At 45.8% G+C, this 576,716-nt stretch overlaps 4 protein-coding genes and 3 non-coding genes across 7 annotated transcripts; 1 reads left to right on the plus strand and 6 right to left on the minus strand.

Moving 5' to 3' along the window:
• The first annotated feature begins 68,165 nt into the window (after positions 1–68,165).
• SERPINH1 (serpin family H member 1) lies at positions 68,166–71,276 on the plus strand. Its single transcript, XM_065423538.1, has 4 exons — positions 68,166–68,748; positions 69,432–69,530; positions 69,986–70,218; positions 70,974–71,276. Exons 1-4 carry the CDS (start codon positions 68,166–68,168, stop codon positions 71,274–71,276), a joined length of 1,218 nt encoding a protein of 405 aa, XP_065279610.1.
• Positions 71,277–78,756: 7,480 nt separating this feature from the next.
• RPS3 (ribosomal protein S3) lies at positions 78,757–88,185 on the minus strand. Its single transcript, XM_065407337.1, has 7 exons — positions 88,119–88,185; positions 86,836–86,966; positions 86,375–86,468; positions 85,100–85,194; positions 83,768–83,955; positions 80,842–81,038; positions 78,757–78,828 (listed from the first exon to the last, which is right to left on the minus strand). Exons 1-6 carry the CDS (start codon positions 88,146–88,148, stop codon positions 80,845–80,847), a joined length of 732 nt encoding a protein of 243 aa, XP_065263409.1. The 5' UTR covers positions 88,149–88,185; the 3' UTR covers positions 78,757–78,828; positions 80,842–80,844.
• Positions 80,075–80,215, minus strand: LOC135873156 (small nucleolar RNA SNORD15). The gene has a single exon (XR_010561093.1). It is a non-coding gene; the product is annotated as a small nucleolar RNA SNORD15 (small nucleolar RNA).
• On the minus strand, positions 81,374–81,520 carry LOC135873154 (small nucleolar RNA SNORD15). Its single transcript, XR_010561091.1, has one exon. It is a non-coding gene; the product is annotated as a small nucleolar RNA SNORD15 (small nucleolar RNA).
• LOC135873155 (small nucleolar RNA SNORD15) lies at positions 84,291–84,441 on the minus strand. Its single transcript, XR_010561092.1, has one exon. It is a non-coding gene; the product is annotated as a small nucleolar RNA SNORD15 (small nucleolar RNA).
• Positions 88,186–206,651: 118,466 nt separating the features above from the next.
• On the minus strand, positions 206,652–208,416 carry LOC135895658 (potassium voltage-gated channel subfamily E member 3-like). The gene is made up of 2 exons (XM_065423797.1): positions 208,403–208,416; positions 206,652–206,979 (listed from the first exon to the last, which is right to left on the minus strand). The coding sequence occupies exons 1-2, from the start codon at positions 208,414–208,416 to the stop codon at positions 206,652–206,654; spliced, it is 342 nt and encodes a 113-aa protein (XP_065279869.1).
• A 31,444-nt stretch (positions 208,417–239,860) lies between these two features.
• FCHSD2 (FCH and double SH3 domains 2) lies at positions 239,861–479,136 on the minus strand. Its single transcript, XM_065421347.1, has 20 exons — positions 479,116–479,136; positions 475,425–475,522; positions 421,253–421,298; positions 346,886–346,962; positions 345,554–345,698; positions 338,667–338,800; positions 334,524–334,578; positions 334,001–334,129; positions 294,880–295,002; positions 287,309–287,404; positions 273,880–273,996; positions 272,876–272,980; positions 253,479–253,640; positions 247,175–247,309; positions 246,375–246,458; positions 246,061–246,238; positions 245,530–245,750; positions 241,508–241,631; positions 241,273–241,355; positions 239,861–239,941 (listed from the first exon to the last, which is right to left on the minus strand). The coding sequence occupies exons 1-20, from the start codon at positions 479,134–479,136 to the stop codon at positions 239,861–239,863; spliced, it is 2,214 nt and encodes a 737-aa protein (XP_065277419.1).
• Between the last annotated feature and the right edge of the window lie 97,580 nt (positions 479,137–576,716).

Here is a 576,716-nt window from a genome sequence, read left to right on the forward strand (position 1 = left end):
GTTATGTGGTATAGATTTAAGAGGCCATGAACATGAGGTAATGTCTGGAGTTGAAGGGTTACAATGAAGACACTTTCAGTGTCTATGCTAGCAAGACCAGCAACCATTGGCAGGCTGTGCTGGCCAAAGCTATTATAATGAGGAAAGTAAATATTATGCCATATAGGCATAATAAGCTGCTTGTGCTTTGAATGGTAGGACCATCCAGAAGGAAAACCTACTGGAATAGTTAGAATTCCTAAGGCCAGTAAAGACTAAAAGCAAAACATGGAGTGGAACACATGCTGAATAAGTCTATGCTCATTCTGAGGGAAGCAGCCAGCATCCTCAGGCTACAGATGGTTCCCATCAAGAGGAATTTTTTTTTAGATTAATTCCAAAACAAGCCAGAGATATATTTTTATTTCAGAGTAAGTGAAAAATTACACAGTGTTTCACTGGCTCTCCCTCCATTCTTGGCCTCTGCTCTGACCTGGCAGGAAACCTTACTTCATATTAGAGACAAGCCCAAGCCAGAACCCCAGATCCAAACACGCCCAACTGCTCAAACTCTGGACTTGAATCCAGATCTGAATTTTGCAGTCAGGGCCTCCTTCAATTCTTAGCAGAGCTGGAACCCCAGATCCAGTCACCCCATTTCACATTTTGGGCCTTGTGCCAGTTTGCCCTTGGCTGGATCCTGGCCACTAGTAATTCTTAGCTGGCAGAGCCAGGGGACCCTAAGAGACTGTTTCAGATGGCATAATTCAGAGCAGTTCTTAGACTGCTTTAGATCATGTCAGCATTGTGTTGACCCCTACCCAGCTCCAAGATCAAGGGAACAGCAAGGTGCCTTCTCTACCCTCCTGCCCTAGATATGATGCCAAATCCAGCTCAGCTAGACCCAGGAATCTGTGTCCTTTCTCCCAGTCCAACTACCTATGAATTTTGAAAAGAATCATAGAATATCATGGTTGGAAGGGACCATAGGAGGTCATCTAGTCCAACTCCCTGCTCAAAGCAGGACCAATCCCCAGACAGATTTTTGCCTCAGATCCCTAAATGGCCCCCCCAAGGATTGAACTCACAACTCTGGGTTTTAGCTGGCCAATGCTCAAACCACTGAGCTATTCCTCCCCAATATATAATTTCAACAGAATATATGGAGATATACCTTCTCATAGAACTGGAAGGGACCCTGAAAGGTCATTGAGTCCAGCCTCCTGCCTTCACTAGCAGGACCAAGTACTGATTTTCCCCCAGGTCCCTAAGTGGCCCCCTCAAGGATTGAACTCACAACCCTGGGGGGTTTTTTGAGGGAGGGAGTGGTGAATTTGGAAATCGAGACTCAAATCTGGATCCAGGACGAAAGAATTCTTCAGTTGACCTAGCGCTGTCTAGGCTGGTGGTTAGATCAGCTTAACATCATCACTCAGAGATGTGGATTTTTCACATTGCTGAGCCATGTAGCTGGGTCAACCTAACCTTCTAGTGTAGACCTGGCCTACTTTTACGTGGCTATATCATTACGCAGCTACTCTTTACCTAAATAATGCTTCAGTCAAAGAGTCTGAGGCCGGATCTACCAGATTCGCTAGGATGATTAAAAGTTAGCTACGTCACAGAGGGGTGTGAAAAATCCACCCCCCTGAGCAGCGTAGTTAAGCCGACCCAACCCCTGGTGTAGACAGTGCTAGGTCAATAAAAGAATTCTTCCATCAACCTAGCTACTGCCTCTTGGGGAGCTGGATTAACTACAGTGACATGAAAACCCCTTCTGTCTCTGTAGTGAGCGGTTACGCTGAAGCTCTATAGCTGCGCTGGGGCAGCGCTACAGGTGTGCCACTGTAGTGGTTTAAGTGTAGACATAGCCTGAGGCAGGGAAATCTGTGTGTAATGGCTTCCGAAAGCCTCCACATTCAGCGGGACAAAGCTCTGGGGTAACAGAGCCATTTGGTGTCTCCCACTGGCATTACACTTCGTTAAGTGTAGCAGGGCCGGCCTACAACATTTTGGCACCTGAGGCAGGGAGCTCAAATGATGCCCCCATTCCCCCTCACTTGGGCCAAAACTTTGAAAGGTCTCAATTCTGCCTTCTTCCTGTTCTACTCCTCTCGTGGTACTGCTCTGCTACTTCCCCCAATAAAGGAGAACTAACAACTTAAAATGCCTTGTTCAAATATTTTAAGTAACACTTAACTTTCAAACGCCTGAACAGCAAATGTAACTTTTCTTGTCTGCGTAGTAAACACTGGCATTTTTATCTGTTTGAATAATCAAAGTGGTGCTTTCCGTGCCTTCTTTGTTGCAAAGATTTGAACTACTTCCTGAAGGTCCACAGTCTGGGCCAGTTCATGCTCTATTGAGATGGTTGCAAGGCCGACCAGCCTCTCCTGTGTCATTGTGGAGCGTCGATGTGTTTTTATTAACTTCAGCTTGGAGAAGCTGCGTTCTCCACTGGCAACTGTTACAGGAAGTGTTAGAAGTATGCGCAGAACAACAAAAGCATTTGGAAAGACGGTGGTCATCTTATTTGTGCACATATATTCCTGAACAGCATTTGGAATTGATCCTGCTGAAATGTATCTTGAAAGGGCTTTCAGTTCATCACCTAAATCACTCGCATCAATATCGCGCATGTCATCATGTGTCAACACTGTCTCTAGTGCCCTGCATTGCTGGTGTAGGTCTTCTTCAGGTATAGTGAGGAGTTTTGGAATATCATACAACATCCCAAATATACTGCTGTGTTCCTTGAGCTGCATGAAATGTTCTTCAACTGACTGTATTGCACAATCTAGCACCTGGTTAAAGAATTCAACTTTGAATTGTTGTTTGGGGTCTCTTATGGGATTATCCCGTGCCTCATAATCAAAATGTCTTCTTCTTCGGTGACTCTTGTATTCTTGAATGGGTGGGAAAAAAGCTTCAGTGTGAAGTTCCTCTGCCAACTTCTGTGCACTCTTCAGAACGTTTTGAAATCCCTCATCTGACCAGTAAGACTGTAGGTATGACTTTGCTTTGTCCAGTTGTCCCATTGCTCCAGATATATTAAGGTCAACACCTTGGAGTCTCTTGCTTACAACATTTATTTCAAACAGTATGTCATGCCACAACACTAAGCCACACAGAAATTTGAAGTTATGTATGTTTCTGGTGATTCCATTTCCCTCTGCCACTGTTCTCCCACAAACAGTTCCTGTCATAGCATTATCCTCCATAATGGCAACTATGGCATCATCTATCTTCCCAATTTGGTGTTTGATAGGCTTTATCGCCTCCACTCGACTTTCCCATCGTGTGGCACTCAGTGGTTTCAGTGTCAGAGAGGATGTTCTCAGATGTTGCTTCAAAATTTGCCATCGATGAGTTGGTGCAGAGAAAAATACATAGATGCTTTGAATTACATTTAAAAATTCAGCAGCCTCACTAGAAGCTGATGCTGCATCACTGACCACCAAGTTCAATGAATGAGAACTGCTTGGGACAAAAAAAGCTCGAGGGTTTAACTCTCGGATCCGTGTCTGCACTCCTCTGTTCTTTCCTCTCATGTTGGCACCATTATCGTAGCCCTGCCCTCTCATGTCAGCTATCGCAATTCCCATATCTTCCAGCTTTTTAAGAAGCACATTTGTCATACCAGCTCCTGTAGTATCATCAATGTCAATAAATTCTAGAAAATGCTCTCTGACAGTCACCGTTGCAGGGACATTTTCACTAGGTTCTGTTGTTGTTACAAAACGCACCATTCAAGTTATTTGTTCCGTATGGCTGATGTCAGGTGTGCAATCCAGAATAACAGAGTAATATCTTGCTGACTTCAGATCTGCCACAATCTTCTGTTTGACTTTTGTTGCCAGTAACTGTATGATCTCCTTTTGAATTGTTTTTCCAAGGTAGAGGTGTGTGTACATTTCTTGGGTGGTGACTCTTCTTAGATGCTCCTGCAGTACAGCATCAAACTCAGCCATCAGCTCCACAATTTGAAGGAAGTTTCCATTGTTTGGCACATACAGCTGATCTGAAGTGCCATGCAGTGCTAGGTTTTGGGTAGCAAGCAGCCTCACAATGGCAATGAGCCTTTTCAGAACATTTTGCCAGTAAAAAGACTCTGATGCAATCTTCTCTTGATGCTGATCATCTATGGTGGCCTTTAACCTTAGTCTCATCTCAAGCTCTTTCCACCTATGGAATGCTCTCTGGTGATTTGCTGTCTTCTCATGGCATGCCAGATTTCTAGCCAGATTTTTCGAGTCCTTTGTTCCTGTAGAACCCAATGTGGCTGGAACATTAGACTGGAAGAGTTTGCAACAAAAACAGTATGCAGCATTCTGAGTTTTTGAGTACATAAGCCATGGCCTCTCCACTTTGTCACCATTGGGGATTTCACACCAGTAATGCATTGGATGGAAACTTCTGTTTTCATTGTCTTTGGGGAACATGAAGTTTTTCACTTGCTGTGGCCCATACAGTACAAGGAAGTCCCTCAGACTACTGCTCAAGTAGGCCCACAGTCCTGGATCATCTAGACTTAAGGAACTAAACTCAGCAGCAGCTGTTTCTTGCATCTCCACCACACTCTTCTCTGATCTACACTTTTCTTCAGGAATGTGCATAGTTACATCCATTTGAGATGGAGATATGGATGCTGCAGTAGCTGCCAGGTCACCTGCACTCTGACTAACTGGAAGATCAGGCATCTCCTCACCACTCACATCCTCACTGGGGCCGGAAGGCTCACCGTGAACATTTGTGTCTATGTATCTCAGGAGAGCTCCTTCCTGCTTAGATAGAAAAGCTTCCTTTGCTTTCTTTCTTTTTCTGAATGCTGCCCCAGAGGGGCGTTTTCTTTTTTCACTCATGACTGCTGTTCTGTGCTATAGTGGCTCTCAACACTCAATTGAAGGGGAAAAGTAAGTAGGCTGGTAGCAGGGCCTGAGTGAGGGAAGATATCAGTGTCTTAAGGGCAGGAGTGAAAGTAACTTAAAGGGCTTACCAGTACGCCGGAGTCCTGAGTGGGGGCGTGGCCTGAACCGGAAGAGGCGGTTTAAAGGCCCTGGGGCTCCGGCTGTGGCTGGGAGCTCCAGGGCCTTTAAATCACCCCGGAGCTACCAGCCACAGAGCTCCGGGGCTCAGGGGCGAATTAAAGGGCCCGGGGCTCCGGCCGCCGCAGAACTCTGGGCCCTTTAAATCACCACGGGAGCCCGGCTGCCAGAACTCCGGCGGGGATTTAAAGGGCCCGGGGATCCCCGCAGCAGCCGGAGCCCTGGGCCCTTTAAATCACCGCCGCAGAAGCCGGTCCAGTCCGGTACGGCATACTGGCTCTTGCTGGTATGCCATACCGGACCAGATCAGCTTACTCACCTCTGCTTAAGGGCCTAACTGGCTCCTACTACTTCAGTTGACTGCCTGTTCTCCTCAAGTGGGTTCAGGGAAGCAGCAGGAAACAGGAAGCTCCCTGAGAAGCTGGTGTTAATCAGTCCAGGCTCCTGGGGGTGCTAGAGAGGTACATAAGAGGCTCCTCCTCCTCTCTATCCCTGCAGCTCCTGCTGCTTTCTGTTATTCCCTCTCACCTTTTCTCCTGCCTGCCTGTTATGTCTCTTGTGCCCTCCTTCCTCCAGCACAGCACTCCACCATCTCTGTGCATCTAGAGCAGAGAGAATACAGATGCACCAGCAGCAGACACAATTTTCTACACTCTGGGTCCTAGTGGCGCCACCCCCCCCCCCCCCCCCCAGTCTGGCACCTGAGGCAGCCGCCTCAGTTTGCCTCATGGTGAGGCCAGCCTTGAAGTGTAGTTTAAGCAGTGAATTTGGCCATACATCCTTATGGGGGAGAAAATGCTCCACTAATTTGTGCCTTTGGGACACAGCCCTTCATTGGAGGGAAGTGCAGAGCCACACCAAACCAAGCAGGAGGTCTGGCAGGCATGGTGCCTGGAAGAAGCGCTACATCTACTACTCTCCGCACTCAGCCATCTCTGCAGGCTGGCACAGGACCACTGACCCTTCGCCTTCACTATTTTGGGGCGGAGTCTAGTGCTGGGAGCAGTATAGTCACTGAGTGGCTGTTGTGCTCTCTGAGCAAAAGCAGTCATTGTCCCTACAACCTGTAATGGAAGCAGGTGAGGGGGGGTGCCTTGTGCCCTCTCACGGCCCCTTGCAGATGCCAGGCACTGCCTTGCCCATAATAGCTTATTTCTAAAGTGAAGTGCCAACCAAACACACAAGATATATGGGCTTTCATTAGGATGTTTAATACAAGTATACAAAATTTTAGCACTTACGTAAGAACTATTCCACATCATGATAAAAATATAAATATCAAATGGTTTCCGAAGCAAATGGCATCGTTTCAGACGTTAGCCTAACTTTCTGAACACCCACTGCAATTCTTTCATCGAGAAAATTACCACAACATATGGTATTTGCTCATCAGAACAGCTTAGCAAGGGGGGTGGCGGACTCTCCATCACGCGGCGTCTTTAAATAAAGAGTGGATGGAGGTATTTTAAAAAAGATAGTCTCTGCTCAACTACAAATCGTTGGGCTCAATGCTGGAGTCACTGGGTGAATCTTCTGGCCAGTGCAGGAACCCGGACAAGATTATCATCATGGTCTAGTCTGACGTTAACATTTATGAATAAACTTTCAAATGAAATGTCCACCTGAGATAGTCCTTAAAGATGCCAGGGCACTTTTCCAGAAGTGTAAAATGTTCTCCCCAGTGGCCTGGTCAATTTTCAACCAAAGTAACTACATTCTGTCTACCTAAATTCCTACTGCATTTTCAAATGGCTATATTATGACAACTTAGGAAAAGAAGTGAAAAATAACGTGCCCTGTTCATCAGTGGCTATGTTTCACCCCAGAAGTGGCTGCATTTCAGTGACGGTATCTTTGTGCATCATAGGTACATCACTTTTTGTTTGTAAATTGCTCTGGGATCTGTTAGGACGAAACGTGTTCTAGAGAGGAAAGCAAGCAGTGGTGTAATCTATTCAACCCAGGGGGAGAAAGAATTTCAGAAGGAAAATAGGGGTGGTTCAGCAAATATTAATTGAAGAGTAAGAGATCCAGGCATGTATGACCAAGCAGTGTTTATGCAGCTGGTACTCTGGCACTGTCTCTTCTTGGCACTTATCAGTTAAGTCTCTCAGTGTGGTTTCCTGATGGTGCTTGCTGTTCTGGTTAAGAATCACTGGAATAGCTAGTCTCTCATTTCACCTTAACAATTCCTTGTGCTTCCTTCACATTGGAGTGGTGGCAGCAGAGGTGGCAACAGAACGGTAGGTTGGATTTCAGATTCCCCTTGTATTGTTAAGAATAAGACTTACAAAGTAGAGGATGGGGGCAGGGCCGGTGCAAGGAAGTTTCGCGCCCTAGGCGAAACTTCCACCTTGCACCCCCCCCCCAAGCCCTGCGGCAGCTCCCCCCCCGCCCGCCCTGAGGCGCGCCCCCCCTCCCCCCCCCCCCCGCGGCAGCTCCCCCCTCCCGGAGCCGTGTGGCAGCTTCCCACCCCAGCTCACCTTTGCTCCGCCTCCTCCCCGAGCACGCCGCCCCCGCTCTAATTCTCCTCCCCTCCCAGGCTTGCAGCGCCAAACAGTTGATTGGTGCCGCAAGCCTGGGAGGCGGGAGAAGTGGAGCGGCTGCTGCGCTGGGAGAGGGAGTCTGAGCCACACGTGTCAGCGCGCCGCCGGCAGCCCAGCCCAGGAACGCTGTAAAAAAAAAATTGGGGGCACCGCTTTTTGGCGCCCCCAAATCTTGGCGCCCTAGGCAACCGCCTAGTTTGCCTTAATGGTAGCACCATCCCTGGATGGGGGAGGGAAGGTTAAGCACAGGTTTCTGGGTCCAGTGTCCCTACTTAAGTCTGAGTTTGTGGGTAGACATCAGAGGCTTGAACCCCAGTTTACTTGCTGTTTGATTTTCAGAATATCAAAAGCAGGAAGCCTGCAAGAGAGTTGGTGGCTCTGCAGGCCTACAAGGGAATAAAGGAAACAATTAAGGAAAATAAGGCCACGGCAGAGAAGCTAAATGATTCTAGTCTCCGTCTTCACTACAGAGAATGGTGGGAGGTACCTACCCTGGACCTCCTCTTTATGAGTGAAATTAGATTTTGGTCAGAGCACCCATAGAAGGCCTATATCTGACTGAAATCCTGTTCTGAGTGGGATTGAAGTAGGGCCTAGTCCTTGTGCTGACCTGCACATAGGATTGCCAATTTTGGTTGGACGTATTCCTGGAGATTTAATCACATGACATAATCTTTAATTAAAGATTAATCTTTAATTCCTGGGGACTCCAGGCCAATCCTGGAGGGTTGGCAACCCTACCTGCACAAATTTCACTCATCAGGTGTCATAAGAGCAGATGCTGAAACAAAATTGATAAGCTAGAGAAACAAGTCAGTGGGAGCAGATGGTGCATCCAAGAGCTGTGAAGGAGCTTACGAATGAAGTGGCTGACCTTCTAATAGAAATATGCTCTCTTGTTAAAATCAGCTCCTATATCAGGAGACTGGAGGGCAACTAATTTTGCAGCCATCTTTAGCACAAAGCACTTCAGTGATCCAGGCCAATAAGCCAGGTAAATTGGTTCAAATGATGATTGAAAACAGAATTATAAAAATGCCTAGATGGAGCATAATATGTATAAGGATAAAACAGCACAGCCTCTGCAAAGGAAAATAGTGTCTCTCTAATCTACTTCGAATTTTTTGAGCAGGTCAACAAAATAGTGGCAAAAGTACAGCTCTTTCTGTGCTCCATGCCACCTGGTTAGCCATTCAGCTCAGAAATCTGTGCTTGCCTTGATTTTATCGTTCTGACTCACTTAAATAAGGAAAAGAAAGCTGTGCTGTAGAACTGGACAATAGATTTCACATCCACCCCACCCCAGTGATGGGACCGTTGACACTAGTACAAAAGAAGTTATGTGGAGGGGCAAAAGGGAGGACCAAGGAAATGAAATAAGGGGGGGGTGGGGAGAAAAAAGCCTGGAGACCAAAAAAGGAAAGAAAAATGAGCAAGAGAAATGGGAAATGATAAATGAAGCAGGGTCCGAATGAGGGCAAGAAAGCCAATAGAAGATGCAGCTAATGGCTAATGATTAGGGGCTAGCACGAAGATTAAGGATTGTATCAGTCAATCCAATTTAAACTTTTCTATTTAAAGAAATAAACTCCCAAGGAAAAAACAGTCTAAGATTAGAAACGGTTAGGATTTCTGCGATTGCAGACAGCAGCCTCTGATGCTGTACCGGGGGTGGTTTGTTATCTTCCCAAAGAATGGAAGACTAAATGGAGGATAAAAATGGGTTGTAGTCTATGTTTTGATGGCAGAGGTAGATTTATATTTTATAGGCTTTAACCCTCCCACCCTTATGTGAGTAAAACGCCCTGGTATTTCCTACAGCCCAGGCAGTTTTATAGTGTGCTACTGTGGCAGAAGTTGCATTTCATTTTTAGACCTCTTTGGAGAGGAATAGTGAGACTGTGGCCTGATCTACACTGGGGGGAGGAGGAGGTTGATATAAGATACGCAACTTCAGCTATGGGAATAGCGTAGCTGAAGTCGACATATCTTAATTCGACTTACCTACCATCCTCACGGCGCGGGATCGACGGCCGCGGCTCCCCCGTCGACTCCGCTACCGCCACTCGCCCTGGTGGAGTTCCGGAGTCGACGGGAGCGCGTTCGGGGATCAATATATTGCGTCTAGACGAGACGCGATATATCGATCCCCAATAGATCGATCGCTACCCACCGATCTGTCGGGTTGTCTGGACGTACCCTGTGTTTTCAGTCAGATGCAACTAATGTGCTGGTGAGAGTGCAAAGGGAAATGGAGAACAACAGTATTTTTGAAAATTGGCCCTAACCGTATAGCAGAAAACCCAAATATATAGCTCCTTTGCAAGTTAGGTGGGTTATTTACTATATTAACCTTTCCCCTTTAGAGACTTGGCTTCATACCAGTGATACAGTATTAACAGCTTCAGTGATTCACTTGTTGCTCATAGCCTAATCCCCAACAGACAGGCTGAGTATCAAGAAAAACTTCCAGATCCAGAGTGAAATCTATTCACTAGGTGATCAGGGAGGTGTGCTGAAACCACTGCCTATCACGCTGACCAGTACTGTCTCAGTGGGTACGTCTACGATGTTTGGGCTCAGGCCGGAGCCTGGGCTCTAAGATCCTCCTCCATCACGGGGTTTGTAGCCGTGGGGCACTGACTTCCCCTCTGCTTGGTGGCTGCTCCACTCCTCCCTGCCCCTGGCCCCGCCCCCTACCCTGCCTCTTCCCGCCCCTGCACTGCCCTCACCCCATCCCCATTCCAGCCCTTCCCCAAAGTCCCCGCCCCACTCTGCCTTTTCCAACCCCAGCCCCACCCCCTTCCCGCCCCTATTCCACCTCCTTCCCCCAAGTTCCCGCCCCTGCCCTGCCTCTTCTCCGCCTCTTCCCCTGAGCGTGCCGCGTTCCCACTCCTCCCCCTCCCTCCCGGAAAGTCCTAAGTGCCTCCAAACAGCTGTTAGGCCGGGGGGGGAGCTGGAAGCGCTGGGAGGGAGGGAGAGGAGCGGGGATGTGGCACACTTCAGGGGGGGGAAGGAGGCAAGAAGGGGGGAGTTTGGCTGCCAGTGGGTGCAGAGCACCCGCTAATTTTCCCCCATGGGTGCTCCAGTCCCGGAGCACCCATGGAGTCGGCACCTATGTTTGTAGCCCCAGTCCAAGCCCTGCAAGCCCAACTCAGCTGAGTGGGCCAGCCATTGCTGTGCTGTGGGTCTTTTATTGCAGTGTAGACGGCCCCTTAGTTTCCTTGTGCTGCTCTGGCTGTGTCCATCTCTTGTTCTATACTTTTTGGAGCCTGGACTGCCTCTGAGGGCACGTCTACACTTAAAACATTGCATTGGTGCAGCTGCCCCGATGCTGTACTTTAGTGAAGACGCTCTACGCTGACGGGAGAGAGCTCTCCCATCGGTGTAGTTACCCCACCTCCTCGAGAGGTGGTAGCTATGTCAGCGGGAGAAGCTCCCCCACCAACACAATGCTGTCTACACGGGGACTAGGTCGGTATAACTACATCGCTCAGGGGTGTGGATTTTTCACAAAAATCCTGAGCAACATAGTTATATCACTATAGGTCTGTAGTGTAGACTGGACCTCAGTATGTGTCTATACAGTGCCTAATGTGGTAGGACTCTGAGCTCACCTAGGGACTTTAGGTGCTAGAGTAATAATAATGCTGAATAATCTCTCCAAGAGATTTCTGTTCTAGTTCCCATACTGCGCCCATCACTGTGATATCTATGTGGTGACAGCCCTACTGCATGGGACACTTAAAACTGGACTAGGCAAGGCCCGGAAAAAAAATCAAACAGACTCTAAGGAGCAATTCTGCACTGGCAGCAGCATGGGCTAGCTGACTAGTAGACCTTGTCCAGCTTTCACTGCTGTGATGCTTCGATTCAGGAACCGCCCAGCAGTCAGGCCGAACTGGCAACCCCAGTTCCAAACAGAACAGAAGGGAAAGGCTGCTGGGCCGAGGCAGAGGCGCTTGCACACAGCCCGTCAGCTAATGTTTCCCAATCAAAACAAAACATCCCCAAACGCAAAATGTTTCCCTCCCCCAGCACCACTAGAGGATGGGCAGCAATAATGATTGAATGTTTTTCCAAGCGTACTCAGGCTGCACTTGCATATGTAGCGTGACTCATTCACAACAAGAATTTCCATTTTGCTTTGGACTCCTGGCCGTCTGCTTGCATGGAAGTTCTCTAGCATGCGTCTATGTATGGAGATTTATCACAGTCCTTTGGAGCACTAGGAGAACAACAACGAGTCGTTTGGGGTGAAGTAAGGCTGTCAAGTTCACCTGACAAGCATGGCACTTGTTACGAAATCCGCAGTACTGTTCCAGCTGTCAGCAGCTGTGCAGAGGCCTGTCAACGGTGGGCCACGAGTCACTGAACTGTTTACTTGGAGCTGCCATCCACATATGTCAGACAGAGTTCAAAAGAGAGGAGCATGGAATATGAATAAGGAAGAATACTGCCCAGAGGCCAGAAGAGAAGGGTTGGGAGTCAGGATTTAGCAGTTTATCCCTTATAGCCTATCGCAATTCTGCCAGAGATTTGCTGTGGCACGTCAGGTTACTTTCCATAGGTGCCAACTCTGTGGGTGCTCCGGGGCTGGAGCATCCACGGGAAAAAAATAGGGGGTGCTCAGCGGTGCCACCGATCAGCTAATCGGGAGCGCTGCCAAGTAGCTGTTTGGCAGCTTGGGAAGGGGCTTGGGGGGAGGGAGAGAGCAGTGAGTGGTGGGAGGGCGGGGGCCTTGGGAAGAGGGCAGAGTGCGGGCAGGAAGAAGTGGAGCAAGGGAGGGGCCTTGGGGGAAAGGGAAGGAGCAGGGGTGGGAAGAAGCGGAGTGAAGGCGGGGCCTCGGGGAAAGGGGCAGAGTGAGGGCGGGGCCTTGGGGCAGAGCAGGGATGGAGCACCCCTGGGGAAAAGTAAAAGTCGGAGCCTATGCTTCTTTCTGACCCTCTCTGTGCATGTGTAAAATGAGTGTCATTATGAATTTGTATTCCCATCATGCCTAGGAGACCCAGTCATTGCCCAGGACCCCATGGCACCAGGTGCTGTACAAAAAAGCCAGCTCCTGCCCCAGACAGCTGACAATCTACGGACAGCAGATATATACAGACAGTCTGATGGGGGAGTACCATGGTCAGCATGACAGGCAGGGTCTCAGCCCACCGGAAGCCTGTTGTCAAACTTCTGAAGGCATCCTGGGAAAGGAGAATTTTGAGGAGGGAGGGATATGAAGGAAGACACTGAGGTAGCTTTGCGGATGTTTAGGGGGAGCTCTGAAGGCATCCTGGGAAAGGAGAATTTTGAGGAGGGAGGGATATGAAGGAAGACACTGAGGTAGCTTTGCGGATGTTTAGGGGGAGCTCTGAAGGCATCCTGGGAAAGGAGAATTTTGAGGAGGGAGGGATATGAAGGAAGACACTGAGGTAGCTTTGCGGATGTTTAGGGGGAGCTCTTCCCAAGCGTGAAGGGCAGCCAGGGAGAAAGCACGAAGGTGCACGTTTGAGAATTTACCAAGTGGGCGATGGAGGCCGACAGCATAGGCCAATCAGACACAAGGTTTCACCTTCCAACACTGAACAAGAGATAAAAGGCAGCACGGTCTAAACAGACAGCGCCACAAGAGACATTGGTTCTATTCCCAGCTCTGCCACAGACCTGCATAACCCTGGGCAAATCACTTCCCCTCTCTGTGCCCGTCTCCCCTCTGGAACACCCACGGGGAAAAAATGGTGGGTGCTGAGCACCCACCAGCAGCCCCCCATCAATGGATCTCCTTGCCCCCCCACCCCCCAGCGCCTCCTGCCCCCTCGGTAAGCCCCACCGATCAGCACCTCCCCCTCCCTCCCAGCACCTCCCACCTCCCAGTCAGGAGGTGCTGGGGGCGGGAGGGGAGAGGATCGAGGGCGCAGCACACTCAGGGGAGGGGGCGGAACTGAGTGGGGAAGAGGAGGGGGCAGGAAGAGGTGGGGCAGGGGTGGAGCATCAGGGGAAGGGGTGGAGTGGGGGCGTGGCCTGGGCGGAGCCAGGGGGAGCGCCCCCGGCAGCTTAGAAACTCGGTGCCTATGCCTCTGAATGTCTTGAGTGTATAGACAATAAGTCCTTCAGGGCAGAGACTGTCTCTTACTGTGCATGATACACCTAGCAGAATGTCTGCCTGTCTCAGTATCTAGCAGCTACTGTCACAGCAATAATAAAGAGTTAGGGGATCTAAATTCAGTTAAAGAAATGACAATGTGCCAGACAATTGCAACAAATCCCTTTGTGTCCAATTTCCAGTGTTCACGTGGGGCTCAGATAGCCAAAGCAGACAGCCTGGAGGGGCTGCTTTTTCCCCTCGCTCGCCAAGTGGCGGAAAGCTTTTGTAAGTCTGCCGTGCTGCTCACCCTCCCAAACTTAATCTCACCTAATCAATTCCTTGCTATTGCAGGAGCATAGGGCATTGAAGGCACCTCAGTCCCTCTGTTCTCTGCCTGTGACACAACAGTTTAGTCTCCGGAGGACAGAAATGCTTTAGGTGAAGTAGAATCACTGGGCTCACTATAGGGGAAAGCTGGATGAAATTTAATGGTCTGTTTTACACAGGAGGTCAGACTGACCGAATGGTCCCCTCTGAAAAACAGAAGTCCTAAGTCCCATATATCTCCCGCCTTCCAGGATCACCCTAGCTTTTGTCAAAAATCATTTTTCAGCCTTTGCAATGATCTGCCCATGTGTAGGTGGATGGGGATTTGGGAGCAGTAATGTACCTGACATAGTGAAGAGTGTCTAGGCATGCATGACCTCTTCGCCTCCCAGCCATCTCAGCACTGTCTGTGGGGACAGCTGGCTGGCTCGCTCTGCTTGTAGGCCTTTGACAGCCAGCACACCTTAATTCCAACTGGGACAGTGTCCTGTGGAGCCAGATCTGGGAATCTGTGGGGATTCTACCATCACTAAGGGCCAGAGTCATTACTGAATGGAGCCTACAAAGTCTGATAGGAAGACTCAGAGTTTGAGGGGGGAAGAAAGAAAGAAGAGAGTCCAGCTCTGCACCTAGGAATACAACATAACATCAAAGGATCACCATGTAATGTGATTACAAGGGCCACTCCCACTTAGACTGCACAGAACCCAGTCTGAGCTGGGCCAGATGTTCACAGCAAAATTCAGAACCATGTGGGGCATTTGCCTGGTTCAGTGTTTTGTTACCAACTCAATAACTCAGCCAATGGGGAATATCTCTATGTTCACTAGGAGGCACCTTTCACATCAGCCTGCCCTAGTTTTAAGGAAACCTGGACTGATTTATAGTTTTATGTTGAAATCGTATGAAATTCACAGCTTTCCATAGTTTCACCATGACGGCAGGTGATGAAACTGCAGTTTTGACCAAGTTTCGGTTGCGGCTTTAGGGTTCGTTTGAATCTTAAGATCAGCAGATGCTGATCAGCAGATGCTTCTCAGCATAGATCAGAACATCCACACATGAACACCTATGACCTGAAACTGCCATGAACTGTAGCCACTGTGAAATGAACCCATTTATCCATCTGATATATTAACTTTTTTTTTTTTACTAGAAAGTTTAAATTACAGACAAAAGCTTGCATCTGGATCCAGGTTTGGATCTGATTAGAGTTGAAATCTTAGCTCTGGTTCAAGTTTTAGCCCGAGTTTACAGCCCAAAGCTTTGAATTCCAGGAGCATTCAGAACCAGGTTTTGGTTTGGCCTATTGTAGAGCTGGAAAGTTTGGAACTAGACTTGGAGTCAGGTCTGAGATTTTGATTCAAGTCCCTCTCAGGTTTAAAAATACACCCAGCTGAGAGAATACACCCAAAAGATAACGAGAGGCAGCCCAATTCAGCAGTAAGTGGCAGTCTCTGATGTTGTCTGTACTAGGCTCTTTGGGGAAGTCTCACTCTGTTGCACTGTCAATATGGTGGCAATTGAGGGAGTGGGGACTGGTCTCAGGCAACTACCAGTGTTTTTGATGGCGAGACCTGCTCTGAGCTGGGCCAGACATCACAGCCCTGTCTACACTAGAGCTCCTGCCACTGTTGCTAGCCCCTGCGAAGCTGCACTGGTGGAAGCTTCCACAGCATCTCTTTCAAGGATGTCCAGTACTGGAATGGCAGAGGTATTGTCTGCCGAGGTGCACTGATTGAGCCATGTATTGGGGGAAGCTTACAGAGTACCAGCTCCGCCTTACTTGGGTTCAGAAAGCACCACGAATGAATCCCTCACTCTGCTCACACACATTTAAATCAGAGAGATGGCAACAACCAGCAGATCAACAGGATATAGAGGCAAACTTCCTGGAGCAGATCCAGAGGCAAACTGATCTAAGCCAAATTCATCTTAGTAGTAACGGTTGATCTAAGTTTAGTTACATCAGGGATGAGTTTGGGCCTACTGCACAGAGGTTATTTCCTGCAGGGAAGGTAGCCTTGTAGTTAAAGCAGTGGACAGGCAATCAGAGAGGAAGGATTGCCTAGTGGTAAGGGGATTTGCCTAGGCCTTGGGCAGCCTGGGTTTGAGTCCCTGCTTTGCCACAGACTTCTTGTGTGACCTCAGCCAAGTCACTTTGTCTTTCTGCACCTCAGTTCCCCGTCTGTACAATGGGGAAAAAAGCACTTCCCGACCCATAGCAATGTTGTAAGAATAAATACATTTGTGTTTATGAGGCGCTCACCTACTATGGTAATGGGGGCCACAGAAATAACCTAAGAGCCAGATCTGGGTTCGATTCCTGCCTTTGCCACAGACTCACTCTGGGCATGGCTACACAGTAAAGGCTGACTCAGGCTCGCAGGGCGTGGGCTGTCTCATTGCTGTGTCGATTTCTGGGTGCTAGGACCCTGCAAAGTGGGAGGGTCCCAGAGCTCAGGCTCCAGCCCAAGCCTGGAAATCTACAATGCAGTGAAACAGCGCCGTAGCCCAAGTCAGCTGGCCTAGGCCAGCCACGGGTTTTTCTTTGCTGTGTAGACATACCTTCTGTGCCCCTGGGTTAGTCACTGAATCTCGGTGTGCATCAGTTCCATCTGTACAACGGGGAGGAGGATAATACTTCACAGGGGTGTTGTGTGGGGAATTTGTTAATGCCCATGAGATGCCACAGTGATGCAGCCTTCACAGTGTAAGAAGTTAGAGGTATCTCCAGCTAGTCTTAACAACAGGAGCGCCGCCAGCTTTTCTGCCGCCCTAGGCGGCGGACGGTCCCACCCCGAAATGTCGCCCCCCACAGAGGCAGCGGAAGGTCCCGCCGCTGAAATACCGCCGCGGTCGCCGCCCCCCAAATTGTAGCGCCCTAGGTGACCGCCTAGGTCACCTAATGGGTTGCGCCGGCCCTGCTTAACAAGCATTAATAATGCCAGTTTGGCAGCTTCAGTCCAGTTCCCAGGGGACAGGTGTCTGTTACAAAACTCACTGGTTAGTTCCTGTGTTAGATGTCTGAGTAGAGAGACCAGGGATTGAATGAGTTATGGAGACTGAACAACAACCCTCTCACCTCTAGAGGTGGCTTCTCCAGAAGAAAATCTAGATGAACCAGTAAGGCTGTCTAAGGTAGGGGAAATTTACATGATGTGGGCCCAGAACATCCCTATGAGCCTTAGTGTCCAGGGCTGATAATCTAGCACTTTCTGCACAAATTTTGGTTTTAAATGTCCCATTTGGGTCATTATATTCTGCAGACCAAGATCATTTTATAGATTCATTTGGGGAGGAGAATCATCTTCACTTCCTGTCCTAAACTTGTGCAACACCGTTGTGTGCTGTCAGCTGCTGCATCCCACCACAGAGGTGGCTGCATTTCAGTGGATAGTAAATTCCTGCTTATGTGTTGTGATAAGTGCATTGGTGTCCTTTGGGACAAAAGAATTGCTATTTTAATGTAAGTTACTATTATTTGATTAATAATATAACTCCTCTTCATTTACTAATCCTCTGACCTACTTTCGCCCACCACCATTGAACAACAGTATTTTCATTTCAGGCATGATGGAGAAATTCATAAGGGAACAAAGAGAACTCTTTGGGATTCCATCCCATCTGCCTGTCTGCCCCGGACATAAGCACCAGGTAAACTGGATTTCCCCGCAGAAACAGTGTCCCTTGTCTGCTGGGAACCCGGTTGGAGTGGTTTTCATTCACTAGTTGTGCGAAACAAACCAGCTCCCCTTTTTTCTGCACAGACATAGATTGAATGTCAGGGGAAAATAATTCCTTTAATGAGAGTATAGAGATACATCAGCTGACGCTTTGCTTCAGTAAATCTCACGGTCACACAGGTCTAAATCTGCAGCAGTGACAGCATAAGCCTTTCTGTTTATAGGCTACAGAGACAGTAGGGACTCAGAGGAAGGGTATTTCTACTTCCAGCCAAGGACCCCTGGACTTAAAAATGGGCAGTGGCATACAGGCGAGGAGTGTGATGAGTGCCTTTCAATCTATGGGCTATCCAGGGTGCATGTATCCAAGCATGCAATGTAATTGATTAATCTTAACGTATGTGTAATTACAGTCTTACGTGGCACATGTTTAATTAGAAAGCTAGTTTGGCTCGTTCAGGATAAAGTTTCAGCAGCAGTGGCTATAGGAGGTCAGACACCCAGAGTGGTTACATAACAGCTTAGTAAAAGGAGGTTCAACGGCGGGCAACCGATAACAGAATAAGCTTGTTACTATCCCGTTTGTCTGCAACACACACACTCACACACACACACACACACACACACACACACACACACACACCCCCTCTCTCTCTCTCTCCTGGGATGAGATATAAACTGTTTGTTTTGTTATCGCATAAGATCAGAACCCCCCCACAGGAATGTAATGAGAAACTATCCGGGTGACATACTGACATGTCCTAAGCAGGAGTTGGAGCCTGCTACCGCAACACACACACACACACACACACACACACTGTACACCCGCAGGACACAAGCAGACAGTTGACACAGGCACTCCCTGACTAGAGGGGGCATGCGAAGACAGGCCAGCCTATGCATCAAGGCCTCAATGCTATGGTTACACCTGGCCAAATTTTTTATTTTATCTGTCAGACTGAGCCTCTGTCCCCATTCATGGACTTGTCTGCAAACATGTCACCATGTTAATATGTTTGTCATTTGGAATTGTTCAATGCATGCTTTTTATGGGAGGGTTTCTGCCAGTCTATTACAGTTCACATGGTCAGACTTGAAGCCTGGAGCAGAGCCAGAAGCAGAACCCACATCACCTCTGCATTCACCACGAGACCAGGCATCAAATTCTGGTTTGGGATAGGTGGTGGTACTCATCCATGCTCCACCCACAAAACAAGCCCCACCCACTTGAGGTTCCACTCACAGGAGTGAGTGCAGATGTTCAAAATATGATCAGGCAGACTCTCTGGGCTCCAGAGGAGTGGCTCCCTGCAGTGGGATTTGAATACACCCGTGAGTTTTGCTCCTCTGCCTTAGCTTCCGCCCAGTGGACACCGAATGCTGTCCTGGGCTCACCTCACCCTCAGTATGGCTCAGGTGCCTTTCTGGGCTCCTTGGGCGTGGCTTTTTCTTGAACAAGGAAAGACAACAAATGGTGGAGTGGCAGAGCAGGAGCGGATATATAATAATGGTGTGAATACTATGTGACCTGCTCAGGGAGGGGAAGTTACTGTACAGTGGGGTAGTAGATGAAGGTGACACAATGGCTGACCAGATGAGAACACCCAAGCACACATTTGAAAGACAATGGGGCAAGCTGTTATCTTCAAGAATCCTGTCTCCGATCTCCAACAGCTTGCAGGCCTTATTTTGCCAAAACTAGGAGCCTAAAGAGTTCAAATGCCCTTCTCAGGGGGAAAAGGGGTCTCTCTCTCTCTCTCACACACACACACTCTCTCTCTCTCTCTCCCCCCCCCCCCCCCCAAGCCAGTGAGTGAGAATCCTTATGGGAAAAGCTAGATGTGTGTAGTCTATTTGATTGTTTAAGATGTTTTCTCTTAAATGCTTTTGTTCTAAATAAGGACTTTGCCCTAAGGAGGCCATTTGGACACTGAAACCACTGTCATTGCCCAGAGGGGAGAAAATTGCAGGGGCTGGACATAAGTCGGACCTGCTGAGGTAAATCATGGTTGATACTCAGGGGACTGCAATCCAGGGCCCAGTCTGAGAGTGGGAGAATCACGTGAGAGACAGGTGACAGCTTGGGCCCTGCGAGCTAGACTGGGTGTGCTGAGAGAGACCAGGACGGGTCAGAAGGGTTGTTAGCCCGGTCACTGTGACAAGTGGTGTTTCCTAAGTACACCTGAATGAACTGTAATCCTCCCTCCCCTTTCTGACATGCTATGATGGGCAGTGACCTCCTTAGTAATGCTGACCTATAGCCATTGCAAATCTGAGCTAACAACTTGCTGAGATGAATGGGGCAGTTCTATTGGCCCCAGCTGAATCAGTTACACTCAGCTCACATGTCTGAGGTTCTCTTAATAACCAGACCAGCTAGAGACTTTTTTTGCTTTTCTCTAAGCTAGAATACTGATCACTAACCAGACTCAATGAAGCCATAATTGTATCCGGTACAACCAATTCTACAAAGCAGTTTCTGCTATCTGCTACACCCGTGTAACGCCATTGACTTCAGCAGAGATGCACCAGCAGATTCTTTTGGCCCAATGTTTCTTGCTTCCAAAATGTTTTGCTTCTGAGGTACAGCCTTGATAATAGTGGCAGACTGATTTCTAAGGCCGCTAATTCCATGCCAATACCTACAACTGATGGGTTTGGTTTAAGCACAGTACTGTGTGTCTTCTAGCTCTGACACTGGGGCCAGATTCACAGCTGCCTTATGGCTCTTTTGCATCAGCTGGGTCCTGTTCCCCACTCCCAGGTTTAGCTCAAGCTCAGGGGGCCTCCCCTATACTGCGTTGGTTCTATCAGCACTGCACTACCCCCACAGGAGCAGGGGGTGTTTGAGAGCAGACCAGGGCTGGAGCAGAGGTGTATTGGGGTGGGCCAGGGGAGGACCAAGGCAGGAGGCAATGTGCCATGGCAGACCTGCACTCTGGTGATTTTGCACCCCGCAGTGACCCAGTGGGCTATTCCAAGAGGGGTGCTGGGGGCTACATTGGTCCATGAACTGTAGAGTGGTGAATCGTCTCCCCTCTGTCCCTGCACAGGGATGAGTCTGTCCATATGTCTCTTACATTTATTACATAGAAGCCAAGAGAGCAGAAATCCAGTGCTGATGTGAATCACAAATGCCTCTTTAATGTAAAATGTAGCACTCGCCTTCTCTTTTTGGAGCTACCATCTCCCTGATAAACAATCATGCGGATGCTTCCGAGAGAAGAAATCCCAGCTGTTGAGATATTGCTCCTCAGGAACACTGGGCTGCTGATAAATTGTGCCAGGGAATAATACGTGGGTTAGGACTGCATGCTTTAATTCCTCGGTTGTCCTATTCATCTCGGAGAAGCATCATCTAGCTAATAGGGGAGAAGGTACGTGCTCCCAGAGACTCACAAATAAAGTTATTTTGGTGCTTAGTAAATCACCCAATGACAAGATCCACTAAATCACAAGGGAGACCAATTGCTCTGTACTGTGTCCGTTTAGAACCAAAGTGTCCTCTGTAGATTATTCCCATACAGGGAACTAGAAACTCCCCATGTGTGGGACCTCATCTTGTTCCAACTGAAGTCAGTGGGAGTTTTGTTATTGACCTCAATAAGAGCAGGATCAAGCCCCTCACTCCCCATACATACTCTTGGACTCCAGTCCTGGGAGTCCCTGTATGTCTACACTGCAATTAGACACCCACAGCTGGCCAGTGCCAGCTGACTCAGGCTCAGGCTAAGGGGTTGTTTAATTGCAGTGTAGACATTCGGGCTCAGGCTGCAGCCTCTTCCCCCGCCCCCCCGCAGGGTCCTAGAGCCCGGGCATCAGCCTGAAGGTCTACACCACAATTAAACAGTCCCTTAGCCCAAGCCCCATGAGCCCAAATCACCTGGCACGGGCCAGCCCCAGGTGTCTAATTGCAGTGTAGACATACCCTCAGTTACACCACGGCTCTTTAAGTCAGATCTGATCATACAAGGGGGCTTTAAAGGGGATGTAAATGGCCCCTAGGAATAACTCCGATGCAGATGGCCTCCCTGTCTGGTTCAGACCTGGTGTAAGGGCTTCATAATGCCCTGGCTCATAGCTTCTCGCATAAGAGGATTGGGGCATGTCTGGAATGCAAGGCACCTGGGTATTGTCCATAGCCCAGTGCCCATGGGGAACAGAGCTGAAGTTAGAGATGCCCTATGGCTGCTCTAATTTACACTGTGGGGGGCTGGCAGGCAAGGCTCCTGCATGGCCCCAGAGTATGCTACGGTGGCTTAGAGCCCCTCCCCACAGCACAGGAATGGAGTAACTGAGAATCAGGCCCATAATTTCTTCCATTGTGGGGCAGTTCCCCTTACCCCTCCCCTTGCCTAGCCTGGCCCCTGCAGAAATGGCTAGACGTTCAGCCCCCCCAAAATGGCAGATCTCCATTGCGTCACCGGGCTTTCAGCCGATCCATGGAGACAGAGCACAAGGGCTCAAACCTGCAGGCCTTGGTCTTTACTCGGGTGAACATCTATTGAAATCAATGGCCGTTGGGACCAAGCGGAGATCGGAGGCTCTGGCTCACAGCGGGGACTACAGGTTTGCACGGGGTGCAAGTGTATCCTCACTGGGCCTGGTGGTACTAGCCAGCACTGCATGCTCACCCATTGCTGCTAGCTCCCAGGCCCGGTTCAGCGCTCTGAGGGCTCCTTGTCACAGTATTATTAAAATCCCACCCTCAGCGTAAACACCATCTGGCATAAGGCAGCTCAGCTACGGAGACAGTAACATTCACAGCAGAGCTTTTGCCTGCAGCAGATAATCCCTTGCCAACACATAATGAAAAGAGGGCCCAACCGACCTCTCCCGTGTCCCTTTCCGAAGGGAAACGCCAGAGGCTGCGGGAGGACTTTATCCCCATTGCTCACAGCCGGCTCGGTGTTTTTGTACAACGTTGTGCTGTAAAGCCCTGGGGCAGATGGGACCTTCAGCAAAGACACCACGGGGCAGAAATTCCTTTGCCTTTATTTAAGCATAGCTCCTTCCAGCTGCCAGCCCCCTAAAACATTGCTCCAGGGAGTGAGCTTTATACCACTGAGAATCTCCACACATATTCATCCCTTGCCATTCTGCCGCCAGTGGGATTGCTCCAGCGTGGTTATTTATAGGGCTCCATAAACTCATACAGGAGACAGAAAGTATTCCAGAAAGAGCTGACTAGATAGAAGAGATGGTCTTGTGGTTAAGGCACTGGACATCACAGTTCAGTTCCAGTCTCCACTAGACTCAGGTGACCTTGGGCAAGTTACTTAATCTCCAGCTGTAAAATAGGATGATACACCTTCTGTTGTCAAGGCTGTTCAGATTGTAAACTCTTCGGGGCAGGGACTGTCTCTTACTGTGTGTTTACACAGGACCTAGCACAGCAAAGCATAGATCTTGATAACATAAATAAAGACCATAAGCCTGCTCTGAAGAACTGCCAGCCTAAAAGTAAAGTGTGACCTCCACCACTCAGTAAATGTGTGCGTCTAGTGGTCATAGCAGGGGCCCGGAGGTAGGACCCTCAGCTCAGCCACTGATTCTGTGTAACAAGCCACTAAACCCCTCTGTACCTCAGTTTTCCCATCTGTAAAGTGGGGATAACACCACCCAGCTATCTCCCAGGGGTGTGATGATGCCGAGTGAACATGAGATGTGCGGAGGAAAGGTGCTAAGCTGCAGGAGTTCCAAGTATTGTTGACCAAAGAGAGTGAAACAGGGCGAGGTGAGAGTAGCTTGACTTTTTGGGGAGGATTATAAACTAGCTGTACTGTATGAATTCCTTTTCTGGAGTTTAAACTACACATTTCTTCTCCCACTTCCAGCCAATAACACATTTCTCTAGTTATAGGCGAGAGGGGCTATATGTTAAGCTTGAATACACACCCCCACCTCCAGAAAACTAGTGGCAGGTATGGTACATGTGGACAGTATGGTGCAAATAAGGGCTCTATGTGGTGCATTTCTTTGTGCATTAGGATTTTCCCCTCACGGGCACTCCCGGACTTGAGCTTTTCCACTCCACTTCGTCCCTACCCTGTTTTCAGTCTCTCCCAGCAAAATGCAAACCCCCGCACACTCAAACTTCTGAACCCACAATATTTAAACTAATTCAAGAATCATGCCTATCGAGGGCACCTGCTCTACTCCCGACAAATCTGCCTCTTGGCAGGCTTACAAGGACACCCCCTTCCCCCTGTATTTTCAGCCTGGCACAAGCCATATAAGGAGCAGCCTCTTGCTGGGACAGACTCAGCCTCCCTCCTACATGCTTGACCAAGGGAGAAATGAGGTTCCAAAGAGGATGGAGCTCGGCTGTTCGCAGTGGTGGCAGATGACAGAACAAGGGTCTCCAAGTTGCAGTGGGGGAGGTCTAGGTTGGATATTAGGAAACACTATTTCACTAGGAGGGTGGTGAAGCACTGGAATGCGTTACCTAGGGAGGTGGTGGAATCTCCTTCCTTGGAGGTTTTTAAGGCCCGGCTTGACAAAGCCCTGGCTGGGATGATTTAGTTGGGAATTGGTCCTGCTTTGAGCTGGGGGTTGGACTAGATGACCTCCTGAGGTCCCTTCCAACCCTGAGATTCTATGATTCTATGTTTCAGGCTCAGCTGGGACACCTACTGGTTACATGTCTCCAGGGTCCCTACTGACCCAGAGTCAGGGTCCCATGGGGCTAGGTGCTTCCAGCATACCACGGAAGGTATGTCTACACAGCAACTGGGAGGTGTAATTCCAAGCTCTGGTTGAGCAAGGGCTAGCTGCCCAAGTACAATCCCATCCAAAGCTCTAGGTACATACTCAAGCTGCCAGCTCAAGCCAGCACCCAGGGTCTCGCTGCTATTTTTATGGCACTAGCTCAAGGAGAGCTAGCACGTCTACGTCTACCCAGACCCAGACCTTCCAGCTGCTGTGTAGACGCACCCTTACACCAAAGAGCTTACGATCTTAAATAGGCAAGACAAAGGGAGTATTGCTCCCATGATACCGGTGGGTGGCAGAAGACATCTGTAGCAGGACTAGAACCCAGAACTCTCAAGTCCCAGGCCACTGCCTTACCCAGGCCATCAGCCTTCCTCACCTGGGATTCAGCTTTGCTTTGGTTCCTCAGTATTAGGGAGGCTTTCCCACCCCTCTCTCTCCAAAGGAAGCAGTAGCTTTTAAACAAGCTGGCAAAGACAACAGGTTTGCTGCGAGCTAATGACGTTCCATCGGCAGGCAGTGACAGACACCAGCTTCTCTTCAAGAGCGTTTCGTGCCCTGGGAGCAATGATGTGGCAAGTCAGAGGAATGGCGGGTCTCCAGTCCCTGCGGAGTTCCCCAAAGGATGCACAGCATATGCCCTCTCCTCATTGCCTCCCTATCGCCCCTCACCAATTCCTCGCTCTCTCCTCTAGCTCCTTCCCCGGCCTGCTGCTCAGACTCCTATCCACTGGACCCCCTCTCCCTCTACCCATCACTCCAGCCTCCTCCAAGTCCCTCTAGGTGCCTGCTCCCAGCACCTGTCCTCTTTTCCTCCAGCCTCTGCCTTCCCCTGCTTACTGAAGCTGCTCTCACACCAGTCACTAGAGAACTCTGCCTTCCCAGGTGTATGTAGCTCTTTTCAATATTCATTCCAGCTGATCTCCCTGCTGCTTCACTTCTCCTGCAAGGCCTGTCTCCCCTGACTGTCCATTCCTGGTTCTCCTGCCTCTGACCCTCGCATCCCCTCCCTGGCTGGCTACCAGGCCCCCCTTTCTCCAGAAAATACAGGCTTTCTGGTCCTTACCTTGAAGGTCCTTTACAATTTCACCTCTTCTTACTTATTGGTCCTTCTATCTTATGTCAACCCCCATCGCCACTAGTCCATCAGCTATGCCTGCCACCACCACCTATTTGTCCATCTCTCCCATAAACATCTTTGTGCTTGTCCCATAGATAAGGGCTGCATGGAAGAATTCTCCTCAAACTAGTCCTTAAAGACACTATCCTGTTCTCCTTTAAATCTCTCCTCTGAACCTGTCTGCCATGATGCCCAAGGTTAATTGCTAACTGATAAAAGACAGCTAGGTGAGTAGTAGTATGAATTCAAGCCATCTAGCTATGCACACAACTGGCCTTTGTAAACACTTGTTCTTAACAAAGTTCCCCTCATCCTCCCTCCCCTTTGTACCTTCTGATTGATACATCCACTCATTACATTTAGTCTTGGACTGTGAGCTCTTCAAGGCAGAGGGCTCAGGTGCTGCTCCGGGCTATAAGATGGACAGTGTGATTGAACTGGTCTTTTCCACCTCTAACTTACGTGAAGGAATAGAATCAGAGATTTTCCTTCATTGCTTGCATCTAATGACAAGCCATAAGAACCCTTCCAGGCTACAGGATGTAAGAGTGGCCACACTGGAATAGATCCACCTAGTATCTTGTCTGACAGTACCAGTACCTAATGTTTTAGAAGAAGGCATATTCTCCCCCCGACCCAGCGCACACACACACACACTAACAGTAAATAGCAAGATGGGAGGGATTTTCCTGACCCCAACTGGTGACCAGTTTATGCCCTGAAGCAAAAGGCTTGATAGTCCCTTATTTTTGCATCGTCTGGTGTAACTGTAGGTGCTATTCTTATTCACATCAAAGTCTAATCCTTGTTCATGAAATCTACTAAGCTTCTGGGCCATTCAGGAAATGCATTTCGCCAGTGTATTCAGCCATTTACCAAGCAGACCCCAGGCTGCTTGGAATGGACACGTCTCTGGAGCTCATTCTAAACACAAGCCTGCTCCAGCAGCTCTGAAAGGATAAGCGTGGCTGCATATGTTCGCAGCAGATGGACTCGTTTACTTTAACTCAGGAGCTCCCAAACTGAGCCCAACTGAGACCTGCATTTAGCATCTTACCAAGAACCAGAAGGTTGCACTGCACTGGCATGAAATGGAAGCAGATTGCAGCTGCCCTCCTCTTCAATGCAGAGGACCAGAGTCCGACACCCACGGCCTGTGTGGAGTGGGTGCCAAACCCTGCCAGGTCAGAATGGGAGTAAGTCTACGCTTGCTTTGCATAGGTGTAAGTAGCTGTGTGACCTCTGCAATCTTGGCCAACACCAAGGACCTCCGGAGCTAACAACATGAGTCTCTCCACCTTGAGCTAAGGATCTAGATGAGGCTGTAACAGACTCAGCCTCTGTGGATTGGGCAGAGAAGGGGATGCCTAATCCATGCTAGCCAATGAGTTAGTGCAACCTAGGTACAAATAAGTCAAGAATCAGGTCCCTGGTATCCAGCCCAGAGAACTCCCTCTACCTTGTTCAGGCTGCTTAAGTATCTTCCATTGGGCCACTCCCTCTTCCTTCAAGTCCCTCTCAAACTTCTTCCAAGAGGCCTATAAACAATCTTTCTACCCTCAAAGAGAAAGGTAAACAGCACCAGCAAGCCACCAGTCAGCTCCTAGCCCCTCTCCCTGACTTGCCATTAACTGCCATTCCCAGCCCTTCATCTGTGCATTGTCAATTTGAAGTGGAGCCTTTTGGGAGCTGGCGCCCTTTGTTCATACTTACTAGTGAAGCCCCCACACCCTGTTGGTGTTGTGTGATTAAATAAGCAGGAGCGTGGCATTGCCTTATCACGTGTGTGCATCCACATGCTCTCCAGGGGCTGACTCGAAGAGCATGAGGGACCTTCCCACCCCTTCAGGGCTGGCAGCTCTCCTTTAACTCACGGGGGAGAGGACTGTTTGGGGAGCCCATGGAGCAAAATTCTTGCCCCGTTTCCCTAGATGTAATGGCCATTGAAATCCCCCACTTTCCTGTTTTCGGCAGCACACAGGTCCGTGCCAGCATGCTCGGCCCTGTCTGTAGCCTGTGTACTGGCCTGCTTTTTCACCTAGATTAGCGTCCCTTCCTTTTGGCGACTATTTATTTGTCATAATTAAAGAGCATTCATAGGAGAAACACAGACTGCTGCTGCCACACAGCAGCTCCCCTCTTCCTGTGCAAGCTCTGCATTACCTTTAACAGGGCAGAACCCACCAGAGCAGGAGGAAAAGAGTCCTCGGCTCCCAGGAGAAGACTCAGCCTGCTCCAACAGGAGCACCTGGAGAGCTGTATCCAGAGTACCACGGAGCACATCAGCCCATGAGAGGAAACGCCTTGCCCGAAGATGGCCTAGCCCACCAGGCAGCCAGCTCAAACCCACCTAAGGCATGCTGCTCTGTGGTTTTGTGAGCAAAGCACAGGGTTAGAGCCTTTCATTATACAGGAATCTGACCAAGTACAGGCGAGGCCCAGCCAGCAGACATTACCTCAGCATATAAACCATCGATTAGTGCACTAGGACAGGGACCCACACAGCTCCATTGTTAAGTGCTAACTTGGACCTCAATGTGGATCCAAACTGTCCCAGGGGGAGAGAGGGATGCATTACAGAAAGCAGCAAACCATTCTGAGCCAGATCTTCTCCTTGGTTAAGTCCCCTTTGCCCTGCTCCAGCATCACAAGCAAAGGACTTAAAGCAGCTTTAAACAGGTAGTGGAAGATTCCCCGCCTCAGCTGGTGAAAAGCTGGCATAGCCGGCTTTACCCCACCTGCTCCCCTCCTCTGGCATAGGGGACGTCGAGGGCTGGCAGGAGGGGTTGGAACAAGTGAGCCAGAGTGCGATGTGTTACAGTGACCCTGGGCCAGGGGAGTAGGCTCCCGGAGACCATTCTAGCAGACGCAGCACTTAGAGCAGCCTTGTGGCTACTCTAACTTATGCTGCAGGAGGTGAGGGCCTGATTCAGCCCCAGGATTAGAAAAAAGCAGAACACTTTAAGGATCCAACTTCTTCTGAATCAATGGAAGTTCCTAAAAACCCTTGAGAATCTGGACCTTAGAGCTTTGTGCTTGGCTCTGTTGCAGATCCAGCCCTGCACTTTTACAGCTTGTAGCAAGAGAGTCGTTTGAGCAAGTCATTGCTGTTTGGACTTTAAAGATGAAACTGAATTTTTCCATTAATTGTCACTTAATTGCCAGGTCTTAGGGCCCGAGGAAGTACTGGGCCACTGGGCAACGCACACAATAGAGTAGATGCAAGGGATCCTGGGAGGTGGCCAGAGTGCAGCCTCCTCCCACCATCTAGTCCTGAACTGGAATGGTTTGCCACCCAGCCATGCCAAAGTAAATGCTGAGACCGGCCCACTGGCATGGCAGGGCAAGTGTTAATAATGCTGAGCACTGTGTGTGTTCAAGGCATATTAACGCTATGTCCTCACAACACCTCCGTGAGGCAAGTAATGGTATGAACATCCCCATGCTACGGATGGGGAAATACAGGCAAAAAATATTAAGTGACTTGCCCAAGGCTCAACAAGCCAGTGGTCAAGCTGGAGAGAGAATCGAAGTGTTCATGGATCCGAGTCCCATGTTCAGTCTTCTAGACCATGCCCCAGCTCTAGGCAGCTGGAGTGCTGCTTATTCCACTACTCGTGACTATTTCACGGTTACTTTGTCTTCCCTGACCCCTTGTTTGCTGGATCCACCAGCTGTTTTCATCATAGGCATCAACTGTAAGCTCTCTGGGGCAGCGACTGTCTTTTCATTACACTGGTACAGCACCTGGCACAATGCGCCGCTGACCCCCAACCAAGGTCTCTAGGTGCTACTCTAATCTCAGAGAGGACTAAGGTTTTTCAGGAGATCCTTCCTGCAGTTCCCAATGTCATCTATGACTGTGCCTTCTCCATAGGTCCCACAGGCTGATCCTGCCGGTCTTCCCACTACCCTCAGCATGGGAAGGGCCCTGGAGTATGATTTCACAGGGCATAACCAGAGAGCTTCAACAAGCGTAAGAGAGAGGATTGAACCACAAAGCATGGAACTGGATTCCAACATCCCCAAAGCTGGGATCTGGTCTTTTGGGTTGGGCTTGTACCTAAGAAAGTAAAATCTTGCTCTCCAGCAGAGGGGCTATGAAGTGACTAGGCTGAAAATTAAAATCAACACACACACCCCCCTTAAAAGCCAAGCAGATACAGCACTTTGGGAGGGCCAGCACTCTGCATTCACCCTGAAAGTTAGTTGATGCTCACCACCTACTGGCATCAGAGTGTCATTACTGGTCAAACAATTGTAGCAATTCTGGATGGAGACCCCTATTAGGACACCTTTATTAAAGGAATCATTTAAAGGTATAAATTAGAGATAGAAAAGATCTGTGAAATCACCTAGTTCATCTCACTGCCAGGGCAAGACAGATTCCTAAAGGGAATTTTCTAATTTATCCTAGTCTAATTTTAAAAGCTTCAATCAATGCAGCTCCGACGTCTTTGGAAACTATCCGACACTCACAGATCTCAGTGTTAGGGAGCTATTCCCAACATGCATCCTTCTCTTCATTTCAGTCCATTACTCTAGCTGTAGCCCTCTGCACCATCCTAAATAGTCCCTCTCTCTCCTCGGTGTGTAAAGCCTGCACACACCCTTGAAGATGGTGATAATGTTCCATTCGAAGTGCAGGAGTTCTAGCCAAGGTACTTATATGGCTCCCATTACCACAGTATCTAAGCCCTTCATAGTCTAATGTATTGTCCTCACCACACCCCTGTGAGGTTGGGAAATGCTATTATGCCCTTGCCCCGATGGGGACCTGAGGCCCAGAGAGAGAGAGAGAGAGAGAGAGAGAGAGAGAGACACACACCCCCACACCAGGAGTACGTCTACACTGCAATAAAAGACTCGTAGCACAGAGTCTCAGAGGCCAGGTCCGCTGACTCAGGCCCACAGGGCTCAGGCTGCAAGGTGAAAAATAGCCATGTAGATGTTCAGGCTTGGGCTGGAGCCTGGGCTCAGGAACTCACCCTCCTTGGGAGGTCTTAGAGCCTGGTCTCCAGCCTGAGCCTGAACTGTCCACATGGCAATTTTATAGCCCTGCGGCCTAAGCCCCAGGAGCCGGAGTCATCGGACCCAGACCGACTGGGTCTTTTATTGCAGTGTAGACATACCCTAGGAGTGCACTAACCCCTGGACCATCCTCCCCTTCCCTCATTAAAATTCATTAAAACGAACCCCTGGACTAGTACTGTAACGGAGTCAGATGCACTTTCTTACTCAGTAGACTTGCTTCCGGTGTCACAGCTGAGACCCTGAGAAACACTTTTGTTTTAAACACTTTGCCCCCGTTGGCGTTGAAGAGCCAGTGCAGCTGTGGAATAGTTTTACATGCCAGAGTTGCATGTAGTGGAGATGGGAATCCCCTCTGATTTGAAGACAATGGGGTTATCAGTGGGCAAATTGGGCAGAAAGGGCCCTGTAGTCTGTAGACCTTTCATTGCCATGAGCAATGTACAAACAAGGAAGCTCGCCTGATTCTCCAACCACAGCAGGTTTGCGGGGCCCATGTCTTTTCCAATGTGCTCATGTCACATGCAATGGAAAGAACAGACATGGAGCCTGTTGGCAGAGAGATTGCAGTCAGAGGTCCCATAGAAAGAAGACCTGCACTTGTGTGTGTTGGTTAAAGGGGCAATCAGGGCTGCTGCAGGAAGCAGGCAGAGCTCTCCCCGCTCCTCCCCAGCAGAAGTAATTGGGGGGTGAGGGACACCCAGCAGCTCAGGACTCCTCTGTTCCCCCCTCCCCTTCTGTGAGTAACAAGGCTCCTCTGCTCCTCCCCCTACAACACCTGGCCTGCAAAGGGGGAGAGGGGACCCCACTGCAGCTCCCCTCCCCCAAACCTGGGAGAGGGGGTGAAGAACTCCAGCAGCTCCAGGAGGAGCAGAGGTGAGGGAGGAGGCAGAATTAATTGCTGGCCTGGAGGACAGGAACTGTGAAGTTGGAGACACCGCCCCCCGCCCCCATTTTCATTCAGCCCACTAAGCAGTGCTGTCACCAGTACCGTGGCTATGTGCCGCTAGCATCTGGACCCATCTGGTGCAAAAGAAATCAGAGTGATCAATGACGTGTCTCTCCTTATGTTCCACAGACTTTGCAGAGCTGACATTGTGGGGGAAGAGGCACCCCAGAAATCTGGCCCACTGAATGGTGAGGACTGCAGCAAATTCAACAGGTCCCTCCTTGCGGAGGCTGGGCCGTGGGGAGACATTGGGGCTGCAGCCTCATCCGGATGCTGCAAGACAGGCATGTTTCATCTGCCATTCTCCTGGCTGAAGTTCGCCTTCCCTAAGGAACACTGGGGCCAAAGGGCGTCCCTGGGATCTTATCGGTCATGCAGCATCCCCGTTGGGAATGTATTTGTCTGTCTGGACCTTAGCATCTGACAGGCCTGGGAAGCGCTGTACTGTTAGCCTGGCAAAGAGCTTTAAAAATGCCATTGTTTGTTACTGTTCTGGGGTGCATCACTCACCACTTGTCTGGTGCCTTCTCCTGGTCACTCTGGGGATTAGTTCTCAAGCTCAACGCCCTTTCCCGTGGTCGAACGGTGTCACAGTGTCTCTCTCTTAGGTCTGTAGCTCCTCTTTTGTCTAGAAACCGCGGCGTCCTCTTTGTGATAGCCCTCTGGCTAGGTCACTTAGCTTTTCCCCCCTTCCAGGGTATTCCCCCAAAGTCTTCTGTACAAACGGTCTCAGGCAGTCTTCTCCAGCATTGCACTGAGGGTGCCACTTCCCCCATGGCCAGTAAGGGAACCTGGGCCTGCTTACTCTAGGTTCCAGTCCAGGGACTCTCAGCCCAGCAGTTCTGGGCTTTACTCTCCCAGCCCTCACTGCTCCTTCCTCTCCTTTCTCTGGGGGTACCAGCTCCAAACCCTCCCTGCTCTTCCCAGGCAGTGACTGTGGCCCCTGTCTAGGGCCAGCTTCCTGGCTTTATAGGCCCTGCCTCTTCCACCTCAGCTGGGTGCCATCAGCAATTAGGTCCCAGCCCTCCCTGGCTTCTTCTCCAGGTGCAGCTTGGGCCGTTAATAGGCCTTCCCAGCCACCTTACTTTCCTGTGTGGGGGTGGACACCCCATCACAGATACCATGTTTTAAATTAGAGGTCCCAGTTAGACAAGTGCTGAATGTACAGGCATGATCCAGTGGTCTGTCTACTTCAGGTGGTCTTGGTTCTGTCAATCTTGGCCCATCACCATAGGCAGCGCATGAATCTTCCGTTTGGGGAGGCTTACGCACAAGTGGTGGAAGCTCCCTAGAAGTGGGGGGGCCACCGGTACCCAGACTGTGGCCCTGCCCCCCTGAGGCCGCACCCCTTCCCACCCCCTTCCCCCGAAATCCCCCCCACCTGCTCCTCTCCACCTCCTTCCCCAAGGCCCACCCACCTACCCCTCTCCTTCTCTTCTCCCGAAACCCCCCCACCCACAACTCACTCAGTCCTCTCCACCTCTTCCCCCCAACCTCTCGCTCCTCTCCACCTGTTCCCCTGAGGCTCCCACCATCCGCCAGCCACTCATTCCTCTCTGCAGCGGAGAGGAGCGAGTGGCAAGCAGGCGGGGGGGGAGCCTCGGGGGAAGAGGCTGAGCAGGGCTAGGGGCCAGGCACCGGTGGCCCCCCACTTCTAGGGAGCTTTGCTTCCAGCACTCCAAAGACAGCGGGCCAGTATGCCTCCAAAGGGAGGTGACCTGTGCCACATCTGCAGCATTTGCCCTCCTGCATGCCCAGCCTTTTTGGGGGAGGCTATATGTGCTGCCCGTGCCCATCACTGTGGTCTCTGAGTAACCCCCACCCCCCCAAATATGAAGGAATGTAAGATACAGGGGCATCCTCAAAGGGCCCCAGTGCATCCACCTTTTTGCCCCACAACTCTCAAAAATGTTGTGGTACCTTCCAACATTCCCCAGAGGAGGAATTAGAGGGCGTGGGCCTTTTGGAGTCACAAAGTCAGGATGGAGGCGAGAGAGGGACCTAAAAACGGGTCAGAGAAGCTGCCTGAAAATGCTCACCTGACATATACATTTGAACCTTTGATGTTCACCCATCACCGGCAACACCCAGTGGTCATAGAATCATAGAAGATTAGGGCTGGAAGAGACCTCAGGTCATCTAGTCCAATCCCCTGCTCAAAGCAGGATCAACACCAACTAAATCATCCCAGCCAGGGTCCATGATGGAGTACTGCAACAACTGCCATGCTGGCCAACATACCAGGGACTTCCCGAGTTAACAGCATGAGCTGCCACAGCTTGAGCTAAAAGCACCAAGACTCCCCAGCTGGGGCCAGAGCCATTCTAAGAGTGGGTGAGCAGGGCAGATGCCCTGGGCACCAGCTTTTGGGGGGGGGGGGGGAAGAGTGTGCCAAACAGCTTTCGTTCCCACCCGCCCCCAGGCTGCTGGGCTAGGGGCACCAAAAGCATTTTACACCCTGGCTGGCAAAACGGTGAGGGGCCCATTCCTGGCTGGGGCTGTAACAGACTCAGATCCCCTGTGGATCAGGCACAAGTACATAAAAGGTTGTTACAAGGAGGAGGAAGAAAAAAAAATTCTTCTTAACCTCTGAGGATAGGACAAGACGCAATGGGCTTAATTTGCAGCAAGGGAGGTTTAGGTTGGACATCAGGAAAAACTTCCTAACTGTCAGGTTGGTTGAGCACTGGAATAAATTGCTTGGGGGGGGGGGGGGGTTGTGGAATCTCCATCATTAGAGATTTTTAAGAGCAGGTTAGACAAACCCCTATCGGGGATGGTCTAGATAATACTTAGTCCTGCCATGAGTGCAGGGGACTGGACTAGATGACCTCTTGAGGTCCCTTCCAGTCCTACAATTCTATGATGCATGCTCAACAGTGGGTTACAGAGGATGAATTGCCTCTGTAGTGGCACACAAGTTTCACACCGCAGGCAGATCTCCCGCCAAGGCACTACAAGAAGCCCAACCTGGCCTGGCTGATGAGATATTTCACAAGATTGTAGTCTCAGGCAGCATTGCCACAGGCTTGGAAAAAAATGCTCTGGAGAAGAACAGGCGTTCTTACTGGGGGCAGGCGTCATTACTGGGAGCAGAGTGAGCAGTGAAGTCACTTATCTTGCTCACCATGCTGGAGTACAGCCCAAATTCATTCATTAGATCTACATCATTCAATCTTCCAGCTACCGAACCTTACCTGGCCAGCCTCCTTGTCTACTATTTGTATATGCATCTACTTCCAGACTCTGGCTCTGGTACAGCCCTTTTCATAAGTCTCACTGATGGTTATGGGTTGCATCAGCCTAGGAGCTTTTCCTACAAGTGCTACAGTGCTCAGTCAGGGCTATCAATCAATGACGTAAGCCAGCTCAGCCGTCAAAGGCAAGGTCATCTGGATCCCAGAGCTGAAGAACTGCGTCGACTCAAGGGATACAAGGCCAAAGCCCACTTTAGCTACAAGGGAAAGCGGCAAGAAAATCAAAAATAAGCCATCCCTCCAAACTGGGGTCCCTGATTTGGCCTTATGCCCCCTGTTAGCAGGGGCTGCAAGTCTCCTTCCTTCACAACAGCCTGCCCCTGGACTGACTTCCATCAGCTAACTCTTACTTTAGACCCTGGAGCGGATCCCCTGCTTGCCCTCCTCAAGAGACAGCCCCGTCCTTATCACAGAGATTGGTAGAGCCCGACAGCATGCGCGTGCATTTCTTCAAACCAGCAAAACACACCAAGCCTTTCATGCCAGGGACATCTTTAGAGGTGGGAAGGGCGGGCGTTCACTCTCCATGGCCAGCCAGTCCTTAGCCTCTTGGCTAAGAATGCTGCCTAGAGTGCCTGTTAAGACCAATAACAATGGCAGTTTTAGTGACATGGACACCTGGCTATTGGGAATGGGACTGAGGTCACAATAGTGGACCAAAAGACTCCAAATGTAGGGGTCACCAAATGAAATTAATAGGCAGCAGGTTTAAAACAAACAAAAGGAAGTATTTTTTTCACACAACGCACAGTGAGTCTGTGGAACTGCTTGCCAGAGGATGTGGTGAAGGCCAAGACTATAACAGGGTTCAAAAAAGAACTAGATAAGTTCATGGAGGATAGGTCCATCAATGGCTATTAGCCAGGATGGGCAGGGAGGGTGTCCCTAGCCTCTGTTTGCCAGAAGCTGGGAATGGGCGACAGGGGATGGATCACTTGATGATTACCTGTTCTGTTCATTACCTCTGAAGCACCTGGCATTGGCCACTGTCAGAAGACAGGATACTGGGCTAGATGGACCTTTGGTCTGATCCAGTATGGCCGTTCTTATGTTCTAATGACCTGTTTGGAGTGAAAGGCCTGGCTTGCTATCCGTCTTCCCCTAAACCAGCCAGCCCCTCATCTTAGCTTTATTTATTTAGGATAAACCTGGAACCAGCCTCATTCATCTGCTGCAAGCAAAGCACATTTCATCTGATGCTCACATGGCTGAGGTTTGCCTTCCCTCAGAGGCTGAGTTCCTGGGTATGAACGACCTCTCTCGACTCTCATCCGTCACTCAGAATCCCCTGGGGGAATGCCCCGCTGCTCACTCCTTAGCGTCTGACAGGCCTGTGCAGCTCTCTGCTGTTCTCCGGCAGCAAAAACGTGGACCAGAATGAAAAGAACTATTTAACCCTCACAACACCGCCATCTTAGCAGTCACTTGGCAGTGACTGCTAAGGAGTCTGTGCCGATAGAGGAGAAGAGTTCTACCATAGCTGCTAACTACAGGAGTTTATCCTTCAGCTCAGTCCTGCTCCTGCTGAAGCCCCGGGCCCCAGCACGCACATCCCGTGGGGTTGAAGCCCCAGGCACCATCACCCCACCGCAGGGCAGAAGCCCTGAGCTCCCCTCCCCTCTCCACCCCCCGCCAGTCTAGTAGGCAGAGAATGGGCCGGGGGGTGTCTCCACGAGCTACACTTTAACTGTAAAAGAGCCTCATGCGGCTCATGAGCTGTGGTTTGGCCACCCCTGGACTAGATGATCTACTGGTCCCTCCTGGCCTTAAAATCGGAGTCTATGAACAACAGAAGCATCTCAGCCCACATGGGCAAAAAAAAAAAAAAAAAAAAGGTGGAGAGAGACAGCAACTGTCCCAAATCCAAGAAAACACACACACACACACACACACACTGAGACCCTAAAACCTGACACCATCTTCCAACATGTGACTAAGACAGACGTCATCAAAGCAATTAAATGAGAAAGAAACCTATGGAGGAAAATACCTCATTTGTCTAAAATGATTATATTGTACAGAGGCCTCAATCACCACTAGGGGGCACTAGAACTTACCACTCAAGAAGTGCTGTACCCTAACGATGGGGTTTCTTTTTGATTGTGGGGGAGGGAGGTAGAAAGTCATCTTCCTTGATACAGAGAGCAGTCAAAAACACTTCAGCCTCTTGTTGCCCATCACTAACGTGTACCATGCACCTTAAAATACAGGGACTCTCTTTTAGTTGCAGTTCCAGCATCTGGGACAAAGCGACATCCTCTGAGCGAGTGTTTACCTCTGAAGATCAGATCCCAACTCAGGAGGCCTATGCTGGGCTGTAACAGCAGCTTCCCAGAGCCCAGGTGTGACCCACAACATTTACATAGAAATTCACAATAGTTTTAACCAGGTTGGGCCTAATTGTGCTAGATGCTTCACACACACACACACACACACACACACACACACACCTCCCCACCTGATAGAGGATACATCTGTGGTGCAAAATCTACGTCTATATATGAAAACTTGACAGTATCTGAGTTCTAAGTCTCAGAGCATGTCTTCAGTAGAAAACGGGTGTATTCTTACCTCATGTTAGCTCATGTGCTAGTTCAGGGCTTGTCTACACAGTGTGTTAATGCACTTCACAGGGGTGCAATATCTAAAGTGCACTAACATGTTACGTGTTAATTGATTTATGTAGACCCAGCTGGCGCTCACTAGCAGTTTCCTAGTGTGCTTTAACATAGTACTGTTTCAAATAGCACTATGTTAAAGTGCACCTGCGGGGTCTATGTGACCAATTAATCTGCAACACATTAGTGACCTTTAACATTCACGGAGTGCATTATCCCACCAAGTAGACAAGCCCTAACACATGGTTAAACACTACAGAAGACAACCCAGTTTGTAGCTTTTCACACATATGTTAACAGGTTGAGATAAAGACTACAGATTTATTTTGACCAGCTAACTCATGTGAAAGCTACAAGTTGCTTGGTCTTCACTAGGCATTTAACTCACATTAGTTGGCATGTGTTAGCTAGGGTGATCAGATATCCCAATTTTATAGGGACAGTCCTGATATTTGGGGCTCTTCTTATACAGGCTCCTATTACCCCCCACCCCCATCCCGATTTTTCACACTTGCTGTCTGGTCACCCTAGTATTAGCTGACACAAGGTAAGGACACCCCTTCTTTTCCTAGTGGAGACAGAGCCTCGGAGTGCATTTGTGAGTCTGTTAACGAAATGTAGGGACTACATTACACAGCAAGGCTTCCCCACACTTTCTGTTTCCCAGCTTTTCCAACTGGAAGACAATAAAAAGGTTTAAAAGTGGGGGGGAAAGGGGAACCAGTTAAAAAAATAAAAGTGGACAAAGCCCTGAAAAAAAAAAAAAAAATCACATAGGTAAACCGACCATTCGGGGGTTTCTAACAAGTGAAACAAAACCTCAAAACATTTCACTTCAACAATGTCAACATTTTACCTTAGATTCATAGATTCTAGTCTGCCCTGCATACCACAGGCCATAGAACTTCCCCAAAACAATTCCTGTTTGAAGTAGCCCAGTGGTTTTCAACCTTTTCTCATTTGTAGACTCCTAAAAACTTTCAAATGGAGGTGCAGACCTCTTTGGAAATCTTAGGCATGGTCTGCAGACCACACGGGTCTGCGGACCACAGATTGAAAAGCACTGAACGAGAGGATCTCTTTTAGAAACTTAGAAAAATGTCAAAATGTTCCAGCGAGAAAATTTGGTTTAGATCAAACTCCATCTTCAGACAGGAAAATTATGTCTTTGGAAATTCAGTGGGATTCACTTCCAGCAGGCTGACTTCAATGGGGCTGTCTGTATGATAAAACGGCTCTTGTGAACACAAGCTTCCAGGAGGAGACACAATGGGTTAAGCTGCATGGGTAACTAAACAGAGCTCAGCTAGGAACCCTAGAGCTACCCCTGAGCAGACTGCAGCTCCCCTCACTTCTTTTATGAAGGCGTGGCCCATGGACAGAGGCAGATTAAGGTCTCCTGGGGCCCTGGGCCAGAACAAGTGCGGGGGCTCCAGTGCTGGAGCTGTGGCCCCCCCTACCCCTTCCGCTTGTGGTCCTGCCCCCATTCCACCCCTTCCACCTGCGGCCCTGCCCAGAGCCCCATCCCGTTCTGCCCCTTCCCCCACAGCCCTCCTCCTGTTCCACCCACAGCCCCACCCTTCCCCTGCAGCCCTGCCCCCATTTCGCCCACGGCCCTGCCCCATTTTGCACCGCCCACTGCGGCCCCGACCACCGTTTGTTTCTTTCTGCCTCCCCCCCTCACCCCCACACACACACTGCAGCCTCAAGACCAGAGAAGCTTTGTTCCCCCTCCACAGCCCCGGGGCCACAGTGGGGAATGAGAGCTCTTCCAGCCCTGAGACTGCAGCTGGGGTCTGGGCACTGGGGCGTCCCCTGCCCATCCCATGGCTTCTGCCAGAGCACCAGGATTCCACCACCCCACGGCAGATTTCTGCTGGGGTGCCCATTTTTCTGCCCCCCCCCCGATTGGCTGGGGCCCCTGAGCATGGGTCCAGTGGGCCCATTGGATAATCCGCCACTGTCCATGGAATGTACAGCATGCATTCCGGTATGCCGTATCTAGATCCAACATGGAGCGATGCCTGCTTGGAGCTGGAGTTCCCCATGATCACGGCTTGGTATTAAAATACCTGTGGGGTATATTTGACATTTAGTATATAGAAATTGGGTACTAACCCTTTAAATAAATTTGGGAACCCTGTGTTGGGCTCCCAAACTATTTAAGGCCTGGAACCTGCCCTTCCACCCCCACCCTCCTACCCCCTAGTCCTCCACTTCTCTCTATGCTCTTGCAGTAAATGAACTTGATAAACCCAAGCTACAAGAGTCAGATTCAGAGCCAAAGTGTCACTGAGTTCAGTTCCAGGGGCGGGGGGGGGGGGGGGTTGATTCAGGCCCATCTCTATCACAAACATCCCACAGTGATCAAGGAAGGAAATGGGCCTTGTACCAGGACGGACGTGTCCTAGAGAGTGAAAATGAGGCAAAAAAAGTTCTTAGGTTGTCGTCGGTCTGTAAGGATCCCACAAGGTGATTAGGGGGTGAAACAATGTCCCCATTCAGCCATTCCCTCTTCCTTCATTCCCTCGCACACACAATCCCTGCCTTCACCAGCTGCAGAACAAGAGCACTTATATGCTTGAAACAAATTCTTCCTCGTAACTGCTTGCCTCAGGCCAGGGAACAGGCAGCACCTCTCTGCGACAGCCACTTGCCCTGTTGGGCTCCCGTTACTATGCAAACGGCTCCACGCCGCGCATGCTGCATTGCCAGGTCTCCATAGGATGGGCAGGGCTGCAGATGAAGCCCTGTACCCCTAGGCAGCACGAGAACCACAGCGACATTAATAGGGAGCGTGTCCCTTTCCTCCCAGACAGTGAAAATGTAGAGCTCAGTTTCAGAGAGCTTCTTATTTAAGACCGTGAGATTATTATTTATCCTGCAGCAGCTCCTAGAGGCTCCAGGCAAGATCAAGGCCCCGTTGTGCTCGGCGCTGTATGTACTCACGAGAGCCTGTCCCTGCCTTGAAGTTACAGTCTAAGCAGACAAGACACTCAAGAGCCAGGAGGGGAAAAGAAATGAGAAATGACTCGCCCAAAGTCACACCGCAGGCCGCTGGCAGATTCAGGAGTAGAACCCAGATCTCCTGAGTCCCTCTTTGCGCTAGACCATGCTGCTGCCTCTCAAGAGTCTCCCACGGAAAGAGGCGGAGACCTCAGTCACATGGGGCTTTTAAAATTAGACAGGATCAAGCACTAGAAAAATATACCCTAGAGCACGGGTTCTCAACCTTTTTCTTTCTCATGCCCCCACAACATGCTATAAAATCTCCACGGCCCACTTGTGCCACAACAACTGGTTTTCTGCATATAAAAGCCAAGGCTGGCGTTAGGGAGTAGCAAGCAGGGCAATTGCCTGGGGCCCCATGCCATAAGGGCCCCTGTGAAGCTACATCGCTCATGCTTTGGCTGCAGCCCCAGGCTTCAGCCCCATGCAGTGGGACTTCGGCTTTCTACCCTGGGCCCCAGAAAGTCTAATGCTGGCCATGCTTGGAGGACCCCCTGAAACCTACTCATGGCCCCCCAGGGGGCCCCAGACCCCCAGTTGAGAACCACTGCCCTAGGGAACAAGGCTGCAGTGGTGAAGGGGGACCTAACAAGTCTTTTCCAGCTCAAAGTTCAGTGACTATGTGATACATAGAGCATGGACAGTATTATGGTATAATAGCTATGTCCCCTAGGTCTCCCAGAGGGCACTTTTCTGTACGTTCACCTTCTACATTCATATTCCTTAGTATATCAAAACATCTTGTTACTTCTGTTGTGGTTGTACCTGAGGGTCCAAACAGAGATCAGGGCCCCATGGGACTATGCACCATAGAAATTTAACACAAAGACAGTCCCTGCCACTGAGAGCTACGGGAGGTTTGCTTGAGTAATGACCACCAGATCAGCAGTTGGTGCTGGCCACCGTCAGAGACCAGATACTAGTTTAGGGGAGCCTCGGCTCTGACCCAGTCTGGCAAGCCCTATGTACCTAGGAGCAAAGGCTCCGAGCACATCCAAATCCTCTCCAAGGCTCCTTACCATCATGGCAATGAACCTGGGTAAAGCCACACTTTCACTGAAGTCCATGTCCTTGAATGGGACATGCAGGCACTCAGCATCTGGTAGGCTTGGGCTCCAAGTGCACGCTCCCCTTCCCTGTCACGGCTCATAGCCTAGAGAGGACTTCAGACAGGGGTGAAAGTAACTGAAAGGACTTACCGGTACGCCGGAGTCCTGAGTGGGGGCGTGACCTCAACTGGAAGAGGCGTGGCCTCAACTGGAAGAGGCAGGACCTTTAAAGATTTAAAGGCCCTGGGGCTCTGGCTGTGACTGGGAGCCCCAGGGCCTTTAAATCACCCCGGAGCTACCAGCTGCAGAGGCGGCTGGGAGCCCCGGGGCTCAGGGGCAAAATAAAGGGCCCGGGGCTCCAGCCGCCACGGAGCTTCGGGCCCTTTAAAGTGCCACCCGAGCCCCGCTGCTGAGCTCTGGCGGTGATTTAAAGGGCCCGGGGCTCCCCACAGCGGCAGGAGCCCCAGGCCTTTTAAATCCCCGCCCGAGCCCGGCTGCTGGGCTCTGGTGGGGATTTAAAGGGCCAGAGGCTGCGGCTACTGTGGGGAGCCCCGGGCCCTTTAAAGCGCTGCCCAAGCCCCGCTGCCAGAGCTCCGGCGGTGATTTAAAGGGCCCGGGGCTCCCCGCAGCAGCCGGAGCGCCGGGCCCTTTACATTCCCGCCCGAGCCCAGCAGCCGGGCTCTGGCGGTGATTTAAAGGGCCCGGGGCTCCCTGCAGCGGTTGGAGCCCGGGGCCCTTTAAATGACCGCCGGGGAAGCTGGTCCAGTCCGGCACGGCGTACTGGCTCTTGCCGGTATGCCGTGCCGGACCGGCTTACTTTCACCTCTGACTTCAGAGGAAAGGAGCCACCAACGAGCTACTGTTACTTCTGTAGTTCATAGAAGATCCCCTTCAAACCACTCAGGCATCTTGTTTTCAGAGCAATTGCATGGCATTGATGGGCTCTTGCCAGTGCCACGTGATATTCGGACTCTTGTGTTGCTGATGCTACGTATATTCCCCTGGGGTCTGTGTGTGAATTTAGGGCTGGTGAAAAAGGACTGGCCTTGGAGAATAAACTTGACTGCTTACCCACAGAGCAGCAGCAGCACGAGCTTCCCCCTTCTGCCCTGCGGATGTGACCCAAAGGACAACCTCTGGGCTGTGTGAGTGGAGTTCAGTCTCTGTAGTGTGGGTCTCTGCTAAGACTGCCAAGGAGGGGTTCAAATTGGTGCCAGGTGGGTTGCTGGTTTTGTGCCATCAACATCGGTCCACTGGAGCCTCCATTGAGAGCCAACACTGGACTTTGGCCAAGATCTTCCAAGATATTTAGGCACCTAACTCCCATTGATTTCAATGGCACTTAGGCATCTTCATACCCAGAGGATCTGGGTCTTTGTAGCTAGACACTATAACGAATGGGAGTAGGGGTCTCTCCTAGTAAATCCCAATGCAGGATGTTAAGATTGCAAAGGCAACAGTGCAGCTGAGCCGGACTGTGTGTATGACCTAGACTAAGCTTTGTGGCAGGGACCTCATTCGCTCATGTTTTGTGCAGCACTTAGGCAGCACTCACTAAATAACTGATGAATAATAAAAGCTCTATTGACCTACTGTTTAATGCCAGGGAACCATTTCTGTTTGTGCTTGTTTCTCTAAATAGCGGGGATACCATAGTGACGAGCAGAGTATAAAGCCCCGTTCCCATCCCACCACACACACTCCCCTACAGCAGTGGTTCTTAACCAGGGGTCCGGGGCCCCCTGGGGGGCCACAAGCAGGTTTCAGGGGGGCTGCTAAGCAGGGCCAGCATCAGACTTGTTGCGGCCCAGGGCAGAAAGCTGAAGCCGCACCGCATGGGGCTGAAGTCCGGGGCCCTAAGCCCAGCCACCCATGGCTAAAGCTGAAGCCTGTGCAACTTAGCTTTGTGAGGCCCCCTGTGGCATGGGGCTCCGGGTAATTGTCCTGCTTGCTACCCCCTAACACCGGCCCTGGCTTTTACGTGCAGAAAACCAGTTGTTGTGGCACAGGTGGGCTGTGGAGTTTTTATAGCATGTTGCCGGGGGCTCCGAAGGAAAAAGGTTGAGAACCCCTGAGCTACAGCCTCAGTTCTTCATCTAAACTAGGTCCTTGCCTTTACATGGGGAACAGAAATCTCCAAACACAGGGCTCTTTAATGTAGCAGACAAAGGTCTCATAAGATCCAGTGGCTGGAAGCTGAAGCTAGACAAACTCAAACTAGAAGTAAGGTGCACATTTTTAACAGTGAAGGTCATTAACCATTGGAACAATTTACCAAGGATTGTGGTGCATTCTCCACCATTGGGAATTTTCAAGTTAAGATTGGATGTTTTGGGGAAAGAAGCTTTCAGAGAAGTCATGTGCCCTGTGTTATGCAGGATGTCAGACTAGATTGGAAAACCAGAAGGGGACCCATGTGATTATTAATCTATTAACGACTGCATGTGTGATGGATTTCACAATCAGTGTGTTACCTCAAAGGAGAGCCAAGGTAACTCGATATATAGTGGTGTAGATATCAAGATGTAAAACAAGCCCCTTTTCCTCAGAAGAACAGACCCGCCCTCTGCCATGTCTGTCACCGGTGGATTGGTGTGCGGGTCTCCCTCCCGCTTCCTTATGTGTAGTGCAAATAATAAAAACTGGCAATAGGTGAAGGTAAAAACAACAGGAAAGGGGTACATGTAAATGAACAGTAACTAGGTAAACAATACAAAACAGTGAAACAGCAGCCTTAGAACAGGAGCATGAAGCTCAGGTCCAAAATACAAGTCACCCTGGCAATAACACATAAACCCCCAACTGAGAAAACCCTATTTATCTCACTATTGTCAGCCCGTCTGTGGTGGCGGCGAAGTCCAGGACCTGCACTCGCTGGGTAATTGGAACCCGCAGAGGAGGAGCACTGGAGACTCCCTCGATGTCTCAGGGCGGAAGAAGCGACCGAAACCCTCTGGCGATGTTGTACCCAGGAACAGGAGCAGGTAAGATGGAATGTCTTCGTCCCTTTCTCTTCACCCCAGGAACGGTGGTGCCCTTCAGCGATGCGCTGGTGCTGGGAAGGCCTGAACCGCGGACGCACAGTCACTGGGATGGACTGCGCCACTTGTCGGTGGGTTCAGTCCCTTTATGCCTTTAGTGGTGGGAAAATATGGTACAGTCCCAGCAAAGGCGGGAAACAGTCTGAGGTAAAATTGTCCTTGGAGTTGCCAGTGGCGGGAAAAACCAGTTGGATCCAGTTACGACTGGGCCATGATAACAGTAAACAACAAGATGGCAGTCACAAGATGGCAGTTCAAACTCCATCTTGGATTGCTGCTATATATTTACAAACTACATATTGGATTTAATATATACATATTTTAACAGACTATAACAAAACACACCCAACAAGTGCACCAATCAGCAGCTAAATTGTAATAAGCCATCTTCAGACTCTATTCGGGGGAGTCTGTGCTGAGCACAGTTACTCTTTGGACAGTTGTGCTCATCATCTCTTGCTTTCCTACTCAAGCTGTGAGATAAATCTGTGTTGGAGAGGATAATAAGGAATTGTTTAACAGGGACGTATCCATCTGCTCCTTGAGCACTGGAGGATATAGTCAACGGTACCTCCCGAAGACTGTAGAAGGGTTGTAGCCAGAGAACTTCTGGTGCAGTGAGATCACTTTAAGAACACCGCTCTGGGAATAAGAGGGAAGAGGCAGTTGGATACATTTAGAATAGCCCGGGTCATCAGTTCTTTTTCCTAGAACACATTTTGATTGGTAAAGGAGGGCTTTTGCCTGGGAGGCAGTTTTGCCTAGTGGTGACAGAAGGGGACTGGGAGGTAGAACTATAGGTTCTGATCCCAGCTCTGGAATGGACTTTCTGGGTGACCGTAGGCAAGACACTTAAGGTGACATGAAAGCAAACACAGTTGGGAGAGTCGGGCTCCATACCATAGCAGTGCTGCTGCAGAAAAGTTAATACAGCTTTGACCCACAGTAACTTCTCTAAGTGACCTCTGTGAGGGTTAGGACAATAAGTCCATCCTGCCTACTCCAGTCTGTTCTGGTTTTGATAGCATGCCCATTACCATGGTATCAGAGCACCTAGTTGTACCTGCTCGTGGATCTCCGGACAGCCTTCCAGATGGCCCAGCAAGAGAGGATGATGCTGGGGAAGTGGCTGCCCATGCACAAGGGCAAAGGGAGCCTCTGAGACATGATGGGCCGATGTGGATGAAGATCTCAGCAGTGATACAGATCAGAATCTGGGTCCTGGGTCCTTTACAATCAGAAGTTTGCAATTCAGGCCTGGTCCAAAGCTCAATCAGGTAGGTGGGAGCCGCTCCCCTTGGGGCAGGCTGGTAGGAGAAAGCCTGAGCCTCCACCAGTGAGCCTTGTAGTAGCACAAAACAGTAGCTCCCGGGAAGCTGCTGCCCCCGGGAATGAAGGCTACAAAACTTTAACCAGATTCTCAGATCAGGCTTCCCCCTGAAGTCAAAGGGCTGGCTCCTTTGTCTTTTTAGATGAATGAGACATGAATTGGGGTGGTTTTGCCCCTCACTTTTATAGTCCAGTCACCCTTTGAAATGCCCTGAGATAATATTCCTTCCAGCTGTGAGGACAGAGACATGGAGGCTCATGGGGAAAAGAGGTTACATGCCATTTGCTAAAAGGCAAATTCAATCTGTTCCTGCCCCCCTTCATTGTAAAAGAATGGCCACATGATCAGTGATTAACCAGGTGTAAAGTTGATTGGCAGAGGCAGTAGCTTGTCCTTTGGCTTTCAGAAACAGCTTTACCCCCTTGCTGGACTCGTCTGGTAAACACAGTGTAGTCATAATTTCATCTTCTGTTCATAGCTCTTAATACACATTTCATACATTACACAAGAATATTGACTGTTAGTTTTTAAATGATACCTCACACAAGGCCTATTTTGCAAAGATTATTACAGTAGTGTGGAGGGTGTGAATACAGGGGTGCTTTTGGTCACAGTCACCCAGCACTGTTGTCAGAGAAGGGCAGAAATGTGATCAAGTGAAGCTGGTACAGGACTGAGACCCAGGGTGTGTCTACACTGCAATCAGAGGTGTGACTACAGGAGCCAGGCTACTGCAGCTTCACTGCTATCCTAATTCGAGCAAGCCAGACCAAAGCTAGTTCAGGTGCATCTACAGGTGCTGCAGATGTAATAACCCTGGCTCTAGCATCCCCTACAGCTGTGATGCAGCCTCAAATACTGTCCTGGGCAGCGAAAGCCAACAAGAGGGCAGGTCAAGCTGGAGAGGGGACTCAGACTCCACCCCCAGGGGGTAGTGGGAAAGTGATGAGGGAAGGAGGTGAAAAGACTAAGCTGAGGTGAAAAGGGGTTTGGCCGGAGGAAGCTGGATCATGAGGAACCACATGCAAGTGTAACACTGACAGACCCCAGTTGTTGGTGGGTGGGATCGAACTTGGGGCCTCTGGAGCTTAGTGCATGAGCCTCTACTGCATGAGCTAAAAGCCAACTGCATGTTAGCTAAGGCTGTAGAGCAGACTGATTTTTACCTCTCTCCCTAAGTGATCTTGGTGCCACTAGATAGGACAGAACACCACACCCAGGCGGTGTGTGTGTTACACAAGGAACCCGGCTGTGAGGATCGCAGAGTGTACAACCAGCAAGGTTGACTATTGGGATGCAGACAGGGGCGGCTCCAGGCACCAGCCCAGCAAGCAGGTGCTTGGGGCGACCAAGGGGAAGGGGCGGCATGTCGGGCTGTTCAGCGGCAATTCGGTAGCGGGTCCCTCTCAGAGGGAAGCACCTGCTGCCAAATTCCCGCCGAAAAAGAAAGCGGCGCGGTGGAGCTGCCGCTGGAGTGCCACCAATTGCGATCATGGCTTTTTTTTTTTTTCCCCCCCGCCTCTTGGGGCAGCAAAAACCCTGGAGCCGGTCCTGGATGCAGACAGAGGGAATACGGTTTGGGCAGCTAGGGAATGGGTGTGGGCCTCTGGCTGAGGAGCTGTAGTTGGCAGGTGGACCTGTTGGAAAGAGGGGTGGTCATCGCAGCATCAAAGGAGCAGCACAAACCAGAGAGAGGTGGAGGCAGGTGTGAGGCTGGACTTTGGAACCAGGAAGAGGAGTTAATTCCCTCGTGCGGTGACATAGCATGTTGGTGGGGGGGGAGAGAATCATGTATTGTGAGGGTAAGTTACAGTTTATTATTGTCCTAAGCAAGTTTTGGTGTTACTTTATATTATTGTTCCTGCCAAATGTCTGGGTTTTTCCTTTATAACATTTAAAATATAAGATGAGCTCCATTGTATTGGCTTGCCTCAGTCTCCCCTCACCATAGACATTGCCTAGCCAAAGCCTGGGTCACTCTCCAATTGCTATGTAGACTTATGCTTAGAGTCAGGGTGGTTGGGTTCTATTTCTGGTTCTGCCATGGACTTGAGAGACAGTCATTGGGCAAGCCACTTAACAGTTCTGTGCCTCAGTTTCTCTGTCTATGCAAAGGGATAATGATACTTCCCCACCTTTATAAAGTGGGAGATATGCAAGTGAAGAACACTATATACCATGGGCCAGATCCTCAGCAGATGTAAATCTGTGCCAGTTTACACTAGCTCACACATAAGTGCTATAAAACTCTGGCTCTCTAGTTCGATTGAGCTGGCATGCATCAAAGCCAGAGAGCATTCCCTCCTCTGGAGGACAGTGCAAGCTATGGAACTGCAGTTGGACAGTCGACTAGCCAATGTGGATTACAGGCATGTGCACTCACCTGCCCTCAGGGCAAACACTGGGCTACAGCATCCCGTCCCCAAACCACAGCTGAGGGCAGAAGGGCTGGCCAGCTGGACTTCCCCCAGGCCAGGCAGCATTTGGAGGTGCCTAGAGTGAGGCAGGGTAGGGAGGCCTGTGATGTGGGGGGCAGCCCCATAGCAGGCACCCACTGTGCCTTGCCTTCCCTCACCCATAGCAGGGCAGTTCCTGAGCCACACTACCATCAGCGGAGTCCCCACAGCTGCTGCAGCAAAGTGGATCCCTCAGGAGAATTGCTGCATTAACCTTAATAGGATTCCCAAGGGGCCATCCAGGAGCTATGCCAGCCAGTCCCCCCTTCCCCCTCCCCCCCACACCCTGATCCCCTGGGTGCACCAACAGAGGGGCTTGTGGCAGAGAATGGCCGAGGGGCAGCACAGCCTTCTCCCACGGCCCTAGGACGCATTCCGACTGAGTTTGGCCTCTTCCACATAGCAGAGGAGATGATCTGGGGCATTGCTCTATTTGCAGAACAGTGTGTTTGGCCTTGTACAAAACAGCAGATGGGTAGTCCCTGGAAGTCCCAAAGATGTTCCAGTTGAAGTGAGAGGCACAGTGCATTGTAGGGAGAGCTGGAGTGCATTCAAATCCCTGAAGGAAACAATACCACCTCCATAAAATGTCAAGATTCACTCAGCCATCCAGAGCACTGTCCCAGCAAGCAACATTTGCTTTATTGCAACAGTCTGAGGGGAGTTTGTGTCATCCTAGCAAACAAGAAACGTTTGCAGCTGCTAAATGCTTTTCCTCTCTTGCAGTTAAACAAGAACTGGCACTCAGCCATCTCTCAAAGGGGAATTGACAGTGGTGGAAAACTCATAAGCCTAGATATTTTAGGGAGCAATATTTCCTCTTGACTTATTAACCCATCAAAACAGAAAACTACTGACAACTCTAAAAATCAATGTAGCTTTAAGTCATGAACGTGGCATTGTAATATGAGAAGGCCACAAAATCCAGAGCTTTACCAGCATGGAAATATGAGCCTTGAAAGAATAGAGTTTGGGGAAGAGTCCCTTTAACATCTGGGTATGATATGAACAGCTGGACTGCTTTAGCAGATGTTGCTCTGCAAGAATTCACCAGTGTTGCATCATGAAGACTCCTTGAATTTTCCAGAAATCCATCTTAGTCCCTGGCCAACTGCTAGAAGCCTTGCCTGTGTATAAATGTAGTAGTTATATAATATACTCGCTCTAAGGAGCCCTGCAATTTTCTCCTCATTTAAAACAGGAAGGAAAATTTAACTTAGGCTAAAAACTGTGTGGAGCTTTGGTTATTTTGTGGCTATTAAAAAAGTGCATCATGTAATTCTAAGAATAAAAGCAAATGCTACTTTTACCAAGTTTCTTGTGGTCAGAAACAGCATTCTGAAATGCAGATAACATAAGAGAAAGAGAAATGCATGTGCAATAGAGAGACACATGAACTTTAAAAGATTGCAAAGTCAAGCACTCTAAAGTCTGGAAATGCCAGTATTGAGGTTACCTGTCCAACTTAAGTTCAGCCCCTTTGTGCACCTGCATTATGATAGTCTTTAATTACATGATCACATACTATTTCTTCCTCAGGACCCTTGCCTCATTCGGTGCACAGGACAGATGGTACTCAGTTAATGAGCAGCTATTCAATATTTTGTTTTCCTCTGCTTGTCCAGTGTGTGGCCCCAGGCTTTATTTACAGCCCACTACTCAAACCCTGCTCTGAAGACAGAATTATTCATTCCCTTGTGGATTATTCTGTGGCACACATCACATGAATGCTTCAAAACACTAATGAATTTATTTTACATAACAGCCCTGTGAGGTGAGCAGGTGTCGTTATCCTCATTTTACAGATGGGAAACTGAAGCCTAAAGAATGAAAGTAAAAAGTTCCTATTAATTTTAGGCACTCCATTTGGGATGCCTGGGATTTTATTTTTTCAGAGATCTTAGCACCACAGAGCACTTTATACGTTCAAAGCACCGCTCCCACTGACGTCAGCGGTAACTATCAAAGCTCAGCCCTGCTGCAAATCACCAGAAAATGAGGACACACATAGTGACCCCTGTGAAGAGTCTCATTTAAGTGACCTTCCCAGCATCACACAGGAACGCTTTGGCAAAGGCAGTGACAGAATCCAATTCCCCTGGGCAGCATTCAGCTGCCATAACCGGGAGTCCATCCTCTCTTCCTGCCTCACTCACTGCATACATTAAGAAGGGGTCCAGCCTCCTTCACTACTTAACCCCGATTTATCCCCATAGCATGTCGCTGCTGTGCACTGAATGAAGCAGGGATGCTGTGAAAGATGTTTTCAGGCTATAAAACTGCGTACACACAAGGGGCCTGGAAAAAGGTTGCACGGGCAACCTTAATTCTGGTATTTCCGAACTTTTGAGCACTTGGCTTTGCAAGCCTAATAATGTTCTTTTAGCATAGAAAACACACAAGCTAGGTTTAAAAAAAAGCAAACGGAAGGAATAGAAATGACATCATGTGACCTCCTGCTGACACCAGCTGGACTGGAACCTTTAGACCCCACTGCACAGACCTCTGCCACTTGCGCTAACAGAGTAACTGATGGCAGTAGTAGGTTGTCATCTTCTATGTGGACCAGCACTAGAGGGGGATGGGACACTTTTCCAGTGGCTTTCACATATATTTGTGACACCAGAGGAATGGTGAGACTCAGGAATCTCACCTGGGGAGGAGATCTGGTGATACCTATGTGATGAATTGCATTGATCATGTCCCCTTAACTGCTTCACCTGTGCTCTCTGCCCACCACGCCATTGCCCCAAGATGCAGCCCAACATTCTCAGTCTGAAGGGCTTCTAAAAGCTGTCATATGTTATTTTTTGTTTTAAAACAAAAGACTGACAAATAAGTGTTTCCTCCTTCCCCTCCAACATGGAATTTCCCCCTCAAAACAACCTAAGGCCCAGAACTGGCAACGTTCAGTCATGTAACAGCAAGACGTTTGCAGTAGCATTTTCAAAAATGATCAGTTTGACCCAACTCTGCTCCCACTGACTTCAGTGGGATCAGTGAGGCCAATGCTGAGAGCTTTAGAAAATGCCAGCCTGTTATGCCTAACCACAGGGATGGTGCTAGTCACCAACACTGAGAAAGGGAAATAAGAGGATCTAGGAAAAGTATATAAAGAATCCAATATGTTCCTTGCCCAGAACACTTTGTTTTCACCACTGAAACCCACTGTGGAAATCTGGAAGAGAAGATTAGAGGACAAGAAACATCCAGTTATATTACAACACCTGCCTACCTACATCTGCACAATATACCCTGTGATAGAATCACCACCAGCCATTCCCACACTTTCCAAGATATAGTCCTGATTTTCACAGATGTGTCCAGAGCGTATGTAACGCCAACAGACGCCAGTCATCGGCGGGTGGGATCAATCCTGGGACCTCTGGAGCTTAAAGCATGAGCCTCTACCGCATGAGCTAAAAGCCAATGGGCTCTTAGCTAAGGCTGTAGAGCAGACTCATTTTAACTCTCTCTAAGTGGTCTCAGTGCCACTAGATAGGACAGAACACCACACCCAGGAGGTGTGTGGGTTACATGTGCAAGACATTTAGAGTCCCACATTTGTTTTGGGCATCTCGCAGCTTGCTGATTTAGATCAATACATGATAAAACATCACACTTTGATGACAAGCAAGCACATGAAGTTTAAAGACATTTAAGATTTTCCAGCCGTCAGATAAATAGAAGTAGGTAGCTAACTCCGTTGGTGAATGGACACTCATGATTCCTGATACCGTTTTTTCAAGGGAACTGGGACAGATGAGGCCCTATTCCTTACCATATCCACTTGAGCATTTTTCTTGTTGACCACGTAGAAGTGGAACAGATGAGGCCTCAGGGCTGCCAAGACCGTTTCTAACTCTCCCCTTGCTTACATATCTGCAGTACGTGGGTGGTGGGAACCAGACATTCTTCGCGCTCTCACTGAATTGTTGCCAAGGGGACACATAGGATGAGTGAGAGACTAGGGCAGACTTCAGTGGGTAAATACAACTGAGAAAACCAAAATGTCTGCTTGTCAGTTTGAGACAATTTTTGCTAAATAGAAACATGTTATAGAAAAAAGAATAGTTTCTTTAAAGAGCTCTGTCTGTGAGATAGAACCGTTCATAGCCGTTGGTCTGAAGGGTTACCACCTCTGTCCTATATCAGTGTACAACCAGACAAGCCATTAGCCTAATTTTATCTGTCTTCAGAAGAGGTGACATGGGGGGGGGGCATGCAAGGTCACATACACCCCCAGATTTGCTGCTTAGCTTACTGAGCATGCTCAGTAACACTGCTGAAGCCAGCTGCCCTCACTCTGCCCTGCTCTATCAGCAGGCACGGGTAGTCTCTGGTCTTAGGTACTTATATGGTCCTTGTTACCCTGGGGCCTTCAATGTAGTTAGAGTGGTTACTCCCAGAGTGAAAAGGAGCCTCCCATGCCAAAGCAAGACGGAGAAAGCTGCCTTCCCATGATCACACACACTCCTTACTGCTATCAGGCCTGATCCAGTGCCCACTGAAGTGAAGGGAAAGACCTCATTCAATAGGCATTGCTTTGAATCCCCAGCCTGCTTAGCTGCAGCACAGCTGGGATTAGTGACCATAAAGTGTTTTTATAATAATGCTGCTCACTCAGGCTGTCATTTATTTAAATGGGTGAGTAAAATAGCATTCGCCCCACCCCCACCATTTTCATTTGTAATAAGGGGGAGTAGATTTTGCAACTGGAGCATTAGAGTTGTCATGACAATTGTGCAGGGTTGATTGAGATAACAGCACAATAGGCATTACAGCTGCCTATTAAATTGGAAGCTGCCTATTGTTCCTTTCCAGGCATCACCAGGGCAGCATGCCTGCTGCCCTGGCGTTCTTCTCTAGTGGTCAGGACTGACCCCAGTGCCCCTCACTCCACCTAATCAGAGCCCACCCCCATAGTAAGTGCTGCTTAAATGTCAGCAAGGATTCTGCCTCCCAGCCTTGTCAGTGACTATATCCTGTCAAGCTCTCCCCTTTCCGGCCATCGACGGTTAGAAAGACACTTGGCAAGGCAGCGTCACATCCCTTTGCCAGGCCTGAGCCTCTCTAGCTGGCGGGTGACAGACAGTTGTGTAATTCGCACAGGGAAGCATGCGCGCAATGAACCCTCCAGGCTTGCTGCTCCGAGAGCATCTGAGCTGGAAGCCCAAGATTGGCTGGTGTTGGGTTTCTCTCAGCACAGGGGGCCAGTTAGACACGTGGGACTCAGGAGAAGCTCTATCATCATTTAAGGGAGTTTCTTTTCACTCCACTGCAAGTCTAAGAAATGGACAGTGCTCTTTTACTGTACATGTGAAAATGAAATCACAAGAGCTTGGAAACTGCTTCCAACATACAATTCCCTTAACAATACTCTGTGCACTTCCACCCACCGTTCTCAAGCTCTTTATAGACACTGATGAATTAAATAACCCTGGTGAGTTACTATAGGTGAGGAAGCAGAGGCACAGACAGGCTAAGGGACTTATCCAAAGTCAGATATCAAGCCAAGCAAGAGGGGAATAGGACCCTGGTATCCTGATTCCCAGTCCTCTGACCAAAAAGAAAGAAAAAAAAATAAAAAAATCCACAAATTGAAGCTGATTTGTTGTAGCAATAGCATCCTACATTTAGGTAGGTCCTTCCAGCTTCACGCCCCCTCTATGACAGGATCCCCTGACTGCAACACGACTTCCTCCTCCCCACAGCTTCAGTAGCCCCCCTTACCAGGACCAAGGGGTTGGGCTGAAGCACACCTTACCCAGACCAGGGGGTGGGGCTGAAGCACACCTTACCCAGGAAGGCACGGAGTTGGGGATTTTAGTCTACCTGCTGACAATGGAGTCAGAGGGGGCTGCGCATGAGATGCTGGGGTGTTGAGCAGGTATGCAGTATGGGATGCCCGGTGGAAGGGTGGGGGACTATGGTCAACATGCCCAGGTGTGTTAGGACGCTGTTTTGCAGTGCAGGGTTTAAATTTAATAGGAAAAGAGATGAGCTCCAGCTGCAAAGTTTGGATCTGGATGTCAAACACCCTAATGTTCCAGGGGTGATCAGCACTCAGCATTTGCTAAATTCAGATCCAGGTACATGATCAGATCTCAACACTTTCAGCCAACAGAGTCCCGATCAGATACCAGATCTTGGTCCATGTCCGGCAGGAAGGGAAGTGCCCCTAAGGAGTCATGAAAGCAAGGGCAGTACTGTACAAGTGTGCCATATAAAAAAATAGCAATTAATTTTAAAAAAGAAAACAACTCTCCATATCAGGGCAGAATCTGAGGAGACAGACAGCAGGTCAGGGTCTCAGTAATGTCACTGCCAACAGAGGAAACAGCATGCTCAATAACTAGACATGTGCCCCCCAGACAGATTTATGGGGGGGACTCAAAGAAATGCAATGGATCACATCACTCCACCCATCACACTTTTTGCATATATTCCCATACACAAAGCACAAAGTCAGACTCTAGCACATGGATCTGCACATACTGTGGCAGCCAACACAATGCCCAGCATAAGAAGGAAAGTGCAAAAAATGAAATGTCTTACATTACTTTACAAGTTTCAGAGTAGCAGCCGTGTTAGTCTGTATCCGCAAAAATAACAGGAGTACTTGTGGCACCTTAGAGACTAACAAATTTATTAGAGCATAAGCTTTCGTGCATCCGAAGAAGTGGGTTGTAGCCCACGAAAGCTTATGCTCTAATAAATTTGTTAGTCTCTAAGGTGCCACAAGTACTCCTGTTATTATTACTTTACAAGAAATCCACTTTATTCTGTGTCCAGTTCTAAGTGGCTGTGCCTAACAACAAGAGCTTCACAGCAGCCCACCCAGACTCTGTCTGAGAAGCTCAGCCCTTAGACGCACAGTCCCCAGTACCACAGGTATCATATGTTCAGCATATGTCAGGCCTAGGGCACTGGCACCCTGGCGTAGGGGTAGGCACAGGGGCCAGTTACCAGGAATCAGGCCAGGTTAGAACTCCAGGAGATCAGAATCAAGAGCCAGGACACCAGGAGGTCAGGCTCAGATAACAGGAACAAACAAACACCGGAGCAGCAATCCACAGCAGTATGAAGCCTAGCTGCAGAGCCAACTTCCTGGCTTAAATAGGGGCTGCAGCCCAACCAGGAGCCTTGGAGTTCTCCCAATCAGAGCATAGGGGCAGGGCTTGTGCCCCAGCTGCTGTCTATGAACTACCAGATGGAGGATTGGTGGTGATACTCCTAGACCGCCACCCCCACAGATGCAAGTTCAAGACCCCCAATGCCTGACAGCATGTTGTCCTATGCCATGACCACCTCTCTTGGGTGTAACCTTTCTCCCTATTCCCATCCATGCTCCTGTGACCCCATGTGATGACTAGAGAAATGTTAATCCCATTTTACAAACTGATGGACAGATTATTCACAGGCATCACTTCACCAACTACTGAAATGCAGCTACCAGCAGGGTGAAACATACCAGCTGTTTAGCAGGGTCACAGTAAACCGTGCAACAGGTTAGGTCAAGAAGTGAAAAAAACAAGCATATCCCATTTGAAAGTACAGAGGGAGTTTGGGCAGATGCAGTTACCCAACCTGGAATTTGGCCAGGAGACTAGCCCTCACAATTGCAGTTATTTTCATTTCAAAGCACTGGAGGAATTCCCCCCGGTCACATTAGCAGAGATTTGGGGACCTTTCTCTGGCACATTAAGCAGAGGTTATCAGCGAGGACCTAGGTATGTACACAGGTGGGTAGCCTGAGCCTCTGCCCACGCTGCTCTTTTTAGCACACTAGCTCAAGAGAACTAGTGCAGGCACATCTACCCAATCCCAGCTGCAGTGTAGATTCCCACTGATTTACACGGTTGTATTCTCTTTCCATTGCACTGTGTATAAATCTACCCCAGGGCTTCACTAAATCTATGGGTTTGGAACAAATATAGTGTACACATGGGGATGCTGCCATCCCTGGCGTATTTCCATCAACATCAGTTACAGCGGAGACGAATTTGGCCTGTTGTTACAGATGAGACAGGACAGTTCATTGTTACTGTTGAGACAGGAGAGCTTTAGTCTGGCTTGTCTGTTTGGACTGCAAATTCTTCAGGGCAAGCACTGTCTCTTACTGTGTGTCTGTACAGCACCCAGCACAATGGGGCCCTGATCTCAGTTGTGGCCTCTAGGCACTACCATAATACAGATAGCAATGGGGGAAATGCCAGCGATTCTGATGGAGCCCAGGGACTGCAAAGCCATCCTGGTGACACCTGGCAGGTCCCCGCAGACACTACTCCAGCCAGCAGTCTCCACACAGGGCCAAGGACAAAGAGAATCACGCACTTCCAGATGTGCAGGGCAAAGCTGAGTTACATTGGCTGGGCATCGGGGTGGGAATCTCGTGCTACCACTGCCCAGACTGTCCCTGCCCGGTGACTCAGTGGTGGAGCTAAGTCTGGAGGAGAGACCATGCAGAACCTTTCACCAGCACTAAATTCACAGCAATAACCAGCAAAGGCTGCCCTGCCGAGGGAGACCCCAGGAATCAGGAGAAAAGGCCCACTGCCTGCTATTAACTGCATGAGTGCCCTGTACAGTCTGGAAACTTTTATGCACACTGGGCATGCTCAGAGGTTTAATACAGGTGTCAGTGTAACCCACACACCTCCTGGGTGCACTGTTCTGTCCCCTCTAGTGGCGCCAAGACCACTTAGAGAGAGAGAGACAGAGGGTACGTCTTCACTACCCGCCGTATTGGCGGGTAGCAATCGATTTATCCGGGATCGATATATCGCGTCTCGTTAAGACGCGATATATCGATCCCCGAACGCGCTCACCGTCGACTCCGGAACTCCACCAGAGCGAGCGGCGGTAGCGCAGTCGACAGGGGAGCCGCGGCCGTCGATCCCGCACCGTCTGGACCCCAGGTAATTCGATCCAAGATACTTCGACTTCAGCTACGCTATTCGCGTAGCTGAAGTTGCGTATCTTGGATCGATCCCCCCCCCAGTGTAGACCAGCCCAGAGAGAGATGGAGTCTGCTCTACAGCCTTAGCTAAAAGGCAATTGGCTTTTAGCTCATGCGGCAGAGGCTCATGCACTAATCTCCAGAAGTTCCTAGTTCAATCCCATCTGCCGACAACTGGGGTCTGTCGGCGTTACATCAGCACAGACACGCTCAGAGTAACCTCATCTCATCTGCATAGTCACTCCCACACTTACAGGTTGAAAGCAAGTGGACAAACCCAACAGCGAGTTTGGCCTCTCTGGATAACTGGGGCAAGCTCTGCCTACACTGTCTTTGGACCTACCACCCCTAAACTGGGCACAGCCCAGCTCTTCGGGATCAGTCCCTCTCGGGCAGGAATGCCAACCACTATCTTGGTCGTGAGTGGGGATTGAACCAGGGGCCTCCAGAGCTAAAAGCACAAGCTTACGAGTTTAGAGATTAAGTCCCACAGCACAGAGATGTCGCACATTGTTAGTCCCTGCCATGCGGGGACACAACATGCCCTGACCAGCAGGACCTACCCACCCTGTCTGCTCTGGACTGACCACCTCTGAAAAAAAGAAAAGCAAAAGGTCACATCAGTCCTTTGCCAGTCATGCACCCTCTCTGTATCTGCACTCTCTTTATTTGGGAGCTTTGCGCTTAGCCACCATGCTTCCTATTGACTTGCAGTCACGCTAGCATAGCCTTGAGATATACGCATTATGCGCTGCAGTTTAAAGAGCAGTGCTAGGTGTCTGAAGGTTTCTGCCATTCAGAAGAGGCCTGGTGTGGGAAAGGTGATAACTAGTATAATTAGCATAATCAGCTCTGGGCCTGGCAGATCGATTTTGCCTGCCCTACATGGTGCAGCGTAAATGGATTACACTGTATGTCGGCTGTACTAGAGCACTCTCCGTGTGCAGGACACGACTCCCTTCGACTTCAGTGATTTATAGGATCAGGGACAACCAGGGGCTGGCCAGAGTGTCTGGATTACTGCTCAGAGCAGTGCCTGGAGCGTAACCTCAGGCCATTTCCTTCATCGACTGGTCTACCTCCTTCTTGTCCCTGCTTTTCCACCCAGCCCTGTCCATTGACATATTATAGCCGGCCCGAGCTGATTGGTTTGGGGAGGAGGCTGGAATGCAGGCAAACTCTCTAACACAGGGGTCGGCAACCTTTGGCACGCGGCTTGCCAGGGTAAGCACCCTGGCGGGCTGGGCTGGTTTGTTTACCTGCCGTGTCCGCAGGTTCAGCCGATCGCGGCTCCCACTGACCGCGGTTCGCCACTCCAGGCCAATGGGGGTGGCGGGAAGCGGCGGCCAGCACATCCCTCGGCCCGCGCCGCTTCCCGCAGCCTCCATTGGCCTGGAGCGGCAAACCGCGGCCAGTGGGAGCCGCGATCGGCCGGACCTGCGGATGCGGCAGGTAAACAAACCAGCCCGGCCCACCAGGGTGCTTACCCTGGCGAGCCGCATGCCAAAGGTTGCCAATCCCTGCACTAACACATCCAGACTATAGGGCAGGCCACAGATGCCATTACTGGGGGCGGGAGGAAGTTGTGTGGACTTTGCAGTCATTTCAAGAGGGTGCTTGGGGCAGCTGCATGCCTACAGGGGAAGAGACTGTCTGTGAGAGTTCATGCAAACATTGGTGATTTCTGTGTGTGACAGAGATGATGCTGAACGGGAGAGAGGAAAGGCAACGGTGTCATGGGCTCTTTAGTGTCTGTCATCAGGAATGACAGCTTAATTCATGTGCAGTTCTGTTTCACTCCCCCAGTTCTGAGCTGTGCTGTTAATCACCCGTAACTCCCTCAGCTGTGTGACACCTGGGCCCAGTCCTGCAACATACTGAGCACCCTCAAGCTCCATTCAAGTCAAAGAGAGTTGAGAGTGCTCAACACAGTGCAGGAGACACTCCAAACCTGGCATGATCATGCTCTTTTCTTGCAGGCCAGAGGTATCTCCTGAGCTGGGCAACATTTTATTTCCTACATACGGGGGTTGGGGAATTACAGGCCAAAAGGGCTGGCTAAGTGAGCTAAGCCTCAGGTTTGAAATACCTAGACTCCCCGGGAATGAAGCTGAAATCCCATCTGGGCTGACATCTTTCCAAAGCAGATAAACTGAATGCCTTAGAGCTTAGTATCACTTAGAGAAGACCTTAAAAACTGGGGATCTGCAGGGACTTAAAGAGCCCCTGCACTTTCATTAAGAGTAGAGGGCTTCCAGTGGCATCCTTGGGCAAAACTCCCTGACCCCACACTGATATGGAGCATGCTGACCTCACCCCAGAAAGAGCTGCCTATAACTATAAGTATTTCCTCTATGGCTTCAGGGCCAAAGCCTGCTCACCCAAGGAGTGGCGAACTGCCAAGTTCAGATGTGTATTCAGCATCAGTGCAAACTTCCCCAAAGGTTGGGCCCATTGCAGACCTGAGTCATGAAGTCTGGATCCAGATTTGGATCCAGCTACAAAATACGGGGTTGAGGAGGCTGGATCTGAGGTTTGAGTTTAGGTCCCATCTCTAGTTAACAGTGATGTTTACAAGAAAGAGCTCAATAGGATTTATTATTTGTAGCGTGGTAGCATCTAGGAGCCCCCCGCATGGACCAGGACCCCATCGTGCAAGGCGCTGTACAGAGAACAAAAAGACCCTGCCTCACACAGTTTAATAAGTATCACCGAACCCTCATCCCATTGCAAAACTCACACTGACTTGGATAGAAGTAGGATCAGACCATTAGTTAACGGTGTTTTGAATGTATGTTATATTTCCTTAGATTCATCACATCCTTCCCTAAAGCAAGGAATCTCTGTCCCTGGCAAGTTTTACTGCTGCTCCATTCAGGGGGAAATGGGCGTATTTCAAATAGATCTCAGTCAAAGAAATGCAAGTTGTACTGTGCATGCAGCATTTTATCGCAGGGGTGGGTTTTTAGTGCTCCAGAAGTAGAAGTGTCTTTTGGCAACTGAAACTGTGTAATTAGGAGGAGCAAAGAAGAGGGAAGAAGGCAACTCCCAATATCCCTGCTCTCCCCCTCCCATCCCTTTGCCTGATGCAGACTGTCCGACGTGGCACTATGGGGGAAGGGAGTTGAGAGCCTTCTAGAGAATGTGCAGAACTGGAATTCCACTTTAAGATTACTTTCTGTCAAAGGAAATGTTACACATTGTACGTATCGCTCTGATTCCAGACAATTTGTACTGAACAATATGCAGCAAAGATTTGAAAGGCTGAGTCCAATCTGATGCAGCCACTTAAATGTAGTTTGTTCATTTTATAGGACTTAACATTTTAACGCATGGTCGATTTATTACAACTCTTTTTTGCTCACAAAATTGTTGTATTGGATAGGATAAATTACTCGTATATAACGGCATTTAGTTATAATATGACTAGGAGAAAATATGCCTTCAAAAACTGAAAATCATCCAGGAAAGCTAAAAATCTCTGCACTGAGTTGTCTATATTTTCAGAGATCATTGATCAACGATAAATAGGGTGACCAGGTGTCCCATTTTTAAAGGGACAGCCCCTTTTTTTGGGACATTTTCTTATATAGGCGCCTATTACCCCCCACCCCCTGTCCCTTTTTTTCACAATTGCTATCTGGTAACCGTAATGATAAAGAATTATTTTTATTCAGCCAAAAATTACTGCTAATAAGTAAAGATCATTTTAAATGTTAAAGGTACATATAGGCATGTAAACTTGTCAAAGGCATTCAGTGGAGGAAGGCTGAACATAAAAAGGCATTTGGATTAAAAGGTTTAGATTTTATTTTAGCTAGAACAATGTCTTTTATGGAAAGTAATTACAGAGAGGAAGGGGAAGGCGGAGCAGCGCCAGACGCTAGGTTTGGCAAAGAACCCTGCTGCTGAAGTGCATCTTGGAAATTTAAAGGGACTGCCTCTGGTTTCACCAATAGGCAAACGGTATGGCTGCCTCTAGTAACCTTTTGCCTACTTTATACTGGAACTTGGTGCATTGTGTTGGGCCTATTGATTGCCTCTCTATTCAGTGTCTTATTTTTTTCCCCTCATGGAAGATGCTACTGCAAAGGATGAAAATTAAAAGGTAGCAAAGAATGTATGTGATATACACCTGGATAGACACTACCCAGACAGCCTACACTACCCCAGGATTTGACTTCCACTGTCCACTTGCGTGTGACACAAGAGCACTTAGTGCGAGAGATCTACGGCACAGTTCATGGAGCATTCCACTGCTGTGCATAGTTTCAGTAACTGAATCTGGTGCCCTGTCTGAGCTGCAAACCTCTTTGAGTGGCACCTTTGATCAGTGGAGTTATTCAGTGCTATTCCAGTAGCACCTTTGATTAGTGATAATCCATTCCTTGTCACCATGACTAACGAGAATGGGGCCAATGCTTTAAGGTGCTGAATGTCTCCTATGAGGTACAGAGCACCATCGTCATCCATATATTAAATTCCCTTGACTCCCATTGGGAGATCAAGGTGCTCAGCCTCTCATAATAGGGTCTTAATAGGAATATTGGCTGCAGGGGCCCAGGGTTGCAACTGTATCCAGGTAGCCCCTCTTAAGTCAATGGGAACGACTGCATGAGCAAGGATTACTAGCATGAGTAAAGGTTGCAGGATCAGGCCTCAGTTTAGATTAGACTCTGGGTTACGAATACCAGGAAGGCCAAGATCTGGAAATCTGGTGCATTCACACTCCCTTTCCCCTATGCAATAATCCTTTTTCCCATTGAAAAATCCCACAAAGTCAGAAGTCTGTTTTTTAGGCTGCTGAGATGCTTCCATGTTTTCTGTCAGACAATGCACCCTTGGCACTATTTCCATGCGACAGGTTTTGTGCAAATTACACCTGGCTCAGCTCAGCCATAATAAAGGTTATTGTGAACTAATAAAAGAGCCTATTTTTCTCTCAGCCAGAAACAAAAGCCAGGAAAAATGGAACAAACAGTCATTACCTACCTGTTATTTACTATAACTGTTATTAAGTTTTGCTGGTAACCATATTGACAGCATGAATAACAACAGAAACGTGTATTTACTTTTGTTATTTCAGCTGTGGGTAGCCAGATCATTTTAGTTGACAAAACATTTTGTTATATAAGAGATCTCAAAAATCTTAAATAATTTGAGGCTTTAGATTATCTATTTGCATTGTGTCCACCTCTGTTTGTTAGGTATGGAAAGATACAGATTTTCTGTAGCATTCATTATTATTGTTATTTATTAGCATTGTAGGTGAGCACAGCACATGGAAAGGTCATCCCTATGGGGCCTGAGCTTGACAAACCTTTGGCCAGGCGGTTTGTTTTCACTCACAGGAGTAATTCCACTGGGCTTACTATTATCATCTGTATTATGGCTAGCACCTAGGAAACCCAGTCAGGGATCAGGACCCCATTGTGTTAGGAACCATAGAGACAGCTAATAACAAAGAAGACAAGGACTTCTTCAGTAGGGTTTGGACGATCATGCCCTGATGTTGGGTCCATGACATACCAGGACAAAGTCATTGGCAGTTTAGAGACTACTAAATGAAGGGTATTTGCCCTGGGGGGACAGCTGCTCCTGAAGAAGCAGAGTTAGGAGATAATTGCATCACAGATTTCATTTTTAAATGTAATGACATTTACAAGAATGTTTTCTGTAAAGCAGTGAAGTTTCAGAGAAATAATAGCACAGAAAGCTTTACGTATCTAGAACATTGTCCATAGTATCAAGTATCAGAGGGGTAGCCGTGTTAGTCTGAATCTGTAAAAAGCAACAGAGGGTCCCGTGGCACCTTTAAGACTAACAGAAGTATTGGGAGCATAAGCTTTCGTGGGTAAGAACCTCAGATGCAAGTAATGGAAATCTGAAGAAGTGAGGTTCTTACCCACGAAAGCTTATGCTCCCAATACTTCTGTTAGTCTTAAAGGTGCCACAGGACCCTCTGTTGCTTTGTCCATAGTAGTGATTCTCTCTGTCTCGAGCCAGCTGTGTCTCTCTGTAGCCTGGCATTGAGCTCCCATTATGGCTTTGACTGCAATTCACATTCTGTGACATTGAATGAGGAGCCTTGTGAAAATATAGTCATGTAAACGTAAGACACGCAAGAGTCAGACACACAGGTGGATGGCAGGGACATTGATCGAACCAGACATCTTGAAATCAGCGACACACTTAGGGTGACCAGATGTCCCGATTTTATAGGGACAGTCACGATTTTTGGGTCTTTTTCTTATATAGGCTCCTATTACCCTCCACCCCCGTCCCGATTTTTCACATTTGCTGTCTGGTCACCCTAGACACACCTGAATATCAGATCCGTCATGAGCCCTAAATAGTCCTGCTCAGACAACTGTTGCCTTTATTTAGTTGTTTTGATGATGATACTATATTTACTATTCCTTGTAACATGGTTTCTGGTAGCCGGTATCCAAATTCATCCCTGTTGTAACTCCATGGCCTTCAGTGGGATTACACCAATAATAAACTCTATTGTTTTGTCTGTATATAAACCCTGATCCTTCACACTCTTGAGCACGTGTGTAACTTTATCAAGCGAGTAGCCCCACTAAGCCCTATGAGGCGGCTCAGGTGAATAAAGTTATGCACAGGTTTACTTGTTTGAAGGACCGGGGCTGTGGTTTGTAAGCCATGGGGTGCGGGAGCCATGTCTCTCTCTGCATCTTAGAGAAAGCTGATGTGTGGAAAGGTGGTCCAGTGGCTGGGCTACAAATCTTAAAACTTGGGACACCTGAGTTCCAGCCCCAGCTCCTCACAGACACTTTGCGTAAGTCACTTACTGGGCTAGGTGCCCAACTCCTATAGAAAGCAATAGGAGTTAGTTGCCTAAATACCTTTGAGGCTCAGGGCCTTAGATGTTCTGCGCTTCAGCTCCCCACCTGTACCCTGGGGAGAAGAGCCAGTGCTGCTTCATTTGTGCCAGGCCTGAGCCCCGGCACCTCTGGGCTTGGCAGTTCACAGCCCCGGCCCCAGAGGAGTCTGCAGCCTGCAAGCAGTAGGACCCTGCAGCCGCTCTCAGGAGGGGGAAGGGGCAGTCTGCCAGTGGGAGGCTCCAAAGTGCTTTTTTTTTGGAGCTCGGAGCCTCCCATTTAAACATGCAACTTTTCCAACTTTCTAGAAGTTTCTCTGGGCGGGTTATATAGCCCCCTCCGTGGGCTGGACTCTGCAGAGAGGGACACGCACCGGGAGACTTCAGCCGCTCCTTGCAAATCGCGCCGGCCCCGCGCCCCAGCTCGGCCAGTTCTGCACCCCCAGACCAGACGCGAGCCCCAGCGGCGCAGGAGCGACCCCTCCAGGTGAGGAGCTCCGCAGGGGGCCCACGGAGGTTCAAGCACTGGGCTGCATTGGTCTGGCAGTGCCCGGGGTGGGGGCAGGGCGGTAGGGGGAGCGGTTGCAAGACGCCGGGGGCGTCCCATGGATCTTCTTGGTATGGTATCGGGGGGGACGATACCCCGGACTGTCCCCGTGGCAGAGTGTGTGTGTGTGCACGGGGGGGGCGATATCCCGGAGTGTCCTTGTGGCAGGGTGTGTGTGTGCGTGCACGGGGGGAGACACCCCGGAGTGTCCCCGCGGCAGGGGGTGTGTGTGCGTGCACGGGGGGAGACACCCCGGAGTGTCCCCGTGGCAGGGGGTGTGTGCATGGGGGGGGCACCCACCCCGGAGTTGTCCCCGCGGCAGGATGGGGGCGGGAAGCACCGTGGAATGTTCCCGTGTGGGGAGGGGGAGCGCCCGCGCCCAAGACTCTCCCTGGGCCTGGGTGTGTTTGTAGGGGGCACACACCCCGAAATGTCCCCGTGGCAGGGGTGTGTGTGCACGGGGGGGGCACACACCCCGGAATGTCCCCGTGGCAGGGGTGTGTGTGCACGGGGGGGGGGGCACACACCCCGGAGTTGTCCCCGCGGCGGGGGGGGGGGTGTGTTTGGGCGGGGCAGGGGAGATGCCTGGACTCTCCCTGGCCTAGGGGAGATCAGTGGTGGAGAGTAGGGGGGTGGGTCCCATGGAATATCCCCCAGATGCTGGGAAATCCCGTGTGGAAGGGGAGCAGGAGCAGGGGAATCTCTTACTGGGAATGGGTTGGGGGGGTTGGTGTCAGGATGAAATGCGAGGCTCTCACCAGGAGTCTGTTCAGTAGCCTAGAAAGTTTGGGGGGGGGGAGGATGCCTCCCCCATCCCTGGGGATTGGTAGGGTGTGGGGAGGATCGGAATGGAGCATTTCTGAGGGGCTGCATGCCCCGCCCTGGCCCTGTGGAGGATGTGGGAGGAAAGGAGTGGGGGCAGTTCATGGGTGACTGGGGCTGTGGGGTATTAAACTTGGTGGCTGCAGCAGCTGCCTTTCTGCAGCTTGAGGGGAGACAGCTCTGAGCTCTACTGATCTGAGGGAAGCAGCCCCTCCTGCCCCACACCAGAGGGGTCCATCTTCCAGGCTGCCCCACACCAGAGGCAGCCATGGGAAGGAGCTGCCAGTGATGCTCACACAGATCCTCAAGACCATGGGGAGCAGAGGTGCCGGAGTTTAAGTATCCCAAGCAATGAAAGTGAAATAAACTGAGGGGGAGGAATAAAATAGGAGCAGTGTCCCAGTGGCCAGCCCTCTGTTCCTCTCTCCAGCTCAAGAGCCAGCATTAAACCAGTATCCACAGCTCCCTCTATCCCCGTGAGCCCTGGGTCCCCCTGCCAAAGGGTGAACTGTCGCAGAGCAGGGAGGAAACCTACAGCCTTGGGGATAAGGGTGCAGCTCTTTGTTCTCTCTTCTTGTGAACTAAAACCAACTCTGTGTCAAAATGCAAAGCCTCCAGCTGTCTTAGTGCAAGATCTCTACTAACACCCAAACGGCGTTTGCTTATTACATTTGTGTGAGTCACTTTGTCATGCGGTTTGTTCTGATCTAGTGTGTGTGTGTGTGTGGGATCTAAGGCCCTGATCCTGCAAGATGACTCCCACCCCAGATAGACCTGCCACGCTGGCACAAGGATCTGCCTGCATGCATCTCATTGCAGACTGGGACCCGGGGGAGTGTAGGGTGTGGGTGGAAGCTATCAAGCATGAGCTCCTAGAGAATCAGAGCGGCACTAAATTATAACACACAGGCCAATGCGGTTCTCTCACTAACACAACCCCTTCACATAATTCAAGAGTAGGAGATGTTGCTCAGAACAGAGTGGAGCTTACAGGCTGAGACCTGTTGTTACTGTGCACTTCCATAGTCCTTGGGGAGACCTAGACATTTGTCGATTCAACCCTTCTGTGGGCAAAGTTTGGGCACAGCGGCTTCCTGGATGGTGGCTAGATTTCATAGCTCTCTGAAGTAATGGAACTGTCCTCAAGATCTAGCACGTGCTTTAAACCAGGCACCATTCTCAAGGGAACTACTTTCTGTATCTGTTTTCTTTCAGAATGAAAAAGGCAAACGTTGACCTCACTATGAAAAAGTTTCAAGGTATCTTTAGAAGAAGAAAACAAAAAACAAAAAAAAACACACAAAAAAGTTTGAAACTGTCTAACTGCATAATCCCAGCCCCACATCCAGACGGGGAGATTATAAACTGGTGTATGTGTCTTAAATAGTCTTTCTTTTGAATAGCCAGGGCAAATTAAAGTTGGTAGCTTTTCATTTTCAGTCTTTCAACAAGGCTTATTATTGAAGGGATCTTAGGCTGTAAATTAACCCTATCCCTAAGGCTATATAATTTCCATCCTGTGAACTGCAACATGTCTGCTTGTGGCTACGTGCACAAATGCTTTCTTTTGTGTGTGTAATTCCTTGGGCCCACCTCTGTTTCCTGTTCTGTTTTCTTTAACTCTAATGCCGCCACTCCAGCTGCTGCTTGCCGCTGCATGCCAGGAACTGAACTTCAGAGCAGCCTCAGCCAGGGGGAAGAATGACTAAAGAATGGAGCTCAATCACAGCACTTGGCACGATGCTTGAACTATTCAGATTAGGTCTTTGGCTACCACAAAGATAACGTCATACAACCAAAAAAGTCTCAGGCATAGAAAAGGAATTTAACCCCTAATATACATAAGCAGGTAGCTTTGCTTGGGAAGATTTTGAGCTCTGTAGACCTTTTGGAGCACCCTCGAGCCCAAAGTACAAGTCCAGCAGGGGGGCAGCAGCACTTGGCCAGCCTTTGGGTGTACACCAGGGACTCCTTGCTTCTTCAAATGTGGGCAGCTTGCTGGGGTTAAAGAGCTCAATCTGATTTGCATAAAATGGAGTGGGTTTCAGCCACCCTCATCTTCCGTACAGAGTTGTAGCCTGTAGAGGTGGCTGATTCCAACCTGCAGTGTTCTACCTTGATTGTGGTAGCCACTGGACCGCCAAACAGCAGTGATCTTCAGTGGTCACTGGACCGCCAAATAGCACGGCTTTTCAGTCACTCCTAACGTGAGCTGGATTTGAACCACTGTCCTAGAATTGAAAAGATCTCCATCCTATCACCTGGGTCTTTGAACCAACCAACTTGCCTGATCATGTCACTTTAAAGTCCCAAAAGCAAACCAGTGAGTTAATACTCAGTTAGAGACCAGGCTTTTGTTCAAAATGTACAGGCCCCTTGTTTCAGAATGCAATTTGGACTCTCAAGCATTAGCTACCATTTATCTCTCCACATAGTATGATTTACTTCTGCAGTTAATCGCATGGGCAATTTTTGAGGGTGTAGGTTCACATCTGCAAAAAAAGGGAGGCTGGGCTGAAGCCTGGTTGGAAATTGGAACCCTATTAAATTGGAAGCAAACCACAGATGCAGATCAGATTGCATCACGAACGCTATTTCGCTTTCCCACACTGGATTTTAGGAATAGGGTTAATTGGAAGCATCAGAGCTTAGACTAGTCTAGATGCTGACGCGGCTTTAGGAGGGAAGGGGGTCTGACCGATTCTGAACCTTTTGCTGCCTTGCAGGTTCACAGCAGCGTCACATTCAGTGGAAGCCATGTGGGTGACCAACCTTCTGGCCCTCTGTGCCCTAGCGGCTGCAGTGCCCTCGGAAGATAAGAAGCTGAGCGATAAGGCAACCACCTTAGCTGACCGCAGTGCAACTCTCGCCTTCAACCTCTACCACACGATGGCTAAAGACAAGAACATGGAGAACATCCTCGTGTCTCCCGTGGTGGTGGCCTCCTCGCTCGGCCTGGTGTCACTCGGTGGCAAGGCCACCACAGCCTCCCAAGCCAAGGCCTTGCTCAGCGCCGACAAGCTGAATGACGACTACGTTCACGGCGGGCTGTCAGAGCTCCTGAACGAGGTCAGCAACTCCACCGCCCGCAACGTCACCTGGAAGCTTGGGAACCGCTTGTATGGCCCCAGCTCCATCAGCTTTGCTGATGACTTTGTGAAGAGCAGCAAGAAGCACTACAACTACGAACACTCCAAGATCAACTTCAGGGACAAGAGGAGCGCCCTGAAATCCATCAACGAGTGGGCATCCCAGACCACCGATGGCAAGCTCCCCGAGGTCACCAAAAACGTGGAGAAGACGGACGGGGCCCTGATCGTGAACGCCATGTTCTTCAAACGTAAGTTAAATGGCAAGGGTGCTCTAAATTAGTGAGATGAGTGATCAAGTGCAGATGGCACCCGCTAGCCAATACCAGGCTTCACCTCCTGTTCCTAATCTAGACACAAAGGGCCTAATTCAGCTCCCATTTACACTGGTGTAAATCAATGGAGTTGCACACTGGGGCAAGTGAGAGGAGACACAGGCTCAAAGAGTTTGCTAGAGGGATCTTTCCCCCACAGCTGAAATGCACTGGAGTGAAAAACAGGAGCCACTGGAGCTTGCAACAGAAATCTTATTTTAGGAGTGGAAGTGACTTTGTTTCTCCATCTGAAACTTCAAGAGGACATATGTTAAATAAATTGGTGCCATGGTAAATAAACTTCAGGCTGCAGGATAGAAGGTTTTTTTTGGGGGGGTGGGGTGGGGCAAGGAATTTGCTAGTCCCAGTCTCGCCCCAAATTAGCACAATAACAAAAATGGGATTTTTTTAAAACTCCAAAGTATCTGTTATAAAGCCAGAGACAAGACACTGCACTAGATATATCGGTGTTCTCTTCGGTAGGACAAATTATGGGTTCTTAGCTGCTCACCAGTCTAGGGAATTCCTTGCTGGGCTACGGGAGTTAAATTTGTGCGTGATGACACAGCCCATTTCCATTTCTTGTTAACTGATGGGTTTTCCTCCTCTTCCACTTATAGCTCACTGGGATGAGAGGTTCCATCACACGATGGTGGACAACCGTGGCTTTATGGTGACCCGTTCCTACACAGTGGGAGTTCCCATGATGCACCGCACAGGTAAGTTTTAGCTTATGCTCCCTACCCCAAGATCCACTGGACTAAATCCATCCTGTTGATTTACAGCAGAGATGATATTAGCCCAGCTGGTCAACTTTTCACCTGTTTTTCTTTCCCCACCAGCCTTTCAGATGAGACAAAACTATGCAGTTTTACACTTAAATCTTAGTACAAGCAGATGGAATGCCATTTATGTTGGTGGCTTTAGATCTGGACACTTCTTCATTAGGAAGAGATTCCATAGGAGATCTAGAATTGGGGCATCAAACTAAGCTCTGAATAGTAGCAGCTCTCAGTCACCATCCACACTTGTCTACTTTTAGGCCGGTAAACTAGACAGTCCCCAGCTTGCACTCCACTGAAAACCTGGGGCAAATTAGCAACAGAATCAGGTAGCTTTATCTGCTTCCCATGGCTCACCGTTATTGCCTCTGCTTGCAACTCTTTTCTTAAAGGTCTGTACAACTACTTTAATGATGAGGCTGAGAAACTTCAGATTGTGGAGATGCCTCTCGCTCACAAACTCTCCAGCATGATCTTCATCATGCCCAACCACGTGGAGCCACTGGAGAGAGTTGAGAAGCTGCTGACCAGAGAGCAACTGAAAACTTGGATCGGCAAGTTGAAGAAGAGAGCCGTGGCTGTTTCCCTGCCGAAAGTCAGCTTGGAAGTCAGCCACGATCTTCAGGTAAATTCTCTCTTGACGCCATAAACCAGACTGGCTGCTAAGGATGGTTCCTGGGTCTTTCCCCTACCTTTTGCTTTGAAGTGACAGGCTGGCACATATAATTGCTTATGAGCGGAGAAATTTCTGCCAACGTTGGGAAGGTTGCAAGAGACCAGGATGGTGAGGGAAGAGAGGACCCTGTGATTTCTGCCTTGGCAGCTTCCCTGAGTGGACATAAAAACTACATTTGAGCAGCCCAGAATAGGCAGATTTGATCAGATCTGCATATGTAGTTCTAACCAGATCCCCACTGTCCTTGCACGTGGGAAATCTCTTCTCCAGCTCTGAAAGTAGGGAGATGGGGCAATTAGAGGTGTGTTATACACCAGCTGGCTCGCTATACATGGTAAGCTTATTACTTACAAACTGCGTTATTCAGTGGAAACCTAGACTAACACTTCTGCTTAAATAGCTGCATGGCTCTAAGTTGGGCTCTGGGTTTATGGGTTTAAGCCCATGTATTGTCATTTTACCCAGCCCGTTTACACTTTTGCAAAATGGGGAGGAAAATTTCTCCATCGACTCCCCTGTTCTTATCAGGATCCAAGGAGCCACATCCCGCTGTTAACACCCCCAGGTAGCTAGACCTATTCCCTGAGCGCAGGGGCGTTACTCTGCATTTACACTACTGAGAGCAGACTCTAGCAGGTTGAGCATATGATCGAACAACATTAGTGTCTTCCCTAGGAGTCTAACCTGTCTGTCTTGCATCATAGAAACACTTGGCGGACCTTGGCTTGACTGAAGCCATGGACAAGAACAAGGCTGACCTGTCCAAGATTTCAGGCAAGAAAGATCTGTACCTTTCCAACGTTTTCCATGCTGCGGCCCTCGAGTGGGACACCGAGGGGAACCCCTTTGATGCCGACATCTACGGCCGAGAAGAAATGAGGAATCCGAAACTCTTCTACGCCGATCACCCATTCGTCTTTGTGATCAAGGACAATAAAACCAACTCCATTCTTTTCATTGGCAGGCTAGTGAGGCCCAAAGGGGACAAAATGCGCGATGAATTGTAGTTTGAATTTTCAGGTTTTGGTGGGGATTTTTTAAATGGGGAAATGTTCTTTTGTATTCTCTACGAACTGATGGGTGCTAGCCGGACCAGAGTGCATTTTAATGTTAAATCCAGCATACGCTTTACCCCGCCAGAATATTCCACCAAAAGAAAATGCGTGGGAGGAACAGGGGAGGTGGGAGGGAGAGGGGTGAAAGGGCCAGGAACAATGGGAAGAACCAGTTCACTGGGATTCTGTTCCCAATCAGTGGCATATCTGCTGAGATTTTAGGTTACTGTCTGTCTTCCTCCTTCCTGCAGTAGAATAAATCCTTCTGCCAAGCATGATGGCACCATTTGCCAGGATGCAAACTGTCAGCCGAGGCCATGGTAAAGGTACCAGCCCACACACTTGCATCACAGTCTCTGTTGTGCCCTTTGTTCTAGACACATGGAGCGCAGCTTCCCCATCCCTCTTCCCTGACAGCTTCCTTCAGGTTTGTGCTTAGGGGACAGCTTGCCTCCCGCACATAGATTGTCCCTGGTTCCTTGCACTGGGGGGTTTCTTGGCTGAGCTGGAAGCCAGGGGGCTGGTCCCTTTATCTGTTCCCTCCTTGAAGTTCTTCTGCCTGTATCTTGCTTGTTAAAGGGAGCAGCAGGGACTTGAGTGTGCTCCCGCTTACATCGACTGACAGCAATGGAGGCTCTCCTGACAGATGCAGATGTAAGGGAGAGGGAGAAGTGAGCCCCCAGGAGTTAGTCTAACCATTTTGGTTACTTTAGAGGGGGAAACAGACTGTAACAAACAGCCATACAAGTAAGTAGGTGCTCAGATGCTGTGGCCCACATACAAATATAGATACAAGTAGAATTTTCCCTGTACCTTCTAAACCACTTAGCTATGCTCTGAAATGTGTGTCATATCTCCCCAGCTACTTCCAGTTGAACGTAGACTAAAAACCTATCCACTCCCCTTACCCATGGACAGCTGAAATCTTGCAAAAATCTGCTTCTTTGGGAATACTCTATTTTAAAAAAAAAACACCTTAAATCACCCAGCACTGAGGTGTCTTAGCAAAGGGGCCAAGGCCAGAATGGGCCATAGAGATTAAAAGACCCTTTTTCAGGTGGTCCCTTCAGCAGAGAGGTCAGGTGCAGCTGGGGGAGGGGCGATTTGCTCTGTAGCTAGCTGTGCTCTACCTGCTCTGTGGATGGAGAGGATTTCAGGCTGGGGAGCTCCCAAGCAGACAACTCACCAGCACTGGGCCTGCCATCGAAAGGTTTCATTAACCCCTTAGACGGGAGAGGAGGAAGTTCACGTCTCTTGGTGCTTTTGTTTCAGTCTGTCAGGACAGACTGGGCAAGAAACACAGTTTACATTGTGAAGGTTCTCTCTGCAACTAGAAAGCTAGAGCCCGAACCATCTCCCAAGGGGAAGACGCCCACTGACACCTCTCTATGGGAACTGTCTCAGGCCCTTCACTTCCTTTTTCTAAAATAGAAAGACTTTAGATTTTCCATAGCCTGGCTTCCTAATGACCCTTTCTACACAATCTTCTTCCCAAGAGGGGTTCACTCCCCAGTGGCTGACCTGCATAAGGCACATAGGGTAACACTTGTATTTATAGTTATGTATTTATGCGTGAGAAGTGGCAAGTCTCATGATCCAACTCCAGCCTAGAGTTGATGGATCAAAGTGAATTTCCCCCCAAGGGACATTATCAGGTTGAAGCTTGTATTTAAAAAAATTAATGGTCCTGATCCTACAAATTCCTAAGTATGTGTTTAATGCTTCTTACACACACAATGTCACGGCAAAACTGTAGAACAAAGGGTTAGATAATTGTTTTTCAGTTTAATCTACTTTCCGTGTCACTGATGCTGATTGCAATCAGGGTGGACAGTGAAACTGGACTGGTTACAGTTACTTTCTAGTCTGTTTCACTTTCAAGTTCTCCAGTACAAGCCCAATCCTGCAGCATCTGGATTTCAGAGGCTGACAGAGGTTTACTTGGTAAATTGACTTCCACAGTAGTTTAAGTTGATCTGAATTTTGTGTATATACCTAAATCTGGGGGCCAAAAGTTAACCTGATCTTGTCTCTTAGTAGATGAAGTTACAAAAGTACAGTAAAGTATATGTGCCAAAATCACATCCAGGTCAGCCCAGAGGGCAATGCTGTCCTTAACACCTCCAGTTAAAGCGCTGACAATCATTGCCTGGGGGGTGGGCGCACACAGGCATGTATCAGAGTGCACAAAATATTGTCCGAGCATGCACACTGCAAATCTGTGCACTGAAACCCATGTCTGTTGCACATTTATACAGGATGGGGTGGGTGGGAGTGTGGAGAACACACTGGGAGAGTGTCAATTTGCATCATGTGTATGGAAGTGTCTGCTTTTTTTTCCTATTTTGAATTCTTGTACCACAAAACTGAGTTGTATAATTTTGCAATAAAACTTTTTCAATTAATCTTGGCATTTGTGGGAGGTGCGATTTGTGATCATAAAGGCCTGGATTGTTTGAATCTGGCAGTGGCCATAAGCAATTGGTTTCAAGGGGTTTATCTGCAAAACCTCATCCAGGTGCTGAAGCTTGGCTGACGGGTTTCTGCCCTGTCCACCTAAATTTAACCTGGGTTTATTATTTGTCTTGTAATTCAGTATATACCATTCGCCCAACAATCAGAGCAGCACTTTATGAACATTCATTTAGCCTCTGCACCCCTCTGACACAGGGAAACAGCACAGAGTGGTTAGTCATCTGCTTTCCAAATTTTCTGAATGCTCACAGCTTCTACTGAAGCTAACGGGAGCTCCAGGTCAGTGCCTTGACCCTCAGTGTGTGGCTGGAGAAAAGGCAGGCTAAAAAAAAAAAAAAAATCAGCTACAAGCAACTTGCCCACAGTTGCGAAGAAAATATGGTAAAGCCAGGAATAGACCCCCTGATGCCTCCATCCTCTGCTTGACCCCATTAGCTGGTAACACCTGCCACATGCTCAAAGCACCCTCAATTCCAACTGAAACAATGGGCAGCCTTAGGTGAACAGGGCCCCGTGGTGCCTTTCATTCCAGTAAAAGACCTATGCAAACAAGGAGAGATGTCTCATTGGTCCACACCTCTACTTTAACCACTGGACCATGCTCGCACCCTGCGTGTCAGACACCACCCGGTGGTATAATCTGACTAGCACAGATTTTAGCCACAGCTCTTTCCTCGGTGGCTGAACCTGCTTGGCTTTGTGTTCTGAGGAAGAATTTAAATGACAAGCAGGTCTGAGAGAATCAAAGTAGGTGAGGGAATATCTTTTATTGGACCAACTTCTGGTCAGAGGGACAGGCTGTTGAGCATATACAGAGCTCTTCTTCAGTTCTAAGGCAAAGGAACAGCAGGGAAAATAGCATGGAGATGACAGGAGGAGGATACCCGATGTACTGGAGGAGGAAAGGAGCGCAGAGAGGGAGTGGGGCAGGCTAAACTTAAAAGTAGCCGTAAGACAATACCAATGGGTTTGGTGTTCCTTGGCTCAACCAGTCACAATTTACAACAAGCTCTTTCTACTCCCAGCCCTAAAAACTCAGCCTAGGATCTTAAAGTTAAACTGGGCTCTTTCAGACTCATGTCATCAGGAACTTTCTGCTCATCACAGGCAGCTTAATAGATTTTAAGGCCACAAAGGACCATTATTGCCAATCTAGCCGGATGTTCTGCATAACAGACCACAGCTCACACTCAGCAATTCCTGCATCTAGCCCTACAACTGATGCCAAACTGCAACAGGCCTTTTAGAAAGACTCCCAATCTTGATAGACTCCAACTGAAGAATTTACCACCCCTCCCCAATGTGCTGACCAGTTCCAGTGGATACCACAGTAATACAAATAATTACCCACACTGTTACATATGTGTGTCTTATTTTCTATTTGAATTTTGCTGCTGAATTTCCAGCTCTTTGATGGTGTCATGTTAGGCTTTTAATATACCTGACAAAAAGTTCTAGTCTCAGATCTTAGGTAAAGCCCTGTAGTCCAGACGCAGCCTAGGCTGACAAGGGTGTTTTCTGTTGCTGCAGGAATACACCACTCCAACAAATGTTAGCTATGCTGAAAGAAGCACTCTTGCATCAGCATAGCTGCATGTACCCTACAGGTTGTGTCAGTCAGGGGCATGTTATTTTCACAGCCCTGCCCAGCGTTCCTATGCTGGTATTTTCAAGAGTAGTCTAAGCCTTAGGTAACAATTTAGTTCAGGGGTTCTCACAACAAAAATTTTGGTGGCCTCAGAATGCGGCCACCAACTCTGACAAATTTTCCTAAAATTATTAACTTAATTAAATATGCACATATACATGTCCAAATCATTGTAATTTATTGATGTGGGGTTTTTTTCTTTTGCAGACTCAATAATAAAAATGTACAGTTGTGTTTGGGGCCCCTGGCTCCTCCCCCAGCCCCCCACCTATCACCTCTGGCTCCCACTGCCTACCCCAGACCGCCAGTGCCCCTCCCCACCCCCATTGCCCCAAGCTGCAGCCTCACTCCCCACACTTACACTGCTCCTTGCCTCTTGACCACAGCACCCAGGCAGGCTGGCCTTCCTGAAGCCCAGAGCGGGAGCCCCACAGCTGGGGGGGGGGGGAAAGGGCTGAAGCCCAGATCCCCACCACCTCAGGAAGCTGAAGACCAGAGTCCACTGTCAGAGCCCCAAGGCTGAAGTGGGGGGTGCTGAAGCCCACCCCCAGCATCCCATGGCTGAAACCAGGGAGGGGGCGAGGGTGAAGGGGGGAGAAGAGACTGGGGAGGGTGAAGCCCACTGCCAGAGCACCTGGGCACTGCAGGGAAGGGCCGCAGCTTTGCCCCCTCCCACATCTCTGCCCAGGAGAGTGTTGTGACTGCAGGAAAAACCCCTGGTGGCCAGTGTTCCCTCTAATTTTTCCCACCCATGTGTGGAATGAATTTTGTTGTGCGCACCACTCTGGAAGTGATGTAACACACTCCACCTTCATATTGGTGCACATGAAAAAATTCATGTGGTGAGGGTGGGACTGAGGGGTTTGGAGTGTGGGAGGGGGCTCAGGGCTGGGGTACAGGGGGGGTGCAGACTCTGGGTTGGGGCTGGGGGGTTCAACGTGCAGGAGGGTACTCAGGGCTGGGGCAGAGGGTTGGATGCAGGGGATGAGGGCTCTAGCTAGGGGTGAAAGCAGACTTGTTAAGATGACAAGAATTGCTCTAAAATTATTGGCAAATTTAAGTATTCTGTGGTTCTGAAACTTCAATATTTTTATTAGCATAACTCTAGCAAGCAGGATTGAGACTAATAAATTTACAAGAGTAACTGGGTGAGATGCCCAGGCTTGCATTATACAGGTCATGCAAAATGTCCCTTCTGGTCCTAAAACGTAGACCAACTGCTCTACTGCCACCTTCTGGCCACAAAGGGTTTTTTCCTTTTAGCAAAAGTAGAGTTTACTGCAGTGGCTCTTAAACTTTTACTAGTGACCCCTTTCACATAGCAAGTCTCTGAGTGCGACCCCCTTATAAATGAAAAACTTTTTTTTATATTAAACACCATTATAAATGCTGGAGGCAAAGCGGGGTTTTGGGTGGAGGTTGACAACTTGCAACCCCCCATGTAATAACCTTGTGACCCCCTGAGGGGTCCCAACCCCTAGTTTGAGAACCCCTGGTTTACCATGTCTTTTTAAGAAAGTTTGTTTTTGCAGCACAGGGCAATAATGGGAAGGGTGCTAGGGCAGGCTAATCTAGCATTCCTTACTTCCATCATCCATGGCATCTGCCTGGCACTTCCCCTGCATGGCTGTAGCACATGGGTTTTTTTTAAGCATATGGACCAGTTACAGGTTACTAGTGAAATCCCATTAACCACTCTCTTTTCCTCTTTTGATTGCACAACACTTCTGGCTACAGTATTTTTTTGTAAAAGAACAAGGCTCAAGGAAGTGCTAGTGTCCCAACCCATCTGCCCTACATAACATGGGGAGAATTTGCACATTTCAGTATTTCTCATTTTATCACAGCAATATGTAGAAGAGGCACCTAAATGAGATCAGATTCAGAGTACCTATAAAAAATTTATAATGCAGAGTTCCACTATTTATTTCCACTGTAGGAAACTGTAAACCAAAAAACTGTAGGTAGCCTGATGCACTAAATCCAGTGTTTGCCTAGTGCAGGGGTTCTCAACAAATTTTTTTGTGGTTTGAGTGCGGCCACTAATTCTTGCTGGTGGCCACTGACAATTTTTCCTTAAATACTTAACTTTAGAAAAAACATGTCCAAATCATTGTAAATTTATATTTATTTACATAGGGTTTTTTGAAAACTTAAAAAAAATAATACACAGTTGTCTCTATTCTTTCCTGGACCTACACGGAATAGAAACACAAATAAGGTGCTTTGCATGTTCTTGTCTTTTGTTTAATTTTTTTTTTTTTTTTTTTAATTAATTAGACTTGCTGGCTAGGAAGTCTGCTGCTGTGAACAGTGATATTTGTATGCTTATGAAAAGTGATTAACAGAAGCAGACTTGCTAGCTAGCTGGGAGGCAGTGAAAAGTGGTATTAACATACAAATATCACTTTTCACAGCAAATGTACTCAGACGCAGCACGCGGAGGAACAAAGTAAGCCCTGGATGGGGAAATGGGTAGGGAGGCAGTGAGGCTGGGGCAACGGAGGTGTGGTGAGGCCAGGGCTGGCACCTGCCACCGCAGGGCTGGGGCCAGAGCCCAGAGCCTGCCACCCACCACCCTAGGGTGGAAGCCAGAAGCCCAAGCCCCACCACCCCCGGGAAGGTGGGGAATCTCACTCTGGCTGCCTGATCCGCTGTCATTTGTGGTTCGAGGGGGGAGGGGGAAGGACCCAACCCCTGCTGGTGAAGAAAATCACATCAACACGTGTCCATTCATATTTTACTGCAAATCCAAATGAAAAAAAAGCTCTTTCCAGTGCCACGTAGAACCACCTTCAACTCCTAAGAGGTTATGAAAATTTTGCACCTCAGGGTTCAACACTGAACTCGCAATTCATTAAAATCTCCAAGGGAGTTTAAACAACTGCAAGCCTCAACGCACCAAACTTATGTAGCCTCTTTCACACCCAAAAGCATTTTGTGAACTTTACCTAACACCAAAAAGCAGCTGGCTAACAGCACACAGCAATGCTGAAGTGAAGACTTCTCCAAGTGTATTTCAGCAACTAGGATTAAACACCCTCCACCAACTTTTTTTAAAATCACTTGGCATAAAATTATGTCACCGAGGAGGCAGGACTCCAATTTAAGGGACATTCATGAGGCCTAAGCACCAGATTGTGGCCATGCACACTGACCCGGCCTGGTTCTGTTTAGCTTGAGATCTGACCGTTCACTCCAAAAGGTGGTAGAAAAAAGGAATGTGGGATGGGCAAAATTTCCAGAGAACTTGGAGGCAAAACTTTTTCAAGAACTACAGTAGTCAAAAGAAGAGTCTCCACATTACACTGTCTTTTATGATTTTATTAAGATCCTTTCATGAGCCACAGTCCACCTTCTCCTTCCAAGTGTTGAAAAATCCTACAACAAAAAACAACACTTAGCAAGAGCACAAATTTCAGTGATCACTATAAAGTTGCGAATCATCCTGACCCAAAATTATCCTGCCGGTCTGAAGCTCCACTGGACTGCAATCCATTACCAGCCAGGCTACAGCATTCATAATACAAGTTAAAATCAATGTATTGTTATTTGTACTACGGTAGCTTCTCGGGGCCTCAACAGAGATCAGGGCCCAACCATGCTCGGCACTGCCGTTTGACATAACTTAGCTCCACAGTGCTTTCCACCACTGTAACAGGCTTAAAACTAGCTCAGTGAGGCGGATTCCTAACAGGATTGTGAAAGCAATTGTGGTTTCAATTAGTACAAATGGTCCCCTTTACTTCCCTAGCATTATCCACACACTTGTCATAATTTCTAATCTGAGAGATCATTAGAGGCAAAGGGAACAAAGCAATCCAAGGAAATCTAACAGTAAGTATACTTTGATTTTACAAAAAAAATAAAAAAATAAAAAATCCTGAAACAGGGATCAAAGATCCAGTGATTTGTTGTATTTTTTTGTAAGCTTTAGAGGCTATGCATGTTGCTCTATAATAAACTGAACTGCTTCAAAGTGCTACCCATGGAGAAGTGACCAACAATGTTTTTTTCTAACTGGCAGCAACAGCAGCTCTGGCTAGAATGTGAAGCCATGGTGGGGTCTTTCCTCCTTGCACATCTCTACCACTAAGAACATCTGCAATTGCAATTTAATTAACAACTCTGCTGACGTGCAAGCTAGAAGAGAATCACCATGCCACAGTACCCCAAGGCAAATACAACTTAACAGGAGAAAAAATTATCATCAGAAGTATTTGCGGCTATGGCTGAATACACACGGAAACAGGTCTATTCAGTGAGATTGTAGCATTACAGTCACTGAATAGACCTGCACTTTATTGGTTAAATCTACAGCGAAGTGTTTGCAATCTTAGAACATGAGCTGGTATAAGGAGAAAAGATGGTGCATATTGTACAGACTGTGGCATAGTATAGGTGTGTGAATGATAAAGGTGCCTTCAGAAATTTCTGACAGAGGGAGTTGGGTTCATATTACAAGGCAGGTTATCCCAAATATACCAGCAGAAAAGATGACAAAGGTCAGGTAGACCACCACTACCGTAACATGGTGGAAAACTTTGGGTAAGGATTCCCAAGAAGCATAACTCAGTTTTCACCTTTAGTGTTGGAGCACTAAGTTAGCAAAAGAGGCCTCAATAACCCTTCTCAGACAAATGCCTCTGAAGTCATCAGTCAAGGACTCTGATTCAAGGTCCTGAAATCCATGATATAGAACATAACATGGCACAGGGCACTTGGACAGATCTCTCTTTTCAGACTCGTCATCATATCTTCACTGAAGGGCTGACGTTAACTGGTTTAATAATGCAGCAATGGTAAGAAGTTACACAGCGCTCTACCCACCACAATCGCCTCTAACACTTCACAAAACTACGTTCCTTACGTATTGCCCTTACTTTCCACTCCATCACACCAGACCCTGCACTGCAGCAACTGACCCTGCAGTCAAAGACTGGGTGCACTCTAGAAATGGAGGGGAACAAATACACAGCGACAGGATGGTCTCCTTTCATAAGATGGGAGCTACTGATTGAACAGGTCAGTCAGTGCTTCTTTATAACAGCACATGTATTTCTGTACTAAACTTTTAAAATTTTTATTTTACATTTGAGAGATTAAGCCACAATTTGCCAATGCTTATTTTCAAAGCAACATAGGTGCATTATTCTAGAACAGACCAATGTTTTAATGTCCTGCACTTGTCCCATTCTGGCCACAGGGCAATACAGAATTATTTGGAGAAACTCAGATAATGCACCTAACTTTGTTTCTTCCTGACTCCAGCAGAAGATCAATTTATACCTCAAAGCACGAGCATATTCTTATTTATGAGAATAAAAATGATCATTTCTGATGGGCATCACACTTGTTTCTACCATTTCAGAGTTACGGAACAAAGTCGCTTACCCATTATGCAGTGGGAACTGGCTGAGGCATGGCTGGCTGTTCTGGTTTGCCACCTTTCTGCTCTGAGATGGGTGTGGTGGGTAAGATTTCTTCCTTGGGCTCCACAATGCTGACATGGTCTGGCAGGGGTTTCTTGGGTCCAATCTTCCCACTTGGGTCCCAAGGCAACATAATCTTTACTTTAATACCAAGCACACCTGAAAAAAAATGGCAATATTATAACGGTGGTCACTGCATTTAAAGGAGGTAAGATGCTCCGTATACACTCAGATGCTGAACTGATACAAGTTCTAAAACACTGCCATGTTTATTCAGCAGAAGCTTCCAACCCTCACATAAAGCGTACACTTTGGGTAATCTGTAATAGGACTCAGTTATCAGTGTGAATTAACAACATCCTTTAAGTGTACGCAGGCACAGAAGTAAACTAGTCCAGTAATTTTCCTTTCATCATTTCATGCACTGCTCTCTCACAAAGTGGGAGCTTTAAACCCCCGTTTCCTGTGCTAATTTATAAAATGTTCTCTGTATCCCTTCTCAGACAAATGCCTCTAAATCATCCAATGACAGGACACTCTGCTAAGGTACCCTAAGCACAGTACCAAAGAACATGGCACTGAACAGGCTACACTTACACAAGAAATGTCCTTTCTGACTCGTCATCGTATCATCACTGAAGGGATATCAGATAAGCTAACTGCTCTTATGTCATGTTCAAGGACTGTTTGCTCACATGTGACAATCATTTAGTGACCTGAGGAGTAAAAAATAGTTTGCATCCTTCTTGAAGGTTTAATTATACAGACCTGAAAGACTTACAGTTTCCCTCATGCTTTTTACCATAGGAAAAAAATATCAGGACTATCTAGTCTTGCGTTTTGTTTCTGCCAGGAACCCTGGGAGGATTAGAAGATCTGGGGTGGGAGTCCTTGGCTTTCAGTGGTATTTTATAAACCCAAAGTCATAATTTTATCCCAAATGTTTCTCAGGAACAGGTGTTAAGTTGGTAACGAACAAGTTTTAAACAGTGACTTAAAATCCCTCTCTCAACTACTTAGATTTCAGTCTCACTAATTCCACTAGTTCTTCAGTCACCTGGGGTGTGCCCACACTGCAGGTGGAAGTGAGCCTCCCAGCCCAGGGAGACAGAAAGGTGCATGCTCATTGGTTGATATAACCCTTAATACATGTTTATGTACAACTAGAGCCTTTACACTAGATTTGGTACAGCTTTTTGCTACCTAGGAGGCTATACAACTATATACATTTATTTAAGAATGATTTAGTTTCTAGTTTCAGATGCTTATTAACTGTACATTTTTAGTATGTTAGAAAGTGGTGAATGATATATTGCTTCTTTACTAGATAATGAACTTGTGGGACAATTTGTGTCAAGCTACATTAGGTTGGTAACTGGAATTTAATTAAATAGAGAACAGCATACAACACTTATCAGAATACGTTTCACATTTACAACTAAATGATTTATTACACCGAGGAATTAACTGTAGTCAGTGAATTGCACTGATCATTTCAGGTCAGTCGGGAAAATTTTCAAATATGTCTAAGTGAAAGTGACTGGAGCTTAAGTTCCTACTCACTTAAGTTTCTTGAAAACGACAGAGTCTGGTAAGTCACTTTGCCAGTCTCTTGTACACACTAGCACCGCTCCTGGGTTCATTACCTGTTGTGCCATGTTTATAAAGCAGGACCTCAAAAGTTAGATGTTTTCCCAGATTTCTTGCTTTATATAGAAAAGCAGCCTTAACTCAACTACAGGCTCATGAATTCAGCATCTTTATTTTTTATTTAAAATGTTTTAAGAGATTACAATAAGTTTAGGCCTTAAAATATTTTGTATTAAATTCAGATTTCATTTTAAACAGGATTAAAAACAAAAAATTCAAGTTAACTAAAAAAAAAAAATCCTTATTTTTAGCCACACTGCCGGGCTGGGAGTTTTACTCCTGGACCCTTGCAGCACAGGTACTCAACCTGAGATCGCAAACCAGCTTGCCCTTCCTTTCTTTATGGCTAGATGGGAGAGTCCCAACACACTCTGTTGTCACACCGGATCATCACATGGAAGAGGCTGAGAACTGTTCTAGAGAATCCTCCAACAAAAATGCCACAAACAAACCTCAGTATTTCTGAAGCAAAAATCCTTTCAGGCCTCCTTTATCTCTCGAAGCATAAAGCTCATTTTCCTTTTGCAGCTTACTTTTAAAGTTCATTTCTGATCATCAAGCCTTACAGCAAGAGACAGCCGAGTCTAGCTTGCTGGAAAACCTGACTGCCACTTACTGTGTAAACCCGGGCAAGTCCCATTTTCCCCATCTGCATGAGTGGGATAATATTGTCTTACCTACTCCCATAGGGATTACAGGAACGATTTATACAACACTGAAAAATGTATGCATTTTCTGGGCTAACGATTAGAAACTTTGAATATAGATGTATGCATATCCAAAGTGACTGACTAACCTATAGGCAATGCTGCTGCAGGAAAACACAACCAGCTGGTACCGTACTACTAAGCCCCAGTCATATCGTGCTAATTAGGAATTTTATTGGCAGCTGAAGACAGCTTAACCTGTATTTCCAATTTATTTATATAGGACAAGAGCAGACAATGCTCCACATTAGACAAAACGTGTGTAACAGAAGACAGCCCCAGCCTGTAAGGACTTGTAATTTCAAAAGGCAAAACAGCATTACAGGTACCAGTAACTAGAAGCAGTTAGAGCTGAATACTTTGCACAACAGAAGACGCACTGGAATTCTGGGCGTGACCACTCCTGTAGCAGTCAGACAGCAGGGAAGCTGCCAAGCAGCAGCAGAGGGGCAGCACTTTGGATTGTCTGGTACTAAGTGCTAATACAGGGAGCCAGCCAATTGCAAGGGGATACATATTCCAAACACTCACCCTGCCTGAGGAGGACGTGGCGCACAGCTGTATCGACATAGTAGTTTACAGGGTCTCCACTGTGGATCATCAGGCCATCCACAAACTTCATAGACTTGGCTCGCTGGCCTCTGAGTTTACCGGACACCACCACCTCACAACCCTTAGCACCACTCTCCATGATGAAGCGGAGGACACCATAGCAGGCTCTTTGGGGAGGGAAAAGAGTTACTCAGTGGTTGTAGAGAGCACTGTGTACTGCACAAGTAGGAGATATGGCTATGGAATGTGCCACCTAAACCCTCCATAACCATCAAATTCTGATCCAGAAATCCAGCTCTCGTTAAAGATAAGTTTAATCAAAGGCAGCAGCATCTGCCCCATAGCCTTGTTTACTCTTACGCAATTTTTCTAAAAAGTTCATTCTAGAGTTTCAACATTGTGAATTCTGTGCCTGTTTCACCTCATGCTTAGATGTTATGGGCACGTGCACTGCTCAGCACAACGGGCTCTGGTTGCTACTACATGTAATTACATTAGAAACCCTTCTCAGAGAATTGCCTCTAAATCATCCAGTGAACAGGACCATCCTGCCAAGGAACCCAAGCACAGCATCACAGAACATGACACTGCAAAGGGTGCACTTCGCAGGATACATATCCCTTTTCTGACTCATCATCGTATCATCACTGAAGGGATCTTAACATGTGTGATCACAGGTCATCTAAATCACAATTCATTTCCTAGACAGCTTTGTTTGAGGCTGAAGCGCCATCTTTGCTAATTTCCCCCACACCCCATTCCGAATAATTGGGTGTAAGCTTTACATGTTTGACTTAGCCTTCACGCTTTCACTAATCCACTCAGTAACAGGGCAAGTTCTATATTAAAACTAATAGCTAATATTATTGCCAATTGTGACAGCCCTAAACAAATCATGATATTTTATTTAAAACTTAGTTATGCCATGTGCTATCAAGAGACTTGTGTTTAAACACACAGAAATGGCAGTTCAAATAAACACTCATTAAAATTTGTTTTAAGTTTGCTGGAGTGTAACTGTGGCTTTTTAAAAATCTACTTTTGAAATAAGAAATCTACCAGTGTGCATTTACCACCTAGATAATTAATATTCAGGAAAAATTAGATAATAGCACTTTACATCTTTATTCTGTCAATCCTAACTTAACTTGCATAATGCATGCGTTAGTCCCAGTCTACACACAGTGGTGAAGGAATTTTCCTCAAAGCCACAGAGCCAGTGTCAGAGCTGGGATCAGAACCCAGAGCGCTCCCAGTCACTTGTTTGCTCTATTATATCTACAGACCATTTTATTACACTTCTGCACTTACCGACGCACCGCTAAACCTCCCAGAAGTTTGTAACGCAGGGACTCTGCTTGGGCAATAGCACACAGACCTCTTGTGGCCACCTTCTCGGCATAGAGCTACAAAACAAGGAAAGAGTGCTCAGAAATAGAGTTACAACAGTGAAAGTTAGCAGACTTCCATGCATACAGGTGACAGGAGCCTCAGCTACCCTCCGTGCGCCCCTCTCCTTTGCACCCAGTAACTCACTTAGTTCCTTGGTATTTACATACCTGCAGGATCTTTACCCTTAGACAACACAGTGTGGCTTTTATCTGCTTTGGCGTGTGTCCTCTGCTCCTCATGTTGAGTTGAGACATCCTAGTGATGCTCCATTGAAAACCAAGGCACCATTAAGGCATGCTTGGTGCAGTCCTGGAGGTGCAATCCTACCAAGCCGGCCCAGAAAGTTAGGCAGCCCCAGAGGTGCAATCTTCCAAACGTGTCCAGGTATGGACAGCGGTGGTGATGCATCCTGCAGGGTGGGCATGGTATGCTGGGCTGTGCTTGGAGGAGCATCCTACCAGACATGCCCAGCACTCTGGGACAACTGAAAGCTTAATAAAGAGATCACAATCAGAAAGTGAGGTTGAAAGTGTAAGGTCTTAAGCATAGCACAGGACAAAAGTCAATGTGGTATACAGTTACCTGGCAATTTCTCCCAGTGAAGTTACAGATTCTTTAGAGGAAACATGCAGGAAACCCTGCAGTAGGCAACTATGGAATAGCCTCCCCAAAGGAAAAGTTTCTTTCTAAACTCCATCAGATAACAGTTTATGCCCTTACAACTGGCCCCTGTTTTATATAGTCCTTGCAAGCTTTGTTTTTAATTCTTATTGCTGTACTCTGGATGCTGTTATCCATTGCAATCTAGGCCTCAAAGGTACCTTGTGACAATGAGTTCCGCAAACTAGTTACAATAATCAATAGAAACCATCAGTTCTGCATGAAGTAAAAGACAAGAACCAGTGTCATTAGCTAGCAAGGATCCATTCTAACTCAAACCTGCTACAGGTCACAATATGTTCCCCATTTTTGGTCTAGTACCAAAAAGTGAAAATCTAATGCCTCATATCCAATACTATTAAATCTTACTTGTGATGACTGTTGAGAACACATATGCAGACAGATATGCGACTTAAATTGTTGTCATGTTAAGTTAATGCCTTTTCTAAAAACTGATGTAATCAAAAGCAACAGTAAAGCTCATTTTAAGGTATCATCAGAAAAAGTGACAATAAAAAGAGAAAAGCCACTTACCTCAACGCTTCCTTCTGGAAAGCCAAACCTCTTCTGTACAACAGCAGTCAGCTCACGGATTCGGCGTCCCTTCTCACCAAGAACATTTTGTGTTCTGAATAAGGTAAACATGGTTATTGGAATCTGTGGCTGGGAAGTAACACCTATTTGAAGATTTAATTTTTCCTCTATGCCAATGTACCAGTCTTACTATAGTACATTACTGTGCCGAGTCTACTTTTAAATGACTTACTAGATAGGGATTACAATCATTCTCAGCAACTATTCTACAATTTAACCTCATCACAAGGAAGTTCTCTCTAATATATGGACATTTATTCACCATTTCTTAATTTCATTCACAATTTCTGGTTACCATCTTTCCAAAGAAATACGGTCATGTATAGAAGGATTATACACAAACGTCACAGATTTGGCTACTGGTAACTGCTGTGAAAGAATAAGGAGCAAGTTTCAATTACCTGGTAGCAAGGATGATAATTTCAGTCCTCGTTGGAGTAACTCGGACCTCTACTCCAGAGTATCCATCTTCAGCCAACTCACGAGTCAGAAACTCATTTAGCTCAGCTTTGAAGATGCCATCAGCGACAAACTAAAACAGAATAAGTCAAGCTATGTTCAACAGTTCACAAATAAATTTTCTAAAATTCAAAGTTTCGTTGCTGGTTGAAGGTGCTGGCTGAATAGCCCGAGTCTACATTTCTCTTCACAGAGAGCAGCAGAGACAATAATACAACAAGCCTCCCTATGCAACGCCAAATTTGCCTCAACCCTGCTGTAGTGACTACGCCTCTAAGGTCAGTTTAATCCCTTAAGCAATGATCAGACCAAGGCGTCAACCACATCCAGCTAAAACCATACTCAAAACTAGTTGATAAAACCATACTTCATTACTCTTTTCCAAATGGTAGCACTTTCTAGCCAGTATGAATGTTAAGTTAATTGTGTCAGACTACCCACAAACAACAAGTAGTTTTACTACTTAAACCCAGGCCCTGATCCTGAAAACACCTGACAGCAAACATTACACCTGGTTATAAGTTTGGCATGACGGGATCCCTACTTTGCATCTTTGTTAGTTATGGACGTTAGAAGGTTTCACACCAGGTTACTAGCCCTGGGGTGACCAGCCCCTTAACCCTACATCGCTCCACTTCCGATAAACGCCTCGGACCAAACTCACTGGAAATCTGAGTTTTACTCTGCCAGCTCCAGGGCCCACGTACGAAACACCCTCTGCTCTTTCCTCCCTGATGCAAAGCAGCCAAACAGGCCCTCTCCCCAAAGGGTCTGAAACCCGCTTCCCCAACGCGGGGCCCCCTGCCCGGGTGCCAAGCGGAGCTCTGGGCAAGGGGGAGCGAGGCGCTGCTTTCACCCACGCGGGCGGCTCAAGACGGAACCAACCCTCCTGCCAGCTGCAGCCCCGGCCCCGGGGCGCTTCCGGGCTCCCTCCCCGGCCCCCCAGCGCCTCCTCCAGCCCCGCAGCGGCTCCGCGCCCCGGGCTGCAGAGACGGGCCAGGCCCCGCGGGGAGCCGGCCTCCCCCAGTCACTGCCCCCAGGCCCGGCCGCAGGGAGCCGCCATGTTGCGCCCGGCCGGGCCCGGCCTTTCATCCGCCTCCATCCGGCCTCGCCGCCGCCTCGGCAGCCCCGCCCCGCTGCCCAGGCCCTGCCCGGCGCTCCCGGCTCCCAGCCCGGCCGCTATCGCCGGGCCCCGCGGCCGCCGGGGGCCGCCCGCAGCGCTCACCTTGCGCTTCTTGGAGATCTGCACCGCCATCTTGAGCCGCGCCGCCCCGGCGAAAGGAAGAGGCCCCCCCGCCCGGGGGAGGATATAAGGTCCTTTCGCCACTTGCCATTGGGCCGCGGCCGGTCACGTGGGCTCGTAGGGGTGGGTGGGAAATGTAGTCTTCCTCAAAAAGAACAGGAGTACTTGTGGCACTTTAGAGACTAACAAATTTATTAGAGCATAAGCTTTCGTGGGCTACAACCCACTTCTTTGGATGCATATAGAGTAGTCTTCCTCAGTGACCCCCCCCCCCCCCCGCCGTGCTCTGAGGGCATGGGTTCAGGACTTATGTACGCTTGCGCTGGTACCACGCTCACTATGGACAGGTTTGGGTCTTTCAGTGCAAAGCGCTGTGTGGACACTCTTATTCCAGATTATGGGCGGGTCTGCATTATAAAGTGAAATTGACGTAAACTACCATGCATTGACCTACTGCTGCAGGCGGACGCGTCTACATGCACATTCCTCCCCAGCCGACGTAAGTGCTCCGAGACGGCGACACAGTAACCCCACCTCCCTGACCGGCACGAAGCCATATTGTACTATTGAGCACGACGCAGCGTGAGTGTCGACCTAACTGTCCTCCAGCAGTTTGTGAACTCCACTGGCCAGGGATCACGGACAACAGAAGCCCCTCTACACTTTAAACACCCCCCCACCCCACATATTATTTTAATGTCTTTTCCTGAGTGCCCCCCATAGCAAGCACACTTAGCAGCTCTCTCTTCTCATGTGTGACCGCTCAGCCGACCATGCCAGCTTCACCCCACACACTAGACACGCTCCGACACGGTGTTGACAAGAAATAGTGGATTGTTTGGGCCTGTGGGGAGAAGAGGCTGTGGTGGCACAGCTACAGACCAGCCACAGCAACATGGACAGCTATACACATATTGCACGAGGGATGCAGACAAAAGGGTATGACGGACCAGCAGCAGTGCTATGTGAACGGGAAGGAACCGCAGCAGGCGTACCACAAGGGCAGGGAGCACAACAATCCATCGGGGTCTGAACCCCAGGCAGTCTTCTTTTACAATGACCTGCATGCCGTACTTGGCAGAAACTCCCCCAGCACTCCACAGATCACCATGGATACCTCAGCGGGGGAGGAGGGTGAAGACACGGTAGGGTGACCAGGTGTCCGGTTTTTGACCAGAACACCCTGGTCAAAAAGGGACCCTGGCGGCTCTGGTCAGTACCACCAACTGGACCATTAAAAGTCCGGTCGGCAGTGCTGTGGCGCTAAGGCAGGCTTGTCCCTACCTGTCCAGGCTGGCACTGCGCTGTGCCCTGGAAGCGGCCAGCAGGTCCGACTCCTAGGCGGAGGGGCCATCGGGCTCTGCGCACTGCCCCTGCCCCGAGCACCGGAGGAGCTGCGGGGGGGTGCCTGAGGACAAGAGTGGCACGTGGAGCCTCCTGGCTCCGCCGCCTAGGACCTGGACCTGCTGGCTGCTTCTGGGGTGCACACAGTGCAGCTTGCCTTAGCCCCGCTGCGCCACTGACTGGGAGCCACCCGAGGTAAGCCCACGCCCCAACCCCGAGCCCCAACCCCCTGCCCCAGCCCTGAGCCCCCCCAACCCGGAGCCCCCTCCTGCACCCAAAGCCCTCATTCCCAGCCCAGAGCCCTCACCCCCCCACTCTCCAACCCCCTGCCCCAGCCCAGAGCCCCCTCCCACACTCCGAATCTCCCCAGCCTCGAGCCCCGTCCTGCACCCCAAACCCCTCATCCCCAGCCCCACCCCAGAGCCTGCACCCCCAGTTAGAGCCCTCACACTCTCCCGCACCCCAACCCCCTGCCTCAGCCCAGTGAAAGTGAGTGAGGGTGGGGGAGAGCAGGCCACAGAGGGCTGGGCCTCAGGGAAGGTATGGGGCTAGGGTGTTCGGTTTTGTGCATCTAGAAAGTTGGCAACCCAAAGACATGGTGCAGAATGGGGTCCCGCTTTGCAGCAAGTTAGGATCTGTTTGAGATGCTACCAGGCAAACATGGATGAGCGTGATGAAGGGGACTTGGGTAAGTGTGTGCATGCATTTTTTCTTACAATGTTTAAATTTAAGATGGTGCCCAGTCCATCTATAAGTTAACAAGACTCAGCTATCAACTTAGGCGGGGGTGGGGTGTGTGTGTGGAGCAGTGTGATTGAGTACAGAGGATGTCCCATGAGAGATCTCGATGAAACTTTCATGGAGATACTTTGCAATCCTCTCCCCAAGGTTTCTCGGGATGACTGCCTTATTTCTTTCTCTGCAGTAGGACACTTTCCCGCACCTCTCTGCCAGGAGTGCGGCTGGCATCATTGCAGTAAAACAGGCTAGGAGCATGTGGGCTCGGGTGGCTTCAAGACACCAGTAGCAGCTGTGCTTTCTGTGCCTTTGTGATCCTCAGCAGTGAGATATCAGCTAAAACCACAACCACTAGCATTAAATAGTGCCAATGTTCAGTGCCATTCCCTATACGGGTATTGTTTCATGCAACCGAAATTCCTTCCCATCCCATCCCTTGTCCCATACTCACCATAGCCAGGGCTGGAGAATGGTGCTGTGCAGAGGCACTCCGATCCGAAGCTGAAATGTCAATAAACATGTCTTATTACAAGGTTTTATGGGAATAAGGGAAGGAAATTTTGAAACTTATCTTTCCCTTTCCACTGTGACTGTAAATGTGGTAAAAACAACGAGGAGTCCTTGTGGCACCTTAGAGACTAACACATTTATTTGGGCATAAACTTTCATGGGCTAAAACCCACTTCATCAGATGCATGGAGTGGAAAATACAGATACATCTGCCTCCTTTTATCAGCAGCTGCTGTCATTGCAGCCTTAAGGGATGCCCCCTCCACACCCACAGAATGCCTTACCATGAGGAGGAGAAAGAAGAGGACTAGGGAGGGAGGATGTGTCCAGTGAGATCCTGCAAGCCAGTTCTGCATCGGATCACAAAGAAAGGGCCTGGTGGAGGCATGGGCTGTGGGTAATGGAGGCTGGAGGAGGCTAAGCCTCCCCCAACCTCCACTAATGCTCCCTGCCGCAGCCATAGAGCTAAGCCACAGCGGGGTTCAGCACTCCTCTGGGTGGCCTGGGCTCAGGGCTCTGGGCACTGGCAGGCTGGCTCAGGTTCCGGGCTGCTCTGGGCTCCAGTGGGCCGGCCGGAGCTTGGGGCTACTCTGGGTGCCGGCGGGACAGCCGGGGTTGGGGCTGCTCTGGGTGCTAATGGTCTGGCCCGGGCTTGGGGCTGCTTCAGGCGCAGATGGGCCGGCCCAGGCTCAGGGCTGCTCTGGGCAGCGGTGAGCTGGCCCAGGCTCGGGACTGTTCTGGGTACCGGTGGGCCAGCCAGGGTTCAGGGCTGCTCCAGGCGCCAGCCGGGGTTTGGGGCTGCGCCGGCCAGCCAGCTGGCAAGAGTTGGGGGGCAGGGCCTCAGGCGGAAGGGACAGGGCAGGGGGCTAGCCTCCCTAAATGGGGGGTGCACTTGTCACCCATGCCTGGAGCATCAACATGGCCAAGGGCAGGAAGAAGGAAAGACTGGACAGGAGAAAGGTGCAGGAAAAGGAGAGGGAGATGCACTAGGACATAATGGGGCTTCTCAGGCAGCAAACAAATGTTGCAGACCTGAGCTGACCTATAGGTCCAAAAATCCCAGAAATCTCCCCACCCCCTTTGCAGTTCTTGGGGAACTCCATGGTTGCAGCTCCCTACTCTCCTCAACATTCCACATGGCATGACGGGCCATCTCCTTGTTACCCCTATCCCTCCATGCCAGGAGACAGGAAAACCACAACTTCACATACACTGACCTGTGAGATCCATGGCTGGTGTATGGGTAGCCACACCAGACTACATTTGTGCACTGAAATGGACGGAAATGTTCGCTGCCTTTCCAATTTCAAAGCATTGCATAGTACCTAGGTATTATTCTGAGACTTTAACTTAACAGTAATGCACCCATTCTGCCACTAGAGGTCACTAAAGACAGTTGCCGGGGGGGAATAGGAAGGGGGAAGAGAATAGACCTGTCTCCTGTTCCTCCTCCTTCACTTATTTATTTTTATTTTTAAGTGATTTTAGTGCTGGTGAAAAATGCCAGCTAGAGACGGGGGATAAGCCATAGGCATAGGCAAAGGCAATGCATGCTTTCTTCAAGTCGTTCTGCCAATGTACCTCATCCCTAATCCGGAGATGCCACCTCTAGGAGAGAGAGGCTCATTCATTTCCCGTCATGGCCCCAGTTCAGTCCCTGGCCACTCTGCGAGAGCCTGCCAATAGGAGGACATTTAGTGCTAAGATCTGTAGTGGGTTTTGTGCTATGGATGCTTGTCTGCTAGGAACTGGACTGAGACCTGCCAAACTCATTACACACAGGGTGTCAAATGCTTAGCTGACACATTCTGTACAGCTCCTCAGGTGACATTCTTTACAAGTGAGAAAGAGTCGTCCTGAGCAGCAGGCACAGATGTCTTTCCCTTGCACCCTATAGAAGGGTGGGGGGCTTGGGTGGTAGAACCAGGGGTGACCGGAGAGGCTAGGGAAATCTGTGGGAACCAGATTACTGGAGGGAGAGCTAGGGCAGCTTTTGGAAGCAGAGGGGGCCTGGAACCTCTCTCACATTCTGCTCCTCCCTGTGTCCTGGATGCCCTTGAGTCCTTCACCTCCCTCCTGCTAATGTCCTAAATTATTCTGAAGTACAGGTGAAAAGGCTTAATATTGAGTATAATGCTATTGAGGGTCCGATTCAAAATAATTTCAAGTCACTAAGAATATATAACGTGTACAACTCATGCAGAAAACTAGTGGCTAAGGAACTGAAAGAGAGAATTACAGATGCCACAAGCCCATATATTATGTGTGGAGATTTAAGCAGCCATAACAGATTGTGGGGAAGCAGGAAAAATGATAATGGAAAATATCTAGAGCAATTCATTGATGCAAATAATTTAGTAATTCTGAATGACGGAGCACTACCAAATTTAATGCAGCTGGTGGAAGTTTCTCCTGTCTAGACTTGGGAATTGCCACAAGCAACGTAGCAAGTAAATGTAGCTGGGAAATCTATAAAGCGGAGCTGCGAAGGGAATGGGAAGTGACCACTTCCTGACACTCATTATATGTCAAGGAAAGGGTAATATTGAAGAATATGATTGTTCCCCTACTTGGAATCTAAAAAAACTAATTGGGAACTCTTTAGCAACAAAAGTGTGGAATATGTAAATGGGCAGTGTCATTGGCGTAGTTTGACTTCTATAGTTGGGGGGTGGAGGCAGCTCCACCCAGACCAACAGGTCGGAGGGGGGGAGGGAATTCCACACCTGCCCGAAGCTTGCAGTGCTGGGAGCCGCAGTGGGGTCACCGCTGGCCTGTGGGGCCGGGCACCTGCCCCAGTGTTTGTCTGGGTCTTGCACAGGGACCCTGAGGGCTCAGTCTCCGTTCCCCTTTGGTTATGTTGGTGTAGCTCCCAAGTTGCCATGCAAAGACAGGATGAGTGAGTGGTGCTGTGCGTGTGTATCTACACGTGTGTCCCTGCCTGTGAGGGTGTGAGAAACGGGAAGTGTGAGAGGGGGCTGACCCAGCGGCATGTCGTGGCTGAGAATCCAGTGTTCCCCTGACTCGCTGGCTCCCTCCCGCCATCTGCAGTGGCATGTTTTTCGGGGCTGCGCATTACCTGGGCTGCCAGTACTGGGGGGATGGGATGGCTCAGCGCGGGAACCCCAGCTGCTGCCCCCTGTGGCGACCTGAGCGTGGGAGCTGCAGCCGCTCAGGCACCGGCTGCTGTAGCTGAACTTGATGCTGCTGCTTTTCTGGTGCCTCCCGGTGCTGCTGCAGAAGTCTCCCTGCAAGGGCTGCTGCGCCCCCTGTATTTCATGGTGCAAGGGGATGCTGCATGCCGGGCTCCTGCTTCCCCGCCACAATGCAAAGAGACATGTGGCAGCGTGGGCGCCACCAGGACCACCAAACAGCTGGCACCCTGGGCTGCTGCGGGGCAAGGAAGAGGAGGAAGTCAGGGGCACTGCTGGCAGGGGCCCGTCCTGGTGCATTAAGTTAAATGCCCTGAGCCTTGTCCCCCGGACCATGGCACCCACCCATAAGGCCAGCCCTGTTTGGGGGGGGGGCAATGCTCCCCTTGCCCCCCACCAGCTATACCCCTGAGCAGCGTACAAATGAGTACATTGAGGAGTGCCTGGCGGTCAGAGACTTAGCAAGTGGGTCTGCCTTGCCATGAAACACAGGAAGGAGAAGAAGGCAGAGGAGGAAGGGGCTGTAGGGATGAGGGCTGCAGTCATTGCCTAGAAGGAAAGGAAGTTAGCCAGGGTCAAGGAGAAACCCAGGGAAGAGTGTTAAATAGGCAAGATACAGTAAATCAATACATTGGTGATAAGTGGGGATGCTACTCCCAAATGTATACTGATAGCGCCAAAGATGTAAGAACAGGAAGAGGGGGAACAGCATGGGGTGCGTTCTTTCGCTTGCAATCAAGAAAGCTCTAAGACTATCAATTTTGTAGCCATTCTGACAGCTGAATTGTCAGGTATAAAGTTGGTATTAATTGAGTCATAGATGTGCACCCAGCTGCCTTGGCCATCCTGCCTCATTCCTTCTCAGGATTACTGGCAATCAGAAATGGCACGTCAGGTTGCAGAGATGATATACTTAATGAAATATCACTGGTAACAAGAGAATTGATGCAGCTGGGTGTAATCACAGTAATACGTGGATGCCAGCGCATGTAGGGGTGAGGGTAATGAGCTGGCAGACAAAAATGCTGTCAAACACAAGCAACTTGATCCCTTTAAGTAAACTGGAGTCTAAAAATCTAATTACAAATTAGATAAGAGAGGAATGGAAAGAAATATGGGCAACAGAAACAAAGGGGGAAAGGTCCGTGAAAAATACCCAAGAGTCAAAAATGCTTATAGACTCCACGACCTGACAAGAAGAAGTGAAGTGGATTTATGCAGAATTTTAATTGGCCATTGTGGCTTAAATAGCAATTTGTTTCAAATAACAAAGATGGATTGTGAGAGATGTGCAAGGGCCAGATGTGCAAAGAGTGTACCATCGAAAGGGGGGATTTATATGAAAATCTTAAGGCATTTAGCCTATCAAAGAGAAGGTTGAGGGGTGACTCGATCACAGTCTATAAGTACCTATATGGGGAACAGACATTTGATAATATAAGACTCTTCAATCTAGCAGACAAAGATGTAACAAGAGCCAATGGCTGGAAGTCAGGCTTGACAAAGCCCTGGCTGGGATGATTTAGTCAAACAGGAATTATTTTAGTGAAGTTCTATGGTCTGTGTCAGGGATGAAAGTAACTTAAAGGACTTACTGGTACGCTGGAGTCCTGAGCGGAGGCGTGGCCTCAACCAGAAGAGGCGTGGCCTCAACCGGAAGAGGCGGGGCCTTTCAAGATTTAAAGGCCCTGGGGCTCCAGCTGTGGCTGGGAGCCCCAGGGCCTATAAATCACCCTGGAGCTACCAGCTGCAGAGGCGTCTGGGAGCAGCCAGAGCTCCGGCGGTGATTTAAAGGGCCTGGGGCTCCCTGCAGCGGCTGGAGCCGTGGGCCCTTTAAATCACCGCCGGAGAAGCCGCTCCAGTCTGGCTCGGCGTACTGGCTCTTGCCGATACGCCGTACCAGACCATACCAGCTTACTTTCATCTCTGGTCTGTGTTAAAACATGAGGTCAGATTGGAGGATCACAGTGGTCCCTTCTGGTTTTAACCTATTAATCCTTTTTATCTCCTTTTTGATAAACTAAATAGATTGAGGCATTTTTTCCAGGCCTCAAATAATTTTTGTGGCTCTTCTCTTCACTATCTCCAGTTTTTCAACATTCTTTTAAAAATGTGGCCACGAGAACTAGACGGGCAATCCAGTATCAGTCTCACCAGTGTCAGCCCTGCAAGGAAAGAGAAGAGAATACCAGCTGGGGTTAAATCCTCTTAAGGGCAAACTCTGGTTCCTTTTAGGAAAGTTAATCTTTAATTGGTAGAGAAGTCTAATATTTCCGAGACAGTTCTTATGGAACTGAAAAGTCACAAAAGCCTGGGAAAGTGGGATGGGAACGCATCCGGTTTAATATAAGGGCAAAGAGCTCCATCCAAGAAAGGTTGCAGAAGTTTAATATGTGAAAACAAACTAAGAATAAAAACTCTGGGGTCCTTTAGAAAAATATCCTTGCTCTCTGCAGCAGAGGAAAGGAGAGAGAAATGGACCATTTACACTGGAATTGGATTAAGTTTCTCTCTTTACTTTGAAGCGTGGAAGGAATTCACTGGTCTCAAATGTTAGTGGGACAGAGCGGAGAATACTTCCTCAGCTGTACGATCGTTTCATAATGTGCAATACCAATCCTGAGCTTTCTGAGATGGCAGGTGTTGATTTTACCAGGCAACATCTGTGCTTTTCATTTATTGTCAGTTTGACAAACCAAATAGGGGTGGCGTGAGGGAACCCCCCCTCCCCCAGAAGAGCAAGTGTAATGCACAAATTGAAGTATCAGGGCAAAGGAATAGCTCAGTGGTTTGAGCATTGGCCTGCTAAACCCAGGATTGTGAGCTCAATCCTTGAGGGGGCCACTTAGGGATCTGGGGCAAAATCAGTACTGGGTCCTGCTAATGAAGGCAGGGGGCTGGACTTGATGACCTTTCAAGGTCCCTTCCAGTTCTAGGAGATAGGATATCTCCATTAATTTATTTTATTTATAATGTGTGTGAGTAGCCGATTTGTGTAAGATGTATGGAAATGGTTTCAATAAACATGCTTCAGTGGCTAAAAAAGGAGGCGCTAAGAGGCCTCAGAGCTTTTGAAAATCCCACTGGGCATCTCTATACCTTTAAAAATCTGGTCCTTAGTCTTTCAGTCCCGCATCTGTACAATTGGGATACCAGCACTTCCCTACCTCATAGGCATTGTGAGAATAAATCCATTAGAGACTGTGAGCCACACAGATACCAGGGTAACAGGGCCATAAAGTCCCCAAGGTAGATAGTGCTAGCCCAGTGCGCCACAGTGGTGGGTAAGCATTATTATCCCTATTTTGCAACTGGGTAAACTGAGGCAGAGAGAAGGGAAAGATATACCCAGGGTTACACAGTGATCCAGTGGCAGAATCAGGAACAGAACCCAGATCCCACGTTCACGCCATTTTGTTAAACAAGGCAAATACAAAGGCCAAAGAACTTAGGGTGATTTTTTCCATTCACTAGGGCCCCAACCCTGCAAACATTTATGCATGTGCTTAACATTGAGCCTGGGAACAGCCTCATTGACTTTAACAGGCCCCGTCTTGTAAAGCTAAGCAGGTGCATAAGCATTTGTAGGCTCAGGGCCTGAGACACCATCATTTTACTTAACAAGCCATGAAGGCAAGGACAGTGATAAGGGACTGGCTGCAACACGATAGAACATATCACACAGGGCACATAAATACAGGGCAGGGATTTCTTTTTTAATCAGTTCATCAACCGGAGGCTGGGCCAACATTTTTCTGTTTCTGGAAAAAAAAAAAACAGTCCTGATGCAAACTGTTTTTTTATGCCTTATTAAGGATAAACTATGTGCTATGTCAGCACTCCAGGCTGTTTTGACAACCAGCTCCTGGGGCAGGATTCAGCCCTGGTGTAAACTGGTTACCTCATCGGGCCCGTGTGCCCTCTGGCTCTGGCCTGATTAACCCCGCATGCTCAGAGAGGGCCCTTTCTAGCTTGTAAATACAAGTCCTTTGTACATATTGTAACTCAGGCTTCCTTCCTCTCCTACAAGGCCGGCTGGGATCTCAGCTTTCCCTCTGTGTGCATGGTATGTTTGGCAGCTCTGAAGAGGAGAGGTGGCAAATGCTTTGGTGCTTTGTGCCAAAGCTGCTGCAGACAATAGATGCCAGTAATGGACATTTGAAAATGCTGTGCTAGCCCAAGCACCATGCGCAGGGCCGGCTCCAGCATTTCTGCCGCCCCAAGCAAAAAAAAAAAAAAAGCTGCGATCGCGATCGGCGGCGGCAATTGGGGAAAAAAAAAAAAAAAAAGTCCGCGATTGGCGGCGGCAGTTCAGCGGCAGGTCCTTCGCTCCTAGAGGGAGTGAGGGACCTGCCGCCCCCAAATTGCCGCAGGTGCCGCCCCTTTCCCTTGGCCGCCCCAAGCACCTGCTTGTTAAGCTGGTGCCTGGAGCCGGCCCTGACCATGCGTCTCCGCCTGACAAGCTCAGCTGTGCACTCAGATATAAATCATAGAATCTCAGGGTTGGAAGGGACCTCAGGAGGTCATCTAGTCCCACCCCCTGCTCAAAGCAGGACCAATCCCCAACTAAATCATCCCAGCCAGGGCTTTGTCAAGCCTGACCTTAAAAACCTCTAAGGAAGGAGATTCCACCACCTCCCTAGGTAACCCATTTCAGTGCTTCACCACCCTCCTAGCGAAAAAGTTTTTCCTAATATCCAACCTAAACCTCCCCCACTGCAACTTGAGACCATTGCTGCTTGTTCTGTCATGAGCTGCACTATCAGTGACCCATGCTAATGGCTCTTTCTGCAAGGTGCTTAGCCAGCTGGCTGGGCTGTGGGGTGCTTTCCAGGTCTGGCTGGGAGGCCTTGGGGCTTCTCTGGCAGGCTGAGTGCCCTTGGCGAACACTGGGGGCACTCAGTTCCTTGCAAGGCCAGGCCACTGGTCTCATGTCATGGTCTCTGTCAGCACGGGAACACACAGGAGCTGATGGGGACGGAGTCTAGTAGAGGGAACAGGGATAGAGTGTGCCTGGCAGAATAAGGAAGGCTAATGGGGTGCAGGAGGTAGAGAGCCCCCCCCCCACACACACTATTCTCCCCAAATGCTCCATTCTACCACATCTGAGTTCATGGGGTCTCGGTTCCAGCTCTCATGTCATCATCTCACTTCCATGCTTCGCGCTGATTGGCAGCCACAGCAGAGGCACCAGGAACTTCTGGGGCACAGAGTCCAAACAACCCGTCAACCCTACAGGAACTTCATGGGGCATGTTGCCAGGCCAGCGTTGGTGGAAACTTGCTCTGTAGCTGAGCAGAGAGCATGTCCAGCACTAAAGCCACCCAAGCTTATGCCTATATGCAGATTAGCTTATTAAAAAGTTTGTATAAAATGTCACCCATGGAGCTGGACGGAACCTGGCAGCTAATGCTTGCTTACCCGCCCATCGCTGCTAGAGCATGCAGGTCTCAGGCAGTAGGTTATTTCCATACTGGAGATGGTCATGTCATGCAGTGAGTTCTCAGGGAACCCCCTGCCCCCATTGGTGGATGCCCAGAGACCCCCTGCTCCCATTGGTAGGCGTGTGCAGTTGGCACAGCTGGGAGCTGCTCATACGCTGTGGAACTGACCAAGGCAGCCTATGGGATGGTGGTTGGAATTGGGCATGGGGAAGGAGGATTTTGTGCTCCTGCCCACTTTGCCAGTGCCCCAGAGGGCTGAAAGTTCAGATCCTGGGGAGGTCCAACCTGTCTTTGTCCAGGAAGCCCAGGCTCAAGAGTGGGAACCCTGCGGCACACTCCGGCAAGCAGTTACCGGGAACTCGCTTTCCCTGCCTCCCCAGAGTGAAGCTAGGACTCCTGAATGGATGCGAGCCCCCAAGGGTGACACTGTCAGGTACAGCACCAGCCGTACACGCTGCCTCCCTAGCACCCATCATTGTGTCTCATCCACCTCAGTAAGGACCCACGCAGCCCCCAGCCTTTGCTGAAGCAGCCGGGGGGTGGTGATAGGTGCCAGCGAAGGGCAATAATTCTCCTTGTAGGACTAGCAAGGAATGAAACAGAGCCAATGCTACACCCCCTGTGGCTGTCCTTGCACCACACAACCACAAGAGGGCAGGCCCTGCCTGCTGAATGAGAAGCTGGTTCTTTGTCCACAGGCAGAGTCCTGGCCAGGCCAAGCTTTGGATTCCAGCAGCGAAAGGAGGATGGGGGAGGAATCAAGATACTTTTCCAGCGGTGTTTTGGCACCCAGGCTGGCCTGGCGGAGAGTCCCCTGCCAGGAAAGTCACAGGCCCTCAGGGGGACATGGCAGCGGGTAGCAAGCAAACCAGATTTTTCTCAAAGAAAGTTGAAGTTCTAGGCCCGAGCCTGCTCCTGTTGTAGGCAAAGCTGCCACTGACTTCACTGGGGGGCCGGATCAGGCCCCAGTGCTGCTGGCCGCTGCTGCTCGCTCGGAAGTGGGGAAGGAAGCGCTGACCAGTGGGAGGATCGTTAACACAAATCTCACCCTTTCCGTCTGAGGAACTCTCCCCTTCTGTCCCGATGAACAACCCTCCCGAGACAGCAGAACACCATTTTGCTCAGGCTACCAGGAAGCAGAGCCCCTCTTAAAGAGGAAGGCTGGCTGCCCTTGTGGTTAAAGCACTGAGTTGGGACTCAGGAGATCTGGTTCAATTCCCAGCTCTACCACTGACTCAGCCAAGTCCTTTCACACCTCAGTTCCGCATCCATAAAATGGGGCAGACAGTCCTTCTGCCAGCACCTCCTGTGTATTCAGATGATGGGCAGGGGCTGTCACTTCCTATGTATATGTGCAGCATCCACCCCAATAAGGCCTTTAGGTGCTGCAAATAATAATTAGTCCCATGGCACTGATGCAAACGGTTGCCTTACCATCCCACCAGATGCTTCCCTACCAGCATCTGTTACACCAAGTCAATAATTTCTCCATTGTTAAGGTTGTAACATGGGCCCAGTTTTTACTCCTTCTTATCATTTTCAGGAGTTTAAAGAAAAAATGCTGCAATGGAATTTCAGTTGGCAGTACATTGATCAAATTGATTTTAGTGGCATTTAAATATGTATCTTTTATGGTAGGGAGTTAGACCAAAACATCTAATTTTCCAAGCCCTTATTAAAGGCCAGATTCTGACAGTCTTATGTTGTGCAGCTCTTTATTCCATGAGTAGTCTCATTGATTTCAACGGGGCTACTCACAGACAAAGGTGCTAACTCAGGTTAAGGATACCAAAATCTGGCCCAAAATGATTTCAGCTGAACCATGGGCTGGTTGGACAAGACAGTGTCAAGGAAAATCAGAGCCTGTTGCTTAGTGTCTTTAAACACCGTGATACCCAACCATGTTGTAACACACTGGCTCTGTCACACACACACAATAGGTAAAGCTCGGATGGTGGCAAGACCAGGTTTGTTCTGTATTTGAACAGCACTTAGCGCAGTGGGATGCTGGTCCATGACTGGGGCTTCTAGCCGCTACCGTAATACAGCTAATCAAATTCCCCAACAGTGCCCTGTCACTGGCCCCAGTTCAGGAAAGTGCTTAAGCTCATGTTGAAGCTATCTCTATTCAAGACAATACTTAAGCACATGCTTAACTTTAATGACAGGACTTAACCACGTGCTTACATTTTGTCCTGAGCAGGGATGCTTTTCTGACTCACAGCCAGTGTGAGCAATGGTCAGAGTGGTGTTGAGTCCTTTGCATCTCATCTGTGGCGGAGTCTGACACAGCCCCCAGGAATTGAACTGAGACCACCAGTGTATTCCAGTCCCTTCCATTGTCAGATGGCAATAAGCTCACATTACTATCAGCATCAAGTAGATTTGAACCAGTGGACTGGACTTGAAAGACTTATTATTAATCCCCGCAAGCCATCTAGTCCCCCTGCTGAGAGGCATTTTAACAATGTCTCCTAGCTAGCAGCACTTAGGTCAGTTCGATTATCTCATGTACTTGAATAACAGGTTCTTCTTTGTAGCCACAGGCAAGAGAATAATTTCCAAAGGATGTAATATACTAACATCAGACACACACATTGTATACACCACGGGGAGGAAGGAATGTGGACCTATCTCATCTGAAGCCAATGTTTGGAACAGGTGCAGAGAAGGGCTAATAGGATGATCCGAGGAATAAAAACCTACCTTGTGAGAGGAGACTCAGAGCTCCTTAGCTTGTTTAGCCTAACCAAAAGAAGGCTGAGGAGAGATTGAGATTTATAGATTGCTCTCTATAAATACATCAGAGGGATAAATACCAGGGAGGGAGAGGAGTTATTTAAGTTAAGTACCAGTGTGGACCCAAGAAAAAATGGCTATAAACTGGCCATCAACAAGTTTAGGCTCGAAATTAGGTGAAGGTTTCTAACCATCAGAGGAGTGAAGTTTTGGAACAGCCTTCCAACGGGAGCAGCGGGGGCAAAAAACCTAACTGGCTTCAAGACTGAGCTTGATCAGTTTATGGAGGGGATGGTGTGATGGGACTGCCTACAATGGTGTGTGGCCCATCAGCGACTGCCAGTAGCAAAAATCCCCACCAGCCAGAGGCAGGACACTAGATGGGGACAGCTCTGAGTTACTATAGAGAAATCTTTCCCAGGTATCTGCCTGGTGGGTTTTGCCCACATGCTCAGGGTCTAACTGATCACCATATGTAGGGGCGGGAAGGAATTTTCCCTCAGGCCAGATTGGCCAAGACCCTGGGGTTTTTCCACCTTCCTCTGCAGCATGGGGCACAGGTCACTTGCAGGTTTAAACTAGGGTAAACGGTGAATTCTCTGTAACTTGAAGTCTTTAAACCATGATTTGAGGGACTTCAGTAACTCAGCCAGAGGTTAGGGTCTATTACAGGAGTGGGCAGGTGAGGTTGTGGCCTGCAAAGTGCAGAGCATCAGACTAGATGATCATGATGGTCCCTTCTGACCTTAAAGTCTGTAAGTCTTGACAGGGATGAATTTGGCTCAGTATTTGCACAATGGGGAAAGTCTAACTGAAGTACCAGGCATTCACATGAGTGCCAGTAGCAAAATGGAAAACTCTTCCCCGTGTTCCCGATAAAGTGGCATCATTTCTTGCAGCCAAAAGCCTATTAACAATAGAACAGAGCTGCCCAGCAAGCCTGCGCCGATCTTGCAGTCCCTCTCTCTGATTACATGGCTCACAGGATTGACTGGGGATGCAGGGCCTTTTCCCTATAAGGTCACTGGCTCAGATCTGGCCAGCTTGAGAGTGAGCAGAAGTTACCCCAGGAGCTCCCAGTGTGACGCTTTGGCCAAAAGTGCCCATGCGCTCCTGGGATGTATAACCAAGGAATCTCAAGTAGGAGTAGAGAGGCTATTGTACCACTGTAGTTGGCACTGGTGCGCCCGCTGCTGGAATCCTGTGTCCAGTTCTGGTGCCCCCATATCAAGAAAGATGCTGATAAATTGAAGAGGGGTCAGAGGAGAGCCACAAGACTGATTAAAGGGTTAGAAAACCTGCCTTATAGTGATAGACTCAGAGAGCTCAAATCTATTTAGTTTAACAAAATGAAGGTTAACGGGGGACTTGATTATAGTCTATAAGTACCTACATGGGGGACAAATATTTAATAATGGGCTCTTCAATCTTGCAGAGAAAGGTCTAACGTGATCCAGTGGCTGGAAGTTGAAGCGAGACAAATTCAGACTGGAAAGGTGTAAATTTTTACAGGGAGAGTAATTAACCATTGGAACAATTTACCATGGCAGATGCTGACAATTTTTAAATCACAACTGGGTGTTTTTCTATAGGATCTGCTCTAGGAATTATTTGGGGCAGTTCTCTGGCCTATGTTACACAGGAGGTCAGACCAGATGATCACAATGGTCCCTTCTGGCCTTGGAATCTCTGAACCACGGTCCCATGGCCGTTCGGTGAAATAAAGGGGTGTCTCAAGTCAGTGCCTAGCAGACAGGCGTCCACAATCACAATTTGCAGCCTCAGCAGAGAGGCAGGACTGACTGGGCGCTGCCGCCCCCGAGGGCAATGTGGGGGAAGCTTGTGGCGCTGCTGCCCATACTGTGCCGGTTCCCTGGATAAATAGGATGTCAGACACCTGGGCTGTCAAGTCAGCATCTTTCCCCAGCCCTGCGTTGATGGATTGTTCTGTTTTTGACTCCGCTTTCCTCCCTCAGCCAGCCCATCCCGAATGGGAAGTGATATCTGCCGCTCCTTTCCATGGCTGGGACGTGGAACGATTCCATGGCAAACAGTGCAGCTTGGCAAAAATAACCCTTTTCCTAGGAACCTCACAGCAGCATTTCCAGCTCGCGGCAAGGAGCCCGTCCGGCAGGGGACTCGGGAGAGCAGTCAGTGGGGGTAGGGTCCTCACTAGTTCAATGGTGGAGCGTAATTCTTTGGACTTCGACACCGTTGCTATCAGTTCACTGGACTTCAGCACTGCCCACCGCAGCTGGGAGCAGGGACGCAGGAACAGCTAGACATTCCCCAGCTCTGGCACGGTGCAGACAGTCCAGATCTGCACCTGGCCAGCTCGCCGCCCTCTCTGCCCAACTCCCTGCCTTGCGATCCTTGCCCAGGGAGGCACTGTGCTCTCTCTTCACACGACATGCTGCTGCCACGGGTTGTCTCTCTGCTGTGCTCAGGTTGGCACGCCCCCTTCCCCCGGCTAGCAGCTCTCAGCCCGAGATTCTTCCTCTGCCAATGGCTTGCAGCCAAGATGCACTGCACAGGGCAAGCCTCGTGTAGCCTGGGGCAAGGCTCCAGCACACCCCCTTCAACTCCTCATTGGTAACTCATCTTCTCTTGAGCAAGTCAGTTGTTCAGCCCCTGCAAGGAAGCAGCTTGACATGGAGCCAGTCAGCCTAAAGCAACTTTATCAGGCCGGGGGTCATGATTGGTACCATCCAACATTCAGGAAAGGCAGATGGGCCGGACCCAGTGGAATGCCAGCATCACACCAGTGGGCAGTGTAATCTCGCACGCCTTGCTGCACCGCGCAGGAGAGCCCGGTTACAACAGGACAAGGCAGGGATTGGCTAACCGAGCTGAAGCCAGTTATTAAGGATCAAGTTGGGCAGCCTGTGTTGTCCAGCTGGCAGAGCAGCAGACCGGGAGTCAGGAGCGCCACATTCCCTTCCCACCTCTGTCATGAACTCCCCTCTGTGACCCTGGACAAGTCACTTTGCCTCTCAGGACCTCGGTTTTCCCATCTGGAGAATGGGCAATCCAACAGCCACTTTTGTAAAGGGATCTGTGGACAAAAGAGTTGATTACATCAGAACAGCCAGTGCATTTGCGACCACAGCAGTAGGGGCTTCCCAAACCAGACACGGCAGAGAAGCACCCGCTCGACTTTGCCAGGAGAGAGTCATTGGAACCCAGTGGCTGGTCAGGTTTTAAGAGAGACAGTAAAAAAAAAAAAAAAAAAAAAAAAAAGTTGTGGCAAAACTTTTTCCAGTCCAAAAAAAGCTGTTTTGTGAAAGCTGAAGGGTTTTGCGGAAACCTCTTGGTTTCGACAAAAATGTTGTAGAGATGGGTGCACGTGCGTGCGCCTCTCTAACCCAATGGTCAGGGCACCAGCCCTAACCAAGGTGCAAGTCCCTGTTCTGAACCACGGAGAATAGGGATGCTGTGCAGTGATGTAGGAACAAGAAGAAAAACACTGGGTCTCCCATATCCCAGGCTGGTGCCCTCCCCAGCAGGCTACAGTCAGCGATTCTCTCTCTCATCTCACAAAAGCATCGGCAAGGTCTCATTTTCATTCCCACGTGGAACAAGAAACTAATGTCCAACCTCAACATTTTCAGAAAACAGAATTGGGCTCTGGGCCTGCTCTGGTTTTAACCCATCTGGGACTGTGAGGGTGGAGGAGACACTAGGGGGCGCTGTGGTGAGGGAGGAAAGTAATCCTGGCAGGCAGCCACTATAGACTGGGGCTGAATTCAGAAACAGACCAGGGAATATCTAAGGCGCTTTAAGAACACAGTGGAGCTCTAACATGACAATTTTTAGCAACATCCTGTGTTAAGAAAAAACCCGAAGGAACAAAGGTGTTTTGAGCACCTTTATCCTAGAGCGTATAGGGTCAAATTCACAGCGGGCCGACTTCATTGAAGGTTGTGACAACTTATGCCCGTCTGGCCTGTAAAATGTAACCTTGAAAGCTTTGATTGGGTCCCGGAAATTCAGTCTTTTCAATGGGACATTAAGCCAAGGTCCTGAGCTATTTGGGGCCATGGAAGAGCTCAGGATGGTCTTCTCAAGAGAGAGTATAACTCCAGTGTCCGGGTTAAACACCCATACAGATAATTCCATCCCTCCTCCCCACGTTCCCAGGTTGCTTTCATCGGACACAGTGTTTTTTCTTCTTGTCCCTAAACCACTGTCTAGCCTTACTAGCATGTTTATAGTGGCTACCATGCTCTGCCCCAGAGACGGGTGTATTTTGACAGTGGGTGCTGAAATCCGTGTACTGTTACTTAGCACTTATAAAGTGCTTTCCCCAAAGCGCTCTGTAAATATCAGCATTCCTGTGATTGATCCCCATTTTACACACAAAGAAATGGAGAAATTAAGTGATTTCCCTGATGTGAGGTTTGGAGGGGACTAGAACCTGGGTCTGAGGGATGCAGACAGCCCTGCTACCCGGCAGCTGAGAGAGGATCATATGCATTTTCACACAGACCCTGAAGATAAACACCAGGAAGTACCATCTTGGAAGGCTGGACTGACAGCTTCCCTCATGGCCCCTGATTGGTCCAAGTGCCCTATTTAAACCCAGGAGCTGTCTGTGTGACAAGATGCGACCTGCTTCTTGGCTTGCTCTCGGACTCCTGACACTGGCTCTGACCCTTAGCTCTGACTCTGACCTTCAGCGCTGTTCCTGGCCTCTGATCGCAACTGCTCTGAGCACCCAAGCCCCAGTCGTGACACCCAAGGCCACAGGAGAAACAGGTGTCAGCATGGGAATTTAGGACCCAGAAGCTCCTGGCTCCCAGCCCTGCCCTCAGATCAGGAAAGCACGCTGCCTCTAGTGTATTTTGTAAAGCACTTTGCGAAAGACTCTCTAACAATCAATACACTCTAATGATCATTTTTGCTTAGTGGCCCTGGGTTGCTGCATTTAAATGGCTGTTCTGCAGGAAACACACTCACCTTGTGAAGGTCCTCATGGCTCTGAGGTTTCAGAGCCTCCGAAGAGTTATTTCCGGAACCTTTAGATGATGCCGCAGGAGCTGAAATGGAGAAGATGGTTAACACCCAAAAGGAGCAGCGAAGAGCTGGATGGATGCTTGTGCAGCATTTCAGACGTGTAAATCGCTACTTTCCAGCGAATGCTGCTGCACCGCCTAATGTGTTCATTACAAATATTTTCCTGTTTCCACTGAGTCACCTTCTTTCAGATCTTCGGGGTCCTGAGACAGGAGTAAGAGCACCCAGATACCACAGGGATGGGCTGCAAGACAGATTAGAGGAGAATCTAATCAAGAGAGAAAATGATCCCCCATTTCTGGATTTGTCATAAAAAGCTTAAATGTTTCCTCACCACCACTCTAGTTTCCCCTAGCGCACAGTACCTTGTGGGAGGTTCTTTAACCACAGAGCATTCGATCTGCCTTTTTTTCTCTAGCTAGCTGTGCTCTCAGGGGCTTTGTGTCTGAGGGCATGATGTGCTTTGACTTTCTAGCACCCCCCTTCCCCACTGGGGGATGGCTGCTCCCCCCCCTCCCGCTGGGGAATGGCTGCCTGGCATGCATGGCACAATGGTGGGTTCTTTTAGGTTTCACTGGTCATTCTTTTTTTCCTTTGGGTTCCCTTCTGCCCCTTTCCTTGCATGGGCTTTGTGTTTGCTCTCCCAGGCGGTGTTATTAGGCCCTGCTAACACAGCCAGTGAGAGCACCCCGGATGTCCTTGCAGGGTGGCTGACTGGGCACAGCTTCTGAGAATTCTCTGATAAGGCAGTTTTCCCGCATTGCTTGGTGAGTCACTCTCTCCTGCCTGCGATGTCCTGATTCAGTCGCTTCCTTGCTGTGCTCATGTCCAGCACCAGGGGAGAAAAGCCATCCCTTCCATCCAATCCCTTCCACTCCAGAACCTCTAACCTCTAGCTCTGCCCCTGCCTTGGCCAGTTTGGATACAGCCCCAAAATGGTACAAAGTCTCTCACAAGCCCACTGATCTTGCCAGATCTCTACCGCCGGCGACTGCTCCTATCCCACAAGAACAAGAGGGTGTGTGTGTGTGTGTGTGTGTGTGTGTGTGTGTGTGTGTGTGTGTGTGTGTGTGTGTGAGAGAGAGAGAGAGAGAGAGAGAGAGAGAGAGAGAGAGAGATTTCTGCCATTTGGGGCCACAGTCTGGTGAGACGAGCTCATGAGATTGTGGCCCCATCAGATCAGAACTTGCTCCCGGCACTGGTTGAGACCCTGGAACCTGAACTCCCGCCCCCCACACCAAATCGCACTCAAATCTGCCATCCTCTGCCCATTTAGAGCTGCTTATTTTTGTAGACTTTGCTTCACACTCCAGCTGTTCAGAGGCAGCTTCTTCGTCACCACTCTGATGACAAGTGACTGCACCTTGAACGCCAGCCACTGCGGCACGTTAGCCCCCTTTTATATTCACCCTCGTTAGAACCAGTCGGACTCTGCTCTGACACTGAATTTGGCGTCATCATCTGGCATCTCGATTACCGCAGCATCCTTCTCTCTGGGCTGGAGGAATGTGATCCCGTCCCCTCATAGCCCCTCAGAACGCTGCTGCTGCATTTCCTTCGCCCGTCGCTTTGCCCCGTCCACGGGCTCCCCTTTCCCTGTCACACTGAACGCAAGCACCTTGTCTTCATTTCCAAGGTGCTTCACAGTGGGCCCCCAATCTCCCCATCAGCTGTGGATGCTCGCCTCTGATCAGCCCACCTCAGCCTCCACTGCCCACTTGTTACCTTTGCAAACACACTCCTTCATGCTTTTCTCCCCTCTGCCCCTCACACTAGGGAGGAGCTCCCCGTAAATATTCCCAACGGTCACTCTTTATCCACCTGCAAAGCCTTCCTTAAAACTCTCCTTCACTCTGATGCCTACAAAATAAACCTGGACAATGGTTAGGCTCCTGCTGTGGCAAAGACCGCTGCCTGTCATGCTGACGAATGCTGTCTCGTTTTTTCCTAGTACTCCGCCATCTGTTTGTATCCCTCTTGTCTCATACTTAGATTGTCAGCTCTTTAGGGCAGGGACTGTCTTTTCATTCTGTGTTTGTACAGTACCTAGCACAATGGGGTCCTGGCCCATGACTGCAGTAACCTGCCTCCTGCTGTGGTCTGTGCCCATTTCCTCAGATGACGACAAACCCCATAATGGCCATGGCCAGTTGTGCAATAGACAGATTAGAGTGATACTGGATTCCTTCCTGACCCCTACAGGAACCAGTTTATGCCCTGAAGCATGAAGTTGATTGCCTTTATCTTAGCTTGAATAACTACTCACGTTATTGGTCAGAAAGTTTCCCAGTCCTGAGTGTCTAATTCTGACAGCCTGCACTGGTGAATTATACACACCAATCACACACCAACGTGTTCCTGTCTGTATTCCACATGTGGGGTACGCTAGTGCACCACGTGCCCGAATCCAGAGATTCTTAGTAAGCAACAGCACATGTGCGGGCCAATGGATGCCCTGGGTGTGGAGCACAAGACGTAGTGCAGGCCGATGCTGCTCCAGTTCCTCTTCTTACTGCAAATCAGATAAGATCCAAAGCGGAGGGGAAGGAGGGCGGGTAGTGGAACACAGATAGTGACCACAAATCTCAATGAACTTCCAGTTACAAGAAAGCAACCTCCATTTCTTCTCCGAGCGCTGGTCCGTATGTGTGCAGGGCCGGCTTTAGGCCAATTCAACCAATTCCCCTGAATCGGGCCCCGCCCCTAAGAGGGCCCCGTGCCCAAGAGCCAGTGCGCCGTACCAGGGTGGCCCAGCTTCCCCAGGGGGCAATTTAAAGGGCCTGGGGCTCCCAGCAGGGGCTGGAGCCCCAGGCCCTTTAAATTGCCACCAGAGCCCCACTGCTGGAGCCCTGGGGTAGGGCTGCAGGGCTCTGGGGGCTATTTAAAAAGTCCGGGGCTCCCGTTGCTTCTACCGCCCTGGCCCTTTAAATAGTCGCTGGAGCCTTGCCGCTTCCCCAGGGCTCTCGCGGCTATTTAAAGGGCCGGGGCCGTAGAAGCAGGGGAGCCCCGGGCCCTTTGAATAGTCCCCAGAGCCCTGGGGTAGCGGGGGGCTCCGGGGCTATTTAAAGGGCCGGGGCTCCAGCTGCCTCTGCTGCCCCGGTCTTTTAAATAGCTGCCGGAGCCCTGCCGCTTCCCCAGGGCTCCGGCGGCTATTTACAGGGCCGGGGCGGTGGAAGCTGGGGAGCCCCGGGGCGGTGGAAGCTGGGGAGCCCCGGGCCCTTTAAATAGCCCCTGAGCTGCTGCTGCTACCCTGGTGGGAGGGGGGAGGACGAGGGGGCACTTACCATACAAGGTGGGCTGTACCCCCTGTATCTGCACCCCCTGCCCGCAGCCAGCCCCTGCTGCACCCCCTGCCCTGCCCGCAGCCAGCCCGTCTCCAGCCAGCCCCGCACCCCCTGCCCTGCCCGCAGCCAGCCCATCTCCAGCCAGCCCCACACCACCTGCCCTGCCCGCAGCCAGCCCGTCTCCAGCCAGCCCCGCACCCCCTGCCCTGCCCGCAGCCAGCCCGTCTCCAGCCAGCCCGTCTCCAGCCAGCCCCGCACCCCCTGCCCTGCCCGCAGCCAGCCCGTCTCCAGCCAGCCCCGCCCCCGCTGCCCTGCCCGCAGCCAGCCCGTCTCCAGCCAGCCCCGCCCCCCCTGCCCTGCCCGCAGCCAGCCCGTCTCCAGCCAGCCCCGCACCCCCTGCCCTGCCCGCAGCCAGCCCGTCTCCAATCAGCCCCGCCCCCCCTGCCCTGCCCGCAGCCAGCCCGTCTCCAATCAGCCCCGCCCCCCTGCCCTTCCCGCACCAGCCCCGTCCCCCCTGCCCTGCCGCTGCCTGCAGCCAGCCCTGCACCCCCTGCCCTGTCTCCAGCCAACCCCTGCCGCACCCCCCCCGGCCGCCGGGGGGAGAGCGGAGCCCCCGCCGGGGCTCGCCACCCTCCTCCCAGGGCTCCGGCCGCCCTCCCCCCCGGCGCCCTCCCCCCGGCCGCCGGGGGGAGAGCAGAGCCCCCGCCAGGGCTCGCCGCCCTCCCCCCGGCACTCTGGCCGGGGCTCGCCGCCCTCCTCCCAGGGCTCCGGCCGCCCTCCCCCCGGGGCTCCGGCCGCCCCCCCCCCCCCCCCCACGGCCCTGCTCTAGATTGGGCCTGCCCTCTGCTGGAGCAGGACAGCCCGGTGTTAGCAGACTGGAACATCTTCCTACGAGTGTTTTCCGCAATTTTTGATGACTCTCTTCGCGCTCACTCAGCAGAAGCCACGCTACCAGGGCTCCAGCAAGGGCAAGGCCCAGCTCCCTCATACGCAGCCCAGTTCTGGCGACTCACGGCTGACGTTGAGTGGAACGAGGCAGCCCAATTGCCTCGTTTTCAGTGTGGACTTAGTGAGGAGGTAAAGGACAAGCTAGCCCGCGTTGAGACCCTGACCTGTGTGGGTGCTTTCACTGACCTCTCTCTCCGCACTGACAGCCGGTGCCTGAGGGAAAGGAGGAGAAGTGGGGCACACGCCTCACACTGAAACCCCCAGGGCCCAACCATCAACCGATGCAGGTTGATCGGGCCACCCGTGCTGGACCCTGGAGGAAAAGGAATGGCACAATAACCTATGTTTTTATTGCGGAATACCAGGACACACCCTCACTTCTTACTCATCACAGACCTTGACCCGCATGGAATTGGGAAACGAGTGAGCCCAGGCCATATGGAGGGACAGCCTGGGCACTACCAGGGCACTGTGCTCCAGATCTACCTCCCAGCCCTCTGGAGAAACCCGATCCAGGACACACGGGTCCTCCCCATGCTTCCAAGTACGAATAGAGTTACGTACCATGGATGGAGCCAAGCCGATTCCCCCTCAATGGGCCCTGATCAATTATGCTGATAAACCTCATAGATGCTAAAGCCACTTGAGCACTACAAATCCCCCTCTGTTTAAAACCTACATCAGTTCCCCTAGAAACAATAGGTAGCCTCTGTCACCTCAGGGCCAGTGACACAGGAAACAGTACCCCTAGAGGCCGTAATCCAGGGCCATTGGGAAGAGCTACAGTTCAACGGGATCCATTCTCCACACTTCGCCCTAATTCTCTGCATCAGCTGGCTGGAGCAGCACGACCCTTGCGTCTCCTGGCGAAAAAAGAGGATCAGTTTCCCCTTTGAATACTGCCAAAGGGCCTGTCGGTATGCAACCGGCTCTAACCCTTTGGCCCCAGGCTCCTGCGGCCGATCGGAAGCGACAGCCCCTGTGGTGGAATTCCAGATGTGGCAGGTAGCCAGAAGGAATCACTCCCAAGTCCCTTCTCCCTGCAATGTATCAGGATTTGAAAAAAAAAAAAGAACAGACACGCTGCCTCCGCAGTGAGACTATGACTGCACCGCAGACCTGCAGCCTGAGACGTAGGTCCCTTCTGGATGGATCTAGGCCATGTCCAAGCCAGAACTGGCAGCCGTTTGGGAGTACATCCAGGAAAGCCTGGCCAATGCCGTCATCCGGCACGCCACCTCCCCAGCCGGGGCTCAATTTCTTTTCATTACGAAAAGGACGGAATACTACACCTTGGTGTAGACTATTGGGCCTGAAACCAGGTGACTGTTCGAAACCAGTATCCCCCGCCTTTAATCTTGGAGTTACCGGAGCATGTGCGATCAGTCAGAATTTCCACCAAACTGGATCTCTGCTGTGCTTCTAATCTATTGTGCATCAGGGCAGGAGACGAAAGACCGCCTTTTGAACCAGCGATTGGCACTCTGACTATTTAGTAGCGCTGGATAACTGATGTACAGAGCTGGTAACTTGGAATTGTGCTCCCTGTGGGACTGCACCTTTGCGTTTCTAGGAGTCTGCTGTTCTGTGATGCCGCAGCCATTTTGTGAGGTCAGAGCTGGTGCAGCACGTGAGATGCACACCCTGCTTTCTCCCGCAGACTTGACTGATGCTCTGCCTTGTTTTGATGCGTCCCCTAATTAAGCTGATCGTATTTTCAAAATCATAAACGGGGACAATTTTTGTGGTGACATTTTTAGTGGTGTGAAATCCTCCTACAAGAGCCAAGAGTGCACTGTTTAAAAAATTTCCAGTAACTCTGGCGTGGTCTACACCTAAAACACAGGTGCACCTGGCTACGGTGCTCAGAGCAGTGAAGTATTTTGTGCCCGCTGCGATGTAGTTAAGTTGACCGAACCCCGTGTAAAAGCAGCTAGGCCGATAGAAGAATTCTTCCCTCGACCTAGCTACTCCCTTTCAAGGCAGTGGATTTAATACAACAATAGAAAACCCCCTTCTGGGGCTGTAGTAGGTGTCTACACCACAACGGTGTAGCTGCAGCGCTGTAGCTGTACCACTGTAACCCCTGTAGTGTAGACGTACCTCAGTGAGTCTATCATGAAAAACCGAATAAGGGTCATTAACACTCACTCCTCTGAGCAAAAGAGCAGCTTTGACAGTGGACTGGGCTACACTCGAAGCGCTACATTGGTGCAGTCTGGTGAAGACGCTCTATGCCGGCATGAAAGATCCACCTCCGCGAGAGAAGGGAGCGATGTCGGCCGAAGCTCTCTCCCCGTGCACTCCGGCACTTAGGTCGCTGTAACTTACCTTGCTCAGAGGGGTGGCTTATTCACAGCCCTGAGCGACATAAGTTATACCGAAGTAAGCGGCAGCGTAGACCTGGCCAGTCTCTCTGCTCCACTTCTCACTCCAAACGCTCTCGAGCAGACCAGACGCTCCTGCCTCCACTGGACTGTTCATTCCCCACCGCGGGTGGAACCCTTCTGCCACCTGCAGTCGGCAGCAGCAAGGGCCAAGTTCAACTTTAGGGCTTCCTCTTGACAGCGCAGAACAAAACTGGCTGAAGCTCTCACCCAGCAATCTGGGAAAGTGTAACACGGCCCCGGGTGCCTCTAAGAGGTCACGGTTCCCCACTCGCAAGCTGTGCATAACAAATGAGAACTTTTACTAAAAGGGAACGGGAACCAACCACAACCATCTTCAGACACATGGGATCATAAGTAAACTCCCCCTCCCCCCAGAGCACACTGGGCCGTGTCCTTCGCCTCAGTTTCTCCTCCTGCGGTATCAAAATCCAACAAACGAGTGGCATTTTAACACACCCCTCCCCTCTCCCTCCACAGCCCCCCATTCACAGCGGCTGCCCTTGGTCAGTGAAGACCCAGAGTTCAGAGGTGCGTTCATGTGAATTCACCTCCCACCTCAGGACTGGGGAGGGGGAAGGCATCGAGTGGTGCCTCAGCTGCTGCTTTCTGCCGCTGCAACTGGCTCACAGTGATCGCTGTTCCCACCGCTGCCTGCTGCTGCGTCATCAGTCACGCCGCCGCCATTGCCCAGTTGCATCTCTGCTGCCACCTGCATCTCTACTGTGTGCTCTGCGATGCAACTGTGACGTTGTGCAGTCTACATAGGCTGTTTACCTGTGAGTCTCCCTGTATATGTGTGTGCTGGCAAGTAAGTAATAAAGTCTTGCAGTGACATGTGATCATGTCACCTAAACTGGAATCCATCTTTAACCTGGTGCTTTTCCAGTGGGGTTGGGTGAAAACCCAGAGGGACAAAGGGTTCCCGCCTTATGCAAAAGATATATAAAGGGGTGGAAGAGAACAGAGAGGGAGAGGAGCCATCATGGAGAAACCCCTAGCTAACACCTAAGCTGGAACAAGAGCTGTACCAGGGGAAAGAATTGTGCCCAGGCCTGGAAGGTGTCCAGTCTGAGAAAAACTTACTGAAGCATCTCTGAGGGTGAGATTATCTGTATTTAGTTTGATTAGGCATAGATTTGCGCATTTTATTTTATTTTGCTTGTGACTTACTTTGTTCTGTCTGTTACTACTTGGAACTACTTAAATCCTACTGTCTGTATTTAATAAAATCACTTTTTATTTAGTAACTTACTCAGAGTATGTATTAATACCTGGGGGAGCAAACAACTGTGCATATCTCTCTATCAGTGTTATAGAGGGCGAACAATTTATGAGTTTACTCTGCATAAGCTTTATGCAGGGTAAAACGGATTTATCTGGGTTTAAACCCCATTGGGAGTTGGGCATCTGAGTGCTAAAGACAAGCACACTCCTGTGAGCTGGTTTTCAGGTAAACTTGCAGCTTTGGGACAAGTGATTCAGACCCTGAGTCTTTGTTAGAGCAGACTGGAGTGTCTGGCTCAGCAAAACAGGGTGCTGGAGTCCTGAGCTGGCAGGGAAAACAGAAGCAGGGGTAGTCTTTGCACATTAGGTGGCAGCTCCCAAGGGGGTTTCTGTGATCCAACCCGTCACAGCAACATCTTGAGGTCCCACCACTGACCCTGTGCTTGGTGATTTCAGCAGAACCTCACTGCTAGGGCAGGCTGGGCAGACTCCTTTGCTGAGACGCTGCCCCACGGTAGGTCTAAGGCTTAGCACTGAGGTCTGGTCTATTGGTATAACTATGTCCCTCATGGTGAAAAATCCACCCTCTTGAGCGACGTACTTACACCAACCTAACCCTCCAGTGCAGACAGCGCTATATTGGCGGGAGAGCTTCTGGGACATCCCAGAATAATCTGGTAACTATCCTGGTAAACCCAGGATTTAGAGGCACTTCCCCCCTCAGCTGAAGTAAAAGCTCTTCACAGCTGAAAGTACGTGGTTGTCTCTTTACATGTGGAAAATCACCCCCACCATTAGGCCCCATGGCCTCCTTTTCAACTAGAGCTTATTTATTACAAGGGCCCTTCCCCTAAACCACTTTTATTGGATTATAAACATTCTGGTGATTTATTCCGACGACGGGCTGGACAAAGGAAAGTGGGAGAGTGAACTTCCTGTCTCGGGAAAAGGTAGAACAGCATACGCTTCCGGCCGGCGAATGGGACAGCTGCTTCAGCTTTATGGGATGAGGAGTTGCTCAAGTCTGCGTGTTTAAGACAAGTATCAGATGAACTCCAGTTTCACTCATTGCCATTTATTCTGCTTGACTTTTACGACCGGCGCTTCCTTTCCTTTATCTGATTTGCATTGCAGACACTCAGCACTGGTCCAGTGGTTTAATGGAGTCTAAGGGGTAGTGTTAATGTACTGAAAAATAGAGTGGACGTGCGGGAGGACAACCACAGGACTGATAAACGCAGCACAGAACCTCAACTCCTGCTAGGTCAGCGGTTCTAATCCAGCCCAGGCGGTTAGAATGGGGCACCAGGCTGGCAATGCTGACTCTAAGCCCTGATTCAGCACATGCGTAAGTCCCATCGCTTAGACTGTTTGCTCTCTGGGGTAGAGACTCTGTGTTTGTTCAGCATCTAGCGCCACAGAATCCTGGTTCATAACTAGGGCTCCGAGATGCTATCAGGGTACAAATAACAGGTGATAATTGAAGTTAATTCTTAAAGTTGAGCTTGTGTTTAAGCGCTTTTCTGAATAGGGGCCCTAGGTTCTTAGTAGAAAAATGTCTAAATCACAAAACCATCACAACTAGCAATTTCAGAAGACACACTAAGTAGTAAATGAGTTTTCCCAGTGAGTATCTATGGAAAATACAACCCAAGGCATAAATGCATGAGATTAGACAGAGTTTTGATTAAATATCTACAGGCATTTCTAGGCCCTCTCTGGAAATGTATATAGGAAAGACAATATCCACATGCTAATCAAGACCAGGTAACTATCATTCAAGTGAACATAGTATCAAATGCAAACGCCACTTGTAAAGTCCGAGAGAAGTCGGACTCAGCCTTGAGTTTTATTGTTAGACTTGGAATATTATGTTTGCTTTTTACTGCAGTTGGAGTTGGAACAGCTGCTGTAGTTAGGGTTGAATTGCCATTTCTGTTAGAAACCCCCTTGGTGAGCTGCTGAAAAAAACATTGACAAGCTTTTGGAAAGTTTCTGCAAACTCCAGTCAGCTGTCTTTGATCTTGGTTTGTTAAAAGGAGCCCAGCCCTTGGTACATATGCTCTGATTAGGTGTTTTATATACATAATGGATGAACCAATTTGTCAAGCTGGGCTGGATTTGCAGAGCTCACTGAGATCTAAGGGACGAGCCCTGTTTGAAGGAAATGGATTCATTAATTTTGAGTTTCTGTGCATTTTGAAAACATGTAAAACATGGGGTGGAGGATCTGCTGTTCCTTTGCTCTATGGACTCGCAGAACATTGGGGAGATAAAGTCCAGCAGACACAAGCGCTTTCAGAGGCTTGGGACAGTGTTATGCAATGCAAGGAGGTGGTGGTGGATCCCTACCACTGCTAGACCTAGACTGGGAGCCCAGAACTCCTCAGTTCTGTCCCCAGCTCGGTCACTGACTGTTCGTCTGTGGCTCAGATTCCCAGTCACTTATATCTAGGTGCAAGTCCAGGGTAACTCCCTCAGCTTCAATAGAAGCCATATGCTGCTTAGCACCTCTAAGGCTGGCATTTCAAAGCGGCCTACGGGTGCCCAGCTGCCACGGAACGTCAGTGGGATACAGGCACCGCACTCCCTCTGAAAGTCCCTAGCCAGGCCTCATCTATTCAATGGACTCTCCGTTCCCTGCCTATCCCCTAAACCAGGATGCTCCCCGGGCAAGTCACAACCACTCTGGGTCTCATTGTTCCTTTACAAATGGGGATAATCCCTTTCAGGGGCTCCCACCCTCTTCCCATTTTGTTCATCTCACAGCTGGTAATCCACGGACTGCCCCCCTCACTACTGTGCACAGAGCAGGGAGAAGGGCGGGGGATTCTCAGGGTACATAAGCTGAGAAGACAAAGAAGGGTTGGAGAGGGAGACTTTGGAGGGAGCTGCAAATTGAACTTCCCAGAGCTTGAAAATGAGTCCTGGAATCAAGATCTCTTTTTCTTTTGTGATATTACAGCACACCTGAATGATCTCAACATTCAACTTCAGGGAAAAAATCAACTTATATTTCAAATGTGTGCAGCAGTGAAAGTTTTCACAATGAAATTGAAACTTTTCAGAAGTCAGCTGTCAAAAGGTGAAATGTGTCACTTTCCCACTTGTGCACAGCGTATCCCTCAGAACAAACACGCCGAGGTAGGAGAAAAATACGCAAAGCACATCATTCTTTTGATTGAAGAATTTGACAGAAGACTTACTTTGTCTAAAGAAGAAGACGTCCAGTTGAAGCTGATTGAAGATCCCTTTTCTGTGGATCCAGAGGAAGTGCCACTAGATTTGCAGTTGGAGGTTATTGAACTTCAATGTTTGGCAGTTTACCGAAATAAGCACAGAGAAAGCAGCTTGCGGGACTTCTACAAAAGTCTGGACAATGAAGTTGCACTGAAAACGTTCAGCATTTTTGGACGCACTTACATATGTGAACAAATATTTTCCATCATGAACATGAATAAAAACAAGCAACGTTCTTCTCTGACTGACGACCATTTGGAAGACATTATGAAAATATCCACTTCAAATATGACCCCTGAATGCGACAAGCTTGTTGCCGAAAAGAGATGTAATATTTCTCATTAAATTTGCAAGGTAATTATGAAAAGTACAAATGTTTTCTTTCAATGGAACAGATGTTTTTCATTTTTCCATGATTAATAAAAAAATTAAAATAATTTTAAAAATTGTTTGATTTAATTGAAAAATTCTTAATAAAGTATCACACACCCTCCCCCCCAAACCTTAGCTGTTTCGGCGGGGCGGTGCTGGGGAAGGAGGGTTTGTTTCCGCGGGGCTGGGCGGTGCTGGGGGGGGGGGTGTTTCCGCAGGGCCGGGGGGTTTCGGCCCTCAGCTGTTTTCTTTGGAGTAATATGGCCCTCGCCACTTTACGAGTTGTGCAGGCCTGCCCTAGAGGAACCACCAATCTCCCCACTGGGGGAAAGAGGACCAAGTTAGCCTCTGACTTCTTGGGGTGGTTGTTGTGGCCTAGACCAAGGCCAAGTTTATTTCATAGCTGGCTGAGTAAGGCACCAGATGGTAACAACCATCAGCCAACTCCCAACACAGGCTGGGTTTGAACTGCTGCCCTAGAGCTGGGAGGAGCTGCAATTCACGACCAATCCCACAAGCTAACGAGTTCCCAGCTACACCTCTCTGAAAGGACAACAAGGCTCTGTAGAGACAACAGGGCTGGTCCACCTGAGCTTCCTGCCCGGGCCAGACACTGGCTTCTGCAGCTCTCCCAACAAAGGAAAGGATAATTGTCCCTATTATTCAGGGTCCTGCCTGGGGGCGGAGTTGAATACCTGCCCATGTCTCTCATGAATGCAGCAATTGTTCTGTCAGACGGTAAACTGATATCTTGGGATGTCAACGGCTTAGTCACCTGCTAAGGAGCTGTATCTATACATTTGTCAGGCCTATTGTTGCAATCCCCTTTCTAATGCCTCAGTCGCAGAGCTGGTCTACACTACGACTTTAATTCGGATTTAGCTGCCTTAATTCGAATTAACGCTTGACCCGTCCACACAACGAAGCCATTTAATTCGAATTAAAGGGCCCTTTAATTCGATTTCTGTACTCCACCCCGACGAGCGGAGTAGCGCCAAAATCGAATTTGTCAATTCGAATTAGCGTTAGTGTGGCCGCAATTCGATGTTATTGGCCTCCAGGAGCTATCCCACAGTGCACCATTGTGACCGCTCTGGCCAGCAATCTGAACTCGCATGCACTGGCCAGGTGGACAGGAAAAGCCCCGGGAACATTTGAATTTCATTTCCTGTTTGCACAGCGTGGAGAGCACAGGTGACCACAGAGAGCTCATCAGCACAGGTAACCATGCAGGCTGATAATCGAAAAAGAGCACCAGCATGGACCGTACAGGAGGTACTGGATTTGATCTCTATATGGGGAGAGGATTCAGTGCTAGCTGAACTGCGTTCGAAAAGACGAAATGCCAAAACTTATGAAAAAATTTCCAAGGGCATGATGGAGAGAGGCCACAATAGGGACACAGATCAGTGCCGCGTGAAAGTCAAGGAGCTCAGACAAGCCTATCAAAAAGCAAAGGAGGCAAACGGTCGCTCCGGGTCAGAGCCGCGGACATGCCGCTTCTACGCTGAGCTAAATGCATTTCTAGGGGGGGCCGCCACCACTACCCCACCTCTGACTGTGGATTCCGAGCTGGGGATAATCTCATCAGGTACACCTGATGATTCCGTGGAAGGGGAAGAGGAGGAGGAGGAGGACGAGCTGGCAGAGAGCACCCAGCTCTCCGTTCTCCCCAACAGCCAGGAACTGTTTCTCACCCTGACTGAAGTACCCTCCCAAGCCTCCCAAGCCAGCACCCAAGACCATGACCCCATGGAAGGGACCTCAGGTGAGTTTACCTTTTAAAATATAAAACATGGTTTAAAAGCAAGCATTTTTAATGATTAATTTGCCCTGAGCACTTGGGATGCATTCGCAGCCAGTACAGCTACTGGAAAAGTCTGTTAACATGTCTGGGGATGGAGCGGAAATCCTCCAGGGACATCTCCATGAAGCTCTCCTGGAGGTACTCCAAAAGCCTTGCCACAAGGTTTCTGGGCAGTGCAGCCTTATTCCGTCCTCCATGGTAGGACACTTGACCACGCCATGCTAGTAGCAAGTAATCTGGTATCATTGCCTGACAGAGCCTGGCAGCGTATGGTCCCGGTGTTTGCTGGCATTCAAGCAACATCCGTTCTTTATCTTGCTGTGTAATCCTCAGGAGAGTGATATCGCTTAGGGTAACCTGGTTGAAATAAGGGAATTTAATTAAGGGGACTGAGGTGGCCGTTCCTACTGGGCTGTTTGCCTGTGGCTGAAAAGAAATCCTTCCCTGCATTTAGCCAAGTGCAAAGGGGGGGGGGAGGATTGGCCCAGAGCTTTTCGCGTTTTGCTAGCAGGGATCTTCCCTGATACCAGCCAGGCGGTGGGGGGAGGGAGAAAGCACTCATCCCAGAGAATTCATGGCGGGTGGGGGGGGGGGTGTTAGTTTGGTTCCTGCAGGGATCTTCCCTGATACCAGCCACGCGGTGGGGGGAGGGAGAAAGCACTCATCCCAGAGAATTGGATGGGGGGGGGGTGTTAACCTTCAGCAGCAGAAAACAAGCTAACAGGAAAACTGCAGCACAACGGGCTTTGCTTGGTATGTGGGAAAGCAGGGCGCAGAAGCCTAAAGACAGTGGCTTACCATGGCAGCATGCAAGGTGAATTCTGTTGCCCCGACCTGCGTCTGTGATCTCTAGCAGCAAAGCCACAGGCACTCAATATTAAGAGGCAAAATGCGACCTTGCACAGAAATCACATGTGCTATGTAATGTGAATAGTATACACCGTGAAAGAGTATAAGCATTGTTCTGAAAAATGTATCTATTAAAAAAATTCTCTCCTTTTTTCACTCCCTCCAGCAGGTGCAAATGTTTCAAGCCTCCCTCCTCCTTCCCGAAGGCTATCCCAGATAAGGCGTCGTAAAAAAAAGACGAGAGAAGAGATGTTTTCCGAAATCATGCAATCCACCAGGAATGAAAGAGCTCATCTGAATGAGTGGAAGGAGACGGTTTGCAAGTATAGGAAAGAAGCCAGTGACCGTGAGGACAGGAGGGACCAACGTGAGGACATGAGGGACCAACGTGAGGACAGAAGGGACCAACGTGAGGAGAGGAGAGACGCTCGAGATGAGAGGTGGCGGCAGGAAGATCAGAGGAGTCGGGAAGCAACGCTGGGGCTGCTGCGTGAGCAAACAGACATGCTCCGGCGTCTGGTGGAGCTTCAGGAACGGCTGCTGGAGAACAGAGTGCCGCTACAGCCCCTGTATAACCCCCCTACCTCCTCACCATGTTCCATAGCCTCCACACCCAGACGTGTAAGAACACGGGGGGGGAGGCTCCGTACACCCTCCCATTCCACCCCAGTGGACAGCCCAAGCAAAAGGCTGCCATTTTTTTAACCTTTTTTTACTGGGCTTTTCCTTCCCGCAGATCCTCCTCCCAAACCCCACTCAGGTTCTGTGCCGCTACAGCCCCTGTATAACCCCCCTACCTCCTCACCATGTTCCATAGCCTCCACACCCAGACGTGTAAGAACACGGGGGGGGAGGCTCCGTACACCCTCCCATTCCACCCCAGTGGACAGCCCAAGCAAAAGGCTGCCATTTTTTAAACCTTTTTTTACTGGGCTTTTCCTTCCCGCAGATCCTCCTCCCAAACCCCACTCAGGTTCTGTGCCGCTACAGCCCCTGTATAACCCCCCTACCTCCTCACCATGTTCCATAGCCTCCACACCCAGACGTGTAAGAACACGGGGGGGGAGGCTCCGTACACCCTCCCATTCCACCCCAGTGGACAGCCCAAGCAAAAGGCTGCCATTTTCTTAACCTTTTTTTACTGGGCTTTTCCTTCCCGCTGATCCTCCTCCCAAACCCCACTCAGGTTCTCTCCCTCTTTTTATAATCAATTAATAAAGAATAAATGATTTTTAAACAATGGTGACTTTATTTCCTTTGAAAGCGAGCTGGGGGAAGGGGGAGGGTGGGTTCCTTACAGAGAATGAGTCAATAAAGGGGGCGGGTTTTCAGGAAGGATAAACAAACATAAATTTCACACTGTAGCCTGGCCAGTCATGAAACTGGTTTTCAAAGCTTCCCTAATGCGCAGCGCTTCATCGTGTGCTCTTCTAATCGCCCTGGTGTCTGGCTGCGAGTAATCAGCAGCCAGGCGATTTGCCTCAGCCTCCCACCCTGCCATAAAGGTCTCCCCCTTGCTCTCACAGAGATTGTGAAGCACACAGCAAGCAGTAATAACAATGGGGATATTGGTTTGGCTGAGGTCTGAGCGAGTCAATAAGGATCGCCAGCGACCTTTTAAACGGCCAAATGCACATTCTACCACCATTCTGCACTTGCTCAGCCTGTAGTTTAACAACTCCTGACTCCTGTCCAGGCTGCCTGTGTATGGCTTCATGAGCCATGGCATTAAGGGGTAGGCTGGGTCCCCAAGAATAACAATTGGCATTTCAACATCCCCCACGGTTATTTTCTGGTCCGGAAAGTAAGTCCCTTGCTGCAGCCGTTTAAACAGATTGGTGTTCCTGAAGACGCGAGCGTCATGAACCCTTCCCGGCCAGCCCACATGGATGTTGGTGAAACGTCCCTTGTGATCCACAAGTGCTTGCAGCACCATTGAGAAGTACCCCTTGCGGTTTATGTACTGGGTACCCTGGTGCTCCGGTGCCAAGATAGGAATATGGGTTCCATCTATTGCCCCACCACAGTTAGGGAATCCCATTGCAGCAAAGCCATCCACTATGACCTGCACATTTCCCAGAGTCACTACCTTTCGTAGCAGCACCTCCGTGATTGCTTTGGCTACTTGCATCACAGCAGTCCCCACAGTAGATTTGCCCACTCCAAATTGATTCCCGACTGACCGGTAGCTGTCTGGCGTTGCAAGCTTCCACAGGGCTATCGCCACTCGCTTCTCAACTGTGAGGGCTGCTCTCATCTTGGTATTCTGGCGCTTCAGGGCAGGGGAAAGCAAGTCACAAAGTTCCATGAAAGTGCCCTTACGCATGCGAAAATTTCTCAGCCACTGGGAATCGTCCCACACCTGCAACACTATGCGGTCCCACCAGTCTGTGCTTGTTTCCCGGGCCCAGAATCGGCGTTCCAAGCCTATAACCTGGCCCATTAACATCATAATCTCCAAAGCACCGGGGCCCGCGGTCTCAGAGAATTCTGTGTCCGTGTCCATGTCCTCATCACGCTGGTCGCTGCGCTGCAATCGCCGCCTCCTCCTCCTCGCCTCTTTTTTCTGGTCCTGTGTAAGCATAAACTCCACGAGAAAGCGCGAGGTGTTTATAATGTTCAAGACTGCGTTCTGGAGCACAACGGGATCCATGCTTGATGCAGAATGGAGTCTGCAGAGTTCACTCAGGAAAAAAGGCGCGAAATGGTTGTCTGCCGTTGCTTTCAGGGAGGGAGGGGGAGGCTGTACCCAGAACTACCTGCGACAATGTTTTTTGCCCCATCATGCACTGGGGTCTCAACCCAGAATTCCAAGGGGGGTGGAGACTGCGGGAACTATGGGATAGCTATGTAAAAGCTACCCACAATGCCACGCTCTGGAAATCGATGCTACTATGGTAGCTTGGACGCAAACCACCGAATTAATGGTGCCTAGTGTGGCTTAATACATTCGAATTTATAAAATCGGTTTCCTAAATTCGAATTATATAAATTCGAATTAATCCTGTAGTGTAGACATACCCAAAGTGAGGCCTGGTCTACACTACAGGGGTAGGTCACCGTAAGCTGCCTTGCGTCCACCGAGCTGTGGAAGTGTCTTCACTTAAATTCGGCTCCCGTTGATGTAAAGTGCCTCCCTATACCGATTTAGTAATGTCACCTCCCCGAGTGGTGTAGAGTCATGGTCCATGTCATTAGGTCGACACAGTGTCAGCGTAGAGCTGCCTAGGCAGGAGTACTGCGGAAAGGGATCTGGGCGTCATAGTGGATCACAAGCTGAGTCAACAATGTAACACTGGTGCAAAAAAAGCAAACATCATTCTGGGATGTATTAGCAGAAGTGTTGTAAGCAAGACACGAGAAGTAATTCTTCCGCTCTGATTAGGCCTCAACTGGAGTATTGTGTCCAGTTCTGAGCACCACATTTCAGGAAGGATGTGGACAAATTGGAAAGAGTCCAGAGAAGAGGAACAAAAATTATTAAAGGTCTAGAAAACATGACCTATGACAGAAGATTGGAAAAATTGGGTTTGTTTAATCTGGAAAAGAGAAGACTGAAGCAATGGGCTTAAATTGCAGAAACGGCAGTTTAGGTTGGATATTAGGGAAAACTTCCTAACTGTCAGGGTGGTTAAGCAAATTGCCTAGGGAGGTTGTGGAATCTCCATCATTGGAGATTTTTAAGAGCAGGTTAGACAAACACCTGTCAGGAATGGTCTAGATAATTAGTCCTGCCACGAGTGCAGGGGATGGACTAGATGACCTCTCGAGGTCCCTTCCAGTTCTGTGATTCTTCAGGTCTTGGAAAAGTTTACAGGGAGAAATCATTAGCTGGCTGCGGGGTACAGGATAAAAACCCGATCGGATGTCATGCTCTTCTTTGCATGGAACCATTTCAACTAAATGTTTGCTCGCTTCATCTTGAAAGCCCTTATTTCAGTGGATCTTGAATCTCCTACTTCATATGAACAGCCATAGTGGGCCAGACCAATGATCTATCTAGCCCAGTGTCTTGCCTCTGACAGTGGCCAGTGCCAGGAATGAACAGAACAGGGCAATTATTGAGTGATCCATACCCTGTTGTCCAGTCTCAGCTTCTGGCAGTTGGACGTTTAGGGACATCCAGAACATGGGGTTGCATCCCTGATCATCTTGGCTAATAGCCATTGATGGACCTATCCTCCAGGAACTTCTTTAATTCTTTTTTTAACCCAATTATACTTTTGGCCTTTACAATGTCCCCTGGAGGGGAGGAAAGGGGCTTTCAGAGAATGGATCTACGAGAGAGTTGTGGGCCCCACTTGACATAAGTAATAAAACATGGGGGAAGCCTTATTTCTTGGGAGACAGGATTAGGGAGGTAAATGAATCAGCAGGCTGGAAACAGAACATCTGGACTAGCTAAAATAAGGGGGACACCCAGGAAACCATTTATAATGGGCAAGATAATGGATAAGCTAAGCTTGGAACATAAGATGGGGTACAGAGTAAGTTGTGCATGGACAGTGCACACTGTACAGGGATTGGTTTCTGGAAAGTGACCGTGCCAATCCCAAAATGTGTGATTCAACATACAGTAAATGCCATATAATGTGTAATTATATATAAAGGAAGAGATTTGCTATGTAACTTTGGATGTGTGGTACGCCCTATACACACCCCCTACGCTTGAGTCTGAACAACTCAGCCTAGCTGGGCCGTATGCCAAATAAAGGAACCAGAGTGACAAGACTGGAGTCAAACTGAGTTCTTGGGGAATCGAGGGGAAGAGGTCTCAGGGAAAACCCAACAGAGTGGTGCCATGACACAGATCCGCTCATCTGGAGCAGGTAACGTATACACCCCTTAGAGTAAGGGTCGCGACCCAGGGTTAAAGGAAATGGCATTGGAAGGGTTTAAGGGTTTAAACAAAGTTCGCACCACGCTGGAAAAGTAGGTTAAATCTAAGGGACTCCCCAGAAGTACTACAGGGAAACTAGGATTGGGTGAAAAAAGGAAAAAAAGAATGCATGGCAGAGCACAGCAGAGGTCTTCTGAAAGCCACTGAAATGTTCAAAAATTCTCAAAAAGGCAGGAGGAAAACAATGTCTATTACCTATTTGCATAAATCCAAAGTAAAAAGCAGCCGCCCTTCCAGGACTATATTTAGTGAGTACAGCTTTGCGGCAAAGTGTACGAAGTTAAAAAACGAGTGCAAAAAACAAACAATAAGCTTAGCGCCCTGAAAAAAAATGTCACTTTCAAAAATAAATCGTTAAAAAAACCCTTAAAAGTTAAAAAAGGCTTTTGGACAAATAAACCCTGCTGAGTTGAGAGGGAATTAAACAGCTGGGGTTGTGAAAATGTTTAAAAGGATGTTAAGGTGTTAAAGAAGAGAATGCTCGGTTTAATAATGAAACCCAGTTATGGCAGTAAAACTCTGTGCTGTCACGTCTGGTGACACCCTTAGTAATAAAACAAATTATGCAACAGGGAGGTCAAGTGGTGACAACTACTACCACTATATGCTCTTCCCCCCGAAACGCCTTTACAACCATTCTGAAGGAAATGGGCCCTTCCCGATGAATGTGTCTGGCAATAATTAATTGTGCCAGCTGCTGCAGGCAGAGTGACAATCTCATTTGAGTTACTGGACTATAAGTAATTCAGTCAAAATCTCTAAAAAGAAAATAGGGATTTCAATATGGTTTCACTGCTTCCAGATATACTAGTGAAAATGTAACAAAATCTGACATTAAAATATAATTAAGAGCAGCGCAAAGGGCATTAATCAGCTCAAACCACAGACTGTAAAAAGGGGAGAAAACACCTAGTCAGTGAAAAAAATACCGCCCATCGCAAAAAAATAAATGTAAGCGTAACAGTCAGGTTACTAATGCATCACTCCTTCCACTCTGCCAACAACGCCAGCCTGAAAAGTTTCTGCTACCACTGGCTGGAATTATTAGTATTAATTTTTTTTTTTTGGCTGATTTTCAACCACATTACAGAGCTGGTCAAATTTTGGGGAAAATTAAAATGTTGATGAAAAATATTCAGCCCGATTCCAGCTGCTCCTTTCTGCTCCTTCAAAACCTTCCTTAAGACCCACCCGCACTGCAATGCCTGTAAGAAGCATATGCGGGTTAATGGTAGATCCAGAAGGAGAACCCAGACTGTGAGTCAAGCAATCTGGGTTCTCCTCCGCTACCACTAACCTGATATGGGACCTTGGGCAAGTAACTCCACCTATCCGTGCCTCTAGGACCACCTCTCGCTAAGTGTTTGTACACAGCCTGGCGCTATGAGGCTGGTTGGATACTACGGCTACGTCAGGTGGTAACTGGGTTGTCAAAGTATGGAATGTAAGGTGAGGCTAGATGTAATTGTGCAGCTCTAAAATGTTGGACTGGAGCCACGGGAGCGGGGGGGGGGGGGGTTGTTATGAGAAACTGAATAACGATTGCTACAGAAAATTGGGTGGCTTTCCTGCAAACTCTGAGTCTGCAGTGGGAAGAAATACCTGCATACCCTGTCCTGTTGCCAGCTCAGTGGATTGCTGCCAGGAAGTCCCACCCTCTTTCAGACAGAGGACTGTAACCCCAGAGCCCTTATCATAATATATTTAAAACCTCCCATAAAATTCCAGGGCTGATCCTTCTAGCCTGGACTATGCTGGCAGAAATCAAACATGGAATTCCCCAGTGTCCCAGCTCCACTGGCAGGAGCAAGGAAGGAAGCCATAGTGGAGACAGGGCTCAGGCATTTTTCTCCCTGTATGATGTCTGCAGGTGTTAGACAGCAGAGTGGTTAGGAACAGCTGAGCCCTGCCTAGGGAAGCGCTTTCACCATTATCACCATCTATGGATCTACACCAGGCAGCCTCTGTTAAACTCTGCCTCAGTGATGACCCCACATCTGTCCTAGAGCTTCACTTCCGCAGGAGTTTGACAGAAACACCGGAAAGATCCACATCCTCCCCCATTCTCCCAGCGGAAACTCAATTTAGCATCTGTCCTCGTATGGTGATTTCCACTCCCCAACCCCCCGATTTAGGAGATGCGGGTGGACTCACCTTCCCGCTCCCGGGAGACGCTGTGTGTTGCCAATCCCCCTTGACGAACACATTTTATTGGAGGTCCTCACCACACAGGCAAGTGGTTCCCATCCCAGCTCACATGGCCGCTTTCTCCCCTCGCTTCCTTTCCTGCTGGTGTCTAGCCATAGTTCCTTTCCACCACCCTCCTCTAGCAGAGGGGACCAGCAGGGCACCAGCAGGTGGCTCTCTCCCAGATTGCTACTGAGGGCTAGACCTTGCAAGGACTTGCGACATTTGGATTTTTAACACTCCCAAACATCACAGGGGTTTGAAGGCTGGGGATTTTGGTTAAGCCACTCGCTAATGCATGTGATGTCAGGCTTTACATGTGCGTGAGCATTTAATCATTGAAATACACAGTTCATTTCAAGGGGTAGCGACCCAAATAGGGGTAGGTATCTGCACAATCACCTTCAGTAACCCCACAAGTCAGTCTTTGTCCCCCTCTTGTGGCTGATTCACAGAAGGGGTTGAAGAGCCTGTGGTTGCTAATCGAGGGTACATCTAGACTGGCATAAAGGCATCTCTTTAAAGCAAGTTAGCTGACACATTTTAAAATCCTGCTGTGGACGGGACAAGCTGTATTTTAATGTGTGTTAGCTGGAATTGTTAAAATACCTCTTGTTCGGTTCACAGCACTAGGGTTTGAAAACATGTTGGCTAAATTGCTTTAACCAACATGTTTTGAAAATACACCTTTTATCCGAGCCTAGACAAGCCCTAAGGGATTTAATTCTTTATTCAATTGTTAGAGGCTTATGCTTTCGTTACTGAAGGTCCCATCTAACTCACCTGATTGGTCCACGCTGGTTCAAGTTACATATGCCCAATATAGTATTTCCAGTCTCCTGTAACAAAACCATAGTCACGTAGGATTTCCCAGTGCCCATGACACGGCTACTTAGAACTTCACTGTGACATGTGAAAGCCCAGATCCTCCTGCTCCCAAAGCACTAGCCCACACTTTTTATTATTATTTGTATATGATAGTGCCTAGGAGCTCTAGTCATGGACCAAGACCTCATTGTGCTAGGCGCTGTACAAACACAGAACAAAACAGTCCCTGCCCCCAAAGAGCTTAAAGGAGAATCTCCATTAGCTATTAGCAGCATAATGTTTATGACCCAGTTGAGTGGTTCTCACTCCATCCAGTAGAGGGCAGTCCTGCATACATTCTAGAGAGGACATTCAAGTAACAACTAATAATTATTCAACCAATTCGCCCCTTCAAACTTTGCAATGCCTGCACACCTAGAGTTACCTCTACCCTGAGAAAAATCTTCAGTGTAAAAAATACCTCCCCTCGCCCTGCTACTACAAGGGTGGCAAATCAAGGCTTTGCCAAGCTCCCTCAAGAGGACATTCAAAGCCAACAAGTATGACAATTATTTTTGCCCAAATGTTAAAACTTCTGTGAAGAAGTTAAGCGCCTGAAAAGGTGCTTTTGTTAGGATACGCTCCTCACCTCAGCATCGCTTGTCATCCACACCCACTCTGGCTTTGTATCACCCCAGTTCCAAAGCAAAGGCACTCTCCACAACACACACAGGGCCAGAACGTCTCAATTAGGACAAATCTCCCTTCCCCCAACTCACACACATCAGGTAAGTGTCACCCCTGGGAGACCCCTGAGCAGTTTGGTTCTCCCTGAACCCCCCAGTGCCTCCTGCAGCAAAAGGACAGGGGGCTGGGGCACAGGGATGTGAGTTGGGAGGGATTTGGGGACAGGGGTGAGGGGGGCAGGAGAGGGACCCTGGGTCAAAGAGTAGGTAGTAGGTGATGTCTGAAGACAGGTGGTAAGGGCTCTTTGGGGGAATGTGCAGGGGGTTTGGAGGGTCCCCTGGGACAGGGGATAGGAGCTCCATGGGGAAAGTGCGGGGGGAGGGTCAGGGCCTCCTGGGACAGTGGTGGGGATCGGGGATCCCCTGGGGAAGGAGGGAGAGTCAAATATCCCCTGGGACACCAGATGGGGGCTCCCTGGGGAAGGTGAATGGAGGCTCGAGGGGGGGGGGGTCCCGTAGGACTTGGTATGGGGGCTCCCTGGGAAAGATGAATGGCGGTTTGGGGGTTCCCTGGGTGGGTCGGGGGTCCCCGGGGCAGTGGATTGAGGCTCCCTGGGGGTGGGGTCAGGAGTCCCCAGGGAACGGGAAGGGGGAGCCCTGGGGAGGGTCGGGAGGTCCCCGGGGCAGGGCATGGGGACTCCCTAGGGGGGAATTCGGGGGGTCTCCAGGGAGGGGCTTCGGAGCTCCCTGGGGAAGACCCGGGGATCTTGCGGCACCTCTCGAGCCCCTGGGCCGTGGCAGGGGCAGCGAGCCCTGGCTCCCCGCAGCGCCGTCCAGCCCGTCCCGCTCCCCGCCCGCACTCACCCGCCGCTCGCTCGCTCGCTCGCTCCCCGCCGGCTGTGGCTGCAGCACGTGGGGGCCGCGCTCGGAGCCGCTGCCCCGGTCCCAGCCCCGCCCCGCCCGCCCGCCCAGCTGGGTGGAAACATTTTAAAGACACCATAATAGAGGCTCAACTTAAATGTATGCCCCAAATTAAAAAACATACTAAGAGAACCAAAAAAGTTCCACCGTGGCTAAACAACAAAGTAAAAGAAGCAGTGAGAGGCAACAAGACATCCTTTAAAAAGTGGAAGTTAAATCCTAGTGAGGAAAATAGAAAGACGCATAAACTCTGTCAAGTGAAGTGTCAAAATATAATTAGGAAGCCAAAAAAGAATTTGAAGAACAGCTAGACAAAGACTCAAAAAGTAATAGCAAAAAAATGATGTTTTAAGTACATCAGAAGCAGGAAGCCTGCTAAACAATCAGTGGGGCCACTGGACGATCGAGGTGCTAAAGGAGCACTCAAGGACGATAAGGCCATTGCGGAGAAACTAAATGAATTCTTTGCATCGGTCTTCACGGCTGAGGATGTGAGGGAGATTCCCAATCCTGAGCCATTCTTTTTAGGTGACAAATCTGAGGAACTGGCCCAGATTGAGGTGTCATTGGAGGAGGTTTTGGAACAAATTGATAAATTAAACAGTAATAAGTCACCAGGACCAGATGGTATTCACCCAAGAGTTCTGAAGGAACTCAAATGTGAATTTGCAGAACTACTAACTGTAGTCTGTAACCTAGCATTTAAATCAGCTTCTGTACCAGATGACTGGAGGATAGCTAATGGACGCCAATTTTTAAAAAGGGCTTCAGAAGTGATCCCGGCAATTAGAGGCCAGGAAGCCTGACTTCAGTACCGGGCAAACTGGTTGAAACTCTAGTGAAGAACAGAATTGTCAGACACACAGATGAACATAATTTGTTGGGGAAGAGTCAACATGATTTTGGAGTCTTTCCAGTTACTTCAATGGGCTTTGAATCAGGCCCTCCAGGGCTCTTGCAGAGTAATTTACTACTTAATGTAGTAAATTAATGTGACAGATGTAGTAGAGGGTGGCATAATTGGGCTCTTTGTGAGGAGAGGAGATGATGAAAGCCCTGATATGAGCAGAAAATGATACACAAGGAAAATACATATGAAACAGAAATAAAATAATAATAATGGGCCACATCTTCAGCTTCAATGGAGCAGCACTGATCTGAAGGTATGAGTCATAATCTCCTAGGCAGGAGCATGCCTTTTTTGCAGGTGTTTGTACAGTGTCTGGTACATTGAGGGGGCTACTAGACACGTAATGTCAGACATGCCCATATACCCTGAGTGTTGTGCCATTCCAGCCGCACACAGCAGCTGTAAACTGGTTTAACCAGCCACTTGAGGGTTCTCCATGTGTAGGGGAACACTTGGGTCATGCAGCTGGACCATGGTGGCTCCTAGTCCTATGCTTGGTGTACTGGAATAGGCTGCCTCACTAAGAACCACCCCGCGCTGGGTGAACAGGCTGATCCTCCCACAGCGGGTTTGACAGACCCCAAGTTTGTTGACCTTCCAGGCACACTGCAAGCCCCATCTGTTTTCAATTGCAGACTTATTTGCTGGAAGTGATAGTGATCAGAGGAAAGGATCTTTATTGTGGGTGCAGATTTTATTGAGACATTTACAGGATTTTTAGATCAGTCCTTTAACTAACATTGGATCAATTTGTTATTTGCTACTTTAGCTAATGTGTTTCAATTTTGTACTCTCAGAAGTCTGAGTGCATTTGATCAACCTATATAAATAAACAAAAGGACAGGACGTTGGGATGAATTCATCGCAACAAAGGAAAAATGGATATTATTAATATTGTTCCATCATCTGTGTGTCTGGCACTTTCTAGAGTTGGAGTGCTGATTTAAAGGGCCATCCAGACAAGCTGGCATCATAACCAGTTCATCCAAGACAAAGTGTCAGCCAACATCAAGAAACATGAGGGCAGGCACCTCATGGATAATGGATATCGGCCTGGGAGACTTCAGAAAAACAGCAAGAATGAGTGGCAGGGAAAAGGATGAGAAGCAAGGGCCATGACTGATGAGAAATATTAATCTTGACCATTAACATGACTCCACCTGAGATCTGTGAGGATGGGTCTGAGCAAGGAGTTAAAAATATGAAACAATTGCACTTAGCTAAGATCTGAACTCTCAGCCAAAGACAAATAAAACTGCGATGAGGAGACCAGTTGTGCTGCCCTTACTCACAGAGATAGTGTCGTACTAAACAAGTATCAGAGGGTAGCCGTTTTAGTCTGTATCCACAAAAACAATGAGGAGTCCGGTGGCACCTTAAAGACTAACAGATTTATTTTATTTTTAACCACAAAAGCTTATGCCCAAATAAATCTGCTAGTCTTTAAGGTGCCATCAGACTCCTCATTGTTTTTGTACTAAACAAGTTGTCTTGTTGAAACAAGTGGGACTCTGCGTAGTGAGGTACTAATCCAGAGACTCCATGATGTCTTCTAGGGACTCTGCAGTTGCTATTGATTTTACATGGAAGCTACTCAGATACTATGGTGATGGGCAGTAGTGTAAAACCAATAGTTAGCTAGATAATCAGCGTGAGTGAGGGTTATACAATTAGACCATAGTTAAGGCCAAACTTTCCTTACAGTGGATACTGGTAACTTCTGGTGGAAAATGAAAGATCAGATTTAAAACCAAACAATTGGCCTGAAGACCAACTAGGATTTTCACTACTAAGCTCCCTCCTGAATCGCCCCTCTGATATACAGCCTGTATTGCCATATATCTCCAGAGATGTGTGGAGGGTCTTCTATATTTTCAAGGAAAACCCAGCTATATAGAGATGCTTAACACTGTGAGTCCATTAACTTATCAGTTATATCAAAGATGAATAGAGCTGTTTATGTTTGTATGCGGCACTCATACAGCACACATGCATCTGTTATATAATAAATATTAGATGAAGATACAATCTAGTATTGCAATAACTTTGCTTGTGTTGTTTTCTCTCTGTCTTTTGTAATAATGATCTTATTTAGTTCTATGTGATGTCTGTTTTTATAGAAGCTGTGATGGGGTGTGTAACGTTCCCCTGGTGTTATCTGGACCAGTGATCTGCTAGGTCACTCCAATCCTCAACTCTGGGAACCAGCCTTACCCTGCTTTGCTGTGAGAACCCCCACTCCTGGACTGTTCACGCACAACCTCTAGCATGTAACCTGCTCCCAGCTACATGAGTGAGCACTTTTGGCCAGCTGCTGCTTGGATCGTGCAACCGAATGACACTAGCCAATATCTCCGGCCCCAGACCCAACCCTAGGAACCTCTGTCTTGCAATTTCCAGTTATGCCCACTGGACACTGCAAGCTTATATGAGTTCATCAATTTAACAAAGAAATAGATATGTACCAGGCTTGTCTCTGACACACTTCAAACCAAACGCACTGCTTCAGGTAGAACAAATAAATTTATTAACTACAAAAGAGATTTTGAGTGATTATAAGTCAAAGCACAACAAGTCAGATTTGGTCAAATGAAATAAAAGCAAAACGCATTCTAAGCTGATCTTAACACTTTCAGTGTCCTTACTAACGTAGATGCTTTTGACCGCAGGCTGGCTGGTTGCCCTTCAGCCAGGCTCTCTGCTTTGATCAGCGCTTCAGTTGCTTGGTGGTGTTAAACCAATAGAATAAAAACCAGCAGGATCTTATTAAGAGGGATAAGGCAAAGATGCCACATTTATTGTAAATATAATTAAGCAAAAGATAAAAGTAAACAACGTTGTTTGACTACTTATTCCTATCACTACTTATTCCTTATACACACACACATATATATATATTCATTCACACAATCATTCATTCAAGTTCTGTATAGGTGTTATAGTTACCAGCCTAGAAGTTGCTCATGCCAAGTTACTGGCCAGGTATCTTGGTCATGAGGATGGAGCCGAGTCCGTGTCAGGTGCACCTGATGCTCCTGGAGGTTGGCAGCCGAACCAGAGACTCAAAGTCCTCAGTCTTTAGAGTCCATTCTTATAGGAATTAATTCCTATGTTAGTTTATGGGAACTGTTTCATCCTGCTGTTGCTGACTCAGTCAGCAGATGGCACATTCCTGGTGGCTCCACATTGTCCAAAGTTTGTGTTTCTCATCCTTCCAGGTGATGGGGTGGATCCCAGTTTACTCTCAGGGGGTTGTCTGGTGGTCCTACTTGACACATTCTTCGGCCGATGGATACTCCCTTTCTAGGCTGGCACCTCCCTAACCATTCATGTACATCAAGCATTCATCAACATACATTCCATATCTTAACCATATTTTAATTTACTGTCTCCACCACTTTCGGGGTGTGTGCTAATTCATTTGAGACTCCCGGCCCTTTAATCACAGAGGGTGGGGGTCTGTTCCTAGGAGCCGTTGCTGTTACAATGAAGTGAAAGTCGCTTAACGGCTTATAGCATTTGTTTATCTTGTATCAGGGGTGATAACATAGTGTTCACTTCAAGAACAAAGTCAATTAACTTGTTTGTAAGTTTTACATAGTAATAAAGTATCTTTCACAGGACAGATACAATCAATGGTTTCTACAGACAGTAGCTTACAAGTTTACTTGGTGAAACTGTTGGGTTTTAAAGTGTGGGGGACAAATTGGGGGGGGGTCACTGTCACTTGGGGGAATCACTGTTAGTACCTTCTTTAATATCCCTACAGTGGTGGTGTCTGTAAATAGAGGTGAAAGAGAGAAAGAGCATGGCAAACATCTCTTTTATCATGTTTTTTCTTCCCTCTTGGCTTTGCCCCCCCCCCCACTTCAGAGTCAGGTGAGCATTACCTCATCGTAGTCCCAAACTGACCAAGGGAAGGGGAGTTGATTCACTCGAGAGTCCAACAGCTCCTTCCTTGCTGCCTAGGCTAGTGTCCTTTGATCCTCTGAGGCTGGGCTGGTTTGTCCCATACATGCCCTGATGAGGTGTGAACTGCCCCTCTGCTCTTGGAGAGTTTTTGTTTGGGCCTCTGCTCCTGGAGGGTTTTGCCTGGGCTTTTTTTAAGCCACAAGAACACATTTTCAGCCTCATAACTATATACATGAAATTACAACCTATAACATTACTATAACAACAATGCTCCGTGCATCATGAGCCTTCTGAAAATACCCGACATGACAAACTTTGCATTGGATACCACACAATCATATTATAAGGATGAACATGGGGATGCAGGGTGTTCCCCCGAGGTATAGAGCGTCACAAGGTGTCTCCCCCCTACAAGGCCTGAAGGGGTAAATTAGGCCAATTAACCTATAGGCCACATCTGGAGGAGAGTCAGGGAGTGCTGCGGCCTAATTTGCTGATAAAGTCCAGCTGGGGGAGGAGCTGGTCCAGGTTTATAAAGCCAGGAAGTTGGCAGCAGAACGTGGCTACAGGGAAGGAATCCCTGGGAATAGGGAGGTCTGTCACAGGGTTCAGTAGTCTGTAGTTACTCCCTGGGAGGAGGGAGTTTGAGCTGTTACACCCACAGTGGGAGGAACCAGAAACTGTAGAAAGGAGTCCAGGGGAGGAGCAACGGGGTCTGAGGGAAAGCAGACTGCAGTTGCCCAGTGCAAGGTTCCTGGACTGGAACCTGGAGTAGTGGGCAGGCCTGGGTTCCCCTGCTAGCCACAGGGGAAGTGGCACCTTCAGGGGAGTGCCAGAGAAGACTGCTGAGACTGTTTGTGTGGAAGAACTTTGGTACCCTGTAGGGGAAAACTGCTGAGTGACCTGGCCGGAGTGCTAAGTCACCAAGAGCAGGCTGCAGCTTGTGGAACTAGAGGGGGGCCAGAGAGGCGGAGAGACCGCATGCAACCACGGGAAGGGGCATTGACCTTGTGAAGCTAATGCCCAGAAAGGCCAGAGGAGGTGTCATTCTAGTGGTGAGTCGAGCTCCCCGTCACAGAAGCATTGAAAGTGACTGGCCGATCTGATTATTTCTGAGAAGTACTGACTGAGCTGCTCCTACAGATGGGTTCTCTCCGCTCGCTCCTGGGGAAGATAATAAATAATACACGAATAACATAAATACTCTTTTGAACTTCTATAGCAACTTCCGCCTGCCGGTTTACAATCAGCATGGAATGCAGCCGCACAGGACCCCATGTGACACAGCAAAGTACAGTAACTCCTCACTTAACGTTGTAGTTATGTTCCTGAAAAATGCAACTTTAAGCGAAACGATGTTAAGTGAATCCAATTTCCCCATAAGAATTAATGTAAATGAGGGGGTTAGGTTCCAGGGAATTTTTTTTCACCAGACAAAAGGATATATATATATATACACACACACACACAGTATAAGTTTTAAACAAACAATTTAATACTGGTACACAGTGATGATGATTGTGAAGCTTGGTTGAGGTGGAGGAGTCAGAGGGTGGGATATTTTCCAGGGAATGCCTTACTGCTAAATGATGAACTAGCAATTGGCTGAGCCCTCAAGGGTTAACTCTCACAGTCTACAAGGCAGCAGGAATGGAGGGAGGGGAGAGAGCATCACAGACACACACTGTGTATGTGAGAGAGAGAGAGAGAGAGAGAGAGATGTGCATTTCCCCTTTAAGTGCACTGCCTTGTTAATTAGATCAGCTTGCTGAGAAGCCAGCAAGATCCCACTGTCCTGAGCCCTGTCGTGTGTCCCCCCTGCTCTATGGAAGATGGGGTAAGCGGGATGCAGGAGCAGGGGGGAGGGGGACACCCTGACATTAGCCCCCCTCTTCCTCCCCTCCCCCCCGCACAGCAAGCAGGAGTCTCGGGGAGCAGCTCCAAGGCAGAGGGCAGGAGCAGCACATGGCAGTGGGGGGAGGCAGGGCCGGCTCCAGCTTTTTTGCCGCCCCAAGTGGAGTGATTGAGCCACCGCTGAAGTGCCGCCGAGGTCTAGAAGTGGAGCGATTGAGCTGCCGCCGAAGTGCCGCTGAAGAGGAAGAGAGGGACTGAAGGACCAGCCACTGAATTGTCGCCACAGACCGGGCTGTGCCGCCCCAATAACGGACGGAGTGCCTCCCCTTTCAATTGGCCGCCCCAGACACCTGCTTCCTTCACTGGTGCCTGGAGCCGGCCCTGGGGGGAGGGACAGCTGCAATTGCTAGCCTGCTGGGCAGCTGCTGCACAGGGAATTTAGGGGGAGCTGATAGGGGGGCTGCTGGTCCCCCCTGGTTCCAAGCCCCCACCAGCTAGCTGCAACGGGCTGCTCTTCCTGCAAGCAGTGGACAAAGCAGGCGGCTGCCAAACAACGTTAGAAGGGAGCATTGCATAACTTTAAACGAGCATGCTCCCTAATTGATCAGCAACGTAACAACGAAACAACATTAACCGGGACGACTTTAAGTGAGGAGTTACTGTATTATCCCTAAGTCACAGATGGGGCATCTAAGGCACAGAGACACTTTGTGACTTACCTACGGTCTCCTAGTAAATGTGAGGCAGACTCAGGAACAGAAGCTGCATCTCCTAACTCCTGCATGTGCTTTGCCATAAAACCAGCCCTATCCCAGGGAGGTTTTTTAGTGGTCTTTGGTCAAAAGTTGAGCTCAGCTCTTTGGCCAGGCCAGAGAAACCCAGCCGATATAGCCTGTGGGCACAGAGTGATATTACTGTAAGGTGAAATGCTCTGTTGCACCAGGGGTGTGCCTGGTGCCACCTTCCAGCTTGTAGTGCCACCTAGAGGTACTCTACGGAGCTGTGCTTCTGAAAGACAAAAGCTGAAGCCTGAGATTCTCTGCAAACAGAATTTTGCATCCAGCGGGAAATGCTGCCTTTCGGCTGCTTTAATATTTCATTTGATCACTACAGACCAGACTGTAGCCCACCCTTACATGGCTATGCAGGGATGTACTGGGAAGTAAGACCCTGGTCACACTCCCACTCCCCTCTGCTGCCTCTCCACATTGCAGTTGCAGGCATGGGAGAAGGAGAAGAGTTGCACACCTGGCATTTCACCTTCACCCCCAGCCCATGCAGGTGGATGGGAGGGGGTGGAGAGGGGTAGGAAATGGGTGGAATCTTGGCTTTGCTCTTTCTCCCCTCCCCCCCCAATACAACATGCTTAATTATTTGCTCCATTTATCTTTCTGGGTACTGAACTTAAGATGGCCTCTGCAGTGTGTATAGGAGAGATTAGGGTTATACTTTTTTCTGAGCAAAGCTTGTACTCCACTATGTCTTCAAGAGAAGTTTGCAGCTCCATCAAATGCACAAGCAGACATCTTGGGGTCCAATTTACAAGCATTTAACTCTTCTAAGTCGTGGGTTGTCACAGATGCAGCCGATGTGTCTTCTATAACCTGAACATCTAGAAATGCATCTGCTGGCCTACCCCTGACATCAAGATAATACACGCAAGGACTTAATACTCGATGCCCATTTGCACTGGTGCGTTCATCAGACATGTATGTAAATTTTTTGAATGTGGTGAGAGAGTTCTTCACTTCTTCAACTGCTGAGTCTTTCAATGTTGCACCGCATGATTCTAACCAGTCCATTGAGTTTCTTGCAGAAAGATAAGCTTTCGTGGGCTAAAACCCACTTCATCGGATGCATGCAGTGGAAAATACAGTAGGAAGATATATATACACAGAGGACATGAAAAAATGGGTGTTGCCATACTAACTATAATGAGAGTAATCAGTTAAGGTGGGCTTGTTATAGTTAGTATGGCAACACCCATTTTTTCATGTCCTCTGTGTATACCGGTATATATCTTCCTACTGTATTTTCCACTGCATGCATCTGATGAAGTGGGTTATAGCCCACGAAAGCTTATGCTCAAATACATTTGTTAGCCTCTAACGTGCCACAAGTACTCCTCGTTCTTTTTGCTGATACAGACTAACACGGCTACCACTCTGCAACCTTGCAGAAAGATAGTGAGCATTTGCTGGTCTTGGTTGGAACCAGTGTCCAACTTCAGGGTTAACAAGTGACAATGCACTTAACATTGGCCTCCAGTTTGTAGGATGTGGTATCTTTTGCTTAAATAGAAAGTATGATACGACAGCCATGTTTGTTTGCATAAACTGTGTTGTGTCTCCAGCATTCTTAACAGCCTCATTAAGTACTTCTGGCAGTGACTGGCTTATAAGGCTTTCGGCAGGCTTGGTGTTTTGCAGCCTTTTCATGTAGTTTGTCAGCACTGGCTTTGCTGATCGGTCCGGCAAACCAAGCTCCTCCAGTTTTACCAATTGTAACAGTGGGAAGCTTTCCTTCTTCTTATTTGCAAGAGGTGCACCAGCAGCCATGTTTTGTAACTTCAATAAATGGGACACGTTTGACCGACAAACATCGGGAATTGCCTTTAGATTGTGGAGACTTTCTTCAGTAGGTAGCTGTATTTGTGCTTCGGGCTGTTTGGATGTTTTGAACCTGCAGAGGACATGTTGGTATATTCCTGGTTCTTGGTATGTTCTTCATCTTGGTTGGGTTGACCCCTGGGAGGGTGATGGGGGAGTTTTTTTGGGGGGTGGGGTGTAGGGAAATTCCTGGTGTGGCTGGAGAGGATGTGGAAACCGCAGGAGGGCATTGATATTTATGCTTCCTAGTGAGAGCAGCTACAGAACTGTGCCGTTTCGACACTGACAGAGTAATGGTGGATTCTACGAGGAAAAGGCATTATCGGTGATGTGACTCCAGGGGATCCAGATTCTCTGAGTTTGGTGCATCCAGCTATCATAGAATCGTAGAAGATCAGGGTTGGAAGAGACTTCAGGAGGTCATCTAGTCCATGAAGCTAAGAAGCTATCTGTTACCATGCTGGGAGCCTGGGTAGCTGAGGTACAACCTATCCTGCCTGGCGAAGGTGGAAGATCAACTCAGCACTTACAACAACTAGCAGAGTGTGTGGGTCAACTAGCTGCACCAGCAGATGCTGCTTCAATTCCCCGGCAACCACAAAGAGGGTGGGGGGAAAAGGTTTCTTGCTACATATGGTCACAGATGGGCCATTTATTACAATATAAATGCACGGCTAAGAATAATGCCTGGAAGCCATCAGGAAATTAGGGGTGAGGGTTGGTCTTATTGGCCAGACCCTCTGTTATCATGGTGATGGATATGGTGATGGATACGGTGGATCAGAATAGAATAGGGACTAACTGAAGCAGAGCAAAGGCCATTTACTGAAGTAGCATTACCTCTGTTGCTGGTGTTGTATGGGTCACTGTGAATCAGACAGCTGCTGCCTGGTTTAGTGGCTATGGGAGCTGCTGTTTCTCTAGTGACTTGAGAACTTTGAGCAAATATCCCCCTGACCTATCCTCATCAGCTTCCTGTCCACGGAACTGAGGGCCAAGAATTGTCAGTTAAAGGCAAGGCACATCCCACTGTACATATTGGTGCCTCAGCAGGGGACACCCCTTTGTGGTCACTGATATGGTCCAGTTTGGGAGTAGATTTTTGTAGACTGGAATCCGATGGCGATTCCATGTGCGTAATCAAACATCAGGGTGAGATGAAGATCGTGCTGAATTACACACTAACACCAATGTATCAATTTCATCTTCCGTGACTGATACAACAGTGCCCTTGGAGGATGTGAATATCCTGTTGTCCAGTTACAAAGGCATCTTAATTATAGGACTTACCGCCAAGCTGGGATGGGGTCATTTGACAGCACTATATCGATACATCGAGATGTACACCCCATAAACAGAGACCCTCTTGCACAGCTGTGCCAAGACAGTAGAAAACCTGTTACAGGTCAAAAAGAGAGTGATTTGGCCATCTCATGGACATCACCAGTTTTTCTAGTCACAAGGGAAGATAAAGTACACTGCTTTTGTGGGGTTGTTAGACAGCTAAATACTGTTGCAAAAAACATTCACCGCCAATCCTACAGATTGATGATGTTCTGGACCAATTTGGGGGTGCTCAGGAATCCATTACTCTGGATTTGCCCAGTGGATATTGCCAGGTTCTCTTACGGAAGTTTTGCATAAAGATAACCTTCACTATTGGGCTGCGTCATTATAGTTCAGTTCAGCTTTTTGGGATGACCCAGGGGCCTGCTGCCTCTCAGAGATTAATGACTTAAGCAGATGTTTCTTCTACTTAGATGGTATCATTGTGTACACCATCCAGCTGGATGGAGCATCTGCAATGTCTATGAGCAGCATAGGAATGTCAACAGTTAGAACAAATGAGGCCACCATCTTCAGGGGAAGTTCTGAGTGGCAGTTGGGCCCAGAGTTTTGCAGGTATTTATGTGCCTAACTCCCTGACTGAGTAAAGGTCAGAGTAAAGGTTAATCCATACTGGTTAACCACCTGCTCATAGGGAAAAGCAGGAATTTATGCCCCATTTTAGACAAAACCTTAACCTTAACTAGAGTCGCGACCAGGCACCTCCATAATACTTTATGTCCCTTATATGGTTAACAACCCTTGGTCCTTCCTTTATTACCCGCCCGTGTTCATGGCAACAATGACATAAGTGCTGCACTGTGACCTCACTATGCTGTGATTTGAACACTGGCTCAGTTGGCCCTCAGTGTCAGTTGCTTTTACTACGACAGAAGGAGAGGCTGGGTATTGTGCTGGCTAAAGTCGATTTCAGATCCAAGATCTAATCTATTACTGAGGGGGAAAAAGTAAGTGGGCTTTCTTACTCCCCATGGCTGTCCTACCTCTGACCAACAGAGACCCATTTTGCTTAAATTCTGTTTGAAAAGGGTCACCAAATTAAATTCGTTTTTTTGGCCCAGAACCTCAAAGGTATTTAGGCACTTAACTCCCACTGAAATCCATGGGAGTTAGGAGCCTAAATCCCTTTGAGAATCTGGGCCTTTGTTCCATTTTATGTCTCTCTCACTCTGGCATGAAAAGTGCTATCCTAACAGAATCCAGGAGGGAATCCAGCTGTCTGATCAGGGGCTACTTGTACCCTACCTCTCTCTTACACTCAGTTCTTTAGTTCAGCTGTAAAAATTGTGGCAGATAGGGAATAACTCCAGAGTTGATAAGGCTGCATGTTAAGGTTATATTTCATTAACCCAGCAGGGACTTCCGGAGATCACTGAGATCCCTAGAAAGACTTGCCCCCTCTGGGAGTCTCTTCCGCTGATCCCTCTCTGGGACCCTGTTCTAGGATCTCACACAGGGCCCTTGTCCCTGAAGTGGAGAATGAAAGGAAGTGGGTTCTGTTCCAGGCCTCCATTCATCTGTAGACGAGCTCCATACGCACAGACCCCAGGGGACACAATCAGGGGAGTCGCCCACTAACTTCAGTGGGCTTGGATCAGGCCCAAATATAGGCCCAATAAAAAGATGGCTCCTGCTGTCCCTGCAGCAGAGTGTGGAAAGGAGAGGCTCTTTGCTGTGGCATTATTTCCTCCAGGTGCAGAATGGACAGTAGGGGATTTCCACTTCAGTTCCTGGAGATTTAGGGAAGCTGATCCCCATTCTGTGGCCTCACCCTCACAGCTGGCATGAGAGGCAGCAATTGGGCTCGAGACATGGCCCTTAAAATCTGCCTTCAAGTTGATTCTCCATAATTCTCCATCTTGGATGAAGAATAACATTTCCTTTCCCCACTATGGCAGATCATTTTGGTTTTGCGCTGCCCATTTCAATGTTTAAAATTTTCCAGGATTAGGAAGGAATGAGGAGATACATATACATGCTCTTTAATGAAATTAGTTAAGAGTCCCAACTTCTAAAGCAAGTAAACTTCGGGCTTAAAATGTGTTGGGTTTTATGGGCCAGATCTTCAGCTGCTATAAATCGACAGCTCCATTGACTTGAATGAAGTATTCTGATTTCCAGCAGCTGCGGATCTGACTCAACAAATGTATTATTCAAATGAAACGCGTCTGCGATGGACAGTGTTCAATGTGGGTTTTTTTAGAAGCGCCATAACTGAATTTTGGGTTGGCAAATATTGTGATACATATATATTTGTTTGGATTTTTAGGTGCTTTATAATTCCACTCTTGGTGCCGTCATTGTGTCAGATTAGTTTTGTCGCCTCTTTTCTCTTTACAAACATTAACTAAGTAACCTTCCTCAGCCCTGGGAGGTATAGAAGGGTCAGTATCATCCCTTTTTGGTACATGGGGAAACTGAGGCACGGGGCGGGGACGTGAGTTGCCCAGCATCACACAGTGAGTGAGTGGCAAAGCCAGGATGAGAAATCTATTTCTGGTTTCCAGTCCCATACTCAAACCATTAGACCACACTGCTTATCCTTTGCATAGTTTTGAGTATATTTATTGACTTTATTAAAACAACAAAGTTCCAAAAGGAACCCCCAAACCTTTGCTAATATACAATTTGAGTCGAGGATTTATTTCTGTATTTAAAAGAACTAGATTCATTACAGCTGAGCATTTACATGTTAAAAAGGAAGGCAATTCTCAACTGAGGTTCTGGCACCAACCTTTAATCTGGCCCCAGCTACTTCTCATTTTGTAGAATCACAGAACTGTGGGGCTGGACGGCTCCTCAAGAAATCATCAAGTCCAGCCCCCTACGCTGAGGCAGGACCAAGCAGGGTGCGATTCCCTGCTTGAGGAGACATCCCTGCACTAGCTGTCATCAAGCTAGCGTGTTAAATAGCAGCGTGGCTGCGACAGTTCAGGCAGTGGCTTGGGCTAGCCGCTGGAGTACGTACTCATAGGGTCCGGGTGGGGTTGTACTCGGGGTGGCTAGCCCCTCTCACCGCTGTCCATGCTATCCTTGCTACAGTGCTATTTTAGCAAGCCAGTGCGAATATGTGTATGCGAGCTGGGTATCACACCCCCAGCTGCAAGTGTAGAGATACACTTGGTGGCGGGATTGGCAGGGGGTGCAGGGTCCCAGGCCCAGATTCTCAGAGGTATTTAAGCTCCTAACTGCCATTGATTTCCATGGAAGTTAGGAAACTCCATACCTTTGAGGATCTGGGCCCCAGTTCTCGGGCTCTGCTGTCTGTGGCTCACATTTTTAGCCGGAGAATGACGCACACATTCTCACTAGCTTCAGGCTGGAAATTGTCCCGCCGACAATAAGATCGACTGAAACAAAACTGGCCACCCTTCCTGACTTGTTGCAGAATGGACGTGCACAGCTTGCCAAGGGAGGAGGAGGAGGAGGACGCGGCTGCTGAGGGCACGTCCACCTTGGGAAGAGAGGAACATTCCAGTGGGAGTCAGCGTGAGCCGGAGCTGGCTCGAGAAGATACTCAAGATGGCCCAGCCAAGGTCGTTCCTAAGCAGAATGGGCCCATCCTAAGGTGTCTAAAGCGAATCTGCCAAAAAGTGAAGAGATGCGAGACGCGATATCCCCGAACTATCACTACAGGTAAAAGGAAAGGCTAAGGATGCGCTAAGGGGTGGGAATGAAGGGAGGCAAACTCAGTCTCAACCCCCATGTGTTCAAAGATTTGCAGTGATCCCAAAGGCTCATGGGTTTGTGTTCCACTTAGGGGAAACTGAAGACAAGGCAGAGAGAGTGGGGGGGGGGAACATGGAAAAAGTGGAGGAGGGGAGAACAAATAGATGTGGCCGCATGGCTTTGCTAGTGGGTGGACGGCGCTCTTCCATGGCTGAGTCTGCATGCAGCTCGAGGGCAGCCCTCTGTTCTGCACGTGGGGCAGAGATCACTGCTGGAGCTTGGCAAATAAATAATGAGCTAGCAGTAATCAGTCCCAGTGTATTGTTCTGCCTGCTCCAAGCAATGACTTCACTACAAGGGTAAGAAAGAGAAGGGAGAGCAGTGTGTGGTGGAGAGAAATAGAAACTGCCCTTCCTCTTCCAGCAGCCAAAGATTCCCAGAGAAATACAGGCTCTGGGGGCATCATCACCTCCACCAGTGCTGGAGAGCCTTAGAAATACAGGGGTCTGACCGTCACCCGGGTCTAGTGTAATCATCCCGGAATCTCCCAGAGACTGGAATGACAGGAGACAGTGTTCCTGAATCAGGACCAGTTTGGTAAATGCTGGATCTCCGTGAGGTCCTTCCATCCCCAGTGTGAACACAATACTTACAAGCCCTGATACAAACACTAGACCCGGGTGACGGTCAGACCCCTGTATTTCTAAGGCTCTCCAGCACTGGTGGAGGTGATGATGCCCCCAGAGCCTGTATTTCTCTGGGAATCTTTGGCTGCTGGAAGAGGAAGGGCAGTTTCTATTTCTCTCCACCACACACTGCTCTCCCTTCTCTTTCTTACCCTTGTAGTGAAGTCATTGCTTGGAGCAGGCAGAACAATACAACACTAGGGATGACTGACTAGCCCAATACCTGGGTTGGAATGGGAGTCCTATTTCTGGATCCTAGAGCCTGGTTCTCATTACACTAAGGCCTCTTTCCACTGCTCTGGCAGGTACATCTCTCTCAGGAACCATAAGGAGGAATGGGGAGGGAGTAAAATGGGGCCTAGGTGTGGCCACGCCTCTGCACCCAGAAGTGTGCAAAGGAGATACCCCCACACACACTCTGGGCCCAGCTGGTGCCTCTCCACAATAGGGCCCTGCTCTTGGAGAGCCCGTAGGCATTACTGTAATAAAAATCTTAAATAACAGCTAGAGACTTACATTGTTTCTAAATGAAAGCTTAGATGCTGCAGAACAAAAAGGCATTAGAAAAAAGAAGCCAATATGCCAGGCCACCGCGGCCCATCCCACGCTGAGCCCTGGTTTAGTCCAGTCTAGTTTTAAATGTCTTTAGCCAACGTTTCTCAAACAGTGGGTCTTGACCCCAGATGATTACACAGAGCAATCAAGGAAGTCAGGAGGCATTGAAAATTGTATTATAACCTAAAGCAAAAATAATCTTGCTCCCCCACTCCCTGCACACCTTTACCCTTCAAGGTCAAATATTCTTGGCCAACCTCTCACAACACACGTGCAGGTGAATTCTGTAGGGCTAACGTTGTTAGCAATGACACATTTCTAACTCTTATAGTGAGTGTAAAGGCGAAATTCTTTGACTTTGAATAAGTGGCTGTAGTAGAGTGAGTCGGGGCTCTACCCTGCCGGAGGCGGAGGGGAGCCACGCCGACTCACTGCGGCCGAAATCAACAGCCGGTTAGCTCAGGGCTCAGGCCGTCTGTAGTGGGGGCTGAGGAAAAACAACAGTTAAAGGAGCCTAGGCCCTCTGTGGCAGGGGCTGGGCAAACAGCAGTTAAAGGAGCCCAGGCCCTCTGTATCAGGGGCTAGGCAAACAGCAGTTCAAGGAGCCCAGGCCCTCTGTAGCAGGGGCTAGGCAAACAGCAGTTCAAGGAGCCCAGGCCCTCTGTAGCAGGGGCTGGGCAAACAGCAGTTCAAGGAGCCCAGGCCCTCTGTAGCAGGGGCTGGGCAAACAGCAGTTCAAGGAGCCTAGGCCCTCTGTAGCAGGGGCTGGGCAAACAACAGTTAAAGGAGCCCAGGCCCTCTGTAGCAGGGGCTGGGCAAACAACAGTTAAAGGAGCCCAGGCCCTCTGTAGCAGGGGCCGGGCAAACAACAGTTAAAGGAGCCTGGGCCCTCTGTATCAGGGGCTAGGCACACAGCAGTTCAGGGAGCCTAGGCCCTCGGTAGCAGGGGCTGGGCAAACAGCAGTTCAAGGAGCCCAGGCCCTCTGTAGCAGGGGCTGGGCAAACAGCAGTAAAGCTCAAGCCCCTTTGGAGCAGGGGCGGATCAGGCAAGTAGGCAAAGGGGGCCCAGGTTCCTACCTGAGCGTTGGGTGAGGGGGAAGCCTGCCACCCGTGTGTAGGGGTGGCAGGGGGGGACGCAGGCCCACCCACTCCACTGCGTCCCAGCCCGGGCCCCTAGCAGCGATGACTCTCGCTGCCGGTCAGTGGGGTATCCTGACCGAAACACACTGCCATGGGCTCACAGGCCTCTGCAGCCTGACCGGGGTCGGCTACCCCCGGGCTACTTCCGAGATCCCCCTCAGGGCCTACCTCGTCCGTGGGGCTGGGTTCAGGCCAGTCCACCAGCATCGGCTCCTCGGTGGCGGGGCTGGGGGGCTGGTTCGGTAGCTCCTCCCCGGGATAGCTGGCACGGGGCAGACTTGACTCCTCCTCGGGGCCGCTGGTCCGGGGCAGGCTGGGCCAGTCCTCCTCGGGTGACTGGGTCCGGGGCAGGCTGGGCCAGTCCTCCTCGGGTGACCGGGTCCGGGGCAGGCTGGGCCAGTCTTCCTCGGTGTAGCGGGTCCGGGGCAGGCTGGGCCAGTCCTCCTCGGGGTACCGGGCGAGAGGGAGGCTAGACCGGCGCGGGGCGTTAGCAGGCGGTTCGCGGTGTGCCGGTGTCTCCCAGGCGGGAGCTTGGTCCGGGACGTCTGCTCTCTCCGGCCGGCTGGCTCCTACTGAGCTTCGGTGGCGGGCTTTTATACTTCCGGGTCGGGGCCGTGACCTCGGAGGGGCGGGCCCTGGACCCGGAAGCTCCGCCCACGCTGGGGATGGAAGCAGCTCTACCCTGCCGGAGGCGGAGGGGAGCCACGCCTCACTACAGTGGCCAACCTGAAAACCACAGACTTAAGCAATGGGGCTTCCACCAGTTCCCTTGGGAGGATGTTATCCTGGCTGTTCCACCCATCACGAGCTCCTAGCTGCTTTCCCATGCTGCTGACGGCGGCAAAGCAGGATATGTGAACTGAATCCTAATTGCAAGAGCATCAGCCAGTCCTATTCAGCCATATTTGGCTGGCTAATGTTCATGCTATCGGACAAATCTATGATTTGGTTGGCCCTATACAGTACAGCGAGTCCTGGTATTTCTTTGGGTCTGTGCTCATTCATGTCCAATCGGAGAGCACAAGATATTTATTGTGTAATGAATCAATAACATTTATCCAAGAAATAAAGGGGGTAGAGGATGTGACTGGAGTCAGGAGAACTATCTTCTATTCCCAGCATTGCCAGTGACCTGCTGTTTGACTGAGCCAGTCACTTCACCTCCCTGTGCCATGGTTTCTCCAGCCATAAAAATGGTGGTAATAATACCGGCCCACCTTTAAAAGCCATTTGGAGATCCTCCACTGAAAAACTCCATAGAAGTGCAAAGGAGTCTCATTCTGGGTCTCTCTTATTTTGTTTTTGTTTTTGAAGGAATCCCCAATTTGATTCTGATTTTGATCACACCAATCTCTCTTGCTTTGAGAGTCAGTGGCTTATTTCACCAGCATCACAGTTTCCTTCACTTCTCCCCTGCTCAAGCAGGATATAGATGTCTAGCCCTATTCAAAACAAACGGTGGGAATCAAACCAATCAAGCCAACAAACAAAAGATAACCCTACCCAGAGCAGAGATATCTTACCCCAAAAAGGGAGATGTGCCAGTGACGCCAAGCTTTCCACTAGGAACTTCGCTATTGCTCATTGATTTTAGCTGGAAGGAGCCCAGATACCACGGTGATGGGCAGCAGTATACAACCCCAAGACAGACAGACCGTGTCCTTTCTTTGGTTTAAATGAACTGTCTTTTGGGCACCAATCAGTCCATGAATGACACCTCAGGGCGCGTTCGTTCCCCTTTAACCAGCAATGGCAGTAATTTCTTTCTTTCTGTCATTCCTTCTTTCTTATTAGTCCCAGATATCTTGTGCATGGAGACTATTTGGGAGGCGGATGAAAGTGGACGTGAGCAGCATGGCTGTGCAATGGAGGGAGCCATGCTCTTTCTGGAATCATGGAGAAACACTGTTGACTACTTCAATAGTAACAAAGAGGTATAAACCTTCTCCATCTAATCTGTAAACTAGTGTCCCCTCACGCTGTCCGTCCCACCTGACCCAGCCTGGGACATCCCAGAAGGTTTATCACATAGGGTCTGACTTCTCTTCAAACCCTTTGCCTACAGCACTCAACCTTTCTTCTTTCACTTACTCCAGACAATCCAGCCTCTGGATGCTTTTCTCCTATTATACATATTAGGTGCCTTCTCCAGATACATCCCACAAACTCTTTGGTGATCTCATGCCCCGTTTGTCGGTGGTATCCTTGATTTGCAGGGATTTCCCACCACTCTGTGCTAGTTTCAGTAGATTCTTGCCCGGCTACTCCCCTGCCTCACACTATCCGTTGGACTCAAGGACGAGACATTTTCCACCCAAGGTCTCCCCTGGTGACTGCTCCTCTCTCAGGGCTGGTCTACACTGGGGGGGGATTGATCTAAGATACGCAACTTCAGCTACGAGAATAGTGTAGCTGAAGCTGACATATCTTAGATCGATTTACCTCGGGTCCTCACAGCGCGGGATCGACGGCCGCAACTCCCCCGTCGACTCCGCTTCCGCCTCTCGCTGTGGTGGAGTTCCGGAGTCGACAGGGAGCGCGTTCGGGGATCGATTTATCGCGTCTAGACGAGACACGATAAATCGATCCTCGATAGATCGATTACTACCCGCCGATCCGGCAGGTAGTGAAGACGTACCCTTACACCTTCACTGACAAAACAAATGGGTCCAGCTTTGTCGCTTATACACATGGTGTCAAGGCTGAATCCCTACTCTGGCACTTCGAGTGCAGAAGGTGGAGGCTGGCAAGGATTTAAAAAATCAATACTTGCCACTCCAGGCTTGTATTACACTCCCAAGGTTACAGCTTTTCTCTGACCTTGTCTTGGTAAACGCTGCCACCACCCAAATGCAAAAAACCCCCTTGAACCCAGGAAGGAGCACTTGGGAATTCTTCCCTGTGGGGTATCCTCAAGCCCTTTCAAATCCCCCCCCCGCCCCCCGGGGAAGAGCTGAGAAAGAAAACAAAGGAAATCTGCTGTTGCCACCAGCTAATTAAACAACATGCACAAACCTCTTAGGACACCAAAAATCCAATTCTGTTCTTTAAAAAGGTAAATTTTGTTAAAAACAAAAAGGAAGAAAGTACATCTGGAACTTAGGCTTTTTGCTAGATCTTAAAAGAAAACAATTACAAAAATTAAGCATCAAGATAGCTCTCTTGAGGTTCAGCTTCAAGGTTACAAGCAAAACAAAAGTATCTGGGGTTAGCACAGAGGAGATCCACAACCCAAAATAAAGAAATAAACCTGATCGCGTCTAGTTAAACATTCCCTGTCCAATGATTTTTCTCGGTATGGAAGATGAATTTTCATACCTGGTTCCAGCCTTACACAGAATTGCTGCTCCGTGTCCCGTCTCCAGAGAACAGACACAGACAAAGAGAAGTTTTTTCCCCATTTTAAAAAGTTTTAGCCCTCCCATTGGATCTTTTGGTCAGGTGCCCACTCCTTTTCCTTTAGCTGGGGAACTTTGTTAACCCTTTACAGGTAAAGCAAGCAGAGAACAGCCACCAAGAGGGACTTTATAGCTAACTGGCTGGCTGGGTGTTCATAAAAGGGAGCCCCCCCCCTTCATTTATTACACATGGTCACGCTACATCTGGCTACTTGTCCTACAGAAAACAGGCCCTGTGTGGAGTCCTCCACATGGAGTCCCATTGCTGTTCTGCTTGTTCTCCTTGATCCAACCCTTCTCTGAACAAGTAGCTCACACAGTCAGGTCCTACACAATCCAACATTCTGCTGGAAGCCATCAGAACCCTTCTTAGACTGTCAATTCTTGGGAGCTGGGCCTGTGTCTTCCTTTGTTTGCAGACAGAGCCCAGTATATTGTAGGTGCTGCCCGGATACATCATCATCCTCAACTCACCACGATTTCTGATCCTGACTATTCATTGCTCTGCAACATTGTTAATTTATCTACCAGGTGTTCCGTGTGGAGGGGTTTTGAATGAAGGTAGAATATTCTACCCGATGATGTTCTCTATCTAAATCCCTTTCACCTGATATATATTTTTTCTCATTTTGGTTTAGGATTTCATTATGAAAAAAAGTTTCTTAAGACTCTTGTTTGTTCTCAGCAAGAGCATCGACTGGCATAACATGCCTGACTTTTTTATTCACAACTTTGCATCAGACACTGCAGGAGCCATAGTGGTGAGTAAATAATATACACAGGGTCCGTGTTGTTGGTTGGAAAAGATGGATGAACTGTGGAGAATACTTAGCTGCTAAACCCACGCTAGGGTCCATGGAATCTGGAGAGTTGTAAAGAACTTTGTTGTATACACTGAAGCAATTATTTCAGTGTGTAAAATTGAGGTCAGTGCTGCTTGACTGGAAATATTACTGTGAATGGACAGAGAGAGGATGCTAGTTGGTGGGAAGTAGGAGATGAGTGAACAGAGATGGATGAGGAAATGAGTGAGTGAATTTGTGGCTGGGTAGAAACAGATGAGATCCCTTTGGACAACAACACTGGCTGAGCAGCTTCATGATCTGGGAGCTCTTCCATCAGAAAGGAAGATCCTGGGTTTTGGCTAGGCTCCTTGTTACTTTTGGAATATCTGATGTTCTTTTAGCTGGGGATTTATTGGAGACTCCGGAGAAGCCTGTGGCTAATTTAGCCTTTTTTGAGGCCTCCAGAGTTAGCTGTGATGCCAGGGCTTTGTATAACCTCCTCAATGAATGTGTGAGGGAGTAGGACTGATGCTGGGAGCACTTGTGTCTCATTTACTATGTTTGCCCCTTTGTGACTTACAGGAGATGATTAAGAAAGAACCCCGGGACTCTCTCTCCAGCACCATACGGCTCCAGGCCATGGCCATCATTATCGAGCTGAGGTAACGTGACTTCTCATTTAACTGCCCAGCCTTCACACCTGGATTCTCACTCCATGCTCGGTGGGACCAGAGTTGCCAATAGCAGTCCCTCACTTCGTGCCTTTTTCTCTTTAGATGCTGAGGATTCTTTGGGGAGGAGCTGGGGGACTATTGCATGGCTGACTGATGATTTTCTACCCAGTAACATTGTAATCCTCTTTACTCCACATGTGATTCAAAGCCAAGAGTCTCTGCAGACATTTTGAGATGATTTTCTTTCTGGAGGTGTCAGCTGAGTCATTTCCTTCACTCTCTTTTGTAGCGTTTCTGAGCCGGATTTACTATTCGGGTCACCAGTCCCTGCCCTCCCATGCTTTTCCTGTATTCTGTTAATCTTTGCCAGTGTCTTACTCTTCTACATTGTTACTGTTCACATGATCTTGTTCTCTTGTATAGTCCAGATGTCTCTTAGTCTCACGCTCCTTCAGCATAACCCTCAGTTCATGTCCTCACCATCTGATGCCTCCGTTACGCTTCAGCACCTCAAAGTCCAATCCAGGCTTCTTCCTTTTACCAGCAAAAAGCATGTGGCGAAGGCCATGGGCTCCCACCAGAGAAGGGTCCTGCTGAGAACATTCCTCAAGAGCGTGTTTTCCCTGCCACTTCTAACGACATTGCAGGTGCAAGGAGTAATCAGGGGTATAAGCGGCCAGTACACAAAGGTAACTCAAGAATGGCTTCTTGTTACTTACTTTGGGCCCATATTGGTGATATGTGACTACACTGTCAGCGAAATTTCTCATGGAACGCCATTGTGGAGTATCAGTTGGGGACTTTAGCCCCGGTGACGTGGCCCTGATCATTCGTCCCATGCATACAGCAAGTAGCTGCCACATTCCCAATTATGAAAATGATCCATCCGTTTTCAATTTACTAGGGAACTACTGGGGATCCCAATCTGGGTGGTGAAGCTAGAATGAGGCATGTGGAATGAGGAAAACGTACTTAGTGCTTGGCCCAGAAATGGGGCTGGCTATTGTTTGATCACTGACCGGGTATTTCTGGTGTGTGGCACCTCCCACAGCTAGGTCCTCTTGCATGAAGGGGCTGAATAAAGTTGGGGTCCTGCGGCACTCGATACAGCCACATTTTCAGCCTGAACTTTACTTTAGTCCCTACTTTTGACCTGCAATTATTTGCAGTTACACCTTAGCTCACGTGGGCACCTGAAATACCTGATTTCACACCTAAATCCAGTACTTCGGCATCGAAGTGATCAACTTGACGGGTGAAAAGACCAGTAGGAGCAAAGCTGCGCCTGCAAATTGTGGGTGTAAATATGGTGGCAAATCTTTAAACATCTGACCCGTACTGTCAGAGTTGCTAAAGCTTTCAGTGCCTGCACTTTTTTAATTCTGAAAAGCCATTTATGGCCCTAAAGTTGAGGGGAGAGAAATTACAGACACTGGACCAAATTCACTACCAAAGTCAATAGAGTTTAGAACACTTAATTTGCCTCACATCCCGCATGCTCACATATGCTCTCTCTAACCAAATCATTGGAGTGAATAGTATCTAAGACCCAGAGGAGTAAAGGGCAAAGACACAGGGCCGGCGCAACCCATTAGGCGGTCGCCTAGGGCGCTACAATTTGCGGGGTGGCGACCACAGCGGTATTTCGGCGGCGGGACCTTCCGCCGCCTCTGTGGGGGGCGGCATTTCGGGGCGGGACCTTCCGCCGCCTAGGGCAGCAGAAAAGCTGGCGGCACTCCTGCAAAGACAAGGTGATATATTTATTAAAGTGATATTTATTTCTAATGTTAAAAAATCTCATTTCAATGTAGGACTTTCTTTTGCTATAACATTTTCCTTACTCTCTGATAAGGGCTTTGCTGCATGTTATCTTCCCAAGGGAGGCATTGATGAATTCATTACATCAGGTTTGGGGGATGATTTGGAAGATCAATTATAAGAAAAGGGTCATTTATACTGCAGATGTCTTTCTGTATCAGTTTCCTTTGGTTTATAATGGAAATGAGGCAGGGATATAACGATGCATCTGGCTTTCTGGGTGATTGTCAAGAGCACAGCTTTGAATCACGGCAGGCCAATATCAGTTGAAACATGAGGCTAGTTTTCTCGAGATTCCTGAAGGATTCACTGCCCAGAACAAATCTAAATACGGTTTCTCTTGCGCTCAGGGCACCCACATTATTGAATAAGTGAAGTAGCTAATTATTTAGCAACTATTGTGTACAAGAAGTATGGGCCAGACCCTTCGCTGGTATGAATCCGTGTAGCTTCACGCCCGCTGATGGAGCTATGTCAATATGCACTCATTGAGGATCTGGCCTTATTTTTATAGACCTTGTCTTAGGACAAGGTCTGAACTATAAATTCTATTGGTTTATGACTTGGAAGCCAGAAAGGACCATTAGATCATCTAACCCAGGGGTGGTCAACCTGAGCCTGAGAAGGAGCCAGAATTTACCAATGTACATTGCTGAAGATCCACGGTAATATGTCAGCAGCCCCCCATCAGCTCCCCCACCCCACTCCCAGCGCCTCCCACCCTCTGGCAGCCCCGCTGATCAGCACCTCCCCCTCCCTCTCCGCACGTCCCGATCAGCTGTTTCGTGGCGTGCAGGAGGCTCTGGAGGGGAGGAGCGATGGCACGGCAGGCTCAGGGGATGAGGCGGGAAGGGGTGGAGTGGGGGCAGAGCCTGTGGCAGAGCCAGGGGTGAGCAGTAAGCACCAGTAGCGTAGCTAGGGTGGAAGCGGGGCAGCGGCCGCTCCCCCACCGAGCACAAGTGGCGCCTTTTTAATTTTACTCACCCGGGAGCAGGAAACAAAAAGGCGCCACCTGCTGCGGCGCTTTTACTGACGGGGCGGCGCTCCGGGTCTTGGCGGTACTTCGGCGGCGGGACCTTCACTAGCTCCGGGTGTCTTCGGCGGCACTGAAGCTTCATCGCCGAAATGACGCCGAAGACCCGCAGAGTGAGTGAAGGTCCCGCCGCCGAGGTGCCGCCGAAGACCCACAGTGTGAGTGAAGGTCCCGCCGCCGAGGTGCCTCCGAAGACCCAGAGAGCGAGTGAAGGTCCCGCCGCCGAGGTGCCGCCGAAGACCCACAGAGCGAGTGAAGGTCCTGCTGCCGAGGTGCCGCCGAAGACCCGGAGCGCCGCCCTGTCAGTAAAAGCGCCACAGCGGGTGGCGCCTTTTTTTCCCCACTGCCCCTGTTCCCTCCACCTGGCTACGCCCCTGATGAGCACCCCCGGGCACATTGGAACGTTGGCACCTGTAGCTCCAGTCCCGGAGTCGGTGCCTATACAAGGAGCCGCATATTAACTTCTGAAGAGCCGCATATGGCTCCGGAGCCACAGGTTGGTCACCCCTGATCTAGCCTGATTTCTTGTATAATACAGGCCAAAGAATTTCACCCTGTGATTCTTGCCTCAAGCCCATAAGATAAATTATTTGTATAATCCATAGCTCTGTGGCGCTGAGCATAACGGTTCCCCCTCCTTTCAGGATCTCTTCTTCGGAACATTGCAGACCCTCGACGAGATGCTCCAGAGTCTGATTTTAGAAAATCCAGTTCCGGCTGAGCTAGAGAGGATCTTGCAGGTAAACAGGATCTGGAGATGCCGGTTGGAGGATGGTAAGGTAGGGAAGAGGAACAGGAAAATCTTGTTAAGAGCTTGTGAGGGAAAGGAGAGTTAAGGAAAGAATGGAGTGCCCCATCTCCACAGGGTTCTCCTATTAGGGCATATGTGACAAGGTTCATGTAGCACGGGGGAGTCTTCTATTTCCATCTGTGAGGTCTGACAATCTCCTCCATTGTTACCCTCAGTTTCTTTCCTGTCTCCTGGTGGCCCTTACATCACAGTGTCCTTTCCAAATGAGGACGTTATTCCCTTTACTGCCCATCATTGCCACTCCTGATGCAATTGGAGGGGTCGCTGCCAGGACTCTAGTCCCCCGTGAGGGCTGGCACCTGCCCTCCACAGAACTCCCAGCTCCAGCTGTCCCACAGTGAGAACCAATGGGTGCAATGGGAACCAAGACTGCCGCTAACTACAGAGCATGAGGGCTGGCCCAAAGTCTGCAATCATGAAAGAATAGAAGTTTTCCTCCAGCTGCTCTTATTTTGCTGAATGAAATGCTGGATTGTGTGGCTTGTCCAGAGAAGACCTGGCCCTTCCCTTCCTTACATAGGACCCAATCCTGCATCCATTAAAGGCTCGATCCAATGCTCATTGAAATCAAATGGGGACCTTTTCGTTCACTTCAATGGGCATTGGATCGGTCCTTAGATCAATGTCAAAACTTTCATTGACTTCAGAGGGTGTGTGACTGGGCCCTCAGAGAGAAATACACTTTGCTTTCGTTCGAAGAGAAGAATTCCATGTGTATTTTGAGTCTGCACAAAGCAGACGCAGCCTGTATCTGTAAGAGTGAGATGATTCAGCCAGAATAAAGATTATCCTTTGGGGATCACTTGTATACACCCTTTCCCCCTGTTATTTTTAACCTCTCTTGTTTTTCCTGCAGCTCATGGACTCCTGGATGCAGTCCAGGGAAGCTTGCCGGCGGGAGAGGGCTGTATGGAGCAGCATACTGCTCCTAAACTTCGTGGCCACAGAAGTCAAACTGGATGTGAGTAACTCTTGACTTCTAGTGACCTGATTGCAAACTAGACCTACAGGGCACTCTCCCACGCCAGAGAAACTTCCTGCTTAGAAGTATGTTGATGGGCCCCACAGTGCAATGCTCCCTAATAGGCGGAGGAAAAACCGATCTCGTTGCTCGTCCATCATCCTGACTGAGATGGGTGGCGTCTGATACACTTGGAAAATAAATCCAGTGCCCTGGAGGAATAGGCCACCTCTTTCCAATGCAGGAAAGGCAGCTAACAAGGGGCACAGGAAGAACGGGTTTTTCTATGGTTGGGTCTAATGAATTTCAGAGAAAAGAGATTTCAAAATCCTAGAGACTGAAGACATTTCATCCCCAGCTGGTTCCCTGTTTGCCTCCATTCCTCATCCTAGTACCATGTGATACTTTCCTCTTGTGGAGCTGCAGGAAGAGGCCTCTCCATTCCAGCCCACCTCAGCCGTTACAGATCATTATGATCCTGATCTTGCTCCCACTGAAGTCTGTGGCAAAACTCCAGTGGACGTCTGTGGTGCGGGATCGAGCCCTATATTCTTCTTCTGGCTCCCAAGCCTCTTCTGAAGAGGGAGAGCTGAGGATCACGCCTGTAGTAGAGTGAGTCGGGGCTCTACCCTGCCGGAGGCGGAGGGGAGCCACGCCGACTCACTGCGGCCGAAATCAACAGCCGGTTAGCTCAGGGCTCAGGCCCTCTGGTGTGGGGGCTGAGGAAAAACAACAGTTAAAGGAGCCTAGGCCCTCTGTAGCAGGGGCTGGGCAAACAGCAGTTCAAGGAGCCTAGGCCCTCTGTGGCAGGGGCTGGGCAAACAACAGTTACAGGAGCCTAGGCCCTCTGTAGCAGGGGCTAGGCAAACAGCAGTCTAGGAGCCTAGGCCCTCTGTAGCAGGGGCTGGGCAAACAGCCGTTCAAGGAGCCTAGGCCCTCTGTAGCAGGGGCTGGGCAAACAGCAGTCTAGGAGCCTAGGCCCTCTGTATCAGGGGCTAGGCACACAGCAGTTCAGGGAGCCTAGGCCCTCGGTAGCAGGGGCTGGGCAAACAGCAGTTCAAGGAGCCCAGGCCCTCTGTAGCAGGGGCTGGGCAAACAGCAGTTAAAGCTCAAGCCCCTTTGGAGCAGGGGCGGATCAGGCAAGTAGGCAAAGGGGGCCCAGGTTCCTACCTGAGCGTCGGGTGAGGGGGAAGCCTGCCACCCGTGTGTAGGGGTGGCAGGGGGGGACGCAGGCCCACCCACTCCACTGCGTCCCAGCCCGGGGCCCTAGCAGCGATGACTCTCGCTGCCGGTCAGTGGGGTATCCTGACCGAAACACACTGACATCGGCTCACAGGCCTCTGCAGCCTGACCGGGGTCGGCTACCCCCGGGCTACTTCCGAGATCCCCCTCAGGGCCTACCTCGTCCGTGGGGCTGGGTTCAGGCCAGTCCACCAGCATCGGCTCCTCGGTGGCGGGGCTGGGGGGCTGGTTCGGTAGCTCCTCCCCGGGATAGCTGGCACGGGGCAGACTTGACTCCTCCTCGGGGCCGCTGGGCCAGTCCTCCTCGGGTGACCGGGTCCGGGGCAGGCTGGGCCAGTCTTCCTCGGTGTAACGGGTCCGGGGCAGGCTGGGCCAGTCCTCCTCGGTGTAGCGGGTCCGGGGCAGGCTGGGCCAGTCCTCCTCGGGGTACCAGGCGAGAGGGAGGCTAGACCGGCGCGGGGCGTTAGCAGGCGGTTCGCGGTCTGCCGGTGTCTCCCAGGCGGGAGCTTGATCCGGGACGTCTGCTCTCTCCGGCCGGCTGGCTCCTACTGAGCTTCGGTGGCGGGCTTTTATACTTCCGGGTCGGGGCCGTGACCTCGGAGGGGCGGGCCCTGGACCCGGAAGCTCCGCCCATGCTGGGGATGGAAGCAGCTCTACCCTGCCGGAGGCGGAGGGGAGCCACGCCTCACTACAACGCCCCATTATAGAAAGGGACTGTGTGGATATAGACTCCTTGCCTAGTAGACACAGCCCGCTTTACCTGCAGTGGTAATGGATTCCTCCTCTCCTCTTTTGTACAATTAGGAAGCGTCTCCATTCTCCAGGCTCGGACACCTGGTTGCAGTGCTGGGGATCCGCTGTGGGGATCCCGTCAAGACGGTCAGCTCAAAGGCAGCAGAGGCTGTTCATCACCTCGTCTCTATTGCGTGGCGCCAAAAGAGTAAGAGAAGCATTTGTTGAGCATCTGAATCCCCCTCCTGGGAGCTAAATGCTAGAGACTTTCCTCAGGCAAAGCTCCCGTTCAGGATAGTGCCTGAGTAAGAAGTAGAGCATCTGGCTCGGTATTTATTCCTTACGTTCCTTTGAGCAGAGTGCTGGTTTTTTTGTGGATCTAGAAACAAGCGTCTGATAGTCATCCCGTAATTCTAGCCCTGACTTTCAAAGAAAGGAAAGGGGAGGGGGGGAATACAGAGAAAGGCAACACACGTTACCGCAAACTGAGACTGGTAGAGCTCATTCCGTCAGTGGGAATGGGAAGGGTCAGTGGGACATGATGATAGGGGATTAAACGCCATCAGACCAATTAGATCAGTTCGAGATGCCTGTACCCCGAACGCCCCAGAACTTTGATGGCTGTTGGAAATCTGGATCCAAATCTGGGGCTCGATTCATGACTGTGTTAATCCACTTCTATGCCACTGAAGTGTTTTGGCTAGATTCCAGTCACCACTTGATAGAGTCACTTTACTCTGGGGGTCAAGGCCCTGATCCAGCACAACATTTACGCACATCTGTAACTTTCATCAAGCGAGTAGTCCCACGGAAATCCCTGGGATTATTCATCTGCTTAGAATAATGTACGTGCTTAAATGCTTTCCTGGATCAGGGCCAAACAAAGGGCTTTGTCCAGTAAAGAGGGATGAGAGCAGAAGCCAGGAAGCAGAATGGAAAGTTAAGAGTGTTATTAACATGTATTTCAGTTGCACAGTTGGACAGAAAGAATGTGGAATGGACTGAACAGAGGAACAAGGAATTTCTGGCTGCTTGGAGCCCCACTGTGGTTCGCAACAGCCCCTCCAGGATCGCAGAGGTAATCACATCCTGGCACTAATGACCATTCTACATTGGTGTCAGTACAATACGGTATCGCACAGCTCCAAACTACTTCCTGTCCCTGGATCGCCCATCTCTATTGTGTATGGCTTACCCAAGAATTACAGCTCCTGCCCTTACTCATGGCTAGAAATGACATGCTCAGAAAGAAACAAGATGGGTGAGGTCCAATTTTTTTATTGGATCAACTTCTGTGGGTGAAAGAGACAAACTTTTGAGCCATACAGAGCTCTTCTTCAGACAGAGACAGAAGAGCTCTGTGTAGCTCAAAAGCTGGTCTCTCTCACTACCAGAAGTTGGTTCAATAAAAGATATAACCTCACCCACCTTGTGTCTCTAATATCCTGGGACCGACACGGCTACAACAGTGAAGACAACAAATGCTCATAAAGAGTGATCTACTCTGTAGCAAGTGGTTCTCAACCTTTCCAGACTATTGTACCTCTTTCAGGAGACACTGATTTCAGTCCCAGGTGGCGGGGTTCGGGCTTCAGCTTGAGCCCCGGGCGGTGGTAAGGTTGCCGTTGCCCGGTTTTCGATCAGAAAATCTGGTTGAAAAGGGGATCTGATAGTGTCCGGTCAGATCTACTGACTGGACACCCAAAGTCCAGTTACTGCGGGTGAGGGAGGTGGGGAGGTGCCAGGTCATCACCCGCACCAGCCCCTACTCAACCGGGGCCGCCACCTACCCACATCATGCGGCTGCAGCTCCCAGCAGGCAAATTGCTCCTGACCTGGGCGGGGAAGAGGGGAAGAGCAGTGAGCAACAGTGGAAGGGGAGAAGAGGACCAAATGGGGGGCAGGGCCTCGGGGGGAAGAGGCAGGGCAGAAGAGGTCCAGCACTCCTGCATGAGTGTCCGGTTTTTAAACATTACAAAGTTGGCAAACCTAGGCAGTGGGCTTGGCTTGGGCTTCAGCTTCTGCATGTATCTTAGATTTGCGGGTGCCCTGCTTGCCACCCCCAATGGCAACCCTAAACTTGTGACCCCCCTAAACCCATCCCATGACCCCCCTGGGGGTTGCCACCCCCAGATTGAGAAACACTGATATAGTAGATAGAGCAGGATAAACAAGTCATTGTCTGTAGGAAATGTTAGTTTGGACTGACTTTGCTAGTGCTTTTTATGTAGCCTGTTGTAAAACTAAGCAAATATCTAGATGAGTTGATGTATCCCCTGTGCCCCCAGGGACGGCAAGTTATATGGGCCCATGGTGCCTAGGCTTGAGAAAATTCAGGGCCCAGCGGACCCGGCTCCACCAATGTTCGGGGCCGGGTCTCTCTCCCAGCCCCGCCTGCCGCCCCGACGCCCCTCCCCCGGCCCCGGCTGCCACCCCCGCGCGCCCCTGCAGCTCCGCACTGTGCTCCTCGCCAGCCGCTGCCGCAGCCGGCGACAAGGGAGCGGCGCCGGGGGCAGGCTGAGGCGGCTGCTGCGCCTGCGGAGGGAGGAGGGGAGGAGCGCATGGCAGCCCTCCCCCCCCCCCCCCCCGGCAGGAGACTCCGAGTCGACTCGGGGGAGGGGAGGGGGAGGCTTATCCTGGCTGGACCTCCTGAGCAGCAGCCTGGGGGGGCTTGGATGAGTGTCGTGTTGGGGGTCGGTGAGGAGGCCCCCCCTTCCTCTCCCCCAGAGCTCGCTGCCGCCAGCAGGGAGAGGGCTGGGGGGAGTCCTCCTCTCTGGCCCCCTGCCCCAGCCCAGGGTCAGCCTGCCTGCTGCACCCCAAACTCCTCATCCTTGGACCAGCCGCACGCCCCCTCCCACACCCAAACCCTCTATCCCAGCCCAGAGCCTGCACCCAGCACCCAAACTCCATCTCAGAGCCTGCACCCCTCCTGCACCCAAACGTCCTCCCAGAGCCTGCACCCCAAACCCCCTCCCGCACCCAGACTCCCTCCCAGAGCCTGTGCTCAAACTTCCTCCCAGAGCCTGCACCCCAAACCCCCTCCCGCACCCAGACTCCCTCCCAGAGCCTGTGCTCAAACTTCCTCCCAGAGCCTGCACCCCAAACCCCCTCCTGCACCCAGACTCCCTCCCAGAGCCTGTGCTCAAACTTCCTCCCAGAGCCCGCAGCCCCTCCTGCACCCCAGCCCCCTGCCTCAACCCAGAGCCTGCACCCAGCACCCAAACTCCATCTCAGAGCCTGCACCCCTCCTGCACCCAAACTTCCTCCCAGAGCCTGCACCCCAAACCCCCTCCCGCACCCAGACTCCCTCCCAGAGCCTGTGCTCAAACTTCCTCCCAGAGCCTGCACCCCAAACCGCCTCCCGCACCCAGACGCCCTCCCAGAGCCTGTGCTCAAACTTCCTCCCAGAGCCTGCACCCCAAACCCCCTCCCGCACCCAGACTCCCTCCCAGAGCCTTAGGCAGGTGTAGGGGGAGGCGGGACTTGGACCCATTCTGGGCAATGCCAAAAATTATACAAACCTGCCGCCCCTGTGTGTACCCCCAGGGGTATGCGTATCCTTGATTGAGAACCACTGCTCTAGCAGATGGGTTCCCAACCTGGGGGGCACAGCCACCCTGCCCTTTCCTTATTGCCAAATGGGACAGGGTCTTGGCTAGTTTGGAAGGGGACTCTGGGAGGGTCCTAGTATAGGAAAGGGAGTGTCCATATGGGGAAGGTTGAACGCCTACTGCTCTAGTACTTTGGGTTGTTAGAAGCTGTCACAACGAGGTCTATACTATATAGGCTTGATCCAAAACCTATTGAAGCCAATGGAAGTCTTTCCATTGATTTCAATGGTCTTTGGGTCAGGCTGCAAGCCAGGAAGTATGGTGATGGTGTCGTAATCAGGACTTGGGTGCTGTATTTATGCTGGGATGTGTTGTAGGAGGGTATCACATACAGTACTCGGTCTTTGACTGTGACTGTAACAGTCATTACTAATATTACTACATGGATCCCGCAACTGTTGATCTTTTAATGGTCACCCTTGCACCTCGGACGCCTGAGAAGTAGGTGTCTGACACCACTAAATGCACATCCTGACGTGCACGGCAGCACTCCTAGGTGGGCCACTGTAATGGTTTAACTAGTCCTCTTGCCTCACTGTGAGTGATATGGTTTCGCAGCAGAAGCCTCATCAGCCACTGGGGCCCTGTAATAGAAAGGAGTAAAACAGAGCCCCTGAGAAGCTGGAGAGGACCTGCAACCCCCAGACAGGGCTTTCTCTGGGCTCCAGTAGTTATCAGCCCCCCGTGGAATCAGGATGAGGCCTTTTGTAAATTACACTTTTCCCTGTATGCTTCAGCTCTTTGGAGTCTATTTCAACCCAAGAGAGAGGACAGATTTCATTCTGACTGTTATGGATGGCCTGACGAATCACTGCAACAATAACTGCCAGCCAACTGCAGAGGGATTGCTGTCTGCCATGGTGAACAGCGGTGGGACTAAGGTGGAGAAGGTATGGGGCGCTGCTGCTGAGATGGACGGAAACTAGAATTCCCAGTGCTGGGAACAGTCATACGTTCAGAGAGTTTAAGGCCAGAAGGAACCATCAGATCTTCTAGTCTGATTCCTGTATATTGGAAAACATAATCCCAACTATACATACAAACGGAGGGGGTCTAAATCAGCTGTTACCACTCAAGGGTGGAGTCATCATGGACAATTCTCTGAAAACATCCACTCAGTGTGCAATGGCAGTCAAAAAGGCTACCAGAATGTTAGGAAGCATTAGGAAAGGGATAGATAATAAGACAGAAAATATCATATTGCCTCTGTATAAATCCATGGGATGCCCACACCTATAAATTCATGAATGGTGTGGAGAAAGTAAATAGGGAAGTTTTATTTATCCTTTCACACACACACACACACACACAGACACAGACACACACACACACACACACAAACCTGGGTTAATACAAACCTAAGGAAATATTTCTTCACACAACACAACTCGTAACTCATTGCCAGGGGATGTCGTGAAGGCCAAAAGTATAACCAGGTTCAAAAAAGAATTAGAGAAGTTCCTGGAGGACAGGTCCATCAATGGCTATTAGCCAAGGTGGTCAGGGGTGCAACACCGTGCACAGGGTGTCCCTACGCCTTCTGATTGAAACTGGGACTGGGTGACAGGGGATGGATCACTCGATAAATTGCCCTGTTCTGTTCATTTCTTCTGAAGCATCTGGCACCAGCAGAAGACAGGATTCTGGGCTAGATGGACAATTGGTCTGACCCAGTATGGCCATTCTTATGTTACCCCTGTATTGTGCCTAGATAGGACTCATCTCCTTTGAGCCATTGATATGTGGTCTTTGCGACAATACACCTTGTAAGGCTCTGAAATGAGCCCTGCCAATAATATAGGAAATTGTGACTTTTAGGCAAAACCTAGAGGCTAACTCTGATTCTCCAGGGATGCTGAGGTTCCCTCTTGCCCCAGCTGCAGGATGGGATGAGAGTCTTGTCCCGTCTCATCTGGTTCCCTCTCTCTCAGGCAGCAGACCTTGTGGCTGGGGTTTGCAGCCGGTTGGATTCAGTCCAGCAGCCCAGCTCCAGGACCCTGATGAAGAAGTTAGTGGCCCTGCTGGCTGGCGAGGCGGAGCATCTGGACACAGTGATCTCATGCCTTCTGGACTACTCCTTCCCTACAGACAGGTACGAAATGCCTCCACTCTTCAGGCCTCGCGTGATCCTTTAAGGCCCTATATGAGAACCTCACCACTGAGCACATTGTTTGGTCTTACTAAGGCAAAGTATAAAGCACTGACTGTTGAGGACTGAATCTCCCCCCTCTACATGGGACAAATTACCTGCCCTCTCCTCCTGATGGCTCTTCTCTTTTCAGCCACAATCCACAGCGAGCGAAATCCGCCTGTCAGAGATTCCTCTCCCCCATTCCCTGAATGTGTCTCCCCATGTGCAAGGCAGGAGCTCTCATTCCCAGTCCCCCTCTCCCGGCCCCTGGGACTTGTTAGAGATCTGCCTGTGGGAGGGGTTCTCAAAAGCACAGTCCCCCGCACCTACGGTCAGTGCTCATGGGTCCTGGAGCAGGGGGTGGATTTAAGTCTGTGTTCTTGAGTTCACTATCCCTTTGCTACTCCGGCTGGCAAGCGCAGAGCTCATTCCGCCGTTCTCCTTCATCTGAACATACAGATAGTGAGCCTAGGTGGAACGTTTGCTGTCTGAAGCACATTTGTGTTTGGGCAGGAAAAGTTGAGCAACAGTGATTACGCAAAGCGTGGTTTTATGATGGATGATCCCAAGCGGTGAGTTCCAAAAACAATCCATATCAGCAGAGCCGGCTCCAGGCACCAGCAAAACAAGCAGGTGCTTGGGGCGGCACATTTCTAGGGGCGGCATTCTGGAACCGGCCATCATAGGTGCTGACTCCGGGGCATGGGGAAAAAGTGCCCCCGCCACCGCAGCTCGCCGCCCCAGCTCGCCTCCGCTCCGCCTCCACCTGCTTCCCTGAGTGCGCCACCGCCGCTCCGCTTCTCCCCCCTCCCTCCCAGGCTTGCTGCGCGCGAAACAGCTGTTTTGCGCAGCAAGGCTGGGAGGGAGGAAGGAGAAGCTGAGCGGGGGGCGCTCAGGGGAGGCGGAGGTGAGCTGGAGCGGGGAGTGGTTCCTCTACCCCCCGTTACTTCCTGCGCCCCCCGACCCTAGCTCACCTCCGCTCCGCCTGCTCCTCTGAACGCCCCGCTGCTCCGCTTCTCCCCCCTCCTTCGCCTGAGAGGGAGGGGGGAGAAGCAGAGCGGCAGCGCACCCGGGGGAGCAGGCGGAGCGGAGGTGAGGTAGGGCGGGAGGTCGCGGGGGCCCCCAGGAAGCAATGGGGGGAGGAAATTTGGCACGCCCGGGGGAGGAGGCGGAGCTGGGGATTTGGGGAAGGGGTTTGGAAGGGGTGGAGTTGGGGCGGGGCCGGGGGAGGGGGGCACCAAAAAAAAGTGGGGGCGGCCAAAATTTTTTTTGCTTGGGGCGGCAAAAATCCTAGAGCCAGCCCTGCATATCAGAGGACTCCACTGAAACCCTCCCTCACATAGTTGTTGGCTGAGCGCTGCAGAGATCTGAGCCACGCTGCTGCATGCCCGCTCCCTTTTTTTTTTTAAAGGGAATTTAATGCTGGTGAAAGGTGCCCCATTGACACCCTTGGACAATGAAGACCTCAGCTGCAGCCCAGGAAGTGACGATGAAGCTTCCTCCACACTGCCCCTAACAACACTCTGAGCTTATAGCTGGAGGGGCTGCCGACTAGGCAAGAAAGGCTCATTCAGCCTCCATGTCCCGTTCAATCCCGGAACCTACCAATAAGGGCCAAGTATGGTGGTTGACTCTGTAATGTGGACAGCGTGCACTGGGCACTGGTCCGAGACCCTTAGTTCATTTCATATAGGACATCTGCTGCCAGAGAAGCTGTATTAGCCATTAGCCATCAGCCTCTCGGTATTAGCCATCAGCCAGTAACAGGTCGTGACCAATTGAGGCCAGATTCACACTGGCAGCCTTGAGCTGAAATGCTCCATATCCTGTGCCAGTGATTCTCAATCTGAGGTCCATGGAGTCCTTGTTCATGCTCCACATTGAATTGCACAAGCTCTGGGGACTGGACTGCTGGGCAGGGCGTTGGCTCCACAGGAGGATTTCTCTTACAAAGAGATTACATTGGTGAAGAGGTTTAATAGCTTTTCTCCTAAGCCATCCAGTCCCTCATGTTGCCGTATTTCTGAATTTCTAGCAATGCGGCCGAGCTATGGCAGTTCCTATCTGCTGACCCGGCCCTCGGAGGACAGGTGATGGAGAACCTGGTTGTGAAGCTGCAGAGTCACCACAGCTCTGAGCACCAAGCCTCTCACACGTCTGCTGCCGTAAGTCACTGTTCGAACATCCATAGCCCCATACATTTAAATCTATCCTGTCTCTGTCACAGGGCACACTCACCGCCAACGCGCCTCCTCATGCCAGGACATGATGTGGCAGGGCTTATTCCACACTGGTGTCCCCTTGTCCAGCCTCCTGGTTCTGCAACACTCCGCAGGTTCCATGGTCTGGCCCTCTGGCCACGTCACCTCTTCCAGGGTTAACAGAAAAGTCCAATATGGGAAAACCCAACATGTAGTGGCCTCTGTGCCAGGCCCTCAGCCCCCATCTGAGCCTCATCATTCTTGGTCTCTTAGTCCTGAGGTCGGTACTTTGCCTCTTGCTGGGGAACCCAGACCTGACCTCTGCTCTGGGTTCCAGCCCACGGACCCCATGATAGGCTGCTAAGGACTGTTCTTTCAATCCCTCACCACTTCCCTGAGCTGCTCCTCCCTTTTTCCTGCTTGTTAGCAACTCCCATGGGTCTGCAGCTTCTGCTTTTCCTGCCCTGGATTTGTGGCTCCTTGTGACTTCTTCCCACCCAACTTCTGAGGAGCTTCCTCAAAGCTGTTCCCAGCCTCCCTGGCAGCAGCTGGGCTGTGTTTCAAACAGTCCTTCTGGTTTCCCTCCATAAGATAGGAGTCCCTGCCCCCTAGCCTTCCTCCTGGAGGTGGCATTTACTTCAGGCAGTCCCTCCACCTCTCCTGCAGGCAGGACTCCCCCAGTCTCCTCCTTTATGCTGGGTTGTAAGTTAGCCAACTGTGGGGCCTTAGCCAGATTCTCCTGGTGGCCCTTTTTCCCCAGTCAGTCCTCAGGCTCAGAGGGTTCAGGCATAGGTGCTGGAACTGGGGGAACGGGGGTGCTGTAGCACCCCCTGGCTTGAAGCAGTTTCCATCGTATACAGGGTTTACAGTTTGGTTCAATGGCTCTCAGCACCCCCACTACACAACGTGTTCCAGCACCCCTGGGTTCAGCCTTCTCCTGCTGGTGTTTTCTCTGCTAGGAGGGAGGAGGCAGCATGTATGCTGATCCCCTTCCTAAAGCTCATCCCAGTTCACTGGGAGAGAGGGGAGTCCTGGCCCCCCCATTTTACAAGGCTCCTGGTCCCAGGTCCTTACAGAAACATAACAGGAGTTCCTCCTGAACACGACTTATTCCTTGGACCACTTCTTCCCTACCAGTATTTCCCAGCTCCTTACGTATATCAGACATCTCAAAATCTGACAGGGCCACGCCATGTGACAAGGGTGGGCTGATCCCTAGCACCGCTACCTTTACAGGGACAGACTATCCCCTCCGTTTTGGGGCTACTCCATAATGTCCTGACAAACCCTTGGGGGAGGGTTCCATTCATCGCATCCATGTTGGAGCTCTGAGAAACCCCTGTGACACTGTCTGCCTTGGTGCCAGCTCAGGATAGGGTTGCAGGCTAATTCACTCAGATGCTAATAGAAATCAAAGGAGTGTCAAAAGCTATTGTAGTGTAATCAGGCAGTTCACCTGTGTGTTTGTTTAGTTCAAAGGAAAAGTTAAAGGAAACACTTATCTTTATAACCTGTTGATTGCTATTGTATTGTGTATATCCCTGTAATTAGTTAACCCTAGATCAAAAGTGTGCGTTGGTGTTAAAAGATGAGAATGAACTTGATGTGTAAAGTTTATGAAAACTAATGAAGGATTCTTGTTTGCTATTACATTACATTGGCATCGTGTATATCCCTGTAATTAAATTACCCATCAAACACAATTGGAGACTTGGAAATGTAAATGAAGAAGACTGCTAACTTCAAAGCAAGGGCTACTGTGTTTGACAACGGGAATTCACAGACTAAGTCTGAATTTCCCACTCATCAAAACCCACTTGGGTAAAGACACTGTTCAGATTGGTTTCTGGAAAAGCTATAAAATAGATGTCAAGGAATGATCCTGTATCTCTGACTGTTTGGACTCTTACAGGGAAGATGCCAAATGCAAAATGGAGATCCCCAGAAACATCTGGGTTCCTGAAAAGACTTTTAGGAAACCAAGAGATTACTACATCTCCGCTATCATTTGGGATTTACAAATTTTGACTCACCTGTTAATGTATTTTACCTGCTTTCACCTCTCAATAACTCTCATTTATTTTTCCTAGCTAATAAATCTTTAGTTAGTTTACTAGAGAATTGGCTGCCAGTGTTGTTTTTGGTGTGAGATCCAGAGTACCAATTGACCTAGGGTAAGTGACTGACCCTTTGGGGTTGGGAGTAACCTGATGTGGTGTGATTTTTGGTTTTAATAACCTTTAATCACAAAGTTCAGTTTGTCTGGGTGGCAAGATAGGCTGGAATGTCTAAGGGGACTGTCTGTGGCAAGACTGTCCTTGGTAAAACTGGTACTGTAATCCAGGAATGCACAATTGTTACTGGCTTTGTGAAATCCAATTATAGAATATACTACTAGTTTGGGGTGCCTGCCCTGTTTTATGACAGTCTGATCTAAGATTGCCACTCACAGTTGTGAACCACTCCAGAGAGCGTGACAATTGGCGTAATCAGCACAGGAGTCACATGCCACAGGTCAATTGGGCTTAAAGATCATAACCCAACACTATTTAAAGTTTAAATTTGATATGGAGAGTTTTAAGGGTTAAAGATGAGTTACAATGGGTGAATCACAATCCTATGAGAGTCTTGACTCAAAAGAACTTGAAAAAGTATGTAAAGAAAGGGGGCTATCTGTTAAGAAGAAAGCCGCAGAACACGAACTGAGAGATTTGCTCATGGACTTTGACCAAAAAGCAGGGTCTCAGCCCCCCTATACCGCAGATGCAGAAGAAAAGGCCCCTCTGAGGCACTTGGAAGCCAAGAAACAATGCAAGCATGAAAGAATGACGGTGGAAGTCCAAATGAGGGAGAAGAAAGATGCCGAGGAAGCTGATGAAAGAGCCACTCTTCTCTTCATTAATTTATTCTCTCCCATTCTTAGTCCCATGAGGCATTACCCCCACCCCAAGCATGCTGTCTCTGCAGCCCCTGCAGGTCAGGAAGCTCTGCGAGATCCGAAATCAAAGCTAGGTCCCCTGTGTGGCAATGCAGCCTAGTGTCACCAGACTCCACAAGGCAAAGCCTTCAACCTGCCAGTGCCCGGCTTCCCCCGCCCTGCTGCTCAGGGCAGTTTAACTCAGTTTGTTTCTCCATGAATCAGGGGAGTTTCATAGCACATAAGCAGGAAGTCCTGAGAACTGACGCAGGAGGGAGTAGGATTTCCAAGTAAGCTTGTGTCTGTCTTGTGCCCTCTTCAGGCCACATGCGCCCTCTATGAGATGATCTCGGTGAGCAAGTCCAAAGATGCCACAACCCGCCTCTATCCTCAGCTGCTAATGGCTCTTCTTGTCGAAATCCATTTCAGCCTGGGACAGAGCATACCAGGGGATAAAGTCTCTGGAAGGGAAAGCAGCCGGCAGAGCCTCCACACCAGGTACTGTGCCTACTGGAAAGTCAACGGTCTAATTACATGGACAGTCATAGAGAAGTCATAGTTCTCTTCTCCAGCTCTCATGTGGCCCCTGCAGGTTTTCCATAACTCTCTAATTCTGAGGGAGTTAGCAGGCAGGGCTTAGGTTGCAAGGGTGTCTCTCAGTGGTAAATGACATACCGACCAATGCACTGCAGAGGAAGTAGAAAGACTATCCCAGCAGCTATGGGGAGAAATTAGTGGGAGCCAATTTGCCAGTGTGTCAAAGGAATGTGGGTCCGACACTAAAGGGCTGAAGTTCTCCTGGTCTGTGATACTGACATGCCCTAGTGCTGATGTGCAATTGTCTGTAGGATTTGCTCAGAACTCTTTCTCTTTCTTCATATTATTAAATTGTATTACTATAGTGCCTAGGAACCCCAGTCACGAACCTGTGCCTTCCTAAGCTCTATTTAAACCATTGGTGTGTCTTTCCACACACAAGTGAATCCGTCACTCCCTGACAGACCTACCATGAGGGGGCTCCTGGCACTCAGTCACGCTGGTGTGTTGTTTGAATCTAGCTCTGCAGTGGAGGCTATAAAGATGCTGCTTCTCTGTGTTGGCTGCCGTTCCGAGCTGACTGTTATGGAGAAGGAGCAAGGCTGGATCCTCCTACAAAGCCCCCAAGATCACCTCCATGGGGTGAGCCTGCTGGCCAGGTAATACACAAGCGTTTTCCATGCAGTCAGTCCTGCTAGTGGGGGCAATTCCAGAATGAAACATTCCTCACTTCTGGGCTGCCATGTGGCCCCAAGCTGACCCCTCACCCCCTTGTTGCAGAATGTGCTTCTTCCCTTACTAACAAAGGTATTTCTGCTTTGTGTCACAGAGCCATGGTGCACTATGCTTGCCCTGAGACCACAAGGATGCTGCTGGACCTAGTGATCCTGCTCCTTGACAGAGGCGATAAGAAACTCAGGCTGACCATGATGGCCTTCTTTGTAGAAGTAAGTTTCATTAGCTGATGAGAGCAATTGGGTCTTGTGTCCTAGATTAGTGAGCAACTCCTTAAATCAAGCCTTTGAGACTCATTATTGCGCTACATAAACGATGAGCTTTATTGGTCATGTCCACATTGCCAGGTGTCCATGCAGCACTGACTAGGCTCCCCCAGTCCTGTCCCAGCACGCTCAGTGTAAAATCTGAGATGGATCCTTTAGGGGATCATTGGTTGCTCCAAAGTTGTAATCAGGAGCCTGATGGGAATATCCAAGAAACTAAGGTTCTGTAGAACAGCATCAGCCTGGACTCTCCCGAAGGGCAGCTGGGTCTCCTGTCGGCATCAGCCTTTCTGCAGGTCCATGAAAGGTTCCCCCCTGCGAAGTCACTAAGGAAAAGCAAAGAGGGGCATTGAGAGTGGGTATGGAGGAGAGAGGATCATGGTAAAAGCTCCCCCAGATGCAGGATCATTAGCTCTGAATGTGGTGAGCAATCTTTAACCTTCTCTATTGGATGGGTTAGTTAGAGGCACATCACCAGGAATGAGGTGGCTCTATAGTCCATCGCTAGGTTGTCCTCCCCATTTCCACGGTTTCTGTCTGGCTAGTTCCTATTGACAGTTTTCAGGGATTGTCTCCTCATCTAACTCATTAAGGGATGGGGTTTAATTCTCTCCTCACCAGGAGTCCAATCCTGGGCCCATTGAGATCAATGGCAAAACTTCCACTGACTTCAGTGGGGTCAGGATTTCAACTCAGAGGTTTGATTTCTCAGTCCCAGCTTTCGCGTTATCTCAGAGCGGTTTGTTCTGCTTCACAGGGTCACCACGAGGGGTTCGGCTGCTCTTGGCAAACCCCCAGATGCACAAGAGTCCACCATACAAATGGTCACTGAACATTTTGTTGTCCTACATGTTCTCCTGGAGGGTAGAGCAGCTCTGCTAACGCCTATGGCTGAGTCTAGTGCTAACGGCCAGGAAGTCAGTGGGAGGACTGGGTGTCACACACAAAGTGGGGCTGATATATAGCAATGGACGGTACAACATGTAGGTTATGATGCCTCTCCACAGAACCGACACAAAGTTCTCCGGTAAGCACCCTGCTGCTGATTCGCTCTGTGTTGTTTTCAGCTTCTGCGTTACAAAGAGGCCAAGAAGCTCCCACATCCAGACACTTTGGACCGTCTCGAGGAGTGGACAAAACACCCCAGCCCAGTTTTCCGTTCACTTGGTCTAAGAGGACTCGGCATCCTGGCAACCCAACCAGGGAAGGTGAGAGCCCAGGCTTGGTTAACTGGAAAACGACGAGGTGGCTGTGACCCAGTGGACTGAGTTCTGGGCAGGCAGTGAGGCACAGTGTTCTGAGCCCACCTCTGCTGCTGGCTTGCTGACCCTCTCGGTGCCTCCATTTCCCCAGCAGGAACGGGGATCACAACGGCCCCTCAATGCAGATCTTTCCTCGGAGAGTATTTTAGATGGGATTTTACTGCTTGGCTTTCAGGTGGACGTTATCATTCTCCTAGGGCTACCACACGTCCGGGTTTCCCCGGACATGTCTGGCTTTTCGCTCTTTAAATAGCCGTCCGGGGGGGATTTCTAAAAATCTAAAAATGTCCGGGATTTCCCCCCAGTCGGCTATTTATCGACCGAAAAGCGGCTGACAGGGCGGCCGAGCGCCGCTCGCATTGGGGCCTCGGCAGCCAAAGCCCCTTCCCAGCTCCCCCCATCCCCTGCAGCCTTAGCACGCCGCCTGGCAGCGCTGGGGGGCGGGGCTGTGCGCCTGTGAGGGAACGCGGCGGCGGGGCTGGCAGCGGCAGCCAGAGCCCTTCCCCCGCTTCCCCCCTCCTCCACAGCCACAGCACGCCGCTCGGCAGCACTCGGGCGGGGCGCTCCTTGGGGCGTGGAGCCAGACACCTGCTCTAAGCCGAGTGGCACAGTAAGGGGGCCGGGGAGTTGGAGAAGGGGGGCAGTCAGGGGACAGGGAGCGGGGGGGGTTGGATGGGTCGGGAGTTCAGGGGGGGGGCTGTCACGGGGACAGGGGTGTGGAGAGGGGTTGGGACAGTCAGGGACAGGGAGCAGGGGGGGGTTAGATGGGTTGGGGGTTCTGGGGGGGCTGTCAGGGGGCGGGAAGTGGGAGGGAGTGGCTAGGGGGTGGGGCTACCCCACCCCCCCAATGGAGTGTCCTCTCTTTGAAAGTTCAGATATGGTAACCCTAATTCTCCCCCATGCAAATTACCCCAGCAGCATTCCTGTTCCTTCTTGGAGAGACCATTCCTGGTGCTGTCACAAAGAAAGACCTTGATTGGTCTAAAGACCTTAGCGAGCACACAGGGCCCTGTCTCATAGCCCCCTCCAGTGGCAAGACCCAACATTGCAGCACTGCCTCAGTTTTCCCCTCCTCCGCTTGACTTCACAAATACCTCGTTCAATAACACCCTTATTCAGGCTCATTTATTAAGACAAACAAGCCTTTGAAGGCCAAAGATAAAACCCTCAGAATCAAACCTGACAGTGTCCAACGGACTAAAAATCAGAAACAGGATCTTCTGCCATTACCACATCTCCTCTTCTGAGCTCACTCAACAAAGGTTCCACCCTGTCCTTAGTAAACATAAGAAAACTTAACTTTGGCCCCCTTCCTGGGCACCCCTTCTGCAAGCTTTTTGCCCCCAGGCTCTGCGGAGTTCTTTGTTCTCTTGGGGGAGGACTGCTTCCCCAGGCTTCCTCCCTGGAGGCCCTTTTCCCCCATCAGATCCCCCCTGCCTTCCCTCCCAGGGTACTCTAGGAGCCACTCCTCCCTGCTCCTGCTTCCCCTTCCTTCCTGACAGCCCAAAATAGTTCTCTCCTCCTCCGCTGCATCTGATTAATGCATGGGGCTGGCTGGCCCCAAAGTCTCTGGCCCTGAGAGAGGCAGGGCACTCTCTTAAAGAGTGTTTGTGACCCTGCCCCCAAATGATATTTCAATGCCTTGCACTATCAGGTCCAAGTTTCTCAAACTTTGCAGAGGGTTCAGCTCTCACCTAGGACTCCCCATGGGCCAGGTTTGATTTTTTCCCCAAGTTTCACCATTTGGGGGATTGTCTGCATGGGAAAAGAAGGTGGCTAGAAGTTTTCGTTTGTTTGTTTGTAAGTGGAAAAACTGTCCTACAGCTCAGAGACGCAATCACCCCAGGAAAAAATCACAATTGACTGGGGAGACAGCATGGAACATTTCCATCCAAAAAGGGAATGTTTTTAGGAGCGTATCAAAAGGAGCTGTAGAATGGAAACTGTGTACCAGCCTTAACTATGGAGATTGCTGCCAGCATCTGCTATAATAATAATTAATAGCACGTAGAAAAGAGAGAAAAGCCCCGAAGCAAACCACAGCTTTGCCCACCCTACACCAGAACGACCCGGGATAGGGTTAGGATTCACTGATTGCCTCGTCAGGCATCCCCATCGATTCTAAAGCACCACGCCTCCGACTGTGGAGACGGAGCTTCTCTCTGACTTGGTGCCACGGGGTAGAATAAACACAGCCCTGGCACTGTGGCTTGTACTCACTGGAGGGCTGGGAGATCTGATGAGCCCCCCCATGTGTGTGTGTGTGTGTGTAGGTGGAACAAGTCAAGGCCCTGCTGCCTGCCATCCTTTGGGGCTCGGATGAGATGGATGATGGGAGTATTCTGGAGGCCATCTCAGCTGTTCAGAACCTTCTGCAGAGCCTGGATGGGAGTGAGCGCACCAGCGTGGCCAGGAAGCTAATCCCCTTACTCGATGCTGTAAGTCAGGGGCTCTTGACCTGCCCATCCCCAGCCAGGCAGTGTTGTGACTCTGGAGTCGTAGTGGTGGCATATCTGACCTGATCAGTTCCGAGCCATTGCCTGGGCCTCAGGCATTGGTGACACCTTGGTCTCTTGTGTTCTCTGTGTGTGGCATGCAACCGTTTGGTCTCCTGAGGACTGATATGCTTTAATCTAACTCAAGTTAACATGCTCAATGTAGTGGTCATGGGGTGAAATGTAATGTCCTGTGCTTTGGAGTCTAGATGAATGAATGGCCCTTAAATGCTATGAAACTATGAAAGTGTTGAACCCATTAAAGAAACCCTCCAAAGAGCCCTTCACTGTGGATGGAGTCAGCACTTACAGGAGGCCTCCAGGGAAATTTAGGAACCACTGTCCTAACCTGTGTTGTCTGCCCCTCCACCCAAACCTTTCTGCAAATGGGTGCCCTCTTGGTGGGCAGACCATGGAGTTATTAGTCAGACTGGCCCCTATCTGTGGTTTGCATTGTGCCGAGCTCACCCTGTAAGGAGAGTGTGAAGCTCCCTCGGTGAGATCCCCTCATGGTTGTGTGTCCATCACAGGTGAGACCCCAGGTGCGCTCTGCTGCCATCAGGCTCTTTACGAAGTTGCTTAACCCAGTGAAGAGGAGGCAGAAGCCCCTGCTGCAGGAGGAAGTGACCCGCAGCCTGGTCCCACTGCTCCTTCACTTACAGGACGAGGACCCTGACGTGGGCAAGGTGAGTCCCGCTGCCATGTGCTCCCTGGTGCAGCAGGCCCTGACTGCTCCAGCTCTCCTGCTAGATCTGTCTCCAGAGCCGCCTCCCAAAAGTGAAAAATCTCAGCCCTACCCGCTTACCCAAGCAAGTTCCCTGGCCTTCAATGGACACACAAGTGGAGATGTTTTATGGCTCCCAGCAGCCACTTCCTAAGTCACTGAACTGCAGCCACCATGAAGATCAAACTCCAGGAGCCTCCACTAATAGGAACAAAGAGACACCAAGGGTCAGCAGGATACCATGTGACCCCCACATTCCTTTCCCTCATTGATCATTTCAGCTGGCTTTTCACTGCAGAGTGACCACAGATTCCAGCTCTTCTCATGATGCAAACTCTCTTTGTCCCATCTTGTGTTGCAGAGGTGTCAGAAAGCCTTGGCTGGGTGTTTTCAGCTCCTGGGATGGTCTTGTCCTAAGCAGATTAACAGCAAGAAGGCTTGGCACACCCATCCCCAGGTGGTGGACAAGATCTGCCAGCACTCTGTAAGTGAACAATCGGCTTCTCGTGAGTGCTGCTTCTAGATGTGGGACCGGAAACGTGTTCCCTCACTCACTGCTCTGATTGCATGTCTAGTACTAGCATACTTCACTCTGGCTTCCTCTTAGAAGTACCCAGCTCCCCCACTCCTCCCAGTGCCTGTCAGATCTGAACAGCCAGACCTGGCCAGGAGTTCAGTACGGAGGTAAAAGCTCAGAACATAAAGAATCAGTTGATGGCAAAAATGCCTTCCGAATCCTGCAGGAAACTGGATGTCCCCATTTTTCACCTTACCCCAGCCCATTGGCCACTTCTGCACCGTATTTCCTATGCTCTGCACCCTCTCTAATGTCCTCCCCAGATGAAGCCCATGCAACCGGGCTTCAGTGTTCTCTAGTGCCAGGCTCCAGCCCTGCAGTGCCAGCAGCTCAGACACCAGCAATGTGTCTGGTGACACTTTGAAATGGTCATTTAATGACTGCCTGGCATGTAGATGGTCGCCCCCAGGATACAGGGAGATGGGAGCTGCATTCTTCCCACCCCTCCAAGCCAAGCAGCTACCTGGAGATGAAATCTCTCTTCTCCTCACCCTGCGGCTCCAGCAACAAGAAGCTTCTTTGGTTTCTATTCCTAGGTGCTGAAGCTCAAGAGCGTATCTGACATCTTGCTCCAATGTCTGGATCACCTCCAAAGCCCCCAGGCTCCAATACGACGGGCAGCAGCCATCTTTATCGGTAACCACTACTTTTCTTAAGCAACTTCTATCTGAGAGGTTGTCCCGTGTTCTGCTTGGAGGGCACTAGCAGCAAGAATTAACCCCCTGGGATCCTAGTGTCTAGATTTCCTGCCCTTGAGGCAGTTGGGCTGGGGATTATATCAAAAGGCCTGGAGCAAATTACAACCCTACCCTCCAGCTCCACCGACTGGAATCCCTGTGGGACTGCAGCAATACCATAGCCATTGGCAATCAGGCTCTCTGTATCTTCCAAGACATGAGCCTCTTTGTCTTGGAGCTTGTGGATTTGTCTGATTATCCCAGGGACCACTTGAAAGCTGTTTTGCTTGTTGGAAAGACTGACATTTTTTAAAAGGTAGCCCCAGGGGAGGTGAAAACTCCTGCAAGATTCATTTCCATTGTACTTTCCAGGTTGCACTGTTCAAAGCTCAGAGCCCGCCATGGTCAGGCAAGAGAAGGAGCTGATACTTCAGTGTAAGTAGTTGCCACATGGCTGTGTTTGCATGTGGAAGGAGAGCTCATGCTCCTTGTAGAATATCAGGGTTGGAAGGGACCTCAGGAGATCATCTAATCCAACCCCCTGCTCAAAGCAGGACCAATCCCCAGATAGTGTTTGTTTGTTTGTTTGTTTTTTAAACCCCAGTTCCCTAAATGGACCCCTCAAGGATTGAACTCACAACCCTGGGTTTAGCAGGCCAATGCTCGAACCACTGAGCTATCCCTCCCACTTGTGAACCAGTCTAGGAAAAAGTGCAACTCCCCCGCCACGCTGCTGCATTGAGTTCAATTTAGACGTGGCCAGAGGTAGCTGTTGAGAGAGCCTGGACATCAGTCCCAGCTTTGTTTTCTCTGATGTCAGGCGTCACTTCCACATCCAGGTGCCAGAAGGTTTTACAAGGAGAAAGTAAATGCCAGGCAGGGTGAGAGGCCCTGGCATGTGTCAGGGAGATGGTGCTAAGGAGGTGGATGCCCCAGAATGCAGTGGAAGATGGTGCTGCCAAGGGCAGATGTCACTGAGGACTTAAGGGGTTATCAGATGGCGATGACACTGATAGCCCTGGTGGGTCCAGAGCATCTGGGAGGAGTTAGTTGCTGTGGAAGATCAGGAGCGGCTCCAGGCACCAGCGCAGCAAGTGCGTACCTGGGACGGCAAGCCACGGGGGGCGGCGTGCCGGTCGCCGTGAGGGCGGCAGTCAGGCAGCCTTCGGCGGCATGCCTGCGGGAGGACCGCCAGTCCCGCAGCTTCGGCGGCAATTCGGCGGCAGGTACGCTGAAGGCGTGGGACCGGCAGATCACCGACAGAAACGCCGCTGAATCCGCGTGACCAGAGGACCGCCCGCAGGCATGCCACCAAAGGCCGCCTGACTGCCGTGCTTGGGGTGGCAAAAAACATAGAGCCGCCCCTGTGGAAGATACAGAGGCCCATGGTGCAGGTGCTAGGGCATGCTAATACGATATGTGTTTTGACCTGAGCTTCCTCTCTCTGTCTCAGCTCTCAGTGGCCTGCAGCAAGATCCGGATTCCTCTGTCCGTGTCAGTGTCACACGGGCCATTCAGCAAGTTCGGGATGGTGGCAGAAACCAGTCACCTCAGACCCTAGGAGCTAGATTCAGGAACCTGCTCTGCTGCTTGACTGGCCAGGAGGAGAGGGAAAATGCTCCTGACAGAGATCTCTTGGGTGGCCCGGACCCTTCCCAAAGCCACCGATGGGACTCAGGAGGGCCCTGAGTTCCCACAGAGAAGCTGGTGACTGGAGGAGGTCAGCTGAGCCACCACCCCAGGCCCGAAGCCAGTGCCTGCATGATCCTGTGGTAATTACCTGCATTGTTCCCCATGAGATGTAGGCAGCTGGGGATGAGTTTAAGTGACCCCAGTACTCAGCAGAATGACAGCTACTGGCTCCAGCTAAACAAAAAGGTGACAAGACTGTTAGTGTAAAACCAAGGGCATTTGCTCTCACGTCTCTGTCTTCCTTCCATAATGGGACGAGTTGCAAGATAGCTGGTTCATTACATCAGCCACGGCATTAATGACCTTTTCCCTTTCTTCTGATTAGCCTCCGATCTCTGACACAGTCTTTGTGACCTTGTAGGAAGAGATGGAATCTGGATGATGGGGATGGATCACTTGATAAATTGCCCTGTTCTGTTCATTCCTTCTGAAGCATCTGGCACTGGCCACTGTCAGAAGATGGAATGCTGGGCTAGATGGACCACTGGTCTGATCCAATATGGCTGTTCGTATGATCCAGGCCTCTAGTTCCCCTTGGACAGTTAAATAAAACCCTTCATCTCTCCATCCATTGACATTATATAATCTCACTTTTCTTTAGACACTTGGGCCAGCACTTTCAAACATGGATGTCAAAAGTTAGGTACCTAAATCGATACTTCTTCTTCAACGTTTAGCCGAACGGTCGGCGGTAGCAATTGTTCACCATTGATCCGTTCCTGTGCTTGACGGGCCGAGAGCCCAACGTCGGAATAGACTTGAGGCACCCATGTATGCTATGGAGCCACAAGAAGGTTTGACAGCAGAAGTAGATGCAGTGTGGACGAATCTACGAGGGACTAACAGGTTCATGCCACAAAACCAGGCCTGCACAACATGCGGCCCGTGGGGGCTCACTGTGCAGCCCGCGGGGGGATTCTAAACCCCATGCACACAAAGTCCCGAGGCTGGCGTGGCGGCGCTTCCTGGGGCAGCTCCTGGTGGCGTGCCTGCCCGCCGACAGGAGCCAGCAATGCGGGCGGCTGAGTCCAGCCCAATCAGAGCTGCGGGGGCGGGGCTTTCAGGCGCCCCCTCCCGACCCGATGCCGGCGCCGGCGCAAGGATATTTTTGCGCCACCGGCCCCCCTGCCCCAAGCGGGACACGGGGATGGAGCCCTCGCGCGCCGCTGCGCCTCCACCTCCCCCCCCGGCCCCAAGCGGGACACGGAGCCCGCGCGCGCCGCTGCCCCTCCCCACTGCCCCAAGCGGGACACGGGCACGGAGCCCTCGCGCCCCCCCCCCCAGCGGGACATGGGGCTCAGCCACCGCCCCCGTCCTGAGCGCTTTTTGGCCCACCCCCCCGGGACTCCTGCCCCATCCAACCCCCCGTGTTCCTTGATGCCCCCCCCAGGACCCCTGCCCCATCCACCCCCTTCCCTGTCCCCTGACTGCCCTCCGCCGCCCCATCCAACTCCTCTCCTGATTCCCCATCCAACCACCCCTTCTCCCTGTCCCCTGACCACCCTTGGAACCCCTGCCCCTGACTGCCTCCCACCGCCCCATCCAACCCCTGCTCCTTCCTGACTGCCCCCCGGGACCCTTGCCCCCATTCAATCCCCCTGTTCCCCGCCATCTGACCGCCTCGACCCCATCCACCCCCCCCACCTCCCTGAACTCCCCTGCCCTCTATCCAACACCCCCTCCCTGCTCCCTTACCGCGCTGCCTGGAGGTGGCTGGCGGCGCTACAGCCACGCTGCTCGGCTGGAGCCGGGCCACGCTGCCACCGCGCAGTGACTGGAGCACCGGGTCAGTCTGAGCTTGCAGCCCCCCCCGCTTCCCGCGAATCAGCTGTTCACGCAGGAAGCCTGGGAGGGCTGAGAAGCAAGCGGCGGCTTCGCGCTCAGGCCCAGGGAGGCGGAGCGGAGGTGAGCTGGGGCGGGGAGCGGTTCCCCTGCGCGCCCCTCCCCCTGGGTTACCTGCTGTGGCACGGGCAGCTCCCCCCACCCCAGCTCACCTCCGCCTCCCTGGGCTTGAGCGCGAAGCCGCCGCTTGCTTCTCTGCCCTCCCAGGCTTCCCGCGCGAACAGCTGATTCGTGGGAAGCGGGAGGGGAGGGGGAGAAGCGGGGCGGAGTGTTCAGAGGCGGAGGCGGAGCGGAGGTGAGCTGGGGCCGGGGAGCGGGGCGGAGAGCTGGAGCACCCATGGGGTCCTGCGCAGGACAACTGGTTCTAAAAGGGCTTCTAAATTTAACAACCGGTTCCCGCGAACCGGCTCCCGCTCACCACTGGAGACTCCCCTTGCCGCTCTCAGCCTAGGAGCCAGAGACCTCCCAGCAGGGCTGGTGAGTGCGGCCAGGGAAGGGGGAAAGGTGTGGTGGAGTGAGTGTCTGGGGGGGGTGCTGGGCTGTGAGGGTGTGGAGGACGCTGGGCAGTGGGGGAGGTTTGTGTGTTTTGGGGTGCTAGGCAGTGGGGGCCTGTTGGGGGGTGCTGGGCAGTGAGGGAGATCTGTGTGTGTCAGGGCACTGGGGGTCTGTGTGGGGCATTGTTTAGTTGTGGTGGAGGGGCTGTGGGGAAGGGCACTGGGAGGGAGGGAGGAGAAATCTGTGTGTATTGGGAAACTAGCGAGTGGGGGGGTTCTATGTGGGGTGCTGATGTGTATTAAGAGTTACCAGCTGGATTGAGGACTGATAGATTTGGACAGAGTTTATATTGAATGGGCAAATGAAAAAGATCGCACGGAAAAACAGTAAGGTTAGTTTAGCAGTCTTTGACATTTCGACCAATAAAGAAATTAAAATGCATTTGTAATTACATATCTTATTCTTGGCTGATAATCATTTATTGATATTTTTTAGGAAAATTTGCAATTTAAAACACAAACTTTTGTTTTTCTTTTTTTACTTATGATGTCTCTATCTGAAAACCCATATAAATTGACACAAATTGCAAATTAAAACTTTTTAAATGTATAAGCATTTTACTCACTTGGGCGCATTTGCCTCATGGCACACAAATTTGAACTCTGCTTCAAAAATTTGCACAGAAGAAATTTTTCTTTTACCTTAATTATACTATCTTAGGAGCCCACTATAACATAGTACTAAGGTTCAATACAAAGTCATATAAAAGTTATACAAAAATGCATAATGCAGAGATTTATCTACAACTGCATTGATTGACTGCTGTGTGCAGTAATATAGTGACCCCTGGACCTACAGGCTTCCACACACCGTCAGTCAGGGCCGGCTCCAGGCACCAGCCCACCAAGCTTGTGCTTGGGGCGGCACCTGGAGGGGGGCGGCGCGGCGCTCCGGCCGCCGGGGAGAGCGGGGCCACAGCCGGGCTCGCCGCCCTCCCCCCGGCACTCTGGCCGCCCTTTCCCCCTGCGCCCTCCCCCCGGCTGCCGGGGGGAGAGCGGCGAGCCCCTGCTGGGGCTCGCCGCCCTCTCGCCGCTCTGCCCCCGGCGCTCTGGCCGCTGGGGAGAGAGCCGAGCCCCAGCCGGGGCTCGCCGCCCTCTCGCCGCCCTGCCCCCGGCGCTCTGGCCGCTGGGGAGAGAGCCGAGCCCCAGCCGGGGCTCGCCGACCTCTCGCCGCCCTGCCCCCGGCGCTCTGGCCGCTGGGGGGAGAGCGGAGCCCCCGCCGGGGCTCGCCACCCTCCCCCCCGGCCGCCGGGGGGAGAGTGGAGCCCCCGCCGGGGCTTGCCGCCCTCCCCCCGGGGCTCCAGCCGCCCTCCCCCCCGGTGCCCTCCCCCCGGCCGCCGGGGGGAGAGCGGAGCCCCAGCCGGGGCTCGCCGCCCTCCCCCCGGGGCTCCGGCCGCCCTCCCTCCCCCCCCCGTGGGGGGGGGGGCGGCCGGAGGCTTTTTTGCCTGGGGCGGCAAAAAAGCCAGAGCCGGCCCTGCCGTCAGTGCCTTGCTAGTGTGCCATGCGCCGTGAGATATCTCTTCTCTTTGTGTGTGACTGTGAGTGTTTCCCTTGTGTGTGAATTTATTCCACAAAATCTTGAGCTTCATAATGGATACCATGAGTGAAAAGAAAAAGAGAAAAAGAGAATCAGAGCACAGAGTTTTCAACACTGAATGGACGAATAAATACTTATGTACTATTTCCAAAGACAAAATACTGTGCCTCGTGTGTCGCGAAACGTTAGCCGTTCTGAAAGAATACAACCTTCGGTGGCACTTTGAAACTAAGCATCCCAATCTCGCCAAATTGAGCCCAAATGAAAAAATAATTAAAGCAGCCAGTTTAGCGAAAAACCTTAGTAGAGAACAGCAAATTTTCAAGAAAGTGAGCACTGAGAACGATACAGTTACTAAAGTAAGCTTTAAAATTTCTAAGGAAATTGCTGCTGCTGGGAAATGCTTCACAGAAGGCGAGTTATTAAAAAAGTGTATGTTGATTGCTGTATCTGAGTTATGTCCAGAAAAGAGGGGAATATTTGAGAATGTCAGTCTATCACGCATGACTGTACGGAGAAGAATAGCTGACATTTCTACCAATTTAAGTGATCAGTTAAAGCAGAGAGTCAGTGAATTCTGCTTTTACTCCCTAGCTATGGATGAAAGCACCGATTTAAAAGACACCGCCCAACTTCTTATTTTTATTAGAGGTATTGATAAAAACTTTGAAATTACTGAAGAACTTGCTGGCATGTGCTCCATGACAGGTCGCAAAACCGGAAAAGAAATCTCCAGTGAAGTGATAAAGTGCATGAATGATAAGTCGGGATTAGATTTCACAAACTTGGTGGCCATTTGTACTGATGGTGCTCCAGCTATGTGCCAAAAAAATGTTGGAGCAGTTACTCTTCTTGAAGAATTTATCGGGAGAGAAATAACCAAACATCACTGCATTATACATCAGCAGGTTTTGTGTAGCAAAGTCTTAAAATTTGAGCATGTAATGTCAGTGGTAGTTTCCATTGTAAACTACATCCTTTCTAGAGGACTAAAACATAGGACATTTCGAGCCTTTCTTGAAGGGGTAGACACCGAGTGCAATGACTTAATCTACCATACAGAAATGAGGTGATTGAGTCGAGGAAGAGTGCTCCAGCGTTTCGTTGCTTTGAAAGAGGAGGTAGCAAAATTCCTAGAAAATGGGCCAATAAAATTCCCAGAGCTTGAAAATGAGTCCTGGAATCAAGATCTCTTTTTCTTTTGTGATATTACAGCACACCTGAATGATCTCAACATTCAACTTCAGGGAAAAAATCAACTTATATTTCAAATGTGTGCAGCAGTGAAAGTTTTCACAATGAAATTGAAACTTTTCAGAAGTCAGCTGTCAAAAGGTGAAATGTGTCACTTTCCCACTTGTGCACAGCGTATCCCTCAGCACAAACACGCCGAGTTAGGAGAAAAATACGCAAAGCACATCATTCTTTTGATTGAAGAATTTGACAGAAGACTTACTTTGTCTAAAGAAGAAGACGTCCAGTTGAAGCTGATTGAAGATCCCTTTTCTGTGGATCCAGAGGAAGTGCCACTAGATTTGCAGTTGGAGGTTATTGAACTTCAGTGTTCGGCAGTTTACCGAAATAAGCACAGAGAAAGCAGCTTGCGGGACTTCTACAAAAGTCTGGACAATGAAGTTGCACTGAAAACGTTCAGCATTTTTGGACGCACTTACATATGTGAACAAACATTTTCCATCGTGAACATGAATAAAAACAAGCAACATTCTTCTCTGACTGACGACCATTTGGAAGACATTATGAAAATATCCACTTCAAATATGACCCCCGAATGCGACAAGCTTGTTGCCGAAAAGAGATGTAATATTTCTCATTAAATTTGCAAGGTAATTATGAAAAGTACAAATGTTTTCTTTCAACGGAACAGATGTTTTTCATTTTTCCATGATTAATACAAAAAATTAAAATAATTAAAAAAATTGTTTGATTTAATTGAAAAATTCTTAATAAAGTATCACACACCCTCACCCCCAAACCTTAGCTGTTTCGGCGGGGCGGTGCTGGGGAAGGAGGGTTTGTTTCCGCGGGGCTGGGTGGCGCTGGGGGGGGGGTGTTTCCGCAGGGCCGGGGGGGTTTCGGCCCTCAGCTGTTTTCTTTGGAGTAATATGGCCCTCGCCGCTTTACGAGTTGTGCAGGCCTGCCATATGGTATATTCGCTAGCTGATCTGCAAACTTGTGCTTTGGTCCCCTCATCCTTCTCCAGGTATTTATCCAGCTCCTCTCCATCCTCTCTCGTTCTATGCAATCCAGCCCAAATAGGGATAATCCAGCCCAGGGAGGCAGAGACGGAGCGGAGGTGAGCTGGGGTGGGGGGAGCCGCCCGCGCCACAGCAGGTAACCCGGGGGGAGGGGCGCGCAGGGGAACCGCTCCCCGCCCCAGCTCACCTCCGCTCCGCCTCCCTGGGCCTGAGCACGAAGCCGCCGCTTGCTTCTCAGCCCTCCCAGGCTTCCTGCGCGAACAGCTGATTCGCGGGAAGCGGGGGGGCTGCAAGCTCAGACTGACCTGGTGCTCCTGGCAGGGCCGGCTCCAGGCACCAGCCAACCAAGCATGTGCTTGGGGCGGCACCTTGGGCCGGGGCGGAGCTCAGGTTTTTATTTATTTATTTATTGGGCGGGGGCTGGCGCTCGGAGGAGGGACGGGGGATGGCGCGGCGCGGAGCTAGGTGGGCGGGGGCTGGCGCTCGGAGGAGGGGCGGGGGATGGCGCGGCGCAGAGCTGGGTGGGCGGGGGCTGGCGCTCGGAGGAGGGGCGGGGGCTGGCGCGGCGCGGCGCTGGGGAGGCGGGGGCTGGCGCTCGGAGGAGGGGCGGGGGTTGGCGCGGCGCGGAGCTGGGTGGGCGGGGGCTGGCGCTCGGAGGAGGGGCAGGGGATGGCGCGGCGCGGAGCTGGGTGGGCGGGAACTGGCGCTCGGAGGAGGGGCGGGGGATGGCGCGGCGCGGAGCTGGGTAGGCGGGGGCTGGCGCTCGGAGGAGGGGCGGGGGCTGGCACGGCGTGGCGCAGGGGGGGGCGGGGGCTGGCGCTCGGAGGAGGGGTGGGGGTTGGCGTGGCGCTGGGGGGGCGGGGGCTGGCGCTCGGAGGAGGGGCGGGGGCTGGCGCGGCGCTGGGGGGGTGGGGGCTGGCGCTCGGAGGAGAGACGGGGGCTGGCGCGGCGCTGGGGGGGCGGGGGCTGGCGCTCGGAGGAGGGGCGGGGGATGGCGCGGCGTGGAGCTGGATGGGTAGGGGCTGGCGCTCGGAGGAGGGGCGGGGGCTGGCGCGGCGCTGGGGGGGCGGGGGCTGGCGCTCGGAGGAGGGGCGGGGGCTGGCGCGGCGCGGCGCTGGGGGTCGGGGGCTGGCGCTCGGAGGAGGGGAGGGGATTGGCGCGGCGCGGCGCTTGGGGGGCAGGGGCTGGCGCTCGGAGGAGGGGTGGGGGTTGGCGCGGCGCTGGGGGGGCGGGTGCTGGCGCTCGGAGGAGGGGCGGGGGCTGGTGTGGCGTGGCGCGGCGCTGGGGGGGCGGGGGTTGGCGCGGCGCGGCGCTGGGGGGGCGGGGGCTGGCGCTCGGAGGAGGGGAGGGGGTTGGCGCGGCGCGGCGCTGGGGGGCGGGGGCTGGCGCTCGGAGGAGGGGCGGGGGTTGGCACGGCGTGGCGCTGGGGGGGCGGGGGATGGCGCTTGGAGGAGGGGCGGGGGCTGGCGCGGCGCTGGGGGGGCGGGGGTTGGCGCGGCGCTGGGGGGGCGGGGGCTGGCGCTCGGAGGAGGGGAGGGGGTTGGCGCGGCGCTGGGGGGGCGTGGGCTGGCGCTCGGAGGAGGGGCGGGGGTTGGCACGGCGTGGCGCTGGGGGGGCGGGGGATGGCGCTTGGAGGAGGGGCGGGGGCTGGCGCGGCGTGGCGCGGCGCTGGGGGGGCGGGGGCTGGCGCTCGGAGGAGGGGAGGGGGTTGGCGCGGCGCGGCGCTTGGGGGGCGGGGGCTGGCGCTCGGAGGAGGGGTGGGGGTTGGCGCGGCGCTGGGGGGGCGGGTGCTGGCGCTCGGAGGAGGGGCGGGGGCTGGTGTGGCGTGGCGCGGCGCTGGGGGGGCGGGGGTTGGCGCGGCGCGGCGCTGGGGGGGCGGGGGCTGGCGCTCGGAGGAGGGGAGGGGGTTGGCGCGGCGCGGCGCTGGGGGGCGGGGGCTGGCGCTCGGAGGAGGGGCGGGGGTTGGCACGGCGTGGCGCTGGGGGGGCGGGGGATGGCGCTTGGAGGAGGGGCGGGGGCTGGCGCGGCGCTGGGGGGGCGGGGGTTGGCGCGGCGCTGGGGGGGCGGGGGTTGGCGCGGCGCTGGGGGGGCGGGGGCTGGCGCTCGGAGGAGGGGAGGGGGTTGGCGCGGCGCTGGGGGGGCGGGGGCTGGCGCTCGGAGGAGGGGAGGGGGTTGGCGCGGCGCGGCGCTGGGGGGCGGGGGCTGGCGCTCGGAGGAGGGGCGGGGGTTGGCACGGCGTGGCGCTGGGGGGGCGGGGGATGGCGCTTGGAGGAGGGGCGGGGGCTGGCGCGGCGCTGGGGGGGCGGGGGTTGGCGCGGCGCTGGGGGGGCGGGGGCTGGCGCTCGGAGGAGGGGAGGGGGTTGGCGCGGCGCTGGGGGGGCGTGGGCTGGCGCTCGGAGGAGGGGCGGGGGTTGGCACGGCGTGGCGCTGGGGGGGCGGGGGCTGGCGCTCGGAAGAGGGGCGGGGGTTGGCGCGGTGCTCGGAGGGAGCGTGGCTTCGGGTGGCGTGGCGTTCTGGGGGGCGGGGATTCAGGCGGCGTGGTGCTGGGGGGGCGGGGATTTCGGCGGCACTGGGGGGGCGGTACGGCGGAGCGGCGCGGCGCTCGCGGGGAGGTCGGCACTCTTCTTTTTTGCGTGGGGCGGCTCCAGCGGAGCGGCGTGGCTGTAGCGCCGCCAGCCACCTCCAGGCAGCGCGGTAAGGGAGCAGGGAGGGGGTGTTGGATAGAGGGCAGGGGAGTTCAGGGAGGTGGTGGGGGGGTGGATGGGGTCGAGGCGGTCAGATGGCGGGGAACAGGGGGATTGAATGGGGGCAAGGGTTCCAGGGGGCAGTCAGGAAGGAGCAGGGGTTGGATGGGGCGGTGGGAGGCAGTCAGGGGCAGGGGTTCCAAGGGTGGTCAGGGGACAGGGAGAAGGGGTGGTTGGATGGGGAATCAGGAGAGGAGTTGGATGGGGCGGCGGCGGGCAGTCAGGAGACAGGGAAGGGGGTGGATGGGGCAAGGGTCCCGGGGGGGGCATCAAGGAACGCGGGGGGTTGGATGGGGCAGGAGTCCCGGGGGGGGGCCAAAAAGCGCTCAGGACGGGGGCGGTGACTGAGCCCCGTGTCCCGCTGGGGGGGTGGGGGGTGAGGGCTCCGTGCCTGTGTCCCGCTTGGGGCCGGGGGGAGGGGGAGGCGCGCGAGGGCTCCATCCCCGTGTCCCGCTTGGGGCAGGGGGGGGGGGGTGGAGGCGCGGCGGCGCGCGAGGGCTCCATCCCCGTGTCCCGCTTGGGGCAGGGGGGGGCGGCAGCGCGCGAGGGCTCCGTGCCTGTGTCCCGCTTGGGGTAGGGGGCCGGTGGCGCGCGAGGGCGCAAAAATATCCTTGCGCCGGCATCGGGTCGGGGTGGGGGGGCCTGAAAGCCCCGCCCCCGCAGCTCTGATTGGGCTGGACTCAGCCGCCCACATTGCTGGCTCCTGTCGGCGGGCAGGCACGCCACCAGGAGCTGCCCCAGGAAGCGCCGCCACGCCAGCCTCGGGACTTTGTGTGCGTGGGGTTTAGAATCCCCCCGCGGGCCGCACAGTGAGCCTCCACGGGCCGCATGCGGCCCGCGGGCCGTATGTTGTGCAGGCCTGGTCTTGTGGCATACTCGCGACATGTCTGAAAAGCATAAGACGCCATCTGCGGACAATGGCCCCAGTAGTCTGTAGACCGGAGCGACCATAAACATCTGCTTTACAAATGAAGTCATTCCACTCTATGCCCAATATACAACGTTGGCATTTTATGTGGAAAGCCTCCAGCTTTGCCCACTCTGAGTGGCGCAGTCCCAATGTTTCGCAACCGTACAGCAGTACAGAGAGGATACAGCTCCATTAGATCCTGAACTTGGTTGTCGTGCCGAGATGATGTTGATTTCATATTCATTGTAAACGACCCATGACAGAGGCTGCAATGCCGCACTCAGGCACCTAAATAAATGGCCTGACCTTTCTCAAATGCTGAATACCAAGAACTTCTCACTCGAATCTGCCGAAGCCGTGGCTGTTCAGCTCCTCTGAAAATCAATCCACTCGTTTAGATGCCTGAATATGAATATTAGTGCCAGACTTTGGACAGTGACATAGGAAGACATTGGCCTGAGCCTATGCATGGACTCTCATCCTACAATCCAGCCCCTCAACAGATACATCCCAGCTTCTGACTGTGAGCCATTCAGCTACAATGGGGAGGCCTAGATGCTGTAAGTGAATTAACATGTAATGATAGATAGACAGATAGATAGATAGTATAAGCTATTCTTTCTACCATCTGCCATACGGATTTGCTCTGTAGAGCTTGCTGTCCCTGTTACTCATGGGTATTTATGTTCCAGAGCCCCACATGAGAGAGGGAAGGATTTCAGGCCCAAGGCCCAAGTGGGGCAGGAAGAAGCACACGCTCACCTCAGTTGCCTTCTTTGCTGAGGTAAGTTTTGTTGACTTGTTGAACTGAGATTGCAGAGCGTTGCTCAGTCCCATATTCTCACAACTGGCAGTGCCCCATATGTATGTCTGGGGCACCTTGCATCCTCATTTCTTGACCTGTAAGTGGGGTGGCCTGGGGTTTATGTAAAAGGCAGGGATTGTGTTGAAACCATAATCATCCAGATACTTCTGAGGAAATCCCTCTGGAACAGTGGAAATAGCGTAGCATTTGGCCATCAGTCCCTCGGTAATTTCCCAGATTGTGACTGCGTTTGATTTCCCATGAGACGTCTTGAAAACTGCTCTCTTTGTTGAGAGGCTGAACCTCTGAAAGTTCGCCCTGGAGAACGTAAGCATTGACAGGAGAGCCGTTGTGTTGATTCCCTAGGGCGCACTGTCCAGCACGCCGGCAGACAGACCCAGATCAGAAGGCCTGGACTTGGTACGTGAACGTAAGTAATATCCTTAGGTTAGTGCAGTGAGGAAGCAGAGGTCCCAGGGTGTGGGTCAAGGAGATGGCAATGGGGACGCAGAGGCCCTGTCATGGCACCAATGGGGTCTAATTTGTACTGTGTGCTTTGGTCATCCACTGTGTGATGATCCTCTTCTGTAATGGGCGCCATCGGCCTGTTGTAATGGCTCCAACACCACCCTCCTCCCAGCCTCAGGAGAGGGAGGTGTTCCCAAGGGAGAGGGGGCATGGCTGCGGCATCCCCGAAGCTTCTCTGCTTTATGCTGGGGGCTGGCCCAATGGCCAGATGGCCTTCAAGTTGGTGGGGGTGGCGCACAAAAGCGGCTTTCAGGCACATTCCCACGCAGCTGCCAGGATCTGCACTGAGCCTAGGATCTGCAGAACCATAACACAGGCTGGGCCTCAATGCTGGCAGGTTGGCAGATGCTGCACTGAGCAGCAGAGTTACTCTGTATCCTGTCAGGAAGTTTTTCTGCTGCTTCGCTGATCAGAGGAGCCTGGTAGTTAAATGAGGCAGGAAGATACACCTGGTTAATGCAAAGACACAGATGGAGCCCTGGAAGCCCGTATTTCCTGGTGTTTAGTCAAAGAAGGTCAGGCCAGGGCAATATGACTTGACAGTCCTCAGCAAGGACTCATCAGAGAGACCCTCAGATGTAAAGAGAGAGGAGGTAGGGGATATTGGGTACAAACTCCCCAGATCCAGTTCCTTAGTCCGGGATCTGAGTGAGGGTGAGACCAGCCCATCAGTCAAAGGAAATAGTGGACAGTGAGATGGTTATAGGCTAAGCCTAGAGACGCAGGAATGAGTCCAACAAAGTGACGTCCCTTCCCCTCTTTGTTCATGGTGGCCTGATCCAAACAAAGCTCACGGAAGTCAGTCTCTCTGTTGTTTTTAATGGGCTTTGGCCCAGGCCCATGGAGAAGAGAATGTGTTCTTTGAGCCCTACAAAGGACAGAGCAGAGACCATTTCCATCATTAATAGTGTGATGATTGAGCTGGAATAAAGCTAATCCAGGGTTCCCCTTTCTCTGCTGTTGCTAAACTTCTTTTTTCCTTGTTGATCCCCCAACACAGGAACTGCTGGGCACCACCAAAGTCCACAAACAGGAGAAAAGAGGGAGGAGCAGCATCCGCCTGCTAAAATTCATGGCTGAGGACGGACCAAGTAACCTTTGACCCTGGCTAGCTCATTATGCATTCCACAGGGGACCCTTATTACATAACAGTACAGTGATTGGCCAGCCCCAGGCTGGCAGGATAAACCCAGAGCACAGCAACCTCTGTCCTCATGACTGAAATGGGCTAGTGCCACTAGACTGGGCCATGCCTCCTTCACCTCTATTACGCAGCAGTAAGGGTGTGAATCACAGCAAGGAGATCAAAGCTCTGTAGAGCTAGGGACAAGCTCTCTCCTCGCCACCTTTCATATGGCAATTCTCACCCCTCCCCCACCCCCACCCTCCCACACACACACACACACATTTACAGAGGAGACTCTAGACAAAATACAGCAATGTGCAAAATAACTGGTCCCTGGATTGTGGGAGGAGAGTTATGGGCAGGGAGCGAGGGAGCTGATGGCAAGGGGAAGGCTCCGGGCGAGTGTGGTCACGGTGATCAGCGAGCCTACGGGAGTTATTCACATTCTCAGGAGGCCGGGACAATTGCTTAAAATTAAGACAGGAAAGCTGGAGGCAAGACCACGTTAACCATGAAAGCAGCCTGTCGGTTTGCCTGGCACGGGGACAGTCCAGCTCGCAGCGTAGTTCTCCTACAGTCGCTCTGGACTGACTCTGGTTCTTGTCCCCACTGAGTCTCCCACCCCAGCCACCATGCGCACATGAGCCCAGGGCGATTCTGAGGAGACCCCTATTTTCTGAACAACGGCTTCAGGAAGGACCTGGCTGGCTGGGAAAGCGCAGAGCACTACAGAGCCGGCTGGGCCCTTCATGTTTTTCAGCCTGTCAGCATATTGGATTCAGACTAATTCTCAGGCTGAACTCTATTTAGAACAGGTACCTTTGTTCCTTCCTGTGCTAACATCACTCCGCTTTGGGGGAGAATAAGGACAAAGGCCTATTAGAGATCTGTAGAAAGCCGATCTGGGAGACAGATTCTTCCACAGCTGCTACTGTGAGATTCTGACGGCTTCCTCTGAACCATCGCTGTCAGAGATGGGGTCCTGGACTGGATGGAACTCAAGTTTTGATTCAGTCTGCTAATGCCTATAGCTAGTCCTTCACTAGTCAGTACCAGACTCCAAGAACCAGCTCCTCGGATGGTGCAAATTGGCTTAGCGCTATGGACGGCAATGGAGCTCTGCAAATTCACACCAGCTGAGGATCTCTAGCCCTGCAGCATCAGTGACTCAGGACACTGGAGTGTGTTGGCTGAGGCTTTGAAATGATCATGGCAGTGAGAGATTGGCTCAGACTGGTAACCCCAAACCCAGCACTGGTAGACTTGGGGACGCTGAGATCTGGATCCAGAGCCAGAGCTGAATGATGTGGCTTGGGGCAGTCGCTGATTACAATAACCCCTGGTGTGTAGCTAGGCTGTGTGCACTGCACACTGGGCTCCCAACTGCAGGATTTGACTAGTAGCCCTTTAAAAAAAAAAGTTTTGCGGTGCAGAAGGACAAGGAAAAATGTGACACCCTGTCCCAGACTCTGAGCTATTTCTGTGGTACAGGGGTCCCTTTACGAACACAGCTTCCACTATCCTTAAATCCTGACCCTGTCCCTCTTCCATCCTGCGCTGTCCTTTATTACACAAAGGCCTTGTCTACACTTACGTCAGCACGTAGGGTGCGTGTAGCTACACGTGAAAGGCTGTGGTAGGGAGGGCAGCCAGGCTCAGCTCGGGGAGCTGCCGGTGCCATTCCTCACTGCCTCCCCCCACCAGAGCCTTTCCCCACTGGAATCTTTCACTGCCATGGGGAAAGGCTCTGGCAGCGGGGAAGGGGCAGGACTCTACCTTACTAAATATAGCAGCGTAGACATGGGAGGCCCTGAATGGGCATGTAGGGTGCATAGCCATAGGGTTCAAGCGTCCCTTTACTTGCCGTGCTAGCAGGGTCGAAATAGCCCCAAATGTAGACCTACCCAAAGCAACTGCCTCTGTTCCTGGAGTCCTAATTGACTGCGCTTGAAGAGGCTTGGGGATTGCAAAGGAAGGCAGGGTCCAAGTTAACACCCTAGCCCAGCAGCAGCCCCGCTGGTGGGAATTCGTCCTGGGCTCACTGCAAGGAAACAGTTCCCCCTTAGGACTCTGTATTGTTCTTCCAAAAAATGAGTGCTCTTTGGGGTAAGGCAGAAACTAGTCATGTAAGCCACTCACCACAGGGTGGCGCTGATGCTTTGCCTCCCCTACGTTTTTCTCCTCCTAGGTCCCTTTGCAGCGGCTCAGCTTATGTCCGGTCTCTGTGCTCCTTGATACAGTCTGAGTAGCAGGAGCCCTTCAGCCCCACGGTGACATGGGCTGTTACGTGTTTGAGTGATTAATCCTTCCTCTACCTATTCCAGGCCAGAAAGGCTGAGGTGCTGTTTCCCGAGGAGCTGTTCCAGGGCTAGCGAGGTAAGCACAGACACGGGCCTTGCACTACAGCTCTAGGTACACCCAGGAACGCTGCCAGCGTTTTTGCTGCCCTAGGTGGCGGAAGGTCCCGCTCCCGAAATGCTGCCCCTGACAGGCGGCAGAAGGTCCCGCCCCCGAAATACCGACAACAACCGGGGCAGCCGAAGATCCGGCCGCCGCGGTCGCCGCCCCCCCTAATGTTAGCACCCTAGGCAACCGCCTAGGTCGCCTAATGGGTTGTGCCGGCCCTGGGTACACCCCTGTAACCCTAGAGGGGCAGGAAACGTGGTCCTTTCAGGTGGAAACGATGGTCGTTTTAATATGAGTGTAGAGTGTTTAGATGCAAGCTGGATGGATAGAAACAGAGAGTTTGGAAGATCAATATGTAGCTGAAGATCATTGTTTTTACTGTGTTTTTCCCCCCCTCTCATAGGAGCCTTTCCAAGCGTCACAGAAGTACGGGCCAGAGTTAACATGGCATCGAGTTGTTTGTTGCATAATAAAGCTGCTGCTGATTTCCAAGTGTGTGCGGCCAACTTTCCTCACTGTGCACTAGGCCGCGTGTAGCCATGTGACTGAGATGTCGGCCTTCTCTTTTCTGGGCACTGCACCTTTAATAGTAGAGGAATTGTGCTGGCTGCAAGCATCCTGGCTAGGGTTGCCAGGTGTCCGGTTTCCGAGCGGAACACCCGCTCGAAAAGGGACCCTGGCGGCTCCGGTCAGCACTGCTGACTGGCCTGTCAAAACTCCGGTTGGCGTGGGGCTGGCAGGTTCCCTACCTGGCTCCGCGCGTCTCCCCGCAAGCAGCGACATGTCCCTCGGCTCCTAGATGGAGGGACGGCCGCAGCCCCATGCATAGCCCCCGCCCCGAGCGCCGGCTCCGCAGCTCCCATTGCCTGGGAGCCGCGGCCAATGGGAGCTGCAGGGGCGGCACCTGAGGGTGGAGGCAGCGTGCAAAGCTGCCTGACTGCGCCTCCGCCTAGGAGCCAAGGGACATGTCGCCCCTTCCCTGGAGCCACCTGAGGTAAACACCACCCGGAGCCCGCACTCCAAAACCCCTCCTGCACCCCAACCCCCTGACCCAGCTCTGAGCCCCCTCCTGCGCCCAAGCTTGGGGATTGGTCCTGCTTTGAGCAGGGGGTTGGACTAGATGACCTCCTGAGGTCTCTTCCAACCCTGATATTCTATGATTCCCTCCCAGAGTCTGCACCCCCCCAACACCCTACCCCAGCCCTGAGCCTCCCCTGCACCCCAAGCCCCACCCCAGAGCCTGCACCCCTAGCCGGAGCCCTCACCTCCCCCCCCACACACACATTCCAACTGCCTGCCCCAGCACTGAACCCCTTCCCCCACCCGTCATCCCCAGCCCCACTCCAGAGCTCACACCCCCAGCTGGAGCCCTAACCTCCTCCCGCACCCCAACCCCCTGCCCCAGCCCTGAACCCCATCCCTCACCCAAACTCTTTCCTGAAACCCACGCCCCACCCCCCTGCCACAACTTGGACCCCCCTCCTGCACTCCAAACTCCTCGTCACCACCCCAGAGCCCACACCCCCAGCTGGAGCCCTCACCCCCTCCCACACCCCAACCACCTGCCCCAGCCCGCTGAAAATGAGGGAGTGGAGTGAGGGTGAGGGAGAGCGAGCGACAGAGGGCGGGGGGAATGGAGTGAGCGGGGGTGGGGCCTCGGAGACGGAGCGGGGCAGGGCCTCGGTGATGGGGTGGCAATGGAAGGGACCTTGGAGAAGGGTCAGGGCAGGGGTGTTCGGTTTTGTGTGATTAGAAAGTCAGCAGCCCTAACGCTGACTTTCGGGGGCAGGGGGCAAAGCCGGGGGGCCTGCTGTAGTCTGATCAATGGCTGGAGTTCCAAGTGGTGCCTGTTGGCTCACAGTGGAGCAAATTCAGCCTTTCCTTTCGAAAACTCAGCCGGGCATTTTGAAGGAGAATCTCAGCTTTCTTCTTCTTCCTTTCTTTCAAGTGAGTCGCTCTAGATTTTATGGCTGTGGGTAAATACTTGAAAATGTGAACTCCAAAGGCTCAAAAACCAGAGAGCAAATCATTTATTGATTTATTAAGCTCATGATTTGGGGGGACATGACATGATTTTTGAACATGGGGTGTTGGCCCTACTACCTCTGGGTCTAACCCTTGGCAGGGGGAAAGGTACTTCCTCCTCGTGGGTTGCCAATTTAGGTTGGACGTATTCCTGAAGGTTTCATAACATGACATAATCCTTAATTAAAGATTAATCTTGAATTCATGGAGACGCCAAGCCAATCCTGGAGGCTTGGCAACCCTACCTGCAGCACAAGCCGCCTTCTCTCAAGAAGAAACACCTACAAGCGGACGTCCCCCAGCTCTGCCCCCTCTCTGTTTTCTTGCTCCATTTTATCATTCTGTCTTCATCACAAATCACCCTTTCCCCTGCCCTGTGGGTCATTCTATCTGTTCCTCTTCCTTGCGTGTCTCTCTCCCTCCATCTTTGTTCCTCCTTCTCTGGTCCCACCTGTTTCCTCCCTCCCTTGTTCTCTACCTCATCTTCTGCTTTGCCCACCCTTGATTCATCTCCTACCTAGAAATTTAGCCAGGAGAGTGGGGGTAACCCCCCAATTCTGGCAAAAAGTGGTGTGGGATCTTCAGCAACAATCCCTGATTGGGATCTCAGTTTTACAGCTCCTCCGGCAGGTGGTCCAGCAGCAGAGCGCCCCCTAGCCCCACTGGCTCAGTATTGACACAAAGGACCTCCAGCTCCTGCATTCCAAGCAGTGCAGGCTGGAAGAGTCATAGTTGGCCAGGGGGAAATCAGACCAAATCTGAGTGACATTTGATGAGGAGGTAAACAATCATGAGCTAAAAGGTCTTGCAAAAACAAATCCTCAGGTGCCCGCAGATGCTCCTACACATTGGCATTCTCTGACATCACGGCCTGCTCCTGTTCCTCCTCCTGTTCATATGTAGATAAAAGCCTGAAACACTTGGAGAGCTTTAATTTTCTCTGCCCCATGCAGAGGTAACAGGATAAATGATTCACACCTCTGCTTACTTCTCTGTGGGGAAAACACACCTGTTCTGCATTGCTCGAGCCACAGGGTGACTCATGGGAATGCAAACGTTCTCACTGACCTCCCGAGAGCCACATCAAACACGGAGCCGTGGCAGAAAACAAACCTACCAGACTGTAGGTCACGGCAAGTTCGGCTCTGGACTGTATTTCACCTGCAAACTGTTAACAATACAGGCAGCTCCAGAGGGAGTGCCACCAAAACACCCCCGGTTCAGCTTTGTGTTGACAAGAGCAGCTAAGGACACGGACAATAACAGACCCAGAGCTAGGTTCTTGACACCACTGGTTCCCTAGGGCATAGGTTTCTGGCCCTATGCCCAGTGCAATTCAAATCTGTTATTATTATTTATTTGGATTTCAGTAGGACCTAACGGCCCCAGTCCATTGTGCCAGGTGCTGTATATGTGTTTGTTATTTATATTACCATACGATTTAGGCGCCCCCGTCATGGACTAGGCCCCATTGTGCCAGGTGCTGCACAAACACAACACAAAAGACAATCCCTGCCATGAAGAGCTGACAATCTATCAATGGGATCAATCTTCACACTGTGCACAGTCTCTTCACAAGCGCACAGTCAACCTGTGGAACTCCTTGCCAGAGGATGTTGTGAAGGCCAAAACTGTAACAGGGTTCAAAGAAGAACTAGATAAATTCATGGAGGATTAGGGTTGCCACCCGGCCAGTCTGAGTTCCGGCTTGTGTGTCCAGGTGCCATTTGACAAAACCTGATATCTGGGTTTTTTGGATCTGGAGTGGAAGAGGTGGATCAGGGGGTGTGGTCTGGGAGAGAGGTTTATCTCACGGTGACACTAACACTTTTGACTGGCTGGCCAGGAAGTACCGCCCCCTCATATCTGAGGACTTCCTGAAACAATCAGAAACACAGATGGACTGGGGCTGCAATTGCTCTCCAACAGTCCCACCTCTGGGACCCACTTCTGGGATTCACAGCATGGCAGTCAGCACATCCCAGAGCGCATGTGGGTGTCCAGCGCCATGGGGCTGGAATTCCACTCTTGCCCATCATAAATGCCAGCTGCCACGCTGCCGCTGGAGGGATTAGGAGCATTTAGATCCCAGGCTGGGATTAGGTCGCTGACGTTCCTTTGTACAGACTAACACCTTTCACCTGGGATTTGGGGCAGGACTGCTAAGGGCGCAGCCGCAGAATGCGCCTGGTCCAGTGAAGCTGCATGCAGAAAAGAGCATCTGAGTGGCAAGGAATGGCTTAACTGGGCAGGGTAAGGACGCGACAGGTGAAGCCTCTGGTATGGCACTCGAGGTGTATATGTTCTGTATGCGGCTCCTCCAATACATTACGTAAAGAACCCCACGGACTAGACAGTGCCATATAGGCACAACCCTGCGCAGGGCAAATCCACTGCCTCTTTCTGTAAGTCTATAATATATAACTAAACTATTGTTGTATGTAAAGTAAATAAGGTTTTTAAAATGTTTAAGAAGCTTCATTTAAAATTAAATTAAAATGCAGAGCTCCCCGGACCGGTGGCCAGGACCCAGGCAGTGTGAGTGCCGCTGAAAATCAACTCACGTGCCGCCTTTGGCACGCGTGCCATAGGTTGCCTACCCCTGATTCATACACTCCCATTCTGCTACTTGTTTTAGCCTTTTTAAAGTCCCTTCCACTTTTTCATGCAGAAACTGATGGGCTACATTAAGTAACTTCTGTTTTTTTGGAACATGGTTAGGGTGATTTGCAGTGCCATCTGTTGGCTCAGATGTGTCAGCACAGACATTCTTGTCGGGCTATTGTATCTACCCGATTATTCCAGGTGGTTTTTATACCCGTTTCTTTACTGTGTGCCCTTACATGTCGCACCTTTAACTGTTTAGGGTTTTTTGTTACCCACTGGTAAATCTTTTTTTTTTTTTTTAATATGCAATTTTTTTTTATTTGCTGCTTTTCACCTGTTCCTATACCAACGCTGTATCCAAAACTGTATTCCCTTCACACAAAAATCACTGTCGGCATAAATATATACGGGCTGTGGGGAATTTTCATATTGCCTTCAAACCTGATAAATTGCGTGGAGCTTGGCATGCTGAGCCGATCCATGGTCTAAATGTTCCTAAATGACTTCCTCTTCTAAGTTAATGGCAGCGTATTTTACACACCTTTTCCTTTTTATTACCATTGCACTCCCATCAGAAAACCAGACGTGCTTTTCTTGACCCACGGTATCTAATTCTTCCAGTGGGGGTGCCTCTACCAAGGCAATTCTTTGCTTCAGAGTGACCTCTGGACATTCATGTTGGGTTGTTTTTTTTAATTAGGGCACGTGTTACCATGTCCAGCTTGGACACTGTTTCTGTTGTCACCCCTGTTAACTAAAATAAGTGTTCATTGGGCCATTCGGGTGTTTGAGACTTTACCTCCCATTAATCTTCCTGATAAAATGTACTTTAGAGGACTGTGGGTGCTTTGAATAGTACTAGGGGCTGTTCCTGTAAGAGGCTGAAAAAATGGTACTGCCCAGACGGCTGCTAGACACTCACGTTCACAGGGATCAAAATTTATTTCTGCTCCTTGTAATTTTCTGGATTTATATACTACCGGCACTAGCTTTCCCTCTTCATTATTTTGTAATAGTGTGGCAGTCAAGGCTATGTTATTAGCCACCAAACGAATAACAAAAGGCTGTAATTCATTAGGGAAACGTAGGGCTGGGGCTGTGAGAGCCTTCTGTTTTAATAGGGTTAAAGTGGAGTCCTGCTCTTTGCCCCATTCCCATTTTGTCTTTTTTTTTTTTTTTTTTTTTTTTTTTAAAGCAGTTTTCACAATGGGTGAGTTATTTCAGCCTATTTATAAATGTGCGGTCTAAGAAAATTGAATCCTCCTAGTAGTACCCTTAAAGAGTGGGCATCGGTGGGGGCCGGCATTTCTACCAGTGCCCTTACCTTCCTCTGATCTACCTGTTTGCCTTCTTATTCTTTGGTTTGATTCCTTTGTGCTGCCGTTTATGGGCAGTTCTTTTCTTCCTTTATTAGAACAAGAGGCTGCTAGGCAGCTCTCTAACACCACATTCTACAGACCATTACCCTCTGATCCCACTGAGGGTTACCAAAAGAAACTACACCATCTGCTCAAGAAACTCCCTGAAAAGGCACAGGAACAAATCTGCACAGACACATGCCTAGAATCCCGACCAGGGGTATTCTATCTGCTACCCAAGATCCATAAACCTGGAAATCCTGGACACCCCATCATCTCAGGCATTGGCACCCTGACAGCAGGATTTCTGGCTGTGTAGACTATCTCCTCAGGCCCTACGCTACCAGCACTCCTAGCTATCTTCGAGACACCACTGACTTCCTGAGGAAACTACAATCCATTGGTGATCTTCCAGAAAATACCATCCTGGCCACTATGGATGTAAAAGCCCTCTACACCAACATTCCACACAAAGATGGACTACAAGCCGTCAGGAACAGTATCCCCAATAATGCCATGGCAAATCTGGTGGCTGAACTTTGTGACTTTCATAGAATATCAGGGTTGGAAGGGACCTCAGGAGGTCATCTAGTCCAACCCCCTGCTCAAAGCAGGACCAATCCCCAGGCAGATTTTTGCCCCAGATCCCTAAATGGCCCCCTCAAGGATTGAACTCACAACCCTCAGTTTAGCAGGTCAATGCTCAAACCACTGAGCTATCCCTCCCCCCCTCACCCCGTCTTCACCCACAACTACTTCACATTTGGGGACAATGTATACCTTCAAATCAGCGGCACTGCTATGGATACCCGCATGGCCCTACACTATGCCAACATTTTTATGACTGACTTAGAAGAACGCTTCCTCAGCTCTCGTCCCCTAACGTCCCTACTCTACTTGCGCTACATGGATGACATCTTCATCATCTGGACCCAAGGAAAAGAAGCCCTTGAGGAATTCCACCAGGATTTCAACAATTTCCATCCCACCATCAACCTCAGCCTGGACCAGTCCACACAAGAGATCCACTTCCTGGACACTACAGTGCTAATAAGCGATGGTCACATAAACACCACCCTATACCGGAAACCTACTGACCGCTATACTTACCTACATGCCTCCAGCTTTCATCCAGACCACATCACATGATCCATTGTCTATAGCCAAGTTCTAAGATACAACCGTATTAGCTCCAATCCCTCAGACAAACACCTACAAGATCTCTATCAAGCATTCTTAAAACTACAATACCCACCTGCTGAAGTGAAGAAACAGATTGACAAAGCCAGAAGAGTACCCAGAAGTCACCTACTACAGGACAGGCCCAACAAAGAAAGTAACAGAACACCACTAGCCGTCACCTTCAGCCCCCAACTAAAACCTCTCCAGCGCATCAACAAGGATCTGCAACCTATCCTGAAGGACGATCCCTCACTCTCACAGATCTTGGGAGACAAGCCAGTCCTTGCTTACAGACAGCCCCCCAACCTGAAGCAAATACTCATCAGCAACCACACAACAAAAACACTAACCCAGGAACCAAACCCTGCAACAAACCCCGGTGCCAACTCTGTCCACATATCTATTCAAGGGACATCATCACAGGACCTAATCACATCAGCCACACCATCAGGGGCTCATTCATCTGCACATCTACCAATGTGATATATGCCATCATATGCCAGCAATGCCCCTCTGCCATGTACATTGGCCAAACCGGACAGTCTCTACGCAAAAGAATAAATGGACACAAATCAGACATCAAGAATTATAACATTCAAAAACCAGTCAGAGAACATTTCAACGTCCCTGGTCACTCAGTTACAGACCTAAAAGTTGCAATTCTTCAACAAAAAAACTTCAAAAACAGACTCCAATGAGAAACTGCAGAACTGGAATTAATTTGCAAACTGGACACTATTAAATTAGGCTTGAATAAAGACTGGGGGTGGATAGGTCATTACACAAACGAAAACTATTTCCCATGCTAATTTTTCCACTACTGTTACTCACACCTTCTTGTCAATTATTTGAAATGAGCCATCCTGATTATCACTACAAAAGGTTTTTTCCTCCTGCTGATAATAGCCCACCTTAATGGATTAGTCTCGTTATAGTTGGTATGGCAACCTCCATTTTTTCATGTTCTCTGTATATACATATATATCTTCCTACTGTATTTTCCACTGCATGCATCTGATGAAGTGGGTTTTAGCCCACAAAAGCTTATGCCCAAATAAATTTGTGAGTCTCAAAGGTGCCACAAGGACTCCTTGTTCTTTTTGCTGATACGGACTAACACGGCTACCACTCTGAAACCTGCATTAACATTGACGCTTTCTGGCTTGCTTTTGGATCCAAAGCCATCAGCAGTTGAGAGACTCTGTCTTAAAAGGGACACAATCAACTTCCACCAGAATTTTGATTACTTTCCACTTTTAACTCCTGCTTCCAAAACACCCAGCGATCTGAAAAAGAAAACAACCTATTGTGGCTCCCTTCGGAGCTCTAATAGGATCTTAATTAGGTAGTATGGTATGCTTTTGCATTTCTTTTACCCCTTCTACAATATACACTGCACGTTTTGGGGAAAACGCACATTCCTTCCATAGTTTAACTTTTATAACATTAGCCATATTAACTTTTACATAAGGTGTAACTGGTTCTTTTGTGCTCACAGAGTTTTGATGTACCCTTATCAAAGTGACAGTTTGATGACACAGAGCCACCTTAAGGCTCTGTCTGGGGCACGGTCTTTTTTTTAATTTTATTTATTTATTTTTTCCTACAACTCTTATTTGCTATTTTGTTACTAAAAAACAAATCCAGAATTTTTTCCCATTCTCCTGGGTTTAACTGCCCTGCTGCAGCCACGACTTTGGTCTTTTAAAAAGATATTGAACTTATAAAGCATTAAGGTACCTTAAGGGTTAAATGCTAAATACCAAAGCCAAACACCACTAGTTACCTGTGGATGGCAAAAAGTGTTTCTCAGTGTTGCAACTTTGAAGGAACAATTCAAATGGATTTTAGAGATATTATTTAAAAACAAAACCAATTCATCTGAAACCTACAAAACAAGAGTTTTACAACCAGGAGTGTTGATTTAGGTCCTAAACACTCCACATATTTACCCAATATATTTATACACATTATACATACTTTTTTCTTAACATTCCTTACACTGCTTTAATTTTTACACAGCTGTACATAGATTACATTTGTATACATTTGGGGGCAGTTACGTTCCAATAGAAACCCCTTATGTTCTTTTAGCGAATTTAACTAAATTGTCCATAATCAAATGATGTAAATCAGATAGTCTCTTTGCCTGGCTTATTTACAGACATTCCTTTAGAAAAGGGCCCATTTCCCTTCAGAATGGCTGCAAAGAAACCAGGAATTCTCTTTCTGTAACTTTTCCTTTTTAACATTTTTACAACATTCAACTGCTTAATTCCCTCCAGCTTCTGCAGAGCTAAGGTCTCACTCTCTTTCCTTAAATCACTTGCTTAGCTCCCAAAATGACGCCTTCATCAACTCAGATTTCACCATTCCAAGTAGTGTTCCAGGGATCTGAATTCCCCAGGCCTGTACTTACTGCTTTCTTTAGTCCTGCCACTATGCCCTCAGGGCTTCCAACCTGCTTTCCCATTTTTTTTTTTTTTATTTGTTGCCTGCCTGCTTGTCTGGGCCCGATTCTGCGTTCCTCGCTGAACCGTCCCTTTCCATGGACACAGGCTTTGTTCCACTACCAATTTAGCCAGGAGGGTGGGCTCCTCAACTAGCCCCCACCCCTCCTGGTCCCTTTCCTGAAACATTTTTTTTTTAATTGTGAAATCACAACAATATCCCACCCTCCTATATCCCTCAGAGTGAGGGCTTACAGAAATCTACCCCTTATTTGCCCACGCTTGTGCTGGGGCTTACAAAACACAAAAAGTCTACACCCACTAAAAACAATGCCTGACAGAGCAGGAGGGGGGAAGGCTAAGCCCCCTACCTTTTGGGCTCGATCCTGCTACGACCGAGGGTATATTCACCTATGAAATTTTTCCCCGACTGACAGATAGGAGCGAGGACTCTAATCCTCCCCATTATGGCCCGGCACCTCTACAACCAGGGGTGTCTATAGCTAGACAGTTTGTATATATCTTATTTGGATAGTTTTCCCCGACAGACGGGTCGGAGTGAGGACTCTAATCCTCCCCCTATTGCCCGGCACTTCTACAACTCGGGGTGTGCACACCTGAATGATCGATCACTTTATATGGATGGCATAACCTTTTAGCAATATTTAGCAGTACAGTAACTCCTCACTTAAAGTCATCCCGCTTAACGTTGTTACGTTGCTGGTCAATTAGGGAACATGCTCATTTAAAGTTGTGCAATGCTCCACTCTTACGTTGTTTGGCTGCCTGCTTTCTCCACAGCTGGCAGCCTCCGTATGCCCCCCCCCCCCCCCCCCCACCAGCACCTCCCGCCCACCAGCAGACCCCATGGATCAGCGCCTTCCCCCGCCTCCTGCCCGGGGCAATCAGCTGGCTTGTGACGTTTTGGAGGCAGGAAGGAGAGGGGAAGAGCGAGGACTCGGCGCGCAGGCTCCCCCTCCCTCCCCTGCCTCCCGAACGCCGCAAGCCAGCTGATTGCCACGGGCAAGAGGCAGGGGGGAGGGAGGGGGAGCCTGCGCTAAGACCTTGCTCCTCCCCCTTTCCTCCTGCCTCCTAAATGCTGCAAGCCAGCTGATTGCCCTGGGCAGGAGGGAGGGGGGAGGAGGGAGGACTCGTCGCACAGACTCCCCCCTGCCTCCTGAACTTGGCAAGCCATCTGATTGCCACAGGCAGGAGGGAGGAGCCAGAACTCGGCGTGCCTCCCCCTTCCCTCCCCTGCCTCCCGAACACCTCAATCAGCTGGCTTGCGGTGTTTAGAAGGGAGGGGGGAGGAGCCAGGACCCAGCGTGCGAAGTAAAGGGGGAGGAGGTGGGGGGGAAGGGGTAGAGTGGGCGGGCTGAGGGTTGAGCCCCCCGCCCCTGGTGCTTGCAGAGTAGGGGAAGCTGCCCTGGAACCTAACCCCCTCATTTACATTAATTCTTATGGGGAAATTGGATTCGCTTAACATCGTTTCACTTAAAGTCGCATTTTTCAGGAACAGAACTACGACGTTAAGTGAGAAATTACTGTATGTTCAATCACAGTGCATGTCTTCCCCTTTCACAATTCTCCACCCAAAACTGTTATGCTTAGAAGAAGCCCACGGGATCTTTTTCAGGGGAAACGGCAATACACCGCGTTTATTGAAGATACAACAATTAGCATATGCATTCAATCACACCCCCCCCACACACACACACAGCCAGTCTATGTTATAGTTACCAGTTTAGAGTCCGGATCAATCTAGTGGCCCGTTAGGTTGATCACGGTTAGGGAGGAGCCGGGTTCTGTCGGCCACGACATGATGCTCCGGGGAAGTCTTGGCAGGACGAACCCAAAGTTTCATGGCAGGGCACCCTGTTTACATAGTGATTTTCCTTTATTGGGACCAATGAGTTTTGCACCATCATGCTGTAATCAATTGTTGTTTGACGAGTGCTTGTTTTCTTAAACTGTCCTCCTTACTTTTTATTTTGTTTTTTTATGAAGTTTTTTAGGGAGTTCTCCCAGGCTGGTTTTGATCGCAGCTATTTTGTCCCCATTGATAGGTGCCTGTCTCATTTTTAGAGTTGTTAATCTGCCCTCCTCTGACATTTCAATAGGGGCGCGTTGCAGCCTCCTGGCGCCCTTGCGTCTGTCTCCGGTTCCTTCCTAGACCATCTGGTTCAGCGATGCCCTTCACACTTACCTCTTAACACACACATTTCTTATTTACACACAAAACAGAATTAATTTACACAGAACATTTTGAACAGGACCATCAAGTTGCAATGCAAAAGAAAACAATCATGGCATTCTTTTACTGATTTTAAAATGCTAAACCTACAACAAAGTGGTGACCTTAAAACGTCTGTTACTGCCTTGAAATCAGCCCAGACACAGATTCCGGCTGATGCAGCGTTACCAAATGGCCCATTAGGCCATTCCTTTCTGCTATTCAAAAAGGGTGGCTGGCAGGATATGATCAAATCATACACCAAGACATTTAACACAAGCTACATTATTATTCTTTATTTTTCATTTTAAATTATACAAAATACAAACATAAAATCCTACTACTACAACTGTATATCATAGGCCTTATATTGCTAACAAGTCTCTTTCAGCGACAAATGTAGAAGCCTGTGCTTTTGGAATAGGAGGAACTGAGCTCCATCTCTGCTGTCCCCAGGAAGTTCTGGGTAGCCAACAACTGTGTGTGCTTCGTGGCCTTGGATTTATTAAAATGCACAACAGTTTACCCAGTGCAGGGAACACAGCTTACGTGGCGTATGGACCCTTTTGGCCCTCGGGACAGAGACCAGTGGGAGCTGCGTGCGCTCAGCCCCTCTCGAGATCAGCCCCACAGAACGTTTTCCCTTCTCCCGGATTTGTTCTCTGGCTGCTGCCCTGAGAATGGGAGGCCTCCCTATTCAGAGCCCCATCAGACTCCAGGCCGCACATGCATAGCGAGAGGCTGACAGGACGTGGAGGGACAAATTAAACCATCCGATTGGCTCATCCGCCAGCCATTCATTCTCTGCTCTGTTGACAGAGGCATCTCCACACACCGATGCCGGGTCCCAGCACCAACGTTCTGGACTCTAGGTGGAGACAAGAGGGGCCCTCCCCTTGTGCTCCCACCCAGTCCCCAAACTGTGTCATGCTCTGCCCGAGCCAGGAGCCCACTCGCTGTTGAGCTGTGTGCACCGTGCACCGTGATCTCCGCATCCATTTCTCTATGATCTCATATGGCGTCCAACATCACAATAACTAAGAACTTGCAGCACTCACACGCATCCCATGCACCTTTGCATGGGAGCAAAGGATTCTGGGATACACTTAAGACCTTCCATCAGCCTATCCCCGGGCCCTTTGGCGTAAATGGAGACACTCCTTTGGAGGAGAAGGAGGTTGGCGGGAACTTCGCAACTGGTGCAGAGTGATCCAGGACGGGCCTGCTGGCGAGTGTCCAGAGCCGTCACATGACTATTCTGCGGCCTCTAAGGTCTGGCGCTCTCTGCCTGTGTGCAAGATCACGCCTGCTGCTGCTCCTTTGCACTAAATGTGTCCGCGTGGCTGTCTCGTAGCAAAACGTGTGTCGGCCCCTCCGAGAAGAGTTTGACTGGACCAGGGAAAAGGGTTCTCCTGTTGCAGGAGGCAGATGCCGGTAGCTGTGCATGTCCTTGCAACAGTGTCCCTGCCCTGCTCAGATCACAGACACCCTGTTCTTAATGTACACATGGTAGGGGTCGCTCCGCTTGTCCACCCTCCTGGACTTGGTGTAGCCCAGAATCAAACTCCCCACCGTGGCGGCAAACAGGAGCATCACGAACAAGATGTACATGTAGGAATAGTCGTCCTTGCTGGCTAGCTTGACGTGACTGCCATTTGTCCGCCCCGTGGCCTGGTCTGGTGGGCACAGGATGGCACCATGAAGTGTTTGGTTCAGGGCCTTCAGCATTGACTGCAGGCTTTGGTACCACGTGTCTGTCAGGTTCCCCACCTCCATGTCCTCGCAACTCCCAGGAAACTTTCTGCCAGGATAAAGGGGGAAAAGTGACTTCAGTAAGGCCTCACTGGGAGCGGGGCAGGGGGGAGGCACATACACAGTAAACCTGGGATTGAGCTGCAGGGCTACATATAGCAGTGTAGACGTCCGGGCTTGGGCTAGAGCCTGGGCTCTGAAACCTGGCGACGGGGTGGGTCTCAGAGCCTGGGTCCGACCCGAGTCTGGATGTCTACACTGCTAGTTTTAGCCCTGCAGCACGAGCCTCAGTCAGTTGACTCGGACTCTGAGATCGCAGGTTATTTCACAATGCTTTGAGGGAACTTACAAGTCACACAGCATCACTGGTGCAAGACAGGCCCTGCGGTCATGCTGGCTGATTAGCACCAGCGTACAACTTGTGCATATTGGTGAGATGGAATCAAAGTGCAGCTCCCAGATAACGTAACATTGTGATGTCACCTTCCCCCGAAGGATCCCAAAGCGTAATCCTAATGTATCACCAGCCACAGACACGCAGCGCCACGGAGATGCAGCCACCTCTGGTGCGGAGCACAGCAACCAGACAGCTCACAGTGGGGACATTTTGGCCATGTGCACTTTGGAAAACCCCTATTCTTATGTAGGGAAATCCTGATCCTTTCCTCTGGGGCTGCAAGATAGTCACAACAGATCCATTGCAGGGTGCCGGGCGCAGGATTTGTGGAGTCTCTAGAGAAGCTCTGGCATAGGCCTTACAGATCATGGCTGTGCAGGGGCTCTCTGTGCATGGCTCTGATGATGGATTGAGGTAGGGTGCTACTGGGGCAGGAGGGTCTCCGACCCACACGGATCCACCAGCCCTATGCCCTGATGTACAGGGGGCTAAGTAGAGCCCACTGACAGTAACTGCCTCTTTAGGCCTGGTGGGACACGAAGCTATTAGGGTTCAGCACAGCTGGAAGGATTTTCCCCCATCAAAAGTGCTTCATGTCTCTGTCTCCCACACTGCGCTACACCAAAGCTCTGGTGATCCCTCACCAGGTGGAAGCCTCGGCAGGGGTTCTCCTCGTATTTCTGTTCCCTGCTTTGCACCGCCCCTCTGGTAGCCACCCTGGGGACTTTCCCTCGGCCAAGAGTGACAAGCTACAGATCGGTCCCTTCCTTCCCCACCCGGGGGGTCTAGCTTCAGCCTGCCTTCTGAAGGCCCCTGGAGCAGAGCGCAGCACAGAGGAGACCATCTGGCAAGGTCTACACCTCCATCCACATGGTCCCTGTAACTGGGTGATCACCATTGCCGACAACACGCTCCCTTCATTGTGCTCCCAGCTGAGAGGGGCACCGTGGAAGACCCTAGTTAGACAGACGCACAATCAGCCCCTGTCCATCATGTGCTGGGGCAGCCGGAGAGCAGTCATCCCTGGGGGCCTAACCCCATGTCAGGTAAGCCAGGGTAAATTCTTTGTACTTACACAGCGTCTCCCATCCAAAGAGTGAGACAAAGGGGCCATGTGGTGTTGGCATCCGTCCCGTTGTGGAGATGGACAGGTACCGAGATCCCCAAGGTCACACAAGAAGTCACAGACATCCACAGACAGGCTCCCTCGGGGCAGTCACCCTCAGAGAGGCCAGAGACCGAGTAGGCCTGCAGTGTGGGTAGCCCATTGGTGAGGTGGGGCGGAGGAGCTGGTCCTGTCGCTGCCTTCACAGGGCCTGTCCTGTGGACAGACAGAGGATGAGTCTCCAGGGCTGTCGATCAGGCACCATCATTCAGTTAAACTAAACGTTAAAGTGGGAGAGCTCTCTGGGGCAGGTACCACCTTCTTGGTTCTGCGTCTGTACAGCGCCGAGCACAACGGGGCCCTGATCTTACACGGGGCCCCAGTTCAACCCATGCCATGTGTGGCTCTCTGCCCCTCTCTAGTGGCTCGGCCCCAGAGATTTCGGATGGTGCCACAGCCATTTTGCTAACGGATCTGTTCATTTCACTCAAGCAGTGGAGACTGACGCTCTTCGATTCAGAGCTTCAATCCCAGCAGACAACCTGCCCGGGACACTGTCACGCGAGACACCGTTGTAATGCAACAAACCAACCACCTGATCAAACCTCCCGAGATTTCAGAAAAGCTTTCGGCTTGCTCAGGGGCTACGCTGTGAGTCTGCTCCGGTTCTAGCTGCTCCCCAGCCCAGAGCTGGTCTCTCCTTCCCAACATGTCGCTATTTGCTAAGAAAACCAGAAAGGATGTAAAAGTCAAACGAACCGAACAGTGACTCTGGGGAAAGGTGAGCCCCTGGCGTGAGTGGAGGTGCAGGGAAACCCTGAAATAAGGGGGGTGGAAGTGTGAACACAGGGGCCTTGCGGGAGGGGAATGGAGAGATGCCAGGAGCGCCTGGCGTGTGCAATACACTCATCCCACAGCAGCACCAAAGCATGCGCCCCTCTAATTAAACTGCCCCCCAGAAACACTGCAGAGTGGGGCAGCGTTGGGCACTCAAAGCTCGAGCTGGGGAGTTAATCACAGCTAATTGCCAGGGGTTGAGCCTCCTTCCAACTGCTGAGTAAGGCCGAACACCTTCGAATCCCAAGGACTTGTGGAGCATGGAGGATGCTCCCGGGATCAAGCCCGTGGTACTAATTGGGCCTAGCTGTGAGCTCAGCTGTAAGGAGTGAACGTTCCTACAACAGCACCACACCTACGGTAATAAATGTTGATGGGGAAAGGTGCAAAGGGAAGCCACAGAGAGGAAAGGAGTCCAAACAAAAAGGCCTGTTGATATAGCTCAGGGACTGTGTTAACGCCATGCCCTGTAACCAAGAGAAGGGTTGGACCGAAAATCAATGGACCAAAATTGGTGTGTCGGAAATTAGGTCTAATTGGTGAACAAATTCACGAGGGGAAGGGCTGTTGACCCATTGCATCCTTTTGGGGTCCTCAAAAAAACCCAACACTTTTGGGAGGAGTGTGTGGGGGACAGTCAAGAGGATGAAACTCGCTGCCAACAACCGCTGGCTGAGAGACCGGAGAACAGGAATGGAGCGAGATTCCCCATCACGGCTGCCACCCCCACCAGCTCCTGGGACCCAGGACTCACCATGACACTGTTAGGCCTTCGTCATCCTGATTCTCAGCAACGTCCCGACAGGGCCAGGCCAAGACAAGGACCCAGACTCAGGCCACATCTACTCTACAGACCTGTATCGGTATCACTACATCGCTCAGGGATGTGAAAAATCCACCCCCCTGAGTGACGCACTTATACTGAGCTAGCTCCTCGTGTAGACAGCGCGATATCGATGGGAGAGCTTCTCCCGCCAACATAGCCGCTGCCTCTCAGGGAGGTGGATTAACTACGCCACTGGGAGAAACTCTCCTGTCGGTGTAGGAGCGTCTTCACGTAAGTGCTACAGCGGCGCAGCTGTGCCGACTCAGCGTTTTAAGTGTAGACCTGCCCTCAGTGCTGCAGGTTTTTATTCCAGCCCTGGGGCACAGTGTTCTGGCTGGCCAGGCAGTTGCGTGAGAGCAACAGGGGCCCGAGCAGCCCAGGCCCTTGTGCAGCTGCACAGGTCGCACAGACCCACGACGGTCACTGCTGCTCTGGCCGAGATTCCCCTCCACCACACAAGGTGTCATAACTATAAAGGGAAGGGTAACAGCTCTCCTGTGTACAGTACTAAAATCCCTCCTGGCCAGAGACTCCAAAATCCTTTTACCTGTAAAGGGTTAAGAAGCTCGGGTAACCTGGCTGACACCTGACCCAAAGGACCAATAAGGGGACAAGATACCTTCAAATCTTGGGGGGGGGGGGGGGGAGAAAGGCTTTTGTGTGTGCTCTTTGTTTTAAGGGGTTGTTCGCTCTTGGGACTGAGAGGGACCAGACATCAATCCAGGTTCTCCCCATCTTTCTAAACAAGTCTCTCTTATTTCAAACTTGTAAGTAAAAAGCCAGGCAAGGCGTCTTAGTTTTACTTTATTTTCTCAACTTGTAAATGTACCTTTTACTAGAGTGTTTATCTTTGTTTGCTGTACTTTGAACCTAAGACAGAGGGGGGTCCTTTGAGCTCTTTAAGTTTGATTACCCTGTAAAGTTATTTTCCATACTGATTTTACAGAGATGATTTTTACCTTTTTCTTTAATTAAAAGCCTTCTTTTTAAGAACCTGATTGATTTCTCCTTGTCTTAAGATCCAAGGGGGTTTGGATCTGTATTCACCAGGAGTTGGTGAAAGGAAGGAGGGGGGGAAGGGTCAATTTCTCCTTGTTTTAAGATCCAAGGGGGTTTGGATCTGTATTCACCAGGAGTTGGTGAAAGAAAGGAGGGGGGAAGGGTCAATTTCTCCTTGTTTAAGATCCAAGGAGTTTGGATCTGTATTCACCAGGGAATTGGTAAGAGGTTTCTAAAAGCTTCCCAGGGTAGGGAATGGTGGCAGCGGACCAAAACTAAGCTGGTAGTTAAGCTTAGAAGTCCTCATGCAGGCCCCTACTTTTGTACCCTAAAGTTCAAAGTGGGGATACAGCCTTGACACAAGGTCTGTGCCGGTCAGCTGAGCCGCACAGGATGGCCTTGCGGCTCAAGCGCAGCACTAGGGCTCAGGAGATCTGGCTTCTATTCCCCGCGCTACCACAGAATGTCCCAAAGCAAGTTCTGTAGCCGCACTCTGACTCAGTTTCCCCGCCTGAGACCCAGAGATAACAATACTTCCCTGCCACGTAGGGGCACGGCGAGGCTTAATTCACTAGTGTTTTGGAAGCGCTAAGAGCTCCTTCAGTGGTCGGGCCAAATTGAAGTGTGGTGTAAGCAGGTCTAACTCCTGCTCTACTGCTGCATTGCAAGGGGGGTGCCAGCGGTTAAGGCCTCCTTTCACCACCCGAGGAGTTTCACCCACTCACGCGGATACTGCAGCCCTTTGTTCCTTCCCAGACAAACGATGGCAGCTGCCCATTGTTCGGCCCCTCACCAAGGCTGTAGCAAAGAGGTGGGCAAACTACGCCTTGTGGGATCATCCTGCCCGGCCCTTGAGCTCCTGGCCAGGGAGGCTACCCCCGGTCCCTTCCCCGCTGACTCCCCTCCCCCACAGCCACACCGCCGCGGCGTCCAGACATGCTGCTCTGAGCAGCAGCGTAAGGGGGCCGGGGCCAGGGGGTTGGATAAGGAGCGGGGGATCCTGGGGGGAAGTCAGGGGACAGGGAGCAGGGGGCGGTTGGATGGGGCAGAGGTTCTGGGGGGCGGTCAGGGGATGGGGAACATGTGTGTGTGGGGGGGGTTGGATAAGCGTGGGAGTCTCAGGGGGTGGGGATAGGGGTCGGGGGACGGGGAACAGGGGGGGTTGGATAGGTGTGGGGTCCCGGGGGGACTGTCAGGGGGCAGGGGTGTGGATAGGGGGCGGGGCAGTCAGGGGACTGGAAGCAGGGGGGTTGGATGGGGGCGGGGGTCCCGAGAGGGGGTGGTCAGGGGACAAGGAGCAGGGGGGGTTGGATGGGTGGAGAGTTCTGAGCGGGGCAGTCAGGGGGCGGGAAGTGGGAGGGGGTGGATAGGGGGTGGGGGCCAGGCTGTTTGGGGAGGCACAGCCTTCCCTACCCAGCCCTCCATATCATTTTGTAACCCCGATGTGGCCCTCGGGCCAAAAAGTTTGCCCACCCCTGGTGTAGCAGAACATCGTGGTGTGGTTATTAGTCAGCACATGGCAACGCCCTCTCTCCTTCCCTCGCATCACTGGTACCCCATGTCCCAGCACTCAGGGGTCACAAGAGCCGAGGAACGACCGACAGAGGGGGCTCAGCGCCTGCATTCGATCAGTGACCGGACAAAGGAAGGAACTGCCGAGCCCAGGCAGAGGTGGGACGCAGACAGTAGAGAAAGGGGAGGATGTCATGCAGCCAGGGCTCCTGATGACTTGTTCCCTCTGCTTCCCCTGCCCCAGAGCTCAGCACCATCTGCACCATGCGTCCAACGTGCATCCATCAGCATCAATGGGAATCTGTCCTTCTCCCAATCTGGCTAACATTTCAGCTCATCCGTTACACGCAGACCAGAGACAATAAACACAGCTTGGGCTAACCATGCCCTGGCCTTGCAACAGCTGGTCAGCTCCTACTTAAAGGCTGGCTAAAGACATACTCTTGCCAAATAATCCATTTCACTGGATCCCACAAGCATTTAATGATGGTATTTTATTACAGATCACCTGGCGGGGCTGGCCCAAGGAGGCACTACAGGAATTCACAGGGCCTCATAATGCATTAACCAATGAGACGAATTACAGCATATTAAAGTCCATTTACAAATACAGCAGCAATGTCTATTATTAACGTAACAAGCCCCTAATAAGCAGCTACAGGTCAGTCCTGTTAGAAACAGTGGCAGGCAAACCCTGGATCTGGATTTTGCATTTGGCCGAGAGGTTCCAGCTGCAAACAGCAGCCCCATTGCTGGAGCAGGAGATTAGGCCTCAGTTTGCCCCTGACTCTGGTCCCATTGCCAAGGAAGGGAACCGAGCTGGCCCATAAGTTGTAAGCATGTGCAGGGCCCCCAAGCCGCCCTTATGCTTAAGGTCCTCTCTGATCAATGCACTCACAGGGAGACAGACCCATCCACAGCAAGTGTCACTAATTATACTAATGAATGCCCCTGCCCCGCCTGTTTGCTGAGGTGACACATCACATCTCTTTTACAAAGAGACACTTGCCGCAGGTCAGAGACAGGGCTGGCCATGGCACCCAGGAGCACTATGGTAGCAACAGACCTTCTCCACATCGCCGTCACTGAGCTTAAACCAGGGTCAACGTCCTTTGTCTGTCTCGACTCAGCTGCCTTTAGAAGCACGTGTCCCACCCTGCCAAGGAACTGCCCCGCAGCAGCGCTGGTCAGATGGGCTCAGCTGAGCCCCCTTGGCGGTCTACGGAACTCAAGAGATGAAGGCGCGAAGCAGCAGGGGAGCAGTAGGGGGTTGCCAGGGGAGATGATCCACTCCAGGAAGTTTCACACCATCCGCATAATGAAGAGGCTGGAGAAGCCCTGGCCCAGGGGCTCCTATTCTAGTTTGGTAGCAATATTATTGCTTCCTGCGGGCTGCTGGCTTGCACCGACCCTGCAGGGAGGGAGCATTTGCCACAGTACCAGGCTAACCCCTAATCTCTTTTGAAAAGCTCCATGTAAAAGGTCACTTCTCCCTGGCCAGCCTTCAGAGATGGGCAGAAGAGACCTTGGTTTAACATCTCATCGGAAGCATGCCATCTCTAAGGGCTTGTCTACACGGGGAAGCTTACTGGCATAATCATACCTCTACAGTTATACCCGTGAGCCATTTTTAAACGACTCGTGCTGGTGAAAGGGGTCATACGGCCCCTTCTGTAGATGGACGCTTGCTGCCCACAATAGAGGTAGCAGTAGAGCAACAATCCTTACACCATCCACCTGTAACCCCAGAACCAACTCGGCCCCGGACCTGCCGCGGCTGGGAGAGGGGCAGCCCAAACCCAGTCCCGGCTCAGACCTGCCGCGGCCGGGGGGGGCACCTATCCCACGGCCCCAGCCCCGGAGCTGCGGCGGGGAGAGGCGCCTCTCCCCACAGCCCAGGTGCTGCAGTGGGGAGAGAGAGCTGGGGGGAGTTCTCTCTCCGCACCGTAGCCCCGGAGCACCCTTCTGCACCCAAAACCCCTCATCCCCGGTCCCACCCCAGAGTCCACACCCCCAGACGGAGCCTCCATCTCCTGCACCCAACCCTCTGCCCCAGCCCTGAGCCCCTCATCCCTGGCCCCACCTCAGAGCCCGCACCCCCAGCCCACAGCCCTCACGCCCCAGCATCCTAACCCTCTGCCCCAGCCCGTAGCCCCGTCCTACACTCCAAACCCCTCGGCCCCACCCCCACCAGATGAATTTTGTTATGTGCACCTATATGAAGATGATGTGTTGCACATCACCTCCATATTGGTGCACGTAACAAAATTCATTCCGCACATGGGTGGGAAAAATTAGAGGGAACGCTGGCCCTGTGTATAGAACCAATGTGGAGTTTGTGCCTGGCTCATAACAGACTGAGCTCTTAAGACACCGCAGGACAGCTTGACACAGAGGCCACAGGCTCAAGCCCTGCTGCTGCTCACATGCTCAGGGTGTCACGTGATAAGTGGTGGCCCTCACAGGAAGCTCAGCTGGGCAGAGCTCTCAAGCTCAGGAGGCGCTTCCCCAGAGCGGGAGGTCTCTTAGCTCAAAGCCAGAGGCAATGTCATAATTCTCTGTGGTCCAGCCGCTAGAGGGAGAGAGCCACACTCAGTGGTTTGAGCATTACTCCCCTAAACCCAGGGTTGTGAGTTCAATCCTAGAGGGGGGCCACTTAGGGATCTGGGGCAAAAATCAGTACTTGGTCCTGCTAGTGAAGGCAGGGGGCTGGACTCAATGACCTTTCGAGGTCCCTTCCAGCTCTATGAGTTAGGTATATCTCCATATATTATTATATTACTAAGCAAGCATGGACTGATGAGATACTCAGCCCCAGCCACACCCTAGAGCAGGCCTGCACAACATGCGGCCCGTGGGGGCTCACTGTGCGGCCCGCGGGGGGATTCTAAACCCCACGCACACAAAGTCCCGAGGCTGGCGTGGCGGCGCTTCCTGGGGCAGCTCCTGGTGGCGTGCCTACCCGCCGACAGGAGCCAGCAATGCGGGCGGCTGAGTCCAGCCCAATCAGAGCTGTGGGGGCGGGACTTTCAGGCGCCCCCCCCCCCCCCCCCGACCCGGCACCGGCGCGCACCACCGGCCTCCCTGCCCCAAGCGGGACACGGGCAGGGAGCACTCGCGCGCCGCCGCGCCTCCCCACTGCCCCAAGCGGGACACGGGCACGGAGCCCTCACCCCCCCCCCCCCAGCGGGACACGGGGCTCAGCCACCGCCCCAGTCCTGAGCGCTTTTTGGCCCACCCCCCCCCCGGGACTCCTGCCCCATCCAACCCCCCGCGTTCCTTGATGCCTCCCCCGGGACCCCTGCCCCATCCACCCCCTTCCCTGTCCCCTGACTGCCCTCCGCCGCCCCATCCAACTCCTCTCCTGATTCCCCATCCAACCACCCCTTCTCCCTGTCCCCTGACCACCCTTGGAACCCCTGCCCCTGACTGCCTCCCACTGCCCCATCCAACCCCTGCTCCTTCCTGACTGCCCCCCGGGACCCTTGCCCCCATTCAATCCCCCTGTTCCCCGCCATCTGACCGCCCCGACCCCTATCCACCTCCCCACCACCCCCCTGAACTCCCCTGCCCTCTATCCAACACCCCCTCCCTGCTCCCTTACCGCGCTGCCTGGAGGTGGCTGGCGGCGCTACAGCCACGCCACTCGGCTGGAGCCGGGCCACGCTGCCACCGCGCAGTGCCTGGAGCACCGGGTCAGTCTGAGCTTGCAGCCCCCCCGCTTCCCGCGAATCAGGAAGCCTGGGAGGGCTGAGAAGCAAGCGGTGACTTCGCGCTCAGGCCCAGGGAGGCGGAGGCGGAGCGGAGGTGAGCTGGGGCGGGGAGCGGTTCCCCTGCGCGCCCCTCCCCCCGGGTTACCTGCTGTGGCGCGGGCGGCTCCCCCCACCCCTGCTCACCTCCGCTCCGTCTCCGCCTCCCTGGGCTTGAGCGCGAAGCCGCCGCTTGCTTCTCTGCCCTCCCAGGCTTCCCGCGCGAACAGCTGATTCACAGGAAGCGGGAGGGGAGGGGGAGAAGCGGGGCGGAGTGTTCAGAGGCGGAGGCGGAGCGGAGGTGAGCTGGGGCCGGGGAGCGGGGCGGAGAGCTGGAGCACCCATGGGGTCCCGCGCAGGACAACTGGTTCTAAAAGGGCTTCTAAATTTAACAACCGGTTCCCGCGAACCGGCTCCCGCTCACCACTGGAGACTCCCCTTGCCACTCTCACCCTAGGAGCCAGAGACCTCCCAGCAGGGCTGGTGAGTGCGGCCAGGGAAGGGGGAAGGGTGTGGGGGAGTGAGTGTCTGGGGGGGGTGCTGGGCTGTGAGGGTGTGGAGGGCGCTGTGCAGTGGGGGAGGTTTGTGTGTTTTGGGGTGCTAGGCAGTGGGGGCCTGTTGGGGGGTGCTGGGCAGTGAGGGAGATCTGTGTGTGTCAGGGCACTGGGGGTCTGTGTGGGGCATTGTTTAGTTGTGGTGGAGGGGCTGTGGGGAAGGGCACTGGGAGGGAGGGAGGAGAAATCTGTGTGTATTGGGAAACTAGCGAGTGGGGGGTTCTATGTGGGTGCTGATGTGTATTAAGAGTTACCAGCTGGATTGAGGACTGATAGATTTGGACAGAGTTTATATTGAATGGGCAAATGAAAAAGATTGCAGGGAAAAACAGTAAGGTTAGTTTAGCAGTCTTTGACATTTCGACCAATAAAGAAATTAAAATGCATTTGTAATTACATATCTTATTCTTGGCTGATAATCATTTATTGATATTTTTTAGGAAAATTTTCAATTTAAAACACAAACTTTTGTTTTTCTTTTTTTTACTTATGATGTCTCTATCTGAAAACCCATATAAATTGACACAAATTGCAAATTAAAACTTTTTAAATGTATAAGCATTTTACTCACTTGGGCGCATTTGCCTCATGGCACACAAATTTGAACTCTGCTTCAAAAATTTGCACAGAAGAAATTTTTCTTTTACCTTAATTATACTATCTTAGGAGCCCGCTATAACATAGTCCTAAGGTTCAATACAAAGTCATATAAAAGTTATACAAAAATGCATAATGTAGAGATTTATCTACAACTGCATTGATTGACTGCTGTGTGCAGTAATATAGTGACCCCTGGACCTACAGGCTTCCACACACCGTCAGTGCCTTGCTAGTGTGCCATGCGCCGTGAGATATCTCTTCTCTTTGTGTGTGACTGTGAGTGTTTCCCTTGTGTGTGAATTTATTCCACAAAATCTTGAGCTTCACAATGGATACCATGAGTGAAAAGAAAAAGAGAAAAATAGAATCAGAGCACAGAGTTTTCAACACTGAATGGACGAATAAATACTTATGTACTATTTCCAAAGACAAAATACTGTGCCTCGTGTGTCGTGAAACGTTAGCCGTTCCGAAAGAATACAACCTTCGGTGGCACTTTGAAACTAAGCATCCCAATCTCGCCAAATTGAGCCCAAATGAAAAAATAATTAAAGCAGCCAGTTTAGCGAAAAACCTTAGTAGAGAACAGCAAATTTTCAAGAAAGTGAGCACTGAGAATGATACAGTTACTAAAGTAAGCTTTAAAATATCTAAGGAAATTGCTGCTGCTGGGAAATGCTTCACAGAAGGCGAGTTATTAAAAAAGTGTATGTTGATTGCTGTATCTGAGTTATGTCCAGAAAAGAGGGGAATATTTGAGAATGTCAGTCTATCACGCATGACTATACGGAGAAGAATAGCTGACATTTCTACCAATGTAAGTGATCAGTTAAAGCAGAGAGTCAGTGAATTCTGCTTTTACTCCCTAGCTATGGATGAAAGCACCGATTTAAAAGACACCGCCCAACTTCTTATTTTTATTAGAGGTATTGATAAAAACTTTGAAATTACTGAAGAACTTGCTGGCATGTGCTCCATGACGGGTCGCACAACCGGAAAAGAACTCTCCAGTGAAGTGATAAAGTGCATGAATGATAAGTCGGGATTAGATTTCACAAACTTGGTGGCCATTTGTACTGATGGTGCTCCAGCTATGTGCCAAAAAAATGTTGGAGCAGTTACTCTTCTTGAAGAATTTATCGGGAGAGAAATAACCAAACATCACTGCATTATACATCAGCAGGTTTTGTGTAGCAAAGTCTTAAAATTTGAGCATGTAATGTCAGTGGTAGTTTCCATTGTAAACTACATCCGTTCTAAAGGACTAAAACATAGGACATTTCGAGCCTTTCTTGAAGGGGTAGACACTGAGTGCAATGACTTAATCTACCATACAGAAATGAGATGATTGAGTCGAGGAAGAGTGCTCCAGCGTTTCGTTGCTTTGAAAGAGGAGGTAGCAAAATTACTAGAATTTTTTTTTTTTTAATTAATGGAGATATCCCATCTCCTAGAACTGGAAGGGACTTCGAAAAGGTCATTGAGTTCAGCCCCCTGCCTTCACTAGCAGGACCAAGTACTGATTTTGCCCCAGATCCCTAAGTGGCCCCCTCAAGGATTGAACTCACAACCCTGGGTTTAGCAGGCTAATGCTCAAACCACTGAGCTATGCCTCTCCCCCCCCCCCATTTGTCAGTTTGACCGTGTGCTTGATTGCTTGCTTGTTTGTTTGAAAAGTGTGAATTGGGAGTGCTTTGTTCAAGGTGGGCCTTGAGTGGGCCTGACTGGTATATAAGGGCAGTCAGCAGCGAACCAGCTGAGCGGCGAACAGCAGAGGCTAACAGAGGGAGTTTGCCTGGGGAGAGCTCACTGAGGCTTTCATCTGCAGGTTTCTCTGAGTAGTTCTTGCAACAGCTGAGGAAGCTCTTAAGAGGAAGGTGATATGGAAGGTGAGCGATCAGCTGTTGTAACCTGCACAGGTTGTGCCATGTTTGGCTCCATGTCTAGTTGGCAGCCAGTTTCAAGCGGAGTGCCCCAAGGGTCGGTCCTGGGGCCGGTTTTGTTTAATATCTTTATTAATGATCTGGAGGATGGTGTGGACTGCACTCTCAGCAAGTTTGCCGATGACACTAAACTAGGAGGCGTGGTAGATACACTAGAGGGTAAGGATCGGATACAGAGGGACCTAGACAAATTAGAGGATTGGGCCAAAAGAAACCTGATGAGGTTCAACAAGGACAAGTGCAGAGTCCTGCACTTAGGACGGAAGAATCCCATTCACTGCTACAGACTAGGGACCGAATGGCTGGGTAGCAGTTCTGCAGAAAAGGACCTAGGGGTCACAGTGGACGAGAAGCTGGATATGAGTCAACAGTGTGCTCTTGTTGCCAAGAAGGCTAACGGCATTTTGGGCTGTATAAGTAGGGGCATTGCCAGCAGATCGAGGGACGTGATCGTTCCCCTTTATTCGACATTGGTGAGGCCTCATCTGGAGTACTGTGTCCAGTTTTGGGCCCCACACTACAAGAAGGATGTGGAAAAATTGGAAAGAGTCCAGCGGAGGGCAACAAAAATGATTAGGGGTCTGGAGTGCATGACTTATGAGGAGAGGCTGAGGGAACTGGGATTGTTTAGTCTCCAGAAGAGAAGAATGAGGGGGGATTTGATAGCAGCCTACAACTACCTGAAGGGGGGTTCCAAAGAGGATGGAACTCGGCTGTTCTCAATGGTGGCAGATGACAGAACAAGGAGCAATGGTCTCAAGTTGCAGTGGGGGAGGTCTAGGTTGGATATTAGGAAACACTATTTCACTAGGAGGGTGGTGAAGCACTGGAATGCGTTACCTAGGGAGGTGGTGGAGTCTCCTTCCTTGGAGGTTTTTAAGGCCCAGCTTGACAAAGCCCTGGCTGGGATGATTTAGTTGGGAATTGGTCCTGCTTTGAGCAGGGGGTTGGACTAGATGACCTCCTGAGGTCCCTTCCAACCCTGATATTCTATGATTCTATGATCTTACTTTTTAACCCTTTGGTGCTGGCACACGTAGAACTCCTGTGTCAGTGCTGACTCATTGGGTCTTTAGCATGATGCCTCCAGAAACACCAATACATTAAGGCTAAGGCTGCGAGTCTATCACGGAGCTCGTGGAAGTCACGGATTCTGTGATTTTCTGTGACCTCTGTGAAATTCCACAACTGCTGGTGTGGCTGACCCAGGGACCACCCGAACAGCGGCTGGTGTCACTGGCCCCAGGGGTCACCCAGAGCAATGAGGCCCCGGGGGCCGCTAAGATTTAGTCAGGGGTGTTTATAGTAAAAGTCACGGGCAGGTCACGGGCCATGAATTTTTGTTTATTGCCCGTGACCTGTCCAGGACTTTTACTAAAAATACCCGTGACTAAATCTTAGCTTTAAACGAAGGCCAGTGCAAGTACAAAGTGATAGCAGTATATTGACTGTCCCTGCTCCAGAGACGTCACAGGCTAACTAGGCGAGGGGGATGAAGCGTGGTAAGGGTAACAGCAATGGGGCGCACGCACCTGTCGCGAGTGCCTCCTGTCGGCTGGGTGCGAACCTGCACTCTGGCGCCTCCTATTGGCTGTTGTCCTCCTCAGGTGGGTCTTCAGTGACTCAGGCCTTTGGCTACGTCACACAATTAATATGCATGAAGAAACCCCTTCCGGGGTAACACAGGCCAGCGAATGGTTGGCCCTCTCTGGGGTCTTCGGCCCCGTGACTAGGCCTGTTTAGCATAGGCGCCGACTCCGTGGGTGCTCCGGGGCTGGAGCACCCATGGAAAAAAATTGGTGGGTGCTCAGCACCCACCGGCAGCTCCCCGTGGCCCCGCCCCCCTGCTCCAGCTCACCTCCACGAGCGCGCCGCCGCGTCCTGCTTCTCCCACCTCCCTCCCAGCGCTTGCGCCACAAAACAGCTGATTCGCGGGGAACACGGCGCGCTGTGGGAAGAGGCGGGGCCTGGGTGGGGATTTGAGGAAGGGATCCAATAAGGTAAGGGAGGGGGCGGAGTCAGGAGGTGCAGGCACCCACAGGCGCCGGAGAAAGTTGGCGCCTATCCTGTTTAGTGCCGAATCTTAGCCCCTTGCAGCATAGACCCTTCCCTGGTGGCTGCCCACTACTCAGGGTCCCAGCCACTTGCTTTAATAGTTGCTGCTACTTTCCCTGGGCCACGTCTCACTTAGTCCCACCACCTTCTTGGGTTCTCCATCTGTTCCCTGTCTGAGCAGGGTCACTCTCCAACTTCCCTGCTCATCAGGCCCTTGAGCGCCTTTTAACTGAGCCTGCTGGGCTCTGATTGGCTGCTTCCCTGCAGCCTTTCTAGGCAGGCCTGGAGGACCCACCTTTACTGCTCTTTTTCTGGGAGTGGTAGGACAACAAGTCCTCCAGCAGGGGGCCTCAAATGGCCCAGTACTCCCTGTCACAGTAACGCAAGCACAGAGAGGTTAAGTATTTCTCTAAGGTCTGAGAATCCCATCACCACAGTATCCAAGCACCTTGGAGTCTTTAATGTACCTATCTTCCCCACACCTCTGTGAGGTGGGGCAGTGCTATTATCCCCATTGCACAGACAAGGAACTGAGGCCCAGAGACTAAGTGACTTGCTGAAGATCACACAGGAAGTCTCTGGTGGAACAGGGACTTGAACCAGGGTCTCCCAAGCCCTAGGCTAGGGCCCTACCCACTGGACCATCCTTTCTCTGCAGTGTGTCTTTCTTTCCCAAAGCCACTCAGTGGACAAGCCGGGAAACAGACCACAACGTCCCTGACTCCCAGCCTAGTGCCCAACCAGGCCGCCCTGCCACTCCCTCTTAATAACCAGGCCCCCTAGTTAAGAGCTTAAACCCGACCCAGCAGCCTAACTTTAACCACCCAGTTTTTAAAACCTTCCCCTCTCAGCTGTATGAAAGCTGATGAGCTGCTGGGGACGCAGAAGGAAACTGCTCACAAATGGGTTCATTAGACACAGACACGTTTGTTTTGGATGGTTGTCCCTGTAAACAAGATTTCGCTTCCCAGCTGGGTTTCACTTAAGAAAGGATTTTAAATACACCAGTAAATAATTTAAACGGCTCCTCTATAAACACAGGAAAGGAAAAAAGAAAGCTCCATGCACTATTTAGCTTGCCATTGTTCAGCTGTTTACTATTTAATGAACCTACTGAATGTTAACAGCGGGCAATCCCAACAGCTCACGTTCAAACCTTACCGCTTCACCTGTCTTCATGCAAAGGCCACAAAATTAAACCTTTTCAGGCAGTTCACGGAGAGCAACTGCCTTGGTAACAGCAACTTTCCACTCAGCCTAAGCGAACGACGCAAGGCTAATCAATGTGCAAGCTTCAGGACATAAGTGGATCTTTCCAGGGGTCAGGAAGGAATTGTTTTCACCTATGTACAGTATTTTAGAATTGGCCAGGTGCATTGCTGGTTTCTGTCTTTCTCGGAAGCCTGAATTTGTGGCCACTCAAAAGCCCGAGGACTCATCTGGCATGGCAGAAGGCAACATACCAAACAATGGTCCAATCGCTCGGGGTCTAGAGGCCCAAACCAAGATCAGAGCCCCATTGTGCTGGGTGCTGTACATACACATAGAGCTTAAATTCTAAACAGACTAGACAGACAAGGGCAGGAGGGAAAACAGAGACACAGAGGGGCAAGTGACTGGCCCAAGGTCTCCGAGCAGGTCAGTGGCACAGCCGGGAACAGCGTCCAAACTCCCAGTCCAGTGTCCTACCCACCAGATCACGTCATGAGACCTGCGCGTGGCAATCAGCCTGCCTGGCATGCTCACATGGACAAAGAACCTCTGAAACTGACTGCCTCCCCCATTGCTGCCTCTCCCCTCCCCCACTAGCTGCCCATCTGCCACTTGATTTCCCTCTGGGAAACTAGCTCCTGAGGGAGGTAATTCTAATGCCACTAGCAAGGTGTAAAATACAGCCAGAAATCCCAGTGCACCATCTTCCCGCTGTGCAGATCCCTGCAGCTCAAAGCTAATCTCTGCTGTATGCAGCGAGGTGATTAAAAGCAATAATTACAGCAGGAAAAATACAGCCCAAGATAATTACACTCCAGGTCCAGTCTTGTGCATTTCTTACAAAAGCGCCATGCTGCCTATGGGACTTACTGCAGCATGGCAAGGAGAAGCAATTTCCTCCTGAGCACCTAAACATTGCCCGAGGATGTCCAAGGACAGCCCAGAGAAGCCTGAACTTATCACAAGCCTGAACGCGTGATGGAGGGATTTGTGGGTCTGCAAATGAGGACATGTGGGCACCTGCCCTGCTCAACGAGGGTGTAAGCATGTCGGTTTGTGTGCTGCTGATGCCAGTGTGGTGCGTGTGGGCACCTGCATCCTCGTGCGTTCCTAGCAGCATGTGTCCTCCCCTCCCCCTTCACCGTGTTCCGGTGCCTGCCCCAGTCCTTGCTCAATTGGCTGCTCAGAGATTCAACGTTGAAGCTGAAATTCCATGCAGAGCCGGCATCATTAGAGGACGCTGTCAGGCTGATTGGGATGTCAGGGTTCTGAGCACAGCACATGGTGCCACAGACCGTATGCTTGGCAACATCTCAGCACGCATCAGAGGAGCGTTAGCCTGGATTTGCAGCTTCTTGTGGGCTTGGCTTAGGGTGTTAATGTTACTTAATTGTGGCTTTTTTGTGGTTTAAGCAACATTTTCTGCTCCTGGAGCAGGGAAAGAAAAGCAGTGGGCATCTCACTGTAGAACGTGGAGCTGTGGGCATTCCCTCGAGAGAGTCCCCTATTGGCTGCGCTTATCAGGGATGGGCCTGAGCCAGCTCTGTAGCTGCAAACACCTGCAAAGTCTGGGAGTGTTTAGATAGGGGACAAGGGGTGGTTTGGCCCATTACATAGTGACAGGAGAGCCAGCTGTGGAATTCAGATTGAGTCTACAATCCACATTCTGCCCCTTCGCCCACCAGGATTAGAATCGAGGGCATTCAGAGCCGGGTCATGCTCTGGTTATTTTGAGCCCCCTCCCACATTCCGATCCCCTCGGTCCCACCCCCACCACATAACAAAATTCATTCCGCACATGTGTGGGAAAAATTAGAGGGAACACTAGCTCCTGGTGTCCCTAAGCCTCTGGCTGCCAGAAGCTGGGACTGGACAACCGGGGATTGATCACTTGGTAATTGCCCTGTTCTGTTCATTTCCCCTGACGCACCTAGAATTGGCCACTGTTGGAAGACAGGATACAGGGTAGATAGACCATTGGTGTGACCCAGTATGGCCGTTCTTATGTTATGTTCTTAACCATGATTCTGAACGAGCAATCATAGTTACTGGCTGGCATACATGCAGCCCTATATTTCTGAGCAGACCTACAAACAACAGCAGTACATGTGCTGCTAACTGTTCACAAGTAACCCTACAAGACCAAAGCCACATGCACACAGCTCCTCAATAAACAGCAAGAGGCCAACAGGCGGTAAACATGGTTGCTAATTCAAGCACAGAGTTATTTTACAGGATAATATATCAAAGTTCTTAGAAGCTGGCTAGCAGGAGACCCGTGAAGTCTGACTCATCACTGGCCAGTGGCCACTTGATCAGAATTGAGAGAAGCAGCCTCAAATTTTTAATCCTGAACTGCAGATTATCCTCTTTTGAGGTCTGAAAAATAACTGCAGAAAGGATGAGCCCAGACACAGTTTACTGTTCTGAGTGGCTATTTGCTTTCGGAAACAAGCTATTTCGTTTCAGGAAAAACCTCGATTTGCAGAGCTGGTCACCCCCAAAGCACTTATTTCAATCTCACAGCCAGGCAATTCTCGAACTAAAACGTGAAAACTATAATCCTGCATAACTGAAATACACCAGTTCTCATTTTACCAGATACACGGAAAGCAGTAACCCCTCCTGTTTTGAGGGATTAATACGTTTAACACCCCAGAATTACCTTCATTTAGCCCTGGCTGGGACTTTAACAATCAATTGTTTCCCCAGCACTGGATTAGCCCATTCAGATGATTTCAGAAGAAACAACTGCAATTCTTATCTCCTCTGGATTAACTACCATGAAATCTCCCTTGTTATCTGAAAACAATCAAACTCCCTGGCAGGGCCCGTCTGTAAGAATCTGCACTGACCTTAACAGTGGCTTCTGTGCCTCTGAGAACCTGGTGTGAAGCAGGGCTCCTCTCCAGAAACAGTAGCTGGGAGGCTTTTAGTTCTTTCACTGCCTCTGCTGCTGTCTGTCGCGAAGGCTGGGGTTTCGGGTGGTCTCAGAGGAGTGAGGTTGCTGATTTACAAGTTGCACAGCTCTCTTGCTTTGCAAAGTCAGTGGCAATTAAGGGCCAAGTAGCATGTAGAACTTGAGAGCTGTGTGCAGGATTTACTAAAGAAGAGATCAGAGTTGTACCATTTCTGATGACAGCCACTCGAGCCGCTAGTTTCTAAATGCAACCGCCTCGCTCTCCAAACGAACACCAAGAGCGCACAGTCCCTCTCAAAGGCAGCACTGACTTGGCCTTCAGCATCCCCTGCTTTGTCCCAGTCTCTCCTTCGCTGGCTCCACGCGGGCTATACGCTGAAGCCTGCGGGTATGTCCACATTGCAGAGTTAACCCAGGCTCTCCCCCAGGTTTTCGCCTACCCCCTTCCCCCAGCCACAAAGAAAAACCCTCTCACCTGAGTTTGGTGCTTTCAACAACCTGGGCAAACTGTGGGGGTGGGATAGAGCCTGGGTAACCGCCCACTTTGCAGTGAGGCCGCAGGCTAAACTACTGCAGTGCAGATAGGCCTCCAAAGCCCAGGAGGACAGACAAGTTCCCCCACAATTCACGGGGGAAGAATCAGCAGCTTAGCTGAGTGCAGCCCAAGGCACGTACCCCCAGAAGTCCTTGTGACACACGGGAGCGCAGCACCAGTGAGGACACAGTACAGGCGAGTCTCATCTTATGCGGGGGTTCCGTTCCCCGGTTAGCGCGTAAAGCGAAAACCGTGTATAGTCAAAATTACATTGAGTTGAATGGCGGGTGGAATCGCCCGCACTACAGGTACAGTATTAAAACGGTTATTTTTCTCTTTTTTGTTTTGTTTTTGTTTTTGCCGACCGCGTAAAGCTGAAATCGCGCATGTTAAACGCGCGTAAGATGCGACAGACCTGTAACTCAGGTAGGGTTTGCAGTGTAGCTGTTCACACCACGGCTGTGTCAGGAGTGAGCTCCGCCTCCTCCAGCTAAACCTGAGGACTAGCCAGCCCAGCCTGTGGGCAGATTAATGAGCTCAGCTGGGCTGCCCAGCCTGCCTAATTAGCTGAGGCAGCAACAGACCTGCTTTTAAGCCCAGCAGCAGGTTGCTGGCTGCTCAATGCTCATGCCCACAGCTGTGATTGCTCCTGTGTCTGCCTTGTTCCCAGCCAAGCCCCTGCTTTGGTTGTTCCCAACCGTATTCTTGTCCTGCTCCAGTCCTGCTCGCTCCTGACTTATAGCTTCATTCCTGGTTCCTGACTGTGGCTCTGACCCTTGACTCCAGTTCCTGGCTCCTGGCCCCTGCTCCAACCACTAGGCCTGACTGCTCATGCCCAGGTCATGACAGGCTAGGCCAGGGGTCGGCAACCTTTCAGAAGCGGTGTGCCGAGTCTTCACTTATTCACTTTAACTTAAGGCTTCGCGTGCCGGTAATACATTTTAATGTTTTTTAGAAGGTCTCTCTCTCTCTAAGTCTATATTATATAACTAAACTATTGTTGTATGTAAAGTAAACAAGGTTTTCAAAATGTTTAAGAAGCTTAATTTAAAATTAAATTAAAATGCTGATCTTACGCCGCCGGCCCACTCAGCCTGCTGCTGGCCTGGGGTTCCATTCACCTAGTTCGGCAGCAGGCTGAGCGGGGCCTGCGGGACCCCGGCTGGCAAGGAGCTGGCAGCCGGGACCCCAGACCGGGGGTGCAGGAGCTCCCGTTTGGTGCTCAGGGTGGGGATGGAGATGTGTGGGGGTGCAAGAGTCAGGGCATGGGGTGGGGGGGGGCTGGGTATGTGTGTGGGGTGCAGGAGTCAGAACGGGGGCTGGAGGTGTGTGAGGGGGTGCAGGGGTCAGGGCAGAAGGCTGGGTGTGTGTGGGGGGGTTCAGGGGTCAGGGCAGAAGGCTGTGTGTGGGGGGGTTCAGGGCAGAGGGCTGGGGGTGTGTGGGGGGGTTCAGGGGTCAAGGCAGAAGGCTGGGTGTGTGGGGGGGTTCAGGGCAAAAGGCTGTGTGTGTGTGGGGGGTGCAGCGGTCAAGGCAGAAGGCTGTGTGGGGGGGGTTCAGGGCAGAGGGCTGGGTGTGTGTGTGGCGGGGTTCAGGGGTCAAGGCAGAAGGCTGGGTGTGTGTGGGGGGTTCAGGGCAGAGGGCTGGGTGTGTGTGTGGCGGGGTTCAGGGGTCAAGGCAGAAGGCTGGGTGTGTGGGGGGGTTCAGGGCAGAAGGCTGGGTGTGTGGGGGGGGTTCAGGGCAGAAGGCTGGGTGTGTGGGGGGGGTTCAGGGGTCAGGGCAGAAGGCTGGGTGTGTGTGAGGGGGGTTCAGGGGTCAAGGCAGAAGGCTGGGTGTGTGTGAGGGGGGTTCAGGGGTCAAGGCAGAAGGCTGGGTGTGTGGGGGGGGTTCAGGGCAGAAGGCTGGGTGTGTGTGTGTGGGTGCAGCGGTCAGGGCAGAGGGCTGGGTGTGGGGGGTCAGAGGTCAGGGCAGAGGGCTGGGGTGCTCGGCTTGTGGGGGTGCTCACGGCAGGGGGCTGGAGGGGATATGCCCTGTTCCCACCCCTTTCCCCAGGGCCCCGTACCCACCTCTTCTCTGCCTCCTCCCCGGAGCTGCGAGCATGCTGCGGCTTGGCTCAGCTCCCCCTCCCAAGGGCGATCAGCTGATCGGCAGCAGGGAGAGGGAGGGGCAGGAAAGCACCACGCTGGGGGAAGAAGCAGGGGAGAGGGGAGCTTGGCGGCTGGCAGGACCAAGCTTCTGCCCCCGCAGGAGAAATCGGTGGGCGGGGGGGCTGAGTGGGGCCAGGACCCTGGCAGGGAGCAGCGTGCCATCAAACATTGGCTCGTGTGCCGTCTTTGGCACGTGTGCCGCAGGTTGCCGACCCCTGGGCTAGGCTGACCCAGCTGCACAGACTCAGGTGCCAAGCATCTGAGTGTAGTGAAGACAGACTCTAGAACAAGTCACACGGGAGTGGGAAGGAAATGCACATATGGTCAAATGTAGAATATTTTTGACTTGATATAGACATTTAGACATCAATACAAATCCTTCCACTAACCATAGTGCACACAAACCCCTTTAGAAGGGGCAACAAGATGAACTAGCACTGTGTCCATGCCCTTAAACTGTTGACGTAATTGACTTCTGGAAGGCATTTGACTTGGTATCACACGACATTTTGATTAAAAAACTACAATGATGTAAAATTAACATGGTACACATTAAATGGATTAAAAACTGGCTAACTGATAGATCTCAAAATATGCTTGTAGATGGAGACTAGTCATCAAGCAGGTCTGTTTTCCTTGGGGTCCCACAAGATTTGGTTCTTGGCCCTACACTATTTAACATTTTTATCAATGACCTGGAAAAAAACAAAGTCATCACTGATAAAGTTTGCAGATGACACAAAAATTGGGAGAGTGGTAAGTAATGAAGAGGACAGGTTATTAATTCAGAGCAGTCTGGGTTGCTTGGTAAACTGGGCACAAGCAAACAATATGTGTTTTATTGCAGCTAAATGTACACATATACATCTAGGAACGAAGAATGTAGCCATGCTTATAGGATAGGCATGGGGGACTCTATCCTGGGAAGCAGTGACTCTGAAAAAGATTAGGGGATTATGGTTAAGGCTATGGTTTTGTCACAGAAGTCATGGAAGTCACGGAATCCATGATTTTCAGTGACTTCAGCCCTGGCTGCTGGGAGCTGCAGGGTCCCGCCACCTCCTGCAGTGGCAGAGAGCTGAGAGGTGGCAGGGGGATTCCGGCAGCTCCCTGATGCTGCGGAGAGGGCAGGGGATCCTGCAGCTCCCCTCCACCGCTGGTGGCTGGGGGGATCCCTGGAGCTCTGAGTCCCCACCAGTGGTGGGGGCCCCAGAGCTCCCAGCCACCCCACAGCTGCCCAGTCCCTTCCCATTTTATCATGGATATTTTTAGTAAAAGTCAGGGACAGGTCACAGGCTTCCGTGAATTTTTCTTTATTGCCCATGACCTGTCTGTGACTTTTACTAAAAATATCCATGATAAAATTGTAGCCCTAATCATGGTGGATAATCAGCTGAACATGAGCTTCCAGAGAGATGCTGTGGCCAAGATGCTGTGGCTAATGCGATCCTGGGAGGAATAAACAGTGGCATCTTGAGGAGCAGTAAAGAGATTGTATTACCACTGTATTTGGTGCTTGAGCACCCGCTGCTGGAATAATGCATCCAGTTCTGGTACCCACAGTTCAAGGAGGATGCTGATAAACTGGAGAGGGTTCAGAGAAGAGCCATAAGACTGATGCAAGGGTTAGAGAACATGCCTTATATTGATAGACTCAAAGACCTCAATCAATTTAGCTTAACAAAGAGAAAGTTAAGGGGTGACTTGATCACTAAGTATCTACAGGAGGAACACAAATTTAATACGTGGCTCTTCAGTCTATCAGGGAAAGGTCTAACATGATCCAATGGCTGGAAACTGAAGCTAGACAAATTCGGACTGGAAATAAAGCCTACATTTTTGATGGTGAGGGACTAGCACGGTGACGGGGGTGGTGGTCTCAAAACAGTGCTGGGAATCGCAATCCCCTGCCCTTCCAACACTGCTCAATGGAAGGGGGGTTCCAGTTAGATCACCCACAATGTCTGCTTCCTCCGCTCCTGCTCTCGGGAGACAGAGCGTCTCTGAGGGAAATCTTATGATCAAATCTGTAGTGGAGGAAGTCGGCCTGATCTCTCCTTCTTCAGTTCTGCCCACTCCCCTGCTGAGCACCTCTCCCTCGCCAACTTAACTGAATCTCTCGGCCCACAGTCCCAGCTGCCTTTTCACCACCTTTGACTTGAGTTTATCAATTTGTTCCCAAACTTCCTCCAATGACACCTCAATCTGGGACAGTTCCTCAGATTTGTCACCTAAAAAGAATGGCTCAGGTTTGGGAATCTCCCTCACATCCTCAGCCGTGAAGATCGATGCAACCCTCCCCTCACTTCTCTCTTCACAGGATCTCAACATTTCTACAAAGAGAAAAGTGACAATAGGACAGAACCTTTCTCTACCTCCACCGCTCTACCTTCGCCCGCCCACTTCCTGGATCCCAATAGGTATAGGTCCACCGCTCCCTTCCTCCTCCCCTGACACAAAAGTGTCTTGTTTCCTATCCTCTGTTAACCCCACCACTTGTCCCAGTGACTGTCCCACCTCCTGATCTCCCTCATGCCCACTTTCATCCCCTCCCTTACTCGGTGTTTGTACAGTGCCTAGCACGATGGGAGCCTGGTCCAGGACTCAGGCTCCTAGACACTGTAGTAATACAAATATTAAAGGCCCAGTAGGGAGAAGTGAGCATCTCTGGATTAGCACAGTTATTTTCCTGGAATGCCATGACGGGGCCCCATTGATTTGTGGAGAGGGGGTTTGCTCCAGGGCTGAATTTGACCCACTTTGCAGGATTCAGTTGAACACAAAAATGGTAAGTACCAGCTGTGCCATGGGATTTACATCTGCAGTGAGTGTCCCTTCTGCAACTAGAGCTGGAGATTCTTTCAGTGAACACGGGAAAAGAGAGCAGCCGTTACAACAGATGAAACTAATTACCATGAAAACAGAACCATCCTTCATACTGATCATTCTTGTAACGACATTTTTAAAAAATGTGCAGTTTTTCTGTAGCACTCCAGGCTGGAATGTAAATAATTTCCCACTGGGATAGGGTTTCTCTCCCTGGCTCTGATTATTTATGGATTTACCCTTGCAACACCCCTGGGAGATGTTAGCCCCATTTTACAGACAGGGAAATGAGGCAGAGAGAGAGAGAGAGAGGAAGTTACTCACCCAACAGGTCAATGGCAGAGCTGGAAGTTAAACTCAGGTCTCCTGAGTCTCAGTCCAGTGCTTTAACCACAAGGCCATCCTTCCTCTGACCAGTCGCATCAATTTGTTTACCTTACAGCGTGATGTGTGTCCTGGCTCTGTGATAGCACCGCCCCATTTATTTTGCATTGCCAGTCAGAGCCCTGCAGTGGGACCGGGACCCACGGGGCCTGCAGGACCTGCTGCCATAGTAGGAGGGCCCTATTGCCAGTTACAATTTAAAAAGATGTATATATTTAAAATAAAACTGAATTATTCCTTAGCCACCTGGAGCTTTGAAATATCCAGTTAATCTCCGTATCCCTCTTGCTGTGAATTCTGAAAACACAGCACAAGAACAGCGTGCTCTAATGTAAAGGGTTATTCATTGGGCTTAAATACTGTCTCGTACTAACGGGACTGGAGCAGGTTTCTGGTTCAGATTTGGGCCTCTTCATTCATGCCAGAAGATTACCATCATCCAGTGGCTTTTCAGTGCTCCTGTGTGCAAAACGTAATGGCGAGCCAAGTTTAACTACCAACATCCATGGCATGACTGGGCCTAACTGGCACACTTACTGGCAACCTCAGAACAGAGACCAAAGATTGAATGGGGCATGCAGAAAGAACTGCCTTAGAGACGGTCTCTCTTCAGGTCAGGTGTGGGAAGCTTGCTCTACCCATTGCCTTCTGCGGTATCTGCTCTGGGGATTAACAAGCTTCTCCAACCTCCAGTGCTGTTGAGACTTCTCCCAAACCTCGTCTGAGGGAGAGATGTACCCCAGTACTCCTGAGCTCCCATCCCCCAGGCGAGCTCCAACTGCTGTTTCCCGTTCCAGCCAAACCAGTTCTCATCTGGATGCCCAAATTGTTTTCTTTAGACTGAAAGTGAGGTACAAAAAAAGGAAATCTTGTTTATGTGCTTTCTCCTTATAGCACCTCTTGTTCTTTATCGCACCACCCAACACCATACCCGCCCTGAGGAGGAAATGCCGGTTTAGATATTCACACAGTGACATTTAGCATGGTGGGTGAAATGATCAGAGCATCCAAAGCCTTTTGTTAGGCCTGTCCAGCGCTTGGCCTCTCTGCAGAGGCTGTCAAGCGAAGTGATGGTTTCTGGGACTTGGACACTTGTTCGATAAGAAACTGGACAGAGAGCACCAGCCCTGTTCTCTCTCCTGTGTACCCTTCATCTCTTAGCTGTGAAATCTGTTAGACGGTGGAATCATTTTCTAAACAAAGCGGCGGAAGCCCTATTGCTTGACACATTTAAGACTGGCTAGAGTAGTGGGAAATACATTGTAGGGAACAATCCTGAAACGGGAAGGGAAAAATGGGTCTGTGGATAAATTTTACACAGGCTACCAATGCAGTCAGATTGAAAAGACTTCCATTCACTTATGACTTGGGCCACATTTGAACTCATAACCTAGAAGGAAAAGGTTCCATAGTCCATTAGCAAACCCTGGGGCAATCCTGTCCCACTGGTGTATGGCTTTTCTGATAGATTATTTTTATGATGTATTTACCCAGTATATACAGTGCCAAGTGTGTACATGACCCTTCAGAGACAATTGAGGGACACAGTGCCTGCCCAGAAGAGCATGCATGCTGCAGCCCTGATCCCACAGTCAGACCTCTGAGCCTGCAGGGAGTCCACATTGACCTATCCAAACAGCTAGCAAGGGGACGACTTCCTCACCTGTCACTTGCAGGAGGTTATTTAAGAGATGTCGAACAGCTGGAGCTCAGCTGAAGTACCCCGGTAAACCAGAGACATCACTGGGGAAAGCTCAGTCCAGTTTCACTTCAGTAAGGTTTCTGGGTCCATTTAAAATCCGCTTCTTTAAAGAAATAAGCTCAGAGGAAGGAGTAGGGAATGGGCTAAGAATCTAAATCAATCACGGATCAGCTCACTTCTCTCTTGTTCAGGCCATGATCTCATTAGATCTCATACACAAAGCAGGGTCAAACTGTAGCACTTAGATGAAAAACCTCCCAGGAAAATCCAGGGTTCTGTATGCAAGAAGTAATCCTAAGAAATACTCTTTTCTCTGAGACTGAGCCGCACTGATTTTATGCTCCAGAGTGGCGTTGGGGGGCGCTGTGCTGCTAGACATTGCAACACTCATAAGAGACAAAACCAAGGCCCATACTGCTACCGATCATTAAGATCCCAGAGCATTTTTGTCAGCGTTATCCCTCTGGGATTTTGGCCAATTTTCAATGACAGCATGGGTCCCCCAAAGCCCCTGCAGCTTCAACTGCAGACAGCATTCTTCACTTTCTGTACTAACCTGCTGGTGTAGTGCAAGTGTTGTGTACTGTCAAACACCTGTGTTGCACCCCAGGAGATGCAGGTCAGTGGTGGGCTATTGTACTCACACAGAGTGACCACTGCCATTTCATTTCCCGGTAGTACTGTGAAAAGAGAGATGTGGCTGTTCACTGCAGATGCCAGTTGTCTATTCCAATCCAGCTCTGGTAATTGAAAACGGCAGATTTTACTTACCGTACCTGCTTCAGAGCTGGAATCTCTGCAGCGCTTTTATCTTCTGGTAAAAATGACCTTCACTTCTGCAATGCAGAGGCTCCCTCCCTCCCGTGAACCTTCAATCAGATTTGTAATACTCGATCCGCCTGGGTAATGCTTTGAGGATGAAGCTACTTGCAATACTAAGCACGTCAACATTTTTCTAGCTGAATCTGCTTTAGTGGCTCATTTGTGGCCCTGAATTCAGGTTGGTTTTTTTAAAAAAAAACCTCCAATCAATCTTTCTGCAACCTCCTCGCTCATCCCAGACTAAGGACAAAACACCTTCCCTGCCCCTCCCAGCTGAGTGGAGGGGAGCTGACACACGGGGCTAGCTGGGGGGCATGGAAGAGCAGAAACACAGCTAGCCAGGGGCACAGAAGTAGGGGAAGAGCATGCTCCCTCTGTCCCTGCAGTAGTCTTTCTGCAGGAAGCCAGACCTGCAGATGAGGAGGGGGTGAAGTCCTGGGGCTGACATTCTGCACAGCATCTTCTCTCCCAAGCTTGCTGGCAATTCAGTTAAGTCATCATCATGTTACACAGATTCCCCTTGGTGCTGAGTAAGGGCCTCCATGTGGATAGCCTTGGCTTCTAGCACACCCACCGAGAACTGCAGGCCAGCCCATCCCCTGCTGCTGATGTGGGGAACACCCCCCCATCCATCCAATCATAGAATATTAGGGCTGAAAGGGACCTCAGGAGGTCATCTAGTCCAACCCCCTGCTCAAAGCAGGACCAATCCCCAACTAAATCATCCCAGCCAGGGCTTTTGTTAAGCCTGACCTTAAAAACCTCTAAGGAAGGAGATTCCACCACCTCCCTAGGTAACCCATTCCAGTGCTTCACCACCCTCCTAGTGAAAAAGTTTTTCCTAATATCCAACCTAAACCTCCCCCACTGCAACCTGAGACCATTACTCCTTGTTCTGTCATCTGCCACCACTGAGAACAATCTAGATCCATCCTCTTTGGAACCCCCTTTCAGGTAGTTGAAAGCAGCTATCAAATCTCCCCTCATTCTTCTCTTCTGCAGACTAAACAATCCCAGTTCCCTCAGCCTCTCCTCATAAGTCATGTGCTCCAGCCCCCTAATCATTTTTGTTGTCCTCCGCTGGACTCTTTCCAATTTTTCCAATGACTGCGGTGTGCCCTGAAACAGCAGCTGCTTCCTACCTTCATTTCAGAGAAGTTGCAATTCACTCTGTAAAGCACTTTGGGACGAAGAGATCTGTTTGAATGTAAATTGTTGTTACCAATTAAATACATTATCACAAAATTCAGTGTGCAAACAATCCTATTCACAAAGCGAAAGCTCTTGAGAAATATGCCTGTCTTGGGGAGAATGAGAGGAAATGAGGACTAAAGAAGGGAGATTTTATTTAGAAGTTACTGTTCACGAAGTCAATTAAAAATAATTGTTTTTTGTATTATGCTAATTCCTATGGTTCCAGGTCATGGATCAGGGACCGTTGTGCCAGGCACTGCGCAAACACAGAACACAAAGAACTTGCACTCTGAGTAGTAAGATGAAATGTAAGGTGGCTGCATACAGATGGTGGAGTGCAAGGTAGAAATGACACACTAGTCAGCACAACAGGCACTGGTCACAGCACACCGGCTGCCGAACTTCTGTTAAGTTTTTTTGTATGCATCATGACAGAGGAGAGCTTTGAGGAGGGACTTGAAGGACAATGATGTGGCTTTGCAGATGTTCGGGGGAAGGTCCTTCCAGACATGAAGAGGCAGCACAAGACAAAGCATCAAGGTGCTGATTCAAAATGGAACAAAAGGGGCGATTGAGGGAGGCATCATTGGTGGAGTGGAGTCAGGAATTGACAACTTAATAGCACCCAAGAGATGACAGGCCGTGCAAAGGGGCCTTAAAAGCAAAGGTGAGTAGTTTGTGTTTGATACAGTGGGAAAGGGGGAGCCAATGGAGAGATGGAAAGGGAGGGTGACGTGACCAATGAAATGATCTTTGCAGCAGTGTTTTGAATGGGTGTTAAGCGGGACACGATGTTCCTTGTCAAGGCCTGAGGAGGGGGAGGCTGCAGTAGTCGAAAGGCCTGGATACGAGTGTTAGCTGTGTGGACAGAGAAGAAAGGCCAGATCTTCAATATTTAAACATTTATATTGCAGCAGTGCCTAGAGACCACCCACGTCAGAGCTCCATGGCACTAGGTGCTGTGCAATCCCAGCAAATGACTGTCTGACCGTTGATGTCAAAGAGCTTTAAAAAGTCAAGAATCAAATCAAAACGTGGTTTTCTTTGTATAATTTAGTGCCCAATGCAACAAGGGTGCCATCTTTGAGAACAGTTGTACTTAGCAAAGCAAGACACTTGGGATGGCTTCTTAGTGCCATCAGAAATCATCACCAAGACTATCGGCATCCTGGCCAGCCAGGATGGGCAGGGATGCAAGCCTATACTCTCAGTGTCCCTGGCCCCTCTGTTTGACAGAAGCTGGGAGTGCGATTGGGAATGGTCAGGTGATGGATCACTCGATGATTACCTGTTCTGTTCATTCCCTCTGAAGCACCTGGCATTGGCCACTGTTGGAAGCCAGGATACTGGGCTAGATGGACCATTGGTCTGACCTAGTATGGCTGTTCTTATGGCATAGAGAAATCCAAAAGATGAGGATAGGGCTGTGATAGAGAGGGAATTCATACTGTTCACACAAACATATACACCATGTAATTCTATTACAGGACAAATGTATTTGACAGTAGCTATAACACTTTCTCTCCCAATAAAGGACACCCAGCAATCATTTTAACAGAATTTTTTTTACTGACTCACCACTCTTGGTACATTAATACTCTTTCAGAAGCTTGAAAGCAAACATAACGTTTCTTAGCAGTTTTGTTCTTCGACACTTGGCAAATTCCTGATTTCTCCCACTATGTGTCTTATGGAACGAGCACCAACTGAGCAAAGAATTGTTCACCTGCTTATTTATCTAAAAGATCAGTGATGTCAGCAGAGTTCTGGGAACAACGGCCTAGTCTTGGCAAAGTGCTCAATACCTGATGGGAATGGCGCCAGAATTTGTTAGTTGACAGGTGAACTGAAAGCCATGTTACTTCCTAAGATCCAGGTCCAATGTTTCACCTGCAACAGTTGATGTTATCACTAATGCCCAGGGCTGGAAGGAGCAGCATTCTTTATGCTGCTTTAGGAACTAGTGATGCTATCAACTGGGGTAGGGGTAAATAACCCAGGTATCAGGGCTTAGCAAGTAAGAATGGGAAGGGAAGGGCTGATTTTTAATTGTTTTGGGCCAAGTCTGGCCAGAAGCATGGCTATGCTTTAAGGCCTTGATTCACCAAAGCACTTGAAGTTACTCATGTGCCTAAATCCATCCCTATTTAGCAAAGCACTTAAGCATTCTTAAGTCCCTATGAATTCCTTTAACTTTAAGCTTGTATGTTCTGCTGAACAGAGATGGATTTAAGCACACATGCAAGTGCGTTGCTGAACCAGGACTTAAATGTCTTGGTAGGAGAGTGACAGATTAAAAATAAACCAAGAAACAAAATAATCCCTTGCATCCGAAGATGTTTCCCAACATATCATCAGTGAAATTTTGCTCTCAGTTACTGGCGTAAATCTGGAGTAAATCTTCTGGATGAGTTTGTCATTTTTGCAACAGTCCTGTGTACCAAGAAACACACACAGGTTTAATTTCACTTTTTTATTATTCAACATTTTATACATAATAAATACAAACTTTTTACAGCCAATATAAAGAAAGCATTTGCACCTATGCTTTCAGTGTATTGACACTGTACATGGTGATGCGTCGAATACATGCCCTGTATGAAGAAGTCATAGTTAAAAAGGAGGCATATTTTTACAACTTTTCTTATTTTTTTTTAAATAAAAGTAGCAGCTCTTACAGAAAATATTTTAAAATACAACTAAAGATATTTAATATAACACTTTCTGAATTTTGAAAGTCCGGGTATGAAGGACACAGAAAAACTGGCCAAGAAAACTGAACATTAACATTATGGCAGTACTTGCTTTTCTTCTGCATCTTGAAGCTTTTAAAATTTTTGCCAACAGTTAAATCTTTTAAAAAACTTTTTTTTTAAACTTAAGAATAAGTTTGATAAACACATAAAAAGACCTCAAACAGATCAACAGGAGGAGAGATGCAAAAGAATGAAAAACATGGAAAAGAATCTTCAATGGACAGTCATAGATTTCATGACTGACCGATGACATTTTTCTTCAAACAGCTCCACTCTAAGTTAACATCCCACTGGGAGAAGAGATTGGCAAATACTAATGTTTCAGACACCCAGCTTGGATTGTGATTTACAAGTATGTGCAAAGTTTATGATAAAATGTTGTAAAATGATTTCGTAAATGCAGCCTCAAAAACAAAAAAAAAAGCCCTTGTAAGTTAACTAAATGTAGACACTTAATTTACTGGCTTAGGAAAAATATGAACACACAAAAGTGCATTCAGTATAACCCATATAATAGCTCTTAAATGTTTTGTAGGTGGTTTTTCCATGAAGCTTTGACCCTCTGGGTATTGCTATTTTCAGAACAGTTTAATGATCATATTTAGAGAAACAACCATTTTCCCCTGGGATGAAGGATTCCCCTCCTCTCTTTACCCATTTTTATTCATGTTACAACACAAAATACCCCCACTTTTCTAAAATATCAACAGTTCCTTTCTATAGAGAAATCTGGTGGAAAATTACCCTTGAAGTCCTTGTACTCCCTATATCTTGCATAAAAGTAATTTGAGTTCTTAATCTCCTCTACTCCTTTCACCCCCAAAGATGGTTTCTGAAGGACTGGAGTAGGCCATGGATTTCCTGGTTCTCTGGTCTCGGCTAGTGAATGGGCTTTGCATGGAGAAATACAATGGGACGATCCAAAGCGGACACTAAATAATGCATGTAAGTATTCTGAATGACACTTCTAACTCTAGCCAGATGTTTTGATGGCAAAGATATACTGATAATGCTGATAATAAAGTACACGGCAATAAATGGGATAAAAGTGACCCACCTACTAAAAAAAAATCTGCTAAGAAAAAAATGAACCTCAATTTCCAGATCTAGACAAAATGTCACTTTTCTACTGGTTGGTTTATGCTATAGAACAAGATGTTGCTACTAATTCAGCACCTCCTTATTAGATACTCTATTACTAAATGAACTGCATAAATATTAATACAAAGAATATTTTGTTCTGTTTTTTAATTATCGAAGAGGTGTGCATTAATGCAATTAACGCCATATGATCTGCAGCACTTTTCCTGATCTGTAAGATTATTTTCCTTTTTTTCCCTTCTTTGAGGGGATGAAAGAGGAGCCAGCCTCATCTTAAACCTATTCTTTTGTTCCCTTTTTTATTCCATAAAATCTGATTACTATTTAATCAGACACATAATGCTAGTTGAATTGAAAATCTTTAACACATTCCTACAGCAACAGTAATATACTGTACTAATGCACATGGTATAAGTATGCTATGACTAAGTTGCATGAATGAGGCTCTCTCCTAGACCTCCATATAAAAACTGACCATCTTTAGCCAAAAGAGAAACCCGCTCCAACGCATTCCTCTGCTCACCATTTGGCCCATCTTGGTTTGTGCTAAGGGAGGAAGGATGATGTATATAAAAACAAAAAAGGCACAAAATATTCATGACTGAGGGAAGGAATCCACCATGTCACTGTTACCTATAATCCTCCCCACTTCGTGCTCTATGAAAAGTCTTCATCATGCAAAAGTGCCTAAAAACAAGATTGACCAAACACCACATTTGGCCTTGATTGTAGCACTACTACTTCACTAGTCCAATCATTATACCAGAGTAATTTCCACATCCTCTATCTTCTCCGTCGTCCTGCGATGGTGTGTAGGGGGAGGAGGAGCGGCTCGTACCTGAAATGAGCAACACACACCTGTAACTACCAGAAGACGTATCATGAAGTTTCGTAAGGTGGGTGAGGTAATATCTTTTATTGAATCAACTTCTGGGACCAACACGGCTACAACATGATATACGTGACGTTCCATGGCTTATATAGACTAAAACTAGAAACACTGGGCCAGACTCTCAAGCTGGTGTAAGCAGGTGTACCTCTATTCAAGTCAACGAGGCTACACTTATTTACACCAGCTGAGGATCTGGCCCATGCAATGAGGCCATCACTGATATCTGTTCTAGAATTGTTAGGGAAATCTGACTGTCTAAACTTAACTGTGGCTTGATTTAGAACTTTAAAACCCCCAAATCTCTTGATTTCAAAGTAATCCCAACAGATGGATTTTGAATTTTTCAGCTAATAAATTCCCTCCTTCCTCGTTTGGCAAAATCTCTTTGTAGGTAGCCCAGACTTATCAAAACGTATTAGATCTTAGTATTAGGAGCTCCTCATCAGAGGACCCATGGGGGGGGGTTACAAATGAGCTTAACCCTGATGTAAAGGCGCCAACAGGACCACATGCTGAGACAGACTGCTGGCAAACAGATTTCTCTGCCAAACACTTTTTGTGGTTGGCAACACAAAATCTCTGAAAAACATGTGTACAAAGTACAGGATCCAGCTGCTCCAGCACCTATATTTTTCAGTCTTTGAATTCTATTATTTATATGTATTGCACTAATATACACAGACATGATTATTACTCACAGAGTACTAGCTATGTAAAAAGGGAAACAATCCTCCAAAGCTTGAAGTAGCAATGCAAGATTAAAACTAGCACCTATTATTTTTTATTATTGTAGATCTGACAACCTCCTCTGATTTTGGTTTCCATGATTCAAAATTTAGGTGTTTAGGAAGGTAAATATCAACACCTAGATTAGATAGAAAGTGAATTATTAATAAGATCCAAGGTCATCGTTAAACACATCATGACCCATTGTGTAACTAGGTGCAGCTTTGTTTTATTGTGCTATTTACTTATCTAACTTCCTGTCATACACATCATGTAGCTTTTTGACACATCTGTGTTCCACTCCACAACATGTGAACAAGCCTTCCCCTTAGGATATTTTTTTCTGGGGATAATATGTTTGCATATTTATTAACCTGACAGATAGGACTTATAATAGGATGTGAAGAATATGGTGGCCCAGCTTCTCAGCTGGGGTATCAACATCGTTCCACTGGCTTCAATGGAGCTATGCTGATTTGTATCAGCTGAGGGTCTGGCCCAGTTTATATAATATTACCACATCACTAAACCCAGCAACACTTGAAGCTTACAGGTCGCAGTTTGCCGTATGAGGTTTCAGGAGCAAGTCGTGGAGGCTGGGAGAATCCAGGAGAATCTGAGCCGAAACTATTTTCTGAAAGAGTGAACAATAAAAACCAAAGCATTGTGTGTGTGACTGAACCAGCTGAATATTGTGAAAAGAACATGTTTCTACTGCAATCTGAAATGTTAATTAAAACAAACATTTGGATATAATGTTTCTTGTACTAGCAAAAAATCTCTTACCGTTAGTTGATGGTGACCTGGGGAAGTACTGAGAGCCTCTCTTATCAGGACTATGGTAGGGACTAATCGGTGGCTGGTCATACAGCGGCAAGAGTGGAAGGGAATTGTGAGGCTTTGGGGATATCTGTGTGACAGAGGAAAAGAGACGCTGCAGAGATTCATTCTTCAGCAAGTTCAATGAATACACAGGCATATACTCACTAACTCATACACTGGTATCCCAATTGCTTTAATCTAGTGAGAAGTTGTATCTGTCAGATAAAAGTGCTTATCAGCTGTATTTGGGGAGAAGAGAGAGGATATAATATAGCGATTAAAAAAAAATCACAAGTGGTTATGCCGAGCAGATTTTTCCTCATTTCCCCAGCAGTTGTAATCTAGACAGGTTTTGTCTGAAGGTTGTTTTAAAAACATATCAGCCTGCTGAGCGCATCTCGCCAAATACACCTCCACAAAATAATGTTCATGATCATGAGTTTTATCATTGCTTGACAGCATGTATGTCATTTAAATGCAGAGAGGAATAAAAAGTAGGAATAATGAAACTCACGCATTTTACTGCAATAAGGCATCAGTAAGAAGTAGAAGTTCGTTTTCTATAGCATTTCTATAGCATTGTAAGTGCATGCGATGCTTTACAACAGGTAGTTATGCTAAACCCTACCACACACTGCTTATAATTTAAAAAACAGTGGATACATTGCAGTGAACAGACTGGCATGTGCCCATTATTGCTGATAAGCTTCTAGCAACAGGTGAGGAGGAGATGGAGAAGAGGGGATGGGAGCTTTTAATATTGGGAGACTGTTCCAAGCATAAGGGGTGGTAAAGAGGAAAGCATGATTTCATTATCCGTTTGTCTAGAAAGTATTACCGTTATCTTTTTAATCATTATCACAAGCTAGAAAAAAAATTGCTTGTATAAAAACTGCAAGTCCTACCAAATCGCAACACAGCCTGTATTCTGACATTTTTATATCTGATTCTGCCAAGCTCTTGCATGGCTCAATCAGGAGAAATGAGTTGTACAATATTGTGGTTGTACATACAGTAACTCCTCACTTAAAGTCGTCCCGGTTAACGTTGTTTCATTGTTATGTTGCTGATCAACTAGGGAACATGCTCGTTTAAAGTTGCGCAATGCTGCCTTATAACGTTGTTTGGCAGCTGCCTGCTTTGTTCACTGCTTGCAGAAAGAGCAGCCTGTTGGAGCTAGCTGGTGGGGGCTTGGAAACAGGGTGGACCGGCAGCCCCCCTATCAGCCCCCCGCTCCCCTAAGTTCCCTGTGTGGCAGCCGTCCAGCAGGCTATCAATGCCGGCAATTCAGTTGTCCCTCCTCCCACTCCCATGTGCTGCTCCTGCCCTCTGCCTTGGAGCTGCTCCTGGGAGCCTCCTGCTTGCTGGCGGGGAGGGGGGAGAAGGGGAGGAAAGGGAGGCTAATATCAGGGTGTCCCCCTACCCCCCCCCCCGCTCACCCTATCTCCATAGAGCGGGGGAGGACGGGACACGACAGGGCTCAGGATAGAAGAAGCTTGCAGGCAGCAGCTGCTGTCTCAACTTCCTGATCTAAAAAGGCAGTGTACTTAGAGTGGGGTCAGCGTACTTAAAGAGGCAATGCGCATCTCTCTGTCTCTCACACATGGTGTGTGTCTCTGTCTGCCATTCTGTCTCCCCTCCCTCCATTCGTGCTGCCTTGTAGAGTGTGAGGCTACATTAACAACATGTTAACCCTTGAGTGCTCAGCTGAGTTCTAGTTCATCATTTAGCAGTAAGGCATTCCCTGGGAAATATCCCATCCTCTGACTCTACCACCTCAACCAAGCTTCACAATCATCATTGCTGGGTACAGTATTACATTGTTTGTTTAAAGCTTATACTGTGTGTGTATATATATATAGAATATAGTCTTTTGTCTGGTGAAATTTTTTTCCCTGGAACCTAACCCTCCCCCCGCCCCCCATTTATATTAATTCTTATGGGGAAATTGGATTCGCTTAACATTGTTTGCTTAAAGTCGCATTTTTCAGGAACATAACTACAACGTTAAGCGAGGAGTTACTGTATCTGACTCTAAGAGCATCCCTGTGCCAGAAGGCAAGAGGCTCCCAGGTATCTCTAGCTGTGAATTTAGGCTGGGTTGACCAATTCAGTGTACCCCAACTCACTATCGTTATAATCCGTATCTAAAAGGTGTCATGTGATATGTCACTGGAAAACTTATTAGTTTTGTCATACGTCACTGATCATCAATATTCTTGCATTACAGATGTATGGACAATCAAAAAAGGATTATACAGATATGCTGCAACTATGACTAAACTGTGTTTAAACCAGGAATGTCAAGGGGAGTTGATAAACATTTTTTCCCCAGACAAAGGAATATGGTTCTGCCCGCTTGAATGTGTCTCCCATGTAAATTGAGCAAGGTGTGACCAAAGATAAAGAACATTTGTATGCCAGGCAAACAAAGCCACCACAAGAGCAAGTGGGGAAAAAGCGATCACCTAATCTCAGCAGGGGATGGGGATTGCACTCCCAGGAAGCCTTTCTGCCTCTTGAAGCAGGGTCAATGAACTTTTAGAGATACACTTTTCAAAGGTTTACTGGACTATAAAGAGAGGGGCAGAGAACCCCTAAGTTATCCTTCATCTGAGCAGACAAGGAAAACCCCAGCCTTGGACCATGTGGGGCTCCTGACTCAGAGCTAGTCAGCCATTGCTGGAAAAAGAAGATTGGTGAGGAAACTACTTTGAAGAAAGACTGTGTAGCTTGTTATGATAGATCCTAGCCATTAGAAAGCGTATTTTTACTTTTGTTTGTTTATATCCCTTTCTCTCTTTATCCCTTGTACTTGAACTCGCTTAAAACATCTCTCTTTTTTGTTTTATTTTTTATCTAAACAAACCCAGTGTGTTTTGATTGAACTGAAGTGATTGTTAATTCCAGTCAAGATAACAAACTGCTGTTTCTGTCTCATTAAGTTGGCAGCTGCTTTAAAATGTTCTGTGAATATACACTTGTAGGGGCTGTGCGTTGCAGAGAGACATCTCGGAGGAATTCGGGGGCTGGAGTTCACTGACTGTTACCTGCTAGGCAAGGTTTGGGCTGGGAGAGCCCCGAGGAGTTTGCTGGCAAGGCAGGCAAGCTGGTGTGTTGGGAGTTGTCATACTGCGTAGCTGCAGCAAAGTTCCCACCTGCTGAGGCTGAGGGAGATAGCATGTGTCTCACAGCTCAAGGTATCCCCAGCAGCTTGTCACAACTTATTTCTCATGTCAATTTGTATGGTCACTTCTCAAAGAGAAACAATAAAAAGCACTAGATAAATTACCCTCTGGTGAAGGCACTGAATTTTGATTTCTAGCAACACTGTTTTTGTAAATAAGAAAGTGTTAATTATTTATTATGATATAAATTGATTAAATATAATATCAATTAGTGTATATTTTTAGATCATAACATTGCACTAAGCTGAGGATGTACTTGGTAAAATCCTACAGCTGAATGTTTTGCCCTCTAAAACTTTGTGAAAGTATTGTACAGCTTTAGATATGAAAGCATTAAGATACGATTGTCTGAGCTGATAATATTGTTTTTGCCAGGGTCTGGTTGATCTCTCGATCTACTCCATAAATTAATTATAGGAAGGAGATTGAGAATTTCCTCCTTGGTTCATTTCCTTTCTCCTCTAACCATCCCTTTATTCTGTGCACAAATCTCTTATGATTGCCACAATACATCATTTGATGATTATTATATTGGGTCACACAATAAAGGAAAGCAGTTACTTTTTTTTTTTTTTTAAGGTGAACGGAGAGGAGGTCCCTGCAGCCCTCTTCCTTTTTCCTTGCTTTGAATCCCATGTTCTTCTAGTAGCCACCACCCTCCAACAAAAAAGACACCTGGAGCTTGTCAAAGCTCTTCACTAACTGGAGAGAAGAGGACACTATACAGAAATGCCTGGGTCTCCTGTGTGGCAATGTACAGTACTAGCAAACCAGGCCCAAGCTTCATTTTTCACATACCTGAATATCTCCAGTCCACTGAGTCTCTCCATTTTCTGAGGCTGTAAGTTCTTCCACTAACACAGATGGGAAAACCCCAACACGACCATTGAATTCCCCCTCCCAGAAGCCATCATCATCCTGGTTCTCCTTGTTCAAGATACGGATGATTGCTCCTTCTGGGAAGGACAGCTCGTCATCTGTCTGGCTCTCATAATCATAAAGTGCTTTTACAAAACAGACTAGATTGGGAGATGAAAGAGATTATAATCAGAATGAGCTACATTTTTTAAAAATGCACAGTATACATCTTTGCTAAACTGAAAAGGACTTTAGTTTTACTTTAGTGTGACTAATGTTGACAGTCACAGCCTTATGAGACATATCTAGACACATCTGGTAGATTCCAGACATGGACACGGGTACTAATGCGAATGGTTGCCCTCAGGTAAGGAGATACCTGCCTCAAACCCCGGGCATACCATTCATCTGGAGCAAGAGAACATTATCAAGAATAAAACTAACAGGCATGTTTTATTTATTAGTATTTACCGCTGGAGTCTCCATTTAGGCTTCCTGAGACTAGCTCAGCTTCAGCTGAATTATTTGAGGTGTGTGACCGACTATCCAACGCCGCAAGCGATTGCAGCATACTCAACAGACTGTTGGAGGTTGGGAACTGCAGATACTTCTCTGGCACATAACCCACTTGGCCTGCTTTATTTCGCGCCTGTAAGTAAACCGGATGAAAATGTATCAAGTTTTTGCATACTGCTGTAAAAGACCATAATGAGAAACAAAAACAGATCTTCCAGTCCCCTTTCAAAATTCTATAAAGGAAAGAAAATGAGCAAGGAAAATTATACCTTTACCCAGTCTTCCATGTCTCCATCTTCAATCACTTCCAATACCTCATGTTCCTCAATGGTCAGTTCATCTGGCTGAGAAGCCTGGAATGTACAAAGGTCATATACGAAATGAAGAACATTACTTGCCAGGTATGTGCCCGTCACAGAAACCAGAAATTTAAAGGGAAACTGTCATCTTCAATATTTTTTACACTAACTTAAAAAAATATATAAAGTTTTGATACAGTCCCCTATAAATTGTATGTCCTGGATTTTTTTTTAAAAAAAAACCTTTGAAAACATTTTAATAAGGGGTTTTTCTATTCTCTTACTAATATTTATAAGTAAGTTTTTCAGTCAAGGAGAGCAAGTGCGTCCAAGAACACTACCACCTACTGTGCTCATGCCTATTTAATTCTGTAAAATGTATTACTAAAATGATTAGTGATTCATTGGTACAAAAGACACCATGTGAAAGACGGCATACACGTGTCTAACGTTAAGCATGTGAGTAGGCCCAATGAAGTTAATGGGACTACCCACAAACTTAAAGTTAGACGTGTCTAAGTACCTTGCTGAACTGGAGCCTACATGAGGTTAACAACTTTATAAACTTGCTAAAAGTTTATTAACTTTTACAATAATAAATTTATAGCATTACTATAACTTTACACATTTAATGTATATTATTATTGGGCTAAATCTTGAGGTCCTTTCTTGGGCAAACTCCCACAGACATCATTATTATAAAGCTTATTATATGTTTCTGTGATAACTCACCTACTGATAAGAGTCTGAGATTTTTAAAAAATACAAACCTTATATGAATAAACGACTTTGCAGGTCAGTGGATAATTTCGTAGAGTTCCAGAAGGACTGGAACTACTATCATCAAAAACATCCATGCTGTCTTCAAATTCTTCCCCTTCCTCCCTTTCTGCATCAGCATTAAGCTATTAAGAGAAATTAATTTGTAACTGTATTGGATTATAAAAAGAAGATGAAAAAACAACAGTAAAATTAATGGTTTAGGTTCTATAGTAACTCCAGCCGGTTGAAATTCTAGATTCCAAATCTGCTGGTGACTGAGTAGTGCACCAATTTAAGTTTCTATCTTTGAAAAATGCCAAAGGAGAAATGCCACCACTAAAAATCAGTACACTTGTTCTCCAAATAACTTCAGGAAAGTAGTAATCCGTTTGAGCAAATATCCGGAAGCAAAGAATGCAAGTTATCAATTAACAGCATCTCTTAACTGAAGAGCAGGCACCTGTGTTTTAAACATACATTAAACCTTCACTGTAAGAATACTGCTGGATTGTAGGGCTCAAGTGTTTGGAAAAGAGTACAGTTATGTGGAGGTATTAAGGAAGTGACAAGTCCAAAGTACAGTAGCCATTCTTCAGATTACCATATAAAGTTTAATGGAGAAAGAATAATGTACTTTAGAACCACATTGTTAAAAGAACGATGAACCTAAATGAAGCTGCACTAAGAATGAAGTGCTAAAACTTAAAAAACAAAACCAAACAAAAACACCAGCTTTCCTTCACGTGTAGTGCTGACAAAGTAATTACTTCAGTTTTTCAGTACAGTTTATAGGAAAAAAAGGTCCATAGGGGAAGAAGAAGAATTAAAATAAAAAGTATTTATAAAAAGCTAAATAAAGGCAGAAGTGGGTAGGCTGGAAAAAACACAAGCTTCTGTAAACATAGTTTGAGCAGTGATGACACGCACTGTACTTTGGTTTTGTGCCTGGATTAAACACTGGATAAACATTCTACCTCATGAAAAAAAACACACCACCTTTCAAAACCAAAGGCAACAGTGCTAGATTTTACAATTCTTAAACTTTTTATTTATTCTTTTTAATTTGTTTAATTTAGTGAATTTTGTGCTCCTCATGAAAGCAAGAAGGCAGACCGCACAGCACAGCCAGGTGTAGGGCAGACAGCTACTGTGCAGACTTCCCAAATCTGTTCTGCCAAAACACTTCAGGCCACACCTGCAACATCCTTGCTATTCTAGTCTTGGTCATTGCCTGAGCAGAATGACAGGATGTGGGGATTTTGTGATACAGACTGATGTTTACGGCTTTGCCTGGGAGCAACCAACTCATTTTCTCATTTTACCTCAGCCATATTTGAAGCTGGGTAGTGCACTAACTAAATCCACTGTACTAATTATTTTGACCGGATTATAGCTTTGTAATTCATATGAATTTAGACCGGTCTTTTCCACTGAAGTCCAGTTTGCATCCATTTCTGACTGAATGTTAACAGAGATTGCTGTAACAAAAAGTATTTAATATTCTATCTAGTTAACACATTGGTTTTTTAATTTGACATTCCGTAGATTAAGGTAAAATTCAAGATCTTCACAGTTCCTACAAATGTCATTTGCTAAGCCTGGTCTCCCTCAAAGCAGCCACTGCTGAACCTGCAGCTGAGAGCCATATGAAACATCATGGAAAATAGCATATCCTGTTTAGAAATACTTGTTCATAAAACATCTGGTCCTGGTTTTCTAATATAAAGAAGAAAAATACATTTTAATGTTGACAGTGTGACTATTCAAAAACCCCTTGACTAGAATCTATTTGAAAAGTAGCGATATAGAACACAAAGAGGAGAAAACAACATTCAAGATACAGAAGCCCTAATGATTTGCTTTATATAGCTTTTCTTTCTATACAAAATCTGCTAATGAATGGCAATGTAAACACAGAACAAATATGTCAGCAGCAGGAACATCAAAGGCACACAAACTGAACACAACACAAGAATAAAATCAGATAAAAAAAAGTATCAGGGCATCATTTACATAACAGTATGTTAGATAATTTAATTATCTTGTCTCAACTATATACACACATACATTTGGGCAGATTTAGTGCTGGTGACTAAATTACTATCTAGAAGTCTTTTATTTATCCTCAGAACAGACAGAGCTCCATCAACAGCAGAAAAAGCTTTTACATCAATGCACCGCTATTCTGACTTGGATGAACAACTTCTAGGAGTGAGAGGAGTTGAGATTTCATACCCACTCACGCCTTTGACAGCTCTGCTGAAACTGCAAAGGTGTCCATCAGTGGCAACTGTGATGTGGGCACCTCTGGCTCAAGACCATTACACAGGGTGCTGAAAAACTATCAAATGATAACGTGGGCTGAATTTGAACCTAAAAGGTGGAAGATACTATCCCATTACAATCATCCAAGCAATCACAGTTCCATGTTCACAGCTAACCGGCCACCTGGAAAGTACACTCATGGTTGTTTGTTTGTTGGTTTTTATTTTCTTTTTTTTCTTTTTTTTAAACTGCACACTAGTTTTGATTATTATCCATCTCAGCGGAGTTGAGAGTCATGAGTGACTACCAAAACCGGGCATCATTCTCTTCCTCTTTCATAGGATAAATAGACTGCGTCATCCCAATTACACTAACACAGAACAGCAGTATCAAACCCATTTTCCAGGTGGCATTAAATCACAAAATTATGACAAAAGCTTTAGCTGGCACCTAAGTAGAATAAATAATTTAGTATTCTGTCCCCAAACTGTGCATTTCTGCATTACACCACAAAGCCAGCCAGCTGGCTATGTTGAGGTGACATTGATTCCTTAGGCTTTTTACACTATTGTATCTTTTTAGCCGGTTAAATAAATATTGAGATATCAAGCTGTTTCAGCTACGCTATTTTTTTTTATTTATAACTCATTAAAAGACAATTCATTGAGAGCTCTGGCGAACAAATGATCACATCACAAGACCGGACACAAAGAACACAAACTTTGCTCAGCTATGCATGACAAAGTACAGGTAGAAGGTTGAAGCCTTAACATTAAAAACTGCCTGCTCCTAGGGAGTGAAGTGAAAGTGCATCTCGTATGAAAAACAGAGCAGTAAATTTTTAAAATTGTAAGCAAAGTAATGTCTGTCTGTAACAGCTTTAAGAAATACCATCTATGGGCTGTCCTCATTTGGCCTGCCAAGGTCAATATAATCCTTTATACACAAGGGAGTGTGTATGTGTAAAGGGGGAAAATGGAAATTACATTTTATCCTCCCACGCTGTAGCATCTGCCAGCTTGCGAGGGACTGGCACTAACTTTAGATGTGGAGCCAACTGTTTGTGTGTCTGATTGGATAGATGAAGGGGACTGGGAAGAATCCAGTTTCTGCAACAGGAAGCTGAAGGAGGTGGGGTAGAAGGAGAAGAAAGGGAAAAAATACAGTTAAACATAGCAATGTAGCTATTCTCATCTATTATAGCTTGAAAGGGCTTAAACCAAAACCCGGATGAGAACGCTCCTGTGCCTTGGGAAGTCTGAAACCTGGCACTGAATTTTGTGAGACTCAGGTCTCTAATTGTAAAACCACCCCTGGGAATGCCTGCCCCAGAGACAGAGTTGTGAGAACAAGGATTGTAAATAGCCTGTAGTATAAATAACTGTTAATAAAGTCTGGAGTACAAGTCCAATATTTTCTGGAAGACAAAGCACAATGCACAGAGAGTGAATTCAGGAGGCTTCCACTGGATTTCTGCTTCTTGTGCAGAAACTAGATGGATGCAGACACGAATTTCCAACAAGAGACTCATCTGTGAGAGTTTGCCACCAGAATACTTGACCATTGACAAGAAAACGGTAAAGATACAAAAGAGCCAAGAAAAGGTGGTAAGGAGATGGGTGTGTGTAAATGCTGCATCCTGGCTGAGCAGGCCCTTCTGTTTCTTGCGGGCAGCCAGGGAAGGAAAGCCCGTCCTCAAAGGCATGAGGCCATAAACTACAAAACCACCCTCCCACCACAAAAAGATTTTGTTTATACTCCAAGTAGTTGTCAAAAACATTAATGTGAAGTGTGAATTTAACCACAAATAGCAAAGGCATTTGCCCACTGCAATTAAAAAAGCACCCCACCCCCCTCCAATTGAGACCAAGTTTGTAAAAGCCTTTGAACTTTACGTGCTTTGCCATATGCTAAGTGGATATATAAAATCTGACATTCTGTTTGAGGCAAACTAACTAAACTTTCAGGAATTTTATTTTTGCCTGCTTCCAATGAAGAGCAACAGACTGGCTGGTTTTACTGCCAATGGTGACATCTCAGCATTGCATGCCGTGTAAGAAAAATAAGATTACAAGCTCCTTTTTAGTTCTTTCTGTTTTTTTTAAATAGGATTTCTTGGTTTAGGCAATTTTTATCAGTGTTTGTTAGTGTTTATTTTGAGACACATTATTCTTTGGACAGGGTGAGAGGGAAAAGAAAATTATTAACTTTTCCTGCTTCTTGAATTAGATTAAAAAAATTAATCTCTTCCGAAGTTGAACATCCAAGTAAGTGTGGGAGACTTGTATGGCTTACTTTGCCTACTCCATAAACAACTGTAGACAATACAAAAATGGAAAGTTTGATGCATATTATAGCTAAGGCTAAGATTTTGTCATGGTTATTTTTAGTAAAAGTCATGGACAGGTCACGGGCAACAAACAAAAATTCATGGAAGCTGTGACCTGACTGTGACTTTTGTTGCTGCAGCTCCATGGTTTCCCCCACCACTGTGGTGGCTGGGAGCTGTGGGGTTCCCCCTCTGCCCACAGCGGCTGGGAGCTGCCCGGTGACCATATTTCCCAAAGAGAAAATGGGACACCCCCAGCCGCTCGCCTGAGGCGTCCCCATTCCCCTTGTGCGAGGCTGTCGCCCGTCGCTGGAACCCTGAGAAGGGCCCCCTCAGGAGTCTGCCACCTGTCCTGGAACTTTGCAGGGGGCCCCCGTCGCCTGTCGCTGGAACCCTACCAGGGCCCCACTGGCTGCCAGCTCCAGAGTCCTGCAGCCCCTGGGGCTGAAGCAGAGAATGTCACAGAGGTCTCTGGAAGTCACGGATTCTGACTTCCATGACCTCCGTGACATAAACGTAGCCTTAATTATGGCCTATACATACCTATTCTTGTATTTTTGGATTGGCCTGATTTAATTGCTTTGTAGCTAAACTATTGACATACGGTAAAATGTTCACAAGCGTCTAATGACTTCGGAGCCCAACTCCCACTTTCAAAAGTGACTTAAAGGCACTTAGGAGTACAAGTCTCAGTGAAAGTCAGTGGAATTTAAGAGATTAAGTGCCTCAGTCACTTTTGAAAATAGGATTTAGGCTCTTAAATCATCTAGGTGTTTTCTAAATTTTATGAATGCTCCCATTCATCCAATTATCCCAAAGAGTATCATACACCATTGATTAAACTTCAACACCCATGTGAGATGGTGTAGCGGGGTGGTCACCCTGCTCTGGCCCTGAAGGGGTTAAAAACAGCCCTGGGGAGCCAATAGGAAAAGGCTGGGAGGCAGCCAATCAGGGCCAGGCTGGGCCCTATAAAAGAGCTGCAGGGCCAGAAGGCAGGGCAGTCTCTCTCCAGCCCCGGAGGGAGAGGGCCTCGCTGCTGGGGAACATATAGTACCTGAAGCAGGCAGTGCTGGGGAAAAGAGCAAGAGGAGCTGGGAAGCTCCATCCTGGCAACTCCCTCGGCTGAGGCCTTGGTCAAGGACTAAACAGGTACTGGGGATGCAGAGGTGCAGCCCGGGGATAGGCAGACGCAGCAGGTCTAACCCCCTGGCCATGACAGACTGCAGTTTGCCCCAGTGAGAGGGGCTAGATGACGACTGGCAGTAGCCACTGAGGCAAGGTGGGTTTAGAGGGTTAGGGGTTCCCCGGAGAGGGGAGACCCAGAGTGTGGGGGTACTGCTGGGACAGAACCCCGAGGTAAAGGGCACCGGGGTCCGGGAGGGACACGGGGCCAGCGGCAGGTGAGACACCGGCCTGCAGAGGGCGCTCTGTATGCTGGAAAAGAGCTAATTCCCAGATGACCAGCAGGAGGCGCTGCACTGGTGAGTTGTCGCTTCGCTACAGATTGGTATAAAACACCTGATAGGGACATCAAGGTACATAAAAGTTACACTGAAGTTTTCTAGAGTTAGCTGTCAAACAGCTAAGCTTCCTCAAATTTCTCTCTTCCTGTTTTATCCTGCATTAATTGTGATCTATGTACCAGTGTCCAGGATGCACATTAGCCAAAGTTCAAAGAGAAACAAGAGATCAAGGTTACAAACTGGAGACAGTACCAGTTGTGAAGAGCCATTATTGTTCACTGCAGGAAGGCTTGCCCAGCGTTCATTTTCCAGTTCTTCCATCACTTGATTCATTGCACTCTTCAACCACGTATCAACAGACACCCCTATCTGCTTTAGCAGATCAAGACGAGCCTCTGCTTTGAGTTTTATTATCTGAAAACACAAACATGGAAAATATTATCCAAATTCTTTCACATCTAGATTTAATTTCTTCTCACAATTAAAATACACCCTATTCTAATCCACCAATTAGACTACACAGGAAGCTTAGAAATCAGTTCCACTTTGGAAACAAGTCCAGTTATTCATTTGTTTGCCTGCAGATGCAAAATACCAGCTTATCCAGATTCCAAAATGGGATTTTAAACATCAGGTCCATTCACGTATACATACTTGCTCTTTGTATATTTTATGGGAAATTTGTCATCTTAAAAAAAAATCAAATTTTAAAACCAATTTTTTACATGTAAGACGCAGAATTACTGGAACTGAAAAATAGGAGAAAAAATATTTCTCTACTTTTTCTGTAAGTTTACTTTATGCATTTAGCAATACTAAATACAGTTCCCCTCATTTGTGCAGACTTTTCACACTGGAACAGGGGAGAGAAAATGTTTATAAAAATAGGAAAATGTGACTGTAAAAATTGATGGCAGTATCTGAAACTACTCCTTTTTTAACTGACAATTTCAAGTCGATCGCATCCCTTTCAGAGTAACAAATTAATAAAACAAAAAACACCCCCGCCCGTGCAGTTCACTCATATCTAAAACTGGAAGAGTCTGTGGTTTCGTCCAGTACACAGGAGAAATAGATAACAGCTCTCTGCATGAGTGCAGTTATCATGGGATATGGGGTTTTAAGGAGCTACTGTAGCAAAAGTATACATTACTACTTAGCATTTAATGCTGTGTCTCCAAGTGCTTTAGAATTATTACTACTTGTTTACAGAGGCCTAGAGGTTCCACCTGAGATCAGGGCCCCATTTTATTAGACACTGTACAAATTCACAGTAACACAGTCCCTAACCCAAAGAGCTTACATTTAGATAGACAAGACGAAGGGTGGGGAAGGGAAACTGAGGCACAGAGATGACGTGACTTGCCAATAGTCACACAGCAGGCCAGTGGCAGAGCTTTGACTAGAACCCAGGTCGCCTGACTTCCAGTCCAGTATCGTAGCTACCAGACTACCCTGTTTGCATTTCACAGTTGGGGAAGCTGCGGAACAAAGATTATGTGATTTACTAAAGGTTACAGAGTGATTCAGTGACAGAGGCGGGAGTGGAAACCCATTTAACTGTCTTGTAGTTTTTCCTGTATTTCCTTTCACAGCATTGTTAATTCTTAGCATGTTGCGCCTGAAAAAAGCGGTCTCTTTTCTCTCTTGCCTGGTTCTTCCACTGTGGTCCCAGACAATACATTTTGATATCACTGAATGAATCAGTGATATCAGTCAGAATGAACCAGTCAGAAAGGAGAAAGTTTCTATTTCAGATACAATATATTGGTAAATCACGAGTAATAATGGGAAGGGAAGCAGAGAACAAGAGTTGGCGAACCGAAGTGGTCTAATGATTTGTTTCAATCTTCAGTTTACTAAAAATTCTCTGGATAATGATCCATTTTCTCCTGCTCAGTGTTCACTGTTTAGCCTAATTTGAAATGGGAATTGCACACTTTGATAAACAGTTATTCTGTTTAACTGTCGTTTCTCTAAAGTAACTCTGTGTACCCAGCTAAAATATTGTTGTGTAACCACTAACAGGAAAACTCCTAAATGACTCAATATACAACGCTACTTCTATACAGTGCAAACAACTAGGCTGACCTATTGTTCCTTCTTCCTCAGTGGTGGAAGCACAGTTGAGTGTACCAAGAATCTGTATTACTCTGTATTAGAACACTAGCTTACTCTACAAGATAGTAATAATTCTTGGATGTAAAAGAATATGCCTAGTAAGTATTAACAATGTTATGGGGATTTGGAATCATGTATCTTGCTTTAGTGTGATGTTGGTCTGGCTCCTCAATGATCCTACTTTTAATAAAGAGGATAAATCAGAAAATCTGTAGCATTACTACGAGAAACTGTAGCTATAACAGCTAGAAATCGAACTGAATGGAACTTTATGTTGCCCTGGTGTACATTCTTACCCTGATCAAAAAGAAGCAACAGTGGTAAGTATAAGTCTGTTTCAAATTACAGGACTCTTTTAAATTCTTACTTTAAACATGAGTGCAGTTATCACGGGATATAGGGTTTTAAGGAGCTATTGCAGCAAAAGTATATACTACTACTTATCATGTAATGCTTTTTAAAGAAAAGTAATTTACTAAAAGTAAGAGCACACAAATATAACAGAGGACCTGGAAGAAATTCTGAAGTTCAGGAGAATCTGCCAAGATGCTGTCAGATGCAGATATTGGAGGCTGGGGCAGGAGGAGTTCAAAACACATTTTCCATGGGAAAAGGCCAAAGCCACTGAACCAGGAAGAGTTTCTATTTCTCAGTTAAGCATGCTTAAAAAGCTAAAGATAGTTATCAGACAGCCATTAGTTGAATGATTAATGTATACTGTGGATATAGTTCTCATATGCAAACTTTACTACTGAGAAAATAGTAAATTAAAGATGTTAACATGCACCATATGCACTAGGTTATTAAACTTCAAAGAATACTGATTTAAATAGAAGAGGAAGGTAAAAGGAGCTCCTGACACTATAATTGAAGATGGAGCCACATCTATTATTTTATGTTGTAAAATGGGTCCTTCCAATTTATCACAGCATTAAGCATCTCTTAAAATGCCAACAAATCACTGGCTGAAGTGCTTGTTTGTACTTTTGTTAATATTTAACAAGTTCTATAGCATAAACAACAGTAAAATGAGAGTAAATCTGGAATTCCCAGGACTCCCAGACAGATCTGGTGAATCTTGCAATTATAAGGAACATGTCATACCTGTGTGTTTCTTTTTGATTGCACCCAATGCTGCAATCTGAGTATTCTGTGAGTAATCTGAGTAAGCCTTGGGTACAGACGGAAGAACTCTTGATTTAACTAAAACAATAAATCCCCTTGTGGGGGCACTCTTATTTCAGTTAAAGATGTTTATATCCATGTATCTTAAATTGATTCCTTACCAAATTAGGCTAAATTGAGATAAGAGATTAACTGAAATCAGAGTGTTTGCACAAGAGGGGCTGCACCAGCTTAACTAAACGGACATAGAAACCAGTATACCTTTCTCATGTAAACAAGGTCTAAGACTAACACTCTACAACACTTTCTAACCACACCTGGCCACAGTTCCGTACAGACACTGGGGGAAGGTGAGTTCTAGACATCCGAAGGGATTCTTTGGTAATTCATCCATTCCTCTATTTGGAGCTGCCCATTCACTACCTGGCCCTATTCAAGCCAAACACATTTGCTAATGACACCCCACAGTGCTGCCATTTTTCTTAGTTTGTGAGATGAGACAAACCCCTTCTTCAAGTCATTATGTTGCTTTGTTAAGATGGGTTCATACAGTTTTGGAGCAACTTTACCATACCATAATGCATTGCAATGATGTTGTACCAAATGCTCCCACATTCTAATACAGAATTACAACATGAAGACTTTTCCCATGCCCTGAAAAATGACACAAGATATGTTTAGACCATAATTTTTGTTGCAGTTTTAATGTAACTTATTCTCAATTAACTTAATATATTCACAGTTATAAACATTAATCTAGGCACCCCACAAACATTTATGGTTTATACTATGCCTCAGACTATGGTAAACCACAAAGTGGGCATTCACCCACGAAAGCTTATGCTCCAATACATCTGTTAGTCTTAAAGGTGCCACAGGACTCTCTGTTGCTTTTTACAGATCCAGACTAACACGGCTACTCCTCTGATACTATGTCCTGTTTGTAGACTGTCTAGGCCAGGGGTTCTCACAACAAATGTTTTGGTGGCCTCAGAGTGCGGTCACCAACTCTGGCTGGTGGCCGTGTTTACAATTTTTCCTAAAATATTTAATTAACTTTAGGAAAAACAAATAAATATGCACATATACATGTCAAAATCATTGTAATTTATTTATGTAGGGTTTTTTGAGACTCAGTAATAAAAATAATTTACAGTTGTCTCTATTCTTTACTGGACAAACAGAATAGAAACACAAATAAGGTGCTTTGCATGTTCTTGTCTTTTTTGTTGTTTGTTTTGCTTTTTTGGTTGTGCTTTTTTCCCTAAGATTTGCTAGCTCGTAAGTCTACTGCTGTGAAAAGTAATATTTGTATGTTTGTTAATATCACTTTTCACAGTAGACTTACTCAGCCCTGGGACAAATTAAGCCCTGGATGGGGAGGTGGGCATGGAAGCAGCAGGGCCCAGGGACAATGGGGGGTGGGGGGGAAGTAGGGGGTGGTAAGCCTGGGGCCAAAGCCTGAACCAGAGCCTGCCATGGTGTGGACGGAGCCTGAGGCCCCATGGCTGAAGCCTGCCTCCCCTACCCATGGGGAAAGTGGGGAATTCACCAGCTGCCTGCCCCCCCAGTGTTTCTGTCTCCGGGGGGGCAAGGCCCAACTGCTGCTGGCAGCCCTGGGAGAGAGGCCACTGCTTTGCGCCCTCTCTCCCTCCCCCCCCGATCATAGTGCAGGAGGCTGTGGCCGCAAGAAAAGGCCCTGGTGGCTGTATGCGGCCTCGGTGGCCGCATCTGAGAAACGCTGGTCTAGGCCAGCATTTACAAACCTATTAGCTAACACAAGTCACGCTTTGAGTCCGATGACTGTCCCCAAAGTAGCCTGATCCTATAATGACTGCCCATTGGTAGTCAACTAATGAGGGGAGTGTACTAAGGTTCTTGCCCCAGAATCAGACACAACAGAATCAAAATTGACAAGTTCAATATCTTGTAGGGAACCACGGGGTATATGGCAAGGGCATTCACATGCAGAGCAAAACACAACCTTAACCTCCTTTATTAATACAATTTATAGAGACAAGAAAGCTCCAAACCACATAAGCAAATAGCAATAATAGAGTATTAGAGAAATCTTAAAGGCTATTCCTTGCATAGCATATGCTCATAGACTTATATACTCACACCCCTTTATTGGAGATCTGGTGGTAAAAGGTGAAGAGACAAAGGACCAGCCTGTCTCTGACATGCCAAATGGGTCCGATGGTCCAGATCCCCAATGTTTGAAGATAGGTGATAAATTAGAGCATTAAAATATTGAAAGGTGGAGGACTAGCTCCTCCTTCATCTGGGTTCTTGCTTATATAGAGCCTGGGAATCACCATGAATATTCATACAAACACCCAGTCTCCACTGTCCACATCCAAATTCCTCACCCTCATAATATTGGGATGCCTTTACCGACTAGCATATTAATCCCTATTTACTCATTACCATATTGCTGAAGCAAATCTGTGGTTAGACATCTGCCAATGATCCTATCCTAACATATCAAAGTTTAGTATCAGTTCAGTATTCCTGCAGTTGCCTAGTCTCATTTTATGCCAACTTTCCTCTTAAGCAAGCTATTTCCAGTTCCCAAAATCTAGGGTGATCATTAGGCCACTTTAATAATAAATAAATAATATATGGAGATATACCTATCTCATAGAACTGGAAGGGACCCCGAAAGATCATCGAGTCCGGCCCCCTGCCTTCACTAGCAGGACCAAGTACTGATTTTGCCCCAGATCCCTAAGTGGCCCCCTCAAGGATTGAACTCACAACCCTGGGTTTAGCAGGCCAATGCTCAAACCACTGACCTATCTCTCCCCCACTTTATCTATGCTAAAGGTCACAGACCTAAGCTTTGCTTATGCTAATTTGCTTAAGACAATGTTTTACAAGATGCAGACCTGTGGGTTCCTTGCATTATGCTAAGTAAAATGGGGCTAAACTGGCTCTAAGGGCTACACCACAAAAGCTAAGTCGACACTAGAGTTTCTAATACAAGTTAATTGGCAATCAATTAACTCAAGCCACCCAACAGATTTATGCATGCTTGTCTGGACACTCCACAAACTTTTGTTCCAGGACACAAACATCTGTTGCTTTCCCTAGTGTAGACAAACCTAAAGAATACTTGCAGGTTTAGGCCTGGTTTACGCTTGAAAGTTGTCCAGGTATGACTATGTTGGTTACAAGTGATATCTATCTATATCTATATAGTTATATTGGCCCAAGATCTAGTGTGGACATGTTCATACCAGTATAAAGGTGACTTATCAGTATAGTTTAGGCCTGTTCTACATGTAAAATTTAGGTTGAGATAGCTACGGCGCTTGGGGATGTGAAAAATCCACACCCCTGAGCACTATAGCTATGCCAATCTAATCCCCAGCGTAGATGTAGTTAGGTAAACAGAAGAAGAAGTTACTCACCTTGGTTCCTTGAGATGTGTGTCCCGATGTGTGATGCAGTTATGCTGAAATAAGCACCAATGTAGACACCGCTAGGTCAATGGATGAATTTTTCCATTGACCGAGCTACTGCCTCTCAGAGAGGTGGCTTTACTACAGTGATGGAAGAACCTCTGTAGCATTTCTAGTGTAGATATACCCAACACTGATGGAAAAAACACTTCTGTCGCTGGAGGCTGTGTCTAATCTACGGGATTATGCCAAGATAACTATGTTGCCATAGCTAAACCGGTATAGTTGCCACAGTGTAGACATGGCCTTATTCCCCTTCTCATACAGGAACAGCTTTTTCAATAAGTGCATTTGATTTGAAAACTGAGTAAGAAACAAATACTGTATATGAAAAGGTAAAGAGAAGTGTTTTACTTCTTGATGTGCACACAGTACCACATCTACTAAACCGCTGTAACCTAACTGGGAGATCAAGATCAACTGTTTAAATAGTTCTCAAACTTCTGCTACCTGTAGGAAACCAGACACTTCCAGTCATGGAGTAAAGGCTTTAACCATTGATTCTGCACCTTAACATTTCCCTTATGAATCCTCTCCCCAGGAGATGGATATGGTGTACTTCCTCTCTGGGTGAGTGGCCCCAAATGGCACCATCTATGACAGACACTCGTGCTGCTCTTGTATTGGGAGTATCTTTTGTTTACCAAGTAGTTATTCAGATTTCCTATGACCCTAACCAGCCTTTGGGAGGCACCTCAGCTTTAATACCCCAGGGTGCTAAACATGAGCAGCTGAAACCTGGACATTACCCGTATTTCAAAGTTTTAATTAAGCCTCAGTACAGAACATGGGTGTTTTTACAAGGACCGTTTAATAGCTCAGAATTAGAATGTTTTTATGCCAATTTCAAAAGCCTTAAACTGTTCAAGCTGGCTAATAAATAGTGGTCTGCACAATGCCCATTTATCCAACCTAGGTCTTTCTGATGATGAGTTATGAAAATATAATAAAGAAATAAAGTTAAAATTAAGAAAAATAAGAGTGAAGATAAAATATTGTTTTATTTATATTTCATGTGCTCCCCATGTTTGTATTACATGGAAGAAGAAATCCTGTTGTGTATTTACTACTCCTGTGTGAATTAAAGATCAGTATCTGGATCTATAGTTTGCAAAAAATGAGGATAAATTCCTGCTTCAAAACTAAAGAAATGAAAAGAAGCAACAATAAGTTTCACAGCTTCCTGTGAATAACCAGCCAAAATAATACATTTCTGAACAGTAATGTAACAATGTGTAGGTTTATTTCTAGTCATCAATAAATAATGCAAGAAAAGGGCCTGTAGGAAACCAACTGTTCATTTGCGTCCCCAAAACCCCTTAGTGACAAGTCTCTTTAAATAGCATCTTTTGAAAGAATTAAAAAAAAAGCAAGTACAGAATTCCAGAAAAGGTGACCTACTGTACGTGCTAAAAATCTGTTACAACTATAAAGTTTGATTAATTGTGAATAAGTTTCAGCCCTGTAAAATCACAAAAGCAAGAAAAAAAATAAAGATTTTGCTTTTTGCACTTCATTTTTTGCTATGACAAAAGGGGGAAAGAACAAGATGGAAAAAAATTTCTTCTCTGAATCTTACTGTCCTCCCGGATGACGTTTTGCCCCTCTTTTGGGCCCTAATTTTCCCTTCTGAAGATACCTGAGTCCCTAGGGGGATAGAGGGGGATAACCAGCAGCACCCTGTGGTGTGTCTGCAACTCCAAGTCATCGCACCTTGAAGGAACATTGTTATAAAACTGTAACCCACACTGTTTAATTGAACTGAACTGCCATATATTATTGCTGGATGCCATTATTCATAAACAAAAGTTATTGTGTAAACAAAACAAACGATCAAAAAAAGACATCCTGTGAGTCAGAACCAGGAGCTCTCTTAAAAGGAGGATGAATGGGAAGTCTTCGCTTTTCCTTTCCCAGCTGCAAACTCTAATATGCACACTTCCCTGACACTTACTAAAACCATACCTCTTTGAACTCTGCTCCCACAGGAGAAGGGTCCTGCTTTTTTAACCTTGAGAATCTAGTCACACTATAAATATTTTTTATTTTTAAGTAAATATATTTATTATTTACTCCCAGACATAAAAAACCCATTAAGATGAAGTTAAGGTTGAGAGTATATATCAGTAAGGTAAGAGTAAAAGCATTATGGGATGTAATGTAATTATCTCAAAACCCCACATATATACCCAGGAAATTCAGTGTTCAGGTTACACTTAAAAGAAACCTAAAGATGTTAAGGTAAGGAATGCACAGTTAAGACACCCAAACAACTTTAACTCTGTCCTGTAGTGATGTCATGAATCAAGCTTGTGGAGAATACTTTGTATTTTTCATACAAAACGAAGAGGTTGAATCCCCATTTTAAGAGCAAAATTGAGCTCAACCTTAAGTATGAAGTCACAACCAGCATCTCCATAATACTGTAGTAACAGGCCGTAATATTGTAGGTCAAGGCCACACAGTGCTAGCCCTATACAAACAAATCAGAAAAGACAAGTCTCTTTTTGTAAGGCTCTCCATGAAAGTAAACTTCTCCCCCACCCCCCAACTCCGCCACAGATTTCTCCTTTTCATTTCTTATTCACTTAAATTTGGGGGAAGTGAAGGGCCTGCAATTGTGTGCTTTGCAGGATTATGAAGGCCCGGTGTGCAAGTCATATTATGAATTTTCCATACTGTCCCTGAAGTACTGTTGTGTTTTCTGAAGTTATCTTTTGAAAAACTTTAATCTTCCTGTTCATTAGCATTTTATTGGAATATCAAAACAATATCTTAATATAGTTACAAAATGCTAAATTTTATATAAACTATTTTCCTTTATTGGTGCAACCACTTGTTTTAGACAGTTATTTATAACAATATACAGAGTTTGTTAGAGGTTCCAAAATCCTTCTGGTGCACTGCCAGCCTTAGTTACTTTTAAGTCTATGCAGCACAGCCATTAAACAAGCTGATGTTCCTCTGGACATTCCTCAACAGAATGATTTCCACAGTATGAAAAGCAACAGAGCTTTTCAAAAAGAAGGCTTTAAAAATTGAACAATTGAAAAATGAATGACTACCTGGGTGCAAAAGTATGGTACGCTCACTTCAGCTTCCAATGTAAATAAGAACTCTGATTAACATCTTGAAGCAACATTGGATCCACAATGAAAAACCAGATCTTTGCAAATGAAGAATGCTCTTTTTAAGTTTTATTTGTGACCATTTATAAAGTGAACAGTCCTACTGCAAATGGTATCCTAACCAACTGATTTAACCTATCGTCTTCCATGTCTTCTGTAACATTTTAATTGTGGTGTCAAGCAAGTTATTAATTTAGAAAGAAATTGAATGTGGCAAACAGGTCACAAAAACTTCTGAATTACTGATGTTATCTTTACTTTTAACACAGAGGGTTCTCAGAATTATTTCCACATCTATAGCCAATCTGAGACATTTGTATGGGAAATGGAGACAGTTAAAGGATACTACTTTAAGATTAAAAAACAAAATCAGATGAAGAAATGTGAATCAACTTAGCATTTCAAAAAAATCATGGCTTTGCAGAGAACACAAAACTGGAATTACCATTCCTTCAACTGGAATTCACAGTAAGTTAGCCAACAGCTCAAGCGGGTTTTGGAGACGATCCATATGTTAAAGGCACAAAAGGTCTTCAAACAATCTGTATTTTTAACACCACAAACTGAAAGTGAACATTGCCAAATTCAAACTATGTATCTGAGAAGCAAGGGAGCACTGAAAACCATGATCCACATTCCAAAGATGAAGGAAAGAACTACACTAAAGGATGCCAATTCCTCCAAAAGTCAAGAATTCATGTGCGTTACAGGAAAGGAGAATTACACAGAAAGCTACTTTAACAGTTATCTTAGACCAGACTAATCCCAGATGCATTTACAAGAATACAGGAAATTCTGAGATATTCCCTGTAGTCTCGAGATCCTAGAATAGTGATGCTTAAGTTTTGCAGTACCGAGATCCATCCTGGCACATCGATTCACACAGTATTTTAATCATGAATAAATTAATATTTTGTTTTTAAGGTGAATTTAAGAGTACCTAGCACTCAAGCACATAGTAAGAAATCAGACAAACAATTTAATAGTTCTCTCTTCATGAATCTTTAAAGTTTTAAATCTCATCTATTTTCTACCAACTTGAAAACATCCTGCCAAGCCTGTAATAAAAAAATAATCTTCAGAAATAAATCAACTTTCAGCTGTGGAATGTCCACTGATGAACAATCTAACTGTATTCTCACTGAGCCACATAAATCCCTCAAGGTCTCCTCCCCTAGTTGGCAAACCTGTCTCTAAATTTGGGTATCAACAAGATATAGTGTTAAATATTTACCAAGGTTTGGAATGACTGTCTACATAGTCTACATGCGCCTTGTTTGTAGCACCTGCTTAGAAAAAAAATCATCACTGAAGTTTATCACTGCAAGGTGTCATTGATTCTCAAACATAGTAAATGAATTTTTGCAACATTGTGACCAGGATGAGAGCTGATCAAGTACTGCAGATTTGTTTATACCTCTTCATAATACCATGATGTAACTTTTGACCATATCATCCTTAAAATAAAATTCTTATTTGTCTAGTTGTACTTAAACTATTTCCCACTAAGCCAATTTAAAATTCATGATCTGTAGATGTCAAAGTAACTTTGGTTTTTCAAATCAGTCATCTACTTATGGAAAGATTGATAGGATCATACAGATTTCTTATTGGATAGGCAATTTATTTACTTCACACTATTCTCCCGAGCGTGAGTTTTCTTAGCAAAACCATCGACAGAAGCAAGTGATATTTCACAAATTGAATTTTCTGTTGATTTCCTTATTCCACTTAATTCTTTTGGCAGAAGCAAAGGGAATTAGATTTTCTCACAATTATTATGAGCTGAGAACACCACCACTTAAATCAGCAGTAAGGTGGAAAGATACAGCAGCAAAAACGTGCAAACAATAACAGTCTGATCACTGAAATGTAGATATATGAATTGAGATACAGTAAAATCAGAAGGGGAACATAATTAATAGATTATACTCTGAGATAGTGTAATGCCGACAGACCCTGGTTGTTGGAGGGCGGGATTGAACCTGGGGCCTCTGGAGCTTAGTGCATGAGCCTGTACAGCATGAGCTAAAAGCCACCTGGCTATATTAGCTAAGGCTGTAGAGCAAACTCATTAATCTCTCTCTAAGTGTCAGGGTGGTTAAACACTGGAATAAATTGCCTAAGGAGGTTGTGGAATCTCCATCTCCGGAGATATTTAAGAATAGGTTAGATAAATGTCTATCAGGGATGGTCTAGACAGTATTTGGTCCTGCCATGAGGGCAGGGGACTGGACTCGACCTCTCGAGGTCCCTTCCAGTCCTAGAATCTATGAATAAGTGGTCTTGGTGCCACTAGATGGAATAGAGCACCACATCCAGGAGTGTGTGGGTTACAATAGCAGATGCACAACTAGTAAAACAGAATTGTTCCAGTCAGACCTTAATAAATATCCATGAACTAAAATAAGGGGAGGGGAAAAGTAGTCCCCAATTTACAATTAAAGATGGATTTAAGTGGTGTTTGGCTCTACTAAACTCTTGAACTAATCAAATGAAGAAAACAGCACCATAATGAGTCTTAATCAAATCTAATCTGGTACAAACAGTCTCTTGACAGCTATAGATATCCTAATTATGAGGCAAAATGTAAATGAAAATAGGATTAATTGCTATGGAGTCCCTATTCTCCTACCAGAGCAAAGGTGTCTCAGCACAGATGGGTATTCTCTCTTCCAGATCAAGAGAAATTTCTTTAGCCTTACAACCAGTTATATTATCTGGCGATACCTAACAAAAGGTGATCTAAGCGAGAGGCTCTATATCAGTGGTGGGCAACCTGCGGCCCGTCAGCGTAATCTGCTGGCGGGCCATCAGACAGTTTGTTTACATTTGCACGGCCGCCTGCAGCTTCCAGTGGCCGCGGTTCGCCAGCAGATTACCCTGACGGGCCGCGTGCGGCCCACGGACCGCAGGTTGCCCACCACTACTCTATATTTTGACTGAGACAGAGAGGAGAGTGAGAGAAAGAAGAAATAATCAAGTAATCTAGCAGAAGAGTCCAGGAGACAGGATTTTATGTAGATTAAAAAAAGAATAGGGAATCCAAGTGAACAGCTTCAGATTTTACTACCTCTTACTTGTTTCTGCAATACAGATCAATAGATGTAGTAATGTCAAATGGAGAGGAAAAATTAAGGTAAAGGGAAGCAGTCTAGGGAGAAAAGGAAAGCTATTTTAAGGACAACCAGATCCCCTTCAGATTACCTTCAGAGCCTGAACTAAAAGCTATAAAATGCCCAGGAAGTTTCCTCAATGTTGTCAAAGATGAGCATTTAATATACAGTTGTTCTGGCATATTTTCCTCCCTTTGTTGAATAAGTGCAAAGAGGCAATATAAACATCTTATTTTCCTAAGTGACAGTATAGGGCAACAGAATTTCAAGGGCACTTAAAAAAAAAATAAAATAAAAAGGGGCAACATATACTCCTTTTCAGCCATGTATGTTCCATTCTCTTCTATTCAAACTAAAACACTTTTGCCTTATATGTGTTTTTCTTTGTCACAATCAAATGGGAAAGCTTTTACCATCACTTAAATAAAGAGTGGTTAAGGCTTTTCTTGCCTGTGAGAGAATTCCTTCAATAGATTTTTACACAATTCCCCAGAATCTAAGCTTTAAGATTCAGGGCTTTGTTTACACAGCAAGCCAGGACGTGAATCTACAATGCACAAGCTCGCCGAGCAGTAAGGTCCCACATAAATACAGGTCAGACTAAATGATTTAATGGTCCCTCTATGAAAATATGAAACATGGACACTGCTACAGCGCAGCGGAAGTCTCACAGCAAGGCTTAGCATACTGTACTTACAAGTAAAAGTATGCACAGCTGCACACTGGGACTTTTGCTGTGCTGTAGCAGCGTTCACACAGGACATTCCTGGGCAGCAAGGCAGTGCCCTGTAGAATCACACTCTGACGTGCAGTGCAGTAACTTGCCATGTAGCCAAGCCCTCAGTATCAACCATTGTGGGCAGGGCCGGCTCTAGGTTTTTTGCTGCCCCAAGCAAAAAAAATTTTGGCTGCCCCCCCCCCCCCGCCCCCACTGCACCCTCCTGCCGCCCCAGCCCTGGGTCACTGGTAACTCGCTCCCAGGGCGGGTCATTCAGCAAGAATTTTAGATGTGCACAGAACGCAGACAGGATTCGTTCCCATATGGTTACAGAACTGCAGTAAAGTGGAACAATTTTCAGCTTGTGTGATTGAAGGCTATCTGGATGCATATTATAAGACTGTCCTACATAAATGAGGAAAAGTTGAGGTGCCTTTATTATTCTTTTGTTCCATTCTTTGTTTCTATGGGGAATTTGCCAATGCAATATCACTGTCTTCCTTTTAAACAAATAAAACTAAAACTTAATAATAATAATAATAATAAAAAAAAGCAATGGCTGTTGAAAATAGCAATTCCAGTCCTAATAACCACTGGGAAGCATTTCTTGCTCAATTTATTCTACTTTTTCCTACAGCAAGTTACAGTGGATCAGTATATTTGATTTGGGAGAAATGAAGTAACAGCTGCCAAACTGAGCTTGAGTACTCCTGAATTTTGAGGGTGTTCGAATCTGGAAGGCAGGTGCTGGATTCCCTTTCTGAATATCAGCTAAATTTGGAAAAGAAAAGTCAGTTTCTGCTTCCATGGCTCAGAAGTGTAAATCCTCCTACGTGCCTGGTACTGTATCTAAAGCTGCCCAGTCTAGTACAGCCTCCCCTCCCTTACTTTTCATTTTAAATTCTAGTGGGATCCACGTACCTGCCTTGCTAGGCTTCAGATAGAGAGGTGCAATGTCCATTTAGTCCACCCAATTCTTTCTTTGCGGGAGAGCCCAGGGCTGGGGCGGCAGGAGGTGCGGGTGGGGGCCAGAGCTGGGGCAGCAGGGAGTGCGGGTGCGGGGTGGGGAGAAGAGCCCAGGGCTGGGGTGGCAGGAGATGCGGGTGGGGGGAGAGCCCAGGGCTGGGGCGGCAGGAGGTGCGGGTGGGGGCCAGAGCTGGGGCAGCAGGGGGTATGGGCGGGGGAGAGTCCAGGGCTGGGGCAACACAAGGGTGCAAGGGGGAGCCCAGGGCTGAGGTGGGGGGAGGCAAAAAACCTAGAGCTGGCTCTGTCCGTACCATTTACAGCAAGCTGCAGCATGAGGTTTCAGTTCTACACTCCTTCCCCCTCCCTTTCCTGTTAATTGCGGCCACGGGAATGCTGTGAAATGTAGTTCTTTCCCTGCTCCAGGGCTGGCTCTATAGGCAGGGAGCTAACCAAGGAACTACAGCTCCCAGGGCTCCCTGTTGGTTCTCAGCTCTCATGCTGGATTCTTGCGCCCCTGGAAATTTGCCGCCCCAAGCACCTGCTTGCTTTGCTGGTGCCTAGAACCGGCCCTGATTGTGGGTAGAACATCTTGTTCAGTGCCGATGTTCACATCAGGCATGTTCTGATTTTCGAATTATCAGACCTTTGCTCATCTTTAAGTGGAACATAGTAACAAACAAAGGAAGTGTTTTACATCAATTAAATAGAGCTGCTGTATATTCGCTAATTAAATGAGAACAATTTGGGGGTGAGTTCTGATTTCCCTGACTTCATCAAGGAGTCTGCCCCAGGCAAAAGGGATGAGTAAATAAACTGAACTAACAAGTCTCTAAAAATATCCTGCACCAGTGGGGAAAAACTCCATTAAAGTATTTTTTTTTAAACCAGTGATAAACATCAATCCAAATTTTTCGATCCAGTCTCCACATCTTACTGTGGGAGAAAGTTGCAATTCTCCATATTCCTGTCACTTCTAGTTTGGAGACAGTGAAGGGTATTTTTAATCTATTCCGGTAAGGAAAGGATCCCAATTTTTAATGAAGGTAGCTAATTTGGTCTCTCCTGCAATATATACACTTGTTAGCTTGACTACTCTCTCTGAGACTGTTGTACTAAATTAGGAGGGATGGGACTTTTCCACTTCTAAGCACTGACCGGTCTGACAACAAATAATAGAGCATCAATCAACCTCCCTCTCGTCTAATTAGCAAGCAAAGTCCATTGACTGATAACGTGAATCTAAAATATGACTTATCCTGTTATAATCCGTATGCTGATATTAGACATTTTCAGGAGATGGCAGAGTAAATATCAGTCCTGTTTACAAATACTCCAGCATTACCTACAGTTTTGCAAAAGGAAGGATATAACTTGGCAAGGTGATAATATCCTGAATCTCAGTGCATGAGAGTGATCTGGTTTGGGCCGCCCACATAAGGCCCAATGGTGCAATATGCTGAGCATCCTCAACATCCAATTACTTCAATAAGAGTTAAATGTGAATAGGTTTAAATAAAAACACTGTTTTTTAATGGATTTTTTTCATTGGGCGAGTCCGATGGGCCAGCTTTTGCAATCCATTACAGGTTGATGGAAGGGTCACACTGGCCTATTACGGACTGCAAAATGGGTTTGAGTCATACAACAAAAACACATTGTTTAAAAACTAGTTTGAGCCTTAAAAACCAGTGAGATCTGTAGTGTCCTCTGTGAACATGAAACAAAATGCAGTTGTCATATTTTGGTCATTTGAGGCTGAGGGTGGGGATCTGGTGAGGGGAATGCTCTTGAGCCTTCTTGTGGGCCCCAGAGGAAGGGAGACATAGGGAGGGAGGAGCCATTTTCCAGGTTACCCCCCAAAAATTAAAGCAGCCCCTCCATAATATTCATGCTTCTCCCATCCCCACACTAATTCATGTTTCCCTCCTGCACACTTAATGCAGGGTCCCCTTTCTCCCTTTCTATTAAGGCAAGACTCCTCCAAAATGAATGCCTGTTGATTCCTCTCTATCTTGGGGTGGGGGTGGCAGCTGCTGTTGCAGGGGCCAGCCTGATCCCAAGTTGCTTTTGCTCTTGTTATAGGCCTATCTGTTCCTCTCTCTCCTGCCTGCAAAGGATCATGAAAGAGAAGGCGGGGGAGCTACCCAGAAGCTAAGAGAAAATTTTGGATAGGGTAAGGGGGAGAAAGGGGAGGACCTGACAATTCACAAAGGGGGAAAAGGAGAGGAGGGACCAGAAAGAGCTCAGCTGCCTGGGCCCAGCTCTGCTCCCACGTCCCTTCTCCTTGTTCCTGTGAATTATGCGTGGGCCCTGCAGAATGGCCCCCTCCTCTCCCCTAGCTAAAATCTACTGTTGGCTCCTGCCAGCTCTTTAGACCCCCTCTTTGTTCCTAGGAGAGGAGGGACAGAGAAAAGCATGGGGCCCAGAGCTATAACAGGAGGGTTCTCCTTCTCCTGCTATCTACAAGCCAGCAGCAACTTGTTCTCTGGAGTACACTGCTTGAGAAACTGGTATGGGAGGACCGGGACTGGACTGAACTGAATGGAATGCCACATAATCCCATACATCTGAGAGCCCTAATGGTGGTGGTTTTACTTTTTGCGCTACTGGGGCAATTACAGATACTGATTCAACTTCTTTTGTTTACAGTTTGTCTCTATCAGTTTCACTTGCTGGTTCTCCTGAATTAGCAGAGCGTTGCAAATGTTTGGGTTTCAAATCCTGCAAGAGATGTTTCCACTGAAAATTTAAAGTTCATGGAAATTTTTCTACTGCAGCTTGTCTTTGCAAAGATTTTGTTTTTTTACAAAACAAATTATGAGCCTAAAACTACCTGACAGTGCCCCTTTAAAGATTTCTGACATGGACAGGTGATTGCTGAGGACTGCAGATGACAAAAGGGGAGGGCCAAGAGGAAAATTCAGTTGAAAAGTTTAAAGGCTCCATTATTTGGGCTCAGGTAAACTTTTTTATTAAACACTAAGTAAATTCTGTGGCCACACATAAGGTTCACAAACATATGAAGCAGTTTACATACCCATCATTCAAGAAATCTATGAGAGCACTTTAAATTTCTTTGGTGTATACAGTAAAAAGCATTCATCAAAAGAGAAGCAAGAAAGGGTTAGAGAAGCTCAACTAACCACTGAAGGATACTTAGACTCAAGGACCTGGCACTTTCACCATCTTCTTTTGTAAAATAGAATGTGATCTCACACTGGGAAGGACAGAGAAATGTCTCAATTACAAAATACCAGACCGTGCTAAGGAAGCAGGGGAGACAGTGCAAATACTTTAGTTTTCAGTGTTAGCTTTGTACCAGATACAGTGTATCACATCTTATATAAAATAATATTGTATGCACTCTACTCATTCTTCTATTTTCTAGTGTTTAGTGTGTCATGTGTACATTACTCTCCACTTGTTCCTCATGAGGTGAAGTACAACTGGAATTTGCAGCTTTCTTTTTCCTCTTCATTCTCATTATGGGTCACCTTCATAGCTAGGTGTGTAGTTCCCTCCTGCTGTGCTTCTGCTCCTCCATAATCAAGCTTTCTCTGCCAACAGTTCCAATTCTGGAACAAAACCATTCTCCTCTATGGTATACTACATGGTTCAGTTCTCATCCCACGTCTTTTTTTCTATATATCTTCTGCCTCTTGGCCTTTTTCTCTCTACTTTCAATTGTATGTAAACCCTCCTGTGCCTTGGCTTAGTCAATTTGTGATTTCTGTCTAAAATTATTTTAGTTAAGTATCTCAGAAGAACTGCCCTTCTTTTGAGAGACAAGGTGGGGGAGATAATATCTTTTATTGGACCAACTTCTATTGGTGAGAGAGACGAGCTTTATTACACAGAAGCCATAGATATTATAACAATCTATATCCCACTAACACCCCCTCCCCTGCCCAGATGCTTCCCTCCCTTCTGTTCCTCCCTATGACTGGAGGGGTGTTAATCGACCATATGACCCTGAAAGGTCCCTTGAAATATGTGTTAAATATTCATGCTAAACAATGTGTTCTATCTTGTATTTAGCTGTGACACTCCCAGACCTGAAGAAGAGCTCTGTGTAAGTTTGAAAGCTTATCATACCATAAACTGGAAACTCCTATTACTCAAGTTTCTCCTACCTCACATCCCAAATAGTAAGTCACATTCCTAATCACACCAGGTACCTTGACTGTCTGGCAATATGAGAAGCCACTTAAATGAAATAATTATGTTTGCTCTACAGCTTTAATTATGCATCCCACTCAGATGAAAGTCTAACAGATCAGTTTCTGTTCTTACCAATGGGTTTTTTTGAATCAGTGACCATAAAAGTTCACTTTTAGCAACATAATATTGCCTAGCTAAAAATGAAGGCACTATATTTCCTTTCTTCACAATCTCTTCATTAATCTGGAACAGGCCTCATAACCCGCTATGACCTTTTCAACAGTATCTTTGGGGAGCACAAAATGCAGAAAGATACCAGAAAGATTACTTAACCTGTTTTCCTTCCTTCCTTCCATCCATCCATCTATCTAAATACTGCTGCATAGTCAGTGCAAGTGAACATATGGTTAGCTGCTACAAAGGGCCCCAAACCTAAAGGCAGATTTATGACTAACATTTTCTGATATTAGTTCCTTTAGGTGTGATGAAACAGTTTAAATTTCAGGTTGTTTTACCATCTATGTAACTTGAGAGAAGACAGAAGCTGAAATTCCTACCTTCTTGATCAGGGCACAGTGGAAAAAAATATAGTAAATTTAATCATCCATATCGCCAGGAGGATTTTATTTTATTTTTTTATTGCTCATCTAATCTCTTGAGCCTTGCACTAAATTGATGTCATGATTTTAGTGGAATGAAATCAAAGAGAAATGCCATGTCTTAATTTAAAGTTCCCTGATCCTTTGATGCTAGAAGTCTGGATTTTTCACACACAAATTAAGCTGCTGTAATAGACATGCCACTGCCTAAGGAACCAAAAAACATGCCAGAATAATTTCTCTCTCACCTCAGCTTTGCGGATACTCTCTCTGGCTTCATCTATTTTCTGTTCCAGTTCTGCTCGGCTTTGTTCAGACACCACAGGGCCATGGCATTCTAACTCCTCAAGTGCCTATCAAAAATAAGAGAAAGATGCCATATACTTGGTACATTCATGTGCACTGTCTATAAGATAGTATCTGAGACAATTCACAGAACTAATCATATTCAGATGCCAGAGTGATGAGTAGTGCTACACTGCAGGATAAAAACTCTGCAGACTGATGCAACCCCATTTAAAAAGTTCAATCTTTTATAGGTAAAATTATATCATAGGAAAACTATTCTGAAAATGCCCCAAAATCCTAGTAAAGCATCATGATGTTACAACTATGATCTAACATTCAAGTGACACTTCACACTCTTGTTCTCATGATGATCTTTACACCTGAAGACAATCCCATCAAAACCCACATACTTTACAGTGCTTGTTGAAGGAGTGAGTTGAGAGATGATGAGTGGTAAAACAAGGTAGGATGGGTGATTTATTTTGTGTGAGTATGGCTTGACTGGTTGGGGCAACTTGCATTCCGGATTTGTATGTCTGCAAGAGCACAAAGTGCTTTTGGGTGAGAGGATTAAAAGAGAGCTGGAGAAAATAAAACAATAATAATCATAATCCTCAAAGTAAATTAACAAAATAACTCCCTGATTCTGGAAAACACTTAAATATTTACTTAATTTTAAGCATGTGTTTAATGCCCCCTGACTTCAGCATATTCTTAAGTGCTAGTGTGAATAGAGGTGCTTTCTTGAAGTGAAGCCCCAGTGAGAAAAATAATCACAAAAATTGTCAAGTCAATGCTGCTGGTAGTCTCACTAAGACATGATACGAGGTGTCAATCCCTCCTGTGCACTTCAACATTAAATTCAAGTTATTATAATCCATGTAATAGATCTTAATTTAGCATCTCTTCAGCTTGTTTGTATTTTTCTCATGTCGCCTGATGCATTTATTTATTTTCAACCTACCCGTTGATTATGGATGATGTTTTTGTGCTCACGTGCCACACGGGTGGCCCATTTCCGGGCTTCCTTGTTTAGGCTGTGCTCCTCCGTTGTCCCGGTTTCAGATTCCAGTTGTCGACTCTGGAACACAAATCAGAAAGTGAGTAGTGTGCTAAGGATTTTGGGGCTGTCTCCATGTATAATACTGTTACTTAGCAATCTGACAACTTTATTTAATTCATAATTATCAGGTTCTTGTAAATTCCTTGCCTGGGCCCTTGTTTGTATGAAATGAGACAACAAAAAGGGAAAAGCGCTGTTTTTCATAAGCTTTGTCATGATACTGTGTTGTGGAAAACTGACTATAAAAGCAAACTGAAGTTCAAAAGAATTTACAATTTACTATTTTGAAGACAAGTCATCTTTACCAGGGAGACAATGCGAGACAGATTTTTTTTTTTTTTTTAATGAAAGACATTCTTGAAGTAGAACACTGAAGTATTATTCACCACGGCACAATATCATGGAGCTGAAAAAGAATAAATGCCCCCAAAATAAACTGCTATCCTTAGTTTCCCAGATAAATATGCATTTTAGGCAGTATTTAAAAATAGGCATTTCATATGATGTGATGGATCATTTAGGCTTTGTTCAAAAAATGGCATTTTAAAACATTATATATTTAAAAAAAATACAAATTGGAAAATCAAATTACAATTTCATATGGATTTTAAAGAGTTAACAAAATATGGTACACACATTTACCTGGGATCAAAAAGTTCTCTCTCCCCCATTACTTCACATGCCAAGTTTCAGACTAAGGATTCTATATCAGAGATATTTGTTGATGATACTGTGCTACTATTATGTCAACTCAGACTTGCTCCAGTAATTGAGAAAGTAAATCTCTCCCCTCCCGTCAGATAAAGTGAAATCAGAAGTCAAGAATCTGAAGGTTTCCCAGTTTTGTACTGAATCGATCCTGTTCAATCTGGATATAGGAGACAAGTTGTTCCATATTTACCTATCATCTCTGTCTCCCATTTTTAATTTTTTTTTGCATTACTGTCATAGCAGATTATCCAATGCATTTATATATAAATCAATACATTTAGGACAAAACCGACTAAGTTTTACCACCTACTCAGTCCCCATCCTTTCCAGAAAGCATATCTTGTGATATTCCTTAACTATTTATCCGGTTCTGGACAAATTTTGCTCTTGGTATACTGAATAGTGATAACCCTATAGAGATCATTCCTTTCTGATGAAGTGGGCATTCACCCACGAAAGCTTATGTCCAATACTTCTGTTAGTCTTAAAGGTGCCACAGGACCCTCTGTTCCTTTCTGATCCAATCTCAATACTCCCCCCCTCCCTCCAAAAATAGGAATTAGAGTTGGAAGAAATATGCTTAGGTCATCTTGTTCACCCCCACTGCTAATGCAGAACTGTCCCTTACAGTACACTCTCTAGTGCTTTCTTGTATGACTATGTCTCAGGCCAATGGATCTCACTACCAGAAAATTTTTCTTGATCAGTCTAATATTTTTGTTTAATTTGAATCCATAACTCATTCTATGCCTAGTACCACAGGAAAACATTCTTTCTTCATTAGTGTAACCTTGTACACCATTTAGTTTTGTACACTCTTAGACACAGACTAGAGGAAGATAGCTGTTGCCTCAAAGGCCACGTGAAAGTAGTAGTAGTAGTGTTTTATCAAGAGATTTCAATAAAAAAAAAGATTGTGTGGTACACAAGAAGGGAAGAGTTTCAGACATAAGAGGCGGCTTCGAACTAGATACAAAAACAAGTGTGAAGAAGCTAGCAAATAAGAAGGCTTTGAGGAGGGCAGACTGGGAGGAGAGGGGGATTAGGAGAAAAATCAGGGCAGAAAGACAAGGAATGAGTTGATCAGTTCTTTTTGGGAATATATGAAAAGTTTGAAATTGATGCAGAGTTTGACAGGAGAGTGTGTGGATTTAATAGTGTCATGATTTGTGTGGCAGGAAAGGAAGATTTTAGTAGCAACATTGAGGTGAAAAGGGAGAAAGATTTTTCACCTTTAGATTATAAGGCCTTCAAGGGAGAGACCCTCTAAGTGATTTGCACTGACATTCATACAATGTCATGTACACTGTGATACAATACAATTATTACTAGTAACTTTAAGAGCGGTAAATGTAATGCGTCACTCCTGGATGGGTCACTAGTAGTGGGGATTGACCTTGGATCTCTGGATCTAAAAGCATGAGACATCCACAATCAGTAGTTCTCTTACCTCAAAGCCAGAGGCAAAATCAAACCTTTATATGGTTCAGCCACTAGAAGGGGACAGAGAACCACACTGTTACAGAGCAATAAGAGCAGCAGGATTTGGAGAACTAAGCTTTGGAGGACATGAAGGATGAGGAGGGAGATGATTTACATAAGACTGAGCTTGAAAGCCTGAGTGGTAGAAGGATAGAGCTGTCTACAACAAGAAAAGAGAGGAAAAGTAAGGTGGATTTTTTTTTCCAGGTTCAGTATCATTCAGTTGCCTTCTGCATGTATTTTTAATTTCTGTAGGTACCTCTGAATGATTTCTCTCAGTGTTTACAACACATCCCAATTTATTATCCATCTCAAAATATGCCCCTAGACGATGTCCTTATCACCTACTGCAAACAGATTATTGCATAGGTCATGTGCATGTACTTCAGGTGCTTACAAAGCATAATAAAAGTGACACACCACTTCATTTCCCCCATGCTTTCTTAATTAAACCTTTCTTGTTATAAGTTTCCTTCCATAGCTCAGAGTTCACAGCCAGTAAGGTATCATCAAGAACCTTGTCTGACTTTGCCTTCCTTGTTACTCATAGAAATCATCTCTGTAACAAATGACCAACGTCCCCACCGATTGGCTCCCTATAGTCCTGGTTCTCTTGCATATTTAGTTTAGATAAAATATATCTTCTCCATTTCAATTGCTTGATAACATTTTGCATTATCCTAAGTGTGTTTTTATTTTTTTATTACAGTATTTGAATAGAAAATAAAAAAGCAAATTTAGATGCTGGACCTCTGAGTATGGACTGTTAGTGGATTGTGATGGTTATACCAGTTGGTTATTTATTTCACAGTATTGTTTCCAAAGAGCCCTCATCCTGACTTGAAGAACTCCAACGTCAAAATATTAATTAAAATAGAGCTTTATTTTAAAAAATCATGCAGGTCACATTTCTCAAAAAGCATCTTAACTGGATCAGTACCTTCCATCCTAAAATTAGAGGGAATAATAACTAGATATTGTACAAGTTAATTTATACTCAGCATTTATACAATTCTTTTATTATTAAATATTTATACCGCAGCATCACCCAGACACCTCAACCAAGTGCTGCATGAACAAATACAAAGACACATTGCTTCCTGAGAAGAGCTCACTAAGAAGAAAGTTTACAATCTCATTTACACTGTCAAAAACATTTACAAACATTAACTTTCAAATCCTGTTTACCAGATAAGTCTTCAACTTAGATCCCTATCCTGCAAACACTTAGGCATGTGCTCTACTGTAGTGGTTCTCAATCAGGAGTACATGTACTCCTGGGGGCATACAGGGGTCTTGCCGGGGGTACATCAACTCATCTAGCTATTTGCCTAGTTTTACAACAGGCTACATAAATAGCACTAGCAAAGTTAGTACAAACTAAAATTTCATACAGACAAAATGAGAAAGTCAGCAATCTTTCAGTATTAGTGTGGCTATGACACTTTTGTACTTTTATGTCTGATTTTGTAAGCAAGTAGTTTATAAGTGAGGTGAAACTTGGGGGTAGGCAAGACAAATCTAACTCCTGAAAGGGGTACAGTAGTCTGGAAAAGTTGAGAACCACTGCTCTATTGTATCAAACAATCTACTTGTCTTCACTTTCAAGACCCTTCAGGACCTATCCCCACCCTACCTATCTTTCATACAGTATCGAAAGTTTGACTCCCGCATCTGATGGTGGCAGACTATATTAGACTCTATCCCTCGCTCAATAAATTCACTAACAAGCACCTTTGTGCTTTCTCCCATGCTGCCCTTCACACTTGAGAGGAGACAACCATAAAAAGCTAACTCATTATTCTCCTTCAAATCCCTCCTTAAAACTCTCTTTTGCCACAAAGCCTACAAAAACACACTTGACAACAGTCAGGCTATTGGTGTGTGGGGGTTACTGCCTATCATGCTGACCAAAACTGTCTCATTGTTTTCTGTACTCCTGTTGGGTTGTCTATAGCGATCGGTTTTCTTTTGTCTTATATTTAGGTTGGAAGCTCTTTGCGGGCAGGGACTGTTTTTGTTCTATGTTTGTACAGCACCTAGCACAATGCAGTCCTAGGCCATGACAGGGGCTCCTAAGCATCATGATAATACAAACAACATTTAATAAAAGATGCTTAATTTTAAACATGGGAGCAATCCCACTGATTTCCAATTACTTCACCGGGACCACTCACATGCGCCAAGTGTTTAGGATGGGGTCTTCATTTGTTGCAAGGTATCTGACGTGATTTAACATCTTTCAAAAAGAGGAAAACTAATCTGCTTTTGCTGGCTAGAGAGCAAAGAAAGGGCCCAACAAGCTGAGCTAAATATAGATGAACTTTCTCCTTTAGTCTCTCAGCTTGGAGTACAGTGAAAACAGTGTCAAGTGCTAAAACTCAGTCTTTTAAAGCAAGCAAACAAAATACCTGGTCACCTAAAGAACATGAAGTCACTGACTGGTGCAAAGTTGAGAGACTAGCAATTATATGCTGGTTCTCAAAAAAATTACTGTATTTAGTTTGTAGTCATGTCTCCAACTTTTGTCCAAAAGGCTATTACAGGTGCAGGATTTGTCTTACAGAGGCAAGTATGCAGCTTGTATATACTCGTACATGTAATTATGCTGGATACAGATTGCACACTTGTAGTTTTGGCAGTAAGAAATGCTCACTCCCTTGAACCTAATAAAAGATCAACATGTTTTTCTAGTCAAAAAATAACTGTTTGACAAAGAATAGAAAAAAGTAAACATATACTACATGCAAACCACTAACACAAAGCACACCTAAAAATCTCAGCCAGTACTTTTTAAAAGTTCAAAATACGATGCTACCATGCCAATGTCACATTGCAAGACCTACCTTATGATCAAACCCTTTTCTGGGATATGCATGACTTAAGTTTCAGATAGCTGACATCTAAACAGTAGTACTCAAGAAAAGCATCAGACAAATTTGGTGCCTGTTTGTTATTATATAGAACTCATTTAATTTTAGTTATTAAGAGTCAGCTGGGACTGCCCTTGCATTTCAGAAAGATGGCATTTTTTTTTAATTGTGAACAGGAGCAGCACCAGCCTCTTCCCAGTGGGGGAGCTGAGATGGGCCAGACAGAAAATTGGGGGGGGCTGTGCCCCCCGCTTGCCACAAGGCCTGGCCCCCCTCCATGGCGAGATCGGAGGCTGCAAGCCAGAGCCAGGCAGCGTGGGGTGCTGGCTGCTCACAGCCGATAAGCGCTGCCAGGGTTGGGGCACCCGGCTCTGGGGCCGACTGAGCCCTCGGGTAGCAGCTACTGTGGGGGGTGGGACACAGGAGCCCGGGCCAGAGTAGGTCAGTACAGGCTGCTGTGGGAAGCCCCGGACCTTCCACCTGCTGTGGGTGGCATGGCTCCAGTAGGTGGGGACACGGGCTGGGGGCTGTTCTTGGGCCCCCTGACCCTCCACCTGGGCTTACTTCTCTGCTGCTGCTGGAGCTGGGTGCCCAGCCAGCAGCCGCCGCTCTCTTGGCTCTGCCTTCAGAGCTGGGCGGCCGGAGAGCGGTAGCTGCTACGGCAGGGACGGGCAAACTTTTTGGCTTGAGACCTGCATCGGGTCTCGTAAATTGTATGGAGGGCCGGTTAGGGGAGGGGGTCGTGGCCTGGCCCCCACCTCCTATCTGCCCCCCCCCCCGGGACTCCTGCCCCATCCAACCCCCCCCCCCCCGGGACTCCTGCCCCATCCACACACCCCCGCTCCCTGTCCCCTGATCGCCCCGGACCCCCGCCACCCCATCCAACCCCTCCTCTCATTCCTGACGGCCCCCCGGGAATCCTGCCTCATCCAACCTCCTATCTCACCCCCGCCCCCTGACCACCACCCCGAACTCCCCTGGCCTCTATCCAACCCCCCCTGCTCCGTGCCCCCTTACCGCGCTGCCTGGAGCACTGGTGGCTGGCGGTGCTGGAGCTGGGCCACGCTGCCACCACCACGCAGCACAGAGCACTGGGTCAGGCCGGGCTCTCCAGCTGCGCTACCCCAGGAGCTTACAGCCCCGCCGCCCAGAGCATTGCGCCGGTGGCGAAGTGAGCGAGCTGAGGTTGCGGGGGAGGGAGGACAGTGGGGGAGGGGTGGAGGCTAGCCTCCCGGGCCAGGAGCTCGGGGGCCGGTCAGGACGGTCCCGCAGGCCGTAGTTTGTCCACCTCTGTGCTACGGAGTGGCTGAGGCAAATTTTGGGGTGGCTATAACCCTTGGAAGCCCCCAGAACTGACCCAATTGTGAACAAGACATATAGTTTTTTTTTAACATTAAACAATTCCAAGGACATTCTTTTGTTCTGATCAAGAGGTTCCAAGAGGACCCTGACCTGTTGTTATTGGGTTAACTGAAACATAATACATACTTCACGTCAAAAGTAAAAACAACCCAAAGAAGGGCTTAGTTTAGTCACTATTGTTCATTTAACTGCATGATTCTGCTATTGTAATTTATCATAAATTCTGAACATTTTAAACCTAAAATCCCTTTTTTACTTTAATGTTAATAATTTATTGCCTTATTGTTCAAAGCCTTTTTGGTTCACCTTGTTAATAAATAAAGAGCATGTGTCTGTTTCAAAAACTGCTTTCACCTAATTTTTTCTATCACCTCACTACTGCTAATCTCGGAACTCCCAGCTAAAATAAGAAGCAGGGTTATACTGGCAAGTGAGAGGGTAAAAAAGGGCAAATTTGGGCATATTTCCTGAAGTCCGTATGGAGGGTTAGCACATGGTGTCTGTGTGGAGGACCCATATGGTGAGGGTTGTGGGTTTTTGTTTTTTGTTTTTCTTAATTACACACATTTTGAGGCACCTTATGTCCAGTAGTGTGCTGCTTCTTACCTCTCCTAGTTCAATTCTTTCTTCTGCCAAGGAAGAGAAGCATGGGTGAAAAATGCAATGATGCAAAATGATCAGGAGGATCAGCTTGAGTTCTCTGTACATACCAATTACCATTATGGTGTGTGAAAGGCCAGGGGAACACCCCATCAAACATAAGGCAACACAAAGTCGTCAATTAAAAATAAAAGACCCATTTTCATCACAGAGAGGCTGGTTCTAGGATGTATGCATGGAGAAAGGGGTGCCAGGCTTTCCAGTGTCTTCTGGGCCTCTTGACAATCTTGGGGAAATAACAATCCTTCACAAATTGTTGGCTAAAGGTAAATTCTCTACACTAAAATATTTTACTGCTGGCAAATAAAGCTCCATTTAATTTGTCCATTGAGACTAGGCATAACAGAAATAGTCTTTATTTGAACACTTTTCATATGGAAGAAGTAATTGTAAAGACATTCTGTACTGTTGAAATTAACAATTCATTGAGTACGTTCCTTTAGGGAGTTGGATATTTATTTATTGTGCATTTGGATTGCAATGTGATATCCATTTTTGGGGATCACAGCTTCACTTCAGATAACTACTACAGCAGTGAATTTTCTCTTTAATACACTAAAACACCCATGGGGTTGTCAAAGTAGCTGAGGCCAGGCATTTTAGGACGGAGTTGTGGACAAGCTATAGCTTTGCCTCTCTATGCCTCCATGTTCATTTTAGGAAAAGAAAGGGTGGAATCTCAAATTGCTTTGTCTTTATGAAGCATGTTAGAAATAGTTCTCAAATACTGTCTAGCATTTTAATTTCTGGAACTCCTAATTTCTCTGCCATCATGGATAGCACTGTCAGATGTTGGTGATCAATAGCACTACTAGACCTCATTGGTGATTTGAGCTCCTCTCTTTATTGTTCCTTACTTACCGACTTAAGTCACTTCATTAGTTTAAGTGACTGGGTTTGAAATACTTCTGCACTCTAATTTTTGGTGTTGAATTTTGAATCTTTGATTTATTTTTCATTGTTTATTTAAAAAATATTCATACCCGCTTACTCAAATTCATTTGAAGGAACTACAAGAAAATTTAATTTTCTGGTACAGTATAGAGTGAAATTTGCACAGAGACTCACAATTCCTCACTTTGTACAGACAGCCAACTATCATAGCAGCTGCATTTCCCTCTGGCTATTCCCATATACAACACATTGTCTTATAAGCAGAAATACAGAAGAATGGCTGTTTATCAAATATTCACAGTGAAGAGGAGGATCTTCTGAATTAGTCTTGGCACAGATACTAACTCTACGGTCATCTATTCTGGTAGTGACTGAAAACATCAGTAGATAGAAGATCTGTGTAACTGGTCTCGCTGTTTTTAAATTACTTTAACAATTGACACTTGTTTTTAACCAATTGTTCAGAATCAGACATGGACAAAGTTTATTGAATGCTGCTATCAGCATGGTCTCTAGATGCCACACAAATTTATGTACTTAGACATTTTAATTTCCCCATATGCATAGTAAGGCAGGAACCATGTTAAAACTCAGCCACAGCTCACAGATCAGATGACTGAGTTTGTAATTCTCCATAATTTTCTTCACAACTGACCTTTTAATAAACTTCAAATATGATTACCATATCACAAGCCCCAGATTGTAAACCTGTCCGTAAGGAGAGTCACTCAAACGAAAGAACCTTCAGTGACATCAGCCACACACAGGATATGTCAAATTACATGGATAATTTTACAGCTTTACAGAGTCCCCACTTAGGAAAGACACCAGCATTTATTACCAACACCTATTGAACTGAATGGTTGTATTTCTTCTCAGCAGCAATTCATAGTACCTGAAGCGGTAACATTTAACCATATCAAATTTGCTTAATTTCTAGTAAAGCTACATCTAAAAATTATCTAATTATTTTGTACCATTTTAAAATGTATGTCAGTTTTTTTTATACCTTATCAGGTAGGAAATTAGGGCCTGATTTTGCGGACTGTGCAGAAGTAGTCTAATTGGACTTGGAGGTACTCATGTAAGCAAGGACTGCGCATCACTGGGTCCTCCTTACTTCTTCACTGACTCACTAATGAGCCTTAAGTGTAAGTAAGTTTAATTTCACTTACACCCACTTTAAGGCCCTTTCATATTGCCAGAGCGATGTAAAGAGGACCTTAGTGGAAATGAGAATCAGGCCCATATATTTTTATAAAATGTTTCTAGTCTGAGCTGGAACAAAAGTGGACAAACTCACCTGCACGTTCAAGAAAATAGTGAAATTATTATCCCTGCTCCCAAATACAACTTAGGACATCAGGTCTTAAAAGTTATAATCTTCAGCATGGTCCTTAAGGAACTAAACTGCGGAATACCCACTAATGTTACTGGGATGTTCAAAGTTTACACCTGCACCGCACCTATGCTGAAAATGTACTAACATCAAAATGTATATTTAAGTGTGTCTTATAAATTAAATACTTTTTCAAAAAATTAAACTTGGTAAGTTAGTAAATGTTAATGCCAACTAGCACTAGTTTAACCTGGCTGAGAGAAAGACAACAATCCTAATACTGTAACAAGAGACGCTGTAATTACAAAGGCCGTGAGTAGAAAAACAGGAAGGAGAATTGCTTCAAAAGTTTAGTGTCAGCTCTTTGTTGCCCTTATTCTCAGTTTTTTGGAGATGCTTTTCATTATTTGTTGCAGTTTCTCACACAATAACATGTAGTTCAAGGAAGGGGATCCTTTTCCAATCAGGAAGTATAAAGAAAGCTGGCTAATTTTCTTTAATATTTTGCCATGCTCTTAAAGATATGCTTATCTAAGTATTGTGGGGATGGACAATATGTATTCTGTACAATGAACTTTGTTGACTTCTGATTAGAAGTTCACTTTGTCTTCTAAACAGACGTCCTGATGATTAAACTCCCCATTATGTTAGCTATAACGCTCTTCATCTAGATCCACTGCACAGGTTAACTGAATTCCTTTTCTTCTGGAGGAAAAAAGTGTCCCCCAAAATGCATTTATTTTTTCTACTCATTCTGAAAGGCCTTGTGCGTCTGTAAATTTTCCTCTTGAAAGGAGCAAAAACTAGAGCTGGTTAAGATTTTTTTTTCTGGTCAGAAAATATCAATTCTTCAAAACTGAAATTTCTCCTTTAGAAAAAAGATTTGATATTGTTGAAATATCCCATTTCAACGTTTTTGAAACAAACAAGTTATGGTTTTTGGGTCAAAACAACTGTTTAGAAATTTAAGTTAATTTATAGAAAAATGTAAAAAAGTCAAAATCAAAATGAAATGTCTTGAAATTATCAAAACAAACATTTCAAATGACCTAATTAGAATTTTTTTTCCAGAATTTTGGTTCACAAAAATGTTGAAGATGTTGACTTTTTGCCCTGATTCAGGATGGCAAAATTTTCTGACGTACTGAAAATTCTCATGGGTCAGGAAAACAGTTCCCCACTTATCTCTACTAAGAACCTCTCATGGCAACTGTCAATGACTGTCTGTTGAGAGAGAGAATTATCAGCTTCCTCCTTTCAGAGGCTGAAGGCACTAGCTTTGCTGCACTCCTAGCCCCTGAGAGCTTTGGACAACTAGGGACTGTATGACAATCCTTTATATTCCATAGTACTGGGGAGCTCAACAGTCAAGCCAAGCATTCATATTTAAAACCAGGAAATACTGTAATTCATCTGATAGCGGTGCCTAAAACCCCCAAACATGGACCTCAGCTCCACTGTGTCAGGAACTTATTCTGAAAGGAAGCTCAAAACTGTCCTTTGGAAAAATAGTATTTTAGCTAATAATGGCAGCTCACTCTGCAGTATATTTTCTTAACCTTTTAGAATGAAAATAATCATGCCTATCCCATTAAAACCCACTGTATCTCAGAAAATCTTCCACACAAAATGGCAGGAAATAAGTGGCAAAAAATGCACAATAGTTATAAATCTTTCAGTCAATTATAATTTGACTTAATAGAAAATGTACCACTTCTGACTGAAATTCAGAAGCAAAAATCTTGAGTGAAAACTTAAAATGTAAAATTATCGTCCCCACTTTCACACAGTTCTAAGTCACCACTCTTGACCCAATTAAGTGAGAAGTATTTGACAGTCAAGACATGAAGCTTTTTATGATTTTCTTGGGGAAATAGAGAATTTCAGAAACAGCTAAAACTCCAGGAAAAGGCCGTGCAAAGGGGGGGGGGGGGGGGAGAAAGAGTAATCCTGAACTTGGGTATGGTCAGGCAAGTGAGAGACAAACGGTCTTTAAAATACTGAGGCATGATGTTTTACATCCTTGGCTCTGAACGCTCTGGCACTGCTTTCTAGAAAGTTCTTGAAGCTCAGAGCATCAGAGATGCATATTTGACAAGGCGGAACACACAGTGACCACCTCAAAGAAGAATCTTATTTGTAATGTTGGGGACTTTATGAAACTAAATTAAGGTTCTATTTCAGATGTGGGTAGTTCTCTAGAAAAAGGGGAGAATTTATGTGGTTTGGGGGGGGGGGGCTGGTTATCAGCACATGCTAGTGGCTCCCTTGTATGTTATGAGTCTCAGTCTAATTTTACGTTGACAGAGAGAGAGAGAGAGAGAGAGAGTTACATGTATTTTTCTCAAATGATCAGTTGGGAGTTACATTGCTTTATTTAGTACATGCCCGGGTTTTCCTACCCCCTGATATCACACACGAAAGCACGGAACTGATATGTATTTACTTAAAAAATATTGTTGAAGACCCCTTGTCTTGTATGTATTACAAATATCTTCAGTTATATTAAAAGATGAAATACTGAGATAAGCCTCTCTATGCATGTCAGAGGAGTGACAAATACACACTTCACTATATATCCTCAAGCTGTGAAATTTTAATTACAAATGATGTGCAAAAGCACAAGATACTTCAGAACGCAAGAAGCTATAAGTGAGAAACTGATCCATACAATTAACATAACATGAAACAAGAAAATGGTAATTTAACTATTAGTTCTCAAAATGGAGCAAGTGAGTTATGTCCTTATATATTATGCATTCAGTTGCTACTTATGCATGACAGTGAATTTAGCACTCACATTAGCATGCATACCAGTAATACCACAAATGCCAAACACTGATGACAAATACTACCATATACCTCTGCTATAGTCATTCTCATAGCACTGACAGGTGAAGGCTCAATATCCACCAGCTGAACTGCATTAAAACTCTGAATGACAAAGATTGCACAAGGACAAAAACACAGAGCATACAATTAGAATTACAAGGCACACACAAGTGAGGAAATTCAGCACACGGTACTATGAACAACCTAGCACTTTATGTAAACAATTTGCTCTATGGAGAGGTTAGGCAAAAATTAAAATTGCTTATCGTTTGTTAAGATGGAAAGCCAAAAGATAACATTTTAATTTCAAGGGCGATTTTGTTATAGCGGTTAATGTTTATTTCTGGCAAAGTTACTCATACAGTCCATAACATATCCATTAATACAATTTCTTGATTTAAACATTCAATGTGAGGGCCAGGCCTTTTTTCCCCAAGCAGGATTTACCAAGTCTGAACCAAGGAATTAAAAAGCTGTATAAGGTTCTCTCTTTTTAAACCTAAACTTAGTTCAAAATAGTACTTATACCTAACTCTAGGAGAATGAAAAATCAACATAGACAATTTCTATTTTTAAAAAACCCGTCAGGAACTTATCCATTATACTGTGATTTACTCAATTATAATTTCACCAGTGATTTTTCTGAAAAGTGGAATATGTCAAAAGACTGCATGTATTTAGAAACCATTTTGGAATACAATGTCAATTGTATCCTATTTATTTAAACCAAAAAGTATATATATTTCTTGAGTCAACTGAAGGGAATAGGACATTTTATTTGGCAAATCATTAAATTGTCTATTTGTAACCTTATCTTTATGGATGTTTGGAGAACCTCACCAGAATATAACAGAGTTTAATAGGTTTAGCAAAAACTGTTAGCTCAAAACAGAAATCCAGGATGTTAGTCACGCAAGCAGGAGGCAAAAATAGTGCAATTCTTTTGCAGGTGACAATACTGGCATCTGTTCGGAGCTTTATTGTAATTACACACCTATTGTGAGCAGAGCTGGTGAAATCAGGTCAGTGACCTCTACCTATTACAGGAATACCAGCTGTGTTAGTGAACACTGAAAGACTAGCAAACAAGGCTAGTTTCTTACCAGTTTGCCCCCCAAAAACCTTGTTAAGAACAGAACTGGAATAACGGAATCATAGAATTTAGGAATGCCCTTACGGTGTCGCTGTCACTAGGCTGGAACTGGAAGGGTTGTGGTCTGTGAAATACAGAGCTCTCCTGTAAAAACAGTTGAAGATTGTAATCCCGCACCACCTGAAAAGAGAACAAATTCCAGTTTAGACTTTTTTTTTTATTTCATAGAATTGGGGCGTATTATATTTAGTGCTGCAAGGATAAAATTAACACACTGTACTTCAAATAGGGCCCAATTCTGCAGCTGCGCCATGCATGGAACTCCCATTGGTTTCAATGGGAATTCTGTCCAGGGACAAGTGGCAGAGTCAGGCCCTAAGGCAATGACCCTATACATGATTGCTCGCAAGGGCTCTGTGGGGTGTTATCCAGTGCAGAACTGAGTTCTAAATAATTATCTAACCTTGTTTTTAGATAAGTATCAGAGATTATCCAATGGAAAATGCCACTGCAAAAGGAAAAGTGGGGAACAAAGCAAAGAGACAAATATATAACATTTCAGTTACACAACCACTTGACCACTTATGGACAATTCTCCAAATACAATTTGTATTTTAACAAATTGAAATGCTGTCATATTTTTCCATAAACAGTCAGACTTTGATTAACCATAGAAATTACTTGATAAAACATTTGAAAAATGAAGCTTTGGTTGAGTTCTTTATAACTGAATATATATTACAGATGGAAAAATTGTCAGATAAAATGTGCATATCTTTTATACTGAGGTTAATAGTGTGCCAATTAAAAACTGCTTTAGCTACAGTTAAAGACATACCACTAATCTATAATTTCCAATACATTAAACAAAGTATTTACATATCACAGTCAGTGTGCATTCACACAAATACTTAGCAATTTGATTTTAAAAAATGTAACTTGCTGAACAGAGATTTTAGTACTTTAACTGTTGGAAATAATGTTTAACACATTTATGTGTAACTATATGGCCAAATATACATTACTAAGGTTGACAATTTAAATGCAGATTTCTATCTGGGGATTCAAAATATGTTTACATAGTTAATATTCATTTGGCCACACTGCAAAAGACAGAGGATTTTGGATGGTAGTTTATACTGCTAAGTAGGATGTATTCCATAATATATTAAAATACAGAAATTTATGTTGCTGAAAGGTTGAGTGGTTAAAAAATGAACTAAGTCAAGAAAGGTAAGTAAAAGTATTCCTTATTAGCAGTAACTCACTTGCATTTGATAATAAGGTACACATTTACTGCAACTGTGTACCTACTAATCTCAAATATGCCCTATGTAAAGTGCAGATGACAAATTCAATTTGTGACACCTACATTTCCTGAGAAAAGTGTTTAATAAATTTTTGCATTTGGTTTTCCTGGTTTTTTAACATGAGATTAAGATATTAAAATGTATTTATTTCACTTTGTACTGTTAAAAATATGGGATCTTTGCACTGACAGCAAACCCTAATGTGTCCAGACAGGAAAATAGAGAAAAATTAAAAGTACTATTATACTACAATGTATTTACAATGCTCCAAAGTCCCATAAAAAAGTATTTCACCTCTAAATTTAGAGGAAATTTCATACTACATATATGGAAAAGTGATTTTTATATTTCTTATAACTCAAATATTTCAATTTCTTTTCCAGATTAGTCTGAGACTCCTCCTTAAAGAGAATTTATTCATCTATAAGTTTTCCATTTCTGTAGTTTTTGAATAACCTGACTATAAAAAAGTTTCTATAATTTTTCATGCTTGGATAACTAAACCAGCCAAATAGACATTGCTCAAACTAACTAAAATATTCACTTTTAGTCTGGCACCAAAGGAAGATTTTTTTCAGAAATGTATTAGCAGGCAAAAAAAGGATAATAAAAAGGGAAGCCCATGTTGTTCCTTGGTTAGATCATTTTATACTAGAAGGCTATAGTACAACATTAAGATATGGCCTAGTGAATGCTGCTGTTTTCTGAACCATCTTTTTTTTAATTTTTGATTTTGGGGTGATTATATTCTCAATCTCAAAGTTACATGAAAGAGAAAATGTTAATGAAATTTCCTTACTTAAAAAAGGAAAAAAAGAATTAAAGCGACAAGAGTTCTCAACCCAACCTTCCCTAGTAACAAGTGCTCCGTCTACCCCTTCTCCTGTGGCCAAACCGTTTCCCAATGGAAGTCTTCGTCTAGCCCCAGAAACCTTCCCCAATCCTCATTTCCGACTGGAGCCAACTGCACTAGTATATGTCAGTGCGTATATTTGAATATGAGAGTAAGTCACACGTACATACACGTGGACATTTTAACATCTGAATGTGTGATCAGATTACAGAATTAAATGCATTCAGTTTAACCTGGACACATTAAAATATATGTATGTTCTCGCTTTCTCGGTCCTGAAAGGAGATATGAGTTTTGCTTAGGGCTTCTATAGCTGAGCGGTGTTGGTAGTTGGTAGTTTTGAAACTGGAGGATGAATAATTCGCAGTTTTGGGAGGGGGGCTGGGTATTTGTCACTGAGGTAAGGTCATTTCCATGTGATATTGTGATCGCACAATCAGACTAATGGTATTTATCATTAGCTTGCTCATTTAAATATAACATACTAGGTATACTGAATTCAGAGATTCAAAGGGCATTGGATCCTTTAAAACACAGGCTTTGCAGAAGATGGCAGGAGACCCAGCCAAAAGGCTGCCAAGGCCTACTGGCCCCTTCTGATACATTCTTAAGGTGGTGAGGGATGGGGAGGCAGAGTACTAACTTTTCACTCTCACCTTTCAAATGGTATCAGAAAGAGCCAAGTCCGGCACGTGATGCAGTACCCTAAAGGGATTAATGGAGGCCAGATGGGCCAATTACCAATCAAGCAGCAAATGAGGGAGATATAGGCTGGGTGAAGAGCCTTGATTAGAGGGAAGCTCACCTGAGCAGACATGAGCTGGGGCAGTATAAACCAGGAAGCTGGCAGCAGCAACGGCTGCTGGGAGGAAGTTGGTGGTCACCCTCTGTTTAATAGAGAGGGAAGGAGGGATCCCAGGGAAGAGTAGGACCCAGAAAGAGGGCATAGTGGCATAAACTGAAGAGATCATGGTGTAGAAGAGAGCCTGTGGAATGCAGGGTAGGAAGCAGCAAGGTCAGGGACTGAACAGCGGAAGTGGCACTGACAGGGCAGTGAAGTGGAAGACTGCCTGGGTAACTGTGGGAGTAACAGAGCCTTTGAAGAACTAAACCCCAGAAGGGGGGGAATGCTGAGTGACCTGGCTGGAGGGCCGAGTCACGAAGAGGACGCTGCAATTCTTGGAGTGAGAGAGGGGCTGCAGGCTGACAGGGAGATGGCGTGCAATCACAGGAAGGGCTGTCGGCCTTGCAGAGCTAATCCCCAGAACAACCAGGAGGAGGCACCATCCCTGTGATGAGCGGAGCGCCCCGTGACAGGCAGAAAATCTCCCAGTCACCTAATTCAGATTTAATGCACTCTGTATATGCACTTGTTCTGAATTGATCATCTAGTAAATGCACATTTAAAAAAAAAATAAAAAAAAAGCAGCAGCCGACAAATGTGTATGAAGGATTAAGGGGAAGTGAGGACAACTGGTCCATCTTTACACCATTCTTGATAGATGCTTGGAGACTGACTATACCACACATACTGAGCATACCATTTTCAAACATCGTAACTATTTAAAAGCAACATTTTTTTATTTTAGCACAGCATTCCTTACTGAGGACATCATAAATGCTACATTGGAAATTTTGCGACAAAGCTGCTTTTCAAGTTAATTCAATGTAGAAAACAGCTTGTACTCTACACTTGTATAACTCAAAAGTGGATCACTTTTTCCAAAGAAAAAATTCACCTCAACAAGACCATACATGAAAGAGTTCCTCTCAAAAGGATTATTATTTAGTTACGAATGACAGAAGAAGACTATATAACTATATTATTATTACTGTCCTGTTACAGTAGACTATATGTCCAGCAAATAAACACTTCTGGGGCATTATGTACAATGTGTCTGGCAATTTTTCTGAAAATAAAGAGACTGCCTTAAGCAGCACATTTTAAGGATTCAGTAGCAGCATTTCAAAATTAACCTGTATTTTTAAATTCAGAAATTAACTGGATTTCTCACTAATGCAAATCCTTCAGATGCAATAAATTACAATTAAATATATTCTTTTCTCTGGTCCACCTCCTAAAAACCAAATGGTTAGAATGTGCTAGCTTAACCTGACAGTATGAAATACCAATTACATAATGCACAGTTACTGGTGTGCATTATAAAACGGACACTGCAATCTGGGGTGGTGTACCTTCTCAGTAGAACTAGATCTCAGAAATTCAGCAGTTCAAAAACAACTAATGGGATTTTACCAAAGTGTTCCAAAGAAAATTAACCTTTAAAAGGAATTGAAGTTTGGAAAATTTAAGTCCAAAAAGTAAAACTCTTGTGTAAGAACAGGCAGTTAAAAAGCAAGTTGAATTACAGGTTATGCAGGTCTCTCCAAATTAGCATGAATAAATCCTCCGTACCACAACACATCACAGCATCATGAACTATGTATAAGCTCCATTCTATAGAAAAATATTTTAGCAGGAAAGGTATAACTAATAAATTTTAGAAAACCTCTACAAATGACCTAAGGTATCGTTTCCACGTGTATGTTTTAGGTCTGGTATTTAGAAAATTACCAAGAAGGAAGCATGAAAGGCTAGGAATCTCTTCTTTTTCATCGTATCGAGACTTGATGGTCACAAGATATGGAATCCTAAAGTTTCCACTGCTTCAGGATTGAATCGCAGTTTTAGGTGGAAGAGGAATGAAACTTTTAGCTGATTTTGCTTTTTATTTTAAAAAATGGCAGCTGTTTAAAGCTGCTCAAAGGTCTAGAATGTTAGTAGTAGTTCCAGCAAAGATGGATTAGTGGGCAAAGGGCAGTTGAGGCAGCCAAAGTACACAATAAATGGTTAGGGTCTTGACTACCTAACAGGTAATGGCAGGTTACTTTTATTTAGCACTTTCATATGCTCTAGGTCAGGGGTTCTCAAACTGGGGGTCAGGACCCCACAGGGGGTAGTAAGGTTCTTACATGGGGGATCACGAGCTGTCAGCCTCCACCCCAAACTCTGCTTTGCCGCCAGCATTTATAATGTGTTAAAAAGCATTTAATTGATGGGGGGTGGGGCACACTCAGAGGCTTGCTATGTGAAAGGGGTCACCAGTAAAAAGTATGAGAATCACTGCGCTAGGTCAGTGGTTCCCAAACTTTAACAGCCGCGAACCCCTTTCACTAAATTGTGAAATCTCGTGAACCCCCTTCTAAAAATGAATATTTCCAGGGATTTAAGTTTAAATTTCCTCAGTGTGATGGACGTGCTTGCTTTGCTCTGCATAGTTCTTGGAAGTCCGGAACCACTGGAGAAAGATAAATTCTCAGATCTGGTTGGCATCAAGTCTGTTTCTGTGTTTGGTTTTCAGATGTGCATACGAGGAAAATGGAGCGCTGGGGTTCGGGCTGCCGGCTCCCCCGCTGACGGGGGCAGGGCTCGGGCTCCCAGCCCAAACTGCCCTGCCCCACTCTCCCTGGGGTGGGCTCCCAGGCCATCTGCCCTGCAACCGGGTCCCACCTGCTGCCTCCAATGCCCGGGGTCCTCTGGCCACCATTAGTGAAATTTTTCTGGCGAACTCCCTGTAACGTTCTGCGAACCCCACTTTGGGAACCACTGCTCTAGGTGCTCTTGAAATATTTAAAAAATACATCCCATTGCTTTTGGTTAAATGCCCTCAGCTCTGGAATTCACCTTCTCTCACCTTTGGTCTGTTCGAGTCCTGCCAGGACCCCTGTAAAACATGCTGAAGGGCAGAGAAGAGAGGATGGGGAGATGATACACTTCAGTGAGTTTGTAGGTATTTTTACTGTCATTCTGACCTGCTGAGTTTTTATAGCAGCAGAATTTTAATAACTCATACAGGCCTTTAGTATTGGATAGGTTCTTGTCTAAATGTAAAGAACAAATTTATCACATGGCTGTGCATTTTCACACCAGCACATACACACACAACAAGCAGTAATGTAATACAATCGTTCTGTTTAAGCATAAAGAAAAGGAAAACAGAAAAGAATGAGTTAACACCAACATATCGAACTAGATAACAGCTGTAAAAGTTATTTTCAGACATGACTGCTGTGGTTACTTTTTTGTTGCTTCTCCAGGTGTTGTGGTAGCTTGGAGAGGCTGAAAACAGAACTACTTATTCCAGATACAACGCAGAAAATTGTTACTGTACAAAATAAAATGTATCCACAGACTTCTGGTTGAGTAGACGCTTGCTGGCACAAGCTCTCTCTCTAGCTAAATTCCATAAAAAATATAACAAAGGTATTTTCTATGCAAGTGACCTTTAGAAATGACAGTTTAGACAGTCAATTCAGAGAAAAAAAGCAAAGTATTGCACCTTGCATTCTGATTATGAAGCATTTACTAAAATACTGTAAAAATGAATTAATATGCACAAACTCTATAAACATATGGCCACTATAAACTATTATACTAATTTTGGAGAACATCAACAACAGGTCAACTATCATGTCTTTAAGCAACACTATGACACATACAAAAGCAAATGATTAAAGTAAACTCCTTTGTCTGCAGAAAGCTAAAAGGTATTTTCATCTTCTACCCTGAAATTGCCAAATAAACTCAAGACTGGCTAGAATATAGCAGTACATTTTTAATCTGTCCATTACACTCTACAGCTAATAAAAAGTAAGTTCACTGCTCCAAAACTACTATAACAAGATGAATGGGGAATGATTTTAAAGAAATATGTAGTTTGGTTTCTATGAGTCAACATTCAGAGGTGCATAAATAATATACTCTGTTCCTGTATGAGTGATCATGGCTCATACAAGGAATATTACAATTATACCATAATACCTGAAGTCTAGTTGGCTTGGGTTTTATTGGAAATCTTTAATAGTACTCAGGATTTGCAGGAGAGGAAGTTATGCAAGTTGACATGCCACAAAATGAATTTGTAAATGACTAGCCCTATTTCTGATTTTGGTTACTTGGGGCAAAGAAACAAATGTGTTAATTACAAGATCCTAACCTATTTTCTATATTGGCCAATTTCAAATCCAAAAAAGAATCATATGTTATGGTGTTTTGTTTTTAAGTTGATGGTCAATGACTAAAAAAAAAGATCCAAACAGTTTCATACTGCTATTTCTTCACAGATTACTAATGTTGCTACAAACCCTTCATGTAGAGTGAAGTGCAGTTTCTCTTTCTAAGCATGTAGAGTGAACATAATTGGATGCTTCCCAATTGCTGCTGCAGTATCTAAAGAATCTGTAGAATGCAAATGCACTCAAGAGAATGCAGTACTTTTGCAGCAACAGGGAAATTTCCCAAAAATGTTCCGTTAGGTTTTGTCAAACTGAGTGTAATACAGGGACGAACAGAAATATAATACACCTTAAGAATTCCGTATATTTGTCAATATATTTTGGGAATGAATCTCTAGTGTCCAAAAGATAAGATCAATAACTTACTGTATGTTTATCTATTCAGCTATAAAGGATAATTCAGTTAAAAGGCTTACCCTGCTGGAAGTTTCCAATAAAAATTGGAATGTATTCTGTACAGCTTGGCATGTCTCTAGCTCAGTCCTGCTGAATGCCATTAAATAATCCTTAAGGTGATCATATACATTCCCATCAAGAGCCTGTATAAAGAAGGGAAGAATTATAAAAGAAACATAATTAAAAAGTGTGCAGGATAATTTGCTTTATTTATATTCATTTTTTAGATTTATAATCCAAATTCTCTAAACACGATAATCAGAATGGCCTGGAAGGGTGAACATCTTTCACTAGCCATAGTAGCAAAATCATTGTCTTAATTCCACTAGATGGCACCACAGAGCACTATAACAACAAGTGTCTTTCAATAAATATGTTTTCCATCCAGTTATGTAATGTATCCATTGCAGAATGCTGAGGTCAGGTTTGGATAACTGATTTTGCTTAGAGATATGTTCTCAATGAGAAGAAAGTGACCTTGCAAGTAAAAGGACATGTAGCTTCTACTGCGGAGGATGTACTTTATTGTGAAGCATTCTAAATGCTGTCATGGGGCGCTTAATAAATAAAAAAGTCATAATCTGAAATATAGATAATATTGACTACAGCAAGAAGTACCTGGTGTCCATTATTTTATGTATATATACACACACAAATAACCTATCCATGCACACAAATATCAGCTGCACAAAAGCACTGCCTATCATTCATGTTGCAAACTATTATAATAGTTTTATAATAATTATTAATTACATTAAAGCACAGCTCAGAGGCCATGTTGTGCTAATTGCTGTAAAAATTACATTGTAAACCCTAATCCACACAAAGTTGTGCCAGTTTAATTTAACATATATTGGCAAACTGATTTAAACCCCTGCAACTGTGTGTGTACAGACATTCTTCTATCATCTTAAAACTGGTGTATATTCTTTAAGCCAATATAAATGTGTATGCCAACACACGAAGTTGCACCGGTTTAACTAAATCAGTCAAGGAAAATAGTGCCTGTTTTCAGATTTCTTTGAAAACAGTTTTTGATTAGTGTGGTTAGTGCAAGTATTTGGTTGCATGTGCTTCAACCTTGTCGAAAACCTGCTTGCTTGACATTCAAGATGTTCTCCACCTCTGGTGTTATTTGCTGTAAAAGTAGGCGCTCTAGAACCTTGAGACACACAGAAAGCAGTGATATTGGGCGGTAGCTTGATGCCTGGTTTGGGTCTTTATCAGGTTTTGCGAGGCCGATGACTTTTGACATGCACCAAATTTTCAGCAGTCTTCTTTCATTGGTGGCCCTTGTGAAGAATTGAGCCAGCCAAGAATGGGTGCATGGGCCAAGATGTTTCAGGAACTCTGGAAGAATGTTGTCACAGCCAGCAGCAGTGCCAGACTTGATGTTATGTAGCACTCTGCCCAGCTCTGGAATTGTGAAAGGTTCAGGGCAAGCTCTGGATTTTTGCAGCCTGCGGAAGACCCTCTAGTCGATCTGGACTCCACTCTTCACTTCTTTCTCCAGGGGTGTCTTTCCCATGCGAAGCAGGAGACTGTCTACTTGGTTAGCACTTGCAGATGATCAGCTTGACCTCACTGCAGCGTATGATACTGTGTGGCACATGGGTCCACTTGTTAAAATAGCAAGAGTCCTCCCACCTGGATTACTGATGCCATCGAACTGCTACTCCAAGACAGATGGTTCAGGATGCATGTGGGTGAACAAACAAGTTGGAAAAATTGGAAAAACAGATGAATGGGTTACCCCAGCGAGTCTGTTCTAGCCCCAATCTTGTTCAATCTATACATCAATGACCTGCCACCAACCCAAGTAAAGCACGGAAGTTCATCTATGCAGATGACATCTGCTGCAGACTACAGGCTCTGACTTTCTCTGAGCTGGAGACGCTGCAAAGCTGGCTGACTACTGCAAGACATGGTGCCTTCAGCTTAGTCTCAGCAAAACAGTCTCTAGCACATTCCACCTCCACCATGCCAACGCTAAGAGGGAATTAAATATCATAATGAATGGCCAGAGGCTGAAACACGAAGCATATCCAGTTTACTTAGGCGTGACCGTCGACTGAACACTGACATACAAAAGCCATCTGAACAAGATAGCAGAGAAGGTCAAGACATGCAACAACTTCTCAGCAAACTGGCAGGTTCTTCATGGGGAGTGGATGCTCCAGCCCTAAGGACTTCAGCTCTTGTCATCTTGTACAGTAACTCCTCACTTAAAGTCGTCCCGATTAACGTTGTTTCGTTGTTACGTTGCTGATCAATTAGGGAACATGCTCGTTTAAAGTTGTGCAATGCTCCCTTCTAACATCGTTTGGCAGCCGCCTGCTTTGTCCACTGCTTGCAGGAAGAGCAGCCCGTTGCAGCCAGCTGGTGGGGGCTTGGAACCAGGGTGGACCGGCAGCCCCCCTATCAGCTCCCCGCTCCCCTAAATTCCCTGTGCTGCAGCTGTGCAGCAGGCTATCAATCAGCAGTTCAGCTGTCCCTCCCCCCACTGTCATGTGCTGCTCCTGCCCTCTGCCTTGGAGCTGCTCCCAGAGCCTCCTGCTTGCTATGCGGGGGGGGAGGGGGGCAATGTCAGGGTGTCCCCCTCGCCCCTGCTCCTGCACCCCGCTTACCCCTTCTCCATATAGAGCAGGGTGGGGACATGGACGGAGAGAGACAGAGAGAGCCTGGGGCAGCAGCTCCTGTCTCAACTTCCTGATCCACTTAAAAAGACAATGCACTTAAGAGTGGGTCAGCTTACTTAAAGGGACAGTGTGCATCTCTTGCTCTCTCCCACACACAAGGTGTGTGTGTGTCTCTGTCTGCAATGCTGTCTCCTCTCCCTCCTGTTCGTGCTGCCTTGATGAGAGGCTACATTAACAACGTGTTAACCCTTGAGGGCTCAGCCGAGTGCTAGTTCATCATTTAGCAGCAAGTCATTGCTATGTACAGTATTAAATTGTTTGTTTAAAACGTATACTGTGTGTATATCTATATAATATATAGTTTTTTGTCTGGTGAAAAAAATTTCCCTGGAACCTAACCCCCTCCTATTTACATTAATTCTTATGGGGAAATTGGATTCGCTTAACATAGTTTCGCTTAAAGTCGCATTTTTCAGGAACATAACTACAACGTTAAGCGAGGTGTTACTGTATTCAATAGCAGAGTACTGTGCGCCATTATGGAGTTGGTCAGCACACACCAACCATGCTGACTGCAACTCAACAATGCGCATCATCACAGGAACTCTCCGACCGACTCATGTTCCATGGCTTCCAGTTCTGAGCCACACTGCTCCCACTTACACCAGGAGGGAGATTGCAGTTAGCAAGCTTCTTGAGAAGATATGTGCCAACCCAAGCTTGCCCTTGTTCAACAACCTTTTTATCCCACCAGCCACACGTTTTTCATCACAACCCCCACTATGGTCAAGGCTGCCACACCAGGATGTGACAGTGGAGTCCCTGTGGTGGGAAGACTGGTGTTCAACATCAACCATCAATTAGTTCCTTGTCACAGACCCTACTGCTCGCCCTTCCTGGCTTTGATCTACCATGTCATGAGTAGGCCCTTCTTAACTGATTGCGGACTGGGCAAGTCCTCTGTGCAACCAACCAGCACCACTGGGGTCTTTGAGACAGTACAAGCTGCAGCGCAGATCAAACAGTTGCACACACGGTTTTGAGAGTGCCCGATAACCAAATTCAACAGTGAGCTCCAAGATGTCCACTTGGCCACTAAGAATGCTATTGCTTGGCTCAGCGAATATGCAAACACTAAATAAATAAATCAGTTTCAGACAATAATTAACCTGGCGCAACTTTGTGTGTGAACAAGTTTGGGACTAAGAGTCAGTCCCTGTCAGAAAGAACTCTCAATCTAATTTAAGACAATTAATGAAGGGAGGACAAGGGGAACAGGAACATATGGCTATGCAGAGTAGCTATGTGCACAATAATTACAACTTTTTCCCCCACAACTTTCTAAAGTGTTCACCATTTGGGCTGAATTTTCTATGCTTCCAGTCATTTGTTAGTTATGGAAAAATAGAAAAGAAAAAAAAAAGCTTTCCCTCTTGTAAAAAAATTCTCACTTAAAAAAACCCCACACAGATACAGCAAAAATAGGTGAACTTAGAAACTTGACATGGAGTCTACCCTCAATGAAGACTAGTTTGGGAGAAAACAATAAAAATAAAGTTACAAGTGCCTGGAAAACTCACTTCTAATCTTAGTAACATCTACAAGATTTTAGTATAATCTAATTTATCCCCATACTACACTTCTTCTTTTTCCAACCTGACAAGTACAAAGTTTGCTGTTATCCCTGAGAAATTCCATAGTTTTTCTTCTAATTTCTATATCTTTTTAAAAATTAATTTCTAACTCTTTCCATTGCAAAGATGTGGCCATCAAAATAAAAATAGATAAAATACTCCAGCTCCAGGTAAACAGCAGCAGTGGCAAACGTTGGAAGTTCTCCCAACTGCAATATGGCATGACACACACACCCTACTTGGGGCCATGTGTGTGGCACCATTATACATTAACATAATTTTTGGGTTCTTTAATAAGAAAAACAGTAACTGTTTATGCAACATTATGGTAACATAATTAAATTATCTCACACCCCATCCACCAGGAAATTTAAAAGAAAGGACTCCAAAATAAAGTAGGCCATGTTGCACATACATAATGTCTTCTCTTCTAGTTCCTCTTGGTACAGCATAGCTCTACTACATCACTCTTTTGTTTAAGTTATTCAATATCTACAAGTTAATGTTATCGGAATCTTAGCTTCTGCCTTTCCTGACTTTTTGTGATTTTAAATGAGCAAGCAATATTATTATGCTCACGTATGCATTCACACACTTCCAATAGCTTGTCCCACTGACACATTTTCAGAGGACACAAGTAAAGTGGAAAATAGTTTTAATTGGGCTATAGTGTCTCATTAAAGAATCTTTGCACAATGACGGTAATAGTGAAATCAAATGAAAGAACATTTAGATTTTCATGATCGTGTGCATGTGTATCTGAAACTTTTCATGCCAAATGCTTAGTGTCACTGTAACTTTACCAGTAATTAATACAAACTGGTTATAAATACTGTATTCACAAGGACCTGCAGTTTTCACTCCAATATTTTAAAAATAGAGGATTCCAAATCAAGATGAAGAGTAACTTCAAAGCTCATTGCCTTGGTCCTCATTTAAAACTCACACATGCGTTTATATTAGATAAAGTGTGTTTTCATTCTTTGCCACTCAGCCCTACTTTTCATTTTAAATTTTACCAATAAATAAATAGATAAAAATCGCTCATGCCCTTGATTTCTTATTACACAGATGTGGCCCCTGCTTTAGAAAAAACAGGAAGTATAACACTAGTTTCATATTGTTTCCATTTTATCCACTGATTGCACTCCCAGGTCCTGTGCTGAAGAGCTCTGACCACACAGGTTATATGGATGGTCAACTAGCAGTACAGCACTGAAGTACGCAATGAAATACACCACAAGGAAGCACATAAAGCAGTAAGAACCTATGCACTTGGGAACTATATTATTGCCTTTTAAAAGATGGAACCCCCCTCAATTAATTAAAATTGGCTTCAATATAAGAACTCTTCCAACCCTGATAATATTTATTCGTTGAAGTTATAAATGAGTGCAACATAATGCTTCCTTATTTGACAGCAAAATAAACCCCATGGGTAAAAAACATGATAGAATGTCAAAAAATGACACTTCCATCAATTCCATTTTCTTGACTCTAATGCTGGTGAGTTACAAGATGCCTTAAGCATTTTTCTATTATATCAAATTGTAACTATTCTAGCAAATTGGTGAGTTGGGTATTATAAATTAAGAGCTGGTTAGGCAAATTATACATAAAAATTATGTATAATATATCAATAAGTATATACCTTTATACATATGAATTTTTCTGACTAGAACTACACAATAAATGATTTGCCCAAGGCAGAGGCAGTCCATGTCAAATTCCAGATATCCAGTCTCATGATCAAACTATTGAATGAGATTTCCTTTTCAAAAATATCATATTGATATTTTAATACCTATATATAAGGATTCCTATATATTTCTTTTAAAACATCAGGGACTGTTATACTTGAATACTGCAATTCAAATCTGGCTAGATATTTACAAAAATGTCTACTTCAAGTGGAAGATGAAGATGAAAAACCAACAAGGCGTTAATTGCATAATCACAGTATTTGTCCCCCTTCCTGTATCTCAACAGGCTATTATCATATTAAAACCATACTAAATATTGCGTACAAAATGAGGATACCCATGTAAAAAGAGATCAGGTGATTCTTCCCATTTAATTTTTGACATCATCAGGACTCAAGACAATACCAAGTTATATAATGCAGAATTAAGTTTTCCAAGAAAGCAAGCAATGTTTAATATAAAATCTGTTCCATTCAGATGAACTGCCATCTTAAAGGTGAGAAAATTTAAATCCCATTAAATATCACTGAATCAGACAATTTCAAAACTGCTTAACTAAATTCTATATATTTTTTAATTTAACAGATGTTTAAACAGGTTTGAAAAAGAGAATGTTTTGAATATTCTGTTTTTGAATACAGACTTTAGAATATTTGATTCTAAATGGCTTCCTAATAAAGAGGATATGAATTTTCTTAGTTCTAATTTGCTTCATGAGTTTGTCAATATCATAGCTTCCTTTTAATTCTTCTTTCTCTCTAGTTAGAAGTTGTAGTGGTTTGAATAATTTTATATTACATTATAGATTTCCCTGCAGTCAAAGATTTAAGTGGAACTGAACTACAGATATTTTAAGTTTATTTGGATGTTTGCCTGCTGTAGCCCTTCAAAAATGTAACTGTAGAAATGACATGACATATGCACTGAATAACTCGCATGTTCATTTAAGTAATTATTTATTTAGTGGTCTCTTTTACTGTAGTATTCACAGGCCTCAATTATAGTGGATATGAAAACTAGTATTTAAATATTAAATCATGAACCAGAAACATTTTAAGAGTATTAGCATTCCTGGAAAGCTCAGAAAAAGTGTATCCTGATTTTTTACTCTCTCTCACTCTCTCTAAAATTCCAAGGGACAAATAGACATGGTTTGAGCCAGGCATAGTGTGAACAGGTGCAGTACTAGGCTTCCAGACAGATCTGCCAGTTCATTTCAATCATTACTTGAAACATTCCTGCTATTCTAATTACGATCTTATCTTGAGCAGAGATTGCTGAAATGTGTGTGTTTTTGTAATATGAACAAGCTTCCACTGATAAAAATTTAGTGTATTAACCTAATGGACCATATTAGCTTCCCCATCAAGTAAATAACATTTGCAAAACATGCCTGCAAGCTTGCATAGCGCCCATTGATACTAGACTGGTTTACAGTGTTGAGTCCTTTAATGAACGCTGAATATAGCTTTTCTTTTTTAAAATAAAAAAATCTTTATTTTTTCTTTTAATACAGGGTAACTATATGACAATACCTATTGTAGGGATTAATGGTATGATTCATGGATGGAATGCTAGTTTAAATTTATAATTGCTTATTTTTGGCTTTTGGTGTCACATACATAATACTACTCAGCAACTTATTTGTGCTTTTTTTTTTCCTGTTACAAAGTTCAGGAAACAATAGAGTTGATGTTGGTGGCTAGAATTTCCTTACATGGGCGGAGGTACTGTAACAAAATTAGACCTGACCTTGACCTGCCTTATCCATTCATTTTTGGAATGCAGTTTAAGGAAAAGTTTTAAATGAACTAAACAAATTGTGTTTGTAATGTTATCTATTACCTCAATGGTATTACATTATGCTGGTATAACAGGTTTTCCTGTTTAATAATCAAAGCAAAAGCAGAAACTAGATGCTCAAGTCTTCCTTCTTTAGGTACAGTGTATCAAAAAAATACCAAAGCTAGGTTCTTACACCACCCTCCAGCTCAGATCAACATACCATATGTATGTGTGTCTGATCTGCTCTGTTTGTATCGGAACTAGATTGTAATTCATCGGAATACAGGGACTGTGCCTTTTTTATTAATTATTTTTATTAGTGTAGCACCTAAATACCCCATCTGAGATTGGGCTCTAAATTGCTAGGCACTGTACAAAGACTTAGTTGGAGAAAGCCCTGCCCTGACGAGTTTACAGTAAAAATAGATAAAACAAGAAAAAAGTGAAAGGAGAAACAGGCCCCAGAGAGGAGAAGTGGCTTGCTCAAAGTCACACAGCAGGTTAATAAAAAAAGGCAAGAACTAACCCAGGTTTCTTTATTCAGTCCCATGCACTATTCACTGGGACATGCTGTTTGTATCACTTCCTATGTCGTGCCACAAACTTAAAAATATTATTTTCATCATTTTCCTTCTAAATGTCTCAAGTTAATACTATCCTAAACCTTTACTTTCCTAGCAGTTTTAAAACTGTCAAGCCCATTTAAACTGCACAGTGCACAAGCAGGACAAAAGTTTCCCAGTGTTTGGCTCAAAACAAAATATACCTTTACCCCATTAAATATACGGTATAATCTTGATCATGCAAATATTCTGGTGGATGCTGTAGTTTTCAATAATCAAAGGAATTTTCAACATAATGTCTTTGGGAGATGTGACCCAGTTTTAGATATCTGGGAGTTTCAGATAACCAAGGTTGAACTATATTGCAAGAAGCGTAGAAGTTTGTGATCAGCAAAACATAAGATGATGAGAATTCATTATACACATAGTAAAAGCTAGAACTGCTCAGAGCAATATGCACATTTATTAAGGCAACAGTTAATTTTAGCACCACACTTCAGCTGCTTTTGTGAGAAGTCTAATATAAAAAAGGCAAACCCTGTTTTGTATTTTTTATATTTATCCCAGGAATGCTAACAGGTCACAGTTTGTTAAGGGTTCTTGGTCCTGGTGGCTAGTTTGTACTGTACCTGATATTGAGAATTTCTCAAAAATTTAGCACCTAACGATTAAGAAAAATAAGGATGATCAAGTCATCATTAAAAAAATCCCCTAACTCACTCACCAGTAATGCATCTGAAGAAGTGAGGTTTTTTACCCACGAAAGCTTATGCCCAAATATATCTGTTAGTCTTTAAAGTGCCACTGGACTCCTTGTTGTTTTTGTGGATACAGACTAACACGGCTACCCCCTGATACTTGTCACCAGTAATTAATTCAACACAACTCAATGGGGTTGGCTGACATCAGCAGTATTCTGATTAGCACTACATGAGAACGTTAGCCAAAGACAACAAGAAAGAAAGGAAGGAAGGTCAGGAAAACACATCCTTTTTAGTTAACAGTTGCATTCCACAATTTTCCCCCCTCCACATATTGGTCCAACTCTTTCAAAAACTGCTTTAGTTGCTATTCCTGATAGTTGTTTATTCCACGGACTAACTTTTCTTTATATAGACAAAGAGACATTTCTTCTCATAACATGACCAGTAATGCAGTATTCCCAGAATGTTCTTAGAGGTTTTTAAGGTCAGGCTTGACAAAGCCCTGGCTGGAATGATTTAGTTGGGAATTGGTCCTGCTTTGAGCAGGGGGTTGGACTAGATGACCTCCTGAGGTCCCTTCCAACCCTGATATTCTATGATTCTATGATTCTATGAATGTTCAGCTTTATATAAATAATGCAGAAAGTTGTGTGTTTTATCCTCCTTTCCCTGATACTCCTTTACTTTTTAATGTTTATGCTATTCATTGGACTTATTCCATTTTAATGTATGATTTCTAGTCTCGTGCATTTCTGTAAACTGAACTGTAGAATCCACTCACTACCATGAACTTCTAGTCTGGACAAGTAATTCTTCATTTTTGATACAAAGGAAGGCATGTAACAATAGAATTTGGCACTGCAAAAACTGAAAATATGGCAATAAAGTTAACACAAATTATTCTTTGATTCTCATTGCAATCCATTCATTTTCCTCCATCCTAAACCACTTTCCCTCACAACAGCTCTCTTCTCCCTCAATATCAAAACCAACTTGTATCCACTCTCTAGGTAACACTTGCTGATGGCTTCAGTTTACTATGGTATTCAAAGTTTTCCTAAAGTCAAATGAACATTATTTGCTTTATCTAAACTTTTTCAGAGCCTCAGAGTAGTCATAAATTTCTATGACTATCCTTATATAAAATATTAACTTAGGTATAAATAAGGAATAATTCAATTAAAGTTAATGGAGTTACACTGGTGTAAGAGTGGAGACTCGGGCCTTCTAGGTCTAATTTCTTAAGAGCCTCTCTTGAATAAATGGGTCATCTGAGCTTCTTTGGAGTACATCAGTACACCTATTGTTTCCGAAGAGGACATTGTGTACTGGCAGTTCTTGGGTCTATCTTACCACTTCCTTCATAATTTTGGAATAAACCTGATGGACCAGGACTTTTGTCAGTTTTCAGACTTTTTAAAAATAAATTATTCTGTTATACAAATCACAGAAGTGTAGGGCTAGAAGGAACATCAAAAGGTCATCTAGTCCATCCTCGCGTGCTGAGGGAGGATGAAGTATATCTAGACCACCTTGACAGGTGTTTGTCTAACCTTCTCTTAAAAGACCATGGATTCCACAACTTCCCATGAAGCCTATTCCAGTGCTTAACTATCCTTATGGTTAGAAAGTTTTTTCCTAATACATCTCCCTTGCTTCAAACTAAGCCGACTACTTCTTGTCCTACCTTCAGTGGACATGAAGAATAATTGATCACTGTCCTCTTTATAACAGCACTTAACTATAACAGCACGTATACCGTGCCCATCACTATAGTATCTGAGCTGCCTTCTGGTAGTGCATTAAGTGATGTGGCTAACATTTGTCATTTGTAGTTTGTTCTCTCATTCTCTCTGCTGGGTGCAAACTGTGCATGCAGTAAGTGCTTTGTTTTGGTAAGTTTTTTGTTGCTGGGTTTTTCTATGTACATGCTGGCTGCTGCCATATGTTTATACTACAAAAGGCAGGTTAAAGAAGTGTGCCTTGCACTGGGAGTGGAAGGTGGTTATGTCCATGATAATCAGAGCCACAAAGGTTTTGGGGGGCCTGGGAATAAATCTGAAATGGAGACCCCCCCCCCCCCAGCCCATCAGAAAACAAAACAAAACAAAACCAACCCACACCAAAAAACAGGTGCAATAACAGAAGGGAGGCCCCAGGGGAAGGGTGGGGGGTTTGGACAGTGAGCGCACCCTGCACTCATCCCACAATGATAGTTCCTGTGTCACAGGGCTGGCTCCAGCTCCTCACCGGAGTACTGCGACCTGGCGCACCGGATCGCAATGCTACCTCACTCAAATTTGGCCTTGCCATTCTCCATCATGACAAAGGCATAGCTGGGCAAAACCCAAATGGCACTGTGACCCATTCACCAGAGTCACACTGCATTAGGTTTGGGAGCCCTCTCAAACAGGGGGTCTGAGACAAAATGGTCCCACCTCATCTTCCCGCGCCCACTACTGATAAGTCCCCAGTTCCTATGAGCGCTCATTCTACAGTCTCACACCAGCCCCAAGAAAGCCATTACCCACATAGATGAGCTTTCTCCTTTATTGTGGAGGACCATTATGTTAGAAGATTGGAGCTGTCAACCATTGTTTTCATTCAGGAGCTTCAGGTGGTCTATTAGATATCCTGGGCCCAAGGCATTGGTGCCTTGAAGATAAGGACCAAGACCTTGAACTTCACTCAATAGTTTATGAAAAGCCACACAAACACACACACGATATGTCATACTTACCAATTATATGTTTCTTTATTTCCTTGTTTTCTTTTCTTTACCCCTACACATATTCAATGAACCCAAATACTTATCACTGTAGGTTTACAATCTATTTTATTTACTCTTAGAGGATTTGTAAACATGCTCCCTTAATCTGTCTAGTTTGGGTATAACGGATTTAAGTTGCAATTTAAAAAAAAAATACAAATTATTTAAATTCCCATCAGTGGGGTTTCTTCTAAACTGTACAAGATTTAAACATACTAACCATATATGAACATACTAACCATATATAACGATGTTTCAAAGTGTCCCACAGACTTGACAGTTACCAATCTGATTCAAATCACACAGGTCCTTTTCAAAATAATGAATTCATGCTAAATACCAGATAGTTAACAGAATTAAGTGGGTATAGTTAAGGTGCACAACTCAGCTTTTTTAAAAAATCTGTTCTAAAACTATACTAGTTTTACTAAAATTGAGGAGTACAATGGAAAAAAATCAATGTAATACTATTTTTAGCTACTTCTGCAGTTCACACAAATGATCAATACGCCCATTAAAGGAAAATGGTTTGAGCCCCATGGTACTGCAATCACTGTAATAGCTGAATAACTAGGAAAAAACAATATAGCTGCATGCTAAGGTACAGCCGCTGCACTGCAGCATTAAAGATTAAACTCTATTTCCCAAAATATCACTTGAGACTTCGGCATGTCAATTATAACTTATTCTTTTTTTAAGTCCATTTTCTCATTTATTCATGGGGGAGTAATGCTAATGAGGTACATATGCAATCCCTCCGAGCACCACTGGGAGAGTCAACAGTAAGAAACTTTACAATGTACCACTCTGTCTCTGTGGTTAAAAAAATTGTGAAAGGTTTGTCCCCTACCAATGGAGTTCAGAGATAGCTATAAAGGAACCTTCATGAAAGCAGTTTACCTCCATGAGGTCACTCAAAATGGGTTTGCCTTATCAAGTTTCCATAAACTTGATTAAATTTTCCCCCTCCCATGACTTTTTACCTTTTGTCATGCTCTTACCATCTGTATATTTAAGACACTATGGTGACATGTGCCAGTATAAGTTTCTTGATATATAGCAAACACACTTCAGCATGTTTTCATTTTTAACTGTGGGCAGGGGAGAATAGGAGCGGTGGGTAGATTGGTGGACCAGCCAGTTAATTTAATAAAAATTTTAGTTGATGTTTAGCAAGAATTAAAAAAAATACTTATGATTAGAAACTTCTAAATATATTTTGCTCTGATGACCACATTTCATGAGTTAAACTTCATTCAAGTGAGCTCACTGTTATTTATATCTTGAGTTAGCTAATTTGACTGGAGAAAAGGAGAGGATGTTATCCACATGCTTATCTGATAAGGCTGGATAAACTTAATCAAATTGGTGTTATACTGATTATGAGGGGAAAATGTTTAAATACTGGACAGCATAGAAATGATTTGTATTACAGTAGTGCCTGGAGGCCTCAAAAGAGACTGGGGCACCATTGTGCTAGGCAACATATAAACATGCAGCACGTGACAGTCCCTGCCCCAAAATGTTTACAATCTACACAGACAAGAAAGAAATCATGGGAAGAGAAACAGATGCACAGAGAAGTGATGTGACTTTTCAAAGGCCACAGAGGTGTTCAGTCAGTGGGAGAGCTGGGATTAGAACTCAGGTATCCTGACTCCCACTGTAATGTCTTATCCATTGGGAATCTGTTACAACTTTTTGGGTGCATGTAGCACTACCTCTTTGCCAACAAACATAAACCCACGTTTACTGTATTAACTTTTATTTCTCAGGCCTTATTTTTTTAGATTGCTAAACAAGTGATTGTTCTTGTTCTACCTGTCCAGAGAGTAAGGAATCTGGTACACGGAATACTCATTTCAAAGACCAAATTTTTTTTTAATACACATGGACACCCACACAAACACGTACAAAAGGTGCACCAGGGTCACCTTCTTGTTATTTATTGAATACCCAGCTCCACTGTTTAGGAAGGAGTATAAGGGATAAGGTTCCACTGATATTTTTTCTAAAATCATAACCTGATTAACATTCAAAATTTAGTTTTTCCAGAAGCACATACTGATCAATTTGTTACACATTATGCTTTATCCTAAAGATATAGGTTTGACATAACTATGATCCCAGTTTAATGGAGGACATGAAAGAAAGTAAAGGAAAAAGACAGGTGGATAGGAAAATCAGAAGTGGAAATGAGCTGGGTGATGTACTCTGCACACTAAGTCAAATGTTGTTAGTAGAGAAATTCAAATACTGACAACTTTTCATCAACATTTTGAATTTAGATTAAAAAGACTTTTTGAAAATTTCATATTGTTTTCTGACTAGCTTTAAATCTCATTTAAAAGTGATTCCCCATATACTCTGAACATAATTTTCTGAAGAATAAATCTGAATGTCCATGGATCCCAGCATTCAGACTGGGATCCTCACCTCATGATCGTATCTTTCAAACACATTTAACTGAAACAGTATTTTCTCCCAATTTTTTTTAGCGTGGAATTTACCAGAACACAGGCAGATATGTTCCTATACCATTTGAGCACAGCTAGATTAGAATCTGTAAGCCGCAGACTCTTAAAATCATGAAGCTAAGTAAAATTTGTTCAGAATTTTAAAATGTGTTAATTTCAGTTTGGAAACCGACACTACTTTATGGACAGTTTAGCACTTAATTCTGAGTTTAAATAGTTATGTAAAACACTGTGCAATATTCTCAGTCAATCTGACTACATTCTGTTCCAGTGAGGTGTTGTAATTGGACATTCTACATCTACAGAATCTGAGAAGGAATATTTGTTTTCCTTCCTGAAAATGGGATTCCCCCTACCCATACAATTTGTCTAGCAGTGATGACAATCTGAACAAATGTGCATTTCTTCTGTATGAAGACTGGCAGTGCAAGTGGACAAATCATACTGCAGAATATTTTCCTGCCAGAAGGTGCTCTTCAACCAGCTTTCCAAACAATTATCTCTGCAATTTGTAAACACTAAAAGCTGATAATTCCTTTCTGTGGATCAGTTTCACGGTGGAGACCAGTTGCATTCAGCTCCCCTCATAAGAGGCCACAATCACAATGAAGGAACACGTCTTCCTTCGTACTCTGGAGTCTACAGCCTTCTTACCCCACAGATCAGTGACTTCCAAAGAGGAAGCTATTGCTTATGTCATTGCTTAACTCTCAAATTTGAACAGCCAGCCATTTGAGCAACAAAGGCTGACTGGTAGGCATCTACATTAGTGGAACCGGTCTGTATGAAATTAATACAAGGTAAGACATTCTGCTTTTTAAGGACCAATTGCCCTCAGTACAGATTAAATGGGATTTGAATAGCAGTATCCCAAATGACAGGGTGGCAAAGCAAATGACTACACCCTAACAAATCCATCCACCCCACCCAGCGGAATAAACCCTAGACCACCTCTGATGGGAATCTGCCAAGCCATCCTCAAGTAGGAAGTTAATAACTTTGCTGAAGGGAAAGTACAAAACAGTGTAAGAATCTAGGGACCCCTCAGAAGCTTCTTGTCTCACAGGGGTTTGGGATACCCCTCTTCCGCTTTCCACCCAAATCTTTCTTGAGTCTTTAAAACTGGGCTAGAAACTTCATGAGCTTTTATAAGATTTCTAATCCTTCTCACTCTGGTCTCACTAAAACTGTGTAAATGTGGAGCCATTAAAAAAAAACAGAACGCTACAAGCCATTTTTACTTTAGCACTTCTTAAGGTATAACTGTGGTTTATATCCAGTTTGATGCTCTACATAGTGTATTCTTACTGTAATATTGCCCATACTGTAATATTGCCCATTTGCCTTTCTGGATCTTATCTCCCCCTTATTGTTCCTCTCCAGCTTTCTTCCTAGTTTCAAGCCCCTAGGAAATGTTTTGCCCTGCCATTCAAAGGGAAGTCATAATTAATCCTTACAGTCCCCTTTCTCCAGACAACAAATGATTCATGAAACCCAATCTTTCTCCACCTCCTCAGCCACTAGTTTATTTCCTTGGTCCTTGGAAATGGCAGAAACTCTAGGAAGATTATTTTACAATCCTATTCAAATTCTCTACCAAGGTCTCTGTAGTCATATAAATTCTAGTAAGTTGATTGCTGTGCCATTCATACCAATGTGGACAATGAGGAAAATGTTTTCTCCTGCAGTGTTAAATACTAGTCAGCCACTATAGTACTTTGAGATTTCATTCCTGTTATGTACCAAACATTTTCCTGCTGCTTGCAGAACATTTGGTCTACACTCCTTCACCCTGAGTCAGCCAAACAACTATATGAAGATTATAGGTATCAATCCCACTTCTGCTTGTGTGCTAAGCAACCACTGAATGAGTGAATTCCATCCCAGTTCTCAGACTGAAATTCTACTAACTACCATTAAAATGTATAAATTACTAGTCCAGAATTTCAACAATACATTTTAGAAAGACAAGGCAATAATTTCTGATTATTCCTTTAGGGTGAAATTCACCAGTACCACTTAAGTAACACTGAAGTAGTGGCGCATAGACTTTGTACAGGCTCTCTGCACAGGGGAATCTTTCATTGTGAATGAACAGCCGCAAGTTCTAATTGCTGGTCAGCCATTAACAGTTAAATCAAAGATATCAAAGTAACATGCAAAGCCAAGATGCCAAGGAAACCATAAGGATATTTCAATATAGTTTCTTTTTTCTGTCACTTGTTTTCAGCAATGGATTTAAAATTCAACAAAAAAAAATTAGTGTTTCAAAATGAAAAGCTGAGTAATCTTTTCAGGATGTCTGTTTCCATGACTTCTAATCCAGGAATGTTGAATGTTTCCAGTTAAAACTTTCAGATTCAGCCCCACCTGCCTCCCAAGTGTAGCACGCCCAGGTGTTTCCTGCAGTTGGATATTTCTCTGCATTAGCTACAGCTCCACTCCAAGAAGCACAGAGCTGTGGGCAGAGCAAAGCACTTTGGTAACTGCTCTCAACACATTTCAGTGTGATTTTAAACAAGCTGGTAAATTCCTATTTTCAACTCAGAATGGGCTCTTTGAACATGTTTCACAGACACACATTAAAGCCATTTTCAAATTCTGCCTCCTCTTTCTCCACAAAATTTTTAAGATCTGTCCTTTCCATCAATCCCTAAAGCTAAAATTCTCATCCAGTCTCCTATCTTGATAACTGTAAACACCTCCTCCCTGACTTCCTCAATTCTTGCATTGCTTTCTCCATATAAGCTACTACAGTGAGGACCATCCTCCTAGTCAGTCATTTTGATCACATCACCTCCCCAATAGTTTCCCCTCCTTTATTGCATCAAGTTCAAGATTCATGCCCTGCTTAACTTTACTCTATTCTACTTATTCACCTTTGCCTCCCCCCCAAAAGTCATCTTCATTCACCCCAAAATTATGCCAGCACTTAAACCCATTTGTGAGCTTCTTAGACAAACGTCTAAGACAGTGCAGAAACTCCTTCTTGAGGCACTCTTTGCTGACGATTGTGCCCTCATGGCTCACACTGAAAATGATCTTCAGCACATTGTCAACAAGTTTGCTGAGGCCTCGCAACTTTTCGGACTAACTATCAGCCTCGGAAAGACAGAAGTTCTCCATCAACCTGCACCTGGATCAAATGCTTCTGTCCCGAGTATCTCCATCGACGGCACTCAGCTGAAAGTAGTGGAGAACTTTAAATATCTGGGTAGTGTCATATCCAGTGATGGATCACTGGATAATGAGATCAATGCACGAATATCCAAAGCAAGCCAGGCACTTGGCTGTCTGCGTGTCAAAGTTTTAAATCACCATAACATCCGGATGTCAACAAAACTGCTTGTGTACAGAGCTGTTGTTCTTTCATCTCTTTTGTACGGGTGCGAAACATGGACATTATATAGGCGTCACATCAAGCAGTTCGAAGCATTTCACATGCGCTGCCTCTGTAACATCATGAAGATCCGCTGGCAAGACAAAGTGCCCAATCTCGAAGTCCTCGAGAGAGCCCAGATGACAAGCATCGAAATGATGATCATGAAGTCACAGCTACGTTGGACCGGTCATGTCAGCCGCATGGTTGCCAACAGAATCCCCCACCAGCTTCTGTATGGCGAGCTCTCCCAGGGCATCCGGCATATAGGTCGTCCACGGAAACGTTACAAGGATACCATCAAAGCCAATCTGCAGTACAGCAGTATCAAACCTAGGGACCTTGAGTACACCGCCAGCGATAGACCACAGTGGCGTGCAACAGTCAGAAATACCTGCATCGCCTTTGAGGAAGACCGCTGCCGGCGTCTACAAGAGGCACGTGAACGACGTCACAGAGCATCAGCAGCGTACAATCCACTGACCGCGAACTTCCCATGCACCATCTGCAGCAAAATGTGCACCTCTAGAATTGGCTTGTACAGCCATCAGAGGGCACACCATAAGACCAACAACTGATGATCTGCACAGATTTGTCATCATCGGATCGATGGACTACCAAGAAGGAGAAGACAAACGTCTCCATTCTTATTCCATGCCTCCTCCTATGCAGGAAATGCCCTTCCTGAGCACATCTGTAAAGTCTTTCCTGCATTCAAATCCCTCCTGAAGACCTACTTTGGTCATGACACCTATGCAAAATTGTCTGACAAGTTTCAGGAATAACCTAGGAATAGTTTTAATATCCTATTAAAAATAACCTATTACATTGTCATAATATTACTACTGTGACATGACCAACCACCCCGACTACTTGTTGTATGTGTTATACTCCTTTGCTCTATCTTCTGTAGATCTATCGCCTATAGACTGTGAGATCCTCAAGGCAGGGACAATGAGTCTAACATTTTGGATGTTACTGGAAATAGAAAGTAACAAAAATAATTCTTAAAAATAGTACAAAATTAAATATGTCTCTTCTTTGGGACACACGGTTAGGTAAGGAATGGTCTGGTGCTTAAGACAATGGATTCCAGAGAGATCAGAGTTCAATTCCTGATTCTACCAGACAATCCATGCCGGGGGGGAGGGGCATGCAAAATCCCAGAACAGCCTGAGTCATGCCCCCCTCAGACAGCCCTTCCCTCCTGGAAAGCAGCAGCGCCGCTGCCTGCCCCCACCCACCGGAAAGCAGCGGCCCCTTCCTGCAGCTTCCTCTCCCTGAAATCTGGGTAAAACAAGGATAACAATACTTATTCCAACCCACCTTTTGTCTTGTGCTTTTGCTTTTATTATGAAAATTGAGAACTTGGTAGCCATGCAGACAAGGTGCTGTCTAAACTTCCATGCATAGCTCTGCTTATTCATTGCAGTCCTGTTATTCCAGCTAATGAGCAGAGTGCATGGTTGCATTTTGTAATGTACAAATATCTACTAGGCACTAAGATGAGACAAGCTTGTACATGCCTGCACTGTGGCTTTGGTTAAAAGTCAGAGGTGAAAGGACAATATAATCACCCACTCAGACCCAGTCCAAAACAGAGCAGTTTCAACAGACTCAGTCATACAGTGTGTCTCATGTCATTAACTCATCTAGTGATCATAGTGACTGGCACATTATTTAAGTCACAGTAACAAAAGTCTTCTAAATTATCTAAATTTAGATCACACAATATGGGACATTCATTAACAGAACAGGCATTCTAGAGGCTAAATTACTAGAAAGAACAACTATTAAAATATCACAATTAATATAAAATGTTAAGTTTTGAAAGCATTTGCAAAAGCTGTTTGTGAAGTAACTTCCCTCCACTTGTACACCCAGGAAGTTAATGGAACAAACTAGCAAATTTTGAAATATATAAGTAATATGCACTGTGGGTCTGCAGCTCTCTCCAAAAAACTACAAAAATACCATTTAATTTTCCTGTAGGTGCTTTCACAGAGAACCATAGGACAAGGCTTACATGAAATGAAATATGAATGACTAACAGTTATTAAACTTCTTTGGAATACAGGATGACTCTATGAATTAGTCTACATGAGCACTACCCTCTCCTTAAAGACCCAAATCTACCGTGATGCCCACAAAAAAGTGTCTGATGTAATGGCCAAGTTTGGGATGATGGATATTTAAATTAGAAATGGACTGCATGTTTTTTCACCTCTCTTCCTTCTTTTATTTCTCATTAGTCTTGTTAGATTGTGAGCAACTTGAGACAGGTATGGTGCCTCACTATCTATCTGGACAGTGGCTAAGCTTGTGGGTGCTATCATAATACAAATAAATAAATAATAAGGCTGTCAAGCAATTAAAAAAATTAATCTCGATTAATCGTGCAATTAATCGCGTTGTTAAAACAATAATAGAATACCATTTATTTAAATATTTTTCGATGTTTTCTACATTTTCAAATATATTGATTTCAATTACAACACAGAATACAAAGTATATAGTGCTCACTTTATATTTATTTTGATTACAAATATTTGCATTATAAAAAGCAAAATAAATAGTATTTTTGAATTCACCTCAGACAAGTACTGTAGTGCAATCTCTATCATGAAAGTTGAACTTACAAATGTAGAATTATGTACAAAAAATAACTGCACTGAAAAATAAAAAAAATGTAAAACTTTAGAGCCCACAAGTCTACACAGTCCTACTTCAGCCAATCACTCAGAAAACCAAATTTGATTACAATTTACAGGAGATAATGGCTGCCTGCTTCTTGTTTACAATGTCACCTGAAAGTGAGAAGAGGAGTTTGCAATCCGAGACTATTATGGCATGAAATATATGGCAGAATGCAGGTAAAACAGACCAGGAGACATACAATTCTCCCCCAAGGAGTTCAGTGACAAATGTAATTAACCCATTATTTTTTTAATGAGCATCATCACCATAGAAGCATGTCCTCTGGAATGGTGGCTGAAGAATGAAGGGGCATACGAATGTTTAGCATATCTGGCACATAAATACCTTGCAATGCCAGCTACAAAAGTGCCATGTGAATACTGTTCTCACTTTCCGGTGACATTGTAAACAAGAAGCGGGGAGCATTATCTCCTGCAAATTTTAACCAAACTTGTTTGTCTGAGCGATTGGCTGAAGTAGGATTGAGTGGACTTGTAGGCTCTAAAGTTTTACATTGTTTTATTTTTGAATGCAGTTATTTTTTTTGTACATAATGCTACATTTGTAAGTTCAGCTTTCATGATAAAGAGATTGCACTACAGTACGTGTATTAGGCATTGAACCATTTCCCACTGGAAAATGGGAGTTCCATCGAAACTGTAAAATTGCATAAATTTCACTAAATTTTGTTTAGGAGAAAAACGGGAAAAATGTTCCAACAATGTTGAAATGTCCCATTGCAATATTACTGGAAACATTTTGATTTTTCAATTTGAAGCTCCTTTTCATTTTGAAATTTTATTTTGTATTCTATTATATATTATATTTGTTTGCAGCATTGTTGTAGCCATGTTGGTCCCATGATATGAGAGAGACAATGTGAGTGAGGTAAGAAGAGCTCAGTGTAAGCTCAAAAGCTTGTCTCTTTCATTAACAGAAATTGACTCAATAAAAGATATTTCACCCACCTTATTATACACGTTTTTAAAAAGTCAAAAATCAAAATGAAATGTTTCTATTTAAAGTGTATCATTTTGATCAATCCAAAATGAAAATTTTTTAGGAATTTTTCTTTTCTGGAAATTTTGAAATGTTTCGGTTTTCATTCCAATTTGGAATGAAGCCAAATTTTGAAATTTCAAAATCCTTTGTGAAATGGAATTTCCACCCTCCGCACAGCTCTAGTTAAAATGCTTAAGTACCCAGACTGATCTAGCGATAGCTGCTCTAGGCATGACTATTTAGATGGTTTAGTTTCAATTACTCTAGTTCCCTAGAACTTGGGTCATCAGGGCCTGTGAATGGGGGCCTTGCCCCCACAGACAAGGGATTATCTTGATCATTAGTGAGTCACTTGGCTGATCAATCAGAACGGAAGGGTTTCCCAATCAATCATCCTCAGATAAAATAAAGATGGGTGCTCTGTCAGTCTGAAGAGGAAATGCTAAGATTGAGGATTCCCTCATTCTTCTCAGTGGGACATCAATGACAGAGTTCAGAGGGCAAGTAAGGAGAAATTATGGGAGTGGGAAAAAGAGGTAGAGAACAGTGGGGAAGGGGTGCTCAGCTGCACAGCAAGTCATTTCTCTGTAACTGTGTGCAATGGAAGAGTTACATTAGCATGCTGAGGAGGAGACTGACACTGGCTAACTTCAGCTTTTCAACTGCCCCCTCCAATCCAAGCCAATCAATATAGCAATCTTGTGTAATTCATTAATTTTGATATTCACCTTAATTTACATCTCACTGCTCCAAATTTTACAATGTTAAATGTGCTGCAGATTTTTGCACTGAACCAAGTAACTACCTTGCAGAAGTTGTCAAAATGGAGAAAGGTGGACATTTTGGTAGAGCTCGGTAGAGGATACTCAGGTCTTGGCACCCAGGAAGGCACGGGAGCTGGTTTGCAGAAGGCAGCTCAGGCTTTTGGTACTGAACTTCCATTTTAACTCCCCTCTAGGATAGGGGCAGAGATTACTTTAAATTTCAAATGGGAGTCTTTACCCACCCCAGCATCTCTAGACAGTGAGAAGCTGCGTAGTGCATTCCACCCAAACTCATACCACTACCTCCAAAAGTGACAAACAAGTAAATTGATCTTGATGTTTGCGTTAAAGTGATTGTCACTGAAATAGTTAATGTTGACATTTAAATCGTCATCTCTTCTTACGGTAGGGAAGGCATGTTTATTATTTACCCCTAACTGAGAAGAAATTATACCCTGATGATCACACTAGCCTTAACGCATGATGTTGTTTCACTCAAGTTTTTCTTCTATCTCAGTTTACCAAACTATGCAACAAAGGTATTTACAACTATCTTCACAGTCACGAGGGTTAGAAACGTACATCTACATCTTCAAACGTGGGTGCCTACAGTTAGGGTCCTAAATCCATATTTAGGCATTTACATAAAAACCGGCTTGAGGACTTGCAGGGGTGTCTGACTTCAACAGGCTTTGTCGGTGCTCAGCACTTCCAACATCAAGTCACTTCTATTTAGGGGATTTGGGGGCCAAAGCTTAGGCACCCACATTTTTTTTTAAATGAAAGCTTAGATAATGGAGCACAATTACTTGGTAATTTGAAAATCTTCAATTATGCAACATTTTATGCAGATAAATAACCACATAAACAGTGCAAGTTAAAAAATCCACACACATGAGCATGTGGAAGTTGATCACAGGGATGACTACTGGAAAGAAACACAAATTGTATTTTTGTCTACACACTTTTATTGGAATGCTAGTGCATTTTAAAACCAGCCCACCTGGCACTGGTAGAGAACTTATTGCGTGACTGTGGCTTAACATCTAGCTCACAGCTGGATGTAAAAGGAGGAAATGAAAAAAACAGTTCTCTCTTTAGTTACCCCTTTTATAATTGAGAGAACTGAGGTATCCTAATACTGGAAGGGAATAGTAAGTGCTGAATTTATAATAGCAACAATTATACCAAAAATGTGAACTTTTCCTGGTGATATAATATTTTTCATGCTACTACTTATGACTTAGTATAGCATTAGTTGTGTACCAGAAGTACACTGGAAGTTTTCTACTTTTAACCTACATTTTAAAAACGTAATACGATGGTAAGAGTATGTAAAAGAATTTCTGGCAGCAACAACATGGTGGTATACCTAGTTATAGCGCATGCATGTGTGAACATACACATTCAAGCAAGCCCTGCATCTTTTACTCAGTTAGTCCATATACTGAACATCTACAATACAGCATTGGTGGTAAAATACCTGGAACCACTTGAAAGTTGAATTAACGCAGAACATGCCAATTTATCATTTAAGTAGGATGGACTGACCAAAGCCAAGCAACTGTCTGACATTGCACTGGCAACTAAACAATTTCTGGGAATAACTCAAGGTGTTAGCCAAAATCTATGAAGCCCCTAGATGGTCTTTCAGGTCCCTTCTACAATTGCTAACACCAGTTCAGCTCCACTGGTGCTAGCAAAGTCTCGAGTCTGAGAGTAAACCTAATGGCAGTTGCTGATGCTGTTTTAAACACTCACAGTTAGAACTGCTGTGAACAGGGTTAGATGACACAGTGCTGAAAATTCAGGACTCCCAAAGTTGCTAACAATGATGGAGGCAAACTGGTGTTAGCATTGGTGGGAAATTTTGAAAAACATGCTTAGTGCAGACAGCCACAGAGGCTGCCTCTTCCCTTGTGGCCCATCCTAGCATCTTTGGTTAATGTAGTTGCTCCACTTTCACAGAAGTGAGCGGTAGGCAGGAGACTTATCTACGTTTTATAGAATTTTGCCTTTTCAAACTAAAGCAATGGCACCCAAACACACTGGAGATAAAAGAGAAGTACAAATATGATGTTCAAGGAAAATTATGTATAACTGGTGTCTCGTTTAAGTCTGCAACATCACAAGAAACTTAATCAAGCACAAGACAGCCAGTATAAACAATTTTACTTCCTCATACCAAAAATAAGCCAAAAAGTACAGAGTAAATAGGGAAGGTACTTAACAGGTGACTGATACACAGAAAACCCCCACAAATGAAACCACAATGTCAAAGAATATCAAGTATTCTATCTATTGATGCGATCCCGCTTTCTCCCAATTCCTCCAACAGCCAATAGCATAATATTTAGCGCACTATGGAGGCTCTGACTAGAGGGAAAAAGTGCTTTAGTTACTAATGCTACCTAGTGAAGTTTGTCAGGCTGTGAAAGGAATTTTTTTTATATAATGAAAGGTGCACAAATATCTTTAAATAGTTCCTTGCTATTAAACAAAGCACAACTGGTTTTCATTCTGAAATATATGCTCAAAAAAACCCAAAGAACAAATTAGAGCAGTAGGGATATGTTACTGACCACCTGACCAAGATGGTGACAATGACTGTGAAATGCTCAGGGAGATTAGAGAGGCTACAAAGGTAAAAACCACAATAATAATGGAAGATTTCAACTGTCCTCATACTGACTGGATATGTGTCCCCTCAGAAAGGGATGCAGAGATAAAATTTCTAGATACCGTAAAAGAATATTTCTTGGAGCAGCTAATCCTGAAACCTTCAAGGGGACAGGCAATTCTTGGTTCAGTCCTTGTAAAACACAGGATCTGGTCCCAAGAGGTGAAAAGAGCTGAACAGCTCAGTAATAGCAAACATAACGTAATTAAATTTCATATCCTTGTAGAGGGAAAAATACATAAAGACCACCAGAGCAGCATTTAATTTTAAAAAGGAGAACTAGTTAAATGGCAATTAAAAGGAACAGTCAACAAGGATGAAATGCCTGCAAGCTGCATGGAGACTATTTAAAAGTGCCATAATAGAGGCTCGAACTAAATGTATACCCCAAATAAAAAACAAACAAAAAAACAAAACGGCACTATGGCTAAGCACCAGCTTAAAAGAGGCAGTTAGAGGCAAAAAGGAATCCTTTAAAAACTGGAAGTCAAATCTTACTGAGGAAAATAGAAGGGAGCATAAACTCCAACAAGTGTAAAAATATAATAAGGTAGGCCACAGAAGAATTTGAAGAGCAACTACCTAAGGACACAAAAATGAATAGCAATTTTTTTAAGCACATCAGAAACAGGAAGCCTGCCAAATAGTCAGCGGGGCCATTGGATGATTGGGATGCTAACGTAGCATTCAAGGAAGACAAGGCTGTTATGGAGAAACTAAATGAATTATTTGCATTTTTCTTCACTGAAGAAGATATGGGGGAGATCCCCACACCCAAGCCATTCTTTTTAGGTGATACATTTGAGGAACTGTCCTAGGCTGAGGTGTCAATAGAGGAAGTTTTGGAATAAACTGATAAACTAAACAGGAGTAAGTCACCAGGACCAGATGGCATTCCTCCAAGAGTTCTGAAGGAACTCAAATATGAAATTGCATAACTACTAACAATGGTATGTAACCAATTGCTTAAACCCTCTCAGTACCAGATGATTGGGTGATAGCTAATGTAACGCCGATTTTTAAAAACGCCTAACTTCACTACCAAGCCAACAGGTTGAAACTATAGTAAAGAACAGAATTACCAGGCACATAGATAAACACGGTATGTTGGGGGAAGAGACAACATGGCTTTTGTAAAGGGAAATCATGCCTCACAAATCTATTAGAATTGTTCAAGGGAGTCAACAAGCATCTGGACAAGGCTGATCCAGTCAATATAGTGTAGCTGGACTTTCAGAACACCTTTGACAAGGTCCCTCACCAAAGGCTTTTAAGCAAAGTTAGCAATCATAGGATAAGAGGGAAGATCCTCTCATGGTCAGTAACTGGTTAAAAGATTGGAAAGAAAGGGTAGGAATAAATGGTCAGTTTTCACAATGGAGAGAGTGGGGTACCCAAGAATCTGCACTTGGATCTGTGCTGTTCAACATATTCATAAATTATTTGGAAAAGGGGGTGAAGAGTGAGGTGGCAAAGTTTGCAGATGATACAAAATTACTCAATATAGCTAAGTTCAATGCTGACTGCGAAGAGTTACAAAGGCATCTCGCTAAACTGGGTGACTGGGCAATGAAATGGCAGATGAAATTGGATCTTGGTAAGTGCAAAGTAATGCACATTGGAAACAATAATCCCAACTATACATACAAAATGATGGGATATAAATTAGCTATTACCACTTAAGAAAGATCTTGGAATCATCATGGATAGTTATCTGAAAACATCTGCTCAATGTGCAGCAGCTGTCAAAAAGGCAAATAATGTTAGGAACCATTAGGGAAGAGAGAGATAAGAAGACAGGAAATAGCAAAATGCTACTATATAAATCCATATTATACTGACGCCTTGAACACTGCATGCAGTTTTGGTCACCCCATCTCAAAAAAGATACATTAGAACTAGAAAAGATGCAGAGAAGGGAAACAAAAATGATTACTGATATGAAACAGCTTCCATAAGAGGAGAGATGTTATTTACTCCTTCACATAACACAAGAAACAGTGGTCACTCAATGAAATTATTAGGCAGCAGGTTTAAAACAAACATAAGGAAATACTTCCTCACATAATGCACAATCAACCTGTGGAACTCGTTGCCAGGGGATGTTGTGAAGGTCCCAAGTATAACTGGGTTCAAAAAAATAATTAGATAAGTTCATGGAGGATAGGTCGATCAATGGCTATTAGCTAAGATGATCAGGGACACAACCCCAGGCTCCTGGTATCCCTAAATCACCAACTGCCAGAAGCTGGTACTGGATGACTGGTGATACAGAAAAGAACACTTTTGACAGGATACTGGGCTATATGGACCACTGATTTGACTCAATATGGCTGTTCTTATGTTCTATAATATGACTCATGACTCTATTGTAGATCTATCCCCAATCCTGTTTCCAATATGCTTTTTCACTCTTGAGGCAGTTCTTATTTAAAGACCTTACTTAAAAACAGAAGCATTCAAAAGCCATCTTCTGAGGCACACATTTTGAGTATTTTTTTAAAAAAAAGAGTAAAATAGCTTACAAGGGTATTTACTTCTTCGACTCTGGGAAAGATACACAAGGCGGAACAGATTGTTTAGTGTAACACATATTCTAAGGGACCACTCAAAGGGCAGGTCTACACTTACTTCCTGGTTCGGCGGCAGGCAATCGATCTTCTGGGATCGATTTATCGTGTCTTGTCTAGACGCGATAAATCGATCCCGGAAGTGCTCGCCGTCGACGCCGGTACTCCAGCTCGGCGAGAGGAGTACGCGGCATCGACGGGGGAGCCTGCCTGCCGCGTCTGGACCCGCGGTAAGTTCGGACTAAGGTACTTCGAATTCAGCTACGTTATTAACGTAGCTGAATTTGCGTACCTTAGTTCAAAGTGGGGGGTTAGTGTGGACCAGGCCAAAGTGGAGTGGCCCGTTAACACCTCTGCGGTCATAGATCAAAAGGGTGTGGGGCTAGTGGGTTACAGATTGTTGTAATAAGCCGTAATTCCAGTATCTCTGTTCAGTCCATGATTTTTAGTGTCTAGCAGAGTTATGAACAAACTCCCAGGCTCATCTTTGGATAGTGTTGTGCAGGTTTCCTTTGAGGATGAGGACTGATAGGTCAGACATAAAGTGATCGCTTTGTGAAGTGTTCACCACAGGTGATAGGGTGTTTTTATCTTATCTTTTTCTTGTGAGTGTCCATTTGAGATCATAGTGATTGGTTTCATGCATGTAGTTGTTATTGGGGCATTTAAGTGCACTGGATGAGGTATACCTCATGTTGTGATATGCATGTCTAGGATCCATGAATCTTGAAAGGTGTGTTGGGGGTGGGTGTTGATCACTGTAGCAGTGGAGATACACTACAGGTTTTGCATCTGTTCTGGCAGGGTCTGGTGCTGCTTTGAGTTGGTGTGTCCTGGTCAGTGGGAGCTTGCTTCTGATGATGAGCTTGGAGAGGCTGGAGTGTTGTTTGAAGGCTGTAAGTGGGGATTCAGGAAAGATTTATTTCAGGGTAGGGTCCTGTTGTGTGGTATGCACCCTCCCTGTCCTCTTTTCGGGCGGGTTGGAGTTGTGATACCAACTTGATTACAGTCTACCAGACTATCCCTAGTCTGGAAGCAGCATGACTCAGTGGCCAGAGTCAAGACGGCTGTCCTCGGGTGCAGGGCCATGAGGCCTAATGGCCAGAGTCAATATAGATGCCCTTGTGTTTGGGGCCGTGTGGCCTAGTGGACAGAGGCTATACAACTGCCCTTGGGGTCAGGGCTGTGCGGCCCAATGGCCCAAGTCAGTATGGCTGCCTTGGGGATCAGGGTTGTGTGGCCTAATGGCCGGAGTCAGTATGGCTGCCCTGGGGAATCAGGGCTGCATGGCCTAATGGCTAGAGTCAATCCAACTGCCCTTGGGCTCAGGACTGTTTGGCTCAATGGCCAGAGTCACTACAACTGCCCTTGATGTCTTGGCTGTGTAGCCAAAGGGCCAGAGTCAGAGGCCACCACCCTGAGTGGTTGGGGTGGGGCAGGTGGACCTGGGCCCTCCATGTGGTGAGTGTGGTCACCACCCAGTCAGCGAGGATCCTACCGCAACACGCTGACTTTCCTCGAGTGGGATATACCACTCACCCTGCCTCTCTGGGCCACTTCCTACCACGTGTCCTGAAGCTGGGGTCTGTTAGTCATCAGGGGTTCTGAGCTCCTCAGCGAAGGTAGCTGGCTGGGATTCCGATTCCAGTCGGCCGGCCATAGGCAACAGGTCTCTGGTCTGGGCCTCGGGATCTCTGGTTCTTGCAGTCAGAGGCTGAGGCAGCTCCTGGGCTGGAGTCTCCACCAAGCGTCCTTCCTCCTTGGCGGTCAGTCTAGAATGAGTTGGTCTGCTCCCTTTTATACCAAGGCAGCAGTTGGAGCACGCCCAGCACAGTCTGAGGAGCGGGACTTCCGTTGTCCATAATGTTAGATTAACCCTATCTTGTCTAGTGCGGGGTATGCACACCCCGAAACAGGTCCCCATCGAGTATGGGTTATAGTTGTTTGATGTTAACCCGTATGTTAGTCCATCCAAAACATAGGGGGGGGGGGAAGTTTTAAAAGGGTAAGAAGGAGAAACTTAAGCAGAAATGTATAAGCTCTAAGAGTTCTACAAACAGTGAGTTATAAATAATTTACCATGTCTCTGATTTTTAAGTTATATTGGAATATTTCCTGTTTTTCTGTATAGGTCAAATCTTCACACTTGCTGAAAGATTGTGGTGAATGTGATGTTTGTTAAGGATTTCACAGCCAATTTTTTTCCTGAAGCAGTCAATGTAATGATCAAGAATGTGGTTTTGTCCACTCTGTGGGGTCCAGTCAGATGATTTTTTTTTCTTATGATTGTCAGCAGGGACGTAGTAATTGTGAGTAGTGTCGTCATTATTGTGAAAGAATTCTTTGACATGGAGTCAGTGGAAGAATTTTTCTAGTTCTACATGTTGGTATTGTATCAGGTTTGGTGGTAGGGCCTGAGAGAGTACAGATAATTCAGCTCCAGTGAGGGGTAGTCTTGATAAACCGATGATGTTCAAATGTTGTGTGGTGTCCATGTGGTGAGTGCTGGTGCCCTGGTTTCTCCCGGAGGCAGTGTTCTGTGGGTAGTAGAATAGTTGTAGTTGGTTCCACTTTTTTGTTTTTGTGATGGCGGTTATCAGGTTTTTCTGATGGTTGTTTTGGATTTCTTGAATCATTTCCAGCTAACTTTCCTGGTTTTCCTTTCCTCCCACATACTGGAGGAATGCACCAGAGATGAAAAAGCACCCATGTGAAATATAAGGTGCAATGTCAGCTAGGACAAAACACCATATAGGGAGGGACATTTAGGTCTGACACAGAAAAATGTGTAAGGACCAAAATCTCTTCTTAATGAGAGATCTATGCTACACATTTTACTCACTAGTATTGAAGTATAACGGGGAAAACAGGCCAGAAGACAGCAATGAAGCATAAAAAATTACAAACGGGATCTTGCAAAAAGATTCAAGCAGAAGGACTTTGAAGCACTCTGGTTTTTCTTCATGACCATAAGGAGAACAGTTTCAGGGGTTGTATTTCCAGCACTCTGCATACTATCTTAAATATGCAAGCCCCATTAAATGTTAGTGAGAGCTGTGACTCCAGTCCACGATGCAAGGTAACAAAAGATTACCCCTTTGTGACTTGCAATACGAAGAAAATGCGCACTACCATGAAAATATGTATAGCCAACGTTTAACAACTATCAACTTTAATAAGGATCTTAAACGAAGACTCATTGACTCGTTCACTTAACTCGTTAACTCTCGGACGTTTTATATAAATTGTATTTTGAAAACAAATTATTCTTATTAGGTATAATCTTGTGGTTAGGCACAGGACTAGGAGACATGACATCTTCATTCTGTTCATGGTTGTCAGAAACTTGTGTGACTGCATGAACTCACTTAACCACTCTGTCTCTGTTTCCCTATACCTCACAGGAGTTATGTGAGACATCGTGTGAATGAAAATTTTTATTTAGCTGAAGCCTACTGCCACAGCAATGTTTATTTCAGAATTTTTCACAGCAACAGGTAGCAGTCAGTTCACCTTTAACGGTAAAAGGACTATCCCTCTGTTGCCTTTGCTTATTTTTGAATAAGCAAACAATGGATTCATTGCTTAATCAGCAAGGTGTGCAGATTAGCCTGGTAATCTTGTTAGCCAGTGGTTAAAAAGACAGATAAGATTTTCTACAAAACGATTCCCTGGAAAAGAAATCAATCAATCTTAAAAGAGAAATGGAATTTATAAAAAAAATATACATACTTGTCTTCCATTTAAACAAACTGGAATCATGTTCACTCTAATAATATAGAGCAGTGGTTCTCAACCAGGGGTCCGGGGCCCCCTGGGGGGCCGTGAGCAGGTTTCAGGGGGGCCTCTAAGCATGGCCAGCGTTAGACTTGCTGGGGCCCAGGGCAGAAAGCTGAAGCCGCACTGCATGGGGCTGAAGGCTGGGGCCCTGAGCCCCACCACCGGGGGCTGAAGTCAAAGCCTGGGCAACTTAGCTTTGCAGGGGATCCTTTGGCATGGGCCCCAGGCAATTGCCCTGCTTGCTACCCCCTAACGCCGGCCCTGGCTTTTATATGCAGAAAACCAGTTGTTGTGGCACAAGTGGGCCATGGAGTTTTTATAGCAAGTTGGGGGGAGGGGGGGAGCTCAGAAAGAAAAAGATTGAGAACTCCTGATATAGACAGACTTCCCAACAATTAAAAATTAGGCTTGGGAAAGGCTTCTGGGAGAACTGGGAGGGCACTGTAGTAGCAAGTTTTGATTCTTGTCATGAAGCCTGAACTGTTCCACCATTTTATTTATGAACTCTTCCAAGCTCTGTCCACACGAAGTGGCATTCTATCAAAAAGCAAGCACCACACATTCCACATCATCTTCCTCATTCTCCCATAACTTCTGCAGACTCTACTAATAAATTCTAAACTATACAAATGACCTATCGATCGTTATATGACATCACAGACTCCAGTGACAGAAAATGCTGATTCATTGCCAGAATTCAGTAAAGACAGTTACCTTTTCCGTAACTGGTGTTCTTCGAGATGTGTTGCTCATGTCTATTCCACAACAGGTGTGCGTGCTCGCCACATGCACTGGTGCCAAAAGTTTTTCCCCTAGCAGTACCCGTAGGGGAGCGCCTTAGCGACCCCTGAAGTGGCGCCTCCATGGCGTGGTATAAGGGGCGCTGCACGCTCCCCCCACCCTCAGTTCCTTCTTGCCAGACAACTCCGACAGAGGGGAAGGAGGGTGGGATGTGGAATAGACATGAGCAACACATTGCGAAGAACACCAGTTACGGAAAAGGTAACTGTCTTTTCTTCTTCGAGTGATTGCTTTTGTGTATTTCACAATAGGTGATTCCAAGCTATATCTGTTGGAGGTGGGTAGGAGTTCACAAACTCTTGGGACGGAGAACGACCCTGCTGAACCCGGTGTCCTCCCTTGTCTGAGAGACAATCGCATAATGTGAGGTGAACGTGTGAACTGAAGTCCACGTGGCAGCCCTACAAATGTCCTGAATGGGGACATGGGCCAAAAAGGCAGCCGATGAGGCTTGCACCCTAGTCGAGTGCACCTTCACAATTGGTGGCAGAGGGATTCCCGCCAGGTCATAACAGGTACGGATGCATGAGGTGATCCAGTTGGAGAGCCGCTGAGTGGAGATCGGCTGAACTTTCATGCGCTCGGCTGAGGTGATGAACAGTTGTGAGGACTTTCTGAATGGCTTAGTCCGCTCCAGGTAAAAAGCCAGAGCCCATCTCACATCAAGCGTGTGGAGGCGACGCTCCTCACTAGACGCATGGGGCTTGGGGTAGAGGACCGGCAGAAAAATATCCTGACCCATGTGATAGGCGGAGACCACCTTCGGGAGGAATGAAGGGTGTGGGCGGAGCTGGACCTTATCTTCATGAAGCACCATGTACAGGGGCTCGGAGGTCAGAGCCCTGAGTTCTGAGACCCGCCTAGCTGACGTGATAGCAACCAGGAAGGCCACCTTCCACAAGAGGAGTGACCAGGAGCACATGGCTAGCGGCTCAAACGGGGGCCCCGTGAGACAGGCCAACACCAGATTTAGGTCCCACTGTGGGACTGGGGGCTTAACATACGGGAAGAGACAATCCAACCCCTTAAGGAATCGGCCAGTCATAGCATGGGAGAATACCGTGTGGCACTGCACCAGCGGATGGAAGGCCGATATGGCCACCACGTGCATCTTGACTGACGAGGGCGCCAGGCCCTGGGCTCTAAGGTGAAGGAGGTAGTCCAGAATAAGCTGGATCGGGGCAGCCACCGGGGAAACGCCCCGCTTGTCCGCCCATCTGGAAAACTGAGACCATTTTGCCAAGTAGGCTCAGTGCATGGAGGGCCGCCTGCTTTCTAGGACGCGCTGAACCCCTTACGAGCATGTCCTTTACTCCCGACCTAACCATTGAGCAGCCATGCCGTGAGGTGGAGTGCCTCTAGGTTGGGGTGGAGGCGGCGGCCCTGGTCCTGGGAGAGCAGGTCCAGGCGGGACAGCAACGGCCACGGCGGAGTGACTGCCAGGCCCGTGAGGGTCCCGTACCAATGCTGCCTGGGCCATGCCGGGGCAATCAGAAGGTCCCGGGCCTTGTCCGTCTTTATCTTTTCCAGGACCTTGCTGATCAGTGGGAACAGGGAAAAGGCATAGAGAAACTGGCTTGACCAGGACAGGAGGAAGGCATCGGAGAAAGCGTCCTGTCCCAGGAGCAGAACCGGGGACAGCGACAGTTCTGCCAAGTCGCGAACAGGTCCACCTGGAGAATTCCCCACACTCGAAAAAGTCTGTTCACCACCTCTGGGTGCAGAGACCACTCGTGCTGAGAGGAGAAGTCCCTGCTCAAGCGATCCGCCTGCGCGTCCTGGGCGCTCGGCAGATGGAAGGCCTGTAGGCAGATGCTGTGGGCTATACAAAAGTCCCACAGCCTGAGGGCTTCGCGGCAGAGGATTGGGCCCCACCTTGCCTGTTGATGTAGAATTTCGAGGCCGTGTTGTCCATAAGGACCCTGACCACCTGGCCCTCCAGGTGCGAGCGGAAGGCCATGCACGCCGGCCGTACCGCCCTGAGCTCCTTAACGTTTTTGTGTAGGGTCAGATCCTGAGCCAACCACAGACCTTGGGTCTGAACGTTCCCCACGTGGGCCCCCCATCCCAGGTCCGACGCTTCGGACACCAGTTCCAGTGACGGGGCCCTGCCTTGAATGGGACCCCTTGGAGCATGTTTCCCGGGGAGGACCACCACTGTAGGGAGGTGATCACTGGCTCGGGCACCGTGAGGACTTTGTCAATCCTGTCCCTGGCCTGGGAGAACTCTGAGGCCAACCAGAGGGGCCTCATCCTGAATCTCGTGTGACGGACCACTTTCTCTCTTGGTCTGAGGCTTAAATGACCTGCAAATCTTGCAGCGATCGCTGAGATGGGTTTCCCCCAAACAGCGTAAACAGTCCGCGTGCGGATCACACACTGGCACAGATCACCTACAAGTGTCGCAAACTGCCCGGGCGCTCTAGCTAAACTAAACTAAACTAACTAAACAACTAACTAACTACAGGTACCATACACTGAACAAACAAGCAGTTTTGGAGACGAGCTACTATGGGTACTGCTAGGGGCAAACTTCCGGCACCGGTGCATGTGGCAAGCACACACACCTATTGTGGAATACACATGAGCAATCACTCGAAGAACTACTACATACTCTGATAATTATTGGTGGTTCATGAGCAGGAGGATAGCACAATCCTAGCCTTTCTAACTCAGATATAATGAACTAAAAGTATAACTACTCTAGATCAAACTTGAATTAACCTAATTCCAACATTTACTTTCCTTCCTCTTCCCACCCGTAACAGTCTAAAAATGATAAATGATCTAGGCAAATACTAGCCCTTATGATTTCAAGGCTGTATACAGTTACAGCTAAAGTTGAAGCTTCATGAAATGCTTACAAGTAATAGTAATATGGAACCTAATTGGAATTTCCTCCAATTGTAAACAAAAGAATCACAGCTAAACAGTATTTGCCAAATTTTTAAACAAAATTTCATTTCTAATCAAATTAAAGAACACTGGCTAAAACATTTTCTGTTCACTTAAATAATGTCACAGGGTTGAAGTTCAAAAGATGTACAAATATTTTCCCTTCACTCACCTGAAATGGAAACCAGCCTGCTAAGACACATTACATGAATATTCAAACTACATAACATATGGACACTTTTACTTGAAATTTAAAAAAATTATATTAACCTAAAATTCTTTCTATTCAGCAAGTGTGAAGATTTGACCTATACAGAAAAACAGGAAATTTACCAGTACTACTTAAAAATCAGAGACATGGTAAATTATTTATAACTCACTGTTTGTAGAACTCGTAGAGCTTATAAATTTCTGCCTATATTTCTCCTTCTTACTCTTTTCAAACTTTTTTTTTCTATGTTTTGGATGGACTAAGAGTTTCCAGATGTACAGTATGTAGTCTGTCTTCTGCCAAAACATCTTTCTGTAGTGCAACAGTATCATTTATTGTAGGATACTACCTCTAGGACTAATATTTGGTATTGACAGCAGCAGTAAAACCAGTAGAGGGAGCATGATTGTGGTTCTATGTAACACATTCATCCTAAATTATGTAGGTGTTTCAATATCTTTGTACAATGGCTAGTACATAAGATCCTCAATCCTTACTGGTACTTCTAACACAAAGAAGAAATAAGCATAATTACACATGGTGCTTTCACTAACAATCCTTTGTATATCTTTGTAGCAAGCTTAAGCTAAAAATTTATTTATTTTATGAAATGCGTGTGTCAAACTGTATGTGCATCTAGAAAATCTTGACAGGTACATTACATACATTGAAAGACTAAATATAAAAACCACAGCCTTCTTAAAAACATGCATTTAAAAAACTTAAAATTACACCGCAAGTTGCCATATTCAGAATGGTATGACTTAATTACTGACATTCTCAGTAGACAAAACTATGCATGGTAATTCAAAATAAATATAAATGAATGGAATAGATAGCAAAGGTAACTGGCCATTTATTTTACATCTCTACCGACTAATGTATGAAACTGATTTCATACAAAAAACCAAGAACAAAACAGCAAGCTTTCAAAGCAGCACGATAAAGCTTCAGAAACTGCAAGGTCACTGCAATGGCAGTTGTACAGAGTTCTATAGTAAGGACTCTAAAAACTGTAAGTCAGCAGCCGTCAGCACTTAGTACAACAGACTGGATGTGTTCCAGCCAAGCAAGTCAGGCATCAAATGAGTGCACTGTGAAATAGATAAGTAGACCACTGTCCCACCAATAAAAATACACAGTGCAAATTCTTATTCTGGAAACAATAAACTGATTAAAGCTAAAAACATACAAAAAGCCAGTATCACACACCAAAAGAGCTGTGGTCTTTGAAACATTTGCAAATAAGCTACAAGCTTTACATTCTTAGTCCATTTGGTTAAAACACTGGGAATTTATACCACTTTAGAGTAATATAAATAGAAAATGTGTAAACATCAGATAGAGTAGGCACATGACGGCTATTAACCAAATCCATATCGACAAATTCCAAAGCAACAAACATTAAACCAAATATGAACTATTTTTATACCTGAATACTGCTGTTTAAAAATATCTCTGCTAGAAAAAGAGCATATAAGACCCTTTGCATTTAAGAAACCCACAACCGAATGAAGATGGCCAACTAGTGAGTTTTCCCCATTCTTAAAAGCCCTACTTTAAAAAAGAAACAATAGATGGCTCAGTTAAGTGTTCTGGGTTTTTGTGGGATTTTTTTTTTTTTGAATCTGAAGATTAAACTTTCCCCAAATAAACAAAGTGTACAAAAATGCCATTTGTTAAATTCATAGAGACAATACACTAGTAGCTGGAGCATACAAAATAGGACATGGATAATATTTTAGACTACATAGGATTAGTAACGATTCATGTTATTTTGTGTCATCAGGCCAGTTCTCAAATCTGGATGTGTTTGGTGTGCCTGCTGGAGAGTGTTGATATTTGTGACATAGCCTACAGGTGTGTTTACTCTGGTAGCTTTTCCTGGATGTCTAATAGACCATATGTGTTTAATTTCTACTTGAGACAACAAATGTCTAATTGTTAATGTTTTAACAAAAGATAAATACCTGCCAATTTTTTTATTAGTGTCATATCCAAGAGGCATCCTTTTTAAAGTAAACTATGACCATTACGTCCCATAGCAATGGAGATTGGAAACTTAGTTAGGAAAGGAAAAAAATTATAGATTCATAGATTCCGAGGCCAGAAGGGACCATTGTGATAATCTAGTCTGACTTCCTGTGTAGCACAGGCTATAGAACTTCCCCAAAATAATTACTAGAGCATCTCTCTAACCTCTCAGGATAGGACAAGAAGCAATGGGCTTAAATTGCAGCAAGGGCGGTTTAGGTTGGACATTAGGAAAAACTTCGTAACTGTCAGAGTGCTTAAGCACTAGAATAAACTGCCCAGGGAGGTTGTGGAATCTCCATCACTGGGGATTTTTAAGAGCAAGTTGGACAAACACCTATCAGGGATGGTCTAGATAATATTTAGTCCTGCCTTGAGTGCAGGGGACTGGACTAGATCACCTCTCGAGATCTCTTCCAGTTCTATGATCTTTAAAAAAAAAATCTGATCTTGATTTAAAAATCATCAGTAACGGAGAAAACACCACGTGTCCGGGTAAATTGAACCAATCATTAATAACCTTACTGTTAAAAAATTGCCCCTTATTTCCTGATTGAATTTGTCTAGCTTCAACTTCCAGCCATTGGATTGTATTATACTTTTCTCTGCTGGACTGAAGAGCCCATTATTAAATATTTGTTCCCCATGTAGGTACTTACAGACTGTAAACAATTCATCTCTTAATTTTCTCTTTGTGAAACTAAATAGATTGAGCTCTTTGACTCTATCAATATAAGGCATAGTTTCTAATCCTTTAATCATTCTTACTTCTCGTCTCTGAACCCTTTCCAATTTATCAACATCCTTCTCGAATTTGTGGATACCAGAACTGGACATAGTATTCTAGAACTAGTCGCAACAGTGTCAAACAGAGACTCTGTTTATTCATCCCAGGATTGCATTAGCTTGTTTGGCCACAGAGTCACACTGGCAGCTAGTATTTAGTTGATAATCCATCACCACCCCCAAATCTGTGTTTCAGAGTCACTGCTTCCCAGAATAAAAGCCCCTATTCTATAAGTATGGCCTATATTCTTTGTTCCTAGATGTATATATTTATAGTTAGCAGTATTAAAACACACATTGTTTGCTTGCTCCCAGTTTACCAAGCAATCCAGGTTACTCTGAATCAGTAACCTGTCCTCTTCATTATTTACCACTTTCCCAATTTTATCAGTGATGATTTTATGTTTTCTTCCATTCACTGATAACACTGGAAACAGACCCGATCGATAATGATTTTCCATTTACTATTACATTTTGAGACCTATCAGCTAGCCAGTTTTTAACCCATTTAATGTGTGCTTTGTTAATTTTATATAGTTTTAGTTTATTAATCAAAATATCATGTAGTACCAAGTCAAATGCCTGACAGAAGTCTAAAAATATTATCTCAGCACTATTACCTTTATCAACCAAACTTATAATCTTACCAAAGAGGTATCAAGTTAGTTTGACAGGATCTATTTTCCATAAACCCATGTTGACTGGCATTAATTATATTATATTACCCTCCTTTAATTCTTTATCAGCCACTCCATTATCTTGCCAGGGACTGACATCAGACTGAAAGGCCTATAATTACCCAGGTCATCCTGTTTACCCTTTTTAAATATTGACACAACACTAGCTTTCTTCCAGTCTTCTGGAACTTATGCAGTGCTCTAAGACTTTTTGAAAATTAACATTAATGGTTCAGCAAACTCTTCAGCCAGCTCTTTTAAAACTCTTGGATGCAAGTTATCTGGACCTGCCGATTTACAATGTCTAACTCTAGTAGCTTCTGTTTAACAGTCTCCAGTGATACTAGAGGAATGGAAAGAGTGTTATCAAATGATATGACTATATCATCAGTTTCCCCCCCAAATTCTCTTATTTCAGGGTTGATGGTGATCAGGAACATAGAAGAGGGTCAATATTGTGACCGACCCTGGTATATTGGGATAAAAGTATATGAATGTCAACATGTGTATTTCATGAAAACAATATTTGTATCTCATGAATCCTCGTCCCCACCTCAATAAGGAAAATCAAACTATATTAGCTCCCTTACCTTCATAATGTTCACCAAGTCTGTCTGATAGTAGCGATCCTGGTGTGCATTAGCAGCTGCTAAAGTGAGAAGGTAGTCATTCCTTGCATGGGTAGCCTTTGAATTACACTCGGACCGTCGTGCTTTTAACTATATTTAAAAAAAGGGAAATCAAAATGTAAGGCAGCTGATTTTGTACTTTTATACTATGAGCAAAGCATTAAAAGATATATGGCTTTAGATGGGTTGTTATATTTGTTGCTGCTTTGAATAATATTTCTATTATTTGCATATATACTTTATACGATTTTCAGCAGGCAAAATTCCAGCACAAATCTGTGAATGGCTGAACAGATTCATCATGTGCTTGTACTTGATTCTGGGGAAACATTCTGTACCAACTGGCCAGTCGTTATAAAGACAATATGCCTGATAAAACGTGAGGCCTCTCTAGATTCAAGATAACATTAGTTATGTGTCCCATGAAAGTGACATAATACTTTACTATAGTTTTACTGAGTAGATCATTTATTCTTAAACTCACCTTTACACTTGCCTTCTGTAAGCTTATCCTTGACTGAAAGAGACTAAGCTTGGACCTGTATTAAAAGTCAATAGAATAGATTAATATCAGAAGTTGTCTCTGGGACAGATAGGGACACAAATGGGCTATCTGATAAGGGAGAGGTTTTCTTTTTGGGTTAAATAAATGCAGTAAAATAATTTAATAGCAATTTTTTAGGCTAAACATTTTATTTTTATATTTAAGAGTAAAAATTAGGGGTTTTAGGAAGTGGTTACACATGTTGAACAAGCTCATTTGCATAATCAGCCATCTTCACTGCATATTCTGAAATGTTTTGCTCAATCTTACACTAATTTTCAAACAATGATTAAATACAACACGGCAGAATGCTCTGGTGGCAACAGGAACTCACAAAATTCTTTTGTTGTTTGATGCTTAATGGCTATTTGAAAGTCTTCCATTTGATAGCCAGGGCTGCAAACTTGAGCTACTTGCCTTCTAATGGGGTAGCAATGTAAAATCACCAGCAATCCACTCAGGTAAGGTTGAGTGAGGTCTGCCCACAAATAATTTTTTAAAAGCAGGCGTTAGCCTAATTTTGAAACTTTGATCATAGGGTAGGAATCAGTTTGTTTGTGTGTTTTTTCCAGGTTAATCATTTTTTAAAAAGCCAGAGCCCATACAAGCATCTTAAGAACATCAGGCTTATTTGCAATGAGGTATGAAGGAAAACTTAACTAAAATCATGAACACTTGAATTTTGAAACATTATTCTGTTTATACCATAGCGAGAAAAAAAATTGTGAAACAGACAATATGAACAAATGTTTTAAATCAGATGATATCTAAGCTTTCTGAAAACATATTAACCCTGAAGAGGTCAAAACAACCAATGTTCTCAGAAGGAGGGAGGGATAGCTCAGTGGTTTGAGCACTGGCCTGCTAAACCCAGGATTGTGAGCTCAATCCTTGAGGGGGCCACTTAAGGATCTGGGGCAAAAATAAGTACTTAGTCCTGCTAGTGAAGGCAGGGGGCTGGACTCAATAACCTTTCAGGGTCCCTTCCAGCTCTATGAGATTAATATAATATATGGATATATACCTATTAAATAAAACATTATCCAATAACTGTAAATTTTACCTTGTGTTTTACCTCACTTTATGAGCAACAGGCATCCATAAATACCAACCAAGAAGATGGCATTTGAAATAGAGTAAAATAACAACAGCCTTTGTTCTCTGTTGTACACAAAGAGAACATTACACACTGTATTTTGGTAGAAGTGGAGCATCCTTCCATGGACAAAATTATTCCTGGTTAAAATAATTTTGTTCAATTTTTTAAAAAGCTTTCTAAAATTTCATATGTAAAACTGATAAAAAACACAAACTTTAGCTATATTTGATTCTGATGATGATGATGATGATGATATGATATATAACCATACCATCCCTACTGATAAATACATCCACTACCCTCATTTAACTTCAATACAATTTTCCCACCAAGTCTACATTAGAACTGGGTCTATATTAGAAACTTTAGCTGGGATAGTAATGTTGGCTAGAGTTTTTTACATTACATTAAAATATTGGCAAAAGCCCTAGAGTATATAAGGTTGTGCCAGCATAAGAGGGCTTTCGCTTTAAAGTAAAACAGGATAAGCACTTTTGCCAAGATAAGTGTTGTGTACACTAGGAGGGTTTGCCGATATAGCTATATTAGTTTAAACCTGGCATAAGTCTATTCTAAAGAAACTGGAAACTACTGTGATGCAATGTTACCACAAAAAGCCAATGTGCAAATATTGACTGTTTGGTATGTCAGGTGGAGGACAGAAGAGTAAGAAAAGGGATTCCACAATGACTGGTAGCTTCTATACTGGTTTTAATAAGACCTCTGTCCCCAAGACACAATAGCTGTTCTATTTTAAGCAAAAAGACAAGGAAACACTGGGTTTTGAGCTGCCAATCGAGGCCACGCAGACCCCTCCCCCCGAGCAGGCCTGCCGATCGGGGGAGAGGAGGCAAAGGGGGCAATTGCTTGGATGGGCCACAGGGCTCCTAGGTGCGTGCAGGGTGGTACCAGCGGCAGTGAAGGCAGCCAGGCGGGCCTGTGGAAGTCCTGGCTGTGCCGGGAAAAGAGTGCGCCCAGCAGCACAGCTGGCAGAGGCTAACTGGGCACCAGCCAGCACAGGAGTAGCACCGCCCAAATGTCAGACGGACCTATCTAGGGGGCCCATCGACTGTTCTGCCATGGGCAAAGCCATCCCTAGGGTACGGTGAATTGAGGCGACCGCTCCGGGCCCTGTGCTTTGGGGGCTCCTGCTGGCCGGCGCGATTGGCCAGCGTGGTTGGTCCTGGAAGTGACGGATTCTTCACTTCCGCCCCAGGCCCTGGGGCCTGGAATTGCTGTCAGCGGGCCTGCCCCCTGAGTAAAACCCAAGGGAGGGGGTCAGGAGAAGGAAAGCTCTACAAAGAGTGTTGGGCCCCCTATTGAAAGAACAGGTAATTGGCCTCCAGGATCCAGGTCTCAAGCAGATCTCCTTGACCATTCAATATGAATGCCCTCTGCTTTCATAGCAACTTCAGGGCCCCTGGAGCACCTTCCAGCTCTCTGGCAACATGGCTGTAGCCTGGCTTTCTCCACCCACCACCGTCTCTGGCATCCCCCTCAAGGGGAGCTACACATTAAGGAGAGGTTTCTGGGGGGAAATTAAGATTACCTCAGGCTTCATTAAAGCCCTGTTGGGCTTCCCACAAAGATAAGAATTCTTGGATTCATGGAGGGCTCTCTAACCATGCCCTTTTACTGCCCACAATTTGAAAGTGATTAATAGTCGGTACTGTTACTCTTATTTTATTTTTTTAAAATTAATGTGTTGCAAAAGGTATCCACAGGAACATTAGTTAGCACCATCTCAACTCCCAGGTGAATTAGATTGTTCCAAGTTGTGTTTTTTTCTGTAAGATTTATGAATGGAGAAGGATACAATCCCTTACTCGTGATAAATAAAATATTTTAAATTTTCCCTGCTTTTTCTAAGATTTACACTTGATTGTTAGTTGACTAATTGCATAAAGCTGTTTAAATTGTTTATAACATTCATCCAAACTTAGCTTTCCAAAACCCTCATACCACCAATATTTTGGATAACTTTCAAGTTCCAATTAGAAAACAAAATATGCACACGAAAAGCTGAAAAATTATGTCAGTAAATTCTAGTATAAAAAGGATATCTAGAATTTGATAGTGTTTATGTTATACTCCCAGCCTTCATAAATTGCTCAATTAAGAAACTGGAGGAAAATAGCACTGTATATACAAGGCCAACTATTTGTACAAATCTGATGCAAACTGGATTTTATCTGCATGCAGAAGCAGGCCTTCTGCATATCATCTGATAGTCTGTCATTTTAATCTTTACAATACCAATGCGAGACTGGGCCAATTCCCCTAGCTCAACCTTTGATCTTCTGAGGAAGTGGGTGGACAGTGTATGATATTCCCACCGCCTCCAGCTAGTGTATGTCACCACCTCCAGAACTTTCCAGTTCCTGAATTGTGTGGAAAGAGCTCCCTGAAGAACATTTTTTTCTAAATAACTTGTTCTTAAAAATGAAAAAGAATAAAAGAAAATACCTCAAACTTTAAGGAGAAGTGAGTGGGCATCCTTTTACATTACCTTATAAAACACCCGTAACAGGTAATTACTTTCTTTTTAAAGATGCCAGGTACACAACTTTGCCATTCTTGGAGAACAAGTTTGAGGGATGTTTAAATAAAAAAAAAAGTGATAAAATTGCAACAGGCTGTGAAAAAATACAGGCCAAAACCCAAAATGGAAACATGCAAGTTATGTGTTTTAGTGAAAGGAAGGGTAAGATTACCTCCACAGGACAAGAGGTATGCGAAAGCTACAGCCTCAAAGATATAACCTCATAAAAGCAAAACAAACACTTCCCAAACAATACTCAACTGTGAAGCAAGATGCATGTTTGATCAACAGGATGTATGAAAGCAAAGTAAGGCAAATCTCAACACAAGCTTATTCAGAGCTAGTATCCTGCTCTTACAACAAAACTGAGTGTAATGATTAAGACAAACATGATATTTACACACACATATTTAATTATAGAGTTGCTATTATAAGAACATACTTGGCCTCAATATCGGCTTTTTCCCGCACTGCATGAGCCATCTGTTCAGTCTCAAAGTACTTCTTCTTGCTCTTAGCTAAATCTTTTACTGTCTCTTGTAATTCAGCCTGGATCTTTGTCAACTGGTCTACACACTGCAAAACAGAATACAACAAACAAGCTTATAATAGAATTAATATCATTGTACTATTATTGTTCAATAAATCTTGCACAGATCCATATGCTCTACAAGTTCTTTTAGGTTAACTATAGATTCAGTCCACCTTTTAAAATGAATCAAAACAAAGAACCAACATCTTTTTATCTCAATTGCTTTTTAAAAAAAAAATATCAGCAACTATTTAACTCATAATGTTTAAAATATGTAGTGTTGTTGTAGCCGCGTTGGTCCCAGGATACTAGAGAGACAAGGTGGGTGAGGTACAGAGGTGAAAGTAAGCTGGTACGATCCAGTACAGCGTACCGGCAAGAGCAGGTGTGCCGGACCGGACCAGCTTCCCCAGGCGGCGATTTAAAGGGCCTGGGGCTCCCGGCAGCGGCTGGAGCCCCGAGCCCTTTAAATTGCTGCCAGAGCCCTGCTGCCGGGAGCCCTGGGGCTCTGTCGGCGATTTAAAGGGCCCGGAGCTCCGCTGTGGCAGCGGCAGCTGGGAGCCCCTGGCCCTTTAAATCATCTCCGGAGCCCTGGGCCGCTGCCGCTACCCTGGGGGCTTCGGCAGCAGGGCTCCAGTGGCTATTTAAAGGGCCCGGGGCGGTAGCGGCGGCCGGAGCCCTGGGCCCTTAAATCGTCGCCTGAGCCCCGCTGCCGGAGTTCCGGAGTAGAAGCGGCAGCCAGGAGCCTCTGGGGCTCCTTTGGCAATTTAAAGGGCCTGGGGCTCCACTGTGGGTAGTGGCAGCCGGGAGCCCCTGACCCTTTAAATCACCGCCGGAGCCCTCAGCTGCCGCTGCTACCCCAGGACTCCGGCAGCGGGGCTCGGGCGGTGATTTAAAGGGCCAGGGGCTCTGCCACGGTAGCGGTATCTGGAGCCCTGGGCTCTTTAAATGGCCCCTGAGCCCTGGGGCTCCCAGCCGCCTCCGCAGCTGATAGCTCCGGCGGTGATTTAAAGGGCCTGGGGTCCCAGCCTCCTCTACCGCAGACGGAGCCCCTGGCCCTTTAAATCTTGATTTAAAGGGCCCGGGGCTCTAAAGGCCCTGCCGCTTCTGGTTGAGGCCCCGCCCCTGCTCAGGACTCCAGTGTACCGGTAAGTCCTTTAAGTTACTTTCACCCCTGGTGAGGTAATATCTTTTATTCGACCAACGTCTGTTGGTGAGAGAGACAAGTTTTCAAGCTTACACGGAGCTCAAAAGCTTATCTCCGAAAACCTAAAGAAGAGCTCTGTGTAAGCTCGAAAGCTTGTCTCTCTCACCAACAGAAGTTAGTCCAATAAAAGACATTACATACCTCACTCACCTTGTCTCACTGTTTAAAATGTTATACTTACAAGATTTTTCACACAACGCACAGTCAACCCGTGGAACTCCTTGCCAGAGGATGTTGTGAAGGCCAAGATCGTAACAGCAATCAAAAAAGAACTAGATAAACTCATGGAGATAGGTCCATCAATGGCTATTAGCCAGGATGGGCAGGAATGGTGTCCCTAGCCTCTGTTTGCCAGAAGCTGGGAATGAGAGACAGGGGATGGATCACTTGATGTTTACCTGTTCTGTTCATTCCCTCTGGATCACCTGGCACTGGCCACTGTTGGACAACAGGATACTGGGCTAGATGGACCCTTGGTCTGACCAAGTAGGGGCGTTCTTATGAAAGCTCTTAATGGGGAAATTAGTTGTAATAACCCAGATGTAGTATGGAAATGCCAAAGAAGGGATATGGAAAATGACTTAGAGACTAGTGACTTCAAGCAAATAAGCATAACTACTCTTGTACTTCTGTAGCTTAAGCGATTATAGAAAGGACTCTATCATTTCTAACATTGAGGATAAGCACCAAAAAGGTAGCACTAACAACTGCAAATAAATGCAACTGTCCCTAGCCTCTGTTTGTCAGAGGGTGGTGATGGACAGCAGGAGAGAGATCACTTGATCATTACCTGTTAGGTTCACTCCCTCTGGGGCACCTGGTATTGGCCACTGTCGGTAGACAGGATACTGGGCTGGATGGACCTTTGGTCTGACCCAGTACGGCCATTCTTATGTTCTTACGTTCTCTTCCATCTTAATTTTTAAAAGGTCACAAAGGCATTTCATACTCCCAACTACACATTCTTGTTCCCAACTTAACCAATATTCATTTAAAACCATACACTGCAGTATAGAAAATACTTTTACAACAAAAGCCATTTCAGAATATGTGATGTGTGTAAGTATCAGTCTACTTGACAGAACACAGTGAAACAACTTGCTTTCAAAAAGCTAGCAAAAAAAAAAAAAACATACTAGTAGAATACCTGCAAAATTTGAGAATCTCTTTCCTTTTCCCCCAAAACTGAAAGCAGAGAAAAAAATATACTCTCTTTGAATCCAAGAAACACAACGGATTAATTCTGAATTGTTAAATACTATTTTAAATGGGGTTTTTTTTCTGTTCCAAGCTGCATGTTAAGAGCTTTCCAATGCGTAGGGTTAAATCAGAAATTACCATCAAGCACAAAGACAACTTTCTTCATACCTAAAGCTTAAAAAAATTCATAGCTTTTCACGGAGAGGTGAAATAAAAATGTCTCTGTTTGCATGGGTAAAATATAAGAATATAATCAGCATTGATAATGTATATTTTAATCTGACAGAAAACAGTGTGTGGAGAAAAAGCAGGAACAGCAATGAAATTGTTCAATGGGAGAAAACACATACTGCCCCAGAAATAACTCAGACAACATCAATGCCCAGAATTATATCCTGCTTCATAAAATAATAAATCCATGTTTTTATTTTCGTTTAAACTACCTGTTCAACCTCGAGTAGGCAAGATTTGCACACAAATATTACAGTATATCGGTTCAAGTCCACTGATATCTCTGAGAATCTTTTTCACTAGTTTCAACAGACTTTGGATCAGACCCTATATGAAGAACCCTATTATAGTAAAGCATTATGCATCTTCTCATTTATATGCAAACATTCTGACTTGTCCTTTGAATGCAGAAAAACCGTTATAACATTAATATCTGAATTAAAGTTTTGATGCCACAGTAGGACAATCTTAAAAATGTATTTTTCTAAGACTCATTATTGTACTCAAATGCTTTCTACATTTCCTTTTTCGCTATACTAATTACCAACAGGCTGTTTCATAAACTCATGTTCTTTCCTTTATAATCAGCCTGGTATTACCCTTTAAGTGCAACAATCCAATGATGTAACATCATACTTTAGTTACATATTGTTAAAGGCAGAACAGTTAACAACCATTTAAAAAAAAAAACAAAAAAACTATTGCCTGTCACCTGTAACAGTTACTTGATACAGATTTCAAGATCTGCTGTTATTAAATGTTAAAATGTCACGTATCCTAGTACAAAGTTTCGTCAAATTATACCACCCTCCTCTCAATACTGGCAGTTTTCAAATTCAACTTCCTTTCTGGTTGAAATCTGCACCGAATACGGGTGTAAGGAAAAAGTTCTATCAGTTCAAGAGAAAATATCCAACAGCAACAAAAATCCCAGGATATGTACAATCCTCTCTTCAAAATCTGGCGAGATTCAAGTGCCTAGCAAGGGATTTTTAATTTATCCCTTAACAGAAATCTGTTCTCCCACTAATAACCTGAGATTTCCTTCTGGCTAGTGGAAATGAAAATATAGTCTGTTCATATTAAAACCATCACCTCAAATGAGCAGACCAGTGAAGTACAGGACTTAATATAAAATTGATAGAATTTATGGAGAGCGCTGAGGGTGGACACCCCAGTATGATGAAAGGGAGGAGGAGGAGGAACTTTTGGAGGTGGCCGGTTGGCAGAGTTCCTGTCTGAATGATTATTTTACACTACTGGGATTTTGTTGCAACAATGATTAGGGTTAAGGTGCCTAGACCCTTATATATGCAGTTTTTCTTTAAAATATTTAAATCAAAACGTAAATATGTAAGACTTGACCATGTTTATACCTATATAGATACATATAAAAATAAAATTAAGTAGAATGTGTAAGGGCCCTTTATTGCTGAAGAGTAAAAACTTCACAGGAGAAAGAACTCCCAAAGCATTTGTTTGGGATGGGGTTTTTTTTGGGGGGGGGGGGGAAGAGTTGTATACTTTTAAAAAATTCTTTGATTTTAATATGTATTTGAACTTTACTGCCCAGAAATCCTACAGAAAATCTTTGAAGAGCAATGAAAAATGAGTTTATCTAAGTTAAAATCTGACACTGTACTATGTAATCTCAGCGGAACATAAGAACATAAACAGAGAAACAAAAAGGCAAAGGTACTTAATCAGCATCTCAAACTGCCTCTTCAGGGGGTTTAATGAAGCCAATGTAACTAACTCTATCCGCACTAGATACAACATGATTTCCTCGAGTTATAGACTAATTCAAACATGCAAAAAACTGTGTTTACAGTTGGGAAGAGATGTGTGTTTTTGTTTCATTTTCTCTGTATCAATGATTTTTACCTCTATGTATACGCTTTTGAGACTCCTGCATCTAACCTTCTAACTATTAAACTTTACAGACTTTTATCTGAAGTTGCCTGCAATTGCTCTAATTTAGCATGATCAGGACCCAGAAAAAGCTGAGGTGAAGTTTCTTGTTGAGGGTCTCATTATCAAGGAGGTAGAAGCTTGGGGGAAAAGATGTAGTAGATAAGACAGCATCTCAAGTGTCACTGTTTCAAGTTGAAGTTTACTTTGATGCCTTCCAGTATGGTATCAGAAGTGCTTTACCTGCTCCAGATCTGAATTTCACTAGGTTTTTTAACCAGGACAAAGGTCAGAAATATCATAAAAACAACTGTGTGCTTAACTCTGTTCGGAAATCCAAGAAAACAACTGGCTCCCAGAAGATTATGTTGTACTTTACCCACACTTGCACTGTTTAAAACATTAATTTTGTTATGAAAATATTTAATTATGCTCTATATTACATGGTTATTCTGAGCTATACAAAAAGTACAATGATCCCAGGCTACCTCAGACTGGAAGTACTGCATCATTCCTCCAAGGACTTGTCCCACTAATTCAGAAGCGGTGAACAAATTCCAGAGGGAGCCACATCCAGCCCTCTTTAGCCAGAAGAACAGTTATCACGGCTTAAGGGTGAATGGTGAGGGTGAAGTGACAGAGAAAGGGAACTCTTAAAAATACTACTACAAACTTTTAAAATAAAGACCTCCTTTCCTACCTCTGCCATTGGTTCATAAACTCCCTGAACTTCCAGTATTTATGGAAGCAGTAGCAGGAGCCATTTACCAAACTAATTAAAACATGAGAAATTACCATAATATTTGTTGGAAAACCCCACAGAAAAATAAACACATGCAATAAGAGAGTTTGAGCTCCAGAAAAACCAATGTCTCACGGAGTGGGTGGACCACTACAGTAATCTCCCAAGGAACTGGAAACTGAGCTTATGAGGAGACATACATCAGTTTATACCCCACGCATCTGGAGACGTTACAGCTTGGGGATGTCAGCTCGTTTTAGCTAAGAACACTGCAACTCTCACGTCTTTATTTGAGAGAGAAAGATACAGGCTCTGGAGTACTCCGAATTAAACATGACAAACGCCCTATGATCAAACTCTGGGAAACAATGTAAATAAAGAACTTACCTGTCGTCCCCCTCTAAATGAGCAACATTCTTGTTAGATGGCAGACTAAACATTTTGAACCACAAGCAGTTTTTTGGACAGTTGCAGTATGTGTTCAAACAGCACTCCCTCGACTTGACCTCCTGTCCCCCCCTGCCTTTGGCCTATCTTATAGAGAGCACATCAGAAGGTAGCATTTTTGGTAACTTCTAGACACAAACTGCTCATTGCAATGCTGATATTTATACTCTGTGCTCCCTCTTTAAAACATCATTTTAGCATTCCTCAAATTACAACTACTCTCACCCCAAACTCCACTGAGATCCATAATTAACTTCTCTTCATAATACACAGCTCATTAGAACATGAAAAATATTCAGCTTAAATGAACAAGAAGTGCTGTATTTAAAAAGACATTTTAGATAATTTATAAAAGCAGATTCCACATAGGGTTTGATTAAAAATATATTGAATACCGAACTATTCTTGCTGCACATGTTAAGGTGTAAATCACATTAAAATTACAAGTTGAAAGCCTGTGCATTGCATGGGTGTAATCTGTAAAGTCATGTGTGTAAAAAAGCCAAAAATGGTTGATAACGTAAAAACTGGATGGTAACAGACTGTTAAACCCAGCAATGATTGAACCTGGTGATATTCTAAACAAAAAAGAGATTGCAAACATGCTTGTAGCTGTTTCCATCACATCACTCTTACTTTACAGACATTTTAGGCTGCAGAGTGATACAGTGACAATTCCTGGAATCTTATTGTATCGCTGTAGTAATAAAACATTTTAAAATGAAAGTCAGTTTATTTTCTCTCTTAACTATAAGAATTTTTCTATACAGATTAATGCCTGAGACTGCCTCTGGTACCAACTTTTACAGGATGTGACTAAGTCTCAAGTCAATTAAAAAACTTCATTCTGGAATATTTAGTCTATTATTATGAATAACTGGTTCAATACAAACTAACGGTTTAACTTCTACAAAGGAACACAGTTGAACAGGCAGAAACAGGTATACAGATTCTTTAGAAATATTTCTACTGCTCTACAATCCCTACTAGTCCTGAACAACACACTTATAAAAGCAATAACTCTCAACAAAGAATACAAAGAAAAAAGAGAGAAAATACCTTTTTTAACTGTTGTTCCTTAAAGCACCTGACTGTCCTGGCAGGTTCAGAAATGAGGTTTTTGTAGTTTTCACAGATATTGAGCCGCGATTGGGCCACCTGCATTGTGCCTTCTAGAAATGATTTCCAAACTGGATACATGCCCCTACAAACAAACATTAAAAGATGGTGAGAAAGGGAAAAAGGGAGACAGGAATATTTTACTTTTACTGCTACTAATAACTTATAAAACACTGTTAATGTATGCACTGCTTTACAGAGTAGGACACTCTTAGCGGCTGGCTTGCCCTCGCAAGGAGCCGTTGCTGTTTCCTGAGGCACGTGCGGGCAGAGGCCTCTGCTCTCTCAGCGCTGGGGGAGCTTGAGAAGGTATCGATGCCACCAGAAGTTTGGGTCCCTACTGCTCCTGGGAGTCGGTGGCGGATCCTTTAAGGGGCTAAGGGCCCCAACTTGGGAGGCTGGTCCATGTGGCTCCGAAGTGGCAGGGCAGCCCGAACTGGGCCTTGATGCCCCATGTTCTTTCTTGCCCAGTGCCAGGGAGCCGAGCTTCTTCATTTTATTTCTGGGCATTGGTGATGGGGAGCAGTGCCGGGTGGAGCCCAGTGATGGGGGTGTGCTGTGTACCGAGGACGATATACTAGGCGAGTCTTGGAGGGACGGCTTGGAAGCGAGACGAAGGGCAGCCTCCATGAGGAGAGCCCGCAAACGAATATCCTGCTCTTTCTGAGTCCTGGGTCGAAAATGTTTACAAACACGACACTTGTTCTTCACATGTGATTCCCCAAGCACTTGAGGCAGCTGCTATGGGTCACTTACAGGCATAGGCCTGTTACAGTCCGCACAGGGCTTAAACCCCGGAGACTGGGGCATGCCCTGCCTGAGGCGAAGTCCCCACTGGGACTCTAACTTCTGACTCTTAACAACTACTTAACACTAACTACTGTAAACCACTATTTACAAGGCCCTAAGGCTTGAAATCAGAAGAGAGGAAACCGCTAGCCCTTGCTATGCAAGGAAAGGCACACGGACTAACCACCACGGGGGGTAAGAAAGAACTGAGAGACGTAGGGCAAGTGGTGCCTGATATAAGGACACATGAGCGCAGCACTCAAGAGAGCACCACAGCCGGCCCTATGGATACCGCTAAGGCAAAAATCTCCGATGACCGCGCACGTGGGCGCGTGCACACCTACAATGGAATCGACATGAGCAAGCACTCGAAGAACATTAATTTCAGCTACAGAAGAAAGGGTTCTTCATTGTTGTGTAGAATAATTACACAAATTGGCAATGTGAGAACAGCTATTTAAAAAGCCCCAATTGTTAAATTACCTATAATCACTTCGCTCATCTGTTTTTATTCCAGGCCAATCCTTCTTTAAGTATTGACTAGCCAACTTCTGAATGCCCTATAAAAAATAAATAAAAAGACTGTGTTAAAAACAAATAAGAGAATGTACTATAAAAAGGAGTTTCACTATAATAATCTTATACAAATAAAAAAATCTGACATTTTAACAAACAACCCAGTAATCTATAATTTTAATAAACTAATGTAATATACAACGATTCCTCTTTCCCCATATATCTTTTTATATTTTTGCTTTGTATTGGGGTATGTTGATTCACTTTATTTGGTTTTATGGCAACGTTATTAGCTTTGTTTTATATATACTATCCTAATCACTTTGTAGACAAATAATTCGTTAGAATATTCAACATGGAGAATGTGTGTGACTAAAATAAATAGCATGAAATACATATAAATTCAGATGTTACAGATTAATAAAAAATATCTACTTTAATTATACATGTATAAGTTATCCTAATACAATAACAAATTTCTTATAGAAAATATAATAAAAAGTATACTACAATAAATATGTAACTAAACAACCCTCAGCTTAAAATCAGATACTGGAAACAAATTTCTTTAACTGAGTTCAGACCTGCAAGACACTGAATGCCCTCAACTCTCATTGAAGGTAACGGGAGTTGAGGGAGCTCAATTCCTGACAGGATCAGGCCCTAATTTACAGTATCAATTTAAATGCCTATAAACTGGAGATTGAAACATACAGTTTACTTATAATTATTTATGCTGTTTACTTTCTGCAACTCTCATCTTGGACACTGCACATCAATGACGTCAGTTTCATTTTCAGGTTCTCAGTGCAGCTATGTTTGGTTTGCAAACACTAAAGGGGAACCTCTGGTATAAAAAATAATCACTTTCCTTGTAATTTAAAACATACGGAACCATTTATATAGGTCTCATTGCATCTTTTAATGCAATCTAATTTTTGGACCAAATTTGATTCACAGTATTCTTTTAAATGTAGAAGTGGTCAACAGATTGGAGGAAAGCAGCTAGAGAGAAGGTTTTCTTTCCAAGATTTCCATCCCTCAGCTTCTGAACCTGCTCAACAGAATGTGTTGACTTTTTACTTGATTGTTTCATGAGTTGAGTGCCATAGGAAGAATAAAGTGGCAAACAGAATACATGCCAACTCTGTTAGTATGTACAGACAATGGGTTTAATGAAACTAGTGGCAAAACTTCCTGTGGCAGCTGATATCCAGCATGATAAAGGCCAAATTAATGAATGAATATTAAAGTTAAGAGCACAGTTAGCTGAAAATTTATCAGCTACTTAAGGCAATTCATGCATAAGTTAAATGCAACAAATAATTATTTTGGATGCACAGGTAAAACAGAGCATAATTTGGCTTGCAGATATTCTATTGCTGATGATGCATGAGATAGAAACAAACTTGAAGGTCAGAGAGCAGCAAGAGGTTGTTGAACTGGTGATTTATTTCTGAACTGAGCACACACGACATGGAAATCTGTGAGGCAATATGAATGTAAAGCTTCAACAGTTTTGAGCAGGGCTGTCAAACAATTAAAAAAATTAATCACAATTAATCACAGTTTTAATTGCACAGTTAAACAACAACGGAATACCAGTTTAAATTAATTATAAATGTTTTTGGATGTTTTCCTACACTTTCAAATATATTTATTTCAATTACAACGCAGAATACAAAGTGTAAAGTGCTCACTTTATATTATTATTTTTTATTACAAATATTTGCTCTGTAAAAAAAAGAAACAACAATTCGAAGCATGAAGGAGCACAGAAACGTTTAATGTATCTGGCATGTAAATACCTTGCAATGCTGGCTACAACAGTGCCATGCGAACACCTGTTCTCACTTTCAGGCGACATTGTAAATAAGTAGTGGGCAGCATTATCTCCCATAAACGTAAACAAACTTGTCTGTCTTAGCGATTGACTGAACAAGAAGTAGGACTGAGTGGACTTGTAAGCTCTAAAGTTTTACATTGTTTTGTTTTTAGTGCAGTTATGTAAACAAAAAGGTAATTCTACATTTGTAAGTTGCACTTTCATGATAAAGAGATTGCACTACAGTACTTGTATGAGTTGAACTGAAAAATACTATTTATTTTGTTTATCTTTTTTACAGTGCAAATATTTGTAATAAAAATAATACAAAGTGAGCACTGTACACTTTGTATTCTGTGCTGTAATTGAAATAAATACATTTGAAAAGGTAGAACATCCAAAAATATTTATAATTATTTTAAATTGGTATTTTATTATTAACAGTGCGATTAAAACTGCAATTAATTTTTATAATCAAGTTAATTTGTTTTGAGTTAATCGCTTGAGTTAACTGCAATTAATTGACAGCCCTATTTTTGAGTCATTTTTCAGGATAGAACCACACTTAAACAATATGCCCACTGCAGTCTTTACGCAAGTGGGTCTTTGTCTGGCTAGCTGGAAGAAAAGGGTTCCCTGACAGCAGGTGGGAAGAGGAATATTTATAGGGATGGACAGGAAGCGGTTTGGACCAGGTCAGGACAAGATCATTGCATTTGCCCTTCCTGCTGACCAGAAGAGAGGCACGTATTTATATTCTATGCAGCCACAGAGAGGCCCACTTTACCTCAATAAGGCTGGCTGTTGGCAAAATGTGATATCAAGTCAGTTTTTCTATTACTGCCAATTCATCCTTCCAATTTTAGCCTGTTGGGTTTCTGTTTTGAGAACCAGTTTTATTTCGAAAAGTCACTTCCAATGGGATTATCCATCTCCAGCTCACTATTTGAAAAATTGGCAGTGGTGCAGGAGTCAGTATGGAAGGGACATGGTTATTGGATAAATTGGATTCGAAAATGATATGAAGGAAAACATCACTTATGGGAGCTGAATAAGGTGGGTTTGGGGCTCCTATGTTTTCTCAGCAGGCAGCCAACTCCCTCCTTTTCTTGACCTCTTAAGGGAGCCGAGGAAGGGGGTTTGGGGCACCTATGTCTGGATCAGCAGGGACCCCTGCACCATACAGTTTGTTGCTGGGTACGCCTAGATATTATACGTGAATAAAACTGCAGACTAACTAAACCGCATCCACAGCTTCCTGACTTTCTTCCGATGTGGATGGACCATGTCAGCTCAATCCATAATTCTTTTACAAAAAATTATAAACTAGCAGTTCAAATAAATGCAACATAATATACCTTTTAGAACATTTCATATAAAAACAGTAATTGCTGTAAGCAAATGTACTATTTTCAGCTAAACTAGTACAGTAAGTTCACATTCCTATTCAAAAGGACACATTCAGTAAATAGTGCAAGATCTTCCTTGTTCGTTTCTCAATGACACTTGCTGTTTTGCCTCTCAAAAGATCACCAAAACAAAGAATACCACTGTTCAGCTCAAGCTGGGAAACCTACTGATTGTTTAACCTTTGGCCCAGTTAGACTTAGTATGCAGTCTAGGAGTGTGCTCAGCGCTTGCTCACAGGTCACACTGCGCTCTTCTCTTAATTCAAGGAGTTGAGATTCTAATGTTTAAATTCGTGAAAAACCATTAAGAGACGTCATAACTGAAGTCTACAGAATTGTCTGACTTGTAAATGATGTATCAAAAGGTTCATTATTTATCATTTTTATATAGTTTCACAGAGATGGATGGCTCTTCACTGGACAAATAGAGATTCTCTACAAGAGTTTACAATCTAAGGGCCAGAAGCCCATTGAACTAAATGACCCTATTGACTCAATTAACTTTGATCAGAGCCTAACTTAAGATCATTAGGTCATGTTCATAATTCTAGTGACCAAAGCCAACAGTATCTGAAATATTATTTAATATTTATATAATCAAAGCATTGAGAAGCCCTATTAGGACTGCCACAACACTGTGCAGGCACTATACAAACGCACACCATGCAAGCCATAGTTCTTGTTTCAAATACATCTTACAATCTTAGAAATATCAAAGCAAGTTTTACAAAGATACAGTATTTATAAAAGTCTATATTTGCAAGACTGAACTTCCCAATCTGCATAAAAAGAACAATAAAGCTATTCAGAAAAAAGTGACTGCTGCCTTTCATGAAGCCGGCTTCACAGACAGAAGAGGGTTAGCTAACAAAATCCAAGTGTACTGGATCCATAAATTAATCTGCTGTCCCACAGGGATTATTACTGGAACAGTCCATTTCTACCAGGGTAGTATCTATCATAGCATTTGCATCAGATCTTCAGTAGATTTTAGATGGCTTTAACTATAAGATTTGAGTCAGTTCCATTTATTCATAAAAGCCTTAAGAAAACACATTGGTTTCATGAGCAAGGATTACAATTTCTAATATGGGGGAATAAAAACATTGTAATGGTGTCAATATATAGTGGAGCACTACAAAAACCAGGAGTAACCTTTGCTTGCAACATGTTGAAGATTCAAATGTGCAGTGCCTGGTGACTTTCAGCTTCCAACTTCAACTTCCTGGAAAGCAAACTCATTTTTTTTAAACGACAAACATAAAATTGTCTAAGCCTAGATTTCGAAGCTAGAAAATCCCATGTACGTTTTCAATACTGGCTCCCTCTAGCAAGACACTTATCCTCTTTGTGTCTTGGGCCTGGTCCACACTAACCCCCCACTTCGAACTAAGATACGCAACTTCAGCTACGTAAATAACGTAGCTGAAGTCGAAGTACCTTAGTTCGAACTTACTGCGGGTCCAGACGCGGCAGGCAGGCTCCCCCGTCGACTCCGCGTACTCCCCTTGCGGAGCAGGAGTACCGGCGTCGACAGCGAGCACTTCCGGGATCGATCCCAGAAGATCGATTGCTTACCGCCGGACCCGGAGGTAAGTATAGACGTACCCTTAGTTTCACCCTCTGTAAAATGGAGATACTATCATTTTTCAATTCTTCACATCATAAATATGCCAATCTTTCCCTTTGGGAGGAATTTTAAGACTTTATGAAGTACAGAGCTTGAAAAAATGCCATCTATTAGCCAGAGGGCAGTCTGAACAATGTGGATTAACCATGTGAGGTTACCCAGGGTAATGCCTGTACTAGTTGGCATATTAGGGGTTAAGAGCTCAATGCAAAATTCCTTCTACTTAAAGAAAACAACATTAGAATATCTACAAAATAGAAAGGCAAACTGATGTTTAATCTATATCAGAATAAGTTTCCAATGCAGTCACCACTATTTGACTTTCCACATCCCCTTATCTAAGGAATTATATAGAACTATCTAAAGAATATCTAAACGCTCCACAGAGAGGCAAAGACTGGCCACATAAGGAGACAGAAAAAGAATTGGAAACCATTTGCCATAAAAACAAAAGGCTGGACATTAACCAGACTTTGCCATATTAAAGAAATAAACCAATTAGAATAAACTGGATAACATGGGAGGAAAAGAAGACTTTCAGACATTTATTTTGGTATTCTCCCAAAACAAAAGAATATTGGGAAGAAATCAGATGATCTTAAACACAAATGTAAACAATTACTTTCAAGAGGATCCCAAGATTTTTATTATTCAAGAGATGAAAGATATCAAAGACTTAAATTACTGCCAGAGTAATTATTTTGTTAATAAACATAATTTTACATCCTTGGCAAGTAAGTTGAACATCAAGGATTGGGCACAATAAAAAACATGATATACAAATCTCTGCCATCAGCCTTACAAAAACAGTTCACATACAAGTGATGGCTCTAGAGGCATGGAACCACTGCTTTTCGGCAGTCATTGGGAGAAAGCAAGTTATCCATTAGCACCTGGGACATAACCATTGATCAATGGCAGAAAGCACTTTAGAGCCCACCTGAGGTAACTGTTGTGTTTCTGAAAGTACATAATAGGACAACGGCTGCCTTTCTTTTTCAGTATTAGGGGAATCACTTGAATAGGAAGGCATCTTTTTTCTGTTCAAAGCATTTCTTCTACAATTCCAATCTTTAATATGGAAGCTATCCCTGCTCATGAACAGTATCATGAAAAGAATAATTGGAAAGAGATGAGGAAAGGGTCAGGAGGCAGCATGGAATGCTATTTTAGTTCAATAATCTCTAGCAGCCAGTGATTCAGTAATCTTTTCCAAGCACTGGTCCTGAATCAGTAATTGTAAAGAAAATAATCCTGTCTCTAAGACGTATGCATGCTAGTCAGTTTAGTTGGTCCTCAAGAGCAATGTCAGTCAAAGGACTTACTTGCAAAATATGTGACCTTAAGCTACTTTAGAATCATGTGGCACCATTCTATTTATCAAACACTGTACCTCAGGGCACATAATATTTCTGATCTTGAGCTCTCCTATGGCAGGAACAAGGCTACTCCCATTGCAACTCACTTCAGTAAACACTAGAAAGGTTTGAAAGAAAGCTGTACTTCTCAAAGCCTACAATTAAGAGCTTTCAGGGAGAAGCATCACTAGAAACACGCAATTTATTCTGCAGTGAAGTCACTAATATTTTTACTGAATTAAATCCTTGTTATCAGGCCTGGCCATTGCTTAGATAGTTGACTAAAAAGATTCTTTACAAATATTGGGTAAGTTAGATGTTGGAAAATGCATCTGTCCATAAATGTAAATATAAAGCAGAGTAAAATTAACTCGGCTTCCATAATCACAGAAAGAGAGTGCCAGTAAAGGAAGGCTCCAAAACTAAATTCTACTATTAACTATTTAAGACTGAAAAACACATGTGGCCAATTCCAAGGTTAGTGAAATAAACAAGAGGGGGAAAAATGTATAAAACCCAAAAACATAAGGGGACTAAAACTAGCTGTCAAAGCTTGCAGATGTAAGACACTATAATGAAAAAAAAATCTAGTCAGAGCAGTTGCCAAAAAGGATTCTATATGAATTAAGAGGGAAAAAATTAAAGGCAGGGAAGCATATGAAAATGTTTTTGACCTATATTTTAAATAGCCATCTTTTATCAGGTTTTCAAGATGATATATAAGGAACTTAGAAAAATTTGTGCAGGAAGAAGAGAAATTAACATTACTAATTAAAGAGACCCAAACTACAGAAATGACAATAGTATGAGACAAAATTAAACATGCTCTATTATCAAATTTGCCTTAAAATACACCAGACTTTTAAAAACTACAGATAAACACAAACTGAAAATCTGCAATGAATATAGAAATGTGCTAGAAGGAAAAACGAGGAAACTACTGTCTAGTCAGTCTGATGTCTAACCTAAGCAAAATATTCACGACATTTACTAGTAAAAGAGTAGATACATTAACATTTAAAGAATGGTGTATGAAAGTCCAATACCACATTGTCTATGAAAAATCAGCCAAAACAAATAAAATAGTCTTCTTGGAAGCAATTTCTAATTCAGCAAATACAGCAGATATAGTACAGTGGACAGCAACCAAACATTCAGTATAGGGCTGCACAAACTTAATGAATTGGTTAATTAGCAGTGTTGGCTGACAAAGAGAGAACTGATAGTATTAATTGTTAAGAACTTCAAGAGGGATCAGTGAGTTTAAAAATAGCTTAGATAACATTAATGAGAATGATACAGGGAATATACCCCAAAAATACAAGCTGCAAACTGAATGACAGATGTGGACTTTTGGCTCTGAGAGGCAGTGATGTCTCAGCCATCAAAATGACCTATGGTACTAAATGCCTTATGTTTCTAGAATCCTTTATACAGTATATTGCACTTTCCACAACAATTAAATAAGTCATTAAATCCCAAGAACACACACAAGTGCAAACAAACTGATGTTTGCCTGCATGTACTGACCTAATGTTGAAACTACTTCCTTTCGTGTTAGGCAGGCATTACCTAACACTAACCACGGTCTAGTTATTTTACATACACCATAATGACATCAAGGTCCATAGCCACATACGAAGGGTGGCTTGCCATAGGGTGCAGTTCAGTTAAGGTTTAACAGCCTACGTCAGAGGGTAGGATCAAGTTGTTTGTGTTTATCATCAGAAAAGAATGGGAGATAGGCTTAGTAAATGGTAAGTAAGGTGACATGTGGAAGGATTTGGCTAGGGATGTGTCATGGGGGTATGCTTCTTCATTTCCTACCTCTCATCATAATACTAAATAAATGTATGGTTGAGTAAACTAATTACGCTCCTGTTAAGAGGGTGTGTATAAATTGTTATATTTTTAATTACAATGTACTTTGAACATTTTTGTGAATCAATATACTTTTTAATTATGATGGAGTTTGAACATATTTGTTCACTTTAAAATTTAGTCACTGTAACATACATATCATTGAAAAAAGGAGGGGAATTTGAACATAAATAGGAGTTAACGTAAAGTGATAGTGTGGAGGAATGTTGGCACTAGGCTTATTGTGTAAAATTTTTTAAAAGGGACTATGTGACTTTCAATGACGTAAGTCAGTTAAGTGCTTTTGAAAACTGAACCTACCATTTTTCAAGGGAATTATGGGGGGTTGGGAATCCTGAAATTATGACCCTCTGAGCTTACTTATTTGACTTGTGTTTGCTTAACTATTTTTATTTAAATATAAATCAAAAGTCTCAAGACAATAAAGATTGATTTTAAAGGACTTATCTGGAATCTCAGGACATGAGGACTATTCCATTATTTAGTGAGCATTTTGCATGGGAAATATCATCTCTTTCCAATTATTCTTAAATATCATGATAGGTATTGGAATTATGCCAAGTCTCCAAAAGTGAGGTACTCCACAAAATATTTATGGAAGCCTGTTCTTCCAAAAGTTAGCAATATAGTAATTCTTGAATCTGAATGTAATAGTCTAAAAGAGGTACAGTGTTCCGTAGAATGGTCTGAACTATTTGATAGAAGTAGAAATAATGGCTGGAAGCAATGCAATTTTCTTGTTCTTCATAAATTGTGTTAGAATACATATTTTCCACTTCAATTTTATATTGCAAAAAAAAATTGAACTTGTTTTATTCTGTAAAGATCAGTTGCTAGTTAATTCTGGAGGTGGCTTGCCATTATTCACCTTTTGGCCTCTTCACAACTGAACAGGCTGGTATTTTACATCATGTGAACCTTTAACTAAGTAGTTCCCACAGAATTACAAATCATTTATGTAGCCTCATGTTTTATGTGGTCCAGGCCTTACTTTCTTTCCATTTTAAAATGGCTGGCAAACAAGTTTTGCATAGGCTGCCATCTTGAAGAGGCTGTCAAATTGGTTAATACATTTAAGTTTCATTATTTAGAGGTTATTTTATCAGTTGCAATACATTTTCTGCTAAGTAATCAACCTCAGAACTTCTCTATTTTTAGAGCTAGAATCAAATTAAGACTAGAGCTGGTTGAAATGTTTTGGACTAATACTTTATTTCAAAAAAATGCAGTCTTGGGTTGACAAACTATTTGCAAATTTGATACGAATTTGCCAATAGTTTCAGCCAAAAAAAAAGGGAGGTGGGGTGGGAGGGGACACTACATTCACAAAGGACTTCGGCACCATTAGGCACTGTTTACAATATGAACAGAGGAATCCTTATACCAACTAGCTTAGTGGTTAGGGCACTCACCTGTGATGCGAGACCCAGGTTCAAATCCCCACTCTGGAGCCCAGACTTGAACCTAGGTCTTCCTACCTCCCATTTGAGTGTTCTAACCATCAGGCTATAGAGTCATTCTCAGGCTATATCTACACTTAAAGCCACAGTCGAACGGGGGTTAGGGCTGCATAGCTGTCTCTCTCAGGGGCATGGATTTCGCAGTGTAGACCAGCTCTCATTCTCTCTCGCTGGCCCAATGACTATTCAAGTATTTTATACAAAGTGGAACAGCTTTTGCAGGAGAGATTGAAGGAGACACCCCAGAACACCCTAGAGTGGTCAGGGCACTCACCTGGGAGGAGGAGACATGGGTTCAAGTCCCTGCTCCAAAGCCACCGCAACCAATTCTGTGAATCTGGCCCTTTGCTTTCATTAAAGAAGTTTTAATTACCCAAAATTGAAATGACACTTTTGTTGACCCAAAACCAAATTTTTATACTATCTTCATTTGTTGAATTGTTTTTTTTAAATCAGTTTTGGTTAAACCTAAACAGAATTTTTATTTTTCACATCCAGTATACCAAAAAAAAAAAGCAATTATTCACACAGCCCTAATTAAGACACCCATGCTCAACAATATACTTTCTTTCCTTTGACTCTGCCATTTATTATTACATGCAGACAAAAACACCTGTCAGGGATGGTGTAGGTATACTTAATCCTGTGTCAGGATGAGGGAACGGAGTGGATGATCTTTTGAGGTCCCTTCCAGCCCTACATGTCTATGATTCTGCGATTCTCAATCAAGATGAAACATGTAACCAACCAAAATGTAATGTAAAGGGCTAGCAAGTCATTGTTTGAGGTAGTTTATAAGATTACAGCATGGCTGGATCAGATACTTTGACTTTTAAAATCCAAGTACAGCTGCCATTTCTGAATGCAAATGACATGTCTTCAATAAGTTTTACTGTTCTCCACATGGAACTATTAAGAGGCTATTCAAAACTTGCATTTAAGTTTTTCCTCGTCTTTCTTAATAGTTGATTCTAAAAGGTCCTTTCTTTTCTCATCCATATCTTTATGCACCTAACTTCCAAAAGATCTCATTTTGAACACTGTTGAAAGAAGTTAGATCCTATACCATAATTCTCTTTCACACAATATTATTAAAAAGTAATTCTTCTCACTCTTATGTGATTGCTTCTCCAACTATATGTGCTGACCCAATTGTTCTCCATCTCTAGTTACTATTAAATAAAGTACAAATTTTCATCAGTACTTCATAAAACATGTAATAAAATGAAAAGAATTAATCTGCGTACAGCGTTCTCTAGTGAACGTTATCAATATGACAGTTCCATCACAGTGCCATATTAAACCAACATATCACTAAACATCCCAAGAGAGGTGGCATGCTATATGGGTCCTAATACAGAGTTTTGTCTATATAAGCTACAACTTTAGCAGAAAACAGAAATAGTGCAAATAAAACATCCTCTGGGTCAAACTGCTGTGTAGCTCGCTGCCGAAAAGGATATCCTGTTAAGACCAAGCTAAAATGTTTAAATACAATACAGATGTTGATGAGAACACTTAAGTACTTTACATAATACATTTAAATTATCCTGTGGGAGGCACAAGGCCAAATCTATCAAATGTAATAGTTGAAATGACAGTCATTTCCAAGTTTTGTTCAATGACCTCCCCCCCGAGTCAGATTTATTTTCTTCAGACTAATACAATGCGTGCAGAGGCTGAATTCTTAAGCCAATTTTTTGCATATTTAAATAAAGAAAATAACTGTACTTTACTAATACAGCCTGGTTCAACCATTAAGTTTAAAAGTTATTAGTTTCGTAGTTTCATTTTCTATTTTTATGACATGAACATATACATACTAAAACTAGCCTTACACGGATCATGAAAATTTGTTAGACCAAGTACAGTATCTACTTACACACTTATGTATGTGACAATGATGATTCTGTTTGGCCAGACATCTGGGTCAGGATTGCCCAGTAGCATGAGGAAGGAGAGACCGAGTGCATGGGCTCGCACATGTGGAACTTCTAAGTGCCCTCCTTCCTACAGTGTGCATGAAGGGGTGAGACCAGTCTGCAGGCCAATTCCATTGGCAAAAGAGCTGGGAGAAGTCAAAAGAGCTGGGAGAAGCCACTTGCCTCATTTTTTGGTGCCTTTGTACCTGAGTCATAGCCTGCAGCGGCCTACCTGTTCCTCCACAGGGTAGGAGCCCCGTAAAATGGCAACATCTCTTCTTTTTTGCCTTCTCTTTGCTAGTAAATTTTGTCCTCACAAAGGGGGATTGGAGTGCTCCCTTTCATTTATTCCAAAAAACAAGCAGACAGAACAGAGGAGTCCTGCTGTGGCAGGCAGCATAGAGGCTCCCTACATTTACAGTGCTTTAAACCCCGTCTGGGAAGTTTTTCGGACAAAGTGGGATTAGTGTAAGGAGCTGCATGCTGCTGTGACTGTGCACTGTGGGGAGACAGAAAAGAAATTAAAAAGCTTAAGCACTAACATGACAGGAGAAATCCAGCAGAGGGCATCAAAACTCTTCATGATTCTGATTGGCCAGCTTCTGCCCGCTGATCTGCAAGTCCTTAAGACAGACCTATCTGTAGTGAACCTTTGTCCGGGAATGCAGAAAAAATTTACTTATCCTGAGCAAGCAAAATTTTGCAAAGATATTCCAAGCAAGAATGGAATTTAATTGAAATAGCACCAATTCCACCTTTCCACAGCTTCACACCCCAATCTCTACCAGACACTTCACAGCAATATACATCTAGTTACCATGAACAATTTTGATTTTTGAATTTAACATTTTTTAACTGCGACAGCAATTTTTTGACATTCCAGTTGAGTTGGTAGTAAAATTTAATACATTTTGAAGAATCTGTAAACCCAATGATCTGCTAACCAACATAAGTGGTAAATCACTGTCACACAAATTACTACAACCAAGACTCAACATTTCTGTTCATTTCATGAAACGGTCTATTCTGATCTAATATTTCAGTTTCGATTAATTAAATGTCTGTTTGATTGGTCTTACAATAAAACCATTAACCATTCTCAAAACAGGTGGAACTGTATCATGGAATGGATCAATGGTCAAATTAGTGCAACCGTACCTTTTGTGATTTCCTGTCCAGACTGAGGAGAATCATTGTAGACTGTACCAGTTCAGCCAGACTTGGCAGGAAATGATACTCCAGGGGTTGCAGAAACCAACTGGTGCAGTTAACACTCATAAAAGACATGGCAGGATGTTGTTCAGGTGTTTCAAGTTCTAAATGTTCCAATCAATTTTTTGTTTTGTTTTGCAATGATTTTTCTCCTTATGTACACAGGTCCAGAGACCCACAGAACTGATGTGTTGTAATAAGTTCAAACCCATTTTAAGTCCATTAATACCGTACATCCTTCTTAAGATCCCTTTTTATAGCAGCACAGGCCATGGTTAGGAGAAATAATACGAACACCACTGATGATACTGTAAAAGGTTTGTACTGAAAAGATCACTAGCGAATGTAACATTCAAACCACCTTTTAGATCATTTAAAAATCTGTCAAGGATATTTACATTACTGATGCCAGTATTCAACTAGGCAGGTCAAAGGGTTCATTGGCTCTGAAGTTTATTTCCTGTTTTTTAAAATCAGTAGAGGGGATTTTAGAGCAGTGGTTCTCAAACTTTTGTACTGGTGACCCCTTTCACATAGCAAGCCTCTGATTGCGACTCCCCCTTATAAATTAAAAACACCATTTTATATATTTAATGCTATTATAAATGCTGGAGGCAAAGCGGGGTTTGGGGTGGAGGCTGACAGCTCGCGACTCCCCATGTAATATCCTTGAGACCCCCTGAGGGGTCCCAACCCCCAGTTTGAGAACCACTGTTTTAGAGTCTGGATTCTCCATAATTCCTTTAGCCAGATCCTTACTACAGGGGATCCCACCTCCTCAAATTAGCCACTCTAATATTAGCTCATGTTGCAAGAAGGAGGTTGAAAGCAAGGTGTATCTTTGGAATAAAACTATTTATTTTGTACTTTAAAAAGAAGTTGTTTTAAGTGCAGGGTAGTCCTTCAACACTCCTCTCTCATAGAACCTATGGCTACATATATCATGCAGTTTATTTAAAATCATACAATAATCCTTTGGAGAAGATATCTTACACCTCCACCAAAAATCCCCAAACATTCTTTTAACTTTCCTCAAAACAATCACCAGATATTTCAGACTAGTAAGTCCTTCAATCGCAAACAGTATGAGTGGACAGGTTAACAGTGTACACCATACACTTAAATATTTGAACTATGTAAAAGTTTAAGTAAAGGTTGAACAACTTGCAAATCTCCTTTTACAACATCTGTAGTCAAAGAAACCCTGGGGTTTTCTCTTAATAATGAAAACCCCCTCTGTTTCTCTCAGACATTACTGAATATAACAGGCAGTTGCAATTACTGCAGATGTACTGGAGCTTGTGTTTGTATCAAGTACCAATGGTAATGAGCTCTACACCCCAGGATACAGACCTGTTAGGTGCCAAAACATTCACTGAGAAAAAATCTGTTTGAAAATATTTTTCTTCTAAAGTTGCAAAGTCAGCTAAACTCATGTGAGCTGCCAAGAGAATCTAGGTTCAGTTTAGTCAGTCTTTAGTCACATAAATACATGTCTTCCTGTGCAGTTAAAAAAAATAAACTTACAATAAGCACATCTCAAATAAAATTACTACACAGTAATTACACTGGTAAAAACAGCTTAAAGAGGAAGAAAGTTTGTGTTCAAATTTTCATAATGAAAATTATTTAGCCTCCTTTGCAACAAACTTACAAATCTGATCATAGGAAGTGTATGCATATTAACATATGAAACTACATTTAAAGACTCAGGGTTGTGACACAAACTGAGAAAAGCAAGGAAATGCACATTTCCCAATGCGGTCTAAACCCAAATAAATCTGTTTTACCCTGTATAAAGCTTATACAGGGTAAACTCATAAATTGTTCGCCCTCTATAACACTGATAGAGAGATATGCACAATTGTTTGCTCCTCCAGGTATTAATACATACTCTGAGTAAATTACTAAATAAAAAGTGATTTTATTAAATACAGAAAATAGGATTTAAGTGGTTCCAAGTGGTAACAGACAGAACAAAGTAAGTCACCAAGCAAAATAAAATAAAATGCGCAAATCTATGCCTAATCAAACTGAATACAGATAATCTCACCCTCAGAGATTTATGAGGGATGTGTACCATATGTTCTCTAACACTCCGGCACAATAGGGCACATAAAGGAAGCTGTTTAAAAGTGGTGCCCTTACTGGATAGGTATTGGAAGACATATGGTACACTTCCCCTCAACTGTATATTTCCTTGCCCTTCTCGGTTTGTGTCACAACCTTAACAGCCTTGCAGCGTAGCTTGTGTGTGAACTTTTTCTCATATTGTTCAAAAATAAAACCCAAGCAAATCTTTCAGAATTCTTTGCATTGAGACTGGATTGGCTCTGAAAGAGAAAGCGGAGCAATTAAACCAAAGCAGCTTTGAGATGTTTCAACAGTTTTTTGGTTAAATCTTTCAAAAAGATTCTCTTACTATTTCTGCTTTCAAAAACTAACACTGTTCTCACACAGCAGAAAAAACAAATTCCCCGATCTACTCTCAAATCGGGTCAAAAGAAAAAAATAGCGATTTAGCTGGTTCTGAAATAGTCCAACAAAATATTTACATCCTTTCAAGAGAACACCTGTCAAGTTTCAGAATTAGTTTCTTGTTGTTAAACCAACATTAGCCTTTGTCTTTTAAAATTTATGAAAAAGTACAATGTATATACTTCTTTCATTTTACCAAACAGTCAGTTTACTCATGCATCAATGGAATGGCAAGAAACCTCACAAAATTTCAATAGGGAAATCTGAGGTCATGGTTAAAAAGTAAAATAATTTGAAAGCGACTACTTGTAGCATGTACGATGCTTTATTTTAAGTTAAAGAAGAATTTTTAGCAAAGGACCGAAACCAGCTACCTGAAAACAGATTCGTATTTCACAGCTATTATTCTTGTACTGGTATAGAACAGGGATCGGCAACCTTTGGCACACGGCCCACCAGGGTAAGCACCCTGGCAGGCCGGGCCGGTTTGTTTACCTGCCGCGTCCACAGGTTCGGACGAGGGATGTGCTGGCCACCGTTTCCCGCTGCCCCCATTGGCTGGAGCGGCGAACCGCGGCCAGTGGAAGCCGCGATCGGCCGAATCTGTGGACATGGCAGGTAAACAAACTGGCCCTTCCCACCAGGGTGCTTACCCTGGCGGGCCGCGGGCCAAAGGTTGCCGATCCCTGGTATAGAAGATAGCCACTTCTCGGATGTTTCAGTGAAATAAACTGTCTTAAAAGCAATGGCAGTCTAAAAACAACAATTATTTCTCCTCCGCCCTCCTGCTCCAATATCCAAGTTATTCCAACCAAACGTGCTTTCACTTTTCTTTACACTAACACAGTCCTTACTGTCTTTCTGGCTAAGGAGGGATCAACATGGCTCCTGAAATCAGCTATGAGTGGATGAAGCATGGGGATGAAGGGGAAATTGCTAGATGCAAGAATTCCCCCTTCCCCTTAAGGAGAAGTGTTTCTCACCTCTACCGCAATCCCAGAACAAGGGAGATAAGCTAGTTTTGAGCATTAGTACATTTCACTGTAATTATATTACCATTAAAAAAAAGGTGGTGGGAGAAAGGACATCAAGAGATTTTACATTAAAAAAAAAAAAAAAAAAAAGTGTATTCTTGGCTACCCTCTACAGCACATGGTTTCTACACCCACAAAAATATCATTTGGCACTATGCCTATAGTACAGCTCTGGCTACCCCTGCCCTAACCCAACCCACTCCCAAAAGGAGAGCATTCCAGGCAGGAAGGTTTAAACTAAATTATGAAATCCGGAACCATGTACAGCTAAAGAGTAAGGTCCAAACTATACTATGAAAATTTCCCTCCACTTACTATCTCTCCCACCCTAGGCCTCATGTCAACAGAACTAATTGATGAGGAGGCTAAATTGAGCTCTTTGCAAAACTCCACCAGTGCAGTGACTATTTTAGGGAATAACAAAGCTTAACAATTTGAAATTGGTCACTCCTTCACTTGATAGTGACTGGCACACACCAAGTTAGTTATTTCACTGGTAAACAGGACTGCTCAATTCTACCTACAAAACAGAGAAATCAGCCATTATTAGCTTTTGACCCATTCTAAAGTCGTACTTAAACTTTACTTAAAACTTTTAAGATTATGCAATAGTTACATGTAACTGCAGCATCTCAGACTATAGCATGTTCCATTATTTTGTCAAAGGTACAATGTTCATTAACGTTGAGCTTTTTCTTACACTATTTTTGCATGCATTACCAACTTCCACAAGTAGGTAATATTCCTAAATGGAAAAGATAAATGCTAAAGATATAGTGAATCTGCAACTTTAAGGAGTACATCATATACCTACTAGTGCCAACTACTACTGATTTATCCCCTCACAGTAATCTGGTGCAGATGAGCTTAGGGAACCACAAACAACTAACTCCCTTCCCATCACAAATACGTATATCCACTGTGTGGCAAAGGCTGTGAAAAGGATTTACACATCTGCCCAAAGGGTATGGTCAATATAACCAACTGGTCAGTGAAAGTGCTAACAAAGAATGGACTTCTTAGTCACTTCTTTACCTGTAATTAAGACATTTCACTGATACTCCTATGCCATGATCAATTCAGAGAACATTACCTTTAACTAAACCTTTAACTAAACCATTCTACTACAACTGCATAGGGACTTCATTAATCCATATACCAAATATGTCAATGGAAGTGACCCTTAGTCTTGTATTTGCACTTTAAGGCTTTAAGGCTTTCAAAAGACACAATGCAATGCACATTAAAATCCAAATTATACCACAGCATTACTCATATACAATACCACTAAATAGAGTCAATCAATAAATTAAAGAGAAAAGGAAGAATGAGTAGGTACTGTTGTGTGAATTCAAATTTAGAAGATACTTCTATTATTATAACAATTTAAAATGTATGACCCCAACAGTGCAAATTTTATTATCTTAAATCTGTCTAATGTTCAGCTGACTCAGAATTCTGTATATAGACTGTTTTTGCTGGAAGCAGAACATTATTTCCTCCATCTTCCTTTGCCTAGCCTTAGTCTTCGCAGAATTCAGTTTTTATTTTTTATAATTTTGATGGATATTTTTTCTGTTTTTATCATTTTCAGTTTTCACAGTTGTGGGAAGTTACAGGGAAGAGGGTCTGCCAAACGGGGAGTCCGACAGTAATTATTTAATGACAGTAGAAGTTCGGATTCAAAAAGTTAAAGCTTTACAACAATTAAAACACTAATTGTCAACATCACATATCACACTATACAAAGTAAATATCCTTAAATCAACCTTCAAGTTCTCAAGAAGCATTTTTCTTATTTTGCCTATCTGTAAATTTCAGTTATTGAGGGAAACATTTTTTCATCGGTTTGTGTGTGTATGGTGAAAGCAACATTTCCCAACATTTACTGATGAAAATTTAATCCTTCTAAGCCTATCTATCCCATACACCTTTGGTATGGCTCCTGGTTTTCAGAACTATTCATGGACTAACTTCACCTTTTCTTATTTTAATTCCACCTACTCTCTGATCATCATCTTCAACCTTGTCCTCCCTCTCTCTCCTTCCTGGGACTTTCCATATTTGTGAACTGGTCTTTGAATTGTGCTGATTGTAATTATATCGTGAAATACCTACTTTTTTCTCGCCTGATGTGAGGTAAGGAATAAATGCCTCTTTTAAAATAATATACAAAAGTTAACTAATTTTCAAATATTTTTCTCTTGACATTGTCAATGATAATATTTCATACAAGTTATCCACCACATTTTGTTACCTGTAAAATTTTATACAATAATTATAATATAAAGAATAACTGATTAAAAAGCCAAGGTAAAAAATCCCTCTAATTTATTCTATTGTGAAGAAAGTTAAAGATTATGACTGGTATTGTGCGTGAAGAGTTCTAGATTCTATTTCCAGTTCTGACACACACTGTGCATCTTTGGGTACGTCATAATCTCTCTCTCTCTCTCTGCCTCATTTTCTCCGTCTGAAAAAATGGGTGTAAAATGTACATACCTTGCATGGGGAGCTGAGACTTAATCTTTGTAAAGCAATTTATGATTCATGGCCAAAAGCACATGATAAATGTCACATACTTATAAACACAATTGCTCACACTATTGAAACTCTCAATATCTAGGCCCAAAGGTCATGAGATATAAGCCACATCCATCACTGCTTTTTTCAGTCTAGATAAAACTTTACATTTTAAAGTAGTATTTTGAGATTTTTTTCATGATGTATCAAAGGAAAGTTACTATAAATATAAAATAAGAACTAATGAGTGCAGAAGTCAACTAAAAGGAAAGCAATTAAGAACTGTCCCTGCTAAGTAATATTTTTTTTCAAAAATATGCTGTATTCATTTTTTCTTAATCATGGATAATGTCTTATTTTTGATTGTTCACACAATATTAAGTAATGTGATCCTAAAAGACATGAGTACATTTATATTTATGTGCAATATAATCTTTCCATTTATTATTTTTTATTGTATCTGGGTCTGTATGCTCAATTACTCTTCACCAATGGAAAGTTAATTTCTAAACTAAATGTGGGCTTCACAGAAAGATCTGAAAGATTACACGAAAACCTTTTCAGTCAGAATGCTTACATCAACTCTTAAGACAGCAACCTATAAATTAAGTAGCTTGTCTAATTGCCCCATGATGGCATCCAAAGATTCTAGCCTCCCCCGCCCTCGTACACCAAGGTGCAATTCCAGTGGCCGCACTTTCAACACAGTCCATTATTCACAAGAGTCCGCCCTAATGTTAAAATGAGGTACCAAAGGTCAGGCTCCTAATAATAAAACAAAGACCAAGGTTCTCACACTCACATAAATTCCTAAATCTAGAGGCCACATCAGCAAGCGCACATCGAAAAACCTAGGAAACTTCATCAATAAGTAATGGAGGAAAGAATCAATCAAATCAATGTTGAACTTTCAGATTCTATATCCCCCAGATTCTAAGCCTGAATATGATCAGAATGAACCGTTCCACCCACTTTGATTTGAAACACATTTCTAACTCAGAAATCTAACCTAAAAAAATGGAATTTCAGTCTACTGTCAAAGCATAATAGCACATGTAAAAATCAATTTCCAATCTTTCTGGAGGGGACAGAAAAAGTGTTCAAAAGCACAGGCTAAAAATCCATCTATGCTTGATGATTAATAAGTATAATTTTCAATTCAGAAATCACTGCTTTACCACTTTTTCAAAAGAACCTAACTCTCCCTTGCTGCACGTTAAGACCATTCGTGTCCTTCCATCAATGGACATGGAGAACAACTGATCACTGTCCTCTTTATAACAGCACTTAGATTTGAAGGCTTATCAGATCCTCCCTGAGACTTCTTTTCGCAAAACTAAACACGCCCAATTTTTTTAAACCTTTCCTCATAAGTCAGGTTTTCTAAACCTCTTATTTTTATTGCTCTTCTCTGGACTCTCTCCAATTTATCCACATCTTTCTTACCGTGTGGTGCCCAGAACTGGAGACGGTACTCCAGCTGTGGCCTCACCAGCGCTGAGCAGAGCAGGACAATTACCTCCCAATTGTTTTACATACAACATTCCTGTTAATACAACCCTGAAGGATATTAGCCTTTCTGGCAACTGCAACACATTGCTGGTTTATATTACAGTATAATCCCCAGATCCTTTTCAGCAGTTTTACACCTAGCCAGTTATTCCCCATTTTGTAGTTGTACATTTGATTTTTTAAATTTTATTATTTTGCATTTGTCTTTACCGCATTTCATCTTGTTGATTTCATAACAATTCTCCAATTTGTCAGGGTCCTTTTGAATTCTAGTCCTGTCCTCCAAAGTGCTTGCAATCCCTCCCAACTTAGTGTTATCTGCAAATTTTATAAGCATACCCTCTCCTCCATAATCCAAATAATTAATGAAAATATTGAATAGTATCAGACCTAGGACAGAGCCCCACAGGACCCCACTAGATACATCCTCCCAGGTTGACATTGATAACTTCTGTGAGTACAGTCTTTCAACCAGTTTTGCACTCCACCTTATTATAATTTCATCTAGAGTGCATTTTTGTAGTTTGCTTATGGAATGTCATGTGGGTCTGTGTCAAAAGCCTTACTAAAATCACAATGTATCACGTCTAGAGCTTCCCCACTATTCACAGTAACCCTGTCAAAGAAAAAATCATTAACCTTAAGAAACTAACAGATGTTTGGAAAGGTTAATAATTTTTCAGACTGGACACATCAGGGCCTTTTACTTCCCCTCTTGTTAACTAATGGTAGTTATCAATTCCCTGCTTTCTTCCAGATGCATTTGATGATTTGAATTCTCTGGAGAACACCAAACCCCACAAGACATTTGTGTTCCTGCTTAATAGTATTTTTTTTTACTTTAGTTCTGAATTATCTTTCATTGTAGCAACATTTAATTTAATAATTTTACTTTCTTTCCTGTATGAAATAGTTTTTTTAAGAGGAAAGCAAGCAAAATTATATATATTTATAAAATTATACACACACACACACACACACACACACAAATAAACAAATAAAATTAGTTTTCTCCTTACCAATACTATTGATCTACAAAAAGATTTAAGGAATAGATCAGCCAGTCTCCTAACACAACTTTCACAATAAAAATCCACAATCATCCAACTGTATTGCACTGTATTAGCAAGATATACTATTATTTGTATACACAGAACTGCAACATTCATCTTAAATCTATTTTACACCAGATTGTCGGATAATAACTTTAAAAAAAGACTTCATCCCAGACCTGATGACGAACTCTGTGTAAGCTCAAAAGCTTGTCTGTCTGATCAACAGAAATTGGTCCAATAAAAGATATTACCTCACCCATTTCGTGTGTCTAATATCCTGGGACCAACATGGCTACAACACTGCATAAAGAAAGGACTATAAGGTAGCCACTCAGCCCCATCACCACAAGTGGTCATTAGTGTATAGCAGTAATTAAATGCCATTGTGTTGAAACACAATACAAAAAAGTGAAATGTGAATCAAGCCTAACTACTTAAATATAATTCTAATTGATGCAGAAGGATGTGATTCCTCTCTCTCCTCTACCCTCACCAAAAAAAAGAAGTAATCATAAATGTCAAGTCAAGGGTTCTGAGCCTTTCCTTCCAGAGAACACAGAGGAGGATTACAGGTTCATAAATGAAAGTTCAAGGAAAGCCCGTAGCACAGTGCTTCCTGATTTCACACCATGCCATTATATTCCCTGGAAGCAGTTCTGTTATCCACAGCTGTTATTGAGAAGAATTGAAAAAACAAGTTTTTGTTTTTTTCTGAGTGCACATTTTTATTTTAACCAAATATTGTCAATGTTGCTGATTTTACTGTTTTTAAATATAGAAAGAAAATAAGGAAAGACCACCTATAAGATGTAATAATTATTAAGAACAACTGGAAAAAAAAGGGGTCTGTAAATGCCAAAGGTATATTTAACCATTAGGGAAATCTTACCATCAAGGCCTGCCTGCATTCCTCTGTTACAGCAAAAAGGAAATGAAGCTCAGGATTTTTTGCCTTAAACAGTATTTTTAAACGTGAAATTCACAGAATATTCTACACTGTGTATATCTTCCACTAGAGAATGTTAATACAAAATGGTAAATATAGTAACTAGACAACAGTTCAGTCCTCCATTTAAATCTAATATAACCTGGCTGGCTACCAGCTACATCAAATCTCAATGAAATAGTGTACCTTTAATTTTTCCACTTAAAGTTGAAAATATTTTGTCACTGTTCTGATTTAACAGAGAATACAGAACTGTAATAGCAACACTATATGCACTCTCCAAAGAAATGTGTGAAGCGCATAGGATTAACTTTTGTGGTGAAGCACTAGAGAAGGCAACTTTCTTCAGTAACCTTTGTTACCCTCCTCTACTTCCTTGCTAAGAACTCAATTGTTTAATTAATTGTTTTACATAGGTGAAATGGACCATTAGAAAACATTAGACAACACTTAATTTATAATTTATACAGGGGAGAATGCAAATCATTTTGAGGTTTGGGTTTTTATTCCCACACCCCTAATTAATATTCATGAGGATAATTTCACAAAGGCAGTTATAAAACTATGTCAGAGGGGGCCTGAAAATATAGTTATGGTAGCACAGAAAGAGGAAATTCTTTTTTGCCTTGAAAGGGGGATTTAAACCCAATACAAACATTTACTGAATGATGGGTTTTATAATATTTTAATCAAGTTATTCATTACACTGAAATAACACTGTGGAAAACCAGATAATGTTACACAAAGGCTAAGTTCATTTGTTCTGGACAGGTGGCCAGTCTGCAACTCTGTGCCGGCATCCAAAGCCCGCCCACAATAGCACTAAAGACGATTATGCAAATGCTCACTATTCCCTGCTATTTTCCCAGGAATGGGAGAAGGGCTCCGTGTGGAAGAAGCAATTGTTTCTCAGTCATGTGGAAAAACAAACCAAGCAGATTTCCCCCTGCCCAAAGGGGAGAAACAAGAGAGGGAATGTGCACAGGAGATAACTATATACACTCACATACTTACTTACCAGTCCAGTCTTCTGCTGCTGTGCTACATTTCAAGCATTTATCATCAGAGAAGGAATCATAAGAGAAGTGATGCCTGGTATTTCCATATAGGAGTGCTGATACTAGAGGTCAAAGGGAGTATTCTGACCCCAGGAAATGCATTGTTCATGCATAACTATTAAGCATTTTCCCCTTGCATTCCACTGAGGAACAAAACAAAACAGTGTAAGGATTGTAACCCCCCCTTCCTTTGTTGTACAACACTAAAATGTGAAAACTGTGTCTGTGTGACATTTTCTTGTACTGTATATGTAACATACATTAAACCTATGCAAAATGTGCACATAAACAGCTCGAGTGGTCCTTATGCACCATATAAAATGCTTCAAAATCTTGTCCGAAATCTTTAAAGAAGGATTTTTCTCAAGCGATTTGAATGAAATACTTTCTACCTCACAAATGTCAATCATTCACCTACACATAAGGGGAAAGGATTTACCTATCATTCTGCTGATTATGGGAAGATTTTCTCTCACAGGCTTCATCGGGACACAACTTTATACAAAGAGATGCAATTAAAGCAGCAGAGCGCAGCTTTATTAATTTTAAATAGACTAATGAGAGGGACTACCTCCCTCCCTCCCACAAGCCAACAGCAAATGACAGTCTGCCCCCTTCAGCATAACCCTCTTTAAATGAAGACAGTTCAGCCCAGCTACTCAATCTGCTCCCCCCCCCCCAGGGGAAATAAGGGTACAGAAAAGGGATGCCTCAGTCTGGGTGACACTTACGACCTTCCCATACTTCATAGGCTAATGGGGTCTATGCCAGCTGCCTCCGGCAAAAGTTTACCCCAGGAACTGGCCCACAAATCTCTCACTTGCACTGCATGCAGGGCCGGCTCTAGGCACCAGCAAAACAAGCTGGTGCTTGGGGCGGCACATTTTTAGGGGCGGCATGGCCGGCGCCAGAATGCCGCCCCTAAAAATGTGCCCCGGCTGCCCTAGCTCACCTCCGCTGCTGCTGCCGCTCGCGCACCGCTACTCGCCCTCCCTCCCAGGTTTGAGAGCCTGGGAGGGAGGGGGAGCAGCGGCGCGCGAATCAGCTGTTTCGCGCGCCGCGGCCGCTCGGGGTCTCCCCCTCCCTCCCAGGCTCTCAAACCTGGGAGGGAGGGGGACACTCCGAGTGGCCGCGGCGCGGGCGCCGCTTCTCCCCCTCCCTCCCAGGCTTGAGAGCCTGGGGGGAGGAGGCAGGGAAGGGGCGGAGTTGAGGCGGGGCCGGGGGTGGGGTAATTAAAAAACGGGGGGAGGGGGGGCGGCCAAAATTGTTTTTGCTTTGGGCGGCAAAAATCCTAGAGCCGGCCCTGACTGCATGCATCCCCCAAGTTGCGAAGGCAGTTATTCCATTTATTAGCCCGCTGTAAGTTTTCTTCTTTCTTTTTTCAATTGCTATCCCTTATCCTAACCAAAGAGGCCTGTGAGATGTCATGAAGGTGAAAAAAAAACCCAGACACCTTGTCAATCTTGCCCAGAGGCAAAAAAACCCAACCCTTCCTCACCTCAAAAAAAGCAATCTAATCAGATTCACAGCAAGCCTGAAAACCCATCTCTGATAACTACAACAACCTGCAAGGCAGGAGTAGGCAGCAATTGAACACCCAGATGGTACCCTCAGGCCAAATGGAGCCAATTTGCTCCCTTGCCTCCTGCAAATCAGCCAATATGTGGTGACAACCTGTAGAGATTCCCAAGTCAACAGATAAGTCCTGCATGTCTTCCGGGCTGGTAGGAGGCATCCAAATATTGGAGGACATACCCTCTCCATATTGACAAGGGGCTGAAATTGGGCATCCCTCTCCCAGGCACATCAAGTACCCTGCTCCCTCAGAAATCATTTAATAAGTACCTTAATCACCACACCACAGTATTATACGAGTACATCCAAACTGTAATCTTTTCTTGCACAGTGAAATAATTCCATGTACCTCTAACTAGACAAATATCATTAACGACAAAGCATAAGACTAAACAGAGTCATAGAGTTTAAGGCCAGAAGGGACCACTAGATATCTAATCTGACCACCTATATACCACAGGCCTCCAACACCACCCAGCACCCTCACACCAAACCCAGCAACTGAAATTAAACCAAAGAATTACTGCCATCAGGAGACTAGACTATTCTATGCCACAAGGAGAGAACAGGAGGGACAAAGACGCACCAATGCCCAAGACCTCTGCTTTGGCAGAGAACTGATTAAGTGAGATATAGCCAGATAATCCTGGCACGTGACCTGCACTCACATGCTGCAGAGGAAGACAAAAACAACCTGAAGATTATTCAATCTGTCCTGGAGGCAAATTCCTTCCCAAACCCATCTACGGCAATCAGTTAGACCCTGAACATGTGAGCAAGAACCAGTCAGCCCAACACCTGAGAAAGAGAATGCTTAGTCCTGCCTCAGATCACTGGCCCGCCCCATTCATGCTTCAGAGGATGGAGACACCCACCCCCCACCCCCAAAAATAAAACAGAATACATTTTGGGGGCATCCTTTCTGACTCCTGCAGGTGGCCAGCTGAAGCCTTGAAGCATGAGCTTTAAGGAACACAAGACAAACCAGAAGTGAGCCCCAGGTCTGCTAAACCCTACCCTTTACCGTGATAAGGCAACCTCATCATATAATCCCTCAAATTTGTCCAGGTCTCTCTCTCTCAACACTAATTAAGCTGTTTGCCTCCACAACTCCCACTGGGACACTGTTCCAGAATCTCACTCCTTTGGTGGTTAGAAGCCTTCTTCTAATTTCCAGCCTAAATTTGTTCATACCTAGTTTATATCTATTTGTTCTTGTACCAATACTGTCCTTAAACTTATATAGATCCCTGGTTTCCCTCCCCCCTCGCAATGTATTTATAGGGAGCAATCACATCCTCTCTCAGCCTTCATTCTGCTAGGCTAAATAATCCAAGCTCTTCCAGTCTCCTCTCATAAACTAGGCCCTCAATTCCCATGATCACCCTAGTAGCTTTTCTTTGCACCTGTTCCAGTTTGAATTAATCGTTCTTGAACATAGATGGCCAGAATTGTACACAGTATTCCAAATGAGGTCTTATCAGCACCTTGCATAACAGCATTAATCCTTCTCTATCTCTACTGGAAATGCCTCACCTGATACGTTCTAGGATTGCATTTGCCTTTTTCATAGCCGCATCACATTGGTGGCTCATAGTTAAGACTACGTTTTAGTCACGGGTATTTTTAGTAAAAGTCATGGACAAGTCACGGGCAGTAAACAAAAATTCACTGTCTGTGACCCGTCCATGACTTGTACTATATACCCCTGACTAAATCTGGGGGTGTGGGTGGCCCAGGGTGGCCCCGGATGCTCAGGAGGGGAGGCCCAGGAGTGCCCTGGGTGGGTGGGGGGAGCACGCCACGGGTGTAATCATAGAATATCAGCATTGGAAGGGACCTCAGGAGGTCATCTAATCCAATCCCCTGCTCAAAGCAGGACCAATCCCCAGACAGATTTTTGCCCCAGATCCCTAAATGGCCCCCTCAAGGACTGAACTCACAACCCTGGGTTTAGCAGGCCACTCTGCCACCCAGAGAGAATTTGACCCCCCCCTCCCCCCCCCCCCCCACACACACACTGAAGGTCTGAGACATTCACCACCACAAAATAAAATATATATATAAAAAAAATCCAGGGTCTTTCTGACTGGTGAAAACTGATGTAGAAAATCGTCTACTGTTTTCAGAGAAGTGAAACTACCATCTTCCTTGAAAAATGCAGCAGTCTGCCTAATCCTCAAAAAGCTGACGCACAGTGCAGAAGACATTTTCAGCTACTACCTGATTTTGAACCTCACATTGCTAGGCAAAATCATTGAGAAAATAGTGACAACCAACGTTCAAGAACATATCTGCTAACATCATGGATGTCACAACCAGGCTTCAGATCAGGGCACAACATGGAGGAAGTAATAGTGGCACTAACAGTTGACCAGCTACTTCGTGGCAATGGAGAGACACCACATATTAGGGCTCATACTGCTCAACCTCTCTCCAGCCTTCACAGTTGAACACAAGGTTTCTGACCCATCTAATTGAATAGCTGATATGGACTACAATGGCTCCCTCCAATCATTCTTTCCAGCAGAACCAAGAAAGTGGTGATAGGCTGGATTCCTGTGGGATTCTGCAAGTGAGGGTTCTTGTGAGAAAGAAGAGTTACCTATCTCCCTTCGTCATCTCTGTGAGATCAGACATGGAGAGGTGATGAAATGCAGTGAGAACCACTGCAAACAGTATGCCAATGATGCCTATCTGTGTATCATCATGAGGATGTCATTGTTCACAGGAAATCAGCACCTGGTTGAAGAACAGGTAGCTCAAGCTAAAACCAGTCATAAACAAGAAAATGATAATTGGAACTGGAAAGTGCTCCAGGACTCTGTTCTGCCCTTCCATCAAAGGCACCTCCATCCCCAGGTACCCAAGCCACTTTCTCAAAGTGGTGTGAAGCTTCAGGGTCCTGTTGGACTCAATCCTTAGACTAGATAATGAGCTAGTATGAGTACTGAAAAAAGCTACATCCCGCTGGGGAATTCACCCCTTCCACCTAGATAAAGGTTTGGCCACAGTGTTCAAGGTGTTTTAACACTTCCAGGTTATTTTACTGTAATCTGCTGTATTTGACATCTCCCCATTTAATTTATTTATATTATGTTTTAATATGAATAATATAATTTTGTGATCTGATGAGTTATGGAAGGATAATCAAAACTAGATCAACTATGTTTTTTTTATTTTAAAAGGGCAGGTTTGGTAAATTAAGGGAATTAGAGAAATCATCTTAACTGCAGAGCTCAAGGAGGAGGCTTGGAATTTCTTTAAATCAGCTGTACAAAAACTATCTGGAATTAGCATTCCAAGCAAGGCAGAAAAACTTGTAGGGAAAGGCTCTGGGCTCAGCAGGATGAATAACCACCTCAAAAATGTTATTAGGAGTAAACAGAGAGTCTATAGGGAATGGAAGAAGGGATTGATCAGGGGGGGAAAAGCCACATCTTGGAGGTTAGAAAATGTGGGAATAACGTGTTGAGAATTGCTAAAAGTCAAGCTGAATTAGTTCCTGCCAAGAAAATTAAAATAAATAAGACGAGGTGTTTTAGTTATATAAATAAATAGAGAATAGGGAAGTATGCAGTTGGGCTGCTATACAGTGTGGATGGGAAGGATATTAAAGATAATTTACATATAATCCCAAAACTACATGAATACTTTGCCTCAGTTTTCAATAAGTATGATAATATTGAACATGGGCATGAAGGCAGGACATCTGATGGAAATGTGTACAGAAATGGAAATTACTACACCTGAGGTGGAAGAAAAGCCTAAAGCTCAAATGAGGGGGACTGGGTAATATCGATCCTAGAATACTGAAAGAACTAGCACATGAGATTGCTAGTCTGGTAGCAGGGATTTTTATTAAATCTATGTATTCCAGGATAGTCCCAAATGACTGGAGAATAGCTAATGTTGTGCATATATTTAAGAAAGTGATCCCGGCAGCTACAAACCTGTTAGCCTGACCTCAGTTGTACGCAGTGCTTTAGAAAAAATTGTGAAGGAAAGAATAATTAAATTCATGAAAGGAAATGATAAAGGGGTTGTAATGCCACATGGATTTACCAAAGGAAATAATTCCAGACTCACTTGATTTCCTTCTATGAGAAAATAACTGATTCTTTACAATGTAAGAACGGCCATACTGGGTCAGACCAAAGGTCCATCCAGCCCAGTATCCTGTCTTCCGACAATGGCCAATGCCAGGTTCCCCAGAGGGAATGAACAGAACAGGTAATCATAAAGTGATCCATCCTGTCTCTCATTCCCAGCTTCTGGCAAACAGAGGCTAGGGACACCGTCCCTGCCCATCCCAGCTAATAGCCATTGATGGACCTATCCTCCCTGAATTTATCTAGTTCTTTTTTGAACCCTGTTATAGTCTTGGCCTTCACAAAATCCTCTGGCAAAGAGTTCCAAAGGTTGATTGTGCATTGGATGAAGAAATACTTCCTTTTGTTTGTTTTAAACCTGCTGCCTACTAATTTCATTTGGTGACCCCTAGTACTTGTATTATGTGAAGGAGTAAATAAAACTTCCTTATTCACTTTCTCCACACCAATCATGATTTTATAGACCTCTATCATATCCCCCCCTTAGTCGTCTATTTCCAAACTGAAAAGTCCCAGTCTTATTAATCTCTCCTCATACGGAAGCTGTTCCATGCCCCTAATCATTTTTGTTGTCCTTTTCTGAACATTTTCCAATTCCAATATTTATTTATTTTTTGAGATGGGGCGACCACATCTGCATGCGGCATTCAAGATGTGGGTGTACCCTGGATTTATATAGAGGCAATATGATATTTTCTGTCTTATTATTAGGGCTGTAAAGCAATTAAAAAATTAATCACGATTAATCGGACGATTAATAATGCTGTTAAACAATAATAGAATACCATTTATTTAAATATTTTTTGATCTTTTCTACATTTTCAAATATATTGATTTCAATTAAAACAAAGAATACAAAGGGTACAGTGCTCACTTTATACTTATTTTTATTACAAATATTTGCACTTATAAAAGAAACAAAAGAAATAGTATTTCAATTCACCAAATACAAAGTACTATAGTGCAATTTCTATCATGAAAGCTGAATTTACAAATGTAGAATTATGTGCAAAAAATAACTGCACTCAAAAATAAAACAGTGTAAAACTTTAGAGCCTACAAGTCCACTCAGTTCTACTTCTTGTTCAGCCAATTGCTCAGACAAATACATTTGTTTACATTTGCGGGAGATAATACTGCCCACTTCTTGTTTACAATGTCACCTGAAAGTGAGAACAGGCATTCGCATGGCTCTGTTGTAGCTGGCAATATTCACCTCTTGGACCAGACCCTGTGCACCTCTTAGGACTAAATCAAGAATGGCCTCTCCTCTTATGGGTTCCAGTCATTTAAGCAGGTATACAAATAGGGTTAAAAAAGTAACGTTTCCAAATTTTAATCAGCATATTTATGTAACATTTTGCTCTTCCATATGAACTGCTCAGAAAAATGTATTAGTATAGGATCTCTACCTTCCAGGGCCGACTCCAGGGTTTTTGCCGCCCCAAGCGGCAAGAAAAAAAAAAAAAAAAAGCCGCGATCGCGATCTGCGGCAGCAGGTCCTTCGCTCCAAGCAGGAGTGAGGGACCGTCCGCCGAATTGCCGCCGAATAGCTGGACGTGCCGCCCCTCTCCAGAGTGGCCGCCCCAAGCACCTGCTTGGCAAGCTGGTGCCTGGAGCCGGCCCTGCTACCTTCCCTCAACCTAATTACATTAGCGTTTCTGTTTAATTGGGTTTTACTGAAACTCAGGCTGTACCCTCCACTTTTAAAGTATTTTTCACAAATGAAATGGTTTCTTGGTCTGTGTTTTAAGAACACTGACAACAAAATAGACAAAAATATGGTAGAGTCTGAAGGCAGAGAAGTGTCTGATGGTGGTGACAATGGGGTTGTGGGAGAGGTTACACGTCAAAAATTACTTTCATGCAGCCTGGCTGAGATGTTTTGATACATAAATGAGTGCTTCTACATGTACAGTGGAATATTTTTGGTGAAGTTTCTGAGCTTTCCCATACATAGATTTCAGGGATCTATGCCACTGGTATCTCATGACCAACTGGGACATTTACTAAGATTTAGCAGATTTCATTGCAGTGTCATGAAGATGAAGATTATACTGAAAAGGACCATATGCAATGTTTTGCTTAATGTATTGTACATATAAAAAGAACTGAGCTCCCTCATTGGTATCGTCACTCATGTTCTCCATCTCTTCTTGCCATCTTCTAGGTACCTTATTACTTTAGCCAAACCCCAAATTCTCCCTTTTATATTCTGATTTATCAAACTATTACTACATACTGAGCTCTCCTCAGCTGGAAGTTCGACTGCATCCTACTGCATAAAATAGCAACAGCCGTTGTACGTTCCAGACATACTCATAGACTTTAAGGTCTGTCACACCTCACTGAAAAGCAGTGCCAAAAAGTTGAAAATCACACTAAATGCTTTCTTCACAAAGGTTGTTTCAAGCAAACTGGCTTTTTGTAGACATTTCCCTCTAAATTATGCTCTTTACTCAAAGTTAGCAGACAGGAGGAAACAAAACTATGCCCAATTCAAAGAAGGGATTGGACTGAAAATACATTTTCTATGAGCCAACTGGAAAAGCCAACATTAGGAAAGGATATTTTATCTTCTGAAGTTTTTTTAAATTTCAAATCAGTTGGTTATCTTTCCTTGTCTGTTCTCTCTCATATATATATTATATATAATATGCATACATAAAAGACTAATAAAAATGTATTGTACATTTGTAGTTGTGCAAAAATCCCTACAGTTCATTTAGTGTATAATTAATGTACACCTGTAAACTCTTCTTGTTCCATGCTAGCTCCTTGCTTCAATACTTTCATTCTAATATATAGATTATGGCCTTATTCTTCATCATTCTAAGGCTCAAGATACCAGTACATTTCTGGTTTAAATATTTGGATAAGTAACAGGATAATTCATCAGTTCACATCTAAATGTCTGTTAGTTACTGGTAACTCAGCTATTCCTAAAATATTTTTTGCAGCTCATATATTACTTGTATCAATGTAGAGAAATTATGTTAACTATAAGCCAATGGGAGAAAGAAAAAAAAGAAATTCATTGTAAATAACCATCTTGTCTTGCAAGACAGACACTGGCATGTGCCAAGTCAAATTAATCCCAGACACAAAGATCTGAATAAAGCTTTCAAACTGAGATAAAGCAAGGAAATTACAGAGATCACTTAGTTTTATTTCTCTAACTTCATTTGGTACTGCATCTTACACACTGGCCAATGTGTGCCTAAAATTTTAAGTTTCTGCAAAGTTAAATGCTGTTCACATGAATGCCCAAAGCCAGAAAGAAGAAAATACTGTATATACATGACGGAAAAATGCAGATTAGCTTTCTAAAGCTTTGTTTTACACGAACACATCAAGAATAAATTTCTCCTAAGAAAAGGCAACAGATCTATTTTTAAAAAGATTCTGAAACAGAATCAGAACCAAAATAAACTACACTCCTATTGACATCAGCATGGTTCGATAATAGATTTTAAAATAACCTGTTATTTCCTCTACAGTAAGTTTCAAATTTTTACTCAGGTCTCATCTGCTCCACTCAAATCTTTCTTTACTCACATTTTTCATTTTGACTCCTAGTTTATTAAATACATTGTGTTTTTCTGAACACAATGGAACAAATTCAACCCAATGAGTAAGTTAATTAACCTCAGTCGGTTTCACACTATTATAAAATATGTATATAGTGTTTTACAAACATAGACCAAGACATGTTCCCTGCTCAGAAGCACTTACCATTTAAATCAGGGTGAATAAAAATTGGTGAGTTAAAAAAATTTAAAATTGATTTTATTTAAATTCAATTTTTTATTTATATTAAATATATTTTTCACCTAAAATGAATTTCTTTGGAATTATGACAACCTATATTAAGGCCTAAATGTACTATAATTATTACAATCATTTAAATTAAATAAATATATCTATATCTATCTATATCTATATCTATATATCTCCAGAGTTTGTTGACATACTAAACCAGCTTTTGACAGCAGTAGCAGAGAATATTTTCTTCATTTCAATTTAATGAGTTCAATTCAATAGCTAATTCGTTAAAAGTTAAAAAACCAATTGGGAGTAGAAAAAGCAGAAAAGCGTATTTTCTTCTTCCAGTCTACAAAAAAATGAAGTGTTAGAGGATAGAATCTATTAGTTCTAAAATCTTGAAGGACAGGGTGAGCAGAAACAATCAGTTCAGTTTACTAACTACAGATATGTCTTTCATTTAATCAATCAGTTTTAAATGCAAAACATGTTTTGGTAAATTTACCTTTTCTTCTTATGTATCCAGTATACTGAAGGTCATTTTATTAATAAAAACAATACTAAAAATGCTGTTTGTGCTTTTTTAATTAATTTCCAATTTCTATTCAAATGCAGCCAGATACAAACTTCAAGTAAAAAATTAATCATCTAGTAAATAAAAATGCATCATTCACCATTTTCTATCATCATATAAAAAGGTAAAAGTTAAGAATCTGAATACATGTATGTTACGCTTTATAATTACTTAAATTTATGTAGATATAATGTATCCTCCTGGTTAGCAAAAAGAAGTACCAAATTTAGAGTAAAGGTAATATTTGGCTCCAAATGCACATTTGAATATCTATCAGCCAATGAGAACCAACCTTTCTTTATGAAAATAACTAAAAAGTATAAATGTAAAACAAGATTAAAACGATTAAAATCAAGGTTTCCTGCTTGCTGATTTAAATCAATCCACCTTGATCTAAATAAAACAGACAAACATAAGACAGACCCAGGATGACAGCTCATGAGATGGAAAGTGTGGAGACTGAGAAGAAAAGACTACTTAAAAAGGAGACTGTATGCTAGGAACAGGGAGTAGCATGACTGAAGGTAAAAAGCAGAGAGTGATAGCATGAGACATAGAGTAAGTCTACACAGCATTTTGGTGTGAGCCTCCCAGCCCTCATTGACAGACTCAGGATAGTGGGACTCATGCTAGTGCTCTAAAATAAGCTGTATAGACAGTGCTTTGAAGTTGCAGCTCAGGCTCTGAAACTCACTCCCACTCCCTAGGCTTCAGAGTCCAATTTTAGAGCACTAGAGTGAACCCCGCTAACCCAAGAATATCGACCCAGGCCAGGAGGCTCGCTCCTAAATGCTGTGTAGATATACTCACAGCGCGCAGGAAGGTGAGAAGAGTGTGAAGAAGCTAGGAAAAGGGGATAGTAGAGAGAAATGAATATAAAGCAGATGAGGGCAAGATTATGTAAAGCTTTGCTAGTGAGGAGGAGCTTGATTATTATGCTGTAAAGGAGAGAAAGACAATAGGATTCAATGGGGGGGGGGAGATAATGTGGTTGGAGAAGGGAAAGATGACATCAGGAAGCAGCATTGTGGATGGAATAGTGGCAGATGTTTGCCATACCGTGTTACCCAGATCTAGAAGTGCCTCATTGATGGGTAACATCACACTGGAAGGTGTTACTGACTGCAAGATATCCAGCAGTTTATGCTGCAGCTCCTTGATCGCTTCAAGAGGAATCTGAAGTGCGAGAGCTTTCCTCCTAATGAGGTTTTGAAATTGTCTGAAGTTATCAGCTATGGAAGGTAGTGGAGACATGACCACCTCATGGGGCATCAAAGATGAGATGGGAGTTTCAGGGGGTGATCTTTTCATCCACCCTAGCCTCCTGTTCCTCAAATTGTCCTGTGTGGGGGCTGGTTGGGGAGAGGGAGGCTGCACAATCCTGATTTCCCTATGAGACAGTATCGGTGGTCTTGCAAACTGCTGTCAATAAGCCACCCAGAGGTCCCAGTATGGCCACTGTGGTCCATACGAAAGTGGAGGTCGCATGCAAGATTGATTCCACCACCCTCGGTGACCAGTTCAATACTGCCTGTGACTAGCTGGAAAGAGATTCCTGAAGGAGTATGCTGAGAACCTGACCAAAATTGAGGAGAGTGATTGAAAGTCTTCCTTGTCCTCCTCCACATCATCCCATGGAGAGGCACCCATTGAAAACGGTGGAGAGTCCTGTGGTGCTTGAGGATAGTAGCCCGGAGACCAGGGCTTCAATACCAAAAAAGCGCTTGGTACCCATAAGAAGCGGAGAGTCTGATTCATCCAATACCAAAAGGTCCTTAGAGTATTGGAATTCCTGTGGTACGAAAGGGATCCAGTACTGATTTTGCAGCAGAGGCCATGGTTGCTGAAGCCGATGGTACCAATGATGAACACACTGTAGTTGAAGATGGACAGCCGGGTGCCCTATGCTTACTCTCCTTGCCGGTAGAGGTTACTGGAACCCTATCAGAGCCAGGTTTCTTCTTCTTGGAGCTCCAGGGCTTCATGGCCTAGTCAGTACTAGTGGTGAAATCCTTGGCCTCAATGGTATCCTCGGACACTGCACATTATCTGGGGACCTGGTGTTTTTTGGAGCTGGCTCTTTGCAGTGAGTCCACGCTCCTCTTTTTGGGAGTCTTCTCAGAAGCCCCCAAAGTCTTCCCTTCCTTAGGGGCACTTGCCACAAGAGGCAAGAAGAGGCACTGGATCCATCCAGGGACAGATGTACAGGGCAAGGGGTCGCAGGGAGTGTTCCATCGCAAAATCTTAGGTTGATCTTCTTCCCTGGCCTAGACTTGAGGACCAAGGAGAAGTTACACTTCTGGGAGATGAGGGACTCCCCCAAGCAAGAGACATGTTTAGAGTGTCCATGGCTTACAGGAATAGCCTCTCAGCAGGAGGGATAGTGTTTGAAGCCTGGCAAGCCAGACATGCCCTGCCAGGTAAACAAGTTTCCTAGAGGGAAAAACAAGCAGAGAACAAACAATCCCCTCAATACCTATGCAAACTAACTATTAACTATACTACCAGCTACTAAGTTTCTACCAGACTAAGTAACTTAGCACTAAGGAAAAACAGAAAGGTCGAGGCACGCTCAAGGCGGACATGTTATGGCTCTGTCTCAGGCCGAGGTGATTGAGAAGGAATCAAGGTGAGAATACTAACCTTGGGGTGAGTGAGGTTTTTTGGCTGTTTGTGTTTCTCTCTCTTTCAGGTTATTTCAGTTACTGGGTCAGTTGGGATTGTGTGTCTGGGGACTGTTTGAGCCTTTGTTCCCTGGATCATCCTTGATCATATTTGATCAGTCTCAATCAGCCTTGTGATCATCCTCCCACTGTGTGATTAATGAGGGGGCAGGGCTGACCTAGAATAGAAGGCCTTAAAAGCCAGAGGCTAAGCAACCAAGGGATCGCAAACAGGGGAGTTTGAGAGGGAGTTTGTAGGAGGGAATTGTAATATAATCTCTATGGTTAGGAAGGGCCGCATCGCTGGGGTCAATGCTGCTCCTGTCTCCTCCACCTGCACCTGTATCCAGACAGACAACCTAATCATGGATGCCTCTATCCAGAGCCTGGTGTGGATTTGCAGAGACTGTGGCCTGCATTTACCACGCTCAGAAAGCTAGGGTGGGGGGGACCATCCAGTGAGAAAGGTGCCTGCTGGTGGAATCTCTCAGGAAGCAGGTGAGAGAGCTACAGGAGGAGGTGGCTAGGCTGAGGAGCATCCGTGCCCACGAGGAATTCCACGAGAGTATTCACATGGAGACATCAAAGACTGAGGAAGCTATCCAGCTACAGAGGACTGCTGAAACACCACCAGGGGAGGAGGATATGGCTCTGTCAAAGGGAGGACACTGGCAGCTGGTTACTTCTGGCAGCAGGCAGTGCTCCACCCCTCCTCCCAACCCACCCACCATGGTGATGGAAAACCGCTGCCCTGGCAACGAGCTATGAGGAATCACCCCTGGAAGAGGAGGAGAAGCCATTCACCCCCAAGGCTGGGAGGATCACAGCCACCACTCCCAGGAGGAAACAGAGTAGCAGTGGTTGGTGACTCTTTTCTGAGGGGGACAGAGGCACTCATCTGTTGCCCTGACATGGCATCACAGGAGGTATGTAGCCCTCCAGGGGCCCGTATCCAAGACGTTACAGAGGGATTGTCGAGGATCATCCCCGTTCTCTCCTACTACCGCATGCTGCTCATCCATGTGGGCACTAATGATACTGCAAGGTATGACCCTCAGCAGATCAGAAGTGACTACAGGGCTCTAGGAGTAAGGGTGAAGGAGTTGGGAGCACAGGTGGTGTTCTCTTCGATCCTTCTGGTCAAGGGTAGGGACCCAGGCAGAGACAGATACATCCTGGAGGTGAATGCCTGGCTGCAAAGTTGGTGTCGCCAGGAGGACTTCGGCTTCCTTGACCACGGGATGCTGTTCCAGGAAGAAGGACTGCTAAGTAGAGATGGGGTTCACCTATTGAGGAAGGGGAAGAGCATATTTGGATACAGACTGGCTAACCTAGGGAGGAGGGCTTTAAACTAGGTTCGAAGGGGGCAGGTGATCAAAGCCCACACGTAAGTCAAGAACCTGGAGACCTGGGAGAAGGTTCGGAATTTGGGGGGAGCATGGGCTGTTATAGCAGGGATAAAGGAGAGACAAGACAGAACGGGGCAGGGTGGTGGTGGAAATCAAATCAGTATCTTAGATGTCTGTATACTAATGCGACAAGTATAGGGAATAAGCAGGAAGAACTTGAAATGCTAGTAAATAAACACAACTATAACACAGTTGGCATCACAGATACCTGGTGGGATAATACGCATGACTGGAATATTGGTATAGAAGGGTACAGCTTGCTCAAGAAGGACAGGCAGGGAAAAAAGGGAGGAGGTGTTGCCTTATATATTAAAAATGTATACACTTGGACTGAGGCTGAGATGGAAATAGGAGACAGCCTTGTTGAAGTCTCTGGGTAAGGATAAAAGGGATAAAAACAAGCGTGATGTCATGGTAGGGGTCTACTACAGACCACCTAACCAGGAAGAAGAGGTGGATGAGGATTTTTTAAAATAACTAACAATCATCTAAAGCACAGGACTTGGCGGAGATGGGGGACTTCAACTACCCAGACATCTGTTGGGAAAATAACAGAGCAGGGCACAGATTATCCAATAAGTTCTTAGAATGTATTGGAGACAATTTTTTATTTCAGAAGGTGGAGACAGCTACTAGGGGAGAGGCTGTTCTAGATTTGATTTTGACAAATAGGGAGGAACTGGCTGAGGATTTGAAAGTGGAAGGCAGCTTGGGTGAAAGTGATAATGAAATGATAAGAGTTAATGATTCTAAGGAATGGTAGGAGGGAGAACAGCACAATAAAGACAATGGATTTCAAGAAGGCCGACTTAAGCAAACTCAGGGAGTAGGTAGGTAAGAGACCATGGGAAGCAAGTCTAAGGGGAAAAACAATAGAAGACAGTTGGCAGTTTTTCAAAGAGACATTATGAAGGGCACAAGAGCAAACTATCCCACTGCGGTGGAAAGATAGGAAGTATGACAAGAGACCACCCTGGCTTAACCAGGAGATCTTCAGTGATCTAAAAATCAAAAAGAAGAGTCCTACAAAAAGTGGAAACTAGGTCAAATTACAAAGGATGAATATAAACAAACAACACAAGTATGTAGGGACAAAATTAAGAAGGCCAACGCACAAAACGAGATCAAACTAGCTAGAGACATAAAAGGTAACAAGAAAACATTCTACAAATACATTAAAAGCAAGAGGAAGACCAAGGATGGGGGGGGGGGGGAGAATAACAGAAAATGTGGAAATGACAGAGGTGCTTAATGACTTCTTTGTTTTGGTTTTCACCAAGAAGGTTGGTGGTGATTGGATGGCTAACACAGTGAATGCCAGTGAAAATGAGGTAGGATCAGAAGAGGCTAAAATAGGGAAAGAACAAGTTAAAAAATACTTGGACAAATTAGATGTCTTTAAGTCACCAGGGCCTGATGAAATGCATCCTAGAATACTCAAGGAGCTGACTGAGGAGATATCTGAGCCATTAGCGATTATCTTTGAAAAGTCATGGAAGATGGAAGAGATTCCAGAAGACTGGAAAAGGGCAAATATAGTGCCAATCTATAAAAAGGGAAATAAGGACAACCCGGGGAATTACAGACGAGTCAGCTTAACTTCTGTACCCGGAAAGAAAATGGAGCAAATAATTAAGCAATTTGCAAACATATAAGAACATAAGAATGGCTGTACTGGGTCAGATCAAAGGTCCATCTAGCCCAGTATCCTGTCTTCCGACAGTGGCCAATGCCAGGTGCCCCAGAGGGAGTGAACCTAACAGGTAATGAATGATCAAGTGATCTCTCTCCTGCCATCCATCTCAACCCTCTTGACAAACAGAGTCTAGGGACACCAACAGAGGCTAGGGACAATAGAAGATAAGGTGATAAGTAACAATCAGCATGGATTTGTCAAAAACAAATCGTGTCAAACCAACCTGATAGCTTTCTTTGACGGAATAAGAAGCCTTGTGGATGGGGGGAAGTGACTTGACTTTAGTAAAACTTTTGATACTGACTCGCATGACCTTCTCATAAACAAACTAGGGAAATGCAACCTAGATGGAGCTACTATAAGGTGGGTACAAAACTGGTTGGAAAACCATTCCCAGATAGTACTTATCAGTGGTTCACAGTCATGCTGGAAGGGCAGAACGAGTTGGGTCCTGCAGGAATCAGTTCTGGGTCTGGTTCTGTTCAATATCTTCATCAATAATTTAGATAATGGCATACAGAGTACACTTATAAAGTTTGTGGACGATACCAAGCTGGGAGGGGTTGCAAGTGCTTTTGAGGATAGGATTACAATTCAAAATGATCTGGATAAACTGGAGAAGTGGTCTAAAGTAAATAAGATGAAATTCAGTAAGGACAAATGCAAAATACTCCACTTAGGAAGGAATAATCAGTTGCACACATACAAAATGAGAAATGACTGCCTAGGAAGGAATACTGGGGAAAGGGATTTGGGGGTCATAGTGGACCACAAGCTAAATATGAATCAACAGTGTAATGCTGATGCAAAAAAAGCAAACATCCTTCTGGGATGTATTAGCAGAAGCGTTGTAAGCAAGACACAAGAAGTAATTCTTCCACTCTACTCCGCTCTGATTAGGCCTCAACTGGAGTATTGTGTCCAGTTCTGGGTGCCATGTTTCAGTAGGGTTACCATATTTGAACTTCCAAAAAAGAGGACACTCGGGGGGGGGGGGGGGTAGCCCCGCCCCCTAGCCACTCCCTCCCACTTCCCGCCCCGACTGCCCCCCACAGAACCCCCAACCCATCCAACCCCACCTGCTCCTTGTCCCCTGACCGCCCCCTCCCGGGACCCCACCCCCTATCTAAGCCTCCCTTATCCTTGTCCCCGACTGACCCCTCCTGAGACCCCCCGACCCTAACCGCCCCCCTAGGACCCCATTCCCTACCTGTCCCCTGACTGTTCTGACTCCTATCCACACCCCCGCCCCCGCCAGATCCCCGGGACTCCCACGCCTATCCAACCGCTGCCTGTCCCCTGATTGCCCCCCCCGAACCCCCAACCCAACTAACCCTCCCTGTCCCCTGACTGCCCCAATCCCTCTCCACACCCCTGCCCCCTGACAGGCCCCCCCCAGAACCCCCAACCCATCCAACCCTCCCCCTGCTCCCTGTCCCTTGACTGCCCCGATCCCTCTCCACACCCCTGCCCCCTGACAGGCCCCCCCCAGAACCCCCAACCCATCCAACCCTCCCCCTGCTCCCTGTCCCTTGACTGCCCCGATCCCTCTCCACACCCCCGCCCCCTCACAGGCCCTCCCAGAACCCCCGCCCCATCCAACCCCCCTGCTCCCTGTCCCTTGACTCTCTGCCCTGCCCCACCCCTGAGCACGCAGCCGCCCCGCTTCTCCGCCCTCACCCCCGCAGGCTTGCCTCGAATCAGCTGTTCGCCTGGGAAGGAGGGGACGAGAAGCGGAGCTGCGCGCTCAAGGCAGAGGCGGAGCGGAAGTGAGCTGGGGTGGGGAGCGGTTCCCCTGTGTCGTCCCCCCCCCGGGTTACCTGCTGCAGGCAGCCCTCCCCGCACCCCCCTGCCCCAGCTCACCTCCGCTCTGCCACCTCCCCTGAGCGCTCCGCTTCTCCCCCCCTCCCTCCCAGGCTTGCCGCACAAAAGTCTGGGAGGGAGGGGGGTGTAGGGGAAAAGTGGCGCGCCTGGGGGAGGAGGCGGGGCTTGGGATTTGGGGAAGAGGTTGGAATGGGGGCGGGAAAGGGGCGGAGCCAGGAGCGGGGGGGGGGCGCGAGCTCCCACCGGCGCTGGCTAAAGTTGGTGCCTATGCCCCGCGCAGCGCTGCTGGCGTGCTGAAGCTGCAGGGGAGGGGCTTTTGCTGCCGGAGAGGCCCCAAGTAAGCGGCTCAATCCGGCACGGCTGCCCTGTCAGCCACTTTTGGGTCTTTAAATAGCCGTCTGGGGAAATCCCGGACATTTTTAGCTTTTTACAAATTCCCCCCGGGGAAACCTGGACGTATGGTAACCCTAGTTTCAGGAAGGATGTGGACAAATTGGAGAGAGTCCAGAGAAGAGCGACAAAAATGATTAAAGGTCTAGAAAACATGATCTATGAGGGAAGATTGAAAAAATTTGATTTGTTTAGTCTGGAAAAGAGAAGACAAAGGGGACATGATAACAGTTTTCAAGTATGTAAAAGGTTGTTACAAGGAGGAGGAAGAGAAATTTTTTTTCTTAACCTCTGAGGATAGGACAAGAAGCAATGGGCTTAAATTGCAGCAAGGGCAGTTTAGGTTGGACATTAGGAAAAACTTCCTAACTGTCAGGGTGGTTAAGCACTGGAATAAATTGCCTAGGGAAGTTGTGGAGTCTCCATCATTGTCTAACCTGCTCTTAAAAATCTCCAAACACCTGTCAGGAATGGTCTAGATAATACTTAGTCCTGCCACGAGTGCAGGGGACGGGACTAGATGACCTCTTGAGGTTCCTTCCAGTTCTATGAAGAGGGCAGTTTGCCCACACGCCCCTACATAGCCTTTGTGTCTGACACAGCGAGGCTTAGAGCACATGTGCAGGCCAAATGGTCACTGCTAGTTGAAAATCTCCAATCAAGAGCTTCAGAGGTACATGCGCACCTGAAGTGGAGCATCTACTGGGACACTAACGAAAGAAGGGGGAAAGTTAGGACTGAGATCAAAACCCTGTGCACACTAACAGATCAGGGGGGAAGTGTGCATCTGAAGTCATTAAATGAAATGCTCAAGGTAGGGCAGAATCAAGAGAGCAGTCATACAAGCTAAAGGAAGAGAGAAACCAGAGTGGATCAGCTGTGTAAAAGGTATCAGACAGATCAAGTAATATGAAGATAGGGGAGTGACGTAGCAGGAGGTCACTGGTGACTTTGGGGAGCCCAATTTTGGGGGGGTGTTTTTAAGAAACTCAACTGCTTTATGAGAATTCAGAAGTAATTAAATGTTTCAAAGAAGGTAGTTTGGATATACAGAGTAAGTCAACAGGACTCAAATGGTTTCTTCTCCTGTGCTTTTAAGGGAATTCTTTACGCAGCTTTTGACATTTCTTTGTACCACATGGATATATCATTCTCTGGTTATGTGGCCTATCTAGCAAGAGAAAGCTTTACTCTTTGAAGATTATAGGATTATAACTCCTTCTCAAATTATGAAAAGTTCTTACAACAGGTAACTTTTAAGCAGCACCACCAGATACAGATATTTGGCCTGGGTCTTCCAAGACTTACACATTCAGGAAAAAATTGCATTGCGTGGCATCTGAAATGCAGCAATGACAACCGTTTTCATTACTAGTTTTCACCATCCATCTTCTCTCGCCACAGTCCCATTTCTGGGCACATTGCCAATTGGTATTTAATTAAAATTTACTCTGCTTTTGATTCTTCCTCAGTAACTCAGTTACCAACTACATTGGCCATTTATGCAGTGAAAGGAATTTAATAAGACAAGCTATTCTCTATTGCGTTTGCAGAAGTGGTGGTGGTGTGGTTTTGATGGAAGAGCCAGCCCTAGCACAGTCTAGTTTCCTAAAAGACCTAGAGATGAAATCTGTAAACTTGGGGCAGAAAGGGAGGATGGGAACACAGTGGGATATTGTGTTCAATGACACTGCAGAAATGCAAGTACATTTATTTGTTACAATTTAGGATTTAACATTTGGCAATGAAATAAATCATAGCTTCTTGCAAAGGTTTCCTTAAGCAGGCTTGCTGTCTTTCCGAAGAAAACACAATAGGGCAAAACCAATCAAATCCTAGTATTGAAGTTTAATATTAGAAAGATGAAAATATTTATCATTAAGATTGATTTAAACTGAATATGCTCCGGGCCCAAAGAATACCAATCAAACATGAAATATAAAGCAGTACACAAATGAGGTCAGAATCCTTACTTATATAATGAAAGGACAAAGTGCCTGACTGAGCAAAGCACTAGCTTGTTACCGCCAGGCCGAATTTGGTCCAGAAAATTTCATTAAAACTAAAACTATAATCAGAGGTTGATGATTAAACACATGCTGTGAAATCCTGGCCTCACTTTTGAAGTGAGTAGCAAAACTCCTAATGACTCCACTGGGGCCAGAATTTCATCCTTGGTCTACAAGACAATTCCTAAAAATATTCATTCGGCAATTTTTCAATACAGGACCAGGACAAAGGTTATTGAGAACAGTGAAATCTCTAATCAAGGAAATCCTAAATTAAGGATGGCGTGTCATAGAGAGTTTGGAACGTAGATGCAAATCTGTGACTGGGGCTGTTAGGATGAAGAGTTCATATCCTGTCCTATATCTGTATCTAGAGACAGTATACAGATATAGTTTCCATCTAGAGACAGTATACAGATATAGCTTCCATCTAGAGTATAATTTTTTTTGGCTTATCACTTAGGGTTACCATACGTCCGGATTTCCCCGGACATGTCCGGCTTTTTGGTACTCTAATCCCCGTCCGGGGGAATTTTCAAAAAGTCGAACATGTCCGGGAAAATAGGGAGGCATAAGCCAGGGTCTGCCCGGCCCCAGCACGACCCGCCGGGTCCGCAGCGCAGCCCAGCCGCCCAGGCTACATTGTAGCGAGCTCAGGCGGGGGGGGGGGGAGGGGCGCAGCCGCAGAAGGCGGCGGAGGGACCGCTGCTGCCCCCACACGCCGGGCGGACCGCACGCCCCAGCCGAGCCCGCAGGACCACGGGGCGGGTGGGCCCAGCCAGCGGCTTGGGCTTCCCTCGCGGGCGGGAACCCCCGGCCACTGGGGGACCCTTCCTGCGGCCCTGTCACCCCGCGCGGCTTGGAACCCGGAGCTGTTTCCAGCGGGGACAGGCAGGCGGGGGAACGGGCTTGGCGGCGGCAGGAAGGAGGCTGCGGCGCGGGATGGGGAGTGCGGCGTGTGCCGGGGCTGCAGGGACCCGCGCTGCCCCGGTCGCCGCTGAGCATCCGAAGCCCCCGCCAGGCAGAGGCTGCCGGGTGAGCATGGCAGGCGGGGGGCACAGAGGCTGCAGGGTGAGGAGAAGCAGGGCAGGCGGTGGCATAGAGACTGCAGGGGCAGGGGGCGCAGGGGCAGGGCAGGCGGGGGCGCAGAGGCTGCAGGGGCGGGGGGGTGCAGCGGCTGCAGGGGCGGGGGGGTGCAGGGGCTGCAGGGCGAGTGAGGAGCAGGAGTCACAGAGGCTGCAGGGCGAGTGGGGAGCAAGGGTCACAGAGGCTGCAGGGCAAGGGAGGGTACAGAGGCTGCAGGGCGAATGGGGAACAGGGAAGCACTTAGCAACCCCCAACCAAGATCAGAGCGGGAGGGAGGAGGGGGAATGCGGGGTGCTCAGAGGAGGGGGCAGAGTTGGGGCAGGGACTTTGGGGAAGGGGTTGGAATGGGGGCGGGGCCGAGGTGGGGAAGGGGCAGGGCCGGGGCCCCCATGGAGTGTCCTCTTTTTTCAGTGTTGAAATATGGTAACCCTATATCACTAATATTTTAACAATTTTCTTTTGATGTAAACATGGTTTTCCCTATTCAGCAACAGTATGTTTTTAGCATCTCAGCTGTTTTCATTTTTTTGCTCATGGAGATGTGCCAATGTGCAGATCTGTCTTTGAAAATGCAACTGCTACTGCTAGTAGTGCTATTAAAAAAAGATTAAGCTTGTACTTCTGGAAAAAAGTATGACTTTGCACATGACTTTTGTAGACCTGACAAATATAGGGGAATCCTGTGATTTTTGGCAGTTTGTTTTTGGGTGGAACAAAGCAAAAGCAAACCTCCCACCCTCCCCCAAACAAACAATAAACCGCTCACCCTTGCAATGGAAACTGAAAATGAAGCTGATTTTTCTTCTACAATGATTTGTTTAGCAGATTTTTAATAATTTATTTGTACCTCTGTGGACCATCCTAGAAGAAAAAATTGTTCAAATAAAAAAGGGTAACAATATTTTAATACAGCAGCTACTGCAGATAACAAGCAGCATATAAAAGTAGGCAGCTTTTTTAAAGTTGAACTGTCACAACCCAGACAGAATAAATCTCTCTACCAACTTCAGTAAACAACCAGTCAGTAAGTGGGGTGAAAGTCCAGATTTTTCTGTAGTTCTGTGGGTAGGAACATAGGATTTGACAAACTAGATCAGACCAGTGCTTTGTCCAATCTAGTATCATGTCTCTAACATTGGCTGTCATTAGATGCTTCAGAGGAAGGTGCGTGAATCCATTTTAATTGACAGTTATGGAATAAACTGTCTATAAGGGAAGTTTCTTGCTTACCATAGGCAATTCATTTTTCATGAAGGTTTATATCCTTATATATTGTATTTTTTATCCTATTATAACTGGATGTTCCCATGATCCACATAAATATTCAGGCTTTTAAAAATCCTGTTAAATTCTTGTACTCAATGATATTTTGTTATGGTGAGTCTTATGGATTAATTATGACTTATCAAAAAAGTGCTTCATTTTCTAAGTTTATTGTGTTTCAGTTTTTTAGGGTATTCCTTGTTCTTGTATTATGAGAGATGGTAAATATGAACTTCTGGTTTACCATCTCTATACCGTTTATTATTTTTGTATACTTCTATTACATCCCCTTCTATAAATCTCCTTTTTAAACAGTCCTAATTTTTTCAGCCTCATCTCAAATTTTGTTGAAACTTAAAGATTCTGAAAAAGATTGGCTAGGAGTTACAGAAACTGCTACTTTGTCCCCATCATATCATGTTCATCTAGGCATTTAATAACTCTTTGATTATCTTTTCACGCATTTTACCACATACTGAAGCAAGGCACATTGCTTTGTAGGTTCCTACGGTCACAGCGATCTTTTTAAAAAGATACGTACAACATATGCTACCTTCCAGCCCTGCAGTATAGTATAGTCTTAGATTTTAATGAGTACTTATCTTTCATTAACAGCTCTGCCACTTTATTCATAAGTTTTTACAGAACTCTTGGTTGAATGCCATCCAGTTCTAGTCATTTGTCACTGTTTCATTTATCAGTTTGTTCCAGCTTCTTTTTTGACACCTCAGTCTCTGACAACAATATCCAAACTTTATTCTGTGATGAAGCCTGAGGCAAAGAAATCATTTAATCGTGTGTGTATTTTGTAGACCTATGGATTATCTCACACGCTTCCTGCTTCTGATTCAATTAAAGAATTTCATAATTATTTTTGTCTTTTAGCTAGTTGCTCTGCAGAATTCTTCTTAGCCTTCTAAATTTCCACCTGACAGTTCCTTTTTACTGGCGGCAGTGAGGCTATTTTGTTTTGCTTTTTGAAGGATACCTGTTTTGCTTGAAAAACCTCTAGCACAGCATTTTGCTATTTGTCCAAAGTGTGTATGTTTTCCTTTGCTTTTCTGTTTCCTTTTGTTTTGTCTTCATCAGAAGGGGAGGGATAGCTCAGTGGTTTGAGCATTGGCCTCCTAAACCCAGGGTTGTGAGTTCAATACTTGAGGGGGCCGTTTAGGGATCTGGGGCAAAAATCTGTCTGGGGATTGTTCTTGCTTTGAGCAGGAGGTTGGACTAGATGACCTCCTGAGGTCCCTTCCAACCTTGACATTCTATAGCTTCTCTAGCTTAATTATTAGGTATGTATGAGTAAGCCTCCACGTTGAGTTTAAAAAGATAGTAATTTTCTCACTTTTGACATTATGGGGTCTTTTTCACTATTTTAATAATTTTCATTAAAACTATCCTTTGCAAAAATTTTGGTCTTGAACCATGCTGGGTTTACTCTGAAAGAGAAAAAGAATTTCCCCACAAAGTTTGAGGGAAATTGATCACTTTTTTTGGTTTACTGATCATTCAAAAAATACCCCAATTTGAAATTGTATTTTGTTTGTATCCAAGCTGAAAAAGTTTAACCTCTTCGGATTTTTCATGTAGTTAGACATCTTTGAAAATTCATTCATAGGCTGTCAGGAGTGGCCAAAGTCACTGGCCCTCCGAGCCGCCTATGACAATCTTTAGAAGTTCGAGAGCCGGGGCACACCTGCCCTCAGGGCTTCAGCCCCACTCCTGCTGAAGCCCCGAGCCCCAGCAGGTGCGTCCCGCAGGGCTGAAGCCCTGATCCTCCCCCCACTGCTGGACAGAGGCCCCTACCCCACCACCACACTGCAAGGCAGAGATCCTGAGCTCTTCCACCTCCCACCCGCCATCTGGTAGGCAAAGAATGGAGGCGGGGGGCTGAGGGGGCTTGCAAGCCTCATTTTAATGGTAAAAGGTAAAATGGTAAAAACATAGCTCGTGAGCCACAGTTTGGCTACCCCTGCTATATATGAAGAAAATAGACTTCAGCAAAGAAAAGTTAATTGTTTAATTGCAGTGGTTATAGTGTATGAACAATTTGACTCTGATATGTGGTTGCAGATTTCAGAAAACAGAAGCATGGTTCTATACATAACTACCATGAGATGTTTTTTATCTCAAATAGTAGAGGGTGGTTAAGTTTTTATAACTAAAGAACAGTGTTTTATTACCAGCTTTTCTAATGTGTTTGGCTTATTGAATTGTTTGTAACAATGAATCCATTGCAGAATAGCATTTACGTCCATGAGGCTTCATAGAATCCCTATACTCACTTCCCTTACAACTTTGCCCAGGAAAAAAATTTGTAAGGATGTTTAAAACAGTACCTTTTGAAATGTTCTTTGGTGTCTTAACATTGTGGGGTTCCTTTAGATAAACAAGAGCTTGAATGTAACACTTCAAACTTGTATCTGTGTCGATCCCAGGATATTAAAGAGACAAGGTGGGTGAGATAATATCTTTTATTGGACCAACTTCTGTTGGTGAGAGGGGCAAGCTTTTGAGCATATGTTGAGCACTGGGTCAGGAAGAAATTTTTCTCCTCAACTGGATGCAACATGGTGGTAGCTGGTGTGTGAGTGTGAGTGTGAGTGTGTGTGTGTGTGTGTGTGTGTGTGAGTGTGAGTGTGTGAGAGAGAGAGGGGGGGGGGGGGGGAGATACTAAACTAACTTTTGAGCTTACACTGAGCTTTGAGAGCAGATTCTGGCCTGAGAGTTTGGTCAGCCATGTCACTGGAAACGTGGTAAGGGACTTCACCTGGAACAAAGTCTAATTTAAGTTTAGTAATAGGAAGCATTTTATCTTTATTTCTCTTCTAGCCATTTCTGACTTTAATGCCGTGTACTGGTACTTACTTAAAACCTATCTCCTTGTAGTTAAATAAACTTTTTATATTCTTTTTAATCGAAACTAATCCAGTGTTGTGAACTATTGTATATCTACCTGCTTAGAGGGGCAACAGAACTAATATATCTGGACTGTCCAGGAGAGGGCTGGACTCAAACATGACAATTCTTCACGAAAAAGTTTCACCAGGGCCCATGATCATGAATTTATGAGACAAACTGGAAATCTACTCTGATATCCAACTATGCTCATCCAGGCATTCCAGTACCCCTGCTACAGCTCAGATATGATTTCCATAATGAAGAGGGCTCAGACCAACCAGCTGTCTCAAGCAAGGGTGAACAAAGGGCCTCCATTTCTTCAGAGGACAGAACCTGCCCAAAGACCTCATTGTGACCCAAGACTTGACTGTCAATAGCTGAAAGAGGAGAGGGATATACTACTCTAGCACACTTTGGAGGACTATAATGCAAAATAAATATCAGACTCTTCTAGGTGGTACCCAATCTATTAAAGTTACAAAAACAAAGTTAATTACCCCTCTTCTTCCAAGTTTGAGAGGCACATTGTCCAAAAACATTTCTTACAGCATAGTTCACAATTACTGTGTCATTGTGAGCTTACTGCTGCTCAAATGGTTATGCTCTCATTACTCAGAGAATAACTGATCTCCAAGAAAGACAAGAAGGGTCTGACCCCCAGTATTGTTGTGTTCATCTCTCCTCTCCTGGGTTCTTATATGAAGAAGACAACTCTCCCTCACTTTACACCTGCAAGAAATTCTCTAGAGTTAGCTTCCTTCTCCCACACCCCTAAAGGTCTAACTATTCAGGCAAGGCACAATCAAATAAGCATCATGGGTCTGCCCATGCTTGAGCAGGAAGAGCTCTCACGTTCTAAAACTTGAGAGGATGGGGAAAGAGGCTTTTCTTTTATGTGCCATAAACAGGGAGGGACAAGACATGCCAGACACATGCACTCGCTTGTGAAGAGGATGCCCCCTGGAAGCATGGCATTCTACTTGCATTATCTGATGCTCTGTTAGCACAGAGGAATTGGTTCTGGGCCTGTGAATGGATACTTTCCCTCTTCGAAACTCCGACAAGCTGGGCAGAACTGCATGAGGGCTGGGCTGTACTCAAGCCAAATTGCCTGTGGAGCTTGCAGAATAACAAAACCATTAAACACAGCTTCTTCTGTGCTGCTGCATTTACTTGGCAGGATTTAGCAACTAGACTGAATATTCACTGAGTGTGGTATATTCTGGCTAGTGGGGGGAAGGAAGGGGGAGTTGAAACCTGAGTGGCAGGCAAACAGGCCCTTCTTTATGTAGACTCCTCAAAATAACTAAAAAAAAATCTTAGAGAGGAAAATAATTTAGCCAACATTTACACAACAAAAAACTGATAGCCTAAAATATCTTCTACTTGGATTGAGATAGGGAACAACTGGCAGCTAAAATATCCTCTACAATACTAAGTGGAGTCGCCCTTTAAGAAGTCCCCAGGATAGACTCAGAAGCAATGACTGCTGCCATCATAAGGGGAAGGAACAGAGAAAGGACTTTGGGAGCACAAAAGTCTTGCAACCATTCTCTTCCCTCTCAGGAATACCACTTGGGTTAGAGCCCTCTAAAGAGTTTCCAGGGGGGAGTGGCCCTTTAAGAAAGCTCTAGAACCGCCAGGTAGGAAATATTCAGTAGCACTTTTCCAGCCTCAGGAGAACCAATGATATTAGCAGTTCCAGACTCTCAGCTATTTTGTGGGGTTGATGGTTGGGTGAGCAAGGTGTGGGAGAGAAGGGGTAACAGGGATGCTAAGTAATGGGCTGGCCCCAGTAGTATTTTCATAGCCCTTTGATACCAGCGGCATCATAATGTGCACCCATGACTGATCAATGGACTTTCCACTCCCTTCAAACTGACACCTGAAAGGACATGTCCATGCTGCTCATCAACATCAATCAGAGAGAGCCCCAGTGGACCTGCTGGTCTCTCAGTTCTATCTACAGCAATCACCCCAGAGGCAGGAGTGTTTCTGTGGATGAAGGGGGCCCAATCGGCTGATAGAGCTGTGGGATGGATATTTTTAGAAGATCTAATCATTCTAGATAGGGGGCAGTTGGAGACAGGCTACATAGTAGGTGGTGGAATGCATTAACATTAGGATAATAGCAAGTGAGCTCAGGGTCACTTTTTCACAATTTTGGTGGGAAAGGACTGTTAATGGGGCACAGGTAGACATGATTTGATAGCCATTTTTTATATTATTGTTCCAAAAGTTTACAGTATTCAGAACCATTACGTTGTGCACTTTATTCTTTGTAATCTATTGCTGTTGCCCTCTGACACCCCCCACCCCTTTCCACTGTCCATTTATCCATTTGTACAGTGCATCACACAATTGGGTCCCAATCCTGATTAGTGCCTTTGGTTTCTATTGTAATTAAATGACAGTAGTATCAATATTTCTATATTTTCCTCTGCCTGCCTGCTGGAATCAGAGAATCAAACCCACTGTGGGGGCTGGAATAGGAATACAACTAAAATGTGCTCACCACAACTGTATGCAATGGGTCCTTTGTCCGGCTGGCTGGAAGAAAAGGGGTTCTTACCCCATAAGGGCTCCCTCTACAATTGGTGGCAGAAGGGGAAGGAAGGGAAGGTTCACATGGATGGGGCAAGGTGGAACAGGAAGTGGCCAGACCAGGTGTGGGGGACACTACCCTTCCAGATGACCCACGGAGAGGAGGTATTTATTTCTCAGGTAGTTCTGGAGAAGCCATCTGCAACTGGGCTGTTAACACCCACCCTCCTACCCATGGAACCAGAGTAGAACTGTGGGCATTATGCTGGTCATCCTTTTTCCTTCGGGCTAGGAATTTTTCCCTCACCCTCAGATTGGCCATAGTGGAGTGGGTGTTTTTGCCTTCCTCACAGTGCGTCAGGGACCCAGTGAGGTGGGAAGGGAGGTTAGGTTTAAACATTGCAACTTAGTAAATAAAAAAAAAAAATGTAGCAGAAGTCCAGCACAGGTACTTGCTATGGAATGAACACAGTGATCAGATAAAATGGATTGGAAGAGGATTTAGGGGAAAGCCTCCCTTAAGAAAGCTGGGGAAGGGATTCGGGGCTCCTAACATTTGGTACAGCAGGGAGCTGAGCCCCCTTCCTTTTCATTCAGCCCCTTTAACCCTTGTCTGAGGAGAGGGCAGTGGGGTCACAGCACTGGGCTGACTGGGACCAGGCTGGAAAGGGAGAGGGGCTGGCAGCAGTCCCCCCTCAAATAGATGGAAATGATTAAGGAAAGAATGTCAACCTACACTGTACAATTTATTCTTTTGTACACTCAGATATTTTTGCTGAAGTAAGTTGTGGCCTAATTAAACTACATCTGTTGCCTCATGGCTTTCTTCTGACATGGCCTGACAATTTCATATTACTGTGGGACATATAAAGCAATCTCCAAATATGAACACAGCTAGTCAGAACCAACAACTCTTTTTAAGAACAAATCCCTTTCACTTGTCACTACAAAATGCTGTAAAAAATGGAATTAATGACTTTAAAACTTTCATGGCTGAAAGCTTAGCAGCAAAGCCAAGGAATGTGTTACATTAAGGTAGGCTGATGCCATGCATGGAAACACACAGAAAAAAATTAATGCTCTGATGCCCAGCAGTGAATTCTGGAGCACTGATGGAGTGCAGGTCCCATACTGAGTAGCAGTCTCTGCTTATTAAAAGAACCACTTTTCCTTTCAGCAATTCTGACTTTTCTGTCTGTGGAAAAAAATCTTAGCAGCACAAGAGAGCCTGGAACTCTGCTCCAATGCAAAAATCTTATCTAGAGGTATTTATATATCAAATCTTTAGAAGAGATATCTGAACAAGATTCTTTGACAGAGAATTGTGAAAAATGACTACAAACACACAATTTTCATTAAAATATGCCCCGCTGTTATGCAACAAGTTAAAAAGGTAGCAATTGTCGGATTCTACTGAGTCATCCAGTGGGTTGCAGTGTTCATTGTAATTTTCTTTTCAAAAGCTTCCATACAAAGCTATACATTTTACCTGAACATACGTAATCTTCAAAACCTAAAGCCTAGATGGTTTTAAATCTAATTCATTCATAAATCAGCAAAACATACTATCTGTGCCTACTTTAGTAAAACTGCTATGAAATCTCAAATTTTCTCAGCTTTCTAATTCTAGAAAGCTAGTTTCAAAGCACATCAATTGATTTTTATGTAAACATTTCAACAACCTATTAGACTAGCCAGTACTCACACACATTTACATCAACCCTTTACCGGTTCCAGCCACACACACAACTTAACATAAACCACGTGGTCCTTCATTTAATCTTTAAATTCGTCTTCTGAGCTATTTGAAACACATGTAGCAAAGAACGGAACACCATACATCACTGGAATGTCTTTTTAAAGTATTAGGGATGTTTATTCAATGTGAAAAGGATGTCTTAAAAATAGCGTTTTGAAGAGTTGGTATATTTGCCTATTAGCAATGTAAAATGCCATATTGGGTCAGACTGGGTCCGTTTCTTCCTTTATTAGAAAATTACCGAAGAAACATACTCTAAAAAAATAAAGATTTATGATAGTAGCTGTTTGGTGAGACATGTATTTGTCGGAGAGTCAGAACAGCAAAGCACAACAGAAAATTGCATTTGTACCCTTCACTTCTTTTATTTGTAAAAATATATGTACAAAGCCAAAAAGATAATTAAAAAAAAAAAGAAATATTGGATCTTGACTTTGCTTATGAAAACTGTAGACCTACGTGAATAACCAACAGAAGCAGCATACTTGTAAGGCAAAGCCTTTTTAATTTTTTTTTCACATAACACTGGCTCCTGCCGCTACAGAATCCTATTAGTCTATACACTTTTTAAAACCATATTATGGAAGAGTTTGCTCTAAAATAATACAGTAACAGAGATATTAAAGACATTTGTTATTCTTATTCATAAAACACATCGGTGACAGGTACATACTAGAAAAATTAAATAAAGCCCAACTGCAATCTCTAGAATATAAGAAACCTTTGGGGTGAGAATGATTTCAAGGATCATACATTTCCATACTGAAATTAGTTTTGAGCATGGAGAAGTTGAGCATGGATAGGTCCTAGATCTTTATCATCAGGAAGAATCTGGAGTAGAAATCAGAGGTTCTCCCTTTAGATGGGATTTGATTATTGATAAAAGGGAAAGGAGACGCTATTCAGTCTAGAAATCCTTGTCTTTTCACATTACTTTGAGGGGGATGAGACAAGGGAAAATTAAGAAGGGTGGATCTTGAAAATTTATGAGGCTTTGTCTGAGGGCTTGTCTATACTTACGCGCTGGTTCGGCGGCAGGCAATCGAACTTCTGGGTTCGATTTATCGTGTCTTGTCTGGACGCGATAAATCGAACCCAGAAGTGCTCGCCGTCGACTCCGGTAATCCTGCTCGGCGCGAGGAGTACGCGGAGTCGACGGGGGAGCCTGCCTGCCGCGTCTGGACCGTGGTAAGTTTGAACTAAGGTACGTCGACTTCAGCTACGTTATTCACGTAGCTGAAGTTGCGTACCTTAGTTCGTATTGGGGGGGTTAGTGTAGACCAGGCCTGAGAAACTCCATTAGAAGTGTTGTTAGCTGAAGTTGAGAATGAGTTCTTTAATCTTCCTCACAGGGAAAGGTGGATATAAACAAGCAGTCTTCCCTGCTCGTGTTGGGAAAGAATTTCCTGATTTTGGTGCACTGAAAGAGGGGAAAAACTGGAAAGATTTGGTAGAGCTGGAAGTTACAGTGAAATTACTTGAAACTCCTAGAGCGTCTCTTGCCAAAAATTTGTTGGGTATATTATTATTCACGTCAGAGGAATCCTTAGAGCTATTTCTAATGCCTTACTGAAGAGATTTACCTCGTCAAAGGACTTTTGAAACGGTTTGCTTCTGGAAGTGGTGTCTATACCTAGAGCCACATTTTTTTTTCCAAACAAGAGGAGATCTAGCACAGTATCTAGTGATGCTACAGGAAGCATCAGACAGAAAGCAAACATTTTGAGAGTTCAGCTGTGTTTTAGTCTCCCTCCTTTGATCTCTATGGAACCTCGCAAGAGAAAAAGATATAAAGCCACTTATGGGAACTTTTGTTGATCTTTGGTCCATACATCTTTTCAGGAACCCTCCTGTCCCTCTATACCGTTATCCCAATCTTTTGTTTCTGACTAAGATAAAGGAAGGACAAGTCAATCTTTGGGGCACAAGAGAACTTTGCTGCAAGGGGATCTGCACAACAGTAAGGTTGGGTCAGCAGTGGGGAATTTGCAACTCTCTCAAGTCTCCCTCCAAAGAGAAAACAGGCTCAGAGAGGAAGTGAAGGATAATACTGGGTTAGGAATCCTGAAGTGGAAGAAGCCCTAGCATTGTCAAGGCAGAATAGGAGAAGCCAAGCATCCTTTTTGTTTTATGTATATACCCCTCTTTGGAGGGCTTTATTTGGCTTAGCTCTTAAAGGGGCAGGACGCTACTTTGGATTAATTAGTTTCCGGTAAAAACCACCATCGCCTGAAGAGCTTTGTCCAACTTCACGTTTTATTTCCCATCCTCCATATGCCAATCACCATGGTATCTAAGTGCTTTCCAAAATTACAAAAGCGCACACTAAACGTATTACACTTCTTTTTTCTAAGAAGAAAGATAGCCATCTTGTTTTCTTCTTAACTAGCTATGACTTCTACAAGTACACTGCAACAACTCTGTCCCCACCTACACTAAGAGGAGGGCATTCATTTAAATAATATGGTCACAAAATTTTCAAGTGAAAGCTATAATGTCTATCTTTCAGGACACATTATTGAAACAGAAGCAAAATAATCTAGTAAGAAATGCAATCTTCTCATGAGCACATTTGGAAAAAAAGCCTGGAAGAAAAAGCGGAAATTTAGTTCACATCCCACTGGAAATACATCCTGGGTATCCAAGTATTTCATAACTTTCTTATATCACAGAAGAACATGAACATCTATTTTTCTGTAATTCAGCCCTTTATACTTTGGGCAGGTAAATGAAAACGTTGAGTCGTGTTACTAATAGTTATGTTTGCAGACAATCAAAGCTAAGAAAACCACTGCTCAGCTTCTTTCAAAATCCCCAGACTAACTTCCTCCCATTCAATTAGCTTGTTTGCAATCAATATGAAAAATGCTTTCATTCCTGTCAAAAATCTGTCAGCCACTTAATGATACTGTAAATTGGAAAAGGCACTATGTTATGAATGCTGCTAGTAAAAAATTTATTATAAGGATATCTGTCACACTTGAAAGGAGAGAGTGTCTGTTGAACACAAACTATTAACTTACCAAAATCATAAGTATGTGAATTCACATAAATTATATTTTACATATATAAATAAAAATACAAATCATGGCCTGTGTTAAATCTTTGGTTCCTGAATAATACTAATGCTATACTTAACTCTTGTGAAATAGTGCTACTCACAACCAGGTCACTGAGTAACTACCAGCTGATATAAAAGCATATTTGCCTATGTAACGAAAGTGCATAGTTAATTTTTTATCTTAAAATATATGGCGTTTTCCCTAACAAATATATTACATATTTAATATGTATAAACTATAGTACAGTCACATGCCAAATTGTTATAGATTGTTAGGGAACACTTTCTAAAAGTTAGTTCAGAACTTTCAAGTGTACTAGGCACACTAATACTGTTGTGATTAGCAAGGTATAAAAATATCTACATAAGAGCTGCAAATGGAGGACAAGATCAGTACGTAAAGAGTTGATCTTCAAAATTCTAAGAGGAAAACCTCTATTAAACCTAAAAATATTTTTAAAAATGAAAGGACTCTGAACTAAGTAGATCATCACTAATTCACACTGACTGGCAGCTCCACTGACAAATACAGAATTTTGCAAACTAAAGATTGAACAAATAAAAATAGCAAAGAATCTGTATCACAAAATGTATTTGTTCATATAGGCTTCAATTAATCAAAGCACAACTTTAGGCACATGCTTAAGTCTATCCCCATTTTTCAAAGCCCTTAAAGTACATGCTTAACAGCTTCGTAGAATCTAGACTTAACGTAGCTTTCATTACAGTAAATAATACTTCTAGTACAACTAGAAAATGACCAGTAGTAGTATACTGAGTTTTTGTAATGAGTCCTCGCTAAAGCATTCTAGATTTTTGTTTAGAAGTGTTTTTGTCAATCTTGTAGTAATCCCTCCACAATGTTTTGACATACCTCTGGGCTGAGGAAGAAAAGGATTTAAAAAGTTAATGCCCTAATTATTGTAAGGCAGTCCCAGGCCTGACAACATTGGCATTTTTAATATACATGAGCTTGTCCTCCCTCTAGCTGTCTGTTGTATCCACCTATCATCCCTTGTCTTATACTTACACTGTAAGCCTTTTGGGGCATGGACTATCTTTTCATTACATATGCAGACAATGCCTAGCACCATAGGGCCCTGGTCCTTATTCAGTGGCCTCTAGGTTCTACTGCAATACAAACAAAAACAAAGAACAACAGGTTTTTAATCTGGTCTGGGCCAGCCAGTGTATAGAAGGGCCTAAACAGTGTTAGCATTGTATTTTAAAAATCACATTCTAGACTAAAACCTGGGCTAGAACATGATTTGCATCATCATTCTATGGTCTTTTTTAGTAGGGCTTGCTAGTCCGGATAAATTGTGCGGCTAGCTGTCCACTAGAAACCAATAAATACACTTTCCCTTGTGACCAAACAAGATTTGAACCCAGATCTTCAGAGATCAGTAGCTAATGTTAACCCACTACATGAACTACCCCTCAGAGGTTGTATTGCTAAGATTTTTTCTTCTGCTGCTGCTAGAGCTCATTATTTTTCCAACATGTAGCAAATGAAATTGACCCTGTTGCCTTGCTGCCAACACATGAATCTGAAAAACAGTGAAAACGGGTATCATTGCCAGTTTTCACAATGCCAGAGATTACAGCAGCTCTCTGTAGCAGAGCAGTAGAATTGTCCATCTGTTTAACCTTCATTTGTATTTTGAAGATTATTTTCACAAAAACAAGGGCTACAAACTAGCTTATTTTCTTAAATAAAAGCTTAGATTTTGCAGGCTTGGACAGTGGTATTTTTCTTGCCCTAGAAAGTGGATGCAGGGATTTTTTTAAGCCCTGTTCACAGAGGTACTCTTTGTGTGCTCTGGCACTATGCAACATCCAAGTCAGTGAAAGGGTTATATAGCCTCATTTTCATAAAAGCATACCAAAAGGAACTGTATACACTGTATACTACAGATGACATTTTTATATTATACTGGGTAAGAAACATCCTAGCATTTCATTTATATATTTACCAGTGTAGTGACCTGAACAAAGAGCATCTTAGAGTATCTTAGGTCCTATAGAAACATTTCTCTGTTGATAGCAAATATTTCTCAGATTAGTAGCACATCTTTTATTACTTTGCAGCTGGCATTTGGACTGGTTTACTCAACTGGCTTGACTATCCTTACATTTCCTCCCTCCGGCTTTCTCTTGGGAGAGGGGGGCCAAACTGGCTGATAAAAGGCCTTTTATCTGTATGAAACTGAACAAGTCAACTACTGTATATTTAGAGTCTTATACTGAATAATCATTTACAGTAGATTTGACAAACATTCTCTGTTTATTTTAGCTCTCACTTTCTAAGAGTGAAAAATGTTTAAAAATAGTAAAGAACGCATTTATTGTACCCTTTAAAATAATCCTCAGTCTAAAACAAATGGTGCTATTAGCCAAGCGGTCTTATTGTGCTCAGTTTTGCTTACGTCCACCTAAGAACTTGCTAGTGCCAGTTATAAAATCATGCTCACAGAGTTAGGGCTTCTTTCAGATTAAAGCTGATAAAATCCCTCTCAAGCAAAAATTTTAAAATAACTTTTTATGAAGTATACACTGAACATAGTGTAAATTAACCATTTTTGCAGAGGGTTCAATGAGCCCTACAGTGCCTGTTCACTTCCTAATTGCTGATACCCAGCAGTGCAAAGCTTTGGCGGGGACTGACAGTTGGTATGCCTCAAGGAGTATAAAAACAAATTATAGCATTTGAATTTTTCCTTCAGAAATATTAATATCTCTAACAAACACCAACTAAAAATTTAGAGAAGTAAATACATTTTTTAGGCATAGTCCAAGCATTTTAGTTTGCTGCACAGAATGAAGACTCACTTAGGGCTTGTCTACATGGCATCGCAGTATGAACTACACTGTGTGAACTGTAGAATGCTCTAACATGTTGCACTCTAACTGCCCTATGTAGACCTTGCCAGCGCAAACTAAAAGGTACCTAGTGGCCTTTAATATAGCCCTGCTTGAAACATGATTACATCCATGTGAACTAGGTACCTTTAGTTCACACCAGCAAGCTGTACGTGGAGCAGTTAGTGTGCAACACATTAGAGCACTCTACAGTTTACACTAGTCTAGTCCGCAGGGAAGAGCCACGTAGCCAAGCCCTAAATTCTCTCAAGTGCTGAAGAAAAGAATAAAGGGAAGTTACACAACATCTCTCATTCCACCTGATGTTTGCAAAGTATTTGCATTAGGGGTGTACCAGCATTGTTTACTGACACTAGAAACCTAATGATAGCTTTCATTTTCCTATTGTGGGGAAACTGGCTTAGTTTACTAAGAAAGCAAATCACTGCTTTTCCAACAGCTTTTCAAAGAAAATGGCACAACTTTCAATGAAGACAGAGGGGTTTATTTAGAAGAGAATTGACCAACTTGACTTCAAGATAAGCTTCTTTTGCTCTGACAGGCTAACAGTGCAGCTATGTATATCTTTGTCCAGGCAGGCAAACTGAATTTTCAACTAATTAATTTCATTTTGATTACCTCTCAAGAGTGACAGTCTGAGGTAACTCGGTGACCTCACTTTTCTAAATGTTCACCTTTTAATTCATTATAGAAGATACTACTCATTATAGAAAAGAAATAGGATTTATGGGAAGAAACAGGACTTGGGGTGGAATATGAAAGATTGCGATATTTATGACGGTTCCAGAATGAACATGGGGACATTAATTTACTTTACAAGAGGGAGTGCAAACATACACACCACAAAACAGACAAGAGCAGGTCAAAGGCCACTAGGCTTTTCACTTTCTTTGGGTGTGATATTGTGTGCATGCAAGGGGGAGGAGTGGCTGGGGCAACAGGATATACTACATGGTAGACTTGTCACCAAGTTTCTCCCTTTTTAGCTAGAGGTTTCAGCCATAAAAATGTCAAGAGAAATGCAGGCTCACCAATAACATGCAGGCCCCTGCATTGTAATCTACAGTACAAGAGAATATATTCAGCATAAAGCTTGGAAACATATTTTGCTGCTCAGAAGCCAGTCCCCAAACAGTGTAATGAGGGATCCATCTGATACAGAATTGAAGGCAATTGGTTTGTTACTTTCACTTTTCCACAAACAGTATAATAAGAGCTGTGTGAACATGAACAGTACAAAGAATGTTCTGGTCAAATTGAGGGTGGGAACAGGAAATGCATGAGGTCAGAGGTTGTCTCCGTTACCAAATTCACTGGCAGTATAGAAAAATGAATTCCTACGGCATCCACTAGATGGAGTTCAGCTATTCCAAACAAGTTATACTGTAAAAAGAACAGGAGTACTTGTGGCACCTTACTGATACTCCAAATGTGGAAAGAGAAAATACTAAACTAAATTGCTGAGAATAAACATCAATCTGCCTTCAGAGCTTTTAGCTTTGTAATCATCAATCATGTTAATGATACTACTGCCTAAGGAACCACCAAAAAATGGGGCGTCATTGTGCTAGGCACTGTACAAACACATAGTAGCGCAGAGTCCCTGTCCCCAAGAGCTTACAATGTAAACAGACAAGACAGACACACAGCAAATGTCATGTTAGTTCCATGATTTGGGGGGTGGGGCGGTGGGGGCAGCAGGTTAAGTTAGGAAGAGCTAAGCTAAATGGAAAAAAATGAAGGGAGAGAGGACACTGAAGTGAAGAAGTCTAAGGGGGACAGGACAAGGGGAAAGACGGTAAAAGTGACAGGTGTGAAGGAGTGAAGCTAAGGGGAAGAGACTGAGAAAGGGGGAAAGAGTGTAAGAGCAAACAGCCACTCAGCATGGAACAGATAAAGTCCAGTCAAAACTGTAGAAAGTTCTCAGTGTCCAAAGGTGCCTGCTATGGCTGCTTCTGAAGCTGGTGTGTGGGCAGGGAAGCACTACTTGGGTTACAGTACCCCAGAGTGTGGACGATCTTAGTTTTCTGTGAAGGGACCTGGCTCTTTTAATGTAAGCTCTGCCTTAATCATCAATCTTCCAGATATGCTAGAAGATTCCATCTTGCAAACCAATCAAGAGAGCATAGGGATACATTACAGCTGTTACTAGATTTGAGACGGAAGAAATGGATATGCAATATTTTTGGTTAGGTGAAAGTCAGTGTTTACTTATATGTCACACTGTCCCTTTTATGGAAAGCGTGAGCCAACACATGCCTACTCCGGGTTCTGGTTCCAGCATTCTAGTAGGAGTCCCCAGAGGTCATGTGACTGTAGGCTGCTGAGAGAGACACTGGTAAGGCATGTCAGGTAATAATAAGGAGCAGCCTTCCCCTTACAGAGTCAAGACCAGATTTAGTGGCAGTGACACATCAAGAGAGAACACAGTTCAGGAGGGGCTGTGGAAAAGGTTCAAAGAGTAGATATAGAGAAGAACCCCAGCGAGAGATGAAAAACATGAAGGAAAAGGCCTGGGAGAACACTTTCCTGGTGTGGGCTGAAGGACTGGTGTTAGCATTTGTCCCTATTTAGCGGCCCCAAGCCAAGACTTTCAGAGAAGACGAGAATCTCCCCATGCTGCTTCAGCTTCAGAAATCAAGGTAGAGATTAGGACAGATATGCCCACAAGAATCTGAAGAATAAGCAAAAATGAATAGTTTCAAAGAGCAAGATGTTTAGGATGAAAGTTTACCATCTAAGTTTACCAAAATTCGAAGCAGAACCAGTTTTGTGAGAGCACTAATTGGAAAGAAAAATAATGACTAAGGAAGGCTAAAGGAATTTTGCTTGCATCATTTCAGTATAAAATGTAGTTTCTTTATGGGTTTTTTTTTTTGTACAAATACTGTAGTTCTAAGTTTACATATCCCTTTATGAGGAATTTAAATGTTTTTACAGAAAATAGAAGCTGACAGTATACCTCTGTTCTTATGGAAATATTGCTTTAACTTAAAGAATTCCACAAAAACTGTAGTGGATAGTATGGTGTTTTGTATTTAAAAAGGTGACCTCCTTAAAGGAATTTTTTTTTAAATGGCTAAATACTTAAATGTTATACATTTTAAAATTTGGTGTAACAGTGCAAAAGGGCCCCTCTTCATGCAGACCAGATATTTGATTTAATTTTGTTTTTTTTTAAAGAAACTCATCTCTATAGCCAAGAGGAAGAGGTGACCTGTCAAAGGAGATGTCCATTCCACATAACATCAGCAAATGATTCTTGAATGACCAATACTTTGAGATTTTAGCATGCACTAAAACATTTCTTGATGCAGTCCTCTTCACAGAGTATAAAAATGATATGGACTAGTCTGCATAAGAATACTGTTTAGATTGCCACATATGGAACTGTAATCTTTTTGTTATGTGCATAGTTTATCTTAAATTTAAACAAGTTATATATACAGAGGTCTAAAGATCTTGTTTCTAAAGATCTTTTGGGGGAAACGTGCACTAAACAGCTGAACTGTGACAAGTGCAGAATGGTATCAATCCTACTATACTATCTGATTTGTCAAATTTGTCTGTACAAATTATTCTAAAATTCACAATAGCACTCTTAACCATTTATGAAATGAGGCAGATCATGTCTTTGCAGTGCTCATGGACACATTCTCCAAGATTTGTTGGAAAGAATGAAGTGAATAACCACTAAGGTCCTAGAGTTCGTTTTCTTGAACTTCGTAGTGTTGCAGATGGTGGCTGAATATAACAGACTATAGGATGAAGGTAGTATCGAGCAAGTGTTTTTTCTGCAGCTAGTGGAGTTGTGTCGATGGACTCTGAGGTTGTATAATGCAACAGATCAGACCAATCAATAAGCATAATTCACACAAGCAATGTAATGACTAGGAAGTAGTTTGTAGGCCCTTCATCAAAATGCTGTCAAACTAAGAAGTTTGCAAAAAGCAACCCCTGAGCAGATCTAACATGGACCTCATATGTACAGATTTTTAAGAAAACTCACCTAAACCAACATTAACAATTTTTCTCAAGTACTGGTTAATACCCAGCCATTTCCTTCACAACTCATTACAGAAAAAATAATTTCCTCTTCGATTTCTTCCTAACCTAGATTCATTAAAAGCATTCTGCATAGATTTCCACTTCATGGATAATCTGAGCTTCACAGAGAAGTATTCTTGCACCATGCATAATTAACCTCAATATAAAATACTACTGCTAGTGATACTTTAAAGACATGTATTAAGTGACACTATAAAACAAATGAAACAATACATATAACTTAGCGTATTTTATAGAAATGGTATAACACACATATAACCCAGGACCTGGTTTTGAAGGAGCTGGCTGAAAAATACTGACCTCCTGACAGAACAAATTGCCTATATGAAAGCTTTATTAAACATTTCTATTTTTTGTAAAGAAATATGCAAATCCTACATGAAATTTTCTACAATCAGCCGTGATCTGTTTCACAATTCAGTGAATCATTTGATTTTTCCAGATACTTATGCAAAACTTTTAATTAGCATGATGCTGTTTTCCACCATTCACAATTTGGAAACAAAAATTGTGTCCTAAAACTAGGGGGACTCTAAAATTAACCTTAAGTTTAGAATAGCCCAAACATAAAGCTGCTTTAAGAACTCACTTATTGGGTGTTGGAGGCAATTTTGAGTAATCAAATGATGAAATGTGATTGTTTTTATGCCAGTAACATATACAATTCACTGTCAGAGCAAGTCTCTCTGTTCTACATCAGTCCAATTCCTTACCTTACATCTGTTCAGAAGTTAACATTTAAAGCGGATTTTTTTTCAGGGCAATCTCACTGATGTGGTTTCAGTAAATATTCTATAAATCTACTACAGCAAGGGAACTTGATTTTGAATGTTTATTTACCTGTGTTGTTTTGTATTGGTTTTCATTCCCTAACTAAAATATTAAGAAAATAAACTTTTTTTTTTAAATCTAAGATTACACAGAACACATGCTTTAGAACACAGTAATTCTAAGAACATAAGAATGGCCATACTGGGTCAGACCAAAGGTCCATCCAATCCAGTATCCTGTCTACCAACAGTGGCCAATACCAGGTGCCCCAGAGGGAGTGAACCTAACAGGTAATGATCAAGTGATCTCTCTCCTGCCATCCATCTCCACCCTCTGACAAACAGAGGCTAGAGATACCATTCCTTACCCATCCTGGCTAATAGCCATTAATGGACTTAACCTCCATGAATTTATCTAGTTCTCTTTTAAACCCTGTTATAGTCCTAGCCTTCACAACCTCCTCAGGCAAGGAGTTCCACAGGTTGACTGTGCGCTGTGTGAAGAAGAACTTCCTTTTATCTGTTTTAAACCTGCTGCCCATTAATTTCATTTGGTGGCCCCTAGTTCTTGTATTATGGGAATAAGTAAATAACTTTTCCTTATTCACTTTCTCCACACAACTCATGATTTTATATACCTCTATCATATCCCCCCTTAGTCTCCTCTTTTCCAAGCTGAAAAGTCCTAGCCTCTTTAATCTCTCCTCATATGGGACCCTCTCTAAACCCTAATCATTTTAGTTGCCCTTCTTTAAACCTTTTCTAATGCCAGTATATCTTTTTTGAGAAGAGACCACCGCATCTGTATGCAGTATTCAAGATATGGGCGTACCATGGATTTATATAATTCTAGATAACTGTACAAGTTAACAGGGTGAAAATTTGATCCAACTTTATTAATCTGTCTGGAAAACATATGATTATTTATCACTTCCCTAACAAAATAATTCAAAACTGTTTTTCAATTTAAAAAACTACTAGTCACCAGCAGCTCAGCCTTTGCAAAAGACACCACTAATAAAAAATCCTGTGTATGGTAACTAACAGATAACACCTGCCTTATGGCATTTCTCACTCAGTGCTGGGAGGGCCTTTTCAATGAACTCTTCTTGTGCTATTTTGGGGGGGGGGGGGGGGGAGACTGGGAGGGTGGTTTGCAGTCCCAGACATTCGGACCTAGCAGATGAGTTGGAGATGGTCTTGAGAGAGCTCTATACAGCTTATCTTCAGCACCACGGCATAGGCACCAGTTAGAAGTCACAGTAGGCCTCCGAGTTGAGGCACTGACTCCAAAGTCCAGAGCTCTGGACAGCTTTGGGGAAGGGGAGGGGTGTCAAGAACTATTTTGATATCAACTGAGCCCGTTCAGAGCAAGAGTCAAAAGCTGGAGAGAGCAGAAACTTGGAACTCTTCAGTGCTCAAGGAGTCTCACCAGGAGAGTAATCCTGGAGGACTTCAGCATCCCTGCTTTTGGATTCAGAGCCTTTTCAGATCCTGTCTTTTTCCCCACAGAAAGTGCCAGTGATGCTAGAGTCAGTTTATGGAACTCAGACGTGGAGGGTTTTGATGCCAACAAAGGCCATTCTGACTATGCACAAAAACCCCAGCCTGAATCCATGGATGGTCTGCTGATTTTGCCCACAGGGCAAGAAAGCATGGAGCCTAAGCTGAGGCTTTGGGTGTAAGAGCCCAACAGATGTTACTTCTGTCCAAAGTGAGATACAAACTTCTCCTAAGCAAAAGAGGCATCATACACGGGCAAACTGACTAGGGAAATATCAACGATCAGGAGGTGGACTATTTAAAACTTTCATTAAGTTCCACTGTGGATAACTGTTGCATTGACCTGGGGAAAGTGTGGGACATGTAACTTGAGGGCAAAAATGGGTAATTTAACCTCATCTGTGCTATACTGACACTAAAACCATTGAAAAATTATTTGAAACAGTATATAAAACTATTCATAAGACAAAGGTAAACTGTCTAAAAGTTACACAGACAACTCTCAGGTTCCTAATGCTCACAGACTATAGTGGCCAGAAAGAAACAAAGACAGTTAGGGCTTGCAACTCTTCCATGTAGCCTGAAATCCAAACATCTGGTGGCGTGAGGTGGTGCTCATGTGATACTCACTGGGCATGGCTTTCCAGAACACCATGGTGCAGGTGCCTTGAACCCAATGAGTGAGATTACACAGAAAGTCCACAGAAAAGAAGTGTTTCACTAAAACAATGCATTTAAAATTTGTTTCGGTTTAAAAAAAAAATAGACAAGAGCAGACAAGCCTTTGTGAAAGACCCCATAATTCAGGAAAAAATGTCACTTTTAAGCTTCCAAGAGTTTATTATAAAAAGTAAAAAAAAAAATTTAAAGGCAAGGAATATATTATACAATATTTCTAATATGCTACGGTCGAGGGTTTCTCTCAGAGCCCAGCACTGCAATTCCTATACAGACAAACCTCCGATTTACTTGAGTGAGAGGCTTGCCTGCATAGAAAGCAGAATCATAGCCAAATTTCTTCACAACCTACAAGCATGGTAGACACTACAATTTGCATATGAATGCTCACTATTTTCAAGTAAACTGCTAGCATCGCTTATAGAAAGAAGTAAAAAAAAATCTTAATTCCTTAAAAAAGGAAACATGTCTGAGTCTTAATGACAGGCCATTTCCCCCACATTTTAAAATAGTTTGATATGCATTTTAAAAATGATCTTCCAACTAAAGTAAACAGCATTTAATAGACATACAAATAAAAACAAAGCTGGCATAGCTAAATTACTGCTGGAACAGCCAAAGGATGAATTTTCAACTGTGGTACGTCCAACTCCATAATAAAATTATTTCTTTAGAGAACAAAAATAGGTTAAAAAGATTACTGTAATGCATCAGTTAACATCAAGGTTATTGGCCAATGGATCCATGTCTGCTTCTTGTTTGTCCCCATGGAGAGACCCGCCCTTATAGTCTGCAGTCTTTTCCTCCTCTTTTTACAGCCACAGTAATCTTTTGTATCCTTCTCCAGGAAGAACATTTTGCCAGGACTACATGGAATGAACTAATAGACAAAAAGTTGCTTGTAAACACTTTCAAGGCAAGTACCTCCAATTATTTTACTGATGCCCCAGCGGATAGCTAACCGCTGAGTCTGGGACCAGACTTGATTTCACCCTAATATTAATTAATTAGTACTGAACAGCTGTCATAAGGCATATATTCTCTAAGATACAGTTGTTTTATCTGTGCAGAAAGTCTGCATCAGTGAAGTTACTTCTGTGTTCAACACTGAAATGACATTAATAACGCCTGTTTTTAAAGTGATAATCTGTCATCTATACATTGCTATGTAATTTTTTACAATTCCAGATACACTCGTATTCTTTTTTTTATAGTGTCTTCTGTCCCATTGCAGTTATCTTTATTACAATGCACCTAAGACTTAAAAAAGATAGTTAAACTACCTAAATGCCTTAAGTTGTCTCAGGTTCTAGAACTTGTACATTACCCCTGCAAATGAAGGCTTTAGGATTTTTTAAACAGATTGTTCATAATCTTTTAAGTTATCCTTTGCCTGTTTCTTTCTGGTATGTATACATGCTTATACAGGGCTTTTCATCTGTATATCTGAAAGCATTTTACAAAACAAGGTAAGAATTCCCATTTAACAGATGAAACAGAGGTTAAATTACATGCCCAAGGTTTGTCTTGAGGTCAAGGAAATTACCTCAGAAGATCTGAGATCCACTCTCAGCTCCACCACAGACATCCTAGCTCTGTCCAAGAGCATTCAGATTTCTCTGTTCCTGCATTCCCTATCTGCAAAACAGAGATAATACTTCCCTACCTAACAGGGGTGTTCTGAGGTATTTAAAATCAAGTCACACAAGTTAGGGAGACAGTGGGGCACACAATCCAGTCTCCTGATTCCTAACATCTGTCCAAAGAATTTACAATCCAATTAAAAAACAGTCAACCTGAAATCCACATTAAAAGTGCCATTGGGTTTTACTCCTAGAAATACTTCTTCCTAGTCCAAGACTGATAGATATATAAATGGACACTTCCTTTTTGAGCTCAATTACTGGAAAACTTCTGGGTTTTTTAGATCCAGAAATAGGCGATATAGCAAAAATCAAATAAGTATTTGGCTGCAAAAGGCTGAAAGTTATATAGATACGCATGTACACACACAACTGCACAATGTTACTGGGGCAACTAATAAATTACTTTCGAGGAAAAATATTTATGTTTTTGAATGTCTTGAATGTAATAAGTGATTTTTGAAGTTTTTTATTTGTATGTTTTTAAAGTTAATCACACTAGTTTTGCTCTAAATTCCATCTTCCCTCCCATCACTGCTATTCCTCTGCCCCACATTGCACATGCTTCTCTGGCACTTGATCCTTCACTCTTCCCCCTGCACACACTTCCCTACCTTTTGTTCCTCCTCCCCTCTGTCCATACAATCCAATTACCTACTTCTCTTCCTCCTGTGGCTATGATGACCAACCACCTGGGTCCTCCTCTCCCTCTGGTATACTGGAAAGGCTGTCTAGCTGCCTGGTTCTCTTTTCTGGGCATTCCTCTCCAAGTGGCAGCTGCTGGTTTATCTTCTGCTGACAGCTTCCATTGGCATTCACAGCACCAGTCTCACTGGTGGCTCCAGTCTCTGAGGGATATTCACTCATATGTACAAACAGGCCACAGTGGAGAAAGCTAAACTGTGTCCTCCTCTTCCTTGCTTCCAGTTGCTTTTAGAGGTATCAATATGTTTCCAACTCCTGTGGAAACAAGGAGGACCAACCAACACCATATGACCCTGCCAGCTCTCTGCAGACCACAGCTTGGGAACAACTGTTACATAGTATCCATATTGCCTCCTAAACATTAATTTGGTCTTACGACACTCAGGCAGAAAAATTCATAAAGATACATTACATTTAATTAAGATCCTCGATTACAAGTGCCTTCCACATCTGAAAATGCTGGTGTAGACCTTCATAGTATGGTACTTCCTCATCTTTCTTCCATGCTTGTAATAGTTAATAATGCTGACAATTAAAGCATTATAACTGGCATCTCAATTAGCACTCATTTAAATGGTGTAGTTTGCAGCTCAAGCTATTATTTCAGGCTCTCTGCAAACTCAGGCAGATATCATTGAACTGGTTACACTAATGTCACATTCTGAAGGTTTACTCTGCAATTATAATGGCTAAAGACTAATTAAAAAATAAGCAGATATTCTGAACAACAAATGAGGTCTGTCTGTGCAGGGTCACATGCCACAATCTCTGGGAAAAGCTGTGCTATGGAGTTATAAATTGTAAATAATAATGAAAAGTACAGTAGAGATGCAACTATGATCTCAACAATGTAAAATATTTTTTCTTTTAGCTGCTCAGAGGAATTAGTAAAGTAACTGCTCACCAGATTGCACTTCCATTCAGTGAAATGGTATTTGAATAGCTTTGTACTATGCAGCCAGCACACCAGTCATGACTAATAGCCAGCACAGCAGGATTTCACTGCAGGGGAGTTTGCAACATTGTCGCTTCCAAACAATATAATTAGATATCTCTTTAGCGGAATGGGTTTGTGTAAACACTTCCAGTTCTGACCATTAGGGTAAACTTTTAAATGTATATGTTTTTGTTTAGCAGAGTACTAAAATATTTAATGCCGCAAAGTTGTAATGACAGGACTGACTGAGCATACAGGCATTACCATAATACAAATAAAAAGAAATAAAACTCTAAGAGCCCCAATAAAGGGTCCACTGAGCTAGGCATCATACAGACAAGTAATTAAGACATTCCCTGCTCCATAGCACTTAGATTCAAACGTGGCCACCGTGGGGCTTTTTGTATGGCCACAGGCCTCCTGGGGAGTTATTTGGGGTTGGGGGGAGGGGCAAAGCCACGTTAACAAACATACAAATATCACTTTTCACATAAACAGACTTACTATCTAGCAAGTCTAAAAAAAAAAAGGCAAAAGAAACAACAGAGACAAGAACATGCAAAGCACATTATTTTTTTCTATTCTGTTTAGGTCCAGTAAAGAATAGAGACAACCATACATTATTATTATTGCATAAATAAATTACAATGATTTGAACATATATAGGTGCATGTATATTTGTTTTTCCTAGAGTTAATTAAGTATTTTAGGAAAAATTGTCGGAGCGGCCATCAGCAAGATTTGGTGGCCGCACTCTGAGGCCACCAAAAAATTTCTCGTGAGACCCCTTAGCAAAAGGACAGGTATAACACGTAAACCAGGGGTCTCAAAGTCCCGACCCACAGGCCATCTGTGGCCCAAGAACCTCCCCAGTGTTGACTGCAGGGCTCCAGCAATTTTGGGGCCGGGTCTCTCCCGTGGCCCCGCCTGCCACCCCAGGGCGCTCCCTCCCCCCCCACGCGATTTAAAATGGTCTGGGGCCCCACCCACCACCGGCAGTACAGCAGAGCTGAGCGGCTTCCTGCGCGCTCGCTCCACGTGGCTGCTGGCCCCTCCCTGCGCCCTGGGACAGAATGGGGCTGTGCCTCCGCGCACTGCTCCTGCCCCAAGCACCCCTGCGGCCAATGGGAAGCTGCGGAGGCGGTGCCTGGGGGCAGCAGCACGCAGAGGCCCCCTGGCCCACCCTGCCTTGGAGCCCCAGGTAAGCGCCGCACCACCCCAACCCCCTCCCAGAGCCTGCACCCCCACTCCCTCCCCACACACCCGCAGCCCCCAAACTCCCTCCCAGAGCCTGCACTGCTCCCCCTCCTCCATCCCAGAGCCTGCAACCCCACCCCCTCCTCCTGCACCCGCACCCCCTGCCCCAGCCCAGAGCCTGCACCCATCACCCAAACTCCCTCCCAGAGCCCATCCTCTCATCCCTTCTGCACCCAAATTCCCTCCCAGAGCCTGAACCCCAATTCCCTACCCCAGACCTCCTCCCCCACCCAAACTCCCTCCCAGAGCCTTAGGCAGGTGGGGGGCGGGTTCCAGGTGGCACGAGTGACATTATTGGCCTGCTGGGAGGATTTGAGGACTGCCACTGGCCCTAAGGTAAATTGAGTTTGAGACCCCTGACGTAAACAAAAGCAGTAAGAATATTAGAAAAATCAAGTTTTATGCTATTTCTATGCAGATATGTAGCATAATTCACTATACCTGCACAAATTGCTCACCACTGTAGGACACTATGGTCTATATAGGTTCCATCCTGATATAAAGATGTATTCTGCAGAAACTTGGCACACAAGTACAGTACATCAGCATACAGTTTTTCAAAATAATACAAAAATGGCCTTTTTGACAAGGTGATGGGAGGAGTGCTAATATTGTTTTTTTAAATTTTACCTACTCTTTCCTATAGACTAGCTTGGCAAATAAGACAAAATTTAATCTTGCATGAGTCAGTCCCCTAAAGTGTCAAAAGGCATTTGGATATTTTGGACTAAATTATTTGCAAGAAATACATTAAAACAGCTTAGGGTTTTGTCTACACACCGAGTTTCTGTGGGCAAGCCAGGGCATGAATCTACAGCACGCCAGCACGGCCATACAGTCACGCGCCATGTGGACGCTGCTATGGCACAGTAAGCACTGCACTCCAGGGCTTTCAACGCACTGTAGTAGTGTCCACATGGCATGTTACTGAGTGGCTGAGCTAGTGCGATGTCGATTCATATCCTGGCTTGCTGCGCAGTAACTCACCTTGTAGACAAGCCCTTCCAAGTTTTACTTAAAAAATAAGCTACTGAGAATTCTCAGCTCCTTTTATAAAACTTTGTTTTAAAGACAAAACTCACATTATAATTAATGGGAGAGAGTTTAGATTTAGTTCAATGACAATTTGTATTGTTGGGAAGCACTGTCAGAAAATTTCACACAGAAGAGCTCTAAATGTGAATTATCCAATGTTTTCAGACAATACACCTATCACCAAACCAAGGATGCAATCCTGCAAATTTTTATTCATATGATTAGGCAGTCACTAAATCCATGATGCCAGCTGCATTGCTGGAAATTTGCATTTTTTACTAAAAAGTCTGAAAACCTCAGGCGTTATAGCTCCAGAACTCTGAGAAGGCAATTGTTCATTTTCCTAACTTCATTAAGACTTTACCCCATATAGAATGAATGCTAAAAATTTTCACGAGTACAAAAACACATCACTCACCATTGTGTTTAGATAACGCAGAGAAATATATTAAGATCTGAGCTCAGACTCCCTGCATCTCTTAGGCACAAAGGCCTCGATTTTTACAGGTGTTTAGGCATTGCTGCCCTCAGCATCGCAATTGATTTAGGAGTCTATGACATTCCAGGGTGCAATCCAGACCAGTGAGGTCTTGTGTCACTCCTGCCCTGCAACTTTGGGTCCCTCACAATGCTTTGCTGCTGTAGGTCCCACCTGGGCTGCTCACAAACAGCCTGCAGGTCATATTCCAATGTCTGCGTACAGCTACAACCCTGGTCCAGCAACTCCGACCCCAGCAGCCTGTCAGTAAACACCAGCCACACTTTGGCTTCCAGCAGCGTTTGGTTACTACTTGCAGGGTGACCCCAAACACACTCCCAGGCCTGAACTTCTCCCCAAAACATGTGTTCTACACTGTCCAGCCCTCTCCCGAACAGTCCAGATATATTAAGTCAGTTGTCCCTCTGAGGTGATCAATATCTTAAACTGAGTTACCCAAACAATTCACAACACTGGATTAGTAAATTAAAGAATAAAACAAGTTTATTCAACTACAAGGAGACAGGTTTTAAGTGAGTACAAGGCATTAAAGTCAGAAATGGTTACAAGAGAAATAAACATAAAACGCTTTATAAAACTTAAATTAGACTTGGTACAAGGTGACATTCTTACCCCACAGGTTCCCAGCAAACCTGCTGACCAAGTTTCAGGTCAGAATCTGTTCCCAAAGTCCACAGGCTGATTCTTTTGTTGTCTTAGGTGAAGGAGAGAGAAATGGAGAGGGAGAGACAACTTGCCCCTCATTTTTATAGTTCAGTCACCCTTTAAAATGTATTTTCCTGTGGGTTACCCCTAGATAAAGTTCCTTCCAGCTGTGAGGATGGAGACATGGGGTCTCATTGTGAAAGAGGTTTCATGCTGTTTGCTAAAATGCAGATTTATCTTGTCTCCCTCTTACTGTTTCAAGGAGCCAGTTTACTACTTATATGTAAATTGAGGTACACACACATTCCTTTGTTTAAGACCTGCTTGACTAGTCCTGACTAATTAGGGCTACATGGGTTTGAACATGTGCTACCAACACAACTAATGGGGAATTCATAACTTTACATATAATGTTGCTACACGCATTTCATCATGATATTATTTACCAGTGAGTTATTAGTTTTCAAATGATGCCTCACGAGGCATATTTTGCAAAGATTATTACGATGTAAGGTCTGAATACAGGGGTGCATTCCCTCACAGAGTCTAAATCTCGTTTTTGACTGTCAATGGAATTTAGACTCCTAAATAACTAAATCCCTTTTGAAAAGGAGACTTAGGCTTTAAAATAGCTTTAAAAACCTGAGCCTAGAGCATTAGTTAAAAATGCTAAGCCTTAAAACAAAATATATTGATCCTGCTATTCAAAAGTTGTTACTTTAGTGTAACTGCCAAAGTGATCAATGACACAGTAATGTAAAGTCTAATGTATCAAAGAATACTCAGATAGCATCAGTCATCTATTGACTTTTGATACAATCCAGAGCTATTGCATTAGTTTTCAGTTTGTGGATATGCACACAGATATTGTTGGAATATACAGCAAAAGACTGACCTAAACACAACATTTTTGAAATAAAAAAGGCTTCATTTCGATTTAGTTCCAGGCTGAGAATGTATATGCAGGATTTCACCATGAGTAAAATGTGTATGGTAAAATTTTAAAGTCTTGACAAATTAGCCTCTGCTATGATTTACAAAATTCACTCTACATAGAAATATAACAAGTTCCCCTGTTCAATGTTTCTTTATTCTTTTTTGTTTTAGATTTATACATTTTAAAGAGGCCAACCTAGGCTCTAAGAACTTTTGCCATAAATTAAGAAGTCACAAATTAAACCAGCAGATGCTCATTGTCCCCAAACCAGAAGGAATCTGACAAGAGGGAGAATCAAAATCCACTAAATCAATACCCATCCCACGCCTCTCCTTCAACAAAAGCATGGGTAAATAGATGGGCCTGGTAGAATGCTCTGAAGTTCACTAGGTTTGGTCTATTTCCAACCAAGGGGAAGTAGGGTCTAAACAAGGCTATATTTAAGGCAAGTATGCGAAGATGCTACTGCAATGATGATGCTACAATGACTTTTCCCATTTCCTCTAACCAATTTGATTCCACTAATTACATGGCTGCCACTCTGACCCCGGGAAACAGTTGAAAAAAGTTGCTGTGGACCATTTCCAAGACCAACAATTCCTCCCTAGATCTTTCCCAAGTCAGGCTTCAGAGCAGGATAGAGAATAGAGATTGTTCAGCACAGCCAGGAATATCGGATCCAAATGATAAAGAGAGATATTTTGTATTTCTTGACGCACAGAAGACAGTCAATGTAAAATGCAAAATAATGTTGCAGGAGATTTCCTAATCAGTTAATGTATCCTTACATATGGAGAACAATGGCTTAGACAATAAAGGAAAATTTATCCTAGGACTTACCTGTGCATATTCTCTCTCAATTGCAGCTTTCTTCTGACTGAATGTCCTACAAAAAACAGGGGGGGAAGTCCATTAACACACACAGCCATATACTATAAATGCAATAATTAAAAAGGGGTTTTATATAACTTCAGTTCAAATGCACCATCAGGCAGCCTTTATAGCCAAGAGAAGAGCAAAAAAAGAGCTGAACTGTTTGACAATTGTGCATTAACTGCCTAGCAACCACTTCCATGTGGACACCATAGATTAAGAGCTCCTTCCCTCAAGCTCCAGTTACTTCATTAAAGTCTCTTCAGCTTTACCTTGGTTTATCCGAGAACAAAATTTGGCCTTCACGCATCTAAACTTTTTTTTTTTGGAAAGTCATCTCTCCCTGACTGCATCTGAACATACTAGGCTAATTGTTCCAGATGCAGGACTCATCTCACTTTCATGCATCATCTTCACTCAGGAATGTCCTGATTTAGCAATCGGTGTAGCTACATCAGCGTGGACCCACTTAGCTCAACTAGTTTAAACCCCTATATGCCTTTCTATGCTTAGGGGTCAGTAGTGGTACAGCTATACCAATTGCTTGCCACAGACTATTGAACTAAGGCTAGTCCTCAGTGTAAGTGAATGCCAAGTATTACTGATTTTAGAGATGGGTAAAACAACAAAAGAACAGGAGAAGACTCAGTATATTTCAACACAAGCTCGATATATTATCCCATGGTTTACACCAAGGCATTGTGGGCCAAATTGTGCTCTTTGGGTGTCAGTATAAATAAATAAGTTTACACCAATATATCAGCAGAATTTGGTACTGTGACTTTATTCAATCATGTTCTGGCAAAAATGGGATTTGCAAAGCTTTCAATATACTTCTGAATTATAAGGTCCAAGTCTGAAGCAATCTTGCTGTAGAATAAAAACAGATTATGCTACCCCCTTTCCCTCTAAATACAATAGGTTTCTGTACTCCGTAGCACTAGGAGAACCAAACTACAGCAGCACAAAGAAAAGGAAGAATGGTTGAACCATAGCTAACCCTCCTCAGATTTAGAACTCTCTAGGTGTACCAAGACTCCTAGTAGTGCTCTGATAGTTTAAGTCATTTTCTTTTTACACTCAAGCAGCCAAGCAATAGGATATTCCTTGGTCTGCATTTCCAGATATTTAAAACCACATTTTTCTACTAAGATTAATAATACACTATGCACAAAACATTTGACTTTACTTCTATTTAAACAGACTGAACAATAATTATGGGGACAAGCTAGAAATTAATGTAAATACAGTAGACACTTGTTTGCAGCAACACCTTGTAAGAGCAACAGCCTCTTACGAGCAACATTTCCCCTGGGAACACTTTCCCTACTGTGAGTTATCGACACTCCCCATAACAGCAAAGTTGGTTAGGAGCAACATAGCAAAAGAGCACCAATATGTTTCTACTAATAAGCATCTACTGTATCCTGTAATAACATCCTATAAAGTTCAAATTTGAATATAAAAACAGAATAAGCACCAATGATGCTTTCTATTCCTGCCCACTCCTCTATTAAGCCCATAATGCACACTATTAGAGGTTCCATATTTCAGATAAGATGTAAAACATAAGTCCTGGCCAATTGTAGTCATTAAAGATTCCATGCAACTCTTTTCAAAGTAAGGATTTTATTAGCTCTGAGGGCTTGGCCATATTCCAACTCTGGTTATCACACCCTGTCTACCTACATTTCCCTGGCAGTTTCAGCTGCATATAATTGACTCCATTTCAGAACTAGGTGAAATCATCCCTGCATATTGTTTATAAAGTTGTTTAGGATCCTTCTGGAAGAAAGATGCTACATAGTACATGTAAGGTATTGTTATCACAGAATATCAGGGTTGGAAGGGACCTCAGCAGGTCATCTAGTCCAACCCTCTGCCCAAGACAGATTTTTCCCTAAATGGCCCCCTCAAGGATTGAACTCACAACCCTGAGTTTAGCACAATTTACAGAGTGATTATATTTTTGAGTTTGTTTTGCGTTTCAGTAGAGTTAGTGGGAAAAGAGTAAGTATCTGAGATTGTTCTTTAAAGACGATGTTCTCAAATTTTTCAAGAGCAAAGAACTTCTGCTAGGAAACAAAGCAGACTGACTGACAAAGTATTTGATGTCTTCCTACCTTGACAAACCTGACAATTTCCATGTATACACTTGTATAATGTCAAGGGTTTTATTTTTAACCTAGCCTCTATTCAAGATGGAAGTTTATGTGCACTTACATTCTACGAGAGACTATTTAATATTATGTTAATAAAACCTATTTCAACACTGTGAGAAAAATCTTGAAAGAAAACAAGCTAGTTCCCCTGCAAAAAGATAAATGTATTGTGTAGTTTTAAAAAAACGGAGATGCATTTACAATTACTATTTTTATGCACAGAGCTACACAGAGGTTTTTGTGGGGCCCAGGGTAAAATCTGAAATTAAAGTACTTCACTCCCCCTCCTCTCCACAACCTTCCAAAAAATTTAACCCTGAGAGGCGGCTGGAGAGGGCATGTACTGGAGCACAAGCCCACACTGCACTCACCCCACGTGGCAGAGCCACCTGGTTTTGGATCAGCAGCCCCTCAATTGTGACAGCAGGGCTGCTGGGCCAAATTTCAATGAGTGGCATTGCAACCCGGCATGTGGGGGTCCTCTCCAATGGAGGCCCAGAGCAAACTGTCCCTTTCCCCCTGCCCTGTTTATGCATTTATCAAGTAATTGTTACAAAGGAAAGAAAGTAGGTTAGAGTTGAGAGCATATTTTAAAAAATTTATTTCAATTGCTTATTTCTAGATAGTGATTCCTATCTGCAATAGACTTATCAAGTAAAGCTTAACTCTGTCTTACAAACAGTAACTCTTGAAGTATGCTTACTTCTGACCATAGTCCCATAAACATTAATAGGATTATATGCAGAAGCAAGCATACACATGAGTACCTATTTCAAGATGAGGCCCTACATTTGTCAGAAATAAGCCTAGTATAAATTAATACATTCAAAATTCCTGAACATAAAATAACAGGATTATTAGCACACCTGAATTCAGTAGATACATGGGAGCTATGTATCACAGAGTTGTGAACACTTGCGATTTTATTGCAAGTTTGATATTTGCCCCAACTGATGGAATTATGTTATTGTGTACAAATCTCATCTTTCACTTTTTTAAAAAGTAGTTTCAAGCCTTCACGGTTAAGAAGAAAAGTATGAAAACTGCCTTTTGATTTTTGAAGATTTCAAATTAAATAAAAGAACTCAACATTTATTCTTTTTATAATTCCCATGATCTTTAAGTTAGTCTCATACTTTGAGATCTGACTCATGATTTTTGAATGCTTGGGATTAGCAATACTTGGAGAGTTCCTGCATTTTATTTTAGTCTATTTAACTTAACTTTAGTAACTGCCTCTTATATTCATTTTCAGAGCAAAATGATATTAACAACTATCATTACAAGAAACAAAAAGTGAAATATTATATTATTAATCTAATTTATTGACACCAATTAAGTAACAGTGAATGTTTGACAGCAGTGACTGTAGCACTGGCACCTAAAATCCACCTAAAAATCAATTACAGTAATAATTAAAACAAATGAACTACTACTTAAACATTAAGAGCCCTGAGATTATTCTTCCCCCAAAACCAAAGCCTGCAGCATTGCAAAGTTAATACAGGTATAGATCTGTGCACACTCTCCAATGGATACATAAAGAGCCGCTACACTTCCACCAAAAAAGTGAGTGATTTGTATGTGATTGAGTACTTGGGAAAACAACAGGGGAGAGGGAAATTACTGCTGTCCTCCCCACCCGCCCTCCAAAATGTACTCCTTTCCTTCTAGGTTTCACCTTGCACACACCTATCCTTATACACGTCTCATGAGCCTACTGACATTTTTAATTTACTTATTTATAAAGATAAAAAACACAGTACAAAAATAACTGAGAAGGAGGGAGAGTTGGTTTTTACTCTATTCTACATTACCTCATTATTTTACTCATTATCATATACATTATTTTGCCTCCCTGATAACATTTAAATAATATCTCCTCAATATTAAAACAAACATCTATCTTTTTTCTTTTGATATTTTTTAATAATGGAATCCACCTCAAGGGTAATAAAGCTACAACAGTAACTATTACTCTCCTCTTGCAATACTACTAGACCTATGGTTTTATTTACCAAATTTGACCACCACCTGCCAATTGAAAGTCAAGTTCCAGAAATGTGAAGACAGCTGTTGTGTATTTCAAGTTCCTTACATCAGACATTAATTTAAAGTAATGGCTGCTATGCTGTATTAAGGTTTATTTTTACATTTTTGTTGCAGATCAGATGAATAGTATTAAGCAAGGAGCTGGATCAGTGGAGAATGTTGTGTCAAGAAGCGTCTCCAGAGCCCTTGCTTCCCAGACAAGAAAGATGGAAGGAAAACATTCAGAAGGTGGCTCTAGAATTATATTGTTGCAACAGCATTACCAGAGTATCAGTCAAGCCAGTGAACCTCCTCTAGTGTTACAATCTAATAACATTACATTTTTAAGGCTCTAGATCCACAATAAATATGGAATTGTTCACATTTTAAAATGATTAGGCTGTATCATAACAGACAGTTAAGGAATACTGTAATTGATGTCACCTGATCACATAATACATGAGGATGTGTTTCTTTCACAAACAGATTGCATACTGGAAAACAAAGCTGAAATAGTTATACTATAAGCGCTGATCTCAACTACACTGGTAATGTTTCATAATGGAAGTTCAAATATATCTAAGCATGTCTACTAAACTGTTAATTTATCTGAATGCAGAAAAAATAAACGTACATAGTAAATATGTGGTCACGCTCCTTCACATATAAATCTGTGTTAAAATACACAGAGACAAATTTATATCTGCTATAAGTGACTGCATCTCCCATGGAAGTCTGGACAAATTCAGAAGTGAGCTAAGCAATAGTGTAAGCTACATGTGGAAATTAAGGCCTGTGAACGCATTTGCAAGATCAGGGCCTATGCTGGTAGAAAACAGATGCATCTTAACTAGCAAAGTAGTGTAACTTTCACTAAATTAGCATTCAGTGAGTGTGCTAAACAAATACAGCTTAATTCTCATCTACACTACAGAGCCTTAGCCAGTATAGCTGTCAGCACAGTTATGCTGGCAGAGCCCCCTAGCGTAGATGCAGCAGAAGCCAACACACCGTCAGCATACGTGCATCTACACTAGGGTTTTTGCCAGCACATCTATATCTGTAGGGGGTGTGATTTTTTTCCACACTCTTAGCTGGCACAGCTATATAAGCAAAACTTTATAGTGTAGACCAGGCCTTCAACACTGACAAGATAGAAAGGGTTAGAGGTTACAACAAGCAAAGCAACTAACAGGAGGACGTAAGTGAGGAGAGAGGCCTGCTCTTTCCATTCCCTCACCAGGTAGATTATACTCAGTTTGCAGAGTTATTCCTTTTCTGGCCAGTTTACCACCTCACATGAAACTTGCTCATTTATGCTACGCCTACATCCCCTCTTGAAAGAATGCAAAAGCCAAGCTATAAGAGAGTTGCTAAGTAAATCACAGGTATAACAAGACTTTAAGGTTATTTATTAAGCCAATTTATGAATTTGCTGGCTTTAAAGTGTTTAATATTTTGTTTCTTTTTAAGTAACAAAATGTTGTACTAAAATCAATTTTGGAAGTTACATATATACAAATTGCTAAATATTAAACGGAATATTCCTTCAACTGTATATAAATTAAAGTATTTAAAAATTAACATAAAACGAGAATTTCCAGAGTCACACAGTAAAAAAACAACCTATGATTAAATATCTCCAATACAGTAGGCAACAAAATAACATGGTCCTTCTGGTCTTGTTTCTGTAGTTTGTGATTTCCTGCAGGATATTGTGAGAACCTGCTTTATCTACAGAACTCAGGGGAAATCTTTTCACGTAGAACAGTATAAATTCCTGCAATTTATACTATTTTTTCAGCAATTACTCAACATGATATAACTTGTGTTGTGCAATTATGCAAGCACTAGAAGGGCAATGTGTAATTTTATTAACATGATTATCTTTTAAACACAAGTGTATTAAGCATTTCACAAAACACACCTGGCATTTTTGGATATTATCGGAGACACCCCACAAATGCTGGAAATAGCAAGAAACAGCACGTGCAGCAGGCCAAGCACTGAAGCCGCTGGAGCTCACCAGAGCATCAGGGCATGGAGCCGCAGTACTTCCAACACTATCATCTGATGGGAGAAAAGAAAAATGTCTTCCCCTGGATCCAAGGGGTTGATGAGTAGAAAGAGCATGATCCACCACTGCTCAGATTACCCTTGAAGGTCTCTTTTCTCTCTGTTTCCTGGGGTTTTTGCCTCCCCAGTTTGACATTGTCCTGCATTGTAGTAGAGGCAAAAGAATTAGGCCAATGTCATTTTCACTCTCCTAAAGCTGCAGCCTGCTCCACAGCCCACTAAAGTCAAATTAAAAGACTCCCAGTGATTTGCATGGGTATTGGATTGGACCCCTATTTGTGGAAAGATTATGCAGCAGGAACATTTCAGTCACAATTGTTTTCCACAAGTGGTGGGAGGTAGAGGAAAAACAAAGCAGAGATAGGTAAACAGGGAGAGAAGAGAGTTTTAAAAAAAGTAATTTCAGGGAAGCCGTAGACTGGACTTGAAGCATTAAAACTATTCAGAGACGACTCCTTTGGTGTTGTTCGGCAGATCATGAAGGTTAGCTGAAATTAAACTTGGCACATCTGCTTGCACATCCTATTTTCATTACCTCTCAGTCTCAAATTCACAAATGATCTCTCCTGCTACTTCTTTTGAAATGTAAAGCAAGGGTAACTGAAATTCAATACAGTATTGGTCTGGTGTAAGGTTTTAGAAGGTTACTGCAAGAAAACAATGCAAAAAGCAACAAACAGACCAGTTCCTAACAAACATTTCAAAAGGAACCAGCTGAGCAACCAACTGAAATATAAAAGCATGTCCAGAAAAATTAAAGGGAAGTAGCAACAGCAGCAGCAACCTTATGTCACATTTCCTCTTATTTTAATCTTGCAAAACTAAATTTATGGGAACAGGCACAAGATCCATTTGCCCACCATGACCATGATACTGATCAAGAATAAGCACTTGTGCATCAAAAAACTCATCTGGGACAAACATTTAAGCAGAATTTTGCAAGGATGCTCTAGTCTTATGACGCTAGAGAATGGGCATTTACATTTAGTATGGCTACACTTCAAGTTTCCCATTGTTTCATTACCCATCAGTCCAGGGGTCGGCAACCTTTCAGAAGTGGTGTGCCGAGTCTTCATTTATTCACTCTAATTTAAGGTTTCGCGTGCCAGTAATACATTTTAACGTTTTTAGAAGGTCTCTTTCTATAAGTCAAATATATAACTAAACTATTGTTGTATGTAAAATAAATAAGGTTTTTAAAATGTTTAAGAAGCTTCATTTAAAATTAAATTAAAATGCAGAGCCCTCCGGACAGGTGGCCAGGACCCAGGCAGTGTGAGTGCCGCTGAAAATCAGCTCACGTGCCGCATTCGGCACGTGTGCCATAGGTTGCCTACCCCTGCATCAGTCCAACTCCACATTAAATAAGCTATTATTAAAAAGATGTATTACATTTACAGACATTAGTTTAATGTTTCTGTATGGCTTTGTGTGTAATTATTGGCACAGGGACAGAAAAGCATGGTGTATGTTACAAATGTCATCAATAGGGCTTGAAAAACCCACATGCAGTCTCCCCGCTAGCAAGCGGGGGGGGGGGGGGGGGAGAACTTCCCCTGTCCAGCATGCAGGCTGAGGAACACACAGGGGTGAGGTAACACAGACCCTTCCTCCTTGCAGCAGCCTGAAGATTCTGGAGGAAGGCTAATGGAGCAGAGATCCTTCCCCCATTCAACAACCAGGATGCCCCAAAGGGCAGAAAGTTGTTCTTTTCCAGAAGCTAGAGAGGGATGAAGCTTCAAAATTACTAGACACCTAATAACCAGAAGATATGAAAGATGGAGCCCCCAAACAGGGTGCAGGACAGCGCCCCGGAAGAAATTCCAACATTCTCCAATCACACCAACTCAAAGTCATGAGGAGCCTGGGTTTTTAACAGAGTACAACCCACTGGATAGTTGGATTACTCCTCTGATTACACATCTGGTAAATATTTCAAAACCTGGTCATGCACACAACATAAAGGGAAATGAAAGATACATATGAAAGCCAGAATGCCCTCACTAAGTTGTACCTTAGACTAAAACACTAATGCTCTTGCAAAAACAACACCATAAGAACTTTAAAGGTCACAAGTGATCAGAACTCAGTTTCATTTTCCACACTGTATCTTAGCTTAATCATAGGACTGGAACAGACTTCAAGAAGTCATCTAATCTAGTCCCCTGCACTCAGGGCAGGACTAAGTATTATCTAGACCACCCCTGACAGGCGTTTGTCTAATCTGCTCTTAAAAATCTCCAATGATGGAGATTGCACAACCTCCCTAGGCAATTTATTCCAGTGCTTAACCACCCTGACAGTTAGGAAGTTTTTCCTAATGTCCAATTTAAACCTCCCTTGCTGCAAATTTAAGCCCATTGCTTTTTGTCCTATCCTCCGAGGTTAAGGAGAACAATTTTTCTCCCTCCTCCTTCTCCCTCCTCCTTTTATGTACTTGAAAACTCGCATGTCCCCCCTCAATCTTCTCTTCTCCAGACAAAATAAACCCAATTTTTTCAATCTTCCCTCATATGTCATGGTTTCTAGACCTTTAGTCATTTTTGTTAATCTTCACTAGACTTTCTCCAATTTGTCCACATCTGTCCTAAAACATGGTGCCCACAACTGGACACAATACTCCAGTTGAGGCCTAATCAGCGCGGAGTAGAAAGGAAGAATAATTTCTTGTGTCTTGCTTACAACACTCCTGCTAATACATCCCAGAATGATGTTTGATTTTTTGCAACAGTGTTACACTGTTGACTCATATTTATCTTGTGATCCACTATGACCCCCAGATCCCTTTCTGCAGCACTCCTTCCTAGGCAGTCATTTCCCATGTTGTATGTGTGCACTGATTGTTCCTTCCTAAGTGGAGTACAGCACTTTGCATTTGTCCTTATTGAATTTCATCCTATTTACTTCAGACCATTTCTTCAGTTTGCCCAGATCATTTTGAATTTTAATCCTATCCTCGAAAGCACTTGCAACCCCTCCCAGCTTGGTATCGTCTGCAAACTTTCTAAGTGTACTCTCTATCCCATTATCTAAATCACTGATGAATATATTGAACAGAACCAGACCCAGAACTGAATCCTGCGGTACCCCACTCGATATGCCCTTCCAGCTTGACTGTGAATCACTGATAACTAGTCTCTGGAAACAGTTTTCCAACCAGTTATGCACCCACCTTATAGTAGCTCCATCTTGGTTGTATTTCCCTAGCTTGTTTATGAGAAGGTCATGCGAGAGACAGTATCAAAAGCCTTACTAGAGTCGAGATGAGGCACTGATTCAACAACAAGAAGGAAAAAAAAGTGCCACATACTGAATTATAGTAAATTAAAATATTTGAGGCATTAGGACAATAAAAATATAGAGCTCCATATAGAGTATTGTGTTTAATGACTGCAGAGGTCTTTTCCAACTCCATCATCTGATTCTATAAAAGTGTTTCAATATGGTACATTGTTGCCCTACAACCATATTTGCTTAAGAGTATAAATAATTGCCAACTTTCATTGCAAGAAACACGCATGTTTGTTATTCAGTATTACCTACCCTATAATTATATGCTAAATTTGAGGGACACCATCAGCATTAAAACAACATCTCTGTCTCAAGATTCTGCACCTACTATTGTTATAAGTAACATCTAAGATTACAATTGTTGAAAGATACTCTGGAAAAAATTGTTTATTGCTTTGCACATTTGACGCACTGGGTGCATACTTTCACAGTTTGGTTTTGTTGATGGTCAGTTAAGCTTCCTGTCTCTCATATTAGCAGGAAGACACTGCCCATGCACTTCTGAGGGGAGCTCACATGCACACTCACCCTCAGTCCTGCAAGAAGACCTATACCACTAGCAGTTACAGCAAAACAAACTAAGAGACAGCAAGAAGGCAAACATGCATGGAGAGGAGAGAGAAGAAGTGGGACGAACATGTTTGATGGTGCTATCGTCTGGCCCACACAAAAACCCTTAAAAAAATGAAAGTTGGTTTGGAAGAAAACATTTACATTTCCTTTTAAAATAAATTTTCAGGTAAATAAAGTGTGCTGTATAAGAAATTTTACGTTTAGATTAGTAGATTTCAAAAACTATCTTGGTAGTGGTTCCTTTTATCAGCTTCAAAAGCTGGAAAATCCCACTTAGTAATATAGCGATCTTTAAATATACATTGTAATTTTAAAATACATTGTAATTAAGCACAGCTTTACATTATAACATGCAGTACAGCCTTATCATAACTTTAACGCAACAGTTATAGATTTTTTTCTTCTTCTTAATTGCTAAAAGCTTAACTGTTGCTACTTTTAAACTTTCATGATTCTTTTCCATTTTTAAAAGAAAAATAGGAAAAATTTTAATTGCAATATTCTAAATACCTTTCCTGAGGATTTTTACCTCATGTATACTTTTAAAGTATCCATTTGTATTTTAATTCTTTAAATGGGTCTTGAAAAATCCACTTTTCTCTGACAAGAGGATGCTTGTCCTGCCAGATGAGAAGATGTATATACCAATTTCTGCAGAATTTAACCCTTCTTTAGAAAACAAATTTCTACCTCTTGAGTGCAAAGACAACCTTCCAAACATGAAGAAATACAGTGCCGTTTCCCAAGTCTGCATTCAGCTTCAGTGCCACTGCTGCTGCTCAGTTTCCTCAAGCCTCAGCAGTATGAAGTTAAGACAAGTCAGTTTCCACTGCTGTTATTCAGAACTGTGGGCAGCAATGAAATTGTCAAAAATCATGTCAATTTCACTCTGCTAAAACTGAGGAAAGCTATGAGATGCAACAAAGAAGGCAGGCCCTATTTTGTTTCATGAGAAGAACCCACCCTCCCAACCCACCCTCAAAAATGGCTGAGAGAAAGTTAAAGTTGAAGAGATCCTCCCACCTTATCACAGAGAAAAGGTTTGGGGAGGGAGAGAGTAGTGGCAACAGTATCATGCACTGGGCAAAGCTAGGATACTGGGGACGGAAGGAGAGAATACCTTTAACCTTTCCAGAAGCTAGATGAGAAAGTGGAGACTTCAGACCTGAGGAACCCACTAGCTAAAGGCAGATACAAATACCAAAAAAACCCCAAAAAACCAAAAAAACCCACCACCACCACATTCCATGGAGAGTAGTCTGGATGGAATCCCAGCAGCAGATGGGAAGTACTGGGCTTCTCATGGGGGCACTCATTGGTGGGCCACCCCATTCATCTTTTGTGTCTACATCTGACCAGCAGTTTAATACTCTGGGCAAGCACCAAAATATGCCTGGCACATTTTTCAAGCCCTGCTTTTAACACATGTACTGTTTTACTATCTCCCATATAATTATATATGATGATCTTATGACCATTTATATAAATTAGTTAGCTGTTGTGACAGTATAAAAGTTATTACAGATTGATTATTTAGGCCACATATCTTGCTATTTTTGGAATATCTATAGGTACAATAAAATATTGCAAAATATACCAATATTTTCATAAAACATTGTCCCCCACACAGTAGAAGGTCATGACTTTTTTCCTTTTTTTAACATGCAAGACTTACAAACCCCTTTCTGGATCCTGATACTGCAACAATGACATTTTAAGTTCAATATTAATATCACAAGAGAAAATCTTGCTACCTCTTGTCTACTCATTTGTGTAACATGATAGCATTTACATGACTCTCACATGCGTCTGACGAAGTGGGTCTTCACCCATGAGAGCTTATGCTCCAATAAGTCTGTTAGTCTATAAGGTGCCACAGGACTCTTTGTTGCTTTTTACATGACTCTCACAGTCCGCTTTAGACCTGAAAGGACAATACCACAACTAAAAGCTTCTAATGTGCTTCCCCTTCCTACAGCTAAAGGCTGCTGCTATACAATAGTTTTGCTAAACTTTGCTATGTGTTTTCCTGTAATTAGCTACTGGACATTCAATCAAGATGAAGCATTTTAACTCAAAGATAATCCACCTAATTAAAAGAAAGTTGACCTGTTGAGTGGAGAGTGTGATGGAAGGAGTTCCTACCATATGGAAACAAACTTGTTCACTCTACTCTGTTCCTAGGTTAAATCAGATCTTCAGTTATGTAGCAAAGGTCTTCTCTACATCTTAGAGCCCAAGTTTGTAGATGTATGTTTACGTTAAAACTACTATGCAACACCCTCTAGCCCTGCTTGTTGGCCAGTTAGGCAGCTTGCCTTGCCACCATCACCTACACTAAAGGCCACCTGAACCTGATACCAGGTGAAGTCTATGTTATGATTTCATGACAAAAATCTTCTCAAGTTCCTGGCATTTCTCCTAGGATCTGAAATGGACCACACTGGAAGCCTTTCCCCACAACTCTACCTGAACATAGCCATGAGATTTGATAGTTCCATAACTCACAAGGTATCAGATACAGGAGGATATAAAGTTTACCAAATTCAATTCAATGGCATGGCTTTGGATTCTGGGGTACAGTACCATGAGTGCAGTCAGTCTTCTCTTGAGCCATAGCAGCCTTAACCACCAGGCTCACATGGTAAGGGTGGGAGATGTAGCTGGTGGCATCCTCAAGAACCTTGTATTTCTTTTCCACTTTCTTCAGGACAGCTATTTAAGAAATCTTCCATGTTTTTTTCATCATTCTGTCCAAAATAGGGTGCCAAGACCTTACTGGACATTTGCTCTATGGTGGCCCTCGCAGATTCCCGGACCTGCTGCAACTCAAAACTAGCTGTATTGGACATCTTTGCAAGAAAATGGGGAACGGTAGGATCATCTGCTCAGAAGGCGTTGCCCTAATGCTCTTCTGCAGTGGATAAGTATTTGATACTGGGATAGTGTCAGCTCAAATAGCAGCTCTCATCACCCCATTCTCCTCCTGGCCCCATTAAAATGGATGGAAAGATCCAGATGATTTGGGGAAAGAGTGTGGGAATATTGGAAAAATGTCATTACGCATCAGCTTGGCATCTGATATGTGTGTCATCATGTATCAGCTGGGTTCTGCCAAAGAAATCCTTCTTAATAGGTGACTACAGGAAGGGTTTCTAAATGGGAATGGAAAGATTAATTATATGCATAGGCTCCAAAGAAATTAAAACTCCTGAAGAAGTCAGAAACAAGCCTGAACGTGACCTTGAGCCATGCTCTCAAGAGACTCATTAGGTGTAGCTATGTCTAGAACCAGTGAATAACCTTACTGATCATTGCCTCACTCTTCTCAGACAAAGACTTTGTTGTTCTGAACTGGACGCAGAGGTAATTAAACCACAGAGGGTTAACACTCTAAGGGGGAATAAGTGGCAACTGTCTTAGAAGAAGCCAAAACTTCTCAATTGCTTCACTATGAAACATGACGGTCAATGAATACGGTTTTAGAGAGACAAGGTGGGTGAGGTAATATCTTTTATTGGACCAATTTCTGTTGGTGAGAGCGAAGCTTACATAGAGCTCTTCTCTGTAAGCTCGAAAGCTTGTCTCTCTCTCGCCAACAGAAGTTGATCCAATAAAAGATATGACGTCCCCCAGCTTGTCGTGGCTACAACACTGCCTACAATGACCAGGGTTACAACTTGAAACTTTTTTTCAACATTTTTTTCAGATGGAAACTCTTGTTAATCCAAGACATTTTTCTGGTTAAGAGGTGGAAGGGATTCAGAGCATCAGGGACACCAATTGCTTCTCTCTCCTCCTCCAGGCAGTAGTAGTAGCCCAATGAACTGACTAAAAGCAGCACAAGACTGATCGTTAAAAATGGATGGTGCAAGAAAAATAGCCAAAAGACTGTGCTTTTGTATTGTCTGATGAAACAAACCTCAATTTTGTGGCAGAATAAATTCTGGGAACCAAAAGCACTAATTCTATTTACACAAAAAAGTTACTAAAAAGAAAGCAAAGTACATTTAGGACCTTGCTTCAGCCACAAAATCCCGAGTCATCCTTAATCAAGTCAGTCATCTATAGGTCTTTAGCTACAAAGGTGATACAAAATGACCCTCTATTCTGAAGCCCTGTGATACCTGTCTGCATCAGAAGTTACATCTAGCCATCAAATGAATTTAGGGCAGTTTCACGCCAATTCTGAATTTCATGGATTTTGGAGGTTTTCAAACACTTCATTGTAGCATCTTCTTATGTGCAAGAATGTTTTTTAATGTTTAAATTACATTTCTTACTAAAAAGCGTAGACTTTTTAAAAAAAAAAATCTAAATCACTTCCCCACTAGTGTAGTAGTTTAACTGAAATATTTACAGCCTATCATGTAAAACTACCGTATATACTCCTTCATAAGCCGATTTTTTTTGGTAAAAAAGGGAAGCACCAGAGACGGGGGTCGGCTTATGAACGGGTATAGAGAGGGAGAGGTGGGACACAGCCCCTCCCCCCAACAGAGGAAGCAAGGAGAGGCAGCACAGCCAGCAGAGCCAGAAGGGAAGAGGCGGGGCCAGAGTCTCTCCGCTTCTGGCCACGCTGCTCTCCCCCCAGCCTCCGAAGCAGCTGCAGCTCCGGGGCTGGCAGGCTGCAGCCGTGCCGCTCGGTCCCGCCCCCCAGAGCAGGTGCCCGGCCCGGCCCAGCCCAGCCCGCTGGAACATGCTGCGGCTGCGCGACCTGGTCTGGCCCACCGGAGCAGGCTGCGGCCACGCTGCCCAGCCTGCCGGAGCAGCTCCAGCCAGGCCAGAGACATCCTCCCCTGGCCCTCCCCAGATAAGGTGGAAAGAGATGGGATGGGGAGAGTGTGGGGGCCCCGGGCTAGGGGTGGGGTCATGTGGGGGGTGGTCACAGGGGTTACTCCCCTGACTCCCAGCTTCTCCCCCCCAAAAAAAATTTTTCCCACCACTTGCTGTCCCGGCCCGTCAGGGTAAGCAGCTGGCGCACCGGGACACTTTGTTTACTTAGGTTTACCTCCATGCCTGCGGACGCTCGAGGTAAACAAACCATCTCGGCCCACCAGCGGCTTATCCTGATGGCCTGGGAGCCAAAGTTTGCTGACCCCTGAATTATAGGGTCGGCTTATGAACAGGTTATAAAACTTTTCCATTTTTACTTATCCATTTTGGGGGGGTCGGCTTATAAACAAGCCGGCTTATGATCGAGTATATACGGTAATTAAAAATTCTTTACGAACGGATATTTTCATCCAGAAAACACTTATGGGTCACTTGGAGCTGCTGCTATATAAATACTTAGGTGTTCTAACACCTGGTTATTTTTAAACGCAGAACATAAAAGTCCATCTAATAAAAAATACTCAAAGATTTAAATGCAAAATATTAGTGTATATATAGTAAACAAAAGCACAAATGCACAACTTCACAAACTGAAATTTAAAATTAATTCCTTTTGAGGTTACAGCAGCAGAAAAATGCATCCAAATTCAGTAGCTTCCCTTTCCTTGATAGTCCTATCACAAAAGTGATTAATCAATTGTCTTTGAAATTTCATTTTAAATATGCTTCCGAGTTAAGGCTTTGTCAACTGAGCTATTCTAATCCACGCTACCCTTAATACATACTATTTTCAGAAGATATAAGATCTCTTTATTATAGCTGCATGAACAATGCTCCTTTAATTAACAATACACGTGAACACAAAGGAAAAAAATATTCCAGACAACATTAAACAGCAAGCATTGTACTCCTTGTAAATCACATTACTATATAGTTAGGGATTAGAATGAGTTGCCATTAGCAACAGAGCTAAAAATCAATTCTGTTACTGTGTATCTAGAATTCTCTTAACGCCAAAAGTAGTAAATCCTTGCTGCAATTCCAGTTTCAGTCACACAGACATCAGTGTCCAGAACATGATTAGAGGGACATCATACCCAGACACAATACAACTCTAAAACAATAGACTAACAGCATTTCCTATTCAGAAAGGGGAAAAAAAGCTAACAAAGCTGCTGGTGGGAAACAAAAGCTATTAACATCAGTCCCCCTCTTTGCTGTATACAATTGCTATAATGTTAAATATTTACCAAAAACACCAAGACTTGGTTTTCCTGATTAGGATCATTTTAAGTAAGCTGAATCAGGTTTGTTTTTTAATACAAAAATAATAAACTAAGAAATAAGAAAGTGATCCAACTTAGACAAATTCAAATATAATATTTAGATCTTGCACAAAATTGATCCTTCTCATTCTCAAGGTTTGGGAGATAGAAGATTGAGAACCATAATAATCTTACTTATGAAAATGCTGACACAGAAATTCAAAGGATTTGGTCTCAGAACAGTATCACTTTACTTAACTACTCCCTGCAGAACTCAAACCAAAGTTCTTCATTAACAGAGTTTACTTGTACCCTGAATCTGTAAAGTATTTAGTGGTGGGTAGCAATATTAGAATTCTTACCTGGTTCATGTGTGTCATGTTTTAGGAATACTGGAAGTGCCATCCGGACTCTATATCATGTAGATAATGGGTTTTATTTGCTTCCATTGCCCACTTTTGGTGCAGCATCCACAGATTCATTACAATGGGTACATCAGCCTGCAGTTTGGGGGCAGAACTGGACCTGTCGGTCACTGGCAGCAGGGGAGTGCTCCGCCACCTGACCTTCCCACAAGCTGAGAATTTCCACAGCCATGACAGTTCAAATCTAATTCCTAAATTATATTATGTTTAATATTCTTTGAGGAAAAATATAATTTCTCCTACTGTAGAGCTTGGGAAATTACACCTAATAACAAACCCAAATACTTGGGTATCAATTTCCAGCTCTATTCTAGATGATCCATTTGTCTCCAGGATGGGCCAGGTCTGTGGCCCTATTACTCGAAGAAAGGAAATTTTCAGATAAGCACAGATACATTTTCCTATTCTTTGTGCTAAGGTCCACAGTTCCATTACAATGGGACTTTCATGCCAGCACGCCTCCAGATTGGGAAAAAGATCATCCCTTAAAATGGGCCTCCAAAATGAAGTAGATTATCTTGTTCATCTTCCCCTGGACACTAAGGCATAGAGAAGACTTCTGCTCAAAAAAGGAAATGGGATTGGCTAAGATTGGATAACCTATATGCAGAATGTGGTGAACCTATGTATTCACAGATTCTAAGGCCAGAAGGGATGACTGTGATCATCTAATCTCACTGTGACGGGTTGGCTCACAGAAACCCCCTTGGGAGCTGCCACCCAATGTACCAAGACTACTTCTGCTCCTGTTTTCCCTGCCAGCTCAGGACTCCAGCACCCTGTCTTGCTGAATTAGACACTCCAGTCTGCTCCAACACAGACCTAGGGTCTGAATCACTTGTCCCAAAGCTGCAAGTTTACCTGAAAACAGCTCCCAGAAATGTGCTTGTCTTTAGCACTCAGATGCCCAACTCCCAATGGGGTCTAAACCCAGATAAATCCCTTTTACCCTGCATAAAGCAACTGGGGGGTATGCTTTGTGCAAAAGGTCTCTTGTAAGGTATCATTACAAAGCTCCAGTTCATTTGCAAATTTGACACCATCAGATCAGGATTAAACAAAGACTGTGAATGGCTATCCAACTACAGAAGCAGTTTCTCCTCCCTTGGTGTTCACACCTCAACTGCTAGCAGAGCACCTCACCCTCCCTGACTGAACTAACCTCGTTATCTCCATACTGATTTATACCTGCCTCTGGAGATTTCCATTACTTGCATCTGAAGAAGTGAGGTTCTTACCCACGAAAGCTTATGCTCTCAATACTTCGGTTAGTCTTAAAGGTGCCACAGGACCCTCTGTTGCTTTTTACAGATTCAGACTAACACGGCTACCCCTCTGATACATTACAAAGCTCATAATCTACTGAGTGTGATCATCCTATTTGTAGAAATGTACCACTCTTGTATCTAAAACTAGAAATATAAAACATAACTCTGAGGGCCTATTGTAATTATGTAAAGTGTGGGCCATTAATGATGGTTTGGAATCTTGATGACTCCCATTAACAAGGACCATTGTCTGCAGATGCCTGTGTTTACCTGTGAGTCTTCCTGTATATGTGTGTGCTGGCAAGTGAGTAATGAAGTCTTGCAGTGACATGTGATCATGTCACCTGAACTGGAATCCATCTTTAACCTGGTGCTTTTCCAGTGAGGGGGGGTGGAAACCCAGAGGGACAAAGGGTTCCCGCCTTATGCAAAAGATATATAAAGGGGTGGAAGAGAACAAAGAAAGGAGAGGAGCCATCATGAAGAATCCCCTAGCTATCACCTGAGCTGGAACAAGAGCTGTACCGGGGGAAAGAATTGTGCCCAGGCCTGGAAGGTGTCCAGTCTGAGAAAAACTTACTAAAGCATCTCTGAGGGTGAGATTATCTGTATTCAGTTTGATTAGGCATAGATTTGCGCATTTTATTTTATTTTGCTTGGTGACTTACTTTGTTCTGTCTGTTACTACTTGGAACCACTTAAATCCTACTGTCTGTATTTAATAAAATCACTTTTTATTTAGTAATTTACTCAGAGTATGTATTAATACCTGGGGGAGCAAACAACTGTGCATATCTCTCTATCAGTGTTATAGAGGGCGAACAATTTATGAGTTTGCCCTGCATAAGCTTTATGCGCAAATCTATGCCTAATCAAACTGAATACAGATAATCTCACCCTCAGAGATGCTTTAGTAAGTTTTTCTCAGACTGGACACCTTCCAGGCCTGGGCACAATTCTTTCCCCTGGTACAGCTCTTGTTCCAGCTCAGGTGATAGCTAGGGGATTCTTCATGATGGCTCCTCTCCTTTCTTTGTTCTCTTCCACCCCTTTATATATCTTTTGCATAAGGCGGGAACCCTTTGTCCCTCTGGGTTTCCACCCCCCCTCACTGGAAAAGCACCAGGTTAAAGATGGATTCCAGTTCAGGTGACATGATCACATGTCACTGCAAGACTTCATTACTCACTTGCCAGCACACACATATACAGGAAGACTCACAGGTAAACACAGTCATCTGCAGACAATGGTCCTTGTTAATGGGAGTCATCAAGATTCCAAACCATCATTAATGGCCCACACTTTACATAATTACAATAGGCCCTCAGAGTTATGTTTTATATTTCTAGTTTTAGATACAAGAGTGGTACATTTCTACAAATAGGATGATCACACTCAGTAGATTATGAGCTTTGTAATGATACCTTACAAGAGACCTTTTGCACAAAGCATACCCCCCAGTTGCATTATATTCACTTATTGTCAAATTTTTCTAAAACTATCCCAGTTACATTATATTGACTTATTATCAAGTTTTTATAAAACCATATAGACTGCACAACGTCACACTCACCTCCTGCATAACATGGGGCATAGAACTTCTACAAAGTAACTCCTGTTTGAACTAGAACATCTTTTCGAAAAACACCTGATCTTGATTTTAAAATCGCCAGTGATGGAGAATCCACCACAACCTTTGGTACAAAGGCATGCCTTAGTTCTATTCTGAATTTATCTAGCTTCAACTTCCAGCTATTGTATCTTGTTATACCTTTCTCTGCTGGATTAGCCCATTATGATCAAATATTTGTTCCCCATGTAGGTACTTACAGACTGATCAAGTCTTAATCTTCTCTTTAAGCTAAATAGATTGAGTTCCTTGAGTCTAACGCTATAAGGCATGTTTTCTGACCTTTTCATAATTCTCGCAACTCTTCTCTGAACCCTCGCCAATATATCAACATCCTTCTTGAATTGTGGACACCAGTTCCAAACACAGAGACCTCTGCCAATGGAGGATAAAGGCTGAGATTCCGAGGGGATACCCAGAATTACTACACAGGGATGCATGCACAACAGGCTCTAATAACAACTGGATTTTTGTTTCTATGGCCCCACTTCTTTTCCTTTATGGCCATCTTCCTCTTTTGTCAACATTTTTATGAGATGAGACCTTGCCTATGATTAACATCCCTGACACCATGGGTCTGTGTTTGTCCTCCATCCAAGATACTCTATGAACTGTATCACCGTGTGTTTGCTTCAGCCTTCTCTGTGCAGAAGCCTGAACAACAAAATTGTCCAGGAAGACTTAAGTGAATTTCCTCCTTCTCTAAAGCCAATATTATTATTGCCATGAGCCTGGAGAGACACCCTGGCAGCACATATAACACCAAATGGTAACAATCGAAGTTAGGAAAAGAAAAAAGTTACCAGACATCTGCAAAACATACCTGTCCAAGAATGGCAAAATGGGAATGCTTTGAAAACTTTAGGAATTTATTTAGATCAGTGATATTCAGACTGAGGCTCATAAGCAGCTCTTTAATGGGTCTCCTGCAGCTCTTTGCAGCACATATTAAAACAGTGTGATTTAATTATTAACTAATCTAAGTTATTAACCAATCAGGATGCTTTTTCTATGTTATTAACCAACTGTAGTTGATAAAATAATAATACTTGGTCAGTCATTTTGCTGATATATAGATCACATATAAAAACAGTAAATGAAACAATGAATTCACACTATTGTGGCTCTTTTGGGTAATGTTGATCGCTAATTTGGCTCCTCAGCGTCGGAGGTCTGAATACCACTGATTCAGATATTTCAGACAAGGCCTTGCTCTGCTTATCCCTCATTCTGAGGCTAGAAACAGGACTCAGAGCAGCTTGTAATCCTCCAATTGGAAGTAGAGGGATGATTTCGATCACACTGTTATCTTCCCCTGGATTGCTCAGACTGGGAATGGGACAAAACTGTTCTTGAAATTCTTGCACAGCCCCATAGGTTCTCAAACTATTTTTGCTGGGCCCCTCTTTGAAACTATTTCAGGCTCTGATGACCCCTCCCCCACTTTCCTCAGGCGATTTCCTGAGGAAACCTCAAAGACTAACCATGAACTTCGGCGCATGGTAACAGCTGTGGTCATCAATCTGGTCACAGAATTGGCAGCATCCAAGGCTGGCTGCAGGGAGACCCGGGCTACTGTCTTCTTCGACTAGCAAAGAGAACTCCTATCTGGCCTCTTGGGGGAGCATGTCCTTACATTTTTGCATCACCTCCCACATATTAAAATCATAGAGGCCTAGCAAAGCTTGCTGGTTTGCTATTTGGAGTTGTAGCCCACCCGTTGAATCGGTTTTTTAGCCAAACAAGTTCAGCTTTTTGGGGTTCTTTGCCTTGGGCATGGGGCCTGATTGACCTTGACAGTGCCTCTCATTAGTGGCCACCGCCATTAGAGATCCTGGAGGAGGGTGTGAAAACAGAAATTTGTACCTCTTGGCTGGTATGAAGTATCTGAGTTCAGTCCTTTTGGCTATAGGAGGGAGAGAAGCAGGGGTCTGCCAGAGCACTCTCACAGGGTACCTCATTAAGGGGTAGAGCCACTCTTAAGGGACCCACTGGTGACAAAATGTCCAGTATGTTAGGATATAGCTATTCAGGCCTGTCTGTAAAGGTCTACACTTTAAGAATTTACGTGTATTCTTATCACTTAGCTAGTTACAGAGGTATAAAAGAAAGAAAGAATCAAAATCACTTTCTGTATGTGTAAGGGCCTTCTCTTCTGTAACGGTCTGAGGCCTGGTTCTTAGGCTAAGGCCTTCGGCTAAGCAGCAGAGGCAGCCATAAACTGGGAAGTGAAGGGTCACATCCTTACATTCCAAACTAGTCACATGGAAATAAGGTGCTATGGGGCTGTTAGGAATACAATTCTGTCCTGATAGTCCTATCACCTCCAGAGAAAGGAAAGAGCCTAGAAGATGTAAAAGGAAACTTAGTTTGATAGCATCATGTCTGGTAAGAACTTACTTATCAATAGACCCCAGCGGGAAAACCCTTATGTCTGTATAGATGTAGTTGTGAAATCCTCACTTCTGTATTGTTTTGTATGTTTATTTGCATGGTCTCTGTCTGGTTCTGTAATTGTTTCTGTCTGCTGTATAATTAATTTTGTTGGGTGTAAACCAATTAAGGTGGTGGAATATAATTGGTTAAATAACCATGTTACAGTATGTTAGGGTTGGTTAGTTAAATTTCAGTAAAATGATTGGTTAAGGTATAGCTAAGCAGAACTCAAGTTTTACTATATAGTCTGCAAAAAGAACAGGAGTACTTGTGGCACCTTAGAGACTAGCAAATTTATTAGAGCATAAGCTTTCGTGGGCTACAGCCCACTTCTTCGGATGCATATAGAGTGGAACATATATTGAGGAGATATATATACACACATACAGAGAGCATGAACAGGTGGGAGTTGTCTTACCAACTCTGAGAGGCCAATTAAGTAAGAGAAAAAAACTTTTGAAGTGATAATCAAGATAGCTCAGTACAGACAGTTTGATAAGAAGTGTGAGAATACTTACAAGGGGAGATAGATTCAATGTTTGTAATGGCTCAGCCATTCCCAGTCCTTATTCAATCCTGAGTTGATTGTATCTAGTTTGCATATCAATTCCAGCTCAGCAGTCTCTCGTTGGAGTCTGTTTTTGAAGTTTTTCTGTTGTAAGATAGCCACCCGCAGGTCTGTCATTGAATGGCCAGACAGGTGGGAGAACACTTTAGCCTCTCTGTTGCTCATCGGTACCAGCTGAATCTCCAGGGATCCTGGGACTGGGAGAGCAAGCAGGTCTCTAGCAGCCGCAAATGCCTGTGCGGCTGACAGTACCATGAACTGACCGATACGCTGTCTGCTCCCCATGCTGGAGTTAGCGGAGCTTGCGGGGGTACCGAAGCTGCTGTGGGTGGCTGCTGAGACACCAGAGAGGGAGAGTGGCCTGACACAGGTCTCGCTCTATCCAGATCCCCTTGCCTGCTTCCTTTCAGCACTGGGAATTACTCTTCTTTCTTCTGATGCTTACGGTGCTGCTTCTTAGGCACTATGGAGAAGGATCGACGCCAGGACTCTCTTGGTGCTGAGTCCAAGCATGGCTCTGACACTGGTCTTAGGGCTGCCTCCATGAGAAGGACCTTCAACCTCGCCTTCCAGTCTTTCTTGGTGCGGGGTCTTAAATCCTTGAAGATCTGGCAACCGTCTTTCCAATGAGCTTCCCCTAAGCCCTTGAGACAGCTCAAGTGTGGGTCGCTCAAGGGCATCAACTTGTCGCAGGAAGTGCAGGGCTTGAAGCTTGGTGACCAAGGCATACCCTGGCACTGGGGAGCAGACAAGCCTCTCCAACCAAGTGCAGAGGCGTTCAAAACTCACTAACTACTAAAACTACTACTAACAAACTAAGTAAACTACAATTACTGTATACATGAGAAAGAAGGAAAAACCACTGGGAGAAATTACCTGAGCAATAACGGAAGTTCTAGCAATTATCATGAATGGTAAGAAGGAACTGAATGGGTGCGGGGTTGGCAGAGCCTTTATACTGGCACTTTGAGCACACGGCACCAGAGGGCGCTGGAGCTGACCCGATGGATATCACTAAGGGAAAAAATCCAGCAACTATGCTCAGGGCATACACACACCTACTTTGGAATGGACATGTGCAAGCACTCGAAGAAGAATATAAATGTATACATCTAGGAAAAATGAATGAGAGGTTATTTTACCTTTGTATTTGGCACTAGTGTGACTGCTGCTAGAATACTGTGTCCAGTTCTGGTGCCCACAATTCAAGAACAATGTTGATAAACGGGAGAGAGTTCAGAGAAGAGTCAGGAGAATGATTAAAGGACTAGAAAACATGCTTTATAGCTAGGGCTCTACCAAATTCACGGCCATGAAAAACACGTGTCGGACCGTGAAATCTGGTCGTCCCCCGTGAAAACTGGTCTTTTATGCGCTTTTACCCTATACTATACACATTTCACAGGGGAGACCAGCGTTTCTCAAATTGGGGGTCGTGACCCAAAAGGGAGTTAGTTGCAAGAAGGTCACAAGGTTATTTTAGGGGGGTCGCAGTATTGCCACCCTTACTTCTGTGATGTCTTCAGAGCTGGGCAGCCGAAGAGTGGCGGCTGTTGGCCGGGAACCCAGCTCTGAAGGCAGCGACCCGCCAGCAGTAGCGCAGATGTAAGCATGGCAATACCATACCATGCCACACTTACTTCTGTGCTGCTGCCTTCAGAACTGGGCGGTTGTAGAGTGGCAGCTGCTGACTGGCATCCTTACTTCTGTGCTGCTGGTGGTGGCAGCTCTGCCTTCAGAGCTGGGCTCCCGGCCAGCAGCAACCACTCTCCAGCTGCCCAGCTCTAAAGGAAGCCCTGCCTGCAACAGCGCAGAAGTAAGGGTAACAGTACTGCAAACCCCACCTACAATAACCTTGCGACCCCCCACCCCCACAACTCCTTTTTGGGTCAGGAACCCTACAATTACACCACCATGAAATCTCAGATTTAAATAGCTGAAATCATGAAATTTACGATTTTTAAAATCCTATGACCGTGAAATTGACTAAAATGAACCGTGAATTTGGTAGGGCCCTACTTATAGCGATAGGCTCATGCTGCTCAAACAACTTAACAATTATCTTAACAAAGAGAAGATTAAGGGGTGATTTGAATACAGTCTATAAGAACATACATGGGGAACAAATATTTAATAATGGGTTCGTCAATCTAGCAGAGAAAGGTATAACATGTTCCAATGTCTGAAAGTTGAAGCTGGACAAATTCAGACTGGAAAGAAGGTGTACATTTTTAACAGTCAGAATAATTAACCACTGGTACAATTTACCAAGGGTCATGGTGGATTCTCCATCACTGACAATTTTTAAATTAAGTTTGGATGATGGTCTAAAAGATCTGTTCTAGGGATTATTTGGGGTGAGTTCTGTGGCCTGTGCTATACAGGAGGTCAGATTACATGTTCACAGTGGTCCCTTCTGGCCTTAGAATTTACCAATCTGTGATTCTGAAAGCTGATTCAGTGGGTCACTGCATGGCCACAGGCGCTTGTAGAATCAGTCTTAATTAGATCGGCTGGGTATGCACGTCTATTAGTGTTCATCCGAAGAATTTTCTACTTGTCAATTTTCAAATGATGACCACTTTGTTAAATAAATTTTTATTTTAATACCAAGAAAAGACACTAAACCTTAGTGAGGACCATTGCCATAATGAGTTTCAATATCAGCTATTTTTGTTCTAGCAATTCATAGAAACGTTTCCCTTGCCACAATTCACAAAAACTAAAAGGTGCCTAGGTGAAGCTCAGGACACCCTGACATAACTGAATTTCATTAAAATATTTTATTTTCATCTATTATACACACCCCACCACTGTGAACATCTAGTCTGACCTCCTGTATAGCACAGGCCATAGAACTTGCCCCAAAATAATTCCTAGAGCAGATTATTTTAGAACAACATCCCATTCCCATTGAACTCAGTTGTAGTTGTTACCATTCAGCATTTCTGCAATGCAGAACCAAGGGTAACGAGAAGTTTTCCATCCATGTGCAAAGGGGTGCAGACACTGACCCTACCATGTGCCACCCACAAGGCCACCCCAGAGATTCAGGGATTCATAGGACTAAGCCAAATCTGGAAACTTCACTACATGATGCCTGGTGCAACACCACCACCTGTGGTCACTCTGGCCAGTGCAATGGTCCTTAGTAGACTATGCACATGGAGGGTGTATCAAGTTGAATACGCAGAAACAAGGAAAACACTGCGGCTACCGGTGAAAATTTTAGTTTATGTAACTTGCCCAGCAACACACAGGAACTCTGTTACAGAGGCAGGCAGAATCCAGTTCTCCAGAATGGTATTCAGTTGTCTTAACCAAGAGACCATCCTTTCTCTTAGAAGCATAGAATATTAGGGTTGGAAGAGACTTCAGGAGGTCATCTAGTCCAACCCCCTGCTCAAAGCAGGACCAACACCAACTAAATCATCCCAGCCAAGGCTTTGTCAAGCCAGGCCTTAAGAACCTCGAAGGATGGAGATTCTACCACCTCCTTAGGTAACCCATTCCAGTGCTTCACCACCCTCCTAGTGAAATAGTGTTTCCTAATATCCAACCTAGACCTCCCCCACTGCAACTTGAGACCATTGCTTCTTGTTCTGTCATCTGCCACCACTGAGAACAGCCTAGCTCCATCCTCTTTGGCACCCCCTTTCAGGTAGTTAAAGGCGGCTATCAAATCCTCTTCATGCAATCCCCTGCCTCATTTGCTACACATCTTCCAACTTCTGCAACAAATGAGGCAGGGGCCTACAGACAAGAGCCTCATTCATTATACAACTCCGATTCATTTCCAGAATACAATACATTCTGTACACTAAATGACGCAGGGATCTTGTGGGAAAAGTAGTATGTTATCATATAATTAAAGACTAACATTGTATATTCGAGGGTGGCCATATTAAGGTTGCATGGTCAACCTTATTTCTAACATTTCCTAACTTCCAAGCACTTGACTTTGCAACTTTAATAATCTTTAAACATAGTCTTTTAGATGTGATTTCCAATATTTTTTAAAATTCAAAATTTAAAAACAAAAATATCAGCTGTACTGCACCCTCACCCCTCTCCATGGTTTATCAGCAGGGCTGGGATCTTTAAATCCATCTGTGTTAATGGAGTAACTGGTTACAGTACAAGGAGGTTATCTCTTATGTGAACCAGCAACTGCAGGGGGATGGAGACACTTTGCCAATGGGTTTCGTAGCTATTTGACAGAAGACAAAGGGATGTTGAGGCAAAGAAGTCTTGGGTTCAAACCTCGGTTGAAGACTCTTCTACTCCTGTCCCCTTCTGCTTCTATCCCCATTGCTCCCCAGCTCCTGCCCATCCCCTCCATCCTGCTATACCTTCCCCTGCTCCTATCCCAGGCCCCATCTGTTGCAGTTTCTGCCCATGTCCCCCTTACTCCTATCTGCCCCCATCTATAAGGCCTGCTCTCACCTTCTACCCAAACCACTATACTTCCTCATCCCCAGCTCCTTCCCCAATCTACCTCGCTCCTAAGTCCCCAGTCTTCTGCCAACTCCCCCCACCCCACCCCAGGCTCCTACCCTCCTCCTTCCCCACCTCCCCAAACTCCTGCCTCGTCTCTCCACTCTGCATCTCTTCTCCATCCTCTGTTCCTCATGCCTCTGCATTTGAGTCAGGAAACTTCCTCCTTTCTCCTCCATGCTGCCTGAGCACCAGCAGAGGAATATTTGTGAGCACAAGAGAGAGAGTCTCCTGGCTCTCAGTTCCAATGCCTGGCACCACAGCATAGATAGTAAGCCCCTTGGAGCAGGGGCCATCTTTTTGTTCTGTGCTCATACAACATTTAGCAAAATAGGGTCCTGGTCCATGATTAGGGATTCTAGGCACTAAGATAATACAAATAACACCACCAAACCCCCCAGGGAAAGAGCAATTGCAGGGGAAGTCCTGCTAAGCCTTTGCTGCCCTGGGATGGAGTATGCTCAGTCACACTGTGGAGACAGTGCATGTGCAGTCTGGTCGCCATATAAGAGCTGTGGGGAGGGAGCATCCTCAATGCAGACAGAATCTTCCAAAAACTTAGCTAAAACTCTAACAAATCTCCACTGAGCATTTGAGAAGTGAGATTTTTCAGAGGCTTATAGTTTGGGCGGATTTCCACACAGATGGCAAAAGGCATATCCCAGACTCACGAGCAACACCCTCGCCTCTGCCAAATTTCAAGTCCCTCCGCCACAGAACACAGGCACAAATGCTTCTCGAGAAAACAGTTGTAAAAAATATACATATACACATACACACACACATTTTTAAACATGGGCTAAACAATGTATTTTACCCTGACCTTGCTCTTGGAAATAGCTGAACCATTTTAGCTGAAACTTGCCCCAAAAATTCAGCCCCAGGCAGAAACCCCACATGGAAATTTTCAGCCTTAACAGCTTAACTCTGGCAGTTTTAAGCAACTGAAAACAGGATCTTATAATATAGAAGTGTTGGGCAACCTTAACCACTGGCATTGAAGTGATTCTACTGTACCCTTTGGCTAAGCAGCCTGAAAACGAGAAGTGCAAACTAAAGAATTAATCATTAAGCAAAAAGGATAATGTATATGAATTAGTATCTGTATGTAATAGACTTGTACAGTACAAGAGTATGAGATAAGACTTGAAACCTGTTTTTCACTCTTGAAGGTCATGATAACTTTAGGCTCCTCACTCCTGCTCCAAATACATACACAAGTTTTCTAGGAAACACATAAAAGTTAATTTTTATTTAGAGTGCTGTAAGAGATTGTAGAAATTAAAATATTTTCCCCGTCTTTTATTGATCCACTGCTGTGATGGTAAAGTGAGATAAGATAATTAACATAGAAACTGAAGAAAGGAATATTTTCACAAATGACTATATGAAGAAACTTTAGTACACATACACACAGAAGCATTAGAATTATTTCAACACCTGATGTTAATCAATGGAGGTTAACCAACAAGTGGCCAAGAAAGGAACGTTTTTCTTAACATAAAGAAATTTGTAATTTCTCTGGAGAAAAAAAATGGAGAAACAAGCTGCAGAAAAAGTGCTTCAGGTATCCTACTCCTGGAATGCAGTGATTCAAAGTGTACAGAAACTGGCAGATTTCACCAATTAGTGTGAGAAACAGAAGGCTTAAAGTGTCGTATTCTGGTTTCATATAAAGGCAAAAAGTACATACAACTGTATTTTGATTTTTAAAAGCTGTATCGATTAATGCCCAGTTTCACAATGTACTAGATATATGTTTAACTGTGCAAATTAACTGCTTAAGTGGGTAATCTGAAGTGTGAAGTAGTGCTGCAATGTATCATATGATTATAATGTTTACCATGCTATTCTGAGGCTAATTCCAAGGTCATAGAAATCACTTTTTCCTAACATGAAATATATACAGCCATTGACTGGGAAGAACTAATAATACTGAGAACTATTTTAGTAACTAGTACTAAAAATTCCAACAAGATAAATCACACACCAATAAAAAATGGTATTTGTTTAAAACTGAGTTCCTTCTGAGCCAAGATTATTACAAATGTAGGTAGCAGAACGTTTGCTGCATTCCCTCCCTAACCTCGGTTCACTACCTATTATTGTGATAGAAATTATTGTAGAAATAGCAAGAAACTTGTGAAACAACCTATGAAACTGATAAAAATACTTGTTTATGGGAATGCACGTGGGGAAAAAAAGAAGATATAAACTGACTTACACTAAGAATTTGTATTACTTAATACATTAATTATAAGGATTGCACATGAGAAAAAAATCAGGACTATAACCTGCGTTAGTTTGACTACATATTCACTAAGAACTACAGTAGTAGGATGAATGAAAATTAATGTCAACTAGCAAAATAGAACCATTGACATATTCTTCGGTAGGGGCACACTAAATTTGGCATTAGTGAAGAATCATTGGTTTCTGCTTGAAATACTTACATTTGCTATTTATATGTTCACAATTATGGTTGAAAACTATAGACTGGGTAAAAACCTGAACTCTAACTTAGTAACTTCATAATTTCTACATAACAGACAATATGGTGCTCAATTTTCTGCTTTACTTTAGTGGATACAAATCTATCCCATGCAAGGGGAGAAACAGCTTTAAAATGGCTAAATAATAAAATAAGTAACAATCTTCACTCTCTTGATTCAGAAATTAACCTCTGAACAATATAATCTGTATTCAATAAGCTATGTTAATAATCAATAACAATTTTTAAAAGATACAGGCTATTTTTATTCAAAAAGGGATTGCTTAAATGTTTTAGTTAATGTTTGGTCTAGCTTAGGAGAAAACCAGATTTAAAATAAAAGATTCCTGCAGTATTTAAAAAGTTTAATAACTTTTTTGTGGAAGCCTGCAAAAAATAGTGTTTTTGTTTCCTCTGCTGCCTAAAAGGCAGCTATTAATAATTTTTTTCCTAGAACTCTGAAGATATCGGACAATACACATCATACACTCACTAGTATGTTCCAGGCTTTTTTATTTAGTAGGTATTGCTTTAAAAGGATTCTCACAAGCTAGAGAGACTAACTGCTATTTAAGTGTATGCTTAAAACATGCACAAGAACTAGATAGCTAACTGCTATCTAAGTGTATGCTTTTAAAACATTAATTATATTAAGAAAAAAGTAAAATTTCTTCATGTATATCAAAACAAACAACGGTTACACGGTTTCTATTTTGGACGGATGCAGTAATAATTCTGACTTCATCTAGTTGCTTGCATTTCAGTTTTATTTTATCAAGTCTGCAAGCAACTACTTTTCCAATTTCTTATAAAATGACATGGTTTGTTGGACTCCAGTGTAGCCCACAGCATGGCATTGTAACCAAACAATTTGTTACACCTTCTCAAAGCTTCAGAGGAATCTCAGATAAGATTGGAAAAATAATTAAATTTTCAGAGAAGTACTAAATATTTTTCTACAGTTTGCTTATCTAGATAGACTACTGAAATCTATTCTGCTTGCATATATGCACATTTTTCTGTTACCGCCATCACATCCACATTTGAAAAAGGAAACAATTTTGCTAGCTGAATTATTTTGTATTTGCCTCTCTGGATTTCCACAGGTTACTTTGCAAAGGCAAAGTTTAGAAAGCTCACCTCTAGTATGCTGGTTAGCTGCTGCTGTAAGGGCAGAAGGAGAATGAGACATGATCTAGATACAAACCCTCTACAACCTAGGGCTCTAGTAATCTCAAAGAAATGCTCTGCAACCAAGTACTGAAAAAAATCCAACATTTACCCATTTCTGCACATACACTCACACCGCTTCCTCCAAAGAGCAGGTCCCCCCTGCTCAGTTGCACTTTGCATGGATATTCTGCTTGAATACTGCTGCACATCCAAAAACATAGTCTAATACTTCAGTCACCAGCAATGCACCAAGGGGTACAATAATGAAAGGAAAGAGAAATGATTTTTGTAGTCTCCTGCCTCAAACTATTTAAACTGGCTTGGTATTGTCATTAATACTATGCAAATGAGTTTGAAAATTCACACCAGTAAGACCTACAAGTGGAAGTTTCCAGGGGGAGTGGAGATGGAGAGTGGCAGGTCCAGAAATCAATTAAAATCAGCCTTATTAATGAATGATTTGGAAGTTTTATTTTTTCCAATACCACAAAGATAGAGACTAACAAAAAAATTAAAAACTAAGCCACTTCAATAAGCTTTGGTAGTAGAAGTGTGAGACGAACTATGGTTCACATCAATCATCAAACGTCTCGCACTCTGGGGTGCCACTGAGCCAATGCTCTCAGACTCATTGGGAGGGGTGCAGACTACACTGCTCTGCATGAAATACACTTTAGTGGTTAGCTGTAAAATAGCATTGTAGCATCATAGCATCATAACCCACCCCCCTCAACTTCATGCAGCAAAGGTAAGGGCTGTCGATTAATCACAGTTAACTCACGCGACTGACTCAAAAAAATTAATCGCGATTAATCGCTGTTTTAGTCGCACTGTTAATGGAATACCAATTCAAATTAATTAAATATTTTGGATGTTGTTCTATATTTTCAAATATATTGATTTCAGTTACAACACAGAATACAAAGTATACAGTACTCACTTTATAGTATTTGTATTACAAATATTTGCACTGTAAAAATGATAAAAGAAATAGTGTTTTTCTATTCATCTCATACAAGTACCGTAGTGCAATCTCTATCATGAAAGCGCAACTTACAAATGTGGATTTTTTATTTTTATTTTTGTTACGTAACTGCACTCAAAAACAAAACAACGTAAAACTTTAGGGCCTACAAGTCCACTCAGTCCTACTTCTTCAGCCAATCGCTAAGAGAAACAAGTTAGTTTACATTTATGGGAAATAATGCTGCCCACTTCTTATTTACAATGTCACCTGAAAGTGAGAACAGCTGTTCACATGTCACTTTTGTAGAGGCATTGCAAGATATTTACGTGCCAGATATGCTAAACATTCGTATGCCCCTTCATGCTTCGACCACCATTCCAGAGGATATGCTTCCATGCTGAAGACGCTCGCTAAAAAAAAAAAAATTGTGACTGAACTACTTGGGGGAGAATTGTATGTCTCCTGCTCTGTGTTCTACCCACATTCTGCCATATATTTCATGTTATAGCAGTCTCGGACGATGACCCAGCATGTCGTTTTAAGAACACTTTCACTGCACATTTGACAAAACGCAAAGAAGGTACCAATGCGAGATTTCTAAAGATAGTTACAGCATTTGACTCAAGATTTAAGAATCTGAAGTGCCTTCCAAAATCTGATCAGGATGGGATGTGGAGCATGCTTTCAGAAGTCTTAAAAGAGCAATATTCCAATGCATTAACTACAGAACCCGAACCACCAAAAAAGAAAATCAACCTTCTGCTGGTGGCATCTGACTCAGATGATGAAAATGAACAAGCGTCGGTCCGCACTGCTTTGGATTGTTATCGAGCAGAACCCATCATCAGCATGGACGCATGTCCGCTGGAATGGTGGATGAAGCATGAAGGGACATATGAATCTTTAGCACATCTGGCATGTAAATATCTTGCGACGCTGGCTGCAACAGTGCCATGCAAATGCTTGTTCTCACTTTCAGGTGACATTTTGAACAAGAAGCAGGCAGCATTATCTCCTGAAAATGTAAACAAATTTGTTTGTCTGAGCATTTGGCTGAACAAGAAATAGGACTGAGTGAGCTTGTAGGCTCCAAAAATAAAATAATGTAAGACTTTAAACGCAGTTATTTTTGTACATAATTCTACATTTGTAAGTTCAACTTTCATGATAAAGAGATTGCACTTACAGTACTAGTATGAGGTGAATTGAAAAATACTATTTCTTTTGTTTTTTACAGTGCAAATATTTGTAATCAAAAATAAATATAAAGTGAATACTGTGCACTTTGTTGTATTCTGTGTTGTAATTGAAATCAAAATATTTGAAAATGTGGAAAACATCCAAAAATATTTAAATAAATGGTATTCTATTATTTTTTAACAGTGTGATTGTTATTTTTTAAAATCGTTTGACAGCCCTAGTAATTGCTATATATTGCTGTCTTTCAGGAAAAGAAGTTGACATTAAGGGAATAATTATAGCACAGAAGGACAGTACGTCAGAGTTTGAAATGTTTACTGGTTAGGTGACCCAGGGAAGGTACTATTGAAGCATATTTAATGCCTATTGTAGCTGCCCATACAGTAGATTGAGTAATCTTGCCACTGTAAACTGGATTATATTTCAATGCAACAATAGCATTGATGTATTTCAAGTAGTTATGATTAATCACTTAAAAACCTATAGGGTCCAGAACCTCTTGTAACTTGTGCTTACTAAGTTCTTATTACTTAGATTGAAGGTGTCTTTTTTGACTATTCCTTTTCCTATTGCATTTTACTTTTTTATTTAAATAAATGATTGAGAGTCACATTTGAAAACTGTGTAACCACCTAACAATTAACTGAAAGTAACATGACTGCTTCCCTCTCCTTTATGTATACACACATGCTGTTACAGTTTGTGCAGAAAACTTAGAAAGTTTTACCCTACAGACCATCGGGCACACAATGAAATGAAGTGCCACAAGAGTGCTACATAACAAATGGAGGAGGAAAGGCCAGGAAAAGCCAATGAAACCACTGTTATAAAATTGCTGCATACACCTGCTGTCAACTAAGGTTATTTGTTTTAGATAACCTTTTCCACTCACATACAAACTCATCCATACAAAAGGCAATCCTTTAAGTAGTAAGCACATTAAAACTACATAACCGCTGTAAACCAGTCTTCTAAAACCTTGTTTCATTAATGACAACACAGGTAAAATAAGCAAAAGAAATTTAGAGGTCAGCAATCTGGAAATGGTCTGGGTATACAGCAATAGGGCCTGAAAAACTGCACCTAGAGCAAGCGATGCAATACCAATATATTTCAAAAACATAACTGTTCTGAGTTCATAGTTCAGTTTGGGGGAAAGAAAGGAAAATCTAAAAGATTATCCAGAATTAAGGAGGTGTTTTGCAGGGTGGTAAGGAGGGGAAGCTAAGTGTGAAGTGAAGTTCAGGCAACTGTTCCTGCTTCTTACAGAATTATTAAACAATTGGATAAAACAAAAGTATAAATTATAAGATAAAGTAGAATTAGATAAAAGGAAAGTATACCTCAAAAGACCTTAACTCACACAGCAACAGCTTCCAGCTCAGCTATAAAAGCAGTCACCTGCTCATACACAACCACTCTGCTTGTATCATAAGCCAATTTACACCTTGGCATTTAGTGTAGGTAGGCAACAATTGAATTTAGTTACCACGACCCCTGTGCCAACCGTTTTGCATCTTTCCTCGAGTAGCCATTACAATCCAGAAATCTTGTTTCTTTCTCCCCCCCCCCCCCCCATTCTCTTTTAGGAAAAAGATGGAAGAAGATAAGAGTGAGCCTTACATCAGCACTAATACAAGTAAATCAAAACACAGTAAAAACCTCAACTCTCCAACTTACATCTCAATTACTTCACCATAAGGAAAGATGCACTATTTTAATTATTTTAGCATGGTAATCAGACACTTTACTAATATTCTAGTATCAATTTTAGTCTGTTTAGTCCAACTGAACCCCTCACCTCAATCTTTAGCAGATCCACAACTCAAGCCCAATGAACACTCTGTTTACACCTGTTTTTCATACATATGTTTTTAAGCCATTTAATGAATGCCTGAATTTGCCAAACATTGCTAGGAAGCTCTCTCAGACAGCATTCATTAAGTCACAAATTCTTACACTCAAAGACCATTAAAAACATACTTTTGAATTGAGATCACCATGAAGTATGTGTTGCTCTCAAGGGAAATTCTTTATTTTGATATGCACAGAGAATATACCAGACCCAATAAACAACACATTTATGTTTGGTATTATATGTATTTAAACATGCTCCTAAGTGCCAAAACATTTTATTCACTATCCTTCAATGACTTGCATCTGGCATTTGAGCTAGAAATGAGCTATAAATAATGGCTCTACCACCATAAATCTTCCTCAGTCTTCTGCATGGCCAGGCTAGTCTCATAAAATTAGACACTGATGCCTTTTTTCTCCCCCATTAAAAGGATTCTTGCTGCATAGAGTGAAGGAGGATAGAGACTTTGTGTGAACAACTCGCTGTAGAATGTGGAGACTGGATCTAGATACATTCTCAGAGGCACCAAGAGAAGGAATACTCAGGATAAAAGATTTTTAAAAGATCCTTACGTGGGTTACTAGCAACACCTTAAGCATATTAAAATTGGAAGAACTTTAAAATCCAACTTTTAAGCAACTATGTCTAATTTGCACAATTCAGTCGGCATGTACAAGAAGAGACTGGGCTCTGTAGTGAGTTTCACTTTCTAGTTTCTTATGCACTAATAAATGTGTAAAATTTGGTTTACAAATATTGCAAGTGAATATTCATTTTTCATTTTTTTAAAATTAATAAAAACATTTCTAACATTCAGTTTGGTAACTTCGTACTAAACTTTTAAAACCAACATTGATGGCTTAAACTACTTGGCAGTGTCCTTTTAAAACTACCACAATGCAGACAGGTTTTGCTGTTTTGTTTTACAGTTCGTTTTTCATACATTTCAGAATATAAATGTGAAATGCAAAGTCCCTTTCATGTTACCAAGAACGACTAGAAGAGGACAAGCCATGGAAAAAGACATACTTATGCACTTGACACAAGTTGAAAACTATACATTTATACACATATATATTCACAAAGGCTGTTGATTAATCACAGTTAACTCACGTGATTAACTCAATTAATTGTGATTTAAAAAATTAATCACAATTAACCACAGTTTTACTTGCACTGTTAAACAATAGACTAACAATTTAAATGTATTAAATATTTTGGATGTTTTCTACATTTTCTACAAAACTTTAGAGCCTACAAGTCCACTCAGTCCTACTTGTTTAGCCAATCGCTAAGACAAACAAGTTTGTTTACATTTAGGGGAGATGAGTTTGCCCACTTCTTATTTACAATGTCACCAGAAAGTGAGAACAGGAGTTCGTATGGGGCTTTTGTAGCTGGCACTGCAAGCTATTTATTTAGGTGCCAGATATGCTAAATTTTCGTATGCCCCTTCATGCTTTGGTCCCATTCCAGAGGACATGCTTCCATGTAGATGACGTTCGTTAAAAAAAAAATAATGCATTAATTAAATTTATGACTGAACTCCTTTGGAGAGAATTGTATGTCTTTGGCAGTTTTACCTGCATTCTGCCATATATTTCATGTTATAGCAGTCTCGGATGATGACCCAGCACATGTTCATTTTAAGAACACTTTCACTGCACATTTGACAAAACGTAAAGAAGGTACCAATGCGTGATTTCTAAAGATAGTTACAGCATTTGACTCAAGATTTAAGAATATGAAGTGCCTTCCAAAATCTGATCAGGATGGGATGTGGAGCATGCTTTCAGAAGTCTTAAAAGAGCAACATTCCGATGCATTAACTACAGAACCCGAACCACCAAAAAAGAAAATCAACCTTCTGCTGGTGGCATCTGACTCAGATGATGAAAATGAACATGCGTCGGTCCGCACTGCTTTGGATGGTTATCGAGCAGAACCCATCATCAGCATGGACGCATGTCCGCTGGAATGGTGGATGAAGCATGAAGGGACATATGAATCTTTAGTGCATCTGGCATGTAAATATCTTGCGACGCTGGCTGCAACAGTGCCATGTGAATGCTTGTTCTCACTTTCAGGTGACATTTTGAACAAGAAGCAGGCAGCATTAGCTCCCATAAATGTAAACAAATTTGTTTGTCTGAGCGTTTGGCTGAACAAGAAATAGGACTGAGTGAACTTGTAGGCTCTAATGTTTTACATTGTTTTATTTTTGAACGCAGTTATTTTTGTACATAATTCTACATTTGTAAGTTCAACTTTCATGATAAAGAGATTGCACTTACAGTACTAGTATGAGGTGAATTGAAAAATACTATTTCTTTTGTTTTTTTACAGTGCAAATATTTGTAATCAAAAATAAATATAAAGTGAGTACTGTGCACTTTGTATTCTGTGTTGTAATTGAAATCAAAATATTTGAAAATGTGGAAAACATCCAAAAATATTTAAATAAATGGTATTCTATTATTTTTTAACAGTGCGATTAATTGTGATTATTTTTTAATCGCTTGACAGCTCTAATATTTATGTATGTATCAGATACCTACAAGCCAGAAAACTAAACCCACCAGCCATAAAAGAGGATTTGAGTGGAGGGTCCATTAGGAATAGCAAAGGCAACACTGACCAGAAATAATTTATTTCAGTGGCTAAGTGGGAAAAGCAGGAGCAGTAGAGGCAGCACTGGGGTCGTCTGCTAGCTCAAGAAAACAGCCCGACATTGGTTTATACTCAGAAGGTTCTCCTAAAGAAAGACAGAATTTTCCCTCCCATGAAGAAGCCATACATTCTGCAGAATTTGATGTAGGTCCCCTCATTCACCAGGACGAGCTTCCCATTCATCAGCATTGAGTAGGCATGTGGATTTTTCAAGTCCTGATTAGAGACAAGGACAAACGCATTTTCTCTTTTGACTCCAAAGCTGGACTTGAACCCAGGCCAGGAATCCAAATTTTAAAAGAAAGACTAGCATAGCAACACACTGCACCATCAAGTGCCTGCATTAATCTATATCAACCTAAAATCCACCCACATTTCTCGAAACTCTACTAAATACATACTTGTCCTGTCTACATTGATCATTTAACTATTTGCAGCACCACTTCAGATGCTCCAGCTACCGTCACACATTTTACAGGTAATTTCCTGGTGCAGAAAAGTCTCTCTTCTCTAACCCTGTAGCATAATCTACACTATGGAATTTGTATGAAAAAATTCCCACTGTTTCTAATGTTGACAGCTCTCCAACTCCAGCAGCCGTTTTCAGCACCATGTCAATTAGACTTGCTCTGAACAGGGTAGACACATTGTTTAAAAACAATTACATTAAGTCTCCCAAGCAACAGCAGGAATTGTTTAGAAAATTTCCTTAGTGTAGACAAAGTGCAAAGAGCTGAGAGCACTGCCAGCTTAGGATCCAAAAAATGGAAAACAAACCAGAATCTCTACCAAAACAGGAAATCAAACCAGCCTTCATTCATTCCCTTAATAAACATGTGTGCAATTCCAGATTAAGCCCATAATAAGTATAGTGAAAAGGAAGGGTGGTGAACACCTTCAACTCCCAATGAAACTAGTGGGAGCTGAGGATATTCAGTACTTTGAAAGAGTGCTTGCATCTTACAGGACCAAGTCCTTTAATTGGTGGTGGGAAAAGGAAGTATACTTCTCTGCATTGTATCATTATTTGTACTATGTATCCTAATTCATGTAACTGGCACCAAAACCATATTAAATGCTTCAAAGCAGCTTTCACAAATCAAAATAAACAAATATGCTCACTTGAGGGCACTTCACATTATTATTGTGGATACTGTAATAATGAAGGCTCTGCACAACTGCACTGGATGAAGAACAAAACTAAGTCAGAGCTCCAGGAAACTAGTAACATAATATTTTAGGAAAAAAGGAGAATGTGTCTTACTATAACTCTTATAAAGGTCAAACCCCAAAGAGAATCAATGACTTAAGGAATGGACAATAATTTTTTAAAGAGAAGTAATTTCTAGTCAAGACTGAAAATATAACCAATAGCAAAACATTATCAGTCTTTAGTAGTCTGAGTCATTTTTAGTCATTGCTCAACACAACAGCAGACGAAAAGTGTCTTGCTCACTAACTACTAATGGAAAAATATTGAGCTTTCCTGCAAGCTGTTAGGGAAATAAATGTCATTAAGCTAACCCCATTTACACTGTGTACTAGAATTAAATTTAAATAAAGCTTTCTTATAAAAACCAAAGATCACATCCGAATAGAAGAATACATTTTATTTTTTTCCTCCTATAAACATAACTGTATTTTACTATTGTTTCCACCTCATATCACACACACACAAAAATGCACTCCAGAATTAACTAGAACTTTGTCACTAGTCAAAGTTATGATGATACCTACCGGTATTAAAGCAGGGAATCCATTACTGCTTTATACCAGGTTAGAACAAGAATTTTAAAAGGACTGTGGCTCATTTCACTGTGCCAAGATTGGCTTGAATGACTACACTGTTGCTATGTTTATATTGAAGCTTTTTTTTTTTTTTTGCAGGCTGCAAACTTAGATTTCCGTGCCTGGTAGGCAAAATTATTTCAGTGTATTCCAGTCCTCCTTCAAACAGTTCCAGTGCAAACATCACCAGGCTTTAATTCCTTCAAGAATGTATGTTATTAAATGACTGTCTAATTATAGATAACATACCTAGACCACAAATTCTGCAGCACTTTAGGCAGAAGAATATTCAGAAGCAATAACACTGCCTTCTAAGAAAGGTTCTGGGGACGTGTGTTTTGATGTTAGAACACCAAATGAACGATGCTGCATCTACTGAATGATTTTAAGTAGGCACGGCTTGAAAAATATCAACACATACTCATCACTAGTGAAAAGGAATTTCTCTTGTGAGGAAAGAAATGCCATCAACAGCTAAAGAATCTAAGCTTCCAGATTAAGAAAGATAAATCTTCTCACCTCATGGTGAGCTACAAGCAAAATGAAGCAAAACTGTTTTCCCAAGTCTGCAGTCAGAGAGCTCCAGTTCTCTGCTGTTGCTCACTTCCCCAAGCAGCAAGATAGTGAAAACTGATACTATTTGGAACCTATAGGCACAGTGAAACTAACATGAATCTTGTCAATTTCACTCTGCTGCTGCTTGGAAAAAGCTATGAGGAGCAGAGGCAAGGGACGAAGCTATTCACCAGAGAGGACAACCCTGGAGATGGAGTAAAGTAGTGGTGATACAGCCTCCCTGCTGCAGCACTCAGGAATTTTGAGGAGCAGTAGAGTAGCAAAGACAACCCCTCCTCCTTGCCAGGAGGCTCTGGGCAGTAGTGTGTGCGCGTGCGTGTGCGTGTGTAAAAAGAACTGCTTCTCCTTTCCAGGAGTCACTCCAGGAATGTATCAACTCCTAAAAGCCAGAGACTAAAGCAAAAGATGGAGCCTCATATAGGATTCAGGAACATCATCCCAGCACCATCCATCTTCCCAACAACTGGGGACTGGTAAACACTGGACTTGTTACCATCATGTTGCCTCTGAATAGTGGGCCCCACAGCACTTGCCTCTGTTTAGAAGGTTTAGCCCTCTTGCAGCTTTTTCAAGACTTATGTTTTTCTCAGATTCTGTTTTGCAACACAGTATGTTATACGACTGGATTTTCCTAACATCAGAATATTTTAGATGATCTGAGTTGTAACTACTGTATTAGATACTCTATGTTTAAAATATACATGAAGCTGCAATTAGTACTTTGTTTCTACTTCAGTAGCTTTAACCCTTAGCCCCAGTTGCCAAAAACCTTATCACACAGCTACCAACAATCCGAGAGATTACAGAAGTGTAGCTGAGTTCCCTGGAGAGTGTGAAGTGTATTCACAGTAAAAGGTTATACGCAACTTCATTAAGCAGAACACAATTCAATACATAAAATGCCATGTTAATATCAGTGGCAACCAGACATCTACAGATATAACTATGCATTCATAAATGCAAATTCATCTTCTTGAGATCTGTAATGTTCAGTCATACTTAGTCCTGTCACTACAGGGCAGCATCACTACCGTATGACTGCAGCTACTCCCTTTCCTTGTACCCAGCCCCCAGCCAGAAAACCCCCAAACAATTCCTTCTCTAGAACTAGAATGACATATGCTGTCATCACATTGTTCATTCTGCTATTTGCTATATCTCTTTCCCCCCAGCCTGCATCTGTCTTATCTATTTAGATTGTAAGCTCTTTGGCGCAGGGACTGTCTGCTCCATTTGTACAGTGTCTGGCACAATGGAACCCCATTTCTGGTTGGTCTTTAGGCACTAGCATAATAAACATGATTAAACTGATAAGAACAGATAGTAGACCTGGGAGGTAACTGTTCCACTCTATTCAGCACCGGTAAGGCCTCAGGTGGGGTACTGTGTCCAGTTCTGGGCACCACACTTGAGGAAACATGTCGATAAACCAGAGGGAGCCCAGGAGAGCAACAAAAATGGTAAAAGGTTTAGAAAACCTAACTTATGAGGAAAGGTTAAAAAAACTGGGCATGTTTAATATTAGAAAAGAAGACTGAAGGGGAACCTGATAACATCTTCAAATATGTTAAGGGCTGTTATAAAGAAGACAGAGATCTATTTTTCTCCATGTCCATAGAAGGTAGGACAAAAAGTAATTTGCTTAATCTGCAGCAAGGGAGATTTAGGTTACATATTAGGAAAAACTAACTATAAGAATAGTTCAGGGGTAGGCAACCTATGGCACGCATGCCAAAAGCGGCACACGAGCTGATTTTCAGTGGCACACTCACTGCCCAGGTCCCTGCCACCGGTCCGGGGGGCTCTGCATTTTAATTTAATTTTAAATGAAGCTTCTTAAACATTTTAAAAACCTTATTTACTTTACATACAACAATAGTTTAGTTATATATTATAGACTTATAAAAAGAGACCTTCTAAAAACGTTAAAATATATTACCGGCACGCGAAACCTTAAATTAGAGTGAATAAATGAAGACTCGGCACACCACTTCTGAAAGGTTGCCGACCCCTGGAATAGTTAACTACTGGAATAGACTTCCAAAGGAGATTGTGGAATTCCTGTCATTGGAGGTTTGTAAGAACGGGTTAGACAAATACCTGTCAGAGATGGTCTAGGTATACTTGGTCCTGCCTCAATGTAAGGAGTTGGACTAGGTGACCTCTCAAGGTCCCTTCCAGCCTGACATTTCTACGCTTCTATGCAATACACAAGTGCATTTAGTGCCCTGTGGTTTTGGTGAATCCTATATGCTGGTAATTTAACAGAACATAATTTCTTATTCCCAGTGGCAATTGACAAGTTATTCTAGGAAATAATTTATAATATAGCCTTACTATTTATTTAGAACAGATTCTAGTGGCAGGGGCTACAACTGCTTTCTCCATGTACAGACAGGCTGGAGGGCCTGAGTGTTGGGGGTGCTAGCCATTGTATCACTTGGCTCAAGATTGAGGAAATATAGTCAAGCCTAAAGTTGGATAAACCAAAGTCACCTGACTTCATAGGCAACTGCATTTTTAAAAGGATAATCTGGGATCGTTGCCCATACCCCACAAGAAAGTTTTAAAAATGTTAATTCTGGGGAGGGGGGGAAACAGAAGCCAGGGAATATAAACTTGCAAGGAATTAAGGACAAATAGAATTCTCTGGAGGACATTCATCTTTAATATATTAACTCTGCCCCTAAGGGATAGAGGAAGGGCCTGCCAGCTATGTAAATCCAAAGCCATCTGTGTGATAAAACTATTTAAATTAATTTTTACTTTTTTATATATATTTCTAGGAAAGAGGACTCCCAACTACCCGATTTACACTTACTGCCAGCGAAAGGTATTATCTAAGAGGGTGACATTACGCACCCTTCAAGAGATACTGAGAGCCTCTGACCTGTGCAAATGAATTTTGTATGCCGAGATCTTCCCAAAGAATTCAATAGTTCAAAATATATTGTGGATGGCCTGACGTGGGCTGATGATATATAAAATTATATAAACGTATTTTCATTTCTTAGGATACTATTTTTAGACCCTGGATCCATGGTATACTCTAATTTGTACGTGGTAGCTCTAAGGAAAAATCAAACAGATGGTGTGGACAGCGGAAAGCCCTGTCTATAACCATGGTGAAGATTGAAAAAGTGGAGCTGTAGTTATTGGGTACAACATGGGAGCTAGGACTGCAGTACAAAAGTCTAATCCAAGACGCGAAAAATGGACAAAAACTGAATTTTTTTGTAGAATGAGGAACAAATTACCTCCAATTAACTCTGATGAAGGTTTTTTCCGCAGTCAGTGACAAAATAGCCAATGGTTTCAAGGGGTTTTGGTAGTAGGATGGCACACTGATAAACCAATGACTGTTGTCTGACCCATGTCTCTTTTGTATAAAACCCACCTGGTCCAGATGTATTGTGCTCATTATTTTTTCTAATCGCCCAGCTAGGATTTTAGACAATACTTTAATATCAAAGTTGATTAAGGATATTGGTTGATAGCTAGCACATTCTGGGGCATCTGTCAGGCTTAAGCATGACTGAGATTAGAGCTTCATTCACTAATGAGTGCAGAGTGCCTCCATCAAAAGCCTCAGTAAATACCTCAACCAATGTGGGAGCCAGGGTGTCTTTAAACTAGACAAAAAATTCATCTGGAAAGCCATACTGCAGCTGCCCAGGGTCTGATCCAATTTCATGTCACCTAGGGCAGCCATAATTTTCACACGTATGTAATGGGGAAGCAATTCCTTTTATGTCCCCAGAAATACATGTAAGCAAATTAGCCACAGGTACTCATGGGGGGAAATAACCCAAAATGCATCTTATGTCATGCCCACTGAGACCCAGGGGTATGGCTAGGGTGAGGAGTCCAGGATGAAGGGTATCTAGGAGATTGTCTTTTCTTATAGGACAGGTAGGCTAAGATGTGAGACAGCAATGCTCTCAAGTCAGAGTGGGAGAAAAAAAATCAGGTTGGGGGGCAGCTCAAACGAACATATCCTCTTTGTCCCATGTTGAACTCAAAATAAATGAATATTCCCCAACCCTCTACATTACAAAAGCGGGGGGGAGAGGGGGGAAAGAGAGAAGGGTGAACATCTTGAGCACATTTTAAAAAGGTTTCTGAGCTAAAATACACATATCTTTGCATGAAAGGTTAGGATCATACAAGACAGATACTACTTGGGGATCTGCTGGGGAAAAATCGGAGCGATTTGAGTCTGATGGTTCCTCCTTGCTATACATACGGGCAAGATGGCACATATAGGGATGCAGAGCTGAGGTGAGTGTTTCTCCCTTTACCACTGGCAACAACTGCTGAATAGCAAAGGTAAATCCCAAGGCAACATATGGTTAATATGTTTTATTATACGGAGGCAATGCAGTTTGCTGCTTCTCCCAGTTTGGAGAAGCTAACGAGCTGGCCACGACCTTAAAAATAACCGGAAAGGCTATAAAATTAGATCAGGCCTTTCTCCTTCACCAGCTTCCTTGTCATAGTGAACAGGGCTCTTTTTTTAACTACGTCCCAGCTGCAGTGGGGAAAAAAAATCTTTATTTTATGCCCATTCCAGCTCCCTTTCCTTTTTCTCAGGCTCTTTTAAAGATGGATTCTTTCACACTGTATTTTAGGAATGTTAATATAAATGCCCAGGGTTTGGTGGCTAGGAGGCAGTGGGCGCTCGCTCTGTCCTACTCTCTATCAGGATGTAAGGAAGGATCCCAACTAAGATTTTAGACAAAAATTCTACTAGACTTCCCTCTTCTTCCCCATCCTCAGGGAACACAACCACTCTCAAATTATTTCTTCTGGCCCAGCTCTCCAAATCATTCACTCTATCTTGTAGATTTTGGATCAGATTTTGTTGCTTGTCTATTAGGGTATGTCTACACTACAGGATTAATTCGAATTTATATAATTCGACTTTAGGAAACCGATTTTGTAAAATCGAATGTATTCGGCCACACTAGGCACCATTAATTCGGTGGTTTGCGTCCAAGCTACCATAGTAGCATCGATTTCCAGAGCGTTGCATTGTGGGTAGCTTTTACATAGCTATCCCATAGTTCCCGCAGTCTCCACCCCCCTTGGAATTCTGGGTTGAGACCCCAGTGCATGATGGGGCCAAAAACATTGTCGCAGGTAGTTCTGGGTACAGCCTCCCCCTCCCTCCCTGAAAGCAACGGCAGACAACCATTTCGCGCCTTTTTTCCTGAGTGAACTCTGCAGACTCCATTCTGCATCAAGCATGGATCCCGTTGTGCTCCAGAACGCAGTCTTGAACATTATAAACACCTCGCGCTTTCTCGTGGAGTTTATGCTTACACAGGACCAGAAAAAAGAGGCGAGGAGGAGGAGGAGGCGGCGATTGCAGCGCAGCGACCAGCGTGATGAGGACATGGACACGGACACAGAATTCTCTGAGACCGCGGGCCCCGGTGCTTTGGAGATTATGATGTTAATGGGCCAGGTTATAGGCTTTGAACGCCGATTCTGGGCCCGGGAAACAAGCACAGACTGGTGGGACCGCATAGTGTTGCAGGTGTGGGACGATTCCCAGTGGCTGAGAAACTTTCGCATGCGTAAGGGCACTTTCATGGAACTTTGTGACTTGCTTTCCCCTGCCCTGAAGCGCCAGAATACCAAGATGAGAGCAGCCCTCACAGTTGAGAAGCGAGTGGCGATAGCCCTGTGGAAGCTTGCAACGCCAGACAGCTACCGGTCAGTCGGGAATCAATTTGGAGTGGGCAAATCTACTGTGGGGGCTGCTGTGATGCAAGTAGCCAAAGCAATCACGGAGGTGCTGCTACGAAAGGTAGTGACTCTGGGAAATGTGCAGGTCATAGTGGATGGCTTTGCTGCAATGGGATTCCCTAACTGTGGTGGGGCGATAGATGGAACCCATATTCCTATCTTGGCACCGGAGCACCAGGGTACCCAGTACATAAACCGCAAGGGGTACTTCTCAATGGTGCTGCAAGCACTTGTGGATCACAAGGGACGTTTCACCAACATCCATGTGGGCTGGCCGGGAAGGGTTCATGACGCTCGCGTCTTCAGGAACACCAATCTGTTTAAACGGCTGCAGCAAGGGACTTACTTTCCGGACCAGAAAATAACCGTGGGGGATGTTGAAATGCCAATTGTTATTCTTGGGGACCCAGCCTACCCCTTAATGCCATGGCTCATGAAGCCATACACAGGCAGCCTGGACAGGAGTCAGGAGTTGTTCAACTACAGGCTGAGCAAGTGCAGAATGGTGGTAGAATGTGCATTTGGCCGTTTAAAAGGTCGCTGGCGATCCTTATTGACTCGCTCAGACCTCAGCCAAACCAATATCCCCATTGTTATTACTGCTTGCTGTGTGCTTCACAATCTCTGTGAGAGCAAGGGGGAGACCTTTATGGCAGGGTGGGAGGCTGAGGCAAATCGCCTGGCTGCTGATTACTCGCAGCCAGACACCAGGGCGATTAGAAGAGCACACGATGAAGCGCTGCGCATTAGGGAAGCTTTGAAAACCAGTTTCATGACTGGCCAGGCTACAGTGTGAAATTTATGTTTGTTTATCCTTCCTGAAAACCCGCCCCCTTTATTGACTCATTCTCTGTAAGGAACCCACCCTCCCCCTTCCCCCAGCTTGCTTTCAAAGGAAATAAAGTCACCATTGTTTAAAAATCATTTATTCTTTATGAATTGATTAGAAAAAGAGGGAGAGAACCTGAGTGGGGTTTGGGAGGAGGATCAGCGGGAAGGAAAAGCCCAGTAAAAAAAGGTTAAGAAAATGGCAGCCTTTTGCTTGGGCTGTCCACTGGGGTGGAATGGGAGGGTGTACGGAGCCTCCCCCCCCCGTGTTCTTACACATCTGGGTGTGGAGGCTATGGAAAATGGTGAGGAGGTAGGGGGGTTATACAGGGGCTGTAGCGGCACAGAACCTGAGTGGGGTTTGGGAGGAGGATCTGCGGGAAGGAAAAGCCCAGTAAAAAAAGGTTAAAAAAATGGCAGCCTTTTGCTTGGGCTGTCCACTGGGGTGGAATGGGAGGGTGTATGGAGCCTCCCCCCCCGTGTTCTTACACGTCTGGGTGTGGAGGCTATGGAACATGGTGAGGAGGTAGGGGGGTTATACAGGGGCTGTAGCGGCACTCGGTTCTCCAGCAGCCGTTCCTGAAGCTCCACCAGACGCCGGAGCATGTCTGTTTGCTCACGCAGCAGCCCCAGCGTTGCTTCCCGACTCCTCTGATCTTCCTGCCGCCACCTCTCATCTCGAGCGTCTCTCCTCTCCTCACGTTGGTCCCTTCTGTCCTCACGTTGGTCCCTCATGTCCTCACGTTGGTCCCTCCTGTCCTCACGGTCACTGGCTTCTTTCCTATACTTGCAAACCGTCTCCTTCCACTCATTCAGATGAGCTCTTTCATTCCTGGTGGATTGCATGATTTCGGAAAACATCTCTTCTCTCGTTTTTTTTTTACGACGCCTTATCTGGGATAGCCTTCGGGAAGGAGGAGGGAGGCTTGAAACATTTGCACCTGCTGGAGGGAGTGAAAAAAGGAGAGAATTTTTTTAAAAGATACATTTTTCAGAACAATGCTTATACTCTTTCACGGTGTATACTATTCACATTACATAGCACATGTGATTTCTGTGCAAGGTCGCATTTTGCCTCTTAATATTGAGTGCCTGTGGCTTTGCTGCTAGACATCACAGACGCAGGTCGGGGCAACAGAATTCACCTTGCATGCTGCCATGGTAAGCCACTGTCTTTAGGCTTCTGCGCCCTGCTTTCCCACATACCAAGCAAAGCCCGTTGTGCTGCAGTTTTCCTGTTAGCTTGTTTTCTGCTGCTGAAGGTTAACACCCCCCCCCCATCCAATTCTCTGGGATGAGTGCTTTATCCCTCCCCCCACCGCGTGGCTGGTATCAGGGAAGATCCCTGCAGGAACCAAACTAACACCCCCCCCCCCCACCCGCCATGAATTCTCTGGGATGAGTGCTTTATCCCTCCCCCCACCGCGTGGCTGGTATCAGGGAAGATCCCTGCAGGAACCAAACTAACACCCCCCCCCCCACCCGCCATGAATTCTCTGGGATGAGTGCTTTATCCCTCCCCCCACCGCGTGGCTGGTATCAGGGAAGATCCCTGCAGGAACCAAACTAACACCCCCCCCCCCACCCGCCATGAATTCTCTGGGATGAGTGCTTTATCCCTCCCCCCACCGCGTGGCTGGTATCAGGGAAGATCCCTGCAGGAACCAAACTAACACCCCCCCCCCCACCCGCCATGAATTCTCTGGGATGAGTGCTTTATCCCTCCCCCCACCGCGTGGCTGGTATCAGGGAAGATCCCTGCTAGCAAAACGCGAAAAACTCTGGGCCAATCCTCCCCCCCCCCTTGCACTTGGCTAAATGCAGGGAAGGATTTCTTTTCAGCCACAGGCAAACAGCCCAGTAGGAACGGCCACCTCAGTCCCCTTAATTAAATTCCCTTATTTCAACCAGGTTACCCTAAGCGATATCACTCTCCTGAGGATTACACAGCAAGATAAAGAACGGATGTTGCTTGAATGCCAGCAAACACCGGGACCATACGCTGCCAGGCTCTGTCAGGCAATGATACCAGATTACTTGCTACTAGCATGGCGTGGTCAAGTGTCCTACCATGGAGGACGGAATAAGGCTGCACTGCCCAGAAACCTTGTGGCAAGGCTTTTGGAGTACCTCCAGGAGAGCTTCATGGAGATGTCCCTGGAGGATTTCCGCTCCATCCCCAGACATGTTAACAGACTTTTCCAGTAGCTGTACTGGCTGCGAATGCATCCCAAGTGCTCAGGGCAAATTAATCATTAAAAATGCTTGCTTTTAAACCATGTTTTCTATTTTAAAAGGTAAACTCACCTGAGGTCCCTTCCATGGGGTCATGGTCTTGGGTGCTGGCTTGGGAGGCTTGGGAGGGTACTTCAGTCAGGGTGAGAAACAGTTCCTGGCTGTTGGGGAGAACGGAGAGCTGGGTGCTCTCTGCCAGCTCGTCCTCCTCCTCCTCCTCTTCCCCTTCCATGGAATCATCAGGTGTACCTGATGAGATTATCCCCAGCTCGGAATCCACAGTCAGAGGTGGGGTAGTGGTGGCGGCCCCCCCTAGAAATGCATTTAGCTCAGCGTAGAAGCGGCATGTCCGCGGCTCTGACCCGGAGCGACCGTTTGCCTCCTTTGCTTTTTGATAGGCTTGTCTGAGCTCCTTGACTTTCACGCGGCACTGATCTGTGTCCCTATTGTGGCCTCTCTCCATCATGCCCTTGGAAATTTTTTCATAAGTTTTGGCATTTCGTCTTTTCGAACGCAGTTCAGCTAGCACTGAATCCTCTCCCCATATAGAGATCAAATCCAGTACCTCCTGTACGGTCCATGCTGGTGCTCTTTTTCGATTATCAGCCTGCATGGTTACCTGTGCTGATGAGCTCTCTGTGGTCACCTGTGCTCTCCACGCTGTGCAAACAGGAAATGAAATTCAAATGTTCCCGGGGCTTTTCCTGTCCACCTGGCCAGTGCATGCGAGTTCAGATTGCTGGCCAGAGCGGTCACAATGGTGCACTGTGGGATAGCTCCTGGAGGCCAATAACATCGAATTGCGGCCACACTAACGCTAATTCGAATTGACAAATTCGATTTTGGCGCTACTCCGCTCGTCGGGGTGGAGTACAGAAATCGAATTAAAGGGCCCTTTAATTCGAATTAAATGGCTTCGTTGTGTGGACGGTTCCAGAGTTAATTCGAATTAAAGCCACTAAATCCGAATTAAAGGTGTAGTGTAGACCAGGCCTTAGAGAGACAAGGTGGGCTTTTAGTGGACCAACTTCCGTTGGTGAAAGAAAAGCTTCTGAGCTGCACAGAGCTCTTCTACAGGTCTGGGAAAGGTAGTCAGAGTGTCAGCTGAATGCAAAGTGTAACAGATTGTTTAGCATAAGTAGTTAACGCACATTGCAAGAGCCCATTCAAGGTGCTGATCTACAGTGATCCTAATAGAGCCCTCCCTAATCCTGGAGGATAGCCCTTGCAAACTGACCTATTGTGCTGCAGCTGTGGCTTTAATTTCAGAAATATCCTCTGATATTTTTCTAAGCAGGATCTGTTCTTCTGATACCTGCTTTAGCATTTTATAGATCTAAGACAGGCCTATCCAGTCCTCCTCTGAGAGTGGTGCCATGCTGCACTGTACAGGGCTGTCAGAGAGCCTCTGCTTCTTTGTGATGTGTGGGGAGTCCCAGGAGGAAGGGGGGTTCAAAATGAGATCCATCTGCTACTAAGATGTTAAAGGCAGGATGAACCACACAGAGACAAAAACTGTGCCGTAGTTTAGCAGATTTTAGGGGGGCTGAGCAGCAGTTCAAGGTTTAGGCAGCCATCTTCCCCTGCGGGGTCTGCCCAGTCCACACACATTTGTTTTGAAATGTTTTAAAATCTTTTAGACAGGAACTTGCATTTAGCATTTTAAACTGTTGTGGAGGAAGACCCCTTGACCTCACATCCTTTGCCCACCATTTCACGTTGCCTCTGCCTCCCAATTTCTAGTTGACTAACTACAGGACTGTTTGTGTACCTTTAATAGGCTTGGAAGGATTAGGTTGTATTGGTGTCAATTTCACCATACACATACATACACAAAAACTAAGGAAAAAATATTTCCATCCATAACAACTGAAATTTACAGATAGGCAAAGAAAGAAAAAAAATGCTGCTTTAGAACTTGGGAGTTTAAAAATATTTTTGTATATTTTGAAATGAGATGTTGACAATTTGTGGTTTAATCATTATAAAGCTTTCACTTTTTGAATCTTAATGTCTACTGTCATTAAATAGCAACAGAGGGTCCTGTGGCACCTTTAAGACTAACAGAAGTATTGGGAGCATAAGCTTTCGTGGGTAAGAACCTCACTTCTTCAGATGCAAGTAATGGAAATCTCCAGAGGCAGGAATAAATCAGTATGGAGATAACGAGGTTAGTTCAATCAGGGAGGGTGAGGTGCTCTGCTAGCAGTTGAGGTGTGAACACCAAGGGAGGAGAAACTGCTTCTGTAGTTGGATAGCCATTCACAGTCTTTGTTTAATCCTGATCTGATGGTGTCAAATTTGCAAATGAACTGGAGCTCAGCAGTTTCTCTTTGGAGTCTGGTCCTGAAGTTTTTTTGCTGTAATATGGCTACCTTTACATCTGCTATTGTGTGGCCAGGGAGGTTGAAGTGTTCTCCTACAGGTTTTTGTATATTGCCATTCCTGATATCTGATTTGTGTCCATTTATCCTCTTGCGTAGTGACTGTCCAGTTTGGCCAATGTACATAGCAGAGGGGCATTGCTGGCATTATATGGCAGCAGACTCCACTCTATATGCATCCGAAGAAGTGGGTTGTAGCCCACGAAAGCTTATGCTCTAATAAATTTGTTAGTCTCTAAGGTGCCACAAGTACTCCTGTTATTTTTGCAAAGAGAAACTGCTGAGCTCCAGTTCATTTGCAAATTTGACACCATCAGATCAGGATTAAACAAAGACTGTGAATGGTTATCCAACTACAGAAGCAGTTTCTCCTCCCTTGGTGTTCACACCTCAACTGCTAGCAGAGCACCTCACCCTCCCTGATTGAACTAACCTCGTTATCTCCATACTGATTTATACCTGCCTCTGGAGATTTCCATTACTTGCATCTGAAGAAGTGAGGTTCTTACCCACGAAAGCTTATGCTCCCAATACTTCTGTTAGTCTTAAAGGTGCCACAGGACCCTCTGTTGCTTTTTACAGATTCAGACTAACACGGCTACCCCTCTGATACTGGTCATTAAATAGTCTGACTCTGCCCCATAATTTCCTGCAATTGTGAAATTGTAAATCAAATAATTTTAAATGATTTAAAATAAACACTGGTGATATCTGTCCAAATTATTTAAAAAATGAATTCTCCAAGCCTAGCCATAACAAAAGAATTGAATAGTTTGCACTTGCTATTGAAGTTCTGTAGTTTCAATTACTATTTTTAATGACATCTCCAAATGAGAAATTACAAATACATGGCACAAGCTGCAGAAAAGGCATTGTCCCTATAAAAGCACACTCAACTGCCTTATATTTGAAAAGAGACACAAAGACATTTAATGGTACAAGAATTACTTCTACTCTTGGAAAACTGGTAATTTTAATGCTCAAGAAACACAAAACAAGAATAGAGGATGTTGCTGCAAATGAATGTTCTGAGGAAGAGGTCAAAAATAAGGGGAAAGGGAAAGGTGGCTAAATTTAAGGAGGGCCCGAAGCACACAATAAGAGTCAGCAACAAATTTTACACCTTGACTTGCCAGAGCTCAAGTGCCAGCTCCCAACCCTGACATTTGATAGAAGGAGAGTGACAAATTCATGAAGGACATACACTGATAACCTTCACAAAAGCTAGGCATCAGTCACTGTGCGTTATTCACCATGCTTAAATTCATCTCAAACATACATCATCCCTGCTATTCTAATACCAGCTCTTCTTCTGCAAAGACTGCAAAAGCTGTGTGGTGGTAATGTCACTCAGCCAAATGCCATTAAGAGATTATGCTGAATCAAATGCACAAAGTTTTTTACCATCAAATCTGATCAAAAATTGAACCCAGACCTCAATAAGTGACAGGACCGAGTACTAACTTGCTGTTTAAAAAACTGTGGCGTTTGTTTGTTTTCACACATGTATTCCAGTAAGACACTGTACTGTCAACTGAGACTCCCAACACAGAGTCCACACTTTCATACTATAGGAAAGCCACCTATTTAAGTCTTACATAGACAGAAAATTAGTCAAGTCACAGAATGGCAGGTGTACCCTCTATAGGAGCTTCCTTCCTATTCTCGCACGCAAACCACAAGAGTAAAGAACGGAAAAAATAGCTTTAAAATATTTTTCTTTTTATACTATTGTACTTAAGTGGTAAAGAGCGTTCTTTTGAAAAACAGTTTTTTACAGACAAAATGTATAATACATAGCAAATGCTTGCAACAAGACTGATGGAAAGGCTCTAGTATGTCTACGCAGTGACCAGACTCTTAATTCAGATTCTTAATTGGTAACACTAACATTTTAAAAATTATATTGATTCAAGAAAACATTTTAATCCAAACTTTCACCTGCTCTCTTGTAACTTTTATGTAGCCAGAGACAATACGATTTTTATGCCATGTTTCAGCAGAAAACAAGTATAAATGCCTAAACTATAAACCCCTGAAAATAAGGGTCTAGAAAGGAAATGCTGACAGAACCAGAACTAAAGCAGCACTTTCAGGTGCAGATATAATAAAATGAAGTTCCTATCTAAGGAAAAAAGTTCTCACATACCAATCTGCTACTCATTAACCTGTATTTACTTTGCAAATAATGTATAGCTACTACTTGTAAGATACAGAAGCTTGTTTCACTACCCATGAAAGAGAGCAGGGTTCAGACAAAGATGGAAAGTGCATGCATTTCTGGATATGACAAGTTTTATTGACATGGGATGTAAGGAGACAGAGACTGAAACTGTAAGAACTTCACTGTATTCTAATCTCTTGTGAAGTTAAATCTTTGAGCTGGCATGTCACTTGCTCTCTACTGATAAGTAATCTTACTGGATTTTCAGTCACTGAGTGAAGCACAAGGTGCCAAAAAGAAGGAAAGCAATAGGTGTATTGATGACATTTGAATATTTCACAGCATGCCCATTGTAGAAATTGACAGTTTCTAAACAGGGTTAGTGGTTCATTCTCCACATAATTCCAGGTGCCCATTAGTCCTACATTGATCATAACATACATAAATGTTAAAGACAAACATTCACATTATTTAAAGACAAATAATGAAACTACCATATGAAACACGTAGAACTTTTCTATTGATCTCAATGTGCAAGGTTATGTAACAAAAGTCCTTTATAAGTACTAGTGCAAATACTTTTACTCATGTTTTCTGCACAAAAAATTAAATTCATGTAGTGAATGCTCTTTAAAACTTCCTATGGCTAACTATAAATCATCAGTAATTTCATAAAAGTATTTTTTTAATGTTTTTAACACTACAGACATCACTTGAACTGTGAGTCTATCCCAAAGAAAAATAGTGCTGAACAGACCAATACTTTCTGGATTTGTTCATGACACATTTGTACACTTGCCCCATTGAAGAGAAGAAAAAACTATTTGCATTGTGTTAGTCCCAGTTATAATTTCCAGCTGTGTCAAAACTTTAACAGCCTAAAAGCAGGAAATCCAAGAGGAAATTCCATCGTCAGTTCCCGGAGTTTTGTAACCCAATGTTCTTCCAAAAGGAGATCTTACAGGAATTTGGTAGCATTTGCTGTAACCTTACCTCATATCTTCAAGTAGATCACATTCTCCCTGATGCTTGGCCTGAAGTTTTGTCATCTGCTCAATTTGAATATTTTTTAGCTCTTGTGTAACTTTTACCTACAAAAAAGACAGATCATATATTTTAAGTAGGGTCCTAGCTGACATTTCAGTGGGAAAAAATATTTGATTTCCTTCATCTAACTTTATGATCTGTCCATCAGAATATACAAATTAAACATTTTCAGTATGTGTAAACCTGTTTTGCTTGGCTAACATAACCCAATGCATCTACTTAACCAACGACTGATTTTACCATATATTGTTTGGATTTAACCCTGTAGTGTCTGCATTTCATACATCAGAGCTGTGCTCTGCTTGTTAACAACAAATATGCATGTTTTCTTCTTCCAAACCTCTGAGGATAAACCTGTCTACAACAAAAGAGGTTCAGCTTGAAACAAATAAGGGAGTTGGGGGAAAGAAATAATCTGCCACTGATTTAACACTTAATAAAAACGATTTACACATTCATGAAACGTGTATTGATTAAACACTCCTACAATGGTTTCATGAACATGCCTTTAAACGCAGTCATGTGGTTGCCAGCACATCAGATCAAAAGTCACCCTCCTTAACAGTATGACTTCAGAAAGGTTGTGCCTTTTTTTATCATCAGTATAAAATATACCTTCTGTATGTTTTGAACCTTATGGAATTAAGATTTCAATAGCCTGGGAACCAGAGTGATAGTTGGCAGCATGGCAGGGGGTGGAGGAGGGATTGTTGTGATAAACATTAACCCCAGAAAAGGACCTGACTTGGCCACAGAAACATGGGATTTTTAAAACAAGAGATCTTGGCATTTAACACGTTCATTGATCAAGATGCATCTATGTAGCAGCCTTAAACAGAAACAGTATCCATGCATCTAAAAACGTGATGCATGCATGAAAGAAAATAACAGTTTCTGCTATGGGGGAGGGGAAGAGAGAAAGACAGGGAGGAGGTGAAGGAAAGGATCTGCCATAAACCTCCCCTTTCTCTCAAGGCAAAACAATCCTCCAGATCTCATCTGCTAGCAACAGCTCCCCCCAAACCTCAACACCCAAAATAATCCCCCAGCAACAAGAACCCCCAATCCCAGCACTACAGCAAGACAAGTTTCTCACCTCAGCTCCTTTCAAGATACAGCAAAACATACAAACCCTATGCTCTGATTAAGTAGAAAAGAGGTTTAGGTTTTTTAAAACAATACAAATGTAAATACATAGTAAAAATAAAATTCCATGTGAAAAATACAAGAGGCAAAGCACACATGCAATATAAATGAAATGCCAAATGCAAACTAAAATCCCATGAAACATAAATAAGAATCCTTCAAAGGAAGCAGAGTCTATCCTCACAACAACAGAGGCAGAGACATTAGGAGGAGACCAAGCAGTCCCCTGCAGCTGGATTCCCCGAGCAGCCAGGGAGCCCAGAGAATGACAAGAGATGGACAAACAGCAGTCTTTTGTTTACACAACACAGGCACCCCCTCCCAATAACCCTCACCCATAGGCAACTCCCTCCACACAGGCACCCACAAACCATTCCCTACAACACAATTAACTCTCTCTATCCCACTCCATACACTAATCCCCAAAATTTCTTCTACTCACAGAATAACCCTCTCAACCCCAATCTATATAACTCCAACCCTCCACACCAACACAATCATCATCGTCCCACTATTCCAACCCCAATCTCCAACATCAACCCAAACAACCCCCTCTCCATACAACCATCAAAACATAACTCCCCCACTCCAACAACCCTCATTTACACAATCCGACCATATTCTATCACCTCAGTACCTCAATAGAGACCATTTCCTAACCTTAGCCCCTTCTTCACCCCAGTACAGACAATCCCAAAGCCCCCCATACCCCAACATGCAGCCACACAACCAGCAAGGCAAATAAGCTCTCAATCCTATTTGATACACCTCCACCCCAATACAAACCAAGCCCTACCCTAACCCTCCAATACAGATAAACACATATCCTCACACACCCCAACCTCTACACACAAACCCCCAACTCCTCACTCCCTATACACCCAGCCACTCACCCCAATACAGCCTGTGGCACTGCCACACCAAACCCCCACATCCCAATACACCAACCCGTGCACAGCTTATGGCCCTATCCCAATACAGCCAGTACCACCCCACCGCCCAATACACCCAGCGCCCCACCTGCTCACAGCCCACCCAGCCCCAATACAGCCAATGCCACCAGTACTGCCAGTGCCACCCCACACCCACTATACCCTGATCACCAATACACCCAGCTCCAACCCCCCAGTGCAGCCAGTGCCCTGGTCCCTGAACCCCAGTGCCACCCCACACCCACTATACCAAATCCCCAATACACCAGACCCCAACCCCACAGTACAGCCAGTAACCCCAGTGCCACCCCACACTCACTATACCCTGATCCCCAATACACCCAGCTCCAACCCCCCAGTGCAGCCAGTACCCTGGTCCCTGAACCCCAGTGCCACCCCATACTCACTATACCCTGATCCCCAATACACCCAGCCCCAACCCCCCAGTGCAGCCAGTGCCCCGGTCCCTGATCCCCAGTGCCACCCCACACCCACTATACCCAGATCCCCAATACACCCAGCCCCAATCCCCCAGTACAGCCAGTAACCCCAGTGCCACCCCACACCCACTATACCCTGATCCCCAATACACCCAGCCCCAACCCCCCAGTGCAGCCAGTGCCCCGGTCCCTGATCCCCAGTGCCACCCCACACCCACTATACCCAGATCCCCAATACACCCAGCCCCACTATACCCAGATCCCCAATACACCCAGCCCCAATCCCCCAGTACAGCCAGTAACCCCAGTGCCACCCCACACCCACTATACCCTGATCCCCAATACACCCAGCCCCAACCCCCCAGTACAGCCAGTCACCCCAGTGCCACCCCACACCCACTATACCCAGATCCCCAATACACCCAGCCCCAACCCCCCAGTACAGCCAGTCACCCCAGTGCCACCCCACACCCACTATACCCAGATCCCCAATACACCCAGCCCCAACCCCCCAGTACAGCCAGTCACCCCAGTGCCACCCCACACCCACTATACCCTGATCCCCAATACACCCAGCCCCAATCCCCCAGTACAGCCAGTAACCCCAGTGCCACCCCACACCCACTATACCCAGATCCCCAATACACCCAGCCCCAATCCCCCAGTACAACCAGTAACCCCAGTGCCACCCCACACCCACTACACCCAGATCCCCAATACACCCAGCCCCAACCCCCCAGTACAGCCAGTCACCCCAGTGCCACCCCACACCCACTATACCCTGATCCCCAATACACCCAGCCCCAACCCCCAGTACAGCCAGTCACCCCAGTGCCACCCCACACCCACTATACCCAGATCCCCAATACACCCAGCCCCAATCCCCCAGTACAGCCAGTCACCCCAGTGCCACCCCACACCCACTATACCCTGATCCCCAATACACCCAGCCCCAATCCCCCAGTACAGCCAGTGCCCTGGTCCCTGAACCCCAGTGCCACCCCACACCCACTATACCCTGATCCCCAATACACCCAGCCCCAACCCCCCAGTACAGCCAGTGCCCTGGTCCCTGAACCCCAGTGCCACCCCCGCCCAGCCCGCCCCAGCGGCTCCCACCTTCCTCGGCGGGGGCTGCATGGCGCTGCCGTCGCTCTCCGCATCAATCCCCGCTCAGCAGCGGGACGCGGCCCCCGCGGCGCAGGGAGGAGCCGGCGCCGGGATGCGGGGGATGGATGGGGGGGGGGGAGCGCAGCGCGCGCGGCTCCCAACGGGGGAGGGGGGGGAGAGCGCAGCGCGCGGCTCCCGGCGGGGGCGGGGGGTCGGCTCCCTCACGCGGACTCCATGGCCCGGCGGCGGCGAGGCACCGAGCGGCTCTGGGAGGAGGAGGCGAGCGGCGAGTCCCGGCCCGAGGGAGGGAGAGCGGGGAAGGCGGGGACGTCGGCCACTCAGCCAGCCCCAGGCCTCGGGGAGGGTGGGAAGGCGGCTCCGCAGCGCCCCGACGCGGCCGCCGGGGGGAAGCGCTCCCTGGAGGCGAGCGGGGAAATGGCGCCCCAGCGCGGCCGAGACCCCCGCCTGGCGGCCACCGCCGCAACACCCGCCCCTCCCCCACCCCGGCTCCGGCAACCACAGACAACGGTCCGCCCAGCCGGGTAGACGTGGGGGCAAAACCATAGAGAGCTGGGCGGGACCGACACGTCCCCGCCAGGCTGGGGCGGGGCTCAGCGGCTAGCGCGCGAGAGACCACGGCCGGTTGGGGGTGTGCGCGCGGCCCTCGCTCATTCCCTTCCTTTGCCTCCCTGCCGCGAGCGTTCTGGGCTGGAGCTGCACGTGCGGCTGGGGCTGCAGCGCCTGGGCGGAGGCGCTGGAGACGTAGCAGCAGGTGCAGCACCTGAGCGGAGGAGCTGCGGGCGTAGCAGCGCTGGGAGCGGGGTAGGCAAGCTGTAGCTACTGGCGTGTCCGAGGAAGCGGCCCTTGCCCGCCTAGTGACGGGATAGATGTCTACGGTGTGACGCACCCGGTGCAAAGTGTCAGGGAGGGGATAGGCAGCAGGCACGGAGGGCAGCGCTGATTGCTCTCTCCCAGGTCAGCAAGTTGTCGGCTGGTGGTGAGCTGAGTTGCCCTGAAGAAGGCAATGCGCTCAGCTACACAAAAAGAAAGATCATCCCTTGTTCAATGAGCTTTCAGTCTAAAGAGAGACGCCTAGAATGTGGGATGCAGGGGGAAACCCGGGGAGTGGAGTGAACTTAATTGGGAACGGTGTTTTTTGTTTTGTTCAGTTTTAATGTTCTGGCTTGTTGTAAACTCACTCGTAGGCTAGGGCCTTATGGACAAAGTGTGTTTCTGACAGGAGCTTGAAGAGAAATCTTCTGGTGGGGATGGGAAGGGCATTCTGCGCATGGGCAGCAGTGTGGGAAAAGGCTGCACAGAGATGAGAGCAACGGGCGAGTGAGGTATTGGCACTGGTTTCCGTGGGAGGGCTGGCATGGGGGCAATCCAAGGTCTGAGATATAAGCAAGAGTAGAGTTGTGAAAAGGTTTTAAGGCAAAGATGTGTTTAAGCCTATGGTGCTGTAAAGGGGATTCAACAGTGGGATTTGAAGAGGGGTGTCCTGATTAGATGGCTGTGTAAATGAGAAGTAGTCACTAATTCTATAAGGGGCCTGGAAGTAGGGAGGCTTTCTGACTAAATCTCTCCTAGATCTTCATTTTGTGCGTTCTCACTAGCAGGTGTCTGTGACTTTGGTGGCCCTTAGGTGGAAATAGCCCATCACTGCAATCACTTGCTGGTCTTTCAAGGTGACTGGGAGAGTTGCCTCCTGAACAGGTGCAGGACTAGTGAATTACAGTGTTCTGCACTCAATCCTCCCTGGCACGCCTGGCAACAGCTTCATTCAGACTGATCTGAAGGCTCCCAGCTTATTTCACTCACAGCCTCCAGCTGCCACGGAAGCTTTGCCAAGGTTCCTCTGTGTCCCAGTTTGCCTCTAGTTCTTGCATTGTACCTGAGCTATACCCGTTCTGTGCATGAACCAAGGTTGTCACTCTCCAAGGCTATTCATCTTGCCCCTTTTGTCAATATTAAATTAACTATGCCATAATTTGCAAAGTGCTGTGTGATTCTTTATGATGAAAGTTGCTGTATAAACAGGGCTTCAAAACATTGCCAGAGTTAGGTATAAACATAAGGTAAAGAGGCTCCCATCAAAAGATAGGATCAATACCAGCTGCTGTGTGTATGACTGGATTCTTACCGTGGTGCTGACCCTGCCCCTTACTTGAGGGCTCCATCTTCTGCTGGAATGGATAAGGAGCTCTCTACTTCCCAGGTCAGCCTTAGAACATCTGGATTGTTGGGGCTATCTTTGCTGTTCTTCCACCCTCTTGGGTGTTGTGAGGTGTGGTGGTCTCTTCTACTTTAGTCTTTTTGGATAATCTTTCCCACAGGAAAGCCCCTCAGGTACTGTTCATACCTTTCCCAAGCATCAACAGAGTGAAATTGTCATGATCTGTGTCAGTTCTGCTGCTGTAGTTCTGAACAGCAGATGTGAAAATGAGTTCTATTCATTTTACTCTGCTGCTACCTTTCAAAGGCACCATCCTGCAAGGTGCTGAGTGCCTTCAACTCCCAGGTTAATCAGGACCAGGCCCCAAAGGTGGCATATTTCTCTGCCCCTTCCAACATGGGCTCTGACTTGATAGTATTAGCTCTTCTTGCTCCCTAGGTATCGTGGAGACACCACCTGAGGGGAAATGATCGCCAGGTTGGTTAGTTTGTGGTGGTGTAAAAGTTTATTTTGGACATCAGTTTTGTCATTAAATAGCTATTTCCCTCTAATTTAGTTAAGATCACCCATACAACCTTAACTTGGCCATTTTCTGACTTTTGAGTGCTTTTCTTTGCAACCTTGATGATTTTGTAAATTTTGGAGTATGGAGTTACAGCTTAATAGCTGTTACTTAAATTTGAATCAAATACTTCATAAAATATTGAATGATGGACACTTTTCAATGAAATATTTGTGGCATTGATTATTACATAAGTTTCGAAGTGGGAGGATCTGATAATACCAATATAAGTTGGCAGTAAATATAGCATGAATGCACTTGGATTGCTGGGCCTGACTTCATTTATCATATTAGATCTGATGATGTGAAGAGCCCAATGGGATGTAGGAAATATCCATGTGCATTTCATGAAAAACTTGCCTTGAATCCTGTTCCACTAACTTCACCAATGCTCTTACCAGTCTACGGAATTTTTTGCCTCACTGTTCTCACGCTGCTGAAGTTTTATTTCTATTTCCGGTTTCTTTATTATTTATGAAGTGGATTATTTCTACTCAAAATTGACACCTTTATAACCTCTAATAAACAAATACCCTAGTGCAGGGATGGGCAAACTATGGCCCAGGGGCTGCATCCAGACCCCCAAACGTTTTAATTCGGCCCTTGAGCTCCCACCGGGGAGCAGGATCTGGGACTTGCCCCGCTCTGGCACTCCAGCCAGGGCGTGGAGTCAGGGGCTTGCCCCACTCCGCGCGGCTCCCAGAAGCAGCAGCATGGCCCCGCTCCGGCTCTTATGCATAGGGGCATCCAGGGGGTTCCACACACTGCCTCTGCCCGAAGCACTGCCCCGCAGCTCCCATTGGCTGTGCCTCCCCGTAGGAACCGGAGGGGGGACATGCTGCTGCTTCCAGGAGCTGCTTGAGGTAAGCGCCGCCCGGAGCCTACACCCCTGACCCCCTCCCATGCCCCAACCCCAGCCCTGATCCCCCTCCCGCCCTCCGAACCCCTCAGTCCCAGCCTGGAGCACCCTCCTGCAATCCCAACCCCTCATCCCCACCTCAGAGCCCACACCTCCAGCCGGAGCCCTCACCCCTTTCCGCACCCCAACCCCCAATTTCATGAGCATTCATGGGCCACCATACAATTTTCATACCCAGATGTGGCCCTCAGGCCAAAAAGTTTGCCCACCCCTGCCCTAGTTGATCCTGATTTTTAAATAGAAGTAATGTGTCCTTATTTCCACGTGAATTATTAGTGATTATATTTATTTAGTATTGTCGTTAGGTAAGGGAATTAGCTTTCCCTAGGAGACCTTTAGTAAAGGATTTCTAAACTCCAGTGCACCAGTTTGTAGTGTTAATGTTCTGGTTGAACACTGCATCTCACTGTAGTTAAACTGTCTGCAGTGTGTAATCCTACTGACCTCTAATGGCTATGTAAACAGTTTTGTATCAGGATAACTAGTATTTCCTTCTTCAAAAATTCAAATAGGTCAGATTATAATCTCCTACTCTGTTGGGGTGTTTCTCAGTAGGGGCCGTAGTGTTACCCATAGTAGAGAAGAAGCAGGGGGGGCTCTATTGTAATGACTATAAAAGAGTTGTTTTTTTTTGTGACTGCTGGACGTAGTACACGTGGTTCTTGCCCTCTAGCTCCTAAATCTAAATGCAGCTTATGTTGCAGTGGTTCCAGCAGTTGCAGCAGTCAGAGAGGCTTGGGGGCAGGTAGAGCTGTGACTTTACAGATCTATTGGCCAAAATTTCTTCTTCCTTACACAGGGAGGGGTTACTGCAGTATTATCCACAGCCTAACGGATTCATTTCCCCTCTACCCTCACGGAACTCACCAGGGCATAGTCACTTTACTTGGACCATTCACACTTCACAGGATTTGCTCCATGAACTATAGCCTATGCCATACAAAAATGACTTAGCAAGACTCTCAACCAGTATACTCCAGCCCTGTTTGTTTGTGAATTTGGCTCTTCTCTCTCTGATACCAGGCTTGTTTTCAGGAGTGATGGCAAAGTATTTGGTTATTCGCTACGCAGACAAATGCTGCTTCTAGTGACACGCTTGCAGCCAGCAGTCATGTGCTGTGATCATCAGATCTCAGACTAAGCAGGAATGGGCAAAATCAGCACTTGGTTGGGAGATCTTCAAGGAAAACTCTGGTGCTGCAAGAAGTGGAGTAGTGTCTCAGGCCTGGTCCACACTACCCCCCCACTTCGGACTAAGGTACGCAAATTCAGCTACGTTAATAACGTAGCTGAATTCGAAGTACGTTAGTCCGAATTTACCGCGGGTCCAGACGCTGCAGGCAGGCTCCCCCGTCGATGCCGCGTACTCCTCTCGCCGAGCTGGAGTACTGGCGTCGACGGCGAGCACTTCCGGGATCGATCCGGGATCGATTTATCGCGTCTAGACAAGACGCGATAAATCGATCCCAGAACATCGATTGCCTGCCGTCGGACCCGGAGGTAAGTGTAGACGTACCCTCAATGTTTGGGCTGTTGAATCAATGCCCCTATCAGGATGTTAGGAGACACTGATTGCTGTTGTGTAATTGAGATGTGCCATCAAGCTTTCAGCCATCTGTGGTCATTAGTGATTCTGCGGCACTTTTCATGAGGAGTGGTGTTAATCTTGGTGTCTTGCCTAAATTCTGATTTAGGGGATTATATCCTGCCTCCATAACACAAATTTCCTCCTATTTTTTGAACTAGGTCTGACATTCTTCACTTGTCCTAAACAGTTGGATACCAATGCTGTGCTCTGATATGCCTTTACCTTGTTCAGTCCTGGAAGTGGCAGCAATTTAGGGATGGTTGAAGCATTTCCTGGATATATGCTAGGCAGTGTATAGGTTGTAAAGTGCTTTGGTGTGACAAGTGTCAAGTATAATCATTATTTAATAAATGGCTGTAGCACTACTCACATATAGTACTCCTGGGGGAATTCTGCACCACTGCATGCATGCATATTTCATGGGCCGTGCATATTTTTAATTTTTTTGCCAAAAATATTTTCTGCTGAAAAGTTGGTGCAGTTTTGCCTTTTGCCCACCAGAGGACGCTGTGGCGCTGGAACAGAGCAGCCACTCCTGACCAGCCCCAGCTACGATAGGGAAGAGAAAGAGTCTTCAGTGCCTTCTTCACAGCGCCTGTCGGGCCAGGTCAGGAGCTATGGGGAGACATACAGTGTGAGGCTGCTGGGGGGGTTAGACACAGGGGCTCATAAGGGCTAGTGAGGAAGGACAGACTGGGGAAGGGGCTGAATGGGAGTGGAGGCTCAGGGCCACAGGGGGAGGGAGGTGCAGGGCCACATGGGAAGAAGGGGAGGGGGTGCAGAGTTATGTGGGGAAGGGGTATGGCTGAATGGAGGCACAGACACATGGGGACAGGGAGTGCCGGGGACACATGGCGATGAGGGGAGGGGGCTGGCTGAGGGGGTGCAGGGCCACATGGGGATGGGGGGCATGGGTGTCAGTGGGGGTGGAGGACACATGGGGACAGGGGGTGCAAGGACACATGGGGACAGGAGCACATGTGCCTGACTGAATGGGAGAGGCTAGGGGTCAGCCAGGGACTGCATGGGGGATGCTCCCTAATAATCCCTTCCCACCCCCAAAAAAACCTGTTCCATACTTTTTCCAACCATACCCAACAACCCTTCAAGTTCATACCCAGGGTCCTTCTCAGCAATTACTTCCCTCTCCCTCAGCTCCTCCATTACCCCTGATTCCCTCAAGCCTTTCCATTACTTCTGAGGGGTGTGGGAAATATGGTTCTGTACTGTAGTTTAAATGAATTATTATTCAGAGTTCTGTATTAATATGCCTAGTAAGGAATCCCTTTGTCAAAAAAGATTTCCTGAATCTTTTTTGTTGTCTGTATTGTTACAGACATACTGGCTGACAGGTATTTTTAAATAAATTACCAAATAATTGAAACTGGTGTGATTATATTGTGTTATTTTGACAAATAAAATATGCAGAATTTTAAAATATTGTGTGCAGAATTTTTTATTTGGTGCAGAATTTTTAACTTTTTGGCACATAATTCCCCCAGGAGTAATGTAGTGTGGCAATTAAAGTCAGGAAGAGAAAACCACAAGAATCATTTAGAGAAGGCAAGAGTAATATTCAATCTGGATTTTAAAACAGCAACTGGCCTGGCCAACTGGGCCCTTGTCTACATTAAAAAAGTTAGTACCTACATTACAACTACTACTAGAATCAGTGCAGCTGCACTAATGGTAGTAACATTGCAAGCACCAGTGTAGAGAGGGTCCAGGAGACTTACCCCAATCTCAAGAGCAGTTTGTTATGTCACAAGGATAAAACCACCTGGGCCCTATCTATGCTAGTAGTTTAGCACTGGTGCATCTACTACAACTTAGGGGTGATAGAGGTACTTACTTTTCAAGTGGGGATATACCCACTGTATGAGAATCCCATCGAAGGAGTGGGAGAGATGTTAAAGAGCTATCTGGTGAAACTGTAAAGGAAATAATGGGTAATGTTAGCAGGACATCTCCTGGCCCCTGGTGCAGGATTTTTTGAAGGGCCATGTAATTTGTGACTAATGCTAACCTTTGTAGTTATGCAAGCTAAGGTAAGGGGCTATCAACATGATCAGCTGTTGGGACATGAAGAAATCTACCTTCCCTACATACATGCGTGCCCCATTACTGGCTATGTTCATGAAGGTATTTTCCATTTTTTTCTGAAACATTGGTGAGTGTCAGTGCTCCAATCCTGATCTGATGGGATGGCCCATAAGCCAATCAAGTATGTTAAATCCTATCTTACTGTAACATGCCTGATGACTTCCAGCATGTGGGAGAGGTGAGAAATACCTTACATAGAGATTACCCAAAAAACCAAACCCCACTTTCTTGTACATGACTGCTTTATCCTCTGATTAAAATGGAATCAGCTCTACTATCACCTTTTTGTGTCAGGGCCTTTCTCAAACAGCCACCTTATTTCTTTAGTGCGTGAAATAATCCAATAGAAGAACTAGTTTGGGGGTTTTGAAGGATTCACATGTAAGAAATCCAAGTAGAAAAAATGAACGTCCTTGTTGCTGCCTGTCCTATAGTTTCGTCTGGCTTGTATTTTACAATGATTCTCCTAATGTGTAGTGCAACTTATGTACCGTACCTATTCGCCTACGATCTGGTCTTGAGGTTCCCAAGCTGTGGCCCCAGTATTGGTCTTGGGCCATTGAACACTTCCTGATGGCCTATGAAGAGCGGTCTGGTCACATGTTGACTCTCCTTGTTTCTAGCTGTGGGGAACAAGACAGGTGCGAAGGAAACATGAAGAGCCAAAGTATGAACTTGCTTTTTCCCTCACAAGGAGGGCAAAGCAATTATTGCAATAAAGATTGCTACAGACAACAAACACTTCCCTACTATCTTTCCATGTAAGTAGTTGCTTTAATTGCCCTCAGGATGTTATATGATCCCAAAGGAGAGGGGAGCTGTCCATGAGCCAAATTTTCTATTAAGATAAGATCCAACCCATGAAAGAGTTGCAGAACTCTTGATGTAATCTATTTCCCATATTCAGAGAAGGCCAGGCCTCTAAATAAGAGATCTGGAGTGAAAACAGCGATGATCAGTACCTCAACCTCTACATGTCAGTAATGGAGCCCATTACCCAACAGAGACCGATCTTTATGACCAAACAAGCTTGGATCTCATGTATTTTTTTCCAGTTAGGAGAGCAGTTCATGCTGAAATATCTCAAAGTATTTATATACACAATGTGTATATCTTTACACTTCTGGAATGGAAAGTGGCAACTGTTAAATAATTCACAGCAATGCAAAACTTGTAGGTCAGGAAGTGATGCAGAAGATGTAGCCAAAATATCATTGCTACTGCTGTAGACTTTCTGCCGGTCTTTTAAAATATTTTGTGCTGCAACAATTAAAGATAATACAATAGGACCAACTGAATGCTCAGTAAACCTGTTCGCTACGTTGTATGCAGCAAGTACATCACTTTCAAGATACAGCACTGATTTCTTGTTTTCACACAGCTTATTGCTACACAAGACTCATTGTTTAAAAGCTGATTGCAAAGTACTATGCAAGAGACAAGAATGCTGTTTCCCCTGCTCAAGTTATTTCTTATTCTGAACTGCTTTAAATAGCAAAACTCAAGCTGGGAGCAAGTTCTCTTGGCTACATTATTTTTATCATTAATGTGGCAGTTTACCAAAATGGCCTTGCACCATCATAACCCCCAAAAATCTAGACACTAGTGAAGAACATTTGTAAATATCAGTGCAGCTAAGGTATTTTTTTATCTGCCATCTATGACATTGGGTGACCTTTAAAAATTCTCCCCCTCATTTTCAAATGTCCATTGACTTCCATGGACCTATGCTGATTTGCTCCAACTGAGGATCTGGCCCTGACTCCTCCCTGTTTCAGTTCTCTGTAAAATAGGGCTAATATTTCCCCCCCCCCTTTTTCTGACTTGTCTAAGTAGACTGTAGGCTCCTTGAGGCTGGAGCTGGCTCCCACAATGTGTATGTATACCCCTCAGCACCATGAGGTCTAATCGCAAACAATATTATGCAAACAATAATCAAGAGATAAGAAAAGAATGTTCTGGTGTAAGATAAGAAAAGGTGTTCTGGTAAACCATTCGTCGCCTTAGGCGGGGTTGGTAGGACATTGCCCAGGCTGTACTCAGTAAGAGTGGTGAAACGCTGACCTCAACTAAGGAGATCATCGAGAGGTGGAAAGAGCACTTTGAGGAACTCCTCGACCCGATGGACACCCCCCAGGAGGCAGCGCTGGAAACCTCCGGTGAAATTGGATCTATTTCTGATACTGAGGCCGATACGGTGGTAAAGTGCCTTTGTAGCAGTAAGGCAGCAGCGGTGGATGAGATTCACCCAGAGATATTGAAAGCATTGGACAATGTTGGGGTGTTGTGGTTAATGCACCTCTTCAATGTTGCGTGGAAGGTGGGTGCAGTACCTCTGGACTGGCAAACTGGGGATGCTGATACCAATCTTTAAGAAAGGAGACCAGAGGGTGGGTTCCAATTATAGGGGGATTGCACTCCTTAGCCTGCCCTGCAAAGCCAATGCCAGGGTGCTGGAGAGGAGGTTACGCCCATTAGTTGAAGCTCAAATTCAGGATTCCATCCCGGCTGTGGAACAACAGACCAGCCCTTTGCTCTCTCACAGATACTCGCAGGGTCATGGGAGTTTGCTACTTCGGTCTACCTAGAGAAAGCATATGACCGCATTCCCCGAGATGTCTTGTGGGAAGTGCTGCGGGAGTATGAGGTGCTGGTGGCGCTTTCCAGTCCCTCTATTCTCGGAGTGAGAGTTGCATTCGTATTCTTGGCATTAAGTTGAGTTCATTCAAGGTGGACATTGGACTCCGCCAATGGTGCGTCTTGCCCCCACTCCCGTTCATGATTTTCATGGACAGGATATCAAGGTGTCGCCGAGCTGTGGAGTGCATCTAGTATGGGGACTCGGAGGTGGCATTTCTGCTGTTTGCGGATGATGTTGTCCTTCTTGCTTCTTCAGATTGCGATCTCAAACGACCGCTGCTGAGTGTGAAGCGGCTGGGATGAGAATCAGCACCTCCAAATCAGAGGTCATGGTCCTCTCCCGGAAGAAAGTGGACTACTCTTTCCAGGTGAGGAGGGAGCAGCTGCCCTTAGTGGACAAGTTAAAGTACCTAGGGGTCTTGTTTACGAGTGATGGTAAGTAGGAGCAAGAGATCAACTGGCAGATTGGTGCGGCAGCGGCAATGATGCAGGCGTTGTAGTGATCTGTGGTGGTGAAGCGGGAGCTGAGTTCTCGGACGAAGCTCTCAGTTTACAGATCACTCTATGTTCCCATCCTCACCTATGGTCATGAACTTTGGGTAATGACTGAAAGGACGAGATTGCGGGTACAAGTGGTGGAAATGAGGTTTCTCCGCAGGGTGGTTGGGTTTACTCTCCGAGACAGGGTGAGGAGCTAGGCCATACGGGAGGGCCTTGGAGTAGAGCTGCTATTCCTCCAGATTGAGAGGAGCTAGTTGAGATGGTTCAGGCTTCTGATAAGGTTGCCCCCTGGGGGGTTTCCGTTGGAACTATATCAGGCATGTCCCACTGGGCATAGGCCCCAAAGCCGACCCAGGACACACTGGAGGGATTATATCTCCTGGCTGGCCTGGGAATGCTGGGGAATCCCCCAGGAGGAGCTGGAACCTGTTGCGGAGGAAAAGGAGGTTTGGTCCTCCCACCTCTCCATGCTGCTGCCGCAACCCTCACCAGGGAAAGTGTCATAAAGGAAAAAGAAGAAGAAGAAAAGAATTGAAACAAAGGAATTGGGTCAAGCCCTTTATCTGAGATTAGAAAGTGAAAGCTGAGTGGTTTAATGTGTTAAAACTCTGTTTTTATTAAAAAGAAATATTCAGTATACAGCATAATTTATATATAAATTACATATTTTGATTCCCTTTCCCCAGATACTGTCTTTAGATTGTGAACACCTGTAAGCAGGGATGGTCCTTAAGTGTTTGGAAAACAGCTAGCACAGAGTGAATCCTACTACAAATATAATAAATCAGAACCCCAAAAGCATCTAAGTATCTTCAAAAAATTTAGAGATGGCCTGAATTAAAACCCCAGATCCAGTCTCAATTGAATTTGGCAAAAGCTGGATCTGAATTTTACAATTAAGTGAATGTTTGTTTTGCTTCAAATGGTTTTTGCCATATTGCAACAGTCACTGTCAAACAAAAGGAACCGGTACCACAATAATTAATCTTCTCTGCCCAATGTCCCACTGACCCATCAATTGTAAGTATCCCTTCCTCCTCAGTAACAAATGCACAGCTGTAACCAGGGCCGGCTCCAGGCACCAGCTTACCAAGCAGGTGCTTGGGGCGGCCTCTTCGGAGAGGGGCGGCACGTCCAGCTGTTCGGCGGCAATTCGGCGGACGGTCCCTCACTCCTGCTCGGAGCGAAGGACCTCCCGCCGAAGATCGCGATCGCGGCTTTTTTTTGTTTGTTTGTTTGGCTGCTTGGGGCGGCCAAAACCCTGGAGCTGACCCTGGCTGTAACAGATGTTCCTCAGCACACAATAGCCTTGCTCACACTAGGAACATAACCAATGCTTGCAGCTGACCCAGTGTTGGACATGGTTTAACTGCAAGTGTAGCCAAAGTCAAATGTGTTTAGTGCAATTTCAGAAGCAATGGTTTAAAAAGTTGCTTGCTTAACTCCCAGTAATGCTGATGAGGGTTCAGCTTCCTCTGTGCATCACATGTAGAACAGATCCCTTTGTGGCCACTTTGAGGCTAATTACAGAGCTGTGACTCCATAGTAGCCACATGTCATGCTAAAGGCCTGGTCTTCTATGACCAAATGCACCCTGTATTCACACCCTACATACTGTTGTAATAATCTTTGTACATGATATGCCTTGGGAGGTATCATTTGAAAACTAATAACACACTGGTCAATAATATCATAAGAATGGCCATACTGGGTCAGACCAAAGGTCCATCTAGTCTAGTATCCTGTCTTCCGACAGTGGCCAATGCCAGGTGCCCCAGAGGGAATGAACAGAAGAAGGTTATCATCAAGTGATCCATCTCCTGTCGCCCATTCCCAGCCTCTGACAAACAGAGACTAGGGATACCCTCCCTGCCCATCCTGGCTAATAGTCATTGATGGACCTATCCTCCATGAATTTATCTAGTTTTTTTTTTTAACCCTGTTATAGTCTTGGCCTTCACAACCTCCTCTGTCAAAGAGTTCCACAGGTTGACTATGCGCTGTGTGAAGAAATACTTCCTTTTGTTTGTTTTAAACCTGCTGCCTATTAATTTCATTTGGTGACCCCTAGTTCTTGTGTTATAAGGAGTAAATAACACTTCCTTATTTACTTTCTCCACACCCGTCATGATTTTATAGACCTCAATCATATCCCCCCTTAGTCGTCTCTTTTCCAAGCTGAAAAGTCCCAGTCTTATTAATCTCTCCTCATACGGAAGCCATTCCATACCCCTAATCATTTTTGTTGCCCTTCTCTATACCTTTACCAATTCCAATATATCTTTTTGAGATGGGGCAACCACATCTGCACGCAGTATTCAAGATGTGGGCATACCATGGATTTATATAGAGGCAATATGATATTTTCTGTCTTATTATCTATCCCTTTCACAATGATGCCCAACATTCTGTTCGCTTTTTTTGACTGCCGCTGCACATTGAGTGGATGTTTTCAGACAACTATCCACAATGACTCCAATATCTCTTTCTTGAGTGCTAACAGCTAATTTAGACCCCATCATTTTATATGTATAGTTGGGATTATGTTTTCCAATGTGCATTACTTTGCATTTATCAACACTGAATTTCTTCTGCCATTTTGTTGCCCAGTCACCTAGGTTTGAGAGATTCTTTTGTATCTCTTCGCAGTCTGCCTGGGACTTAACTATTTTGTGTAGTTTTGTATCATCTGCAAATTTTGCCACCTCACTGTTTACCCCTTTTTCCACATCATTTACGAATATGTTGAATAGGACTGGTCCCAATTCAGACCCCTGGGGGACACTACTATTTACCTCTCTCCATTCTGAAAACTGACCGTTTATTCCTACCCTTTGTTTCTTATCTTTTAACCAATTACCAATCCATGAGATGACCTTCCCTCTTATCCCATGACAGCTTACTTTGCTTAAGAGCCTTTGGTGAGGGACTTTGTCAAATCCCCCTTGTCCACATGCTTGTTGACCCCCTCAAAGAATTCTAGTAGATTGGTGAGACGTGATTTCCCTTTACAAAAATCATGTTGACTCTTCCCCAACAAATTATGTTCATCTGTGTGTCTGACAATATTGTTCTTTCCTATAGTTTCAATCATTTTGCCCGGTACTGAAGTCAGGCTTACCGGCCTCTAATTGCTGGGATCACCTCTGGAACCCTTTTTAAAAATTGGCGTCACATTAGCTATCCTCCAGTCATTTGGTACAGAAGCTGGTTACAGACTACAGTTTGCGATTTCACATTTGAGTTCCTTCAGATCTCATTGAGACCCTGCAGTTCTGCCTGTCTAACTGTTCCTGCACGTGGAACTGGAAGCATTTCAGAGAATGCTACCATGGAGGTCCTGGACTTCATTCTCTTACCTAGCAGCCTAAATTTGGCTTCCAGGACCTCTCTCCTATTCTTCCTTATGTCATTGGTACCTACATGTACCACAACCACTGGTTCCTCCCCAGCAGTACACATAAGTCTATCTAGACATCTCGAGAAATCCGCAACCTTTGCACCAGGCAGGCAAGTCACCATGCGGTTCTCCCGGTCATCACAAACCTAATGATCGAATCAGCCATTGCTAATACCTGTCTCTTCCTAATAACTGGAGTTCCCTCCCCCAGAGAGGTATCCTCAGTGCGAGAGGATACGACAACATCATCTGGAAGGAGGGTCCCAACTATGGGATCATTTCCCTCTGCTCCAGTTGGATGTTCTCCTTCCCTGAGACTTTCATCCACCGCAACAGCACAGAAGCTGTCAGACTGGGGGGTGGGATCATTCTACTGTGTCCTGGAAAGTCTCATCTATGTACCCCTCTGTCTCCCTTAGCTCCTCCAGTACAGCCACTCTGGTCTCCAAAACCCGTACATGGTCTCGGAGGGCCAGGAGCTCCTTGCACCAAATGCACATGTACGCCACCTGCCCATAGGGCAGGTAATCATGCATGCTGCATTGGGTGCAATAAATGGGATAGCCCCCACTCTGTTGCTGGACTTCTGCATGCATTGTCTTTTTACTCCTGAAGCTTGTTCCTTTGTTGATGTTTTGTTTTTATCAGGGGGTGGTTTTGGCTTTAAGTTTAAGGAATGTTACGTTTATCTAGCCCCCCCTACACACACACACACACACACACACACACACACACACACTCCCCCCTGTAAACTCTCTCACAAAACTCCCCTGTTAGCCACTCCTGGTCGCTAGCTCCTCTAGTCGCTTAGGAGCAGGCTTTTGAAAGTCCTGGACTTCCTGAGTAGCCCTGCCCCTGGTTAAGGGTTGATGGGTGCTAAAGGGCTTAAGGATTAAAGCCTCAATAAGAAGCTCTCAGCCTTGCCTAGCAGGCCGCTAGGCTCAGCACCCACACGGTTAGCACACGGTCCCCCAAACAAACAAATCATGGTAGTAAAGGGGGCCAGGAACAGCTCGATCTGCATTTTAGCAAGCAAAAACATGGACCCTCTTTCCCCAGGAGACTTCATGTCTCTGTCCTCACAGCTGGAAGGAACTTTATCTGGGGTAACCCTCAGGAAAAAGCATTTCAAAAACTATAAAAGTGAGGGGCAAGAATACCCCAAGCTATCTCTCCCTATCTTTCTCTCTCTCTTTCACCTAAGAAGCTCAAGGAACCAGCCTGTTGACTTTGGAAGGGATCCGGACATGAAAATTTGGTTAGCAATGTTGCTGGGAACATGTGGTAAGGATTTCACCTTGAACCAAGTTTAGATTAGTTTTAGCTACTAGAAAGCGTTTTCATCTTTATTTCTCTTGTAACCATTTGACTGTAATACCTTATACTTGTATTCACTTAAAATCTTAGTTAAATAAACTTGTTTTATTTTTGAGCTGGTTGGTAACTTCGTATAAAGTAGCGGGCTGTTACATATTCACTCCTTACAGGTGCAACAGACCTATAATATCTGAACTGTCCAGGAGAGGGCTGGAGAGTGTGGAACAGATGTTTTGGGGAAAATTCAGGACTGGGATATTTTGGAGTCACCATGTAGGTAGTAACTAGGGCTGTCAATTCATCATAGTTAACTCATGTGATTAACTCAAAAAAATTAATTGTGATTAAAAACATTAATCATGATTAATCAGAGTTTTAAACTCACTATTAAACAATAGAATACCAATTGAAATTTATTAAATATTTTGGATGTTTTTCTACATTTTCATATATATTGATTTCAATAACAACACAGAATACAAAGTGTATATTATTTTTGATTACAAATATTTTCACTGCAAAAATGATAAAATAATAGTCTTTTTCAATTCACCTCATACACGTACTGTAGAGCAATCTCTTTGTCGTGAAAGTGCAACTTACAAATGTAAGTTGTTTTTTTTGTTACATAACTGCACTCAAAAACAAAATGTAAAACTTTAGAGCCTACAAGTCCACTCAGTCCTACTTCTTGTTCAGCCAATCACTAAGACAAACAAGTTTGTTTACATTACAGGAGATAATGCAGCCCTCTTCTTATGTACAATGTCACCAGAAAGTGAGAACAGGCATTTGCAAGTCACTTTTGTAGCCAGCATTGCAAGGTATTTACGTGCCAGATATGCTAAACATTCATATGCCCCTTCATGCTTCAGCCACCATTCCAGAGGACTTGCTTCCATTAAAAAAATAATGCGTTAATTAAATTTGTGACTGAACTCCTTGGGGGGGAAATTGTATGTCCCCTGCTCTGTTTTACCGACATTCTGCCATATATTTCATGTTATAGCATTCTTGGATGATGACCCAGCACCTTAACCGCAGATTCGACAAAATGAAAAGAAGGTACCAGTGTGAGATTTCTAAAGATAGCTACAGCACTCGACCCAAGGTTTAAGTATCTGAGTGCCTTCCAAATCTCAGAGGGACGAGGTGTGGAGCATGCTTTCAGAAGTCTTAAAAGAGCAATACTCTGATGCGGAAACTACAGAACCTGAACCACCAAAAAAAGAAAACCAACCTTCTGCTGGTGGCATCTGACTCAGATGATGAAAGTGAACATGAGTCGGTCCGCACTGCTTTGGATTGTTATCGAGTAGAACACCCATTACCAGCATGGACACATGTCCCCTGGAATGGTGGTTGAAGCATGAAGGGATATATGAATCATCAGCGCATCTGGTATGTAAATATCTTGCGACGCCGGCTACAACAGTGCCATGAGAACACCTGTTCTCACTTTCAGATGACATTGTAAACAAGAAGTGGGCAGCATTATCTCCTGCAAATATAAACAAACTTGTTTGAGCGATTGGCTGAACAAGAAGTAGGATTGAGTGGATTTTCAGGTTCTAAAATGTTACATTGTTTTATTTTTGAATGCAGGGGGTTTTTGTACATAATTCTACATTTGTATGTTCAACTTTCATAATGAAGAGATTGCACTATAGTACTTGTATTAGGTGAATTGAAAAATACTATTTCTTTTGTTTTTGACAGTGCAAATACTTGTAATCAAAAATAAATATAAAGTGAGCACTGTACACTGTTTTCTGTGTTGTAATTGAAAATATATTCGAAAATGTAGAAGACATCCAAAAATATTTAAATAAATGGTATTCTATTATTGTTTAACAGTGCAATTAATCACAATTAATTTTTTTAATTGCTTGACAGGCCTAGTAGTAACCACGGCTTCTGAAAGCCAGAGTGTGGCTGGAGTGTTGTTGACAGGCTGCTGGGATCAGAGTTGCTGGACCAGGGCTGTAGCTATACACAGACACTCAGGGTGTGACCTGCATGCTGTTTATGAGCAGACCAGGTTAGGAGCTACAGCAGCACGGCATTGTGAGGTACCCATGGTTGCAGGGTAGATGGTGATAACCCCTCACTGGTCTGGATTGCACCCCAGAATGTGACAGCTACAGACAGGTTTTGCTCCAATTTAACTATCTTGGTTAAAGGTGTGACTTTATAGTTAACTTGATACAACCCCTAGCATGGACTCAGTTATACCAGTATAAAGATGCTCCACTAACGCACCTGAAAGCTGCATGGCATCAGAAGAGTTAGTGAGAATCACCTTGATGTTAGAGAAAGAAGAATAAAGGAGACTGGATGTCTCAGACAATTGGTAGTAGGATGTGTTGCCTTTCCCCTATTGTCTGCCCATGGAAATTGACTGGCACAGGTATTTTGGAATAACTATTCTGCAATAGGTATTCCAGAATAACTCCCTGTGTGAACACTAATCCAAAATAAAACTGGCTTTATTCTTGAACAATTACTCTGCTTTGAAAGCCAAGTAATTCTGGAATAAAATCACTTTTACTCTGGAATGGCATCTACATTGACTGGAATATCTATTCTGATATTTTCCTTGTGTAGAGAAGGCCTGAGTCATCTGTTCAAGTACTGCCAAAGACTTGGTAGTAGTGAGTGAAAGTTCTTGCCAATGCCACCAGACAGTCATCAGATGATTCAGGAGTTGGTAGTCTGAGTCCAGTTCCCAACTGCAAACCAAAGATTGCCCCAACTGACACTTATCTGTTATGCTGAAAGGTGCTAATGGCAGTTGTCAAGTGACTCTTTGGTCCAAAGACAATCACAGACCATGTTGAAGTGAATGGGTGTGCTAAGCATTCTTTCCGAGGCAAGGAAAGGAGCCAAGCCCCTTTATATAGTACAGACATACACAAACAATGGAGGATTGCTCACAGTACATGGCAGGTCAGAGTTGAGCCATGTGAGATGAGGGCATTCCCCGATTGCAAATGCAGAAGGTAGGATATTGGTTTTGCAGCTGTTGGAGGCAGAAAGCCTGGAGAAGCAGTTGAGAGTGTGAGAGGAAGCAGAGAGAGAGCACACTGGGCACAGAGCTCACTGGAGATTTCTGAGCCAGGAAACTGCCTGCTGTTGTTTGTTTACAAAAATGTGCACAAAGTCCTGTTTCCCTGAACACAGTGGAAACAAAATCACACCAAAGAAATACCTGACTAGTCCAATTGTTTTTTCCCCTCTAATGAAAACAACCCTGCAAGGTCCTGAATATTGACTCCCTTGAGAACCAGCAAGGTGCACCCTTCCTTACTCCTTTAGTACCAACCAGGAACTGAGTGGCTCAGCCGCTGCAGTTCCTTTTAAATGAGCCTGCTGGGCTCTGATTGGCTGTTTCCCTGCAGTCTTTCTAGGCAGGCCTGGAGGACCCACCTTCACTGCTCCTTTTCTGGGGCAGGGTGTGGTAGGACCATGTGACCTCCAGCAGGGGGCCTCAAAGGACCCAGTACACCCCGTCACAGTCCCTTACTACAGAAAGAGTTTTTTTAATTAATGTCAAGGATCTGTTAGGATGAACTGTAGAGCTAATTAAAAAGGAGATGCTGCCAAAGGACTTTTACAATTTTGTAAATAATTGTCTCACTTTTTATGATAATTACATCAAACCTGCATATGGCATTGCACCAGGCATCACAGAGTGAAATTCCCAGGCCTGGCTCAATCCTGTGAATCCATGGAGCTCTGGGGCAGCCCCGTTGGTGATGCCAGGTAGGTTCAAAGTGTGCACCCCTGCGCATGTCAGTGGAGAGTTTGAGAGCACAGTATGCTGAGGTGGTGTTGTCCATCCTGGCAACATACAACACCACTTTTGGATGTAATAAGTGATTGGAGGAAGGCCAGATCTCTGTGAGATGGCATTTCGCACAAAGTCAAACCACTTTAATGCTCAGGATTTTGCACTAACAGCGCATATGGAATGCCTCTAGCTGTTCCAAGTCTGCCTGTAAGAGGGTCCAGGTTTAGATCCATATAGCAATAGATCCTGAATTTTGTCTCCGCACAGAGATGTTTTTGTGTCCATAAGTGAGACATGGACTTCATGCAGGAGCCGGCAAGACCAATTTGTGGGAAGACATCCGGTTTGCTATGACTATTTGAACTCTGCTTGAACCACACAAGATATTTGTAATGGAAGTTGATATTTCAGTGAAACTAGGCTGAACTTCAAGCAAACCTGGGCAGAATTCCAGGTGCCAGGGAGAGTTTTTTGCCTCCAGCAAAAGGCAGCATTTTCGTTGCAACCTGGAAGCTAGAAAAATTCAGCCATTTCAGCAGAATTTCGCTTTGAGATTTGGGGTTTGTTTGAACTCAGAATTATAAAGTTAATACTGTAACAGATCTGTAGCCACCTAGGACTGCATGGTTATTGCTGTGCTGCATCACATAGCCTCTTGGAACTTCCTGGCACTGGACACTAACGGTATGTCTAGACAGCAAAGAAAAACCAGGGCTGGCCTGTGCCAGCTGACTCAGGCTCATGGGGCTCGGGCTGAAGGGCTGTTACACTGCTGTGTAGGCTTCTGGGCTCAGGCTGGAACCTGAGCTCTGGGACTCTCCCACCTCGCAGGCAGGGCCGGCTCTAGGATTTTTGCCGCCCAAAGCAACAACAATTTTGGCCGCCCCCCCCCCCCGCTTCAACTCCGCCCCTTCCCCAAATCCCCAGCCCTGCCTCCTCCCCCCAGGCTCTGAAGCCTGGGAGGGAGGGGGAGCAGCGGCGCGCGAAACAGCAGTTTTGCGCGCCGCGGCCGCTCGGGATCTCCCCCTCCCTCCCAGGTTTGAGAGCCTGGGAGGGAGGGGGAGACTCCGAGTGGCCGCGGCGCGGGCGCCGCTTCTCCCCCTCCCTCCCAGGCTCTCAAGTCAGGGAGGGAGAGCAGTGGCGCGCGAAACGGCCGCTCGGGATCTCCCCCTCCCTCCCAGGTTTGAGAGCCTGGGAGGGAGGGGGAGACTCCGAGTGGCCGCGGCGCGGGCGCCACTTCTCCCAGAGCCTGGGAGGGAGGGGGAGCAGCGGCGCGCGAAACAGCCGCTCGGGATCTCCCCCTCCCTCCCAGGTTTGAGAGCCTGGGAGGGAGGGCGAGTAGCAGCGCGCGAATCAGCTGTTTCGCGCGCCGTGGTGCGCGAGCGGCAGCGGAGGTGAGCTAGGGCGGCCGCGGCACATTTTTAGGGGCGGCATTCTGGCACCGGCCATGCCGCCCCTAAAAATGTGCCGCCCCAAGCACCAGCTTGTTTTGCTGGTGCCTAGAGCCGGCCCTGCTCGCAGGGTCCTAGAACCCAGGCCCCAGCCTGTCTACACAGCAATAAAACAGCCCCACAGCCCAAGCCGTGCAAGCCCGAGTTGGCTGGCACAGGCCAGCTGCAGGTGTCTACTTGCTGTGTACACATATCATAGGACTCACCTGTCCCAGCTCCAAAAGCATAGGTCACTACCAGTAAACAAGCATTTAGTTTCATGGTATAAGTCTCTGACACACAATTCCTACATTGTCCTATTGAGCAATTCCTATTCTATCCTGATGGCACTGGTAATATAAACACTTTCTATGGCAGTGGTTCTCAAACTTATTTGATCGCATCCCTATTTTTTGTGTCTGTGGTAGTTTACGCCCCATCCCCTCTGAGTGCCTGGACAGAAGCTGCCGCTCTCTGGCCACCCAGCTCTGAAGGCAGCGCTGCCACCACCAGCAGAATAAGGGTAGTATGGTATGGCATTGCCACCCTTACTTCTCTGATGTTGCTGATGGTGATGCTGCCTTTAGAGCTGGGCACCTGGTCAGCAGCCGCTGATCCCTGGCTGCCAAGCTCTGAATGTGCGTGTGGCACTCTGTACCTGAAAGCAGCACCCTCGAACCCCCATATTCACTCCTGTCATATAATTATGATATATTTCATACAAAGCATACCATGTAAGACATCATATGAAAAGTCATGATTTGCTGAAACCCATTGTTCTGTCCAAATATGTATATCGGAAGTGTGTATGAAGTTATGAGATTTTGCTGTATGGTTGTTACTGAAATATATTGTAAATTTGAGAGTCTCTATTGTTAGTTCCCCAGTGACAACAAGGGTGGTGATCCACTCCCAGGAGGGTGTTAAGCGACCACTAATCAGCAGGGAAGTTCTAAACAAAGGATTTACAATGCTGTAAAAGGGCTGCACAAACTTCACATAATGTGGGATTGCTCAACTCTGTGACTCAGCAAAGCCACTAGGACATGTCTGGGCTAGTATTTTCAGGCACATGGACTGAGGATGTGACATAGGGGACAGTGGCATCATGCTTTTGGCCTTTTCTTCTCCCCCACCTATGCTGGAAGCAACAAGAACACGGGAAAGACAAAGACTTGAACTGAGGAGAGTGGTCCCAGGCTTAAAGGGGAAGCCTGTTTATTAAGAACTGTAACCTACCTGCAACATCCAGTGGAGTGAGAAAAACTGCTTGATCTAAATACTGCCTACTCTAATAAGGTTTAAGATTTAGACTGTGCACTTACCTTTTATTTTCTTTAGTAACTCTCTCTGAACTTTAGTGCCTACCACTTATTATCACTTAAAATCTATCTTTCTCTATTTAATAAATCTGTTCTATATTTTTCCTAAAACAAGATGTTTGATTTGAAATGCTTGGGAAATCTCACCTCAGTTTACAAAGGCTAGTGCGTGTCCTCTCCATATTGAGAGAGGGGCAGACTGGGTAATGAACTTACACTGGTCAGTTTCTGACCAGGGCAAGACGGTACAGCTCTGGGCTGAAAGGCTGGGGGCTTGGGGTATTTGCTAGTGCCTTTCTCTTGGTGATTTGTGAGGGGCTCATGGAGCAGTCACACAATTTAGCTGAGTGTGGGGCTCCACATGCTGTTGTGTTGCAAGATAACAGTACCTGGAGGGGTTTGTTACTTGTCACTAGCAAAGCATTGTGAGAGACAGCCCAGGATGGAGAGTTAAGCGGGCACAGCAGTACCCCAGTTCCAGGTTGTACTCAGGGGATCCTGTCACAGTGCGCAGCAAGGTTTTTTCCCTGAAGCTTCTCACACACACTCAGAATACATTCCATGCCCCCCAGTTTGAGAACCTCTGATCTATGGTACCGTTTTGGTCCCCATCCCCCTAGTAGCTGAGCACCTCAGAATTTTTCATATATCTATCCTCAGAACCCCCTGTGAGGTAGAGAAGTCCCATTAGCACCATGTTACAGATGGGGAACTGAGGTACAGGGAGGGTAAGCGACTTGCCCAAGTTCAAACAGTCTGTAGCAGAGCAGGGAATAACCATTGGACCATTCTTCCTCTTACTAGCCATCTTACCTCAATAATAGCACTTCTATAGCTCCTTCCAACAAAAGACCTCCAAGCACTTTGGAGACTGAGAAGTTAAGTGCTTTGCCCAAGATCACAGAAGAAATCAGTGCTTGGATTAGAACTCAGAAGATGGAGTTCCTGGTTCCCTGTCCTATACACTAAGTATTAGACCGCAATTCTCTTGTCTGTCACCTCCTATCTTCATGTCAGCTACTGACAAAGATGGGCTGTGAACCATAGCCTCCCAAAACTAAAGAGTCACATGTGTCCCTATGAACTGAAATTGAAAATTTTTGTATAGCTCTAAAAATAACCCAGCTGGAAGCTTGACATTTAAATCTTTCCCCTTCTCATTAGGGTTGGTTTCCTGGTTGTTTTGGGGGAAGATTTTTATCTCAGTGAAGCCAATTACAATGGAGTCAATCTGGATTTACAGGGTGTAACCAGGAGCAGAATTTGGACCTTTAAAATATCTATGTAATATTGAAGCTTTTGGTTTGCAAAACATATTAATAAAGGATGATACAGACACTGCAAACACAACAGAAGAAAATAAATTTAGGCTGAGATTTTCAAAGCCAACTAGAGAATTTTGATGTCCAAGTGTCCAATCCCCTTATTGCTAGCTTCCTGAACTCACTATTGTCCCTTTAATGTCTCCTAGGTGGCAGAATGACATACTGAAAATATAGCAATGACCTTTGGAGCAGGAGGTCTGTGTTCTATTTCAGGCTCTGCCCCTGTATTCCCTATGTAACTTTTTCAAAAATGATAAATAAAGGTTGACATCAGTTTCCCAGCTATGGCAACCAGTGGATGTACTTAGATTGAAGAACAGACTGAAGACTGGCACTAAAAGAAAACACTACAGATTATGAACTGGTTAAAAAAAGTGTTGAACAGTTTTAAGTAGACATGCCAGGAACATGTTTCACAGTAGTAGTGCATCTCTAATTTACAACCCCATCACAGGGCACAAATTCATGTTTTAGGGCTAGATCCAGTGCCTGCTGAAGTCAGTAGAAAGACGTTCATTGAATTCAGTGGTCTTTGGCTCAGGCCTTTAGTGCTTTGTTATTACTGCTCAATATGTTAAATATTCTATTGACATTTAAAGAAAGAAAAACAGTAGAAACACCTGACTCATCAATTACAAATAATCAAGTGAAAATGCCAATGAGCTTTGCTTCCAAACGTTTGTTAACCTGGCAACTTAGTCCAATTATTAGGCTTGTACTTTTTTCTCACCATTTTATTCTCAGGGCTAGATTTTGATCTAAGTTATGTCAGTGTAATTCTGGAGTAACTTCAATGTAATTATTCCAAATTTACGCTGATGTAGAATCTGGTGCTTTGAATTGTAAGCCAGGGCTTGAATGAGCTCTCCCCTGCCATCTATTGATGAACTGGGGGAAAAGTCCTCAGGAGCAGACTGTATTTGCATAGATACACCTAATTTGCCTAAGTGTTCATCAGACAGACCTGCTTTGCCAGGTGTGTTTTTGGTTAAAAGTCAGTTTAATCTTGAATGCAGAGTTAATGAAATGTTGGTATTCTTATTGTATGGCTAAAGGGCTGCAGAACTATACTTAATATGCTCTAATTGGGGGTCATCCTAACTTGAACCTCGCTCGTTAAGCATGGGGTAGTGATGCCAATTAAAAGTGAAAATCAGAGGGGATGGGTGTTTTTATGTGGTGTCTTTTTGAGGAGTCTTAGCTATTATTTGACCCTCCCCGCTAGTGTTTGAAGCTAGAGATGATCAGACTCGTTTAGTGTCATTATTTCTGCTCAGTACTTGTTAGAGGTAAAATCATTGATGAGTAGGTCTGGGGGCTGAGCCTTAGAGCTGGCATGGGGGCAGTGTTCACGTGAAAGATAACATATAGGATACAGCAGCAGTGAGGTTCCCCACTCACTTCCCAGTGAAATCACTGAAAACTGGGCTAAGTGGTAGCAGGGCATTGCAGTTAAAGGCAGCAGCGGCAGATGCAACAGCTATGGGGTGAGCAGCAGCAAAGGGATTGCTTGACCTCTCCTCTTTTAGAGGTGGGAGGTGAACCCACATGAACACACTCCTGACTTCTGGGCCTTCGCTGTCTTCAAACAGCCAACTGTGAGTGGGGGAGCAGTGGAGGGAAAGGGGGAGTGGTTTGTTGAAGGGACATTTGTCCATTGGACTTTCACACCGCAAGGTGTGAACTGAGGCAAAGCACACTGCCCCAGGTACTGTGGGCCAGGTGTCTAAGTATGGTTTTGCATACCTTTGGATAGTTGTTGTTGTGTTTTCGCAAATTAACGCTGGGTTCCCTTTCCCTTTGAATAGAAGTTTTCTTTTGTTATATACAGACTCAGTGCTTGCAAGTAGGGAAATATTGCCTCTTAGGGGCATCCCCAGGTGATGGTTAGTTTTCCCAGATTTTTGTGGGGGGGCTCAGTTCCTTTTTGCAATGGTCAGAGGACTGCCTAGAGATTGAACCTGGCTCTTGTTGCTGCTGATGCCATTTGGCAAAAGTGTTACAGAATCAAACTAACAAGCAAACTCTGTGTAGTTTAGCTGTTCGTACTTCACTGAACCCATGTGTTTCGTTTTTGTTTTAAATAAACTATAGAAAAAACACGTTGTATACTGTATATACAGTTTTAAAGCAATAATGTGTGGCCTTGGGTAACATGTGACATGACAAACTGCTGCCAGGTAAGTATGCAACAAAGTGAAATTGTCTTTGAAGAACTTTGTCTTTGTGGGCCCTTTTATTTTATTAGTTAGAAACTGAATATTGGGCAGGTGAAGAATGCCAGATTCTCCTTTTAGTTTAAATACAAGCTTAGATTCTGGAGCGCAGTTCTGCAGTAAGAAGCGAATTCTGTAACGGTGAAATCATAGAATACATTGGGGTCTTGTCTTTATGATTGATCCTGTTATGCTGACAGGTGCCAATGACTGCCATCAGGCAAATCTGAGATCCAATGACAATGCATAACCTCTTTAAAGCCAATGGCTGTGCCAAGCACTCTCTTCAGGCTCAACAGAAAGAGCAAACAAACCCCCTGGTGTAGTAAAACAAGCTGCAGACGAAGCTTGGTGCCAGCCAAATGCCGTAGGCCACCTGGCAGATCAGAACTAAGCCACGTGAACTAAGCGGTTTACCAGGTACTAATGCAGGGGTTAGGATACCAGTTACAGGCTGTGTGTATTGGAGATGGAAAGCCAGTAGGTAGAACACCAGGACAAGGTTGAGAGCATGAATCTAAAAGGAAGCCAAAAGACACAACTTCTTGATCACAGCGCACCCTGGGGTGGCAGACATGAGGATTTCTGAGCAAGGAAACCACCTACTGTTGTTTGTTTCCATTGTGTTCAGGGAAACAGGACATCTCACTGCCCTCCCCAAGACCAGCTGTGTGCTTATGTAACACCGACAGACCCCGGTCGTTGGCAGGTGGGATCATAAAATCATAGAATGTCAGGGTTGGAAGGGACCTCATCTAGTCCTGTGACGGGTTGGATCACAGAAACCCCCTTGGGAGCTGCCACCCAATGTACCAAGACTACTCCTGCTTCTGTTTTCCCTGCCAGCTCAGGACTCCAGCACCCTGTCTTGCTGAATTAGACACTCCAGTCCACTTCAACACAGACCCAGGGTCTGAATCACTTGTCCCAAAGCTGCAAGTTTACCCAAAAGCAGCTTACAGGAGTGTGCTTGTCTTTAGCACTCAGATGCCCAACTCCCAATGGGGTCTAAACCCAGATAAATCCGTTTTACCCCGCATAAAGCTTATGCAGGGCAAACTCATAAATTGTTCGCCCTCTATAACACTGATAGAGAGATATGCACAGTTGTTTGCTCCCCCAGGTATTAATACATACTCTGAGTAAGTTACTAAATAAAAAGTGATTTTATTAAATACAGACAGTAGGATTTAAGTAGTTCCAAGTAGTAACAGACAGAACAAAGTAAGTCACAAGCAAAATAAAATAAAATGCGCAAATCTATGCCTAATCAAACTAAATACAGATAAGTTCCTCACCAGTTCCAGAATGCTCCCTTTTACAGGCTACTCTCCCTTTAGCCTGGGTCCAGCAATCTCTCACAACCCCTGTAGTCTCTGTCTTTTGTTTCAGTTTCTTTCAAGTATCCTGGGGGGGTGGAGAGGCTCCTTCTTTAGCCAGCTGAAGACAAAATGGAGGGGTCTCCCCCAGGCTTAAATAGGCTCTCTCTTGTGGGAGGAGACCCCCCTCCTCCCTCCTATGCAAAGTCCAGCTCCAAGATGGAGTTTTGGAGACACCTGGGCAAGTCACATGCCCCTGCATGACTCAGTCTTTACAGGCCGACGCCATTGTCCACATGGTATCTTGCATGTCTCCAGGAAGACTTCTTATGTGGATTGGAGCATTCCAAGATGCATTGTTCCCCAAGTGTTTCCTGATCAGGTACTTAACCTGGCGAATTCCTTCCTAAAGAAGCTGACCAAATGCCTCCCAAAGCTTACTTAGAAACCAAGCCAGCATACAGCCCATATTCTTAACCTCAAGTAGAAAATGATATATATATGTACAAATAGGATGAATAGATATAGTAGACCATAACCTTTACGGAGATATGTTACCTGGCACAGGCAGCACAAAACATATTCCAGTTATGTCATACATACATTTATAAGCACCCCCTCCCCATAAAGCCTTATGGGGTACACCGTCACAAGTCCAATCTGCTACTCTGGAGCTTAGTGTCATAGAATCATAGGGTTGGAAGGGACCTCAGGAGGTCATCTAGTCCAACCCCCTGCTCAAAGCAGGACCAATCCCCAACTAAATCCCCAAATGGCCACCTCAAGGATTGAATTTACAACCCTGGGTTTAGCAGGCCAATGCTCAAGCCACCGAGCTATGAGCCAAAAGCCAACTGGCTTTTGGTTAAGGTTGTAGAGCAGACTCATTTAACTCTCTCTCAGTGGTCTCAGTGCCACTAGATGGGACAGAACACCACACCCAGGAGGTGTGTTGGTTACATACTTCCCTTAGCTGAGGAAGCACATGCCAAGCTTCAGATACTTCCCAGTTGAAATCCCAGACAAGCCCCCACTTGTAACACTGACAGACCCTGGTCATCAGTGTGCGGGATTGAATCTGGGACCTCTGGGAGCTTAGTGCATGAGCCTCTACAGCATAAGCTAAAAGCCAACTAGCTGTTAACTAATGCTGTAGAGCAGACTCATTTTATCTCTCTCTCTAAGTGGTCTCGGTGCCACTAGTTAGGCCAGAACATCACACCCAGGAGGTGTGTGGGTTACAGTTAGATCATGGTGGACAGAAGTCAATATGTTTGAGGGCCAGTGCAGGATTGTTCCCTTTGTACTAGCTCCTTGGGGCAGGAACCATCTTTTTGTTCTGTGTTTGTGCAGCGCCTGGCACAATGAGGTCCTGGTCCATGACTGGGACTCCTACGTGCTACTGCAATACAAATAATAATACATTTCCCTGTGCTTTTGTCCATTAAATTTTTAATGAGCTGAAAGATGGGGCTCCAACCACTTTCCCTTGGAGTTCATCCCCCAGTCTAATAGACCAAACCTTTAGGAAACGCTCCCTGATATTCAGCTCAGGTTTAGTCTTACTCAGTTTCATCTTGTAGTAGCCGTGTCACCGCTGTTGAATCTTATCCTTGTTCAAACCCTCTCATCCAGCAAGGGGGAATACATAAAAGACTCTAAGTGTGTTCTAATTTTTGTATATTATACATTGAAATAAATAAATAAAATCCAGCCACTGTGATACTTGGAGCAGCCAGGAAAATAATTTGTCAACCTGGTGATCTTAATGTAGTGGAATAATTTAATATGTTGCTTTGTCATTTTGCCTGTTTGCAGGGAAGATTAATTATATCCCTTTAGTCCTCAGGGATGGTAATCAGAGCTCACTGACATTATATAGGGACTGATTTGCCTCTCCCTTACACCAGGATAAATCAGGGGTTGCTTCATTAGAGTCAATGGTGTAAACAAGAGAATGGTCAGGCACTGTGCAGTAGTAGCAGGACTCAATTAGCTTATGAATGAAGTAATTAAACACGGTGTCATTTCAGTCACACACAACAGAAGTGTTGTTTTATATAGACAGTAGAACCCCAAAAATACGAACACCAGAGTTATGGACTTACTGGTCAGCCAGACACCATGTGGAACTGGAAGTAAGCTGAGATAACTGGAAGTAGCAAATGCTGTACTGCCTCGGGGCTTTAGCCCTGGGGCTCAGGGCTTCAGCCACGGGGGGTTGGGGCTACAGCCGCAGGGTGGGGAGGGTCAGGGTTCCAGGCGGGCAGGGGGCTCAGGGCTTCTGCCCCATGAGAGCACCAGGGCTCAGGGATTTAGACCCAGGGGGAGCGCTGGGGCTCAGGGCTTAGCCCTACGGCTCCGTTCCCAGCTTCAGCTCCGCGGGAGGTGCCGGGGCTCAGGGCGCCAGCCCCATGGGGAGTGCCAGGACTCGGGGCTTTAGCTATGGGGGGCACCGGTTTCAGCCCCAGTGCTTCCCCCATAGCTAAAGCCCTGAGCCCAGGACCCTATCCCCGGCTGAAACCAGGAGCGGAGCCCCAAGTCCCAGTGCGCCCCGAGGGCAGAAGCCAGGAACGAAACCGTGGGAGGTCATGGAAGCTCCTTCACTGAGGGTTTTCAAAAGGAGGCTGGAAAGCCATCTGTCTTGGATGATCCTGCATCTTGGCAGAGGGTTAGACTAGATGACCCTTGCGATCTCGTCTAACCCTATGGTTCTATGATATCACAAGAAACAGCCACCTGCCTGAATTCACTGTGATGATTAAACAGCTTCCTTATGTTGGGGAGGATGTAATGATACATACTGATAGTCTGGTTTTAGGGTTGTTTTTGCTATTAGAAGCAACTGCTGGACTTACGAGGTAGACACTTCCTATAGAAGTCAGGAGGTCCTCAGAGAGAAGCCTCTTGCATTACCCCATCAGTGGTTACTACCTTTTGTTTCCTGGCAGCACTAAGGAGCAGCTGTCTTTCCCACTTTCCTTTCCAAGCCCCTGGCTCACTCTCCTTTAATTCTGCTTTTCAGTTCCTTTACCCATGGCAGTTCTTATACAAACCACTTTCTTGAAGTTCTTGGATCTCACCACATGGGGGTGCTATATTTACATGAACCTAAGTCCATGCTGCTGCTGCTAGCACTGGCCTCAGCTAGTTCCAGCCCCGCCGAACTTGGCTGTTTGAAGTCATAGGAATGGATGCTTGGTGGCCTTTTCTTTCCTTTCTTTGCTGCTCCTCTGGGGTCACTCTCCCTAGTTCTGCTTCCTCTCTGAGATTTGAATTAGCTTAACCTCAAAGTGAAACTCGGCTGAAATCACCTTGTTTTGCCTGATTTGGGGTCAAAAACCCATCAATCCCAACCTGTTGCTGGAGAGAAGGTGCAGCCCTGCACGCTGCCTCCACTTTGTCCCAGCTCCACAGTCAGTGAAATACTCAGTGGGCCCAATTCTTGCAGGTGTAAATGGACACTGCCCCATTGACTTCAGTGGAGTTTCGCCCACTTACACTAGCAGAGAATTTGGCCCAATGTGTCATGTATTGAGATCACAGGCTGTTTAAATTACTGCACTTCACTGCCTGCCTAGGTTTTTATATCAGACTCACACCATGGTACAGGACCTGTGCTTCCTACCAAAAAAGAAAACACGGCCAAATGAGGATGCAGCGAGCTTGAACCAGGCATCCCAGCCATAAACAAGATGATGTCTGGAAAAAGGAAAACTGGGCTTCAGAGTCCAAAACAGGACAGTCAGTGAATGCCAGTAGCAATTATCTATGTGACCTGTATTCCTCCATTAGCGGAGCTACTTGGGGCGGGCTACTTTTTGGGATACAGCAGCTCCTTCTTGCTGCCTTCTGGAGCAAGAATTCAGTTTGCACCGATCACCCAATCCCATTGCCAATCACTGATGGATTTATCCATTTGTCACGGTTTACTGTTATGGTAGCAGAGGAAATTGCTTTCTGTGTAATGGGGCACACCTGGAGTTCAAACAGGAAGCAGAATGTTTTGGGAGATTTCTGCTAACCAGGAACAGGATCAGAATGGGAGAGAGGATCCTAATACACCTTATTTGGATCTAGGTTTAGGTCTGAATTTCCACCCACCAAAGCTGGGATTGTTCTGGTTTGGCATATTCAGGCCCTGCATGTATAATACCAGCATGCAGCTGTGTAAACTGCTGTATACGGGTCCATCTTTCTGAATTTGCCACATAACTGTGCTCCAGAATACAAGCTTTTGTAAAGGATGTGACATGGAAGTATAGTGTTCTCCATTTATCTCAAACGGGTGTTAACCCTGAAGCCTAATGCGGATACTTTGCAAAACCCAAGCGTTTAAGAGCAAAGAAATGAGCAGTTAGTTAGAGACACTTAACATTTTACATTGTCCATGTAATAAATGAAGTATTCTTACAAAGGAAAAATAAGCATACATTTAAATCACAACACAACAACCTTTTCTTTGACCCCAAATTAATGTGATTGTCACAGGGTAGCTGGCCCTTCTTAAGGGAGATAAGAAGGGCCACCTGTGACGCACCTGATTTTCCTCCCCACTTGGAGACAATGAATTAAGTCATGTGACAGAAGGCCATGTGACTCAACCCGGCCTGGGTGGGAGCTGTAGAAAAGGAGAGGCCTGTGTGTAGACAGCGCTGGGGGAGATGGGTGGCCTGCTACCCAGGTAACGCTGCAGGGAGAGGGAGTCTCCTGTAGTGCTCCCTGAGGACGGGAGTTGTGACTGGGTAGAAAGGTTCAGCTGGATGTTTTGCTCTCCTTTTAGAGAGAAGGCAATGAAGGAAGGTCAGGCCTCATGCAGGGCCGGCTCTAGGATTTTTGCCGCCCAAAGCAAAAACAATTTTGGCCGCCCCCCCCCCCCCTGTTTTTTAATTACCCCACCCCCGGCCCCGCCTCAACTCCGCCCCTTCCCCAAATCCCCAGCCCTGCCTCCTCCCCCCAGGCTCTCAAGCCTAGGAGGGAGGGAGGGAGGGGGAGAAGCGGCGCCCGTGCTGCGGCCACTCGGAGTCTCCCCCTCCCTCCCAGGCTCTCAAGCCTGGGAGGTTTGAGAGCCTGGGAGGGAGGGGGAGACCCCAAGCGGCCGCGGCGCGCGAAACAGCTGATTCACGCGCCGCTGCTCCCCCTCCCTCCCAGGCTTGAGAGACAGGACGAGACAGCCCTGGGCCATTAAAAAAACCACCCCAGCCTGACTCTTGTGGAACACCTCCCCCACAAAACATACCAGGTACCAGCCTGACTCTCATGGAGCCCCTGCCTACACCTCCCCCGTCCCCCGAAAAACCAGCCTGACTCTCAAGGAACTCCTGCTTTAGGGTTACCATCTTTCAGGTTCCCAAAAAGAGGACACTGCCAGGGAGGGGGGAGGAAGAGCTGGAGGGGTGTGTTTATTGGCAGGTATTTGGGGGGTCCTGGCGGGGTGTGTGCACTGGGAGGGGTACCTGTGCGGTGCTGGAGGGGTGTGTGCACTGGGAGGGATACCTATGGGGTGCTGGCTGGGTGTGTGCACTGGGAGGGGTACCTGTGGAGTGCAGGAAGGGGTACCTGCGACCTCAAGATGTGGGAGGCAGTGTCCCTCCCTGTCATGGTGGCAGGGCGGCTGGCGCAGGCCTGGGACACAGCACCAGCCATCCATCAGTGCCTCCCTGAAGGGCTCTCCCCCTCCCCAGGGCGGGATCCGGCAGCTGCGGCTGCAGCATAGGGAGCAATCGGGATGCGGAGCCAGCTCTTTCTGAAGTGCAACGTCAGCTTCGCAAAAATCCCAGACATTTCCTCTTATTTGAACAATCTGCCCAGATAGAGGATGGAGAATTGAAAAGAGGAAACGTCCAGGAAAACCCAGACGTGTGGTAACCCCACCCTGCCTACACCAACGCCCGCCCACCCAAAAACCAGCCTGACACTCATGGGCATTTGCCCCTGCCGGCTCCCTCACCAACCCATCTCTCCTGGACCCAGAAGGGAGCCCCAGCCACCGCCCCTACCCCCAGCTCGATTCTCCCAGACCTGGAGCCCCTGCAGCCTCCCCCCACCCCCAGTCCCAGCAACACCACAGCTGGCTCACGGCAGGGGCAAAATGCCCCTAAGTGTCCATGAGTGCACAGTGGCCCGAACTGCAGTACCTGCCTTGGCCAATAGAGTGGCTCTTGCCAAGTCCTAACAAAATTCCCGAATGGTGTTTGTGTCCCACTACCACAGTTACCTCAGGGAGGTGAGGCTGTGTCTAGTTTAAGGCTGGGTGGAACATAAGAACGGCCATATTGGGTCAGACCAATGGTCCATCTAGCCCAGTATCCTGTCTTCTGACAGTGGCCAGTGCCAGATACTTCAGAGGGAATGAAAAGTACAGGTAATCATCAAGTGATCCATCCCATCAGCTAGTCTCAGCTTCTGGCAGTCAGATACTTTGGGACACCCAGAGCAGGGGGTTGTGTCCTTGACCATCCTGGCTAATAGCCATTGATGGGCCTATCCTCCATGAATTTATCTAATTCTTTTTTGAACCCCATTATACTTTTGGCCTTCACAACATCCCCTGGCAATGAGTTGCACAGGTTGGCTGTGTGTTGTGTGAAGTACTTCCCTATGTTTGTTTTAAGCCTGTTGCCTATTAATTTCATTGGGTGACCCATGGTTCTTGTGTGATGTGAAGGGGTAAATAACACTTCCTGATTCACTTTCTCCACACCTGTCATGATTTTATAGACCTCTGTGATATGCCCCTTTAGTCATCTCTTTTCTAAGCTGAACAGTCCCAGTCTTTTTAATCTCTCCTCATAAGGAAACTGTTCCATACCTCTAATAATTTTTGTTGCCTTTCTCTGTACCTTTCCTATTCTAATATATCTTTTTTTAGATGGGGCGACCAGAATTGCACACAATACCATGAATTTATATAGTGGCATTATATTTTCTGTCTTCTTATCTATCCCTTTCTGAATGGTTCCTATCATGCTGTTAGCTTTTTTGACTGCTGATACACATTGAGCAGATGTTTTCAGAGAACTATCCATAATGACTCCAAGATCTCTTTCTTGAGTGGTAACAGCTAATTTAGACCCAGTCATTTTCTATGTATAGTTGGGATTATGTTTTCCAGTGTGCATTACTTTGCATTATCAACATTGAATTTCATCTGCCATTTTGTTGCCTAGTTACCCAGTTTTGTGAGATCGCTTTGTAACTCTGCAGTCAGCTTTGGACTTAACCATGTTGAGTAATTTTGTATCATCTGCAAATTTTGCCATCTCACTCTCCATGCCTTTTTCCCGATCATTTATGAAAATGTTGAGCACTGGTCCAAGTACAGATCCTTGGGGAACCCCACCATTTACCTCTGTCCACTATGAAAACGGACTGTTTATTCCTACCTTTTGTTTCCTATCTTTTAACCAGTTACTGATCCATGAGAGGACCTTCCCTCTTATCCCAAGACTTTTTGTGTATATTTTTGAACTTTAAGTTAATAAACCAGACCCTAAGAAGGGCTGTTATTATTGTATTTATGAAAGCTTTTTGTGCATGAAGTTCACTGAGGAACCCAGGAAGAAGGGAAACTGAGGCAGGGTGCTGCAGAGCCACCTCTGGCCACCAGAGGGCATGCAGGAGGCAGCTGACCCTGTTACACTTATTCGCTCACTAGTCATCTCAATATAACACAACACAAAGCCTTTTTGTAAAAGAAACACAAAAGTTATCAGGTAGATCCTGGCCTATGTTACTCTTTTCCTGGGATAGAGGAATCCTTGGCCAACATAGAATCAGCATAACTTGCAAATCTTTTTCTGGACCCCTTTGGCATAGGGAGCAGGCTTGGGATAGGTGGAGTCAAAGGACTTCCCATCCCCAGATGGTGGTCCCCGAGGAAGGAAGTTGTGAATAGGTAGAAAGACTCAGCTGGGGGTTTTGTTTTCCCCAGACAGTGTAATAACCCTTGGGAGGCCATTGCAAACTGGTGGAAATTAATGAAGCCCTGAGGCTGCTCTAAATTACAACAGGGGCTGAACCAGCCCCTACCTGCTTAAAGCAGAGTTTTGGGACAGCTGATCAAGCTGCATATGAGTTCAGACTAGTGCCATATACTGGGCTGAGTTTTATTAGAGTGTCTGCTCAACAGCAAGCTGTTGGTTGAAGATAGAGTGATAAGCTTAGGTGCCATGCCCCATTGTGTTTCTGCCCTGTTTAGCTGCAGCTTAATGAAGTAGCTGCTAGTAAACCCAAGCTGCTCTGCTTCACTTGTCATGCTATCCTGGTCTCTCCCGTTCCCGATCATAATATTTACGTTACCTGGGTGTGGGAGGTGGGATTAATTTTCTTGAGAACACATTGCCCACAGCACACACAGCCATGCAGAGATACTTGGCAGGATTTTCACTGAGCTGGCAGCTCTCCCACTCTTGATGGACACACAAGATGTTCCTGAATAGACGATTCCACCAAAAGGCGAGGTAAGTGCAGTTGACCAGCCAAACTGCGAAGGGGCAAAAAGGTTACTTCCAGCTCCTGCCTTCATTGATAAAACCATAGGGGCATTATTGTTATTTATTTACTATTCCTACTGCACCAGCAGGGCAGATGGCCCTTTATGGATTAAGTTAAAGAGGCAGGGCCAGAAGCCCAGGTGGTGTAAATCAGACTGGATCCATTGAGTTTGCTGGAGCATCCCCAACTTACATCAGCTAAGAATCTGGGCCACAGCTTGCTGTCCTGCAGAACTGATTATCAGAGTCAGACAGGGGAGGAAGATAAGCAGGTGGGGATGGGAAGGCTGATGGCTACAGCAAAAGACAATGAGATGCTGTTTTCTCTATGCAGTGTGGCCAACTCTCATGATTTTGTCATGAGTCTCATGATAATTGTTTTCCTTAATGCCCCGGCTCCGGGAGTCAAGTGGATATGTGATAATTTCAGCCTTCATTCTTAAAGAAAAAGTAAGTTTCTAGCCCTCGTGACTGTGGAGAAAGCTTCAAAATGTGACCCCAGTGCACCCTAAAGGCTCAAAAAGTAGAAGGCACCCCCCCACCCACACCAAATCTATTATTTTCTCATGATTTTAAAACCAGTCTCATGATTTTTGAACATTTGGGGTTGGCAATACTGCATATGTAACAGCCACCAATTTGCCCACCTGGATTGACCCTGGGGCCTCCAGAACTGAGCATCAGCAGCGAACACGCTTTAGCTGAGGCTGTGACAGACACTGAGGTCATCCTTTGTAACATGATCACAGAGGATCTACCACACACCCCAGTGGCCTCAATGTAATCATTTGGGTAAATGAATCTATTTCACTGTAATATATTCAAAGGAGCCAAGTCAGTCGGGTGAGCAGGAGCCGTGGATTGGAGGTCAGCATTGCAACAGGAACCAAGAGCAGTGAGGCCTGAAGAGGGACCTGAAGGAAGGCAGTCAGGCTGCAAAACACATGGGACCTTAAAGGGTGGTCGAGCACAGGGCTGGCATGAGCGTAGGAGTGGAGTCACATGAGAGAGGTTAAGGGCACATCAGCGCTCCGTGGGCTGGGTCAGAACAACATAGGGTAGGTGCAGGGGAGGGAGACTAGAGATGGGACATAAACGTTGGACTGGCTCAGACCAGTGCTCCATGGAGTGCAGTCGCCTATCTGACAAGGGCCAGGACCAGCTTCTTCAGAGGAAAGTACAAGAAACCCCATAGTGCAAAGTTATGGAGTAACTTTCCAAGGAGTATCTTCTTGCTCCTGCCAGTGAGTGATTGCCTTATGCTGTGAGGTGAGGGTTTATAATGCTTCCAAAAGAGAACTGTGTCCTGGCTAAAAAACTCTGGGTGTTCTCATTAGCCACATAAATATCAAATCCGGTTCTGAATCCTATTAACCCCTTGGCCTCAGTTATATCTTGTGACAGTGAGTTCTACAGATGAACTATGCCTTGTGCAATGAAAGGGTCTATTATCTGTTTTAAATGTATTGCCTTTCAGTTTTTTGAACATCCCTCCCCCCCGTTCTAGTGTTTCAGAAAGGGTAAACAGTGTCCGGTCTGCTTTCTCTGCATCATTCATATCATGTCCCCTCTCCTTTGTCTCTTCTCTGTGCTAAACAGGGTAATTAGGTGCAACACACACCCTATGCCACGGGTACGTGCAGATAAAAATGCAGTCAGACATGCTCATTTACCTGTTGTGCACCATTCTTTAGGAACAGGTGCTCTTACACAATTTACATTCCTCACTAGGGAATGGTGAGCAGCATTTACACAGAGCTACTGCTTAGGACACAGTTATGAGAGGCATCCCCAAACAAAGCTCCATCCCACCCCTTTATCTCCAGCTCAGCCTTTTCGTTTGCCTCGAATGTCTGTAACCTCGGTGTCATCCTGCCCCCGAACCTTCCCATCTCCCCTGCCTGCAAACCTGCCTATCACCACTTTGCAATGTAACCCATGTGCACCGCAGCCACTGCTGTATCTCTGCTGAAATCCCTCTGGATCTATTAGCACCTCTCCCCCTCTCCCCTTATGTAAAGCCCTTCCCATGGCTTCCCCGACTGCCAGCTCTCCAGATTCCAGCTAGTGCAGAATAGTGGGGCCCGCAATCTTCCATGAACAAAGTGCAGCCACATCACCCGTCTCTTCAAACAGCTCCCTTGACTGACCCAGGCATTTCAGAGACCTGTCTATCTCATAATTCATCTCATTCTCCTCTCTTCACTGCCCCGCTGCTGCTCCAACTCAGCTCTAACCTCTGTCACCTCACCCAGTCTCATCACCAGGGCCGGCTCTGGCTTTTTTGCCGCCCCAGGGAGGGCGGCTGGAGCCCCGGGGCGAGGGTGGCGAGCCCCGGCGGGGGCTCCGCTCTCCCCCCGGCGGCCGGGGGCAGGGCGCGGGGGGGGGGGGGGAGGGCGGCGAGCCCCGGCGGGGGCTCCGCTCTCCCCCCGGCGGCCGGGGGCAGGGCGCCGGGGGGGAGGGCGGCCGGAGCCCTGGGAGGAGGGCGGCGAGCCCCGGCGGGGGCTCGGCTCTTCCCCCCCCCCGCGGCGGCGAGCCCCGGCGGGGGCAGGGCGGCGAGCCCCGGCGGGGGCTCGGCTCTCCCCCCGGCGGCCAGAGCGCCGGGGGCAGGGCGGCGAGAGGGCGGCGAGCCCCGGCTGGGGCTCGGTTCTCCCCCCGGCGGCGAGCCCCGGTGGGGGCTCGGCTCTCCCCCCGGCGGCCAGAGCGCCGGGGGCAGGGCGGCGAGAGGGCGGCGAGCCCCGGCTGGGGCTCGGTTCTCCCCCCGGCGGCGAGCCCCGGTGGGGGCTCGGCTCTCCCCCCGGCGGCCAGAGCGCCGGGGGCAGGGCGGCGAGAGGGCGGCGAGCCCCGGCTGGGGCTCGGTTCTCCCCCCGGCGGCGAGCCCCGGTGGGGGCTCGGCTCTCCCCCCGGCGGCCAGAGCGCCGGGGGCAGGGCGGCGAGAGGGCGGCGAGCCCCGGCTGGGGCTCGGCTCTCCCCCCGGCGGCCAGAGCGCAGGGCGGCGAGCCCCGGCAGGGGCTCGCCGCTCTCCCCCCGGCAGCCGGGGGGAGGGCGCGGGGGGCTGGGAGGGCGGCCAGAGCGCCGGGGGGAGGGCAGCGAGCCCGGCTGTGGCCCCGCTCTCCCCGGCGGCCCGAGCGCCGCGCCGCCCCCCTCCAGGTGCCGCCCCAAGCACCGGCTTGGTTGCCTGGTGCCTGGAGCCGGCCCTGCTCATCACTCTCAGGGCAAGAACCTTCTCCCCTCGCACTACTGTTGTTGGGATCAGCCTTCACCTCCTCCCTGACTCCTCCTCTTGGTTTGAATCTCAGCAGAAGACATCCTGTGCTTCTTAAATTCTCTCTGCCTCTCCTAACAGATTGTGGTTAATGCTCTCTCCATAGAATTTGCATGAAAGTTGCGACATAAAATTAATAAATTCATAGATTCCAAGGCTAGAAGGGATCATTGTGATTGTCTGGTCTGACCGCCTGTATAACAGACCAGAAAAGTTCCCCAAAATAATTCCTATAGACCCTTTAGAAAAACATCCAATCTTGATTTAAACATTGTCAGGAACGGAGAATCCACCACACCCTGGGTAAATTATTCCAATGGGTAATTACTCTCACAGTTAAAAATGTACACCTTATTTCCAGTCTGAATTTGTCTAGTTTCAACTTCCAACCATTGGATCATGTTAGACCTTTCTCTACTTAAACCGAAAAGCCCACTATTAAATCTCATGGGACCTGGCCCCTCCTGTCCTTTTTTGCCATTTCTTGTCACAAGTGCCAGCAAGCTCACCCCTTGCTAGGCTCAAGGGCCTCAGCTAGAAGTGGGACTGTAAAAATGGCACTTTTGTACTCGGCAGATAAGAAATCTGAGTCACCTCTGCTGACTGTCGTGATAACACCCCATCTGTCTAGCTTGCTCACTCCTTGGGATCCTACAGTTACAGGATGTAGCTATAATGGCAGGATGACCAGTTGCACCCAGGCAAGTCCAGTGACAGTGGTATGCCCGAACTTGGAATAATTGGCTCTGCAGACTCTTCGTTACCGGTGACGACGGATGAAAAGGAAGAAACTTTGTTGAGTTCTCCGAACCCAGGCTGCAGGGCTAGCACTTGAAAAAAACCCATCCTTTCGTTTGAAAGCGGAGCACAGATGATCTGAGACATGACAAACGCAGCCCCCCGCAATGCCATTTGTAGAGTTCACAGCAGGATCCCGCTTTAGTGGATGCCTGCATCTCAGACTTGCGGGGGCAATGTGCCAACAGCAATCCCTGATGCTAACTGCTACTTGGCATGCCCGTGAGGAAACAGCCCTGCTGCTGTTAGCAGAGGCGCTCTGTGCGCTCTCCTACCCTGAGCACATGCAGAGGCTGGCGGACACACTAGCCATCACCCTTCCTTCGCCACGGCTCAGGGCAGGGGTCGCCCCAAGCGTTGGTCCTTCGACAAAATTAAAAGCTTGGGGATCAAATGTGGGCACAAGGAGGTTTTGAAGGCACATGAGCCCCTGCTGCTGCTCCAGCCAGCAGGCTGGCAGTCAGCTCTTCCATGGGACCGCTGGCTGGACAGATGGGAAAGGCTGAGCCCACGCGTGTTGGTGTGAGCAGGGAAGGATGGCCGCTGGGTAAGGCACTGGGGAAAATGCCCGGCCAGGGGGGATTTTCCCCGCTGCTGCAGCCCCCTGTAAGTTGCTCTGGCTATTTATAGAGGCAGTAAAAGCCTCACAGCCAGCCAGGGAGAATTCCCCCAACACAGGCACTGTCTAGGGCCACCAGAAATCATCCTATGCTGTCCTGTCCGTCCCCCGCTCCCTGCCCTGCACACTTCAACCTGGGGTGGGGTGAGGGGGGGGGCTCTGGCATGCTACAGAGATGCTTCAGAGTAGCAGCCGTGTTAGTCTGTATCCGCAAAAAGAACAGGAGTACTTGTGGCACCTTAGAGACTAACAAATTTATTAGAGCATAAGCTTTCGTGGGCTACAGCCCACTTCTTTGGATGCATATAGATTCATAGATTCATAGATTCTAGGACTGGAAGGGACCTCGAGAGGTCATCGAGTCCAGTCCCCTGCCTGCATGGCAGGATCAAATACTGTCTAGACCATCCCTGATAGACATTTATCTAACCTACTCTTAAATATCTCCAGAGATGGAGATTCCACAACCTCCCTAGGCAATTTATTCCAGTGTTTAACCACCCTGACAGTTAGGAACTTTTTCTTAATGTCCAACCTAGACCTCCCTTGCTGCAGTTTAAGCCCATTGCTTCTTGTTCTATCCTTAGAGGCTAAGGTGAACAAGTTTTCTCCCTCCTCCTTATGACACCCTTTTAGATACCTGAAAACTGCTATCATGTCCCCTCTCAGTCTTCTCTTTTCCAAACTAAACAAACCCAATTCTTTCAGCCTTCCTTCATAGGTCATGTTCTCAAGACCTTTAATCATTCTTGTTGCTCTTCTCTGGACCCTTTCCAATTTCTTCACATCTTTCTTGAAATGCGGTGCCCAGAACTGGACACAATACTCCAGCTGAGGCCTAACCAGAGCAGAGTAGAGTGGAAGAATGACTTCTCGTGTCTTGCTCACAACACACCTGTTAATACATCCCAGAATCATGTTTGCTTTTTTTGCAACAGCATCACACTGTTGACTCATATTTAGCTTGTGGTCCACTATAACCCCTAGATCCCTTTCTGCCGTACTCCTTCCTAGACAGTCTCTTCCCATTCTGTATGTGTGAAACTGATTTTTTCTTCCTAAGTGGAGCACTTTGCATTTGTCTTTGTTAAACTTCATCCTGTTTAACTCAGACCATTTCTCCAATTTGTCCAGATCATTTTGAATTATGACCCTGTCCTCCAAAGCAGTTGCAATCCCTTCCAGTTTGGTATCATCCGCAAACTTAATAAGTGTACTTTCTATGCCAATATCTAAGTCGTTAATGAAGATATTGAACAGGGCCGGTCCCAAAACAGACCCCTGCGGAACCCCACTCGTTATGCCTTTCCAGCAGGATTGGGAACCATTAATAACAACTCTCTGAGTACGGTTATCTAGCCAGTTATGCACCCACCTTATAGTAGCCCCATCTAAATTGTATTTGCCTAGTTTATCGATAAGAATATCATGCGAGACCGTATCAAATGCCTTACTAAAGTCTAGGTATACCACATCCACAGCTTCTCCCTTATCCACAAGACTCGTTATCCTATCAAAGAAAGCTATCAGATTGGTTTGACATGATTTGTTCTTTACAAATCCATGCTGGCTGTTCCCTATCACCTTAGCACCTTCCAAGTGTTTGCAGATGATTTCCTTAATTACTTGCTCCATTATCTTCCCTGGCACAGAAGTTAAACTAACTGATCTGTAGTTTCCTGGGTTGTTTTTATTTCCCTTTTTATAGATGGGCACTATATTTGCCCTTTTCCAGTCTTCTGGAATCTCTCCCATCTCCCATGATTTTCCAAAGATAATAGCTAGAGGCTCAGATACCTCCTCTATTAGCTCCTTGAGTATTCTAGGATGCATTTCATCAGGCCCTGGTGACTTGCAGGCATCTAACTTTTCTAAGTGATTTTTAACTTGTTCTTTTTTTATTTTATCTGCTAAACCTACCCCCTTCCCATTAGCATTCACTATGTTAGGCATTCCTTCAGACTTCTCGGTGAAGACCGAAACAAAGAAGTCATTAAGCATCTCTGCCATTTCCAAGTTTCCTGTTACTGTTTCTCCCTCTTCACTCAGCAGTGGGCCTACCCTGTCTTTGGTCTTCCTCTTGCTTCTAATGTATTGATAAAAAGTCTTCTTGTTTCCCTTTATTCCTGTAGCTAGTTTGAGCTCATTTTGTGCCTTTGCCTTTCTAATCTTGCCCCTGCATTCCTGTGTTGTTTGCCTATATTCATCCTTTGTAATCTGTCCTAGTTTCCATTTTTTATATGACTCCTTTTTATTTTTTTGATCATGCAAGATCTCGTGGTTAAGCCAAGGTGGTCTTTTGCCACATTTTCTATCTTTCCTAACCAGCGGAATAGCTTGCTTTTGGGCCCCTAATAGTGTCCCTTTGAAAAACTGCCAACTCTCCTCAGTTGTTTTTCCCCTCAGTCTTGATTCCCATGGGACCTTACCTATCAGCTCTCTGAGCTTACCAAAATCTGCCTTCCTGAAATCCATTGTCTCTATTTTGCTGTTCTCCCTTCTACCCTTCCTTAGAATTGCAAACTCTATGCTTTCATGATCACTTTCACCCAAGCTGCCTTCTACTTTCAAATTCTCAATGAGTTCCTCCCTATTTGTTTAAATCAAGTCTAGAACAGCTTCCCCCCTAGTAGCTTTTTCAACCTTCTGAAATAAAAAGTTGTCTGCAATGCAGTCCAAGAATTTGTTGGATAGTCTGTGCCCTGCTGTGTTATTTTCCCAACATATATCTGGATAGTTGAAGTCCCCCATCACCACCAAATCTTGGGCTTTGGATGATTTTGTTAGTTGTTTAAAAAAAGCCTCATCCACCTCTTCCACCTGGTTAGGTGGCCTGTAGTAGACTCCTAGCATGACATCACCCTTGTTTTTTACCCCTTTTAGCCTAACCCAGAGACTCTCAACACTTCCGTCTCCTATGTCCATCTCTACCTCAGTCCAAGTGTGTACATTTTTAATATATAAGGCAACACCTCCTCCCTTTTTCCCCGGTCTAACCTTCCTGAGCAAGCTGTACCCATCCACACCAACATTCCAATCATGTGTATTATCCCACCAAGTTTCAGTGATGCCAACAATGTCATAGTTGTATTTATTTATTAGCACTTCCAGTTCTTCCTGCTTATTACCCATACTTCCATATAGAATGGAACATATATTGAGGAGATATATATACACACATACAGAGATCATGAACAGGTGGGAGTTGTCTTACCAACTCTGAGAGGCCAATTAAGTAAGAGAAAAAAAACTTTTGAAGTGATAATCAAGATAGCCCGGTACAGACAGTTTGATAAGAAGTGTGAGAATACTTACAAGGGGAGATAGATTCAATGTTTGTAATGGCTCAGCCATTCCCAGTCCTTATTCAATCCTAAGTTGATTGTATCTAGTTTGCATATCAATTCCAGCTCAGCAGTCTCTTGTTGGAGTCTGGTTTTGAAGTTTTTCTGTTGTAAAATAGCCACCCGCAGGTCTGTCCAAGGTGGTCTGTCTGAATGACCAGACAGGTTAAAGTGTTCTCCCACTGGTTTTTGAGTATTATGATTCCTGATGTCAGATTTGTGTCCCTTAATTCTTTTGCGTAGAGACTGTCCGGTTTGGCCAATGTACATGGCAGAGGGGCATTGCTGGCACATGATGGCATATATCACATTGGTAGATGTGCAGGTGAACGAGCCCCTGATGGTATGGCTGATGTGATTAGGTCCTATGATGATGTCACTTGAATAGATATGTGGACAGAGTTGGCATCGGGCTTTGTTACAAGGATAGGTTCCTGGGTCAGTGTTTTTGTTCAGTGATGTGTGGTTGCTGGTGAGTATTTGCTTTAGGTTGGGGGGTTGTCTGTAAGCGAGGACAGGTCTGTCTCCCAAGATCTGTGAGAGTGAGGGATCATCTTTCAGGATCGGTTGTAGATCTTTGATGATCTCTATCAAGCATTCTTAAAACTACAATACCCACCTGCTGAAGTGAAAAAACAGATTGACAGAGCCAGACGAGTACCCAGAAGTCACCTCCTACCAGACAGGCCCAACAAAGAAAATAACAGAACACCACTAGCTGTCACCTTCAGCCCCCAACTAAAACCTCTCCAGCGCATCATCAAAGATCTACAACCGATCCTGAAAGATGATCCTTCACTCTCACAGATCTTGGGAGACAGACCTGTCCTCGCTTACAGACAGCCTCCCAACCTTAAGCAAATACTCACCAGCAACCGCACACCATACAACAAAAACACTAACCCAGGAACCTATCCTTGCAACAAAGCCCGATGCCAGCTCTGTCCACATATCTATTCAAGTGACACCATCATAGGACCTAACCACGTCAGCCATACCATCAGGGGCTCGTTCACCTGCACATCTACCAATGTGATATATGCCATCATGTGCCAGCAATGCCCCTCTGCCATGTACATTGGCCAAACCGGACAGTCTCTACGCAAAAGAATTAAGGGACACAAATCTGACATCAGGAATCATAATACTCAAAAACCAGTGGGAGAACACTTTAACCTGTCTGATCATTCAATGACAGACCTGCGGGTGGCTATTTTACAACAGAAAAACTTCAAAACCAGACTCCAACGAGAGACTGCTGAGCTGGAATTGATATGCAAACTAGATACAATCAATTTAGGATTGAATAAGGACTGGGAATGGCTGAGCCATTACAAACATTGAATCTATCTCCCCTTGTAAGTATTCTCACACTTCTTATCAAACTGTCTGTACTGGGCTATCTTGATTATCACTTCAAAAGTTTTTTTTCTCTTACTTAATTGGCCTCTCAACTCCACCAGAGAGGTCCTTTGGGGCCATCTGCCTGTCCCAAGTCAGGATAAAGGAGGAGGGTTGGGCGTGGGGCTAACAACTCCACCCCATAAAAAATCAACTTGCTACAGAAATGCCAACAATAGAGATAACAGAGTCTTTTAGCCTGGGAAAAGAAGGGTCTTCAACTCGAAGACGCATGATGCTGGGTGGTGAAAGTCGTGAGGAAGCCACTAAGCTGATTACCCTTCTTGCAACCAGGAGGATTACCATCGGTACATGGAACGTGAGGACCATGTATGAGTCAAGAAAGACGTCGCAGGTCGCAGCAGAGATGAGGAGCAACAACCTGACCCTACTAGGCATTAGAAACACCTGGCGACACGACCTTCAGGCTGATAGCATAAAAATGGGCTATACCTGGAACCAGCTAGAGCAAATGGCCCAGGATAAAGGACTCTGGAGATCTGTGGTTGGTGACCCATACCCCGATTGGGGTGACGGGCATGAGTGAGAGTGAGTAATTGGCCTCTCAGAGTTGGTAAGACAACTCCCAACTGTTCATGCTCTCTGTATGTGTGTATATATATCTCCTCAATATATGTTCCATTCTATATGCATCCGAAGAAGTGGACTGTAGCCCACGAAAGCTTATGCTCTAATAAATTTGTTAGTCTCTAAGGTGCCACAAGTACTCCTGTTCTTTTTACAGAGATGCTGTGATTCTCCGGACAGCAGAGCAAAGTGTAGGAGCTGCAGTAAATGAAGGGGATTCACTTCCTGGCTCTGTCTCAAACATCCTGGGTGAGGAGAGGAGAGACCAGCTGGGGGAGGTAGTAGCTTTGATGGGACCAACTCCTGGTGGTGAGCGAGACAAGCTTTCGAGCTACACAGAGCTCTTATTCCAACATTGGCTCTCTCTGTGCCTCAGGCCCCCACCTACAAAGTGGAGGTCATTGTGATTTATTGTGTGTATTGCGGCTGCGGCAGGATCACATTGGGCACTGCACACACACTGCCCCAGAGAGCACGTAAAAGGTGGGTGCAGGTAACTGACACATGCTGACAATTGATGACTATGCCCAGGGTAATAAACAACAGGCACCGCACACAAGTTCCTCAGACACCGAGTGTTTGGTTTCATTGGGCCAGAGGGGAGTTTTAAGGGGAGATTTAGCAGATGGTATGATCAGGCTTCCCTTCCTCAGGGATGCTGTAAGGTTAGATTCACCCATGCCTATGAAGCGCTTGGATACCATAGTGATGAGCACCATAGAGAAGCTGGTAAAAGAGTAAGGGGTTGGGTGTAAACTCTTGGAGTTCTCTAGGACAAGGGTGTGTGTCCGTCCGTCTGTCTTTCTGTCCATCCGTGCATCCTTCACAGAGGTCCTGCTTGGGTTGGGGAAAGCTGACGACCTCTTAGCAGCCGGATTTGCAGACTAAATAAGTGGCGAGGAAGAATTCGGCCACATATCAAGTGTGTTTGACTACGACGTTCACAGAACTCCCCCACCCGCCACCTAGCCCTGGGCTGGGCCTGAATGTGCCAGTTCCTCCTATCAACACAGCCCGCAGCATCCGTAAGCAACAGCGAGGGGGAAAACAGTGAGGCAGCAATAATAATACAGCTAGTGTTTGTTATTCTCACCCTGCATAACAAAGGCTTTAAGTCCCTAATCCAGTGCCCACAGAAGTCATTGGAAAGACTCCCAGGAACTTCACTGGGCCCCTAAAGAATCCTTTGCCAGATACAAAATTATCCCCGGGTCAGATTGGAAGAGATGCTGGGTATTTTTCGCCTTCCTCTGCAGCATGGGGCACGGGTCACTTTCTGGTTTAAACTGGATTGGTGGATTCTCTGTAACTTGGAGTCTTTCAATCATGATTTGAGGACTTCAGTGACTCAGCCAGAGGTTAGGGGTCTATTACAGGAGTGGGCAGGCGAGGTTGTGTGGCCTGCGTTGTGCAGGAAGTCAGACTAGATGATCAGGATGGTTCCTTTGGACCTTAAAGTCTATGGGTATGTCTACACTGGCAAGTTTCTGCGCCAGTTATACCACTTTTATTAAAATGCTGAAATTAAACTGCTGTTGCGTGTCCACACTGTGCTCCTTGTGACGCTGGAGCGCATCCACATTAGTAGCTCTTGCAACTGCAAAGACAGCAGTGCATTGTGGTAGCTATCCCACTGTGCAACTGGCCTCAGGGTGCTTTGGGAAGGGTTTGCAATGCCCCCATGGGGCCGGCACAGCCCCACATGATGCAGGTTTCCCAATCCCATTGTTCCATGGGCATCCTACTCCACTGCCAGCTGCTTTTCAACGGAAGTGTGTGTGGGGGGGGAGGAGTGTGTGACAGGGAGTGCGTGTGTGTATGTGGGGGGAGAGAGACAGTGTGTTTTGGGGGACAGAGAGTGTGTCAGCATGCTGTCTTGTAAGTTCAGACAGTGGCAGGAAGCAACTAGTCCTGAGGCAGGGGGAGGGAGGGGAGGAAACCCCATCAGCCCCCGCCTCCCTCCCAGGGCTCTCTGCACAGCAATCTCTCTCTCTCTCTCTCTCTCTCTCTCTCTCTCACACACACACTCACACTCACACACACACACACACACACACACACACACACACCCTGCCTCTGTGTTCAACAGCACAAGCATTCCACATTAACGGTTTGCTTTGTGTCCCAGAGCAGATCAGCACAGCACCCAACAGCTGTCAGAAAAGGTGCTTTGAAAGGAGAGGGGCGCATGTCTCCAGGGCAGCCGAGTTCAAAACAATGAGCAGAGCGGTCACTCGAGGCATTATGGGACTCCGGAGGCCAATGACAGCGCAGAAAGCAATCAAGTGTCTTCCCTGGCAATAGAGTGCTGGGGCCTCTGCTCAAATAGCCTGACGACTCTCGTTGAGGTGGGGGTTTTGCAGCGCTGTTACTGAGGAGTTCCCGCGCACCAAGTGGCTTGGCCGTGCGCACACGTCTGCTGTTTGAGCGCACAAAGCTGCTTTCCTGCGCAGAAACTTGCCAGTGTAGACAAGCCCTATGAGTCTATGAGCCACACTCCTGGAGGTGGCGTTGCCTCTGGGTCCTTTGCCTGCCTCTCACCACAGCCAGTGGCTCAAGAGGCACATGTAAATCTATGGGCTAGGAAGCGTGTAGGGGATCGTGTGAGGGTAAATATATAATATTACTGGTGATGAGAAACGGTGCAGCTTAATCCCAGCCCTCCCCATCCCAATTCAAACATGCCTGGCCCTTCAAGGGCAGGAGAGTGGCCACGGATGGGTCAGCCATTAGGAAAAGCTTGACAGCTAGATGCTCCAGTTAAACCTTTAATAAAATGCAGAGCCTTCTGCAGACACCTTCACTGAAGAGAAGCTGTGTGGAAACGTGGTTGTTCAGACCTACTCAAGGTAACACAGGATGATTGTGGCGGGGCCAGAAATAGCACCTAGGTCTTTTGATGTCCCCACCCATGTCTCGGCCACAAAGCCCCTCAAGCAAGCCTGCTTTGCAAACGTAAACCCTGCATGTTTACAATTGTCTCTCGCGAAAACAATCAGGTTTGCCTGGCGCAATTTCTTCCTTCTAAATTTAAACCCATTCCCCTTATTGCTGCTTTAGGCCACAACGTAGAGATTTTGTAATTAAACAGCTTCCACATCCCTTCCTCAGGTTATTTCTTGTGGGTTAATTTCCCCTCCTGCTTTACACATTTTAGTCTTCCCCACACGGGCCTGGGACCCCAACACCCTTGGGTGCCAGGCACACAAACAAGAGACGTCAGAGCATCCATCACAGCCTGCTTAGCAAATGGACCACAGGAAATAAGAATGGTGGTCCCACCAGAGAGCAACCCAGCCAGGGCAGTGTTTCCTTCAAGGCAGATCATGGCACAGCCCATCACTGGGCACAACACACTGAGGCGAAGAAAATGTGGAAAGAGTTCCTAGCACCGCCAAACCGAGGCAAGCACATATTGCAGAAATATTTCATGTGATTCTTACTTCTGTGCCTAGTGACTAGACACCACCAGGAGGAGGGCGCTAGAAGAGGAGGGATGAGTGGCCCTTGAGTGATCCTAGACACTGCAAGTCCTTGAGTGGCGCAGCGAAGAAAGTACAAGGTTCTTGCACCCAGCGCCAATGTTCCAGGGAGCCCAAGCAATGCCAACCATCAGACATAGCACTCTGCCCCAAGGATTAGAAAAATCAGGGGCCCCCAGTGTGACCACGAGTGCAGGGCAAAAGGGAGGGTGTGGTGTGGAGGGAGAATAGGTGCATGGGAGGAGTCATGGTTGTGAAGCAGGATCCTCAGCCTATGAGAGAGGCACTTAGCTATGTTCTCACCTCAGTGGCCTCTCTCCTCTTGCTAGGTTGCAGTAACTTGGCACCTGCCTAGGAGGGCTCTAGGTAATACGTGCTTGGGTTCTCCTTATCCTGCTCCGCACTGTTTGCTTCACTTGCGTACCCCAAACACGCCATATCTGTGCTGTGCAGGATCAGACCTTGAAGGGTGAGCGACCCTTTTTATGGGCCTGTAAAATGCCATCAATTAGAAACAGTCTTCCAAGAGCGAAATGCTGCCCTGGTATGCGCAGACTGAACCCCCGTAGGCGAGAGGGGAGGAGAGGACACCTCTTGGTGGTTTGCAAGTCCGGCAGTGCTGGGTTTAGTCTGGGTCCCTGCCTCGCTTTGGTTAGTTTGTTCTTCTGGGGGGAAAAAACCCCTAGAGGAAATAGTGACCAACAATGATTCTATTTCTGTCTAAGGTTTGGCTTATCCGATCTCAGCAGCACCTTGTGATGGGGAGAGAAGAGCAGTCTGGTCTGAGCTTGCTCGCCTGAGCTCTAGCTCACAAGCTGTGCTGCTGAGTAACAGATGGGCCAAAAGAGGGGAGTGCAGCAGGGTCTAGTGGTTCGAGCCATGGGCTGTAAATCAAGAAGTCCTGAGTTCTAATCCTGCCACTAGAGGTGCCAGAGATGCTGCCACACCCCTTAGCTTGAAGTGGTTTCCATCATACACAGGGTTTACAGTTTGGTTCAATGACTCTCAGCATCCCCACTATACAAATTGTTCCAGCACCCCTGCCTGGCTCTGGTACTGACTTGCTGTGTGATCTCAAGCAAGTCGCTTAACCACCTTGTGTCTAGGTTTTCACATCTGTAGGATGGGGACAATAATAGCTCCTTCAAGGGGTGTTGTGAGGGATAACTGATATCCCTAGCCAAAAGCTAGGTAAGCACCAAGGATGATGATGACTAAAGAAATCACAAATGCTGATTTGTCATGAAACTCACAGGCCCCAAGAGCTAGGGTCTTTCTTAGCCCCTCAGTTCAGTGTCACAGAATATATGTACTCAGGGGTCAATTCTAATCCAGCTCCATTCATTTAAACACACAGACACCGTACGTGATAGGCCCGGAGGGATGCAACTTTATTGGATGTGTACGCACATAGGGATGGGACTAAAAAGCCCAGAGAGGACCTGCATGTGCGAAGAGAAATCATGGAGACCTGATCCAAAGCTCTAATCAACAGAAGGACTCCCATTGATTTCAAGGGGCACTAGATCCGGATTGGAGTGAATTTGACCCGTAAAGCCCAGTTACACAGAAAAGCAGTCCGGTAAAAATCCCACTATGTTCCTTCATGGAAGAGTTCTAGAGAATTTAATAGAAAATGATCCCTTTTTTTTCTGCCAGTGTCTCACCTGCCGCTGGCCCCCGTGTCCCTCCCAGACCCAGGTGCCCTTTTACATCAGGGTTCTGCCCCCTGCAGTAACCCACAATCTGGGTCTCCCCTCCCTGGGGAACCCCCAACCAGCTATCCCCACCTTGCCTCAGTGGCTACTGTCAGTCATCATCTAGCCCCCGCTCACTGGAGCTCATTGGAGCTAATTCCCAGGACTACCAGCAGGAGGTGCCATGCCGGTGAGTCCTCACCCCGCCACAATAGGTTTTAGAGTAATTTCTCTAGAATCCTGTTTAATTCCTATAGAACCCTATTGGTTTCATTCCTACTACATTCTTTAGGACTTTTCTATAAAGGGAGGTGGCTCCAAAATTATTGGGTCCGAATCGCTGTTGTCCTGCCCCATGTGTAGGCATTTACCCCAATGCAAAGTGGATGTGAACTGCTATTCAAGTAGAATGGTAACATTTTACACCTGTGATGCATTCTTTTGCACTACTGTAACTGACTACAGAGGACGCAGGGTGACAGAGAATTGGAACCACTATCTCTTTGGCCTGCTCTGCACCTAAGTTTTAGCAGCATAACTCTGTTGGCTAGGGGGTCTGATTTTTTCCCCCTGACATAGTTATGCTGGTAAACGTTCTAGTGAAGATGTAGGTATACGGGTAAAATGGTGCTGTGTACTGGTATAGCTTCAATTGCTGTGCTTCCCAAACCAAAATAAGCTCCACCGTATGAGCACTTTATCCTGGTGTAACTGCATTTACACTGGGCAGAGTTCACCACTTTAATTATGCTGGTGTCATCACAGAGACAAAACTTTTAAATGTAGACAAGCTCTTGGGCCCAGGGAAGCCAAGGAAAAGCAATGGGAGTGACGCTCCTTAGTACCTGTGAGGCTCTGGGCCTTAGAGTCGGCAAATTAAATGTGCTCAGTTTATAAGTAAAAAAGATGGTATTTTTTAACTCCGATAGCTATGTCAGTTCTGCCTGGGCTCTGAAAATTCTGTTCTGCTCTTCCTGGCTCAGTCACCATACACTGGTAACACAGACTGATCAGCTGAATTTCAAGGGAACGTTTTAGAGAGACAAGGTGGATGGGGTAATAGCTTTTATTGGACCAGCTTCTGCTGGGGAGAGAGAACTGAAGCAGAGCTCTGTGTGGCTTGAATGCTTGTGTCTTTCATCTACAGAAGTTGGTCCAATAAAAGATATTACCTCACCCACCTTGTCTCTCTAATATCCTGAGACCGACATGGCTACAACTCCACTGCAAGGGAATATTGTGGCATTGGTACAGGAATCCAGCTCGATCTCCTATTACTGAATGACCTTTGCGGAGATATGTCAGCACAGCTTCGTTTTCCTCCTGAACACACCCGGGGGTCAGCTCTGTTGGGTAAGAAGTTGCCATCCTTACGTAATCACTTTTGTGAGTCTCGCTCCATCTCACGCTGAAAGGCCACCTCCAGTTCACCCAGCTGCAGAACAAACCCTGATCCGGTGGGTTAGGGAAGTTGAAGGTGGTCAGACGTGATGCTGACCACATCACTCCCTTGTGTACCGTTGGCTTTAAAACTGACGCCTTAACCGCAACCACACGTTAAGTACAACCAGCACAGTGAAAACACTTGTCTTTTCCTGAGCAATTATCTTCTCTTTTCACAGGCACAGATGTACTGCTCATGTTTCTCTTTTGCTTTTTCTTCGTTGGGGAACAGCTAAGAACTTACTGTAGCTTACAAATATTCTATTACCCAATAACCATTATAGAAAATGGGTTTAGTGAGTCCATGAGTCAGAGGGGAAATGAAACAGGATTTTAAAAATTATATCTTTATAAACATTCTCTAACGTGTTTAGTTAAGGGATTCACAACCGCAGTACGTCTACTTGTGGCCAATAAAAGGGGGTACATTCATCAGTTAATATAGGTACAACTTTGTATTTCTTGGATGTCACATGCCTTCAGCACACACAAGAAGTGTGTATGTTGGCTGACGATCACACACCCTGCAATGTATTGTTATACTTGCAAACATGTTTTAACTAAGGGCTGGTCTACACGGAGTGATTGTATTGCTATAATTATACCAGATAGAGATGTGGACTTTTTTGGGGGAACGAGGGGTGAGGAGGAGGGTCAGGTTTATTTTTTGTTTTGTTTTTTAACTGAAATAGTTGTACCAGGACAATCATTAGTACGGATGAAGTTATACTGCTATAGCTATAACAGTACAGAGGTTTAAGCATTGGTCTGCTAAACCCAGGGTTGTAAGTTCCCCCCTTGAGGGGGCCACTTAAGGTTCTGGGGCAAAAATCAGTACTTGGTCCGGCTAGTGAAGACGGGGCTGGACTCAATGACCTTTCAGGGTCCTTTCCAGTTCTATGAATAGGTATATCTCCATATATTTTATTTTATTTATGCTAGTATAACTGTCCATAGTTGTACTGTGCATATGTAGGGAAAGCAGGTGTTGGACTGTATTTGTTTAACTATACTGGCATGGTTAAAGTGGTACAATTTGTGTTTAGGTGAGGCCTAATTGGTTTATTTTCTTCAAACAAAAACTGTTTTCCACTTTTTGGTGCGAATGCTCCGAACCCCTGCCCTAGGAGGCCCCATTGAGGACTGGCTGTCTCAGAGGATTAGTGCTGCAGGGAGATTCATTCATTTCTAGGCTGCCCGATTCAATCCACCCCCAGCTCTGTAGGGAGTGAAAGTTCTGTGGCCTGGTGAAATGGGCGAGGGTGGCCTAGGTCCCGGGGCACATGCGTCACTCACCAAATCCCTGGCTACACCTAGAGCTAATCGGCAGTTTCAGAAGGCACAGTTCTCTTCACGCTTACGCCGGTGTGAGTCACGAGTGGCTCCGCTGAAGCGAATGGAGCTGCAGTGGTGTGACACCAGTGTAAGGGAAAGGCGAGGTAATTCCTGAGTGAGCAGTGGACACCCAGGGGCTGTGATGCCTATCAATGGATACCCTATCAACCCAGGTGTGAGGGAAGCTTGTGCTGCTGCGGCGTGTGCCAGGCATCCTGTAGTGACGAGGACTCCAGTCTCTGTAGCTGTCAATTGGCCACTGTTCCCGAGGCAGGGTGACCAGATGTCACGATTTTATAGGGACAGTCCTGATATTTGGGGCTTTTTTTATATATATAGGTGCCTATCACCCCCACCTCCTGTCCTGATTTTTCACACTTGCGATCTGGTCGCCCTATCCCCAGTGCTGAGTGCCCGATCCTGCCTCGCTGAACTCAGTGGGAGTTTTACCATTGACTTTAGCGAGGGCAGGGGGAAGCCCTAAGTGCATCACAAGTTGACTCTAGAGGCACATACTGCGGCATAGGGATGGTGCATATGCTTTTAATTTGACATGCTATATTTATCCTTACGGTTTGTGCTTTCACAGCCTTCTTTGACTGTCAGCCTCCTGACTTTCTTCTTAACTTGCTGGTTGCCCAAGATGCTGATGCCCCTGTGAGAGGCAAGGACCCAGCGGAGAGATCCCTGACAGTGCACAGTACATTCATTGCAAGGGCTGGCAGTGAGCATCTGACTGATCTGCTGTGCTCTGCTCTGTCACTAATAATGGCAGGTCCTAAAATCAGGCCAGGACACAACATGGTGCCTTGTTACATGGAAATACTTTTAAACGCAACATATAATTAGCCTTTAGAACTCACGGGATGGTATTTTTAAAAGGAATAGATGTTTATGCGAGAAAGAATAGCATCTGAAGTCATATTAACCAAGAAGAAACTTGCAAGCACTGCCAGTCATCATGCTTCAGGGCATGCTGAGGTCAGGAAGAGGAAAAATCCCCCTGGTTTAGAATTCCACGGTTGTCAAGATGCGATAGTAGTGGGGCGGGGCTGAGACCAGCTTTTGGAGCATCTTGCATTGCCTACAGTCAGGTGCTAGATACTAGAGTAGGTGCACCTTAGCAGGAAGGAAGTTACTATGTTCCTAAAGAGAATGCCACTTTGATGCTGGGTAGCCACTATCTGAAGGTAGTAGCTCTACACATAGATCACTGGATAGAAATGGAGGATCCAGTGCATTGTTGCCCTCACATTGTGTATTCCTTATTAATTATTACTATTACAGTAGAACCTAGGGGTCACTTGAGGTCAGCGCCCCCTTGTGCTGGGGACTGTACATACACTTCATTAGATACAGTCCCTGACCGGAAGAGTTTATAGGCAAAGCGTTGGGTGGGGACACAGAGGAAGTGACTTTCCCAAGGTCACACAGCAGGTCAATGGCAGAGCCAGGAACAGAACCCAGATCTCTTGAGTCCTAGTCCGCTGGTGCATGCTGCCCCCAGCAGGGCCAGGCAAAGGCAGGGGAAATGCCACCCGCTCGGAATAGCAGTGTTTGGACCCACTTTGCCTGGGGGTCAATGACCGCACATAGTGCAGGGTGACAATAAATTAGGCTGGAAATGACCAGATTAGCATCTGATTTGCTTCCTGCTTTGGCAGGCAGGTGGTTTACGTGCTGCTCATCACACTCACCCCCGGGCAACCATTCGTCTTAGCTGGAGCGTGGGCACGGTCTCCGCTGTAGTCATTCTCGGCTCAATCCAAATGGCTCTGCAGCACCCTGTGTTGCTTGAGTGGCTGTGAGGGGAGAGGATGCACCTTGTTTGGCATGTGAGGCCTTCTCTTGTAGGAGCTGTACGTCTGGCAGCTCCTGCCCCCAGTCCGCGCCACCCTGTGCCCCGGCCTTACCACTGTGTGGCCCCCACACCTCACTGGGTTTAAGGGATACCTCCATGTAGCAGGGCCTGGTGTGGAGGGAGGGGAGCAGCTGAGGCACCCCGCTGCTCTGAAACACCTATTTAGTCCTCTACATCCCACCCAGCAGCACCATCAACCTTCCCAACCCCGCCCCCAGAGATCTCCACTCAGCTACAGCTCCGCCCCCAGAGATCTCCACTCAGCCAAGCAACATCACCTCAGCTTGCTCCGGACTGACATTCAGCCAGTGGAGACAGCTCTCATCCATAGGCACCGACTCCGTGGGTGCTCTGGGGCTGGAGCACCCACGGAAAAAAAATAGTGGGTGCTCAGCACCCACCGGCAACCCCATGGATCAGCTCTTCCCCCTCCCTCCCAGCACCTCCTGCCCCCTGCGATCAGCTGTTCAGTGGCATGCAGGAGGCGCTGAGGGGAGGGGGAGGAGCGGGGGCAGGAAGAGGCGGGCGGGTCTGGGTCAGGGAGAGGCGGGGTGGGAGTTTGGGGAAGGGGTGGAGTGGGGGCGGGGCTTAGGGTAGAGCGGGAGTCGAGCACCCCCCGGGAACTCAGGAAGTCGGCGCCTCTGCTCTCGTCCAAGCCCCAGTTGAGCTCACTGGGACTCAGGTCACACCTGGGTTCAGGACCAATAACACCAAGTCCTCCTTCGAGTGTAAAGAAAAAAAGGTTGTTCAACTGGCACCCCCTTTAGGCAGGCATCACCGGTCCCCACAACCCCAGGCATGTCACCAGTTGCAAAATGAATGAACAACAGCCCCACATGCGGCCTTCCTTCCCCCAGGGAGGTTCTGACAGGCAGCCAGCTGTCCAGCAGTTCCCAGTGTGACAGGTTCGGTCACAGAGACCCCCTTGGGACTGTTACCTGATGTGCTGAGACTACCTCTGAGCCCATTTTCTCTGCCAGTTTGGGCCTTCAGAACCCTACCTTGTTGAGCCAGATACGCTAATCTGCTGCAACACAGACCCAGAGTCTGACCCACGCCCCCAAAGCTGCAGACTTCACTGAAAACAGCTTAGCAAGTGCTCCTGTCTCTAGTACCCAGACATCCAGCTCCCAATGGGATCCAAACCCCAAATAAATTTGTTTTACTCTGTATAAAGCGTATACAGCGTAAACTCATAAATTGTCTGCCCTCAATAACACTGATAAAGAGATATGCACAGCTGTTTGCTCCCCCTTACTCTGGGTTAATTAATAAGCAAAAGTGATTTTATTAAGTATAAAAAGTAGGATTTAAGTGGTTCCAAGTAATAACAGACAGAACAATGCAAGTTATACACATAAGTCTAAGCCTAATACAGTAGGAAACTGAATACAGGTAAATCTCAGCCTCTGAGATATTCCAATAAGCTCTTTCACAGACAGGACTCCTTCCTAGTCTGGGCCCAATCCTTTTCAGACCAATGTTGTAGTTTATGGCCTGGGTTCAGCAATCACTCACACCCCCGTAGTTACTGTCCTTTGTTCCAGTTTCTTTCAGGTATCTCTTTGCGGGGACAGACCATCTCTTGAGCTAGCTGAAGACAAAATGGAGGGCTTCCAGGGCCTTTCATATTCTTTCTCTTGTGGGCGGAAACCCCTTTGTTCTTTTGTGCAAAATCACAGCAACAAGATGAAGTTTGTAGCCACCTGGGCAAGTCACATGTCCATGAATGATTCAGCTTTTTGCAGGCCGATGCCATTGTTTTCCTGGAAACATTCAAACTAACATGTAAGCTCAGATGTGAATTGGCGTCTTCCAAAGTCCATTGTCAGTTTAATGTTTCTTGATTGGGCACTTACTCAGAATAGTCCTTTCTCAAGAAGCTGACCAAATGCTTCACTGATGCTACTTAGAATCAAACACATTGAGATACAAGTACATAGCCAATATTTATAACTTCAAATACAAAAATAACACACACATACAGACAGCATAATCATAACTAGCAAATTACAACCTTTCCATAGACACCTTACTTGACCTCCTTTGTACAAGATTTGGTGCAACTATAGGACCTTGGTTGCAAGAATGATCTATACGGTTACAGTTCATGTCAATAACGTCACACCCAGCACCAGCCAGGCCTCTCTCATAGAGTGAGGGCTGAAGAGCTACTCTCCTCCTCAGTCAGTCATTCACAGCTGGTGTTCTCCCCTTTTAATCCTTCCTCCCAGGGCTTAAATTCATCTGGAGCAGTCCAGAGCCGGACCCTGAGCCCTGGAGCTCTGAGCCCCAGCATGCCCCATAGGGCTGAAGCCCTGAACCCCGACCCCTCCCGTGGGGCTGAAGCCCCGAGACACCCTGCTCCGCAGCTGAAGACTGGAGCCCCAAATGGGGATGTGTGTGGGAAGGCTCTGACACCAGTTACAGGTGTAGCAGGGCGAGGCGAGTGTGGGGTTTGTACACCTGCCCATAGTCATGCTCGGGGAAAGCCAAGTGCCCACACCTCACACGTCTTATGATGCACGGACGTGGAAGCTTGACCACTAGGACCAGAACTGAGGCCTGCTCCAGCCAATCCAGGCCACCAGAGTGGCATTAGGGATGATGTATTTTTCTCTCTGCTGAAATGGCTGGATTTGAATGGGTGACTTCAAGCCAGTGGGAGGCACGTAGGGGCAGAATCTGGTCCCTGGGTCTCTCACATACCATCTAATTAGAGTGAAATCCTAGCCCCACTGAAGCCAAGGCCAAAATTCCCATTGATTTCAGAGGGGCCCGGCTTTCACCCTAAGAGTTTAACCATGTCTTCTAACTGGGGCCCACATTCTCTGTGGAAGATGGAATCCTACAGGTGCTCTGAAAAGGTAACAGAATCAAGGAAAAGCAAGTCTTGACTTTTGATTTCCGGTGTGAGGCTGGGGAGGTGTTTTTGGACAGGACGTGCGTACACCACCCAGCAGGAACACAGCGCTTCCGTGAGCCCGTGATGCGCGCTCATGTGAGTCATAGTGGAGCTGGATAGCAGCAGTTGTAACATATGCTGAAACTTGAGATGTACAAAGCTGCCCTAAGGCCATGTGTACCTGGCTGCAGGGATATCCTCTGGTGGCATGGGGCATAACCATAGCAGCTCTGTGTCGCCGCCACCCTACTCATGGTAGTGGCTGTTGCTGGGCATTGGCAAACTTGGCCTGCAGCAACAGCTCCTCTGGGCCACTGGCAGCAGGTGCAAAGCAGCCCTTCCCTCCGCCCCCCGCCAGCTATCCCAGGCAGACCTAGGCTACAGCTGAAGATCTGGCCCTGATCTTGTGAGGTGCTGAACATTCTCAATTCTGGCTGAAGCCAGTGTGAGTGGAGGGTGCTCAGCACCTCACAGGCTCAGGCCCTTATGCTGTTTCCCTTTGGGGCGAGTCCATGGGGCAGGGGAAGGTCGAATAGAACAAGAAAGAGGCTAAATGGCAGAAAATCCTCAATTCTTTTATTTTTCTCGCCAGAATCAGATCGATGTGTCATTTCCTCGATCTGGAAATGAGGAAAGTTCCTGTGTAGTCAGCAGACTGCGTCCCTTTGCCAAGGGATTTGTTATTTCTGTAATTCTCAGTAAATCTCTTTGGCCCTCACCCCTTCTTCTCCTCCTCCCTCCAACCGTTTTTTAAAAAAGCCTTCCTCGTGTGCCTGTAAATCTATGTCTTATCCCATATCACTTACTCTTTGGTGTCCCCATCCTGCTCTCCTGGACAGTGCAGGACTGGGCCTGAAGCAATTTCAAGTCATTCATAGGTGATCTTGCAGTCATTTACACTACATCAATCACATAATAATAGTACATGCATTGCATTGACATGGAATCTTTCATCAACAGACTTACCTGGGAGTCAGAAAACATGTTAGTGGCTGTGCTAGGAAGAACACCGGAGAAATGGTGCTCAGTTCCCTACTTTAATCACGTTTACCCAGTCTCTTTACAGGTATTTCTACACTCAAGAAAGTTAAACCTCTTTGTGGATACTCTTATTCAGTATTAAAGTGGCCTTAATTCAGTTTAGTTTAATTCAGAATAAGGGCATCCATACAAGAGTTTAATGCGGTTTAACTAATCCACTGCAAATTCACATCTTTATTTAATTCGGATAATTTTTTTTGATTGTTCCCATGTAGACAAACTTTGGTGCCTTATTCCCTTGAGCTACCGAGGAGCTTAGAAATCTGAAAGTGACCATGAAAAATCTGGTAAAATAGTGCAAGCTTGTCCTCTTGCCATTCATTGTAAAATACAGGGGGAAACCTCTGAAAATGTAACTAGTCAACTTAATGAATAACTAATCAAACTTTGCCCTGCTACAGTGCATTTTGTCCAAGGATCTTGAAGTAGTGAATTATCATTAATGAATATTAATCAGTCCTTACATCGTGCTTACATAATAATACTAGGGATGCATTATCCCCTTTTACCTGATGGGGAAACCGAGGCACAGAGCGATTAAAGTGATTTCTCCAAAGGTCTCACAGTGAGTCAGTAGTGCAAGCAGGAACAGTACTCAGATGTCTTGCTTAGCAGGTGGATGCTGACTGGCTGATGGCATTGTTGGCTGGATGGCATGCCCAGTCAGAATCCTTGGAACAAACAAACATTCCCAGGGTATGTCTACACTGCAATTACAAATCCATGTCTGGCCTGTGCTAGCTGACACTGGCTCACAGGGCTTGTGCAAAGGGGCTGTATAACTGTGGTGTAGATGTCTGGGCTCGGACTGGAGCCCAGGCTCTAAGACCTTGCGAGGTGGAAGGGTCCCAGAGCTTAGGTTGCTGCCCGAGATCGAACGTCTACCCCTTAGGCCCCCACTCCACCCCTGCCCCGCCCCCATTCCAACCCCTTCCCCAAAGTCCCCGCCCCAACTCCTCCCCCTCCCTGCCCCTATTCCAACTCCTTCCCCAAATCCCCGCCCCGGCCCCGCCTCCTCCCCTGCGTGCGCCATGTTCCTGCTCATTCCCCTCCTCCCCCCGGAGCGTGCTAATGCTGCCAAACAGCTGTTTGGCGGTGGCTGGGCGGGAAATGCTGGGAGGTAGGCGGAGGAGCGGGGACGCGGTGCGCTCGGGGGGGCAGGGTGAGGGGAGCTTGGCTGCTGGTGGGTGTAGAGCATCCACTAAGGGAGCTACGATGCAATGACTCACCTACATGAGGCCACACCAGGGGAATTGCTCAACCTTGCTTGGAGAGACTCAGTAATGCCCCCCAGACATGCCTGGACTTGTGTTCTACAAGCACATGGACTGAGAGTATAAAACAGACAGAGTGGACACATATTGGGCCCTTCTCCTGCCCCCACCTATGCTGCAAGCAACCAAGACACTGAGAAGAGGACAAGACTCCAACACAGGAGATTGGCCCAGGTTTAAGGAACAAACCTGTATATTAAGGACTGCAATATCCAGTGGGGTGAGAAAAACTGCTTAATCTAGTTGCTGCCCAGTCTAATAGGGTTGAGAGTCTAGACTGCGTGCTTATATTTTCTTTTCTTTTGGTAACCACTCTGACTTGTTATGCTTTGACTTATAATCACTTAAAATCTATCTTCATAGTTAATAAATCTGTTTGTTTGTTCTACCTGAAGCAGTGCGTTTGGTTTGAAGCGTGTCAGAGACTCCCCTGGAGATAACAAGCCTGGTACATATCAATTTCTTTGTTAAATTGACGAACTCATACAAGCTTGCAGCGTCCAGTGGGCATAACTGGACACTGCAAGATGGAGGTTCCTAGGGTTGTGTCTGGGACCGGAGATATTGGCTAGTGTCATTCGGTTGCACAATCCAAGGAGCAGCTTACATGCCAGAGGCTGTGCGTGAACAGCCCAGGAGTGGGGTTCTCACAGCAGAGCAGGGTAAGGCTGGCTCCCAGAGTCGAGGATTGGAGTGACCTAGCGGATCACCAGTCCAGATAACACCAGAGGGGAACGTCACAGGCATGTCCCATTGTCTTGTGTGGAAGTTGTTCCCATGTAAACAGTGCTGAATTTGTTCCAGTAACATTGCTCTTCATGTGCCAAGCTTCTGAGGAAAACACTCCCACTGCCTGGCAGCAGGTTTCCTGAATATCCGACAAGATGTCCTAATAGTGGGACAATCTGCTTGACTACCCATCTCCCCTCCAGAGGTGGCATAAAACCCACTGCTTGTGACTTTTAAATCTAAACTGGACAAAGCACCAGCTAGCCACACGGGAGCAATGATATACTCGCAGGGAGATGGCCTAGGTCAGGGGGTCTCAGCCACCTTCACCATATTGCTACCTGGAATGAGGACCCCAACTAGCGGGAGGTGGCTCCAGGTTTGGAAAAGTGCTAGCATGGAACAGGTTGGGAACCATCTAGACAGGTCTAACAGGTCTTTACCTTCACTCATTTCTACACAGACAGCTTGGCTGCAGTACCTCTTGACCATAGCTCCATTACATTTGGCAGAGAGCTGCAGGGACATAGAATTCGGAGCAGGGTTTAGAATCTCTTCTGTGTGACCGGGGTGTGGGTGCTGCCAAATCTGTGAGCCGGGCTGCCGACCCAGGAGAAATGGGAAGAATCGGGGCATTGTGTTCCAAAATAGTTCATTCCTTCTGAAGAAAAGGTCGCTGAAGCCTCACTTCTCAGGCCTTCAAGAGAGCAAGAAAACTTCCTCCTGCAGCAGGAAGGCGTGTGACTCACGTCTATTGAAATAAGAAGGATGGGTCACCGTGAACCTTTGTTTTCCTTAAAGGCATCTATCGAGGACAAAATTAAACCTGTTTCCCCTTGTAAATATCTCTGCTTGTAAATATCTGTTCTGGGGCTTTCCGTATCTGCTGATTTATTTAATCTAAACAACACTTGACACGATAAATACTGCCCTGTAGCTCAGCTTAGGACTTTCCTCTGCTGTGCGAGGCATCCATGTCTGTCTAGACAAGCTAAAAAGGGGCTTTTTCAAATCAAGTTAGCTAACATGATTTGAAACACCCATTTCAGGCTTTGTCTAGTCTTGGGTAATAAGAGCATTTTCACTAGGGAAAAGGTGTGTTCTAAGCACATATTAGCTAAGGGCTTGGCTACACTTGCGAGTTAGAGCGCATTAAAGCAGCCCCGAGTGCCCTAGATCACTCCCCGTCCACACTGGCAAGGCACGTAGAGCGCTCTGTCTCCACGGCTACAGCGCTGCTGGTACTCCACCTTGGCGAGAGGAATAACGTTTGCTGCGCCTTGGCTACAACGCATGGGCGTCAGTGTGAACGAGGTGTTGCATTACTGTGCTCTGATCGGCCTCCGGAAACGTCCCATAATACCCTTAAGTCAAGTGGACACTCTTGTCATTGTTTTTGAATCGTTGCAGGACTGCGGATATGCCCTTTGGAAGCTCCGTTTCTGACAGCCGGCTGCTTATCTGCTCCGAGACAAATCAACCATTACTGTGGAATGCTGTGTGTGAGAGTGAGAGGCGGGGGTGGGGGAGGTCTGCTGCTGTCTGAACTTACAAGACAGCATGCTGACATGCTCTCAGCCCCCCCAAAACCCACTCTCTCCCCCCCCACATACACACAACACACTCCCTGTCACACTCCACCCCACCCCACCCCCCCATTTGAAAAGCACGTTGCAGCCACTTGCATGCTGGGATAGCTACCACAATGCACTGCTCTCTGTGGCCATTGCAAGAGCTGCTAATGTGGCCACGCCAGTGCACTGGCAGCTGTCAGTGTGGACAGACTGCAGCGCTTTCCCTACCGCGCTCTCCGAAGGCGGGTTTAACTCACAGCGCTTTACATCTGCAAGTGTTGCCATGCCCTAGGATTTTACCTTGTGTTAGCACGTTAGCTAACATGAGGTAAGAGCACACTTTTTTCCTAGTGAAGAGCAGGCCTTTAAGGTGTGATGTTAGACAGATTTACCAAGCTTGATCTAATTAACACCTTCTAACACTTTAGTCAAAGCAAAGCAATTGCACTTTAGTATGTGCTCAACTGGCAGAGTTAAAGGCTAGTGGGGGACCCGGGCTACAACCCAGGGTGCTAAAATCGAGCTAAAAAGGTGTTACTCTGCATCTACTCTAGCAAAAAGGTGGAGTGTAGGTTGAGCTAGATAGGTTAGCTAAGCCCAGCCTTAACTCAACCCCTTTTCCTAGCCAAGACAAACTCTGGGGATATGTCTACATTGCAGAGACTATGCCAGCATAGTTACATTGCTATAGCTATGCCAGCATAACCCCATAGTATAGACACGGCCTACCCCGATGGAAGGGGTTTTTCTGTCAGTGTAGGAATACCACCTCCCCGTACAATGGGATCTATCTTGACAGACTCATTCTGCTATGGACATAGCTGTGTCTACACTTGGGATTAGGCCAGACTAGCTATGTCGGTCAGGTTGTGTCTTTTCACACCCCTGCTCTGACCGATGTGGCTATGTCGATCTAACTTTTAAGCGTAGCCTGAATCTTAGGCCTGGTCTACGCTAGAAAATTAGGTTGACTTAACGATGTCGCTCAAGGGTGTGAAAAATCCACACTCCTGAGTGGCGTAGTTAAGCCGACCCAACCCCCAGTGAAGACACTGCTAGTTTGACTGAAGAATTCTTCCGTCGATCTAGCTACCACCTCATGGGGAGGTGGATTACCTACGCCAATGAGAGAACCCCTCCTGTTGGCATAGGTAGTGTCTACACTGAGCAGCTGTGCTCCTGTAGTATTTCAAGTGTAGACAAGCCCTAATTGTGTGCAGAGTTTAACATCTTTAAAGTTTTGTTAGCTGTGAGGAGCGTAGGTTACACAAGGACTCAGGGCCGCCCAGAGGAGGGGGGGGCAAGTGGGGCAATTTGCCCCAGGCCCCAGGCCCCGCAGGGGCTCCCACGAGAATATAGTATTCTATAGTATTGCAACTTTTTTTTATGGAAGGGGTCCCCGAAATTGCTTTGTCCCAGGCCCCCTGAATCCTCTGGGTGGCCCTGCCAGGACTCTCCGACATGGTTTTAGAGGTGTTAAAATGAGGATCCTACATTGGGTGTTAAAGAGCATTTCAAATCATGTGAGTTAACTCAATTTTGTGAAGCATTTTTTTGTCAACTAAGAAGACCCTTATTGCATGCTGTCTAATTTCTTCTTGAACCACTTGGGGGGAAAAACTAGAGACAAAGGATGAAATCCCGCCCCATTAAAGTGAATGGGAGTTTTGTCATTGACTTCAATTGGCCAGAATTACATGTGAAGTCCTGGCCCTGTTGACTTCACCGGCAAAATTCCCATTGCTTCAAAGAGGCCAGGATTTCACACACAATATTTTGCTGGTGGGAAGATATTCATCTTTATTGGGCCACTGGGGAGTGTGTCTCTTCAGCTGGTCAACCCGCATGTTTAACAAAATAATGCCGCGATAAAGGGACTGGTTTGTCACTGTGCTACTCCAGTTTTATGCCAGCATAAATCCATTGAGAGTAATGGGCTCACACTTATACGCCTGTGACAGGGTGAACTAGGCCCTGAGGCCCCCTGCTGGAGGCCTCATGGCCCTGCCCCGCCCCACCCCAGAAAAGGGCAGTGGAGAGGCTCCCCCAAGCTGCCTAGAGTGGTTGTGTGGAACACAGCCAATCAGGAAAGGGGCTGCAGGGAGCAGCCAATCAGGGCCCAGCAGGATCATATAAAAGGAACTGCAAGGCCAGAGTAAGTTCAGTCTGCTGGCAGGGACCAGGGGAGCAAACAGTGCTCCTCGCTGGACGCAGGAGCTGAAAGGCTGGACAGAGCAGCTGCTGGCAGGGACCAGGGGAGCAAGGAAGGGGTTCCTGGCTGGCTGCTGGGACTTGACAAAGATAAAGGCCCTGAGGAAGTGGCCCAGGGAAACACAGTTAGTTAAAGGCATGTGGCACATGGCTTCTACTTAGAGAGTCCATGGGCTGGGACCCGGAGTAGTGGATGGGCCTGGGTCATCTCCCCCACTCACCCAACAGCCATTGGGGAAGTGGCTGTGCCCTGAGAGAAGGGAATTTAGACAGTCCCAGGGAAGGGCCTGTATGTGGACCCGTTACCCTCCACCCCCCGGAAAGGTGCTGAACTGAGACTGACCCAGCTGGAGAGCCAGAGTTAGAGGACTAAATGGCAGGTGAAGCGTCTCCAGGGAGGAAACCCTGGGGGGGGAGGGGGGCTGCTCCACCCTTCACACGTAAGCTGGCCCACTAGGGTACTGAGATAGGCCCTGCTGGTCAGACTGAGGACTAGTGCCGGGGGGGTGCCTACAGAGACGTTGCCAACGGAGGGGTACCATGGTGAGCCCTGTTGGACTGTGAAGGGACTGAGCCCAGGGAGGGCTACAGGACATTACTGAGGGCGGTTGGACAGTGTACCCTGGAAGGGGTTTGCTTTGTTTGCTTTGCACATGGACAGAGTGTGACGTAGCCAGAGGGCTGAGTCACCGAAGACCCGCCTGACAAGCGCAGCGGCTGACAGGGGCACTGTGAGTGGAGGAAATTGAGAGAACTGTGGGCACGCACGCACTCAACCAGGGGGCGCTTGCCAGAGGTGAGTGCACTGCTTTACAACACTACCGAAACATTTTAACTGAGCTACGCCTGTGTCAAACTGGTGTTATGCAGTGGTAAGTCAGGCCACAGTCCTTAAAGATCTGAACCCAACAGTGTTATTGAAATAAACATCTGAGATGGGAATCCCTGAAAGGAGCCACTGTCCCCTTCAGATACATCTCAGCTCAGAGAGGTGAGATCAGGTCACAAATGCCAATGAGCAGACTTCCTCTCTACCTGGGGGGGGGGGGGTGCTCGACCCCCCACCCTCACCCCAGGCCCTGCCCCCATTCCACCCTTCCTCCAAACCCCCACCCCGCCTCTTCCTGCCCCCTCCCTCTGCCTCTTCCTGCCCCCGCTACTCTCCCTCCCCAGCGCCTCCTGCATGCTACAGAACAGCTGATCCGCGGCGGGCGGGAGGCGCTGGGAGGAGGGGGAGATGCTGGCAGGGCTGCCAGTGGGTGCTGAGCACCCACTATTTTATTTCCATGGGTGCTGCAGCCCTGGAGCACCACAGAGTCAGAGCCTATGAGCAGACCCTCAGCTGGTGTAAATCAGTGTGGCTTTATTGACGTCAGTGAAGCTAGGCGGATTGACATCAGCTGAGGCTCTGTCCCATTGTGTTTAAGAGTTCTAGTGAGCATCCTCTGTATTGCAGTGCAGCTGGACAGAGGGAACATCCTGGTATGTTGGCATCAGACTCACGTCAATTCCACCCACAGGGACCATATTCTCCTCCTCCGTTGTTTATGACACTGACATGCTCATTTGTTTCTCCCCAGGAGAACAGCTGCCGGTCCTTGTGTAGCCACAGTTGAGAGAATTTTTGCACAAAGACGTGCATGGTACATAGCACACTCTGATTTCCAAAAGACAACCTCCACTTTATGCATGTGCTACTTCCTGTGTGCGCACACTTTTTGTGCATTCTCACCTGCATGTGACACACACATAAGCAGGTGACGGAAGTGACGCAAACAAAAACCTTTTTGGAGAATCTAGTGCATGTTTCCCTCATGGTGCCAGTGTGCCCTGATTCCACTTTGAAGCCATCACACCAGGATAGCTTGCTCTTAGCCCATTCAATTTTCTGCTGAGATTGTCCATAAGAGGCCCGACTGATGTTTCTTTTCATGTATAAATCCTTCCACTGAGAACTAGATTGAGACCAATTGGTTTCATATAGGCCACCAAACAGCCGTGAGATGTTAGCAATTTGCCTCACAGTGGGTAAATTAAAGAACTCAATCTATTTAGTTCATCAAAAAGAAGATCAAGAGGTGACTCAGTTACAGAGTATAAATACTTCATGGGGAGAAACCTAGGAGAGACAGGGATAACAAGAACCAATGGTTGGAAAGTAAAGGCAGGCAAATTCAAATGAGAAATAAGGCCCACATTTTTAACAGTGAGGGTGTTTAACCATTGGAACCACCTACCATGGGAAGTGGTGGATTCTCCATCTCTTGAAGTCTTCAAGTCAAGACTGGCTCCAGTCTTGACTTGAAGCATATCCTTTCTGGCGGATATGCTGTAGTCAGACATAAGTTATTGGGGCCAATACTGGGATAACTGGGTGAAATTCTATGACCCGTACTATATAGGATGTCAGACTAGATGATCTAATGGTCCCTGCCTGTTTTGAACCAGTGACCTAGGGTTGAAAGTTAGTTGGGGATTGGTCCTGTTTTGAGCAGGGGGTTGGACTAGATGACCTCCTGAGGTCCCTTCCAACCCTGCTATGCTATGATTCTATGAAAGACCACTACATCCTGTTACGAGTCTCCTGAACCAATGAGCTTTTTTTTCTTTTTTACAGCCCATAAATAGAAACACAAAGGCCACTGACTTTCTCAGTGATGTTTCCATTATTTATTTTTCCTGAATTGACTGTACTGGCTTCTAAGTCATTCATGTAGCAAAAGGGCCTTTCATCTTCCTAATTCCCCCTGCCTGGAGCTTGCTGGTGTGCAACAATGGAGCTGCTGGGATGTGTAATAGCAAAGTTATTTCCTCTGTAGCCGATTGCTGTGCCGTGAAAAATAAAAACACAACAGAAACGGGATGATGTGATCTGTCTTTCTCCCATGGCCTCATTGTTGGAATGAAAAAGATGTAAACAGACACTCTTTTTATCCCCCTTCTTTTCTTGTGTTTTCAGTAACAGATCATCCATCACTGAGTGTTCATATGGGTGCATGCATGTCATAGGCTATAAAAAATTGAGGGGTCTAATATGTAACCTAAGTCTCACGCTTTTAGATCCAGCGGTTGTGTATTCAGTCCCTGCAGATGATCTGAGCCTTTTTGTGCTATGGGCAGCTCTACGACCATATACAGTTCGGTCTTAGCCCTGAAAAGCTTATAGTCTGCTGAGACCAAACAAATACTAAGGGACACAGGACAGAGTTCTAAAGGTACAATGTCTTTGGCCTTGTCTACACCAGGGATTTCAGCCATTGGTGGCTGGCCACAGGTGTCTTGGAGAGGTTTTTGCAAGGACAGGAGATAGCATAAAGCCTGTTTTATACTTGCAAGCTGAAGCTATAGGCCTGAATTCTCAGTTACACTAAGGGTACGTCTTCACTACCCGCCGGATCGGGTAGATCCCCGATAGATCGATTACTACCCGCCGGATCGGCGGGTAGTAATCGATCTATTGGGGATCGATATATCGCGTCTCGTTAAGACGCGATATATCGATCCCCGAACGCGCTCCCCGTCGACTCCGGAACTCCACCGGAGCGAGCGACGGTAGCGCAGTCGACGGGGGAGCCGCGGCCGTCGATCCCGTGCCGTGTGGACCCCTGGGTAATTCGATCTTAGATACTTCGACTTCAGCTACGCTATTCGCGTAACTGAAGTTGCGTATCTTAGATCGATCCCCCCCCCCAGTGTAGACCAGCCCTAAGGCCCATTTACACCCCTCTGGCAGTGTAAAGGGGTCTCAACGTGAGCATCACCCACTCTAAGGCCTCCCATCAACCATTCCACCTTAGTGCAAATGAGAATCAGGCCTGTGCTGCAAAACTGGGCTTTCCAATATTTCTCAGCCAAGCATTAGAAACCTCTCATATAAGGAAATAACCTTGAGTATTTGCCCAGGGAGGGTTGAATTCCTTATTCTGATAAGCATAATTTATCTGGTCAGTTTTACATCCCATCAAGAACTTTGCGCTTACCTTGAAACTGCAGCGAGTCTTCTCCAGCCAATGACTTCTCTGTAATGTAGAACATGCAAGAATGAAGGAAGCACTGGCGACATTTCCACTCCATTTCAGTAAACAAGGTTGTTCTTGAAATAGGTTTAAAGCCAATGAGTCTCAATATTGATCACTGGAATTCAACCTCGAATACAGGGGTTCCCAAACTTTTTGCTCACATGGCCCCAGTTTGAGACTTAATGTTTCCTGTGTGACCCCAGACAACAACAAAGCAACATAGCAACCAAGGAATCCAAGGAATTTACACATGTGACATCAACTGTAGATCGATACCGAGACTTGATGGACACAAAAGTCTCGCATATTTGCGAGCATGTTTCTTGCAGTCTTGTTTTTCATTCAGAACTGCATCACTAGACTCGCTGCTGGAGGCTGAAGCAGATACTTTGCGTCAAATTGAGTCCATTGTGCCTCTTATCACAAATCAGAAAGAGGAATTCACTGCTAAGCAAATGAGGCCAGGACTTAGGAAGGCCACGTGTGGCGATATCAGGGCAGCACAGAGACAGTGACTCACAGTGATTCTTTTTCGAGTGCCAACAGATACTCAGGGTGGCATAAAAGAAGATATGGGCCCTGCCTGAAGGCGCTTACAAGCCACCTGCAGATTCCCATCTCAGAAAAGACCAGCACAGGCTCAGACCAGCTTGAGCAGGGAAGATGCTTTGTTGATAAGGCTACTGCCCACAGATAAGGATCTTCTGGATTCAAGTCTCTCAGCCGAATGCTTGCACGGCCGGATGGTGCAAATGGCAAAATGGCATCCGCACAGCCACCTCCGAACCTGTCCGGACCTGTTCCACAAACACCACACCAGGAGGCTGCCATTTTACAAAATGGCAGCCCCCATGCAACGTGACCTCCCAGGCACTGTACATGTGAGGTCACGTTGTGTGGCCGCCACCATTCTGTGGATCAAAATGGTGGCCTCCTGGTGCAGAAGTTGTGGAGCAGGTCTGGGCACATTGGGGGGGCAGACGGCATTCTCTTGTGGGCCAATAGACCTACTGGACCAATGACCCCATCTGCTGATGGAGCGGCCCCAACCCACAGTTTGGGAACCACTGCTTGAACAGCTGGAGGGTCACTTTCAGTGGAGTTGCAGAGAGCCACAAACATTCCATTGTGATTATGGCACCGTGACACTGGGTAAGTAGGGGACGATGTTATGTCAGCAGGGCAATAACCCACTGGTCCCTTACAGCATTCCTGCTTCCCTGGTTTCTTCTTCCCATTGATCAAATGTGGCAAAAGTAGAGAGGACGGTGTCTCAGTCCACATCCTACACACATGTCAAGTGTCCCTATTGCAGAGGGACAATCGCTGTTGGTTGCTTTTTTTTTTTTTTTTTAAGTATCTTGTTTTTCCAATCTTTCCCTCTAGTTTATTTCAGGGGAATTATAATGGATGTCCCTATTTTTCTCTTAAGTGCTTTGTGCATTGCGGCAGATTTAAAACTGCTTCCCTGTTAATTTATACACTTCGAGGTGCCTATTCCAAGCTGTAGATGCACCTCAGGTATCTTTAAAACCATACACATCAATATTAAAAACTGGTCCATAACAAATCCAGCAGCCTAGCTTCCCCCCTGTCTTGAGGAAAACCCACTAACCAAACATAAAGCCCACCCCGCGAGCTCCCAAAAGCATCCTTTTCCTGCTCCCCAAAGGCTCATGAAAATAGCTACGCTTGGCAGCGTGCCCTGGACTCAAGAGCTTTAGGATTTGTCTACACAGGAAAGTTGCACCTGGTTAATTGAAATGGTCTTTTAAATGGATATAGTTAAACCGGTGCCAACCTTTGGGTAGATACTCTTATTCCAGTATAACTAAATTGGTTTCAAGTCACACCTTAGGTTAAACCGGTGCAGCTTTCCCTGACTTAGGCTATTTTGGCCCAAGCAGGGAGGGAGTGAATTCCAAAGTCAATAGCGTCTTTCAGAGAACATCCTGCCAGTTGCTTTTTAAAACAAAAGGGCTGCATCTTGAGCACCTTCACTGATCTCAGGTGTAACACTAAGGCATGGAGAGCTTTCTGGTTTATTAAGAACATAAGAACGGCCATACTGGTTCAGATTAATGGTCCATCTAGCCCAGTATCCTGTCTTCTGAGAGTGGCCAATTCCAGATGCATCAGAGGGAATGAACAGAACAGGTAATCATCAAGTGATCCATCCCCTGGCATCCACTCCCAGCTTCTGGAAATCAGAAGCTAGGGACATCCAGAGCATGGGGTTGCATCCCTGACCATCTTGGCGAATAGCCATTAATGAATCTATTCTCCATGAGTTTATCTAAGTCTTTTTTTAACCCCATTACTGTTTTGGCTTTCACAACATCTCCCGCAACAAGTTCCACAGATTGATTGCGGATTGTGTGTTTGGTTTAAACCTGCTCCCTATTAATTTCATTGGGTGACCCCTGGTACTTGTGTTATGTGAAAGAGTGAATAAGACTTCCTGTTTCACTTTCTCCACACCAGTCATGATTTTGTAGACCTCTCTGTTGTTGTCTCCTTTCTAAGCTGAACAGTCCCAGTCTTTCTAATCTCTCCTCATATGGAAGCTGTTCCATACCCCTAATCATTTTTGTTGCCCTTCTCTGTAATTTTTCCTATTTTAATTTATCTTTTTTGAGATGGGGTGACCAGAACGGCACACCCAATATTTAATGTGTGGGCGCACCATGGATTTGTATAGTGGCATTCTGATAGTTTCTGTCTTCTTATCTGTCCCTTTCCTAATGGTTCCTAACATTTTGTTTGCTTTTTTGACTCTGCTGCACATTGAGCAGATGTTTGTACTTGTATGACAATAGCCACTAGGGTACATCTGCACTGCAGCTTGGAGGTGTAATTGCCAGCTCAGGTAGCCAGACCTTTGCTATTTTTGATGGAGCTACCATGCTAAAAATAAGAGTGTAGCCACAGCAACATGGGTGGCAACTCGGACTAGCTGAGTGAGAACATTCCTATCCAAATCCTAGGTACGTCTGTGGACAGCTAACCCAGGCCATGCCAGCGACACTGCCATTGTTATCACCTTCGTTTGGTCAAAGCTAGTGGATTTCTGCCTAAGCTGAGAATCACACCTCCCAGCTGCAGTACAGACATATCTATAAAGGCTCCAAACTAAGTTCCCTCTAAGGTGCGTGGCTGTGCAGCGGTGCAGGAGGCCACCAAGGGCCATGCGCCTAACTCCCCCAGCCCCAGGGCTGCGGTGTGGCGAGGAGAGATGCCTCTCCTCCCCAGCTCCCGGGGCTGCAACGGGGAGAGGTGCCTTTCCCCCAGCCCCAGCCCTGGAACTGCTGTGGTGGGGAAAGGCACCTCTCCCCTGGCCTTGGCTCCGGCCCCAGCCCTAGCCCTGGAGCTGCTGCGGTAGGGAGAGGTGCCTCTCCCACAACCTCAGCCCTGGAGCTGCTGTGGCGGGGAGAGATGCTCTCCCTCAGCCCAGGTGCTGCTGGGGGGAGTCCTCTCTCCCCGATTCAGCCCTGGGGCAGCCTGCACCCCAAACCTCTCATCCCCAGCCCCATCCCAGAGCTGGCACCCCCAGCTGGAGCCCTCACCCCCCCACTCCCCCCAACCCTCTGCCCCAGCCCCGAGCCCCCTCCCACACTTCAAACCCCTCAGCCCCACCCCCGCCACACATCAGTTCCATATTGGTGCACACAGCAAAATTCATGCTGCACATGGATGGGAAAAATTAGAGGGAACACTGGCCCCAACCAAGATCAAAGTCCCGTTGTGCTAGGTGCTGTACATAGACACGGTAAGAAACAGTCCATGACCAAAGAGGTGTTGTTATCCTCATTTCCCAGATGTGGGGGACTGAGGCACAGAGAAATTAAATGACTTGCACAAGGTAATACTGGGAGTCTGTGGCAGAACTTGGTAGTAAACCCAAGGGTGGGTCTACCCCAATCCGCAATTTGGTTGGGGGGGGTGTGTGTGAATTGCAAGGTATGTGAACTTGTTAATGTGAATGAGGTACCTTGCAGCTCACCCCCACCGGCTCTACGTGGGGCAGTTATGGCACAGCCCACACGTGCATGCTGCAGTTCACACCCACGTAGGCTGAACTGTGGGGCTGTGTAGACAAGTCCTTAGACTCCTGAGTGCCAACTCCAGTGCCTTCACCACATGACCCCCTTCCTCTTGGGACCAGGCTTCTTCTGATCTGAGTTCTTTGTTAGAGAGGGTTGTATGAACTCCTGCAGAATAAAGCAAAAAAAGGATTATAATACCCGGAAAACAGCTGCCGAGAGCTCAGCTGAAGTAGGGGAGGAGCAGTTTTTAAAAAAATTGAAGTCCAGAGTATACATGCTACAGCAGAACTTCAAACATTGCATGGAGGGCTTGAAGGCCTGAATTATCATTTGAATCCCAAACAAGCGATGACAAATGCAAAAGAGTCAGACACAAACATACGTCAGCATCACCCCATGGGTATTACTAATTAACATTTTAATCTCTTTTAAGACTAGACAAAGATATCCATTTCTTCACCAATGATTTAGATAATGGGATAGAGAGGACACTTAAAAAATTTGCAGTGGATACCAAGCTGGGAGGGGCTGCAAGTGCTTTGGAGGACAGGATTAAAATTCAAAATGATCTGGACAAACTAAAGAAATGGTCTGAAGTAAATAGGATGAAACTCAATCAGGACAAATGCAAAGTACTCCACTTAGAAAGGAACAATGAGTTGCACACATACAATGGGAAATGACTGCCCAGGAAGGAGTACTGCGGAAAGGGATCTGGGGATCATAGTGGATCACAAGCTAATTATAAGTCAACAGTGTAACGCTGTTGCAAAAAAAGCAAACATCATTCTGGGATATATTAGCAGGAGTGTTGTAAGCAAGACACACGGAGCAATTCTTCCTCTCTACTTCGTGCTAATTAGGCCTTCTCTGGAGTACTGTGTCGGGTTCTGGGTTCCACTGTGACATTCTATACCTTTGGGGAGCACCCTGTAACCCCCCCATATTCCTTACTTATATATAATTGTGATCTTGCATCTAAGGGGGTGGGGAGAGATAGCTCAGTGGTTGGAGCATTGGCCTGCTAAACCCAGGGTTGTGAGTTCAGTCCTTGAGGGGGCCATTTACAGAACAGGGGTAAAAATCTGTCTGGGGATTGGTCCTGCTTTGAGCAGGGGGTTGGACTAGATGACCTCCTGAGGTCCCTTCCAACCTTGATATTTATAAAAAAAAAAAGGCATGCCATGTGAGGTATCAGGGGAAAGGTTATGATCTGCTGAAAGACACTGGTCTATCCTAATATGTATATCATTAGTGCATATGAAGTAATGAGATTGTCTTGTATGGTTGTCAGTAAAACATGCTGTAAGTTGCAGAATCAGCCAGATATTAGCTCTCCAGAGACAACAGCAAGGAAAGTACCAATGCCCAGATGGGGTGTCAAACAACCATCAACAGCTATTGTCCAGCAAGGGAGTTACAATGCAATGACTCACCTGCATGAGGCCACACCAGAGGAATTGCTCAACCTTGCCTGGAGACTCAGCAATTCCCACCAGACATGCCTGGACTTGTGTTCTCCAAGCACATAGACTAAGGGTATAAAATAGAACACAGGGGCCCAATGCTTGGCCTTTCTCTTGCCCGCACCTATGCTGCAAGCAACAAGGATATTCAGAAGACTGAAAACTCCAACAGAAGAGACTGGCCTAGGTTTAAGGAACAAACCTGTATATTAAGTACTGCAATAACCAGTGGGTGAGAAAAATTGCTTAATCTAAATCTAGATGCTGCCCAGTCTAATAGGGTTGAGAGTTTATACTGTGTGCTTATATTTTATTTTATTTTGGTAACTAACTCTGACTTTTTGCCTATCATTTATAATCACTTAAAATCTATCTTTTGTAGTTAATAAATTTGTTTAACTGTTTATCTTTACCAGTGAGTTTGTATGAAGTGTTTGGTAAATCTGCTCAGGTTTGCTAAGATATCCACTTTTCATTGATAAAGTGGTGAACCAATTAATAAATTTGCACTGCTCATCTTGAGCAGTGCAAGACAGTATATTCCTGAGGTACAGTGCTGGGAGCTGGGGGGATTGTGTGACTCATGAGTGGCTCTGGGTGCATTCATGCAATGTAGCTGGGTGTGGGGCTCCACATGTGATTGTGCTGAGTGATCACAGCTTCTGGAGGGGTTTGCTGCTTGTCACTAGCAAGGCATTGTGAGAGACAGCCCAGGCTGGAGATTTAAGGGGGCACAGCGGTCCCACAGTCCCAGGCTGCACCCCGGGGATCCCATCACAGCCACATTTCAGGAACGATGTGGAGAAATTGGAGAAAGTCCAGAGAAGAGGTGATTAAAGGTCTAGAAAACAAGACCTATGTGAGGTTTCTTTAGTCTAGAGCAGGGGTACGCAACCTATGGCACGCGTGCCGAAGGCGGCACGTGAGCTGATTTTCAGTGGCACTCACACTGCCCGGGTCCTGGCCACTGGTCCGGGGGGCTCTGCATTTTAATTTAATTTTAAATGAAGCTTCTTAAACATTTTAAAAACCTTATTTACTTTACATACAACAATAGTTTAGTTATATATTATAGACTAATAGAAAGAGACCATCTAAAAATGTTAAAATGTATTACTGGCACGCAAAATCTTAAATTAGAGTGAATAAATGAAGACTCGGCACACCACTTCTGAAAGATTGCCTACCCTTGGTCTAGAGAAGAGAAGACTGAGAGGCGACATGATAACAGTTTTCAAGTACATGAAAGGTTGTTACAAGGACACGGGAAAAAAGTTGTTCTCGTTAACTTCTTGAGGATAGGACAAGAAACAATAGGTTTAAATTGCAGCAAGGGCGGTTTAGGTTGCACATTAGAAAAAACTTCCTAATTGTCAGGGTGGTTAAGCACTGGAATAAGTTGCCTAGGAAGGTTGTGGAATCTCCGTCATTAGAGATTTTTAAGAGCAGGTTGTTAGGATATAGATATTCAGGCCTGTCTGCAAAGGCCTATACTTTAAGAATGTAGGTATATGTTTATCATTTAGCTAGTGATAGAGGTATAAAAGAAAGAATCCGTGTAAGGGCCTTCTCTCCCTGGGACAGTCTGAGGTCCTGTTCTTCAGCTAAGGTCTTTGGCTAAGCAGCAGAGGCAGCGATAAGCTGGGAAGCGTGTGGTCACATCTTCACATTCCAAACTAGTCATATTGAAATAAGGCAATCTGGGGCTGTTAGAAAGGAGATCCGATCTATCGCCTCCAGATAAAGGGAAGAGCCTAGAAGATGTAAAAGGAAATTTAGTCTGATAGTTTTCTGTTTGGTAAGACCTCACTTATCAATAGACATAGTTGGGAAACCCTTATGTCTTTATAGATGTAGTTGTGAAATCCTCACTTCTGTATTGTTTTGTCATTATAGTTCCTACTTTGCTGTTGTTTATTTGCATGGTCTCTGGTTCTGTGATTGTTTCTGTCTGCTGTATAATTAATTTTGCTGGGTGTAAACTAATTAAGGTGGTGGGATATAATTGGTTAGCTAATCATGTTACAATATGTTAGGATTGGTTAGGTAAATTTCAGTAGAATGATTGGTTAAGGTATAGCTGAGAACATTACTATATAAATTAGGGGCAAACGGGAAGTAAGTTGGGATTCGAAAATAAGGAAAAAGGAACTTGGATTTAAGCTTGCTGGAAGTTCACCCCAATAAACATCGACTTGTTTGCACCGTCGGACTTCGGGTATTGTTGCTCTCTGTTCACGCGAGAAGGACCAGGGAAGTGAGAGGGTGAAGGAATAAGCCCCCTAACCCAGGTTAGACAAACACCTGTCGTGGATGGGTTGAATAATACTTAGTCCTGCCATGAGGGCAGGGGACTGGACTCGACGACCTCTCGAGGTCCCTTCCGGTCCTACGATTCTATCACCATGTGGCTGCCTTTCCTCTAACTTACACAACACTCTCATTTTCCAAAATCCTTTTCCAAAAGGCATCCCTGGGCAGCAAGATTCCTGACCCACGAGCTTCCTTTCCGGTGTTTGGGCCAAATTCTCCTCTCCCCCACGCAGGGGTAACTGGTCTGAAGTCAAGGGAGTTACACAAGCTGTAGAGTGCACCTCGCTGGGCCCATAGCACCCCAGAACCACTGCGCTAGGTAACACCAACAGACCCCGGTCATCGGCCGGCGGGATTGAACCTGGAACCTCTGGAGCTAAATGCCTGAGCCTCTACTGCATGACCTAAAAGCCACATGGCTCTTTGTTAAAGCTGTAGAGCAGACTTATTAATTTCTAAGGGTACGTCTATACTACCCGCCGGATCGGCGGGTAGTGTTCGATGTATCGGGGATCGATTTATCGTGTCATCTAGACACGATAAATCGATCCCCGAATCGACACCTGTACTCCATCTTGGCAGGCGGAGTAAGTGGAGTCGACGGGGGAGCCGCGGCGGTTGATTTGCCGCCGTGAGGACGGCCAGGTAAGTCGAACTAAGATACTTTGACTTGAGCTACATGAATAGCATAGCTGAAGTTGCATATCTTAGTTCAAACCCCTCCCCTAGTGTAGTCCAGGTCTAAGTGCCACTAGATGGGACAGAACACCACACCCAGGAGGTGTGTGGGTTACATACTTGCCCTAGCTGAGGAACCACATCCTGAGCTTCAGAGACTTCCCAGTTGAAATCCCAGATGAGCCGCCACTTCTAACACTGACAGACCGCAGTCGTCAATGGGCGGGATTGAACCTGGGACCTCTGGAGCTAAATGCATGAGACTCTACTGCATGAGATAAAAGCCACGTGGCCGTTAGCTGAGGCTGTAGCAGCGTCATTAATCTCTAAGTGGTCTCGGTGCCACTAGAGGGGACAGAGCACCACACCCAGGAGGTGTGTGGACTAGACCAGCATTCTGAGTGTTCTTCATAGCGCTGTTAGGGCCTGTTCTTGCATGGTGAAATCTTCTCCCAACCAGCTTAGGCACTGCTAGTGCAGAAACAGCCCTCATTCACTGTAGCCCATTCCGGGGCTCTCTTTTGGGCACTGTGCTTTCCTCATGTTGACACGTTACCTTCAGATGCTATTTTTAGAGACCCTAGTTTTGGGACACATACTTCACAGCTGTCTAGACCAGTGTTTTTCAACCACTGTTCCGCGGCACACTAGTGTGCCGCGAGATGTTGCCTGGTGTGCCGTGGGAAAAAAATATTAAACCATGCTTGAATGTCGGAACTGGTTACTAAAATTTTTGAATCCCACCACTGATGTTAAGGACTATAAATAGCTCAGAATATCAGCTTTGTGTTCAGCCAAACAGGCCCAGGTTGCGCACTGAATAAAGTATTTTATAATTTTTCATATTTCTGTTTACTTACTATTTCATAATAAAGTAATTATAAAATACTTTATTTGTGTTTATTTGATTCCTATTCAAGAGAATTACTTTATATATAGTCAATATAGGCACAGAGTTAAATTTTTTAACATTTTCTAATGGTGGTGTGCCTCGTGATTTTTTTCATGAAACAAGTGTGCCTTTGCCCAAAAAAAGGTTGAAAAACACTGGTCTAGACAGATTTACTGTAAGTCCCTCTGCCAGCTTTACCCTGTGGGGTTCCTTTGTAAGTTACACTGCAGCCTGCTCCGTGGTGGTGGTTAACCCCTTCCAACCACTTCGGGGAGGGACATCCAGAGCGAGCAGTGACACCCGGGCACGTGTGTGGCAGATCCCATTGTTTTGGGGCCTGATCCAAAGCCCACTGAGATCAATCAACAGACCCAGGATTGCAGGGTGCTCAGTTCTCTTCCCCAAGATTTAGGAGACAATTGTATCTCACATCCCAAGAGAAGAACAAACGGAGACGAAGGAGAGGAACTGAAGCAGAGTGCTTTTGTAAAACGTGTGCCGGACACACCTTTCGGCATTTCTGTTTTAATGGGAGCTTATTGTGGTTTTCAGTCTGCAGCAAAAACAGAACTAAAAATGCTGACTAGGTTCCTGGTCCCGGATGAGAAGGGCTGATGACAGCTCCTCTTCCAACTGAATCCTCTTTCGATACTATCAGACCTGTAGTTACGTACACTAGTACAAAGAAGGTACTATCCACACCAGAGTCAGAATGGCAGCATTTCACACCCACTTTGCACTGGTGTAACTGACCACAGGTACATGAGAGCACACAATCAGATCTTGTAACTCACTCTCATTTGGCCTGGAAGGTGGCCAAGTACAGGGAAAACAAGCCAATACTCCCTGACCTAGTATGTTGACCTTGTAGCTTTATAATTGTGTTTGGACTAAATCCACCATCCTTTAGTTTAACTAGTTAGGATCAGCTCTGAGATTAAATAAGCACTGTCATTTCCCAGTGGAGCATAGCTGTTGAAGTCAATGCAGTTTCACCGGGGCTGAATTTATTCCATTCTCTTCACTGGCCTTTTGAGAGTGTGTTTTGAATTCCTCACAGTCGCATCTAAGTCCCCTGCAAGGCAACTTTGGAACTTCCTGCGAAGTGGACAACTCAGCCTGCAGATTTCAAAATCTTAAACACCCAGCGATATCCGGAAAAGGACAAGGTTAGACAAACAAGGCCAGGCGACAGAGCCAGCCCAGTTTGTTTTCTGGATTTCTGTCCAATGTTGATCAATTCTGACCTTTCATCGAAAAGTGCTGCGCAAACTGAGGCCAAAGACCAACATTTTCAAAACTGGTTGCATAAATGGAGGCACTGAAATCTGTATTCAGGTGCCTACAGAAGAGCCAAGGCATGTCGTTCAAGCCCAGTACCCTGTTGCCAGGGCCGGCTTTAAGCCGATTCATCCAATTCCCCGGAATTGGGCCCCGTGCCAAAGAGGGCCCCGTGCCCGCTCCTGGGGTCTTCGGTGGCATTTTGGCGGCGGGGGGTCCGCTCCGGGGGTCTTTGGCGGCATTTCGGCAGCGGGGGGTCCTTCGGTGCTGTGGAAAACCCGGAGCGGACCCCCGCCGCCGAAGTGCTGCCAAAGCCCCGGACCGCCGCTGAGTATTCCAATCGGGCCCCGTGGGTCATAAAGCCGGCCCTGCCTGTTGCACGAGAGCTGAGAGTCACACTGCCCCTGGGGTGAGCTCTGCAGGCAGAATTCTGCCTGGCGAATTCCTTCTGGACACCTGCTGCTGCTACACTCCTCCAGGACTGCGACAGGCTGCCCTCCAGCACACCCAGCCAGCTCCATTGGCTGGGACACAGAAAGGAGGGATCATGAGCCTGCTTTCTCCCCACCTACTGGGGCTGTCCTGCAGCCCTGGAGGCACATGGAGGTCTTTGGGAGGGCTTTGGCAGAGCACAGGCTCAACAATGAAAGGATAAAAAGCAACAGAGGGTCCTGTGGCACCTTTAAGACTCACAGAAGTATTGGGAGCATAAGCTTTCGCGGGTAAGAACCTCACTTCTTCAGATGCAAGAAGTGAAAGGATAGTGTCAATAATCAGAGCAGTGGCTCCCACTCCTCCAGGCTTGGGAGAATGCAATACTCGCTGGTCAGTTTTGAAGTCCTCCTAGCAAGGTGCTCTGGCCTGGGACTAGAAACGGGAAGGCCACACATTTAGGCTGTCGCACTTCAATGGAGAGAAAGTCACCACAGTGAGAGGAGGGATTCTCCCATCGCTGGAGTAAATCCACCTCTTCGAGAGGCAGTAGCTAGGAATTCTTCCCTCTACCCAGCACTGTCTACACCGGGGGTTGGGTCGGCTTAACTACATCGCTCAGGGGGTGGGAATTTTTCACACACCCCCGAGCGACATCGCTGGGTCAACCTAACTTTTTAGCGTAGACCTGGCCCTAGTCTTCACGCCCAGAGAAGGGACCGGCAGCTGCAGTCCTCAGTGCTTCTGAAAAGCTGGTCCCACTTCTCTTTTGGAGCCTGAATATGGATTTAGTTAGTTTAGCTTTAAGCACCTCAGACACGAAAATGTTGGCTACGCTTTCCAACCTAACAATGGGTCTTTGAGGTCAGCGTAGCTGCCAGCTTCCTGCCTTGATCCCCTACAATAAAGTGGCGACAGAAACCCACCCTCCTTCCCCATGCAAGCTCAGCCTTTTCACCGCTATCCATCCCGCACACCGCTCCCTTTCCTGCTCCAGAAATACAAAGAAAATACAGAAACGTGCACCATTCTGTAATGTGTGTGTAGGTGGGTTGTTTTTAACATATTTTGAATGAAGGAACTGAAAGCACAACTCAAAAAAAAGGGAAATAAATTAAATCTCAATGATTAATAAAAATATCGTATTGAATAGCTTGCTGAGTAAAGTCGCGTGGAAAAGAACAGCTCTTGCTATATTCAGGTGTGTGATTTTTTGATGATTATTTATGATTTGTGTTACCGTAGTACCTAGGGACCACAGTCAGAGATAACAGCTTGTCGGGCCAGGGTAAAAAGCCAGTCCGTGCCTCAAAGAGTTTACCATCTAAGTAGGTGTTAGACAGTGGAATGTTCTAAGTACCTGTACTTATTAATAAGATGGCTCTCAAGTGCAGCATGACCTCTAGAGAAGGAAATATGCATTTAAAAAGAGCTCAAGCAAGTGAATCATACATATCTTATGTCACACCTGGATACCTGTTTACACAATCGACCTTAGAGATGTCTACAAATTCTGAAGGAGCCATTCCAAACTGTACCTTGTGGTCCAGATTCAGCCCCGGGGCAAGTGGGTCCAACTCTAAAGAGATGATTGGCTTCAGTGGAGCTGCATTTGGCCTGAGATGCTGTCATAACTATAAAGAGAAGGGTGACAGCTCTCCTGTGTACAGTGCTATGGAATCCCTCCTAGCCAGAGACTCCAAATCCTTTTACCTGTAAAGGGTTAAGAAGCTCGGGTAACCTGGCTGACACCTGACCCCAAGGACCAATAAGGGGACAAGATACTTTCAAATCTTGGGGGGGGGGAAAGGCTTTTGTGTGTGTCCTTTGTTTAAGGGGTTGTTCGCTCTTGGGACTGAGAGGGACCAGACATCAATCCAGGTTCTCCCCATCTTTCTAAACAAGTCTCTCTTATTTCAAAATTGTAAGTAAAAGCCAGGCAAGGCGTCTTAGATTTACTTTGTTTTCTCAACTTGTAAATGTACCTTTTACTAAAGTGCTTATCTTGTTTGCTATACTTTGAACCTAAGACAGAGGGGATTCCTCTGAGCTCTTTAAGTTTGATTACCCTGTAAAGTTATTTTCCATACTGATTTTGCAGAGATGATTTTTACCTTTTGCTTTAATTAAAAGCCTTCTTTTTTAAAACCTGATCAATTTCTCCTTGTTTTAAGATCCAAAGGGGGTTTGGATCTGTATTCACCAGGAGTTGGTGAAAGGAAGGAGGGGGGAAGGGTCAATCTCTCCTTGTTTAAGATCCAAGCAGTTTGGATCTGTATTCACCAGGGAATTGGTGAAAGGTTTCTCAAGGCTTCCCAGGGAGGGAATCCATCGAGAATGGTGGCAGCGGGACCAGAGCTAAGCTGGTAGATAAGCTTAGCAGTTTTCATGCAGGCCCCTACATTTGTACCCTAAAGTTCAAAGTAGGGATACAGCCTTGACAGATGCATTTTTAAAAGTCCCAGAATATGTATTTATTTTATTTTAATGAGCCCAGAAGGAAAATATCTATCAAACCTTTCCATGGCATTAGGAAGGCTACAGCTGTCTTCTCAACTGCCTTCAAGGGACTTGCTATTGCATTTAAAATTGTTACACACACACCTACGCATGCACGCACACACACACACACACACACACACACAAAGCTGAGGGTGAAACTTTCAAAAAACACTGGACGGCTTAACTGTGCTCCTGCTGAAGTCAATGGGGAATGGGTGGGGAGAAGCTGAATTCAATTTATGCTCCTCCCCCTAGGTCAATACTGACTCAGGCAGAGTGCCCCCAGTAGAGTCACAGCAGCCAACGCCAGGTGTGTCAGAGGGAATGCACAGAACAGGGCCATTACTGAGTGATCCCTTCCTGTCACCCACTCCCTTGTGTCCCTGACCATCTTAGCTAGTAGCCATTGATGGACCGATCCTCCTTGAACTTATCTAATTCTTTTTTGAACCCAGTTATACTTTTTGGCCTTAACAACATCCTCTGGCAATGAGTTCCTCAGATGGAGTGCGCATTGTGGAAAGCAGTACTTCTTTTTGTTTCTTTTAACCCTGCTGCCTGTTAATTTCATTGGGTGACCCCTGGTTCATGTGTTATGAGAAGGAGTAAATAACACTTTTCTATTTACTTTCTCTGCACCGGTCGTGATTTTATAGACCTCTGTCATATCCCCCCTTAGTTGTCTCTTTTCCAAGCTGAACAGTCCCAGTATTTTTAACCTCTCCTCATACGGAAGCTGTTCCATGCCCCTAATCATTTTTATTGCCCTTCTCTGTACCTTTTCCATTTCTAATATATCTTTTCTGAGATGGGGCGACCGGAACTGCAGGCAGTAATCAAGGTGTGGGAATCCCATGGATTTATACAGTGGCATTGTGCTAGTTTCTGTCTTATTATCTGTCCCTTTCCTTATGAGATGCTTAGGTGATGCAGTGATAGGGGCCACAGAAGTTGTATGTAACTATTAAAGCCAAAAGAGCTCCTTTGAATTGACAGCAGGGAAACAGAGAGTAGAATCTGGCCCTTAGACAACACAGCCCTCCCAGTATCTCTGCTCCATTAATCCCGCTGAGTATCACGTTCCATGTTGTGATGGTTTTTTATACATCTCAGACACTGCCAAGATCATCTAGAAATATGGAGGGGGGAAGGCAAAGGCTGGTTTCTAATTACAAACCCATAACAGGATGTGTATTTTTAAATCAATCATCTGATGCACAAACTCAAGCCGATTCCATTAATTTCTCTTACTCTCTGTGCCTAATACGAACCCCCAAGCTTTGCTGCAGCCGTATATATAATCTCAGCCTCTTTATTCTTATGATTCTGGCTGTATTTTGACTTCCTTAGACTTGCCTAAACAGACCTTTAGAGAGGCAGGTGCAGTATGGGTTGGCCTACCTCAGATAGGCTATTGCAGAACTAGAGGGTACTCAGAGAAGAGCAATGAGATGATTAAAGGCCTGGAAATGTTCTCCTGTGAAGAGTGATCAGAAGGACTGGGCCTGTTTACCTTAGGACACGCCTTCACTACCCGCCCGGATCGGCGGGTAGAAATCGATCGCTCGGGGATCGATTTATCGTGTCTCATCTAGACGCAATAAATTGATCCCGAATCGACGCACGTACTCCACCTCATCAGGAGGAGTAAGCGGTGTCGATGGGGGAGCCGTGGCGGTCAATTTGCTGCCGTCCTCACAGCGGGGTAAGTCGAATAGGATACTTCGACCTCAGCTACGCTATTCGCGTAGCTGAAGTTTGCGTATCTTATATCGACCCCCCCCCCCAATGTAGACCAGCTCTTAGAAAGGAGATGAATAAGGGTGGACACAACAAGAGTATATAGAATAATAAATGCTCTAGGGAAGGTAGACTGGGAGTTTCTGTTCGATCAGTCCCGTTAAACACCAGTAATGCACATTCCACGAATGATTAGAGATCAGGATGAGACCTAATGTGGGGAGAGGTTACCCCACATCTTCTACTGTGGGGTTCTTATACCATCCTTTGAACCATCTGGTTCAGGATCCTGGACAGGATGGACTTCAGGTTAGATCCAGTCTGGCAACCCTGTGTTCCTGTGTAGGTGCTTAATGATAGCCCCTCCCCCTCAGTCCCAATGGGAGAAGCAGCTGGCAGGATGGGAGGCGACCGGAAAGCTGCTGAACAATGAGATCCCACTGGCCCATTGAGAGAAGTGGCTGGAGGGACGATGGGGAGGCCAGACCCAGATGGGGAGCAGTAATTATTTTCTACTTCCACCACTGACTTCTTAGGCCTGGTCTACACTAACCCCCCAATTCGAACTAAGGTACGCAACTTCAGCTACGTGAATAACGTAGGTACGTAAGGTACGTCGACTTCAGCTACGTGAATAACGTAGCTGAAGTCGACGTACCTTAGTTCGAACTTACCGCGGTCCAGACGCGGCAGGCAGGCTCCCCCGTCGACTCCGCGTACTCCTCGCGCCGAGCAGGAGTACCGCAGTCGACGGCAAGCACTTCTGGGTTCGATTTATCACGTCCAGACAAGACGCGATAAATCGAACCCAGAAGTTCGATTGCCTGCCGCCGAACCAGCGCGTAAGTATAGATAAGCCCATAGATTATAAATCCAGAAGGGACCACTGTGATCATCTAGTCTGACCTCCTGCATAACGCCTGCATAGGACTTCCCTGAACTGATTCCTGTTTGAACGAGAGCATCGCTCTTAGAAAAACATCCAAGCTTGATTTTAACATTTCCACCGATGGCGAATCCACCACAGCCTTCGCTAGCTTGTTCCAATGCTTAATGCCCCTCACGATGACAAATTTGCAGCTTAGTTCTAATCTGAATTTGTCTAGTTTAACCTTCCAGCAGCGTGGTTGCACTGATGCTCAGCACCTCTGAAAATCAGACCCCTAGTGTCTTAAAATGGAGGCACCATAAATGAAAATGGAGGTCCGAGTGACTCTCTCATGGCCGCACAGAAAGTCAGTGGCAGGGTCAGCAACAGAACTGGTCTTCTGCCTCTCGGTCTTGCAGGTTAACCACTAGCTCATCCTTCCTCCGTTATCGTGCCTGAAAAGCTGTGACCTGCTGCTTTGCTTTTCCTACTAAAACAACAGACTGCATCAGAAATGGGAAACAAGCATCGCTCTTGGCTTGGACAATCGTCATTGATTCATCCTGCAAACTGTAGCAAATGCCAAAGTCGCACGCCCTATCATCATCATCATGGTCCCATTACGCCTCTGGCGTTTAGGGCAGCGATGAAGCTCCTCTACTCCTGTCTGTTTCTGGCAAGTCTTTCAATGGTTCCCCAGCTGTGCCCCAGGTTTTTCAGCTCAGCTTCCACAGCTCTTCGCCATGTTGTTTTCAGGCGGCCTCATTTTCGCTTGCTTTAAATTAAAATAAAATAAATTAATGGAGATATCCTATCTCCTAGAACTGGAAGGGACCTTGAAAGGTCATTGAGTCCAGCCCCCTGCCTTCACTAGCAGGACCAAGTACTGATTTTTGCTCCAGATCCCTAAGTGGCCCCCCCTCAAGGATTGAACTCACAACCCTGGGTTTAGTAGGCCAATGCGCAAACTACTGAGCTATCCCTCCCCCAATTTCAGATGTCCATCTTATTGCTACTCTGGTGATGGAATCAGTTTCCATCCGAAGCACATGACCGATCCACCTCCAATGCCTCCTGGCAACGATAGCGCTCATATCTTCTTGGATGCACTGTGTCAATAGATCTAGAGATTGTTCCGGGCCAAAAGATACGGAGGATTTTTCTGAGGCAACTTATATAGAATGAAGCTAGTATGACATGTCCAAACTTTCTCATTCCCCAACATTCTGCACTATAAAGTAGTGTTGAAAGTACGCAGCTCTGATAAATCTTGAGTTTGGTTTTGGTGTTGTATTTTGATGATTTCCAGACTGTATTTAAGCTCCTGAAGGTGTTCCTGGCTTTAGTGATTTTGTTTCGGATGTCCTGGCTTGTTTCACTGTCCTGGCTGACGGTTCTGCCCAAGTATGTGAATGTTTCTACATTGATGAGAACATAATCCTCTATCCGTACTGGTGATGGTGAGGCAATATTAAAGGTCATGATATCGGTCTTATTGTGATTGATTTTCAGTCCAATTTGCTGTCTGAATGCGTTGAGTCAATTTGTTTTTTCTTGTATATGGTGTTGGGTATGTGATAGGAGAGCGATATCATCTGCGAAGTTCAGGCCTTCAAGGGATGAGAAGGGTGTCCATTTAATGTCTCTGCATGTCTTCTGTTGTATGCCGCATTACCCAGTCGATGGCAATGTTGAAGAGGATTGCAGACAAGACACACCCCTGACATACTCCTGTTTTGACTTCAAAACTGAGCTCACTGCGATCAACACTGCATGTAAAGTTGAAATAAAAGCTTTTGATGATGTTGACTATACGGAGAGTGATTCCATATGCCCACAGAATGCGCCATAGGCTGGTCCTGTAAATGCTATCAAAAGCCTTCTCAAAGACTATGAAGTTTATGTAGAGTTGCCATTGCTATTCTAAGCATTGTTCTATTATGTTTCGTAGAGTGAAGATCTGGTCTGTGCATCCACTCCCTTTCCGAAAACCAGCTTGCTCTTTTCTGAGAATGCTATCAACTGCCTCTGATATACGCAGAACTATGATCTTACACAATACTTCGTCTGGCACAGATAAAAGTGTGATACCAGTTATTACAATCACTGAGTTCCTTTCTTTGGTATTTTCACTATAACCCCATTGGTCCACTCATCTGGCACTTTTTCCCTTTCCCAGACTGATGTAAATAGAGGGGCCAGGATACATGCTGCTACTAAGGATTTACCTTGAACAATTCTGCATTCAAGTTATCCATGCCAGGAGTTTTCCCATTTTTTAAGGATTTGATGGCTTGAATGATTTCTTCCTTAGTTGGGGTGTCTGTGTTGATATCAAGATCTGCTTCTGCCTCCTAGATGTTTGCTTCCTCTTTAGGTGGCTCCCTGTTTAGCAATTCTTTGAAATGCCCTGTCCTGTGCATTTCTTGTTCTTTTTCTGTTATTAGTAGGTGGCCTTGTTTGTCCTTGATGAGTGTTTGTCGATGTCTGCCGTTTACCTCTGATAAGCCGCGTCATTTTGTAGACGGTTCCTTGTTCACCACGAGCAGCTGCATCCTCTGCCTGTGTTGCCAGATTATCACGCCCTGTGCACCCTGGATAATAACTTCTTTGCTAGCTGCCACTGTTGGCTTCTGAATAATTGATCACAACACTCAGAGTATCTCAGCGAATTATTTCTTCCATGTAATTACTGTCGCTGTGCCCCTTAATGGTGCTAAAAGTTAGAGGGAGTCAAAATAAAATCAGATCCAGATGTAAAGTAGCACTGAGGGGCTGAATTACACCCACAAAAAAACAGATGGGAAATAGAAAGGGAAGGCTAAAAAATCAGCTCTGACACTCCAGCTTTCATTCATGCTCTTGTACTAACAAATGGTGCCTTGATTTTGTGAATTTCCATGGCTTAGCTGCTCTGCGCAGGCTAATTTATAGTAGGTAATTAACCCCGGGCTGACGTGGACTGCCAACCATCCCCCTGCTGTCGGAAATGAGGTAATTGTCATTCTAAAGCTATCTTGCTACGTAGACTAGATGTGGCGGCTGCCACATAGGGGTTTAGAACCAGGGACCTCCAGGACTGAGGGTATGTCTACACCCAGCCGCTAGTTCGGCGGCTGGGAATCGAAGTTCCGGGTTCGATTTATCGCGTCTGGTCTGGACGCGATATATCGATCCCGGAAGCGCTCGCCGTCGACTGCGGTACTCCAGCTCGGCGAGAGGAGTACCGCGGAGTCGACGGGGAGCCTGCCTGCCGCGTGTGGACCGCGTCTGAACCGCGGTAAGTTCGAACTAAGGTATGTCGACTTCAGCTACGTTATTCACGTAGCTGAAGTTGCGTACCTTAGTTCGAATTTGGGGGTTAGTGTAGACCAGGCCTAAGAAAAGCACAAGCTGCTACGGTTTGAGCTAGAGAACCAACCTCCCTGGTAAAGTGGCTAGAACAGCCTCACAGCCTCAGTGGATTGGGCACAGAGGGGCTCCCCAGTGAGTTACATTCACCTGCACAGGGGAATAAGAGCCCCACTGACACAGGCTTTCAGGAGCTTGGGTCCAGGGGCTGGGCTGTGCACCTGCCTCCTCCCTCTCTGGCGGTGGGGCAGGGAATATGCAGGCGTGGTTCCATTTCCCCATTGTCTAGCTAGCAGGGAATTACCACCTCGCTGGAGCATGGGGGTGGGGCAGGGAGTATGCAGGCGTGGTTCCATTTCCCCATTGTCTAGCTAGCAGGGAATTACCACCTCGCTGGAGCATGGGGGTGGGGCAGGGAGTATGCAGGCGTGGTTCCATTTCCCCATTGTCTAGCTAGCAGGGAATTACCACCTCGCTGGAGCATGGGGGTGGGGCAGGGAGGGAACTGCAACAAACCCATCCCTGGGCTGCTCCGGGGGCGTGGTGTAGCGAGGCGTGGCTCCTTGTGGCCTCAGGACACAATCCAGCCCATAGCTGGAACAAAGCCATATTCAAACCCGTTATCCATACTGCGATGGATATGCAGGGGCTGGACATGCAAAGCCGGTTGTTTTCGGGTTTGGTTTAGTTGTTCCACATTTCCCAGGAATCTATCAGTGTTAATCCCAAGGGTGAAAATTGGTAAAAATTACTAAAGCGAAGGATAGTGGGCGGGGAGCTGAGAGCTGCCCTGTACTCACGGGGCGTGGGGGGCGAGGGGAGCCCATGCTCGCTGATGTAGCAGTTAAGGAGTCCTTCCGCTCTCTGCAGCTGCAGTAGTTGTGGCTGTCCATCTCACTGCCCCATTGCTGCGCTGCACCAGCTGGGACTCCACAAAGAGGGAGCGAGTCTCAGCTCACCCAAAATCCAGGTGAAAAAAAAAAATCAGTAAAATCCAAATACTGATATTTTCAAAACCTGGGGATTTTTCAGAGAAAATCAGAACAACCCAAACGCAAAGGGCCTGGGAGATGTGGTATAAAAGCCCAGCTAAACCAGACAGATGCTCTGCCAGCTGGTGAACCTTCTAGTGTACGTCGGCCTTTATTTACCTCTAGTGTTGGTGTCACATTGTCCCAGGATCTTAGACAGACAAGGTGAGGGAGGTGATATCTGTTATTGGACCAACTTCTGCTTCAAGCTTACACAGAACTCGGCTTCACGTTGTCTCTCTTATTTAAACCTCTCTTGTATTTTATACTTACTTAAAGCTAACCTATTGTGATTGACTTTCCTGTGACTGGACTGGTATTTCTATAATGCGCACTTCAGATGTGCCTGGCTGCTGCTGCTTTTATCTATAGGTTCCATACATAATTAAGAAGTGTAATGGTCATACTAGGTCCAGTAATAATTCCCAGAGCTATCAGTCCTAGTGTCTCAGAGCATAAGCTGATGACCAAATGTGGTCTGGAAGAAATCTTCCCCATGGTATAATAACGAGCAATTAGATACATTATGGAGGTTTCATGTTTTTGTCTGAAGCAACTGATTTTATGTTTTTGTCTGAAGCAATTGGCCATTGTGAGAGACAGGACACTGCTCTAAATGGACATTGCTCTACGCCAGGAAGGCAGTCTCATGTTCCCGCACTGTGAAACCCGGTCACTTGGGACTAGACTGAAAAGCACCAGGAAACGTACTGTAGAGAACACCCCTCCTGTCAAGGCTGTATCCCCACTTTGAACTTTAGGGTACAAATGTAGGGGCCTGCATGAGGACTTCTAAGCTTAACTACCAGCTTAGTTTTGGTCCGCTGCCACCATTCCCTACCCTGGGAAGCTTTTAGAAAACCTCTCACCAATTCCCTGGTGAATACAGATCCAAACTCCTTGGATCTTAAACAAGGAGAAATTGACCCTTCCCCCCTCCTTCCTTTCACCAACTCCTGGTGGATACAGATCCAAACCCCCTTGGATCTTAAAACAAGGAGAAAGCAATCAGGTTCTTAAAAAGAAGGCTTTTAATTAAAGAAAAAGGTAAAAATCATCTCTGTAAAATCAGTATGGAAAATAACTTTACAGGGTAATCAAACTTAAAGAGCTCAAAGGACCCCCCTCTGTCTTAGGTTCAAAGTATAGCAAACAAAGATAAACACTCTAGTAAAAGGTACATTTACAAGTTGAGAAAACAAAGTAAATCTAGGACGCCTTGCCTGGCTTTTACTTACAATTTTGAAATAAGAGAAACTTGTTTAGAAAGATGGGGAGAACCTGGATTGATGTCTGGTCCCTCTCAGTCCCAAGAGCGAACAACCCCTTAAAACAAAGAGCACACACAAAAGCCTTTCCCCCCCCCCAAGATTTGAAAGTATCTTGTCCCCTTATTGGTCCTTTGGGTCAGGTGTCAGCCAGGTTACCCGAGCTTCTTAACCCTTTACAGGTAAAAGGATTTTGGAGTCTCTGGCCAGGAGGGATTTTAGTACTGTACACAGGAGAGCTGTTACCCTTCCCTTTATAGTTATGACACGCCCCCCAAATCACAGATAGTGTTGGACGTTCGGTTCCACACTGGCTGTGATTTCTTCCTGGAGTTCTAGGAGAAAACAGAGTTAACAAGACACATGTACCTTTAGACATACTACTGATTATATAAAAACTAACAATATGTTTCATTCCAAGAACAATTGTTAACCAGTTAACTCTGGGAAACTTTCCCGGGAGAGTGCATCAGCCACTTTGTTAGAAGCTCCCGAAATGTGTTGTATTTCAAAATCAAAATTTTGGAGAGCTAAACTCCACCGAAGAAGTTTTTTGTTATTTCCCTTGGCGGTATGAAGCCACTGTAGCGCAGCATGGTCTGTTTGTAGTTGGAAACGCCGTCCCCAAACATATGGGCGTAGCTTTTCCAGCGCGTATACAATGGCGTAGCATTCCTTTTCGCTGATTGACCAGTGGCTTTCCCTCTCAGACAGTTTCTTGCTGAGAAACACGACAGGATGGAATTCTTGATCCGGTCCTTCCTGCATTAAAACTGCTCCCACGACTCGCTCGGACGCATTTGTGGTTACTAGGAACGGTTTGTCAAAGTCTGGGGCCCTTAGCACAGAGTCAGACATGAGTGTTGCCTTAAGCTGGTTAAAGGCCTTTTGACACTCATCAGTCCACTGAACTGCATTTGGCTGTTTCTTTCTGGTTAGGTCTGTCAGCGGGGCGGCGATTTGGCTGTAGTGTGGTACAAATCGCTTATAATATCCGGCCAAGCCTAAGAAGGATTGGACCTGTTTCTTTGACTTTGGAACCGGCCACTTTTGGATAGCATCCACTTTGGCCTGTAGGGGATTTATAGTTCCTTGATCCACCTGGTGCCCCAGGTACGTCACTCTGTTTTGGCCTATTTGACACTTTTTAGCCTTAACAGTTAGTCCTGCCTGCCGGATGCGCTCGAAGACTTTTTCCAGGTGCTCCAGGTGTTCTGTCCATGAATCAGAAAAAATGGCCACATCATCGAGGTAGGCAACTGCAGATTCTCCCAATTCCGCTAGGAGACCATCTACAAGTCTTTGGAAGGTGGCGGGTGCATTTCGCAACCCGAAAGGAAGTACATTGAATTCATACACCCCTGCCTGGGTGACGAAGGCTGACCTTTCCTTAGCGGGTTCATCTAGTGGCACTTGCCAGTACCCCTTGGTTAAGTCTAAAGTAGAGATGAATTGGGCATGTCCCAATTTTTCCAATAGCTCATCTGTGCATGGCATTGGATAGTTGTCAGGACGAGTTACAGCATTTAGCTTACGGTAGTCCACGCAAAAGCGTATTTCCCCATCTGGTTTGGGAACTAGAACCACTGGAGATGCCCATGCACTGCTAGAGGGGCGGATTATACCCATCTGTAGCATGTCCTGGATCTCCCTTTGTATAGCAGTTTGGGCATGAGGTGACTCCCGGTAGGGTGGGGTTCTAATTGGGTGAGCATTCCCTGTGTCAATGGAGTGGTATGCCCGTTCGGTCCGTCCTGGAGTGGCTGAGAAAATTGGTGCAAAGCTTGTGCACAGCTCCTTGATCTGCTGTCGCTGCAGACGTCCCAGGGTCGTGGAGAGGTTCACCTCTTCCACGCCACCATTCCTTTTTCCTTCGTAGTAGACACCTGCAGGCCACTCCGCGTCATCTGTTTCCTGGGCTGTAAACTGGCAAACGTTTAATTCTCTGGAATAAAAGGGCTTAAGAGAATTAACATGGTATACCTTAGGCTTTATGTTGGAGGTGGGGGAGGCTATGAGATAGTTAACAGCTCCTAGGCGCTCCTGGACCGTGAATGGTCCTTCCCACGACGCTTCCATTTTATGGGCCTGGAGCGCCTTTAAGACCATGACTTGGTCTCCTACTTTGAAGGACCGTTCTCTGGAATGTTTATCATACCAGGCCTTTTGCTCTTTCTGAGCATCCTTTAGGTTTTCTTTAGCAAGGGCTAAAGAGTGTCGGAGGGTGCTTTGTAGGTTGCTTACAAAGTTTAGAATGTTAGTTCCTGGAGAAGGCGTAAACCCCTCCCATTGTTGCTTCACCAACTGTAATGGCCCCCTAACCTCGCGGCCATACACAAGTTCAAATGGTGAAAACCCTAAACTGGGATGTGGTACAGCCCTGTAGGCAAAAAGCAACTGCTGCAACACTAGGTCCCAATCATTGGAGTGTTCATTTACGAATTTGCGTATCATGGCCCCCAAAGTTCCATTAAACCTCTCCACCAGACCATTGGTTTGATGGTGATGAGGGGTGGCAACCAAGTGATTCACCCCATGAGCTTCCCACAGGTTTTTCATGTTCCCTGCCAGGAAATTAGTTCCCGAATCTGTAAGTATGTCGGAGGGCCACCCTACCCTGGCAAAAATGTCTGCTAATGCCTGGCACACACTGTTAGCCCTGGTGTTGCTTAAGGGTACAGCTTCCGGCCATCGGGTAGCAAAATCCATGAAAGTCAGTACGTACTGCTTTCCTCTGGGTGTCTTCTTTGGGAAAGGACCCAGAATATCCACAGCTACTCGCTGAAATGGGACCTCAATTATGGGTAGTGGCTGGAGAGGGGCTTTAACCTGGTCTTGGGGCTTTCCCACTCGTTGGCACACCTCACAAGACCGGACATAATTAGCAACGTCCTTGCCCATTCCCTCCCAGTGGAAGGACTTCCCCAACCGGTCTTTGGTTCTGTTCACCCCAGAATGGCCACTGGGATGATTATGGGCTAAGCTCAAGAGCTTTACCCGATACTTAGTGGGAACTACCAACTGTCTTTGAGGATGCCAGTCTTCCTGGTGCCCACCAGAAAGAGTCTCCTTGTATAAAAGTCCTTGTTCTACAACAAACCGGGATCGGTTAGAAGAGCTGAGAGGCGGTGGGGTGCTCCGTGCCGCCGCCCAAGCTTTCTGAAGGCTGTCATCTGCTTCCTGCTCGGCCTGGAACTGTTCCCTTGATGCTGGAGACATCAGTTCCTCCTTGGACTGTGGACTGGGGCTTGGTCCCTCTGGAAGTGATGCAGGTGCTGGGGCTGTTTCCATTGACTGTGAACCGCTGTCCGCTGGTGCACTATGTGGTATTTCAGGCTCTGGCTGAGCCTCTTGGGTAGGGTTATCTGCTGCTTCCACCAGTTCAGACTCGCTGGTGCCCTCTGGCATTGGAGTTGTAGACGGGCTTGCAAGCGCTGGACTCAGTGCTGGCAATGGTTCTGGTGCTGGTTGCGTTGCCAGTTCCGGTTCTGGGACTGGCTTTGGCTGGGTCTCTGGGATTGGATCCACTACGGCTGTTGCAGTCGTTGGCAGGGGATCCGGTTCCACCACCTTTGTTTGGGTCTCTGGTAACACAGACGGGGCCCTGGTGGACGGCTCAGGAACAGGGATGGGGGTGAAAGCTTGCTTAGCCTGGCTGCGGGTGACTATTCCCACCCTCTTGGCTAGCTTCACATGGTTGGCCAAGTCTTCCCCCAGCAGCATGGGAATGGGATAATTGTCATAGACTGCAAAAGTCCACATTCCTGACCAGCCCTTGTACTGGACATGCAACTTGGCTGTAGGCAAGGTTACAGACTGTGACACAAAGGGTTGAATTGTCACTGTAGCCTCCGGGTTGATGAGTTTGGGGTCCACTAGGGATTGGTGGATAGTTGACACTTGTGCCCCAGTGTCCCTCCAAGCGATAACCTTCTTTCCGCCCACTCTCAAGGTTTCCCTTCGCTCCGAGGGTATGAGAGAGGCATCTGGGTCTGGGGATCTTTGGTGTGATTGGGGTGTAATGAACTGTAATCGGTTGGGGTTCTTGGGGCAGTGAGCCTTTATATGCCCCAGTTCATTACATTTAAAACATCGCCCTGCTAAGGTATCACCGGGGCGATGTTGGTTGGTGGAGACTGGTGTGGTGGGGTGAGAAGGCGTCTGGGGTTTCCCTTGGGATGTGGGTGGGGCCTTGGGTTGTCCCCGGTTATAAGGTTTTGTTTCGGCTTGCCCCTTCTGATATTCGCTCCAACTGCTACTAGCTTTTTTCTTTTCTGTCACCTCCACCCATTTGGCTCCAATCTCCCCCGCCTCGGTTACAGTTTTGGGCTTCCTATCTAGGATGTACCTTTCTATTTCCTCAGGTACACCCTCTAAAAACTGCTCCATTTTTACTAGGGAAAGCAGATCTTCCAGAGATTTAACATTTGCTCCTGATACCCAGGCATCACAATTTTTGTCAATGTGGTAGGCATGCCGGGTAAATGACACATTTGGTTTCCACCTTAGGGCTCTGAACCGCCGACGGGCATGCTCGGGTGTTAGCCCCATTCTGAGTCTGGCCTTGTTTTTAAAAAGTTCATAACTGTTCATGTGTTCCTTAGGCATTTCAGCCGCCACCTCTGCTAAGGGTCCACTGAGCTGCGGCCTCTGCTCTACCATGTACTGGTCTGCAGCGATGCTGTATCCAAGGCAGGCCTTTTCAAAATTTTCTAAGAAGGCCTCAGTATCATCGCCTGCCTTGTAGGTGGGGAATTTTCTGGGATGGGAAGTGGTACCTGGAGAGGAGTTGCTAGGATGGTCTGATGCATCCTGCTTAGCCCTTGCTGCTTCCAGTTCATGCTTCCTTTCTTTTTCTCTCGCCTCCTCTTTGGCTTTTTCCAGCTCCATCTCTCTTTTGTGGGCCTCCTTTTTGGCTTTTTCTTCTCTTTCATGGGCCTCCTCTTTGGCTTTCTCTTCTCTTTCATGGGCCTCCTCTTTGGCTTTTTTCAGCTCCATCTCTCTCTTGTGGGCCTCCTCTTTGGCTTTTTCTTCTCTTTCATGGGCCTCCGTTTCAAGTTTTTTAATTTGAAGCAGTCTCTGATGTTTTCTTTCATTTTCTTCTGCTTCTAGTTTGGCCAGTTCTATTTTGTTAGCTACTTCTTTGGTAGCCATTTTCCTGTTTTCTTGTGCTGGGTCACACCCCTCTGCAGTTGACTGAAACTGGGATGTACTTAGCTCTGGCTGCTGCTGAGTTAACAGAGACTTTTTAACAAGCTACTCCCGAGGATGTAAAAAGAAAAAAAAACAATTCAGCTTGTAAATTGCCTTTACCAGTCAAAGTTTGCTCGCTTTGAACCCTTCTCTTAACAAAGGCCCTCGTTAAAAAAAACTTAACACCTCTGCCTTCAGGCAAGGAGAGATAAGATATGCATCTACCTTCAGCTTTGCTTTCCAAGCAGCTAGAAGGAAAAAAAAAATCTCTTACTGGCTTTTGGGTTTAAAACGAATCCCACCGCTGCGACCATGTCAAGACTGTATCCCCACTTTGAACTTTAGGGTACAAATGTAGGGGCCTGCATGAGGACTTCTAAGCTTAACTACCAGCTTAGTTCTGGTCCGCTGCCACCATTCCCTACCCTGGGAAGCTTTTAGAAAACCTCTCACCAATTCCCTGGTGAATACAGATCCAAACTCCTTGGATCTTAAACAAGGAGAAATTGACCCTTCCCCCCTCCTTCCTTTCACCAACTCCTGGTGAATACAGATCCAAACCCCCTTGGATCTTAAAACAAGGAGAAAGCAATCAGGTTCTTAAAAAGAAGGCTTTTAATTAAAGAAAAAGGTAAAAATCATCTCTGTAAAATCAGTATGGAAAATAACTTTACAGGGTAATCAAACTTAAAGAGCTCAAAGGACCCCCCTCTGTCTTAGGTTCAAAGTATAGCAAACAAAGATAAACACTCTAGTAAAAGGTACATTTACAAGTTGAGAAAACAAAGTAAATCTAGGACGCCTTGCCTGGCTTTTACTTACAATTTTGAAATAAGAGAAACTTGTTTAGAAAGATGGGGAGAACCTGGATTGATGTCTGGTCCCTCTCAGTCCCAAGAGCGAACAACCCCTTAAAACAAAGAGCACACACAAAAGCCTTTCCCCCCCCCCAAGATTTGAAAGTATCTTGTCCCCTTATTGGTCCTTTGGGTCAGGTGTCAGCCAGGTTACCCGAGCTTCTTAACCCTTTACAGGTAAAAGGATTTTGGAGTCTCTGGCCAGGAGGGATTTTAGTACTGTACACAGGAGAGCTGTTACCCTTCCCTTTATAGTTATGACACCTCCCTTAGCAGGGAAATGGACCTACCAGATGTTTTTCATCTCTCACGTCTGTGACTCTATTATTCAAGGTCGACAAGGCAAAACTAACAAACAAAAAATGCATCCAAAACTTTTTTTAAAATGTCTCTTCCCCCATTACTAAAAACACCTAAAATGAGGCCTGTCCCTCTGCTAAACACCTAGGCCCAGGTCCTCACAGGGAATCAGGTACCTATGGCCTGGTCTACATTAAAAACGTAGATGTCGCTAAGGGGTGTGAAAAATCCACCCCTCTGAGTGGTGTAGTTAAGCTGACCTAACTTCTGGTCTAGACAGCGCTAGGTCTATGGAAGAACTCTTCCGTTGGCCTAGCTACCCCCTCTCGGGGAGGTCAGGGCGTGAGTTGTATGGGCCCGTGGTGCCTGTGCTCCACCAATAGGAGAACACATGGGCCCGGCTCCACCAAAGTTTGGGGCCGGGTCTCTTCCCCGGCCCCACCTGCCGCCCCCGTGCGCCTCCCCCGGAGTGTCGCCCCGGCCTCGCCTGCCGCCCCCGGGCAATTTAAAAGGGCCAGGGGCCCCCGCTGCCACCACCCAGGGCTGCCCAGAGGATTCAGGGGGCCTGGGGCAAAGCGGGGGAGCGGACATAAAAAATGTCACCACCCGCTGCGGCGCTTGTACTCACCAGTCTTCGGCAGCGGGTCTTTCACTGACTCCGGGTCTTCCGCGGTACTGAAGGACCCCCCACCGCCGAAGT

This window comes from Emys orbicularis, chromosome 1 (assembly GCF_028017835.1).
Source record: "Emys orbicularis isolate rEmyOrb1 chromosome 1, rEmyOrb1.hap1, whole genome shotgun sequence".
NCBI lineage: Eukaryota > Metazoa > Chordata > Testudines > Emydidae > Emys > Emys orbicularis.

What these genes read in the sequence shown, in the direction of transcription:
- SERPINH1 (XM_065423538.1), top strand. Translation starts at nt 68,166, where the DNA reads ATGTGGGTGACCAACCTTCTGGCCCTCTGTGCCCTAGCGGCTGCAGTG. An exon ending in GAACGCCATGTTCTTCAAAC is followed by an intron (nt 68,749 to 69,431) that starts GTAAGTTAAATG and finishes TTCCACTTATAG; the next exon opens with CTCACTGGGATGAGAGGTTC. An exon ending in AAGTCAGCCACGATCTTCAG is followed by an intron (nt 70,219 to 70,973) that starts GTAAATTCTCTC and finishes CTTGCATCATAG; the next exon opens with AAACACTTGGCGGACCTTGG.
- RPS3 (XM_065407337.1), bottom strand. Translation starts at nt 88,148, where the DNA reads ATGGCGGTGCAGATCTCCAAGAAGCGCAAG. An exon ending in GGAGGTTTAGCGGTGCGTCG is followed by an intron (nt 83,956 to 85,099) that starts GTAAGTGCAGAA and finishes CCCTCCCCAAAG; the next exon opens with AGCCTGCTATGGTGTCCTCC. An exon ending in CCACGTCCTCCTCAGGCAGG is followed by an intron (nt 81,039 to 83,767) that starts GTGAGTGTTTGG and finishes ATTTTTTTTCAG; the next exon opens with GTGTGCTTGGTATTAAAGTA.
- FCHSD2 (XM_065421347.1), bottom strand. Translation starts at nt 479,136, where the DNA reads ATGCAGCCCCCGCCGAGGAAG. An exon ending in ACTTGGTGAACATTATGAAG is followed by an intron (nt 295,003 to 334,000) that starts GTAAGGGAGCTA and finishes TTCTTTATACAG; the next exon opens with GCTCTTGATGGGAATGTATA. An exon ending in AGTGGACTGGAGATATTCAG is followed by an intron (nt 241,632 to 245,529) that starts GTATGTGAAAAA and finishes TCTGTCACACAG; the next exon opens with ATATCCCCAAAGCCTCACAA.